A 519,317-nucleotide genomic window follows, 5' to 3' on the forward strand; every position below is an offset into this window, starting at 1 on the left:
CATTAAGTTTGCTGACGACACAATAGTGGTTGGCCTGATCACCGACAACGATGAGACGGCCTATCGGGAGGAGGTGTGGTGCTAGGACAACAACCTTTCCCCTCAATGTGAGCAAGACAAAGGAGCTGATCGTGGAATACAGGAAAAGGCGGGCCGAACAGGCCCCGATTAACATTGACGGGGCTGTAGTGGAGCGGGTCGAGAGATTCAAGTTCCTTGGTGTCCACATCACCAACGAACTATCATGGTCCAACATACCAAGACAGTCGTGAAGAGGGAACAACAAAACCTTTTCCCCATCAGGAGAGATTTGGCAGGGGCCCCCAGATCCTCAAAAGGTTCAACAGCTGCACCATCGAAAGCATCCTGACCGGTTGCATCACCGCCTGGTATGGCAACTGCTCGGCATCTGACCGTATAGTGCTACAGAGGGTAGTGCGAACAGCCCAGTACATCACTGGGGCCAAGCTTCCTGCCATCCAGGACCTATATAATAGGCGTTGTCAGAGGAAAGCCCATAAAATTGTCAGAAACTCCAGTCACCCAAGTTATAGACTGGTTTCTCTGCTACCGCACGGCAAGCGGTACCGGAGCGCCATGTCGAGGACCAAAAGTCTCCTCAACAGCTTCTACCCCCAAGCCATTAGACTGCTGAACGATTCATAAAAATCACCACTGGACAATTTACATTGACTCCCTGTTACTCGCTGTTTGTTTGTTACCTATGTATAGTCACTTCGTCCTCACCTACACATACAGATTACTTCAACTAGCCTGTACCCCTGCACTCTGACTCGGTACCGGTGCCCCCTGTATATAGCCTTGTTATTGTTATTCTTATTGTGTAACTTTTTATTATTACTTTTTATTTTAGCCTACCTGGTAAATATTTTCTTCTCCTTGAACTGCACTGTTGGTTAAGGGCTTGTAAGTAAGCATTTCACGGTAAAGTCTACACTTGTTGTATTCGGCGCATGTGGCAAATAAAGTTAGATTTGATTCGATTTGAACTACCATATAAATACATTGATATTCTGGACACATTGTAAAGTTGGACCAAATGCACTTCCACAAGGCGACCAGTGGGGGCATCAGTTCCTATCTTTTTGGGCAACACCCGCAAGAAAAGTTCTGATGCATCAGCCACAGCATGAAGCCACATGGCCTTCGAACCTCAGAATCCACATAGAAATATGTGTATTGTCTAACAGTTCCCAATTTCCTCATACACACCACCTTAGTCTAGTTAATTTGCGTCACAACAGACCCTGGTTGAATTCCAGGCTGTATCACAACTGGCTGTGATTGGGAGTCCCAGAGGGCGGCGCACAATTGTCCCAGCGTCGTCCAGGTTAGGGTTTGGCCGGGTAGGCCGTCATTGTAAATAAGAATTTGTTTTGAACTGACTTGCCTAGTTAAATAAAGGTTAAATAAAAAAAATATTAAGTTGATAATCTTTCAATGATTATAAAGCTTAGTTTAGCATGTGTAACAGTACAACTTTACGTCCGTCCCCTCGGGAACTACTACTTCAAGGTCTCCGAGCAAGTGACGTAACCGATTGAAACGCTACTTAGCGCACACCGCTAACTAAGCTAGCCGTTTCACATCCGTTAATCTCACCCCCCTTTTGACCTTCCTCCTTTTTTCCGCAGCAACCAGTAATCCGGGTCAACAGCATCAATGTAACAGTATAATTTTAAACCGTCCCCTCGCCCATACCCGGGCGCGAACCAGGGACCTTCTGCACACAACGACAACAGTCACCCTCGAAGCATCGTTACCCATCGCTCCACAAAAGCCACGGCCCTTGCAGAGCAAGGGGAACTACTACTTCAAGGTCTCAGAGCAAGTGACGTAACCGATTGAAACGCTATTTAGCGCACACCGCTAACTAAGCTAGCCGTTTCACATCCGTTACACATGGACGTGGTAATATGGCAGGAGTTTAGCATCAGTTAATGCAGGTTTTTAATCAGCTTTGTTCTTCCCATTTGGAATTTACTTAATAAAGTAGTACAAATGAGTGACAGATGTGCATTAACTGGACAGGTGCTCCATGAATAAGCATTTAAGTTCAGCTATTTCAGGATTGTCTCTTGCAAATGGGAATTTAATTACAGCTGGTAGATAGAATCTCAGTTTGTCTTACTGCAAGATGCCTATCTGATTGTGGATTTTATATGTTTTGGACAGTGTACTGTGGTCTACATGTTCATGCATAAGTAGGCCTTTTCACCTTTTTCAATCAGATATTAACCATAGGAGCAAGTTCCATTGATCAAATGGATATCACTTGTGTGAATATGGAATATGAGAATATCTGCTCATGACAGATAGCCGTTGAAGGCATGAAATAGTGTTAAATATATATGGTGTAAAATGCTAAGTAGACTATTAATCAAATGTCCATAGAAATGCAACTCTCGGTTTTCTATGGACAACCTCATGTGGCACCTGCTAATGAATTGTCTGCTCTAGTCGTCCTGAAACATAACATTAAATGTGGTTTGCACTTGGCATAAAGGGAGTGCCACTTCAGGGATTTCTGTGTAGTCCCTTACTGCTAACAGGAATAGGAAACTATAAAAATATGTAGTTTAGTTAGAGGGGACTTTGGTGACGCAGTGCAGAGGATGCCCTATTTTCCCGGGAAGCATTTTAGGCTATTAATTAGGTCGCCGAGTGTCGTTGTCATGACCAGATGGTGACTGAGCTTCCTAAAAAAATACGGATTCATGCATTTATGGTCTAAGTAGGTACCACAGTGTGGTTAAATTAGGTGCTAAATACAAAACGTGGGAACCAATAAGGAAAGCTGCACAAGGAATACATCCATTAATTTTCATAATGAGAAAGGTGAACTGGTAATTTGGCGAGTCACATGGTGATAAACAGTAGGAGGAGACAACGCACAATTGCGCAAAACTGCACAACTCCTCTGCAGGTGCGGATGTAGACTTACATATTTTCATGGTTGAAAATAACCAGGCAAAATATTTTTGTTTGAAGATCTTCTCAAAATGCACTTCTGTTTTGTAAGGCTCAATAGTGGCTTCGTGAGATTCCTAATCCGAAATATTCACAAACTCCATGACAAGATTTTCCTAACACACCATCATCCGTCTCTGTGCAGCCGCAGTGGAGAACGACTAACTGAGCGCACTAGTTTGTGCCTGCATCCCATTTCCCCCCTCGAGCGTGTGAGCGCAAACGCTTTGCCCTGGCGGATTAATTCGTGTTGTGTGTGCTGCGGCTGCTGCTTGTCACTCATTCTTCGTTCTACTCGCGTGCGTTTCAGGGTAGCGGCAAGGACCAATTATAATATTGCTATCAGAATACAATAGTTGGAAAACAAATATTTCTTCAGAACACAGAACTCGTCCAGCCAAGTCTGTCTATCTATTCTTCAAGGAGAATAACTTTGTGATATTGCAATGATTCAAACAATGGATCTCATCTGGGCATTGCTCTTCTTTGGCTATGCAGGTAAGATGATGTTTTTATAAATAATTAAAATGTTTTATTGGAGATGGCCACCTTAATTAATTGAATAATGAAAGTTTTCTATAAATTCTGAAAGTTCAGTGTTTTGTTCACTTTATAGCAGCATCCGTATCTCATCCGTGCTTACCGCGTCTCATATGTGTTTCAATGGACAGTTAGTTATATCATATTGGAGCTGTTGCCTCGGATATAGGAAGGACACAGAGGCTATGGAAACATGAGAGAAACGGGATATTAGGATATGTTCTCTCAACAATGGCTGTGGAAACATGAAGGGAAATTAACTATATGTTGTGCCTTATTTCATCGCGGTATAGACTAGATCCCGAATAGTCTAATGTCCGTAGGCTACTGCCTGTAGGCTACTGGTAACTATCTGCGTAATACGAGAATATCACTTGTCCTTTAATTGAGCTGTATTCCTCGTGATTTGGGCTCTCTGGACAAGACATGGTTTGATAGGAGTAGTTTGACAACCTGTTTTTCCTAACCCTGAGCGTTGTTGTTGCTGAGGAGTGGGTTAAGCTCCAAGGGGAAGATGGGTGCATTTGGTCTTGGGGAAACAAGCATTTCATTGGTTCACCTTTGTGTCAGCAAAATCCCCCAAGAGATTTTAGATTGTGTGTTAGATTTGATGCTTGTCACATTACATTTCTGAGAAACCTATAACCATTTACAGTAGTCTAATAAAATGAGTTGGGTAGCATTTTATGCATTAAAAATAGATGTTGAGGTCTGGCACATATTGTGCTCAAACGTTGGTTGCTAATGGGGATGCTTTGTTTCGGTCCTCAACCCTATGCACATGCAACATAGAAATTAAAACGCGCTAGCTACGGCATTTCTTAGTGGATTATAGTATTCTAGGTTAAACGTGAAAGCCTAATGTCTTATTTTGTTTTTAATGACATGTGTTTAAAGGAGTTTTTTTTAATAAATTCATGCGTACATGTGAGGTGATTGAACATTTCCCGAGGCTGATTGTCAGTTACAGAGTTCCAGCCTTCAATATGATAGGCTACATTGTATTTGATTAAATGGAGCTCCGTGCTGACAGACCGTGCATGCTTGTAACACGAACCACATAGTAGCATAGTTAGCTACCTCAATACATTTTACATTATACATACATTTGATGGACCTAGCAAGCCCTTTCAGTCAGGGTTATAATGACACTTTGTATATGCGTCTGAGATTATTTTCTCCCCCGAATTGGCCTATTGATTTTTTGGAGAGAAAACATAAACCCATGGCTTGTACAGTGTTTTTCTTTCTGTCTATGGAGAATATATGGTACTATTATCAGTAGCAGGGTGTGGGTAAAATCACTGGGGAAGCCCACCCCCCAAAAATAAATGTTGTGTTGTGTTGTGGTATTTGCGTTGTTTGCGCTATAACCTGTTAAATTCCTATGCGTTGTGACTGTAATATATAGGCATAAAGACTGAGACAATAAGAATACAGTATCAGAATAAATTAAATCAATGTTTTATCACAAAACCGGATAGCAACCTCTGTTTGGTGAAGTCTACAAAGCATATGGCATGTACAGTAACATGCTGACCAAACCACAAGCTTGTGTGTCTGCTGCCCTAGTTTATTTTGTTTACCCACATCAGAAGCGATCAGGACACACAGGTTGAAATGTCAAAACAAACTCTGAACCAATTATATTAATTTGGGGACAGGTCAAAAAGCCTTAATCATTTATGGCAATTTAGTTGCAATTTAGTTGCAACTTGCTGTTGCTAGCTCATTTGTCCTGGTATATATTTGGGTTGTTATTTTACCTGAAATGCACAAGGTCTTCTACTTGGACAATTAATCCACAGATAAACCAAATTTGTTTCTCCTCATCTCTCCTCCTTCCTTCAGGCTTCTTTTTCTTATTTGGCCTTTATATGGCAGTTGGCAACCAACTTTACAGCATTACTACAACTGACCGGAGTGTGGAACTAAGTTCTTTCAATTACTCACGTGGGTATATGCTCCTAAAAACCAATGAGGAGATGGGAGAGGCTGGACTTGCAGCAAGTTGAGAGTCACAAATAGAACCAATTTCTATTTTAGCGCCTGGCCACGCAGACGCTCACGAGCAATGTGGGTGCAATGATTGAATAACATGTATGTGTACATTTGTTTTGGAATGCTTGCGCACGTGACGCGTGCGGTGTGGTCAGCTTTAGAGGTCGACTGATTATGATTTTTCAACGCTGATACCGATTATTGGAGGACCCCAAAAGCTGATACCGATTAATATATATATATTTGTAATAATGACAATTACAACAATACTGAATGAACACTTTCATTTTAACTTAATATAATACATAAAAAAATCTATTTAATCTCAAATAAATAATGAAACTTGTTCAATTTGGTTGAAATAATGCAAAAACACAGTGTTGGAGAAGAAAGTAAAAGTGCAATATGTGCCATGTAAAAAAGCAAACATTTCTGATCCTTGCTCAGAACATGAGAACATATGAAAGCTGGTGGTTCACCGCTACCACCGCTCAGTCAGACTGCTCTATCAAATATCAAATCATATACTTTATCATAATATAATAAACACACAGAAATACAAGCCTTAGGTTGTTAATACGGTCAAATCCGGAAACTATCATTTTGAAAACAAAACGTTTATTCTTTCCGTGAAATACAGAGCAGTTCTGTATTTTATCTAATACCAAACGGGTGGCATCCATAAGTCTAAATATTGCTGTTACATTGCACAACCTTCAATGTTATGTTATAATTATGTAAAATTCTGGCAAATTAATGACGGTCTTTGTAAGGAAGAAATGGTCTTCACACAGTTCGCAACGATCCTGGTGGCCCAAACTGCTGCATATACCCTGACTCTGCTTGCACTGAATGCAAGAGAAGTGACAATTTCCCTAGTTAATATTGACTGCTAACATGAATTTATTTTAACTAAATATGCAGGTTTAATGGGGTGGCGGGATCACAGGGTGGCCTAGTGGTTAGAGCGTTGGACTAGTAACCGGAAGGTTGCAAGTTCAAACCCCTGAGCTGACAAGGCACAAATCTGTCGTTCTGCCCCTGAACAGGCAGTTAACCCACTGTTCCTAGGCCGTCATTGAAAATAAGAATTTGTTCTTAACTGACTTGCCTAGTTAAATAAAGGTTAAAATATACTTGTGTATTTTAATTTATCCGTTATTTTACCAGTTAAGTTGACTGAGAACACGTTCTCATTTACAGCAACGACCTGGGGAATAGTTACAGCGGAGAGGAGGGGGATGAATGAGCCCATTGTAAACTAGGGATTATTACACAATACTATTTATTATTAGTATTGATTTTAAGAAAGGCATTGATGTTTATGGTTAGGTACATTGGTGTAACGACAGTGCTTTTTTCATGAATGCGCTTGTTAAGTCATCACCCCTTTGGCGAAGTAGGCTGTGATTCGATTATAAATTAACAGTTTTTCTGTCAATGATGTTTGGTCTGAGGGTGTTGATTGGAGTGATAGATAGTTATTCACAATTGTTAAATGATCTAAGTCCCACTCCATTGCAAGGGAGTTGCGTGGCGCAGCGGTCAAAGGCACTGCATCTCAGTGCAAGAGGCATAACTACAGTCCCTGGTTCAAATCCAGGCTGTATTACATCTTGCTGTGATTTGGAGTCCCATAGGGCGGTGCACAATTTACCCAGCATTGTCTGGTTTTGGCCGGGGTATGCCATTGTTATAAATAAGAATTTGTTCTTAACTGACTAGCCTAGGTAAATAAAGGTTAAATACAATTTTAAAAAGGATGACATTATTTGATTAGCCTGTGAGGTGTTAGTCCTAAGCAAGAAACAACAGTAATATGCTGTTAGAAAGCAGGAACAATGTAATTAAAAGTATTCAGTTCCAGTTCGCTGATAATTACATTCCGATGCCAGTGACTACTGGAAAGGAACAATGGCCAACATCCAAAGGAAAGGAACAATGGCCAACATCCAAGAAAATGCCGCTAGATTATTTGCTGGATGAAATTATATACTGTATATTGTTTGAGAAAGAAACGAATTGAACATGAAATGTGGCTTATATTTTACGACTGGCTCGACTAAAAGGCAGCAAGACAAAGGCTTTGGCTGGTTGGGGGAGTATTAACACTAACTAGTTCTGTGGAATGGAGGTGTATCATCACATCTGTTGCCATCAGTCTGAAGTCAGAGAGCACATAGGGGATCCAACTAGACAGACAGGGAGCTGTTGCTGGTTACATTTCATTCCCAGACTCAGTCAAGTGAGAAGCCATTCTTCCCTTCTCTTTTTCTTACATCACATTTGTCTCTCGGAAGCTGTTTTAATGAGGTTTTGTAGTTGGCTCCTGTCACGTTTGGAATATTGCATTGGGGCTGTGTGATTTGTGACAGACGGTAGTGGTGAAAAAACTGTGCCTGTGCTGTTGTCTGGTGTTGTTGTCTGGTGTTGACATGTTATATTATTATGACCCTTAAGTGCACGTGACTGCCAGCCAAACGATGGCTCCCGCCACACATTCCCATCACATTGGTGGCATTCTCTCAGAAGCCCCTGGCTCTGGTGCTTTTTGGTAGGTTCAGGTCCGCATCAATGTCAAATAAATAAGTTCAGGAGAGAACACACTTCAGGGAGTTCTTTAAAATTAAGCAAATAAAAAATGGAGAGTTGCAAAGACTTTGCAAAAAGCGTGTTGTTTTTGTGTTCGGAGTAGAGTTTACCTTAAGAAGAGGGTGAAGTTTAAGATCAGTCAACAGTTGGAGAGAAAATAAACATTTCCAAGATGGTTAACATCTGGGATTTCAACTCATGTGGCAAGTTCAAAGCAACTATGAAACTATGATTCCCTTTTTTGAGAGGGGGAAACTAAAAAGCAGCTTAACAAGGGAAAATTATAAGGCTTTCGGTCTGTTGCTTGGAATGAGATATGAATAAAACATCCAGCTTCAAACCCTGCCCCGTTTCTGTTGGGTGAGAGGCATAGCGTTTAAAGGGATATACACAAAGTTTTAGACTACTCTGTAATGTACATAATAATAATAATGTACAGCATTGTGTGTACCCAAAGTGGAGGTAAATTGTACTTTAAATTTGGCATAACATTGATAGTCTTCAACGTAGCTCTACTCTTGTTTGTAATGATTGGCTACGTCTGTGTGTATGACGTACAGGTCATTCATCCTGTATGTAATACAAATCTGCTCTTTTTTGTGGAGTTAACCACAACCTCTTTTAAAGTTTATCATTCCTTCTGTCAGTTCACCTGCAGTCCTCCTGACTTCAATTGGAAAGGCTATTTGTATTTTGTCTGCATGATACGTCGATAATGAAGGGGATTTGCTTTTTCACTGATTGGTTCTCCTCTGTCTTTCTCACTCCAACACCCACATGGAAAAGCACACACAGTCTCTGAGCGCCGCCTCCTTCCAAACAACGTGAGGTCTCAACACCCTAGGATAGATTTTTTTTTAAAGATAACCAATCGAAGCTCAGCACATTTCTGTTCGAATCTGCATTTACAATGGCCTCCTTTGCAGACCAGTGTGTCACAGCTCTCCCTCGCTGTGAGTCGAGTTAGATTCTCGCAGCAGATTCTGCGGTCAATGCTTATTTTGTTCACTAAGATGTTGGAGAACCCCTGTGTGTCTAGGATTGTTCAAAAGACTGTGTGAATGTGGAGTTGGGCGGCAATTCAATTTAGTGAGCCAAAGTGTGATTTTCTGTGGTTCATTGATAAGCCTCTGGAAGAATTGATTTCATCCCAATGATGACTGTTCTTCATGGAACATAAACTTAAGAGATCCCCTTTGAACCAATCCAGTCAAAAGTATATTTAATTATTGAGTAAGACCGTAGCAAGTGCAATAATAGACTGAAAGCGGACTGGAACTACCAATTGGATACCACGAAAAAGGGGTAACAACAAAAAAACGGTCAATTTATTAATCAGAACCTCGTGTCATATCACCCTTCTGAACAGTTTTAACCTCTTTGCATCTGCAAAAACCAGATCCTTACTTATGATTCAGTACTACACAAATGAGTTGAATTATTTATTTACTAGCTAATTAAATGGTAATACAGGATAAATATACACACTTAATACTTTAAAAACACAACATGACACAACATGGCTGCTTGTTACAAAAGAGATGGAGAGGGGGGCAGAGAGGGACAGAGACATACTATTTTGGTACATTTAGAAACTTCTCTCACTTACAGTAATCATATACTTTGCACACGAACTGCCGCCCTGTTTGAGTAAGAAATCATAAATGTATTTACGTGACATGTCTTGGTTTGCCGGATCTCTCTCGGGGGACCGGGCCACCTTGTAATGGGAGTTGGTCCTTTTTGCGGCACGCTTGTAAGGCTCTGATTGTCAAAAATGATTTCGACAAGTTTCATACTGTTGTCCTTTTGTAGTTGTCCAATGACTTGTTGTGTAGTCCTGAACAGAACTACAAAGTTTATTTTCCTTCCATTCACTCCTGAAGATGCTTCTCTGAAGATAGGCTAGCCAGCCGGGTCGATGGTTCTCAGTGGGATAATGCGAGTAACGTAATGCGATGGTTTGAGCAGAGTAGTAGGATGGTCCTACTTAAATTCTCTTTCGAAGATACTAAACTTAGGACTGCTAATCAGCCTTACCAGTGATTGTCCAGGAGGTGAGAATAATGTCTCTACCTCGTGTTGAGATTCAGAGTTCAAACCACTTTTAGCGTGTAGCTGCAGCGTCACGCTTTTCTGGTCTGATATACTAATTTAACCCATATTAACCCATAATTTGATACAGTTTGTTCAAAAGTTTGGTTCCGTCATGCTGACATGCTCTCTGACCTCACTCATTGGCGTGACTTGTCACTGTGCAAAGTGTATGTAAAACAATGATCTCTTATGGCTCCTAAAATCATATCCCTCTCTGAACAAAAACACTTTCATCATTTTTCATGCATAACACATCGGATGGAAACTTCATACATGTAGTGGGTATACTTTCCAAGTTACAGTATTTCCTTTATAACATTTTTAATGACATCACAAAATAATAAACAAAATTACATTAGTGTTCTATAGATCACCTCTGACCATTCCCCACGTTCTGTGTTAAAATTATTGTTCCTGTATTCACTTTTGAACGTGTTAAGAGTTTTGGCGTGAAAAGTCTCTTGAAACAAAGCCACATTAGAGACCTGAATCGTCTCTCCTTGATTTACAACAGGGTTGTTAACCCCCACCAGTTCCCTCCTCCGAGGGGGTCTGGTTCAAGTTATTCTTTGCAAACCTGATCTGACCTATTTGTGTCCTCACAGGACAGTCATGACAATGCCATGGTTTTACTGTCTCATATTAAGATCAGTGAGTTAATGTGGAACAATTGTCAAAAACTGGGATGTTATTGTCGAAACCAAATGGTTTCATATCTCACTTATTGAATGAACCCATTGTAGTTGAAAGACCAAAGGGATGAAAAATCCAAAATGACTCCACTGGCAGCTTACGTTGTATTTTTTATTATTGCTGACTGTTTGATAAGGATGGGCCGTCTTTGCATATTAATCAATCCATGAATAGGGACCCAGACTGATTTTCATTGTGTAAGCTCTGAAGACATTCTATAGAGTATTGGAGGGAGAAGAGAAAGGGGTTTTGGTTTGCTGAAAAGCAACCTTCCTCTCCCCTCGCCCACCCTAGTCTCTGAATGGATTTTTTTCTTCATTGAAGTGGAAAGGCCTTCGAAAGTTGAGAGGCAACCCTGTATGGCACCCCTCACGCACACACACGCACACACACACACACGACTACTAAAACATGCTAACCACATCCCCTAGACATATACACACACACCCATGGTCTTGTTTTACTAACGTTGTGAGGACACAATTGATTCCCATTCAACATTTTATTTTCCCTAACCACTAAACTCATCCCACAGCGTTGCATCGATTATATGCAACGCAGGACACGCTAGATAAACTAGTAATATCATCAACCATGGGGGAGGGACAGATATAAAGGACTGGGGCATGTGTTGTATTGTCCCCCAAGCCCAGGGATTGACTCATCACTCTGATGTAATGTAAGCTGATACCGATTAATATATATATATTTGTAATAATGACAATTACAACAATACTGAATGAACACTTTCATTTTAACTTAATATAATACATCAATAAAAATCTATTTAGCCTCAAATAGATAATGAAACATGTTCAATTTGGTTTAAATAATGCAAAAACAAAGTCTTAGAGAAGTAAAAGTGCAATATGTGCCATGTAAAAAAGCTAACGTTTGAGTTCCTTGCTCAGAACATGAGAACATATGAAAGTTGGTGGTTCCTTTTAACATGAAACTTCAATATTCCAAGGTAAGAGGTTTTAGGTTGTAGTTAATATAGTATTTATAGGACTATTTCTCTCTACACCATTTGTATTTCATATGCCTTTGACTATTGGATGTTCTTATAGGCACTTTAGTATTGCCAGTGTAACAGTATAGCTTCCGTCCCTCTCCTCGCCCCGTAACTGAGTATGATTGATTGATTGTTTTTTATAAGATAAGTTTAATGCTAGCTAGCAACTTACCTTGGCTTACTGAATTTGAGTAATAGGCAGTCTCCTTGTGGAGTGCAACGAGAGGTAGGTGGTTATAGCGTTGGACTAGTAGGGTTGCAATTTTGGTTCCCCCGAGCTGACAAGGTGAAAATCTGTCGTTCTGCCCCAGAACAAGGCAGTTAACCCACCGTTCCTAGGCCGTCATTGAAAATAAGAATGTGTTCTTAACCTCTCTAGGGTGCGTGGGACGCTAGCGTCCCATCAGGCCAACATCCAGTGAGATTGCAGAGTACCAAATTCAATTACAGGAATGCTCATTATAAAAATTCAGAAAACAAAACATATTTTACATAGATTTAAAGATTAACTTCTTGTTAAACCAACCACAGTGTCAAATTTATAAAATGCTTTTCGGCGAAAGCATACCTAGCCCAGAACATACCTAGCCCAGAACATAGCCCAGTTGACAAATTATTACAAACAGTAACCAGCCAAGCAGAAGTGTTACAAAACTCAGAAATAGAGATAAAATGAATCCCTTGCCTTTGATGATCTTCATATGGTGGCAATCAGAAGACATTCATTTACTCAATAAATGTTCCTTTTGTGCGATGAAGTCTCTTCATATCCAAAAACCTCAGTTTGTTAGCTGACCCACAGGCTCAAAAACAGTCAAAACAATCAGACAAAAAAAATCAAAATTGTATCCGTAAAGTTCATAGAAACATGAACTTTTAACATTTATATTCAATCCTCAGGTTCTTTTTAGCCTAAATGATCTATAATATTTCAACCGGACAATAACGTTGTCAATATAAAAGGTAAACAAGAAATGCACATGCGGCTGAAAAAGCTCTGCGACACGGTAGGGTCCACTTGTTCAGACTGGTCTTACTCCCCCTCATTGATAAGAATACAAGCCTGAAACGATTTCTAAAGACTGTTGATATCTGGTGGAAGGCATAGGAACTGCAAATTGAGTCCTAAGTCAATGGATACTGTAATGACATTGAATAGCAAACTAGAAAAAACCCAAAAAACTACATACTGAATGGATTTTTTGCCTGCTAAATCAGTTATGTTATACTCACAGACACTATTTTAACAGTTTTGGAAACTTTAGAGTGTTTCCTATCCAAATCTACCAGTTATATGCATATCATATCTTCTGGGCTCAAGTAGCAGGCCGTTTAATTTGGGCATGCTTTTAATCCAAATTTCAGAATGTTGCCCCCTACCCTAGAGAAGTTAACTGACTTGCCCAGTTAAATAAAGGTATATATATATATTTTTTTTTAAGTTAAATTGGCAAAATCGGTGCCCAAAAATACTGATTCCCGATTGTTATGAAAACTTGAAATCGGCCCCAATTAATTGGCCCTAATTAATCGGCCATTCCGATTAATCGGTCGACCTCTAATAAAGATATAGCATAATCGTAGTCAGATTTCCAATCATTACAATTAATTTAATTAATACTCTGTGATCTTCAACAATATAAACATGACTTGGAAATATAGAAATATATAATCTCTGGTTTATGCTCTGGTAAAACAAAGGACTCATTAGCCAACAGTTTATGATTTTGATGTCATGGAGGACTGATTAGGCTCATTACTTTTTAGTTGAAAAATAAATGCTGCTTTAATGGAATGGTAGGCTTTGAGCACTACCGAAAAGTGCTATTTGCATGTGTTAAAGAATGCCATATGCTGCATTTGCTGTAGGTCTATTATTTTTGTTGGTGACATGTTGATGTCTCGTTAATTTGCTGCTGTTTAAGTCTATCAAAAGTATGCGGGTTTCAGCATATATAATTATTTTTGTTGTTAATCAGCACAAAATAGATTGAGCATTAAAATCCCTCCTCATGGTCTTCCTAAATTAAACTTGTTTTTGACTCTATGGAGCACAATACCACCTAGAAGGCTGGGATCTGCACTATCCAGCTGTTGCAAGAGCATATTTTTCACTGGCTGTCCACTGGTTGCAATACACATATACACTGAATATACAAAACATTAGAAATACCTACCCTTTCCATGACATAGACTGACCAGGTGAATCCAGGTGAAAGTTATGATCCCTTATTGATGTCACTTGTTAAATCCACTTCAATCAGTGTAGATGAAGGGGAGGAGACAGGTTAAAGAATAATTTTTAAGTCTTGAGACAGTTCAGACGTGTATGTGTATGTGTGCCATTCAAAGGGTGAATGGGCAAGACAAAATAAGTGCCTTTGAACAGCGTATGGTAGTAAGTGCTAGGCGCACCGGTTTGTGTCAAGAACAACAATACATCTGCCACGCTGTCCCTTAACACTGGGGCACCTGCGTGCTTAGTCCCCTCCTGTACTCCCTGATCACCCATGACTGCGTGGCTGCGCACGACTCCAACACCATCATTAAGTTTGCTGATTTCACAACGGTAGTAGGCCTGATCACTGACGACAATGAGACGGCCTATAGCAGCCGATCCCTAACTGGAGATAGAAACCCCACGTGGGATCGTCTGATATGAAAATGAGGTCACGGGAGTTTCTAAAATCCTGAAGAAAAATAAAATATATAGATTATAATATCGTCTTTGTATCTCAATCAGAGTAATTTGGTTAACCTTAAAAATCTAAATGAAAATTATGAAAATCTAAAAGATACACCATGAAACCACTATTGCAGAGACTTTGATATTACCGTCTGCAATTGATATGGTGAAATAATGTTTGGGGAGGAAGAGGCACAAAAACTCACATGAATACCTTTGTCACATAACACTGTTAAACAAAAAATGTATGCTATTGCTAGCAATCAAGAGGAAACTGACTGAATGACTCAAACTCCTCTGCTGATGCTCTCCAAATGGACGTTAGCTGTGAGGGCCAAGATGCCCATGCATTGACTTTTGTTTGCTATACATGTCATGACAACATATTTTTCTGTCTCACGATTCCCAAGTATGAAACGGCACAGGGGATGTTCAGTATGCTGCGTGACTATATTGACGAAAAACAGATTCCATGGGATCGAATTGTGGGCTTTTGCACAGATTGGGCTCCATCTATGGTGGGACAGCGGGCACTCTAGTTATGAATGTGTCTCCCTCTGCCGAATGGACACATTGTATGATACACTGAGATCAACTGGCAGCAAAAGAGCTGAACACAGTACTCGGCGATGTACTGCAGCAGGTAACTTTGATTGTAAACTACATCAAACCATATCCACAGCATGCATGCCTGTTTGCAAAACTATGTGGAAATATGGGATCAGAGCATGACAATGTTCTATTTCATACCGAGGCTTGGTGGTTATCAAGGGGGAGTGTTGGAAAGATTTGTCGCATTGAGAAAGGAGCTGTTGTCATTCACAATGGATGTACAATTTAAAAAAAGAAACAGCCTTGGTTGACATTCTGTGTAACATAAAGAAAATGTGTCCAAGCCTACGTAGCAGACATATTTGGGAAACTGAATAAACTGAATGCAAGCATGCAGGGGAAAACAAAAACATTCTACAGATGAGTGACCAAATAAGTGGATTCAGAGGAAAGAATTCTTATTGGAGAGAGTGTCTTTCAAAAGTGAACCATGCCCCCTTCCCTTGGCTGTGCATGTTTCTAACAGAAAACAACATCAGTAAGTGTACCACATGAGTGACGACTGCTTACCTCCAGCGCTTAGAAGAGCACTTTGGGACCTACTTCCCAATCCGTTTGACTGTGATCCTGGCTCAGATGACATGCCAGTAAGTGAAATCAAACAGCTGATCGAGCTGTCATGTGACTGATTGCATTCATGGGTCACTATGGAGGAGTTTTGGTTCCTGACTCAAAGGGAATACTCTGCCGTCTCCCTCTGAGCATTATAATGCCATGTTCAAAACACAAAACAACTGGGAACTCGGAATCTTCAACTTCTGACTTTAGTGAGTTCAAGACAACTTGAAATAAAATAATAATAAAAACAAGCTCCGACTTGAAAAAATATGGTCATATCTGTGTGAAGCTGGATTCAGTGCTCTCATCTGCATTAACCTTTTGTGACTAGGGGGCAGTATTTTCATTTTTGGAAAAATAACGTTCCTGTAGTAAAACGGGATATTTTGTCAGGACAAGATGCTAGAATATGCATATAATTGACAGCTTAGGATAGAAAACACTCTAAAGTTTCCAAAACTGTAACAATATTGTCTGTGAGTATAACAGAACTGATATTGCAGGCGAAAGCCTGAGAAAAATCCAAGCCGGAAGTGACTCATCTTTTGAAAGCTCTGCATTCCAATGCGTCCCTATTGAGCAGTGAATGGGCTATCAACCAGATTACTTTTTCTCCGTATTCCCCAAGGTGTCTACAGCATTGTGACGTAGTTTTACGCATTTTTGTTGAAGAATACCCGTAAGCGGCTACATTGCGCGACTGGTCACCTGATGGCTCCAAATACAGAGGTAGCCATTTTTCCAATCGGTCCTACTGAAAAAACTATTGTCCCGGTGGATATATTATCCAATAGATATTTGAAAAACACCTTGAGGATTGATTATAAACAACATTTGCCATGTTTCTGTCGATATTATGGAGCTAATTTTGAATATTTTTCGGCGTTTTCATGACTGCAATTTCCGACCGATTTCTCAGCCAAATTTGAAGAACAAGCTATTTCGCCTACAAAAATAATATTTTTGGAAAAAAGGAACATTGGCTATCTAACTGGGAGTCTCGTGAGTGAAAACATCCGAAGCTCATCAAAGGTAAACGATTTAATTTGATTGCTTTTCTGATTTCCGTGACCAAGTTACCTGCTGCTAGCTGGATAAAATGCTATACTAGGCTATCGATAAACTTACACAAATGCTTGTCTAGCTTTGGCTGTAAAGTATATTTTGAAAATCTGAGATGACAGTGTGATTAACAAAAGGCTAAGCTGTGTCTCAATATATTTCACTTGTAATTTTCATGAATAGGAATATTTTCTAGGAATATTTATGTCCGTTGCGTTATGCTAATTCGTGTCAGTCGATGATTACGCTCCCGCACCCGGGATGGGGCCGACTGGGAAAAATATGGTCATATCTGTGTGAAGCTGGATTCAGTGCTCTCATCTGCATTAAAACCAAATATCGATCCAGGTTGAATGTGACAGCAGAGATGAGGTGCACAATGTCGACCACGCCCTCTGACTTTGAGAAGCTCTGACGCTACATGCATCATGCACACCTTTCTCATTAGTGGTGCTGAGATAAGATACTCACAATTGCAAATTAGTCTGACATAATGTATGTGATGGTGAGTGAAGATAATCAGTGTTTTTTAATTGACTGCCATAGCCTCCAATAAAAAAAGTTAACACTGGCTGTTAATTACATACTTTCGTTCACATGGTTGGGGTTGTGAAAATGTTCAAAAATCGAAATGGAGTCATGGGCCAGAAAGTTTGGGAACCCCTGGCTCATCACATACACTGCTTCTACTGTTTATTATCTATCCTGTTGCCTAGTCACTTTACCCCTACCTATATGTATAAATATACCTAAATTATCTTGTATCCCTGCACATCGACTACGTACTGGTACCCTGTGTAAATTTAGCCAAGTTATCGTTACTCATTGTGTATTTATTCCTTGTGTTAATATTTTATATTTTCCTCTGCATTGATGGGAAGGGGCTTTTATTAGTCACATGCTTCGTAAACAACAGGTGTAGACTAGCAATGAAATGCTTATTTACGGCCCCTTTCCAACAATGCAGAGAGAAAATAAAGAAATAATAGAAAAGTAATAACACATATTAATACATCTGCAATGAGTAATGATAAGTTGGCTATAAACACAGGGTTCCAGTAAGTCAATGTGAAGGGGTGCGAGGTAATTGAGGAAGATACAGTGCCTTCAGAAAGTATTCACACCCCTTGAATTTTTCTACACTTTGTTATGTTACATCCTGACTTCAAAATGGATTGAGATTGTGTGCCACTGATCCACACACAGTACCCCACAACGTCAAAGTGTAATTTTGTTTTTAGAAATTGTTACAAATTAATACAGAATGTAAAGCTGAAATGGCTTGAGTCAATAAATATTCAACACCTTTTGATATGGCAAGCCTAAATAAGTTCAGGAGTAAATCATTTCTTAACAAGTCGCATATTAAGTTGGATGGATTCACTCTGTGTGCAATAATAGTGGGTATGAATACCCCATCTCTGTACCCTACACATACAAGTATCTCTAATGTCAAGTAGTGAATGTCAAGCACAGATTCAACCACAAAGACCATGGAGTTTTCCCAATGCCTTGCAAAGAAGGGCACCTATTGGTGGATAGATAAAACTAAAAAAGGAGACACTGAATATCCCTTTGTGCATGGTGAAATTAATTATACTTTGGATGGTGTATCAATACACCCAGTCACAACAAAGATACAGGCGTCCTAGTTAGAGTTTCATGGCAGTGATAGGAAAGCATTGAGGATGGATCAATAACATTGTAGTTGCTCCACAATACTAACCTAAAAGACAGAATAACAATATTCCAAAACATGATGTTTGCAATAATGCACTAAAGTAATACTGCAAAAAAATGTGGCAAAGCTATTCAAGTTTTGTCCTGAATACAAATCATTATGTTTGGGGCAAATCCAACACAACACATCACTGAGACCCACTCTTCATATTTTCAAACATGATGGTGGCTGCATAATGTTATGGATATACTAGTCATCAGCAAGGACTATGGAGTTTTTTTTTGATAAAAATTTACAGAATAGAGATAAACAGGCAGAATCCTAGAGGAAAACCTGGTTCAGTCTGCTTTCCAACAGACACTGGGAAACCAATTCACCTTTCAGCAGGACAGTAACCTAAAACACAAGGACAAATATACACTGTTGCTCACCAAGACGACATTCAATGTTCCTGAGTGGCTTAGTTACAGTTGTGACTTAAATCGTCTTGAAAATATATGGCAAGACTTGAAAATGACTGACTAGCATTGATTAGCAACCATACTTGTTAAAGCTTGAATAGTTTAAAATAGAATATTGGACAAATGTTGTACAATCTGATGTGCAAAGCTCTTAGACTTACCCCTAAAGACTCACATCTGTAATCACTGCCAAATGTGATTCTAACATGTATTCAGGGGGTTGAATAGATATCTAATCAAGATACAGTTGAAGTCGGAAGTTTACATACACCTTAGCCAAATAGATTTAAACTCAGTTTTTCACAATTCCTGTCATTTAATCCTAGTAAAAATTCCCTGTTTTAGGTCAGTTAGTATCACCACTTTATTTTTAGAATGTGAAATGTCAGTAATAGTAGAGAGAATGATTTATTTCAGCTTTTATTTCTTTCATCACATTCCCAGTGGGTCAGAAGTTTACATACACTCAATTAGTTTTTGGTAGCATTGCCTTTAAATTGTTTAACTTCGGCCAAACATTCCGGGTAGCCTTCCACAAACTTCCCACAATAAGTTGGGTGAATTTTGGCCCATTCCTCCTTACACACTTTTTCAGTTCTACCCACACATTTTCTATATGTTTGAGGTCAGGGCTTTGTGATGGCCACTCCAATATCCTGACTTTGTTTTCCACAACTTTGGAAGTATGCTTGGGGTCATTGTCCATTTGGAAGACCCATTTGCGACCAAGCTTTAACTTCCTGACTGATGTCTTGAGATGTTGCTTCAATATATCCACATAATTTTGCCTCCTCATGATGCCATCTAGTTTGTGAAGTGCACCAGTCCCTCCTGCAGCAAAGCACCCCCACAACATGATGCTACCACACCCGTGCTTCACGGTTGGGATGGTGTTCTTCAGCTTGCAGCCTCCCCCTTTTTCTTCCAAACATAACAATGGTCATTATGGCCAAACAGTTCTATTTTTGTTTCATTAGACCAGAGGACATTTCTCCAAAAAGTACGATCTTTGTCCCCATGTCGATATAGGACTCGTTTTACTGTGGATATAGATACTTTTGTACCTGTTTCCTCCAGCATCTTCACAAGGTCCTTTGCTGTTTTTCTGGGATTGATTTGCACTTTTCACACCAAAGTACGTTCATCTCTAGGAGACAGAACGTGTCTCCTTCCTGAGCGGTATGACAGCTGCGTGGTCCAATGGTGTTTATACTTGCGTACTATTGTTTGTACAGTTGAACGTGGTACTTTCAGGCGTTTGGAAATTACTCCCAAGGATGAACCAGACTTGTGGAGTTCTACAATTTTCTGAGGCCTTGGCTGATTTCTTTTGATTTTCCGGTGATGTCAAGGAAAGAGGCACTGAGTTTGAAGGTAGGCCTTGAAATACATTCACAGGTACACCTCCAATTGATTCAGATGATGTCAATTAGCCTATCAGATGCTTCTAAAGCTATGACATAATTTTCTGGAATTTTCTAAGCTGTTTAAATGCACAGCAAACTTCTGACCCACTGGAATTGTGATACAGTGAATTATAAGTGAAATAATCTGTCTGTAAACAATTGTTGGAAAGATTACTTGTTTCATGCACAAAGTAGATATCCTAACCGACTTGCCAAAATTATAGTTTGTTAACAAGACATTTGTAGAGTGTTGAAAACGAGTTTTAATGACTCCAACCTAAGTGTATGTAAACTTCCGACTTCAACTGTATATTCATGTTTTATTTTTCATGAATCTTAAAAAATAGCATTTAATCACAATTTGTAAAAACAAAATGTGGAGAAAGTCCAGGGGTGTGGATACTTTCTAAAGGCACTGTATTTACATGTAACAAGGAATAAAGTGACGAGGCAGCAGGATAGATTATCAACAGTAGCAGCAGAGTATGTGATGAGTCAAAGAGGGTCAATGCAGATAGGGGACTCCCAATCAAGGTAGCTATTTGGCTTAACTAACTATTTAGCAGTCTTATGGTTTGCGGGTAGAAGCTGTTCAGGGCCCTGTTGGTTCCAGACTAGCTGCATTGGTACTGCTTACAACTATCAACAAGTGTTTATGTTTTCCAATGTTGTTTTTGACCTTTTTTTTAAGACATTCTGCTATCCAGACTGGGTCTGCTTGTTCTTAATAGACAATTATTTTCTGCACATAGGGACTCCCGAGTGGCGCAGCGGTCTAAGGCACTGCATCTCAGTGCTAGAGGTGTCACTACAGACCCTAGTTCAATTCCAGGCTGTAGCACAACCGGATGTGATTGGTAGTCCCGTAGGGCGGTGCACATTGGCCCAGCGTCGTTAGGGTTTGGCCAGGGTAGGCTGTCATGCTAAATAAGAATTTGTTCTTAACTGACTTGCCTAGTTTAATAACATTAAATGTCACCCAATGCTTCTCTGTTTTCAACTGGCATTTTTGGGGGGGAGTCTTGCTAGGTTCTCTTTCAGAGCACAAGATGAGCAGAGGAGTTGAAAAACAGACAAACAGCGAACCCAAAAGTAATCATTGAGGCAACTAGAACAGAGAAATAATAATGGGGTCTTCCATTTTTTGACAGAAATATGGTTTGTTGAAGCATAATGAAATGAATTTTGAGTTTGTGTCTGCAGGCAACGATTTGGATCGCCTGGATATATCCAAGCCAAAATGTGAAAGCAGCTAAATTAATTTAAGATGGAAGAGATAATGCTTCCAGAGCCACCCTTTTACTTATTTTGCTGTCACGTGGAACATTATTGGAAAGCTCGGCAAGAATACTGAATTTATTCCTCGTCGTCCCCATACTGTTTATGCCCCTTAAATTCAAAAGCATCATCTAAATCAAATAACATTTACTTATAAAACCCTTCTTACATCAGCTGATATCTCAAAGTGCTGTACAGAAACCCAGCCTAAACCCCAAACAGGAAGAAATGCAGGTGCACTGTGAAGCACTGTGGCTAGGAAAAACTCCATAGAAAGACCAGAACCTAGGAAGAAACCTAGAGAGGAACCAGGCTATGAGGGGTGGCCAGTCCTCTTCCTGCTGTGCCGGGTGGAGATTATAACAGACAATTAGACACATTTGCTGTCAGTGTGGCATTGCTGTGATGTTCAATCTATGCATTGCTGTGTCAATGTCCTATGTTTTTTAAGGTAAACATTTTTTGCAGCAAAGAAAAGAAGTGAAAGAAAAAACAAGACAGATAAAAAAAACTGTGCAAGCCAAGATCATGTTAGCAGAGACCAAACATTACAGTGGTGGTGGTGGTGTTGGGTGGCAGAGGCGCTCCTGCTGTCCATACGTAAATCCAGTTTGGACGACTTAATCATCTCTGTTTGGCTGAGATGAATGGTGGTGTTGTGTTCGGTGTAGTAGGTGGTTAGTAGACTGATGTTATATTTCCTGAGAGAGATTTTTAATGTCCCTCCAGTCCCAACTTATTGTTCCGGAGCCACACCACATTTCAACCAAAGTCTGGGAGGAGTCATTTTTTGTTACCATTTGTTTTGACAAGGTGTTTCTTTGCACCCGAATGTTGCAGAAAAATGTTACAAATTTGGAAAGATAAAAAAACTGTGTTGCTACTCAACCAATTATATTCAATCATATAATATGAGGATTACTTTGAAACAGCGTGAGACTTTCCCCCATTTGACCCCAATCTAAAGACTCTGAAGTAGGGCTTCTCATTATGTTGTTCATGGTCAAGCCACTCGGCTTCACAATAATAGGGAAGCCCGTGATTTATTAGGGTTATGCACTAAAAACAATAAAGAAAATCACTTAAAGAAAAACCCTGCTGGGGGAAGAGAGAGGCAAACAAAGGTAAAAGGGGTGAGGTGGGGGGAAGGGGTGGAGAAAGATTGAGGGCACAATGGAGAGTGTCATCAGTGAGGGGCTGCTGGGTCGTTGAGCGAGCGCGCAGCTGAATTGATTGTTGTCCGTTGCTGTGTTTGTGCATATCATCTGTAATATGCCTCACTCAATGGGTTGTTAAGGCTTTTTCTCAGTATAACCACACATCCATTTCTATAATCCTGGACCATGACCAATCTCAGGCCTATAAAGATGCCTACTCTTTCATGTTCCCTATAATGTCTTGACCACATTTATGCATTTGAATAAAATAAATGGTATAATGAACAAAGCTGGTCATTGAAGACAAACATAGGGACTGTAGTATGTGTATATATATATATATATACATTCCAAATTAAGAAACGAGATCTCACAGCCCTTACTTCAAATAAGTAAATGAATAGCAAAAAAACAGTTCAGACGGGACGCTCAGGCATCGAATCTAAACCACCAAACTCACTTGGCTGGAATTGAATGATTCATTATCGGATTACACCACAGTAGAGCTGCTCAGATGACTGACAGCTGTCTCGTTTCATCTACAGTGTCTGCTGTGTAAGTGGTGCTTTGCTGTTCAGTTAGCCATTGCAGCAAGGTTCTGCATCTGCACACAGAATAAGTCCACTAAGTGAACTGATAATGTTGTATTTTATGAAATAGTATGTTTAGCTCCAGGAAAACGACACTATTTCCCCCCAATATATTAATGTTCCTAAACATGTACTGTAAGAGATTATGTAGCAACAGTATGTGCATCATCTATCTAGGTGCCGGAATCATGAAGGTATCGTATTGACATGGGCTTATATCTTACAGAGTTTAATAGTATAATTAATGATCTTTTTACACTCAGTCGCACTAGATATAACACCGAACTTGATTAATATGCTTATGGCACTTTCCCCACTGCACTAAAAACTGCTATGGTGAAACCCCTTCGGAAGAAAAGTCATCTAGATTCTTCAGCTCTTATACATTTTCGGTTGATCTCCAACCTTCCATTTGTATTTGTATTTATTATGGATCCCCATTAGCTGCTGCCAAAGCAGTGTGTTGCTTCACAGTCCCCGCAGTTCCATAAGGCTTTTTCAAATCTGTAAAAAAAACAACAACTAATTTCACTACTTGTGTCAGTTACTTGATGTGGAATAGAGTTCCATGTAGTCATGGCTCTATGTAGTACTGTGTGCCTCCCATATTCTGTTCTGGACTTAGGGACTATGGTGGCATGTCTTGTGGGGTATGCATGGGTGTCCGAGCTGTGTGCCAGTAGTTTAGACAGACCTATCGGTGCATTCAACATGTCAAGTACCTTTCATAAATACAAGTAGTGATGAAGTCAATCTCTCCTCCACTTTCAGCCAGAAGAGATTGACATGCATATTATTAATATTAGCTCTCTGTGTAAATGTTTCGACAGACAAGCTGTCTTCATCAGGGTATAATGACAAACACTACGGGGTGACTCATTTATATAGTGTCAAAAGACACACACAGGTGTCTGTAATCATGTCCGGGTGTGGCCTGATATCATTGGTTAATTCTCATATATTAAAATAGCATACAAAAAACATAAATGGATAGCGTACAATCATAGATCGAATCTGGATACATAAGCCTACAAACATTTACAATAGCGAAATCACAATAATCACAAGAATGGCTTCAGATCAAAGTCTAAATAGGTGTGCGTTTCTTTCGCCTCTAGATTACATCCAGAGGCCAGCCATGCTACCCTGTTCTGAGCCAATTACAATTTTCGTAAGTCCTTTTTTGTAGCACTTGACCACATGACTGAACAGTAGTCAATGTGTAGGGCCTGTAGGACCTGCCTTGTTGATAGTGTTATTAAGAAGGCAGAGCATCGCTTTATTATAGACAGACTTCTCCCCATCTTAGCTACTCCTGTATCAATATGTTTTGACCATGACATTTTACAATCTCAACTTGCTCAATTTCCACATTATTTATTACAATATTTAGTTGAGGTTTAGTGAATGTTTTGTTCGAAATACAATACTTTTAGTTTTCGAAATATTTATGGCTAACTTATTCCTTGCCACCCACTCTGAAACTAACTGCAGCTCTTTGTTGAATGTTGCAGTCATTTCAGTCGCTGTAGTAGCTGACATGTATAGCGTTGAGTCATCCGCATACATAGAAACTCTGGCTTTACTTAAAGTCAGCAGAATGTCATTATTAAAAATGTTAAAATGCAATGGGCCTAAACAGTTACCTTGGGGAATTCCTGATTCTAACTGGATTATATTTGATAGGCCTCCAATAAAGAACACCCTCTGTGTTCTGTTAGACAAGTAGGTCTTTATCCGCATTATAGCAGGGGGTGTAAAGTAATAACACAAGTTTTTCCAGCACCAGACTATGATCAATAATGTCAAAAGCTGCACTGAAGTCTAACAAGACAGCCCCCACAATCCTTTTATCATCAATTTCTCTCATCATTCATTTGTGTAAGTGCTGTGCTTGTTAAGTGTCCTTCCCTTTAAGCATGCTGAAATTCTGTTGTCAATTTGTTTAAGGTAGAATAGCATTGTATCTGGTCAAACACAACATTTTCCAGAAGTTTACTAAGGGTTGTTAACAGGCTGATTGGTCGGCTATTTGAGCCAGTAAATGGGGCTTTACTGTTCTTGGGTAGCGGAATGACTTCAGCTTCCCTCCAGGCCTGAGGGCACACCCTCTCTAGTAGACTTAAATTGAAGATGTGGCAAATATGAGTGTCAATATCGTCTGTTATTATCCTCAATTATTTTCCATCTAGATTGTCAGACCCTGGTGGCTTGTCATTGTTGATAGACAAGAATACTTTTTTCACCTCTTCCACCCTGACTTTACGGAATTCAAAAGTACAATTCTTGTCTTTCATAATTTGGTTCGATATACTTGGATGTGTAGTGTCAGCGTTTGTTGCTGGCATGTCATCCCTACGTCTGCTAATCTTGACAATGAAAAAGTCATGAAAGTAGTTTGCGATATCAGTGGGCTTTGTGATGAATGAGCCATCTGATTCAATAAATTAAGAAGTTGGCTTTTTTTCCCAAAATTTCATTTAAGGTGCCCCAAGGCTTTTTACTATCTTTCTTTCATAGTGTAGTTTATTTTTCTTTAGTTTAGTCACATGATTTCTTAATTTTGCAGTACGCTTGCAAATCAGTTGGGCTGCCAGACTTAATTGCCATACCTTTTGCCTCATCCCACTCAACCATACACTTTTTCAATTCCTCATCAATCCAAGGGAATTTAACAGTTTCTACAGTCATTTTCTTATTGGGTGCGTGCTTATTAGTCACTGTAATAAGTAGGGGGGTGATTATATGCTGATTAATGTCATAAATATGCTGTTAGAGCAGTGGTAAGATACATGGGAAACACCAATGATCTTCCCTTCAGGACATCATAGCATAATAGTCCATAATTTACTGTTGAACACAAGTATCAATATGCACCAAGCATTATTCTTAAGTGACAAATGCCCTCCCTAAATTCAACCCCTTCTCTTAGCCCCTTTAATATCACTTCACTATCAATTTACTCTAACCCGAGTAGTCTGAAGGCCCTCCAAGAACCTGTTTAGCTTTTAATTTAATGTCAGTATCAATTTCTTCCATGCCAAGGGGCCTCACCGGCAGAGAGGCAGACCTGACATTTGCCACTTGCTTGAAATGGGAATAAAGGACTGAGCAGTACAGAGAACAATGTTATTCTTGCTCTTCATAATTCCCCACCACAGAGAATTAGCAACTGGCCCAGTTCTTTTATCGACACAATCAATCCACCTCTTCAGCAGACCTGCAATTTAGAGGCACACCTCTGATTGTACCTGCCACTCTGATTGTTTCCGGTGCCTATACATGTCCAAACCCTACTTTATCAGAAAGCACTTCACTCTACCTATTCTACATTACATTTGTGTTTGCCCAAAAAACTTTGAATCATTGTGGCCAACCATGTTCATTTTCAATAGGGTGCTTCGAGCTCTCAGTTCTGGTTGCAGCATTAGACTCTCGTTAGCGGCTGACTAGGAACAGAGGCTGACCAAAATCTTGGCAGATTAAAAGGTGATGACCTCGATGTGCGTTGCCAGATTGTCGTAATATTTGGGGTCATTCATCTAGCCGGTAGCTGCAAACAAGTCGGCCATTTTATCTCCCACCACCTCTCCATCGCTCACCCAATTCTCTTGGCTGGGAAGGAGATAAGATGAGCAAGGAGGCAGGTGCAGATGTGCTGCTCCTTCAGAGAGTGGAGGATACCTCCAAGAGATACCAGCTCCCAAGGAGCACAGTGATTAGCAGAAACAATTGTCAGCACCACCTTGTTTGTGAAAAAGGATGCAGTGCTTTGACAAAACGTAGCTGCGAAATAGGCCTATTTTGGATAATAATTTGGCCAAAATAACCCTTTAATGGTTCGATGTCACTTGGCACCTACGCACAAGAATAGAGTAGTGGACTTCTTCGGATTGCTTTTTTTACTCAAGCAAAGCCCTCAATCCTCTACATAACTTGTGACAGACTGGTTATAGAGAGAATATCAATGGAGATTGTTGCTGGGCCGGAGCCTCTGAGGAAAGACATCTGTTTACATTGGAGGAACAAAGGGGGATGTCAGGCAACATATGATTGATAGTGCCCCGCAATATGGACATCCAGTTGGCCTGCACTCTGAAGTTAATGGTTGGTGTTAAGGGGTCACCCGTTTACCAAAGCCAAGAAGGCCTCCTTCAGTTACTCAGTTGATAGGCCCAGGCCCCAAGATTTCAGATGTTCTTGGCATGGCTCATTTGCTTTCTTGTGTCATTGACGTTGTAGTGAATCTGCACATTAACGAGATTGGCTCAATAACATGATCCATATGGATATATTATAGTCCTCGCCCGGCAGTGTGGCTTTCTAATTATTTGTCAGATGCTTCATATTCATAATTATTCGTTTTGACATCTTCATGGTGTCAAGGGTTTTCAATCCATGCATACATACCCTCATCTACCCTAAACATGGCCAACTGGGATCAGTGACGCACAGTGGATCTCCCATGAAGATAAGTGTTTGTTGAATGATACAGCAGTTGAACATTAATTAGACACCGTTGAACATCATATCCAGTATACCTCTCCTGTGGTAGTGTAAACAGTGGAGAGGGGGTGGGAATCAACAGAGCAATACTTTGTGAAAGTGTTTCTGTTACGGGACTTGAAAAGGTAGCAATTAGCAGAAATCGTGTCTCGATTGTTTAGCCCTAATATATTTAAACCCTGTCTGCAATAGCTTCTGTTTGAAAGTCAATAAAATACAGTGCCTTGCGAAAGTATTCGGCCCCCTTGAACTTTGCGACCTTTTGCCACATTTCAGGCTTCAAACATAAAGATATAAAACTGTATTTTTTTGTGAAGAATCAACAACAAGTGGGACACAATCATGAAGTGGAACGACATTTGTTGGATATTTCAAACTTTTTTAACAAATCAAAAGCTGAAAAATTGGGTGTGCAAGGTCAGGGCGTGACTTGCTTAATATATGGAATTATTTATACTTCTACTTTTGAAACTTAAGTATACTTTAGCAATTACATTTACTCTTGATACTTGAGTATATTTAAAACCAAATACTTTTAGACTTTTACTCAAGTAGTATTTTACTGGGTGACTTTCACTTTTACTTGATTCACTTTCTATTAAGGTATCTATACTTTTACTCAAGTATGACAATTGGGTACTTTTTCAACCTTTTAATGGGGTTGAAGTGTGTCTGGCTTGGTCCAGTTGGAGAAAATCAATCACGATTGACAGCTGTTTAAAGCCAAACAATTTAATCTGGATTCAGAAAGCCCCTAAAACGTCTGCAGGACACATTGTTTCTTTTTATGGTGCTGGAGGCTCCTCATTTGTCAACCTACAGCAAGGATCATTAACTAGATTCAGCCGCCTGGTCAATTTTTTTCTTGAGTGGTCGGTGGACTGGAACATAATTACAAATCATTTGTAGACTGCATGTGTGTGGGAATACGTGGTAACAGATTTCCAAAATTAAAATCAATTGGAGCTGATTTTCCTGGTGTTTTTAGTCTTATGTGCAACAATGACATTTGTATTTAAAATTGTATTTTAGTTCTTATATTTTTTTTACCCTGTTTTCTCCCCAATTGGTAGTTAGTCTTGTCTCATCGCTGCAACTCCCGTACGGACTCGGGAGAGGCAAAGGTCGAGAGCCATGCGTCCTCTGAAACACAACCCAACCAAGCCACACTGCTTCTTGATACAATGCCCACTTAACCCGGAAGCCAGCCGCACCAATGCGTCAGAGGTAACAAAGTGCACCTGGCGACCGTGTCAGCATGCACTGTGCCCGGCCCGCCACAGGGGTCGCTAGTGCACGATGGGACAAGGACATCCCTGCCGGCCAAACCCTCCCCTAAACCGGACAACGCTGGGCCAATTGCGCACCGCCCCATGGGTCTCCCGGTCACGGTCGGTTGCGACAGAGCCTGGACTCAAACCAAGAATCTGTAGTGGCACAGCCAGCACTGCGATGCAGTGTCTTAGACCACTGCGCCACTCGGGAGGCCCAACAATGATCTTGTTTTAAAATAAAACATATATTTATTTTTGCTCAGAAAACTTGGGTGGCAAATAAAACAACCCGCGGGCCAAACTCTGTCCTCTCGCAAGACATTCTACAGTATCTTGTGCGAGGACAGATGGTGGGTTGTGGGCAATATGTGGGCTGTGTCAATAGGCAAAACACTGGGATTTGTGTGTCACCCTCCCTTTGAACCAGAATGTCAAACTTTGAGTCCTCTGTCATAAGATCTCATATCTTTTCACCTGGCTTCCAAGTGACAGCATTATCGAGCATCATGCATCTTCCTAACATTTCAGACACAATACCGGTTGTATTGCAGAAATGCATTGCCTATGATCTTACACTCTTATCATCACATTATCACTGCTAATTGATAGGGCTGTCAATAGGCATTGATATCTCACTTATCTTCTGACCCATTGTCAATTTAAAGGCCAACTTGAAATGCCACATCAGAGGAATTCTCCACCATTTAATTCACAGAAACTATTTTCTCCCTTTTATACGACAGCTTTATGAAGCATACCATCCTCCATGAAGGCCACACTCTCAAAGCCTAGTATTGAGTCATACTCCACTGTGTCGTCAGGTCCAATGCATTTTGATGGCATAGTGTATCAATTGGATACCATACCAGACACTGTTCCATAGAAACCTCTGGGTCTGTTGACCCCCAGGTTCTGGGCACATTCCTTAGAAATGGGTACCAGAAAAGGCAGTCCTCATTAATCACTGTGTCAGATATACCCTGGGCAAATTATAACCAGAAATATCCCCAAAGTGTCATGAGGTAAAAAAGGATGGTGTACATGAGAAATAGACTAACAATAAATGAGAGATGGAGGGAGAAAGAAAGAAAGAGAGGGAGAAAGAGAGAGAGAAATTTGCTGGGGCTGAAAATGAGGCCGGATTTCTCGCTGGTGAGAATGAACTGGTTGTTAGCTATGCAGGATGCAGGAGACTGGGGCAGATGCAGTAGGCAGACATGGCCAGGTTCCCAAGGACTTCGCCTTTTTGGAGGCTCTTCTCATTAGAGGAACAGCTCCTATTGTTTATGGACCTTAATGAGGTTTGCCGCGACCAGGGAGAAAAACAAAGACGTCGCCATCGTTCAGAATATAACATGTCTACTCTTCCAGAGAGGAGAGAGCTCCAAATCTCACCCCTTTCCCCCTCCTTTTGTGTTGATGCAGACAGGCACCTCATGGGTCTGAAGACTGCTCTCTCTCTCTCTCTCTCTCTCTCTCTCTCTCTCTCTCTCTCTCTCCCTCGCTCTCTTTTTTTCTCTCTCTATTTCATTCTTTCTCATTACCGTTATTGGGGAAGACAGGCTCAGGGTACCATTTTTCCTAGGACATTGAAGAGCCTTAATTAGTTCAATGGTTTTTAATGCCTCTGGAGAGCCGATAATTTCAAATTCCCTCCTACAGACAGAACCGTTAACACAAACAATATAATATACATCTCAAGTTAATACGGAGGCACCGTCTCGAGTGGTCACATTCAGTCTGTGCAATGCATTTATTTATATAATCTGTGCCCTTTTCTTAGACAGATTCAGTTCAATGCACGGTGCGCACAGAATTCTGTCTCTTAACACTAGTAGGGACACAGAGAAATACAAATACAGCAGTTAGCGTGGCAATGCATATGGGGTATGGAAGGGAAGTACGGGAGCCTGCGGTGGGATATGCATGAATGCCCCAGGTGCCCTTCCTTTGCACAACATTTATCGCTGTCATCTTCATTCTTGATTTGCAGTATTCAAAACTGGTTAAACTAAATGAGGGAGGCTTGTGGGAGGGGCAGTCAGGTGTAAAGAATGGGGTATACAGAGAGCAAGGTTAAAAGGTAATTAAATACATTCCTAGATGAAACTACTGTTTATATTCCTTTTTTTAACTGCAGACAAACTTTGCACACAGGACTATTGGCATGGGTTGTTGTAACTTTAGTTTTCATGGGTAAATGCAACTTTCTGGGGTGTAGCTACAATTCAAGGGACACAAGTCTCTGCTATCAGTTGGATTTCCTCTGGAAAGTAAATCATGTGAAGCATAGAATTATGTTAGTCTGATTGAATGGGAAATCTAGTTTGGAGGCTGGCCATTGGTGGTGCTTCCTGTAACCCTACCCTGCTTGTGGATGGAAAGTATTTCTGTAGTGATATTCAGTTTCTGGGCAATACAGTGACAGCTGTGAATGGCTTTGTAATGTGGGGGGGCGCACTGGGATGAAAGCCCTGTGTCCATGGGTGCCTGGGCCAGGCCTATCGATGCAGCTGTGTTTGAACAGCCAGATTACACATCGATCAACGGCCCCAGGGACCCTGTGTGTGATACAGGCTGAAGTAAAGAAATAACTTTATGCATTTCCTTTCTTGAATTTTTCAACAGTCAGGGAGTTGGTATAGCCCAAATTATATTCAGAGAGTCAGGGGCAACAGGGTAGTCTGAATGATTGACAATTAGACCAGTAAACCTTGTCTCTGAGAGATGAGGAAAGTCTGCAGTAAAGAATGCATGTTGCAATGACTTTAAGATGTAAGGGCCAGCTGAGCAAGGACCCAATCTAGGAAATGCCCACTAGCTTTTTGTTTATCGATATCTTTCATAGCCCTTACTTTGGATCTGTGCTCTTTGGATGCTCCAGGAGGGGTTTTAAACTAACAGCAGCTCACTGCACCATAACCTCATTAAATGCTGACCTTTATTTCATTCATGGTTGGGGATGGCTGTGGTGGTGTGAGGGGACGGGGGTGGTGGGACAGGTTTTGGGGAAGGGGTGGTCATCTGTACTGGCGTGTGTGGGTCATAGAGAGTTTGTGGCCCAGGCTCTAATGCCTGCTCTATATTTGACATGCTATTAGGCACATTTACGCTGTGCCTCCTCATCAGTGTCAAAACGAGGGGCCCATTATCTGCATGGCACTTACGCCACATCAGCTGCCAGTTTGCCTGTGGGCAAAAGGGTGTGCAAAGCAGGGGTCTGTTACTTCTGAGTGACTCGCTATCCTTGAAGCCTAGTAACTGCTATCCTAGTGCATCATATAGTAAGCAACGTACTGTATCTACTGTCTCTGCATATTCACCATTTGCTGCACCTAGCTATTAGGTATGGTCAGCACAGTAACAGTTTTCTGTCAAACCCTAGACAGCTGTCAAGTCACTTGTCAAGAAAACCAGTTGTCGCTGTGTAAATATGTTTTATAATGGCACAGATTATAGGTCAACCACTGTATTTTCCCTCCAACGAAATCCTTGAAGTCTCTACTGTGATAATTCCTTGAGTGTGTTACAGTATTCACATTCAGAGACAAGTCTGTAGAAAAGGTGCTTATGTGATTATGGTTATTGGAAGGTATGAATGGGCACCACAGCATGGAAGGGATCTTGTGATTGGTTCAAATGTAAATTGTCCCTTTCATAACCATCCGCCATTTTCAGAAAATGCATACTGACCAACCACACACCATTTCCTATTCATCCTTTAAGGCAAAGGTCAACCAAATGCGTTGGTGTGTGAAAGGTTTAAACCTATGTTGCATCTTAGTGTCTCAGATAAGACCATGTGGACCCTTTCAAGTAGAGAAAGTATCAAGAGATATTCTTTGAATAGAGTCTTTGTGGGAAATTTAATTTGGCACATTCACCTTTCAAAGAATATTATATGTTGAGATCGATTACATTTAGGAGCAAAATTAGTTTACCTGAAAGAGGTGTTCAAACACACCATCATTGAATTGATTGAGGGAAGTGATTTTTTTTCTTCATGTCCTCCGCTTGAAGACATGCTCTGAGAAGATGAAAAATGCATTGCGATTAGAATTTTGGTCAAATAAGCGATGGGTAAACAGATGAGTCACACATCCAAATAATCTGTTGTGAATTATCAGAGAAGCCGGTAAACAAAACCCAATTAGATATAAAAAAACCTCACCTGAGGGGACACCCCCAGTTCTCTGTAGGCTGTAGAATGGTGGCACCAGCTATCCCGCTGAGATGCCAGGCGGTGGCGACAATGGTGTGCCCATGTCTGGCGAACACAACGATCCACTTGTATGATGAATAATTATGAAAACATTAATAATAAATACAGAACCCGGTATCCCCTGTGCTGATTGTGGCATTTAGTCTGGCTGGGGATATGGAGTCCCCCATCAGCCCATTCAGCAGGGACTGCCAGTGCCAGACTGGCGTCATGCTGGGAGGCAGGGTGTGACCACCATGGGGGTGGCTGGTTCTCTCTAGTCAGGTGAGGGTGGCAGATGGCGAGGCACGCTGTAGCCCCCCTGTGGTTAGCAGAGTGGGAGAGACAGCCTGATCCAAGCTGATGGGCTCCCAGGGGCGGCCATCTTCTGCTTGGCCTCACCCAAGACTCTGAGCCAGCCTGGCAGATTCGTGCCGAAAGAGGGCTGGAGGTGACACTAAGCCAAGAGACAAAAACAGTGCGAACAAAGGACCATACACTTAAGCACACACACTCTTGAGCCAGCACTTGTTGACATCTCAGTCGACCAGACAGGTCCTAGTTTTGTCGCACCTGAACTACTGCCCAGCTGTGTGGTTATGTGCGGCAAAGAGGGACATAGGTAAATTGAAGTTGGTCCAGAACAAAGCAGCACATATTGCACTTGATGTACACGGAGGCCAAGTGTCAGTAACATGCATGTCAGTCTCTCCTGGCTCAAAGTTAAGGAGAGATTGACTGCATCTCTTTTGGTCTTTGTGCAATGTATTGATGTGGTACTGAACTGTTCAAGCAGTTGGCACACAGTTCAGACACTCATTGGTACAACACAAGACATGCAACCAGAGGTCTCTTCACAGTCCCAAGGTCCAGAACAGAGGCTGGGAAACACACAGCATTAAATAGAGCCATGAGTACATGGAACTCTCTGCCACCCCAGATAAGCTAGCAATAAAACCAGATTCAAAAACCAGATGAAAGAACACCTTCCTGCATGCACAAAGGGGACTGTGAGGAGACACAGCCATTTTATATACACTATATATATATAAAAGTATGTCGACCCGACTTCAAATTAGTGGATTTGGTTATTTCAGCCACACCTGTTGTTGACAGGTATATACAATCAAGCACACGTTCATGCAATCTCCATTGACAAACATTGGCAGTGGAATGGCCTTATTGAAGAGCTCAGTTACTTTCAACGTGGCACCGTCATAGGATGCTACCTTTCCAACAAGTCAGTTCGACAAATGTCTGCCCTGCTAGAGCTGCCCTGGTCAACTATAAGTGTTGTTATTGTGAAGTGGAAAGCTCTAGGAGAAACAACGGCTCAGCCACAAAGTGGTATGCCACACCAGCTCACAGAACGGGACTGCTGTATGCTGAAGCGCGGAGCAGGTACAAATCGTCTATCCTCGGTTGACAGCTGATTGCTGAAGCGCGGAGCAGGTAAAAATTGTATCCTTGGTTGCAACACTCACTACCGAGTTACAAACTGCCTCTAGGAGTAACGTCAGCACAATAACTCGAGAGCTTCATAAAATGGGTTTCCATGGCCGAAGATCACCATGCGCAATGCCAAGTATCGGCTGGAATTGTATATAGCTTGAAGAAATTAGACTCTGGAGCAGTGGAAACTTTTCTGGAGTGATGAATCACACTTCACCAACTGGCAGTCCGATGGAGAAATCTGGGTTTGGCGGATGCCAGGAGAACGCTACCTGGCAAAATACATAGTGCCAACTGTAAAGTTTGGCGGAGGAGGAGTAATTGTTTGGGGTTGTTTTTCATGGTTTGGGCTAGGCCTCTTAGTGCCAGTGAAGGGATATCTTAATGCTGCAGCATATAATGACGTTCTAGACGGTTCTGTGCTTCCAACTTTGTGGCAACGTCCTTTCCTGTTTCAGCATGACAATGCCCCTGTGCACAAAACAAAGTCTGTACAGAAATGGTTTGTTGAGATCGGTGTGGAAGACTTTGACTGGCCTGCACAGAGCCCTGATCTCAACCCCATCGACCATCTTTGGGATGAATTGGAACACCGACTGCGAGCCAGGCCTAATCACCCAACTTCAATAATGCTCTTGTGGCTGAATGGAAGCAAGTCCCTGCAGCAATGTTCCAAAATCTAGTGAAAACCTTTCCAAAAGAGTGAATGCTGTGATAGCAGCAAAGGGGGGACCAACTTCATATTAAAGCTCATGCTTTTGGAATGAGATGTTCGACGAGCAGGTGTCCACATACTTTTGTAGTTTACCTTGTATTGTTATTTGCACTGTATTATATATTGGACTTAGACATAGTGTGTCTGCACTGATATATAGGTGTTGTGTCTTTGGCTATGCCTGATTAACCTCTTGAAGCTAGGGGGCACTATTTCTATGTTTGGAAAAATAACGTTCCCAAAGTAAACGGCCTATTTCTCAGGCCCAGAATGTAGAATATGCATATAATTGTCAGATTAGGATAGAAAAATATTGTCTGTGACTATAACAGAACTGATATTGCAGGCGAAAACCTGAGGAAAATCAAACCAGGAAGTGGCTTCTATTTTGAAAGCTCCATGTTCCATAGCCTGCTTTCGCTCCATTTAAAGGGATATCAACCATATTTCTTTAGAGATAGTTTCAGGCTTTTATTTTGAAAAATGAGCGAGAAAGATAACATCGCATCAGTGGATAGCTGGGTGTTCGATAAAACAGTTTGAATTATATCCAATAAATGTCGTTCCACATCATGATTGTGTCCCACTTGTTTTTGATTCTTCATAAAAAAATACAGTTTTATATCTTTATGTTTGAAGCCTGAAATGTGGCAAAAGGTCGCAAAGTTCAAGGGGGCCGAATACTTTCGCAAGGCACTGTATATGCAGCACTCTGAAATTCAGGCCTTTATGTTAGAGTGGCCAGACAGAAGCCACTCCTCAGTAAAAGTCACATGACAATTTCGCTTGGCGTTTGCCAAAAGGCACATAAAGGACTCTCAGGACATGAGAAGCAATATTCTCTGTTCTGATTAAACCAAGATTCAACACTTTGGCCTGAATGCCAAGTGTCACGTCTGGAGGACGTTGAAGCATCATGCTGTGCGGATGTTTTTCAGTGGCAGGAACTGGGAGACTAGTCAGGATCAAGGGGAAAGATGAACAGAGCAAGGTGCAGAGAGTTCCTTGATGAAAATATACTCCAGAGCGCTCATGACCTCAGACTGGGGTGAAGGTTCAACTTCCGGACAATGACCCTAAGCACACAGCCGAGAGAATGCATGAGTGGCTTTGGGACAAGTCTCAATGTCCTTGAGTGGCCCAGCCAGAGCCCGGACTTGTTCCCGATCTCTGGAGAGACCTGAAAATAGCTGTGCAGCGACACTCCCCATCCAACCTGACATACCCTGAGAGGGTCTGCAGAGAAGAATGGGAGAGACTCCCCAAATAGAGGTGTGCCAAGCTTGTAGCGTCATACTAAAGGCTGTAATCGCTGCCAAAGGTGCTTAAACAATGTACTGAGTGAAGGGTCTGAATACTGAATACTGAATATATGTGATATTTCCGTTTTTTAAAATTACTATTAGCAAAAATTTCAAAAAGCCTGTTTTTGCTTTGTCATTTTCGAATAAGGCTGTAACGTATAACATGTGGAAAATGTCAATGGGTCTGAATACTTTCCGAAGGCACTCTATCTACCAGCTAAACCTCCGTACCCCTTGCTGTAGGACTGAGTCAGAGTAAAAATACTTTCCTGTCATCAGTCTAAAGTGGAAGCTTGCTGCTAAGAATCACTAATGCAGGGGGGAGTCGTGAATCAGCCTTGCTGACTGAACTAAGAGCTGTTTCACTGGGACCGTCTGTCTTCGCGGCTGTGCACATTGTGCTTGTTATCCCTGTCTGCACACACTAACCTAATGTGCTGATGTCATGGGCCTCCAGCCCTCTCCGTCCTTCCTCTCTGTCAGGTTCTGATTTCTCTAGTCGACCATTCCTAGTGAGTTGACAATTCCTAGTGAGGGACTATGATCACAAAGGGATGTGATACTAGCCAAAAGCTTCCATTGGGGGAACCTGACCCATACTTCTAGCACCATTGGTGATGACTTTTGCTGAACGTTTCTATTCTGTAAGTTTAAGGTCAGTAGACCAGTGATCGTGTCTTTAACTCTTGGCTATTATGAAGGTGTGATATCCCAAGCTTACAATCAATACATTGTAGTCCCATTTTATCACCTCTCTAAAGCCAGACAATAAGCTTGATAAGATCAGGCGTGGCTCGCAGTCCACTAGAGACCTCCATGCATCAGCTCCCTCTCCTCCGGAAGATCCCAAAATAGCCCCAAGGAGAGAACCCAGAAATGTGTCAAGGTTTGCTAGTGGAAATGGCTGATCCTGCTGAGATTAATCTACGTGACTACTCTTTGTTTCGGGGGTGATGTGATAAATCATGAGAGAGGGAAATATGGCACTCTGGGTATTTGCGTGGGCTTCAGTGCAGTTTGTCTCCCCTTTCCTCTAAATGAAAGTGTGAGTCATCATAGTTTATTGTGTTGGGAAGAGGGCATTGTGACAATTGTGCTTATTTATAGTCATATTAATCTTCATGCATGATAGGCTGTGATATTTCTCTATTTTCCCAATGTGGGCCCTTGCCTTTAGTAAGCCAGTATGATAATATGAATAATGATATTAGTAGTAGTAGTACTAATCATATCATTTTAAGATACTTATATCCACTGATCTGACTAAGATATGACTCAAATGCACATAGTAATGATCATTATCTAAGTCCCTAGATGCCTGGCTGCCTTCAACCGTGTGTGTGTGTGTGTGAGTGTGTGTGTGTGGGGGGTGGGTCTTGTTCTCCTATCCTCGTGTGGACCTGAAATCCCCCAAAGTCCCGACAAGGATAGTAAAACAAGAAATTGTAAAACAAGACATTCCCCATGTCCCCACAAGGACAAGAGCAATTCTAAGCTTAAGGGTTAGACGTTTGGATTTGGGTTAAGGTAAGGGTTAGGTTAGGGGTTAGGGAAAATGGGATTTTGAATGGAAATAAATTGTGGGTCCCAATGAGGATAGAAAAACGTGTGTGTGAAAGTGTGCGCAATTGTGTTCAAGTGTGTGCGTGCATGAGATGACTGATTCCCAGACAGCCCACACAATTGTTTTTACGTTTACTCTCCTGGCTCCAGGGGAACATATGTCATTTTGGCTGAGATGATGGACAATGTGTTAAAGTAGCAGCTGTATACTGGATTTATTTTCACTCCAGTCCCAGATTGGATTTCAGTAAGAGGCTCGTAAGGGAGGCTATGACTGAGATCCTTCAGTAGTATGTTCTATCAAGGGACAATTAAACTGTAGAGTGAGAAACAGTGATTGGATCCATTTGTTTTACATTTATCTTTTATCTTTTGCTCTTATCTTTTTATGAAACACTTGGAACACATTAAATCCATTTATGGATTGCTTATCCGTAATCAAATGGCATGTTATTACAATAGACCAAAACATTTGATTCTCACTGAACTTAGGTAGCATGCAGAGATTTAAGAGTTGTCCTTTCAAACCCCTTTTGCTCCAAACCTTTGAATAACAGACCAGAGAGTGAGAGAACCCTCATCTGGTATTCCCCGTACTAATCGTCTTTTTACAGCCCTCGTGTTACTTCGCACTTCGGACACTGATCTGTCACTCCAAATTGCTACTGACATTACAGCGAAGCCCTACTGGGTTACCTCTCCCCGGTATACCCCTAATGATATTTTCATGCCTGTTATTCTCTTTATGGCCAGATGTATTTAGAGTGTCCAGTGCATTGGGATTTGGAGTCTTCCAGCAGAAGAAGAGAGTACAGTAGACCCCATTATACTCAGCTGAAAGGAATGCTATTCTTTAACTTTTCGCGCTCAGCAAGCAGAAATAATGTAGAGCATTATTTATTTACTTTTTGGTGGGTGGAATAAACCCATCCCAGCCCTCCATCCCATCCACCCAAACAGTTTGAACCATTTAGGATGCCCAGACAGTGGCACTGTGTGTTGCTGTCACACTGGCTTACAGTAATTGCTTTTTCCTCAGCATCACCCTGTACTGCGTAGAGCTGATCCCTGAGTATAAATCGCCTGAACTGGTGACACAGTCTCTCTAGTTGGGAAGGATAACAGCTAGTCCTATTCCATTAAACATGCATCGGGAAAAGCCCTTGCCCCTTCAAAGAGAAGAACAAAAGCAACATTTACGCTGCACCTGTCTGGCACCTGTCTGCAGTAGTTATACATATATTTTTATATTCCAATATCTTCCCTCTACTGTTTAGCCTAACTGCTTTACTGTCATTCTATTCATTGAGACGTTTTAAAATAATGTAGACACTTTATTACTGGATCCCCCGATTGCTGGTCACGTTTTCAATGCTAATCCTGTCGAATCCAGCAACGGAGCTGGTCCTATCCATTTGTTTATTTTCGAAAGGTTCCTCATGGAATTATTACATTGTTGTCTTGTGGCCTCATGGGTGGAATGTTATAAATAGTTTTCATAATTAATAAACATCATGTTTGTTTTTTATTTTATTTTATTTTTTACAAATTCCAGTCTTTCTATGTCAAACAGTTGTTATATTTCAGTCATCTGATGTATATAAAGTGTAATATTGGGATGCAAACAAAAAATGTAATACATTTCAACTCTATATCTGACATTATACAGGTGTCTTCTTTTTTTAAGCACAACTATGTGTATGAGGTGTATAGTTTTGTTTCAAAGTAAGACCAAGGAACACTCTGTTTGACCCTGATTTAGCCCACTGCAGTAAAAGGTTAACATTCTCATCTTCAACCTAGAATAAAAGCAATAAGTAAAAACAGGAAGTGTACCCATCAATTTGTGTTGTGATTTGTTGAATCAACTCAACTGACATTACAAAAAAATATATTCCATTGCATGAGCCGCATCGGTTAGAGATGCAATATGCAGTAATCGCTCTCCATTTCCTTGTTGAATTAAAAAAAAAATAGTTTTCCTAATTTCTGTTTATGTGACAAAACAAGCAACGAAAGTGCAGAGAATCATTGTACAATCTAAGACGCTGTGAAATATATTTTCAACAACTACAAATATTATATTTTTAGCTGTTTGAAGCTGGTGTACAAAACCAAAACTAAAATATCCAAAAACTAAACTTAAGAAATAGCGAGCTGATCCTCTGCTTATTAGACTTGAGTTCAATGAGAATGACAGATCTATAACTCACAATTCAATGTGAATTTGGTCAAGTTGCCCAAAAAGTTACATATTGCAGTTTTAACATTGTTCATTCAAATTTACATAATGACCATGGAAATTATTGCATGACAATACCAGGCACCCAGTGTACCCATTAATGTCCCCATGAGTTTACTTACCAGTCAAATTGCCATGGTTAGAAGTTCCAAGCCCATTCTATTCATTCTATTTCTATGTTTTTACTCCCCTCATCATCTTGGATTATCTGATTTGAAACAGCCTAGCTTGCTAATCACAATTGTAATGAAGAAATCTAATTTACAGAAATGTAATCTATGTCCAAACGTACTTGGCAATTCTTGCTTTAGCATTTAGATGTATTCATTATGATTTATCTCATTCTAATCAATTTGGCTAATGCCATTCTATCAATACATGTGACTTTACTCAGTGAAACATTGTGAATGTGGCGAGAAAGGTTGAATTTGCCCATAAGAGGGTGGTGTGGGGGGGGGATATATTACATTTCTGTGAATTAGATTTCTTCATTCCAATTGTGAATAGCAAACTACACGGTTTAAATCAGTTAGTCCGAGATGAGGGGAGTAAAAACATAGAAATATAATGAATAGAACGGTCTTGGAACCTCTAACCATGGCAATTTGACTGTTGGTGGTCAGCACCATAGAAGTCCCTGAATGAATGGCATGCATTAAGATCTTAGAGAGTTAATGTTGAGGAAGGGGGTTTACTCATACTCCTTCCCATGTGAATTGTGGTTGCAGGAGTTATATTTATCAGTGGAATGCACCATTGGTATATTTATACTGTACTTATGGCTAGAAAATGTAATCATGTGTCTATGTGTAGTAATATTTTTGTTGACACTTCATGCAGCATGTCTTCTGTTTCTTTTGTTAAGTGTCTTTCAATGCTTGTAGCCTAGACTTTTTGATGTGTCAGGGATTTTTTGCATGCAGTGTTTATATAGTAGAATACAGTGTTGAAATCGGTCTACCCATTATCGCTCTTGATATCTCTGTGTGTGTCTTTTAAGAGTTTCTGGCAAAAGGCAGCGCTATGAGATTTCACAAAAGCATATAAATGGTCTCATGTTAGATAGTTTTTTGGGTAGAGTCCCAAAACAATTCTCATTGGGCTGCCTGAAATGCCCCATAGCCCCACACTTTGAGCTGGTGAAGATCTTGACGACTTGCAAAGAATGCTAATGGAAAAGCAATTACCGCTAAAGGGCAGATTGAACACGATACCTGTCAATATACTGTAGCTGGTCTCATGCTGCTTGTCAAAGCAGACCGGTCTTTGCTCATGTTATTTGCAGTAACTCATAGATGGGTAATAGGCCTCCCTTATCTGTGTGTTTCAGCATTTACAGTAGTAGTGTTGTGGACAAATGGCATAAGGATGCCTTTGAGATGCAGGACAACAAAGGCACCATTGAGAACTCGTCGGAAGCCCTAGCCAGCCAGAGAAATGGACAGGGTCTGTGTAGCTGTTGTGGAGACCACTGATGGTTGCCAGCTGGACTCTGGACCATCTTGGACATGTTTCCTTCAATGTTCACATTTCTGTTTGTCAACAGCTGTTCATGTCTGGTTTGTGAATGTGGTTGTTAGACTTTTTGTTAACACCACTGGCAGACAAAGAGAGCACCTATGGTCTCCAAAGAATAGTCGAGCAGACACTGAATGCTAGTTCTTGTTCCTTGTTTGTTACTGTGAATTGGAGCACAGCTAGTTTGAATTTGGATTGATTCCCTAAATGAAGCAATGCCAACTATAATCATTCATGCATAAAGTGAAATGTCTCCAATTTGACGACCAGGGAAAGTGTGTGTTCCATTGACTGCTTTTTCCGACTGCATTCATGAATATTCCCATTTGTAGACTTCAATGTTCCCTGTTCTGATTTCTGTATCTGCTGAATGCTCAGAATAGAAGAAACTTGACTATCACCATAGCTCTACTACTACAGCTGTACTATGATTGAAATTCAAGAGGTGAAATCTGTTTTAGACTAGTTTTGAGGGGTTCTCAAGGCCATAAAATATATCTTGGAGCCTAATGCCTGCTGCCGCTTGCTTCATTCTCACTTTAGCCCACTAAGTGTGATTGATGGTGTCTTCGTGCCTGACCTGTGTGCTGTCGGCTCTGCAGCAGGGAAAGGACTGAGGGGAGAAGGGAAGCCGGGGCGAAAGGAACAAACAGCCCACCGGAACTTTATTAGTCACTGCAAATCATGTGACTGGAGTTTGCACCCCAGAAAGCATTCAGAGTGAACTGCTCATCCCTTGGCTCGGTGCCCATGGGGGCTCTGAGAGCCTGCGGGGCCTCTGAAAGCCTGCGGGGGGTCTGGGACAGTCTGCGGTCCCCGCTCTCCACAGGAGGTCAAAGAGCCAGAGAAGCGCTAGGTTAAGGAGGGGGAATTCTTTGTGTATTTCATAGTTTTGATGTTTTCACTATTATTCTACAATGTAGAACCATAAGCCAACCATAAGCCAACCATAAGTCAGCAAAGTGGCAATAGGCTACAGTCATAGAGCCTCTGTATGGGGCAAGTGTTAGGAGATATCAAATCAATGAATTAGAAGTTAAAGGCGAAGGATAGGCTACAATGACCAAGAGCCAACAGGTAGGCTGCTAAATTATATTCTGAACGGAGTTGTTGTTTGTAACTGTGAAGGACGAGAAAGCGCATACAGCCTCAATAAGCCTAGCTAGCTAGGTAGCTTAACTAGCTTCTGCCGGTTTGATGCAGTCAGGTACTATGTAATCATATTGGATGATAAATAACCAAGTTATGGCAGCTATTAGTCTACTATAGGGTGAGTCGCCTTGGACGTTTGCTATCTCTCGTCTCTCCTTCCCTCCTCCTTGTTGTCCTTGTCCTGCTGCAGAGCCGTGTCACTCGCTCACACTCACAGTAGCCTACACACACAGCATGGCCCCGACTAGAGCATCACCTCTCTCTAACTCCTCTCCCTTACGCTTTATCAGCTTTGGTTAATAACGTAGCTTAAAAATGTACTTTTCTGCTACTTCCCTCACTTGGTCTGGATCCGATAAGGTCTAAACAGAACTGGTCTACTTGTCTTCGGGTCCATTCAGAACCTCTTATGTCACCTCTACCCATCGTAATTACACAGAAACCCTGCCCAACTTTACTCCAGGAGGCAATCTAAGCTAAGTGACCTTTCAGAGCCACCCTCCTTTCGGAAAAACATTTGGGGAAACAATCCTTCTCTAACCCCCATCTGTAAGGGACCAGAGGGACACCTCCATAGCATATCAGCGCTTCCACAAAATCCATTAACTTTACCATGGTATCAAAGGCTGACTTCTTATTTATGGCATTTGATATTGAACTATGCATCTGGACGTATTTCAAGCCTGCACCCCCATATATCTTGGTAGTGAGTGTAATTTGTTCCCAGTCGTTGTTTTTATGCGTCACGGAGAGGCCCAGTACTAAAGTTTGTCAGTCAGGCCAGGTTGTTGGCCTTGTTGTTGGCCAACTTATTGGCCTTGTTCGAAGCTCGGGTTCAATTTCAGTACTCTCAGCACAAGGAGTTCACTCTTAACGGCAAGTAATAGCAAGCACTTTTCAAGGTCGTGATCCGTACTGAGGAGTAATTGTAGTCTGTATGGATGACAGGAGTCAGCGAGTGTTATTGGACTGCAGCCTTTTGGGGAGTTAATTTCTGACTATTGGAATGCAGTCAGTCTAATCACTACGGCTGCAATCGCGAACTGTCACAATGATTACTGAACAGGTGGAGATTGAGAGCACACACATACACTGAGCGATCTTGTTTGTTTGATCTAAAGTAACAACACGTTATATGACATGAGTTTCCCAGAAATATTGTATGTCAGAGCTGATCCCATTCACATTACAATGTCCTGTGTAGCTCCCAAGCTTGGTGTACTGCAGATCTCCAATCCTGATTTGTTCGATGATACAGTGTATGTCACGGGTGAGGAAGTAATCCCCAAGGGTGGGAGAGGGCGGTGGTGAAAAATGACAGTCATGTTAACCAAGTCATCATCAATTTTGCTTGGTCAAGCTCTGATCACATGATCTTTTGCTGGGGGATTATAGGGGAGCTAAATTCTAGATGTTCCATCTTCTGTGGCTCAAATGAATCAGGATAAAACTCTACCGTGGGGCTTAACTTTTCCCTCGTCATATTACAGCTCTCGCCCTGCGCACCCAATGTGCTTTGCCTAATTCAGTCGTAGTTATCATCACACTATGGACACTATCAGATCCCATATGAGACATATGTTGACCAATCAATCAATCAAGGTGTCCAAATACTGTCTTCGATGCAATTAAATGCTATATTTATTAGGTTTATTAGGTTAACGAAAGAAAACACACACTCACACACGTAGGATCTTAACTTGATCACCCTGTTGTATGAGAATTTAAAACTTGTAGTGTATTTGAGGTTTAAAAAGGGTTCTGAAGTTTGTAAGTTCCACTTTGAAATTTCAGACTAGATTTTCCATTCCGAAAAATATATCAACCCCTACAAAATTGTCCATTATTAATTATAATCCACATAATTAGCATTTCCTGTTGCTGCAGGATTATTTTCCTGCTGTAGCAAACTGGCTTAAATTAAGATCCTACACCTGTACACACACACGTACACGGCAAATTCCCTCCCTCCCTCCCACACAGACAGACACACCCGCACAAACACAAACTGAATAAATACCTAGTGCCTTGTAACTCACGGACCCAGTCCCTTTTCATGTGAGGGAGCTCCCAAAGAACATATAAAAATGTAAGCTCACTTATCTCTTGCAAATCCTAATGAGGGAATGTGTTAACTCATGTCACTTAAGGGGTTCGTCAGACTCATTTAATAGCCTTGTTTTCAGGAGGGCTTGAAGCTAGTGCTAATGGACTGACAGCTATGTCCCACTTCCTTTATCTTTTAATGAACCACACTGTCACGGACAGTTCGGGTTTATAATGGAGGCCAGTTGTTGTTATTGGTCAACTGCTAGTCATAGCAGTGCCACCGACCACATGCCTGAAGCTGTGCAGTGTTTATTTGTGAGCGGCTATTGTGAGACCTTATCTTCAGCTTTCCCCCACTACACTACTGTACACACACACACACACACACACACACACACACACACACACACACACACACACACACACACACACACACACACACACACACACACACACACACACACACACACACACACACACACACACACACACACACACACACACATCTTTAGCCTTGTAGTGGGTTAACATCTTTAGCCTTGTAGTGGGACTCGGCTTATTAGAGTCTGGGTGGCTCTGAATCGATACATTAGTACCCTTTTAAGAGAGCAGTGGGAGGTATGCTCAGGCCAGGGCCAAATCCAGGGGGACACCACGAGACCAGCCACCTTATCAGCTTTTTCTCTTCTATGATTGATCATCCCCTCATCTCATTAGTCCGTACGAGAGACACTGACATGAAAGGTACCAGAGAAGACAACAAAAGATCACTCGCTTATATTGAAATATTTATTTGCGGCCTGGAGTTTAACACCCCTCTCTACTCCTCCTAGTCCAAATCTCAACATCTGAAAGCATTTATATTTCTATTTTTCTAATATTATTTTATAATACAGAACAATGTGAGTGATTGCATTCTTGTGCCATAAGGAGCAAAAGCTCATTGCATGTGTTGAATCTAACTGTATTTTCTTTGGCATCTGCTGACTGCAAAGCTGTAGGGCTATCACCGAATCAGTAGTATGTTTCAGGTTTACTGGCTCATGTTCAGCAGGGCCGTTTATTTACAATATCCTGAGAGGGGGATCTGAGAAGAGGAACATCTGTGAGTGATTGAGACAATTTCTTTTTTTAAAGATGACGGGACCCTCTAAAGTGCTGCATGCATAGACATTACGCATCATAGACCCTTTGCGGTGTGAGGAGCATCCGTATAAATAAACTACCGTTCAGCCTGGCAGGAATGAGCCTTAAGTAATCACAATAGGCTACTGTGACGAAGGTTGAAAGTAGAAGCAAAAAAAAACAAGTTACTGCTAACGTCTCTTAAGGTTAATTTAAACAAGTTTTAAATCCCTGCTCTATCCACCCATACATAACCTCACCTCAGGCAGACAGATTGTTGGATTCAGAAGTCAGCCACACTGCTATCTTTGGCAATATAAATCAGCTCAGAATTCTGGACCACTTTCAGAGGGCTTTGATTGGCTGCTGGACTTTGTAAACTCGCAGGGCCGCTCACCTTTGGGAGAAAGTTGGACAGGCGGAGGCCATTGTTGAAATGATAATAGAAGAGAAGAGGGAGAGAGGGATGATTTAGCTAGCCTAACCAAGGTGGAAGGCACAAGATGGTTTAGAAGAGATAAGCCCAGGGAGATAGCACTCGTGTTTACCAGAGGGATAGAGATATGGTGAGAGGCTTAAGGAAGGGTAGGAAGATGAAGGGATTGAGTGGAAATCTTCAGATCAACAAGGTTGTAGAGACTATGATAATTAACCCACAATGGGTTTGGAGAGAAATAAAGGGTAGTGTGCAGAGGCTTATTATTTGAGCCGACGGCCCCCTCATAAGGATCCGCCACTTTTTTCAAAATTTCGCCTAAAATTACATACCCAAATCTAACTGCCTGTAGCTCAGGCCATGAAGCAAGGATGTGAAAATTATTGGTACCATTTGAAAGGAAACACTTTGAGGTTTGAGGAAATGTGAAAGGAATGTAGGAGAATATAACACAATAGATCTGGTAAAACATAATACAAAGAAAAAAACAACCGTTCTTTAAACATTATTTGTACCATCTTTGAAATGCAAGAGAAAGGCCATAATGTATTATTTCAGCCCAAATGCAATTTAGATTTTGGCCACTAGATGACAGCAGTGTATGTGCAAAGTTTTAGATTAATCCAATGAACCATTGTATTTCTGTTCAAAATGTTGTATCAAGACTGCCCAAATGTGCCTAATTGGTATATTAATAACTTTTGATGTTCAAAATTGTGCACTCTTCAAACAATAGCATGGTATCTTTTCACTGTAATAGCTATTGTAAATTTTACAGTGCAGTTAGATTAACAAGAATTTAAGCTTTCTGACAATATCAGATATGTCTATGTCCTGAGAAATGTTCTTGTCACTTACAACCTCATGCTAATCGCATTAGCCTACATTAACTCAACCGTCCCGTGGACGGGACACCGAGCCGAAATAAGTTTTAGTGTCCTTCCAGAAGAAGCCTGACTTTGTTTGATAATTTCTTGTTGACCTCTGCTGATTGTTCTGTATTCATTTCCAAATTGGAGAATGTATCGCAGGTGATGAGCTTGATTCAATCTAATTCACTGTTTCCCTACATATGAGCCACACCTCTCCTGGATAGAGAACTGTCGGGGTCGTTAAATATTTCCTCAATAAAAACTTGTGGCTCTCAGTACCATCATACAAAAGATTTGCCTCGCCTAATAACAGTAGGTCGGAAATGGGACCTTTAAATCTGAGTTCTCCATCTTGCCGTAGCAGATATTGCTCGTCTGCCTTCACCAGCTACTTTTGTGCAACATGGCATTTGTCACCGCACAAACCTGTTAAAACAGGGTGCACCAAGCATTCACTTTTAGAATGACACAGCATTAAATGTGTGACAGGTGTATTGAAGAGGCAATGTTATCGCGACAGGGTTCAGAACCGTACTCTTTGTGTTACATGACAGGTGACTGATGGGAATCACAGCTCTCTCTCGTCTGTCTTGGGGGAAATGTATTTTTGTTCCGAATACAGCCCACGTCTAGTATTTCTGTCCACGGCAATTGAGGGGTTATGAGGGGTTTTTCATTTTGAGTATTGACAAACATGTAACATGCATGGGCACTCCTTCGCTTTGTAATTTGGTATTTGGCCAGTGTTGACATTAGCTCTATCACTGTAAGCTCACCCAAACAAACTAGAAAAGAGCTGAGTAAATGGTCGCTTTCATTTGCCAGAGAAGCAAAGGTGTCGTTTTGCCTTCTAAAGTTTTTGCAAATTTGAAACTGCTGCTATTTGTTTTCTCAAGTCATTCAATTCCTGCATGTTACAGAGTCCTGAATAAAAGCTAATCAATTATGTGAACAAGTAGAATAGGAGGGCAAAAGTACAGCAGGCGGGATAGCAGCAGCAATGCTGTCCTCCATAAAGCACATTGGAAAACCAAGTACATTGGACAGATGCATGTCTGCTGGCTGAATAGATGCTGAACCCAGTCTATCATAATAGAACTGGACTCCATAGAATGGAGTTTGATGAGGAAATAGACTTGCCTCTTAAAGAGAAGTGTGTGTATAGGGCCTGCAGATCAGTGGCCTGGGAGTCAAGAGTACCAGGGCCTGGATGAACCACAGATAAGGAGTTAATGATGAAGGTTACAATTAAATTCAGCAGCGAGCAAAACAAAAGATAGCAGGGGAGATAGTGTTTCCCATTAGGGGTCTGACAGGCTGTCAGCAATGATTGTCTGTGCACAGGTTGAAGGGCAAAATGCACTGTCATATTGATAAAAGTAATTGCGTTTTCTGTAATCTCTGAGAGGCTCGAGGTTCAGATTAGCATATTTTTCTAAATGGCCTGATACTTCACACACATTAATTGGTGTAGGCTTGATAGCTCGCTTTCTCTCTCTCTCTCTTCAAGATGCAGCATCTCAGGTGTGCCAGCTTGCAAGGTAACAAAATAACCCCAACAACAAACCTTGTCAATTTGAATAAGAGGACATAAGTCATTTTGAGGGAAGTTTTTAAATCTCGGGAAAAGTTTATTTGTTCACAGGGGAACGCAAGAGAAGATTGGCACATGCGAAACATTGCAAAATCTAGGACTCAGCACGAGGATTAGCATGCCAATTAGATTTTGCAAACATATTAAACCACATCTGTCATTACCAGTCAGTGTTTTCCAGGCAAAAACACTCAATTTTTGTACATTTCTTTCTCCACTAACCAGTTTGTTGAAAAAAGTTTTTAAAGTCTTCATATTTCATTGGCCGCCTTACTTTCCCTGGCAGTCTAGAACTACTTTGTTACCCAGAGCTCATAGATTATAGATGTTGTAGGGCACTCGACTCACTTTGTAGCAGGAGGATTCTGTGTTGTAAAGGGGTATTAAATTAAAATGTCACTGGAGGAAACATGAGATCCCAATGGAATGTGCCCAAATGCCTCACCAGATATAGGCTTAGACCTACAACCAAGTTTATGCTAATTTATGGTCAGAAATATTATCAATATTTCACAATTGGAAATGGCGATAATGTCACATTATGGCGCTCATTCAGGAAAACCATTGCTTTTTTATGCTATGTTGTTTACTAAGGTTCTGTGAGCTGTTAGCCAGTGTGCTTTTGGCTTGGCTTGAAGCGTTTTTAGCTTACCTTACCTCAACCTGTCAGGGGGAGTGCTAGTAATGATGAAGAGGGGCCTCAGTGGGCCAGTGGTGTCTGTCTGATTTAAGTGTAGGTTAGTGGAAGCAGGGCTCTTATCTGTTTGTAACTGCTTCTTTGGAATGACTGTCTCACCTGTCTAGCCCCCTTGAACAGTTATTTTGGCACAACCACAATTTTGCAGGAACATATTAAGCAGTCAAAGACAGGTTCACCGAGAGACTGCAGATTGCCATTTTTGAGACAGAAAATAGTTAACTCGAGATGCTGAGATTGTCCAGAAATAGAACTCCCTGAAGAACACTGTTTAAATTTGTATTCCCTTTCATACAATATCATGATTCCATTCATGGTTTGTTGTTTCCTCAGCTGTTGTGTTTTTGTTGTGGGTAAATCTGTCTCAGTATTGTTATTATTCCCGTATTCTTACAAAAACTCTACTCTAAATGGTTTAGCTGGGTCTTTAATGTTATTTCTCCACAATAAAATGTCCGCTTACTTGCAGAGTCTGTTAATATTTTGAGTGCAGTGCTGTAGAGAGACATATTAATGTTGAGCTTTTTTATCCAATTCTAGGAATAGCACTTTTCTTCAAATCAAAAACATTTTGCTTCTTTCTCAGTAGACAAATATCTCAGATGTAAGAGTGGCTCTTATAGAGATGTCCCGCCCCTGAACAACAACAACACCACCACCACCACCACCACCAACCTGCCTGGTGAAGCCTTTCCTCTGTGCAGCCTATTCTTACACAGCCACACACCCACCTGATTCCCCTGAGATATTTTATTGATATGTAAGCCTCCAGCTGAATCGTGATGATTGTTTTCATCCCATCCCCTCTGCCCTCTCTACCCTACTTCATTCTTAGCCCCAACTTGTATTACTGTGTGGTAAACAAAGACCACATGGATCCCCTATCTCCTCCTCCAACCTCCACTACCCACACATCTTGTAGAATAACTGGTACGAGCTGCCAAGTAACATTGGCCCAGGTTTCTGTTATGGAAGTGCATCACGAGATGGTACAAAGTTTATGCATCCTCACTGCTAATCAACCCCAGCCAGACAGTGTGTATGTATGTACCTGTTGCAGTCTCCAAGGCCAGTCCTGTCTGGGTTCAGTGCATGGCATAAGCATTTTCGAGGAGGGAGGCAGCTCTTGCAGGCGACACCGAAACAAATCCCTGCTCTTTGGCACTCCACTGCTCCTGCTGCAATATGAGATTGCATTAAGTGAGCAGTATCCCAGAGCATACAGCGCTCTCCATGAATCTAGGTTGATGGGTAGAGAGCGAACCAATGGAGAGCAGTAAGAGACTGAGACCTGCTACAACCCACCAGGAGGTCAGAAGTATGTACATGAAACATCGATTACATCAGCTTAGCTGAAACAAACTGCTGAATGAGGACAACACAAGTGGGAGAAAGAGAGAGAGGAGAGATGATCAAGTGTCTGCCGAGCTGCTGTAAGTAGGGTGGGGATGGGGGTGGGGGTGCTGGGATGCAAAAGAAAAAAGTGCCCCCGTTGAAGATGTCTATATTAGCCCGCTAATACAGCCTAGTAAAGGCCCAGTGCGCTACTTTAGTGAAAGATGTTAAGCTAAATGTATTTGAGTGTTTATCAGCATTTGTAAGTTGAGTCTGATAATTATCTGTACAAAACAGTTAATCTGATAATACTTGTGGAATATAAAAATACTTGCTTGATATACAGTTTCTTGAAATACAACTTATTTCTATGTGAAAACTGAAATCGTCTATTCATTCCTTTTCCATTTTAGTAGACACTCTTTTTTTCAGAGCAACTGACAGTTGTGAGTGCATACATTTTCATACTGGTCCCTTCTAGAAATGGAACCCACATCCCTAGCATTGCAAGCACCAAGCTCTAACAACTGAGCCACATCATCACATTACATCATCACAAACCACTTGATGTCTCAATTTACTCAGTTACTGTATTACTGTATTGGTCATTGATTTTCTTCATGGTGATGGAAAGTCTACAGGTACAAACCTAGATGACCAGCCTATGTACAACACAGTAATGTACATTTACATTAAGTGGTTTGTAAGAATAGTAAATGAATAGTGCACACAAAAACATTTTTCCCCATGTTATTTGATTAAGAAAAATATGTAATTTGGTGTGGATGTTTTGTGTCTTTGCCCATAAATTTGCACCTTTTGATGTAAATGTTTGAGGACAGGGTTTTGTTCTATCTGGATTCCATTAGAAAGGGGCAGGGTAACAACTCTTACAATTCCAACAATTTAATCCTGCAAGACACTGTTCTTAATTATACTACCTTTTTTGCCAAAGCAGAGGTGCTGCAAAAAAAACATGTTGCCCCTGCTAGAGCCGTCCATATAGGTCCGCTAATACTAGTAAAGGCCTAGTGCATTATTTTTGTGTGAAAAATATTTCACCCCCCAAAAATAAAAGGGAGTACAAGATCAAAATGTTGCTACATTTTTGCTTTAAATGCTACGGTCCCAGTGCTGGCAGCATTGGGCTGGGAATGTGCAATCAAGACAGCGGGCGGTCTTTTTTCACTTTACAGTGAATACCAATGAACTGCATGTGTCAGCTTATACATCCATCGTTAAATAACTTCTCTTTTTGCTTGGCCCTTTGTACCTCTATATACCAGCAAGTCCTTTAATAAGATGTACTACCTGACACTTATAACCTTGAACTGAAAGTATGTTTTTGCAGAGATACAGTCAACCTTGGCATTTGTCACAAGACTTCACGTGTGCAAATTCCTATGTGTCCGATTAGCTCGTCCGCTGATTATTCACTGTAAATCTGAAGTTTATTTGAGGATGAATGAACGAGTGTTCTATGGTGTTGCCGGAATTTAGGAAGTGGTCTGGAATGGTCCAGGCTATTGGCTAAGGGGCTTAAATTATTGCCTTTTCCTGCCTTTAATAAAGATTTCTAGTGTTCTTCTGCAGAGCCTATTTGGAGCTTTGGGTTTTTTGAATAATTTTAAAGAATTTATCAATTAACAATAGACTAAACCAGACAGTTGAATTCCACTCTGAGGAAAAATCTACAGCTGTGTTTCTCACTCCTTTTGTGTAATAAAGTGACCATTGCACAAAGATAATGAGAGCTATTTTCGAATGACGTTCACAGTGAAATATTGCGAATACTGACCCAAAGTCTGTTGGAGAGCAGGATATTGAAATCTCTCGCTTATTGCTGTGTTGGGGATCCCTGATTATAGTGTGACCTCGCCGCTGAAAGGATGCCATGTAACTTGAGATAGTGTTAATCTCTTAAACCAACACAAATTGAATTACCGACAAGCAAACACAACGATGCTTTAGCTGCAGTGATTTTACCATTTGTAGATGGTATATCCTTGACAATACCCTTAAAACGTGTCTAAAAGACACACCTTTGTAATTCAGATACGGTTCAACCACTGCGTCGCAACAAATGTGAGAATATGATTAACCTTGGGCACGTAGTCTCGATTCACCTCCGTTATTTCTCACATGATGATGAACAATCACAAGATATGAGGACAGGCACATGAAGGTGAAAACAAAGTTCTCAAGAACTTCAGCTTATTGGCTGATGTCTCAATTAGCCATTAGTCTCAGGTACAGCCTTTTCAAAAGCTTCTTAGGAAGTTTTCTCATGAAGATGACTGGTGAACTTTGTTGTTAATGGTACTGTAGACTTTCTGACCATGACTATCTTTTAGAAACTTTTACATTACTGCACACCCGAAATCAATATATGTTTTACAACCAGTATATTACAATGAAAATCATAAACCAATGACTAATTCAGGTTTTGGTCTTCTCTCTCTTTTCTCCTCTCCTCCACATCCTCGGTGGTATTAATGGTGTTTTCTTGGTATTCTGTCTCCTTCTTAAGGTAAGTCAATTTATTATTTTCTATTAACTTTGAAACTTTTCATCTAGGCTATTGCTTAGGTTGTTCATACTATTTTTACTTCTTTCACATTACTCCTACTTTTAAAATCAATTATGCAGAAAACTCCTTGATACATACTATTAAGTAATGAAAATGACCCAGCCACACCCAGGCGAAATGGCACCCAGAAATAACCCAGCCATACTGACAAATCCATCCAAATCCCCTTCCCCGTCACATCATACATGCACACATTTGTGCAAGGGCACACAAACACACACACACACATGCACACACACAGATGCAGATCTCCAGCACCACCTCAATATCAACAAATGTAAAAATGGCGTGTCTATGTTTTGTAGTAAAAAAGATAAGTGTTTCCAATTACATCATCAACCAATGAATAAATAATTAGTAGGTGATGCCTACTGATAAATGGTTAAAATTACAAGATATACACCGATGTCATTGGAAACACTTCTCTTCTGCTATCTTCTTTTCCACAAAACATAGAAATGCTCCATTTTCACATATGTTGATGTTGGGTTGGTGCTGAAAATGATGAATATGAAGTTCATGATGAAATTTCCCTTTAAAACCCATACACATTGCAAACTTTTTGAGTTTTGTTTTCATCTTAATGCTCCAAATCTGGTTGCTATTAAGCAGCTCAGCAAGACCCTCTGGACATCGTCCATGCGCTGCCTTTCCTTTCTGCTCACTCCACTCCACCATTCACCATTGAACATTTCTCGAGAGGGTCCTCTGGCCTACTCCAATGTTCATTTTGGCACTCTTTTTTTTTTAGATTTAGTCAAGTCTTAGTAATTTTGTCTTACTCACATTTGTCATTTGAATAATGATTTAGTCTAGTTATTGTCAAAATGACAAAAACATTGGGCGATTTCAGTAAATAAATCCTCTTTTTAGTCACATTTTAGTCACATCACGTTTGTATTGCCTTGAGTCCTGGTCCAAGTGCTGAAGTCTGAGTCACTGGGTCCACATTAACTTAAAGTTATTTACACAGTCAGATATAGTGTAGTAGCAAGAGGAATTTAGCCTTTCCCTTTCCTTTTCCTTCTATGCCACCAAATGTTTGCATATAGACTACTACAAATGCCACCTGGACCACATTCCGTTGCAAAACATTCTTGAACGTTGCAGATTCAACATGTCAAAGAGGCATGTTTGTTCTACATAGAAATATGCTATATAAACGTTCCAAAACGTTGCGCGCTGCTGAACGCTGCCCAGGTAGTTAACTATAGCTAGCTCATGAGGTAAAATGACCGAACAAGGTGTAGCCTAAACAAATGCTTAACCGCAAGTAGCCTAGTTTTAGAACAGCATGTGATATGCTTTATGAATGTAAAATGCGGCCCGCCATTGCACGATAGAAAGAAAAAAACGTAGGTCCGGTATTATGAGTCATATCTTTTGAATGGTAATCTCTCAAGCTGTTTTCTATGAGGAAAAGTGGGAGACTAGACTACGTAGGCTACAGAACCTGGCTATGAAATGCAGTGGGGAAAGTAGGAGGGTTGAGCGAGATTCAAAGATGGCATACTTAAGAGAGAAACTTAGCTAGACTGTTGTTTTACTATTGAACTTGATGCTACACTGAAAAAAATATATGAACACAACATGTAAAGTGTTGATCCCATGTTTCATGAGATTAAAGATCCCAGAAATGTTCCATATGCACAAAAAGCTTATTTCTCTCAAATGTTGTGCATAAATTTGTTTACATCCCTCTTTGTGAGAATTTCTCCACCAAGATAACCCATCCACCTGACAGTTGTGGCATATCAAGAAGCATGATCATTACACAGGTGCACCTTGTGTTGGGGATAATAAAAGACCACTCTAAAATGTATCTATTTTACCTTTATTTAACCAGGCAAGTCAGTTAAGAACAAATTCTTATTTACAATGACGACCTACTCCGGCCAAGCCCCGGGCCAGTTGTGCACCGCCCAATCACAGCCGGGTGTGACACAGCCTGGATTCAAACCAGGTACTATAGTGATGCCTCTTGCACTGAGATGCAGTGCCTTAGACCACTGCGCCACTCAGGAGCCCGAGTGTACAGTTTTGTGCAGTTTTGTCACACAACACAATCACATGTCTCAAGTTTTGAGGGAGCATGCAATTGGCATGCTGATTGCAGGAATGTCCACCAGAGCTGTTTCCAGATAATTGAATGTTAATTTCTCTACCCTAAACCACCTCCAATGGTGTTTTAGAGAATTTGGCAATACATCCAATCCTCCTCAGAACCGCAGACAACCTGTAAACACGCCAGCCCAGGAACTCCACATCCAGCTTCTTCCCCTGCGGGATCGTCTGATAAAACTGGTTTGCACAACCAAAGTTTTCTGTACAAACTGTCAGAAACCGTCTCAGGGAAGCTCATTTGTCCTTTCCAGGGTGTTGACCTGACTGCAGTTTGGCGTTGTAACTGACTTCAGTGGGCAAATGTTCACTTTTGATGGCCACTGGCAAGCTGGAGAAGTGTGCTCTTCACTGATGAAGCGTGTTACGTTCAGTAGTTCCAAAACATCCGTTGATTTTGCAGAGAGACACATCAATTTACAGAAATACTCATAATAAACATTCCTAAAAGATACAAGTGTTATGCATGGAATTTTAGATCCACTTCTCCATAATGCAACCGCTGTGTCAGATTTCAAAAAAGGTTTACTGAAAAAGCACACCATGTAATAAACTGAGTACAGCGCTCAGACAACAAAACAAGCTGTGCAGATATCCGCCATGTTGTGGAGTCAACAAAGTCAGAAATAGCATTATAAATATTCACTTACCTTTGATGATCTTCATCAGAATGCACTCGCAGGAATCCCAGTTCCACAATAAATATTTGATTTGTTTGGTAAAGTCCATAATTTATGTCAAAATACCTCCTTTTTGTTTGCACGTTTAGCCCAGTAATCCAAATGCTCAATGTGTGATCGCTTAGTTCAGACGAAAAGTAGAAAAGGGTATATTACAGTTCGTAGAAACAAGTCAAACGATGTACAGAATCAATCTTTGTGATGTTTTTATCATAAATCTTCAATAATGTTCCAACCTGAGAATTCCTTTGTCTTCAGAAATGCAATGGAACTCAAGCTAACTCTCACGTGAACGCGCGTGGTCAGCTCATGCCACTCTGCCAGACCTCTGACTCAATCCCCTCTAATTCCCCCCTCCTTTACAGTAGAAGCATCAAACAAGGTTCTAAATACTGTTGACATCTAGTGGAAGCCTTAGGAAGTGCAATTTGACCCCATAGACACTGTATATTCGATAGGCAATGAGTTGAAAAACTACAAACTTAAGATTTCCCACTTCCTGGTTGGATTTTTTCTTAGATTTTTGCCTGCCATATGAGTTATGTTATACTCACAGACATCATTCTAACAGTTTTAGAAACTTCAGAGTGTTTTCTATCCACATATACGAATAATATGCATATATTAGCAACTGGGCCTGAGTAGCAGGCAGTTTACTCTGGACACCTTATTCATCCAAGCAACTCAATACTGCCCCCCAGTCCCAAAGAACCAGGCAAAAGGTAGTAAACTGCTGCTAATATTTATTGTGCTTATAACTGAAAAGCTCTCAAGTATTGTCCAGTCCCCTTGCTGGTCAGACTGTAGTCACAGAGATAATTTTGTCTCGTTTCAGTCAACTGAAAAATCTTTTTATTTTATTTTTCATTTTTACTGGGTCTATTTAGGCAGTTATAGTTTTGTCAATTCCGACAAAACTATATTGGGGTCCCTATTTTTGTTGACAAAATTAACACTGGCCTACACGCCTTCTGTGTGGTATGGGGCCTTGTTCTGGGCCATAGGTGGTGGCCACTGTTTTCTCTCCTATCAGCAAGGTTATGCACTGTCTAGTTCTGGCCATAATGATCAAGTTTCACACCCAGAATGTATCATTGTGTACTCATTTCTTCTTCCCAAGTGCTCATGCAGGGCAGATTTTTTCCCCCATTGTCAGCATTCATTGTGGGGACCTCCAACAGCTATAAAATGGGTAACATAAAATCAGCCTTGTCTGTTTTTAATTGCTTCATAATGAAATGTTTTAACAAAAGTGCCTTAACGCTCAAATCCACTAGTTAATCCTAATTTTATACACAGCAAGTGATTTGTAGCTTTGATGATTTTCAAGTGCAGTGTTAACAGAATACTTACTTCCCCACATAAAGTTAGTGTAGGTTAAAAACCTGTTACTGTTGTTCAGTGGACATGAAGCAGAGGGGAGTGGCGACCCGGGGATAGCATTTCTGTCTGATGTCGCTATCTGGACTTGGCTAATTGTCTCTGGGACTGCAGAGATCCAAAGATCCCTCTAGCCTGGGTGGTGTTGTGTTGATACCAGGCCCAAAGAGAGAGAATCCACACGATGGGTGGGTTCTCCATAGACACCCAGTGCTCAAATGATATCCGGCCCCCTGGTAGTCTTCTTAATGGGGGTAATAATCTTAGATCCTATAATAACCCAGCTCAGGGTGTGAGGAAGTTGGCCTCCGATCTGTGATTGGCTCACAGCCAACATGTTTGTTTGTGTTGGGACACACAACACATATACCCCCCCCCCAAGCGTTGTATAAATCCAATATATTAATATTATTGGATTTATTTGACACATTCATGAGTATGACAGTCGCTCAGTTAACTGAAAATGTCTGGTTTCATAAGAAAATTATTAGAAGACACTTTTGAGAAGAACAATCATGGTTTCAGTGACTGAGGCCTAGGTGAGCTGGCAGGTATGTTTATTGTTTTTCTTAGTGTGGGATCTCTTTAATTGCTATCGACATTTTAATTAGGCTAGGGCCAGGATGGGAGGCTCCTGGTACAGCAGTAGGCATCATCACAGAGATGTCTGTTTGCCTTGTCAGTTTCCTGCTGGGACACTACTTTAGACATATAAAATGGCTGCACTGTTACAGGATTGGAGGATATTCTGGACATGATAAAATTGCTAAGAGAGCATCCGAAGCGCCGAGAGCTAACCAAAAAATATATAATATAACCGCATGGCACTTTTCCCTTTTATTTTGACTCCATTATTTAACAGCTTTGACAGCTGGTGTATCTTTAGGAAAATAATATAGTCATGGTCTGATGTGGGGTAAAATGTATTTTAAAAACACTGACTTCCTAGTAAAATATGGATTGTCTGTTCATGGCCAGTGTCTCCCCTCGGTTGTTATTATTTTTATACTATGCTCCTCTGCCTCCACAACACCACCGGAAATGAGAAACATACCCCTGGCAGTTCACCTCTCTATCTCTCTCTTTAAAAAAAATTGACTTTATGACTCGATTGTCCCTTATGTGTGAACTTGAAGTGCTCAGAACTGCCAAATGAAGGCGATGTTGAAGGTCTCAGAGAACCACGAGAAAATTCACCCCTCCGCCAGTGTGTCAGAGCTGCGAGCTAAGTCTCGTCTGTGTCAGAAGGTATGGGAGAGCTGCGAGCTAAGTCTCGTCTGTGTCAGAAGGTATGGGAGAGCTGCGAGCTAAGTCTCGTCTGTGTCAGAAGGTATGGGAGAGCTGCGAGCTAAGTCTCGCCTGTGTCAGAAGGTATGGGAGAGCTGCGAGCTAAGTCTCGTCTGTGTCAGAAGGTATGGGAGAGCTGCGAGCTAAGTCTCGTCTATGTCAGAAGGTATGGGAGAGCTGCGAGCTAAGTCTCGTCTGTGTCAGAAGGTATGGGAGAGCTGCGAGCTAAGTCCCGTCTGTGTCAGAAGGTATGGGAGAGCTGCGAGCTAAGTCTCGTCTGTGTCAGAAGGAATGGGAGAGCTGCGAGCTAAGTCTCGTCTGTGTCAGAAGGTATGGGAGAGCTGCGAGCTAAGTCTCGTCTGTGTCAGAAGGTATGGGAGAGCTGCGAGCTAAGTCTCGTCTGTGTCAGAAGGTATGGGAGAGCTGCGAGCTAAGTCCCGTCTGTGTCAGAAGGTATGGGAGAGCTGCGAGCTAAGTCTCGTCTGTGTCAGAAGGTATGGGAGAGCTGCGAACTAAGTCTCGTCTGTGTCAGAAGGTATGGCAGAGCTGGCGTAGGATGCCAGTGAGTAAGCGCTGAGGATGTTTTCCCTGCTCCACATTCCCAGTGAAAACGCTCCGCTCTACTTACGGCCCGCCCCGTCTATTTCTGTAAGCCCTCTCCCTCTCCTAAACAGGTTGTAGCACATGGAATTCCCTGCCATCTGTTGTCCGTGTGAGACGGCTGCAAAGCAGGTCGACCCCCTTTGCAGCTCTGTTTGGTAATGACTCCCCGCCCCTAAAGACATCCCAACAATTTCCAAGATACTCCCTCAGGGTTAGCACCCCCTGGCAGCCAGCGAAGGCCCCAAAATGGAGGTCAAACATGCAAAGATGCAAAATTCTGGGGGTTTTGGTGACATGAGGAACGGGACAGTTTCAAAGCCAACCACACTACTCGCACTCCAAAAAATGCAACACAGAGATGTCAAAATTATCCTGGAGCAGCCACAATTACAACCTTTAGAGTGAGAGGGGAGGAGAGCAGAGAGGGGAAGAATCAAAAAAAGAGGTCATATGAATGTGGGTGAGTCAGGGATTTGACTGGTGTTGTGCAGGCTTTCATCTTCGGGGCTATTTTGAGAGCATGTCATTACACACTGAGGGCAGAGGATGCCGTTTGAAAAAATATATAATATATAATAATTGTTGCATTCAAGTTGGGAACACATTGTCTTCCTGCATACATAAAACAATGTTTCATAACAGTGTATCCCATGAATTAGTTGTGAGTTAATTGTTTTACAGATGAAGCATTGATATCTCTTGAGCTTGAGCTGACGTTGCCATTTTTTATCTCCTGGAACTTGTAATGTACTTATGTACTGTTAACTTAATATAAGCCAATATCTTCCTGCGACGCTGTATATCATAACAACCACAATCACTGAGGCTCAGGCCTTTTCTCTTTCTGGCTACAAAGGGAATCATCTTGAACCGGTTCTAATCGGGGCTGACAGTACAGGATACGGAGCTGTTAATGTTCCGATTAACCAAATGTAATTGTGTCCGTCCCTCTGAATAGATTACAGCTTTGGTGAACCCTACATGTCTGGGTTGTCAAACTGAAAAATAAAACACGTTCAAATGGCGATTGAAAAGCAAGCTTTCTCCTTTAAAATGACGTCTATAATCACCTCTAATGAAATGTCCACTGTAAAACATGGATGGTGTAAATTGTAATAGAGCACAGGTCAGGATGACTATCTATTCCAATGTCTGTTGACTGAGTGATACAAAGAGAGAGGGAGTGGGATGAGAGAAATAGGGAGAGCGAGACAGAGCTTCTTTAGTTGTCAAGACATTGCAGATCCAACTACTTGGAGGTTGCTCTGAGTGTGGTGCAGCCAGGCAGGTTTAAATACATTGAGGCTAATATCAGCTTAATGGAAAGCATCTGCAGAGAGGGCTGACAGACACAGAGCTGATTGACATGAACTATTTGGTCACAGGAACGCCTGCTAACAATAACATGCACGTCTTCATCTCGGAATGCCAAGGGTGAGCAGCTCAGTCAATATACCCAGGCTCTACATCACATAGGGAGTAAACACTTTCTTGGAAAGAGAAGGACTGGAAGCCAAGGAAAGCTTCCATCTCCGGCTGCTTTTCAGTGTCCCCCCCTTTCTGACACTTCACTTGACTGTTTATGAGATTCTCAATAAGCGTTTACTCTCGATTGCTTTCTTGTTCTCTCTCATTATTTTACTGACTTACTTCATGACTCCTCTGGGCCATTTGGTGTTGTGTACACTGAAGTGATAGAACTAGGGTTGCGAAATTCTGGTAACTTACCCAAAATACCCAGGTTTTCCAGAAATCATGGTTGGAAGATTCTCAGAGTCAGGAAATAAATATGCAGGAAATTCGGAATCCTCAAACCAGGATTTCTGGTAAACCAGGGAATTTTGGGAAGGTTCCCGAAATTGTGCAAACCTTGTTCCACCACTTCAGTGTACACAACACCAAATGGCTCAGAGGAATCATGCATTAACTTGTTATGGCTGGGGCAGTATTGAGTAGCTTGGATGAATAAGGTGCCCAGAGTAAACTGTCTGCTTCTCAGGCCCAGTTGCTAATATATGCATATTATTAGTATATTTGGATTGAAAACACTCTGAAGTTTTTATAACTGTTTGAATGATGTATGTGTATAACAGAACTCATATGGCAGGCAAAAACCTGAGAAAAAATCCAACCAGGAAGTGGGAAATCTGAGGTTTGTAGTTTTTCAACTCATTGCCTATCGAATACACAGTGTCTATGGGGTCAAATTGCACTTCCTAAGGCTTCCACTAGTCAACAGTCTTTAGAACCTTGTTTGATGCTTCTACTGTAAAGGAGGGGGGAATGCGAGGGGATTGAGTCAGAGGTCTGAGGTCTGCCAGAGAGGCATGAGCTGACCGCGCGCATTCACGTGAGAGTTAGCTTGAGTTCCATTGCATTTCTGAAGACAAAGGAATTCTCTAGTTTGAACATTATTGAAGATTTATGTTAAAAACATCCTAAAGACTGATTCTATACTTCGTTAGACATGTTTCTACAGACTGTAACGGAACTTTTTAACTTTTTGTCTGGACCTAGTGATCTTGGTGATGAATTTGGATACTGGGCTAAACGCGCGAACAAAAGGGAGGTATTTGGACGTAAATTATGGACTTTATCGAACAAATCAAATATTTATTGTGGAACTGGGATTCCTGGGAGTGCATTCTGATGAAGATCATCAAAGGTAAGTGAATATTTATCATGCTATTTCTGACTTCTGTTGACTCCCCGACATGGCGGATACCTGTATGGCTTGATTTTGTTGTCTGAGCGCTGTACTCAGATTATTGCATGGTGTGCTTTTTCGGTAAAGCTTTTTTGAAATCTGACACAGCGGTTGCATTATGGAGAAGTTTATCTAAAGTTCCATTTATTTAATTTATGTAACCTTTATTTAACCAGGAAGGGCTCATTGAGATGAAAATCTCTTTTTCAAGAGCACCCTGGCCAAGATAGGCAGCACCAAGTCATTACAAAAAAATTGCAGCACCAAGTCATTACAAAAAAATTACAAACAACACAAAAAACTACAAGTAATCTAGTAAAAACCGTTGATTTCACAAGAGTATAAAACAGCAAATTAAAAACATTGACAGGTCAGGGAATCAGCCTCAAAATCCTTCATCAGTGATTTAAAAACACCCATCGGGACAAGTTCTTCCAGTTTAAAAGTATTTTGTAAGTTATTCCAAGACGATGGCGCAGAATACATAAAAGCCCTTTTACCTAATTCAGTTCGGACATTTGGAACAGTTAGCAGGATAAAGTCCAGTGAACGAAGAGAGTACCCACCACATTTCTGATCCACAAAAAAATGCACAAATAAAAAGGTAGTAAACCCAAAATGGCTTTGTAAATAAAAGTATACCAGTGACTGAGCCTACGAGTGACTAGAGAAGGCCAGCCAACCCTGGTATACAAACAAAGTGCAGTGGTGCGGTGCGTAAGGGTTTTGCAGTTTAAAATAAATCTCAAAGTGCCATGGTGAAGAGTGTCAATTGATCTCAAACACTGAGCGGAAGCATTCAGATATAAAATATCCCCATAGTCTAGTAAAGGCATAAATGTAGCTGATACTAGACTCATTCTGGCTTCAAAAGAAAAATAAGGCTTATTCCTAAAATAAAATCCCAATTTCAGCTTCAATTTTTTTGTAAGTTGTTGAATATGCAATTTAAGAGAGAGGCTGTCATCAATTAAAATTCCAATATATTTATATGAGGTTACAACCTCAATCTCCTTGCCCTGACAGGTAGTAATAGGTGAAAGGTTCAGAGGTCTATTTCTTGCTTTAGAAAACACCATTAGTTTAGTTTTGTCAGTATTGAGGATAAGCTTCAATTGACACAAGGTATGTTGAACAGTATAAAAAGCAGTTTGCATGTTCTGGAAAGCTTTTGTAAGAGATGAGGCACAACAGTAAATAACAGTATCATCAGCATAAAAATTGAGTTGTGCATTTTGGACATTTTTGTCTAAATCATTTATATAAATAGTGAATAAGAGATGACCAAGTACATAGCCTTGGGGCACACCATTCAATACAGACAATTTAACAGACATAAGCCCATCAAATTGAGTGCACTGAGTTCTATCAGACAGATAGTTAGCAAACCATGCAACTGCATGCTCCGAAAGAACTACACTCGACAATCTCTGCCTTAGTATAGCATGATCAACTGTATCAAAAGCCTTAGAGAGATCAATAAAAAGTGAGACACAGTGCTGTTTTTTGTCAATGGCTTCAGTGATATCATTTAAAACCTTCATGGCTGCTGTAATTGTGCTATGCTTCTTCCTGAAGCCCGATTGGTACATTGATAAAATGGAGTCAGTAAATAAAAACTCTTTTAGCTGTTCACTTACAAGCGTTCCAAGTATTTTCACCAGGGGTGACAGCTTTGAGATTGGCCTATAATTATTTAAAAGAGTTGGATTTCCCCCTTTTAAAAGTGGTAGGACAAATGCTGATTTCCAGATCTTTGGAATTTCATTACATTCCAGGGTTCGATTGAACAGAGATGTAAGTGGTTCAGCTATGAAATCAGCTGCCAGATTTAAAAAGCAGGGATCCAAAAGATCAGGACTTGCAGGTTTTCTCTGATCTAAGGATTTCAGGGCTTTATGTACCACCTGCACTGAGAATGGGAAAAAGCTAAAAGTTTGACCAACTCTCACTGGTTCATCCACACAGGGTTGTACAGAGACAGAGGAAATTAATCAAACAGCATACCAGATGATACAAAGTGCTCATTGAAACAATTCAGCATTTCAGTTTTGTCATATATAGCAACAGAGTCCTTCAAAACACATGACGGTAATTCACTAACATTACTGTTACCAGATATAGACTTAATAGCCTTCCAAAACTTTCTAGGGTCATTCAGGTTATCCGTGGTAACAGACATAAAATATTCAGACTTGGCTTTCCTGAGAAGAAAATAACACTTGTTTTGTAACTGCCTAAAAATAAGCCAATCAGCATCAGAACATTCCTTGCTTTAGCCCAGGCTAGATTACGATCGTGAATAATCCAAGACAGCTCAGAAGAAAACCGTGGATTATCCCGCCCTTTAACTCTGAACCTGCGGAATGGGGCATGTTTGTTTACTATTTGGGAAAAACCATCATGAAAGAATTTCCAGGCAGTTTCCACATCAGGGATAAGCTCAATCTTGCTCCATTCAAAATAAAACAAATCACGAAAGAAAGCCTGCTCATTAAATCACTTCAAATTTCTCTTATGAATAAAACGTGGGTTTGTCTTTGGAACCTTAGTATTTCTAACAGCAACAACAGCACAATGGTCACTTAAATCATTACAAAAAACACCAACCGCAGAATATTAATGTGGAACATTTGCCAATATCAAATCAATCAGGGTAGATTTATCTGGGCATTTAAGATTTGGGCGAGTGGGTGAGTTAATCAACCAACTGGGTAAGATTCATAGAATTACAAAACATTTTTATATCATCAGACACCAGCTTTAACCAACACCAGTTAAGATCACCAATCAAGATAATTTCACTGTGAAGAAGTTTAGACATAAGGTGCGTCAAAGAAGAAAATGCATCACCGAGAGCAGAGGGGGGTCTATAACAGCCAATCACAGTTATAGAGAGGCCCTTTGAAACCTCAATATTCAAAGCAAGAAATTCCAACTGTTTACAAATAGTTTCAGACTTTGCCACACTTACATGGAATTTAGATTTTACATATATAGCCACACCCCCACTTTTCTTAACCCGATCAGTGCGATAAACATTGTAACCACTTATACAAATATCCTTATCAAAAACAGACTTGCTGAGCCAGGTTTCAGAAAACACAATTACATCAGCATCAGTTGATTTAGCTCAAATCCTAACCCCATCAAATTTTGACAACAGGCTGCCCACATTGAAATGAAAAATACCAAAACCAGATCTTGATTTAAAATCAGATGGGGTTTGGGACATACTGCATATCAGGGCCAGGGTTAGGTTGCATGTTACCTGATATCAACAAAAGAAGAATAACTAGGCACCTCTGTTTAATAACCTTGCACGGCTTCTCTTTTTTAAGAGACCTATTGCAAGCGAATTCTACAAGGGAGTTTCCAGACAATACAAAACAGTCATTTAAAACCATTAGACTTAGGTAGTGACACAAATTCGTACTGCTCACATCATGCCACAAATCCATTGGCACTTGGATGAGTGGACCGAGTGAAAAAGAGCAAGTTCCTGCAGACAAAATGTCCAATGGATGGGAGAGCACATTGTCAAATGTACTTACCCAGCGACAATGTTCGTTTTCTCCAGAGTTCAGTAAAGTCAGTGCAAAAAGCAATACCACGAAAAAGGTCATTTTCTCTGCCAATTTTTTTTTATGACACTTGTATCTTTTATCAATGTTTATTATGAGTATTTCTGAAAATTGATGTGGCTCTCTGCAAAATAACCGGATGTTTTGGAACTACTAAACATAACGCGCCAATGTAAACTCAGATTTTTTTTATATAAATATGAACTTTATTGAACAAAACATACATGTATTGTGTAACATGAAGTCCTATGAGTGTCATCTGATGAAGATCAAAGGTTTGTGATTCATTCTCTCTCTATTTCTTCTTTTTGTGACTCATCTCTTTGGCTGTAAAAATGGCTGTTTTTTTCTGTGACTAGTTGCAGACCTAACATAATCATTTGGTATGCTTTCGCTGTAAAGCCTTTTTGAAATTGGACACTGGTGGGATTAACAAGAAGTGTATCTTTAAAATGGTGTGAAATACTTGTATGTTTGAGGAATTTTAATTATGAGATTTCTGTTGTTTTGAATTTGGCGCCCTGCACTTTCACTGGCTGTTGTCATATCGATTCCGTTAGCGTGATTCAAGCCATAAGAAGTTTAACGATGAGTTAGTTTGAGAACAAGAAAGCAATTGAGATCAAATGCATATTGAGAATCTGATAAACAGTCAAGTTATTTTGCAACCTTATGTAGAACATTTGAGCTCATCAAAGATATGGGCTCTTGTGGAATAAACCAAGTCTGTTGATCCACAAGCACACTTTCTACACATTTGTTGCTTGGGTTAGCAAACCATGCCAAAACAAAAGACCGCAAAGGAACAAAAACAGAACAGACCTACAGCACTGAGGTAAGCAAGCCAATCTGCCTTTTGAAGAAGTTTCAGTATAGCAGAGGCTGGCAGGGGCTGAGGTTATCACTGAAGCCATATGCCTCTGGCAGGAAGGACAGGTGGAGAACAATGTGTTCACAGAGCCTCTCGGCTGTCATTTTATGTCTGTGCCTCAGAGAGAGAGAGTAGTGGGAGTAGATGGGCCCCATCCATCCCATTCAACACTCCCATCCTGCATCTAATCAGATCCCTGCCCGAGCTTCGCCGAAACTCGATTAAAGGTTTGGCTCTGGCTTTTTAATGGCTTTTCTGCCACTTACCGAGTCACCCCTGTAAAACTATCACCCACCGTAATGTTTATTTATATGTTTATTGCTACTGCTTTGATCCATTAAGGCACCCCTCTATCATTCTCCTTCCACCCCCCCACTCTCAACAATTTCTGCCCATAAACCGGCACAACAGGACTGGGCAGTGGACCATGGGAGAGCTGTGTAATCGTAAGAGGGAGACTGGATTCTTTTGAGAAGATTCTTAGGTGCCCGAGTGTCATTGTCGTGGAATTACCCGTACAATTGTTATTTTGAAAATGGGGATGAGCCCTGCTTCCACTGCAGGCAGTTATCAGGCAGCTATGATGTGCATCCCTAGTTTTACCCTCTCCTGTGTTTGTTCTTCCTGTCTAGACATTGTTGTGTGCCAGACAATGACCATTGAGTATAACAGCACATTTTATGAGGACCATTTATTGAATTGCATCAATTGCATTCATCTGTCCAACAAATAAATACACATGTTCTCGGCTCTATTGAATCGAGACCCTGATTTTGGAGGGTTATTTTGTGAAGAGGATATGTTTTCAATCCCACCACTGTAATAAACATATTAAAGATGTTTCAGACTGCCTTTGGTGTTAGACAATAAAGTACAGCAAATGAAAACAACACTTGTGTTATATTTCAGTTGTATTTTCAGGGTTAAGCCCTTGACACGTACCAACACACGGGTGTTATCATTCTACAGTGGTCCCTGCAGCGTACGCTCAAACCGCTGTGATTAGAACACTAATTTAAGACTTCCAGTTTCAATTGACGCAACAGTCAGTGTTTGAGCTGGCCACTGTTTTTTCACAGAAACATTTTGCACAAACGCAGTCCTTACAACGTTATGTCCTGAATGTCACCAGATTATTTTTGTTTGCAATGTTCAGGCATTCACAGAAGTATCAACAGCATAACCCAATCATCCAAACTGTCAAATGTAGGCTACATTAGTCCTAACGCTGACTGAGGAAAGATAGAGGTAACATATTTATCTAACTCTCGGCTGACGTAAACCATAATATGAATTAGCTAAAAGCAATTACTATTTACAATTCATCACATCACGGGTGATCTCACCATTGATTGAAATAATTGAGTAAAACACTTAAAAAAATCTAAAGTAATCCGACAATGGATAGTTTGTGCAAGCCGCTATGTTAGTTTTTTTTCCTGTCAACCAAAGATAAGAAAAGGAGACAAGATGAATTGTATGTATAGTGTGTTTGCAGTATGCATGTTGATGGGGGTGTGTCGTCTACCATAATTCACTTCTGGAAGTTTACTCGAAAGATGTGAATCATCCCTTCACCTAATTTTGTAATAACATTTTTGCTCTGATAGACGTTTTCTTGTTACCCAAAATGCATTGTATAATGTCAACAAACATGGCGCCACACAAAGCTGGCATATATCTTAGCATTAGCTCATCATAATCAGTTCAACCCTCGAAAAAGTATTTTACACACATCATATGTGTCCATTACAATCTATGCAAGAATCAGAATACATGATTTGTAACCAGAACTTGAAAACGTGAAAAGCTGTAAATACACTGCTCAAAAAAATAAAGGGAACACTAAAATAACACATCCTAGATCTGAATGAATGAAATATTCCTATTAAATACTTTTTTTCTTTACATAGTTGAATGTGCTGACAACAAAATCACACAAAAATTATCAATGGAAATCAAATTTATCAACCCATGGAGGTCTGGATTTGGAGTCACACTCAAAATTAAAGTGGAAAACCACACTACAGGCTGATCCAACTTTGATGTAATGTCCTTAAAACAAGTCAAAATGAGGCTCAGTAGTGTGTGTGGCCTCCACGTGCCTGTATGACCTCCCTACAATGCCTGGGCATGCTCCTGATGAGGTGGCCGATGGTCTCCTGAAAGATCTCCTCCCAGATCTGGACTAAAGCATCCGCCAACTCCTGGACAGTCTGTGGTGCAACGTGGCGTTGGTGGATGGAGTGAGACTTGATGTCCCAGATGTGCTCAATTGGATTCAGGTCTGGGGAATGGGGTCCATAGCATCAATGCCTTCCTCTTGCAGGAACTGCTGACACACTCCCGCCACATGAGGTCTAGCATTGTCTTGCATTAGGAGGAACCCAGGGCCAACCGCACCAGCACATCACAAGGGGTCTGAGGATCTCATCTCGGTACCTAATGGCAGTCAGGCTACCTCTGGCGAGCACATGGAGGGCTGTGCGGCCCCTCAAAGAAATTCCACCCCACACCATGACTGACCCACCGCCAAATCGGTCATGCTGGAGGATGTTGCAGGCAGCAGAATGTTCTCCACGGCGTCTCCAGACTCTGTCACGTCTGTCACGTGCTCAGTGTGAACCTGCTTTCATCTGTGAAGAGCACAGGGCGCCAGTGGCGAATTTGCCAATCTTGGGGTTCTCTGGCAAATGCCAAACGTCCTGCACGGTGTTGGGCTGTAAGCACAACCCCCACCTGTGGACATCGGGCCCTCATACCACCCTCATGGAGTCTGTTTCTGACCGTTTGAGCAGACACATGCACATTTGTGACCTGCTGGAGGTCATTTTGTAGGGCTCTGGCAGTGCTCCTCCTTGCACAAAGGCGGAGGTAGCGGTCCTGCTGCTGGGTTGTTGCCCTCCTACGGCCTCCTCCACGTCTCCTGATGCACTGGCCTGTCTCCTGGTAACGCCTCCATGCTCTAGACACTACACTGACAGACACAGCAAACCTTCTTGCCACAGCGCGCATTGATGTGCCATCCCAGATGAGCTGCACTACCTGAGCCACTTGTGTGAGTTGTAGACTCCGTCTCATGCTACCACTAGAGTGAAAGCACCGCCAGCATTCAAAAGTGACCAAAACATCAGCCAGGAAGCATAGGAACTGAGAAGTGGTCTGTGGTCACCACCTGCAGAACCACTCCTTTATTGGGGGTGTCTTGCTAATTGCCTATAATTGTCTATTCCATTTGCACAACAGCATGTGACATTTATTGTCAATCAGTGTTGCTTCCTAAGTGGACAGTTTGATTTCACAGAAGTGTGATTGACTTGGAGTTACATTGTGTTGTTTAAGTGTTCCCTTTATTTTTTTGAGCAGTGTATATTATGCTCCATACGTACATACGGTATGCTACAATAGAAACAACAACAAGATATAGAAAATAAGGCACTTACTTTGATAGGAACACACATTTGTAAGGAAAACAGCAATAAAGGCAATGCGAGCGCCAGCCAAATAATGTGCCGGGGGAAAAGGTTTGTGCATTACTGTGCAAATGTCTGCGTACTTGATCCGAGGAAACACTGGGGAAGTGCTTTGGCTCTCCTGGAAGAGAAGTTTGTCCGGCTCAGTAAAACATCCGACCTACATTCTGGCATCTCGCGCATAAAGAAATTCACAATGGGGGCAACCGTTAGATATATTTGGAACTCACACGTGAAAAGGTTACTAGTATAGGGTGCAGTTGAAATGATTTAATCTGTTTCCGTATTAAGTTGATTGACAGGCACTGTGGCTTTAACAGTTTTAATGCTGATGAGTTCGACAATTGGGACATTACGGCAAAAAATGCAATACCCATAAAAAAATAGCCTCACTAGATGTTTTTATTTCAGGGGAGTACATGTATTGATTTGCTGTCTTAACTTGGCCTACAGTAAGACATTTCAGCCCATTACACATAATGGCTGAATGATTAAGTTAATAAAATTAATTGTAATGACATTACCACACAGGATTTGGAGCAGCTATGAGAGCAGGTGGCATAAGGTTGGAAATCGCTGTGCAGACATCTAGTTTGTCTGCTGCTGTATTTCCAAAAGCTTGACCTGTTGGTGAAGTGCTCTATTCTATTTTTTTTTCATCTTTCATCTGTCAATAAATTACTTCTATGTAAATAGAATAACCTCTTGCCAATTTTCACTTCTGCTCCTGTTAGCTAAGTGTTTTCAGTTGAGGTTTGCAGAGACAGTCAGCTGTCCACTTGTGATTGTGCTCAGACAATGTGCACTGCAGGCAGATTATATTTAAACCAGTGGTGTAAAGTAGTTATGTAAAAATAATTTAAAGTACTACGTATGTCGTTTTTGGGGGGTATCTGTACTTTACTTTACTATTTATATTTTTGATTACTTTTACTTCAGTACATTCCAAAATAAAATAATGTACTCATCTTCCTTAAATTTGCCCTGACACCCAAAAGTACAGAAAATGGTCCAAATCACGCAAAATGGTTTCATCCCTGCTTCCTCTGATTTGGCACTAAAAACAAATGCTTAATTCGTAAATTATGTCAGTGTTGGAGTGTGCCCCTGACTATTCGTAAATTTAAAAAACAAGAAAAAGGAATTAGAAATTATTTAGATTTCACCATTTGACACTTAAGTATATTTTTGAAGTTACATTTACTTTTGATACTTATTGATATATATTTAAAAGCAAATACTTTAAAAATACTTTTACTCATGTAGTATTTTACTGGGTGACTTTCACTTTTACTTGAGTCATTTTCTGTTAATGTATCTTTACTTTTCCTCAAGTATGACAAATTGGTACTTTTTCACCACTGATTTAAACCCTGTGGTACTGTAGATGTTGAGACTTATGGCCTGGATCCACAGACCTAGACAATGATTTCAGTGACTGTAATACTGGCAGTTGTGGTCCGCTAATTTTCAAGGTAACCTGAGCAACCCACATATTGCCTGGAATTGAGGCTTTTGGGATGTGGGGAGAGGTAATTCGCGTTTATCCGTTGTTTCAGGCTTCTTACGTCAAGATGTTGTAAGATATTGGATAGATGGAATAAACCAGAGAAGAGGGAAGAGCATGTTGAAAGCATGGTGGGTGTTGGTTGTCATGGCTAAAACACACATCAGTTAATGAGGAGGGAAGGAATGGTCAGCTTATCGGCTCTAGTGTGTGTACCGTGCGTTTGAACAGCTTTATAGACTCAGCTCTCATCGGAGGACCTTGCCAGTGAACGGCTGTCTGGCCAGAGTGAAAATAGTGTCACATACTGTAGCCTTAAGTCAACTGACTCGTTTCCTATTACCATGGCTGGGTATGGGGGTCTTCACATACTGGGGAATGAAGCATGTACTCTGTACTTGAGATTCATGGTCTGTTGCTGAAAGGTCAAAGGTCAAACATCCAACTAGGCTTTGAAGTCCCAACTTCTATCAGTTAATAATTAGTTCAATCCTTAAGTAAGAAGTTTGCGAAATCCAATGCATTCCATGGTGGGGCACACTTACAAAATTATGTTAATTGAGCCCATCTAATGAATGATCATAAAACCATATTTGCGAATGTGGCACTGTTAGTTGTGCGAAAGGTGAGGAGCCGTTTACAGCACAGTAAAAAAAAAGATGTTGATTCAACTTACAGTTGAACCAGCTGCAATAAGACTGAGTTTGCTCCACAAAATAGCATTGAAGTTGATTCAATGTACAATTGTAAGGCAACCAGCCTAATAGGATTGTGAGTTTGCTCAACATTTGGGCATATAACTGTAGCTGAACCAACGTAAATTCAGAAATATGTTTTTTTTTTCACTCAACTTCAATTCTAGGTTCAACTTGATAATTTATTCGACCTTATTTGCATATTTCCCAGTGTGCTTTGCCTTTCGAGTTAATTGTAGTTACCACCCATTACTATTTGTAGTGTTTATCAAGTGAGTGTCTAAGGCTGCATTTACACATGCAGCCCAATTCTAATATTTTGTTCACCAATCAGATCACCTCTGAAAAAGATCTGATTTGAAAATATTTAATTTGATTGGTCAAAATACCAAGTAGTGGAAAACAGATTTGAATTGGGCTGCCTGAAAGAGCCATCTCAGGAATGGGTGCAGTAAATCCAACTACTAAAAGGTTGGATTAGTTTAGAAAAATGTATGTTATTTATGTTTGTGTAGCATAATATTAATCAATCAATCAATGTACATACAAAAAACAGGTATTGAAATAAACAATTCTGAAAATCAACCTGCTATAGAGCATGCAGGTAAATATGATAATGATGAGCATGGTTTTGAGCAAACATGAATTTGTAATTTTATTCAACAAGATGGTTCGAATGCAGCTCACTTCGAGCTGAGTTAGTTTACTCAACAAACACATTATCTAAAATTATTCTCCTTTTGAAGTCCACTCAACTCACAGAATAACGCTGACTAAGCAAGTTGGCTTTTTTACAGTGTGAGAGGGTTCTGACTTAGAGGGAGTACAGCTACAGTATGACCAGAAGTGACTTTTTTGCAGCAGGTTAGGAGAATTAATGTGGCAGGTTAGAAGACTTAGGTTAAGTTTAGAAATAGGGTTAGGGTTAACAAAATGCTCTCCTAACCTGCTATGAAAAGTCATTTCCGGTCATGGCTGTACTTCCTCTAGTCACAACTGTGTGAGAGCCCTCCTCAGAATGCAACAAATAAGTATTCCCTTAATTTATGTTTCTACGCCGTGCTGTCCTATTCTAATAGGACCATTTAAATCGCTTTGATCCTCGAAAGGCAATCTACAAAGACCTGTCAGCACCCCTAAACCTGCTTATTCAAGGGGAACATCCTCACACTCAGAAAGGCCCTTTTGACCGTTCTAAAGTACCATTAATTTGTGAAAGCAGTGTTTTCTTTCTTTTTACCCACTGTCAATATATTTATTTATATTTCCAGCAGCAGTTGACATATGAGTCTGTCTAATAGGCAGGGGGAAGGGGGGAAGAGGTTAAAACACTTCAGACAGTGAGATTGGGTTAAGCCGAATTAATTGTATGCATAAACATTAGGCCAAAAGCTGCTCATTGACTGCTGAATGTGCTTTCATTAGCATGAGTCATGCGTTGCCCCGAACACATTCGGGTAATAGAACTCAGTTTGCTGAGCTAGGGAGTAAAAAGAGAGAAGTAACAGGTTGGTAAAGCCAAAAAAAGACACCTAATTAGACTTCTGGATCTCAATCGGAGTGTATTAAATGAGCCGGCTATGTGGTTTACCTTAACTAACTCTAAACAGAGACCCAGAGGCTTAGAGAGGTGAAGGTCACAGCCTTTTAGCTCCTCATCACTTCTCTATTGGTCGGGCTGGGTCGAACAGAGGATTTAACAACCAACTCGGAGACCACCTGTGAAGGATCAGGTAGGATCAGGTCCTTGTTGACAGTATTATTAATGCTCCCTGCACACTCGCAAGCTTTAGAAGATAACTACCTTCTAAAGCAACTTTAATTTGTCAAATTATCCGATAACATTAACCCACATTTTCAGAGTTGAAGGCGCTCCCAAGAACAATAGCAAATTCCTTTCGTCATGAATCCCCTATTGCTACTGAGGATAATTTTCCTGGATTGTTTTCCACAAATACACATTTTTTATGTCTCAGCACAGTTCGACTCCAGTGGTCATCTGCGTCGTGTTTTTTTTCCAGCTGTGGTCTCAGACTTGGCAGTGAATAGATTTCCCTCATGTGCTCTATTAAAAAGACATTCAAATGCCTTTTCCCCCTTCTTGGCTCGGTGAACAAAGCTAAATAAACCTTAGCTCCACCAAACTTGAAGTTTCCCAGGAGTTCAGGCTTGATAGTGTATCTGATAAGCATTTAAAACCTTGAAGTTGCCCAGGAGTTCAGGCTTGATAGTGTATCTAATACACATTTAAAAAGTTGAACCGAGCTCCTGCACAGACACTCTTTTTTTCCTGAGGAGAGAAGAAAACAAAATGATACTTTGCTACAGGCCCTAATTGATGTCTTTATCTCTTTTCTTCAGCTCTGTAGTAATTACAAAACCAGTCAGAAGAAAGTGAAAACTGTGGAGAAGTTAACTTTTTCTGATATTGTTATGGAAATGTGCGTCTTTTCAAATCGTTGTGTATATATATCCATACCTTAAGCACGTCTCTGTAATGAAAGAAATTGGTTTGACACTAGTAGACATGCTTCCTCTTCACTAAGTGACAGACTGCATATTGATTGATGAAGGGAAATGGTCAATCCAATTAGAGTTGGATTGGTTTAACATCAGCGTGATTGAATCAAAAGTATTTCAGTTTTCTCATCGATCCTGCCAGAACATAGGCCTAGTAGCTGTACATATCTAGAAAGCCACGCCCTCTTTACAGGATATATGTAGTGCACTCCAAGACACTCATTAATGTGATCATTGGTGCACAGCAGACTTCCGGAGGTACAATACATGTGGATCAGAGCCCAGGGTAAATTGCATTTGGCCTGCCTGTACTGTTTAAAGTAACTGTCCACTGAAAATCTCAATTTTAAGTTCATATTCTGTTCATTTATACCCAAATAATGTTGTTGACTCGTTCTATACTCATATTTGTGGCTAAAGTATAAATAGGAGAAAACACTTCAAAAGCCCCACCTCAAATTTGTATTTCAAACAAAAATTGTATTTCCTCAGAGGATGTATTGGCCAATCAGCGGTCTAGAGGAGGATGAGTTGGCCAATCATTGGTCTACTCGCATTAATATTTTGAATGACCAGTATACTCCTACACCATTCTGTTGTTGGGTACGCCCACACCATTCCAGCACAGAAAAGCTTCTTTTTCACATACTTATTACCATTTTTGAAAGGAAAACTATTTCACTCATATTGTAAGTCATATTTCATAGAAATCTGGAAACACTGGACAGTTACTGTAGATCAGAATGCACCCTGACAGAGGATTATGTCACCCAGTTTTTTCCATACGGTTGCTGTGACCACTTACAAGAGTAATCGCCAATGTGTTTGGACGTTTTTAGTCAGAATGATTGGGTCATGTTATTGCTCTGTTCTCAAGTTAATTCATAAAAATAGTTCCTTGGCTGCACCCGCCATTTTGTTGCAGTTGTTCCCTCACAAAGAACATATTGTTCTGCGGTTCCGCTCGCCGCTAAGTTTTTGTTATTGTGTTACATAAGTGGCATAGCCAAGTCAAGGCTATTCTATTCTCTTTCATGTCCACATTTGAGCTGGCTGGACTTCTGTGTTCACACTGGCCAGTTGCCTCCTACAAATAACCTTACCCCCCGCATTCAAGCACCTCCTCGAAACATGTGTTGGAGAACAAGGTTACATTATCGAGCTATACACCAATGGAGAGCCAGAAACTCGAAAGAAACCTGCCTCGGGTGCATAATTAATCCTGAACTTTAGTTGGGGACAGCTTATAGCTCTGTAGCATATTGCTTAGCTCAACAAAGTGGTTCCAAGTTTGTCCTTCATTCTCTCCCTCCTGCCAATTTTAATATGGCCTGTCTTTTTGCGTCGGAAGCCTTGTGTCCAGTTCTACTTCATTGGCTTTTCCCTCCATTTTGTGCAGCTTTTGTCTGGAAGTCTAGTCCTGTAATCTTTAGGTCCGTTTTGGTGAAAAATAACCTTTATTTCGGTAATGATAATAAGCTAATTCTAATGTATAGTCAATGAGTGTTCTGTGCTGGTAACTTTAATTATTTACTAGGAGCACTGCTTATACCTATTGTGTAGATTTTTTGTAAATCTTTGTTTCAAGTTATTTGATTAAGTATGTGTTGTAAAGAAATATGGGTGTATAAACCCCATTTAATTTACTTAAAGCCACAATCTGGAGTTTGTGTTTCAGCAAAGAGCTACTCCTCCATGTTTACTTGTTTTATCACTTACCTATTCTGTTGTTTTGATATCCCAATACAGTTTTTGGTCTACATCCCAAATACGTAGATACTTTAAGGGCATATCATGTTATGACATTTGCCCATAGGATTCCATTCAATTTAGAAATGCATCTAAAATACCTTAGAACCACACATATCCATGTCCCACCAAAGACGTTGGAGAAATAACTTTTTCAAAAGTCCACTTTTTAATTACAGTACTTATACTTTTGCTAAAATAAGGAGTATTTTAGTCAATTGCATTAGGATCAGTGATTTATGTTTTATGTAAATCATTTGGGATTAACACACAACACATTTTGATTATTTATTGGATTAGTGCATCTCTAATAGAGGTCAGTACAATTTTTCAATTGGAAAGTATGCAACACTCATTACCGAAACATGTGTTCACATCTCAGAAACCTGCTTATTACGTAATGCACCAATATTTAGGAAATATTAGGAAAAATACAACTTAATCTGATAGTGTGCCTCTTGTTTAACCAAATATGTGTACATACAAATAGCATGTATACCCAAGTAATTATGACAAAAAACAAGATTCAGAAAAAGGTTAATGTAATGAGAGAAAAGACAAAATACATTGAAATAATTACATTTTGATGATATTTGTTTTCGGTGTTACATATACAGTGGGGCAAAAAAGTATTTAGTCAGCCACCAATTGTGCAAGTTCTCCCACTTAAAAAGATGAGAGAGTCCTGCAATTTTCATCATAGGTACACTTCAACTATGACAGACAAAATTAGTTAATTAATTGTTATTAATTAATTTGCAAATTATGGTGGAAAATAAGTATTTGGTCAATAACAAAAGTTTATCTCAATAGTTTGTTATATACCCTTTGTTGGCAATTCCAGAGGTCAAACGTTTTCTGTAAGTCTTCACAAGGTTTTCACACACTGTTGCTGGTATTTTGGCCCATTCCTCCATGCAGATCTCCTCTAGATCAGTGATGTTTTGGGGCTGTTGCTGGGCAACACAGACTTTCAACTCCCTCCAAAGATTTTCTATGGGGTTGAGATCTGGAGACACGGATCAGTCGTCCTGGTCCCTTTGCAGAAAAACAGCCCCAAAGCATGATGTTTCCACCCCCATGCTTCACAGTAGGTATGGTGTTCTTTGGATGCAACTCAGCATTCTTTGTCCTCCAAACACGACGAGTTGAGTTTTTACCAAAAAGTTATATTTTGGTTTCATCCAAATGCTCTCTAGCAAACTTCAGACGGGCCTGGACATGTACTGGCTTAAGCAGGGGGACACGTCTGACACTGCAGGAGTCCCTGGCGGCGTAGTGTGTTACTGATGGTAGGCTTTGTTACGTTGATCCCAGCTCTTTGCAGGTTATTCCCCCATGTGATTCTGGGATTTTTGCTCACCGTTCTTGTGATAATTTTGACTCCATGGGGTGACCTCTTGCGTGGAGCCCCAGATCGAGGGAGATTAGCAGTGGTCTTGTATGTCTTACATTTCCTAATAATTGCTCCCACAGTTGATTTCTTCAAACCAAGCTGCTTACCTATTGCAGATTCAGTCTTCCCAGCCTGGTGCAGGTCTACAATTTTGTTTCTGGTGTCCTTTGACAGCTCTTTGGTCTTGGCCATAGTGGAGTTTGGAGTGTGACTGTTTGAGGTTGTGGACAGATGTCTTTTATACTGATAACAAGTTCAAACAGGTGCGATTAATACAGGTAACGAGTGGAGGACAGAGAAGCCTCTTAAAGGAGAAGTTACAGGTCTGTGTGAGCCAGAAACCTTGCTTGTTTGTAGGTGACCAAATACTTATTTTCCACCATAATTTGAAAATAAAATCATTAAAAATCCTACAATGTGATTTTCTGGATTTTTTCTTCTCATTTTGTCTGTCATAGTTGAAGTGTACCTATGATGAAAATTACAGGCCTCTCATCTTTTTAAGTGGGAGAACTTGCACAATTGGTGGCTGTCTAAATACTTTTTTGCCCCACTGTAACTCCGGCCTTTTCATTAGGTGAGCAAAGTAAAAGGAAATATTAAAAAATCGATTTGTTTACTTTTTTGGACTTATAAACTGTTTGCGGTAATGAGAATTTTTGCATTGGAAATTGTTGTAAATGCATAATATCTGATCAATAAACACAACAATAATTATGAAATAAATACAGATCCTAATCATAGTGATCCAAGAGGATTTTTTATTTTTTTTGTCAAGTTCCAGTATTGTGAGAATCGCCCGGGTGGGTTTTGCACCCATTATGTATGGCCTCTCATATATAGTCGTATTCTAACCCTGTTTGTTACATGGTAATAGTCGCAAAGACCAGCTGCATCTACTACACACTCCCCCTTTTTAAGAGTGTCCTTTATGGTAGAAGACTTCTCTTCATTTATGGCTCTTGGCTGGCCACTTAAGTAGGATATGAACCTGAGAAGAGTAGACGCACATACGTGGGGAGTTTGTGTCATCTCACGCCCCCCGTGGATTTAAAAGCCTTCCTTAGCTCTCTGGTGGAGATGGACACATAAGTGGTCAGTTCCACCAGCATAGTATGGCTCGGTCACCCAGCTCTATATTAGCATCTGATTCACGCTGCTCCTTGCCACCAATTTACACCCGCAACAGATGTTTTATTTGGCCTTTACATATTTTATGGCCTCATTTGGGTCATTTTGGTACTATTTGCCAGTCCAGAGTCCAAGGGGGCTTTATTTGGCCTCCTTAGTGCCTGAGTAAAAAAAAAAAAAGAAGACCTTAATCAAACCCCATTTTCAAGGCTTTAAATCACAGCCTGCATGCAGTTTATCCTGATAAAAAATAATCATTTTCTATTTTTATAAAAGCCATGACCCTGACCATCAGAACCATTTATTGGAATGATTTCAAGCCAACCATGAAGTGTTTGTTTCTATGCAAATTCTAATTTCTCCGTGTGGCGAGAAAATATGCTCACCTCGGTTCATTTGTTTTTAATAACACAGGTTATGGTCTGCTAAGCTAGGCTAATGCTGGTGAGCTATAGATTTTTGCCAGTTTGCAGATGAAGTGAGTATTTGCACTCCACATTAGCTCATAACAGAGCCATATCTCCTTGATATTGATGAACCATTTTTTAGAGAGCCATTATTTTTCCCTCTACTTTCAGAAGTAGAATTTTAGTAGCATGATATTTAGTAGTATGCTATTTCCATCCCCAACCACATCTAGCTGGGATACCAAAGTGGAAAATTACATTGCAGGCCTGTTCTGTCGCCAACAAATTGGACATCACTGACGAATGACATCATTCCAAAGCAGCGTTGGTTTGCGTATCCTTGGGCCATTGTACATAGTGCACGGTTTGTTATAACACTCAATGCTTGTACAAATGCCTTTCAAACTAGCATGTCATTCCCCACAGCCAGAATGAATGGGGATCTGTTTAGGAGTCAATCTTTGTTTGCATAGCTAGATTGCAAAAAAAAAATGTTTGAAGAATAACATAAATTATACTAAAGGGTATTTCACAATGAGGATATGGAATGCAATGTTTTTTAACATTGTGCCCGCGCCAGGCTTTGACATACAGAATTCTGACTGCAGTCAACGTCTGCTCGAATGGAGGCCACCAGCAGCAGACTACAGAAATGCAAGAAGACCAAGCCCCCATTTGATCTTTAACTATGGGGGATATTGCTTGCTAAGCTTTTTTACATCTCCTTCAGTCTCCTCGACTTTACAGCTGTGCACACTTAACCGGATCTTGACGTCATCTTCCAGACCGCGCAGAAGTGGTTTTACATCACCGAGAAGAATCCTACTGGAATAAACGCATCAGACCCTGGGATAGTGTGAAGACTTTAACAGACAACACTGTGGAAATGAAATATGTGCCTGCTCCATTGTGCTGGGAGGACTTCAAACGACAGACCTACAATCATTTCTCCAGTGCTTTACAGTGCAATGGGTTGACTGTCACAGGTTATGCCATGCTCCCCACACTCTAGTCCTAGCCTGCCAGCCAGGCAGGCAGCCCTCGGTCCTCCTCTCCCACATATAGGCCAGAGCCAGAGACCTCGTGGAGTTTGTAGAGTTTAGTGGAGCGAGGGGTCAGGCAGGGAAAGGGTGGAGGTGGGGAAGAAAGGGGGGTCCCTCCAGTCCCCTTGAAAACAAGTGCTACCTCCTAACATCTGTCTAGACAGAATTAACATTCCGGGGAGTCGGGCCCTGATATGAAGAAATGTCATCTGGAATATATGTGCACGTCTCACATGATCTATTTCGGATTTGAGGCTCCATTTCTGCCCCGTTGAAGTGGCCGTAAAGCAAATGTTACTATAATCTCCCGATATAGACTTCCAAGGAGAGTTGGTTGTGTTGAGACTTCCTGAGGCAAAATTTCACGCTGCCCTTCTTTTTGAGACATTTTAAAACAATAACAAATTAAGACACAGGAGAAGCAGTTATCGTGAAGAGGAAATGTCTAGGAGCAACAACGGTTCAGCCTCAAAGTGACTGAAGATCACCATGCGCAATGCCAAGTGTCCGCTGGAGTGGTGTAAAGCTCGCCACCATTGGACTCTGGAGCAGTGGAAACGTTTTCTCTGGACTCATGGATCACACAACATCATCTGGCAGTCCGACTGACAAATCTGGGTTTGGCGGATGCCAGGAGAACGCTACCTGCCCGAATGCATAGTGCCAACTGTAAAGTTTGGTGGATGAATAATGGTCTGTTTTTCATGTTTCGGGCTAGGGAATCCTTAACGCCACAACATACAATGACATTCTAGACGATTCTGTGCTTCCAACTATGTGGCAACAGTTTCCTGTTTCAGCATGGCAATGCTCCCTTGCACAAAGTGAGGTCCATACAGAAATGGTTTGTCAAAATCAGTATGGAAGCACTTGACTGGCCTGCACAGAGCCCTGACCTCAACCCCATCGAACACCTTTGGGATGAATTGGAACGGCAACTGCAAGCCTGGCCTAATCGCCCAACATCAGTGCCCCACCTCACTAATGCTCTTGTGGCTGAATGGAAGGACGTTACTGCAGCAAGGTTCAAATAACTAGTGGAAAGCCTGCCCAGAAGGGTAGAGGCTGTTATAGCAGCAAAGGGGGGACCAACTCAATATTAATGTGCGTTATCTTGGAATGAGATGTTCGACAAACAGGTGTCCATATACTTTTTGTCATGTAGTATATAATATCACCTCAGAGGAGAGAGGGAGGGGGGTGTGACTGTCCTACCATGGTGGAATTTGTTGTTTCAGAATTGTCAAGAGAAGAAAATGGTGGGCCTACATACACAGTGAAGGCAACACAATTTAAATCATTTTCATGAATAGCCAGTCAATATTACAGTATTGTGTAGGATTGCAATTTCCGGTCCCCACACAGATCACAATTGCGTCGAGCAGACGGTGTCAATGGACGGTGGACCTTTGAAGCATGGCATGCGTGAATGTTGGCCGCAACCCCACAATACCGAATGTAATGAATTGTTAGTGGAATCAGCTAGAAAGCTTTGCAGCACCTCAGTGAGCACATACAGTGAACACACTGGAGTTCACTATAACTCTCATACCTTTGTTGGGCCAGCAATTGTTTTACATGCAAAGCCTGACGTTTGGAGGGAGAGAAGGTGTATTTTACAGTGGCAATTGGCTGAATGGCTGGCTGAACATGTTACCAATGAATTCCATCATGGCTTCTCATTCCACCGTCTACTACAGGACTCATGGTAAGGTACAGTTAATGTTCCCTGGGGCTGCTGAACCCTCTGACTCATTGTGGTTGGCTGTGTTTGGACCCTGAGCTACATGCAAATGCAGAATTTATGTAGCATGTAATTAAGAGACTGCTTAAGCATGGACATTCGAGCATTCAGCATTCAAGTCCAGGAGCGGTCAGTGAATGGCAATAGTTCCACGAGGACAGCCTTGCCGCTCTCCCAAAACACAATCCGCTGTGAAAAAGCCTGTCGGAGAACTGGCTGCCATTATCATATTAGTCTCAGCTAGACGGAATGCGATTTATGTCTGTCAGCTTCTTTCTCTTCTCCATACAGGACTCTTCAGAAGGCAGCCCCTAACATGGCTGAGGATGTGCACAGTCTGGCAACCTGTGGGAATGGTCTTTTGGTCTAAATACATAGTCTATCTATTGCGCTTCCTGATGTGGTGCTCATTGAAAGTGCTGTGATATGGAAGAAGGAAGACAGATCCAGAATGTGAAAGAACATCAATGCAAATCAGTGGAGTCTCCTCAGAGGATACATAGGGTAGCACCATGGTGTAGCCGGAGGACGGCTAGTTTCCATCCTCCTCTGGGTACATTGATTTCAATACAAAACCTAGGAGGCTCATGGTTCTCACCCTTTTCCATAGACTTACACAGTAATTATGACAACGTCCGGAAGACGTCCTCCAACCATCAGAGTTCTTGCAACATGAACTGACATGTTGTCCACCCAATCAAAGGATCAGAGAACAAATCTAGTACCGAAAGCATAAGATATAGCTAGCTATATCAAGAAAGGCATGTTTGAGATTAACCCTTGATGCTGTAGTTGCATGTCACAAAACTAGGGTTTCTCTAAGCCCCCTCTATAACAGTGAAGAGCCGGATGTAGAAGTAAAACAACTAACAAATCAGAATTCTATCTTTTGCTGTCGATAAGCTACAGTATGTGTTATGCCACGAGAGTCCACGAGACTAGCATCAGTGCACACGACTGGCCGCAGCAGTGCCACCAACAGATTAACAGGTTCGCCCGGGGAATTGATGCAATTTCCCTACAAGTCTGTTTCCCTGGTTAACAGGTGCTTATAAAGGCTCTGAAGGGTGATGATACTGACACATAATCTAGAATTACTGATGACAAGGAGGCTATTTTGAGTCTTTGAAAACAACCAGTTTGACATTTTCCAGATTGTTTTCCCATTGGTCTATCCTGTTAGCATTTGTTACTTATGGTAAACATACAGTTAGTTGGTTCAAATAGTTTCAGTAACTCCTGAGTTATGAGCTAATCCTTTACATGGGGTTCTCTTACTCTCCCTGTCTACATAGCTGCTTCATATTCTGCCCATTTATTCTGGGGATAGATCTCAAGTATCTGATTAATGACACCGGGGGTAACTTGCACAATAAAGGCAGCAATTGAACCCGTGAACTCTGCTACCACACACCGCATTCCTAACCTAAATCCACAGGGGAGACATTTCACAGAAGAGCCCTCTACACAATGAGCCATGGCAGCAGAACAATATTTATGTGTGTCTAACCTCATACTGAATACTTGATACATACAGCCATAATCTGACCCCTTGACATTTATCTGGGGTAGAAGGTCAAATCAATATTTTGCTTTCAAATAACAATTTTTAACATCCACAGAGAATGTTCCCTATTGCTTTATTTTCGTAAGATAATATATATTTCTGGTGGGTACATTCCACGGAGTAAAAACAGCAGAGCTTTAGGAAATTCTGGTTTTAATCAAGGCTAAGAAACCCTTGGATAACTTTAAATCCAACCTGACTCAATGCAAGCTTTGACCAGACAGCTTTGTTGAGTATGAACGTTTTTTTACTGAAGGAATGCACAATAACATTTCTCTGACTTTCGGCTCGCAGTGAAGTCTCCATTGAGGCGAGATTTCTAATTGCCTTAAACTCAAAGCCCTCTTTTACTAAAGATGTGTTCAACCAATCAACTTTGTTTCCAAGCATATGTAAGCATTGTATTGCTTTGTAACTTTCTGTTTAGAGTTAACATATTACTGAATGCCTCTTGTATTGGAAGCCAAATATATGTGGTAGACTGCTGTCTTCTCTCCCGAATGGAAGTTGATCATCATTACATTGTGGTTGGTCTCTGCTGTTGTTGTTTTTTGAAACTGTTGCGTTGGATCTCCTCTCTGCTACAACCTTCATCTATTTTTGTCCTGTGTATAGGGCAATATCTCACTGTTCACTCCTTAATTAAAGTCACACAAACCAATTGCCAATGCTCAAATCAAAATCAAATCTAATTTTATTTGTCACATACACATGGTTAGCAGATGTTAATGCGAGTGTAGCGAAATGCTTGTGCTTCTAGTTCCGACAATGCAGTAATAACCAACAAGTAATCTAACTAACAATTCCAAAACTACTGTCTTATACACACAAGTGTAGAGGGATAAAGAATATGTACATAAAGATATATGAATGAGTGATGGTACAGAGCGGCATAGGCAAGATACAGTAGATGGTATCGAGTACAGTATATACATATGAGATGAGTATGTAAACAAAGTGGCATAGTTAAAGTGGCTAGTGATACATGTATTACATAAAGATGCAGTAGATGATATAGAGTACAGTATATACGTATACATATGAGATGAATAATGTAGGGTATGTAAACATTATATTAGGTAGCATTGTTTAAAGTGGCTAGTGATATATTTTACATAATTTCCCATCAATTCCCATGATTAAAGTGGCTGGAGTTGAGTCAGTGTGTTGGTAGCAGCTACTCAATGTTAGTGGTGGCTGTTTAACAGTCTGATGGCCTTGAGATAGAAGCTGTTTTTCAGTCTCTCGGTCCCAGCTTTGATGCACCTGTACTGACCTCGCCTTCTGGATGATAGCGGGGTGAACAGGCAGTGGCTCGGGTGGTTGTTGTCCTTGATGATCTTTATGGTCTTCCTGTAACATCGGGTGGTGTAGGGGTCCTGGAGGGCAGGTAGTTTGCCCCCGGTGATGCGTTGTGCAGACCTCACTACCCTCTGGAGAGCCTTACGGTTGTGGGCGGAGCAGTTGCCGTACCAGGCGGTGATACAGCCCAACAGGATGCTCTCGATTGTGCATCTGTAGAAGTTTGTGAGTGCTTTTGGTGACAAGCCAAATTTCTTACCAGCATCGGTGTTATTGACCAGAAACATGGTTTTCATTTTGGAGGGAAAATGCCTTCCATAAATTGTACTCTTGTCAGATGTCTTGCCTTCTTAATCATAGCTGATTTTAAGCTCGTCCATAATATTTTAGGATTCTGCCTCATCACATTGCCAGAGGATGGCTAAGTAGACCAGTTAAGCCAGTATTTGCCAACTCAGTGCTTGGCTTTTGAACAGTCAGTCCTCGTGCCCTCCTGCAACATGGTTTGTATTATTACTGCAGTGTTTAGGGAGACCAGAGATAAACGCACTACTGTTAGCATTCAAAATAGCGCACACATGCCAGTATTCATAAACCTTGGCTATGAAGAAACGTTGAATAAACATGGCTTTTGTTAGCCTCTAAACCCCTTCAGTAGAAGGATCAGAGCTGGTGTACATATAAATCCAGACCCAATGTGGGTTATTGCTTTCAGGAGGGTTGTAAGAAAGAGAACGACTCAAAATACTTACTGAAGCTTTAAATCTACTCGTTAATGAGATGAAAGGGTGTGAGGAGAAATGAAAGAAAAATATACTATCTTTTAGAGAAAGTCAATCTTTGTTAGTGCTATGTTTTTGTTTAGCATGTCTCCCTTATGGCCCCCGTATTGAAATCATTAATTTTCACACGTTAATTTTCACCCCTTTAAATATCCGCTGCATGCTTTTGACAATTTAGACTCTGTGCCATTGTGTGTGCTCTTGTGAGTGCTGATAATCAGCCATTAATGGTGCTCTGAGGCCAGTAGCCATGCAAATTCATATGTATTAAATATACGCCTTTTCGTCTTGGTGTGCGCTAATGGACTTGTGTGGCAGAGACTTTTTTCCCCCTCTTTTTTTCCCTCCTCTTTCTTTGACCTTTCACATGGAGTTTTCTAGAAGAGCCCTATAAGAACTAATTTGCATAAAAGGTCCCACCCATTCAATAGCCAGGCATCCCTGATTTATGGTGGCCATTTATAAAGGTGTCATATTAAATATACCTCATAAAGTTCCCATGCTATGTCATAGTGCAAGGGGGCAATGCTGAGAGAAATAAACTGATTTGTGTAGATAAAGATTACTCAGAGGAGTCATTTGAAGGTTAAAGACTACGTCATAATTATATATAATTTGAAAAGAGATGGCAACTCTGATCAGGCCCTACACCCAAACAAGGTCACTGCGTTCATCCACCTCTGGCCTGCTCGCCTCCCTACCACTGAGGAAGTAGAGTTCCCGCTCAGCCCAGTCAAAACTGTTCGCTGCTCTGGCCCCCCAATGGTGGAACAAACTCCCTCACGACGCCAGGACAGCGGAGTCAATCACCACCTTCCGGAGACACCTGAAACCCCACCTCTTTAAGGAATACCTAGGATAGGATAAAGTAATCCTTCTCACCCCCCTTAAAAGATTTAGATGCACTATTGTAAAGTGGCTGTTCCACTGGATGTCATAAGGTGAATGCACCAATTTGTAAGTCGCTCTGGATAAGAGCGTCTGCTAAATGACTTAAATGTAAATGTAAAATGTAACTCGAGTCTGAGACTCAAGTCGCAAAGAAAATTACTTGCAACTTGACTTAGACTCGTGATCAATAGACTTGACTTGGGCTAGACGAGAGACTTGTGAACAAGTCAGTACTGGGATAAGTTTTAGTTGTGCATTCTACAGAGAATCTGGAGTATAATGCCAGTGGCAAAAAACTAAATGCTGTTTGCAAAACTTATGGAATTAACATTAAAGATGCTGGCGCAACAACATCTAACTTTGTCCGACATTTGAAAATTCACTGCGAAAGGTCAGTTAGGCTAGCTAGCTAACCACGTTACAATGTGGTTAGACTAATAACAGCTTGTTTAGCAGATGCCAGCTTGATATATCTAGCTTTCTTGTGTGTCATCTTTTAGCGAACTGGAAATGTATTACTGTCGAATAATTCTTGAAAGGTTAAGAGGTGGGTTAGCTAGGCCTACTTGTTAGCAGAGATTATTAAGTTACATCTCGGCGATATACATATCACTCTGAGATGTAATATAGTTTCTGTTGTAGCCTGGTCCTAGGAAGTAACTTAGTATAAAATGAGAGTTCAAAGCATGCAACTTCTTGGACATTTCTGCTGAAAAATCCCATAGACCATATACAGTGGGGCAAAAAAGTATTTAGACAGCCGCCAATTGTGCAAGTTCTCCCACTTAAAAAGATGAGGCCTGTAATTTTCATCATAGGTACACTTCAACTATGACAGACAAAATGAGATTTTTTTCTCCAGAAAATCACATTGTAGGATTTTTTATGAATTTATTTGTAAATTATGGTGGAAAATAAGTATTTGGTCACCTACAAACAAGCAAGATTTCTGGCTCTCACAGACCTGTAACTTCTTCTTTAAGAGGCTCCTCTGTCCTCCACTCGTTACCTGTACTAATGGCACCTGTTTGAACTTGTTATCAGTATAAAAGACACCTGTCCACAACCTCAAACAGTCACACTCCAAACTCCACTATGGCCAAGACCAAAGAGCTGTCAAAGGACACCAGAAACAAAATTGTAGACCTGCACCAGGCTGGGAAGACTGAATCTGCAATAGGTAAGCAGCTTGGTTTGAAGAAATCAACTGTGGGAGCAATTATTAGGAAATGTAAGACATACAAGACCACTGATAATCTCCCTTGATCTGGGGCTCCACGCAAGATCTCACCCCGTGGGGTCAAAATGATCACAAGAACGGTGAGCAAAAATCCCAGAACGACAAGAGGGGTCCTAGTGAATGACCTGCAGAGAGCTGGGACCAAAGTAACAAAGCCTACCGTCAGTAACACACTACGCCGCCAGGGACTCAAATCTTGCAGTGCCAGACGTGTCCCCCTGCTTAAGCCAGTACATGTCCAGGCCCATCTGAAGTTTGCTAGAGAGCATTTGGATGATCCAGAAGAAGATTGGGAGAATGTCATATGGTCAGATGAAACCAAAATATAACTTTTTGGTAAAACCTCAACTTGTCGTGTTTGGAGGACAAAGAATGCTGAGTTGCATCCAAAGAACACCATACCTACTGTGAAGCATGGGGTGGAAACATCATGCTTTGGGGCTATTTTTCTGCAAAGGGACCAGGACGACTGATCCGTGTAAAGGAAAGAATGAATGGGGCCATGTATCGTGAGATTTTGAGTGAAAATCTCCTTTCATCAGCAAGGGCATTGAAGATGAAACATGGCTGAGTCTTTCAGCATGACAATGATCCCAAACACACCGCCCGGGCAACGAAGGAGTGGCTTCATAAGAAGCATTTCAAGGTCCTGGAGTGGCCTAGCCAGTCTCCAGATCTCAACCCCATAGAAAATCTTTGGAGGGAGTTGAAAGTCCGTGTTGCCCAGCAACAGCCCCAAAACATCACTGCTCTAGAGGAGATCTGCATGGAGGAATGGGCCAAAATACCAGCAACAGTGTGTGAAAACCTTGTGAAGACTTACAGAAAAACTGTTTCCCAACAAAGGGTATATAACAAAGTATTGAGATAAACTTTTGTTATTGACCAAATACTTATTTTCCACAACAGGATTTTCTGGATTTCTTTTCTCATTTTGTCTGTCATAGTTGAAGTGTACCTATGATGAAAATGACAGGCCTCTCTCGTCTTTTTAAGTGGGAGAACCTGCACAATTGGTGGCTGACTAAATACTTTTTTGCCCCACTGAATATTTGTTTGTGTCCTTGTACTTCCATCTCAAGTAAGCAGCAACTATCCATCATGTTGTTCATCTGCAGGCTCACTGAATTCTGCAAAGCAAAGGTGGCCAGTGCAAGGACAGAAGGACAGAGCAGCATTGACTCATTCTTGACCAAAACAGGTGTCCATGTGTACAGCCAGGGCCACCCCAGGCAGAAGGCCATAACAGAGGCTTTACTGCTAGACCTGATCATTTCCTACAACCTGCCTATGTCCTTAGTGGACAACCCTCACTTTAGACATTTCATGTTAGTGGTTGATGACAAATATAGACCAGTATGTAGGCCCATGTAGACCAGGTGCCTGCATGACTTAACACTGAACACAGAGGCTATAATCAAAAGTGCCCTAGAGAAGACAGAATCAGTGTCTGTCACTGTAGATATATGGACTGACAGGACCATGAGGGGCTTCATGGGAGTAACGGCCCATTACATGGTCAACGGAAGAGAAAAAAACTTTCAGACTGGAGTCAGTTCTGTTGAGCTGTGATAGATTCACAGGGTCACACACTGGGGAAATAATCAGTAATACATTTGAAGTAATATGTGATAATTTTGGCATAAAACGTAAATGATATATCATATGTGATAATTCTGAAAATATAAAAAAGGCCTTCACAGTTTGTTTCCCCAAAGCAAGCAATGATCATGATGATGATGTGGATAACCCCAGCCTATGGGAATAATTTGGTGAAGAGTACAATGCTGATGTAGAAGTATCCAAACCAACTGCAGGCAACAGCACTTACAGTGTTTTGCCCATTCATTACAACTGGTGATTAGAGATGGACTGAAGGAAACAAAAGTCATAAACAGTGCGATGGCTAAGGTAATTAAACTTTGCAGCTTACTACATATTATCTGTGGTCTGAAAGAAGCATTTGAAGATGAGTTCGGAGCCAGACGTAGTATCCCTGCTGCTTTAACATCCTCCTGCTTGTTAAAGCAGTCACCAATCTGAATCAACAAAGCCCAAATACTCTACTTGAGGCCCAAGGACACAAGGAGCTCTGCTTATCACCAAGAGAATGGAGACAGCTATTGGAGCTAGTGGACATTTTGAACCCTTTTGTCCAGGCCACCAACTTTACTCAGGGGGAGAAAGTGGTGACTCTCAGTGCTGCCCTTCCTTGTGTACTGTCGCTAAACTATCATATGCAAAGTATACTGAGCACAAGTCGTCACCTAGTCAGTCTAGTAAAAGCACTGCAGCAGTCACTCAAACGCCAATTCCAGTGGTTGTTTGTGAATGTCAGAATGGAGCACTCGGATGAACAGGCAACAAAACGTTCATTTGGTGACAAAGTATACATAATGGCTTCACTGCACTCTTTCTGCCTGTTCTGGCTTGATCATGAAGTCCTCATACCACATGAAGATAAAGCTGAATTGAAGGAGAGTCTGATTCGTAGGTACAATGCATTGCAACATTTTCTATGTCACTTGCATCCAAATAATGTTTTTTTAATGTATAATGTATACTGTTATATTCTTGAACGTATACATAATTTAAAAAAATAATAATTCAGACCTTGTTTTGGCTGATGCATGGAAAGCCACCGTTACAAAGAGCAGTAGTGGAGTAGAATAACAACCACACCACCTGCCAAAACCTCCAGACTGTTCTCTGACTACCGCAACAAGATCAGCAAGAAGAAAGGAGACAAAGTCATGTCAGAGCAGAAATTATTTGCTACATTGAAGTATCTTTTGAAGAAAATGAAGTTAATTGCCTGGATTTTTGGAGAATCCACGCAAAAGACTTTCCAAGGCTCAAGCAGGTAGCAATGACAGTGTTGGCTGTGCCTGCCACCAGTGCCTCAGTGTTTAGTCATGGAGGCCCCATCATGCACCCTCATCGTGCCAGGCTCAGTGCAAGAACGCTGACAAACTTGATCTTTCTTTAATGTAACCTGTCTGCAACATAAATGTTCTCTGTCTTAGAGCAGAAGACGTAATTTGATATATAGGACACTTTAGTGGTGCAGTTATTGAACAGTTTGCTTGTCATTAATCTTCCCTCACCAGAGATTTTCTGTTTGTGTGACAGAATGAAGTGAAATATAGACAATGTCTGCCACAAAATACCATGAGCTTTCAAAGGTTATGTTAGCTTTTTTTCATATCCGGTACAATTACTTTTATTAATGTAAACTGTCTACATTTTAAAAGGAAATGTATTTTGATGTAAATAGTGCCTGATGTGCTTTCTTTCATACAAGACGAATGAACAAGGGAGTCTTTTCAAATAATTTACAATGTTTACAGACCTAACCCACAGTGGGCAGAAATACATTGCCGAAAGGGAATTGAGACTTGACTTAGACTTGGCCCTAAAAGACTTGACTTGACTTGGTCTCTACCTCAAAGACTTCTGAACATCTGTCATTTGAATCCATTGAGTGGATAGGCCTACCCTTGTCAATTTATTTGAAGCATTATCTTCCATTTATTCCATAAGGAATACCCTATGTGTGTATGTTGTCATAATATAGCCACCATACTGTATTACCATGTTGGTCACAATGACTTTGTTCATAATTCCCAGTCTTTAGTCACAAAGTTTGTTGTTTATCAGCTGGAGGGATCAAATACCCCACAATGCCATCAAATGTCATGGGAATACTCAGCCATTTTGTGTCTTGTCCTTGACTTGTAGACATGTATGTGGTGTGAGTTGACGTAATGTTGGCTGGTTTCGGAGCTAATGCTGAGTGTGGCCAGTGTGTGGCACGTGCTCCCAAAGACAAAAGGAAATCAGTGAAACTCCTGTTGCAGATCTGTAGAAAGAAATGTAATACAGCTCCACTCTCCCCTCTGGCCCTATTAATTTCACACTTGGTAGCCTACCGCCGTAACATGTGACCTAATCTTCCCCAACCTTCAACTTCAGGTATCAATGGCTTGTAAGTTTTGTCAGTGCTCCACACTCAGTTTCGCCTTCGCCGAAGGTCTTTCACATCAAATACTGTCATTTGAAGAGGCAGAACAACTCTTCACTCAGTGAGGATACTGCAATCTTGCCTCACTGGTGGCTCTTTAGCTAATGCTAATGCATGGTTTATAGGTTAAAGATGTTTTTTGGCACTTATCTACTTTTTCCTTCTCTTTTCTCCCATGATGCTGTGCTGACATTGGCTGTACTTTTCTTCATCATGATAAGGTAAGATACCTATTCTCTTAAAGATAATTAAATCAACATGCAAGGTGTTCCTTGCAGTCAAACACAACAGTTAATGAGATCCAGTACCACAACTCTGCATGGATGCATTATAGCCTATTGATTAGCAACGCATCTTAAGATCATAATTTGATCATGAGTTGTGGTCCTTCTGTGGCTCAGTTGGTAGAGCATGGCGCTTGTAACGCCAGGGTAGTGGGTTCGATTCCTGGGACCACCCATACGTAGAATGTATGCACACATGACTGTAAGTCGCTTTGGATAAAAGCGTCAGCTAAATGGCATATATTATTATTATGAGTTATACACATCCTAATGTGAAGACCATCCTTGATAACGTCAACATACCCCAGCTTATCATTCATCATATGAAGATAGCTATGACATTCAAGACGTAGAAGGTATGTCAGATAAGATGGAGGAAATAGCCTTCTGCCGTTGCCCTCATCACGGGTTCAGTAGCAATGTCTGAGTTCAGTTCTGGGGTTAGCTTTACAAGGCTCCTTGAACATCCTCCTGTAGGCTCCAGGGAAGGTTTGATGTTCAAAGGATCCCCCTGAAGCCATCTTCTATACTTCACAGAGATAAGGAGAACATTTCCTCTTTCATTTTGTTTTTCTACCTATCACACTTGCCTCGTATTCTCCCAGGGCACTAATAGAAAGTGTTAAGTGGACACTTGGTTTTTAATTTATCTGGATACTGCTTTATGTACTGGCAAATCTCCTGGGAAAGTGGAAATCTCCACTGTCAAAAAACAGGCATGTGTGTCTATGACAGCCAGTGTGTGTGTGTCCCTCCATTCAATCCTGATAAGTGGAAGTGACAACTTCAACAGAGGTTTTTGCTCAGGGCTATAGCCATTGTCATCAGAGAGAAGCCAAACATGGTGTCGGAGCCAAGGCCATCTTTCCAACATTGTTTCAGCTCTGACAGTGCAGCCAGATAGAAGCGCCTTTTACCACAGCTATGTCCATAGACTTGTTCACTGCATCACAGATGCATTTTTTCTAATGCTCCTTTGTCGCCACAATCACTGAATACAAAGACATTTGTGCTACCAAGGTCCAAAATGAAAGGAAACACTGACATAGTGTCTTAATAGGGCGTTGGGCCGCCAGAACAGCTTCAATGCTCCTTGGCATAGATTCTACATGTTCTAAGTGTCTGGAAGTCTATTGGAAGGAGGTGACACCATTCTACCACAATAAATCCAGTAGTTATTGATGGAAAACATTGTCTCAGGCACTCCAGAATATCCCAGAAGTGTTTAGTTGGGTTGAGAACTGGTGACTGAGACATACACACACCCTTTAAACTCCCTATGCTCCTTTGACACCTCTTTCAAAGTCACTGAGATCTCTTCTTCTAGCCATGGAGCCAAAAAAATGGGGACCCGGGCATTTTTATACATGACCCTGAGAATGATGGGATGTTAATTTGTGTCATTAACTCGGGAATAGAGGTCGACCGATTAATCAGCCATTTAATTAGGGCCGATTTCAAGTTTTCATAACAATCGGTAATCAGCATTTTTGGACACTGATTGTGGCCAATTCGTTTTTTTTAACCTTTTATTTAACTAGTCAATTCAGTTAAGAACACATTATTATTTTCAATGACGGCCTAGGAAAGGTAGGTTAACTGCCTTGTTCAGGGGCAGAACGAAAGATTTATACCGTGTCAGCTTGGGGAATCGATCTTGCAACCTTCCAGTTACTAGTCCAATGCTCTAACCACCTGCCTTACATTGCACTCCACGAGGAGCCTGCGTGGCAGGCTGACTACCTCTTACTTGAGTGCAGCAAAAAGCCAAGGTAAGTTGCTAGCTAGCATTAAACGTATCTTATAAAAAGCAATCAATCTTAACATAATCACTAGTTAACTACACATGGTTGATTTTCTTTAAAATCAATACACAAGTATATATTTTTTAACCTGCACATTTAGTTAATATTGCCTGCTAACATGAATTTCTTTTAACTAGGGAAATTGTGTCACTTCTCTTACGTTCCGTGCAAGCAGTCAGGATATATGCAGCAGTTTGGGCCGCCTGGCTCGTTGCGAACTGTGTGAAGACCATTTATTTCTGACAAAAACCGTAATTAATTTGCCAGAATTGGACATAATTATGACATATCATTGAAGGTTGTACAATGTAACAGCAATATTTAGACTTCGGGATGCCACCCGTTAGATAAAATACGGAACGGTTCCGTATTTCACTGAAAGAATAAATGTTTTGTTTTCAAAATGATTGTCTCCGGATTTGACCATATTAATGACCTAAGGCTCGTATTTCTCTGTTTTATTATGTTATAATTAAATCTATGATTTGATATTTGATAGAGCAGTCTGACTGAGCGGTGGTAGGCAGCAGCAGGCTCGTAAGCATTCATTCAAACAGCACTTTTGTGTGTTTGCCTGCAGCTCTTTGCTGTGCTTCAAGCACTGAGCTGTTTATGACTTCAAGCATATCAACTACCGAGATTAGGCTGGTGTAACCGATGTGAACTAGCTATCTAGTTAGCGGTGTGTGCACAAATAGCGTTTCAATCGGTAACGTCACTCGCTCTGAGACCTTGAAGTAGTAGTTCCCCTTGCTCTGCAAGGGCCGCAGCTTTTGTGGAGCGATGGGTAACGATGCTTCGAGGGTGGCTGTTGTCGATGTGTTCCTGGATCGAGGCCAGGTAGGGGCGAGGAGAGGGAAGGAAGCTATAATGTTACACTTTCAATACTAAGGTGCCTATAAGAACATCCAATAGTCAAAGGTACTGTATATGAAATACAAATGGTATAGAGAGAAATAGTCATATAATTCCTATAATAACTACAACCTAAAACTTCTTACCTGGGAATATTGAAGACTCATGTTTAAAGGAACCACCAGCTTTCAGATGTTCTCAAGTTCTGAGCAAGGAACTTAAACGTTAGCTTTTTTACACGGCACATATTGCACTTTTACTTTCTGCTCCAACACTTTCTTTTTGCATTATTTAAACCAAATTGAAGATGTTTCATTATTTATTTGAGGCTAAATTGATTTTGTTGATGTATTATATTAAGTGGAAAAAAATAGTTAATTCAGTATTGTTGTAATTGTCATTATTACAAATAAATAAATGTTAAAACGTTTTTTTAAATCGGCCGATTTAATCGGTATCGGTTTCGGCGTTGAAAAATCATAATCGGTCGACCTCTACTCAGGAACCACACCTGTGTGGAAGCACCTGCTTTCAATATACTGTACTTTTATCCGTCATTTACTCAACTGTTTCCTTTAGTCAGTTACCCGTCTTTCCCTGTTGCTCACTGTTCTCTCCAGTTTTTCTCCTTTATGGGATGGTACTGTGAATAGGCTTAGGCCTAGTCTTGTGTGGACTAACAGTAGTGTACAGAAATAAAGATGTGAACATAATTAATTGAACAAAAGCAAACAGACAGTTGGTTAATTGGTACTCCCAGTCATGTGATAGGTGGAAGCTTAGGACTCACTAGTCTAAAGTGACTTCCTCTTTTTTTAATTGTACCTTTATTTAACTAGGCAAGTCAGTTAAGAACAAATTCTTATTTTCAATGATGGCCTAGGAACAGTGGGTTAACTGCCTGTTCAGGGGCAGAATGACAGATTTGTACCTTGTCAGCTCGGGGGTTTGAACTTGCAACCTTCCGGCCTAAGCCTTACTTTCATCCCTTTTTTCGCTTCAGCTCAGACTAAGGAGACTATTGAGAAACACCTGCAGTGACTTCTTTTCTTTCACGTTCAGGGTTCTCTGCCTTCCCACCCTTAGCCATGCTAGTCACGTTTCCAAGGAGCTGATAGCACAGGAATTTGAAATGTTGAAACGGCACTGATATATTTATTTATTACTGTCACCTTTTTAGTCGTGAAGATTTGTGACAGGGCATTTGCAACATTATTGAGGGTGTTTGCCCAGGCAGGCTAGGGGCCTCGGCAGATTATGTCGCCAGTGAAAAGGTTCCAGGTTCTCTCATTACTCCTGAATGGTTAAAATGCGGGGGAGTGGGAAGTTTGACGAGACAAGATTGCTACTGCTACTACCAAGGAAAGATTCCTCAGAAGAGGAGGTGATGGGAGGGGGGTACACACATTGCCTCTAGTAACGTTTTGTGGCTAATCGTAGTGTAGGAAGGTGAGAGTGCAACACTGCAAGTGTCAGGGACATGTCTTGTCATCAAGGGCCTGTTATATCTCACTGAGCCACCATTTTGGATGATGAAGGGGAGCAGGCTTGTGTCCTAGTGACAAAATAACAAATCTGGGCTGGTTCAACTGTACTACTGTACTCAAGCACAGCTCTCTGTACTGTAGCATTTGTCATTTCATGTAAGCTATCAAGTACCTTATCCCTGACCTTGTGGAATCATTCACCATCTTTCTGAGATACTGTGGAACAGAGGCACGGGCCAGAAGACATGTGGAATGCAAATGTCTGCAGCGCCTGAACCTCCAGTCTCCTCTGGTCTCTGAGAAACAATAGGCCAATTCTTTGTTAGACATATTGAGCATTGTCCCTCTCTATCTCTCATCTCCACCCCTCCCCTCATAAAAGATCTCCACTTACCCACTGTTGTAGTGGATGATGGGCCTTCATTGCAGATGTTAATAGTCTATTGTTGAGCGTGATGTAGTGTCTGCTCAAGAGGGGGAGAGTGGTGGGGAAATGAGCCAGTCAGACATAGACAGTGGAATGGATGGTGAGGGAACGGGCAATGGGGACTCAGAGCATTTCGTATTATTCAGTATGTAAATCAGAGATACTCCATTTACTTTACAGTGTATTCTGCAAGTATTCAGACCTGTTCCATGTTTCCAAATGTGGTACATTACAGCCTCATTCTAAAATGTATTAATAAAACATTTCTCAACACAATACCTACCCATAATGACAAAGCAAAAATAGGATTTTAGAAATACTTTCAAATGTATTAAAACTAATAAACAGAACAACCTTATTTACATATGTATTCAGACTCTTTGCTATGAGAATTGAAATTCAGCTCAGGTGCATCCTGTTTCCATTGATCATCATTGAGATGTTTTTACAACTTGTTTGGAGTCCACCTGTGTTAAATTCAATTGATTGGACATGATTTGGAAAGGCACACACCTGTCTATATAAGGTCCCACAGTTGACAGTGCATGTCAGAGCAAAAACCAAGCCACGAGGTCGAAGGAATTGTCTGTAGAGCTCCGAGACTTGATTGTGTCGAGGCACAGATCTGGGGAAGGGTACCAAAATATTTATGCAGCATTGAAGGTCCGCAAGAACACAGTGGCCTTCATCATTCTTAAATGGAAGAAGTTTGGAACCACCAAGTCTCTTCCTAGAGCTGGACACCTGGCCAAACTGAGCAATCAGAGGAGAAGGGTCTTGGTCAGGCAGGTGACCAAGAAAACGATGGTCACTCTGACAGAGCTCCAGAGTTCCTCTGTGGAGATGGGAGAACCTTCCAGAAGGACAACCATCTCTGCAGCACTCCACCAATCAGGCCTTTATGGTACAGTGGCCAGACGGAAGCCACTCCTCAGTAAAAGGCACATGACAGCCTTCTTGTAGTTTGCCAAAAGGAACCTAAAGATCTCAGACCATGAGAAACAAGATTCTCTGGTCTGATGAAACCATGATTGAGCTACTTGGTCTGGAGGAAACCTAGCTTCATCCCTATTGTGAAGCATGGTGGTGGCAGCATCATGTGGTGGAGATGTTTTTCAGTGGCAGGGACTGGGAGACTAGTAAGGATCAAGGCAAAGATGAACAGAGCAAAGTACAGAGAGGTCCTTGATGAAAACCTGCTCCAGAGCACTCAGGACCTCAGACTGGGGCGAAGGTTTCACCTTCCAACAGGACAAAGTTCCGAAGCACACAGCCAAGACAACTTCCGGCGCCGACAGAGATGGCCGCCTCGCTTCCGTTCCTAGGAAACTATGCCGTATTTAGTTTTTTATGTGTTATTTCTTACATTGTTACCACAGGTGATCTTAGATTTTATTACATACAGTCGGGAGGAACTATTGGATATAAGAGCAGTGTCAACTCACCAACATTACGACCACGAATACGACTTTCCCAAAGCGGATCCTCTGTTTTGCCTACCATCCAGGACAATGGATTGGATCCCAGCCGGCGACCCAACGCCGTAGAAGGGGCAGACGGACCGGTCTTCTGGTCAGGCTCCGTAGACAGGCACATCGCGCACCGCTCCCAAGCATACTACTCGCCAATGTCCAGTCTCTTGACAACAAGGTAGATGAAATCCGAGCAAGGGTTGCATTCCAGAGAGACATCCAAGACTGTAACGTTTTTTGTTTCACAGAAACATGGCTCACTCGAGACACGCTATCTGAGTCGGTATAGCCACCTGGTTTCTTCACGCATCGCGCCGAAAGAAACAAGCAACTCTCTGGTAAGAAGAAGGGCGGGGGTGTATGCCTTATGATTAACGAGACGTGGTGTGATCATAACAACATACAGGAACTGAAGTCCTTTTGTTCACCTGACTTAGAATTCCTCACAATCAAATGCCGACCGCATTATCTACCAAGAGAATTCTCTTCGATCATAATCACAGTCGTGTATATTCCCCCCAAGCAGACACAGACGGCCCTGAAAGAACTTCATTGGACTCTATGTAAACTGGAAACCACATATCCTGAGGCTGCATTTATTGTAGCCGGGGATTTTAACAAGGCTAATCCTAAAACAAGGCTCCCCAAATTCTAGCAGCATATCGATTGTGCTACCAGGGCTGGCAAAACCCTAGACCACTGTTATTCTAACTTCCGCGACGCATATAAGGCCCTCCCCCGCCCTCCCTTCGGAAAAGCTGACCACGACTCCATTTTGTTGCTCCCAGCCTATAGACAGAAACTAAAACAGGAAGCTCCCGTGCTCAGGTCTGTTCAACGCTGGTCCGACCAATCGGATTCTACACTTCAAGATTGCTTCAATCACGTGGACTGGGATATGCGGCGAACAACAACATTGACGAATACGCTGATTCGGTGTGCGAGTTTATTAACAAGTGCATCGGTGATGTTGTACCCACAGCGTCTATTAAAACATTCCCCAACCAGAAACCGTGGATTGAGAGCAGCATTCGTGCAAAACTGCTTTTACCACTGCTTTTAATCAGGGCAAGGTGACAGGAAACATGACTGAATAGAAAACAGTGTAGCTATTCCCTCCGCAAGGCAATCAAACAAACTAAGCGTCAGTACAGAGACAAAGTGGAGTCGCAATTCAACGGCTCAGACGTGAGAGGTATGTGGCAGGGTCTACAGTCAATCACGAACTAAAAAAGAAAAACCATGCCCGTCGCGGATCACGATGCCTTGCTCCCAGACAGACTAAACAACTTTTTTGCTAGCTTTGAGGACAATACAGTGCCACTGACATGGCCCGCTATCAAAACCTCCTTCACTGTAGCCAACGTGAGTAAAACATTTAAACGTGTTTACCCTCGCAAGGCTGCAGGCCCAGACGGCATCGCCGGCCGCGTCCTCAGAGCATGCACAGACCAACTGGCCTGTGTGTTTACAGACATATTCAATCAATCCTTATCCCAGTCTGCTGTCCCCACATGCTTCAAGAGGGCCACCATTGTTCCTGTTCCCAAGAAAGCTAAGGTAACTGAGCTAAATGACTACCGCCATGTAGCACTCACTTCCGTCATCATAAAGTGCTTTGAGAGACTAGACAAGGATCATATCACCTCCACCCTACCTGACGCCCTAGACCCACTCCAGTTTGCTTATCGCCTCAATAGGTCCACAGACGACGCAATCGCCATCACACTGCACATTGCTCTAACCCATCTGGACAAGAGGAATACCTATGTAAGAATGCTGTTCATCGATTACAGCTCAGCATTTAATACTATAGTACCCTCCAAACTCGTCATTAAGCTCGAGACCCTGAGTCTCGACCCCGCCCTGTGCAACTGGGTCCTGGACATCCTGACGGGCGGGCCCCCAGGTGGTGAGAGTAGGTAACAACATCTCCACCTCGCTGATCCTCAACACTGGGTCCCCACAAGGATGTGTTCTATGCCCTCTCCTGTACTCCCTGTTCACCCACGACTGCATGGCCATGCACGATTCCAACTCAATCATCATGTTTGCAGATGACACTACAATGTAGACTTGATTACCAACAACGACGAGACAACCTACAGGGAGGAGGTGAGGGCCATCGGAGTGTGGTGTCAGGAAAATAACCTTACACTCAATGTCAACAAAACAAAGGAGATGATTGTGGACTTCAGGAAAAAGCAGAGGGAGCAGCCCCCTATCTACATTGACGGGACATTAGTGGAGAGGGTGGAAAGTTAAGTTCCTCGACGTATGCATCACGGACAAACTGAATTGGTCCACCCACACAGACAGCGTGGTGAAGAAAGCGCAGCAGCACCTCTTCAACCTCAGGAGGCTGAAGAAATTCGGCTTGTCACCAAAAACACTTTAAACAATGCCACTTTATATAATGTTATCATACCCTACATTACTCATCTCATATGTATATACTGTACGCTATACCATCTACTGCATCTTGCCATCTTGATGTAATTAAATGTATACTAGCCACTTCAAACAATGCCACTTCAAAAATGTTTTCATACCTTACATTACTCATCTCATATGTATATACTGTACTCTATACCATCTACTGTATCTTGCCTATGCCGTTCGGCCATCGCTCATTTATATATTTTTATGTACATATACGTATTCATTCCTTTACACTTGTGTGTATAAGGTAGTTGTTGTGAAATTGTTAGGTTATATTTTTTGTTAGATATTACTGCATGGTCGGAACTAGAAGCACCAGCATTTCGCTACACTTGCATTAACACCTGCTAACCATGTGTATTTGACAAATAAATTAGATTTGAAGACAAGACAGGAATGGCTTCGGGACAAGCTCTGAATGTCCTTGAGTGGCCCAGCCAGAGCCCGGACTTGAACCCAATCAAACATGGAAAGACCTGAAAAAAGCTGTGCAGCGACGTTCCCCATCCAACTTGAAGAATGGGAGAAACTCCCCAACCTTGTAGCGTCATACCCAAGAAGACTCGAGGCTGTAATCGCTGCCAAGGGTGCGTCAACAAAGTACTGAGTAAAGGGTTTGAATACTTACAGTTGAAGTCGGAAGTTTACATACACCTTAGCCAAATACATTCAAACTCAGTTTTATACAATTCCTGACATTGAACCCTAACATAGATTCCCTGTCTTAGATCAGTTAGGATCACCATTTTATTTTAAGAATGTGAAATGTCAGAATAATAGTAGAGAATTATTTATTTCAGCTTTTATTTCTTTCATCACATTCCCAGTGGGTCAGAAGTTTACATGTACTCAATTTGGTAGCATTGCCTTTAAATATTTTAACTTGGGTCAAACATTTCGGATAGCCTTGCACGAGCTTCCCACAATAAGTTGGGTGAATTTTGGCCCATTCCTTCTGACAGAGCTGGAGTAACTGAGTCAGGTTTGTAAGCCTCCTTGCTCGCACATGCTTTTTCAGTTCTGCCCACACATGTTCTATACAATTGAGGTCTGGGCTTTGTGATGGCCACTCCAATACCTTGACTTTGTTGTCCTTAAGCCATTTTGCCAGAACTTTGGAAGTATGCTTGGGGTTATTGTCCATTTGGAAGACCCATTTGCGACCAAGCTTTAAAACTTCCTGACTGATGTCTTGAGATGTTGCTTCAATATAGCCACATAATTTTGCCTCCTCATGAAGCCATCTATTTTGTGAAGTGCACCAGTCCCTCCTGCAGCAAAGCCCCCCCCCACAACATGATGCTGCCACCCCCATGCTACACGGTTGGGATGGTGTTCTTCAGCTTGCAAGCCTCCCCCTTTTCCTCCAAACATAATACTGGTCATTATGGTCAGGCGTTTGGAAATTGCTCCCAAGGATGAACCAGACATTTTTTTCCGAGGTCTTGGCTGATTTCTTTTGATTTTCCCATGATGTCAAGCAAAGAGTCACTGAGTTTGAAGGTAGGCCTTGAAATACATCCACAGGTATGCCTCCAATTGACTCAACTGAGGTCAATTAGCCTATCAGAAGCTTCTAAAGCCATGACATAATTTTCTGGAATTTTCCAAGCTGTTTAAATGCACAGTCAATTGAGTGTATGTAAACTTCTGACCCATTGGAATTGTGATACAGTAAATTATAAGTGAAATATCTGTCTGTAAACAATTGTTGGAAAAAATACTTGTGTCTTATAAGTTGTTCACAAGAAATTTGTGTAATGGTTGAAAAACAACTTTTAATGACTCCAACCTAAGTGTATGTAAACCTCCGACTTCAACTGTGTGTACATATGCTCTTTCACCCATATTTGACTAATAAGGAGAGCGATGGGTGCTGTGTCAGATGACTTGGCCTCCACAATCACCCGACAACATCCCGATTGAGACCGTTTTGGATGAGTTAGAGTGAAGGAAAAGCAGCCAACAAGTGCCCAGCATATTTGGGAACTCCTTCAAGGCTTTTGAAAAAGCATTCCTGATGACTACCTCATGAAGCTGGTTGAGAGAATGCCAAATGTTTGCAAAGCTGTCATCAAGGCAAAGGGTGGCTGCTTTAAAGAATTTAAAATCTAAAATATTTTTTGATTTGTTTAACGCTTTTTGGGTTACTACATGATTCCATGTGTTATTTCATAGTTTTTATGTCTTCACTGTTCTTCTACAATGTACAAAATAGTTAAAACAAAGAAAAACCCTTGAATGAGTAGGTGTGCCCAAACGTTTGGCTGGTACTGATCATCTCCACTCCATCCTGCCCTGTATCTGGGCATCCAAACGATGTCTTTACTATGCATATGTGCTTCCCTCCTCCTCTACCCTACTCCCCACCTCCATATAACAACCACTATCCTTCCACCATTACAGTTACCATCAAGAACTCTCCTGGGTTTCTGGGAAGAAGAGGATAATCCATTAGACAATAGAGTGGAAGGAGAGAGCGGGACAAAGAAGTCTGTTATGCAATAATAATGAATTAAGCACTTTGTAAAGGGGGCTTTCCGCCCTCGCCCCCCTGTCAAACTCCTATGGAGCCAACTCAATTGTTTCATTATCTAGACTGGCAGTGGTAGTGGGGAGAGCGGGACAGCTTTGGCTTCCTGAATGGAACATACTATACAGTAGTGTAGAGCACAATGTGAAAACAGTCCAAAGTCTAACTTGACAGGGATCTGGAAAATCACCTTGATGGCTCTACTAATGATGATGCTGAACTCCTCAGCACAGGAGCTTATTTTGCGGCTGCTTGTCAACAAGATTAGTCGTCCCAGCCCTCCTTTTAGAAGTATATAAGACACCTCTCTGTCCCTCCCAGTAGGGAAATATACAGTACGTGTCGAGAAATTACATGTAGGCCGATATTGGTTATCATCCTTTGTGGCTTTCCATCTCAGACAACTGCCACAGGGCCACCTGATGCTACAGTGATGCCACTGTGGTACAGAATGGATTCATTTGGAGTTAGATTATTCCAGAGAAAAGGCTTGCTGAATGATGACTCAAAGTTTTCTGTTGTTTGCACATCTCTTCCAAGTTCTTTCCCGATAAAAACCACAATAACATTAAATATTACATTTACTCCAGTAGATAAGGTTGGTTTCTAATCAGGTAAAATGTACTATCTACAGAATACAAAAATATAAATACAACATGCAACAATTTAAAAGATTTTACTGAGTTACAGTTCATATAAGGAAATCAGTCAATTGAAATAAGGCCCTAATCTATAGATTTCACATGACTGGGAAAACAGTTACCTTAAAAAATGGGCCTCACAATGAGCCTTGTGCATTCTAATTGCCAATCGTTAAAATGCATTTGTGTTTGCTATCCGTAACTTATGCCTGCCCTTACCGTAACCCCACCGCCACCATGAGGCACTCTGTTCACAATGTTTACATCAGAAAACCACTCACCAACACAACGAGATTGTGAGGCCGGTTGGAAGTCCTGCTAAGTTCTCTGAAACGATGTTGGAGGCGGCTCATGTTAGAGAAATTAACCTTAAATTCTCTGGTGGACATTCCTGCAGTCAGCATTCCGATTGCACACTCCCTCTAAGCTTGAGAAATCTGTGGCATTGTGTTGTGTGACAAAACTGCACATTTTAAAGTGGCCTTTTCTTTTCCCCAGCACAAGATGCACCTGTGTAATGATCATGCCGTTTAATCAGCTTCTTGATATGCCACACATGTCATGTTGATGGATTATCTTGGCGAAGAAGAAATGCTCACTAACAAGAATGTAAACAAATGTGTGCATAACATTTTAGAGAAATAAGGTTTTGGTGCATATGGAACATTTTTGGGATCTTTTATTTCAGATCATGAAACATGGACCAATTACATGTTGTGTTTATATTTTTGTTCTGTGTATTTACTTTGAGTGGAATTTAATGCCATTGCGGTAGGAGATTTTTTTGGACTGCAGCCAGAATAAATGTTCTAGTGGAAATGGAAAATAGTATCAGATTTATCCAACCAGATTAACAATAACTCAGTTGATCATTGCCCTCCCATTTAAAGCATTGCAGGCCATGCATTCCACTGGGTTTGTGTGTCTTTCTAAACACAGAATAAACAGAGGAATTTAATGAGAATTACAAGTTTTAATGTTTTTATGACCTAGTAAGAGATGCTCCATTTATGTATTGCAATTTTTCCCATATAGCCTCAAACAATACACTTAGAATGTTAATTTCCTATTTCCTGAAATCACGTACTCGGCTGTTTAAATAACCCCCCCAAAAACTAGTCTGACATTATGTGTTTCCCCTCGATGCTGTGCGCCCCGTGGTGTGTATTAACTAGTGGATGTAAGCGGTACTACACAACCTAGTTGTGACTAAGAGAGGCTCGTGATGTCAACAGCTATTGAACTGCAAGATACTGTTTTACTTGTCTGGTCCAGGAGAATCCAAAAACATGTATAGTCTCTGTAGGACTTGACATCAGCCCCCCGGACCTCTAAAAAGGTCAAATACAAGAACATTTTCAATAAATATGTGTTTGTCTAATATGGACACAAATTGTACCAAACAAAGCGCTTGGGCCTTGTGAGTTGTATCTTGTATAATTTGTCCGTGTCCGTCAGGGGGCCAATGCTACAGTGAAATTAATGGATCTAGTACCCCCCCCCAAATTTTATATATTTACAATTACTCATTGCTTCGTAATACATATTATATTTAGCAGTCAAATTTTTTATTTGATACTCATGATTTTTATAGAAGGAAAAATATATATTTTTATGATATATTTGAGCCTGTGCTGTAACAATTCAGTAAGACTCACACAAATATGGACAAGTCCGTTGTTTTTACAGCTCCCAAGCTTTCTGTGTTTATAATGGTTTACTAGTCTATTCTTCATGGTCCTCTCTATACTTTCTTTTATACGGGCATAACAAATATAAGAGAAAATCGCTCCAAGGCATTACATCTCAAAGGTCAGTCAGTGTGTTTTTGATGCCGTTTGACAACAGTGTCTAGAAATTCGCTACCTGCAGCTGACATTAGGACTCGGACTAAACAAGCTGGCTTGACATTTTCATCAGCCAGCCGTGATGGATGGCTTTGAAAGGCCATGTCCTCCAACATATGTGGGCTAGAGTAATGACTCCCTATGGTTTGTCAGAGTCATTGGAGAAACTGCTACACCTTTGAAACTCATAGCCTACAATGAGGAATGTGTTCATTTTATTTAGATCTACCATTTGGAAAACCCATGCTATCTTGATTTTTAAAAGCATGGTGTTGAAATTAAAGCTAAGGAGAATCTTACATCACTCATGTCACTGCAACAGCTTTTTGAAACCAGGACCGTCCAGATTTTTTCTTTGTTTTGCCACAGCTGTCTTGGTAGGCAATTCAGTTTGCCAGGTCATATATCAACGCCTGTGCAGTGAATCCATTTCAGCCAGGCAGACCTAGCATCCCCCTGCTGTCGTGACCGTCCAAAAGAAAGAGTGTACTTGTAAACTCTCAAATCCCCCTTTGATGGTATACAGAAGTGCAAGCACAACTGAGAGGTATGAGCCTGCTTGCTCTGTCATTCTCTCTGCCTCTTTTTCTCTCTCTGTCCCCCGTCTCTCAGCTGGTGTTTGGGATCAGCAAGTCATTTTGGCAACCCGACCGTGACTATGCTTCACGTTAATTAAAAGGTCAGTTGAAAGTATAGTTGGAGACATGCAGGATAAGATTTGTCCAGCTACCCTGTCACCTTGTCCTTTCCCTGCTGCCTTGCCTTCCTCGCCCTGCTTCAGAGAGTATATACCAGTCTCCCGGAGAGGGAAATTTGTAATGATTAAGCTCTCTTATATTCAAAGTTCACTGGTTCACTTACTTTGTGTTTGTCTAGCTTCCTGGAATTAATACATCAATGATACTAGTCTTATCTCCTGATCGAACTGACCTCCATGCAGCAAGTTTCTACAATGAGCATTAGTAAGTGGTGCTGTTGCGCTGTACACTATTCCGCTCCACCCAACTCTGTATCCGGCATGATATGTTTCAGGTGGCATGTTTCAGGTGGCAATATGATTTTGAACTAGTTATGTTGTCATTGCACAAGGGCTCTGTAAACCTACTCAGTCCTTCCTTTGTAAAACACATGGTAACATGACTGATTCATGTTCAGATAAAGTCATCCGAGTCAGACCCTGTGTAACCTTAGAGGTGGAGTCATCACTACTGTAACGGCTTTCTTCTGTGGACGAAGGAGAGGAACAAACGCAGTGTGGTTAGTGTTCATCATGTTTAATAAAGACGGTAAACGTGAACACTACAAAATACAAAACAACAAATGTGAAAAACTGAAACAGTTCTGTCTGATGCAGACACACGAAGACAGAAGACAACCACCCACAAAAACCCAACACAAAAGTGGCTACCTAAATATGGTTCCCAATCAGAGACAATGACTAACACCTGCCTCTGATTGAGAACCATATCAGGCCAAACATAGAAACAGGAAAACTAGACACACAACATAGAATGCTCACTTCCTGACCAACACTAAAACAAAGAAAACACAAAAGAACTATGGTCAGAACGTGACAACTACTGTATATCCCACAGGTATCCTCTTACTCTCGAAGCCTATTGCGGAACAGAGAACGTCTCGACCCAATTAGTCTTCCTCCATCACATAGGCCCCACATTGTTTTTGGTTAAACAGGTCCTGTAAAACTAGCCACACACTTTTCATCGCAGCTTAATTGTGGTAAAAAGAGCCTTAGTTTCCCCCCTCTGTGCCAAGGGAGGTGTTGAGTGCTGGAAGTGAATGTATACAAAACCCATCCATTAGATGGGCGGGAAAGGGAGGAGGGTGGGGGCTGGGGCCTGCTTTCCTCCTCCTTCTCTCTTATTGTCCTCTTTTCCTCCCTCACAGTAGTTAACACACTGGTCTTACCACCGTCTGTATGTGTAGGGAAATTATCTTCATGAAAGACACTCGCCTTCCCATGACGAGTTCATGTTATTAGAAGTGTACTGTACTTAAAGGGAGTGCGAATATTCAATTTCTGACCCTAACTCCAGAAATCCATCAGCATGAAACGGGAAACTCTGTGTTATTGCTGATGTTAAATTAGTAGGTGTTCCTGAATTTGTCACATTTATAACAGTTTGGCATGACCAAAATTAGAAAGGAAATATATATTTGCCTAGGCAAGTCTGAAACAGCCATTATTTTGGGGGGTGTGCAAGTGGGGGGTGTCTGTGCAAAATCACAGCTAATATCTTCCTTGTTCAAACCAGATGTAAGGACATGTACCGGTAATTTATCAGACCGGTAAATCAGTTAGCGTTTCAACCTTGTGAGAAATCTTATTAACCTAGGTGCTACCTGACACCATCCTTGTCACCATGCCCGCCCGGGTGCGTCGAGCCCTACCTTTCCTTCGCACCCAGCAGCTCTCCAAATCCGTAGCCTTTGAAATGTTTCATTACAATATCCCTCTCATTTATACACTCCACTTAGTCTGGTAGCGTTCATCAAAATACTGTTTTGGCGCTCCCGCCACCTCACACGGCCTCCATTGAAAACCAATTCCGTTGACACACACACTAAAGTCACTGTTGTTGAAAAAGCAAAATAAGGCTCAACAATAGAGATCGATCATCTTTGTTTATGTCTGCTGAGGGTAAGATGAGCAAGGGTGTAGGATGATACTGTAGCACAAAGGCTGGTTGGCAAAAGGATTATTGACAGTAGTAATAATTCCTCGGTACTTTCAGTGCCTATTTTGGGCTCTATAATGTCACTGTTCCAATCTTTGACCTTTTGACTGTTACTTTGGTACATTGTCAAAAGCACAAGTTAAAAGGTCTTTCTCTAGTACTTTGGAAAAAGTGCCCTTTGGAAAATAAATAACGTTGGACATGTTTTGACCTCTGATAATACAATATGTACTGTATATCCTAATTATGCCAAAACTGACAAATGATCACCCAACTCAAAAAGTGCTGCCAGAGTTGGATGTTTGGTGTGTGAATGATATGTCAGCAAATAATAAGTCTGGTTAAAAATGGCCTACCATTCTCTGAAGTCAGCACTGCCCCCGTTAGTGTGTTTCCGGCTCTCTTAGTTGCAAAATATGTTGCCATGGCAACCAGCGCAGCCTCCTGTTGGTGATGTTGATCCAAAATGTTGATCGAAATCTGTGTGTACAAGAGGTAAGAGATTCTGTTCTTTTATGGTCTAGCCCAAGCCTGTAGGAGGCCCATCGAAACTACTTTGTTTGCCAATGATCCAAGACGATTAATGTTCCCAATAATCTCGAATTAGAGTTCCATAACAAAAACGTATGTGCAAAAATAATCAGATCATTAACCCTTGAAAAGAAGACAACTCTTGAAAAAAAGTGTTTTCTTTCCAGGAAGCCTGTTATTTCCAGGACAAAAAAGCTTCTGATGCACCAGCAACAATGCTAAAATGAGCCTAAGTATTTGAAGTCTTGAATACAGCATACATTTGCATGTGTGAGATGTTTTTGAGATGGCCTCTTGTAGAGTTCCCTAGTTATGTTCCCTAACCTGTCTGTGTCTAATTCAGACTCTCTCGTAAATGGAGCGTAATTTTTTATGAGCTTTAATTTGTTGTGTCTGCATCTATTAGCCGGTGACAAATTGGAATGCGTTTTGTCCAATGAGACTGGATTGGTCTGATTTATGCCATTAGAGGCCAATGAAACCTGAGAGCTGACACCGGGTCAGTGGAATTCAAACCAGACCTCTGGGCTGCTTCAGGTTCTAGCTGTGGCTCTCTGTCTCTCGTACCGTATAGTGGAGAGGTTTCTATTAATTCAGCCCATTTACCTCTAATGCCAGCTTGGTATGTTTTATCAGTGACCAGGACAGCTTCATGTCGAGAGCCATGTTAGTTTTTAAGACCGGCATTTCGGAGCGTCAACTTTCCAACAAAGCCATAGCCATTGCCCTATGACCATTAGCAGATGGTTTATTTTTAAAGTGACAGACGTGGGAAGATTGACACGAATATGGTGAACCACAGTCTTTTCTGTTACTCATTTAGTTTAGACATCCTGTCTGGAGCATTTGATTGTGTATTTCAAAGGGGTGGTCGTATTCGCTATGTGCTATTTTGGAATCACTTCCTCCATTGAAATACTCTTTTCTACATAAAGTAATTTGCTTATTAAATTATAGCTCCAAACTACTGTTCATAGGTACACTGTCTAAACGTAATACTATCATTACTAGGTAGGATGTCTACCTAGTGTTTATCGATTTGGCCTAGAGGTAAAAAGTAATGCTAAAAATGGGAAACCGACTGAACTCAAATCAAATCCAAGTTTATTGGTCTCATACACAGTTCAGCAGATGTTATAAAATATCAAAACAAGAAATCAAGAATGAATCCAATTAACAACCCAAATAAATCAATCAGTAATCTAAATGCCATCTATGCGTATATACACCAGAAATATATATGAAGAATGATACTGTATGTACAACAGTAGATATATTACAGTGAGGCATGTCAAGAATTCAGTATAGAAGTATGCGGTACTCGGAAATTTTCTGGGTAGATTCAGTAATTGAGCTCGACCCATCAGGGTGTTTTGGAGGCCTCTGTAGGGTTTAATAGGGGGACTATAAATGGTGGTGTCTGTGCTCATAAGCTGCAGGCTAGCCCTTCCCAGCCTGGATCAATGGGAACAGGGCAGCATAAGCTCATTAGTGGATCACCGCTAGCTACCTCACTCTGCCTCACATCACCCCATTATCTGCTCTGTCAGATCAGTCAATAGCTACTGATTCCCCGGCAGAGGCACACTGATCCCCCCCCCCCCACACACATTTATGAACAAGCCACTTGAAAAACATTGAAATTACTTTTGGACTAAATTTGCAGAATTTGCAGCACCGTACTGACTAGCTGCAGTTGACTTTGTCTGTTAGTTAGGGAACAATGCTTACTTATAAAGGTGCTATGAAGTACGTATGAAGTGACTGGTTTGTCAACTGCCATTTCTCTCTGAGGTTGCATGAACTTCATAACCTTGGTTATGCCCTTTGAAGTTGCTTGAACCTCTCTTCAGTTTCTCCTACACCTGCATGGAAGAAGAAGAAGAGGGAGAGTTAAGAGTGAACATATCCAAGATGGTAGCAGCATCAGAATGTTAACCTTTCTGGTGCAGGCGTTCCCCTAGCGACCCACCTCGACAACATCCGGTGAAATTACAGAGCGCCAAATTCAAAATATAGAAATAGTCATAATAAACATTCATAAAAAATACAAGTGTTATACATCGGCTTAATTCAGTACCCGGCATGTGTGTTTTAATGAAAGTTTGAGTTTTAACGAGTGCTATTAGCATTTAGCGTAGCGCATTTGCATTTCCAGATGGCTAGATGGGACGCATGCGTGTCGGGTCGACTTAAGAGGTTAAAGATGAATTACTTGTTAATCCAGCCGCTTTGTCAGATTTCAAAAAGACTTTGAATACGATGCATACTATGCGATTATCTGAGGACAGCGCCCCACTTACAAAAAGCATACAAACATTTTACAACCAAGTAAAGGAATTACAAAAGTTGTAGAGATAGCGATAAAATGTATCACTTACCTTTGAAGATCTTCATATGGTTGCAGTCACAAGAGTCCCAGCTACAAAATAAATGTTTGTTTTGTTATTTCCCCAAAACTCAGTTTTGTTGGCGCGTTTTGTTCAGTAATCCACAGGCTCAAAGGCGGGCAAAACATGCAGACGAATACATCCTAATAGTACAGGTAAAGTTTGTCGAAACATGTCAAACGATGTTTATAATTAATCCTCAGGTTGTCAATTGTCTAAATAATCTATAATTTTTCAACCGGACAATAGCGTCGTCAATAAAAAGGATAAACAACTAAGGGTGCGCACTGGGTCACGCGCGCAAACCAGCTCTGCATTCTTCCTTAGTCCACAGACAGAAAGGTCTCATTCTTCTTCATTTTTCAGAAAACAAGCCTGAAACAAAGACTGTTGACATCTAGTGGAAGCCATAAGAACTGCAATCTGGGTCGTAACCCATTAGATACTCTATAGGCATTCAATTGAAAATAACCACATAAAAAAAATCCCACTTCCTGGATTAATTTTCCTCAGGTTTTCGCCTGCCATATCAGTTCTGTTATACCTAGAGAGTTTTGGAAACTTTTGAGTGTTTTCTATCCAAATCTATCAATTATATGCATATCCTAGCTTCTGGGCCTGAGTAACAGGCAGTTCACTTTGGGCACGCTTATCATCCAGACGTCGAAATACTGCCGTCAATCCATAAGAAGTTTTAATTAAGCCGTTATTCCCCTTTACCCCTGCATACGTGGGGGACATTATACAGGGGGTATAATGTCCCCCACGTAGCATCCTTCCATACAGTGGTGGGACACGCTAGTGTGGTGGGGTCAGTCCAGTGAGTAGGCACCTAACAAAACAGGCAACAACCCCACCAGCAACAACATAGCCACGAGAGAGACTATACCAGCCAGTTTGAAACCCACGCTGAATAAGGTTTCTGCTTGCTTCTTCATCTTCATCTCAGCTCAGTCCAGCAGAAACCCTTCTTCTGATTCATGACTAACTCTGCTGAGTCGTGGATAAGGCCAAAACAGCATTGTTCCACTCCCATTTGCATTGATACCATTTATAGAGATATGGAAATTGAACAATTCTTTGCATGGAGATGGTGGGAAATAAGTACAGTTGAAGTCGGAAGTTTACAAACACCTTAGCCAAATACATTAAACTCAATTTTTCACAATTCCTGACATTTAATTGTAGTAAGAATTCCCTTTCTTATGTCAGTTAGGATCACCACTTTATTTTAATAATATGAAATGTCAGAATAATAGTAGAGAGAGTGCTTTTTTCAGCTTGTATTTCTTTCATCACATTCCCAGTGGGTCAGAAGTTAACATACTCTCAATTAGTATATGGTAGCATTGCCTTTAAATTGTTTAACTTGGGTCAACCGAGTTGTTCAACTTGGGTCAAGCTCCCCACAATAAGTTTGGTGAATTGTGGCCCATTCCTCCTGACAGAGCTGGTGTAACTGAGTCAGGTTTGTAGGCCTCCTTGCTCGCACACGCTTTTCAGTTCTGACCACAAATTTTCTCTAGGGTTGAGGTCAGGGCTTTGTGATGGCCACTCCAATACCTTGACTTGTTGTCCTTAAGCCATTTTGCCACAACTTTGGAAGTATGCTTGGGGTCATTGTCCAGTTGGAAGACCCATTTGCGACCAAGCTTTAACTTCCTGACTGATGTCTTGAGATGTTGCTTCAATATATCCACATAATTTTGCCCTCCTCATGATGCCATCTATTTTGTGAAGTGCACCAGTCCCTCCTGCAGCAAAGCACCCACACAACAAGATGCTGCCAACACTGTGCTTCACGGTTGTGATGGTGTTTTTCGGCTTGCAATCCTCCTCCTTTTTCCTCCAAACATAATGATGGTCATTATGGCCAAACAGTTCTATTATTGTTTCATCAGACCAGAGGACATTTCTCCAAAAAGTACAATCTTTGTCCCTATGTGGAGTTGTAAACCGTAGTCTGGCATTTTTCTGGCGGTTTTGGAGCAGTGGCTTCTTCCTTGCTGAGCGGCCTTTCAGGTTATGTCAATATAGGACTCGTTTTACTATGGAGATACTCCAGTATCTTCACAAGATCCTTTGCTGTTGTTCTGCGAATGATTTGTACTTTTCACACCAAAGTTTGTTCATATCTAGGAGATAGAATGCATCTCCTTCCTGAGCGGTATGACGGCTGCACAGTCCCATGGTGTTTATACTTGCGTACTATTGTTTGTACAGATGAACGTGGTACCTTCAGACGTTTGGAAATTGCCCCAAAGATGAACCAGACTTGTGGAGGTCTACAATTTTTTTCTGAGGTCTTGGCTGATTTCTTTTGATTTTCCCATGATGTCAAGCAAAGAATCACTGAGTTTAAAGGTACACCTCCAATTGACTCAAATTATGTCAATTTGCCTATCAGAAGCTTCTAAAGCCATGCCATCATTTTCTGGAATTTTCCAAGCTGTTTTGAAGGCACAGTCAACTTAGTGTATGTAAACGTCTGACCCACTGGAATTTTGACAAGTGAATTATAAGTGAAATGATCTGTCTGTAAACATTTGTTGTAAAAATGACTAGTCATGCACAAAGTTGATGTCCTAACCGACTTGCCAAAATTATAGTTTGTTAACAAAAATGTGTGGAGTGGTTGAAAACAAGTTTTAGAAAAGTGGTGGTTGAAAACGAGTGTTACCTAAGTGTATGTAAAACTTCCAACTTCAACTGTATATAGATTTGTAGAGATATGGGAACGGAAATACTCTTGTCAGGGTGATGATGAAAAAACGACAACGTTTAAATGAAAGGCTTTCATGTATTTTTTGTCCAAAGTTGTGCAGGTGAAGCTTCTGTGGCAAATTAATAATGCTTTGATTTTGCTCCTGACCTCAATCCCCTTTTTCAACCAGGCCCCTGTCTGATTTGCTTGTAGCACTCTTTGAAAACGGTACCATCCTATGACAAACCGCCCCAAAACAGGGATCTCAAGTCAAGCAGAAAGTGTGGAGTGGCGTAACAATGGCGCCTGTGTGGGGAGATTTTAACAGTGGGCTGATAGGCGCCCTCAAGGTTTAAATCCATTGACCACTAATGAAAACAGCCAAACAGTATGTTTGTTTCCCAGCTCACATACAGTAGTTGTCTACTGAGCTGTGTGTGTGTGTGGGAGACAAACTCTTCTCCCCGGCCCAAACCACATTGGTATGAAGGTCAAATACTCCTTTGGAAAAAAACACTCAGGTTTTTTGAAAGACTGTTAATAAAAATTTTATCTCCCTGATTCAAACTCAAATGAAGATCAGAGTCACTACTGTAGCCCAACTAGAACCTAATTTATTCCTCCCATTTAATGCATAGGAGATTAGGACTGAGTCAGGACACCTTAAACAGCATGGAGGGTACTAACAGGGACAGTTAATGATGTTCTAGTGCACTCACATCTGACCCAGAAATGAACGTGTGTATGGTGTGTGTAGAACCATATTTTAGGGGGCTTTGTAGGTTGTTCAACCCCTCTCGAGACTTCAGAAGGGGGCTGCTCTAGCTTTTGAAGTTATGCCAGAAGAAATGTGAAAGCACAGGTGAAGTAGCCTTGCAAAAGGAAGGATACATCCCATACAATGCATCACTGTTAATGTAGGAAGAAGACAGCACGCCAGTGTTTATTTATGTTTGCTAACACAAGCTGCCTATTGTGGTATGTCAACCATGACAGGTACATGTAGGTAGTGTTTATTAATAGAGGTATATGAGCGAAGAAGACAGGGCTCAAAGCTGAAAATTATTACTGTATAAGGAGAATATCTCTCTCACGCTATGTATATCTCTTTCTCTTCCTGTCTCCCTTCTTCTGTCCCTCCAAAAATATTTTTACAGAGGCCCTGAAGCTCCCAAATGTAGTGCTCCAGATCTGATGCAATCTCAGTCTAAATCATCCCTCTATTAATTTGGCGATGTAATCTTTTATTTATAGGCCAAGTAGCTCTCAATATATGTTGGTAAATTGTGGCACTTTTCAAATAGAAGCCATGTCGCTTTTATGGAAAACTATTTTCAAGAACAGGACATTTCAAACCTTGAGGTGTTACACTCAGAGCACAGAGAAAAATGTGGCATTTTCCATTTGAGTTGTATTAAAAGGTATTCCGCTATTGTGCCAAACAGAGACACACAGTTAAGGCACACACCATTGACCATCCCAGTCTACCACCACATATACTTTGAATATGTACAGTTTGAATATGGAGCAATCCAGATTATTTTTTTCATTAGCAGCAGCGCTGAGATTGGATGGCTGTGTGTGGGTCACAGATGGGCTGTGGCACACAATAACTTAGTTAATGATTATACCACACACTCTGGCTGTTCTGTTCTCACACAGCATAGAGCCTGAGCACTGAGCGGTGCTGCTTAGCTTGTTAGCTCCAGTTTCCTCTTCTTTGCCCATGTTAGCCTTCCAGGAAAAGGAAGCAATAAGCACTCTCTTTCTGTTGTATACTGTACATAACAGCATTTTACTATTACAGGAAATCCGAGAATGTTCCCATGTGCTGGTGCTGGAAGAGAGTGGTCAATTAACTGCCATGAGCTAAATTGGACAGTGTGCTCGCTACGCACTGTAACCAGGAGTGTTTCCAGGGAATGAGAGCAGTTGCCCCGCTGCTGGCACAGAATATACTATTTTAATGTGATCACATAGCCCCATGCCGATTTACCTTGTACTAATCCAAAAATATATGGGAGTAACCCCATCCCCACACACACCAACTCTGCAAAGTTCATAATACTCTAATTCAACAACATTTGCCCAAGATTATACATTTACGGAGTAGCATATTAACAGGCAGGTGGAAAAGCAGGACGATCTGCAAATCCTCTCCTCTAATATGCGATCACAATGAATTAACAGCATATGGGAAGAGTTGAATTAACAGCATATGGGAAGAGTTGCATTAGTCTTAAAAGCAACTTTATGCGCTTTAAAAGCAGTAAATCACCTTTTAACTTGTATATATTTTTGCCACGTCTATGAATTAACGGGGCAGGATGTTGCTTGCACAGCTCTCTCCTGGGGCGGAGGATAAGTTAGAGACGCTGTCTGAAGTCCGTATCAGGCTGCAGGAGAAGAAAACAGCCTTATTGAACAACTTTGATATATTTCCAGGACTGCCCTGCAGCCAGAGGAAAGCCAATGAGACGATGACGAACCTCTAATCCGGCCCAATGGGCATTAATAAAATGTAGTGGAAGTCAACAAACTTTTCTGCCCGTAAATCTTCACAGAGGATGTTATCATCTCCCTGCAGAGGTTAAGACACACCTTCTCCAGTATTTATTTAACCTTTATTTAACTAGGCAAGTCAGTTAAGAACAAATTCTTATTTTACAATGACGGCCTACCCCTGCCAAACCCTCCCCTAACCCGGACGACGCTGGGCCAGTTGTGCGCCGCCCTACGGGACTCCTGATCACGGCCGGTTGTGATACAGAGCCGGGGTCTGTAGTGACGTCTCTGGCACTGAGACAGTGCCTTAGGACGCGCCGCCACTCGGGAGCCCTCTAAGGAGAGGGGAAACCCATACTTCAGAATTGATTTGTTTTGTTTTGATATTTCACAGATGAACAATTACAATGTAAAGATGTGTTGGTGTCCCTAGGTCTACCTACAGTCTTAGTTACGGCAGATGATTGACAGTAATATCAATTTCCTGTTTGTCATGTTTTCTACAGCCTGCTGTGTGAACATGTTGAAGATATAATGCTATCAACATGTTATGTTTGTGATTGTATTGTCTATCTGCATTGAGGGAACTATCATCTGTCATCACCATTTCCACTACATTGATTGTGTAGGTCAGTAGTGCTTTGCTTGAGACTGGGGACTGTTTTGCCACGTTTGCTATCAAAGCTCTATATATTGTATTGGATACACTACAGGACACTACATGGATAAGCCATCATATCTGCAGTTGGGTGATTAGATGTCAAGTGAATTTTAATGCCCTCTTATTCCAAACAAGTGTATCTGGCACCTCTGGGGGACACATTCAATTGCATAAAAAACATAGTGATAATAGTTAGTGTGAAAGTTGAGATGTCGAAAGAGAATAATGTAACTCAATGCCAGACAATTCTAATTTGTTACAGGAATATATGCTTACATTTCAACCACTGAAAGATCTACTTTAATGTAAAGTATAGCCTATTACATGTATTGTGATCGTAGACCTACATTCAAATCTCTCACTTATAAACAGCGATAGACAATCCAATTAAACATGTTTATTCTGGAGCATTGACAGTGGAACTTATTGTATTAATGTGGCTAATCTGAGATATGCTGTCAAGAAGGAAAGACGTGGGTGCATGTAATCGGGTGTAAGTAATGTGATGAATAGTTAAATCTGAGTATGGAGGTGCCACTGGGTACGTCCATCCATAAACTCCAGAGAAGAGGAAGAATGACAGGCGGACGGGATCATGAAAATATCTCTCTAGAGAGTGAACCGCCTCGGCGAATGAACCGCAAGACTCTTTTCAGAAGCAGTGTGCTGGTCTAAATGAATGTTGGCATTTGCTGACAATGGAAAAATCACCTCCTAACGTCGGATACATGGGGCTGTCCTGGGAAAAGAGGTTTGCAATTGGGATTCAGCAGTGCCAGCAGCAGTGACAACACACACTGCTCATCGCCAAATAACGCATCATTGTCTCTCTCTCTCCCCCATTTTCACCAGTTGTCAATTACATTTTCCAAAGTTTGTCGCTGAAACATGCACTTCCTTCCAACGTCTCCTTTTTAAATATGTCTACCCCCTCCAATCCACCTTTTATTTCAGGAGAGATGTGCTTTGGGTCGAGAAGCCACATAGATAATACCTCCTCCATCTGTTAAAATAAAGTTCCTGGAGTTTTTTATTTTCTCCCTCCAGACTTCTGTTGCTCTAATACCCGTATATAAAAAGCAGCCTAATTAGAAAAAACGTGTGAAATTTAGGAAAGTATAGGCTGAGAGAACAAGAGACAAAGAATGCCTTTTATTAGCCGGGCATAAGTACGGGGAGGATAATGTATTCTGTTTACCATCCCGTTTGTCTGTCGAGAACGAAGTGAATGCCCCTATTCTGTTATGTGGGCTTCCCCATTTTATTTTTCAACCCTTCGAGCAGGATGGTCTTTGTTTCCTGCTGCAAGATCCACATGGAGCCCATGTGAGGTATGCTGTTTATTCACCACATCTGGAGGGGCCAGAGCTTTCAATCTTTGTAATTTCTTCACTCTGTTTTGGAGGGATTCTGTATTAATGTGCATCTACCCCCCCAAAAAAACTCTTAACTCTTAACCTGACGCTGGCAAACAAGTCTTGGAGCATATTCAGAAACTGAAGAGTGTGAAGTCTGTTAGCGATCCAATAATTTTTGTGCTTAAGAATATTTGACAAATGTATGTGATAATGTATCTTGAGCTTCGCAGCATTAATCGGCTGTTAATGTTTTTCACGATCCTAGTAATTAGCGTCAAGTTATTTTTCTTGGAATGGGACATTTTAGATCATACCCCATAATAAATAATTAACTCATGTGTGGTCTTTGATCTCTTCTCTCACTTTCTCCAGTATGCCGTCAATGCACATTCTCATTTTACGCCAACCACAGAGAGCAAGGAACGCCATAGGCTTCAAATAACTCAAGGCCTTTAGGTCCTAGTCATAACACTGTCAGAATCATTAAATGTCTGGACCAAAGGAAATTAGTTTCGACCAGTGCAGGGCTCTACGCTGTTCTTTTTTATAAGAAGCACGTTTGCACCTACAGTAAGTTGAAAAATGTAGGTGCAGACAAAGAAATGTAGGAGTACAATGACAAATATTTGAGGTAATAAAGCTCCTTCAAAAAGTATTCACACCCCTTGACTTTCCCCACATTTTGTGTTACACCTTGAATTTAAAATGGATTCAATTGAAGTTTTGTGTCACTGGCCTACACACAATACCCTATAATGTGGAATTAAGTATACATTTTTACAAATTAAAAAAAGTTGAAATGTCATGAGTCAATAAGTATTGAACCCCTTTGTAATGGCAAGCCTAAATACATGCAGGAGTAACACTGTTCTTAACAAGTCACATTTATAAGTTGCATGGACTCACTCTGTGTGCAATAATAGGGTTCAACATGATTTTTGAATGACGACCTCATTTTTGTTTCCCACAGAGATAATTACACTTTGGATGGTGTATGAATACACCCAGTCACTAACTCAGTTGCCAGAGATGAAGGAAACTGCTCAAGGATTTCACCAATGGTGACATTAAAACTGTTACAGAGTTTAATGGCTGTTATAGTGTCACGTTCTGACCTTAGTTCCTTTTTTATGTCTTTATTTTAGTTGGTCAGGGCGTGAGTTGGGGTGGGCATTCTATGTTGTTTTTCTATGTTTTGTTCTGTTGTTATATTTTGATGTGTTTGGCCTAGTATAGTTCTCAATCAGAGGCAGGTGTCAGTCGTTGTCTCTGATTGGGAGCCATAGTTAGGTAGCCTGTTTTCTATTGTGTTTTGTGGGTGGTTGTATCCTGTGTTAGTGTTTTCACCATACGGGACTGTTTCGGTTGTTTGTTTGTACTTTTGTTATTTTGTTCAGTGTTCTGTTGATTTATTAAATATATCATTATGGACACTTACCACGCTGCACGCTCCTCTGAAGAAGAGGAATTCCGTTACAGACAGGAGAAAACTGAGGATGGATCAACAACATTGTAGTTACTCCACAATACTAACCTACATGACAGTGTAAAAGAAGAAAGCCTGTACAGAATAAAAATAATTTAAAAAACATGCATCTTGTTTGCAATAAATCACTAAAGTAAAACTGAAAAAAGTGAAAATCGATGGCAAGAGTTAAATGGCTGTCTAGCTTTTATCAGCAACCAACCTGACATAACTTGAAGAATTAAAAAAAAGAATAATGTGCAAATATTGTAGAATCCAGATGTGCAAAGCGCTTAGCGATTTACCCAGAAAGACTCACAGTTGTAATCGCTGCCAAAGGTGATTCAACCCATGGGTTTGAATACCTATGTAATCAAGATATATTAGTGTTTTATTTTTCATAATTTCTTTACAAATGTTAGATTGTTTTTCACACTTTGACATTAGAGTATTTTGTGTAGATCGTTGACAAAAAATTACAATTAAATCCATTTTAATCCCACCTTCTAACACAACCAAATTTGAAAAATGTTAAGGGGTGTGAATACTTTCTGAAGGCAGGTACTGTAGAATGCTTAATTTCTTTAGGCGCGCTAGTGCTCCTAAATTGAAATTCCAGGTTGCACAGCTAAGTATTTAGGCACGTATGCGAGTAAAATGGTTGCACTGTAGGGCCCTGCTGTTGAGTGCTTATGTTTAATTTTTCTGCCACTGGCAAAGGCATTGTGAAGATGCAGAAAGCCCTTTAAATCCTGAAACATGGCACCCATGACAGTACGTTGGACCACAAAACTTCCAAAACTGTATTCAAGATGAAATAATTACGCATATATTACTAAAAACACCTAATGCAATCAGGATTCCCCTATACTCAGTTTTGCTGTGTGGGCTTTTCCACATGAGCAGGCCAAGTGGTGACCAAAGCAGCGAGATCTCTGAGCCAAAGGCAGTGCCCTCATCCTTCAGCAATGTGAAATTGCATGAGCCAAAGCTGTCAGGGCCTTGCTCTTAGAATCAGCAAGTCTAGCATTTTGGGCGCTACTGCTTACGAGAGTTGAATGGGAGTGCAGCTCTTATAGGAAATGGTCTCATCACAGAAATGGTTGCCTTAGTTCAGCTATAAATTGGAAGCAGATTCAGACCACTTGAGCTAGTTGTCAACATCAGACATCAAGCCTTGCCATCTGAAGAAGGCTACACAGCCTTTGCAGATGGAGACTTTTGGCTGACATATCACCCTGCCCATCCTATATAGTTGGCAGTGCATTTGGAAGAAAAAAGATCATAGCCATTTTACCAGCCACCCTTTGGCGGTTTAGAATCGGAGTCAACTCATTTGTCTCCCCTGACTTATGTAACCGATGTGCAACGACTTGTGTCATGGGCTTGTTGAAGCCGGCGGTAAAGGTAAAGTATCATTGCTCCTCTTCCCTATCACTATTGGGCTTTAAAATCTAATATGCCAATGTCAGAGGATGTTTACTGTACTCTGACAAGACTTCGGGGCTGTCATAGTGTGCATCGCGAGTTGTTTTCCAATTAGTTTTTGTATTCATTTATTTATAAACCTCATTTGAAATTCAAATGAGGCATGGTGCACAATCAAGCTATAATCAGAGCCAGCAGACTGACTTTGAAAACTCCTCTGCTTTATTGCGAAATATGTCCCATTCCCCCCACTCGTCCCACAATTGACGAGGCAGTGTTTGAATCCAGACATATTGTCTAGTCAACAGAGGGCTCAAGATGTATTATCTGGTCCTTGAATGAGCATGTTCTCCCAGTCACACTTTGTCTTGATGGCAGTACACTGTATTTAAACTGTAATGGTTTCCACCTTCATTCGTCATAATTACACTCTCTCTCCATCACCCATAGTATTAGCCTCTGCATCAGCTTGAAGCTAATGGCTAACTTGTTCAATTAACGGTGATGAGTTAAGAGAGTGAGAAAAGATGTCAGTGAATGAATATTCGTCTTGGGGATACAGTTGTGGAGGGAGGTGATATTCTAGAGGGAAACCAATGAACTGAAAAGTCTGTATTCCTGAAGCCATTGGTTCATTGGTGCAAGTTTTTTCTTCAAGGTTCTGCAAGTATTGTTAATCCTTAACTGTTCCACTCGTGGCTGGAAAATCCTTGTATGACATGTTTACATCCTCCTACGCTGGCTTTATGTGACTACACTTTCCATGTTTACTGGAAAACCCTCATTAATGAGATGCTAGTATGTAGGAGGTTCTTAGCATAATGCATATTTTCACTTCTAGGTGACTTGCAGTGGCCGTGTTGTAGTCAGAGAACAAGCATGTTATCGCTGAGGGGGAGTTCCAGCCATGGGCAATTGCATTGCAGTCAGACAAATGTATATTTTGAAAAAGGGCTTGTCTTCCCCCATTTGGCACAAGCATCAGTCTGTGTTCTAGGACCATCCTCCTAGTTTCTTGATCTATCGGGGGAATCTTAGGACAGTTTGCTGTTCTTTGTCCAGGCCCAACAAAAGGCAGTGAGTGAGATGGTCCAAGAGGACCCAGAGGAAGTGATGACCATGAAAGTGTTTGGCAGTGTTCTGTGGTGAATAAAAGGCCCCCGCTGACTCTGTCCCATCCCAGGCAGAAGTGAAGGGCACTATATCTTTTTCATGGCGGACAGGCTTGGCAGGGGTGTGGTGGAAAGGGGGAGAGGGGGAACGAGTGGGAGATAACATGTTTTCTATTGATTTCTCTGATTTAAACATATTGTCTCTTTGGACTTTCTGTGACATACATGGTTGAGAGGGGATAAGTGTACACATAAAACAATGTAGGGGTGATCCCTCCAAGTCATGACACTCCACACTTTGACTCAATAAGGAAGGTAACATGATGATAGGATACTCATTGAGTCATTCAAGCACCTATTAATTTTCTAATTTTCCCTAATTTTCACCAGGAATAATTAGCTCTGTTGCCATGGTCATGTCACGAGGCCTTACCGGTTTGTGACTGAAGCAGCACAATGACATCAGCTCCAGTGTCACTGGGGTCTCCAGGGTCCAATGAAAGACCTTTGTTTTTCAGCGTTCATTAGTGTCGTGGGTGGCACTCTATGTCCCTGAAGGACTCGCACGGTTGCTTTTGTGTCTCTTGGTGATTATGGAGAAAGGGCATGTTTTCTTCCTGGGGATTTGAGACTACCTGCTGCCATTCAGTAAGAATGGGAGTCCAATGACAAGGGGACCGGGGAAGCAAGGCTGTTCCTTGGTTGTCAGTCAAAAGACGTGTTACGGTGTGAGAAACATATGTTTGCTCGGTTGCATTCATGCTGTATCTGTAGAGAGGGTCTATCGCCGGCGCAGTGCACCGTGTTACATAAATATTCCCCGGTGGCGCCATTGTGATTTATTGCTAAATGTGTATGCCACACCTTCCACAGCTCATGAATCTCTCCGCCAAATATCTGCCAGAGTATTTAAAGACAAACCCTCTCTCTCTCTTTCTCCAATAGAGTCAGTAAAGTGCATTGGCCACATATGTAATCTGTTACAGAAATTAAACTTGTTGCACCACTAGTTTTGTCCATTTAACCAAAACAATGTTATTGTCCTTGATACATGGCACTTTATTTTAGAAAAATGACAACAGATAGCATGGCACTCAATTCCAAATATTCTCTACCAGTTCTGTGTGTGTGTTGTCAGAGGGGGACCAACCCCCTCCCCGTGCTCCACCCCCCTCTCTTCCCTAAGAGACAATTGGGAGCAGGAGTGTGGAGAGACAAAGGGAAGTAAATCACTGGAGGGGGCTTGCTGGCTGTCTCGGGGGCTCCTGGGGGGATGACAGACAGTACACAGTACCACAGAGCCGTGTAATGGAGTCCGCTGGACGCCAGATGTGAGAGCTGGAGAGAGGATGTGACCTCTGCACATGTTAAACAAGTCTGCGTGTGTCTCGTGTGTGAGTGAGGCAGTGTGTGTGATAGTGAGGAAGTGTGTGTGTGTGTGTTTATCTCTTTGTCAGCACTTCTGCTTGTTTGTGAATTGTATATGTGGGTGGGGTTTTAGCTGGTGTCTGAGTGAGTGGGTCAGGTGTATGTGTGTGGCTGTCCATGTGGCTATGTTTGTCAAGGCTGTGTGTGTGAGAATGAGTGTGTCAGCGTGTGTGTGTGTCCTGGGACTGGGAATTACAATCTGCATCCTATTGACACGTGAATTAATGGAAAAAAAGCCAACTCCATTTCTTGTTTATAGCATATGGAAATCTCAATCCTGCAAAATAGTTTCCCGAGCACAATGAGTTTAATTAAAGACGCATGCGGTTGGCTAGGAGCTCATTGCTAGTGTGGTAATACGCTAAGGTTAGCCTAGCGCTATAGCTTACTACAAGATCTACGCTAATGCAGGATTCAGAGTGTTGCAATGTTGTTTTCCTTCACAATATGCTCCGGCATTCAACATACTTTTTTACTACCTGAAAATTGAGACGCTGTATCATTCCTTCCGCAGCTGTTGGGACAGTGTTGTCACTATAGTTACAGTACCTTTAGAAAGTGTTCACACCCCTTGACTTTTCCAACATTGTGTTGTGTTACAGCGTGAATTTAAAATGGATTCAATTGAGATTTTTTTTTCACTGGCCTACACACAGTACCCCATAATGTCCTAGTGGAATTATTACAATTTAAAAGCTGATGTCTTGAGTCAATAAGTATTCAACCCCTTTGTAATGGCAAGCCTAAGTTCAGGAGTAAAAATGTGCTTAACAAATAACATAATAAGTTGCATGGAATAATAGTGTTCAACACGATTTTTGAATGACTAACTCATCTCTCTACCCCAGACATACACTTATCTGTAAGGACCCACAGTCGAGCAGTGAATTTCAAACACAGATTCAACCACAGAGACTAGGGAGGTTTTCCAATGCCTTGCAAAGAAGGCTGATGGGTAGTAGATGGGTAAAAATGTAAAAAGCAGACATTGAATATCCATTTGAGCATGGTGTTAATTCAACTTTGGATGTGTATCAATTAGAGGTCGACCGATTATGATTTTTCAACGACGATACCGATTAGGGACCAAATCAAGCCGATACCGATTAAGGACCAAATCAAGCCGATACCGATTAATCTGCCTTTTTTCTGTAATAATGGCATTTACAACAATACTGAATGAACACTTATTTTAACTTAATAAAATACATCAATAAAATCAATTAAGCCTCAAATAAATAATGAAACATGTTCAATTTGGTTTAAATAATGCAAAAACAAAGAAAGTAAAAGTGTGCCATGTAAGAAAGCTAACGTTTAAGTTCCTTGCTCAGAACATGAGAACATATGAAAGCTGGTGGTTCCTTTTAACACGAGTCTTCAAAATTCCCAGGTAAGAAGTTTTAGGTTGTAGTTATTAAAGGAATTATAGGACTATTTCTCTCTATACCATTTGTATTTCATATACAGTACCTTTGACTATTGGATGTTCTTATAGGCACTTTAGTATTGCCAGTGTAACAGTATAGCTTCTGTACCTCTCCTCGCTCCTCCCTGGGCTTGAACCAGGAACACAACGACAACAGCCACCCTCGAAGCAGCGTTACCCATGCAGAGCAAGGGGAACAACCACTCCAAGTCTCAGAGAGAGTGACGTTTGAAACGCTATTAGCGCGCACCCCGCTAACTAGCTAGCCATTTCACATCGGTTACACAAGCCTAATCTCGGGAGTTGATAGGCTTGAGGTCATAAACAGTGCAATGCTTGGCACACAACGAAGAGCTACTTTTCAGTGTCCAAAAGTATCGATTTCCGATTGTTATGAAAACTTGAAATCGGCCCTAATTAATCGGCCATTCCGATTAATCGGTCGACCTCTAGTATCAATACACCCAGTCACTACAAAGATGGTCACTTCAAGAATCCTGGCTCAGACACTGGGAGCTGAATTCACCCTTCAGCTGGACAATAACCTAAAACACAAAGTCAAATCTGCACTGGAGTTGCTTACCAAGAAGACAGTGAATGTTCCTGAATGGCAGCGTTACAGTTTTTACTTAAATCTTCATGGAATATATGGAATATATTGTCCAGCAATGATGAACAACCAATTTGACAAGGCTTGAAGAATTCTGAAAATAATTTGCAAATGTTGAAGACTCACTGTTGTAATTGCTGCCAAAGGTGCTTCTACAAAGTATTAACTCAGGGGTGTAGATTTATTTTTTATTTTCTTCATTTTACCGTTATTTAACTCGGCAAGTCAGTGAAGAACAAATTCTTATTTTCAATGACGGCCTAAGAACAGTGGGTTAACTGCCTCGTTCAGGGGCAGAACGACAGATTTGCACCTTGTCAGCTTGGGATTGAAACTTGCAACCTTTCGGTTACCGGTCCAACGCTCTAACCACTAGGCTACCCTGCTGCCCCATATGTAAATGATATGTTTCTGTATTTATTTTTCAATAAATATAAACAAATATTTGACTTTGTCATTATGGAGTAGTGTGTGTAGAACGGTGAGAAATTGTATTCTTTTAATCAATTTTGAATCTAGGCTGTAACGCAAAAAAATGTTGAATACATCAAGGGGAATACTTTCTGAAGGCTATTTATCAAAGTAGACTATTTTTCAATGATAACCAAATATAATCTCATCGACTGTTCAAACAGTAAACCAAACAGCAAGAATCCAACCAATAAGGTATTTTATTTAATAACTAATAACTAGTGATTACAGGTTATTGTGAAATGGTAGAACCTGCTGTAGCCAACTAGCTTTCTCAATTACTCAAACATGATGACGTTCTATTTTAGCTGACATGGGAATGAATACACAATCAGCATATCAAACTGGGATCATGTTTTAGGTTACACCGGGAAGTAGAAGAATATTTGGCAGGGCTTCTTTTAAAAATATATACATCTGATTATTTCACATGAGATGTGGGGAGCTAAAAAGGCTAACTAGTTTGCTATGTTTTTAGCCAGACTAAAGCCAGTTAGCCAGGCTGCCAGCTAGCTGCTACAAGCAAGGGAAGGAGGCTCTTCCTATCGCCCTCTTGTGAATGGGAGTGGGACCAACGAGGATGTCATGTTACCAAACGGTGTTCACTACTCCACCCACACGCACACACACACACACGTAGATCAACGGAGTGAAGCTTGTAGTAACCTTATGCTAACAGAGGGAAACAACACCAGGAGCTGTTGGCTCTGGGGCTCGACCAGTCCTGATTGACTCTCACTACACCTCAGCAGTAATAAAGTGACTTTAAGGCACAGTCCTCCCCTCTCATTTCACACCTAGAGAAATATCCACTTTATCGGAACATCAATACACCCCTCTTTATTAAGGCATTGTGCACCAAAATCAAATACGGGGTCTTAGTTTCCAGATAATTTATATGCCACTATTATTGTTGTGCACATGCCTGTCCAGGATTGTATAGGATTGTAGAACCGAATCAGTCTACCAAATACGTTTCAGGACTTATTTGGCCTGTTTCCCCCATAGCTTTGTAGGACAAGTGGGGTATATATTCTTTCAGAGTATTCATCAAACAGAACCTATTATTTTCTACCATTTAAGGGGCTGGACTACATTAGACACAATATACTTCTTATATCATTCAGTGCAGTTTATAATACCAAAGGTTGTCGTTATAAAGAATTGTAATGGTAGCTAGGATGGTACTCAGTTTTTGTTTATGACAGGGTGGTAGTTAGGGGTTGCTGTGACAGAAAGACATGGGGATTGTTATACGGTGTGCGCATGGGTGAGTGTGTTGAAACAGTTAGGAAAAGTTTGTGCATATACAGTATTATGATGGCATTATGTCATGTTTTTGTTAATTTTGGACTTCGGGCACACAACCCTTATGAAAAAGATTGTGGTCAGAGTGCAGTACACTGCAGTTATTCTGCAACCACTACGTCCAAAATATCACAGTCGACTGCAGTTACTGCACTTTTACTGCCATTTCAAAACAGCAATATTTTTTTGTAAGAGCATTTTTACTCAAGGCCAGCCGAAGTTCAAGAGCCGAAGTCTACGCCCCTTCGTCCATGATTGGTGTACTGTTGGGATTCTTCAGTAACGTCTTCGTTGTCATTCAAGTCATTTCCATGTACATTTTTTCATTGAGAAATACTGCACCAAAGATCTTAGTTAGATGTAAAATTGCACAACTAAGATCTTCTCTGGAAAAAAATGTCACAATTAATGACCGATTTCTTGAGTTATCTTAGATTAATTCTTACTATTTTGAGGAAGTGTATACTGGCTACACAGCATCTAAAAATGTATAAACAGTACTGTTGACACTTTTTTCTCATTTTTAGGGCGAAGGTCTTTTAAGGAGTATGCGAGCACACATGTTTGGTTCGCCTAGCCAACTCCGGCTTGCTGCCAGCCGAACTTAAGCACACCTTTATGGAGAGGAAGGCAGGGGAGGGGTATTTCACGTCAAATAATTAGCTAAAAACAAACCCCCAGCCGCAGTGCTAGCTTATTGTTTTTAGCTACTAGCATTAGTGGAGGGAAAAATCTATCCTGAGACCTACCGGGCTGTGGAGGAGTCATCCATTACTCAGGGCCATTCTGACATGGTATCAATGATTTCAGATAATAATGAGAGCATATGTAGCCTATGACATGTGCATTATGTATGACCGGTATGAGTTGCAAGGTCTTTCTATTTATTGTAAATGTGGATCCATTGAAATTATATGATGCTTATGTAACGAATGTGAAACGGCTAGCTTAGTTAGCGGTGGTTCGCGCTAAATAGCGTTTCAATCGGTGACGTCACTTGCTCTGAGACCTTGAAGTAGTGGTTCCCCTTGCTCTGCAAGGGCCGCGGCTTTTGTGGAGCGATGGGTAACGATGCTTCGTGGGTGACAGTTGTTGATGTGTGCAGAGGGTCCCTGGTTCGCACCCGGGTATGGGCGAGGGGACGGTTTAATGTTATACTGTTACATTGATGCTGTTGACCCGGATCACTGGTTGCTGCGGAAAAGGAGGAGGTCAAAAGGGGGGTGAGTGTAACGGATGTGAAACGGCTAGCTTAGGTAGCGGTGGTTCGCGCTAAATAGCGTTTCAATCGGTGACGTCACTTGCTCTGGGACCTTGAAGTAGTGGTTCCCCTTGCTCTGCAAGGGCCGCGACTTTTGTGGAGCGATGGGTAACGATGCATCGTGGGTGACTGTTGTTGATGTGTGCAGAGGGTCCCTGGTTCGCGCCCGGGTATGGGCGAGGGGACGGTCTAAAGTTATACTGTTACACTTAGATGCATGCTTTCTGTCTTTATTTGATTTTCCATCATTGTATAATCTTGCACAGTATCTTGCAATGACATGCAAATTAACTGCACTGAAAAAAATTATGAGAAACGTACCATGTATCTGTAACTTAGTATTTGGCCCACTAAACCCAGCTTCAGCAGAGTAAGTGTGGTCCCCCCCTCCCCACACACACACACACACACACACACACAACGTTGAGAAATTGTCTCGCTCTCTGTCAATGAAAGGAATGCTGTGGGCTTCGCTTTAACTTTCTGAAATGGAAGAGCGATGCTGCTTCTCCATACCCCATTATGACTAGTCAACCAGGGCACTGCTTCTCCGTCTCTCTCTCTTTCTGTCTCTGGCTGGGAAGTATCTGTCTCTCTGGATTGAAATGATTCCCTCCTCCCTCCTTTTCTCTCTCCCATTGATCCCCTTCCTTGTCAAGTCTCCAGCATCCCTTATCCCCCACCAGCACATCATCACCATCCTCCCTTCCTCCCTTCAATGTCTCCCTTCCCTGCCACCCCCCGTCCCTCAGCAGATTCCCACAGCTTGTTGCCTATCGAGAGAGACATGATCCTCAGACTTCCTGCCAACGTGGAGGGGAAAAAAGGGGCCTGGATTTTGGGCAGAACATCTTGTGCCAGAGTGAGCAATCTGTGGGCATTGTGCTCTGGCTTTGTTTCCTCCCTCTCTCTCTCCGTTTGTCACAGTGGGTCTGCCGAGGGTTGCGGCGAGTTCCCAGAATCTAACACTCTAGAGGGAACACAACACGGCCTCAGAGAGGAGAACTTGGAGAGGAGAGTGGTAATCTCCTTCATAACTTTGTTGTTGTAAACAGTATGTTGGGACCAGGCAAAGAGTGGGTTGGAAGAGAGGACAGGGCAGAAGTTGACAGCTCTACTCCATATTCCACTAGTCAAATGAAAATGACCACAAGAGCTGCCCAAAATGCTTAATATGACAAATGGCTTCAATTTATGCAGATTATTATATTTTTGAGGATAAATGATATATTCAGAATAATACCATTTATTCACAAGTCCAAAGGCCTTGAATGACCCTCATGTGTGTGCACCACCTGTACCTGTGTAGTTATCGATAACCAGTAGTTGTTCAGTGTTTTTCTTTTAAGGATATCTCCCGCATACTTGACTAGTATTAATGATAAATAAAAATGAAAGAATCTGATCTGCCTAAAGACATTCTGCCCTACGGGAGTGTTAACACTCTCTAAGATCCCAAAATACTTTTATAAACTTGTGTAGATGCCAGATTTAATCTCTTAACTCTTTCAGTATGAATTGAGGCTACGTGACTATCCCTATGGATAAACCTGCAAAGAATAGCACCGGCCTCATTCAGTTGCAGGAGCCATGAGATGAAAAATCCTAGAATATGAAACCATACTCTTATATTTACTGAGAATATATATACTCCCAGGCACCATGGAGGGAGGCCTCTCCGGGTCCTTGTGGTAGTCAGACAGGCCTCCTCCTCATCAAGGATCTGTCGGGTCATTCTGCCAAATGGTTTTTATGTCTGACGTGGCAGGTATCTCCCAGCGGGAGAGAACTCTCTTGATCCAGGTATGAGAAGATTCAGACACACACACACAAATGTTTAACATCTCTGTGTAGACCACTGACACTGATAACTCACCACAATCGTTGCTTAGAAATGCAGTAATACTTTTTTAATGTGACCAAGATGGTTATGTAGCCTGTGTCACTGCATACCAATATATTAGAAATTCAAACACCAACTAAACAAATGTGACACATACAGTACTTGACCAAAAGTATGTGGACACCTACTCGTTGAACATCTCATTCCAAAATCATGGGCTTAAAAAATAGAGTTGATCCCCCTTTGCAGCGATAACAGCCTCCATTATTCTGGGAAGGCTTTCCACTAGATGTTGGAACATTGCTGCGGGGACTTTCTGCCATTCAGCCATGAGCGTTAGTGAGGCCGGGCACTGATGTTGGGCGATTAGGCCTGGCTCGCAGTCTGCATTCCAATTCATCCCAAAGGTGTTCGATAAAGTTGAGGTCAGGGCTCTGTGCAGGCCAGTCAAGGTCTTCCACATCAATCTCAACAAAACATTTCTGTATGGACCTCGCTTTGTGCACAGGGGCATTGTCAAAGTTGGAAGCACAGAATCGTCTAGAATGTCATTGTATGTTGTAGCGTTAAGGATTCCCTTCACTGGAACTTAGGAGCCTAGCCCGAAACATGAATAATTTATACACCTTTCAACAATGGGTGTCACAGTCAAACTTAGAGTTGAAGTCAGAAGTTTACATACCCTTAAGTTGGAGTCATTAAAACTCGTTTTTTAACCACTCCACTAATTTCTTGTGAACAAACTATAGTTTTGCTAAGTCGGTTATGACATCTACTGTGTACATGACAAGTAATTTTTACAACAATTGTTTACAGACAGATTATTTCACTTATAATTCACTGTATCACAATTCCAGTGGGTCAGAAGTTTACATACACTAAGTTGACTGTGCCTTTAAACAGCTTGGAAAATGACAGAAAATGATATAATGGCTTTAGAAGATTCTGATAGGCTAATTGACATCATTTGAGTCAATTGGAGGTGTACCTGTGGATGTATTTCAAGGCCTACCTTCAAACTCTTTGCTTGACATCATGGGAGAAAAAAAAATCAGCCAAGACCTCAGAAAAAAATGTAGACCTCCACAAGTCTGGTTCATCCTTGGGAGCAGTTTCCAAACGCCTGAAGGTTCCACATTCATCTGTACAAACAATAGTATGCAAGTGTAAACACCATGGGACCACGCAGCCGTCATGTACTTTGATGCAAAAAGTGCAAATCAATCCCAGAACAACAGCAAAGGACCTTGTGAAGATGCTGGAGAAAACAGGTATAAAACTATCTATATTCACAGTAAAACAAGTCCTATATTGACATAACCTGAAAGGCCACTCATCAAGGAAGAAGCCACTGCTCCAAAACCGCCATAAAAAGCCAGACTTCAGTTTGCAATTGCACATGGGGACAACGATCACACTTTTTGGAGAAATGTCCTCTGGTCTGATGAAACAAAAATAGAACTGTATGGCCATAATGACCATCTTTATGTTTGGAGGAAAAAGGGAGAGGCTTGCAACCCGAAGAACACCATCCCAACCGGCAGCATCATGTTGTGGGCGTGCTTTGCTGCAGGAGGGACTGGTGCACTTCGCAAAATAGTTAATCAGTTAAAGCTTGGAAACAAATGTGTCTTCCAAATGGACAATGACCCCAAGCATACTTCCAAAGATGTGGCAAAATGGCTTAAGGACAACAAAGTCAAGGTATTGGAGTGGCCATCACAAAGCCCTGACCTCAATTGCAATTGTATAGAAAATGTGTGGGCAGAACTGAAAAAGAGTGTGCGAGCAAGGAGGCCTACAAACCTGACTCAGTTACACCAGCTCTGCCAGGAGGAATGGGCCAAAATTCACCCAACTTATTGTGGGAAGCTTGTGGAAGGCTACTCGAAACATTTGACCCAAGTTAAACAATTTAAAGGCAATGCTACCAAATACTAATTGAGTGTATATAAACTTCTGACCCACTGGGAATGTGATGAAAGAAATAAAAGCTGAAATAAATCATTCTCTCTACTATTATTCTGTCTTTTCACATTCTTAAAATAAAGAGCTAACTGACCTAAAACAGGGAATTTTTACTACGATTAAATGTCAGGAATTGTGAAAAACTGAGTTTAAATGTATTTAGCTAAGGTGCATGTAAACCTCCGACTTCAACTGTAGATGCATAAAGTACTGGTCTGATGTGAGCTCAAATGGGGCACTCCAGTTATTTCATTTAGATACTGACAATTTATATTTGCATGATTTAGCTTATTCATCTTTCATAATTAATATTTTCTTCATTCATGTGACGACGAATACTGGGTCCACTTCTACTCCCCGGGTGCTCTCATTTGTTGACTTCTGTAACCCTAAAAGCCTTGGTTTCATGCTTGTTAACATTAAAGCCTCCTCCCTAAAAAGTCTAGAACACATCCAGGTTCTAAAACACTAGACCAGTGGGTATGTGACAGACCAATACCTCACGAGGCTTCTCTCTAAGCTGAGACCTTGAAACTGAGGGATCCTTTTCTCTCAACAAGGTTCTGGGTTTACTGCCAAATTCAGATATTGATAGTGAGGATTTATTCAATCAGTCACTTGCATGAACTTTAAGGGCACAGGGCGAGACCCAGATGCAGATGGTTTGAGTCTGATATTTATTATAGTCCAAGGGGCAGGCAAGAGAATGGTCGTGGGCAGGCAACATATCATAAACAAGGTCAGAGTCCAGGAGGTACAGAGTAACAGGCAGGATTGCTAGGCGCTGCATATCGGACTGTTAGCTAATAGGCCCATCGGCCAATTTCTCGTTCCACTATACCTATTTTGCCAATTGGCCTGGGCCCCTTTTACTCAACGAAGCCCTGCTTATCCATCACGACTGGACTACCGATATAATCTGTCTGAGGTTTTTTTCCAACTGGCCCCTAAGGTGACCTAAACTGGGACATGCTTAACACCCCGGCCATCCTATAATCTAGGCTTGATGGCCTCAATCTCACACAAATTATCAATGAACCCACCAGGTACAAGCCCGTAAACACGGGCACCCTCACAGATATCATCCTAAACAACTTGCCCTCCATATACACCTCTGCTGTTTTCAACCAAGATCTCAGCGATTACTGCCTCATTGCTTGCATCCGTAATGGGTCTGCGGTCAAACGACAACCCCTCATCACTGTCAAACACTCTAAAACACTTCAGCGAACAGGCCTTTCTAAGCGACCTGGTCCGGGTATCCTGGAAGGTTATTGACCTCATCCCGTAAGTAGAGGATGCCTTGTTATTCTTTAGAAGTTCCTTTCTCGCCATCTTAAATAAGCATGCCCCATTCAAAAAATGTTGAACCAGGAACAGATATGGCCCTTGGCCCTTGACCAGCACAAAAACATCCTGTGGCGTTCTGCATTAGCATCGAATTAGCCCCCGTGATATGCAACATTTCAGGGAAGTTAGGAACCAATATACACAGGCAGTTAGGAAAGCTACGGCGAGCTTTTTCAAGCAGTTCTGGGACACTGTAAAGTCCATGGAGAATAAGAGTACCTCCTCCCAGCTGCCCACTGCACTGAGGCTAGGAAACACTGTTACCACCGATAAATACATTATAATTGATCATTTCAATAAGCATTTTTCTACGGATGGCCATGCTTTCCACCTGGCTACCCCTACCCGGTTAACAGCCCTGCACCCCCCACAGCAACTTGCTCAAGCCTCCCCCATTTCTCTTTCACCCAAATCCAGATAGCTGATGTTATGAAAGAGCTGCAAAGTCTGGATCCCTACAAACCAGCCGGGCTAGACAATCTGGGCCCTCTCTTTCTAAAATGATCTGCTGAAATTGTTGCAACCCCTATTACTAGCCTGTTCAACTTCTCTTTTGTATCGTCTGAGATTCCCAGACACTCTCCACCCAAACTGCTACAGACCTAGATCTATTCTACCCTGCCTTTCTAAGGTCTTCGAAAGCCAAGTTAACCAACAGATTACCGACCATTTCAAATCCCACCGTACCTTCTCCACTATGCAATCTGTTTTCAGAGCTCGTCATGGGTGCACCTCAGCCATGCTCAAGGTCCTAAACGATATCATAACTGCTATTAATAAGAGACATTACTGTGCAGCTGTATTCATCAACCTGGCCAAGGCTTTCGACTCTGTCAATCACCACATTTTTATTGGCAGACTCAACGGCCTTGGTTTCTCAAATGATTGCTTCGCCTGGTTCACCAACTACTTTCTTGATAGTATTCAGTGTGTCAAATCGGAGAGTCTGTTGTCCGGACCTCTGGCAGTCTCTATGGGGGTGCCACAGGGTTCAATTCTTGGGCCAATTCTCTTCTCTGTATACATCAATGATGTCGCTCTTGCTGCTGGTGATTCTCTGATCAACCTCTACGCAGACGACACCATTCTGGATACTTCTGACCCTTCATTGGACACTGTGTTAATAACCTCTTAGAGCTACCCACCAACTTTTTTCAATTTCCGCCTGAAGACATACCCAAATCTAACTGCCTGTAGCTCTGGCCCAGAAGCAAGGATATGCATATTCTTGGTACCTGTTTTAAAGAAAACACTCTGAAGTTTGTGTAAATGTGAATTGAATGTAGAAGAATATAACACAATAGATCTGGTTTAGATAATACAATTTTATTGTTTTATCATCATCTTTAACATGAGCAAGATAAAACAAACATTCAGATAGGATGATGGGGACAATTTCAGTGAAAAACATAAGAGGGCAGGAGTACTTGTGCAAAGTTTCAGAATGATAACTTCCAAAATGAGTGTGCTACATGACATTTATCATGAAGGCCCACAGGTGTCAAGTAGCCCAAATGTACCCAAGTGGCCTTATTGGTGAATGTATACATTTTGAAACAAATAACTATATCAAAATACCAAAATGGTATTCTAACACACACCCTCAAACAATGGAGACATTGGGAAGAAAATATGAAGAAAAAAATATATACATTTACAAAATAACATGGGTAACTATTTACACACTTTCAATATTTGGAAGACCCTCAGTCCTCTATCAAATCAAATGTATTTATATAGCAATTCGTACATCAGATAATATCTCAAATTCCTGTACAGAAACCCAGCCTGAAACCCCAAACAGCAAGCAATGCAGGTGTAGAAGCACGGTGGCTAGGAAAAACTCCCTAGAAAGGCCAAAACCTAGGAAGAAACCTAGAGAAGAACCAGGGGTGGCCAGTCCTCTTCTGGCTGTGCCGGGTGGAGATTATAACAGAACATGGCCGAGATTTTCAAACGTTCATAGATGACCAGCAGGGTCAAATAATAATAATCACAGTAGTTGTAGAGGATGCAACAGGACAGCACCTCAATAGTAAATATGAACAGTTTAGGGTTCTATAGCCGCAGGCAGAACAGTTGAAACTGGAACAGCGCAAGGCCAGGTGGACTGGCGACAGCAAGGAGTCATCACGCCAGGTAGTCCTGACGCATGGTCCTAGGGCTCAGGTCCTCCGTGAGAGAAAAAGAGAGAATTAGAGAGAGCATACTTAAATTCACGCAGGACACCGGATAAGACAGAAGAAGTGCTCCAGATATAACAAACTGACCCTAGCCCCCCGACACATAAACTACTGCAGCATAAAGACTGGAGGCTGAGACAGGAGGGGTCAGGAGACACTGTGGCCCCATCCGATGAGACCCCCGGACAGGGCCAAACAGGCAGGATATAACCCCACCCACTTTGCTAAAGCTCTACACAATATTGTGCTGCTGATGCCAGGTGCCATAGCAGTCTCTTTCTGCTGTAAAGCAGAGGGTCACCAAGCATGTGGCACAGATGATGGGGGACTTATTTTTGCAAAGAACACAGCGACGCCTCCATGCTGTGCCCTTTTGGCCCTGAGTCAGATCCATGCCTGCAGAAATACATTTGGGCAGATGAACACCATTTGTGGCAGAAGCTGGATGAACCAGCATCAGTGGGGGATGGACACCTTGGCCCTGGGGGCTGCCATTCAGAGTCAGTGTCACTGTGAAAGAAAATGTTCAGTTAGAATAGTTTCACATATGAGCCCTGTATCAACAGGTATAATAAACAGATATACTATATATAGAGTAGAGTACAGGGAACATAAGGATACATATATTATGACAGCAGACCAGGTAGATCTACTGTCTTTATTATATTACAACAGACCAGTTGTATCTACTGTCTCCATTTCACTTTGGCCATTGTTGTGGGCCTGCCCTCCCCTCAACAGCCTCAAATAGGCTATTTCATGTGGGTTGGGGTGGGGCGGCAGACAGACGCATCTCACATTCCATGACATTACATGTTTATATATTGCTTCTAAAATGTAACAAAAATCAGAAATAATATTTGACAGTACATTTTGCAGTACACTTTATTATGGACTACGTCCAATCAACTGGACCATATAGGTGTCATCTTTATATGAGCACTTTGGATGTTACTGAGAGTAACTAGTATTCTATGTTTCAAATTTCAAACAAGGGCATTTGCATGAGAAGAACTTACCAGTCCAAAACTATTCCTCCACTTGGGAATCGCTAAATGAATCGTCCTACAACAATCTGTCTCACGTTCCCAATCAATTTATTCTAAAATTGTGTGTACATCTGTATATCTAGACTTAGATTTAGCTTTCCCTGACTTAGTCGCCATAATGATTGATATATAAACAGCTGAATATGCGAAACAACGCTGTGCGTAATATGTGTTGCTCCTTCCGGTATGAAACTTAAATAGCGAATTACTCTCTTTACGCCAGAGCTTACTACATGGGTTGGTCTTGCAACACATAAACATGACCTATTGCCGTTTACCTCAGCTCATTGGCTATCTACCCAGCTAGATTTCAAGATGATCAGTGGGTTAAAATACAGTCAATCAACGAAACAGCGGGCAAATCATTGGTGCACAATGATGTCATTACTTGTTGTCTTCAAATCGGGTTCTTTCAGTCAATACGTCCCGCGAAATGACCCATCAGATTTGATTGTGTTACAAACAAACCAGTTGATTGCAGTGAAACCAAACATGACTGGAAAAGTCACGTTCTATGTGGGTTATTTACCTGGAATGTGTCGTCGAAAATGGAATGAGACGGAATTGACGACACAAGTGGTTCACAAAATGTTTTGTGTTAGGCTTTAAAAATTGATTTTATCAAACAGAAGATTATTCATTGTGTAACAATGAGCATTGGGATTGCAAACAGACGAAGATCGTCAAAGGAAAACTATTTATTTTAATGCAGTTTGTGATTATGTTACTCCTGTGCTGGTTGAAATTGATGTTTTTTATGGGGCTCTATACTCAGATAATTGCGTCATATTCTTTCGCAGTACATCCTCTTTTAAATTAGCAATATTCTAGGCTTTCGTTACATGTGAGACACTTGTATTTTCATGAATGTTTAATATGACTATTTATGTAGTGATCACCGTATGTTGTGGAATTTCAGCCCGGTACCGGGTTCCGTGCTCAGAGCGGTTAATGGATTTTGCATTGAGTTTTCGCGCTGAAATTTTGTTTCTTTTTCAAATGACTGCTTGACTTGTTGACTGCTTGATCCACACAGCAGACATTGTGGGCTAGTTTAGGAATGCTGTGTTGCACGTATAGCGCTAAATTTTACGTGGCGTCATTACTTCATGTACCTTCGTTATATAGCTTTGACATCGGTTTTGCACATCGGGCGTTAAACTAGACATCGGCCGATACCGATTTTGGCATTTTTAGCTAATATCGGACGATTCCGATATGTTCACTGATATATCGATCGTGCGTAACAACCTAGTAATTTACATAGGCTTTCTAGGTCAGACCAGGGTTTTTGGCACAGCTAGTTCGTTACTCAGTGGCCAATCAGCAGGTCTCTTGACTTCATGTTTCAAATCAAATCAAATTGTATTTGTCACATACACATGGTTAGCAGATGTTAATGCTAGTGTAGCGAAATGCTTGTGCTTCTAGTTCCGACCATGCAGTAATATCTAACAAGTAATATAACCTAACATCTTCACAACAACTACCTTATACACACAAGTGGAAAGGAATTAATACGAATATGTACATAAAAATATATGAATGAGCGATGGCCGAACGGCATAGGCAAGATGCAGTAGATGGTATAGAGACATATATACATATGAGATGAGTAATCTAGGGTATGTAAACATTATATAAAGTGGCATTGTTTAAAGTCGCTAGTGATGCATTTATTACATCAATTTTTCATTATTAAAGTGGCGAGAGATGAGTCAGTATGTTGGCAGCAGCCACTCAATGTTAGTAATGGCTGTTTAACAGTCTGATGGCCTTGAGATAGGAGCTATTTTTCAGTCTCTCGGTCCCCGCTTTGATGCACCTGTACTGACCCCGCCTTCAGGATGATAGACCAGGCATTGGCTTGGGTGGTTGTTGTTCTTGATGATCTTTATGGCCTTCCTGTGATATCGGGTGGTGTCCTGGAGGGCAGGTCGTTTTCCCCCGGTGATGCGTTGTGCAGACCTCACTACCCTCTGGAGAGCCTTACGGTTGTGGGCAGAGCAGTTGCCGTACCAGGCGGTGATACAGCCCGACAGGATGCTCTCGATTGTGCATCTGTAAAAGTTTGAGTGTTTTTTGTTGATAAGACAAATTTCTTCAGCCTCCTGAGGTTGTAGCGGCGCTGCTGCACTTTCTTCACAATGCTGTCTGTGTGGGTGGACCATTACAGTTTGTCCGTGATGTGTACGCCTGATGTGTACGCCGAGGAACTTAAAACCTCACCTCCTCCCTGTGGGCCATCTCGTCGTTGTTGGTAATAAAGCCTACCATTGTAGTGTCGTCTGCAAACTTGATGATTGAGTTGGAGGTGTGCATGGCCACGCAGTCATGGGTGAACAGGGTGTACAGGAGAGGGCTGATTAGCTCAATAATTAATTTCACACTTTGATTCTGCGGTATGAGGATTTCCCAGTAACGGACAAGGATGCTTTCCCAAAGTTGGGCTGGTCGGTGAAATTAATTTTAGTCTCTTTGAGGCCATTCGAATGCTCCGTTGAGAGTTTCTGAGTTAGCTAATTGACAGCAACATCACATCTCTCTCCTTATGTCGTCACACTGTCTGGTGCAAACCAACCACATATCAGCCAGTCGGTCCCTTTCCCTTACGAGGAATACTGCTCAAAAACTGTAAACTATCCAAATAATTCATAAATGCCAAACAAAAGTGTTAATATAACCATCTCATATTTAATTTATGGGACTGTTGTCTATCTCTATTATTGCAGCATTGTTTGCAGAAATCAGACACACACTGGCAAATTGTAAGCAGCAGTCTAATCAGTTTTTACATGGCATCCTAGTAACCCTGCAGGTGTTCTTTTTCCCTGTAAAATAACAAGTTACAAATCATCCTTTATGGGACAGCGTTTCACTAAGAGGCATTTAGATGGCCAACGAGGAGGCAACGCAATTAAATCCTGTGGGCAAGGGGAGATATCTATGGCAACGACAATACCTAGACTCTATTAGGGACGAAGCATGTGAGTAATGAGGTATTAATATTTCCATCAGGACTTGGTAAACAGATTAACAGGACACTGTGTTAATTAATCAAGGTTAGTTGATACAGCACCTTCCCAAGGAGAACATTTGTCAGAATCTGGCACTCGACAATCTGCAATATTTATCGGAATTCCAACTTTATCCCTGAACCTGCAGAGCTGAGTTTTCGATCACTCATGCTTTCTTTTGAAAATGGCTGTTGGATTTCTCACGGGGACTCAAACGCAATCGCAGAAAAAAAGAGGCGGGAATCTTTTTTGTTTGAAGGATGGTCCTCGTGTTAAAAGGCCAATCAGGCACTGTATCCCTAGAATGGCAGAATTCAATAATTCAGAGGGAAATCACTCCTGCGAAGATGATGTGAATAATTCAGAGTATTATGACTTAAAAGATCTACCATCTGCATTTAGAATGGAGAGAACAATGATTAATTCAACAACTGAACTAATAGAGTTTCTGTCAGAAATCTTGATTTACATTGGCGGGCTCCCTCTCTCACTGTCTACCTACTTTGAGGAGAAAAGAAAGGGCTCATTTGCCCGAGTCTATATTTTGACTGCGTGGCGGGCACAGTGCCCGTTCATTCATTCCAGCAGCACTGTTCGTTCGGGTCTTGAAAGAAAACACAAAAATTAAAGTCTGCATCTCTGAGAGCATCGCTTGTTGTGAGTGGCGTATTAGAAGATAATATGTCTGTCACTGAAGACAGATATGAGGTTGAGATCATTAGAGGACACATATCTACATCCCAAATTGCACCCTATACATAGGGAATAGGGTACCATTTGGGACGGACCCTCTACACAGTACAGTATTGGCCTGTGGTTTGTTATTATTTATTTTATTTTTCTCTCTGCATTGTTGGGAAGGGCCCATAAGTAAGCATTTCACTGTTAGTCTACACCTGTTGTTTACGAAGCATGTGAAAAATACAATTTTATTTTATTTGTGGGCGAATGTTGAAGTAAGTGGTGCAAACGCTGCGGTGCGTGATGTGACTACAACAAATGGAAAATGAAAATAAACACTTCTGTCATCTCTCTGATCTTGGAATTCTGATCATGAAAAGAGGCATGGAGTACGGTGTCCTTATTAGGAGAGCATCTCAAATAACACTCCCTTTGATACGTTTCCTTTTTGTCCTGAGTCATTGGTTTCGTGTAAAGTCATTGGTTTACAGATGTTGGTTAACCTACTAATACAATGGAGTGGGTTCAATAATCCAGATGTTTCTGTGTGGAGCATTTGAGGTTGAAAGTGAAAGTTGAAAATATGTCTTTCTCAGGTCATTAAAAATGCATGTTTTTCATGTTGTTGAAACAACTGGATTTCAATGTACTTGCAGCCCATACAAAAGGACGCAGTATAAAAAAATGGTCAATGAACAATTTGATTAACAATCATACGTCACTCCAGTATTCACACACAGTATTTCTTTATAACATTCAATTATTAATTGTCTTTATTCCACAACTGAAGAAGCATGACTCGAATTATCATACCTACTCATATTTCAAACATCCAACGTGACAAAGGATATATATTTTTTATTATTCCATGCCTCACCATGAAGTTAATTATTGCCAATACATACAGTGGTAGGCTTGATTACCAACAACAATGAGACGGCCGACAGGGAGGAGGTGTGGTGTCAGGAAAATAACCTCACACTCAACGTCAACAAAACAAAGGAGATGATCGTGGACTTCAGGAAACAGCAGAGGGAGCACCTCCCTATCCACATCGACGGGACAGTAGTGGAGAGGGTAGTAAGTTTTAAGTTCCTCGGCGTACACATCACGGACAAACTGAATTGGTCCACCCACACAGACAGCGTTGTGAAGAAGGCGCAGCAGCGCCTCTTCAACCTCAGGAGTCTGAAGAAATTAGTCTTGTCACCAAAAGCACTCACAAACCTCTACAGATGCACAATCGAGAGCGTCCTGTCGGGCTTTATTCCCACCTGGTACGGCAACTGCTCCGCCCACAACCACAAGGCTCTCCAGAGGGTAGTGAGGTCTGCACAACGCATCACAGGGGGCAAACTACCTGCCCTCCAGGACACCTACACCACCCGATGTCACAGGAAGGCCATAAAGATCATCAAGGACAACAACCACCCGAGCCACTGCCTGTTCACCCCGCTATCATCCAGAAGGCGAGGTCAGTACAGGTGCATCAACGCGGGGACCGAGAGACTGAAAAACAGCTTCTATCTCAAGGCCATCAGACTGTTAAACAGCCACCACTAACATTGAGTGGCTGCTGCCAACATACTGACTATAATGTTTACATACCCTAGATTACTCATCTCATATGTATATACTGTACTCTATATCATTGTAACGGCTTTCTTCGGAAGAAGAGGAATCGTCAGACCAAAAAGCAGCGGGATACGTGTTCATCTTTATTATAAGGAACTGAACACTGAATACAAAAATAACAAAAGGAAAACCCGAAACAGTCCTGCACGGTGAAACAAACACTAAACAGAAATACAACTACCCACAACTAAAAGTGGAAAACAGGCTACCTAAGTATGATTCCCAACGATAGACAGCTGTCCCTGATTGAGAACCATACCCGGCCGAAACATAGAAATACAAAAACCTAGACATACAAACATAGAATTCCCACCCAAATCATACCCTGACCAAACAAACATAGAAACATACAAAGCAATCTACGGTCAGGGCGTGATAATCATCTACTGCATCTTGTCATCTTTATGTAATACATGTATCACTAGCCACTTTAAACTATGCCACTTTTATGTTTACATACTCTACATTACTCATCTCATATGTATATACTGTACTCGATACCATCTACTGCATGTTGCCTATGCCGTTCTGTACCATCACTCATTCATATATCTTTATGTACATATTCTTTATCCCTTTACACTTGTGTGTATAAGGCAGTAGTTGTGGAATTGTTAGGTTAGATTACTCATTGGTTATTACTGCATTGTCGGAACTAGAAGCACAAGCATTTCGCTACACTCGCATTAACATCTGCTAACCATGTGTATGTGACAAATAACATTTGATTTGATTTGATAACAAAGGGGTTTCCATTCGGTTTTGAAATGTCATATATATATTTCATGTAACTTTTAGCAATCATCATTACTTATTCAACCAATCATTTTTTTGTACAAACAATGGAGTAAAACAAGCTTATATTTTGGGTTGGACATTGTATCCTATTCTTACTATTTTAATCAATAGCATAAACATTTTGCTAATTTATTGAAAATTAAATACAGAAATCTAATTTACATAAGTATATACACCCCTGAGTCAATGCTTTGTAGAATAACCTTTGGTGGTGATTACAGCTTTGAGCGATTTTGGTATGTCTGTATCAGCTTTGAAATTATTTTGGTATGTCTGTATCAGCTTTGAGACGATTTTGTTATGTCTGTATCAGCTTTGAGACAATTTTGGTATGTCTGTATCAGCTTTGAGATGATTTTGGTATGTCTGTATCAGCTTTGAGACGATTTTGGTATGTCTGTATCAGCTTTGAGACGATTTTGGTATGTCGGTATCAGCTTTGAGACGATTTTGGTATGTCTGTATCAGCTTTGAGACGATTTTGGTATGTCGGTATCAGCTTTGAGACGATTTTGGTATGTCTGTATCAGCTTTGAGACAATTGTGGTATGTCTGTATCAGCTTTGAGACGATTCTGGTATGTCTGTATCAGCTTTGAGACGATTCTGGTATGTCTGTATCAGCTTTGAGACGATTTTGGTATGTCTGTATCAGCTTTGCACATCTGGATTTTTCCTTTCAGATTTTCTTAAGCTCTGTTAAATTACGTGGGGAGAACAGCAATCAAGTCTTTCCACTGATTTTCAATGGGATTGAAGTCTGGGCTTTGGCTGGACCACTCAAGGACTTTCAAATTATTGTTCTGAAGCCATTCCAGCATTGCTTTGGCTGTATACTTGGAGTCACTGTCTTGTTGGAACGTATCTTCGCCCCCAGTCTCAGGTCGTTTGCAATCTGAAGCAGGTTCTCATCAAGGATTTGCCTGTATTTTGCTCCTTTCATTGTTCTCTCTATCCTTACCAGTCACCCAGTCCCTGCTGCTGAAAAGCATCCCTACCACCATGCTTCACGGTAGGGATGGTGTTAGATGGGTGATGAGCTGTGCCTGGTTTTCTCCAGACATAGCTCTTTGCATTCAGGCCAAATAGTAAAATGTTTGTCTGTCTTTCATGTGCCTTTTTCTCACGAAAAGCTTCGTCTGGCCACTCTCCAATAAAGCCCAGATTGGTGAAGTGCTGTATTGTCCTTCTGGTAGTTTCTCCCATCTCAGCCAAGGAACTCTGTCGTTTTGTCAGAGTGATCATTGAGTTCTTGGTCACCTCCCTGACCAAGGTCCTTCTCGCCCGGTTACTCAGTTTTGTCGGATGTCCAGCTCTAGGCAGTCTGGGCAGTTCCAAACTGTTACATATTTTTTCAATTTTCGAATGATAGAGACCACTGTGCTCTTGGAAACTTTCAACACTCTCAGAGATGATCTTCATGGTTTCTGTTCTGACATGAACTGTCAACTGTGGGACCTTATATTGACAAGTGTGTGGGCCACAAGTGGACTCCAATCAAGTTGTAGTGACATCTCAAGGATGATCAAAGGAAATTCAATTTGGAGTGTCATAACAAAGGCGTGTGAATACTTATGTAGATATTTCTGTATTTCATTTTCAATTAATTTGATAACATTTCTAAAAACATGTTTTCACTTGGTCATTATGGGGTATTTTGTGTAGATGGTGAGAACATCTATTTAATCAATTTTGAATTCATGCTGTAACACAACAAAATGTGGAATAAGTATGAATACTTTCTGAAGGCACTGTATATTCCACTATTTCAAAATTGTGCATGGTATGTAAGTGTTGTATTACTTTTCAACCAATCCAGTGCAATTTTGTTGAAAATGAAATGTTGAAATTAACAATATGCCAAAGGATTAAACAACTGAAACAAACAAAGACAAACAGATCAATCCCACTTTTCAAGCCTGGTGAAGGTGTGTGCCGGTGGCATGGTTTCTGAACATCAGATAGATGAAAGCATTATGGAATTTGTTTTCACCTGTCAAGTTCTTTCAGATCAGTATCAGCAGAGAAAAGAAAATAGTGATAGCGAGCCACTTTAGACTATTGAGATGCACCCAAAACCTTGGGTAAGTGTAACGATCGTCATTGGAATGAGACCAAAGCGCAGCGTGGAAATTGTTCATATTTAATGTTCACATAAAACACTCAAACAAAATGACAAACGGAGAAAATGAAAGCACACAGTTCTGTCAGGGAAACAACCTAAACAGAAAACAATCACCCACATCTAAAATGGGGAAACATGCTACCTAAGTATGATTCTCAATCAGAGACAACGAATGACACCTGCGAATGACAACCATACTAGGCCAAACACATAGAAAAAAGAACATAGACTACCCACCCCAACTCACGCCCTGACCAGCCTAAAACAAAGACATAACAAAGGAACTAAGGTCAGAATGTGACAGTAAGGTGCCATACTGTACTATAGATGTTCCTCGATTTTGAGCTTTGCTCCATTGATGCAAGGGCGGAGACACTCCCCCAGCACCATGCCCATGCGCCTCACACGCACTACGCTGCTGTCCAGATGACTCCGCATCCCTCCCAAGATGGACACACACACGTACTGCTCTGTTATGGACATGTTCATTTTTGAGATACCTCTTAGCATCCACACTCCTGCTGAATAGTCCAGAACAGTACACACACATGCATGTCTGATACAGTTTGGAATACGTTGCATAACCAATATCTTTGAGTGTTTTGTTTTTCCTATAACTCACACAAGAGATCTAGTTGCTGAGTAGTCCAGGGAAGATGTGCCATATAGAAAGGTCATATATTAATAAAAAGAAGGACCCAGATATTTATAATTGCTAGAAAACTAAAAAAATGTCTTCACCAAAAAAAAAACTGAAAAACACTTCTCTTAGTACCTGGTTTTCTAAAATGCATTATCTCTGTTTTTTCTGGATGTGGACACCCCTTCAAATGAATGGATTCAGGTATTTCAGCCATACCAGTTGCAGACAGTTGTATAAAATTGAGCACACAACCAAACAATCTTCATAGACAAACATTGGCAGCTGAATGGCCTTACTGAAGAGCTCTGTGACTTTCAACGTGGCTTCGTCATAGGATGCTACCTTTCCAACTAATAAGTTAGTCAAATTTCTGCCCTGCTAGAGCTGCCCTGGTCAACTGTAAGTGTTGTTATTGTGAAGTAGAAATGTCTAGGATCAACAACGGCTCTGCCACGAAGTGGTAGGCCACACAAGCTCACAGAATGGGACCACTGAGTGCTGAAGCTCGTAGCGTGTAAAATTTGTCTGTCCTTGGTTGCAAGCAACGTTAGCACAAGAACTGATCGTCGGGAGCTTCATGAAAGGGGTTTCCATGGCCAAGCAGCCGCACACAAGCCTAAGATCCGATTGCGCAATGCCAAGCGTAGGCTGAAGTGGTGTACCGCTCGCTGCCATTGGACTCTGGAGCAGTGGAAATGTGTTCTCTGGAGTGATGAATCACGCTTCACCATCTTGCAGTCTGGCGGACAAATCTGGGTGTGGTGGATAACAGGAGAACGCTACCTGCCCAAATGCATAGTGCCAACTGTAAAGTTTGGCTGAGGAGAAATAATGGTCTGGAACAGTTGTCACTCAGCAATAAAGTGAAGTGCCTCACAGCCTAACAAAACTCTGGTAAAGGAGAACGAACAGCTCTCACATTTTTCAATTGCATATGCCAGTGAGAGTGCATACAGACACAAGAGACGGAGAAACAAAAGCAGAGAGGGTGGTGAAGGTTTAAACTAAATTTGGACAGGCTGATTCTTGATTTTGCTCCCTTTAAACATGTTTGACTAGCTATCTACATTTACATTTACATTACATTTACATTTAAGTCATTTAGCAGACGCTCTTATCCAGAGCGACTTACAAATTGGTGCATACACCTTATGACAACCAGTGGAACAGCCACTTGCATCTAAATCTTGTTGGGGGGGAGAAGGATTACCTACCCTTACTTACCCTATCCTAGGTATTCCTTGAAGAGGTGGGGTTTCAGGTGTCTCCGGAAGGTGGTGATTGACTCCGCTGTCCTGGCGTCGTGAGGGAGTTTGTTCCACCATTGGGGGCCAGAGCAGCGAACAGTTTTGACTGGGCTGAGCGGGAACTGTACTTCCTCAGTGGTAGGGAGGCGAGTAGGCCAGAGGTGGATGAACGCAGTGCCCTTGTTTGGGTGTAGGGCCTGATCAGAGCCTGGAGGTACTGAGGTGCCGTTCCCCTCACAGCTCCGTAGGCGAGCACCATGGTCTTGTAGCGGATGCGAGCTTCAACTGGAAGCCAGTGGAGAGAGCGGAGGAGCGGGGTGACGTGAGAGAACTTGGGAAGGTTGAACACCAGACGGGCTGCGGCGTTCTGGATGAGTTGTAGGGGTTTAATGGCACAGGCAGGGAGCCCAGCCAACAGCGAGTTGCAGTAATCAAGACGGGAGATGACAAGTGCCTGGATTAGGACCTGCGCCGCTTCCTGTGTGAGGCAGGGTCGTACTCTGCGGATGTTGTAGAGCATGAACCTACAGGAACGGGACACCGCCTTGATGTTAGTTGAGAACGTCAGGGTGTTGTCCAGGATCACGCCAAGGTTCTTAGCGCTCTGGGAGGAGGACACAATGGAGTTGTCAACCGTGATGGCGAGATCATGGAACGGGCAGTCCTTCCCCGGGAGGAAGAGGAGCTCCGTCTTGCTGAGGTTCAGCTTGAGGTGGTGATCCGTCATCCACACTGATATGTCTGCCAGACATGCAGAGATGCGATTCGCCACCTGGTCATCAGAAGGGGGAAAGGAGAAGATTAATTGTGTGTCGTCTGCATAGCAATGATAGGAGAGACCATGTGAGGTTATGACAGAGCCAAGTGACTTGGTGTATAGCGAGAATAAGAGAGGGCCTAGAACAGAGCCCTGGGGGACACCAGTGGTGAGAGCGCGTGGTGAGGAGACAGATTCTCGCCACGCCACCTGGTAGGAGCGACCTGTCAGGTAGGACGCAATCCAAGCGTGGGCCGCGCCGGAGATGCCCAACTCGGAGAGGGTGGAGAGGAGGATCTGATGGTTCACAGTATCGAAGGCAGCCGATAGGTCTAGAAGGATGAGAGCAGAGGAGAGAGAGTTAGCTTTAGCAGTGCGGAGCGCCTCCGTGATACAGAGAAGAGCAGTCTCAGTTGAATGACTAGTCTTGAAACCTGACTGATTTGGATCAAGAAGGTCATTCTGAGAGAGATAGCGGTAGAGCTGGCCAAGGACGGCACGCTCAAGAGTTTTGGAGAGAAAAGAGAAGGGATACTGGTCTGTAGTTGTTGACATCGGAGGGATCGAGTGTAGGTTTTTTCAGAAGGGGTGCAACTCTCGCTCTCTTGAAGACGGGAGGGACGTAGCCAGCGGTCAGGGATGAGTTGATGAGCGAGGTGAGGTAAGGGAGAAGGTCTCCGGAAATGGTCTGGAGAAGAGAGGAGGGGATAGGGTCAAGCGGGCAGGTTGTTGGGCGGCCGGCCGTCACAAGACGCGAGATTTCATCTGGAGAGAGAGGGGAGAAAGAGGTCAGAGCATAGGGTAGGGCAGTGTGAGCAGAACCAGCGGTGTCGTTTGACTTAGCAAACGAGGATCGGATGTCATCGACCTTCTTTTCAAAATGGTTGACGAAGTCATCTGCAGAGAGGGAGGAGGGAGGGGGGAGGATTCAGGAGGGAGGAGAAGGTGGCAAAGAGCTTCCTAGGGTTAGAGGCAGATGCTTGGAACTTAGAATGGTAGAAAGTGGCTTTAGCAGCAGAGACAGAGGAGGAAAATGTAGAGAGGAGGGAGTGAAAGGATGCCAGGTCCGCAGGGAGGCGAGTTTTCCTCCATTTCCGCTCGGCTGCCCGGAGCCCTGTTCTGTGAGCTCGCAATGAGTCGTCGAGCCACGGAGCGGGAGGGGAGGACCGAGCCGGCCTGGAGGATAGGGGACATAGGGAGTCAAAGGATGCAGTAAGGGAGGAGAGGAGGGTTGAGGAGGCAGAATCAGGAGATAGGTTGGAGAAAGTTTGAGCAGAGGGAAGAGAAGATAGGATGGAAGAGGAGAGAGTAGCGGGGGAGAGAGAGCGAAGGTTGGGACGGCGCGATACCATCCGAGTAGGGGCAGTGTGGGAAGTGTTGGATGAGAGCGAGAGGGAAAAGGATACAAGGTAGTGGTCGGAGACTTGGAGGGGAGTTGCAATGAGGTTAGTGGAAGAACAGCATCTAGTAAAGATGAGGTCAAGCGTATTGCCTGCCTTGTGAGTAGGGGGGGAAGGTGAGAGGGTGAGGTCAAAAGAGGAGAGGAGTGGAAAGAAGGAGGCAGAGAGGAATGAGTCAAAGGTAGACGTGGGGAGGTCTAATACAAATGGTGCAGTAATCATATGTATCAGAAAAGGTGCATGCTCATGCACCAGCAGTAGGTACATTTGGCCAACTCATTCCCACTTCTTAGCAATTAGCAGTATATTAACGCCTTATCATACAAGCTAGCTAGCTATGATAGCTATGATAGTTGGATAGCTACAGCAAGCCAATTAGTTAGCTAACCAGCTAGCTATGCTTTCCCGCCTTGCTAACTAGCTAGCTAGCATCTGACTGCAGGTAACATTAACATGTTAACATTAGCTGCTAGATCTTTTTTTTTTGGCTAACATTAGTTAGCTACACGCGCACACAACAATGAATAATCACCAGCAGTAACTAGATAGCTAACTAGCTACATTTGGCCAACGCATTGTCCTCATCCCCCCTTCTTAATGCCCCTCTCTCACAAACGTTGATAGATAAATAGCTAGTTAACCCATACATCAAGCTATTTAGTTTGCAAATCAGTTAGCTATGCTTTCCCTTTTGTATCATTCGCTAGCTATAATTCGATGTCTGTGGACATCATGTGCAGAGTGGGTTTAGTTTTTAGACCTTTTCGGGACCCTGGTACTTACACAGGTAAAAGTACTTCAAAAAGTATTCACACACCTTGACTTTTCCACATGTTCTTGTGTTACAGACTGAATTTAAAATAGATTAAGTTCAGATTTTGTGACACCGTCTTGCACACAATACCCCATAAGGTCAAAGTGGAATTATGTTTTTATAAATGTTTACTAATGACTCAAAAATGAAAATCTGAAATGTATTGAGAATAAGTATTTAACCCCTTTGTTATTTCGAATAAAAATTTCACATAATAAATTGCATGAACTCACTCTGTGTGCAATAATAGTGATTTTTTTAAAGACTACTTCATCTCGGTACCCCACATATACAATTAACTCTAAGGTCCCTCAGTCGAGCAGTGAATTTCAAACATAGATTCAACCACAAAGACCAGGTAGGTTTTCTAAAAGTAGGGCACCTTTTGGTAGATGGGTAACAAATGACAGTGAATATCCCATTGAGCATGGTGAAGTTATTACACTTTGGATGGTGTATCAATACACCCAGTCACCACAAATATACAGGTGTCCTTCCAAACTCAGTTGCCGGAGAGGAAGGAAACCACTCAGGGATTTCACCATGAGGCCAATTACATTTACATTTAAGTCATTTAGCAGACGCTCTTATCCAGAGCGACTTACAAATTGGTGCATTCACCTTATGACATCCAGTGGAACAGCCACTTTACAATAGTGCATCTAAATCTTTTAGGGGGGGGGGGGTGAGAAGGATTACTTATCCTATCCTAGGTATTCCTTAAAGAGGTGGGGTTTCAGGTGTCTCCGGAAGGTGGTGATTGACATTAAATCAGTTAGAGTTTAATGGCTGATAGGAGAGGTGTCTCCGGAAGGTGGTGATTGACATTAAATCAGTTAGAGTTTAATGGCTGATAGGAGAAAACTGTGGATATATCAACAACATTGTAGTTACTCCCAAAATATTAACCTACATGACAGTGAAAAGAAGGCAGCCTGTTTTCAATAAGACACTAAAATAAAAATGCAAGAAATGTGGCAAAAATGTATACGTTATGCCCAGAATACAAAGTGCTGTGTTTGGGGTAAATCCAGCATAATATATCACTGAGTACCATTCTTCATATTTTCAAGCATGGTAGTGGCTGCATCATGTTATGGGTATTCTTGTCATGGCAAGGACTAGAGAGTTTTTTGGGGGATAAAAAGAAACGGAGTAGAGCTAAGCACAGGCAGAATCCTATAGGAAAACCTGGTTCAGTCTGCTTTCCAACAGACACTGGTAGACAAATCCACCTTTCACCAGGACAATAACCTAAAACACATGGCCAAATATAAACTGAAGGTGCTTACTAAGACAACATTGAATGTAAGTTTGACTTAAATCAGCTTGAAAATATATGACAAGACTCAAATGTCTGTCTAGCAATGATCAACAACCAACTTGACAGAGCTTAAATAATTTTTATATATAATAATGTGCAAATATTGTACAATCAAAGTGTGCCTAAAGCTCTTAGAGACTTACCCAGAAAGACTCACAGCTGTAATCACTGCCAAAGATGGTGTATTGACTGTAAATAATACTTCTGTAAATTATATACAGTATTTTTGAACCAATGTATTGATGTCAGTGAGGAAGTGTGTGAGTGTTTGGGGTTGCATTTGAGTAAACATGTAAATTGACAGATTTAGTTCATACCCCCCAAAATCAATGGCACACACCCTCTGAATCCATGATGTGTCACGTCCAGAGTGCAGCCAATGATGAAGTTCTTTCCCACGATCCGCATGGATCGCCTGTCTCTTCTCAAGGTCACCATGCCACAGGCTCATTTAGTGTGTGTGTGTCTGTCTGTATTTGTGTGTGGTGTGTGTACATGCATACGTGCACATTTCTTATCAGGGCAAGTCAGATCTTTAAATGGTCATTAAGTTCAGTATAGCCTCCATATATGTGGGTGGACTCATTCTCTCACTTATACCTTAGCACAGTCTTCACAAACAATTGCACTCACTCCTAGTGGTAGTTTAGTAAAGTTGCATTTCATATTCCACACAGCCAACATTATCAAACTGACTCCTAAAGTATTTGGACTGCCTGATTCTGCTTCTCTCAGGGCAGTTCATTGTTTGTTGAAAGCTGACAAAACTGCAGTGACATTTTGAGACCCAAAACAGCCATGAATGTAGATGGCTGGCAGAGGAAGTTTTGATCTTGTGCTGCTGTTGAACACACCCAACTGGCTATGTGTGTGCAGAGAGGACGGGACTCTCCACACAGTGTAATGTGTTAGCTATACTGTATACTTGGGTGGAGCAGAGGAGAGGAGGGGAAGGGAGGCCCAGTGTCAGAGCCAGCCCTGATTTGATGAAACGAGTGCAGTCATGCATAAGTAAATAAGGATGGGGGGCTGTTCACAAGGCAACCCACGTCTCCATCCCTCCCTCCCTCAAGTCTCTCTCCCTGACCGTTCCTGTAGCCAAGTGCTAACAGATTGGAGAGATACAGGAGGGAAATGAATGGGATTTTCATTTCTCCTCTTTTCTCATTTAATCTTTTTGTTCTTTTTTTGTCATCGGAGATCACTTGTTTTGCGCTATCGCTCTTCTCCGGGCAGACCGGGGCCTTTTGCGCCAGTGTCTTTGACCCTGCTGGTACAACCCTCACCTTTATAATGAGTGCACTTTCTTTTTAAAGGGGGAGCATGTTGCTGTGAAACAGTCAGTTCTCCAGGTCCTCCAGAGCTCAGGCCATGCTAAGATTATAGAACCATAAATTGGATTTCTTATGGATTACAAGTACTGCTTTGCTGTGTCGTTTTTTCACTCTGAATAAATAGAGTGGGAGAGAGAGACAGGGAGGGCGAGAGAACACAGTTTGGAGCAGGTATTCAACATTTTTCTAGACTCTTAGAAATAAAGGTGCTATCTAGAACCTAAAAGGGTTCTTCGGCTCTCCCCATAGGAGAACCCTTTGAAAACCCTTTTCGGGTTCAGGTAGAGCTCTTTCCTCTGTGGAAAGGGTTTTACATGTAACACAAAAGGGTTCTCCCTTGATCCAAAAAGGGTTGTCCTTTTTTTAAATAGCCATTTCAGACAGAAGATGTGGTATATTACCTGAAAAAAATATAAGGCAATGTTTAAATGACCCCCTTTCAAACAGCCCTTTTTTCTAAAAACACTTTCTTATAGGTTTACTGCTTTTATACATATCATTTGGTAACTGGCAATTTGGGAGGGGTGGGGAGTGTTGTTAAACTTTTAATTTGCCATGTTTTTTACGCCCATACCCTTTACAGGCAGATTTTACTGTATGTTGCCTGTAAAAACAATTCTGGCAATGTTTTGGGAGTAGACATGGGCCATTGGGAGTAGACATGGGCCATTGGGAGTAGACATGGGCCATTGTGAGTGGTCTATTTTTATTAATCCATTGAATATACCCCATCACAAAGAAATCCATTGTTAATATGATTGAGGCAGGTCCTAAGAAACATTATATGACTAATAAGGTGTAATTTCAAAAGAATAGAATGACAGATTTTGATGATGTTACTGGTCTGTGCAGCCTATAGGCTACATGGCTGCGCCATGCACATTAAATCAATAGTTATTTTGTTCACTAAACATTTAGTCAACTGGATGATTTTTTGGTCAAGTAGTCAGTCGCAAATGTTTATTTTTTATTGTGCACAAGACACCTGTCTGATTCACACCTGTCTGAATGGACTAATCTGTTGCGGAGGCCATGGGGATGGCAGAATCCATCACTGATATTGTATATGGTTAGATTGTTCTGACAATGGTGCAACACTAATAAAAATAATATTATTTCAAACAAATGCGCTTTCTCCCGCATTGGGTAGCGGTTGCTGTCCGCTGCAGTTTGTTATAAACAATTTATTGATGCAATTATGATAGGCTAAAGGTCAGGCCACATTGGTCACGTGCATGTGATGCATACATGTGTCAGGTAAAGAGAGTAAGGGTTGAGAGAATAGGGTATGTTTTTCCTAAAAGGATTTCAGTAACAAAACTTTTCAGTCAGAAATGGCTGTAATTATGTTGCAGCCTCAGCAACACGGACAGCGAGATAAACACTGTTGATGTTCTGTGGTGGTCACTGCAGCAGGGAGGAGAGAAAGACAACGGGTGCTAGTCACACAGGCACTCGCTGTAAAACAATATGTACACCACGCAGTCTGAGCCTGGCCCAGCACAATCAAATCAATTTAGGTTGGACTCCCTCTAGAGTAATTTGGGCGTCTTCTTTATTTCATCAAACAGTGTGCTTATTAAAGCATCAGACAAGCTCAGTTCATATAGTTTGTTTTATTAAAACACATATGGTGTGCCTATACAATACCTGTCACGACTTCCGCCGAAGTTGGTCCCTCTCCTTGTTCGGGCGGCATTCGGCGGTCGACGTTACTGGCTTTCTAGCCACATTGGCTTGAGGGGGCTAAACACACTTTTCTCATCTGGACTGACCACCTCAATCTGGAGTACATCCGGGCGGCAAGAAGATTGAACCCTCGCCAGGCAAGGTGGCTATGTTCTTTACCCATTTTGTTTTCACTCTATCCTACAGACCAGGTTCCCAGAACGCTAAGGCAGACGCACTGTCCCGGATGTATGACACAGAGGAGCGGTCCATGGAACACACTCCCATACTTCCGGCCTCTTGCCGGGTGGCACCGGTGGTGTAGGAGCTGGACGCGAACATCGAGCGGGTATTACGTACAGAGCACACTCCCCCCCAGTGTCCAGTTCCGCCCGCTGTCTGTGACCGTTTGATCTATTGGGCCCATACGTCACCCTCCTCTGGTCATCCTGGCATCGGTCGGACGGTGCGTTGCCTTAGTGGGAAGTACTGGTGGCCCACCTTGACCAAGGATGTGAGGGTGTATGTTTCCTCCTGCTCGGTGTGCGCCCAGTGCAAGGCTCCCAGGCACCTGCCCAGAGGGAAATTACAACCCCTACCCGTTCCACAACGGTCGTGGTCGCACCTGTCAGTGGACTTCCTGACGGATCTTCCTCCAGGGCAACACCACGATCCTGGTCATTGTGGATCGATTTTCTAAGTCCTGCCGTCTCCTCCTTTTTCCCGGTCTCCCTATGGCCCTACAGACTGCGGAGGCCCTGTTCACACACACGTCTTCCGGCACTACGGGGTGCCCGAGGACATAGTTTCTGATCGGGGTCCCCAGTTCACGTCCACGGTCTGGAGAGCGTTCATGGAACGTCTGGGGGTCTCGGTCAGCCTCATCTCAGGTTTTAACCCCGAGAGTAATGGGCAGGTGGGGAGAGTAAACCAGGATGCGGGTAGGTTTCTGCGGTCATATTGCTACGACCGGCCGGGGGAGTAGGCGGCGTACATCCCCTGGGCAGAGATGGCTCAAACTCAATCCGCCACTCCTCCACTAACCTCTCTCCTTTCCAGTGCGTACTGGGGTATCATCCGGTTCTGGCACCTTGGCATCAGAGCCAGATCGAAGCTCCCGTGGTGGACAAATGATTTAAGCGCTAGGAGGAAACCTGGGACGCCACCCATGTGCACCTACAACGGGCCGTGAGGTGGCAAAAATCGAGTCCCGAAACCTGCCCCTCCGCCTGCCGGAAGCTGGGTCCGCAGTTTGTGGGGCCATTTAAAGTCCTGAGTCCTGAGGTGACAGCTTCCCCCAGATTATCGGGTTAATCCCTCGTTCCATGTGTCTCTCCTCAGGCCGGTGTTGGCTGATCCACTCCAGGAAGCTGAGGTACAGGAGGTTCCTCCGCCCCCTCTGGACATCAAGGGGGCCCCGGCGTTCGAGCCATCCTGGACTTGAGGCGAGGGGCCTTCAGTACCTCGTGGAGTGGGAGGGGTACGGTCCGGAGGAGAGATGCTGGGTGCCGGTGGAGGACGTCCTGGACCCTTTAGTTGCTGTGGGATTTCCACCATCTCCATCCGGATCGCCTTACGCCTCGTCCTCTGGGTTGTCCCCAAGGTCGGTGTCGGCGCGCTGCTGGAGCCACGTGTCAAGGAGGGGTACTGTCACGACTTCCGCCGAAGTCGGTCCCTCTCCTTGTTCGGGCGACGTTCAGTGGTTGACGTCACCGGCTTTCTAGCCACCGCCGACTTTTCATTTTCCATTTGTTCTGTCTTTGTCTTACACACCTGTTTATTGTAATTTGGTCCGTCTTTGTGGGCTTGTGATGTTACTTTTGTATATTTGTCTTTTTGAGTAAAGTACATTGATTACTCATATCTGCTGTCCTGCGCCTGACTCTCCACAACAGCTACACACAGGACCCTTACAATACCAGTCAGAAGTTTGGACACAACTACTCATTCAAGGCTTTTTCTTTATTTTTTACTATTTTCTACATTGTAGAATAATAGTGAAGACATCAAAACTATGAAATAATGCAAATGGAATCATGTAGTAACCAAAGAAGTGTTAAACAAATCCAAATATATTTTATATTTGAGATCCTTGAAAGTAGCCACCCTTTGCCTTGATGACAGCTTTGCACACTCTTGGCATTCTCTCAACCTAGTTCACCTGGAATGCTTTTCCAACAGTCTTGAAGAAGTTCCCACATATGCGGAGCACTTGTTGCCTGCTTTTCCTTCACTCTGTGGTCCAACTCATCCCAAACCATCTCAATTGGGTTGAGATCCTGTGATTGTGGAGTCCAGGTCATCTGATGCAGCCCTCCATCACCCTCCTTCTTGGTCAAATAGTCATTACACAGCCTGGAGGTGTGTTGGGTCATTGTCCTGTTGAAAACAAATGATAGTCCCACTAAGCACAAACCAGATGGGATGGCATATTGCTGCAGAATGCTGTGGTAGCCGTGCTGATTAAGTGTGCTGGTTAAGGTCTATTTGACCAAGAAGGAGAGTGATGGAGTGCTGAATCAGATGCCTACTCTCGGTCGACCAATTTGACATTGATTGAGTTATCAAGAGTCCCCACGCTTGTCTCAATGCAGCGCAAAACGATGCTGAAATAGTTGACCACACGTGGGTAGACTAATGCTTGAAATGTATTATAGCCTAACAATTGGATGACCTTGGGAGTTTCAGTAAGCAACAATTTGATGCCTTCAATTGCATTAGCCTTTTTTATTCCAATATTTTTATCATTCAGTGATATTTATACAGTAATTATTTATGGATACATCCAATTGTGGTTAAGAAAGCAGTGCATGTGGTGGGCTATGTGAAAAGATAGGTGAAGTGTCATGCCTAGTAAAGTTTAGAACTGTCAGGGGTATAGTAGTAATGGGCGCTGCCAAGCAACTATCAAATGCTTGTGAACGTAGTGCGTGCCAATGCAGCCTCAGCATTACAGCTACATTTCATCCTAAGCCATAGGCAATCACCCTGGTGGATAAGGCTTGTCAAACATGGGGGCAGGCAGTACAAGCATTACATGTGTCTATTCCTTACCCGCTCTTCATCGGCCTACGTTCTTGATGTTATTTAGCACTCCATCTATCACACACAAAATGTTATTTTACACACAGATGAGCCCACCGTCAATATCCACTATGGATGTGGATGGGGGAAATCTGTTGAACATCTGGGACTTCTGTATTTGCGCAGCTAACAAATCGCTATGTTCTCAGAGCAACAAATATGGCTGCCCCAGGGTTCAGAACATACTCTGATTCAAGGGGTGAATTTAAAGGCAAGCTCTCCTTAGAGAGTAGAATATTTATTTGAGAAAGCCTCCCCCCCTTCATGCCCTACATCCAATAAACTTTAGTAAGGATGTTTACAAATTAGGTCTATCTTGGGGAATCCTTTTTAGTTTTTGCTGTTGGCTTCTTTATTTTGTCTGGATGTGTTAAATACTGCTTATTCGGAGACAATGGTGACTTTAGCATCTGTGAAACAGTAGTTGCTTCCGTCTGAATGATAAAGGCACAGCGACCACCCACTGGGAACAGTTACACTGATACTACACGGTAAAGCCTCAGCCTCGTAAAAGATGTCTACCCTTCCCATATACTGCCATGAAAACTGTTTATATGTGGGCAGTGGGCTTGATAACAAGCTACACATTTTTATAGATTTTTTCCAACAGTGTCTTCTACCTGATCTTTACAGTAACCTTAAACTCTGTTGCTCCAATGGTGCATGGGAGCAAGCCAGTAGGGTACATTTAATTTAGCCCTGAAAAACAGGGTCTTTCAGACCCTTTGTATCTGTCTGTAGTAGTTTTATAACATCACATAAGTGCTCATCAATGAGATCAATAATAATGATCAATAAGATCATTTTATCTAGATGAAGGAAAGCGTTACATAACATAATAAGTTGTTATGAGTGCGGTGACCTTAACATGCTGTGTCTCTCTCAGCTCTTTGACATGGTTGATCTCTGTGATGACATCACGCTACGTCACCATGTCATCAGCTGCGTGTAGCAGTAATTCCGCCTGGCATTTAGCACGGCTCCATCCTCCCACAATTGATTTCTGAGCTAGCCCTGATTGTTTCTCATAGTGAGATATTTGATTCTCTTTGCCTCCATCAAGAGGACATTTCCTATGTTGTATTAATGATTATCTCCCTCCCTCCCTCCCTCCCTCCCTCCCTCCCTCCCTCCCTCCCTCCCTCCCTCCCTCCCTCCCTCCCTCCCTCCCTCCCTCCCTCCCTCCCTCTGCATACTGGTGATTGGTGCCTACCCTTTGTCTGCCATGCCTCGCCACGTCTGGATGAAGGTAAGAGTTGTGTGCTTTTAATTAACTACATATACAATAGCATCCCCGCCGTAAATCCCCTGCCCTGATCACAAGGAGACATATAACAAAATGGTTACCCTTGTGCTCGTGATATATGGACGAGCTCCAGTGAATTGGAGCGTGATCTTAATTCCTCCTACTTCTCTATTGTCTTCTTACATCGCTAGGAGGGGATAAAAAAAAGTAGATTTGATTAATGTAGTCTGTTTGTTTGGACGGAATTACTACATAAGTAAATAACATACCTTTACAGAGGTATTCGATTTACTCCCACTTTCCTTTTCTTAAAAAGGAACTGATTTCTTTATATAATGAAATACTCTTGTCCAGTCCCTTGTGACTGTGTTACTACTATGTATCCTGCATATTTCATTAGTTTAGCTATACAGGATAACAGCAATTCATAAACAAGACTGAGCACTACACTGACTTTGCCAAGTTCTGTTAGGCCCCCATTGACGGCAATCAGATGAAATACACACACCTCAAAATATCCCACAACTACTTCCTTCCTCTTGGCAATGCCCCTGACTTTTGTTACTGTATTTGGTTTCCTCGCTCTCTCTTTCTTGTTAGAATACACATTATGTCAGAAAAACAAAGCGCAGACTCAATTAGCCCGGTGCAAGAGGAGCGAGAGAATATGAGAAGAAGAACACGGTAAAAAGGAATATGCCTTCCCTTTGTAACTTATCTCCTCAGAGCCCGCTGTAGCAATCCTCACTCTAATCTCCTCTTTGTTTTGATGCCTTTTTATTCTAGTCTTTTGTACTCCACAGCTTTATCTAAGATTTAGGGAGATGCACACAAAAACACCTTACAGGAAGAGTGCGGATTGCAAACAATGGATGCGAAATACGTTTAGCCATCGGGTATAATCAAGACCCTTTCACTCGCTCACTTGTTCACTCTCAAACTGCCTGCGGTGGCTAAGGTGTTTGTTTTGAAGACGAACAAAATGGCTAATTAGAGCACTATTCCCTCCACCCACGCCTCTCTCCACTTCCCCAACCTCCCGGCCCCGCCCCCTTCCCCTTTACTTGAACACGGCTGACGTGAAGATGCGAGGTACTATGGGTCACCTGACCCTGACGGTCTCCTCTCATTCGCAGGGGTTGATTGGTGTCATGGTAACGGGGGTGAGCACAGGGCTGTAATGACAGAGAGAACTCCTATTGACAGCACTCTTTCTAGGCACTGACACCTGTGTGATAAGTCTCTCATAGCATCCCAGCCAACAGATACAGCACAATACAGGAAATAGATAGATAGAGTGCAGCTGGGGTTGCATTGAAAATAGCCCCCCTTCATTTCCATACCGTGCCCCATTGATAAGCACTGTTGACAAAATGAGGATATTCTGTCATTTGTTATTGTAAACAGTACCCATTCAATGCTGCTCTGAATTAGTCCTGTAAATTTAGTTTTTTTTTCAAAAATAAGCACCCCGTGTTTGTGTACTTTGTCCTGTTTGTTGAACAATTTTCCCCTGATTTTTCTAGTGAATGAATGCTGATTCACTGAGAGCTGAATCCATCTTGAACTGCAGGAAGTGAGCGGTGGATTGTGTATCTTAACTGTTAGTGGAGGGAATGGATTGCAAAAGTAAAAATGTATGATTTACTCGAAATGCAACTAGGCCATACAAATTGCAGGAAGTGATGACACCAACGCAACCTCTGTGGGCGAATACTGTGGGCGAATACTCAGCCGTTTTTACGGGGGGTTGAGCTGATTGAGTTATAAAAGCATCGTGAACCCCCAGGCAGCAAAGCTTGAGCTATTTTTCCCCATTTAAACCACTGCTTCCAATTGCCAAGACCTCGACATAACCCAACACAGTGACAAAAAATCCACTAGGATATTGTGTGGAGAGGAGACGGGGGTGAAAAAAAACAAGATCTACGAACACAAAATAAGTTAGTATAAACACACCCTTAAAACCATGACTCTCCACCTCTCCTCGCCCCTGTTATTTGTGTTTTAATGGGATCCTGAATATTTAAAACATTCTTAGAATGAAAAAAATTGTGGCGCACCAGTGTGTTTGTTTGTAACAGGGGCCTCCTGAGCGTATGACACGCTTCAGTTCGCTGCCTCCGCCTTCCGCCATGTTAATCTTTTTCCCCCCAAAGCTGTGCTCTCGCATCCTATTCATAGTAGGATTACCAGCAAGGGGGGAGGGGAGTGGAGGAGAGGAGAGAGGGAGGCAGGTGTTTCCATAGCAACCAGAGCAGGAACTAGGACTGCGCTTTCTGTGGCAGTATCATCAGCAGCAGGAGTGTGCGAGAAACACAGGGCCTTGTCTTAGCAACTAACCTCTGTTCCAGTGTTGCTGCTTAGCTCTACAGCTGGAGCCTTGCCTTGGTCTCGCCATTCTCCATCTATCTCTTTCTCCCTCTCTCTTTGTCTCCCTCTCCCTTTCTCTCCCTCTCATACTCCATTTCTCTTTTTCTCGTTCTCTTTCTTTTTTGATAATTTTCTCTTTATTCTCTGTCTGCTTTTATCCACTTCAGTGTAAAAGCGAGAGCTCCTCTGACTCTAATATGTTTAGTTGTTTCCCGTCGGCGCCTACGATTGATTTCTTTGTAACAACCATTAAGATGTTTAGAATGGCAGTTAGAGAAGCTCTGACAAATCCAGAAAACGATAAGCCACCTCCGGGCCCCATGCTGTGAATGCTGCTCCTTCCCAGGCGTAATGCTTCCTCTCTCATGTCATGTCACTGCTGATATCACTGCTCAGCAAGGCTCAGTGAAAGCATGCCAGGTGCTAATCACCTTAGCCCTCCAAATTTTGTGTGTGCCAGCAGAGGTGTATCTATCGCTCATTCAAGTAGATAGTAGGGCTGTTGCGGTGACCGTATTACCGCCACACCGGCAGTCATGATTCATGACTGCAGTAAAATTCCACGTGACCGTTGAGTCACGGTAATTGAATTTTATTCCCTCTGGACATGCGTTGGTAGTACTCAATTCGTTAACTACCATCAGGTCCTAATGGCCTGGTACTCAGTGCTCTATTGTCTCTGTAAGCAATGGAAATGCTATCGATAATCACATCAAACACTTATCATCAAAACAGTATTGTTCTGTGAGTGATCAATTTGAAGACAGATGTTCAACAACAGGTTGAAACTAAGTGGAAAACATGGTTGTTGTGGATGTTGTTTCAAAGCCTAACAACGAACTGGACAGCGCTTTCTAAGGCGATGATTGATTAATTCAAAACACCCTTACGCATATTAGAGCTTATGCATATTCATAGGCCTATGAGCCCAAGCCTCCCCCGAAAAACGGAATTAAAATAATGATTGTGGCGTTATACAATATATAGCCTGCTGCATATTACGCATGGCAGAGAAATGTAAATAAAACAGATTTTAAGATTTGTTTGGTACATACTTGGTCCAGCCTATACTTAAAAATTAAACAAATTCTAGTAATTGCCTTTGGTATTTGGGGTATTTTATTAGGACCCCATTAGCTGTTACAAAGCAGCAGCTGTTCTTCCTGGGATCCACACAAAACATGAAACATGACATAATAACATTAATAGACAGGAACAGCTCAAGGACAGAACTAAAATGTTTTAAAAAATGGCACACAGCCTACATATCAATACATACACAATATCTATATAAAATACGGGAAAGGCATTGTGAGGTGGTACATTATGTTTTTTTAAACCAGGTTTGCTGTTCATTTGAGAAATATGAGATGGAAGGGAGTTCCATGCAATAATGGCTCTATATAATACTGTATACTTTCTTGAATTTGTTCTGGATTTGGGGACTGTGAAAATATCCCTGGTGGCATGTCTGGTGGGGTAAGTGTGTGTGTCAGAACTGTGAGGAAGTTGACTATGCAAACAATTTGTAATTTTCAACACAATGTTTCTTAAAAAAAGAAGTGATGCAGTCAGTCTGTCTTCAACTCTTAGCCAAGAGAGACTGGCATGCAAAGTTTTTATACTAGCCCTCTAATTACAATGAAGAGCAAGATGTGCTGCTCTGTTCTGGCCAGCTGCATCATAACTAGGTCTTTTTTTGCAGCATTTGACCACATGACTGGACAATAATCAAGATAAGATGGGATGTCAAAAAAGCAGAGCATGTCTTTATTATGGACAGACCTCTCCCCATCTTTACAACCATTGAATCTATATGTTTTTACCATGACAGTTTACAATCTAAGGTAACACCAAGTAATTTAGTCTCCTCGACTTGTTCAACAGTCACACCATTCATTACCAGATTCAGCTAAGGTCTAGCTTAGGGAATGATTTGTACCAAATACAATTCTCTTTGTTTTAGAGATGTTCAGGACCAGTTTATTACTGGCCACCCATTCCAAAACAGACTGCAACTCCTTCTTAAGGGTTTCAGTGACTTCATTAGCTTGGTTGCTGACACGAATATAGTTGAATGATCAGCATACATGGACACACAGGCTTTGTTTAATGCAAGTGGCAGGTCATTGGTAAAAATAGAAAAGAGTAGAGGGCCAAGAGAGCTGACTTGTGGTACACCACACTTCACATGTTTGACATTAGAGAGACTTTCATTAACTTCTTATGGGCAGGTGGGACGGTAGCGTCCCACCTGTCCAACATCCGGTGAAATTGCAGAGTGGGAAATTCAAAAATACCAAATTCAAATATTTAACATTCTTGAAAATATATGTGTTTTACATCAAAATAAAGCTTAACTTCTTCTTAATCCAGCCGCTGTGTCAGGTTTCAAAAAGGCTTTACAGCAAAGCAAACCATGCAATTATCTGAGGACAGTGCCCCGCATACAAACACATGAAAATCATATTTCAACCAGGCAGGTGCGCCACAAAAGTCAGAAATAGAGATGTAATTAATGCCTTACCTTTGAAGATCTTCTTCTGTTGCCACTCCAAAATTTCCCAGAAACATCACAAATGGTCCTTTTGTTCGATAATGTCCTTCTTTATGTCCCAGAAATGTCCATTTATTTGGCGTGTTTGATTCAGAAATACACCGGTTTCAACTCGCCCAACATGCCTACAAAGTATCTAATAAGTTACCTGTAAACTTGGTCCAAACATTTCAAACAACATTCCTAATCCTAATCCAACCTCAGGTACCCTAAAATGTAAATAATCGATTAAAGACGGAATAAACTGTTTCTAATACCGGATAAAAACAACGTGAAGCGCGCTCCAGTTCACATGCATCAAAACAGTAGAGTCCACCTGGAGTGACACTTACAATGAACAGGACTACTTCTTCATTTCTCAAAAGAAAAACATTGAACAATTTCTAAAGACTGTTGCCATCTAGGAAGCCATAGGAACTGCAACCAGGTTCCTAATAATAAGGGTATCCCATAGAAAACAATTGGAAAATCCTATGACCTCAATTTGTTTTTCCCCTGGATGGTTTGTCCTCGGGGTTTCGCCTGCCAAATCAGTTATGTTATACTCACAGACATTATTTTAACAGTTTTAGAAACTTTAGAGTGTTTTCTATCCAAATCTGTTTTATGCATATCCTAGCTTCTGGGCCTGAGTAACAGGCAGTTTACTTTGGGCATGCTTTTCATCCGGAGGTGAAAATACTGCCCCCTACCCAAGAGAGGTTAAAGAAACCCCTCTGAGTTCTATTAGAAAGATACAGTAGCTCTGAAACCATAATATGGCATGTTGAAAATCCATAAAACATTCAGTACCGTTCAAAAGTTTGGGGTCACTTAGAAATGTCCTTGTTTTTGAAAGAAAAGCATATTTTTTGTCCATTAAAATAACATCAAATTGATCAGAAGTACAGTGTGGACATTGCTAATGTTGTAAATGACTATTGTAGATGGAAATGGCTGATTTGTAATGGAATATCTACATAGGGGTACAGAGGCCCATTATCAGCAACCACAACTCCTGTGTTCCAATGGCACGTTGTGTTAGCTAATAGAAGTTTTACATTTTCAAAAGCTAATTGATCATTAGAAAATCATTTTGCAATTATGTTGGCACAGCTGAAACTGTTGTTCGGATTAAAGAAGCAATAAAACTGGCCTTCTTTAGACTAGTTGAGTATCTGAAGCATCAGCATTTGTGGGTTCGATTACAGGCTCAAAATGGCCACAAAAAAGACCTTACGTCTGAAATTCATCAGTCTATTCTTGTTCTGAGAGATGAAGGCTATTCCATGCGAGAAATTGCCAAGAAACTGAAGATCTCGTGCAACGCTGTGTACTACTCCCTTCACAGAACAGTGCAAACTGGCTCTAACCAGAATAGAAAGAGTAGTGGCTGGACCCGGTGCACAATTCAGCAAGAGGACGAGTACATTAGTGTCTAGTTTGAGAAACAGATGCCTCACAAGTCCTCAACTGGCAGTTTCATTAAATAGTACCCTCAAAACACCAGTCTCAAGAGTGAAGAGGCGACTCCGGGATATATATATTTTATTTACCCCCCTTTTTCTCCCCAATTGAATTGTTGATCTTGTCTCATCTCTCCAACTTCCCAACGGCCTCTGAAGAGGTGAAGGTGGAGTCATGCATCCTTCGAAACATGACCCGCCTCACCCTGCTCCTTAACACCCGCCAGCTTAACCCAAACGCCAACCACACCAATGTGTCAGAGGAAGCGCTGTTCAACTGGCAACCTGGGTCAGCCTGCAGACACCTGGCATGCCACAAGGAGTCGCTAGAGCATGATGAGCCTGGATGACGCTGGGCCAATTGTGCGCCGTCCAATGGACTCCCGTTCACGCCTGATTGTGGCACTGCCCGGGTCTGTCGCAATACCTCTAGCATTGCGATGCAGTGCCTTAGACCGCTGCGCCACTTGGGAGGCCCTGAACTTTAGAAACTTTACCACTATTGGCCTGGGCCAGTCACCTGGGCCGGTGGTGGGTTTTCCAATCCTGTGGGAGTGCTCCACCTCAATCTTCCTGTGGTCCATCTTCAGTTTCTCTGAGATCATTTCCCTCACTTTGTCCTCAGACATCCAGGTCTCATGTGGAGATTCTGCAATTCTGTTCACAACAACTTTTTTCAGCCTTGATTGTCCCTATAGATAATCTGATTTATCCTTCATTGTTATCATGGATTCACATACAGAACTGATGTCGTCTCTCAACGACTTACAGATTGCTGTCATTTGCAGGTTTTCCTGTTTCAACTCATCAACTGGGAGAACTCCAAACTGTTCTTCAGGTCCTGGACCTCTCTGGTCAGATTGTCCATTATTTTATTAGTTAACTCCACCAGTATTAACACTTGAAGCTATTTTCTTGTTGTTATAACAACTGCTTGTAGAAATGTTTTTGTTCTTTTAAAAGATCATAGCGCATCCTTCAGGGCCTGGAACGCAGCCTCTGTGTCATCCGTCCATCGCATCGTCTGGGGTAGTCGTGCCTTCATTAAGTTTGTGAGGGGAGAAGCTATTGCGGCAAAGTTAGGTACAAATCGACTGCAGTAGCCTGCTAACCACAGGAATGACTTCATCTGCCTCTAGGTTCGGGGGACCGCCCATCCCCTTGGGACCCTTGGGTCTTCACATTTCCCCTCCCGATCTGATTGCCAACAAAGGGTATATAACAAAGTATTGAGATAAACTTTTGTTATTGACCAAATACTTATTTTCCACCATAATTTGCAAATAAATGAATTCAAAATCCTACAATGTGATTTTCTGGATTTTTTTGTTTTTTGTTCCTATGATGAAAATTACAGGCCTCTCTCATCTTTTTAAGTGGGGGAACTTGCACAATTGGTGGCTGACTAAATACTTTTTTGCCCCACTGTAGATACTTTTGAACTTGTTTCCTCCAGCATCTTCACAAGGTCCTTTGCTGTTGTTCTTGGACTTTTCGCACCAAAGTACGTTCATCTTTACGAGACTCCTTCCTGAGCGGTATGATGGCTGCGTGGTCCCATGGTGTGTATACTTGCATACTATTGTTTGTACAGATGAACATGGTACCTTCAGTTGTTTGGAAATTGCTCCCAAGGATGAACCAGAGTTGTGGAGGTCTACAATTCCTTTTCTGAAGTCTTGGCTGATTAATTTTTTTCCATGATGTCAAGCAAAGAGGCACTGAGTTTTGAAGCTAGGCCTTGAAATACATCCACAGGTACAACCCAATGGATTCAAATGATGTCAATTAGCCTATTGGAAGCTTCTAAAGCCATGACATCATTTTCTGGAATTTTCCAAGCTTTTGAAAAACGAGTTTTAATGACTCCAACCTAAGTGTATGCAAACTTCCGACTTCAACAGTATATTTTTGGACTTGATATACAGCCATTGATTATTGAATATTATATCTTATTTGAATATTATATCTATCTTTACAATAGATACCATCAAACACTTCTGTTGGTGTTTTACTTCCTTTTGGCCCTGATTGTTGCTCTGAAGAGGCTCATAGATATGCATGAGATGTCTCTGGTCTTGTTTGCACTCCGTCCACATCGGCATGAACGCCTCTTTCTGAGCGCCTTCAAATGTATGACCTTCTAAATGGATTGTGTTTATTATCAGAGGGCCCACAACTCAAAAAGGAAGTGCTTTATGTATTCTTTATTCATTCCCTGAATGTAGTTTATTTGTTCTTTCTTAATACATATAGCTTTTATTTTATCAAATGATTTAACTGAATAAACAGCCTCGTACTTTTGTTGTGGATCAGAGAGAAACTTGGCCGGGACGTGAAGGGTTTGAATCAAGATGAAAGCAAAACAAACAGCTAACAATGAAACACTAAACATAGTCCATAGGAGTGTTGTTTCTAGTAGTATTGTTTTTTAACGGCAGTTTCTTTGAAATGTACACATTGTCAAGAGAGTAGTGGTGCACGCTCTCGTGTCTGGGGGAGCACATGGAATTGAACAGCGAAAATATATTTTATATGTATACATATTTAATTGGTATAGGGGGTTGCCACGGCAACAGCTATGGCCCGGAGTAATTCCTGACAGCTGCCGAGTTGAATAAATGGCTCTGGGAATTGGGGAACACTCCACATAGCCATTGAAAGAGATACATTTAGCTGGTCGGAAAAGAGGGAGCAGCGAAGGGATGACTGAAGGGAAATAGTACTGCACAGAGAACTTTCTTTCTCTCATTATCTTCTATAGACTCTCTGTTCAGAGAAAAAACTCCTATGTTGAGTGACTTGTACAGTACCAGTCAAAAGTTTGGACACACCTACTTCCATGGTTTTTCTTTTTGACAATTTTCCAATTGTAGAATAATAGTGAAGACATCAAAACTATGAAATAACAAATAAAAAGTGTTAAACAAATCAAAATATAGATTATTTGAAAGTACAGTGGTTCCTCCATTAAAAGTTGTGTCATACTGTGGCACATCTTGCATTTTGTGGTACATCATTTAATTTTCAGCCATTTTTTCTGTTAACCTGTTACTCCTACCCCCTACTTTTTTGAACATTCTGTTAAAAATTGCGCAACATTTCAGCGCCCTGCTGCTCATGCCAGGAATATAGTATATGCATATGATTAGTATGTGTGGATAGAAAACACTTAGACGTTTATAAAACTGGTTAAATCACGGCTGTGACTATAACAGAACGTGCGTTTCATCGAAAAGTGCAGGAAAATCTGATCACTGAAAATGGAAATATATATCCATCCGCCACTTCAACCCATTGTTAAAGGCGAACCACATTAAATGGGGCTGAGGTTGCAATACCTACAGCTTCCACACGATGTCAACAGTCTTGTCATTTGCCTAGGCTTTGTTTCTTGGTCAAACGAAGAAGAGACAAGCCATTTGTTCAGGTCTCCGACCGGATATTTTGGTTGAGATTTACCCGGACATTATTTCCAGACGTACCCCATATTGAATATACATTGCCTCGTGATCAATTTGATCGCTTATTAACGTGTACTAATACCTAAAGTTGCATTACAAAAGTATTTCAAAGTGTTTTGTGAAAGTTTATCGTCAACGTTTTTAATTTAAAAAAATGACGTTACGTTATAAGACGCAATTCTTTTCAGTTTATCACACAGTCTTCATAGATCGATATCTAGGCTATATATGGACCGATTTAATCGAAAAAAAGACCCAATAGTGATTATGAGACATCTATGAGTGCCAACAAAGAAGATGGTCAAAGGTAATGAATGTTTTATATTTTATTTGTGCGGTTTGTGTAGCGACGACTATGCTAATTATTTTGTTTACGTCCCCTGCGGGTCTTTTGGGGTGTTACATGCTATCAGATAATAGCTTCTCATGCTTTCGCTGAAAAGCATTTTAAAAATCTGACTTGTTGCCTGGATTCACAACGAGTGTAGCTTTAATTTAATACCCTGCATGTGTATTTTAATGAACGTTTGAGTTTTAACTAGTACTATTAGCATTTAGCGTAGCACATTTGCATTTCCAGATGTCTAGATGGGACGCCTGCGTGTCAGGTAGGAGCAAGAGGTTAATGCAAGTTATTGCTAGTTTGACAACCAATGGGCATCTTTGAGAAGCATTTGATAGTATTCCGTAATGGCATTACCAGATAATTTAAAACATTTTATGTAATAACATAGTATTTGGGATTGATTTTAAGAAATTTGGATTCATTAATTTGATTAATATTATGGTGTTTCTATTCAGAGAAAAACTAAACCCTCAGGGTTTCCGTTAGGATGGAATGGAAAATATGGCGCTGTACAAGTGACGGTCGGCAGTACATTACTGCTATATTTTTGAGATTTAGTTTTCATTTAACCTAGAGTGAACGAGAAAAAGGCAATTCTGGAACATGGGGTGAGACATTCTAACTAATTTGTAAATAAAGCCAGTTTGTTATTTAGAATTATTTATTTCTAGAGAAACCTAAGTTGATTTTTTAGCAGACATCACTTGCTTATATTCACTGAACACATACATATCTTAAGAATATCATGGAATATTTGAACATTTTCATTTCTCCATGCTTGTCTCAGAGCAGCTCGAAACGGTGCTAAATAGACGCCCACACGTGATATCTCGCTTCGGTTACACATCCATAGAATAGCAGAACAGCAAAACAGTCCGGGCAGCCCTTGCTGTGCCTGGTGAGCAGTTGGTCAAGTTCTGTTGTCAGAAGAGGAATGGAAAAGTCAGGGTGAACCAAAGACCTGATGAACCCGCCACATATGTTGACTCTGCCTGTCAGAGGTGGAGTTCCAGAGCTCACAGGTGTGGCTGGCATGGATTGTGACTCCATCTCGTTCCTCACTCTTTTCAACGCATGAGTGAGTCAATGATTCCAATGATTCGTCTGACAAACAAAGAACTTTGCGTTCAGAAGGCCAAGGCATGGATCAAAGCTGGCGAGACATTCAATAATGTCATCTTCACATACAAATCAACCATGGCCCTTGAGCAATTTGCTCAAAATTGCTACAGAAAAAAAGGAAGAATATCAAGAAGATTAACGAAAGCATAAAGAAGTTGATGAAGAAATGCTGTATTGCTGTTTTGAGTCAGAAATATAACTCTTAGAGTACTTCATCTTATGTCTTGAATCCCGCCACAGTGTCCGATTTCAAAAAGGCTTTACGACGAAAGCACACCAAACGATTATGTTAGGTCTGCACCTAGTCACAGAAAAACAGCCATTTTTCCAGCCAAAGAGACACAAAAAGCAGAAATAGAGATACAAATTAATCACTAACCTTTGATGATCTTCATCAGATGACATTCATAGGACTTCATGTATGTTACATGTATGTTTTGTTCGATAAAGTTCATATTTATATTTAAAAAATCTGAGTTTACATTGGGGCGTTATGTTTAGTAGTTCCAAAACATCCGGTGATTTTGCAGAGAGCCACATCAACTTACAGAAATATTCAAAATAAACATTGATAAAAGATACAACTCTTATGCATGGAATTATAGATACACTTCTCCTTAATGCAACAGCTGTGCCAGATTTCAAAAAAGCTTTACCGAATAAGCACACCATGCAATAATCTGAGTACAGCGCTCAGACAACAAATCAAGCCATACAGATATCCGCCATGAAGTGGAGTCAACAGATGTCAGAAATAACATTATAAATATTAACTTACCTTTGATGATCTTCATCAGAATGCACTCCCAGGAATCCCAGTTCCACAATACATTTTTGATTTGTTCGGTAAAGTCCATCATTTATGTCCAAATACCTCCTTTTTGTTTTCGAGTTTAGCCCAATCCAAATGCCCAATGCGTGATCTCTTAGTTTCTCCAACCGGAGAATTCCTTTGTCTTCAGAAATGCAATGGAACTCAAGGTAACTCTCACGTGAACGCGTGGTCCGCTCATGCCACTCTGCCAGACCTCTGACTCAATCCCCTCTCATTTCCCCCTCCTTTACAGTAGAAGCATCAAACAAGGTTCTAAAGACTGTTGACATCTAGCGGAAGCCTTAGGAAGTGCAATTTGACCCCAAAGACACTGTATATTCGATAGGCAAAAAGTTGAAAAACTACATACCTCAGATTCCTCACTTCCTGGTTGGATTTTTCAAACAGTTTTAGAAACTTCAGAGTGTTTTCTATCCAAATAGAACCTTATTCATCCAAGCTACTCAATACTGCCCCCAGCCATAACAAGTTAAGCATCAAATACATCAAATCAAATTTTATTCGTCACATACACATGGTTAGCAGATGTTAATGTGAGTGTAGCGAAATGCTTGTGCTTCTAGTTCTGACAATGCAGTGATAACCAACAAGTAATCTAACTAACAATTCCAAAACTACTGTCTTATACACAGTGTAAGGGGATAAAGAATATGTACATAAGGATATATGAATGAGTGATGGTACAGGGCAGCATACAGTAGATGGTATCGAGTATAGTATATACATATGAGATGAGTATGTAGACAAAGTAAACAAAGTGGCATAGTTAAAGTGGCTAGTGATACATGTATTACATAAGGATGCAGTCGATGATATAGAGTACAGTATATACGTATGCACATGAGATGAATAATGTAGGGTAAGTAACATTATATAAGGTAGCATTGTTTAAAGTGGCTAGTGATATATTTACATCATTTCCCATCAATTCCCATTATTAAAGTGGCTGGAGTTGGGTCAGTGTCAATGATAGTGTGTTGGCAGCAGCCACTCAATGTTAGTGGTGGCTGTTTAACAGTCTGATGGCCTTGAGATAGAAGCTGTTTTTCAGTCTCTCGGTCCCAGCTTTGATGCACCTGTACTGACCTCGCCTTCTGGATGATAGCGGGGTGAACAGGCAGTGGCTCGGGTGGTTGATGTCCTTGATGATCTTTATGGCCTTCCTGTAACATCGGGTGGTGTAGGTGTCCTGGAGGGCAGGTAGTTTGCCCCCGGTGATGCGTTGTGCAGACCTCACTACCCTCTGGAGAGCCTTACGGTTGAGGGCGGAGCAGTTGCCGTACCAGGCGGTGATACAGCCCGCCAGGATGCTCTCGAGTGCTTTTGGTGACAAGCCAAATTTCTTCAGCCTCCTGAGGTTGAAGAGGCGCTGCTGCGCCTTCTTCACAACGCTGTCAGTGTGAGTGGACCAATTCAGTTTGTCTGTGATGTGTATGCCGAGGAACTTAAAACTTGCTACCCTCCCCACTACTGTTCCATCGATGTGGATAGGGGGGTGTTCCCTCTGCTGTTTCCTGAAGTCCACAATCATCTCCTTAGTTTTGTTGACGTTGAGTGTGAGGTTATTTTCCTGACACCACACTCCGAGGGCCCTCACCTCCTCCCTGTAGGCCGTCTCGTCGTTGTTGGTAATCAAGCCTACCACTGTTGTGTCGTCCGCAAACTTGATGATTGAGTTGGAGGCGTGCGTGGCCACGCAGTCGTGGGTGAACAGGGAGTACAGGAGAGGGCTCAGAACGCACCCTTGTGGGGCCCCCGTGTTGAGGATCAGCGGGGAGGAGATGTTGTTGCCTACCCTCACCACCTGGGGGCGGCCCGTCAGGAAGTCCAGTACCCAGTTGCACAGGGCGGGGTCGAGACCCAGGGTCTCGAGCTTGATGACGAGCTTGGAGGGTACTATGGTGTTGAATGCCGAGCTGTAGTCGATGAACAGCATTCTCACATAGGTTTTCCTCTTGTCCAGGTGGGTTAGGGCAGTGTGCAGTGTGGTTGAGATTGCGTCGTCTGTGGACCTATTTGGGTGGTAAGCAAATTGGAGTGGGTCTAGGGTGTCAGGTAGGGTGGAGGTGATATGGTCCTTGACTAGTCTCTCAAAGCACTTCATGATGACGGAAGTGAGTGCTACGGGGCGGTAGTCGTTTAGCTCAGTTACCTTAGCTTTCTTGGGAACAGGAACAATGGTGGCCCTCTTGAAGCATGTGGAAACAGCAGACTGGTATAGGGATTGATTGAATATGTCCGTAAACACACCGGCCAGCTGGTCTGCGCATGCTCTGAGGGTGCGGCTGGGGATGCCGTCTGGGCCTGCAGCCTTGCTGCAGTGAAGGAGAGACCGCATGTTTTCGTTGCAGGCCGTGTCAGTGGCACTGTATTGTCCTCAAAGCGGGCAAAAAAAGTTATTTAGTCTGCCTGGGAGCAAGACATCCTGGTCCGTGACTGGGCTGGGTTTCTTCTTGTAGTCCGTGAATGACTGTAGACCCTGCCACATGCCTCTTGTGTCTGAGCCGTTGAATTGAGATTCTACTTTGTCTCTGTACTGACGCTTAGCTTGTTTAATAGCCTTGCGGAGGGAATAGCTGCATTGTTTATATTCGGTCATGTTACCAGACACCTTGCCTTGATTAAAAGCATTGGTTCGCGCTTTCAGTTTCACGCGAATGCTGCCATCAATCCACGGTTTCTGGTTAGGGAATGTTTTTATCGTTGCTATGGGAACGACATCTTCAACGCACGTTCTAATGAACTCGCACACCGAATCAGCGTATTCGTCAATATTTTTATCTGACGCAATACGAAACATGTCCCAGTCCACGTGATGGAAGCAGTCTTGGAGTGTGGAGTCAGCTTGGTCGGACCAGCGTTGGACAGACCTCAGCGTGGGAGCCTCTTGTTTAAGTTTCTGTCTGTACGCAGGGATCAACAAAATGGAGTCGTGGTCAGCTTTTCCGAAAGGGGGGCGGGGCAGGGCCTTATATGCGTCGCGGAAGTTAGAGTAACAATGATCCAAGGTTTTACCACCCCTGGTTGCGCAATAGATATGCTGATAAAATTTAGGGAGTCTTGTTTTCAGATTAGCTTTGTTAAAATCCCCAGCTACAATGAATGCAGCCTCCGGATAAATGGTTTCCAGTTCCAATAAGTTCGTTCAGAGCCATCGATGTGTCTGCTTGGGGGGGATATATACGGCTGTGATTATAATCGAAGAGAATTCTCTTGGTAGATAATGCGGTCTACATTTGATTGTGAGGAATTCTCAATCAGGTGAACAGAAGGATTTGAGTTCCTGTATGTTTCTTTCATCACACCATGTCTCGTTAGCCATAAGGCATACGCCCCCACCACTCTTCTTACCAGAAAGATGTTTGTTTCTGTCGGCGCGATGCGTGGAGAAACCCGTTGGCTGCACCGCCCCAGATAGCTCTGGATAAGAGCGTCTGCTAAATGACTTAAATGTAAATGTAATAGCGTCTTCCCAGTGAGCCATGTTTCCGTGAAGCAGAGGACGTTACAGTCTTTGATGTCCCTCTGGAATGCTACCCTTGCTCGGATTTCATCAACCTTGTTGTCAAGAGACTGGACATTGGCAAGAAGAATGCTAGGTAGTGGTGCGCGATGTGCCCGTGTCCTGAGTCGTTTTTTGGGGGGGTCGCTGCATGCAATCCATTCCGTTGACCTGTTTGTAAGGCAGAACACAGGATCCGCGTCGCAGAAAACATATTATTGGTCGTACTGATGGTGAGTTCACGCTGATCTTCTCGACTGTATGTAATGAAACCTAAGATGACCTGGGGTACTAATGTAAGAAATAACACGTAAAAAAACACGTAAAAAAAACAAAAAACTGCATAGTTTCCTAGGAACGCGAAGCGAGGCGGCCATCTCTGTCGGCGCCGGAAGTTGCAAGTTGAGGGATTTTCACAACAGTAGCCGGGCTATAAAAAGTCTATTGTCCTGCTAATAGTAAACATTTGCATGATGGGCTACATTCTTTATTATAACCACAATGTCACACATAATTTGTATGTACCTTTCCAATTACTTTCAGACTTTGTGATTTACAAATGTGTGCTTTTAATTATTAGTTACATTGTTTTAGTTCGAAAGTGCAGACTTCTTTTTTCTATAAATTACTTAAACAATTTAGCCCTCTTGTTGTTTGTAAAGTCAAATTAAAATGAAGATTATTGTTGAAATTAATTGCTCGACTGGTGTAGGTTCTCCATCTGTTGGTGTGCGACACTTGCCTAACAAGTTAGCTATATTTTCAGCACCAGCCACTGTTCACATCCTATTGATTGTGCTGCGGTTGCCGTAAGTTTAAAAAAAACTGAACCTTTATTTAACTAGACAAGTCAGGTAAGAACAAATTCTTATTTACAATGAAAGCCTACGCCGGCCAAACCTGGATGACCCTGGGCCAATTGTGCACCGCCTTATGGCACTCCCAATCACAGTCAGATGTGATACAGCCTGAATTCGAACCAGGGACTGTAGTAAAGCCTCTTGCACCAAGATGCATTGCCTTAGACCGCTGCACCACTCTGGAACCATGACCTGAATATATATATTTATTATTATTTGAAATTTTTTCAGAACATTAACCGTGTGTAGGTAGATGTGGTGTGGAGGTGGAGGTAGATACGTGTGTAGGTAGATGTGGAAAGATAGATACAAATTATTTGTCGGGGGGTTCACACCCAGCTCGAGGGGCGAGGGGCGAGGGTGTCACACCTAGCTCGGCTATTAGACAAGTCTTTCGATAAAGTAGGCCTTAAGTTTAAGAAGTTAATAGTCTATTGTTCAGATAATAGCCCATCCTGCTATGCTTGTGAAAAACGAATTATAATAATTTTTCCCCTTTCCACATGTTAAAGATTCCAAAAGATAAATGTTTTTAGCCACAATCGGCCCCAACCCCAATTAATACATTTGGGCCCAGTCGATAGCGTGCTGGACTTCGGGCTAGAATGTTGAGGGTTCAAAACTTGCTCCCTGCTTGTTTCATTATATTATTATGTCGGTCTCAGAGCACACAGCCTGGATTTTTACTCCCATCTGGTTCCTTGCTCTCTTCCATGCGTCATTCAGCACGCTTCTGGGCGTGCTGGCAGGATGTACTGTTTTTTATTCTGTATATATGAATTATAAATCAGCCTTTACTTAAAGCATGTTTCTAGTCTAATGCATAGTAACAATGTGTAATCATTGATGTCCCAGCAGGAGGAGTGGTAAACACTGTTGAAGTGTATAATTGTAATCCATACATGCATCTTTCAAATCATGGAGTTTGATACACCTGGTATTGGATATGACGGGAAAAAAACTTGCTAAATAGCGATTTTCGTGAGTTAACTTTATGACAAAAAAATATGCACAATAGTTTGTCTCTACATTAACCTCTAGCGTCGAGCAATCCCGTATCCGGGAGCGTAATCATAGCCTCAAGCTCATTACCATAACGCAACGTTTCCTATTCATGAAAATCGCAAATGAAATGAAATAAATATATTCAAACACAAGCTTATTAGCCTTTTGTTAACAACACTGTCATCTCAGATTTTCAAAATATGCTTTTCAACCAAAGCTACACAAGCATTTGTGTAAGAGTATTAGCATAGCATTAAGCCAAGCATTCAGCAGGCAACATTTTCACAAAAACAAGAAAAGCATTCAAATAAAATAATTTACCTTTGAAGAACTTTGGGATGTTTTCAATGACGAGACTCTTAGTTAGATAGCAAATGTTAATTTTTTCCAAAAAGATTATTTGCGTAGGCGAAAAAGCTCAATTTTGTTCATCACGTTTGACTAAGAAAAAGACCGGAAAATGCAGTCACTTACAACGCCAAACTTTTTTCCAAATTAGCTCCATAATATCGACAGAAACATGGCAAACGTTGTTTAGAATCAATCCTCAAGGTGTTTTTCACATATCTATTCGATAATCTATCAGTGGTGGCAGTTGGCTTCTCATCAGAAGCAAACGAAAAAATACTGCAGCTGGAGATTACGCAATAATTGCGACGGAGGACACCAAGAGACCACCTGGTAGATGTAGTCTCTTATGGTCAATATTCCAATGATATGCCTACAAATATGTCACAATGCTGCAGATACCTTGGGGAAAACGTAAGCTGACTCCTAGTTCCTTCACAGCCATATAAGGAGTCATTGCCATGAGGCGGTTTAAAAAAATGCAGCACTTCGTGATTGGATTTTTATCTGGGTTTTTTCTGTAACATCAGTTCTGTGGCACTCACAGACAATATCTTTGCAGGTTTGGAAACGTCAGAGTGTTTTCTCTCCAAAGCTGTCAATTATATGCATAGTCGAGCATCTTTTCGTGACAAAATATCTTGTTTAAAACGGGAACGTTTTTCATCCAAAAATTAAAATAGCGCCCCCTATATCCAAGAAGTTAACTAACATATTCCTCTCAATTGTACATTTTTGCTTGATCCGTTATGACGTTATAACTACTTACATTTGCTTCCCCCGTAATGTTTTGTCAGCCATCTTTGCTGAAGAAAGTCACCAGGGATGGGTGGCTTGCGTCAAATTCGTCATTGGAACTACTCGATATGATTGGCCATATAAAAACCTTGGAACCCAAATGCATAATGACTACTCTAACTCCCCCTTGTGGTGGTCTGGAGCAATTAAGCCGTGATGCTGGGTACCTCTTAAGTCCTGCGGTGTAAGCTCGCAACTTTTAACGGAGGAACCACTGTAGCCACCCTTTGCCTTGATGACAGCTTTGCACACTCTTGGCATTCTCTCAACCAGCTTCATGAAGTAGTCACATGGAATGCATTTCAATTAACAGGTATGCCATGTTAAAAGTTCATTTGTGGAATGTCTTTCCTTCTTAATGCTTTTGAGCCAATCAGTTGTGTTGTGACAAGGTATGGGTGGTATACAGAAGATGGCCCTGTTTGGTAAAAGATCAAGTCCATGTTATGACAAGAACAGCTAAAATAAGCAAAGAGAAATTACAGTCCATCATTACTTTAAAACATGAAGGTCAGTCAATGTGTAAAATTGCAAGAACTTTGAAAGTTTCTTCAAGTGCAGTTGCAAAAACCATTAAGCGCTATGATGAAATTGGCTCTCATGAGGACCACCACAGGAAAGGAAGACCCAGAGTTACCTCTGCTGCAGAGGATAGGTTCATTAGAGTTACCAGCCTCAGAAATAGCAGCCCAAATAAATGCTTCACAGAGTTCAAGTAACAGACACATCTCAACATCAACTGTTCAGAGGAGACTGTGTGAATCAGGCCTTCATGGTCGAATTGCTGCAAAGAAACCACTACTAAAGGACACATGATTCCGTATGTGTTATTTCATAGTTTTGATGTCTTCACTATTATTCTACAATGTAGAAAATAGTAAAAATAAAGAAAAACCCTAGAGGGCAAGGCATAGATGAGGGCAAGGCATTCTCCATGAAAAATTACCTCTCTCACACGCAGCCATTCCACTCTATCATGTGCTATATACTTGTTATCGCTGAACATAGCAGGTAAAAAAACAAACACAGACAGGAAAATTGTTTGTAGTGCTTGGGCGTAAATGGCCCTCCAAGAGTTTAGGCAGTCACACACACACAGTGTGGTTGTCTGTGTTTTTGTAAGCTATTGTCCAAGCGTAATTTAAGTTTACCAGATCAGTAGTAGTTTATCTACTTGTTGCCTTTTTCAACCAAGGTTGATTTCACCACAACCATATGGTGCAATACATTCACAGATTGACAGACCTACATTAGCTACTGGATGGCACTCTTTGTTGATACATTTCAGATAAGGAGAGCATCTACTGCCCATAGCGTTCCTGCTGTCATCAGAATTCTAAATTAGAAACCTGGTCAGAGTTTCCAGCTGTAGTAGATGGAAGCAGTGGGATGTTTTTGATCTAGCTACAGTGGGGCAAAAAAGTATTTAGTCAGCCACCAATTGTGCAAGTTCTACCATTTAAAAAGATGAGAGAGGCCTGTAATTTTCATCACCGGTACACGTCAACCAGACAAAATGAGGGAAAAATATCAAGAAAATCACATTGTAGGATTTTGTATGAATTTATTTGCAAATTATGGTGGAAAATAAGTATTTGGTCAATAACAAAAGTTTATTTCAATACTTTGTTATATACCCTTTGTTGACAATGACAGAGGTCAAATGTTTTCTGTAAGTCTTCACAAGGTTTTCACACACTGTTGCTGGTATTTTGGCCCATTCCTCTATGCAGATCTCCTCTTGAGCAGTGATGTTTTGGGGCTGTTGCTGGGCAACACGGACTTTCAACTCCTTCCAAAGATTTTCTATGGGGTTGAGATCTGGAGACTGGCTTTGTCCTCCAAACACGACGAGTTGAGTTTTTACCAAAAAGTTTGGTTTCATCTGACCATATGACATTCTCCCAATCTTCTTCTGGATCATCCAAATGCTCTCTAGCAAACTTCAGACGGGCCTGGACTTGTACTGGCTTAAGCAGGGGGACACGTCTGGCACTGCAGGATTTGAGTCCCTGGCGGCGTAGTGTGTTACTGATGGTAGGCTTTGTTACTTTGGTCCCAGCTCTCTGCAGGTCATTCACTAGGTCCCCCCATGTGGTTCTGGGATTTTTGCTCACCGTTCTTGTGATAATTTTGACCCCACGGGGTGAGATCTTGCGTGGAGCCCCAGATCGAGGGAGATTATCAGTGGTCTTGTATGTCTTCCATTTCTCAATAATTGCTCCCATAGTTGATTTCTTCAAACCAAGCTGCTTACCTATTGCAGATTCAGTCTTCCCAGCCTGGTGCAGGTCTACAATTTTGTTTCTGGTGTCCTTTGACAGCTCTTTGGTCTTGGCCATAGTGGAGTTTGGAGTGTGACTGTTTGAGGTTGTGGACAGGTGTCTTTTATACTGATAACAAGTTCAAACAGGTGCCATTAATACAGGTAACGAGTGGAGGACAGAGGAGCCTCTTGAAGAAGAAGTTACAGGTCTGTGAGAGACAGAAATCTTGCTTGTTTGTAGGTGAACAAATACTTATTTTCCACCATCATTTGCAAATAAATTCATTAAAAATCCTACAATGTGATTCTCTGGATTTTTTTTCTCATTTTGTCTGGCATAGTTGAGGTGTACCTATGATGAAAATTACAGGCCTCTCTCATATTTTTAAGTGGGAGAACTTGCACAATTGGTGGCTGACTAAATACTTTTTTGCCCCACTGTATATCTGGTACCTACCCCCTCAGAAGGAGGGAAAACAGCCAGGGGTGGGAAATGTGTGTATGTGGAGGGGCGTGTGTGTGTGTGTGTGTATGTGTGTGTGTGTGTGTGTGTGTGTGTGTGTGTGTGTGTGTGTGTGTGTGTGTGTGTGTGTGTGTGTGTGTGTGTGTGTGTGTGTGTGTGTGTGTGTGTGTGTGTGTGTGTGTGTGTGTGTGTGTGTGTAGGGGGTGTTACTTGACAGACAAGCAGCATTTGATGACATTTTCTCCTTGCTAAATGGGACTTCAGGTCTGTTTTTATAGTCCTGGGCATTTCGTATGTACATCTGGACTGCCCAGTCCCCTTTGTCTCAGCCCAATGGAAGACATTGGCCACAGGATAGAGGCTGCACCACAGGTCTCCATTTACCGTGGTAAAGCTGGGGGCAGCAGAGGGTCACGGCTGAGGCCACCACTTCATCCCGCCAGCGAGTTTATACCTCTCCACATACAATACTCCAAAGCAACACATTCAGCAAACCACAGATATGTTGTTGTGCACACACACACACACACACACACACACACACACACACACACACACACACACACACACACACACACACACACACACACACACAGAGCTCCAAAATCTGAAGCACTCGAAGCCAAAATCTTTTTTCCTTCAGACTTTGTAGATTAGCAACAGAGGTCTGAGAAGCAATGAATCATGACATTCGTAAACATTTCAAAAAGGTAAAGTTATTGCGCTAACGTTCACACAACTCTCGCTGATGGATGTCTTCTTACACAGAAGTGCTGTTTTCCTCTTAGTCAGACATATTGCTACTATCTGGCACCCTCCTTCTCTCTCTAATTCACAGTTTCCCATCGTTCCACCGACATGCCTCGTTTGATAAGGGCGGCATCATATTGGTGATCTTCGCCGCCTCATGCATTCAGTTAGGAAAATAAATGGCAAAAAATGTATTTATGCCACTGGGTGAACCGGGCCTGCCATTCTTTCTCCTTTTCTCTGTTGTATCATACGCTCTGTGAATGTTAAATCCTCCACGACTGTATGAAGACTAACTGGCCTCATTTTTCTCCCTCACCCGGGCTCTCTCTCCTCAAAAAGCAGTCATTGTACACACTTTTCAAAGCCCAAAAGTCTGAGGCGCAATGAGAGAAGAAACCACAATCTCCTCCTCCCAGCAACACCACAGTAAAGATTCATCTTGAAAGGAGATGGAAATGAAGGGGGAGAGAGGCGCCAGATAGAGATTGGACAGAGAGAGAGAGAGGGATAGGGGAAGAAGAGGAGGGAAAACACTAACACAGATATCAGAACCTTAACTTTTAAATGGTTTACCGAATCTGGAGGCAATTATAGGGGGCGGGCCTCCTAATCTGGAGTGTCAGCAATTTGACAGACAGGGTTCATCTGGACCAGGGCTATAGTTCACCTCTGCTCTCCAGTAGCACAGCACAGCATGGTAAACAGTCCAACCGTTTCCACTCCCACTCTATACAAATCAAATTTTATTGGTCACATACACATGGTTAGCAGATGTTAATGTGAGTGTAGCAAAATGCTTGTGCTTCTAGTTCTGACAGTGCAGGAATATCTAACACGTAATCTAACAATTCCCAACAACTACCTTATACACACAAATCTAAAGGGGTGAATGAGAATATGTACATGTAAATATATGGATGAGCGATGGCCGAGCGGCATAGGCAAAGTGCAATAGATGGTAGAAAATACATGTGATATGAGTAATGTAAGATATGTAAACATTATTAAAGTGGCATTACGTAGAGTGGCATTGTTTAAATTGACTAGTGATCCATTTATTAGTGTTCAGTAATTGGGTCTCAATGTCGGCAGCAGCTTCTCTGAGTTAGTGATTGTTGTTTAGCAGTCTGATGGCCTTGAGATAGAAGCTTTTCAGTCTCTCGGTCCCAGCTTTGATGCACCTGTCCTGACCTCGCCTTCTAGATGGTAGTGGTGTGAACAGGCAGTGGCTTGGGTGGGTTTTGGCTTCCCTGTGACATTGGGTGCTGTAGGTGTCATGGAGGGCAGGTAGTTTTCCCACGGTGATGCGTTGTGCAGACCACACTACCCTCTGGAGAGCCTTGCAGTCAGTTGAGAGTGGTGCAGTTGCCATACCAGGCTGTGATACAGCCCGACAGGATGCTCTCGATTGTGCATCTGTAAAAGTTTGTCAGAGTATTGGGTGACAAGACCCATTTCCACAGCCTTCTGAGGTTGAAGAAGCACTGTTGCGCCGCCTTCACCACACTGTCTGGGTGGGTGGACCATTTCAGTTTGTCTGTGATGTGTACGTCGAGGAACTTAAAACTTTCCACCTTTTCCACTGCTGTCCCTTCGATGTAGATAGGGGTGTGCTCCCTCCACTGTTTTCTGAAGTCCACTATCATCTCTTTTGTTTTGTTGATGGTTGAATGAGAGGTTGTTTTCCTGACACCACACGCCCAGTGCCCTCACCTCCTCCCTGTAGGCTGTCTCGTCGTTGTTGGTAATCAAGGCCACTACTGTTGTGTCGTCTGCAAACTTGATGATTGACTTGGAGACGTACATGGCCACGTAGTCGTGGGTGAACAGGGAGTACAGGAGAGGGCTGAGAACTCACCCTTGTGGGGCCCATGTGTTGAGGGTCAGCAAAGAGGATAAGTTTTTTCCTACCTTCACCACCTAGGGGTGGTCCGTCAGAAAGTCCAGGACCCAATTGCACAGAGAAGGGTTGAGACCCAGGGCCTCCAGCTTGATCAAATCAAATGAAGAAAATAAAAAATTGTCACATGCGCCGAATACAACCAGTGAAATGCTTACTTACAGGCTCTAACCAATAGTGCAAAAAGTATTTGGTGAACCATAGGTAAGTAAAGAAATAAAAACAACAGTGAATAGACAGTGAAAAATAACAGTAGGGAGGATATGTACAGTAGCGAGGCTATAAAAGTAGCGAGGCCACATACAGACACCGGTTAGTCGGGCTGATAGAGGTAGTATGTACATGTAGATATGGTTAAAGTGACTATGCATATATGATAAACAGAGAGTAGCAGCAGCGTAAAAGAGGGGTAATGAGCTTGGAGGGTACTAGCGGGCCGCGATGGTGGCACTGTATTATCCTCAAAGCGGGCAAAGACGGTGTTTAGTTTGTCTGGAAGTGTGACGTCGGTGTCCCTGACGTGGCTGGTTTTCTTTTTGTAGTCTGTGATTTCCTGTAGACAGGGCAACAGGATATAAGAGTATTAGCTGCTTGTATATGAGTGGGTGTCTCGGTATGTAGTTAGGATAAATGTATGTGCATATTATGTGTGAGTGAGCAAATGATGGAGTGAGTGTTTGTGTGTGTTGGAGTGACTGTGTGTGAGTGTGCATAGAGACAGTGCAAAGATTGAAATAAAAGGTTAATAAAGATACAAGGTAAACTCATATAGTCCATGTAGCTATTTTGTTAGCTATTATCAGTTGTATTGCTTGAGGATAGAAGCTGGTCAAGAGCCTGTTTATGTCAGACTTGATACACCGGTACCTCTTGCCGTGCTGAAGCAGAGAAAAATTGTCTATGGCTTTGATGGTTTGAGTCTTTGACGATTTTCCTGTTCTTCTTTTCACACTGCCTGATGTAGATGCCCTTGATGGCAGGGAGCTGAGCCCCAGTGATGTACTGGTGATGTACAGTGATGTACAGTGATGTACAGTGATGTACTGATGTACAGGCTGTCCGCACATCCCTCTGTATTGGTTATTGGTCTTTAGGCATCACCCCTGGAAGCATCTCGGGTGCATTTCCCACCTCTGTGTTGAGAAATGGAGGGGTTGAGTCCTTCAGAAAAGAAAAAATGGATTAGCTCATTTTAGCTGTTCTCCTGCCTTCATTCCCTGGTTACACTGAGCCATCTGTTCGCTTATCTTTTGATGTAGCGTTGTGTGATTAATAGTTCTTCCCTTTGGGCCTTTTTCCCTCGTAATGAAGCACTCACGCTTCTGTTGCTGCCAGCCAAGGCACGCTGCATGCTAACTGGTTAATTTATCCCCACAACCCATTGGGGATGAGGCGATGAGGAATAGATAGCTTGGTACTTCGATAGCTTGGCAGCTTTGCTGATAACACTTGCTGAGAGGGTCAGTGTTAGGGGCTAGTTGTGTATTAACACACTAGGTCACAACATCAGATTGAGGAGATGCAGGGGAGCCAGTCCTGGGTCATCCTGTTGTGAGGTCACAGGGGGACCCTTTTGTCTGACAGAATTCTAGGATTGGACAAATGAAATGCCTTTTCAGGTTGTCACACACAGTACATGCTTGTTTCTTCAAAGTCAATCGATTTAAAGCTATTTTATGTGGTTAATGCCGGCATAAAAATTTCAATTACAGCCATATACATTTTTTGTTTTTACTTTTTACCCTTTTTTCTCTCCAATTTCGCGATATCCAATTGGTAGTTACAGTCTTGTCCCATCGCTGCAACTCCCCTACAAACTCGGGAGAGGCGAAAGTCAAGAGCCATGCGTCTTCTGAAACACAGCCCTGTCAAGTCGCACTGCTTCTTGACACACTGCTCGCTTAACCCGGAAGCCAGCCGCACCAATGTGTCAGAGGAAACACTGTCCAACTGGCGACCATGTCCAGTGTGCATGCCCCTGGCCCGCCACAGGAGTCACTCGTGGCAAATGGGACAAGGACGCCCCGGCCGGCCAAACCCTCCTCAAACCTTGATGACGCTGGGCCAATTGGGTCTCCCGGTCACCGACAGCTGCGACACATCAAATCCCGATCTGTAGTGGCGCCTCTAGCACTGCGATGCAGTTCCTTAGACCACTGCACCGTAACTTTTTATTAAACTTTTATTTAACTTCTTGGCGCTACCCATCCTGTTAGCGGGATCATTTTCGTCAGCAACCGCTGAATAGCATAGCGCAACAGTCAAATAATATTACTAAAAAATATTCATATTCATGAAATCACAAGTGCAATATTGCAAAACACAGCTCAGCCTTTTGTTAATCCACCTGTCGTCTCAGATTTTGAAATTATGCTTTACAGCAAAAGCAATCCAAGCGTTTGTGTAAGTTTATTGATAGCATAGCATAACATCATGTACACTTAGCATCAGGAAGCTTGGTCACGAAAATCAGAAAAGCAATCAAATTAATCGTTTACCTTTGATGATCTTCGGATGTTTTCACTCAAGAGACTCCCAGTTACACATTTTGTTCCAGAAAGATTATTTTTACACCCAAAATACCAACGTTTGTTTGTCGCGTTATGTTCAGAAATCCACAGGAAAGAGCAGTCACGACAACGCAGATGTATATTCCAAATGATATCCATAATGTCCACAGAAACATGTCAAACGTTTTTTATAATCAATCCTTGTGTTGTTTTTAAAATATATATTTGATAATATATCAACCGAGTGTGTAGGTTTTTCAATAACAGTGGGAGGAACAATGGCCGCTTTACTCAGTTGCACCAAAACTCACTATGAGAGCGCCCACCTATCCACTTACGCAATGTGATCCTTCACGCTCATTTTTCAAAATAAAAGCCTGAAATGTCTAAAGACTGTTGACACCTTAGGGAAGCCATAGAAAAATGAATCTGGTGGATATCCCTTTAAATGGAGGATAGGCTCGTATAGGAACAGAGAGGTTTCAAAATGAGATGCACTTCCTGATTGGATTTTCCTCTGTTATACTCACAGACAATATTTTTACAGTTTTGGAAACTTTAAAGTGTTTTCTATCCTAATCTGACAATTATATGCATATTCTAGTTTCTGGGGCTGAGAAATAGGCCATTTCAAATGGGTAAATGTTTTAGCCAAAAACGTACCCATTTAATCCAGAAATCTCATTGAGGTCAGAATACCTCTTACTCAAGGGTGACCTGGTGCTCAACTGAAGCTGGGTCCAGGTCTCCTCTAGTCGTGTGTAGAACATTGAGTGGCAGCAATCAGCTTTTTGTGCAAGTGTGTCCCGTGCAGTGGTCAACAGTCCATGACGGGTGCCCTCACAACTAAAGTCATGTATGGGTTGTGAAAAAAGGCCCAACTTCCTTTTGCAGCCAAACATTCTAAACCCTAATCACTTTTCCATTTCCAAACCGAGTACACAGACCGCTGTCTCCACATTTGAGAGAAAAACTACTTGTCATTACAGGAGAAAATGGTGTAATGAATGATAGTCATTCTCCTCCAAAAACACCCCTAATAAAACTCTCCACACAGTCTCTCTAGCACAGACTCTCTGAAATCAATGTGACATGCTAGCCTCCTAGTCATTGCTATATATACTGTATCTGGATGGGGAGTGAGTGAGCGAGCCAGCAAGGCGATGATTGGGCGAGCAGGCATGCTGCATTCATTCACATCGCCGACCAGAGCCGTCAGCCTAGTTCTGGGTTCCCGTCCTCCTTTTTCAAGGGCAAAGCGCCCGGTAAACAGCTTGTTACACCTCTGCCAGTGGAGCCGACAGGAGTGGCTGCCGCTGCCCGCCTCACTTCCTCCCTCTCTCCTCTGACGTGGTGTGTTGTCTTCCCTACCCACTGCCAGGAGGCTGTCTTATGTCATACATTATTTAACAAGAAAAGGAAAGGAAAAATAACTGAGGCCGTCAGTCTACAGCTCAGCTAGCAAGCACTTATCTCCTCCTACAGTACACAGAGAATAGGGATGCTAATGGTGATTGTGGGACCTGTGTTCAGTGGTTGAGTGTTAGTACGTGGTCATTAGGACAGACAGTAATGGCATATACACGTTACCTCAGTTGTGGATGCAGCACAGTGGGAAATGAGAGATTGTTTGTTTACTGACACTGCTACATTATTCAAGTGGGAGGGTCTAGCTAGAATGATATTGCGTTTTCAGTCCATGTACAGTAGCTACCTCTCTCAAGTTTGTTTTCATACAAAGCTTATTGACTGGCGCTTTCTAGATGTTACTACTCTGTCTCCCTTTAGTTTGACACAGGAACTATGGTAGAGTGGATATCACAGTCATAACTATGCACTGTGCCCCCAAAGTATGTCACTTTGAAACAATCCCACTTTCATCTGAACATGCAGTAGGAACGCTTGTTACACTTATCTTTGATATTCATATCAACCACCTGCCGTAGCTACACCAGAATGATACATTTGTTTATCTGTTCTATCGATGGCAACCATGTGCCTCTTGTTCCTGGTCTATTGTACGCCTAAAATAGAAGTTATCCTAATGTAGTAGCCATAAAAGCCACTGAATCATGACATCTCACATGACCCTGTGTCCTGGAAGCCTGCTCGGCAGTGAGTTAATACATGCACACAGATGAATCAGCACAAATGCCCCATGATCTCCGGCAACAGAACAGGTACCGTGCGCTGCGTTCATATGGAGATGACGCTCACAAACATGTGAATAAAATAGAACCTCTCACAGGTTTTAAATGAGCCCAGAGCAGAGACTCAAAATAATAAGGCTCTTCTATCGTTCCTAATGTTTCCATGCATTGCCTCCTACTGGCTTTTGTGATGCACGTTAACAAACAGAATAAAGAAGTTAGTGTAGTTGCCTGTTGTTAGTCATGAACATAAGTGGCATTCATAATGCGCTCAGTTTATTAAAGAGCTTTCAGATGCTGTTGTAGCCCTCCTGTAATGCTATCAAAATACTGAAGATCCTTCCATTTTTAACACGTATTGGGAGAATATACATTTGTGTTCGTAGCATGATGTAGAATATGCTATCAGCGATATGCTAATGGTATACTGTATGTTTCTAAAGAAAATATAGTGCTAGCAACTACAATTCCATTGTTTTAAACTGAAATGAACTCTATCAGGAAGTGCAACGTCTGTGCGTATTGCACTTTTGACATCCTCTGTCTGTAATAGACTGAAACATTAAGTTCATGATGTTGTACATTATGCCTCTCAGGATATGAAACACGAATGTTTTCTGAATTACTGTTATTATTTTTTCATTAGCCACAATTAGTTACTGACGGCACAACTAGTAATGTATTCGCTTCGTTGATTTTATGCCTTTGATATCTGTATTTGAACTTGGGGAATGAAGCTAGATTAGAGAAATTGCCCCAGGTGGGAGGTGATTGTTATATTCTATCAATGTCATCAGACTCTGGCCAAAGTATTGAACAGACAGCTTTTACTACTATCAGGACTATGTTCCGCAGTGATCTCTTTGCATTGAGTAATTTGGGCTTCTCATGTGTTAGATCTTGTGGAGTAGAAAATTGTTGTCAGTCACGGCATATTAAAATCCCCTTGCACATGGTGGAAATCAGATTGGACATGAAAATAAACAAGCTTGTGTCATGAAAAATTCATTCAAATGAGTTTTATAGCTTTACATTTTATAGAACGTATCAGCATTTCTCTCTGATAGCAAGAATATTTGTCGAGTTGGAGATAATGAAAAAATGCTACAATCACAAAAAGCAATCAAAATGTTGGCTCGATATATATATATTCATATTCAGTGATTATTCTTGAAATAGCATTCATTCAGTATACAGGCAGTGCCATCAGCTTATTATTGGTCTTAACAGGCCCCCCAAACAGTCTTGAGTCTGATCCAGCGATGGATGCTGTCACACAGTGTGAATATCAAAGAGAAATCCAATTGGAATCAAATGTCTCTCAGTAACAAAAGCCTGTTGATTTGAATACAGCGGGGCAGACAGGCTCTCTCCAAATCACCAGGTGACTTGCGCCACCATTTTAACGCATGACCAGACAAACCTATCTATTCCCTGTCTGTCCTCACTTTTACCCGCTGTGTCATCGAGCTGCACATCCTGTCCCCAAGCTCAGGCAGACGCCCTGCCGTCTCAGACAAAGATGGATGACTCAGTGAGGAGGATAATGTTATCCTGTATGTTTAATCTGGACTTCCAATCTCACCTTTGTCTTCAGATTACCATACCCCAAATATTAAGGAAAGATTATAACTGGGGATGATATATAAAAAGAGTTTGACGATGAGCAATCTTTTTGTTAATTTTATCAAATACTGAAACAACTTTATAGTTGAAAATATGTTGTTTTAGCTATCCAATGTTTCCTCTGAAATGTTTTACACACCCAAAGAATATCTATAGTACAGTATACTCATCATAGCCTCATGGTTTGAAGTACTTGTGTATTTTTTTCTAAATGGTAGTTATTTAATGGATTCATGCGATTAGCCGGAGGTTCCACTCACCTGGTGTTCCAGGTCTGAATCAGTCCCTGATTAGAGGAAAGACTGCAAACCAGCAGTGCTGTAGACCTCAAGGCCCAGATTTGAGAGGGGATCTAAACACGATACAAGAAAGTTGGCAGCCCACAACTGACCTCATTAAATCTGAAAGTTGTTGCGTGGCTGTCACACAAATCTAGTAAGACTTTTTTCTACTCCCACTCCAGTCCCAATGTACAATGTAGATTATATCTGCAAAAGAGGATTGTACAGGTGGGGAGTTAGCCTATTCAATATCTGTGCACTTTCTTATTTAGATGTATTCATTTGAAGAAATAGGGGGGAAAAGCCCCAAGCACTTTGATAAATCTAGGAATTATCTGCATAATGTGATTTTAGCATAGCAATGAATTACTGATAAATCCATAGAGAGAGCTTACTCATCTCTCTAGACTAGTGTGTTAGCAAGTTCACTTAAAGACAGGGGGCAAGGGAGGAAGCATTTATAGCAATAGAAATGCCAGAAAACTAAAAATGCGAAAGATTCCTTCTATATGGATGGCCTTACAAAGAATTTAAAAACTCCACAGCCGTTCTGGAAATACGCAAATGACTGTTTAGATTGGTTTAAATAATCAACCTATTCAGCAAATAATCCTAAATGACCATGTCATTCAAGAGCCAGCAGATATAGCTGATGTTTTTAATCAGCATTTCTCATCTGTTACCTCAAATAATATTGTCATCCACAATTCTATCAATGCTAGGTATACATGGAACCAGGAGATCAGCACCCCAAATCAGACAATTAACTTCAGAAAGATCAAACCAACTGAAATACTGTCTGTCCTCAATTAAATACATATCAGCAAAGAAGCTGACCTAGATGGACTGGAACCCAAATGTATAAGGTGGTCCACTAATGTTATAATGTATCCTTGAGCAGATCTATTCAACGACTGGTGAAAACCTTTTGTATTGCAATGTACACGAGTGACCCCTCTTCATAAAGGTGGAAACTCCTTAGGCCTAAATAACTATAGACCTATATCTATAATCTGTTCATTAGCAAAAATCCTTGAGAATTTAATATATTCACAAATGTATCAGTACCTAGATTCATTTAATATCACCATTTCAATCTGGTTTTAGACCCAACCATTCTACCACGATAGCATTAGTGAAACTTAACAAGGATATAAATTCTTCATCTGACCAAGGAAAACTTACTAGTGCCATCTTTATTGATCAACTACATTTTATGTAGTTGATCATTCTATCTTACTTGGAAAACTTCACTAACGGATCACTAAAATGGTTCCATGCATATCTTAGCAATAGGAAAACAATGTGTTTTCATAGAAGGACACAAATCACAACATCTTGGACTCAGTAGAGGAGTACCTCAAGGCTCGGCATTGGCCCCATTATTTTCTGTATATTCATAAATGAATTGCCTATAATGTATCAGAATACACATGTTCACTTATACGCTGATGATACAGCACTCATCAGGTTTTGCACAAACAAGCAACTCTCCAAGATGATTTTAACACTTTACAAAAATGTTTTCATAGCAAAAAAGGTGAGGTTTTAAGGAAAACAAAGTTATACTTGGTAAACGGCAAAGAATAAGCTCCACAGCTGACAAATTCCAAATTAATGCAAGTGATGGAACAAAGCTTGAAAGTGTTGATTGTTTGAAATATCTGGGTTTGAGGATGGATACTGAATGATCTTTTGGAAAGGATATTGATTATATTAGAAAAACAATTAACGTCTTATGGCTGCAGGGGCAGTATTGAGTAGTGTGGATGAAAGGTGCCCAGAGTAAACGGCCTGCTCCTCAGTCCCAGTTGCTAATATATGCATATTATTATTAGTATTGGATATAGAACACTCCAACATTTCTAAAACTGTTTGAATGATGTTTGTGAGTATAACAGAACTCATATGGCAAGCAAAGACCTGAGAAGAAATCCAAACAGGAAGTGGGAAATCTGAGGTTGGTCGATTTTCAACCCAGCCCCTATTAAATACACATTGGTGATGTTGCACTTCCTATAGCTTCCACTAGATGTCAACTGTCTTTAGAAACTTGAATGAGGCTTCTACTGTGCAGTGGAGCCGGATGGGAGCTGTTTGAGTCAGTGGTCTGGCAGAGAGCCAGGTCCTGGTCACACGTATTTCACATGATAGCGACCTGCGTTCCATGGTTTTTCTACAGACAAAGGAAGTCTCCTGTTGGAATGTTATTGTAGATTTATGATAACAACATCCTAAAGATTGATTCTATACTTAGTTTGACAAGTTTCTTCGACCTGTAATATAACTTTTTGAAGTTTTTGTCCGACGTTCGGCTAAACACACTAACAAAAGTAGCTACTTGGACATAAATAATGGACATTATCGAACAAATCGAGCATTTATTGTGGAACTAGGATTCCTGGGAATGCATTCTGATGAAGATCGTCAAAGGTAAGGGAATATTTATAATGTGATTTCTGATTTCTGTTGACTCCAATATGGCGGATAATGTTTTTTTTTTCTGAGCGCCTTCTCAGATTATTGCATGGTTTGCTTTTTCCGTAATTAAAAAAATACATCTGACACAGTGGTTGCATTAAGGAGAGGTATATCTATAGTTCCATGTCTAACAATTGTATTTATCAACATTTATAATGAGTATTTCTGCAAAATGATATTGCTCTCTGCAATATCAACAGATGTTTTTGGAACTAGTGAACATAACGCGCCAATGTATACTGAGATTTTTAAAATATAAATATGAACTTTATCAAACAAAACATACATGTATTGTGTAACATGAAGTCCTATGAGTGTCATCTGATGAAGATCATCAAAGGTTAGTGATGAATTTTATCTCTATTTGTGCTTTTTGTGACTCCTCTCTTTGGCTGGAAAAATGGCCGAATTGGTGGTGACCTAACATAATCGTTTGTGGTGCTTTTGCTGTAAAGCCTATTTGAAATCGGACAATGTGGTGGGATTAACAACAAGATTACCTGTATAAGATACATGTATGTTTGAGAAATATTAATTATGATTGTTACTGTTGTTTTGAATTTGTCGCCCTGCACTTTCACTGGCTGTTGTCATATCGATCCCGTTAACGGGATTGCAGCCCTAAGAAGTTTTTAAGTATACAACTTGGATACTATACAGATCAAATTTTTTAAAAACTTTATCCATTAAAAATACCTTAGTAACCCAACTGCAGCTTCCTAGACTATGGCGACATAATTTATCAAAACACAACCAAGACCTTACATTGCGAATTAGATATTAATAACTATCTTTGCATATTCTTTATTAGATGCCATTATAAGACACATCATTGCACAATGTATGAATCATTCAATTGGCTTTCACTTCCAAACAGATGTCAACTGCATTGGTACCTATTGATTTTTAAATATATCAACTTAAATGTCCCTGTATATATTAAGGATCACCTAACTTTACAATACTCACACTAATCCTTTCAACAACAGCAGCAATTACAAACTCCAAGAGTACATCATGAGGTTGGAGTAAGATCTTTCAGATACAAAGGCCCAACTGACTGGAATCATTTACCTATAGAAATCAGGGCAATGAAATCAGACAGTGAATTTAAGAAAGCACTTATTCAAATGTTAAGATCAAACTGTGAAGATGTGAAGATCTTTGGAAATATACTGTATATGTATATGTTGTTGGAGCCAAAGCACAGAGAGAGAATCTGGCCGCACATTTTAATTCACGGGCAATAAAGATAAAACACCAGGTAAAAAGCAGAGGTGTTATTTTAGATTCTGAACACACATTAGGAATGTGACCAAAATAGATTTTTTACCACCTGAGGAACATTGCCAAACTGTGGCCATTTCTCTCTCAGGCTGATACAGAGAGACTCATTCATGCTTTTATTACAAGCAGGCTTGACTACTATAATGATCTCCTATCTGGTATACCCAAGAAAGCCATTGGTCAACTACAAAACATACAGAATGCTGCAGTATGGGTGCTGACCAAGACCAGACAGAGAGCACACATTAAATACACCGGTTTTAAGGTATCTGCCTGCACTGGCTGCCTGTGAGTTTTATTATTAATTTTAAGATTATGCTACATGCTATTGGTTTTTAAATCAATACACTATTGTGCTCCCTAAAACATGTCAGACATGCTTTTAAGTTATGTACCCAGTAGGTCCCTCAGGTCCTCTGGCACTGGCCTTTTAACTATCCCAAAGCCTAGGACCAAGAGGCATGGAGAGGCAGCATTTTAACTATCCCAAAGCCTAGGACCAAGAGGCATGGAGTGGCAGCCTTTTAACTATCCCAAAGCCTAGGACCAAGAGGCATGGAGAGGCAGCCTTTTAACTATCCCAAAGCCTAGGACCAAGAGGCATGGAGAGGCAGCCTTTTAACTATCCCAAAGCCTAGGACCAAGAGGCATGGAGAGGCAGCCTTTTAATTATCCCAAAGCCTAGGACCAAGAGGCATGGAGTGGCAGCCTTTAGATATTATGCCCCCAGCCTCTGGAATAGCCTGCCGGAGAACCTGAGAGGGGCCAAAACTGTGGACATATTTTAAAAGACACAGCTTTTTAGCTTTGCTTTTCCTTAGGATGCTCTTTAGTTGTTCAGATTTTGTCATTCTTTTTTGTTTTTAGTAGTTGTAGCAGTAGTTTTTAGTAGTTGCAGGCTTATTAGGTGTTGCTCATTAAAAAACTTTAATGAGCAAGCCTTCCTTCATGAACTGGACTCTATAAAATGGTATAGAATCAGCTTGATCCCCTCTATCGAAGACACCTGGACCTTCTTTTTAGATATGTTCAGTTGTATTGTTAACAAACACGCCCCCATAAATAAAATGAGAATTAGAAACAGGTTCAGCCCCCGGTTCGACTGTGATCTTGCAGAGTTACTCCACCTCAAGAATTGCATTTGGCGAAAGGCTCGTCACACGCGTACTCAGGCTGACTGGCTCTCGTTCAGGCAAATGAGAAATAAGTGCACTCAGGCTATCCAGAAGGTGAAAGTTAGTTACTTTAAGGGGCAGGTCTCTCTCTGTGGGTCTAACCCCAAGAAGTTCTGGAAAATGGATAAAGACCTGGAGAATACCCCTCCTCCTCACAGCTGCCCATGTCCCTTAAAGTTGATGATGTGGTTGTTAATGACAAGAAGCATATGGCTGAGCTCTTTAATCACCACTTCATTAAGTCAGGATTCCTATTTAACTCAGCCATGCCTCCTTGCCTGTCCAACATTTCCTTATCTCCCACCCCTTCTAATGCAACTATCTCCCTCTTTTTCCCCTGCCCCGCAAACAAAGTTTATCCCTGCAGCCAGTCACTGAGTCCGAGGTGCTAGAGGAGCTCCTGAAACTTGACTCCAAAAAAACAATCTGAGTCAGATGGTTTAGACCCTTCTTTAAGGTGGCTGCCCCTATCATCGCTAAGCCTATCTCCGACCTTTTTAACCCGTCTCTCCTTTCTGGGGAGGTACCCATTGCTTGGAAGGCAGCCACGGTTCATCCTTTATTTAAAGAGGGAGATCAAGCTGATCCAACTGTTATAGGCCTATATCTATTTTTGCCCTGTTTATCAAAAGTGTTGGAAAAACTTTTTCTTGATGTCTATAGTATTCTCTCTGGAATGCAATTTGGTTTCCGCTCAGGTTATGGATGTGTCACTGCAACCTTAAAGGTCCTCAATGATGTCACCATTGCACATGATTCTAAGCAATGTTGTACTGCTATTTTTATTGACTTGGCCAAAGCTTTTGATATGGTAGACCATTCCATTCTTGTGGGCCGGCTAAGGAGTATTAGTGTCTCTGAGGGTTCTTTGGTCTGGTTTGCTAACTACCTCTCTCAAAGAGTGCAGTGTATAAAGTCAGAAACTCTGCTGTCTCAGCCACTGCCTGTCACCAAGTGAGTACACCAAGGCTCAATCCTAGGCCCCACACTCTTCTCAATTTACATCAACAACATAGCTCAGGCAGTAGGAAGGTCTCTCATCCTTTTATACGCAGATGATACAGTCTTATACTCAGCTGGCCCCTCCCCGGATTTTGTGTCAAATGCTCTACAACAAAGCTTTCTTAGTGTCCAACAAACTTTCTCTAACCCTTAACCTTGTTCTGAACACCTCCAAAGCAAAGATCATGTGGTTTGGTAAGAGGAATGCCCCTCTCCCCACAGGTGTGATCACTACCTCTGAGGGTTTAGAGCTTGAGGTAGTCATCTCATACAAGTACTTGGGAGTACTTGTCCTTCTCTCAGCACATATCAAAGCTGCAGGCTAAAGTTAAATCTAGACTTTGTTTCCTCTATCGTCATCGCTCTTTCACCCCAGCTGCCAAACTAACCCTGATTCAGATGACCATCCTACCCATGCTAGATTAAGGAGGCATAATTTATAGATCAGCAGGTAAGGGTGCTCTCGAGCATCTCTAGATGTTCTTTACCATTCAGCCATCAGATTTGCCACCAATGCACCTTATAGGACACATCACTGCACTCTATACTCCTCTGTAAACTGGTCATCTATGTATACCCGTCGCCAGACACACTGGTTGATGCTTATTTATAAAACCCTCTTAGACCTCACTCCCCCCTATCTGAGATATCTACTGCAGCCCTCATCCTCCACATACAACACCTGTTCTGCCAGTCACCTTCTGTTAAAGGTTCCCAAAGCACACACATCCCTGGGTCGCTCGTCTTTTCAGTTCGCTGCAGCTAGCGACTGGAACGAGCTGCAACACACACTCAAACTGTACAGTTTTATCTCAATCCCTTCATTCAAAGACTCAATCATGGACACTCTTCTGACAGTTGTGGCTGCTTTGCGTGATGTATTGTTGTCTCTACCTTCTTGCCCTTTGTGCTGTTGTCTGTGCCCAATAATGTTTGTACAATGTTTTGTGCTGCTACCATGTTTTTTTGCTACAATGTCGTTGTCGTCATGTTTTGTTGCTACCATGCTGTGTTGTCATGTGTTTCTGCCGTGCTATGTTGTTGTCTTAGGTCTCTCTTTATTTAGTTTTGTGTTGTCTCTCTTGTCGTGATGTGTGTTTTGTCCTATATTTATATGTTATTTATATATATACACACTACTGGTTATTCAAGGGTTTTTCTTTATATGTACTATTTTCTACATTGTAGAATAATAATGAAGACATCAAAACTATTAAATAACACATATGGAATCATGTAGTAACCAAAAAAGTGTTAAACAAATCAAAATATATTGCCTGATGACAGTTTTGCACACTCTTGGCATTCTGTCTACTAGCTTCATGAAGTAGTCACCTGGAATGCATCTCAATTAACAGGTGTGCCTTCTTAAAAGTTCATTTGTGGAATTTCTTTCCTTCTTAATGAATTTGAGCCAATCGGTTGTGTTGTGACAAGGTGTGTGAGTGGGGGAGGGGGGGGACTGTCTCTGATGAGGACTGCCACAGGGATGGAATACCAGAGTTACCTCTGCTGCAGAGGATACTTTCATTCGAGGTACCAGCCTCAGAAATTGCAGCCCAAATAAATGCTTCACAGAGTTCAAGTAACAGACACATATCAACATCAACTTTTCAGAGGAGACTGTGTAAATCAGGCCTTCATGGTCGAATTGCTGCAAGGAAACCACTACTAAAGGACACCAATAATAAGAAGAGACTTGCTTGGGCCAAGAAACACGAGCAATGGACATTCGACCGGTGGACATTTGTCCTTTGGTCTGGAGTCCAAATTGGAGATTTTTGGTTCTAACCGCCATGTCTTTGTGAGACGCTGTGTGGGTGAACGGATGATCTCCGGACGTGTATTTCCCACCGTAAAGCAGAGAGGAGAAGGTGTGGGGGTGCGTTGCTCGTGACACTGTCAGTGATTTATTTTGAATTCAAGGCACACTTAACCAGCATGTCTACCACAGCATTCTGCAGTGATACGTCATCCCATCTGGTTTGCGCTTAGTGCGACTTTAATTTGTTTTTCAACAAGAGAATGACCCAACACACCTCCAGGCTGTGTAAGGGCTATTTTACCAAGAAGGAGAGTGATGGAGTGCTGCATCAGATGACCTGGCCTCCACATCACCCAACCTCAACCAAATTGAGATGGTTTGGGATGAGTCGGACCGCAGAGTGAAGGAAAAGCATCCAACAAGTGCTCAGCATGCGTTGGAACTCCTTTAAGACGGTTGGAAAAGCATTCCAGGTGAAGCTGATTGAGAGAATGCCAAGAGTGTGCAAAGCTGTCATCAATGCCAAGTGTGGCTACTTTGAAGAATCGCAAATATAAAATATATTTTGATTTGTTTAACAGTTTTTTTGGTCACGACATGATTCCATATCTGCTATTTCATAGTTTTCATGTCTAGAAAATAGTCCAAATAAATAAAAACCCTTGAATGAGTAGGTGTTCTAAAACCTTTGACCGGTAGTGTATATTGTTTAATTGTTATCATTATCAGACAGTAGTTGCCATATTATTATTCATAAGTATTGTTTGTTTTAGTTTTTTTCATTTGGACATGTATATGTTTATCCTAATTGGGAAACCAAAATAAGCTTGGAAGTTCTCATTCATAAATCAATTTGAGGAGGAGTACCACAAATTGATGTTCGTAATGTTATTAGTATTGGGCCTCCTAAATGCTAAGCTGGCACGTTCTGCCTCAGGACCCCGCTCGATGAAAGTCATGCAGTCAACTGTCGAAGCCTGCGGTTTTTCAACTTCTCAAAATAGCTACCATTGGCAACTTGTCATTTGGTTTTAGTGTAACCAGAAACAATGTGGTTATTCCCAAACACTTTAATGTTAATGTATTTTTTTCTAATTTGCCATTCCTCCTCAGGGATCATAGTCTGGACAAAGCCCCCTTTCTCCTCTTGATTTTTTTCTTAACCAGTTCCAGGACGTCTGCGGGGGGTACTTCAGTTCCGAATAGATGGAATGTGCTTCTCAGTAGTGTTTTTTTTGTCAGCCTTAGTGGGCCCTTTCTGAAAACATGGCACACGCCTAGCACCGTCTCTCTCAGCGCACCATTACGGCATTACACCATCACACCGGGCTCTGGGTCGATTTAATGACATGGACAGCTGCCAAAAACACCGTCTCCACACATCCACGGGCGCTGATTGATGACATGGGGGCCTGGCCGGCGGAAGCAATAATTTTTAGGAACGCTCCTACAAATCACAGTGGGGAGAATAGTGGAGGAGGTGCGATTCGCTAGGAGACTGGCCAATCGAAGAAGCACAGCCACAAATCTTTCACCAAAAAGAAAATAAGAAGTCTAGATAGTCGTTTTTTTGGCATCTCTTAATTTATCGTTGCCCTTCCCCTCAGAATAGCGCAGAGCTCCCTAGGTACTGAAAGTCTAGGAAACCCCATGAATTACACTGGCAGGAATTCATTTGGGTTGTAAATGTGACTCTTTAAGTCTGGGTTGTCTTGATTTTTGTTGTATTTGTGTTCCAGATTTCTTTATTTCCAGCTTGTTACTGACTGAATGCATATCAAAGCATTGACATTTGTACAGCTGCTGTCTTACAGTAGTTAGCTTAATTTTACTGCCTTTTCTATGGGTATTCAAAGTTTTCTTTTGCATCTAGGCGCGACGGAGAGGGACATAGATGTAATGATTAAGATGGTCTCTCACAGCTGAGGTATAACCAAGTTGCAGTTTGTGAGTGATATCAACAGTGTCTCTGTAGCTGAAGAACATCTCTTCTCTAAGGGGATTGGTATCATAGACCAGCACAGCGATAGGCCTCCAGTATCACTCAATAAGTTCCTATTTTCACACACTTCTAGACCAGCCCTCTGAAAGTTACATTGGCTGTGTAAGAAATCCTAACGCATCAACAGCCAAGTGTTCCTTGGGACTATAGCATCTCTGTTTGGTATTAACATACAGAGAGAGACCTCATGCTATAAGTTCATGGTCCGAGTGTGAGGATTGAGAGTGGGGAATTAGTGTCCAATTCTTGATGAGCCAAAAAGCTTTATGCCATTTCAATCAACCAGGATGGATTCCCATCAGTTTTGCTATGAGCCATTCCACACACGGTGGTTATGGTGTCTCCATAACATTCGTCACCTTCATTATTCTCCCAGTGCTATGTCCATGGAGAGATTCATAGAAACAGTGGTGATGCATCATTCAGGGTAAGTGGGGCAGAGCCTGTTTTGAGCACTGCCTGTTGCCTGTTTTGTATGTTATTTTGGCATTAATATGTGTCACGTATCAGATTGCAAACAATGTAAAAAATGTTTTAATTGAGTTAAGAAAGCCACATACAAACATGGTCTCTTTTTTTGCTTTCTTGTCTAAGGCAGCTCCAAAATGCAGCCTAGCTCAGTGCTTTCTTTGGTGGTGGGGCAGCCATGGGAAATTACAGAGCGTTGGGGTTGGTAATGTTCTCTAGTTGCGCCGTGATTGACTCACTTATGGGGACACTACGTCACCTCAAAATCTATAGGCAGAGCTCGAAAAGTCAAGCCCCTTGGGTGCTGCCATAGACTTACATTACAAGTGCCCATCCAAGAAGACCAAGGTCATTGGCCACAAATAAAATTAGGTCAAATCGTGTTCTATCTACCGTAGCTTTGATTGGACTGATCATGTCAACGTCATACTTTCAAAATCTTAGCTAGCAAGCTGGACAAGCAGTCATCGTCATTCATCAAGTCGGCAATCTACTGGCAAGTCCTTTTCAATACTTGTCATATGAAGAGAAATTATAAATGAAACGTATCGGTGCTCATTGGACATAAACATTACACACCAAGTTGGAACTCGCAAATTCAACAATGAGTGCTAAGGCACCACTGCAGCCCCGGGTTTGATCCCAGGCTGTATCACAGCTGGCTGTGACCGGGAGACCCATGAGATGGCACACAATTGGCCCAGCATCGTCCAGTTTAGGGGACGGTTTTGCCAGCTGGTATGTCCTTGTCTCATCGTGCTCTCGCCACCTTCCTGTTCAAGTGAGCACAGCATAACACGATGATTCTAAAAATGTCTTGTATGCTGCTGCATAAATGATGTAATATGCCAGGGAGATATTTATACTGTAGCCAAGAAAGTAATACTAAGTGTATGTTGTGTAGTAAGCTGTTAGTAGCCCATGTGCCTCATCCTAATAATTTGGTATATTTACCCCTCTTACTTTCGCCTACTGTTCTGACCAGATGGTGCACATGTAGCCTAAAGCCTGTTTTAGAGAAATGTAATCATTGAATATTGTAATAAGAGCTTTCATTGTCTGCTTATATGCCTCCTTTATTTATCCTACGGTTCTGACTTGGTATACAGGGAGAATACTTTAAGAATGGCACATGTTCTGAATTCTGTCGCTGTTCATTTCAAATGTCATTGTACAAATAATTATATTGACTACATCCATCCTAGCTCACTCATTAATGTCTTAATCGAATGTCTTAACCCTTATGCCATAGTTTGTACATTCAATTGTCAGTAGAAACCACATTTGTTTAAGCAAGTCAGCCATATCAGCTATGTTTTTTTTAAATACAGTAAATGAGGCCGAATTAACTGTTTCACTGCCATACAAGGCTCCGCTGATAGCCAGGTGTAGTGGGATAAGGATTCACCCCATGGTGCTGAAAGTAAAGTGCTGCTGTTGGGACAGCTTTATGTAGGCCCTAACAGTTTGTGGGCATCATTTGTCTCCGTTATAGTGCAATTAATGTATTTTTTTGTGTTGTGTTGTGTAGTGGTTTTGCTGGCATGCATTAAAAAATTATAATAATTGTTTACCCCACCAAGATTTACATGCTAAAATCGCCACTGCATAGAAATTCACTCAAACTCTTAACCTCTCTGGGATATGTGGGACGCTAAGTGTCCCACCTGGCCAAAAGCCAGTGAAAATGCAGAGCGCCAAATTCAAATAAATTACTATAAAATTCTAACTTTCGTGAAATCACACATTTAAGATACCAAATTAAAGCTACACGTGTTGTGAATCCAGCCAACATGTCAGATTTCAAAAAGGTTTTTGGCGAAAGCAAACAATGCTATTATCTGAGGGTAGCACCTCCGTAAAACAAAGAGAGAAAACATATTTCAACCCTGCAGGCACAACACAAAATGCAGAAATAAAAATAGAAATCATGCCTTACCTTTGGAGAGCTTTTGTTGGCACTCCAATATGTCCCATAAACATCACAAATGGTCCTTTTGTTCTATTAATTCCGTCGATATATATCCAAAATGTCCATTTATTTTTGAAAATACACCGGTTCCAACGTGACTACAAAATATCTCAAAAGTTACCTGTAAACTTTGCCAAAACATTTCAAACTACTTTTGTAATACAACTTTAGGTATTTTTTAAAGTAAATAATCAATAAAATTGAAGACGGGATGATCTGTTTTCAATACAGGAAGGAAAACACACTGACTTTCTGGTCACGCGCCTCTATCTTGAAGTGACCCGCGTTTTGAACAGGGCTACTTCTTCATTACACAAAGGAAAAACCTCAACCAATTTTTAAAGACTGGTGACATCCACTGGAAGTGGTAGGAACTGCAAAAAGGTCCCTTAGAAATCTGGATTCCCAATGAAAATCCATTGAAAAGAGAGTGTCCTCAAAAAACAAATCTGAATGGTTTGTCCTCTGGGTTTCGCCTGCTACATAAGTTCTGTTATACTCACAGACATGTTTTCTATCCAAATGTACTAATAATATGCATATCTTATCTTCTGGGGATGAGTAGCAGGAAGTTGAATTTGGGCATGCATTTCATCCGGACATGAAAATACTGTTTATTTTATTTACCTTTATTTAACTAGGCAAGTCAGTTAAGAACAAATTCTTACTTTCAATAATGGCCTAGGGACAGGGGCAGAATGACAGATTTTCACCTTGTCAGCTTGGGGATTTGAACTTGCAACCTTTCGGCTGCTAGTCTAACACTCTAACCACTAGGCTACCCTGCCGCCCATGTCACCAAGAAGTTCTGTGTGTAAGTGATATTAAAACCTCTTGACAAGGTGTCTTAGCTATTGTTTGAGGAACGAAGTACGAAATAGCTTAAATAGTGCCCGCAGGATGAAGACAGTGTTGAAGAGATTTAGTTGGATTTAGAGTTACCTCAGACAGTGTTTGCTACATATCCTCACTGAAGGATCTGTTTGAGTCTGTGCAGTGAGCATAGGTATTATTGCAGACCCACATACTATTGCAGACCCGTATCCTGGACATTCCCCTGCCGAGCAGAACAGGTAGCTAGTGCCAATAGGGAATCAAAGTGTGGGCATCCTCCAGGGATAGCAGTACACATTTGGCACCATCTACAGTATAAGAGCTCCCTAGAGCAGCTCCTCCCATTCTTCAAATGTCAAACATGCAAAACCAAAGCTGTTTTCTCTGGCTAATTAACAGATCAGAGACTTGAGGAGATGAGCCCTGGAACTGGTTTCATACTTCTCGTTGGAGAGTATATAGGCGCTATACTCTATCTTTGAGAGACCTCCATCAATACTCACTTTGACATACCCCTCAAGCACAGTGCCTGCTGCACTGTATGGTCCGTTGCTAGGCAACAAAGAAAAGAAAAGCGGTCCTCAACCTTACATTTCAACCTTAAAGAGGAGGCCATCCGGCACATGGATCTATCGGGCTGATAATAAAGAGATATTCTCCTGAGGAGGGCTTTTCTGCCTGGGAGAGAGAAGATGGATAGATAAAGACCCTTCTTAAGGTTTATTCCCCCTCCCCCTTTCATTCCATGAACTGTGTGATTATGCCCCCATTGATAGAATGTTCAGACGGAAGAGTCAATTCACTGCACCGCCCAGGTTTTGTATTGGAATTACAGGCTACCGCATTGGTATTAATGGTTTGGATAGAATCGACTTTCCCTTTGGACTTTACAGAAAGACATTATCCCTTGGCACCCAGAGTGTCAGTAGAACTGTGCAGAAGGTTGCCTGCAGACCTCCTCCAGATCGATCACGTACCGTTGTCACGCACAGTGATTATATGTGGTCTCTATTTTTGCCCTGACCTTTCTAAAGCCTCCACTCGAAAACAATTGTTTGAAAACAGTATTTGTGTTTTCAAAGTTTCTAACAGAAGACTTGCCTCTGTATCTAGGGATGCTTTGGTTCATTTGTGAAGGTAAGAGGTTTTCTTCAAAGAACTAGCCGTGCTTTGGTGCTACTTCCAGGTTCAAGCTGTGCTGGGCTGCAATAGATACCCCCTTGAAGGGCTTGTGATGACAAATTGTCAAATGGGCTTCTTTAATACAGGCCCTGGGCTCGCAGCATAACTTCCTCAATTGCAGCGAGTTTACCTAAGCTACTCGATGCCTAGACAGCTGCACAGGTCATTTAACCACTGTCAACATTCGGATGAGATTGCTGGCCCATGAAGGATAACACAACCACGTCTCCCCCAGCCTCGTATCATGCTTGGAAACATTTTAACCGAGAGGTACAGTACCCTTGCATACGAATCGGTAAACATACAGGCCAAAGTGGTGCTACCGGATCACACTTTTGTATTAGCTTAATTTGTCTCACTCATGTTCTATTCCCACGAGAACACAAAGGCTACGGCACAAAGGTTTGGAGGATACGTAATGGGTTATCAATGCTCCCCTGAAACACACAGAGAGCCAACTCAAGTTAGCCAGATGCACTTAGATTCAGTTGATTCTCATAACATACCTTTTGTCTCAAATCAAATCAGATTGTATTTGTCACATGTGCCGAATACAACAGGTGTAGGTAGACCTTACAGTGAAATGCTTACTTATAAGCCCTTAACCAACAATGCAGTTTTAAGAAAAGTACTTTAAAAAATAAGAAATAAAAGTAACAAATAATTAAAGAGCAGCAGTAAAATAACAATAGCGAGGCTATATACAGGGGGTACCGGTAGAGAGTCAATGTGCGGGGGCACCGGTTAATCGAGGTAATTGAGGTAATATGTACATGTATAGTTATTAAAGTGACTATGCATAGATAATAAAGTAAGTAGCAGCAGCATAAAAGGGGGGAGCAATGCAAATAGTCTGGGTAGCCATTTGATTAGATGTTCAGGAGTAGAAGTTGTTTAGAAGCCTCTTGGACCTAGACTTATCGCTCCGGTACGGCTTGCCATGCGGTAGCAGAGAGAAGAGTCTATGACTGGGGTGGCTGGAGTCGTTGACAATTTTTAGGGTCTTCCTCTGACACTGCCTGGTATAGAGGTCCTGTATGGCAGGAAGCTTGGCCCCAGTGATGTACTGGGCCATACACACTATTCTTTGTAGTGCCTTGCGTCGGAGGTCGGGCAGTTGCCGTACTAGGCAGTGATGCAACTAGTAAGGATGCTCTCGATGGTGCAGCTGTAGAACCTTTTGAGGATCTGAGAACCCATGCCAAATATTTTCAGTCTCCTGAGGGGGAATAGGTTGGGTCATGCCCTCTTCACGACTGTCTTGGTGTGCTTGGACCATGTTAGTTTGTTGGTGATGTGGACACCAAGGAACTTGAAACTCTCTACCTGCTCCACTACAGCCCCGACGATGAGAATCGGGGCGTGTTCGTTCCTCTTTTTCCTGTAGTCAAAGCATCTCCTTCCTGTAGTGCACTCTCAATCGTTTGAAGTGGCTGCAAAGGGGAGAAATTAAAGTTTCTTCTTGGTCAAATAGAGAAATGGAGGGTTTAACTACAAACGGGATTAGGGGACAATTCTTGGTCCTTAGTGATATTTGCATAACATCTCAACAACATATTAAATTATGCATATATAATGTGCTCTCTTGGAGGAAAATACATCTCTGCAGAACAGTTACAGAGATGAAAGGCTGTGGCTGAGGGGAACTATGTGTCCCTGGTTTGTACATGACATTCTAATAAGGGCACAGGGTATGTCCAGCCAACCGGGGAGGGGGGTTGGGAGTCCATTTCTTCGTTAGTTAATTAGAGTACAATCCTGAGACTTCACTCACTCACTTTTGTACCAGCATATCCCGTTCCAGAAATAGAATGAGAATTAATGAGAGAGAAAGTGTGAGAAAGAGAGTGAAGGGAAAAAGGCAGAGGCGACATTCACACACTGGTCAGTATCACTTCGTTGACATTCTGAATGCTGACACCATTGAACTCCAGGACCCCTGAACCTCAGTTAGGGTCATACGGATGGTCTGCAGATGTTACATTAGCAATTCAATGTACCATCTCTAGTTAACTATGTAGACTATTTCTAGATGTCTCTCCGGAAATGTTTGGTAAGGCAAGTTGGGGCACGTAATGAGCCACAGTGGCAACGGAAGTATTAATATGCTTTGATATGTAGCCATTTATTAATCTCTCTTGGAAGTCATACAACAAAAGAGGTCACTGAAAAACAAGTTTCAACAAGAGGCATAATTTACTTTCACATGCCAGGTTTCTTGTTGACTTTACCCTGGCAGCATATTCAGAGAATCTTTTCAAAGTTAACAGTCACTTTGTAGTTTCTGGCATCAGCAGAGTCCCCCTTCCACTGTTCCTCAGCATGTCCGTGTCCTCAAGAGCCTCAGACTGTCAGATCGCCTTTTGTCCTGCAGTTTGTTCCACCGAGGCCATTGTTAAAATGCTTAGACCCCACAGCCTGTTCTAGTGCACAGTACCTCTGTTAAGTGTCCCCTTGTGGTGAATGAGGCTTTGACATAGGTCTCAGTTTAATAATAATAATATATGCCATTTAGCTGACGCTTTTATCCAAAGCGACTTACAGTCATGTGTGCATACATTCTACGTATGGGTGGTCCCGGGAATCGAACCCACTACCCTGGCGTTACAAGCGCCATGCTCTACCAACTGAGCCACATAGGACCCCACAAGTCACGGTGCCTCCAAGTCAAACCAGATGAGTGCCAGATTTTCCCTTCAGGCAACTTTTAATGCAGAAACAGTTAAAAGAATGAAAGCTTCACTACTTGCAATGAATGTTTCAAGAATCACTGTAAGAGTTAGCTGATGCTTTTCCTTTACATTTCATTAACTGTCTTGAATACATTAAAATACAGTTCCAGGTCTGGTTAAGTGGCAGATACTGTACCTACAGTCCATTTTCATGTCTTCAGACCTAGGAAAAAAGCAGGTGAAATGGAGATTGATAAGGCTATATCAGACTTTGGGTCGAAGTTCCTTTGGGCTCTATGAGTTCGACCTGCAAAGCCCAACGGAGTAGAGAAGCATCAGTATTCAATGAGCTGGTCCACATAAAAAAAAAGTGCAGGTCCAGGAGTCTTTGATTAGTTGGGCATCGATAAGAAAATGGATTCTGTGCAGCTTAAGGAGACTGTCTCTGGAGGACAGTTTTTGTTTTTAGAGGGGTTTTAGAAATTATAATTTTTAAAGGTGGGTCTTTTACCTTTTTCCCAGTAAATTTTGGAAAAGATGTGAATTTTGTGGTCCTAAAACGTCTAGAATACAAGTAATTCAGTATGATACATAGGTAGAAGCCTAATTGCCCCAAGTTAACAGCCTTCCTGGCTTACATTCATTTTTGACATTCATGATATTACATTTAATGTCAGACAAAACGAATTAAGCTCATTTCAGACGTTGGTATTCCTTTGGAAAGGCTGTAAAGAGGAAACTTGCACAGTATGTCTACCATGTACGTACATTTAATTAGAAACACACCCATTGCATTACAGTAATAAAATAAAAATGTCAAAACAAAACATCAGATTAAACAAAAACATTAACAAAGAGAGGGGTGGCTCAAGGAAGGCTGTATAATAGATAGTCTGTTGGTCACTCGAGTATACAGCATATTACACTTTCACTTTAAATGTGTAGCTATAGCACTTTGAATGAATTCTATTGTGTAGTTTCTGTGTTTTCATGTTTTATGTACCGTCTTTTTAAGCACATGACCAAATGAATTTCCCCCTGGTGGGATAATAAAGTTGATCTAAATCTCTCTGGAAGGGAAAGAGTGTGATGTATCAGTGTACGGGGAGGGTAGGGTTGGGGTTTGGATACAAACCCCAGTTTAGGGCTTGGGGAGGGTAGGGTTGGGGTTAGGATACGAACCTGGCAAGATACGAACCCGGCAAGAGCTTTGTAATGTAGGTCAGAAGGAAGTAATAAATGCGTTGGGAGACGGGGAGCCAGTGGTGTTCACAGAGGACAGGGGTGATGTGCTGCCAGGACTTAGTATGGGTGAGGATTCGGGCTGCAGAGTTTTGAACCATTTGGAGCTTATGGAGGGGGTTTGAGTTGATGCTGGAGAGTGGTGAGTTGCAGTATTCAAGACGGGAGAAGATGAATGCATGTATGAGGGTTTCAGCGGCAGGACTGGAGAGGGAGGACCTGACATTGGCAATGTTGTGGAAGAATGGGGATTTAACAGTCGGTCTTATGTGGTGGTCAAAGGAGAGGGTGGAGTCCAGGAGGATGCCAAGGTTGCGTGTGTGGTGGGAGGGAGGGACAGTGGTGTCGTCAATGGTGATGGTAAGGTTGCCAACTTTGGTGAGGGTGGCTTTAGTGCCTATGAGGAGGTGTTTTGTTTTATCACCGTTGAGGTTGAGGAAGTTTTGTTGTATCCATGTTTTTATTGCAGAGAGCCAGGATTCAGTGTGGGTTGAGGAGGGATTTGGTGCTGAGGTTGATCTGGGTGTCATCGGCATATTAGTGGAAGTCAAGGTTGAAGTGACAGAGGATCTGACCAAGGGGGAGGATATAGATGATGAAGGGCAAAGGACCCAACACAGAGCCCTGGGGGACACCCTGTGTAACTGCACCTGAGTCTGAGGTGTGGCTGTTAACCTGTTGCGTCGAGCAATCCCGTACCCGGGAGCGCAATTATAGCCTCAAGCTCATTACCATAACGCAACGTTAACTATTCATGAAAATCGCGAATGAAATGAAATAAATATATTGGCTCACAAGCTTAGCCTTTTGTTAACAACACTGTCATCTCAGATTTTCAAAATATGCCTTTCAACCATAGCTACACAAGCATTTGTGTAAGAGTATTGATAGCTAGCATAGCATTAAGCCTAGTATTCAGCAGGCAACATTTTCACAAAAACAAGAAAAGCATTCAAATAAAATCATTTACCTTTGAAGAACTTCGGATGTTTTCAATGAGACTCAGTTAGATAGCAAATGTTCAGTTTTTCCAAAAATATTATTTGTGTAGGAGAAATCGCTCCGTTTTGTTCATCACGTTTGGCTAAGAAAAAAAACGAAAATTCAGTCATTACAACACCAAACGTTTTTCCAAATTAACTCCATAATATCGACAGAAACAAGGCGAACGTTGTTTAGAATCAATCCTCAAGGTGTTTTTCACATATCTATTCGATGATAAGTCATTCGTGGCAGTTTGGTTTCTCCTCTGAAGCAAATGGTAAAATACACGCAGCTGGAGATTGCGCAATAATTGCAACGGAGGACACCAAGCGGGGCACCTGGTAAATGTAGTCTCTTATGGTCAATCTTCCAATGATATGCCTACAAATACGTCACAATGCTGCAGACACCTTGGGGAAACGACAGAAAGTGTAGGCTCATTCCTTGAGCATTCACAGCCATATAAGGAGACATTGGAACAAAGCGCATTCAAAATCTGGGGCATTTCCTGTTTGAAATTTCATCTTGGTTTCGCCTGTAGCATCAGTTCTGTGGTACTCACAGATAATATCTTTGCAGATTTGGAAATGTCAGAGTGTTTTCTTTCCAAAGCTGTCAATTATATGCATAGTCGAGCATCTTTTCGTGACAAAATATTTTGTTTTTTATCCAAAAATTAAAAGAGCGCCCCCTATATCGAAGAAGTTAAGGGAAATCGGGATGTTGAGGGCTCCAGCATCAGCAGAGGTGAGGAGGTAATTGACAACTTTGAGGAGTGCAGCATCACTACTGTGGAGGGGTTGGAAATGAGACTTTAGGGGCTCGAATAGGTTGTTAGCTGGTGGGTTTGTAATTGGGAGGCAACAGTCTGTTCCAGAGTCTTGGCAAAGAAGGAGGGGTTGGAAATGGGGTGGAAGTTATTGAGGATGGTGGTTTCCAATCCTGGATTTTTTAAAGATGGGGGTGACTGCAGCTGTTATGTAGTTAGAGGGGACAGTTCCGTGGGCGAGGGAGAGGTTGAAGATGTGTGTGATATATGGACAGAGATCAGGCTTGCAGGCTTTTATGAGAACAGTGGGGAGAAGATCCAGGGAGCAAGTTGTAGTCTTGGATGACATGATGAGTTTTGATATATCGGGAGAGTCAATTGGGGGCAAATTCAGAGAGCCGGGTTACAGGGGTGACGGTTGGGGGGTTGACAGGGGGAGGGGCGGCTGAGGGAGGTTGATCAGTCAGTGAGGAATTTATTTTGCTGATCTTTTCCTTGAAAAACTGAAGGAAGTAGTTGCGGAGTTCAGTGGAGGGAGTAGAGAAGGTGTCTTCACGGGGCCTTCAAGTAGTTTGCTGCCAGTGGAGAACAGTCTGGGAGTACTACTTGGAGCTGTGGATGATGTTGGAGAAGTAGGCCAACCTGGCAGCACTGAGGGCATCTCTGTAGGTGGAGAGGTAGTGTTTGTAGGCTTAAGAGTGGACAGTGAGCCCAGACTTCCTGCTCAGGCTCATCAGGCAGCTACAAGCTTGGGGTAAACAAGGAGGAGAAGGAGGCCAGGTTTAGTTTGGAGGGATCCAGAGAGTTGAGGGAGACAGATACAGCAGTGTTGAATTGGGCAGCTAGTTCATCAGGTGAATTGGGGCGTGGTCAAGGATCAGGGCAGAGCAGATGGCATCAGAGACATGGAGGAGGTCGACAGCTTTGATGTTGCAGAAGGAGAGTGTGGAGTGAGTATGAGGGAAGAGAGAAGCTAAGGATCTTGTGGTCAGACAGACGGAACAGGGAGGGGGAAATATGAGTTAGGTTTAGGCCAACCGAGAAGACGAGATCAACTATGTGTCCCTTAAAGAGAGTGGGAAAATTTACATGTTGGGTAATATTGAAACAGTCCAGAACAGCAATAAAATCAGAGGCAAGTGGGCCTCCCGAGTGCCGCAGCGGTCTAAGGCACTGCATCGCAGAGCTGCAGCGTAACTACAGTCTGAAGTTCGATCCTGGGAGTCCCATAGGGTGGCTTACAATTGGCCCAGTGTCGACCGGGTTAGTGGAGGGTTTGGCCAGGGGGGGCTTTGCTTGGCTCATCACGCTCTAGCGACTCCTTGTGGCAGGCCGGGCGCCTGCAGGCTGACTTCGGTTGTCAGTTGAACGGTGTTTCCTCTGACACATTGGTGCGTCTGGCTTCCGGGTTAAGCGAGAGGGTGTTAAGAAGCGCGGTGGGTGGGTCATGTTTCAGAGGATGCATGACACAACCTTTGCCTCTCCCGAGCCCATTGGGGAGTTGCAGCGACGAGACAAAATCGTAATATCGTGAAATTTGGGAGAAAAAGGGGGTAATTTTTGTAATAAATCATTGTAGATATTCATATTGCCAAGCAACTGTAAGCAGGGAAGGAGTGGGACAGCAATGTTGAGTAGTTCAGACAGGAATTATTAATTTCCTTTTGGAGGACGGTACACAAGCAATGTATTCAAATGAGACAGTAGGGAGAGACAGAAGGGAGAGAGTTCAGTTATTTTGATTTTGGAGTTGACATGCCAACTCTCCCCTGTGAGGATTGTAGAGTCGAGGCTACTTCAGGAGTCTCACGCCTCATCACACGAGGGGAAGGGATAAACTGATGGCTTTGCCAGGCGCCTCGGCCTCAGCCAACCCCCAGAGTCCCATAGCGCTTATGATCCAGGCTCCTTCACCATTCTCCCCTGTTCTTACCACCCATCATAATTAATGTCCCCAAATGTGATTTTCCTTGTCTCCTTGGAAGTTTCCTCCAAGGATATGGGTACCTGACAAATACGTTTTTCCTGAGTGCAGTTTTATTTTTTTTTCTCTCAGCTGACCAGACACATGGTATTCCCCTCACATGCTTTCCACACACTGCAAGGTCAGAGACCCCTGACCAGAGGCCCACGGGTCAATGATTTTTGTTTCAGGTAGAGATATTTCCATTGCATCCTTGAGCCGGCTTCCTAGCTTGCACCATTGCACAGTGAATGAAATCGAAATCCACCACAGCCATGAAATTGGATCCAGTCTGTTGACTCTGTAATATATAACTTTTCCATTGGTTTTTATCTATTGTTTTGGAACGTACAGACAATGTTTGTTTGTGTGCGAGACAAAGAAAGAGTATATATATATATATATATGACCTTCTGAAATACTTGTCTTGTATTGACAATTCCCCTAACCTGGCATACTTATAGTTTTATTATTTTATATCTCATAAGGAAAATGCATACTTTGTATTGTGTAATACAAGTATGCAATTAAAGGTTTCAAACATAACTCAAAGTAGGCTTCCAACTCAGAGGGGTTGAGCTAGCAACATACTGCAGATAATGCTTGGCATACTCCCTGTATAACAGTGTTGCTTCTGTCCCTTTCCTTGCCCCAACCTGGGCTTAGAACCAGGGATCCTCTGACCACATCAACAACTGCCTCCCACAAACATCTATCTATCGCTCCACAAAAGCTGATGCCCTTGCAGACCAAGGGAAACAACTACTTCAAGGTCTCTGAGTAAGTGGCGTCACCGATTGAGACGGCACTAGCATGCACTGCTAACTAGCTAGCCATTTCACAGAAGTTACACCTGCAGACATCCGGATGGTCCCTGGGTGTCAGGTCTTAATCAAGCTGAAGGCCGTGTCAGCCCTAAGCCAATATAACACCAGCATCCTTCATTTGTTCACTGCCAGGCTTTGCCTGGATTAAGTCCTGTACCATCACTCCCCACGGCACCTCTCCAACTTGTCATCTGAGCCCAGTGCTGAAGGACATCGAAGGGGGTTGGGGGATGACTAGGCTGTAGCAATTACAAATTTGATCCTTCCTGAATTTAAATGGTGATTTATAGACCTCTCAACAAAAGGATAAATCAGCTTTTGTCCAAGGGCTTCTAGGAAGTCAAATGTACCTCTGTCGATTGAGCCAATTGCAAGAATATTTTTTAGGGGGTAGATCAGCTTTAATATTGCAGGTAGATTGTGGCTTCTATCAATGTAATAATCTGCATAATTTCCAATCCCCCATATATTTTTGTGGTAATATGTATATTTTATTATAGATTTTCCTTTATTATTTTCCCCTAGCCCGACCATCTCTTCCCTAAATGGAGTAAACTAATGGACAACAATGCTTTTACTTCCAGTTTATACATACTATATACATTTTACGGACACAGTATATTTTATATTAGTTATCTTGTTTTTTGTTATTTTTAGTCCCACTCTTCAACTCCCCTAAACCCCTTTTAACATCATCCAGTTTTGATTTCTATCTGCCATATATTTTTCAACTGTGCTGTGATGTTTTACAAAAGTTCTGAACATTTCTATTCTCATAGTTTCTACAGATTGTAAATATTTATTTTTGGGGGGCTAAGAGTATTATTATATTTTTTTATCGATTGACTATGACTTTTCAAATCACCCAGGAGTGCTATTTGGAGAGTTAGCTCCAGATAAATGTTGCAATTCTTCACTAGGCTACCCGGGGCTTCAGGTAGCCTAGAGGTTAGAGTGTTGGACTAGTAACCGGAAGGTTGCAAAATTGAATCCCCAAGGTACAAATCTGTCGTTCTGCCCCTGAACAAGGCAGTTAACCCACTGTTCCTAGGTCCTCTTAGGTCCTCTTCGTTAAATAAAGGTCAAATACATTTAAAAAATTCCTGAACCTGTGACCAAAATCTGTGACCAAAACTGCATATTTTAGAGAGGCCTTTTAATGTCCCCGCCACAAGGTGCACCTTTGTAATGATCATGCTGTTTAATCAGCTTCATGATATGCCACACCTGTCAGGTGGATGGATTATTTTGGCAAACTAGAAATGCTCACTAACAGGAATGTAAACAATTTTTCAGCTTTTTGTGGGTATGAAACATTTCTGGGATATTTTATTTCAGCTCATGAAACATGGAACTAACACTTTACATGTTGCATTTATATTTTTGTTCAGTATAATATACTTATCATAATCCGGTTGTAATCCAGAGGTTAGAAAAATTATCTTGATCCTCTATGAGGCTGAATGTAGGGATCCAAATTGTGGATTTAAAAGAACATGAATCATCAGCGTACAATGACACCTTTGTTTTTAAGCCCTGGATTTCTAGCCCCTTGATATTATTGTTGGATCTGATTTTAATAGCAAAAATTTTGATGGCCATAATAAATAGAATTGAAGATAGTGGACAACCTTGTTATACTCTTGACAGTTCTATTGTTTCCAGTACTTGTCTCATAATTATTATCTCCAATCTATCGTCCACGTAAAAAATGTTTCTGATTAGGATGAATAATATCCGACAATACCTTTTTTAATTCTATGCACTATGCATTCACAACACTGAAGTGTAAGGGGCCTCCAATTTTTTAAATGGACTAGATATTTATATTTACCACCTGGGTCCTGTTTCAGTAATAGTGAAATCAGACCTTGTTGACTATCGGATAGTCTACCATTTTTATAGGAGTGGATAAAACATGCTAATAACGGTCCTCTGAGTACATCAAAAAAAGTTTGATATACCTCAACTGGTATGCCATCAAGCCCTGGAGTTTTCCAAGACTTAGCCCTCGTGTGGTGTTTGTTATTCACCCAATGTCCGCGGGTCTGATGGACCCACAACGTTATTTGGTTTTTAAAACAATACAGCCATAACAATTTACGTAAAAATATGTAATACTTAGATGTTGACTTAAATCAATTAGAAGCAATATAGACAGCATACATGGTTAATATTTGCCATTTTCCTCTGCTAGATCACATTTATCAATAAAAGAACACTTTTTGGAGGGGTGAAATGTGATTTTTGTAAACAAAAAAAATCGATTATAATCAAGACTTGGGTAGAATACATCATGTTTATTTTGAGCAAATATAAATGAAACAATGTTTTCATCACTATTGATGTTTAACTGAACAAATTTGGAAGGACACCATACAGTATTTTATGGAAATTATAAATGAGCCCCATTGAACACAAACTAAGGCCGGTCTACACACATCGTGAGGGACAGTTTTATGTGTGTGTGTTGCAAATGCACTTCTTGCACTTCTTGCACTTCTTGCACTTGATGCACGTGTACTGTATCTTCCTGTCCTTCTTGGTTCCACACTCATTGCAGCGCTTCTTCTTGTTGCAACCGGCTGCAATCTGGAATGATGAAAACACTTAACATCTCACACACTCACATACAGTATATAGTTACAGCAGACCAAGGTAGGAGAGTCAGACGCACACACATGCAACAACATCACTCACACTTACTTCTGATATTGGAGTTGTTGCTTCTGTGGTTCGGGCAGATGGGGCACCAGCATCCTCCTTCTGAATCCTCCCCACGATGGCTGCAGAAGCTGGGGTCTTTGGGATATGTTACCTCCTCTGGATTTTAGGTCTTACCAATGTCTTGCCCAGCTTCTCGAGAAAGAGCTGAGACTGAGCTTACCTCTGTTCCAATCTGGGTTCAACGCCATCCAGATGACAAACACGTTGTATGCCGAGATGTTGAAGAATATCACTAGTGGCCAGCGTAGGGTTCTTCTTTTGCAGCTGTAGCCAGTCACCAGCTTGACTAAATTGTCCACCCCTCCTTTTGTGGTAAGGTAATCCATGATGATTTCTGGTTTTTGATGCTCCTGGCCACAGATTCTCCCATCCCTATGCAGCGTACTCATGAGAACCACATTTTATATTTTATTTGGCACGTAGGACACTAGGGACGTGTTTGGCCTTGAACAGGCTTAGAGGAATCGATAGGCCTGTTCCGTGTATTCAACAGCTGAGTTGGGAGCATTTCACACTGGTTACACATGTTCATTGTCAGCTAGCTAACATTAGGCTCTAACAAGAACAGCACATTGCTCTAGGAAACAAATAATAATGTCAGTTAGGGAGCCAGCCAGTTAACGTTAGCTAGCTAACAGTACACTTGAGCTTAAGACATATAGCTTGCTAGCTAGGTAAACAATGTACCTATCCAGCGATGGTCCCCAGTCCAGAGATTCCGGCGACGGTCCCCAGTCCAGAGCTTCCGGCGAAGGTCCCCAGTCCAGAGCTTCCGGCGACGGTCCCCAGTCCAGAGCTTCCGGCGAAGGTCCCCAGTCCAGAGCTTCCGGTGATGGTTCACAGTCCAGAGTTTCTGGCGACGGTTCACAGTCCAGAGCTTCTGGCGACGGTCCCCAGTCCAGAGCTTCCGTTGACGGTCCCCAGTCCAGAGCTTCCGGCGACGGTTCACAGTCCGGAACCTCCTGCAACGGTCCACAGTCCGGAACCTCCTGCGACGGTCCACAGTCCGGAACCTCCTATGACCGTCCACGGTCCGGAACCTCCTATGACGGTCCACGTGCGGAACCTCCGACGACAGGCCACGGTCCGGAACCTCCAACGACAGTTCATGGTCCGGAACCTCCTACGACGGTCCACAGTCCGGAACCTCCTGCGACGGTCCACAGTCTGGAACCATGGCCGCAGCCTTCCTCTGTGCCGGTGCCCAGTCCAGGCACGGCGTCCAGTCCCGCTCCAAGGCCGGAGCCTTCCTCTTCACTGATGTCCAGTCCAGGCACAGCTTCCAGTCCTGCTCCATGGCCGGAGCCTTCTTCTGTGCCGGGCCCAGTCCAGGCACGGTGTCCAGTCCAGCTCCAAGGCCGGAGCCTTCCTTTGCGCCGGTGCCAGTCCAGGCACAGCGTCCAGTCCCGCTCCAAGGCAGGAGCCTTCCTTGGTACCGGTGGCCAGTCCGGGTGCAGCGTTCAACCCAGCTCCATGGCCGGGGCCCTCCTCTGCTCCGAGGCCCAGTCCGGGCACGGCGTTCCACCGGGCTCCATGGCCGGACCCATGGTCTGGGTGGGGGCAAAGTCCCGCACCAGAGCCGCCACCGATGCTGGATCCGCGGGATGAGCAGGTTCTTTGCCCCGCCCCGGAGCCGCCACCAGATCCTCCCCTATAGAGTCAGGTTTTGCGGCCAGAGTCCTCACCTTTGAGGGGGGGTACTGTCACGCCTTGACCATAGAGAGTATTTTTATTCTCTATTTTGGTTAGGTCTGGGTGTGACTAGGGTGGGTAATCTATGTTGTTTTATTTCTATGTTGGCCTGGTATGGTTCCAAATCAGAAGCAGCTGTTCAGCATTGTCTCTGTTTGGGGATCAGCCATTTCCCCACTGTTTTTTTGTGGGATCTTGTTTATGTGTAGTTGCCTGTGAGCACCCCATAGCTTCACATTTCGTTTGCTTTAAAAAAATAATGTTTTGTGTGTTTCACAAAATAAAAGATGTGGAACCCATATCACGCTGCGCCTTGGTGTGAATGTATTTCGACGATCGTGACAAGAACAAAGGACAGCCTATTCCTTCCTCCATGTCTGGGAATTGAACCCCGGTCTCCCGCGTGACCACATTCTCTTGTACAGCCACTATTGAAGGCTATCAAATGCTTCTCTAAGATGCCCTCTGGTGGTGAAACTAGCACTAACAAGCATTAATGAATGGTACCAGTGGATCACACTTAAATAACATGCCATAGAATTCTGCGGCACTATGCAAGCTGCGCCACAGTACGCTGCAACCTTTAAAGGAGGAACCACTGTCGGTAAACAAAGTAAGTTCACACACGTCACATAACGTTACCTATGAGCCAGCCAGCTAATGATAGTTTAAACAACAATGACCAGTGCCAACAATGCCATAGTTCTGGGAGCTAACCAACCATGTTCAATGTTAGCTCGCTAACATTAGGCTCTAACTAGAAAAGCAAACGGTTCTGGGAAACAAATAATAACATCAGCTATGGATCCAGCCAACTAACATTAGCTAGCTAGCTAACAGTACACTTTAGCTTGAAATGAAACCACTTTCTGTCAAAATTAGAAAATATGTCATATCTGAAAATGTAACGCTAGCTAGCTAACGGTAGACTATCTTACCCGTATACATCATCGTGCATGGATGTGTCTCCCTGTTAGGAATGCCATGCCATGGTTGCCCTTAGTTTGAAGATGTAATCTGGAGACAAGTGTTTCCTCCATCTCTTTAGCTATCAAACTCTAATTCCACTGATTTCAAAACTTGATCTCCCAGAAAGAGGAGAGACACACTTATGTAGCTCCACTACAGAATACATTTTTAAAAAGCAACGTTCGACAGGATTACCCACACAGACTGACGAGATTCTATGGCAAACCAATCCGAACTCTCTCTCCATGTCCAGCCCACTCATTATCTCAGCCAATCGTAGCTAGTGGGAAGGTTGCTATGGATTAACCAACAAGGCTCATAATATAACATTGTATTTGTATTTACAGATGGCATACGAGTTTGTTATTAAGGCACATGAAAGTTCACATTTTCTAGAAGGCATTTTTGCCCAAAAACGCATTTTGAGAAAAAAAAAGAATGTTGTGACTTGCAACGTACGCCTAGTTTCCTGAATCAAGTCACATATGATGAAGCAGCATCACAGGCAGCCCAGATCTTGATTCCGTATTTGCGGGTTTAGACGGTATGTACTGCTTGAAGTGGCAGCGGCCCCTAAATGGCATAAACTGCTCATCAACAGTAACTTTGGGCACAGCGTTGTAAAACAGGGGAAGGTGGTCCACCCACTTCTCCCACACTGATCTGATTGCAGCTAGCTTGTCTCTCTGCCGCCGAGCTGGTCTGGTGTCTCAGTTATGAAAGCAGATAATCCTGTAAATAATGTGGAAGTTTGAAAAAGTTTGGAAGTGATTGGAAACGTTTTGCCAGTTTCTTCATCCCACAGGGATTATGTGGATTCCCCATTGGATCTAAAAACACCAGCAACGTTAAGAAACCCAAAATATGCATGTAAATGAGTTTGGTCCATGTCCTTCCATCTCTCTCCAAAAACATACCTTCCCTCCAAATTAGTGCAGAATGACTTTCTGGATGGTGTCTGGATTGAACAGTTCAAAAGAAGACTTTATGTCCTGCACATAAGTAACCACAATCTGTGTCGGCGCTGGTTGCATCCTTATCCTCATTGGCAGCCATGCGGGGTGGCTCCTTCCTTGGGCAAGAAGAACATTCAATTTTAAAAAATTGACATCCATATTTCTCCTCCTGCAGGCTGCTGATGAGCTGGTTGCTGACGGGCTGGTTGCTGATGGGCTGGTCCTGGGGCTGGCTGCTGACGGGCTGGTCCTGGGGCTGGCTGAGGGTCAATCTCATCCTCTTCTTCCAACTCACTGTCAGACTCCGAATTGATGGAGACATAATTCTCATATTCTGAAAATTCTTCATCTTCCATACTAGCTTCTCTCTCTGCAATTTTTTTCTAAAGCCCTCTGAACAGAGATAATTTTTGCCGTACTGATTGATTGTGTTAAGGAGCCTCACATACAAAGCTATTTCTTTATTGTGCCGGTAGAGTGTGGGAAAATACAGTATTTTTTCAATGTATCGAAATAATGTATTGTAATAACATTGTGCAGGTTCCTGCAAGACATTGTGTAGTTTCACACACTACAACGGGTAACGAGTACGAGAAAAGCGGGAGACTGGCAGACAGACAGGTTATTAGTGTTATGTTGAAACAGCAGGCCCAGGGAGGGGGAATACAGAGTGAAGGCACACAGCAAACCTTATTGTTTCATTTTTACTTGTTTTCACCTACACCATTTCCCACACTTTTACCCAGTGGACCCAAACACCACATAATATAAATGTGTAGGGGGGTGCACAGTGTGCACTCAATGAAAATGTGTTCTTTTACATGTTTTTCACAGAAAATGAGCCAAGGCAAATGAGTCTCTGTTTAAAGGCTTTAAATGCATCAAGAAGTTCCTCCTCTGTAATTTGACCTTCACATTAGTTTTTCTGTACAGCTGTTCATTTTACATTATTAATAGAAAAACAATCCTTACAATTAACTTTGTTTAGTGGAGATGGAGGAGACTGAAACGAAAAGCTTCAGATCTTTGGTTGATACCTCTAGGCATTTCGCAGCTCTCTAACCCAAGTCCTTCTGCCCCATGTTGTTTTATTGAATGACGCAGAGAAGATAAGACAGTCTCTATCTTCTGTTTATTGTTTACCGATTTGAGATTAACACTTCAATGAGCAAATGTATGATTTTGAAGAGGGGGAGGAGGAGAGCCGTCTGTGTGCTGCAGAAAAACAATAAACAAATTTGTTTCCAATCCGGTGCTACTCTGTTGACTTGTGAAGATTTTCCTCTCTGCCCTTCAAATAAAATGTCAGACTAATTACCAAATCGCTTCATATGTGGAATGCCAAGTATAGCACAGGTTTCAAAATGGCTGAGGGGACCCGAGTAGAAGAAAGGGAAAAGCATGTTATTTTAAGCCACCCCCAAGGGTAACATGCGTTGGTTTAACCTTTTTCTGCTCTTTCGCTGACACCGCACTCAAGCCACCAGTCTCGATTACTTTCGAATAGCGAGTCAATTAAGCCTAATTATGGCTCAGTGGAGGCCCCCGCCATGGGAAACCTGACTTCAGCCCCCGTTCCTGGGGGCCCCACCTATTAATCTGGTTCCACAGCTACTCCCCCTTTTCATCATTATCCACACAAACAAGCTCCCTGCTACTGTTTAATAAGCTATTCTCACACTGTCATGATCTATATCTCGAGTTATCGGGAAGGAGGAAAAGCTCCCCTTGCCTTGGCTACATTACACTAGCAGGCTAGCAGGAACAACTAAGAGCTAAGCTGAACCCTGGGTTTATAGCCATGGCTGTTTTGCTATTAGAAAAGACAACAGTTCATTTGTTTAGGTTGTTAATTATTTAAACTGCTGTGGGGAAAAAATGGCAGGTGCTGTGTTATTGATAGAACTATAACTCACAGAGACAGAGCTTGACATTGCTAAGTAGCGCCAGTGTCAGAGTTCTGTCAACTAAATCTCCCCAACTCTGTGCAATTAGAGTCCTGCAGGATCCCTAGCCTTGTGTCAGTGAAAGGAAGCCATGCTTCTTCCATTGAACTGAGAGGGCAAACTGCAGGCATCAGTATCATTAATGCTAGGATTACTGAGCCGAGCAGTAATTTGGGAAGAGATAACTTTTTTTTTAAATTGTGTGCGAGAGAGAAAATAACAGAGCCTTAAAAGAGCCAATGGTGTGTCTCAATTAGGACGAGAGGAAGCATATGTTTGGGATCCCTGTAGCTTTGGTCACCTAGAATGTTTTCTGATGCTTTGAAGGACTGTATTGCCATCACATGAGTGGTAATGATGCATGACAATGCTGTGCAGTAGAAGGAAGGGGAGAGGGGGGAAGAACAATTGCAGTTTATAATTGCTGTTTTCCAAATCCTGTGTAATGGCTATTACGGATGTTAATGAAACAAGGACATTGACCCTGGACATGGCATGATGCGTGGTTCAATGACTGGAGTGGACGCAATCGTTGGCTCCAATAGCTTTTGCAATATTCATTTGCAAACCATTTTATGGTTGTAGTGCCACCCAAGAGCTTTAAGTGCATTCACTATAGATTAGTAATTTGAGTGCTGCACAATTTTAGCTGTCCTTTCCTTTCTCCTGTAGCCTTGGATTCCCTTTTTACCTATGATTGTTTGTCTTTTGGTCAACGCTGGGCCGCTCAACTCATCCGAAATGGCGTCAAAGCCTGATGTTGAGTCAAATTGACTCAAATGTCATCATGAATCAGTCTCTGTCTTTCTTCTTTCTCTCTCTCTCTCTCTTTCTTTTTCTCTCTCTCTCACACTCTCTTCCCTTGGCTCCCCCATCTCTCTCTTAACAGCCCAGATCAGAACGCGGTGCCTCTGGCCACTCCCACCACACCCCGTTGCCATCCCCTTTATCTCCGTGCTCCTCCAATGTGGGGGAAAGCCTATCTCCATTAAATGAGAAGAGCTTTTGGCTCTCTGGGGTACTGATGCGTCCACAGTGACTAGTCAGTTTTGGGGAACCCCAAGGGTCCCTGGCTCTCTGCTCCCTCTCTATTAGCCCTCCTCTCCTCTCTCTCCATTAGCCCTCCTCTCCTCTTTGCCCTAGTGGCTGGCTGACACATGTATGACATCCACCCATAGAACACTAATGCTTGGATAAGGTCAGAAACAATCCCTCAGATCAGTCTCTGATTTATGCTCCATTTGTGTGTATCTGGCCTCTGATCACAAGTGGATATATAAGCCCTCAAAGGCATTGGTGGGAATGCTAAGGAGGCTCTATATTCAAGCATTGTTGTTTTTAGCAAATTATGTTCAGTGACATTGATTATATTGTATTCTGCAGTAAAGTGTTATCTATTTAGACTCGTTACAGATTCATTAAATCATCTCCTCGATTTATTCATGGCCGTTGTTTACGTGTGCGGGTTTTGTGCAACACAAAGTTTTGATATTATCTTTTGAAAAGATGATTTTCATTGACCTTTCATTTGAAGAAAATTGCAGAGAAAACCAACTAACATCCATAACAATTAGTTTAGTTTGAAAAGGCACATTTTTCAATTGTCTTTATTGGCATATTCATTAAGGTGCATTAATGCGCGATGGCCATCGCTCCACCTCGCCTGCTTTGATCCCCCTCCATTTCTTATGCTGTAATTGTGCAAACCTCATTGACAGGGGATTACAATTGCCATTGGTGCGCTTTATCCCTCCACCATCTCTTGCCCTTGATGCAATTAGTCAGGCCTGATGGGGACTGAAAGTAGTCTGGATGGGCCAAGTATAACACTCACAAAGTTATGAGCGCACAAATAATTGCACCGAAGACAGAGCATTGTGGCAGTCCCTCCATTGTGACGACTTCTTCCTGTAAAATGGAAAGAGGGAAAACCCTAAAACGCCAGACAGTAGTGCATTGTGGGCGCTCGCAGGATGATAATAAGAGGGCCCTAGAATGTAATTGTCATCAAGAGAGGTGTAATTGCAGGGTTCGTTAGGTTAAGTTCTTAGTGCAGTCCGTTACAGTTACTAGTTACCTGTGCAGAATTTTAATTGGTAACATACCTCTTGGATTACCAAAACTCAGTACCGTAATTTGATTACTTTCAGTTACTTTTGGATTAATTTTTTAATTTTTATAAACTTTTTAAACTTCTTATGGCTGGGAGGCAGTATTGAGTAGCGTGGATGAATAAGGTGCCCAAAGTAAATGGCCTGCTCCTCAGTCTCAGTTGCTAATATATGCATAGTATTATTAGTATTGGATAGGAAACACTCTGACATTTCTAAAACTGTTTGAATGAAGTCTGTGAGTATAACAGAACTCATATGGCAGGCAAAAACCTGAGGAAAAATCAAAACAGGAAGTGAGAAATCTGAGGCTGGTATGTACTCAACACAGTTCCCATTGAAATCCGCTTGAGATATTAATGATGTTGCACTTCCTAGGGCTTCCACTAGATGTCAACCGTCTATAGAAATTTGAATGAGGCTTCCACTGTGTTGTGGGACTGAATGACAGCAGAATGAATCAGGTGTCTGTAAGTCAGCCACTTTATCAATCAAAACATACATGTATTGTGTAACATGAAGTCCTATGAGTGTCATCTGATGAAGATCATCAAAGGATAGTGATTCATTTTATCTCTATTTGTGGTTTTTGTGACTTCTCTCTTTGGCTGGAAAAATGACTGTGTTTTATTGTGACGAGGTGATGACCTAACATAATTGTTTGTGGTGCTTTCGCCGTAAATCCCATTTGAAATCGGACACTGTGGTGGGATTAACAACAAGAATATCTTCAAAACGGTATAAGATACATGTATGTTTGAGGAATTTTAATGAGACTTCTGTTGTTTTGAATTTGGCGCCCTGCACTTTCAGTGGCTGTCGTCATATCATCCCGGTAACGGGATTGCAGCCCAAAGAGGTTTTAAGAGGCATTAGAAGATGTGTCAGGTGTGTCATCATAGTGGACTCTGACTTGTGATCAGACTAGCTCAGGAGGAACAAACTTAAACTTGCACCTTTTTTTCTATGCTGAATTGAATGTCATTGAGAAAACAAAGGTTTCATAATGTTTTTTTTTCTCGCAGACATCATTTCTAAATTCAACAGTAATCAAATGTCATTGAGAAAACAAAAAGGTGTTATAATGTTGTTGTTTTTTTGCAAACATAATTTCTAAATTTAACAGTAATCCAAAAAGTAATAATCTTGTTTTTCAACAGTATCTATAATCTGATTACAATATTTTTGCTGGCAACGTAACTGATTACAGAGTGGATGGATGGAAGGGGAATCGCTAGCTGTATCTGTGGCTATAGTGCCTCTCCTCGTCATTGTCATGTTTGTAATGGAATAGTGCAGCTATATTGCCAGCAGCACTGGCACAGTGTACACGTGGAGAAATGTATTGCTGCCTTATGAGCGTGACTGTTTATATCATGGTAGACTATTGATTGGTCAGCATTCTTTTTTTGTGGGGTGCCCAGTTGGACCTGGTAATAGAGAAGCATGACGAGGCGAACAAAAATAACCTGGAGGGAAAGGAATTTCCAATGATGCGACATCGTTTTATGCCAGTTTGAAGCTGTGTGAGACAATGTCAACGGGGTAAGACCATTACCAGCCCCATTATCAATGCTGGCTCTTTTTTCTCCCTTCCATGTCTTGCCCAAGGACACTGCATGTTGCTGCTGCATGGTTGGCGCATCCCACGCACCTGGTTGGAGAGGAACAGTGGAAGTGGAACAGTCGGACAATTATGTGATTGGGTTGAGCCCTGCCAGGGAGGCCCGTTAATGAGGGCAACTCTTTCCCCCCTTCACCCCACGTGGCCCTCACCCCTGGCACCTGACAACCATTTTTTATAAAAGAAAAAAGATTGCCCATTCTCAGTGTTCTCTCCCCCACCACTTCTTCTAAACAAATAGGATTACATGTGATTGAAAACATGTTTCACTAATATCACTTAAGAGCATTCTTTTTTAATGAGTTGAATTTGAAGGGGGAGTGCTATTCTCTGCTGAAGGTCTTTTTCATTAATTCCAGCCAAATAAATTACTGAGGAAAATGTGTGCGTTAATAAAATGTTGCAAGGCAGGGGCACTTGAATGAGAAGAAATATTGTGTACAAAGTAGACAAACTTGGCAGTGGTCGCCTGGCAGCAGGTGTTGGATCTGCTATTTGCTGTATAAAGGCATACTGATTAACTAATATGGACATTGAGTAGTGTTTACCTATAATTAATGGAGATTACCAATTCAGATAAGTAGAGATGCTGTCAATTTAGCAGTCCATTTAGCATCCAGGTGGAGAACCTAAATGTACAATTTGGAATTGCATGGGGTTTAGCATACATTAGAATCTCTCTCTGAGCACCTGAAAACCAAGGGAGTGACATAAAGAGGCATGCTCCCAGGCTTAGAGCCTATCCTCTGCCTCTCCTTAGTTTGTCTATGAGTGTGTGTGCACGTGTGTATGTGCGGCAGTTTGTATTTGTCTGTGGGGCCTTAATCTTGTGATTGGAAATGACTGCGTCTTCGTAGGATCTTGGCCATGCTCTTTGATAAGTGCACCGTAGCCTGATTGGCATGGCATTCCCACCTGAAAGCAGTGCAAAAGTACATTCTCTGTCAGAAACGTTTGTTTCTGGTGGAATATTTTTTATCTTGGGCCTTCAAAGTTCTTATGCCTTTCTGTGAGCAGACATCCCATTGACAAGAACTTACCTGACACAGGGCGGCTTAAATCACATAGAATCCTAAATAAGAGCATAGATTTTGAAGTATTAAGGGTAGATTTAAAGTCTCTGGTTTGTACGTTTCTGGCTTACACACCAGTGCCACCTGTCTAGCAAAGATGAACCTTTCTAGCGCAGGCGTTTCGCTAGCGGAACCCCTCGACAACATTCTGCTGAAAAGGCAGCGTGCAAAATTCAAAAATAGATTTTTTAAATATGTAACTTAACAAGTCCAATGCAGCAAATTAAAGATAAACATCTTGTTAATCTACCCATCGTGTCCGATTTTAAAAAATGCTTTACAGTGAAAGCACAACATATGATTATGTTAGGTCATAGCATAGCCAAGTCATTGGGAATCCAGATTTCTAAGGGACTTGCTTGCAGTTCATACCGCTTCCACTAGATGTCAACAGTCTCTAGAAATTGGTTGAGGTTTTTCCTTTGCGTAATGAAGAAGTAGCCCTGTTCAAAACGAGGGTCGCATCATGTGTACTGTTTGATAGAGGCGCATGACTAGAAAGCTTGCGTCAGTGTGGTTTCTTCCTGTATTGAACACAGATCATCTCGTCTTCAATTTTATCGATTATTTACTTTAAAAAATACCTAAGGTTGTATTACAAAAGTAGTTTGAAATGTTTTGGCAAAGTTTACAGGTAAATTTTTATATATTTTGTAGTCACGTTGCGTAAGTTGGAACCGGTGTTGGATCAAACGCGCCAAATGAATGGACATTTTGGATATATATAAACGGAATTAATAGAACAAAAGGACCATTTGTGATGTTTATGGGACATATTGGAGTTCCAACAAAAGAAGCTCGTCAAAGGTAAGGCATTATTTATATTTTTGTTTCTCCGTTTTGTGTCGCGCCTGCAGGGTTGAAATATGTTTTCTCTCTTTTGTTTATGGAGGTAATAGCATCTTTTGCTTTCGCCTTTTTGAAATCTGGCATGTTGGCTGGATTCACAACAGTTGAAACTGGAGCAGCAGCACGGCCAGGTGGACTGGGGACAGCAAGGAGTCATCATGCCAGGTAGTCCTGAGGCATGGTCCTCGGGCTCAGCTCCTCCGAGAGAGTGAAAGAAAGAGAGAATTAGAGAGAGCATACTTAAATTCACACAGGACACCGGATAAGACAGGAGAAGTACTCCAGATATAACAAACTGACACTAGCCCCCCGATACATAAACTACTGCAGAATAAATACTGGAGGCTGAGACAGGAGGGGTCAGGCGACAGTGTGGCCCCATCCGATGATACCCCCGGACAGGGCCAAACAGGAAGGATATAACCCCACCCACTTTGCCAAAGCACAGCCCCCACACCACTAGAGGGATATCTTCAACCACCAACTTACCATCCTGAGAAAAGGCTGAGTATAGCCCACAAAGATCTCTCTGCCACGGCACAACCCAAAAGGGCTGGCAACCTTTCAGTTACTGGGCCAACTCTCTAACCACTAGGCTACCCTTGAGGCCAAATTGCATCATACATAATGAAACAAATCCACCCCATTCATTAACAGTAATTCAATGTCAGTTTCAACCATGTATTCCAACTGTGAATATTGTTGTTAATCTCTTGCTCTCATGCTCATTTTCTGTGCTGACTTGATTATTTTGTCTTGCATCAAATGTTCCATAAGTGAATGGCAGGTAGAAACAATGGTGAAGTCAAATTGAATAGTGATATGTGAAGATCTTGAGTTTGTTTTACGTCAGAGTTGATTCACATGAAAACCTTGATGATCTTTTATGATGAATCGATATGGCTGTCTCCAGTGAAAATATACTAAGTGATTTATGGGCAAAAGCACACTTGGGCTCATGTGAATTTACAGGTTCAATGTATGGCTTGTGTTCATTTTCTACCCAAGATTAATGTTCTCATTCAGCTAGGTAGAAAGGTTGTTATCCAATGTATATGGAATGAAAAAATGTAATATATATCTCCAGGAATGGCTAGTGTGCAGATGCTTTATGCTTGTAACATTCTCTAGTGTAACATGCCATAGAGAAGTTGCATCTTTATACCTAGTAGCGCAGCGGTCTAAGGCACTGCATTGCAGTGCTAGAGCTGTCACTACAGACCTGGGTACAATCCCGGGCTGTATCACAACCGGGCCATGATCGGGAGTCCCATAGGGCGGCACACAATTGGCCCAGCGTCGTCCGGGTTAGGGGGGGGTTTGGCCGGGTTAGGCCGTCATTGTAAATAAGAATTTGTTCTAAACTGACTTGCTTAGTTAAATAAAGGTTCAATTAAATAAATAAATTAGACTTTAAATGGAACATAGCCTATGGCCTAGTTTCTATACTGACTACATTTCTAACAATGGAGACACAGCACTGTTTGATTATAAGCTATTAGCAGTTGAACATTTCTCTGATTGAAGTTTAATCATTTCAAATTGACATTTGAGTTATCCATTCTTGTTTAATGTGTCACATGAAAATGTGGAGGGCGGATATAGATTTGTGTGTATTGTTGTGAAGAAGATTGTTGTTAGATATCACTGTTGGAGCTAGGAACACAAGCATTTCACTACACACACAATAATGTCTGCTTTTCACTGCCTCTGAAGTTTGGTGGAGGAGGAATAATGGTCTGGGGCTGTTTTTAATGATTCTGGCTAGGCCTGTTAGTTCCAGTGAAGGGGTATCTTAATGCTACATCATACAATGACATTCTAGACGATTCTGTGCTTTCAACTTTGTGGCAACAGTTTCGAGAAGGCCCTTTCTTGTTTAAGGATGACAGCGCCTCCATGAATTAAGCACGGTCCATACAGAATTGGTTCATCGAGATCAGTGAGGAAGAACTTGACTGGCCTGCACATAGCCCTGACCTCAACCCCAGAGAACACATTTGGGATGAATTGGAACGCCAACTGCGAGCAAGGCCTCGTCTCCCAACATCAGTGCCCGACCTCACTTATGCTCTTGTGGCTCAATGGAAGCAAGTCCACGCAGCAATGTTCCAACATATAGTGGAAAGCCTTCCCAGAAGAGTGGAGGCTTTTATAGATTCAAAGGGGGTATCGACTCCATATTAATGCCTGGTGGCCAGCTCATGATTTTGGAATGAAATGCTCGATGAGCAGGTGTCCACATACTTTTGGTCCTGTAGTGTATGTTCAGTTGGCTTCCTCGACATTTAAAACTGTCCAATGAACTACCATATCGTATCTGCTCGCTGCTCCAGTAATAAGCTGTTTCCAACTTGCCTGTGTGCATGTTCTATTAGGAGTTTTTTCCTAGGCCCTCATCGTTCAGAAATGCATATCCAGAATAAAGCGCTACACTTATCTCTCCATTAAATTACGGGCAGTATTGCTTGGTGTGCAGGGACTTTGCTCTGGGCCCCATGTGCTGGAACATTCGAGCAGAAGCAGGAGCAGAAGCAGACAGTAGCAGTAATTTATTTTATTTATTTTACTTTTATTTAACCAGGCAAGTCAGTTAAGAACACATTCTTATTTTCAATGACTGCCTGGGAACAGTGGGTTAACTGCCTGTTCAGGGGCAGAACGACAGATTTGTACCTTGTCAGCTCGGCGGTTTGAACTCGCAACCTTCCAGTTACTAGTCCAACGCTCTAACCACTAGGCTACGCTGCCACCCCAAGGGCTGAAGTGTTTGGGATTTGTATTGTAATTAAGGTTATCGATCTCCCGCCCCAGTATGTTTAGTGTGCTTATTTGTTTCCTATATGCTCTCAGCAAAGGACACATCATCTCACTTTTTGCTGTGTCGACAGTTGGAAGTGTACGAGGTTAAAACACTCTACCGTGTCACTCTGGAGTTTCAAGCTTCAGCCTCCTTTTAAAGAGTTTGAAACACCGAAAAATAAAAAATGTACCCTATTGACATGAAATACATTTGGTTTGTTTTTCACCGGTTGTCTTTGTCCTCAGAGTTCGTGTTTGTGGTGCGGTTTTGCCAATGGTGAGAGCTGGAATAAGAGCTGTTATTGTTGTCCCTGTACGATACCTCATAGAAAGCAGTGCGAACATGCTTTAGGCAGCTCTGTTTTCACTGCCTCTGAGGATGTGTTTCCATCTAACAAAGCACAGATGATGTTTATGGAAAATATTGATTTTTATGAATTTCTCAATTAATCTGCAGGGAGATATAGTTTGGATTTCAGTAAGTCTTTTGAAGCAATATTATTTTTGTCAGCATCATCGTCTCTATGTCTGGAACTGAAATCGAAGCCAAAAACCGTATGAAACCTATGAAGCTTATATAAATATCTAAGAGGGTCGTTCCACCCCAAAAGCACAAGAAAGAGGATTTCGATATCCACCATCTCAGATTGTTCTGAAATCGTTTCTGTTGTTAGAAACAGATAAGATTAGCATTCCTGCAACATTATATCTCCCTCACTAACTTTAAGCATCAGCTGTCAGAGCAGCTTACAGATCATTGCACCTGTACATAACCCACCTGTGAACAGCCCATCCAACTGCCTCATCCCCGTATTGGTTTTGTTTTTTTGCCCCTTTGCATCCCAGTATCTCTACTTGCACATTCGTCTTCTGCACATCTATCACTCCAGTGTTTAATTGCTAAATTGTAATTACTTCACCACTACGGCCTATTTATTGCCTTACCTCCCTAATCTTACCTCATTTTCACACACTGTATATAGACTTTTCTATTGTGTTATTGACTGTATGTTTGCTTATTCCATGTGTAACTCTGTGTTGTTGTTTGTCTCACTGCTTTTCTTTATCTTGGTCAGGTTGCAGTTTTAAAAGAGAACTTATTTTGTTGAAATATAATTTGATCTCTGAGAAATTATTACATTTATAGGATTCATATAATTGTCAATAAATATAGTACCAAACATTAAATTTTGACCAACCGTTTTTCTAACAATAAATTAGACATGAGAGATCCAAAGAAATTGTAACAAGCCACCCACGTTTCCCCCAACACCAACCCCACCCCAACAACGAGTATATAGTATCAGTTCTCTGTTTGACGACTAGTATGGAGCTGCGGCTATGAGTATTTTTTCTTCATCCTATGTAATGTATTCTCAGTGAATTTGGTGATGTTTTTTCACCCTTTTCAGAGAAATTTGCCATTGAAGTTGTCCCATTCTACATCCTGATATTACCAGGTTCTGACCACTAGATGGTGCTGTTCCTGCTATTTGGTGATACTTTTTTAAAGACCCCCCCATTGTTAAAGGTATAGTTCACCCAAATTACATTATTGTATTGGAAAGAAGGTATACCCAATCGCGCTTTAGCACAGCTTGAACAAAAAAGGGGAAATCGGCTGCTCTACCGAGGGACTTGAAAATCCCCCCAAAAACAGGTTACTTAAAGAAAAAGTAGCATGGATCGTTTCGGGTCTGATCAAGGCGATTCATGCTGAAATGTGAGTCTATTTTTTACTTGTCCTGTCAATAATTATCAGATTCATGCAGCGACAGTGTGCTCCTTTTTCTTTGTTCACCCGGATTGTCACCAGTTAAAGTATCCTGCGGTAAGGAATGTTTTTACATAATTGCCTGCATCCAGCAACGTCACAAGTCATGTCATCTGTTTTTGCAGCTGTTTCAGTACAGCACTCCAGGGAGAGAGAGGGGGAGAGGGCCAACTCAACTGAACTAGTTTCAATGTATGGAATCACTTGAATGTTTCTGGATTTTGGATCTCTGGATCTCCTTTAATTTATGTTCTTCCCTGATATGTTAGCTGTGAAAGTCTTCCATACTGTGAGGGAGTGTTTAAAAAGCACAGCACTGACTGGTGTGTGGTCACTACCAGTCGACTTTTTGTTGTTAGCTTTAGCATTAGCTCGTACGTGTTGGCAGTTGGTATAACCTGTTAAACTCTGAGTGATTGTTTTGGACCCACGCTAATTTTTGGGGGTCAGAAAATAGAAAGTGACTTATGATTTGAAAGCTACAGCCGTTGTCGTTTTGGAAATCAAACTCAAATCTTACTGCTGGCAACGTCATACGAATCATAGCCCGGTGCGGTACATACCAGCTCCTCGTATCGGCCGGGCTAGAGTGGGCATCGAGCCAGGTAAGGTTCGGCAGGCTCGGTGCTCAAGAGATCCAGTGCGCCTGCACGATCCGGTCTATTCAGTACCACCTCCATGCATCAGCCCTCCGGTGGCAGCTCCCCGCACCAGGCTTCCTGTGCGTGTTCTCGGCCCAGTAAAACCAGTGCCAGCACCACGCACCAGGCCTTCAGTGCGCTTCGCCTGTCCAGCGCTGCCAGAGCCTTTCTCATCTCCAGCACTGCTGGAGTCTCCCGCCTGTTTAGCGCTGCCAGAGCCTTCCTCCTCTACAGCGCTGCTGGAGTCTCCTGCCTGTTCAGCGCTGCCAGAGCTGCCAGTCTGCATGGAGCAGCCAGAGCTGCCAGTCTGCATGGAGCAGCCAGAGCTGCCAGTCTGCATGGAGCAGCCAGAGCTGCCAGTCTGCATGGAGCAGCCAGAGCCACCAGCCAGCCAGGATCTGCCAGAGCCTACTACCTGCCTGAGCTTCCTCTCAGTACTGAGCTTCCTCTCAGTCCCGAGCTACCCCTCAGTCCCGAGCTACCCCTCAGTCCAGTGGGGTCCTTAGTGAGGGTCACTAGGCCAAGGTCGGCGGCGAGGGTCGCCTATCTAAGGACGCGATGCAAATGGACTAAGACTTTCTTGGAGTGGGGTCCACGTCCCGCGCCGGAGCCGCCTCCGTGGACAGACGCCCACCCGGACCCTCCCCTATGGGTTTAGGTGTGCGGCCGGGAGTCTTTTGTGTTTTTTTCTTTATTATTTTGGTCAGGCCAGGGTGTGACATGGGTTTTTTATGTGGTGTGTTTTGTCTTGGGGTTTTAGTAGGTATTGGGATTGTGGCTTAGTAGGGTTATCTAGTAAAGTCTATGGTTGCCTGAAGTGGTTCTCAATCAGAGGCAGGTGATTATCGTTGTCTCTGATTGGGAACCATATTTAGGCAGCCATATTCTTTGAGTGTTTCGTGGGTGATTGTTCCTGTCTCTGTGTTACTGTGTTAGTTTGCACTAGTATAGGCTGTTTCGGTTTTCGTGTTACTGTTTTTGTATTGTTCGTGTTTATTCGTTATTAAACATGTATGAAAATTACCACGCTGCATTTTGGTCCGATCCTTGCTACACCTCCTCGTCAGACAAGGACTGATATACTTACACTATATACACAAAAGTTTGTGGACACCCCTTCAAATGAGTGGATTCAACTATTTCAGCCACACCCGTTGCTGACAGGTGTATAAAATCGAGCACACAGCAATGCAATCTCCATAAACAAATATTGGCAGTAGAATGGCCTTACTGAAGAGCGCAGTGACTCAACATGGCACCGTCATAGAATGCCACCTTTCCAACAAGTCATTTCATCAAATTTTATGCCCTGCTCGAGCTGCCTTGATCAAATGTAAGTGCTGTTATTGTGAAGTGGAAACATTGAGGAGCAACAACGGTTAGGTCACAGAAGCTCACAGAATGGGACTGCCAAGTGCTGAAGCGTGGAGCACGTAAAAATGGTCTGTCTCCGGTTGCAACACTCACTACCAAGTTCCAAACTGCACAAGAACTGTTCGTCGGGAGCTTCATGAATGGGTTTCCATTGCCGAGCAGCCGCACACAAGCCTAAGATCACCATGCACAATGCCAAGCATCAGCTGGACTGGTGTGAAGCTCACCGCCATTGGACTCTGAAGCAGTGGAAACGCGTTTTCTGGAGTGATGAATCACGCTTTACAATCTGGCAGTCCGACAGACAAATGTGGGTTTGGCAGTTGCCAGTAGAACGCTACCTGAATGCTACATAATATACAAGAAAGAAATGATCTTGCTACAATACATTTTTATAGAAAGTTGGCAAAAATGTATAATATTTTACTACCATGGAAAGGAAAGTACCTGTCTATTTGTGGAAAAATCACCCTGATTAACTTTAGTTATGCCCAGATTTTCTTTCAATTTTGGTCATTCTCTTATAAAATGGGTAAAAATAATGTATTGCAACCCCAGGTATAAAATAGTAAATAACGGCAACTTCTCAGAGAGTTTTGAATTGTCAAGAGGAGTTAACAAGGATGTCCGCTGTCACTATATCTATTCGTTATGGCCATCAATGCTAGCTATTAAAATCAGATCAAATAACAACATTAGAGGATTAGAAATCCAAGGCTTAAAAACAAAGGTGTCCATGTACGCCGATGACTCAAGTTTTATATTAAGTCCGCAAGATAGATCCCTGCAATGTGTCATTGAAGATCTAGGTAACTTTTCTATACATTCTGGACTAAAACCTAATTATGATAAGTGTACTATATTACATGTTGGATCTTTGAAAAAATACAACTTTTACATTACCTTGCAGTTTACATATAAAATGGGCTGATGGTGAAGTAGACATATTTGGTATTCATATCACAAAATGTATAAATAAGCGCTCCACAATAAATTTCAATAGAAAATGTAAAACTTATAAATAGACAAGACCCTGCAACCATGGAGAGGTAAATACCTGTCTATTTATGGAAAAATTGCCCTGATTAACTCCTTAGTCATTTCTCAGTTTACTCACTTACTTATGGCGCTGCCTACTCCTGATGATTCATTTTTTAAATCATATGAGCAAAAAGTATTTCACTTAATCTGGGACGCTAAACCAGACAAAATAAAAAGTGCCTGTCTATATAATGAATATGAATTGGGTGGGTTAAGATTATTAAAATGGTTCTCAAGTAGATTACATTGTTTAAAAATTGCCTTTTTGCCTTTATGCAGATTGCCATGTCTCATTTTCGGGTTAATTGAAAATTATAATTTCAAAAATGACTTTTTTCAAAGTATCTCTCTTTTTCAGACAAGCATTGCAGAGCAGGCTACATTTACATTACATTTAAGTCATTTAGCAGACGCTCTTATCCAGAGCGACTTACAAATTGACAATTCCGTCCCACTGAAAAGATATAACAAATATTACAACAAATAATATGGCTGAACTCAAATGTGCTGATTGCTAATATACCTGTATTTATGGGAAAGATGTTTGAAAAGGGTATTTTGTTCTTAAATTATATTGGAAATTGGAATGGTAGAGTTATGTCCTTCATGGAGTTATCACAATTGTACGGGAAGGTCTGCTCAATCCAAGAGTACAACCGATTGATTACAGCATTACCCCAAAAATGGAGGAGGCAGGTGGCAGCTGGAGGAGGTAGGGAACTGGTCTGTCAGCCCAATATAAAGGATCAAAACTGGCAGAGGAATAAAAATAGAATAAATAGGAAAGTATAACAGTTTCATTTGAGGACCAGTATGTGTATAACTGTGCCATAGATATTGCAAAATAGTTGGGAAGAGATTGTTGATGTACCGATTCCATGGTACAGGGTGTATGAGTTGATATATAAAACAATGCAAGGTTCAAGACTTCGTGCTTTTCAGCTAAAATTATTATATAGAGTTCTTGTCACTAACAAAATGTTGAATATTTGGGGCATAAAATCATCGAAGCTCTGTAGATTTTGTTGTGAGGATACAGAATCAATAGACCATTTATTTTGATATTGCTCTCAGGTAGCCTGTTTCTGGTCTCAGGTTCAGGAATGGCTGAAAATGCATAGCATTGATCTAAAATTGACCCTAGAAATAGTACTGTTATGAGATCGCATTCTGTGGATTCTATTCGATTAGATAGATTGAAATTGTACGTTAAACATCACAGCATAGTTGAAAGATATGTTTTGCATAGAAACCCGAAGTGGGTGGCCAGCAGAGATAGATGGCATGAGCTGAGGGTGGCCAGCAGAGATAGATGGCATGGGCTGAGGGTGGCCAGCAGAGATAGATGGGATGGGCTGAGGGTGGCCAGCAGAGATAAATGGGATGGGCTGAGGGTGGCCAGCAGAGATAAATGGGATGGGCTGAGGGTGGCCAGCAGAGATAGATGGGATGGGCTGAGGGTGGCCAGCAGAGATAGATGGGATGGGCTGAGGGTGGCCAGCAGAGATAGATGGGATGGGCTGAGGGTGGCCAGCAGAGATAGATGGGATGGGCTGAGGGAAGCTGAGGGTTGGGATGTGGAATTGGAGACAAGTGGGAGTGGAGTTGATGTGTGGGAGATAGAATGATGGCCAAAGATAAAAGTAAAAATAAAACATAATAAAAGTACGTTTCAAAGACACTGAGGGACAGTGTTTTTACAACTAATGCCGGTTTGCCTGAGTCTGATGCCGTGCAGGTGTTTGTACACATGCATATACATACACACACTCTCATTCAAATAAACACATACAAGAATACACACATACATGTAATATTGCCAGACATGCACACAAACATATACAGTTGCCATTGTTGTTATGATTTCAGTTGTCCTTGATGTCCTTTGTTTTAAATGTATTATTTCTTATTTTTTTGCATTGTTGTTTTCTGTTTTCTGTCTTTCTCTTTTTTTCTCTTTAGTTCATTCTCTTGGTTGTTGGTGCATTGGGGGGATCTTGGGGGCGGGGAATGGAATTAATTGTATTTTTATTTTTATTCTAGGGGGGGACTGTGGGAGGGACAGCTTTTTGGGGGGACTGTGGGGGGGATCTTGGAGGCTTCGGGTTCACGTTTTTTGGCCTGGTGGGACATCTGTCAACCTGCCCTTGAGCAGGACATTGACCCTGGATGTTTCTGTGTGTCACTCTGAATGGGAGTCTGTTGGATGACTGGTATGATGCAGTTGTTGAACAGCTTCACTGCAAGTATATTGTATGTTTCGGATATTCAATAAAATGAAAAATAATATCCCAGTTTACCTATTTGCTAATGGTCTTGCCTAAACATAGCGACCAGTTCCTTTAATTATATGAGCAAAAAATATTCAATGTTATGTGGAACGGCAAGACAAAATTAAACGGGCCTATTTATATAAAGAATGTGAATTCAGAGGGAAGAAATTATTAAATATGAAAGCATCAGACCTCTATCTAAAGGCATCCGTTATACAAAAGTTATATTTAAATCCAAACTGGTTCTCTAACAGATTAGTAAGAATGTCCCACCCTGTGTTCAAGAATGGCCTTTTTCCATTTATTCCGAAAAAAAAGCTCTAACTTTTGGTTATTTGAAAATGAAATCATCTCCAATATATCGCTAATTTTAAAACAAGCCATAGAAAGTTAATTGCAATTTCAGTTTAATCCACCAGAAAAGACAGAACAAATAATACAAACAATATTGTGGTTAAACTCAAATATACTAATTGATACTAAAAAATATACAAAAAATATATTGAAATGTCAGCTCTACCCAGAATTACAACCAACTAATTGAAGAATTACCACATAAATGGAAGAGGCGAGTGGAAGGGAGGAAAAGTAAGGAACTTGTCAGTTGACCCTGGATTAAATACCAAAATGTAGTAATTAATATTTTGATTAATAAAAAGTATATGGGAGGGGTTGAGTGGAGCTGAGGGGTTAATTTGTAAACAAATGAAAGATACCTTTTGTAAAATACATTCTGTCCATAAAATCGATATAGTATGTGTCAGCTGGAAGTAGAAGCCTAAGTGTTGTTGTCCATTAGTTTACTCCAATTAGGGGAGGGGTGGTAGGGGTAGGAGACAATAATAAACGGAAATATATTTAAAAGAGACATGTTTTTTTACCTTTATTTAACTAGGCAAGTCAGTTAAGAACAAATTCTTATTTTCAATGACAGCCTAGGAACAGTGGGTTAACTGCCTGTTCAGGGGCAGAACGACAGATTTGTACCTTGTCAGCTCAGTGATTTGAACTTGCAACCTTTCGGTTACAAGTCCAATGCTCTAACCACTAGGATACCCTGCCACCCCATATATGTGTATGTATACATATAGTACCAGTCAAAAGTTTGAACACACCTACTCATTCAAGGGTTTTTCTTTGTGTTTTACTATTTTCTACATTATAGAATAATTGTGAAGACATCAAAACTATATAAAGCACATATGGAATCATGTAGTAACCAAAAAAGTGTTAAACATATCAAAATCATTTTATATTTTAGATTCTTCAAAGTAGCCACCATTTGCCTTGATGACAGCTTTGCACACTCTTGGCATTCTCTCAACCAGCTTCACCTGGAATGTTTTTCCAACGGTCTTGAAGGAGTTCCCACATATGCTGAGCACTTGTTGGCTGCTTTTCCTTCACTCTGCGGTCCAACTCATCCCAAACCATCTCAGTTGGGTTGAGGTTGAGTGATGTGGAGGCCAGGTCATCTGATGCAGCGCTCCATCCTTCTCCTTCTAGGTCAAATAGCCCTTACACAGCCTGGATGTGTGTTTGGTCTTTGTCCTGTTGAAAAACAAATGATAGCCCCACTAATGGTGGGTATGGTGTGTCCACGGTATGGTGTGCTCCCACTATTTATTTTGCCAGGATGCCGTACTGGACCGGACATGCCTACTTTCACCTCTGCTCTTGAGGAACAGATCATGGCAGAGAGAGTACCAGACCTGATTTGGTAAGAGAAACGTTTTAAAATAGGCCACATCGGAGAATTTTTAAGAAAGATTGTCCAGGCACACCTTGGGTTAAGAAGATGTAAATCTTTAAGGTATGCTGTCCCGAACTTTGGAGTATGTCTCTCCTGTCTCTCACCAAGTTGGAAGTTGATTCCTCTTTAATTTATCCAGCAGAGCTGAAGAGAACAAACACCAGCTGATTCTCTCCAGTACATTCTAAATCTCATCTCTGTCATCCACTTTAGTTGATGCAGAAATATTAAAGGTATTCGGCAGCATCTTAGGAAGCTAAAAGCGTCTGCTAAAAATGGCATATATATATATATATATATATATATATATATATAATATGCTTTGATTTACGGCATTACACTTCCTGAGCGGACACTCTGTGTCAGACGAAAAAATTGTGAGAACACAGGGATAGCTCGGTCAGGTGCCATTATAAAATCTTAGCGGACGCCTGGGTAATTAGAAGTCTAAAATAAGTTTGAAAGGCATATAATTAATGGTCCTTTAAGATAGTGCCAGGGGCTAATTGTCATATTTTGTCAGAGAATCTGCTTGTCCACTTTTCAATAAGTGGATTTGACAGGACTTGCCATGGCTATGTGTTGTTCCACCACATTTCATTATGTTACCCGCCCGCACACCCCTACCATCATCCCAACCTCACTAACAATCCCACTAATGCCGATGGGAGCTGCCTACTGCATTAGCAATGCTGGGACCTTGCCAGAGCGCCAACAATTAACACATTGTTATCTAAATACATGCTACTGTGGCCTATACGGCTACAATGTGGGAATATTGGGTGAGAAGTGTTTTAATTTGTTGACTGTCTGCGACATATTTTTTTTAGTTTTGTGCTTTTACTAAAATGAGGCTGCAAATAATAAAATACTTCTTTGTTAACTGAATCCAATTAACGTCATAGATGCAGCATTATATTGAAAAGTGAAGGGTGGGTAACGGCTCATCTAAGGTTGATCAGCAGCAGATGTTCAGTCAAGCTGTTGATGCGTTAAAGTGTGCCATACCTTGTCTCACTGTGCTTTGCCGCTGTGTCATCCTGTTCCCCTCCCCTTGCTCACGCCTGTTATAGGACCTGCTGTGTGTAAAGTGTATTGGAACGATGTAAAAGTGCAGAGTTTGACTTGAACTGTTCTGAGACCTGCTCTGTCTGTTTTTCTCTTCTAGCCTCCCTGCAAGTGGAGATCACACCGATGCAAGGAGAGATCAGCGTGGGGGAGTCCAAATTCTTCCTCTGTGAAGGTAGGTGTGGTACAGATACAATCTCCTCCATAACTGCAAACTCCCAAATAGCTACAGTATTTTGACAGCTTGATATAGGAAATAACTCTACATAAAGTGAAGGTGCTACAGCAGTTCTCATGGCTGCAGTAGCATGGGTTTCCCAGGACGCTGACCTGTAACTGTGGTCAGTTACCCCCCACTACTGGCAGACTCCTGCAGGCCAGCATCCTGTTGTTGAATAGCAAAGAGAAAATAGAGGCTCAATATGTCATAGCAAAGATGAGAACATTTCACTTCAGCAATGTTTCCTTTAGATGAAAAGAACTGTAGATAGCTGTGTACCTTTTTTTGCAGTAAGATGTCAGCAAAATACTGTTTGCTTCAGCACTTCTTTGTTCCATTATGAATGAGGGAGTGAAAGATTTCAGAAAATGTGACTTTTTTTTGCCCTTCTTTCAAAATATCAATGGCAGCGTTTTAATTTCAGTCTTTTTTCAGGTAGTATATCATCTGAGCAAATATGTAAAATAGTTATCTTTTTGTGCATATTGGTATGAAGATGGCCTTCATAAAGCAGAGAAACCCTAGGCCAAAAAAGCTATAATGCATACCTCAGATGCAGCATCACCTCGCAAGGCAGCACATCTGTTTGGTTATCATTCATACTAACTGCTGAAGACACATAAACAGTGCATTTGCACTCTGCTCACACATCCACCCTGCCTCCTCAGTTGTTGGAGACGCAAAGGACATTGATTGGTATGCCCCGAACGGCGAGAAGCTCTTACCGAACAGACAGGACATCATTGTGAACCGCAACGACGAGTCTTCGTCCACCCTCACTATCTACAATGCTGATGTGGACAATGCCGGTGTCTACAAGTGTGTGGCCAAAAATGCAGACAAGGAGTCTCAGGGCACTGTCAACGTGAAAATCTTCCGTAAGTTCCCTCTCAAACTCAGTCCTTGAAAAGTGTTGATATTATTCATTGTAATTTAGTGGATTACCACCAAATGAAATCCCCTTACTGTATTATCTGTACATATGTGACGCGCACAATGTAATTTTGAAGAATGTAATTTAAGTGTCTGTGCATATTTTGTGCATATTTGTTTTCTTCAATTGTCCTCCTTCATACAGTATTGTTGATTGTATCTTCGCACTAGTGTCATTGTTAAGGTAACTATTTCTCTCCATTTAGAGAACCCGCGTATTTAGAATATACAACTAAACTAACTGTATAGTATGTTCCATCATGAACAGGTGGAATGCCATGACAAATGCATAGACTGGGTAACAAAGGGAGCACTCACCATAGAACATGTTGGTCTATTAAGTTTGTTGACTTGTTCGGGAAATGCAGTTGACAGTGGACTTCTATTCTTCTCCCCTCCAGAAAAGATAACCTTCAAGAACGCCCCTTCCCCACAGGAGTTTAATGAAGGGGATGACGCTGACATCATCTGTGACGTCGTCAGCTCGCCTCCCGCCAGCATCATCTGGAAGCACAAAGGCTCAAAGATCCAGGTTACAAAAGATGGTAAGGCTTGTACACAAATCAATGTGCCAATGTGTGGGTTGCCTACTACCCAGAGTCGTGGAGACCCCCTCCCCAGTTGTTTTGTTCGCTTTCATTCTATCTGCCAGCTCTTTTTTATTCACCCCACACTCCTTCGCTCTCTCCCTAAGAGCACAGCCCTCCCTGCCTTTTGGTCATTTGAGTGTTTCAACATAATAGATGAAGTGAGGACAGGAAACAGGATATTTCTTGATCAAGAGAAATGGTGGTTGTCAGTTGTGAAAGGATATTTGAAGGCTTCATATTCAGACGAGTGGGATGCTGTCAGAGAGGCATTCTGAAGGATTTTGTTTTTCTCCGGACTGCACTATTCTAACCTTAGAGGACCCCTCCCTCTGGCGACCACTGGGAGGCTTAGGGTGACCACAGCGCTCTGGTGTGTGGCGTTTTCTTGGACCCTGGACAGGGATGTGTTTTTCACTAGAAAACCACTAATTGTAGCCCAGACTGAAACCCATACTGCTTATGTAAATACAATTTTCCACATTGCTCCAGTTAACTTTTTCCATATCAAAGCTGCATGTGCTTATAACTCTAAGTACACATCTTTTTCATGCTAATATGTGATTCACAGCTCAGAGAGAGCTATTTAAAAAGTCTGGTTAAGGAATTCAAAGCTTTTGCCCAAATACAGATTCACTAAACCAGATCTACATCTGGCATCGCTTCAAAAGAGGGTTGAATTAACACAGTTGCCATACAATATTTGTACGTTGGCTGCCAGATGTTTGAACTTACAGAGTAAAGAGGATTCATAGAATATTTACATAGTAGAGCTATGACAACGCAATTCAAGAAGTAGTAGTGGTTGCTTTCAGCGTCTGTATGTTTACATGGTCCATGTTTCACCACATTTACTACAGTATGGATATAAAGGACAAAGAATAAAGAATGCCATGGCAATGCTCTGTTGAGCAATGTAACAAAATCTCACAGTGAATAGTACAGCACTTAATTATCTAAATAAACATTGAAACAATGGACATACTGTATGTAAATTAACATTTTTTTCCAGTGGATGGATGGTAAAGCTTTCTTTTGATGAGTCTATATGTCACTAGTTTATCTGGTGGCGAGTTATTGACTGTATCGTGTGGTTCTAAAGATCATCTTCCCTCCACACCTATGTATAACTCATGACTATTTTTACATTGTAATATTGATGCTGGAAGGGGGCAAATGCAGCATTCAACTGTAACTCAGATCACGCCTCCTGAAGTCTCATTGTATGTGTGCCTTCCCATGTTGCCTTGTGTTAAACCTGCACCACCTATTGTTAATGATGGTTGAGCCTTCTCTCTTTCCTTTTCTTGTGATTGTTCACAGTTCGATTTAAGATCATGGGCAACAACCACCTCCAGATCCGAGGCATCAAGAAAACGGATGAAGGGGCGTACACCTGTGAGGCTCGTGTTATGGCCAGGGGAGAGATTGACCTGAAGATCATCAAGGTCATCATCAACGGTGAGTATCACATCCTCCCTCTCACCCTACCCCCTCTTTCTCCGCCTATGCTCTCACCCTGGGATTTGGATCTGAGCACACTTAGAATATAGTGTAGTTATAGATCCAATACTGTGCTATTATGAAGACCATTACAGAATTTTTAAAAAGAACACTCCTGTAACAAGCTTACAGTAACATTTATTTACTCCTATCATACTTAAAGCCAACCAGTATAGTGCATGATCTGATTATAAACAATTTTAAGACCTGTTTGAAGCACACAACAACCTTACATTGTCTTATCTTAGTGTCACAGTAGTATAATTAATTTCCTACTCACGTATACAGAGGTCATCTTTCAATAATGCTTGTGTCTACTGTATGTCTGTGTTTCAGTGCTCCCTAGCATCCGCACCAGGCAGTCGGAGGTGAATGCCACGGCGGACATAAACCAGTCTGTGATGCTGGCCTGTGACGCTGACGGCTTCCCTGAACCCACAGTCACCTGGGCCCGGTAAGTCACACCAACTATCTTGTCTTTCAAATCAAACCAAATGTTATTTGTCACATGTGCCGAATACAACAGGTGTAGTAAACCTTACAGTGCATTCAATGCTTTCTTACAAGCCATTAACCAACAGTGCGGTTCCATGAAAAATAAGTGTTAACCTGTTGCGACGAGCAATCCCGTATCCGGGAGCGTAATTATAGCCTCAAGCTCATTACCATAACGCAACGTTAACTATTCATGAAAATCGCAAATTAAATTAAATAAATATATTGGCTCACAAGCTTAGCCTTTTGTTAACAACACTGTCATCTCAGAGTTTCAAAAAATGCTTTTCAACCATAACTACACAAGCATTTGTGTAAGAGTATTGATAGCTAGCATAGCATTAAGCCTAGCATTCAGCAGGCAACATTTTCACAAAAACAAGAAAAGCATTCAAATAAAATCATTTACCTTTGAAGAACTTCAGATGTTTTCAATGAGGAGACTCTCAGTTAGATAGCAAATGTTCAGTTTTTCCAAAAAGATTATTTGTGTAGGAGAAATCGCTCCGTTTTGTTCATCAGGTTTGGCTAAGAAAAAAAACCAAAATTTCAGTCATTGCAACGCAAACTTTTTTCCAAATTAACTCCATAATATCTACAGAAACATGGCAAACGTTGTTTAGAATCAATCCTCAAGGTGTTTTTCACATATCTATTCGATGATAAGTCACTTGTGGCAGTTTGGTTTCTCCTCTGTTCAAAATGGAAAAATGCACGCACCTGGAGATTACGCAATAGTTTCGACGGAGGACACCGAGCGGACACCTGGTAAATGTAGTCTCTTATGGTCAATTTTCCAATGATATGCCTACAAATACGTCACAATGCTGCAAACACCTTGGGGAAACGACAGAAAGTGTAGGCTCATTCCTTGTGCATTCACAGCCATATAAGGAGACATTGGAACACAGCGCCTAAAAAATCTGGCTCACTTCCTGTATGAAATTTAATCTTGGTTTCGCCTGTAGCATTAGTTCTGTGGCACTCACAGAAAATATCTTTGCCGTTTTGGAAACGTCAGAGTGTTTTCTTTCCAAAGCTATAAATTATATGCATAGTCGAGCATCTTTTCGTGACAAAATATCTTGTTTAAAACGGGAACATTTTTCATCCAAAAATGAAATACTGCCCCCAGAGGTTCAAGAGGTTAAGTGAAAAATAGATAAGGAACAAATAACAAATAATTAAAGAGCAGCAGTAAAATAACAGTAGCGAGGCTATACCAAATCAAATAAATGTTTATTGGTCACATACACATGGTTAGAAAATGATATTGCGAGTGTAGAGAAATGCTTATGCTTCTAGTTCCGACAGTGCAGCAGTATCTAACATGTAATCTAACAATTCCACAAGAACTACCTAATGTACACAAATCTACAGTAAGTAAAGGAATGGAATAAGAATATATGCATATAAATATATGGATGAGCAATGACAGAGTGGCATAGGCACGATGCAATAGATGGTATAAAATACAGTATACTGTATACATATGGGATGAGTAATGCAAGATATGTAAACATTATTAAAGTGGCATTATTAAAGTGACTAGTGAGCCATGTATTAAAGTGGCCAATGATTGAAGTCTGTATGTAGGCAGTAGCCTCTCTGTGTTAGTGATGTTGTTAGTGATAGCTGTTTAACAGTCTGATGGCCTTGAGATAGAAGCTGTTTTTCGGTCCCAGCTTTGATAAACCTGTACTGACCTTGCCTTCTGGATGGTAGTGGTGTGAGCAGGCAGTGGCTCGGGTGGTTGTTATACTTGATGATCTTTTTGGCCTTGATGTGACATCGGGTGCTGTAGGTGTCATGGAGGGCAGGTTGTTTGCCCCCGGTGATGCGTGGGCGGTGCAGTTGCTGTACCAGGCAGTGATACAGCCCGACAGGATGCTCTCAATTGTACATCTGTCAAGGTTTGTGAGGGTTTTAGGGGACAAGCCAAATGTCTCCAGCCTCCTGAGGTTGAAGAGGCGCTGTTCCGCCTTCTTCACCACACTGTCTGTGTGGGTGGACCATTTCAGTTTGTCCACTGCTGTTCCGTCGATGTGGATAGGGGGTGCTTCTTCTGCTGTTTCCTGAAGTCCACGATCATCTCCTCTGTTTTGATGACGTTGCGTGAGAAGTTGTTTTTCTGACACCACACTCCGAGTGCTCTCACCTCCCTGTTGGCTGTCTCGTTGTTGGTAATCAAGCCCACTACTGTTGTGTCATCTCAAACTTGATGATTGAGTTGGAGGCGTGCATGGCCACACAGTCATTGGTGAACATGGAGTACAGGAGGGGGCTGAGCACGCACCATTGTGGGGCCCCAGTGTTGAGGATCAGCGAAGTGGAGGTGTTGTTTGCTACCTTTAACATCTTGGGGCGGCCCGTCAAGAGGTCCAGGACCCAATTACACAGGGCGTGGTTGAGACCCAGGGCCTCAACAGGGGGTATACATGAGGTACCGGTACAGAGTCAATGTGCAGGGGCATAGGTTAGTCAAGGTAATTGAGGTAATATGTACATAGAGGTCCTGGATGGCAGGATGTACTGGGCCGTACGCACGACCCTCTGTACTGCCTTGCGGTCCGAGGCCGAGCAGTTTCAGTACCAGGCAGTGATGCAGCGCTTTCATGAGCATAAATAAAGTGGCTTGTATCAGCTGGTTGGGGAGATCGAGGTTAATGTTGTTTTTTTGTAATCAAAGGGTAAGCATTCTCACAATAAAAGAAGAAATGGGTCAACAGTATGAATTCCATTTATCTAATTCCTTGAAGATGGCCAAAGCTCTCTTGTTTGATCTATCCTCAGCATAGCTGTTGACACAACTGGTATAGTGGGGGAAGAATTACAACACTACAGAGTTACTGTAGTGTTTCTCTAGTTTCTCTTGGAGTTTCAATGAATAAGAGGGATAGGAGGATGAGGAGACCCATCCGATCAGTGCTTGGCCTCAACAGAGGAGGAAGGAGAAAAGTGGGGTCGGGTGTCGGGAGGGGGGCCAGCAGCTCCCACCATTTGTAATTTATTTCATGGGCCGCTGATAGGCCTGTCATTTGGTATCCCTTGGAGAACGCTTCAGGATTGAAGCTCCTACAAGCATACAGATGAAGGACTGCTGTCCAAACACAGTGAATGCACGTCTGATTTAGAGTTCAAGGAAAGCTCAGAGGCATGTCGTGGTTCAAAGGGTGCCGAAAGAAATCCTTAAATCTTTAACTTGACATCATACAGTCTATCACCATCCTATGGATGTTGTCCCTTTGTAAAACAGCCATGATATATTTACAGTGCAGAGCCAGAGAAAGAAGTTAAAAAAAGCTTTGTGTACGATTTCTGACGGGGAGATCTGGTCCGACGCTTCAAAGACTTACGGTTCTGAGCCAAGCATTTTGTTTACCAACTGCTCAACTTTGAGATAAAGCCCCCAAACCGATCTTAGTCACAGACTGAAGAGGACTGTTTTTAGCTTCATGTTTTGGAGACAAAAGTCTGTGATGTGAACTCTGTGTTTCTGCCTCTCCCCCCTCAGTAATATCATTGTCCTTGAATCGGACGATAAATACAGCTTGAATGACGACGGCTCGGAGCTGATAATAAAGGATGTCAAGAAAGTGGATGAAGGAGATTACACATGCATTGCCCGGAACAAGGCTGGGGAGAAGGAGGAGGAAGTCAGCTTGAATGTGTTCGGTAAGAGTAAAATGATTCCCATTAACTGCAGTAAAAGACCTTTGCGTTTTTGTGCTTTTGAAATGTTTTTCTTGGTTTTACTATAGCGATGTGCATACAAGCAATACACATAACATTGGGAACGCCTTCCTAATATTGAGTTGCACCCCCTTTTGCCCTCAGAACAGCCTCAATTCGCCGTGGCATGGACTGTACACGGTGTCAAAGGTGTTCCACAGGGATGCTGGCCCATGTTGACTCCAATGCTTCCCACAGTTGTGTCAAGTTGGCTGGATGTCCTTTGAGTGGTGGACCATTCTTGATACACATGGGAAACTGTTGAGCGGGAAAAACACAGCAGCGTTATTGTTCTTGACACACTCAAATCGGTGCGCCTGGCACCTACTACCATACCCCGTTCAAATTTACTTAAATCTTTTGTATTGCCCATTTACACTTTGAATGGTGCACATACACATACATATCTTAATTGTCTCAAGGCTTAAAAATCATTATTTAACCTATCCCCTCCCCTTCAGCTACACTGATTTGAAGTGGATTTAACCAGTGACATCAATAAGGGCTTATAGCTTTCACCTGGATTCACCTGGTCTGTCTATGTCATGAAAAGAGCAGTTGTTCCTAATGTTTTGTACACTGACTGTATATTCCATTGGCATCTATCAATTTATTGTATTTTTTTCCTTTTTATCTAGTGCAACCCAGGATCACCTACCTGGACAATCAGACTGCATCAGAGCTGGAGGAGCAGATCACCCTGACTTGCGAGGCCTCTGGAGACCCCACTCCCACCATCACCTGGAGCTTTGGCCGGAGGTTCTTCACAGAGGGAGAGCAGGTACTGGTGTCTGGGGACCAGGGACGGGCATATTAACCAGGGGCCCGAGCTGTGGTGGACAGGATGTGTCAATAAGAGTGCCAACTACTGCCAACTGAATATTGATATAAAAACTTAAAGACAAGCACAGCTCCATTTCATCCATGGTATTATACCAAACGCCTTTCAAAAGTCCCGTTGAGCCAGTCCAACAGTAATAGCCAGTGGACATGTACTAGTCTGTCCTGGTGGTTTCATGCATGGTTTCTTCGTGTAAAGGAACCTCTAAACAGGATTTACCAGGTGTGATATTCAGATGGTCAGGTAATGCAACTCCATATACGTGAAGAATTAAAGCCCTGATAGAATCGAGCAGATGCAAGTCCTGTCATCCGCTAAAAAATCCCTGTCACTTTTTGCCCCCTTAACGTCTGATCTTATTAGGGTTTGACACTTTGATGATGCTGTTTGCATGGTCACTGTGAATCATAGATTACACTCAATTCCCCCCCACCTCTTTCATCCTCTACCCAGTGTTCATTTGGAGACATGTGTTTCAGGGCATGGTCCTATCTGACGCTCCACTAGAAGGCTTTCATATCCCTTTACAACCAGCCGCTCCAAGTCATACTGTAGCTTTACTCAAACAATGAAAGAAATGCAGCAACATCAGCGATCCCTGAACCCCAGGTGCAGCTGCATCTCTCAGCATATTTCACCCAGACAAATGTAATTAGAAATTCCACATCAGTTGTTAAGCATCATTTCATGTTTTCTCATCCAAACGCAATCAAGCAATATCTATTGACAACTGCAAACAGCTCTTATCAATATTCAGCCATGGTGAGAAACTCTTTTCCCACTTTACACTCTCACTTTTACACTCACTTTCACACTCTTCTTCTGCTTTGCTCTTTTTCTCTCTCTATCTCTCTTACTAGGACAGAGGCATATCAAATTCCCCTGCAATTACTTTAGTCTCTTTGCACCTCTGCATTTCCGCTCTGTGTTGCACTCTTACTAATTATAAGCACTTCGGAAGGGGCATATGTGTGCATTGGAATGCTTGGAGCAGAAAGCATTTTATAAAGGAAAGAAATAGGTTTTATACGTGGACTCTGAGTAAAGTTTGATTTTTGATATATATTTTTTTATCCACTCACTCAATCCCTAGGTCAGTGTGTCCCCTTTAGTATAGTTTGTACCTTGTTTCTTTACTTTAAAAACGTGGATGTTTACATAGGCACCAGATGCATTTGACAAGTCAAGGTGTGACTAAGACTATGCATTATCTTAAGGACACGGAGCGGCATTAGCATTTTCTTCAAAGGGCAGATTTGATTCCAGATTGTGCGTGTGTATCTACATGCGGTTATGCATCTCTGTCCCTGCCAGCATTATGCTCCTGTTCTCCTTTTAGGAGAACAGGAGCTCTCAGCAGAATGATATGATATATTACACACCGTCTACTGTATATATGAATAGCCCACCACTGTGTATATTCCTATCTTGCAAGAATGTCAGATTCAAAGGCATTATCGCTGTTCTGCATTTAGAGTAAAGGAAAAGAACCTAATTTCAAGCCTATTTTCATGCTCTTATTGCTGCATTCTGATGGTGTCGTCGGCTTTTCTAAACCCATCTTTCAAATCAAATCAAATCAAATGTTATTTGTCACATACACATGGTTAGCAGATGTTAATGCGAGTGTAGCGAAATGCTTGTGCTTCAAGTTCCGACAATGCAGTAATAACCAACAAGTAATCTAACTAACAATTCCAAAACTACTGTCTTATACACAGTGTAAGGGGATAAAGAATATGTACATAAGGATATATGAATGAGTGATTGTACAGAGCAGCATAGGCAAGATACAGTAGATGGTATCGAGTACAGTATATACATATGAGATGAGTATGGAAACAAAGTAGCAGAGTTAAAGTGGCTAGTGATACATGTATTACATAAGGATGCAGTCGATGATATAGAGTACAGTATATACGTATGCATATGAGATGAATAATGTAGGCTAAGTAACATTATATAAGGTAGCATTGTTTAAAGTGGCTAGTGATATATTTACATAATTTCCCATCAATTCCCATTGTTAAAGTGGCTGGAGTTGTGTCAGTGTGTTGGCAGCAGCCACTCAATGTTAGTGGTGGCTGTTTAACAGTCTGATGGCCTTGAGATAGAAGCTGTTTTTCAGTCTCTCGGTCCCAGCTTTGATGCACCTGTACTGACCTCGTCTTCTGGATGATAGCGGGGTGAACAGGCAGTGGCTCGGGTGGTTGATGTCCTTGATGATCTTTATGGCCTTCCTGTAACATCGGGTGGTGTAGGTGTCCTGGAGGGCAGGTAGTTTGCCCCCGGTGATGCATTGTGCAGACCTCACTACCCTCTGGAGAGCCTTACGGTTGAGGGCGGAGCAGTTGCCGTACCAGGCGGTGATACAGCCCGCCAGGATGCTCTCGATTGTGCATCTGTAGAAGTTTGTGAGTGCTTTTGGTGACAAGCCGAATTTCTTCAGCCTCCTGAGGTTGAAGAGGCGCTGCTGCGCCTTCTTCACGGTGCTGTCTATGTGAGTGGACCAATTCAGTTTGTCTGTGATGTGTATGCTGAGGAACTTAAAACTTGCTCCCCTCTCCACTACTGTTCCATCGATGTGGATAGGGGGGTGTTCCCTCTGCTGTTTCCTGAAGTCCACAATCATCTCCTTAGTTTTGTTGACGTTGAGTGTGAGGTTATTTTCCTGACACCACACTCCGAGGGCCCTCACCTCCTCCCTGTAGGCCGTCTCGTCGTTGTTGGTAATCAAGCCTACCATTGTTGTGTCGTCCACAAACTTGATGATTGAGTTGGAGGCGTGCGTGGCCATGCAGTCGTAGGTGAACAGGGAGTACAGGAGAGGGCTCAGAACGCACCCTTGTGGGGCCCCAGTGTTGAGGATCAGCGGGGTGGAGATGTTGTTGCCTACCCTCACCACCTGGGGGCGGCCCGTCCAGTACCCAGTTGCACAGGGAGGGGTCGAGACCCAGGGTCTCGAGCTTGATGACGAGCTTGGAGGGTACTATGGTGTTGAATGCCGAGCTGTAGTCGATGAACAGCATTCTCACATAGGTATTCCTCTTGTCCAGATGGGTTAGGGCAGTGTGCAGTGTGGTTGAGATTGCATCGCCTGTGGACCTATTTGGGCGGAAAGCAAATTGGAGTGGGTCTAGGGTGTCAGGTAGGGTGGAGGTGATTATGGTCCTTGACTAGTCTCTCAAAGCACTTCATGATGACGGAAGTGAGTGCTACAGTTACCTTAGCTTTCTTGGGAACAGGAACAATGGTGGCCCTCTTGAAGCATGTGGGAACAGCAGACTGGTATAGGGATTGATTGAATATGTCCGTAAACACACCGACCAGCTGGTCTGCGCATGCTCTGAGGGCGCGGCTGGGGATGCCGTCTGGGCCTGCAGCCCTGCGAGGGTTAACACGTTTAAATATCTTACTCACCTCGGCTGCAGTGAAGGAGAGACCGCATGTTTTCGTTGCAGGCCGTGTCAGTGGCACTGTATTGTCCTCAAAGCGGGCAAAAAAGTTATTTAGTCTGCCTGGGAGCAAGACATCCTGGTCCGTGACTGGGCTGGATTTCTTCTTGTAGTCCGTGATTGACTGTAGACCCTGCCACATGCCTCTTGTGTCTGAGCCGTTGAATTGAGATTCTACTTTGTCTCTGTACTGACGCTTAGCTTGTTTGATAGCCTTGCGGAGGGAATAGCTGCACTGTTTGTATTCGGTCATGTTACCAGACACCTTGCCCTGATTAAAAGCAGTGGTTCGCGCTTTCAGTTCCATGCGAATGCTGCCATCAATCCACGGTTTCTGGTTAGGGAATGTTTTAATCGTTGCTATGGGAACGACATCTTCAACGCACGTTCTAATGAACTCGCACACCGAATCAGCGTATTCGTCAATATTGTTATCTTACGCAATTAGAAACATATCCCAGTCCACGTGATGGAAGCAGTCTTGGAGTGTGGAGTCAGCTTGGTCGGACCATCGTTGGACAGACCTCAGCGTGGGAGCCTCTTGTTTTAGTTTCTGTCTGTAGGCAGGGATCAACAAAATGGAGTCGTGGTCAGCTTTTCAGAAAGGGGGCGGGGCAGGGCCTTATATGCATCGCGGAAGTTAGAGTAACAATGATCCAAGGTTTTTCCACCCCTGGTTGCGCAATCGATATGCTGATAAAATTTAGGGAGTCTTGTTTTCAGATTAGCCTTGTTAAAATCCCCAGCTACAATGAATGCAGCCTCCGGATAAATGGTTTCCAGTTTGCAAAGAGTTAAATAAAGTTCATTCAGAGCCATCGATGTGTCTGCTTGGGGGTATATACGGCTGTGATTATAATCGAAGAGAATTCTCTTGGTAGATAATGCGGTCTACATTTGATTGTGAGGAATTCTAAATCAGGTGAACAGAAGGATTTAAGTTCCTGTATGTTTCTTTCATCACACCATGTCTCGTTAGCCATAAGGCATACGCCCCCGCCCCTCTTCTTACCAGAAAGACGTTTGTTTCTGTCGGCGCGATGCGTGGAGAAACCCGTTGGCTGCACCGCCTCGGATAGCGTCTCTCCAGTGAGCCATGTTTCCGTGAAGCAAAGAACGTTACAGTCTCTGATGTCCCTATGGAATGCTACCCTTGCTCAGATTTCATCAACCTTGTTGTCAAGAGACTGGACATTGGCAAGAAGAATGCTAGGGAGTGGTGCACGGTGTGCCCGTCTCCGGAGTCTGACCAGAAGACCGCCTCGTTTCCCTCTTTTTCGGAGTCGTTTTTTTGGGTCGCTGCATGGGATCCATTCCGTTGTCCTGGTTGAAAGGATCCGCGTCGCGAAAAACATATTCTCGGTCGTACTGATGGTGAGTTGACGCTGATCTTATATTCAGTAGTTCTTCTCGACTGTATGTAATGAAACCTAAGATGACCTGGGGTACTAATGTAAGAAATAACACGTAAAAAAAATTAAAAAAAACTGCATAGTTTCCTAGGAACGCGAAGCGAGGCGGCCATCTCTGTCGGCGCCGGAAGTACCGGATCTTTTAGTGTTCGATTCTGATTGTGAGTTGTGTAAGAAAAGTCTGCTGGATTAGTCCGTTGAGAGAGATAATGTTTCCTTCTAGTTCAAGTGGTGTTTAAACATTTTAAACATTAAGCACTTTATAATTACCTTTTCATTTATAAGCGACCTGGTTTATTCACTACACCGTATGTCAGTAATTATCCCTGGAATAAAACTTTGAAAACTAGCTCTCTGCTTCTTGTACAGAATCTCAAAGCATGTTTCTCCGCAGAGAATCTTACTATTACTGTTTTTACACCGTAAGATATGAGTCTGAGGGGGAAAGTTTCCAAAGTACTTCAAAAGTGCATCAATAATTCTCTGTGAGACAACAATGTGGTGCGTTGCTTTACATCAGAAAGTGCAAAGAGAATATTTGATTCACATTTGCTATTGGAATAAACAAGATCTTTGGTGGTGTATATAGTCATATAGAGCCTTGGTAAAGTATTCAGACCCCTTGACTTTTTCCTCTTTTTACAGCCTTATTCTAAAAGTGATTAAACTAAACAATTTATTTAACAATCAACACACAATACCCCATAATGACAAAGCGAAAACCTTATTTAGATACACTACCGTTCAAAAGTTTGGGGTCACTTAGAAATGTCCTTGTTTTTGAATGAAAAGCTGATTTTTGTACATTAAAATAACACCAAATTGATCAGAAATACAGTGTAGACATTGTTAATGTTGTAAATGACTATTGTAGTTAGAAACGGCAGATTTGTTATGGAATATCTACATAGGCGTACAGAGGCCCATTATCAGCAAACATCACTCCTGTGTTCCAATGGCAAGTTGTGTTAGCTAATCCAAGTTTATAATTTTAAAAGGCTAATTGATCATTAGAAAACCCTATTGCAATTATGTTAGCACAGCTGAAAACTGTTGTCCTCATTAAAGAAGCAATACACCTGGCCCTTCTTTAGACTAGTTGAGTATCTGGAGCATCATCATTTGTGGCTTCCATTACAGGTTCAAAATGGCCAGAAACAAAGAACTTTCTTCTGAAACTCGTCAGTCTATTCAGTTTCTAAGAAATTAAGGCTATTCCATGCGAGAAATTGCCAAGAAACTGAAGATCTTGTACAACGCTGTGGACTACTCCCTTCACAGAACAGCGCAAACTGGCCCTAACCAGAATAGAAAGAGGAGTGGGAGACCCCGGGGCAGAACTGAGCAAGAGGACAAGTACATTAGAGTGTCTAGTTTGAGAAACAAACGCCTCACAAGTCCTAAACTGGTAGCTTCATTAAATAGTACCCGCAAAACCCCAGTCTCAACGTTGACTGTGAAGAGGCGACTCCGGGATGCTGGCCTTCTGCAGCAGAGGTAACTCTGGGTCTTCCTTTCCAGTGGCGGCCCTCATGAGAGACAGTTTCATCATAGCCCTTGATGGTTTTTGCACTGCACTTGAAGAAAATGTCAAAGTTATTGACATATTTCCCATTGACTAACCTTCATTACTTAAAGTAATGATGGACTGTTGTTTCTCTTTATTTATTTGAGCTGGTCTTGCCATACTATGGACTTGGTATTTTACCAAATAGGGCTATCTTCTGTATACCACCCCTACCTTGTCACAATACAACTGATTGGCTCAAATGCATTAAGAAGGAAAGAAATTCCACAAATTAACTTTTAACAAGGCACACCTGTTAATTGAAATGCATTCCAGTGTGCAAAACTATCATCACGGCAAAGGGTGGCTACTTTGAAGATTCCCAAATCTAAAATATATTTTGATTTGTTTAACACTTTCTTGGTTACGACATGATTCCATATGTGTTATTTCATAGTGTTGATGTATTCACTGTTCTTCTACAATGTAGGCAATAGTAAAAATAACAAAAAACCCTGGAATGAGTAGGTGTGTCCAAACTTTTGACTGGGATTGTATATACACACAGTATATTCACAATACCTAGTATAATGTGGCATCAACTACTAATAGGCCCAATATACAGTACCTTAACACACTTAGTCGCCTCTCTTGTGTGTAGTCTCAGGAAGACTCAGTTATCTCAGCATTCTACATCTGGGTCACGCTGCCCTACTTTGGTTTAGATGGACAATCCAACCATTTTAATGTAGATGACAAGAGAGAGTGCTGAAAGAGGCCCTGTGAACAACAAGAATAAAAGTTGAAACCAAAAGCGACTAGAGGAGGAAGGAAGAGAGTTACATTTAAAATAAAACGTTTTCAGGGAGACAGTTATTTTATTGGTGGTAGTAGTGTGAGAAGTGGCTTGAACAGAGATGGTTTTGAGATTTTGGCCTGTCATGAAAGACGCCCTGCATCCTCTTCAGTGGGATGGACCGTCTACGGCAAACGTACATTAGATTCTACATTTCAAATAGACCCCTATCCCTATAGCCCTTGCAGACACTCACTTTCTCCCTTCCACTCTTATAGCTGTGTTGTGGTTTTGTGTTGTTTCCACACCTCTCTTATCACCAGTATATGCTCCATGTTTTAAGAGGTCTTCTCACAACTGGACACCTATTAAAACATGTCTCCTTAACCACTATGAAATAAGAATTGTGCGTCACTCAAAACACCAACCACTGCTGTTAATCCTCAATTACTTTTATGGTGGCTCGCTACCTGAGATGTTGCTTTAAACACACAACTGATACTCTATTCAATCCACAGGACCATAGGTTAATGCATATGCATGCAGTATGACGGTCACAAGCCCATAGAGTTCATCAAGCCATTGCAATGTCAACAAACACAGAATAGATAGCAAATGTCCAACTTAGCATTTATCCTCAGTTGAACTGGGACTAGTGGTTGCCAGGCTCAAATAACATTCTTGAAGCTTTCTTATGCTGATGGCTCTCTTGGCTTCTTTGACAGCGCCGGTAGCTGGAAGCTTAGACGTTTAAATATGATGTGTGAATGTCTTGCAGCATTTCCTTCACTAAAAAGTCATGCTTGACTCCATAATAAGTAGCCGGGTAATGCTTTATAAAGGGCTGGCTGTGCAGGAGGCACATCATGATGAAGTTTACTCTAGACTCTGATCTTTTGTCAGTTTTGTATTTTCCCCATAAATATTTAAGTTTAGTATTAGGGGAGGGGAAGCTGATCCTAGATCTGTATCTAGGGGAAACTTCACCCCAGAGCCATCAAGATGATGTGGAGGAAGGTGTCAAAACACCTCCCAGCTCACACTCCCCTCAATGACCATGCAGGAGGAAATGGATAACTGGAAATCAGTAGGCAACACCACCATCCCTTGCTTGAGATCACAGGAGATGCTCCATCATGCTATATTTATCATGTTATATTTATCATTTATCACAGATTTTGAATACTTTTTGTAATAATAATAGAACTGACTATTAACGTTTTATCTTCACTTGATTGATATTCTAGATTGTATTGTCGTATCTGGACCATCTTCCCTTCTGGTAAGGTGTATTACTCTAGATTGAAGGAAGTCACTTTAATTAAGAATCCCATGCCACTTACAATTCCCAATGTCATATATCAGTGGAAATCAATGGAACCAGTCCAAGTCAACAGTGCATACATGACAGTCTTGTCTAAAACTTATAACACCGTCCTCCACTAACACGGATGATCCACCTGGATAACATTGCTTTGTCACTGCTCACTAACCCCAGTGTCTATCTCCTCCCTTTCACTCTGTATCTGTCTGCCTCTTTTTTCTGGGTGTCACCGAGGATTTTATTTACCGCCCTCTGTAATGGGAAAAACCTGCTGTTCCTGTGATAAAAGCTGTCAAAGATTCCGTTGGTTCTTTGTCATTCCGTCATCTGTCATTGAACCAGTTCCTTCCTACCTATCTCCATCTTCCATTCATGTCCCTTTTGATTTATCAGAGTTGTGGATCAAATCTATGAGATTGCGCATCTATATTCATCATGACACGTTCCACCAAAGAATTCATCTATTGATTCCTAATTTATCTCAAACTAAAATGGACTGCATGAAAACCATCTGGCAAGAAATAATGTTTTTGTACAATCTTTCAATACAGCAAACATCAGGGGTTGTATAACAAATTATTTTAGGAAGAAAAGTTCATATAAGGGGTTCTTTAAATATATTACTTTAATTAGTATAAATGTTAAAACCTAAAGGTAATAATCAAGGTGTAGAATATCCTCGCAACAATATTGGCTACTGATTAGGCAAACAATGTCTTGCTCAAAATTAGTGTCAATGCCCTCATATTTCATTAATTAGCATTTAGCGTCTTAATAAGAGAGCCTCCCATCATGCATTGCAGAGCTTCCTTTCATGGTTTGGCATTTTGATCACTTGTCAGCGTACATGTCCCGTGGTGCAGGTGACCTTTGGGATGATGGGGTGAAAGAACAGCCTTGTCAGAATGCTGTTGGTTTGACACCTTTCGTCACGGAATATCACAAATCCCCCTTAAAAAAATGTTTTCATCCTATTCCAGCCCTGAAACTGCGTATCCAGTGTGTGTCCTTTGGTTGTTGATGATGATGCTGTTGTTTTTGTTATTGCTTGTGATGAGATGATAACATGGAAAACTAAAAATGACAAAGCTGAAGCTGTTGGAAGCTGCTAAAGTAATAAAATAAAATGTTTGAGGGCAATTTTAAAACAAAATCTAGATAAGTCATCATTGGCTTAAATGTTTAAATGGCCATGTCCGAATACCCAGACTTGCATTAAAAAATGAAGGAATTTTGAGTGTGAAAAAATATATTGTTTTATAGAATGTGAAATTTCGAACTGTAGTATGCTTTAAATGGCTGGATGCTATACTCTTTTCAGCTTTCATTTAGTATTAATTCAATGCATGCTTTTGAGGTAGAGAATAATCTTTTCATACCCACGACTTTACCAGAGACATGCAGTACCAAAATGAATGAATGAATGGCAGGAAAACAACACAGCTGTGCATTAGATGGCGCCACCTCAGTTTGGGTGAGTCTAGTATGTTGATATTTGTTGCTTACTGCATACAATTTTACTAAACAGTACATTCTAAATAGTATGTAATTAGTAAGTGTGTAGTTTTAGTAAGTCATAGGCAAGACAGATTTCGGACATGGCCATGTTTTATTTACGCTTCTTTAACATGTATTTTCTCATTAAACCCCATGCATCTTTGTTTTGAACATGAGCTAATTTCACTGGACCTCTACAGGTAAAATACAGCCTGTATCAGCAGCAACTAACATGTGCATTTCAATGCAATGCATGTCTTGAGCTTTGTGTTTGAGGGTTAATTTTTAAAGGCTTTTTCCCCCGCTGTTTTGTGTGTTGTTCCCTGTGTGTTTGTCCTCTCCAGGCTTCTTGGACTCGGCCCGAGACGTTCGAGGTATGGCTGCTGAACACGTAGCCAGACTCCAGATCCAGTGCTTCACACTGGATCTAGACAAACCCTGTTCACTGCAGAGCATCAGTGTTGGCTTTTTTTCCCCAAAGCCTTTTCTCAAACTCTCCAAAATCTACCACAAATATGATTCCAGACTAATGAAGTCAAATTCGGGTTTATGAAATGAGACGCTTCCTTTTGAACGTCCATTTTTAATTAGATGTTCTGATTGCTAATTTGCAACTTGCCCTCAAGTTCAGTCCCTCCTCATTTTGCATTCATTCCTCTCATATCGTTGGTTTCATAACCACTTATTAGGAAGGTGTCGACAGTTCCCCCATAGCTGCAGATGCTCCAGGTCTACTTCCGTGTAGCTGTTTTCATTCCCATTCATGGTGTGATAACTGCCAGGCTCGTCCCCATGACTGCGAGTCCTGTTTAGCCAGGCAACATTGAAAAACCTCAATTAGCCAACACTCTCTGCTCTGCCGTGGACCAAGCCAAGCCAATCTAGCTGAGCCTTTTGAAAACACTAACCAGCCATGCTGTAGACTGCACAAGAAAACCCTAAAATAGAGATGCACCTTAATATTGTCTACTCCACTGCTTGTTAGAAAGAAAGAAAAATAAATAATATAAGAAGAATTCAAGAAATGCTTATGCCTTTGTGGTAAATATCCGAGGCATTTACTCAACAATCTCAATGTCTCTGTCACATTAGGCATAACTGTTGATTTTGTTTGAATATTCATCAACATGTGTTCTGTGTTTATAATGAATGGTTCAGTGACATATGAATGGTGTGGATTGGGGAAAATAAGTTTCCCAGAGTTTTAACTACAGATGAAAACTCCCAGTTATCATCTTACAAGCCGTTATTAATGAATCCCACTGCATGTACAAAAAAAATACTCTGAAGTTCTGTTCATTGGAAAACATAGCTTCTTGTATCTATAACATCTTCATTATTAATTCAGGTCTCAGTTGATCTTTACTCTGGCATCCAACCATGAATTCACATCAGAAAACCCAAATGTCAGTTTTTAGGTTTTGAGTATCAGTTCAGGAAGATGGCCATGTAGCCTAGATAATCACCCCACAGCCAACATACTGGATCTTCATAACTGAAATTCTGATAATTCAGAATTCAAATAATTTAATTCACATACAAAAGTATGTGGACACCCCTTCAAATGTGTGGATTCGGCTATTTCAGCTGCACCCATTGCTGACAGATGTATAAAATCAAGCACACAGAATGGCCCGTTCTGAAGAACTCAGTGAATATCAACGTGGAACCATCATAGGATGCCACCTTTCCAACAAGTCAGTTCACCAAATGTCTGCCCTGCTAGAGCTGCCCCGGTCAACTGTAAGTGCTATTATTGTGAAGTGGAAATGTCTACGAACAACGATTCCAGACTAATGAAGTCCAATTCGGGTTTATGAAATGAGACACTTCCTTTTGAACGTCCATTTTACATTAGATGTTCTGATTGCAAATTTGCAACTTGCTCTCAAGTTCAGTCCCTCCTCATTTTGCATTAATTCCTCTCATATCGTTGATTTCATAACCACATATTAGGAAGGCGTCGACAGTGGTAGGCCCCACAAGCTCACAGAACGGGACTACAGAGTGCTGAAGCGCGTAGTGTGTAAAAATCATCTGTCCTCGGTTGCAACACTCACTACCGAGTTCCAAACTCCCTCTGAAAGTAATGTCAACACAATGCCTGTTTGTCAGGAGCTTCCTGAAATGGGTTTCAATGGCAGAGCAGATCACCTTGCGGAATGCCAAGCGTCGGCTGGAGTGGCGTAAAGCTCGCCGCCATTTGACTCTGGAGCAGTGGAAACGCATTCGCTGGAGGGAATCACACTTCACCATCTGACAGTCTGATGGACGAATATGGTTTTGGCGTATGCCAGGAGAAAGCTACCTGCTGCAATGCATAGTGTCAACTGTAAATTATGGTGGCGGATGAATAATGGTCTGGGGCTGTTTTGATGGTTTGGGCTAGGCCCCTAAGTTCCAGTGAAGGGAAATCTGAATGCTCCAGCATACAATGACATTCTAGACGATTATGTGCTTCCAACTTTGAGGCAACAGTTTGGGGTAGGGTCCTTTCCTATTTCAGCAGGACAATGCCCCGTGCACAAAGCGAAGTTCACACAGAAATGGTTTGTCGAAGATTTTGACTCGCCTGCACAGAGCCCTGACCTAATCCCCTCGAACACCTTTGAGATTATATGGAACGCCGACTGCGAGCCAGGCCTAATCGCCCAACATCAGTGCCCAACCTCACTAATGCTGAATGGAAGCAAGTCCCCTCAGAAATGTTCGTGGAAAGCCTTCCCAGAAGAGTGAAGGCTGTTATAGCTGCAAAGGGGGGACCAACTCCATATTGCCCATGATTTTGGAATGAGATTTTGGAATGAGATTTTAGACGAGCAGGTGTCCACATACTTTTGGTTATGTAGTGTATTTTGGCCCTCCAATGCTTAGCTAATTTTAGCTTAGCTTCAGTAGATAACTAGTGTTGCTAAATCCTTATTTTCAGATGCCCAGTAGTGTTCCAGCTGTCGTAGTCCCTGGTATTATAGACACATAGTTTGTAGGAAAAGTAGTTTGCATTCCACATAATGTCATACCATGTCTTTGCTTTTGATATTTGGAATAAGCTGCTCTGATCTTTTCACCATTGTTTGAGTCAACATTTGCCTCATGTACGCTGGTAGTGTCAATTACTGACATGGGCACCATGGGTAAAGGATTTATCCATGCTTTCTTGGGTTCACCCTCAATACGACGGGTCAGTTGGTCAGTTTAGCAAAACCCCACTGTAAGTGTGTCACGGCGTCCGTAGCACACTCTAGTCTGGCCTCCTTCAGACATGACACCTTTTGAGAGAGAAGCGAGACACCCATCCCCAGCGGGCACGACCGTTTCTGAATTCTTGGTGAGACATCGAGCTGGGTTTTTCACTCTTGTTCCTGGGCTCAGCCAGCCATCCTATTTTCCTTGAACTTTTATTAGAATGAGAAAAGGGGTTGGCAGAATGATGCTTCTGCACTTTTTATTAGAGGAGATAAGAGCCACAGACACAGAATTGTATTATGGGACCACATTGCAAAGCCTCCCTTTTGCAAAGCTCCCTCACTCTCTCTCTCTCCTGTTCCTCTTGATATGTGACAACACAAGAATATCTGCACGAGGGGAAGGTGTGACATGAATCGTGCCTCAGCTTTGCTAGCGTGCGACCGACCCTCACAATGTAAAGCAATGTCCACACTGCATATATATTACATTTTCCCCCCGCCTCGGAACACATGTAATAAGAAAGGCCCTGCATGTGTAGCTTACCACCAATTACTTGTCGAGGAAGCTGCTATGTAGACAGCCCTGCATACTAACAGGTTATGGAGTGTGAGGCATAAACGGGATGGGATCCACGCTCCAAAAAGCCTGTCTATAATTTAAAGAACTCAATGTCTTTGGATCATGACTAAGCCATCCCACCTTAAATCGACTTACCGAATAGATTGAATTGCAAAGCCCCAAATGTGCGATACAGACCAAATCCCCTCTGGCCATTGAACAAGTAATTTGTGGACTTAAGAAGACCTCCCAAAGGGTGTTACATGATGTCATACATACAGTAATAAACAAGTTCTGTCTCAGAAACATTGACCTGAAGATCATTTGCTGACTATTCCCCACAACTGATCCAATAATTAGATTGATGTAGATTGATGATGTACATGTCAGTGATATTGATTGAATGATACTGTGAGATGCATAGACTTTCCAGATAAGTTATGATGCACCCTTTACTCATTTGTTAGTGTCACCACACCTATTTTCATACTGGCGTCCTGCTTGCCATGAAACATTTGTTAGTGTCACCACACCTATTTTGATACTGGCGTCCTGCTTGCCATGAAACATTTGTTAGTGTCACCACACCTATTTTCATACTGGCGTCCTGCTTGCCATGAAACATTTGTTAGTGTCACCACACCTATTTTCATACTGGCGTCCTGCTTGCCATGAAACATTTGTTAGTGTCACCACACCTATTTTCATACTGGCGTCCTGCTTGCCATGAAACATTTGTTAGTGTCACCACACCTATTTTCATACTGGCGTCCTGCTTGCCATGAAACATTTGTTAGTGTCACCACACCTATTTTCATACTGGCGTCCTGCTTGCCATGAAACATTTGTTAGTGTCACCACACCTATTTTCATACTGGCGTCCTGCTTGCCATGAAACATTTGTTAGTGTCACCACACCTATTTTCATACTGGCGTCCTGCTTGCCATGAAACGTTTGTTAGTGTCACCACACCTATTTTCATACTGGCGTCCTGCCATGAAACATTTGCAAGATGGCGTGACTTAGTTTAATGTGTTTAAGTCTACTACTGACAGTACGAGCATGATGAACATCTTACATCTTTTGACAGCTTATCTAATAGGGTTTCAGCTGGCATGACTAATACATCTATTAAAATGTGTCAGGGAAGAGACTTCTCAACGGTTAAAACGGGTCAATTAACTTTCATGTTTTCCTTGATATCAGTGTGTGCCATTCATTAACCAATCTTCCCATTAAATGCCATATGTTTTTACAGTGCTGCACAGTCATTCTCACGACTCAGAGAAGATAACACAGTAGGGATGGCCTCATGTATCAATTCTGAATCTATTATTCAAATAAAATAAAAGCTGAAGTGTGTGGAATGCTGTTTAGAAAATAGTCAGAGTGTTAGTACCTTAACAAGTAGATGTATTTCTGCTCATTGGTGTGAAGCTGTGTGAAGCTGTGTGAAGCCCAAAGCAAGCTGGAAGTATAGCTGTTGGATTTGTTTTCAGACATGCTTTTAGAAAACCTGCTGCATTGATTTGCTCCATTATTGATGTGTTTGGTTTTCCCGCCACCTCCTGCAATGCAGCCCAGATAATATCTAAAAACATCCGGTGGATGTTTGCCATCTTTATTTGGCAGTATTTTGTTAAGGAATTGTGTAGAAAAAGACAAATCTAGGAAAATGAAATTCTGTCCAAATTCTGACAGGTGCACAGAAAAAAATACATTTTAAAACCGAAGAAAGAAGGTTGCACCTTAAGTGGTCAAGTAATCCAAAAACATGAAATAGTCAAAGTGTTCATTGTGGTTCTTCTCTTTTCTTCCTCGTAGAGTCTTGATGGGAACGTAATGGTGCGTAGTCACGCACGGGTGTCCTCTCTAACCCTAAAGTACGTGCAGTTCACCGATGCTGGCCAGTACCTCTGCACTGCCCGCAACTCCATTGGTCAGGACCAGCAGACCATGTACCTGGAAGTGCGCTGTAAGACACCTATCTGTCTCTATTAACTTTTCACATCACACCTCACATCCGTTTTCACTGATACCATTTTTTACCAGTATCTTCAAAAGTTTCCTGAATCTTCACGACCATTTGCAAATAACAATTTTATACTTTATCGATGAGATTGTCATGGAGAGGGATATTCCAAGAAATTCTTGCTGGATCAGAAGTTACCAAAAGACACCTACTCTTGAATTTGACACACTTTACACCAGAAGACATGGACCCATGACCTTTGACCCTTTGATTTTCCTTTCTACTGTGTCAGTAGATTTTAATGGATTGTTCACAGTATCTAGAACTCTGTAAGGACAGCTTTGTAGGCTTGCCAAAGATTGAATTGAATTTTCTGGCTTACAAACGGAATATGGGCTAGTAAATTTCAATGTTAATGAGTTCCAGACGCATCAGATTACAGTCACAGCCAGCTAACGGTACATAACACAGAGCTGTGCACAGGCAAGTGAGAGCCAAATCATGCGTAATCTCATTTTTGCACATTCAAATGTTCCATGAATATGGAGAAGGAAGAGAGAGAAAAAAAAATACAGTATGTACCCAATAATGAACGTCTAATTGGATTAAATTCCCTTTCCCCAAACACAGGCAATCTGCTCCGAAAACCAGATAGCATCACAATAAACAATTGATAGGATTGTGAGGACTAGCGTTTAGCCGGAGTCTGGCTAGTGGGTAATCAGGTTGTTAGTTCAGTGTTGCACAGTAATTAGTGAAAATAAAAGGTGCTTTGTCTTGAGCAGAGCTCTCTCCCTCCAAAATTAAACTCAACCAGATTGTACAATCAGGACAGTATCTACACATAGGAGGATTGAGACAATTGAGACACTCAATTCCCATTATCTGTTGTGTGCGATCTTTGCTTGTGCTACCCATGTGCTGATAGGAAAGTGTTCATGTCTTTTCTGTTTGGCCTTGGCTCTTTCAGTGCACATCAGTCTGTTTGGCCTTGGCTCTTTCAGTGCACATCAGTCTGTTTGGCCTTGGCTCTTTCAGTGCACATCAGTCTGTTTGGCCTTGGCTCTTTCAGTGCACATCAGTCTGTTTGGCCTTGGCTCTTTCAGTGCACATCAGTCTGTTTGGCCTTGGCTCTTTCAGTGCACATCAGTCTGTTTGGCCTTGGCTCTTTCAGTGCACATCAGTCTGTTTGGCCTTGGCTCTTTCAGTGCACATCAGTCTGTTTGGCCTTGGCTCTTTCAGTGCACATCAGTCTGTTTGGCCTTGGCTCTTTCAGTGCACATCAGTCTGTTTGGCCTTGGCTCTTTCAGTGCACATCAGTCTGTTTGGCCTTGGCTCTTTCAGTGCACATCAGTCTGTTTGGCATGTATATCTTATTAAAACAATGATTGTTTTAGCTCTCCTCTCGATAAGCGGGGTTTATTTTGAGAAATCCATTTAGCTGGGCCAGTCTAGAGTAATTGAATGGCAGGGTCGTGGTCACAGGCTTGTCACAGACTCAGAGAGTGGGATGAGATTGCAGAAAAGGAGCAAGGCCTTATAGGGGGAGCGGGATGGAGAATCTGCCGATTTAGCGATGTCCATCAATCCCAACAGCTGGGGACAGCAATGGCATAAAGTACCCAGGGTTGGAACTTGAACCAAGGCCTAGCAGTGTCATGGGAGACCTTAGTATCAGGGACATATTAGAGAGAAGTACAATATTTTACACAGTTTATGTGGGGCCAGTGAATCCCAGGGTTACTTATTTACAATATAAAACATGCTTGACTAAAACGCTTGAGGGGTGTGTGCTAGATCAATAAATTGTGATAGCTCTATAGCAACTGCAGTGAATCGGTTAAATAGAGTGCATAGAGTGGCATTAAGTGAAAGTGTTTTACTGACCACTGGTTGATCTATGCTTGCCATTTAAAGGCAAAGCAAAGAATCATATACACCAACAAATAAAATTTATTTTTTACACGGTAGCTTTATAATAAAACAAATGTATGTATCATGTAGAGGTGCCGAATGAAGATTCAGCCTCTGTCTTATCTAGCGTTATTTTTACACTGAGTTGCTGGCTCAACACTTTTTCCTTGAATGCAACTAACCACAGCAGCTTCTGTGATTGTATTTCATGGTGTAGCACAAAGTTATTATGCTCACGATATGATGTATACAGCCTTATGTCCTCATAGAAAAAACAAAAAAACGTAAAATGTAATGTAAAATGTTTTTAGTATAGTGCTTGCTGTGGGAGACGTATCCAGAACAATAAAAAAAAAAACACCCTGAATACTAGTAATATAGTATTCTAGTATTTATTCAGGATAGTGTTTCAGCTATTCATAGATTTTATGTCTGTGGTGGACAGGTTGCTATGTCTGCTGCAGTATGTTTATAAACAGAAGTCTGTGTGTTGACATTCTGGTGCCCCCCCCCCCCGTGCCATTGCAGATGCTCCTAAGATCCAGGGCTCAGTGACGGTCTACACCTGGGAAAGGAACGCTGCCAACATCAGCTGTGAGGTTCTGGCCCATCCGGGGGCCTCGGTGGTGTGGTTCAGAGATGGCCAGCAGCTGCCTAGCGCGAACACCACCAACGTCAAGATCTACAACACACCAGCCATTAGCTACCTCGAGGTATGGTACAATAGGGCTAAGATGGTTTAAGTGCCTTTCTAAAGGATGTAACCTCAGTAGTTACATTCCTCCTGGGATTGACAACAATTTTTTTTACAGATGTTAAAACGCAAGCTCAAACTGGGTTTCTCAAGCAGAACATAGAACATGTTTTCTGCATTCCAAATGGCGCCCTATTCCCTATAGTGCACTAATTTTGACCCTATGGGCCCTGGTCTAAGTAGTGCACTATAATGGGATTAGGGTGCCATATGGGACACAACCCTTGAGTCTGTTCCCAGGACCTGGGTAGACACAGTCAGCATGCATGACCTGCTGTGCTGAATCTCGGGCAGTGAGACTTCCCATTCAAAAGTGAGTTTCATGCCCCGAGTCCCCTGAACCCAGAACACTCTCTGTGGCACAATGAGGCCTGTATGAGCCGCTGGTACATTTACACTAAAATGCCTGGTTAATGGTGCCGCCGGAGGGTCCAACCGCCCCCACAACTTGATAATTATTGAGCAAGACGTGTGCAAGTGGTGAGGAACAAAAGGCACTGCTATCGTCTGGGGTACGTCAGATCACTGAAGGAAGAAGATGTTGTTGATGCAGACATCTTATTTCTTCTTCTAGGTCACCCCAGATTCCCAGAATGACTTTGGAAGCTACAACTGCACAGCCACCAACTTAATCGGAACAGAGTCCAAGGAGTTCCTCCTCATCCAAGCAGGTCAGTAAACAGGGCTTACTCTGTAATATACTGTACACGATGATTTCACCAAGATATATTCAGATTCATATGTATTCGTTATTGTTTAATTGATTGTGAATTCATTATGAAACTGTATAGCTGAACCAAAATAGCAATAGAGGTTTGTATTTTCATTTAAATGGAAGGAAAATCCAATGCATATAGTACAGCTGCCCAATGTCATTACCACACCTCAAGCAGTCTCAACCATTTCTGGAACAGTTCAGAGGCCCACCGTGAAGTTTGGTCTTGATTTTACTTTAGAAACCTCAAGTATTTTTCTCTGTTAGTTTCATACATCACATCTGGAGGTTGACTTACTGTTTATAGCTTCAAGATTAGTTACTTTTCAGTTGTTAAGGTGAAGTGCCATTGTGATAAAAACATAATGGGTATAATTTCCAGGGCGTTTTCAGACATATTGGCGTTTAGTGCAAATTGAGGGCTGCTATTTTGGCGGACTATAAAGCAGTGCAGATGTCATGGGTAGTTGGCCAAGTGTTTTTTTTTTGTCGTCTGCAACACAGTGGTGACATGCACTTTAACACCTTTTTTAGTAGAGTGGTAATGTGTGCTTGTGAGTGCACCAATGGGAGAACCATGCTTACATTTTTTAAGCTCGTTTTTTAAGCTAGTTTTTTAGGCACCCTGTGTCAGTGAACCATGTGCTTCTCAGAATATCATCCCAACATGTTCTTGAGTGCCTGAGACTTGCCAAAAGGATTTGGAAGATATAATTTGCATTATTCCATTGCAGTTGGCACAGCATTTCACATGTACTGTAGCTCCCGTCACCTGTAGTAACATGAGACTGCCAGCACCTTGAAACCGTTATTGACTGATCTCTTCACATGTGGCCCTATGATTGGATGAATCTGGCACATTTCTCTTTATGATTGCTTGAATCTTTGAAATCGTTGATCCTGATTGGCTACACATCCTGTGGGTCTCCAGGGACAGGATTAAACCTGTATGTTTCTGTTGTGTTGTGTAGATGTGCCGTCGGCGCCCGCCATCGAGCGCGTGGAGCCTTTCTCTAGTACAGCCGTTGTAGAGTTTGAGGAGCCCGATGCCAGCGGCGGAGTTGCCATCCTCAAATATCGGGCCGAGTGGCGCATGAAGGGCCAAGACTGGACCAGCAGGGAGTACGACGCAGAGGATGGTGAGTCTCACAGACAGACAGACAGACAGACAGACAGACAGACAGACAGACAGACAGACAGACAGACAGACAGACAGACAGACAGACAGACAGACAGACAGACAGACAGACAGACCAGAACAAGATGACATTGCCAGTAGACCAGAGCCATATACATACAGAAATGTTTCTGGAGTAGGCTAGTTTATCAAAGCAAGCCAGAAATGTGAATGTCAGCATTCACTTTGAATAAGGCTTGTTTGTAGAAACAAGCCTAGAGTCAGAGCATTATCAATACCTTTCATATTGAGTCTTGGCCAGTGTTCTCTTGGAGGAGACAAATCCACCTCAATGGGTCCTGGATAAATAACGTGTAAATAAAATATAAGGGGAAACCTATTCAGTTGCACAACTGAATGCATTAAACCTAAATATGTCCTCTGCATTTAACCCAATCCCTCTGAATAGAGTTGCGGGGGACTGCCTTAATCCACATCCACTGCACCCGAGGAGCAGTTGGTGTTGGGGGTTAACTGCTTTTCTCAAGGGTAGAACAGCAGATTTTTCCTCCTTGCCGGCTCGGGGATTCAAACCAGGGACCTTTTGTTTACTGGCCCAACACTCTTAACCGCGAGGCTATATGCCACCCATCAAAACATATGTAGGATATTGGGGTAGATATTAGAATTTGATTATCAGTGTGGCAGCACAACGCGCCAAATCTGTCAGGGGCTAGAAGTCTATGTGGGCTAGAATCCTGCGCGTGTCCATTTTTTGGAGCTACACTCGCTCCACACCGGCCACATCAATTCTGAGCCCCACCTGATATCCGACATAAGATTTTTCTCCGCAACCTGACCTACCAGCATAGATTTGATCCGAGAGCCGATCTGTGACCTGCCAAATAGTATTGTTTTTATGACTCCAGAGTAGGAGTAGTAGCGATTATTCCCCTCCCTGCATGAATTGATTTGTCTGCATGACTTTTCAACATTTGGATAAAAGGAAACCATACCATGAATTAATGATATCTTTTTAGTTTTACAATGAGATGCGGCTCATTGACATCTTAAATCGCTCTGTTAAAATGGGCCTTCTAATTACCTTTATTACCTAATGAAAGCCTATAGCCGACATAACAGACCCGGCGCCAGGATCAAGTGACCAAGGGGACAGTTGAAACTCCACATGTTTGGTGGTTCTTGCATTGGAATTATATTGAATTCTGCTTATATAATTATGCTATACCACAGTAAACATAAAGTTCAAATGCCGAGACTCCAAAATAATTGTTTTTGAAATCTGTAGCCTCTCTGCTGCTCTATATCAGCACGATGGAAAGCGCCCTACAGGTCAAATTTGACCCATGATCATCAGTTATCTTGGCCCATTGATCATCAGTTATATAAAAAATATTTTCTCCGCCCCATGGCAAAATGTGCAAAATTGCAGGAAATTAACATAAAGGATGTGGCCCACTGAGGACCCATGAGCCACTGCGGCCCCTTATGATGAGTTCTGTTTTTTGTGGCAAGTAAAACCAATAGGCTACGTAGAAAACCGGGGCGGCAGGTAGCCTAGTGGTTAGAGCGTTGGACTAGTAACTGAAAGGTGTCAAGCTCGAATCCCTGAGCTGACATGGTAAAAATCTGTCGTTCTGCCCCCGAACAAGGCAGTTAACCCACTGTTCCTAGGCAATCATTGAAAATAAGGATTTGTTCTTAACTGAATTACCTAGTTAAATGAAGGTAAAAAATTAAATAAAAACATGTAATAGCATCTGCAGTAGTCCAACCACTCTCTTCCTATGAACCAATTGCTATTAAATGAATGTTTTTGGACATAAAACCTGCGGCTAGGGTAGGATTCTAGACCAACTTGGGCTGGCTCCTCTGTTCCAAGATCAGCAGGAACAGTCGGAGGTGGAGGTGGCTGTGGAGCCATTATCCTGATGGTGCTTGTGGAAGGGTGGGTAGGCTCTGCACATGGAGCTAGCTGGAGCTCGGCAGCATCATCACTGCTGGGCTTGCCAGTGGCCTATGTGGTTTGATGCTGCTGCTGTTACTCATCGCTCTCCTCCTTTGTGTGGGTACTTTGGTGAAGCTACATTCTGATATTCATTGTGGCATATTAAATAGTTTGAGCTAGCTAAATAGACTAAGGCTTACAACACAAACACTTTTTACAGCTAGCTAACTAAGACTGAAGCAGCTTCAATGGTTTATTTGACCCCACTACCGGTCAAACGTTTTAGAACACCTACTCATTCAATATTTGTTTTGTTTTTTTACTATTATATACATTGTAGAATAATAGTGAAGACATCAATTAAAGTAATAATACACTGATAATAAACTGAATTAGCCTATCGTCAACAAATACCTGCTTGCACTTTTTGCTGGCTGTATATCCAGCTACCGGGTTGTTGTCCTTGTCCACAATGAGTCCCAAATCCTTCCCAACCAAACTGGGGATTTTACTTTTGCAGCACCTGTTTCCACGATGGTTTAGGTCTATTTCATAACCTTTCTTTTTATTTATCCTACGTTAGACATTTTTCTGTGAGCTAGGCTAGCCAGGGAAAGTACACTTGGCAACTTATTTTAACGTGGGAGGATGAAACATACATTTCAGCACTACACAAATAATAGACATTTCCCTGATCCACTGCATGCATGGCTGGTAGCCTATACAGTTGTTTACATACACATTAGCCAAATACATTTAAACTCAGTTTTTCACAATTCCTGACATTTAATCAGAGTAAAAATTCCCTGTCTTAGGTCAGTTAGGATCACCACTTTATTTTAGGAATGTGAAATAATGAGAGAATGATTTATTTCAGCTTTTATTTCTTTGATCACATTCCCAGTGGGTCAGAAGTTTACATAGACTCAATTAGTATTTGGTAGCATTACCTTTAAATTAATCAACTTTGGCCAAACGTTTAGGGTTGCCTTCCACAAGCTTCCCACAATAGGTGGGTGGCCCATTCCTCCTGACAGAGCTGCTGTAACTGAGTCAGGTTTAGGCCTCCTTGCTCACACACGCTTTTCAGTTCTGCCCACAAATTTTCTATGTGATTGAGGTCAGGGCTTTGTGATGGCCACTCCAATACCTTGACTTCGTTGTCCTTAAGCCATTTTGACACAACTTTGGAAGCATGCTTGGGGTCATTGTCCATTTGGAAGACCCATTTGTGACCAAGCTTTAACTTCCTGACTGATGTTTTGAGATGTTTCTTCAATATATCCACAGAAATGTTATTCTCTTGATGCCATCTATTTTGTGAAGTGTACCAGTCCCTCCTGCAGCAAAGCGCCCCCACAACATTTATTTTTATTATTATTATTTTTACCTTTATTTAACAAGTCAGTTAAGAACAAATTCTTATTTTCAATGACAGCCTAGGACCAGTGGGTTAACTGCCTGTTCAGGGGCAGAACGACAGATTTGTACCTTGTCAGCTCGGGGATTTGAACATGAAACCTTTCGGTTACTAGTCCAACACTCTAACCACTAGGCTACCCTGCCGCCCCACATGATGCTGCCACCCCCGTGCTTCACGTTTGGGATGGTGTTCTTCGGCTTGCAAGCCTCCCCCTTTTTCCTCCAAACATAACGATGGTAATTATGGCCAAACAGTTCTATTTTTGTTTCATCAGACCAGAGGAGATTTCTCCAAAACGTATGATCTTTGTCCCCATGTGCAGTTGCAAACCATAGTCTGGCTTTTTTATGCCGATTTTGGAGCAATGGCTTCTTCCTTGCTGAGCGGCCTTTCAGGTTATGTCGATATAGGACTCGTTTTACTGTGGATATAGATACTTTTGTACCTGTTTCCTCCAGCATCTTCACAGGGTCCTTTGCTGTTGTTCTGTTATGGATTTGCACTTTTCACACCAAAGTACGTTCATCTCTAGGAGACAGAACGCGTCTCCTTCCTGAGCTGTATGACGGCTGTGAGGTCCCATGATCCCATGGTGCGTACTATTGTTTGTACAGATAAACGTGGTACCTTTAGGCGTTTGGAAATTGCTCCCAAGGATGAACCAGACCTGTGGAGGTCTACAACTTTTTTTCTGAGGTCTTGGCTGATTTCTTTTGATTTTCCCATGATGTCAAGCAAAGAGGCACTGCGTTTGAAGGTAGACTTTGAAATACATCCACAGGTACACCTTCAATTGACTTCAATGATGTCAATTAGCCTATCAGAAGTTTCTAAAGCCAAGACATAATTTTCTGGAATTTTCCAAGCTGTTTAAAGGCACAGTAACTTAGTGTATGTAAACTTCTGACCCACTGGAATTGTGATACAGTGAATTATAAGTGAAATAATCTGTCTGTAAACAGTTGTTGGAAAAATTACTTGTGCCATGCACAAAGTAGATGTTCTAACAGACTTGCCAAAACTATAGTTTGTTAACAAGAAATTTGTGAGGTTTGAGTGGTTGAAAAATGAGTTTTAATGACTACAACCTAAGTGTATGTAAACTCACAGAATGTGATTTGCAACACAACAAGCTCCTGGGTTTGTAAATGTTTTAACGTTTTAACATTTTATTTAATGTTTCTGACCCGCAATATAATTGTTCTGAACCGCGAGCTGACCTGCAGGTTGAAATCATTTTTTCATTCCACCCACTAGCTGATTTTTGTTGCGGGTCAACTGTGGCAACCGTGGGTATCCAACCTGATGCAGGACTCTAATGACTCTGATGCAGGACTCTATCTGTTGGTCTGTCTGTCTTACTCTCACATGGGATATATCAGCAGATTGTTGACAGGCTGCTCTGTCAGCCCAGAACCCAGGGGCCACTTGTCACAGCCCAGCCTGATGCGCGCACACACACACACACACACACACACACACACACACACACACACACACACACACACACACACACACACACACACACACAGACAGAAGCACCCAAACTAAAGACAACTTGGTTCACACCCCAGTGACTGCAATTCTGCACACAGACACACACATAACAGCCTGCCAATAGACATTTGCACTGTGAAAGGCCTGCCAACAAACACACACAGATACCTAGTTATGGACTAGAAAATATTCACACACACACAGAAACAAAACACAGACAACCTAAACATATGACATCCTCACACACACAGTGTCAAGCAATAAACCTCCCCACTCACTCAAACAGACAAGGGCCAGCCTCTACGCTCGCTCATACACAAAAAACAGTGCCAACATACCCCCTCTCAGATCACTCTCTTTTCCACCACACTGTCTTGCTCCTCGACAGAGAGGAGATCACAATAACAGCCATCACTCTGTCCTGCCCTCTGCTCCTCTTAGCAGAGGCCTCCCATTGCATCACTCATCCTAGAGCAAGGTTCGCCAACTGGAGGCCCGTGGGTAATTTTATTTGGCCCTTAAAGTTTTCTGAGCAATTTTGGGACATAATACTGTAAAAATACCAGCAAATCAGCTCCAAGTAATTTTAATTTAGGAAATCTATTCCAAAGTATTCCTATGCATAGTAGAGTGATCGTATACAAATGTAAGCAAGGTTTGAAATGATTATGTTTTAGTCAAATATTATATGGGTTTGGGCTTCTTGCAGTCAATTTGTAGTCTACAAATGATTTGTAATTATGTCTGGCCTGCTGACCATCCACTCAACAACAGAAAATCGGCCCAGGGTTGAATCTAGTTGATGATCCTTGTCCTTGAGCCATCCAAGACATTACAAGTGGGCTTCATCAGCCAGCCGGGTGACTAGGTCTGTATCAATGTCTTTAATGGAGCTTTCTAAAATCCCCCTTTTTTCCGACAGGCCTGAGCATGATCACCATCGTTGGCCTGAAGCCCGAGACCTTCTATGAGGTCAAGATGTCTGCCATCAACGGCAAGGGTGAGGGCGAGAGCAGCACTCCTCTGAACTTCAAGACAGAGCCAGTCCGTAAGTGCTTCCCTCCTTCCTTGTTCCCTCCTGCAGAGAGATAGCACTCACCTAACCCGAATGCTTTTCCTCCCTATCACCACCTTGTGTAGTCTAGCCATCCAGCCGCGACCACCTATCCCCCCCCAAGCTCCCAGCGCCACATGCATAATGCATCTTCCTTCTGATCTCCTTGAAGGACCAGCCACTGCGCTCCAGGGATGCATTGCCAACTGCCCCCAGCCTGTGTGTCTGTTTGCATTTGCCTTAGCGGAGTTACCAACAACCGGATGTTCCGGTTTTCAGGGATACATCTATTTTCACCCTATAGCTTCCTTTTCCACTGAAAACTGGATGTGGGAATTCCACTGAGGTGTTTCTCTTATGCCTGTTACGTTAAGTTACGTTTCATAGAAAGGTTAGGGAAGTAGGGGTGGGGACCTACTTTTTTCAGCTAATGGGTGGTGGAAGGGGGGCGCCATCCAAATTTCCGCCCTCCCCCTCCCTTTCGCTGGTCCTGGTGACAGTAGTGTCTGTGTGTGTTTGTCTCACACACTCACTCTCACTCACTCACTCACTCACTCACTCACTCACTCACTCACACACTCACACACTCACACACACACTCACACACTCACATAGGCCTACAGTGTTTTACCCAGTTCTGGTGTATTTTGTCCTTCTCTCCCCATGGGATGTTGTTATTTCTAGAGGGCTAGACAGCCCCCTTTCCTACCCCACATACCACCCCTCCCAACCTTCAGAGTATAATTTGCTAGGTGCAGAAAACATATTGTCTCGTCTCTATCTCTGTGTGTCGGCATTCTCAGTCTACACAATTCAAACTTGTTCCATTTATTGTGAAGCTAACTTCAGTCCGTGCATTTCTGCAAGCTGTTTTGGGACAATGTCCCTCTTCATGAGGACAATGAAAGACAATATCTACGATGACAACTGTAAATGATATCAGAGCACAATTCTTTGTCGTTTTGAGATTTTCTCTTGACAGGTATCTGATAGATCAATTCATGCTAATGCCTAATCATTAAATGAAAGGAACAACGCTCGCATCACTACACAACACAACATCAAAAACTATTTTGACAAATGTAATTTAAGGCTGCTATTTTGGTGGACTAAAAATCCATGTAGATGTCAAGGTAAATTGGCCAAGTGTTATTTTGGTCGTCTGCAGCACAGAGGTGACTAGCACTTTAATAATATAATAATATAATAATATATGCCATTTAGCAGACGCTTTTATCGAAAGCGACTTACAGTCATGTGTGCATACATTCTACGTATGGGTGGTCCCGGGGATTGAACCCACTACCCTGGCATTACAAGCGCCATGCTCTACCAACTGAGCTACAGAAGGACCAGAAGGACCTTTAACACATTTGTTAGTAAAGAGGCGCTGTGTGCTTGTGAGTGCACCAATCAGAGAGCATGAACACACAAAAAATGAACACACGAAAAATAAAACACACATAAGCCTACAGTGTTTTACCCTGTTCTGGTAAATCACACATTTACGATTAGTCTGGACACTGAAGAGTTCATTATTAAGCAATTACTAACTTCAATATTGGCAAAAAAATTGCCCGGATCTTCAAAACTTGTAAAACATAGTGAAGTTAAACAATACATTGTGCCTATGTCAGTATAATGGAAGATTACAACCCTTCCTATAGATTAACGGTATCTTCAGACAAATCAACACTGAGGGTTTAATATTCTGAATCTCAGATGCAGTCACAAGTAAGCAGAGGTTGTTTCTGCAAGTTCTACCTACGGACGAATCCAAAATCCAGGTTGTGAAAATGTTGTTATACAGTGCCTTGCAAAAGTATTCACCCCCCTTGGCGTTTTTCCAATTTTGTTGCATTACAACCTGTAATTTAAATATATTTCTATTTGGATTTCATGTAATGGACAAAATAGTATAAATTGGTGAAGTCTAATGAAAAAAAATGTACTTGTTTAAAAAAAATCTAAAAAATAAAACATGGAAAAGTGCTGTGTGCATATGTATTCACCCCCTTTGCTATGAAGTCCCTAAATAAGATCTGGTGCAACCAACTACCTTCAGAAGCCACATAATTAGTTAAATAAAGTCCACCTGTGTGCAATCTAAGTGTCACATGATCTCAGTATATATACACCTGTTCTGAAAGGCCCCAGAGTCTGAAACACAACTAAGCAAGGGGCACCACCAAGCAAGCGGCACTATGAAGACCAAGGAGCTCTCCGTACAGGTCAGGGAGAAAGTTGTGGAGAAGTACAGATCAGGGTTGGGTTATAAAAAATATCCAAAACTTTGAACATCCCACAGAGCACCATTAAATCCATTATTAAAAAGTGGAAAGAATATGGCACCACAACAAATCTGCCAAGAGAGGGCCACCCACCAAAACTTATGGACAAGGCATTAATCAGAGAGGCAACAAAGAGACCAAAGATAACGCTGAAGGAGCTGCAAGCTCCACAGCGGAGATTGGAGTATCTGTCCATAGGACCACTTTAAGCCGTACACTCCGCAGAGCTGGGCTTTACGGAAGAGTGGCCAGAAAAAAATAGGCAAACATGTTTGGTGTTCGCCAAAAGGCATGTGGGAGACTCCCCAAACATATGGAAGAAGGTACTCTGGTCAGATTAGACTAAAATATTGCTTTTTGGTCATCAAGGAAAATGCTATATCTGGCGCAAACCCAACACCTCTCATCACCCCAAGAACATCATCCCTACAGTGAAGCATGGTGGTGGCAGTATCATGCTGTGGGGATGTTTTTCATTGGCAGGGACTGGGAAACTGGTCAGAATTGAAGGAATGATGGATGGTGCTAAATACAGGAAATTCTTGAGGGAAACCTGTTTCAGTCTTCCAGTGATTTGAGACTGGGACTGAGGTTCACCTTCCAGCAGGACAATGACCCTAAGCATACTGCTAAAGCAACACTCAAGTGGTTTAAGGGGAAACATTTAAATGTCTTGGAATGGCCTAGTCAAAGCCCAGACCTCAATCCAATTGAGAATCTGTGGTATGACTTAAAGGTTGCTGTGAACCAGCGGAACCCATACAACTTGAAGGAGCTGGAGCAGTTTTGCCTTGAAGAACGGGCAAAAATCTCAGCGGCTAGATGTGCCAAGCTTATAGAGACATACCCAAAGAGACTTTCAGCTGTAATTGCTGCAACAGGTGGCTCTACAAAGTATTGCCTTTATGCATGCTTAAGTTTTCCGTTTTTTTTCTTATTATTTCTTTTGTTTCACAAAAAAAAATGTGCATCTTCAAAGTAGTAGGCATGTTGTGTAAATCAAATGATACAACCCCCCCCAAAAAAAAAACATTTAATTCCAGGTTGTAAAGCAACAAAATAGGGAAAATGCCAAGGGGGTGAATACTTTCATAAGCCACTGTATGCGTAGAGTAGCACGGGCATAGGGGGAACATTCAATCTGAAAATATAGAGATTAATTTACTACCAGAACGAATGCGCCATTTTTGGGATGTTTTATTAAGGCCGCTTTACACATTCAAGTCACTGGATCTCATTTGTAAGAGCTGCATAATAAAATAGCATAATATGAATCTGCCCAGATTCACACACTGTGTTAGCCATCTAAAAACACTGAAGGAATTAGAGAGTTGGAATGGAAAAGCGACCCCATCTTTTATTTTCTCCCTCCTAGTTTGTCAGTCATGCTGAACGGTGTTGCTGTACGTGGTAGTTAAGGTTATTTTGTCTAGGTTTATTCACTTCTGATTCAACACATTTAAGGCATGAGTCTGATTCTGTTTTGCTTCTTGCCATGCTTCCATCTGTGCTTTTCACCCTCTGTGCTTCTGTAGCAACCACCCTTAGTTCCCACTTCGACCCTTTTTTCAGTCTGAAGTCTAGAGGGATGCCTTGTCCTTTTACTTCATCTTGATTTGGAGCATTGAGTACCTTAATCAGATAAACAGCGACCTAAAGTCATAACTCTCTATTACTCTATTTCATAATGTTCTGAATGTTTTCTCACCTTGAAAGTACTGTGACATTATTTGAAGTCTGTCCAGAATGCTAAACATGCCTAATTTACAAGGTACATTGATTAGGTATGTTTATTTTACAGCTCACGAGCTCTATAAATCTATGATTGTTTTTCATGATAATAGTTACAGTGCCTTCAGAAATTGTTCATACCCCTTCTCCTTTTCCACATTTTGTTGTATTGCAGCCTGAATTTAAAATGGATATAATTTTGACTTTTTGTCACTGGGCTCAACACAATACCCCATAATGTCAGATTGGAATTTAAACAAAGTAATTCAAAATTAAAAACTGAAGTGTCTTGAGTTAATAAGTATGAAACCCCTTTTTATTGCACACCTAAATAAGTTCAGGAGTAAAAAAAAGTCACATAATGAGCTGCATAGATAGTGTTTAACGTGATTTTTGAATGACTACCTCATCTCTGTACTCCACACATACTGTACAAGTATCTGTCCCTCTGTGTTCCCCCAGTGAATCTCAAACCCAGATTCAACCATAAAGACCAGGGAGATTTTCCGATGCCTCGCAAAGAAGGGCACCTATTGGTAGATGGGTTAAAAAAAGCAGACATTGAATATCCCTTTGAGCATGGTAAAGTTATTAATTACACTTTGGATGGTGTTTCAGTCACAACAAAGAGAGCAGCATAGCACCCTGCATCCCTCTGCTGGTTTTTCTCTGAAACTAAGCAGGGTTGATTCTGGTTGGTCCCTGGATGGGACCCCAGATTCTGTTGGAGGGCCAGTAGGAGGCACTCTTTCCTCGGGTCTGAAAATAAAAATAATATCCCAATGCCCAGGGCAATGATTGGCCTGTGTAAGGTGGTGTCTTTTGTCCTGACTCTCTGTGGTCATTAAAGATGCCATGGCACTTATTGGTCTTAATTCCCAATCTGTCCTTCGTACCATCATGACCACCTAACCATCCCCAGCTTACAATTGGCACATTCATCCCCCCTCCTCTCCCCTGTAACTATTCCCCAGCTTGTTGCTGTAGATGAGAATGTGTTCTCAGTCAACTTAGCTGGTAAAGGGTTAAATATACTGAACAAAAATATAAATGCAACAATTTCAAAGATTTTACTGAGTTGCAGTTCATATAATGAAATCAGTCATTTGAAATAAATGAATTAGGCCCTAATCTATGGATTTCACACGACTGGGCAGGGGTGCAGCCGTGGGTGGGCCTTGGAGGGCATACACCCACCCACCCACAGCCAATCTGAATTTGTTTTTCCCTACAAAAGGGCTTTATTACAGACAGAAATACTCAGCCCCCCACCCTGTGCAATGATCATGCTGTTTAATCAGCTTTTTGATATGCCTTACCTGACAGGCAATGGATTATCGTGGCAAAGGATAAATGCTAACTAACAGGGAAGTAAACAAACTTGTGCACAAAATGTGAGAGAACCTTTTTTGTGCGTATGGAACATTTCTGTGATTTTTTTATTTCAACTCATGAAGTATGGGACAAACACCTTACATGTTACATTTATATTTTTGTTCAGTGTAAATACAAAGGAAGGAAACCACTCAGGGATTTCACCATGAGGCCAATGGTGAATTAAAACAGTTTGTTTAATGGCTGTGATAGGAGAAAACTGAGGCTGGATCAACAACATTGTAGTACTCCACAATACTAACCTAAATGACAGAGTGAACAGAAGGAAGCCCTTACAGAATTAACAATATTCCAAAACATGCATCCTGTTTTCATCAAAGTTGGGGCAAAGCAATACATTTTTTGTCCTGAATACAAAGTGTTATGTTTGGGGCAAATCCAATACAACCCATTACTGAGTACCACTCTCCATATGTTTAAGCATGGTGGTGGCAGCATCATCTTATGGGTTTTGATGTAATTGTTAAGGACTGGGAAGTTTTTCAGGATAAAAAATAAACAGAATGGAGCTAAGCACAGGCAAAATCCTAGAGGAAAACCTGGTTCAGTCTGCTTTCCACCAGACACTGGGAGATGAATTCACCTTTCAGAAGGACAATAACCTAAAACACAAGGCCAACTGGAGTTGCCAACCAAGAAGACAGTGAATGTTCCTGAGTGACCAGGTTACAGTTTTTACTTAAATCGTATTGAAAATCTATGGCAAGACCTGAAAATAGTTGTCTAGCAATGATCAACAACCAATTTGACAGAACTTGAAGAATGTTTAAAAGAATAATGGGCAAATGTTGCACAATCCAAGTGTGTAAAGCTTTTCGAGACGTATCCAGAAAGACTCACAGCTGTAATCGCTGCCAAAAGGTGCTTCTACTACAAAGTACTGACTCGGGGGTGTGAATACTTATGTAAATTTGATATTTCTGTATTTAATTTTCAATACATTTGCAAAACTTTCTAAGAACTTGTTTTCAATTTTTCCTTATAGGGTATTGTGTGTAGATGTTTTGAATCCATTTTGAATTCAGGCTGTAACACAACATAATGTGGAATATGTCAAGTGTGTGAATACTTTCTGAAGACACTGTATACTTTACCAAAGTGAACTATCCCATTATCACTGTTTATCATGGTTCATATTTAGTTGTGAAGTGACAGGACAGCCACCTTCTACCATTTTTGTACATTTCTGTTTTAATTGTTTCTGTTTCTTCTGATTTTGTTCATCTTTACCCATCTATTTTTGTTCAATTGGACTTCTCAGGCTATACTTTCACAAGTAAGTTTCTCGTCTCCCTGTCTTTGCATCCTTTTCTTTGACTGTTTTCATTTCATCCATTTATTTTAAACATTTATGTAAAAAACTTCATTAACAATTGCTTGTTTTATAGATGAAAAAAACATACTTTGTTTCATTATCTCTTTGAATTAAGAATTGTACTTGGCCATTACCTCAAAGCTTTGATTGGGGCATTTTGGTATTTGCTTTCAATAAATTAAAAGGCTCACACAATAACTCTTGTCTCAAACATTTCCAGACGGCATACCATTTCATTACTCTAACGTGGACTCAGGTTTGTTTTAGTCATATTGTAGTTTCTAAGCAGACTTTGAGTGTGTAATACATGAGTGACCATGTACCGTGCAATCACATAGTTCCATAGCTCATTTTTAGCCACTTGCTTCTCCCGTGTGCATCTTGTCCCCTCTCCCTTTGTACAGTGAACTGATTGACCCCTGATTGACTTCAAATAGCCACTCAATCCTTAGCCAATTGTACAGATACTCAGTAATTCGTAGGAACATAATGAGCAATAACAACATGTTGGACAGTGTTATTGCCCATACAGCAGCGTATACAAACAAAGACAAAGAACTGAGCCGCATTATCAGCCAAAGGGAAATATAAATATTCAGTGCCATTAGTTTCTCAATGATGACTCATTGTTTATGTGGCACAATTTAAATGTAGCCTGAGATGTCGGCAACAGACAGGATCCAGCCGTGGTTGGGTTTGATGGTTTGTTGCCGTTCATAAAGGGATACTTTGGGATTTTGGCAATCTGCATCCAGTATGAAGGAAGTTAAGTGGTAGTTTCATGAGCCAATGCTAACTAGCATTAGCCCAATGACTGGAAGTCTATTGTATCTACTAGTATGCTAGCAGTTACCATAGACTTCCAGTCATTGCACTAATGCTAGTTAGCAATTGCATTAACACTAGTCAGCAACTTCCTTCAAACTGCACGCGGGACATAAAAATGGTATCCACAAGCTAATCTGACTCTGCTAATCTGGCAAAATTCTGAAGTATCCCTTTAAGGCATCCCTAATTCACCGGGTTTATTGCATCTCTGCTCAGCCATGACAGTGTGAGGCAACATTACAGAGAAGCCTATTTTTCCCCCTCATAAGACCCTAGTACAAAGGCAGAGAAGCGCAACAAAGACAATATCTCATAATTATGCTGATTCTCTTATGTGGTTATGTTTGGAGGAGATGGATACCATCATCTGTTTTTATTCTGGAGGCTAACCTGCCTGGATGGGAGAGGTGATTGGTGGGATAATGGTTGGAACACTTCAAACACACACTTAACATTCCTCAGGGCCTGCATGACTAGCCAGGAGCAGAGGGATGGCATAGACTTTAGTCTTCTCTGTTGTTGTATGAGTACTACTGTATTACAGTACTATTGTATTTCCAGGGTGTAAGGGACAACTTGTAAATCTAAACAAAAGCTGTTGATATTAAATGGCATATAATGAAATAATTACTTTAAAAACATATGATCAGGTATATTTAATATAATTATGTTATACAAGTTTTAAATTAATCTCCTTTAATTGGTTTGTGTGTGCAGGCGTGTGTGTCATAGTACTAGTTAGGAGGACTCAGGGTTTACAAGATGGGCCATAGTGAATGCTCTCTTGTACATTTCTGTGTCATGCCATTGTTCTACACAGTGTCTCCATCAATTGGGAACAGAAGACATGTCTTAGTTTTTGAAATACCGTGACCCAAGTTAAAACAATTAGAAGTCCATAGTGTCCACAACCACCCTTATAGAAGTCCTACTAGAATAAGAGGTAAGCCAGGTGTCCACAGAACCTGCAAAGGGATATGACGATTCTCTAAGGGCTAACCCGATGCTCAAGGTTCATAACCAGATCCCCAGGACATTTCAACCAAAGCTGAGGACCAGGGAGGTGTAGTCATGAGTACCATGTCAGAGACAGAGCCCCCTGTGTTGAGGTTCCTCTTTCCCTCTGGGGACTCCACCTGATGACCCACAGAGGGCAGCGGGTAACACAGCTGTTCCTGTAGCCATGACAACACATATCCTCACTCCAGTTAAGGCAACAGAGACCCAGTGACACATGGCAATAGCCGTGAGGTCAACTCTGTAGATTGCATGTATAAGGGGGTTTTACCTCTGTAGGTAGAGGAAGTCACCAGTAAGCCGGCCATGGTGGTCGAGGCTGAGGTGGTGGAAGGAACTATGGAGACTGTTCTAGCGTCAGCAACCACACCTCAAATTACATATACAACAGCAGCTACCTCACAAAATGCTCCCAACACACTCACGCAGCATTCCAGCTGGTGATCTGACGTAATTGGAGAGTGAGTATGCCTTTCTAAGGGATGGCTCAGCCTCCTTCTCCCTGTCTCTTGGCATTTTTCAACTAATTGTTTTTTCAGAAACCCTTCTAACATGATGTGCCTTGGCCCTGGCACCATGGAAACCTGGCTATAAATACCTCGGCTGCCTCGCAGCTTTTATGCAATTGCAGTGAAAAAAAAACATGTTTATTGGTTATTATGTAGCTATCCAAAATATGATTTCCAGTCTGCTCTAAGCGTCCGTCTCTCCCCAGCATGCTTGTGCGGACCGAATCCCTATTAATAATTAAAAGGTTGAGAAGATTTTTCTTTTGGTCATTTTTGCATTCTCTCAAAATGTATTATCTGCAATGGACGTTACCACAAATATGTGGTTTGCAATATCTGTGGTTTGCCAGACATAGTTGCTGGCCTGCTCATGCAAGACGGATTATCACTCAAATTCTAACCGGTGAAACAACTGAATTTCTGATTGTACTTCTGTTTCTGAACTGATGACAACTTAAAGGCAGTCAAGCAGTGTGAAGCTTCTTTGTGAAGTCGATGGCTTATGAGCATTTCTTGCAAATATTATGTCAAAAGCAGGCATGCTTTTTTCAAATTAAATTTCAAATTAAAACATTTCTCATGTTTAAATTGACATTGTTCTACCAAGTCTTTTTCACTCTGGTTGGAGTTCTGTCAATGTCCGCAGTGTTGCTTTTATCATTTAGTGTCTTTGTCTGCCATACCATTCCTCACCTCATTTACAGTATATCTAAGGAAAGCCTGACCCACTTGAAGCAACAACTTAGGTTCCCTTAGACAGTTCTACCCTCACTTGTGTACAAATAGAGCCTGGTAAATTAGGCGTATTGTACATTCATAGTCCATTTTATGATTCACTTACACAATATGCTTTTGTCGCTAATAACAAGATTTTAGATGTTCACAGTTAATTGAATCATACAAGAGAATAGTTTCTCATATAACTATTTTCAGCTGACTACCAATGATACATTTTCTTTGTCATGTGTCTGCACAAATCGGTGGTTTTTACAAGAACACCTACCTTGTGGGTAATGACTCATGATTATCTTGAGAAAGCAGCTTGGTTGGAATGAATTGTGTTTGTGTTGATAAAATGGGTTCAATTCTAATGATAATTGTCAAACATAGACCAACAGCTATACTACCTGCTTCAAACAAGGCTTATGGAAACTCATCTTCTGCTCTTAGGAATTTTAATGTGAGGAGGTCAATATGTATTTAGAATTTACAGGGCTACCTGCTGGTGTTCCTAATGAGATAAGAATATGATAGTGTACGTTAAATGAGTGTGAAACTTCAGTTTATTACAGTACAATGTAGATTCCAGCTGATTTGAATGATAAAACACAGTTAAATACGTTCCATAATAGCAGCATCTCAGGTTGTGGTATGACACATTCTTATGGTGAATGTGATGTTGTACTGTACATCATGATTTTGAAGTGCTCTTGTTCATGAGGTGTTTCATGCTGCTCAGCATTAGCCTTATCTGAAAGTCGATATGACGCTCTATGGTGTGTTGGTGCCAGTGGATGACTGATGTGTACCGAGGGGGTGCTCTGCCATCAGAATGTTCAGTCGTCTGTAACACTATCGACTTGCACTGCCCTCTCTGGGGAATCGCGGGCACCTCTCACCATGTTTTCACCATCTTGCAGTTTCGTCAGTGACACCAACCTTCATTCCTTCAACCAGTGCAGCCCTTAGTGAGTATGCCGGTGTGTCTCCCTCTACCCCCCAATATCCCTCTCTATGCCTGCTTGGTTTCACACTGCTTAGTGCTACTCGCTCCGCTTTAGAGACGAGGGGCTACTGCTGTACTGTTATTAGTTATAGGGTTGGTCAGTGATACAGAGAGACAGTCAGGCAGTCACTGACTCTGCTCACTGCCTCAATCCTTAGTACAGTTCCACTGACTAACCTCAGCCAGCAAGAAACAGGTTGCCCTCTACTTAAAACAGGTTGCCCTCTACTTAAAACAGGTTGCCCTCTACTTGATATGAATTCAGTTAACCCCAAACGCATGTATTACAAAACACTGTGCTTTTGGTATCGGCCCCCACAGTCTGGCGTGTGTTTGATTTCAAGGAGTTTAGAGTGGGTTTTACATACATTCTTCTTTAATGTCGAAGCAGTGCAGCATGCAGCACACATCTGATTACAGGATTGATCACTGTAACATTAGCTAACACTGCTGCATGCTGTCTGATTAGTCTAAAGAAGGGCCCTACCGTCCTGCCATTAACTAACATCTCCACCATTAGCTTTAGCACACCTAGAGCTTCTCTGCCCTTTAGATACATAGCTAGTCTCTTTATTTTGTACATTCCGTTCTCTGTCTTTCTTCCTGTCTGTGCATATGTGGCTCCTCGGCTATGCCAGGTGTTATGTCTGAACACTCTTCTAAGATGTAGGCAGCTCCCTTCCTTGACCTCTTCTGTCTTTCCCCTGGTGGCTATGGTATTGACAGTGATGTCAGGTAATATTTGGGGTGTTCCATGGCTAACCATGACAGAGTGCATTTCATATATACTAGATGACCAGAGGTATGTGGACACCTGCTCGCCGAACATCTCATTCCAAAATCATGGTCATTAACATGGAGTTGGTCCCCCCTTTACTGCTATAACAGCCTCCACTCTTCTTGGAAGGCTTTCCACCAGATGTTGGAACATTGCTGGAGGGCCTCAAGAGCATTAGTGAGGTTGGCCACTGATGTTGGGCGCCTATGCCTGGCTCGCAGATCTCGACAAACCATTTCTGTATGGACCTCGCTTTGTGCACGGGGGCATTGTCATGCTGAAACAGCAAAGCGCTTTCCCCAAACTGTTGCCACAAGGTTGGAAGCACAGAATCGTCTAAAATGTCATTATATGCTGTACTGTTAAGATTTCCCTTCACTTGATCTAACGGTCCTAGTCCGAACCATGAAAAACAGCCCCAGACCATTATTCCTCCTCCACCAAACTTTACAGTTAGCACTATGCGTACGAGCAGGTAGCTCCCGGCATCCGCCAAATCAAGATTCGTCTGTCGGACTGCAATGGTGAAGCGTGATTAATCACTCCAAAGAACACATTTCCACTGCCCCAGAGTCCAATGGCGGCGAGCTTTACACCACTCCAGCCGATTGCGCATTGTGATCTTAGGCTTGTGTGCCCTGCTCGGCCATGGAAACCCATTTCTTGAAGCTCCTGATGAACAGTTCTTGTGCTGACGTTGCTTCCAGAGGATGTTTTGAACTCCGTAGTGAGTGTTGCAACCTAGGACATTTTTAGGATTTTTACACACTACACGACAACCTAGGATTTTTACACACTACACGCTTCAGCACTCGGCGGTCCCGTTCTCTGAGCTTGTGTGGCCTAACACTTTGCGGCTGAGCCGTTGTTGCTCCTAGATGTTTTCACTTCACAATAACAGAATTTACAGTTGACCCAACTCGAGCAGGGCAGAAATTTGACGAACTGACCTGCTGGAAAGGTGGTATCCTATGACGGTGCCACGTTGAAAGTCACTGAGCTCTTCAGTAAGGCCATTCTACTGCCAATGTTTGTCTATGGAGATTGCATGGCTAGGTGCTTGATTTTATACACCTGTCAGCAACGGGTGTGACTGAAATAGCCGAATACACTCAATTAAAGAGGTGTCCACATACTTTTGTATATATATTGTACTTGTGTCTAAGGGAGCCTGGTTTGACAGACAGCAAAACAAAAACGATTATTCTGACAGACTGGGGATTTCTGAAAGATAACTGATCTTTGATTTTTTTTAAAAGAGAGGATAACAAGGCAAAAAAAGCATATAATGATGCATTTAGCTGTTCTAAGAGTGGTCTAATGCAGGCGTTAGATTACGAGTGTTTTCAAGTACAATGTTAATAATGATGTTTTTGGAAAACAACTCGGTGATTTAACGATGCTCCTATGAAGGTTCTTACGATGAGTTTAGCCTTAAGATGCTTTTGGCAAACTGGGCCCAGGACTTACATTTTCCCAGTATCTTTAACAGATTTATGAATAACAGTAGGGATGTTAATCTGTCCTAACATAAATCCTGTGACTCATGAAAAGAGAAGGAAGAAAGGGGGGGGGGGTGGATAAAATAAAAATTATCTGGTGGCAAAGAATGAGAGGCATGGATGAGCAACTTCCTATTATAAGATAAAGCTATGCTCTTTTATATCATGTTACTGAGACTCGTGGTTGTTGATGACAGTTACTGATAAGATAATTTTTTTATTGATTAGAAAACGTGGTTTGTTTGCAGGATAGTGTGTTTTAATGATGATTTTGAAGTTCCCACATTGGTAACCTAGCCATATGTTTCATGCTCTTGGGAGAGGTAAAGGCTACATACATGTTCGGGAAAGGTAAATCAGGTTTCCCTAAGGTATTGTTAGGATAAACATAGCTGATTTGATTGGCTGTAAATTAGGAAGCTGCTATGGGTCAACATTGGGTGTGTGTGTGTGTGTGTGTGTGTGTGTGTGTGTGTGTGTGTGTGTGTGTGTGTGTGTGTGTGTGTGTGTGTGTGTGTGTGTGTGTGTGTGTGTGTGTGTGTGTGTGTGTGTGTGTGTGTGTGTGTGTGTGTGTACTATGTATTTGTTGAATTGCTGGCATCTATCTACTGTGAAAAATATAAGTAAGCCTGAGGAACTATTTTGTAGGTCATGTACCAGGCTGACCAATATACATCATATGACAGCTGTATATTAACACTGGTCTATTAGTTACTAATTAGATTTTGACTCACCTGTAGAATGATAAGTTGTTGAGCTTATAGGCTCTATGTAAGTAATATTAACAAATCAGTCATTATTCAATACTGATTGCCTTCACGTGTGATTAGTATTCTAGTTAGCTACATGTGAAAAATGGCATGAGGGATTTTTCCTCAAGGCTTCAGGTGTGTTAACAAGTGTGCATTCTTTATATGCATTTGATACCAGGTAATTGGAGTAAGTATGTTGCATGTCTAATGATGTTTATAATTCATTAAACGAGGTTCAGAGTCCACTCAGTGTTGCTGCGATTCATGTTTATTTCCTCTATGAACATATATACATTATTTCTTAAAGTATGGGACTTTATACTATGGTATGGGTTTATTCTGCGTTCTCATACATTGAGGCCATACATTTTGACAATATGCCCTCAGAGATACAGTATGTACCCTGAAGAACTACAATGTGTGAGGACTTCAGCTATCTCATTTAGCTATCTCATCTGTTGCTGATCCCCCCCATTTAGCTATCTCATCTGTTGCTGATCCCCCCCCATTTAGCTATCTCCTCTGTTGCTGATCCCCCCATTTAGCTATCTCATCTGTTGCTGATCCCCCCATTTAGCTATCTCATCTGTTGCTGATCCCCCCCCATTTAGCTATCTCCTCTGTTGCTGATCCCCCCATTTAGCTATCTCATCTGTTGCTGATCCCCCCCATTTAGCTATCTCATCTGTTGCTGATCCCCCCATTTAGCTATCTCCTCTGTTGCTGATCCCCCCCATTTAGCTATCTCATCTGTTGCTGATCCCCCCCATTTAGCTATCTCATCTGTTGCTGATCCCCCCATTTAGCTATCTCATCTGTTGCTGATCCCCCCCATTTAGCTATCTCATCTGTTGCTGATCCCCCCATTTAGCTATCTCATCTGTTGCTGATCCCCCCACATTTAGCTATCTCATCTGTTGCTGATCCCCCCCATTTAGCTATCTCCTCTGTTGCTGATCCCCCCATTTAGCTATCTCATCTGTTGCTGATCCCCCCCATTTAGCTATCTCCTCTGTTGCTGATCCCCCCATTTAGCTATCTCATCTGTTGCTGATCCCCCCCATTTAGCTATCTCCTCTGTTGCTGATCCCCCCCATTTAGCTATCTCATCTGTTGCTGATCCCCCCCATTTAGCTATCTCATCTGTTGCTGATCCCCCCCATTTAGCTATCTCATCTGTTGCTGATCCCCCCCATTTAGCTATCTCATCTGTTGCTGATCCCCCCATTTAGCTATCTCATCTGTTGCTGATCCCCCCCCCATTTAGCTATCTCATCTGTTGCTGATCCCCCCCATTTAGCTATCTCCTCTGTTGCTGATCCCCCCCATTTAGCTATCTCATCTGTTGCTGATCCCCCCATTTAGCTATCTCATCTGTTGCTGATCCCCCCCATTTAGCTATCTCATCTGTTGCTGATCCCCCCCCATTTAGCTATCTCATCTGTTGCTGATACCCCCCCCATTTAGCTATCTCATCTGTTGCTGATACCCCCCCATTTAGCTATCTCCTCTGTTGCTGATCCCCCCCCCCCATTTAGCTATCTCCTCTGTTGCTGATCCCCCCCATTTAGCTATCTCCTCTGTTGCTGATCCCCCCCATTTAGCTATCTCCTCTGTTGCTGATCCCCCCCATTTAGCTATCTCATCTGTTGCTGATCCCCCCCCCATTTAGCTATCTCATCTGTTGCTGATCCCCCCCATTTAGCTATCTCATCTGTTGCTGATCCCCCCCATTTAGCTATCTCATCTGTTGCTGATCCCCCCCCATTTAGCTATCTCATCTGTTGCTGATCCCCCCCCATTTAGCTATCTCATCTGTTGCTGATCCCCCCCATTTAGCTATCTCATCTGTTGCTGATCCCCCCCATTTAGCTATCTCATCTGTTGCTGATCCCCCCATTTAGCTATCTCATCTGTTGCTGATCCCCCCCATTTAGCTATCTCATCTGTTGCTGATCCCCCCCATTTAGCTATCTCATCTGTTGCTGATCCCCCCCATTTAGCTATCTCATCTGTTGCTGATCCCCCCCATTTAGCTATCTCATCTGTTGCTGATCCCCCCATTTAGCTATCTCATCTGTTGCTGATCCCCCCATTTAGCTATCTCATCTGTTGCTGATCCCCCCCATTTAGCTATCTCATCTGTTGCTGATCCCCCCCCATTTAGCTATCTCATCTGTTGCTGATCCCCCCCATTTAGCTATCTCATCTGTTGCTGATCCCCCCCATTTAGCTATCTCATCTGTTGCTGATCCCCCCCATTTAGCTATCTCATCTGTTGCTGATCCCCCCCCATTTAGCTATCTCATCTGTTGCTGATCCCCCCCCATTTAGCTATCTCATCTGTTGCTGATCCCCCCATTTAGCTATCTCATCTGTTGCTGATCCCCCCATTTAGCTATCTCATCTGTTGCTGATCCCCCCCATTTAGCTATCTCATCTGTTGCTGATCCCCCCCCATTTAGCTATCTCATCTGTTGCTGATCCCCCCCATTTAGCTATCTCATCTGTTGCTGATCCCCCCCATTTAGCTATCTCCTCTGTTGCTGATCCCCCCATTTAGCTATCTCATCTGTTGCTGATCCCCCCCATTTAGCTATCTCCTCTGTTGCTGATCCCCCCATTTAGCTATCTCATCTGTTGCTGATCCCCCCCCATTTAGCTATCTCCTCTGTTGCTGATCCCCCCATTTAGCTATCTCATCTGTTGCTGATCCCCCCCATTTAGCTATCTCATCTGTTGCTGATCCCCCCCATTTAGCTATCTCATCTGTTGCTGATCCCCCCATTTAGCTATCTCATCTGTTGCTGATCCCCCCCATTTAGCTATCTCATCTGTTGCTGATCCCCCCCATTTAGCTATCTCATCTGTTGCTGATCCCCCCCCATTTAGCTATCTCCTCTGTTGCTGATCCCCCCCCATTTAGCTATCTCATCTGTTGCTGATCCCCCATTTAGCTATCTCATCTGTTGCTGATCCCCCCCCATTTAGCTATCTCATCTGTTGCTGATCCCCCCATTTAGCTATCTCATCTGTTGCTGATACCCCCCATTTAGCTATCTCATCTGTTGCTGATACCCCCCCATTTAGCTATCTCCTCTGTTGCTGATCCCCCCCATTTAGCTATCTCCTCTGTTGCTGATCCCCCCCATTTAGCTATCTCCTCTGTTGCTGATCCCCCCCCATTTAGCTATCTCCTCTGTTGCTGATCCCCCCCCCCCATTTAGCTATCTCCTCTGTTGCTGATCCCCCCATTTAGCTATCTCATCTGTTGCTGACCCCCCATTTAGCTATCTCATCTGTTGCTGATCCCCCCCATTTAGCTATCTCATCTGTTGCTGATCCCCCCCATTTAGCTATCTCATCTGTTGCTGATCCCCCCCATTTAGCTATCTCATCTGTTGCTGATCCCCCCATTTAGCTATCTCATCTGTTGCTGATCCCCCCATTTAGCTATCTCATCTGTTGCTGATCCCCCCCATTTAGCTATCTCATCTGTTGCTGATCCCCCCCATTTAGCTATCTCATCTGTTGCTGATCCCCCCCATTTAGCTATCTCATCTGTTGCTGATCCCCCCCCCATTTAGCTATCTCATCTGTTGCTGATCCCCCCCATTTAGCTATCTCATCTGTTGCTGATCCCCCCCATTTAGCTATCTCATCTGTTGCTGATCCCCCCATTTAGCTATCTCATCTGTTGCTGATCCCCCCCATTTAGCTATCTCATCTGTTGCTGATCCCCCCCATTTAGCTATCTCATCTGTTGCTGATCCCCCCATTTAGCTATCTCATCTGTTGCTGATCCCACCCCCCTTTTAGCTATCTCATCTGTTGCTGATCCCCCCCATTTAGCTATCTCATCTGTTGCTGATCCCCCCATTTAGCTATCTCATCTGTTGCTGATCCCCCCCCCATTTAGCTATCTCATCTGTTGCTGATCCCCCCCCATTTAGCTATCTCATCTGTTGCTGATCCCCCCCCATTTAGCTATCTCATCTGTTGCTGATCCCCCCCCCATTTAGCTATCTCATCTGTTGCTGATCCCCCCATTTAGCTATCTCATCTGTTGCTGATCCCCCCCATTTAGCTATCTCATCTGTTGCTGATCCCCCCCATTTAGCTATCTCATCTGTTGCTGATCCCCCCCCATTTAGCTATCTCATCTGTTGCTGATCCCCCCCCATTTAGCTATCTCATCTGTTGCTGATCCCCCCCCATTTAGCTATCTCATCTGTTGCTGATCCCCCCCCCATTTAGCTATCTCATCTGTTGCTGATCCCCCCCATTTAGCTATCTCATCTGTTGCTGATCCCCCCCCATTTAGCTATCTCATCTGTTGCTGATCCCCCCATTTAGCTATCTCATCTGTTGCTGATCCCCCCCATTTAGCTATCTCATCTGTTGCTGATCCCCCCCATTTAGCTATCTCCTCTGTTGCTGATCAACCCCTCCATTTAGCTATCTCCTCTGTTGCTGATCCCCCCCCCATTTAGCTATCTCCTCTGTTGCTGATCAACCCCTCCATTTAGCTATCTCATCTGTTGCTGATCCCCCCATTTAGCTATCTCCTCTGTTGCTGATCCTCCCCCCATTTAGCTATCTCCTCTGTTGCTGATCAACCCCTCCACCCGCAAATGTGGTCATATTGTTGTTGTCATATACCATATTTAGTTGCACATATGACATTTGACAATGTGCTTTGTCAATCAGTATTGTCAATACTGCAGAGTTTCCTCTGGTTTCCTTTTTTTTTTACACAACTTGGTTGGAGCCTAAATGTACAATGTACACAGAAAACAAGGTTCTATGAAGACCCTTTAAGGTCAAGAGTTTTCCTAAATATATGCTACAGTCTCATATAAAGCCATTATTTTGTTTGTGTAGAAATTGAGTATGAAAAATGTATATTCACATGAATTCCAGTCCAGAGGAAATACTGTTTCAAAGAAAGATGCATGAGGCAAATTTGGACGGACAGCATTTGATGGAATTGGCATCTAGTTCACACAAAAACATTACAGTGACATATCTTACCTGCATATATGAGCCTGCTTATTCCTGGTCATGACATATCTATTCAATACACTGAAAACCCGAAATTGGATGTCTTAAAATGCTTCATGTATCTAGTTGCTGTACATGTTTTCTATGTCTATTTGATGTGTAAAGAAGTTCTATTGTGAACTTATGTATTTATTTTTGTCATTTGTGTTTCTGTTTTGTATCATTTTGTCTTTAACTTTCTTATTGTTTTGTACCTTACCCATGTTTACATAATTTTAAAATGTTTTGTATTTTCCATGTGACCCCCCCTCCACTTTCCTTTCAACCAATCATGTGCCTGCGTATCATATGACTTTGTCATGTGGCTCTTGCATGGTGCTGATGATGTCGTCTTCGTTGGTGAACAGAAGGTAATTTTGGTCAATTCGTATTATATCAACAAGCAGCAGTGGGAAACTAGATTTGACTTTAAGCTAAAATAATCTACTTTGATAGAACAATAGAGAGCAACCATTGAATAGATTTTGACCTTAGGTCAACCTGCATTCTATCCAATCATATTGCTACAATTGTATGTAGATTTGTGTATGCTTACTTGGTATCCCACTAAAAGAGGGTATAATTCACATTTTTATGATAGGTGTATATTTCCCTCTTTGCCTTCTTAAAAGCTTATATCACATAATATATTAAATATGCTGCTATATAGCTATCAGTGAGCATTATATAATGAAGTTGAAGATAAGCAAATGGTTGACCCTGATGTATTTTCTAGAGTTTTCTTTTTTGGTGCCTCCAATGGCTATCATATGCAAACAGAACATGTTTTTAAGGCACTTTTTTTTAAGCAATCACCTATAGCAACTGCATCGCACTCTCATTGACCTACTCATCCATGGAGTTAATTCCTTTTCAAACTCTGTCTCCCAGAATGCTTTTCTGGACAGACTAACAGTGGTATTCACCCCACATTACTGCATGCATGCAAGTTCACTCCTCTTTTCTCCAACTTCCTTGTTTCTTTTCTACTGTCTCACCAGACAGGAAGTTCTGGCCTGTCTGCATGTACAGTATGTCCTGTCTGTCTGTGTTTTGTCTTCCAGAGTGCCTCTGTGTTATTCACATGTATTGATACAGACTGAAAACTTACAGTCCCGTTTACAATTCATGAGTTCTTTAACCCATCTGGTGTGACAATAATCTTTCCATTGCATTTGGGCACAACAAACCTATCAATAAGCTCATTTGTTCACACATGCGGGGATGTCTTTAAAGGAGCTGAAAAAGCGAATAAGAATTTAGGTGATTCAGTGAAGGTAGCTCAAGTTTTATTTACTCCAGAACATAATCGCCTTTAACCATGTCAGTTCATGTCAGTTAGAGTAAAGGATCTGACAAATAAAACCTTTTTGTCTAATGTAACGTTCAGAAATTGATATGACGTATGTATGCAGACACACTTAAAGTAATGCTATCTGTACAGTATTTATTTAGGGAGACCAATACAAAGGTTGAGTTATTGTTGCATCAGATGAAAATGGGCATGATCATGCGACTATCACAAATTGATACTTCAAAATCTCCCCGAATCACTACATATTGAATAAAATATGGTGTTTGCATGAAAGAGCATGTTTTTGTTAATATCTCTAATTCATGTATAACCTTAATGGCTCTTTTTTCTTCTTAGCATTTGGAAAAACCTCACCTAACTGGGAATGATGCGCATGACTAGATAAACAATGAATATAACTCTCTGTACATGCCACTTTTTCTTATCACTAACCCTGTTTATTTCAATTCTGGCATCATATCATGCTTACTCCAAGACTATTTATTCTAATGCATTTTCAAGAGAATGTCATCAGAAAATCTGAGATCAAGAACAAGTGCCTTCACGCATGCCTAATTGACTAATTGTGTAATCCCTGCAATTAATGTTTCAAGTGTCATTAATTAAGATGTAACTCAATTTAAATAAAAATGAAAGAAAGTACTCAGCTTTTCAGGGCCAGAGTAGAGGATAAAAATGAAAGAAAGTACTCAGCTTTTCAGGGCCAGAGTAGAGGATAAAAATGAAAGAAAGTACTCAGCTTTTCAGGGCCAGAGTAGAGGATAAAAATGAAAGAAAGTACTCAGCTTTTCAGGGCCAGAGTAGAGGATAAAAATGAAAGAAAGTACTCAGCTTTTCAGGGCCAGAGTAGAGGATAAAAATGAAAGAAAGTACTCAGCTTTTCAGGGCCAGAGTAGAGGATAAAAATGAAAGAAAGTACTCAGCTTTTCAGGGCCAGAGTAGAGGATAAAAATGAAAGAAAGTACTCAGCTTTTCAGGGCCAGAGTAGAGGATAAAAATGAAAGAAAGTACTCAGCTTTTCAGGGCCAGAGTAGAGGATAAAAATGAAAGAAAGTACTCAGCTTTTCAGGGCCAGAGTAGAGGATAAAAATGAAAGAAAGTACTCAGCTTTTCAGGGCCAGAGTAGAGGATAAAAATGAAAGAAAGTACTCAGCTTTTCAGGGCCAGAGTAGAGGATAAAAATGAAAGAAAGTACTCAGCTTTTCAGGGCCAGAGTAGAGGATAAAAATGAAAGAAAGTACTCAGCTTTTCAGGGCCAGAGTAGAGGATAAAAATGAAAGAAAGTACTCAGCTTTTCAGGGCCAGAGTAGAGGATAAAAATGAAAGAAAGTACTCAGCTTTTCAGGGCCAGAGTAGAGGATAAAAATGAAAGAAAGTACTCAGCTTTTCAGGGCCAGAGTAGAGGATAAAAATGAAAGAAAGTACTCAGCTTTTCAGGGCCAGAGTAGAGGATAAAAATGAAAGAAAGTACTCAGCTTTTCAGGGCCAGAGTAGAGGATAAAAATGAAAGAAAGTACTCAGCTTTTCAGGGCCAGAGTAGAGGATAAAAATGAGAAAATACAATCCAATCATCATAGGATTCAGTCAGGTTGAAGTCAGGGAGCTTTAGGCCAAGATCCACTTGATCGGGTGGGCAAAAGTGGAGCAGGTTTCAACTGTCTGTCTTTAACCCTATGATTTCTTGTTTTTCTTACCTTATTTTGGCTGAAGTCAAAGGAGGTGGTCCAAACAGACTTCCATGCTGAAGTATAATTGAAAGTCCAACATTAATATTCACTCCTGCACTTCCATAGGTTTCTTTCAGAATGCCTGGAACCATTTCTGTTGTCAACTGCTCTTTCACTGCCCTCTGTGGGAATGATCCACTCTCAGAGTTCATTGGTGGTTAAATATCATCAGGGTGATCATGGGCAACAATGCTCCCTCAAGATTGGCACTGAGCTTCAAAACTTGTACCAGTTGTGACCTAAGGTCAGGGTGTCTGACTGCAAAATGTCAGAAAAGAATACATACAAATGGGACAGTAAATAATATCCTTTGATCTCAGCAAAAAACAAGCAATTCGGTGTACATTGCAGATGTGCTGCAGCAGCCAATTGAAACCTGATACCACCTTTTGGGCGGTTAGTGATAGTGGGGAGTAGAATACTGGAGCTGTATGTAACATTCTGTGAGTTATTTTAATAGCATATTCACACCGCTAACTGTGTGTAACCAATGTGCCCATGATGAATGAGTTATGGTGATTGAAGTCTCCTCCCTAAACTCTCTTTGACTGAGGTGACATGGCTGTAAATTTAAACGCTAACATCATTAGACACGAACACAGGCACTCTCAAAAGGTGCACACACACACACATACTGTGCACATGCTGGAACACACCAACCCTCCCTTCCCAGCAGATCATGATTATGTTGTTAAATGTAATAGAGTAACATGTCTAATCAAGATGAGGAGGATAATTAGCCTGTGTCCCTGTCATTAGTCTGGAGGAGAGGCCAGATAACGAGCTGCACCTGAAGGAGAATTACATATTCCCATCAGCTCACCCCATTACCCTCACCCCACTACCCACGGCCCTCACCCCACTACCCACTGCCCTCACTGTCCCTCTGTCATATAACCACCCTTGAGTCTATGAGGGACAAAACTTAATTGTATCGTCTTGTAACATCCTCTGCCACTGCCACTATAAAGACAATCCATTTGTCCTCTAGATGTACGACATTTAAAGCAGTAAATACAGAAAAACCAGAGTAAAGGGATTGACAATAAGTGCGTATCCCACAGTGGTTTGGGCTCCTGAAGCGATGGGGCAGAGTGTGTTGGTTCTCCGACAATGGGCTTTGATGAGGGACAGATGCATTCAGCCATGCCACCTGCATTAAGGGCCTAGGGCAGGAGACTGAGCTGAGCATGTAGGTCGATGCCATGGTAACTGACTGACCGCTGTGTCCCGCTATGTCCCGTTTAGGGGAGCCCAGTCCCCCTAAGCTGGAGGGCAAGCTGCAGACCATGGGCAACGCCCTCAAGGTCAACTGGATCAAGCAGGACGATGGGGGCTCGCCCATCAAACATTACCTGATCAGATACAGGGCTGTGAGTATGACAGGACAAGGAGGTAACGCTGTGTATACCGCTTTGCTTCCTGGTTTTCCCCAAAAATATGATTATTTATTACGTATCTCCCCTGTTTGATTGTACTGTGATGATTTCAGTTTAGCAAAACTGAGTGTTTCACCCCCCCTTTTCTGCGACCCTCCCTAGAAGCACGTTTCGGACTGGAAGCCGGAGATCCGTCTGCCCCATGGCAGTGAGTACGTGGTGCTGAGCAGTCTGGACTGGAACACGGAGTATGAAGTCTACGTGGTGGCCGAGAACCAGCAGGGCAAGTCCCAGCCCGGCACCATCTCCTTTAGGACTGCAGCAGAGCCTACCGCCATCCCAGGTACTGCCCCCCCCCCACCCTGCACCTCAACGACACACACACTGCCAACAGAAACACTGCCACCGTGACCAGATGTATCTATGTTTATTCCTCCAGTCCTTCACCCAAATGGACTTCTAGTCAGGTCTTGAGACAACCGTAGTGCTGACACAGATGTAGACATCATTCCTCTGCCCTGATATGTTGGGTTAACCTGTTGGGGTAATTGATTGGTTTGAACCTTTCTGCTGGATGATATTTTCATTCGTTCTTGATTTGAAGGTGGAGTTGTAATCGACACACCCTCATCAAGTTGTTCATCCCAAAAGAAGGTGGGAAAAAGACAAAAGTTAGACAGATAAAGAACAGAGTAGCAGAGTCCTCTTCTAACTTCTGTCAGGGCTACCTCAGCGATCATATTTATTAATCTGGAAACACTTTTCCCACCATTGCACAAAGCTTTGGAGTGATAAGGTAAGAATTGAACAAAGACTGTGGCAGTTACATGCTGACTACACCGGGCACGCAAGTGCGTCTGTACGCATGTTGATTTTGTCCATCCACACCAAATGCGATCAGGTTGATATATCAAAACCAATTCTGAACCAACTATATTAATTTGGAGACAGGTCGAAACACATTCATGGACATTTAGCTCGCTAGCTAGCTTGGTATTGCTAGCTAAATTGTCCTGGGATATAATTAAACATTGGATTTTTATTTTACCTGAAATGCACAAGGTCCTTTATTTCCTGGATCTCAATTTTGAGTCACACAAAATCAAGTGTTCTCTACTCTGACAATTAATCCACAGATAAAAGGGAAACCTAGTTAGTTTCTAGTAATCTCTCCTCCTTCAGTCTTAGTCTTCTTCTTCTTCTGTGGACTTTATATGCCAGTTGGCAACCAACTTTAAGGTGCATCTCAGCTTAGCTTTCAATCACCCACCTGGGTATATGCTCCTAAAAACCAATGAGGAGATGGGAGAGGCCGGACTTGCAGGAGATGGGCGAGGCGGGACTTAGCACCTGGCTACGCAGATGCTCGTTGACGCACGCAAGCAGTCTGGATGAAATGGTTTAATAACATGTATGTGTAACATTATTTTCGCAACTCTTGCGCGCGCAACACGAACGGTGTGGTCAGCATTTTAGTCTCACTGTTTTAGGCAGAATATTTTTGCCCACTGTGAGTCTTTGTTGCCGTAGGGTAGGGCTGTTCAATATGGGTCCTGGAAGGCCAAAACACTTCTGTTTTTCATCCTCTCCATCTAATAATGGACTGTTTTAGACCTAGGAGCACCAGAGTGGAATTAAGTACCAAGTAGAAACAAAAAATGGTGTTTCGGCCTCCAGGACCGGAAATTGAACAGCCCTGCTGTAGAGTGAGATTAGTCCTTTGGTCTCTGCAGGCCTATAACGTCTTGGCTGACACTGCTGCACAGGTTCAGTGAGCAATAATGTCAGGACAAATTGTATCTGTCAGGCCTAGAACATTCTCTTCAAGTCCATAGCGATGCCCCTGCCTCGGTGGTCACGGTCAGCTGATGCTCTGTTGACAGTGTTGTGGCCTGAGAGGTTTGCATTTGAACTTGGGTTGCCTCCCCACTGACCAAACCTGAGCTTGGAACCTGTCTCTTTCTATTTATCTCTTTCTCTTCATCTATATGTTTATGTCTCTCTTACTTTTCCACCGCCCTTCTGTCTTTTTCTCTTTCTTATGCCTCTATTGGTAGCTCCCTCTATCTCTTTTGAGCTCTTTTTCCCCATCTTCCATGCTTCCTCTCTTTTCAATTTATCCCATGCACATTCTCTCTCTCTGGCTTTTTTGCTGTTTCAATGAAAGAGGATCAAAAGTCAGTGTCTCTCCATCTTGCTCTCCTCTATCTCTTTCTTTTTCTCCTTTTTTCTCTTTCTGTTTGTCTTTCTATTTCAACGCCAGGTTTAATGGGTCTCAGTTCAGGCTCACTGCTGTATTTACTGACCTGAATATGTGCCTTGGCTCTGTGGGGATGCAGCCTCCGTGGGGATGCAGCCTCCAGTCTTGCATGGTGACGCTTCAATAGGATTAATGTGTTAATGCTTTACTTGAGACCTAACAGGCATCTATCTGCCAGTGCATGGCACAGGGACCGGCTTTTTCACGCACTTTGTGGGGACCATCCATATACTGTAGCAGTGGGAGGTTTGGATCACTCATTATTCCGCCAGAGCAGGTTCACGGACACCGTCCAAGTTCCCTTTTTATGTACTTCTTTATTACATTTGAGTTATTTTGCCACTACATGTGTTGCAGTGCTAATGCCAGTGCCAGTTGTTTTTATGCGAAGCGTGTGGGTGTTTGAGGGAAAAAAAGGGGGGTATATTTTTAAGCTAAACATCTGCACTGACGTAAGGTCCACAGCTGTTATTGGTAAATGTGGCCGAAAACAGCTGCTATGTCATAAATCCAGACTCGCTCTGTGTTATATTTTGGCTATGCAACTTATTAGCTAAATAAATATAAGTGAGTGCATATGATATGAAGTTTACTATTTTTGTTTACTTTATCCTCTTCATACAGTTCCAGTCAAAAGTTTGAACCTATTCATTCAAGGGTTTTTCTTTATTTTTTGTCTTTTCTACATTGTAGAATAATAGTGAAGACATCAAAACTATTAAATAACACATATGGAATCATTTAGTAACCAACAAAATGTTAAGCAAATCAGAATGTATTTTGTATTTGAGATGTTTTAAAGTAGTGACGCTTTGCCGTGATGACAGCTTTGCACACTCTCTAGAAAATTGTAAAAATAAAGAAAAATCCTTGAACCCTTGTAGGGTGTATCCAAACTTTTGACTGGTACTGTCTGTATATATATATATATATATTCCTAAAAAGTAAACTTCAATCGATGTTTCTCAGTGCAGGTCAAGTTAAAAACAAGGTAAAGTTGAATAAAGAAAATACTGACCCACTTGTTTTCACGTCTCCTGGAAGGCTTGATATTTTGAGCGTGCTCAATACTGAGCGTGCAAGGGTCACTGGAGTCCTAAATTGACCAATCCAAATCTCCCTGGCTAAGGTTGACATGGATTAAAAAGCAATTCACTTTTGCAGTTTTAGTAACATGAGATCACCCATTAATCCATTTCACATGCCATTTGATATCGCCTTGACATTGTAACCAGTTTTTATTTTTGAATGTGTGTTTTGCTTGGGCAACTCTTCCGCATGGAGAATTTGATTTAATTACTCTCTCCTTGATGTGCTCTCACATCCAGGGGCTTGCCCATTATTTAAATTATACAAACAGTATGATCTGTACTGTAATTGTTGTGAGAACACACCTGTTGTTAATTAACCAGGGAGAATGTCCTATATGTGTTATTATAAACCGGGTAGTTTGGGTCCTGGATGCTGATTGGCTGAAAGCTGTGGTATATCTGACAATCTACCACGGGTATGACACAAAATTACTTGTTTACTGTTCTAATTATCTTGTTAACCAGTTTATAATTGCAATAAGGCACTTTGGGAGTGTGTAGTATACAGTGGGGCAAAAAAAGTATTTAGTCAGCCACCAATTGTGCAAGTTCTCCCACTTAAAAAGATGAGAGAGGCCTGTAATTTTCATCATAGGTACACTTCAACTATGACAGACAAAATGAGAAAAATAATCCAGAAAATCACATTGTAGGATTTTTAATGAATTTATTTGCAAATTATGGTGGAAAATGAGTATTTGGTCGATAACAAAAGTTTATCTGATTACTTTGTTATATACCTTTTGTTGGCAATGACAGAGGTCAAACGTTTTCTGTAGTCTTCAAAAGGTTCTCACACACTGTTGCTGGTATTTTGGCCCATTCCTCCATGCAGATCTCCTCTAGAGCAGTGATGTTTTGGGGCTGTTGCTGGGCAACACAGACTTTCAACTCCCTCCAAAGATTTTCTATGGGGTTGAGATCTGGAGACTGGCTAGGCCACTCCAGGACCTTGAAATGCTTCTTATGAAGCCACTCCGTCGTTGCCCGGGCGGTGTGTTTGGGATCATTGTCATGCTGAAAGACCCAGCCACATTTCATCTTTAATGCCCTTGCTGATGGAAGGAGGTTTTCACTCAAAATCTCGCGATACATGGCCCCATTCATTCTTTCCTTTACACGGATCAGTCGTCCTGTCGTCCACCCCCATGCTTCACAGTAGGTATGGTGTTCTTTGGATGCAACTCACTATTCTTTGTCCTCCAAACACGACGAGTTGAGTTTTTACCAAAAAGTTATATTTTGGTTTCATCTGACCATATGACATTCTCCCAATCTTCTTCTGGATCATCCAAATGCTCTCTAGCAAACTTCTGACGGGCCTGGACATGTACTGACTTAAGCAGGGGGACACGTCTGGCACTTCAAGATTTGAGTCCCTGGCGGCGTAGTGTGTTACTGATGGTAGGCTTTGTTACTTTGGTCCCAGCTCTCTGCAGGTCATTCACTAGGTCCCCCCGTGTGGTTCTGGGATTTTTGCTCACCGTTCTTGTGATCATTTTGACCCCACAGGGTGAGATCTTGCGTGGAGCCCCAGATCGAGGGAGATTATCAGTGGTCTTGATGTCTTCCATTTCCTAATAATTGCCCCCACAGTTGATTTCTTCAAACCAAGCTGCTTACCTATTGTATATTCAGTCTTCCCAGCCTGGTGCAGGTCTACAATTTTGTTTCTGGTGTCCTTTGACAGCTCTTTGGTCTTGGCCATAGTGGAGTTTGGAGTGTGACTGTTTGAGGTTGTGGACAGGTGTCTTTTATACTGATAACAAGTTCAAACAGGTGCCATTAATACAGGTAACGAGTGGAGGACAGAGGAGCCTCTTAAAGAAGAAGTTACAGGTCTGTGAGAGACAGAAATCTTGCTTGTTTGTCGGTGACAAAATACTTATTTTCCACCATAATTTGCAAATAAATTCATTAAAAATCCTACAATGTGATTTTCTGGATTTTCTTTTCTCGTTTTGTCTGTCATAGTTGAAGTGTACCTATGATGACAATTACAGGCCTCTCTTATCTTTTTAAGTGGGAGAACTTGCACAATTGGTGGCTGACTGAATACTTTTTTTCCCCACTGTAAGCAATAAGGCCAGAAGGGGGTCGAGTATATGGCCAATATTATGCCACGGCTAATTGCTGTATCCAGGCAATCCGCGTTGTGTCGTGCTTCAGAACAGCCCTTTGCCGTGGTATATTGGCCATATACCTGACCTCCTCGGGCCATATTGCTGAAATATATGTGTCTCTGTCGATATTTCCCATCACGCAGCACCTTTAACTATTCTCTGACCTTTCACCTTTGCTTGCTGTGATACACGTCATTTGTTGTGCTACTAACATGCTATTGATTTTATTTTTTACTTTGATCCTCTAACTTGCTTGGATTTCCTTTTTTATTCCCTTGTTTAGTCTCAATGAACTTTTCGAACTTGCGTTTCTGTATTTCTGACCTATTTTCTATCTCTCTTTTTTCTCTCTCCCTTTTCCTATTTCTCTCCCACCTCCCCTTCTCTCCTTGTGCTGTCTTCATGTGTGGTCTTGGGCACCTCTGGACCTTTACGTTTGTCATACACTAAATTATTATTATTTTTTTTGTGTAAACTTTTATTTGCCACTTTTTTACTGTGAATATCTGTGAACAATCTTTGTGTTTTGTGTGGTTCTGTCCGTGTTTTTGTGGTCTCAGCTACCCTTGGTTGCTTGTGTGTGAAATACACTCTGGCATCTCTCATCCTCTCCATGCTGACTGTGTTCTTGCTCTCATAAACTGGGATTCGCTTAAGGAGAGAGGATAGCTTTGCCTTCAAATCTCGGCCAGACCCCTTTGTATTTTATGCCTTTTGACCCTTGTGCAGACATACACACACACACATGCACACACACACATGCACGCACACACACACACACACACACACACACACACACACACACACACACACACACACACACACACACACACACACACACACACACACACACACACACACACACACACACACACACACACACACACAAAAGACGAATAATCAAGACATCAGTTTTATGTTAAAGGGTTAAAATGGGGTGCTTGGTACTTATATCATTCTGAATGTTTTAGATTTTTTTTTGTCATATATTTTTATTTTACATAAAGTAAAAATTATGGATTTGAGTAAGGCAGCATTGAAAAAGTTATGTTATACCACACAATGGACATGAGTCATATTGGGACATTGTAGAAAAAAACAGTGCTTACCTTGTGTATTTGTGTATTTGGATAAAAGCTTCAATAGCCACTTTAAATAACATCGAAGGCACATTTTTCAGAAGATTTTTGCAATGGTTAAGATAAGTCATGAAGATCATGACATCTCAACTTTCTTACGTCTTCTCATTTCTTTTCATAGTCAAGGCTTGTTTTGAACGGGATGATTAAATGAAGAACAAGCTACTGCCTTGTCCGTTTGAAGGTCATTCAAATGATGTTTTGTGACAAAGTGTACATAATATTTTCAAAGGATCTTCAGAACAAAATATAGGCTGTTCTTTTTGTTGTTTCTTTCTCTTTTTACCTGAAAACAGAAAATGCTCAAAATTAATGCTACAGCTGTTTACAACTAAAATCTGTCAGTCATTTTCAATAATGTGAAATGATTGTATTCTATGACACATTTTTGTAGGTACATACCAGTGTGTTTCCATGCTGTAATCATTGTAGGTTTTAAGAAGAAATTATAAAATAGTGTGTTATGACTTTTTTTGAAAAAATAACAGCTAGAGCTTGATACTTGCATACTGAAATGCAAGAGTGTGACACAGTGCTGACTTCTGTTGACTGTTCATCCACAGAAATGCTAAGTTTGTTTTAGCCCATATCTTGTGCTCGTCTGATACTTGAACAAAGTATCATATATCATGGGGTTGTAAACCAAGGTTAGGACTGTCCCTAAAGCCTGACTGCACTGAAAACACCCTGCCATGGGAAAGAGAGTTCAATGTCCTTTGTTCAAAACTCAGATGAGCATTTTTTAATTGACTCTGAAGGTAATAAAGTGATGCACCTGGAGTTTGGCTCCTGGGTTCGCATGTGCCAATCCCATTGTTTGGTTCTTCTTTCATACAAGCAAGTGCTACTCCTTAACCTCATAGTCCGCCCCATCCCGCATGCGGTCGCGTTACTACAGCCTCAAGCTCATTACCATAACGCAACGTTAGCGATTTCTAAAAATCGCAAATGAAATGAAATAAATATGCCTGCTTTCAAGCTTATCCTTTTCTTAACAATCCCGTCGTCTCAGATTTTCAAAATATGCTTTAGAACCAGAGAAAATCAATAATTTGTGTAAGAGTGGTGATAGCTAGCTTAGCATTTAGCGTTAGCATTTAGCACGCAACATATTCACAAAAACCAGCAAAGGGATCAAATAAAATAATTTACCTTTGAAGAACTTCAGATGTTTCAATGAGGAGACTCTCAGTTACATAGCAGATGTCCAGTTTTTCCTGAAAGATTCTTGTGTAGGACACATCGTTCCGTTTGTTACTATGCATTTGGCTACCGAAACTAACCGAAAATTCAGTCACCTACACGTCAAACTTTTTTCCGAATTAACTCCATAATATCGACTGAAACATGGAAAACGTTGTTTGAATCAATCCTCAAGGTGTTTTGTCATATATCTCTTCATTGAAATGGCAGTCCTAGAAGCCTTCTTTGTTCTCTGATTCGGATGGAAAAATACTGGTAGCTGACTTTTGCGCACCAATTTCCACGAAGACACCGTGCGGGACACTTGGCAATTGTAGTCTCTTATGGTCAATCTTCCAATGATATGCCTACAAATACGTCACAATGCTGCAGACACCTTGGGGAAACGCTAGAAAGTGTCCGTTCATTCCTGTCGCATTCACAGCCATATAAGGCGATCATGGAAAACGTACCTTCAGAAATCCTGTTCATTTCCTGGTCGCTCAAACATCTTGGTTTTGCCTGAAGCTTTTGTTATAAGGCACTCACAGTGAAAATCTTTGCAGTTCTGGAAACGTAAGAGTGTCTTCTTTCCAAAACTATCAATTCCAAGCATAGTCGAGCATCTTTTCGTGACAAAATATTGCGCTTAAAATGGGCACGTCTTTTTATCCAAAAATGAAATAATGCCCCTAGTGGACTAACAGGTTAAAGACGCCCGCCAAGTTTTCATAGGCGACAGCAGGTTGAGTTGAAACTTGTCGCTTTTATGATATCAAGTAGGGAGAGTAATCTGTCTAGAGATAAGGAGCACACTATGTGGATCGTTTTGAACCTGTGTGGGTACCCATATGTTCACTTTTTGAATCCATGCAATACCTTAACCGTACTGTACTACTATGCAAAGTCATACCCAGAGGGCAAAACAGGTTGCAATGGTGTCAGGCCGACGTCTTTAGTGCCCTACATAGTCAGGTTGCATAATGATTGTAAAATGACAAATGTCCAGATAACTAGATTACAACCAGGTTATCTGACCAGATAACAAAGTATTATGTATTTCCCAGGCATATTGATGCCATGAAAAAGACAGCAAAACCTGGTTCTATTTGACCAGATAACCAGTTTACAATCAGAGAACGACAACATTATGACATCCCATGCCAAATGTTGCCCGCTGGTTAGGACACTAATGCTTCATAGGATAATGACTAATCTCTTACCTTGGATACTTTTTATTAATGGTGTTATTGACTGTGTTTCTCTCCTACTTCCTGTATTCTGTTTGGTATCAGCAGGAGGATCTGAGAAATGTGCGGCAAACACCTGAATGTCTGTTACAAATATTTGATGCTCTGTGCTGACAGTGCATGTCTCTGTGTTTCTCAGTTTCCAAGAAAGCTTTGTGAGCCGACCCCATCTGTGTTAAAATGTGTGATGTGATTTATCACACTTTTTAAGATGTAGACGGAACGGCGGGAAAACAAGCATCATAACTCTGCCCTGCAGGTGATTGCTTACTCTCTCTCCTGCTCTTAGCAATGGCAGTAAATAAAGAGTTGCCTGTCGGAGCAAGTGCCGCCACAGAGGGTGACTCAACTTTATAGACTTTCTGAGAATATGGCCAATTAGTGTGAGAGGAAATGACAATTGGCCGCTCAGCTGTACTCAGCGCCTCTACCTCTCTTCAGAGGTCTTATGCCTCTTATGCCTCTAGAAGGCCAGCATCCCGGAGTCACCTCATCACTGTTGATGTTGAGACTGGTGTTTTGCGGGTACTATTTAATGAAGCTGCCAGTTGAGGACTTGCGAGGCATCTGTTTCTCAAACTAGACACTCTAATGTACTTGTCCTCTTGCTCAGTTGTGCACTGGGGCCTCCCAGTCCTCTTTCTATCCTGGTTAGAGCCCGTTTGTTCTGTGAAGGGAATAGTACGCAGCGTTGTACGAGATCTTCAGTTTCTTTGCAATTTCTCGCATGGAATAGCCTTTATTAGTCTAAAGAAGGCCCGTTTTATTGCTTCTTTAATCACACAACAGTTTTCAGCTGTGCGAACATAATTGCAAAAGGGTTTTCTAGTGATCAATTAGCCTTTTAAATTGATCAACTTTGATTAGCTAACACAATGTGTAATTGGAACACATGAGTGATGGTTGCTGATAATGGGCCTCTGTACGCCTATGTAGATATTCCCTAAAGAATCCGCTGTTTCCAGCTACAATAGTCATTTACAACATTAACAATGTCTACACTGTATTTCTGATCAATTTGATGTTATTTTAATGGACAATTTTTTTTTCTTTCAGAAACATGGACATTTCTAAGTGACCCCAAACTGTTGAATGGTAGTGTATGTTCCGCCCCCTGTGGCTGAATCTAGTTAATGATCCCTGGTGTACACTATGTAAGGCCACTGGGGTTTCATTTCTCAAAGCGTTTTTACTTGGCTCGGAGGATGTTATATACTGTGAATATAAATACTGATTGAATGATTGTCATGGTAACTACCTGATGGTGCTGTTTATACTAGGCTAAAACCCGGTAAAGCGATTTGCCAGGACTTTCTTTGAGTTGTTCCCTAGCACTGCTGCAGTCGCTGAAAAGTATGTTCCTATCAGCTCCCTGGTGCATGGTATTAATAAATGAGCTGCCCTCCAATACATTAGCTGTAGCCATATGAGGGGTATATTGAAGTTTATATCAACAACGGCATCATTAAAGCCATTCCAGCAGAGGCAGAAAGCACAAATCTCAACTATCAGTTGCACTATACTCTGTGCTAGACTTATAGAAATGTATGCCATGGGTATCCATTTTGACTCAAATCTGGTGACTCACTCAGGTAATGACATTTACGACCATTTCCGATGTTTTCCCTGATGAGAATTTTATATTATTTGAACATACCATTTGCAAGGTATCGGAATATACAATACAGTACTGCACTGCATGGTGCTAAGTCTTTGTCAACTATTGGCAGTATATATTTTTTTACTACTGTCATATCATCCCTCTTTATGCGTAATGTAGACTGGTGGAATTACAATATGCAGTCAACAACATGATTTCAAAGAAGAGCAATCAGTGACAGTGACAGATACAGTAAACTCTAGTCTGACTAGACGCTACACGTCTACAAATACATAAATCAAGTGTGTATCTGCATTTGTGTTTCTGCCACACACAGTATCCTCCCTTTCAAGGTACCAGTGTCGAGTGGATTTGCATAAATGTACACAAATCAAATCATCAAATGTTATTTGTCACATGCGCCGAATACAAACACTGTTAAATGCTTACTTACAAGCACTTCAAATTCTTAGGGCTGCAATCCCATTAACAGCATCGTTATGACAACAGCCAGTGAAAGTGCAGGGCGCCAAATGCAAAACTACAGAAATCTCCAAATTTAAATTCCTCAAACACACATGCATTTTATACAGTTTTAAAGGTAATATTGTTGCTAATCCCACCACAGCGTCCAATTTCAAACAGGCTTTACAGCGAAAGCACCACAAACGATTGTTAGGTCACCACCAACTCACAGAAAAATTCCAGCCAAAGAGAGGAGTCACAAAAGGCACAAATAGAGATAAGGTTAATCACTAACCTTTGATGATCTTCATTAGATGACACTCATAGGACTTCATGTTACACAATACATGTATGTTTTGTTTGATAAAATTCATATTTATATGTAAAAAATCTCAGTATACATTGGCGCGTTACGTTCACTAGTTCCAAAAACATCCGGTGATATTGCAGAGAGCCACATCATTTTACAGAAATTCTCATTATAAATGTCGATAAATACAACTGTTAGACATGGAAATATAGATATACCTCTTCTTAATGCAACCGCTGTGTCAGATTTTTTTTTTACTTAACGGGAAAAAAAACATGCAATAATCTGAGATGGCGCTCAGATTATCTGCCATGTTGGAGTCAACAGAAATCAGAAATCACATTATAAATATTCCCTTACCTTTGACGATCTTCATCAGAATGCACTCCCAGGAATCATAGTTCCACAATAAATGCTTGATTTGTTTGATAATGTCCATTATTTATGTCCAAGTAGATAGTTTTGTTAGCGCGTTTAGTACACAAATCCAAACGCTCGTGCAGGTCCAGCCGAACGTCGGACGAAACTTATATTACAGGTCGAAGAAACTTGTCAAACTAAGTATAGAATCAATCATTAGGATTTTGTTATCATAAATCTTCAATAACGTTCCAACCGGAGAACTCCTATGTCTGTAGAGAAGCCATGGAACACAGGTCGCTATATCATGTGAAATGCGCGTGACCAGGACCTGGCTCTCTGCCAGACCACTGACTCAAAGAGCTCCCATCCGGCTCCACAACACAGTAGAAGCCTCATTCAAGTTTATAATGACGGTTGACATCTAGTGGAAGCCCTAGGAAGTGCAACTTTATCCATAGCCCACTGTGTATTCAATGAGGGCTGGGTTGAAAATCGACCAACCTCAGATTTCCCACTTCCTGTTTGGATTTCTTCTCAGGTCTTTGCTTGCCATATGAGTTCTGTTATACTCACAGACATCATTCAAACAGTTTTAGAAACTTCAGAGTGTTCTCTATCCAATACTAATAATAATATGCATATATTAGCAACTGGGACTGAGGAGCAGGCAGTTTACTCTGGGCACCTCTGTGTACCTTTCATCCAAGCTACTCAATACTGCCCCTGCAGCCATAAGAAGTTAAACAACAATGTATTTTTAAGAAAAATAAGAGTTAAGAAGATACTGACTAAATACATTTTTAAAAGTAGCAAAATAACGAGGCTATATACAGTACATGGGGTAACGGTACCGAGTAAATGTGCGGGGGTATAGGTTAGTCGAGGTAATTGAGGTAATATGTACAGTACATGTGGGTAGGGGTAAAGTGACTGCATAGATAATAAAGAGCGAGTAGTTGTAGCGTAAAAATAAATTCTAATTAAAAAAGGGGGGTCAATGCAAATAGTCCGGGTAGCAATTTGGCTTGGGGCCATGACTGCTTTTTGGACCTAAGACGCTCCAGTACCGCTTGCCATGCGGTAGCAGAGAGAACAGTCTATGACTAGGATGGCTGGAGTCTTTGACAATTTTTAGGGCCTTCCTCTGACACCACCAGGCATAGAGGAAGCTTGGCCCCAGGGATGTACTGGGCCGTATGCACTACCCTCTGTAGCGCCTTGCAGTCCTTTCTTTGCAGCCAAGTCTAAATCAGTCTCCTTAAACATATTTTATTGATCCTGGAGCACAAACATTGCCTACTGTTTGCCAACATCACTTTGTGTATTACAGTAAGATAATTTGGTAATTTGGTAATTTGGAAGGAATGCTCTCAATACATTTCAATGGGAATGAGCACTTTGCTTGAATTTTTTAATAAAGGGTGCAATATGAAGAAATCGCTCTGTGATTTCCTGGTTGCTAAAGTTCAAATAGTTTGCCTAATTTTAGTTTATCTGTCAAAGTAAGCAATATATAGTGTCCCATCTAAATCACTTTGACATATCTTTTTAATAACCAACAATTTAGCATTTTCAGGTGTACAAAACCAAAAAGTAAATGAAGCGAAAACCAATCTTAAGAAGGGGAAGCATAGAAACAGCCCACTTCTTAGTCTTGCTTTCAATGAGAATGACATATCTATAACACACATTTCTTTTTGTTTTTACACCTTTTTCTCCCCAATTTCATGGTATCCAATTGTTTAGTAGCTACTATCTTTTCTCATCGCTACAACTCCCGTACGGGCTCGGGAGAGACGAAGGTTGAAAGTCATGCGTCCTCCGATACACATCCCAACCATGCCACACTGCTTCTTAACACAGCGTGCATCCAACCCGGAAGCCAGCCGCACCAATGTGTCAGGAAACACCGTGCACCTGGCAACCTTGGCGTGCACTGCGCCCAGCCCGCCACAGGAGTCGCTGGTGCGTGATGAGACAAGGATATCCCTACCGGCCAAGCCCTCCCAAACCCTTCGCCCCACGGACCTCCCGGTCGCAGCCGGTTGCAACAGAGCGCAAACCCAGGGTCTCTGGTGGCACAGCTGGTGCTGCAGTACAGCGCCCTTAACCACTGCGCCACTCGGCCTATAACACACATTTCTATTGGGTCACCCAAAAAGTAGCAAATTGCAGCTTTAAAGTCTCTTCCCGTGCATTCCATTGAACTCAGAAAGGGAACCATGTCAATTAAATTGCATGATAGGTTCATATGACCCAACTACATTGGACCAGGTCTCTCTTGGAAAAGAGATGTTATCTCAATGAGAACTTGAATTGAGTTCAACTACTCCTCTAGCCAGCACCTCGCATAAATAGGTGTGCGTTTCTTTTTCTTCTAGATCTCAATGAGAAAAACCTGTAGAAATAAAGGTTTAAAAAAAAATGCCTACCCTGGAGCCTTCCCTGTTTTGATGATGTTTTTCCAGTAAATCATAGAATTATTCAGTACCGGTTCATTTTATTGCATTGATTCTACTGTGAATATTGTGTGGTGTATTACTCTGACATTTGGACAACCTGACATTCTCAATATGACAAGAGCAAAGAGTAAGTCCTAATCAAGGATTGCCTGCGTTTTGCTTTAATTCAAAATAGAAATTGTTTCATATTTGACCCATAACAAAGCTAACAAAGATTGGAGTTAAAATTTTGATCCGGCATCAGAATTCTAGCTAACCAGTTTGTCATATGTCGAGCATTGTGTGTCAAATCAACCATACTCCAAATGCTCTTGTTTGTATTGAACTAACAGGAGTTTTAGATTATTCTGTCAGAGCAAATCTCTGATCTCTTTGTGTGTCGGTTTACTGAATGCAAATTAGGTGCAAATGATTTCAAAATTTGATTGTGTGAGATTGATTTGACACAAAGCATCGTAATACATGTGTGAAACATTAATCTGTTTAACAGTTTTGTGGTTGGGTTACTAGCTCGCATTAACTCATGTTCATGATAATGTATGGTGTGTGTGTATACATGTAGAACGGTGTATGTGGAAGGCAGAGTATTAACAGTGTCGATGCATGCTCAACCATTGTAGTGGAGCAATGCATATTATAGATCCTTATTCATATTAATATTGTAGTATTTGACATAGTCCTGAATATAACCTTGTTCATTTTCTGGTAAGTACTGTAGCTCGTGTATGAAAACACAATGCATTGCCCTAATGATTGGCTTTATTTCCACATTGTTTGTTTCTGTGTGCATTTGTTTGTGTGCAGTATTCATCTATGTAAAAGAGATTGAAACATATTTGCACAATGTTTGATCTGACTGTCTTTCCACTGCTTTTTGCTGTCAACGATAGTGAGAGTGGGTAAGCGAAATACACATATGGGGTCATATAGGCATATGACCCTTACAGGCAGTGATGATATGAAAACAAGCATATTTATTTAACGTGGCCGTATCTTATTTTGGGGAAAGGTTGGTAGCATGAACCAGGTTTTCCAATGGTTGACCTGTTTATGAACTCAACTTTATGATTTTTGATTGACGCACCATTAGATTGCTTCATGTTCTAATGATTAGATTAGATTAGTATAGCATGTCGTGATTGGCATGTCTGGTGTGTTGTCTTAATATGGGTAATATATGTATCAGCTCACCTCTAATATAGTATCGTACATGGCTGATACATGCAATGGTGTGTCTAACATATTAACTTAGATAGTAACTGACAGTTGTTAATTGGTTGAATGCAACTAATGAAATGCTGTGTGATTTCCCTAGGCCCAAGATTGTGGTGTTTGATAATCAGACCATCAACCTATTTTTAATCATAACAGATTAAATCAAGTGCCGAAATTAGTTGTGTCACTGAAGTTTTTGGAGTAGAATATGTAATGATTTGGCCCAGAGCCTACTAAAAGAACAACAACACACTTGAGGCCTGGAGGGAAGCAGTCTGACATTCTGAAGTTATGGATGAAAGGTTGGAGATAAAAGCTGACTCCGCATTTCTGTCTCTATCTTTTCCTCGCTCTCTGTAACTTTCTCTTTAACTCCCTCTCTTCCCGTATTTTCTCCCTCCCTCTAACTTTCTCTCCACTCTCTCTGTCTTCCTTATTCTGTCTCTCTTCTCTCTCTTCCTTCTCTTTCCTTCATTCCAGACACCATGACTAGCGGCTCAGGCCTGGGCACGGGGGCCATCGTGGGGATCCTCATCGTGGTCTTTGTGCTGCTGCTGGTGGGTGTAGACGTGACCTGCTACTTCCTCAACAAGTGTGGCTTCCTCATGTGCATTGCCGTTAATTTTTGCGGCAAGTCTGGACCTGGAGCAAAGAACAAGGACATCGAGGAGGGCAAAGCAGCATTCATGTGAGTCTCTCTTCTTCTCTTCTCCCTGGCCCCCTTGCTTTTCTCTCTGAAATGCTGTATGCACTTTGAGCAGTAGCTACTCCCAGACACTAGACCAAAGTTTGGCAGTGCAGAATTGCAGTGTTTTTAACCAAAATGACTCACTACAGTACAGTTGTACTGCACCAATATTTATTCAAAACTATTTTTCCCCTTACAGAAAGGATGAGTCAAAGGAGCCCATCGTGGAGGTGAGGACAGAGGACCGCACCCCGAACCATGAAGGGGGGGGACCCACAGAGCCCAATGAGACCACCCCTCTTACCGAGCCCGAGTGAGTACTCCAGCACTGGCTGTAGGTAGACCCCCTGCACTAGGGTTGCCTTACACTGGAAAACCCATACTAATCATGTGATATGTCTATGTATAAGATATACTTCTTAATCCATGACAGCAGTTGAGCATTTTGAGCATGTGTTTGCTGACATATTGGCTAAACTAATTGATAAAAGATTGTGAGAATGGAATATCAACACCAAATACTGAAGATGTGCTCTGATGTTTGTTGTTTACGCTAATGGTAACAAACATAGCTAGTTGTTGTGTGTACCAGCCTTTAACACTTAATAACCTAGACCCTAAACTGATTTTTGGTTTAATTTGCTTTAGTTTGCTTAAGATAGTGTTTGTGTCTATCCCTCACTGCACTTTAACGTTTTGAATCTCTAGTTCTTTGCTTTATCACTGCATGTAGCACTCACTTTGGATGTGTGTTTGTGCCTTGGTCTCCCCTCCCTACCCGTCCCTGCTCTCTCTCTCTCCTCTCTCACCATCTCGCTGCTCGATGGCTCGTCTCTTTCCTGCTCTCCTCCTCTACTCACAGGCACACTGCTGACACTACTGCCACCGTGGTGGACTTGCTCCCCTCTATCGCCACTAACTCTGACCCCGTCACTGAGAGCTTTAGCACAGCCCAGAATAGCCCAGCTAGCGAGACGACCACCCTCACTTCCAGCACAGCTGCCCCAACCCTTGCTCCCACCGAGGCCAAAACTTTCCCTAATAGCACCCCTGCCCCCATCATCCAGTCCAGCACGCCCAAAGCTAGCGCTCCCGCCGCTCAGTTTGCCGCACAATCTGACGTGGCTCCCCTCGTCGACCTAAGCGAGGCTCCAAAAGCCACGCCCTTGTCCGACCCTAAGCCCGCCACCCCCACCTCCAACCTCCCCTCTGCCAAAGCCGATGCCGCTTCACAGAGCCAGCCCGAACCCGTCCAAAGCACCCCTGCCAGCGACAGTCAGAATAAGGACTTACAGATAGACTGCCTGGCCAAGGATGTGTTTGATACACTGGGCAAAAGCTCAGAGGCCCCAGCAGACTCCACTGCTGCTCCCGCACCAGCCAAGGACGAGTATGACCTCCTCCCTTCCTCAGTCTGTTTTACTGTGTGTATGTTTTCGCTCACCCACCTCCACCACCACCACCTACTATATCCTCTGTCTGTTCTCATAGTTTTGGGCAACCTCCCTTTGTTACACTCTTTCTATCAATCACTATACTACTACTGCAGCCATTCAATCAGCTACATCGCCACGGATGACACCTAACGCTTTAACGAAGCGCGACATTCGCGACCCTGATCAGCAGACGAACCCTGCTGTACTCTCTGGACATCCTGAAGGCCTTCGGCCTAGAGTGCAAAGCCGGCCGGCCGGCGGAGACCGAGAGGGAGAAAGAGGGCGACGAAAAGGAGTGAGCAGGGCAGGAGATAGGCAGCAAAGGAAACAGGCAAGTCAGATCCGTAACCCATGGGATAAGGATTGGCTCTGCAAGCAGGCCGAACAAAACGCGACCTCGAGCGGACACCACAGGGAGAGAAGGTCGCATAATGAGCTAAGTAATGTAGGATGCATTTCCTGAGAACCGAAAAAAGGTGCCGCCAGTGGGTTGGGTACCACTGGTGAAATCTTCTTATCTTGACAGTACAGCCTCAGAGAGAGGGCCACTCCAAGGAGCCAGATCCTCCCAGGGTTTCTCCGCAGGGACCGACCAATAGGGAGTTTTTGCCACTGGCCGCCGTACACCGTCCCAAACACGGCGTTTTCCAAGGAGTAGAGGCTGGGCCAAGGGACCCCCCGAAGTACCAACTCACCCCGTTTTCCAAGGAGTAGAGGCTGGGCCAAGGGACCCCCCGAAGTACCAACTCACCCCGTTTTCCGTCACCGGTTTGGAGCATCCGAAGGGCCCGTCAGTAGGAAAGTCCGTTGATTATGCCGAACATCCGCTCGTTCAACTAAGGCTGGGTTAAAAACTAGACATGAGGAGTTAATGGGAATTTTCGCCACGATTGTGTTGCATCATGGTTATGTCCCAATATAAGGCCTCCGGTCGGTAGGTAGGCGGCTGATGCGCAGCCCAAAAACCTAGAAATGTCCAAATCAAATCAAATCAAATTTTATTTGTCACATACACATGGTTAGCAGATGTTAGTGCGAGTGTAGCGAAATGCTTGTGCTTCTAGTTCCGACAATGCAGTAATAACCAACAAGTAATCTAGCTAACAATTCCAAAACTACTACCTTATAGACACAAGTGTAAGGGGATAAAGAATATGTACATAAGATATATGAATGAGTGATGGTACAGAGCGGCATAGGCAAGATACAGTAGATGGTATTGAGTGCAGTATATACATATGAGATGAGTATGTAAGCAAAGTGGCATAGTTAAAGTGGCTAGTGATACATGTATTTCATAAGGATGCAGTAGATGATATAGAGTACAGTATATACGTATACATATGAGATGAATAATTTAAGGTATGTAAACATTATATTAGGTAGCATTGTTTAAAGTGGCTAATGATATATTTTACATCATTTCCCATCAATTCCCATTATTAAAGTGGCTGGAGTTGAGTCAGTGTGTTGGCAGCAGCCACTCAATGTTAGTGGTGGCTGTTTAACAGTCTGATGGCCTTGAGATAGAAGCTGTTTTTCAGTCTCTCGGCCCCAGCTTTGATGCACCTGTACTGACCTCGCCTTCTGAATGATAGCGGGGTGAACAGGCAGTGGCTCGGGTGGTTGTTGTCCTTGATGATCTTTATGGCCTTCCTGTGACATCGGGTGGTGTAGGTGTCCTGGAGGGCAGGTAGTTTGCCCCCGGTGATGCGTTGTGCAGACCTCACTACCCTCTGGAGAGCCTTACGGTTGTGGGCGGTGCAGTTGCCGTACCAGGTGGTGATACAGCCCGACAGGATGCTCTCGATTGTGCATCTGTAGATGTTTGTGAGTACTTTTGGTGACAAGCCGAATTTCTTCAGCCTCCTGAGGTTGAAGAGGCGCTGCTGCGCCTTCTTCACGATGCTGTCTGTGTGGGTGGACCAATTCAGTTTGTCTGTGATGTGTACACCGAGGAACTTAAAACTTACTACCCTCTCCACTACTGTTCCATCGATGTGGATAGGGGGGTGTTCCCTCTGCTGTTTCCTGAAGTCCACAATCATCTCCTTAGTTTTGTCAAAGCTGGGTTTGGCGCATCAGGGTATCAAAGTGAAGATATCCGACCGGCGGAACTCCTACAGCGGCCCGTGCTCCTCATGCGTAGCATGTAAAAATCGAGGTTGCGCAGGTTACGGCGAGTGAAACTATGACTCACTTAAGGTAGCCAAATGCCTCGTCATCTAATTAGTGACACGCATGAATGGATGAACGAGATTCCCACTGTCCCTACCTACTATCTAGCGAAACATAGAAACAAAATACATTTTTTTTCTCAATAATTTTGTGTTGTTTTGTATCTTTTGTTTTTATTTTACACATCATGTCATGATAAATGCCATATCAGAAGTTTTACCAAATCTGATAGATACGACAGAATTATGGCCTGAATGTTACTGCCACAATCATCTTCTGTGGTTGTTATCTCCTGAAAACAATCCTTCTTCGTAACAACAATAAAAAGCCATTATGATCATGGGCAGTATGAAAGGGCTTTGTTCTACGTTTCAGTCTTATCTCAGACAAACCCTTAGGATGATGAGGCAAACTCTGGGGTGAGATATTCCAGGAGCTTGCTCTTGTCCCACGCTTTTCACCCAGAACACCCCAAACAAAAAAACAAATCATCAGTGATGGATTATCAGGACTTAACGTTCATTACAATGAGGCTGTCGTCAACGGAGCATCGGTGTGATGAAGCAGGACTCATCAAGATTTGTCTTCATAGGTCTGGTGGGTCTGAGGCACCTCCTTCCCCGTCTCCACGGTGGTTTGTCTTCCACACAACAACCAACCAGTCTTGTCAGGCGTCTTGAAGGCTCACTACATTCCTGGACTTGTCCACTGAGGACCCCTTCTTCCACTTCCTCCCCAGGCTGTGCTATATAAGGCTGTGCTGCACCTATCCGCTGTATCTGACAATAAATCAAACTAAAATAAATAAACAATGAATTATACTGATCCCTCTGTACATTCAAAGGACTAGTGTTAACAAGGCTGGCATGGTGTCCGTGGACAGTTGTTAGATGGTACTTTGATTTGACTGAGACTTGTTTGAAAGAAAGCCTTGACGGCTGGGTTTGAAGGCCACCCCTTAGAGGTTGTACTTTGAGATCCTAGGATCATCAATGTGTGAAAGCCCTTTGAGCTCTTGTGGGTAAATTATTTCCCCATTTGGTTCCTCTCAGCCAAAACACAGGCAGTAAGTTCATCTGCATTCTGTCCGTGGTGGTCATGTGTTAGGAAGTAGTGAACTACAGGTTGTTCAACTAGTAATTTAACTACGTTTTGCAGTAGCTTGATGGTACAATAGTTGAACTCAATTCAAATCTAGGTAGTGTAGTTCCAATTTGGACAGGAGCTAATAACTTTTTTTTGCCATGTAGCGGTGTAGCTAAATACTGGAACTACACAATACTTTTAATTTAAAAAATAATAAATATGGTTGAAGTAGGCAATAATTTCCTTTCTTTTTCGCCATCAGACCTGCTTAATTCTCACTTGAAACATTGTTTTTAAGTTTAATAGTCTAAATTACACATTCTGTTCACATGATCCCAAAGTGATTTGTTGTTGCAATTTGTAGTCTGACATTTCAGATGTACACTGCATTCGGAAAGTATTCACACCCAGTTTACACATTTTGTTACGTTACAGCCTTATTCTAAAATGTATTAAATTCATGTTTTTCCTCATAAATACCCCATAATGAGAAAGTGAAAAACATTTTTTCAGTTGAGCAGTGAATTTCAAACAGATTCAACCACAAATATCAAGGAGGTTTTCCAATGCCTCGCAAAGAAGGGCAACTATTCGTAGATGGGTACATTTTTAAAAAAGCAGACTTTGAATATCCCATTGAGCATGGTGAATTAATTAATTTAACTTTGGATGGTGTATCAATACACCCAGTCACTACAAAAGTGCAGGCGTCCTTCCTAGCTCAGTTATCGGAGAGGAAGGAAACAACTCAGGGATTTCACCATGAGGCAAATGGTGAATTAAAACAGAGTTTAATGGCTGTGATAAGAGAAAACAACTCAGGATGGATCAACAACATTGTAATTATTCCACAATACTAACCTAATTGACTAATTGAACAGACGGAAGCCTGTAAAATATTTTTAAAATCCCAAAACATGCATCCTGTTTGCAACAAGGCACTAAAGTAATAGTGAAAAGAATGTGGCAAAGCAATGAACTGTTTTGACCCAAATACAAAGTGTTAAGTTTGGGGAAAATCCAATACAACCCATTACTGAGTACCACTCTCCATATGTTTAAGCATAGTGGTGGCTGCATCATCTTATGGGTTTTGTTGTAATTGTTAAGGACTGGGAAGTTTTTCAGGATAAAAAAATAAACAATATGGAGCTAAGCACAGGCAAAATCCTAGAGGAAAACCTGGTTCCCTCTGTTTTCCTCCAGACACTGGGAGATTAATTCAAATCTACACTGTAGTTGCTTACCTAGAAGTAAATGTTCCTGAGTGGCCGGGTAACGGTTTTGATTTAAATCTACTACACCTGAAAATGGTTGTCTGGCAATGATCAACAACCAACTTGAAGAATTTTGAATAATGGAAAATGTACCAAAATCCAATTGTGGAAAGGTCTTAGAGACTTACCCAGAAAGACACAGCTGTAATCACTGCAAAAGGTGCTTCTACAAAGTATTGACTCAGCGGTGTGAATACTTATGTAAATTAGATGATTCTGTGTTTCATTTTCAATAAATTTGCAAACATTTCTAAAGACATGTTTTCACTTAGTCATTATGGGGTATTGTGCGTAGATGGGTAAGAAACATCACAAAAAAAAATCAATTTAATCAATTTTGTTAATCAGGCGGCAGGCTGTAACTCAACAAAATGTGGAATAAGTCGAGTGGTATGAATACTTTCTGAAGGCACTGTATGATCATTTTTCACGATGGGCACTCTTAAAATATTTACAACAATCTTTTGATTCTTCCTGCCCCTTCTCTTTTTGGTGCTCAGGGGTTTGTTCATCCCCCTTCCTCACTTCGCTGCCTTTGAGTATTGGGGCTCCCTCTTCGTTGACTGCCGCTGTCAGCTCTGAGCACCGGGCACCATGGGAAGGATCCCTTTGCAATCTGGTTTTACCGGTACAGAAAGCAAACAGAGTCTCTCCACCCTCCCATCTCAGAACGGAGGACATTTTTTATTTTACCTAGGCGTAAGGAAACTGTAGGGCTTTCGGATGGCTTGGCCCACCCACTGCATGCGCGCACACACACATACACAAACACACACACAAACACACACACAGCTCTGCCCTCCAGCTGACATGTAGCTACACTGCAGCTGGCAGGTGTAACTGCACCTCTGCATCTGGGTGCTAAAACAAACCAGCAACTACTCTGTTTTCATCCATTATATCATCATATTGGACAGATAAAATCTATCTTCCCTGGCACCCAGTATTACCCAGACCAGGGTTCCCATAGCAACAAGGGCAGAGTTTTAAAAAAAATCTAATTAAATGTTGTTTGTCACATGCTCCAAATACAACTGTGAAATGCTTACTTGCAAGCCCTTAACCAACCAGAAATAGAGTTAATAAAATATTTACAAAATAAACTAAAGTAACGCAATAAATGTACATAACAATAACGAGGCTATATACAGGCTATATCTTGAGTTGGGAAAATCTTGTGCAATACACCGACGCATGTCTTGTATTCAAGATCCTTAATGGCCTGGCTCCCCCTCCACTCAATATTTTTGTTAAACAGAAAACCCAGACATATGGCAGCAGATCCACAAGGTCTGCCATGAGAGGTGACTGTATAGTTCCCCTAAGGAAAAGCACCTTTAGTAAATCTGCATTCTCTGTGAGAGCTTCCCATGTCTGGAATACACTGCCATCAGACACACATAACTGCACCACATATCACACTTTCACAAAATGCTTGAAGACATGGCTAAAGGTCAATCAGATTTGTGAACATGGTCCCTAGCTGTGTGTTGCCGCTTTCCATGTTGTCTGTTGTCTGTAGCTTGTGAGGTGTGGAAACACTTTGTTGCTTTTATGAATTTTGTCTTGCTGCTTTTTGTTCTATGTTGCTCTGTCTGTATGCTACGTCTTGCTTGTCCTATGTTGCTCTGTCTGTATGCTATGTCTTGCTTGTCCTATGTTGCTATGTTTTGCTTGTTCTATGTTGCTATTGTCTATATTGTAATTGTTTTTAATAACCTGCCCAGGGACTGCGGTTGAAAATTAGCCGGCTGGCTAAAACCGCCACTTTTACCGAAAAGTTGATTAATGTGCACTGTCCCTGTAAAAATAAAAAATAAACTAAACTAAACTACAGGGGGTACCGGTACCGATTCAATGTGCGGGGGTACAGGTTAGTCGTAAAGTGACTATGCATAGATAATAAACAGCGTGTAGCAACCGTGTAAAAACAGGGGGGGGGTCAATGTAAATAGTCCGGGTGGTCATTTGATTAGCTGTTCAGCAGTCTTATGGCTTGGGGGTAGAAGCTGTTAAGGAGCCTTTTGGTCCTAGACTTGGCGCCCTGATACAGCTTGCAGTGCGGTAGCAGAGAGAATAGTATATGTCTTGGGTGACTGCAGTCTTTGAGAATTTTTGGGCCTTCCTCTGATATCGCTTAGTATATAGGTCCTGGATGTCAGAAAGCTTGGCCCCAGTGATGTACTGGGCCGTATACACTACCCTCTGTAGCCCCTTACGGTCAGATGCTCTCGATGGTGCAGCCGTATAAGTTTTTGAGGATCTGGGGACCCATGCCAAATCTTCTCATTCTCCAAGGAACTTGAAACTCTCGACCCGCTCTACTTCAGTCCCGTCGATGTTGATGGGGGCCTGTCGGCGCTCCTTTTCCTGTAGTCCACGATCAGCTCTTTTGTCTTGCTCACATTGAGAGAGAGATTGTTGTCCTGGCACCACACTGCCAGGTCTCTGACCTCCTCCCTATAGGCTGTCTCATCGTTGTCGGTGATCAGGCCTGCTACTGTTGTGTTGTCAGCAAACGTAATAATGGTGTTGGAGTAGTGTTTGGCCACGCAATCGTGGGTGAACAGGGAGTACAGGAGGGGACTAAGCACACAACCCTGAAGGGACCCCCGTGTTAATGATCAGCATGGCAGATGTGTTGTAGCCTACCCTTACCACTTGGGGGCGGCCCTTCTGGAAGTCCAGGATCCAGTTGCAGAGGGAGGTGTTTAGTCCCAGGGTCCTTAGCTAAGTGATGAGCTTTGTGGACACTATGGTGTTGAACGCTAAGCTATACTCAATGAACAGCATTCTCACATAGGTGTTCCTTTTGTCCAGGTCGGAAACGGCAGTGTGGAATGCGATTGAGATGTGTTTGTTTGGGCATTGTGCGAATTGGTCGGGTGGTCTAGGGTTTCTGGCATGATGGTGTTGATGTGAGCCATGACCAGCCTTTCAAAGCACTTCATGGCTACCGACGTGAGTGCTACGGAGCGGTAATCATTTAGGCAGGTTACCTTCGCTTTCTTTGGCACAGGGACTATGGTGGTCTGCATGAAACATGTAGGTATTACAGACTTGGCCAGGGAGAGGTTGAAAATGTCAGTGAAGACACTTGCCAGTTGGTTCACCATTATTAATGAGACTTATGGTGTTGCATGTGGAATAAGGTGCCTCATTTTACCCTCCCATTCTCCTGCTAGTCCAGACCAGCCTAGCCTAGTTTCCCCTGCCCTGGCCAAACCCAGGCTGGTCAGTTTTTCCTCCAGGCAATAACAACGCCACACTTTAATAGCCGTCCAGGCTGTTATCCTAATTAGCTACATTTACAGTCTGCCACCATAGCAGGATTCATGGAGAAAAGCCTTTTAGGCTCCCAGTTTATCTGCATTGTCTAGCAGTTAATTAGGCCGACTTACCATTTGCTTCGGTGGTCCTGTCGTGACGGTATGCTGAACTGTTTTTTTTTCCTACGGCAACTTTAGTTTTGTCACTGTTGATACCATTCCTGTTCTACTCTATACTGCCAAAGTCAGCCAGTGCTGAGATAAATGACCCTGTGACTTTTTCCCCCGTCAGCCAACCTGGTAATTTTATCGCTACTCTGACAAATTCAACCTTAGGGCGATACAGCACCAGACCTCTGACAGAGAACGCCACCCCTGAGGTCACAAAATGTCCACCGCAATAGTCCTGTCCTTGTCCGGTTGAAGATAGCCTGCAGTTTTCCACTCTTTAACTGCAGCCGGCAGAGTGCTTTGGCCCTGACACCGCCAAAGAGGAGAGTGCCTTTTCACGGATGCAACTGATGCCCGCTGAGCCACAAGGTGTTGGGTGGTGTTGTTGAATACACCCCCTGCATGGCCGGCCGGGCGGTCACCCACTGTGCCCAGCAGCAGCTGTCCTCCCAGAGAGGGTTATTGTGGACAAGGTAATGGAAGTCCTGATGCTGTTGTAATCAAACCCAAATCTCTGGGATCAGATACCTGGTGTGGAGTTTAGCTGACAGTAGGAGCCAGATCCCAGTGGACTCCAACAAAGCCCAGTCCACCAGGCGGATTGTGTAGATATTGTAGATAGTAAAGAAATAGCTTTTCCGCTTTGAGGCCGCCACAATGACCCACAATGCCTCTCTGTCGCTAACGGAGGAGACCGGAGAGACTCAGGTCTTTATCAGCAATCATTCACCCCACTTCCTTGTTTTCTCTGTCATTGTGCCCTTATATACAGGGGCTTTTCATTAAGGTCATTAAGGTCTTCTGTAGCACAGTTGGTAGAGCATGGCGCTTGTAACGCCAGGGTAGTGGGTTCGATTCCCGGGACCACCCATACGTAGAATGTATGCACACATGACTGTAAGTCGCTTTGGATAAAAGCGTCTGCTAAATGGCATATAAAAGGGTGTTCCCTTGGTAGTAGAATACATGATTTCCCAGGTATAATACAATGCCATGGTAGGTGAAATTCTCCAACATGGTTCTTTGCCATACAGAAGATCAGTACCATACTACTCAGATAACCTGGGAGTCCTCAGGCTTAGTTACTACCAGAGAGGGACCCAGGTGACAAGTCCATCCTTACTATCTAGCCCATAGCCGTTATTTGTCACCTGAAGTGTTTGAAGAATATCGTTGAACATAAAAGAGACAGTGGAAAAGGTTTGTGAAAAGCATAGGAAAACAGAGGCACACTGCACCAATTAAGACTCACTCCAAGTCACTTCAGGATTCTCAGCTCTACGGCTTGACCCATTTTGATCATTCATTAGCCGTTATGATTGGACTCACAGATACAGGATCGGAAGAGTCTTTTCCTTGGACAGTCAATCAATACAAACTAACCCCTGACTAATCATAGGGTGAAAGCAATTTGATGAGAAGTGCTCTACCCTGCTCTGTCACATCTGATGGGATACAAGTTTGACTCCATTTCATTGAATTATCAAAGTGTGATCTAAAGCCATTTGTGAAATTGCATGACTAGGCAAAAATGTCTGACCCTGTCACAAAGCTATTGTACTTTACTGCACTTTTGGAGAGAATGAACTATAGTAATCAGTGACATCATTTTGTTGCAGTCTTGAAGTGGATGTTTTGTAGTACAGTCAGTGACTTAATGTGGGAAGATTCCTCTCCATTCTCTGTTCTACCTATTCATAATTTGCTCCTCCTTCAATTCAGACCAACTGTATCTCCTCTCACAATTGTATTGATGTTCTGTTTGTGTGCCATTCCCTCATGTACCGTATCTCTGCTCTGTCATTTCCCAAATCACCATGCATTCTCCCATGAAATGTCTGTGACATCCGTGTGGCTGTCTTTGATGTCAGGATAAGATAGCAGAGCATATCCTGTTATGTGTGAAACACGTTTGGTTCCAGGGGATACAAATTCCCAGAAAAAACTCAAGCAATTATTTTACCTATTTTTTGAAGACAAAAAGCAGCTTAGAACAGACAGTTGTGTGCTACAAGAGATTGTGTATTCATCCCTTAAAGAATCTCTCTCTCTTCTGTGTGGTTCTCTCCAGCGGGAAAATCATGACGGAAGATAAAAGTTTAGCGCCAGAGATGGAGACAGAGGTGAAGAAAGCCCCGACCGAGGTGAAGACCGTCCCCAATGAAGCTGCTCAGACAAACGGCAACGAGAGCAAAGCATGATCCCGACCGCGAGAAGGGAGGAGGGATCAGGGGAGGGTTCACGACAGTCCAGAGGAAAACGTCAAACACCACTCCATCAAATGACAAAAAGCTAAAAAAAAAAAAAGGGGTCTCTTTCTTCAGTGTCTTCTATTAGTTTTCCAAACAAAAGATGAGTTTGTGAGACATGTAGATTGGGAATAAGACTTCATGCACATGCCTTAGTGTTTCTTTCTTTCTTTATCTCTTATTCCTTTTGTAATTTCCTCTCTTTATTCACGGGAAGAAGGAAAATCCTTACCTCTAGTTCACTCTCCTTGTCCTCCTTTTGTATATAACATCAAAGTTACCAGTCTTTTAAATAGGACAGAAGCTAAATATCAGTTGGCATAGATAACCATGGGGGATTGTAGCTTTATTTCAGAACCATGCCTTTACGATGTGCACACATATAAATCCAACACCTTATCCACACACTATTTCCAGTTATGTTTTCACTTTGTTATGCAGTATTGCCATCAATATTTTCACTGCTAATGGATTATGAGTACGTTTTTAATGTTTGTCATGTTTAAATCGTGTGCAAAAGTAACTGCCTTTTATTGTATCTTTATTTTTCATTTAGAATTTTTGAGAGCTAGAGATTAGCATTAGCATGTCTACTTTGCGGTAAAATATTTTTCCATATGTTCTTGTCTTTTTTTGTTTTCTTTTCGTTCCTGAATGTTTACACTGTGTTAACTATCCTAAGATTGTGTAGACACAACAAAACAAAAGAAGACACCGTAGAAAGACAATGTTTCATTCCACAGAAATTACGCAATTTATTGACTCTAAGATTCCATTTTTTGGTTAAATTGCTTTGGTTTTAATTTGGCAAGAACACACACTTTCTCTCTCTCACACACATACCTCTATATCTTTGTCATTAAGTCTTCAATTAGAAGCGCTTTGGACATGTTCCACACTCCAAGGGTTTCAGGGATCACCTTTAATCCCGAAAATGTTGCAGGTCCCAAGGGCTCACAGGGAGTGACGGGCATACAGAGTAGCACGGCCCACCATCTTGGCTTACGGGAGAATGATGTAATCAAAAATTCAGATTACTGTGCCTGTTGCGAACAGCACTTCCGGTTTAGTGATTGGGCCACATCTCAAAATGTAAGGGAAGAAAAAAAGTTGGTGTTGTGTTTTTAAGCATATTTTTAAGCATATAAACACATTTAGTGGCCAGATTTATTAATTTCTTATTTAAGCCATAGTACTCCAGTGTGGATTTGGGAAAATCAAAACAAATATTCAATCTGAACTTTTTGTACAGTGTTTCTCATACTTTAGACTGCAAGCTTGTGCACTGTGAATGCGTGAATATCCTAGTGTGAATACAATGTGTTCTTTGTCATAGAATAAAAAACATATGCATAGTTTGGTTATGAAAGGTATAGCTAATAGTACAGATGAGAAAAAAGTTGGCAGCAACAAGCAAATAGACAATGACAAGATCAAAAAGACAATAAGGAGATGGTGCCTTCTGAAACATGTCAAAATGGCGGCATGTGTTCCATCCTGCTCAGTGTTTGCCTATTCCACCTCTAGGAGGCGACGGCGTAAGGTTTCACATCCTAATAGTTCTGTCCATCACCATGCCTTTTCTGAACGGTCCAAGGAAAACACAGGAAGAGTACTGACAATGTAACTGATTTGTAAAGTGTGAAAACAATACTAAACGGCTATGTCATTGAGTTATTGAATATGGAGGTGTTAGGTTGTGTCCACATTGTTTTCACATGGCTCCTCATTCACTATTTCTCCATGTGACTAATGCAAAAAACAGTTTCATCCCCAAGCAAACAAGGAAAAACACAATTCATTCCAATGATTAACTCATAACTACACCAAGAGTTAAGTTTCAAAACAAACACATAACCTTGGACATTATTAAATACGATCTCATTTGGCTTAAATGACTTGTAGTGCTCACGGTTTGTCCTCAAAACAGAGCATCCAGCAATGAAGGTCAAATGTTTTTTTTCTTGACCTGAAACAAGCATGCAATGTACTTTTATCTTGGATTTAGATGGATTGCATTGGTGTGGCACTGAAAAGTCCCTGAAATAGGAATTGACCAAGGCTTTATCTGTTGTACATTGATCTATTGAAGTGTATAAACTGTTGTCTGTTCCAAACTTTTAGTTTTCTTCAAAATAGACATCAAGTGCTTTTACTCCAAAAGGTTATGTAATCTAAAGGGGTAGGTGTGTCAAAATGACACTGTTTCTGATTAAATGTGTATAAACCATACCTAACGATTATGTCATTTGAAAAAACATTATGGGTTTCTCTTGTCCCAAAAAAAGCTGGAGACTGCTGTGGCTTTTGACCTGTATTTTCAAATGGAATTATAATGTGGGACCAATTTCTATATACGTTTCCATGGAAATGTTCACCAGTGCATCGTGCCATGGAACTTATTTCAGAAAACAAGTCAGGGAACGAAAAATGCTATACATTTATTTTGTTGAAAATTCAGTAAGAAGGAAAAACTCTTTCTCTGACTTCCTCACTTCCTGAAAGTGACCACTTACCTGACACAGTTGGCTTGGTGAAAGTGAGGTGTCATCATATTGCTTTCACCTCACCAAACATGCCAGACTATTTCAAGGAATAGAGGAAGTATAAAACTGTTTTTCAAGTGTTTGAATGGAGACTAGGGCCATATTCAGTAAGAAAACACTGTGGAACATTGCAGATAGAAATGCCATTGCTAGAGCTGACGTGATTTCTTATGTGTAGGCCCTACGAGATAGGTATTTTTGTTCTACATCATACATTTCTATCTAAACGCTGGTAAGCTTTGTGTCCTGCTGAACGCTGCCCAGCTATTCCAACAAGCTTTGAAGTCTCTTACTCCGATAGCCAAACAAAAGTCTGTAATGTTTCATTTTCAATCAGATAGGGGCCTTGTCCTTCCAAACCAAGATCTTTCCCAGTAACTTCCATTTTCACTCCTACCCACCATTCCTTGCTTTTGGGGGCCTTCTCTCTTATATACAGATTTTTACCAAGTGAAGCATTGGTACCACCTCTCTTTCCACTGTCACTGGTGTAAATACTGAGTACTAACCGAAAAAAAAACATTTTGACTTTACATTCTGTCAGAAATTGTGTTCAATAAAGTTAAAGAAAAAAATCATTGCGTAATTGACGTTTACTTAGCCACAAAAATGACAAGAAGAAGCCCCTCGAAGAAAGTATTCTGAAGATGTTTTGTTGGAATTTTTGTTGCTCATGACTTCAGTAATAGTGTCAATAAAAAAATCTACATTTTATGGTAGTTTGTAGTGTACCGCTTGTTTGAAATTTGGATACGATGAATGAAGACACTTTGTTGACCAAAAAAATGTAATTAAATGTTCAGTGACTGCTCAAATTTGCTGGGATCCGTTGTTGTTCAGAGGGTTTACTCAGTCACTTTGTAGCTTAAAAACTGTAAGTAAACAACAATGGGCTACACTGCTACGCTCAAACCTGAGTAAATTATTGTCATTCATGAATAATTGTTAGAATTATGCTGTAACCAATGACTGTATGGCTGTAGCACAGACAACCATAAATTGCCCATACAATACAACCACAGAGGCCTCTTGCTTCTGAGGATTACAACTCTAGATGGTGGTATAGTTACACTTTAATGAAGACCAAAGACAGGTTGGTGTGTAATTGTTTATAAATCCATTTACAGTGGTGTCATTAGTCCTGGTCTTCTTGAGCTTCAGCCACAGATGTTTTTGGTCCAGCCCCCCAAAAAAAACATTTCGGTCTGATATGAGTTTTCATAACCACTTGCGCTATGCAGTATAAAAATTTTTTTTTTTTAATTCACTGACAAAAATAAACTGCACTAGCAGGCCAGGCACTGCAAGAAAACCCTGGAGGGAAGTGGTGCCTGCCGTGGTTGGTTGAGATTTCACAACACAGTGGACCACTCCTGTCTCTTCACCCCTCCCCCCCAGCACCTCTACAATGTCAATGTCATCACTCAGAAGTGGGATGTATTCATTTGATATTTGTAATTTAGCAGACACTCTTATCCAGAACGACTTACAGTAGTGAACGCATACGTTTTCAAACTGGTTCTCATTGGGAATTGAACCCACAACCCTCATGTTGCAAGCGCCATGGTCTACCAACTGAGCAACATGGGACCCTGCCAAACAATTGACAAAGAAAAAAACATATTTAGTCTCTGTGTTTCATAATTTTCCTTCAATTCACAAGAGGCTGAATGTATGTCCCTGGAGAAAGCATCTGAGTGAGCAAAACAGCGCCCCTCTGTCTCTGTGTAGCCCATCTATCTGATGCTGTCTGGTCAAAAAGAGTATGACATTGTTGCTGCCCATAGCATTGAATACAAGGGAAGCCAGCGAGCATTTGGCCTCCCTTGATAACAAAAGTCTAAAAAAATATCCAATCGGTGTTGAGCTAAACTGATTGAGCTTAACTGTGAATGGACCTGGCGCACCAAAAAAAGGTGTCAAGGGAAGCCAGTTTGGATTTGGCTTCACACCAATTACAGCAAAAGCAAAACGTCATTGACAGAAAAAGCTTGAACTGCATCTCATTGTGTTGTTGTCCTCCGGTGACTAGCTAGCTAAAATGGGACCTTTCCTAAATTAGCCATGGATGGAGATAGGGATTTGGACTGGTGGCTTTACTTAATCCTCCGTTCTTGCTAATGATTATAGCGGCGATTCTGATCCAACCATAAATTCATACATTGCCCTGAGAGGATGGAAGTTCATGTAGCTAGATGTTTTTTAAATGTTTTATTTAACCTTTATTTAACTATGCAAATCAGTTAAGAACAAATACTTATTTACAATGATAGCCTAGGAACAGTGGATTAACTGCCTTGTTCAAGGGCAGAATGACAGTCTTACCTTGTCAGCTTGGGGATTCGATCTTGCAATCTTTACGGTTGCTGGCCCAATGCTCTAACCACTAGGCTACCTGCTGCCCCAGATGTAATTTAGTAAGCTAATGTTAACTAGCTGGCTCATCGTTGCCCATGAAAGTAGTGAGCAAGCATTTTAGCCATGTAGCCTAGGACAGCTACAAGCGTGTACTTACTGTATGACGTTGTTTCTCTACAAGTAGGGTGAGTCAACATGTATTTTCAACTTTTACGCACACACAGAGAGACAGAGAGATAAATCAGAACCATGGACAGCCACATCATTCAGTTTACGAAATATTTTAGTTGTCACTGTATTAGACTAAGCATAGGTGATTTGATAATGTTGAAGTTGAAATGGTGCTGGAATAGTGGATGCAGACCCTGTTTTGTTTGCGACTGGCTATTCTCCCTCAGCATATGGGTTGGCTATTGCCAATATGCTAGCATTAGCACTCAGTATCCTTAAGCTATTGGGTGTTAGTCAGAGTTACTAACAGTATATTTAGTGAATGGGCAAGATAAGGATGTTGATATAAGTCGTGATATTAGGAAAAGTGTTTATTTCCAGAGAATCTATTTAATGGATTTCGTTTCTGTAACTAGCTGTCTGGCTAGCTACTTTGGTAGCTACTGCCTGGCTAGCTAGCTGAGACCGAAGACATGAGAACATTTTTTCTGACTGAAGCCTGAGAGGAAGAGGCGAAGCGAGAGGGATAACTGGCCGCAAAATCACTCTTCTCCAGCAGGTGTTGTTGTTTTTTTCATTTTTTTTAACTCACCAAGCGTTATGGAGTTATGGAGGGCAAAGAAAGAGTTTTGAATTTGGTTACAAAAAAATGTAATGGCTTATTTGCAATGTGTGGCTTATTTGATTGAATAGAAGTTACGTAATGTTTAGGTTATTACAAGTGTACTGATATAAGTAGGACACATGAAATCACATTTTTTTAAATATTTGGATTTATTTATCCTTTATTTAACTAGGCAAGTCAGTTAAGAACAAATTCTTATCTACCAGCACAGGATGGGGTCTGGGATTAAAAATACAAATAAATTAAATAGAAATATAGGACAAAACACACATCATAGACAACACTACATAAAGAGAGACCTAAGATGACAACATAGCATAGAAGCAACACATGACATCACAGTATGGTAGCATGGTAGCAGCACAACATGGTAGCAACAAGATAGATGATAAACAGTAACAGCAGCGTATGTTGATGAGTCAAAAGCAATTAGTGCAAAAATGGTCAATATAGATATTCCGGGTAGCTATTAACTATTTAATTAAAGATGCAATTTGCAGAAATCACTCTGCCATTTCCTGGTTGCTAAAATTCTAATAGTTTGCCTAATTTCAGTTTATTTGACAAAACAGCCAGTCATTGTGAAGAGAATCATTGTATAATTTAAACCGCTGTGAAACATATTTTCCATAACCAAAAGTATTTTCAGCTGTTTTGAAGCTGCTGTACAAAAATGAAATTAAAAGATGCAAAAACTAAAATTAAGAAAGGGAAGTTTAGAATTTGGTCAGTTTGCCCCAAACAATTACATATTGTAGCTTTAATTAACTATTTAGCAGTCTTATAGCTTGGGGGTAGAAGCTGCTCAGGATCCTGTTGGTTCCAAACTTGGTGCATCGGTACCACTTGCCGTGCGGTAGCAGAGAGAATAGTTTATGACTTGGGTGGCTGGAGTCTGACCATTTTTAGGACCTTACTCTGACACCGCCTGGTATAGAGGTCCTGGATGGCAGGGAGCTCGGCCCCAGTGATGTACTGGGCAATACGCATTACCCTCTGTAGCGCCTTGTGGTCGGATGCTAAGCATTTGCCATACCAAGCGGTGATGCAGCCAGTCAATATGTTCTCAATGGTGCAGCTGTAGCACTTTTTGAGGATCTGAGGGCCCATGCCAAATCTTTTAAGCCTCCTGAGGGGGAAGAGGCGTTGTCATGTCCTTTCCTCGACTGTGTTGATGTGTGTGGACCATGATAATTCCTTAGTGATGTAGACACTGAGTGACTTGAAGACATCCCGGTAACTTTGAGAAAAAAATGTTTTTATGTAAGTGTTATTGCTGTTATCAAACTCTTATCTGCCTTCTCTTTTGTTAGAATGGTCCCACCTGATCTTGCCTGCCTCCTCCCGAATGCCTTCCCATTTTGAAGACATTTCTTTTCATTGTTAGAGCGGGCAATTGTGTCTGGTCAATACAATGGATAATATGTGCTGAAGCACATATTATCTTCTGACAGTGACACAGTGCCCCCCTGTGGACGGAAGCTGAACTTTACAACAAATTGATATTTAACCCTGTTTAAAGTGGGCAATGTTCAGGTGGTAGAACTGACAAAATGAAATTAATGTTGTCCTGATCTTGTCCACATTTTGATTGTGCATTTGTTGACAAGTGTAGACAATCAAAAGACTTATTGCTATCTGATTGGGATTAGATCTTCCTGACCACCTCTGGAGGTAGTCGAAGACATCTTGTACGCATATCCTTGAAGTGTGAACCAATCATGACAACGAAAGCATATATATTTTGCCAAAGTCACAGTTGTCACGCCCTCTGAAAAAAATCACCGGCCAGTTGAGGTAGTAATTATGCACAAGTTCAACGATCCCGCTACAATTCCTCCAGAAACCAAGTTCCTACTGGCACTGTGGTCGGATGCCACAGACCAATCTAAATTTGATCACGCATATAGAAATAAAGATATTTATGAATGAGAAAAGGGGTTCCTTCCACCCATTACCACGTCCAATGCTAGCACAAAATCAAATATTTAAAAACATTGTACAGAAAGGCCAATGCCCATTTTCATATTTGATTTAAGACATGCTTCATAAACAGCAGGTGACTAGCAGTGAAATGCTAACTTATGGGCACTTCCCAAAATGCAGAGAGAAAAATTATAGAAAATATTATAAAAGGAATAAATACACAATGAGTTCCATCTGTTATTGTTTCAGGGACACCGTCCCTGCAATCCAAGGCATTTCCTTTTGCAATTTTTTGACTTTTTCTATTTTCTATTAGTTTTATCAAATTAAGTCAAGAATACTTTCTTTAAAATTCAATAGCTTCAATCCAATATGACTTGCATGAATACAACCACTTGTTATTGGTCCAGGGACCTCATCCCTTCATTCAATGGCAATTACCTTTGTATTTTTGGAGTTTGGCTATTTTCTATATATGTACATTTACTTTACATTAAAACCTTTAAACTTAAATAGTTTCCACCTCATAAGACTTTCATGAATACAGCCAACTGTTATTGGTTCAGGAACCTCAGCCCTCCAATCAACAGTAATTACTTTAGTAGTTTCTTACTTTGGTGAATTTTTATGAATTTGATTGGCTTTACACAAAAAATACTTCCTTAAAACATCAATATCTTCTATCCCGTGTACTTAAATTAATACAACCAACTGGTATTGGTTCAGGGATCTCTTCGCTCCAATCCATGTGTCATGGCGTTGGCCTGTGGGTAAGGTTTATGACCCCCCCCCATAAATACCTTTCTCCCTTCCCTCTCTCTTGACTCTTCAGAGGGACTCTTGAATAGCCTTTGTTAAACAGAGATTCTGGGAACATCAGAAGGTGCGAGAAATTAACCATATTTTGGTAATCCAACCAGTTGAACATATGCGTTGGTACTTAATGAATATGATGTCAGTTCGGTTGTCATCTGAGACATTCTCGTCAATGATAGGATGACATCAAAGGTACAGTGGAAAGTCTACACATTATAGTTATCAGATTCACATGGAATTGTTGTGCAATTTAAATGTTTGAATATGAAATTATTTTGGAGGGGATGAAATCTGATTTTAGCTTCTAAAATGTGAGAATTGGGTTTTCATGAGTGAATTAGGCCCGACTCAGTGGCCCGCCCACGTGAAGAGACATTGGTTATAAACTATGAAACACGCCCTCCTCTCCCTTCCTATATAAAGCCTTGACGACAATATAACTTTCTGTTCCGGGTGCATTAGGATGACGATCTGATGTCAGAAGGGTTCAGATAATAACAACAGAAGGAAGCCAACCTCAGCGTGAGCTTTGGTTGCGAATGGTATGAACTTTCAACTCTTATTCGCTACAGAAGTGATACCTCCTAGCCGTTGAGTTAGCAACAGCAGCTGCAAACGTGGGGTAGGAAAGAACAGACAGAGTATTCCGTCTACCACACAACGACGTTATTACAACGTATCCAATTTACCACCAGAGACATTCTTCCGAGGACAAGAAGATCTCTGTTGGCCAACACGACCAGCATCTACGACCAACCTACCGAAGCGCAGCTCAGAGGAAATATTTATTGCATTTTCCTTTTCCAAATGGCGGTAATTTAGAATGCATAAGATTCTGTGTTTATGATAGAGTAGCTGCCTACGGCACGATAGAGACATCGCTTCAGTCTTTCCGCTCTTTCACTCAAACCCAACCCCCTTTTCTTTGGGTAACCAGCTGTCGTATATCTGTTCCGTCCGCTAGGGACGTTTTCCTTTATGACATAATTTGTCATCAATGTATGGTTCATTTTGTGTATATGTAATTCTGTGTGATTCGTTAGATATTTAGTAAATAAATAATTAAACCCAATTTTGTATTGCTGATTCAACTTGTTAGCCAGGGTTCGTGAAGATAATAAGGTGACGATTGATATTGACTGCTATTGATGTAAAATATTACTAGGTCTATAAGAGTTTATTCGGAAGATAACTGCTCTATAAATATTATTTTCCAGTTAATTACATTTACATGATTAGCTCAATCAGGTAATATTAATTACAGAGAAAGGATTTTATAGAATAGCATGTCATATCACTTAATCCAGCATAGCCAAAGACATGATACGTGGCAATTGCTTTTGCGATTTTTACGTTGTATTTTTTTTAAATCAATGTTAATTTTATTTACATGACCAATATGTTCTTAAACTTCAATTACTTCCATCCCATATGACTTGAATGAATGAAAAAGTTACAGAGACCAGCTTTCGCTCCACTGGCTGTTTTAGAGCAGTGTGAAGCCATTTGCCTACATTAAAGGGATAATCCACCCCAGAAATAAAAATCATGGAACTCCTGACAATTTGGTGAAAACCTATGTTCTATCAATGGGTAAAATAAATATTTTCCCAAGATTTAACTTTTATTTAACTTCTAAGTGGTCCGTCTGTGAAATCAGGAAATCGTGAAGGACCGCATCATAGCTACATGGTTCTTGTCACTGGCAATATGGCATAACACACTATCACATTTCTTAATGCTTTTAAAACAATTACCTTCGCTCCAGATCGCCAAATCAGCCAATGATTTTATGGGCGTACTTGTCTAAAAAACATTCATCTGTTTATATCGTCATGACAACAAAGTATATATTTTGCTTAGATGTGCTCAATCTAAACAGTGTAGCAAATAATTCAACTCGCCTATAAGTACCATCTTGCAAAGCGCCCTGCGTGTCTGAGGGAAACGTGGGAAAGGGCCGTTGTTGCCATAGCAACATACTCTGCACTCGCTATGGGCAGAGATGAACCGTAATTTGAGCTTTGTGAGATTGATAGTGCAGGTTGATTAAGCAATATTACAGCTAGCTAGCTACATCACATGTTGATAATGAGCCCAGAGCGAAAGCATTACGTTGTGGGTTTTGTAATCGACTTGAACTCCAAAATGGTTTTCACATGTTGCTACAAACCTTGTTATAACGGCAAATTAAAACATTTGTTCACGGGGGCCTCCCGGGTGGCGCAGTGGCCTAGGGCACTGCATTGCTAGCTGTTCCACCAGAGACCCTGGGTTCGCACCCAGGCTCTGTCGCAGCTGGCCAAACCAACCAAAAACCGCAATACATTCGGAGCTGTTTGATTGGTCCAGAAGCCAATGGGTTAGGCCAGAGCCAGAACACACATGGGTGAAACGTCCACAACAACCCTTGTGCCCCTTGTCACCACAAATGACTTCAATGAAAGCAGTCTCAGACTAAGGTATGTAACAAACAACAGAGGAGTGGAAGAATTTAGTGTGAGTCATCTGGCTACATCCACACACCAGAGGCCCAGTGGGCCTGACTAGTGTCCCCCTGCCAAATAGTCTGCCCCCCCCACATCACAATGAGACTCACAGTGTTCTAGCTTCTGTTGCAAGGACTGTTGCTAGGACTTGCACAATTCTGACTGGCTTACGTAATGAACCAAAGCGTCCATTGCTATGCTGGTTGCTTGGCTCTATTTTACTTCGTAGCAGTCACAACGGACAGAGGACGCATATGTAGATGAAATGTAGATGTTCCAAAGGCAGTAGTTTGTATGCGTGGAGGCCTGGTGATGCTAAAAGTGTTTATGTTAATTAAAGGTCAATTAACTTGAGACCGGCAGGCTTTACATGACAATAACCGGCTGACAAAATGTAATGACAGCCATAGCCCTAGTCATGACTGCATCACAATGTAAATGAAGGGTGGATTTGTTTCAATCCTGCGAACACACACGAGACATCAAACTATACCCGAAACCAACTCACATTTGAATTCAGTTATGGCCGCTAGCAACAGAATAACAGGTGTACAGAGTGGTGATGGAGAGCGACACAACCGACAAGACACAGAGACCGCAACAGAAGATTAGGTGATGGAGAGCGACACACCAGACAAGACACAGAGACAGCAACAGAAGAATATGATATGATGAAGAGAGACACCAGAAGCACAGAACAGGCCATAAGAGGATAGACAAGTGATACAATAACAAACAAGACACAGACAACAACAGACAAGACACAGAGGGGGCAGATGGAGAGAGAACAAAGGTAGGTTGCGCACACAATGGCATTTTATTGCTTTGAAATGTATAGGAATGAAGGATGTAGTTAATGTTGTCAGTCTGGTGTAGAAGGATTGTTCTACTCAGTTATATCACCATCACCAGCTGGGTGTTCTGTGTGCAAGGAGTTATGAATATTTGTTTGATTTATTGCTTCAAGATGCTCTATATATTCTAATTTGTTTAGTTTATTTGCACAAATTATAACAGGTGAAATACAGACAGTGAAATGTAAAACATGGTTTACAAAAAATATGCAGGTGAGGTGAAACAATATGTGATATTACTATTAAAACAATTATTTACTTTCATACTTTTTCCAACCAGAACAGGAAGAGAGAGGAGGGTAGACAAGAGACATGAACAGAAGAGAGCAGACAAAAGCGACAGCAACAGACAACACAGAGAAAGCTATGGAGAGAGACAGAGGAGGGAGGGAGCACACAGTAGACTGTATCAATTAAAGCTGCTCTATTAATTTAAATTATTGCAATGTTTGTGTGTGTGTGTGTGTGTGTGTGTGTGTGTGTGTGTGTGTGTGTGTGTGTGTGTGTGTGTGACGTGCAGTTTTTAAAACCTTTACAGGATCGTTGGGTCCCCCGCGGGACGGTTGAGCTACTGTAGGCTAATGCGATTAACATGAGGTTGTAAGTAACCACAAAAATTCCCAGGACATAGACATATCTGATATTGGCAGAAAGCTTAAATTCTTGTTAATCTAACTGCACTGTCCAATTTACAGTAGCTATTAGAGTGAAAGAATACCATGCTATTGTTTGAGGAGAGTGCACAGTTATGAACTTGAAAATGTATTAATAAACCAATTAGGCACATTGGGCAGTCTTGATACAACATTTTGAACAGAAATGCAATGGTTCATTGGATCAGTCTAAAACATTGCACATACACTGCTGCCATCTAATGGCCAGAATCTAAATTGGGCCTTTGCTGGAATGATAGATTATGGCCATTCTCTTGCATTTCAAAGATGATGGTACAAACAAATACAAAAGAAAGCATGTTTTTTATTTATTTTGTATTGTCTTTTACCAGATCTCAAGTGTTATATTCTCCTACAGTCATTTCACATTTCCACAAACTTCAAACTGTTTCCTTTCTAATGGTATCAATAATATGCACATCCTTGCTTCAGGTCCTGAGCTACAGGCAGTTTGATTTGGGTTTGTCAGTTTAGGCGAAAATTGAAACAAAGTGGCGGATCCTTTGGCTCATTGGACAGGTCAGAGTCTATGTTTGAAGTTATTAAGTGGTATGGAGGTTTTTGGCAATACACTGTAGATATATGCGTTCCAGAATAGAGAGCAGAGTGTTTAAGTAGTAGAGTGTAGAGTAGAGTGTTTAAGAGTAGAGAGACTCACAGTAGCTACTCTAATTGAATACTGGCAGTGTCTGCTGTGGTAGGTGGGAAGGTGGAAGCTACCTGAAAAGATTAAATCTCTCAATGTACATCTCAATGTACCCTCAAGCCATAAGACTGCTGAGCAATTAATCAAATGGCCACCTGGACTAATCACTTTACCCCTACAGTACTTACATGTACAAATTACCTCGACTAACCTGTACCCCCGCACATTGACTCAGTACCGGTACCCCCTGTTTATAGCTTCATTATTGTTATTTTATTTTGTAACTTTTTATTTGTATAACATTTTTTTTACTTTAGTTTATTTAGTAGATATTTTCTTAACTCAATTTTTAAAAACTGCATTGTTGGTTAAGGGCTTGTATGTAAGCATTTCACGGTAAGGGCCACACTTGTTGTATTCGGCGCATCTGACAAATACAATTTGATTTGATTTGATCTCTCAATGTTAATCTCAAAGTGAACCAAATTCATGCATTTAGCTGTTGAAATTCCTAACCTTGTCTATAGATGTTTTCATTTTACAAGTCAACAGAAATACAACTGACGTGTTTGAGAGACTGTGCTGTAAAGAGAAATGATGATTGATGAATTGGAATCTTTGACAGTATGGATGCATTTCTAACTCTACTCCACTAGATGGCAGAGTGGTACTCTTTATTAACATTTCTGGATCCATAGGCTGACTTGACCCGAACGGGCTTGTCTCAGATGCATACTGGTATGTAGTACCAATTCAATTTTATATATGTATCCGCTCAAAATCTATTGATTTTATAGTTTGGACCAGTATTTGTCAGTGCACTGGCCCTTGAAGGGTTAAACAATGACTAGTCCACCCCCAGCCTCAGCAATTAAGAATCACTGTCACATTTCACCAGACAGTACCAAGAGTTGGAATAACATGTCAAAAATCAACTGACTGGCTTTCTTGATGTATATACTACAGTATGCAATCTGTTTTCCGCTCAGGTTATGGATGTGTCACTGCAACCTTAAAAGCCCACCCGACACGCAGGCGCCCCATCTAGCCATCTGGAAATGCAAATGCGCTACGCTAAATGCTAATAGCACTCGTTAAAACTCAAACATTCATTAAAACACACATGCAGGGTACTGAATTAAAGCTACACTCGTTGTGAATCCAGCCAATAAGTCAGATTTTTAAAATGCTTTTCGGCGAAAGCATGAGAAGCTATTATCTGATAGCATGCAACACCCCGAAATACCTGAAGGGGACGTAAACAAAATAATTAGCATAGCCGGCGCTACACAAAACGCAGAAATAAAATATAAAACATTCATTACCTTTGACAAGCTTCTTTGTTGGCACTCCTAGATGTCCCATAAACTTCACTATTGGGTCTTTTTTTCCGATTAAATCGGTCCATATATACCCTAAATATTGATCTATGAAAAGTGTGTGATCCAGGAAAAAACACAGTTTTAAAACGCAACGTCATTTTTTTAAATTAAAAAAGTAGACGATAAACTTTCACAAAACACTTCGAAATACTTTTGTAATCCAACTTTAGGTATTAGTAAACGTTAATAATCTATCAAATTGATCACGGGGCGATGTGTATTCAATAGCTCCACGTCTTGAAATCATGGTCGAAAATTTCTCCTCCAAAACATCCTGTCGGAGACCGGAAGGAATGGGCTCTCTCTTACTCGTTTGACCAAGAAACAAAGCCCAGGCAATTGACAAGACTGGCGACATCGTGTGGAAGCTGTAGGACTTTCAATCTCAGCCCCATGTAATTTGGCTTCCCATAGACAATACATGCAAGTGGCGCATGGATATTTTTTCCAGTTTTCGGTGATCAGTTTTTCTTGCGCTTTTCGATGAAACACACGCTCTGTTAAAGTCACAGCCGTGATTTAACCAGTTTTAGAAATGTCAGAGTGTTTTCTATCCACACATACTAATCATATGCATATACTATATTCCTGGCATGAGTAGCAGGACGCTGAAATGTTGCGCGATTTTTAACAGAATGTTTGAAAAAGTAAGGGGTAACCTTAAGAGGTTTTAAGGAGTATTGGTGTCTCTGAGGGGTCTTTGGCCTGGTTTGCTAACTACCTCTCTTAAAGAGTGCAGTGTATAATGTCAGAAAATCTGCTGTGTCAGCCAGTGCCTGTCACCAAGGGAGTACCCCAAGGCTCGAGCCTAGGCCCCACACTCTTCTCAATTTTCATCAGCAACATAGCTCAGGCAGTAGGAAGCTCCCTCATCCATTTATATTCAGATGACACAGTCTTATACTTAGCTGCCCCGCCCCCCCGGAGTTTGTGTTAAATGCTCTACAACAAAGCTTTCTTAGTGTCCAACAAGCTTTCTATATCCTTAACCTTGTTCTGAACATCTCCAAAACAAAGGTCATGTGGTTTGGTAAGAAGAATGCCCCTCTTCCCACAGGTGTTATTAGCACCTCTGAGGGTTTAAAGCTTGAGGTAGTCACCTCATACAAGTACTTGGGAGTATGGCTAGATGGTGCACTATCCTTCTCTCAGCACATATCAAAGCTGCAGGCTAAAGTTAATCTAGACTTGGTTTCCTCTATCGTAATCGCTCCTCTTTCACCCCAGCTGCCAAACTAACCCTGATTCAGATGATCATCCTACCCATGCTAGATTACGGAGACATAATTTATAGATCGGCAGGTAAGGGTGCTCTCAAGCGGCTAGATGTTATTTACCATTCGGCCATTAGATTTGCCACCAATGCTCCTTATAGGACACATCACTGCACTCTATATTCCTCTGTAAACTGGCCATCTATGTACAGTGCTTTGCGAAAGTATTCGGCCCCCTTGAACTTTGCGACCTTTTGCCACATTTCAGGCTTCAAACATAAAGATATAAAACTGTATTTTTTTGTGAAAAATCAACAACAAGTGGGACACAATCATGAAGTGGAACAACATTTATTGGATATTTCAAACTTTTTTAACAAATCAAAAACTGAAAAATTGGGCGTGCAAAATTATTCATCCCCCTTAAGTTAATACTTTGTAGCGCCACCTTTTGCTGCGATTACAGCTGTAAGTCGCTTGGGGTATGTCTCTATCAGTTTTGCACATCGAGAGACTGACATTTTTTCCCATTCCTCCTTGCAAAACAGCTCGAGCTCAGTGAGGTTGGATGGAGAGAATTTGTGAACAGCAGTTTTCAGTTCTTTCCACAGATTCTCGATTGGATTCAGGTCTGGACTTTGACTTGGCCATTCTAACACCTGGATATGTTTATTTTTGAACCATTCCATTGTAGATTTTGCTTTATGTTTTGGATCATTGTCTTGTTGGAAGACAAATCTCCGTCCCAGTCTCAGGTCTTTTGCAGACTCCATCAGGTTTTCTTCCAGAATGGTCCTGTATTTGGCTCCATCCATCTTCCCATCAATTTTAACCATCTTTCCTGTCCCTGCTGAAGAAAAGCAGGCCCAAACCATGATGCTGCCACCACCATGTTTGACAGTGGGGATGGTGGGTTCTGGGTGATGAGCTGTGTTGCTTTTACGCCAAACATAACGTTTTGCATTGTTGCCAAAAAGTTAAATTTTGGTTTCATCTGACCAGAGCACCTTCTTCCACATGTTCGGTGTGTCTCCCAGGTGGCTTGTGGCAAACTTTAAACAACACTTTTTATGGATATCTTTAAGAAATGGCTTTCTTCTTGCCACTTCCATAAAGGCCAGATTTGTGCAATATACGACTGATTGTTGTCCTATGGACAGAGTCTCCCACCTCAGCTGTAGATCTCTGCAGTTCATCCAGAGTGATCATGGGCCTCTTGGCTGCATCTCTGATCAGTCTTCTCCTTGTATGAGCTTTGAGTTTAGAGGGACGGCCAGGTCTTGGTAGATTTGCAGTGGTCTGATACTCCTTCCATTTCAATATAATCGCTTGCACAGTGCTCCTTGGGATGTTTAAAGCTTGGGAAATCTTTTTGTATCCAAATCCGGCTTTAAACTTCTTCACAACAGTATCTCGGACCTGCCTGGTGTGTTCCTTGTTCTTCATGATGCTCTCTGCGCTTTTAACGGACCTCTGAGACTATCACAGTGCAGGTGCATTTATACGGAGACTTGATTACACACAGGTGGATTGTATTTATCATCATTAGTCATTTAGGTCAACATTGGATCATTCAGAGAAGCTCACTGAACTTCTGGAGAGAGTTTGCTGCACTGAAAGTAAAGGGGCTGAATAATTTTGCACGCCCAATTTTTCAGTTTTTGATTTGTTAAAAGAGTTTGAAATATCCAATAAATGTCGTTCCACTTCATGATTGTGTCCCACTTATTGTTGATTCTTCACAAAATAATACAGTTTTATATCTTTATGTTTGAAGCCTGAAATGTGGCAAAAGGTCACAAAGTTCAAGGGGGCCGAATACTTTTGCAAGGCACTGTATACCTGTCGCAAGACCCATTGGTTGATGCTTATTTATAAAACCCTCTCAGGCCTCACTCCCCCTATCTGAGATATCTACTGCAGTCCTCATCCTCCACATACAACACCCATTCTGCCAGTCACATTCTGTTAAAGGTCCCCAAAGCACACACATCCCTGGGTCGCTCCTCTTTTCAGTTTGCTGCAGCTAGCGACTGGAACGAGCTGCAACAAACACTCAAACTGGACAGTTTTATCTGAATCACTTCATTGAAAGACTAAATCATGGACACTCTTACTGACAGTTGTGGCTGCTTTGCGTGATGTATTGTTGTCCTTACCTTCTTGCCCTTTGTGCTGTTGACTGTGACCAATAATGTTTGTACCATGTTTTGTGCTGCTACCATGTTGTGTTGCTACCATGTTCTTGTTATGTTGTGTTGCTACCATGCTGTGTTGTCATGTGTTGCTGCCTTGTTATGTTGTCTTAGGTCTCTCTTTATTTAGTGTTGTGTTGTCTCTCTTGTTGTGATGTGTGTTTTGTCCTATATTTATATTGTATTTTTATTTATTTTTTAATCCCAGGCCCCTGTCCCTGCAGGAGGCCTTTTGCCTTTTGGTAGGCCGCCATTGTAAGTAAGAATTTGTTCTTAACTTACTTGCCTAATTAAATAAAGCATCAATTTAAAAAAAAACATTTTAAAAAGTACCAGACCAGGTCTGTATCAACACCAACCGACTCTGATCTGGCAACAACAAGACATTTTAGGAAACACTTCAACGTCAATTTGCCATTTTTGTCTGACTGACTGACATTCCTGACTGAATGAGAGAGTGAAATGAAGAGCAAAAGTCTGATGATGACAGTGGATGAGATTGTGAGATGTTTGTCTGTCGCTTGTGTGGCTGTCTCAAGGCCAAATTTGGAGCTCAATAGAAGCGTCTGGTCTGGTGCCATGTTATGAAACAATATGGCAGATACTGGAGAGACAGAGAAAGAGAGGGAGAGACAAACAGAGAGAGAGAGTAATCCCACAGGCTGTTTCACAAATATGTCTGTTTAGTTCAAAATGTTCCCTCGGAGGAATGCCACTGGCCAATCTCTGCTGTTCCCTTCCATCGCAGTGAGGAGAGAGAGAGAGTAAACACCCACTGCTTGTCGCTCTCCTCTGTGTTAAGTGGCAGTAAATAGGTTACATAAACTTGGACCTATCAAATTTTCCCTGTTTATTATTTTGGGTAAACCATTTACGTAATTATAAGTCTGTGGGTGTCACGATCTTGGAAATGAGCGGACCAAGGCGCAGCGTGAGTATAGTTCCACATATTTATTTAAGTGAAACTAACAAAACAAAATAACAACCTTACAGAGACCGTGAGGCCGTAGTGCCCAAACACACTAACAAACAATCAATATCCCACAAACACAGCTGTGTAAAAATGATACCTAAATATGATCCCCAATTAGAGGCAACGATTACCAGCTGCGTCTAATTGGGAACGAAACCAAAACACCAACATAGAAATGTTTAACTAGAACAACTCTCGTCACGCCCTGACCTACTACACCATAGAGAAACAAGGGCTCTCTATGGTCAGGGCGTGACAGTGGGAGAAATATTGTATGTTCTTGTTACTGTATGTTCTCCTGGAAACATATTGGAGTCAATTTTGTTATTAAAATGTTAAAACTATTTAAACCTTGTGTGGTGTTCGAGTCTGTGAGACCCATTTTCAATGTTTACTAAAATAAAAATTATACAATTAATAATTTTTTCAACCTGAGACTCAATGGCCTCATTTTCTGGACCCGAGAGTAATAAAAGGGAAAATGTGTGTGTGCAGGTGAAAACAAGTCAAAATGAAACAAAGGTTTGCTATGTGAATTGGCTTCCTATTTCGCAACAAAGCATCCTTCACTCATGCTGCCAAACATACCCTTGTAAAACTGACCATCCTACCAATCCTCGACTTCGGCGATGTCATTTACAAAATAGCCTCCAATACCCTACTCAACAAATTGGATGCAGTCTATCACAGTGCCATCCGTTTTGTCACCAAAGCCCCATATACTACCCACCATTGCGACCTGTACGCTCTCGTTGGCTGGCCCTCGCTTCATACTCGTCGCCAAACCCATTGGCTCCAGGTCATCTACAAGACCCTGCTCGGTAAAGTCCCCCCTTAGCTCGCTGGTCACCATAGCATCACCCACCTGTAGCACACACTCCAGCAGGTATATCTCTCTGGTCACCCCCAAAACCAATTATTTCTTTGGCCGCCTCTCCATCCAGTTCTCTGCTGCCAATGACTGGAACGAACTTCAAAAATCTCTGAAACTGGAAACACTTATCTCCCTCACTAGCTTTAAGCACCAGCTGTCAGAGCAGCTCACAGATTACTGCACCTGTACATAGCCCACCTGTAATTTAGACCAAACAACTACCTCTTTCCCTACTGTATTTATTTTATTTTATTTTATTTATTTATTTTGCTCCTTTGCACCCCATTATTTTAATTTCTACTTTGCACATTCTTCCACTGCAAATCTACCATTCCAGTGTTTTACTTGCTATATTCTATTTACTTTGCCACCATGGCCTTTTTTTGCCTTTACCTCCCTTATCTCACCTCATTTGCTTATATCGTATATAGACTTGTTTATACTGTATTATTGACTGTATGTTTGTTTTACTCCATGTGTAACTCTGTGTCGTTGTATGTGTCGAACTGCTTTGCTTTATCTTAGCCAGGTCGCAATTGTAAATGAGATCTTGTTCTCAACTTGCCTACCTGGTTAAATAAAGGTGAAATAAAAAAATAAAAAAATAAATGTGCCTTCACTCTGTCTTCCTCTTCCCTGGGCCTGCTGTTTCAACTGGGCCTGCTGTTTCAACATAGCACCAAGAACCTGTCTGTCTCCCTGCCTGTCTGGCTGTCTACTGCTTTTCTCCCAATCTTTATCATTTGTATTATGTGAAAGTACATAATATGTTGCTGGAACCTGCACAATGTTATTACAAAACATTATTTCGATACATTGTAAAAAAAAATAATAATAAATCTGTATTTTCCCACACTCTACTCCAGCCAGGTGCAAATTGGGGTGAAATACAACAAATAAATAGCGTTTCATGTGTGGCTCCTTAGTTCAATCAATCAGTATGGCAAAAATAGTCTCTACTTAGAGAGCCTTAGAAATCATTTTTGCAGAGAGCTAGTATGCTAGTATGGAAGGACCGTCTTCCACTTTAGAAGATGAAGGATTTTCAGAATTTGAGGATCATGTCTCTGTCAATTCGGAGTCTGACAGTGAGTTGGAGAGGATGAGATTGACCCTCAGCCAGCCCCAGGACCAGCCCATCAGCAACCAGCCCCAGGCCCAACCCATCAGCAACCAGCCCCAGGACCAGCCCATCAGCAACCAGCCCCAGGACCAGCCCATCAGCAACCAGCCCCAGGACCAGCCCATCAGCAACCAGCCCCAGGACCAGCCCATCAGCAACCAGCTCATCAATAGCCTGCAGGAGGAAAAATATGGATGTAAAAATAATGTTAAATTGAATTGCCCAAGGAAGGAGCCACCCCACATGGCTGCCAATGAGGATAAGGATGCAACCAGCGCCGACACAGAACCTGGCAGATATCTTTTCAGTGCAACAAAGTCTCTGGAAAACTTCCACATTATTTTAAGGAATATCCGCTTCGATAACTGAGACACCAGACCAGCAAGGCGGTAGAGAGACAAGCTAGCTGCAATCAGATCAGTGTGGGACAAGTGGGTAGACCGCTTTCCCTTGTTTTACAACCCTGGAACCAACGTTACTGTTGATGAGCAACTTATGCCATTTAGGGGCCGCTGCCCCTTCAGGCAGTAGATACCTTCTAAACCCGCAAAATATGGAATCAAGATCTATGCTGCCTGTGATGCTTCATCATATGCATGGCACTTGCACGTGTATATGGGGAAGCTTGATGGAGGAGGCCCTGAAAAGAACCAAGGGATGCTGTAACTATATACAGTTGAAGTTGGAAGTTTACATACACTTAGGTTGGAGTCATTAAAATTAGTTTTTCAACCACACCACAAATTTTTGTTAACAAACTGTATTTTTGGCAAGTCGGTTAGGACATCTACTTTGTGCGTGACACAAGTAATTTTTCCAACAATTATTTACAGACAGATTATTTCACGTATAATTCACTGTATCACCATTCCAGTGGGTCAGAAGTTTACATACACTAAGTTGACTGTGCATTTAAACAGCTTGGAAAATTCCAGAAAATGATGTCATTGCTTTAGAGTTTTGCCTACCTTCAAACTCAGTACCTCTTTGCTTGACATCATGGGAAAATCAAAAGAAATCAGCCAAGACCTCGGAAAGAACATTGTAGACCTCTACAAGTCTGGTCCATCCTTGGGAGCAATGTCCAAACACCTGAAGGTGCCACGTTCATCCGTACAAACAATAGTACGCAAGTATAAACACCATGGGACCACGCAGCCGTCATACTGCTCAGGAAGGAGACGTGTTCTGTCTCCTGGAGATGAATGTACTTTGGTGCAAAAAGTGCAAATCAATCCCAGAACAACAGCAAATGACCTTGTGAAGATGCTGAAGGAAACAGGTACAATTGTATCTATATCCACAGTCAAACGAGTCCTATATCGACATAACCTGAAAGGCCGCTTAGCAAGGAAGAAGCCACTGCTCCAAAACTGGCATAAAAAAAGCTAGACTACGGGTTGCAACTGCACATGAGACAAATATTGTACTTTTTGGAGAAATGTCCTCTGGTCTGATGAAACAGTAATAGAACTGTTTGGTCATAATGACCATTGTTATGTTTGGGGGGAAAAGGGGGATGCTTGCAAGCCGAAGAACACCATCCCAACCGTGAAGCACGGGGGTGACAGCATCATGTTGTGGGGGTGCTTTGCTGCAGGAGGGACTGGTGCACTTCACAAAATAGATGGCATCCTTAGCTAGGAAAATTATGTGGAATATATTGAAGCTCAAGACATCAGTCAGGAAGTTAAAGCTTGGTCGCAAATGGGTCTTCCGAATGGACAATGACCCCAAGCATACTTCCAACGTTGTTTTGAAATTGCTGAAGGACAACAAAGTCAAGCTATAAAGGAGGCCTACAAACCTGACTCAGTTACACCAACTCTGTCAGGAGGAATGGGCCAAAATTCACCCAACTTATTGTGGGAAGCTTGTGGAAGGCTACCCAAAACGTTTGACCCAAGTTAAACAATTTAAAGGCAATGCTACCAAATACTAATTGAGTGTATGTAAACTTCTGACTTACTAGGAATGTGATGAAAATAATAGGTGTGTGTCTTTCCAAATCATCTCCAAGCAATTTGATTTATTACGGTGGACTCCAATGAAATTGCAGAAACATCTCAAGGATGGATCAATGGAAACAGGATACACCTGAGCTCAATTTCGAGTCTCAAAAAAAACGGTCTGAAAACTTATGTAAATAAGGTATTTATGTTTTTTATTTTTAATGCATTTGAAAAATATTGTAAAAACCTGTTTCGCATTGTCATTATGGGGCATTGTGTGTAGATTGATGAGGAACTGTTTTTATTTAATCAGTTTTAGAATAAGACTTTAATGTAACAAAATGTGGAAAAGGGAAGGGGTCTGATTACTTTCCAAATGCACTGTATTTAGCAGTCTTATTGCTTGGGGGTAGAAGCTGTTGAAGACTTGGTGCTTCAACACTGCTTGCAGTGTGGTAGCAGAGAGAACAGGAGGAAAGGTTATCTAGAGTTGTTTTGCCTCTAGTTGGACAGGGGACAAGCTGGTAGTACTAAGGTAAGACCGATTTCAGGTTCCCTGCATTAAAACCACCGGCCACGAGCAGTGCCGCCTCTGGATGAACATTTTACTGTTTGCTTATTGCCCAATACAGCTCGTTGAGTGTGGTCTTATTGCCCAATACAGCTCGTTGAGTGTGGTCTTATTGCCCTATACAGCTCGTTGAGTGTGGTCTTATTGCCCTATACAGCTCGTTGAGTGTGGTCTTATTGCCCTATACAGCTCGTTGAGTGTGGTCTTATTGCCCTATACAGCTCGTTGAGTGTGGTCTTATTGCCCTATACAGCTCGCTGAGTGTGGTCTTATTGCCCTATACAGCTCGTTGAGTGTGGTCTTATTGCCCTATACAGCTCATTGAGTGTGGTTGTGCATGTGTAACCGATGTGAAATGGCTAGCTAGTTAGCGGTGGTGCGAGCTAATATAACTCATATTCCAGGGGTTCCCAACCCCATTTTGATATCTGAAATTTCTGAAAAATACTGTGGTCTTATTGCCCTATACAGCTCGTTGAGTGTGGTCTTATTGCCCTATACAGCTCGTTGAGTGTGGTCTTATTGCCCTATACAGCTCGTTGAGTGTGGTCCTATTGCCCTATACAGCTCGTTGAGTGTGGTCTTATTGCCCTATACAGCTCGTTGAGTGTGGTCTTATTGCCCTATACAGCTCGCTGAGTGTGGTCTTATTGCCCTATACAACTCGTTGAGTGTGGTCTTATTGCCCTATACAGCTCGTTGAGTGTGGTCTTATTGCCCTATACAGCTTGCTGAGTGTGGTCTTATTGCCCTATACAGCTCGTTGAGTGTGGTCTTATTGCCCTATACAGCTCGTTGAGTGTGGTCTTATTGCCCTATACAGCTCATTGAGTGTGGTCTTATTGCCCTATACAGCTCGTTGAGTGTGGTCTTATTGCCCTATACAGCTCGTTGAGTGTGGTCTTATTGCCCTATACAGCTCGTTGAGTGTGGTCCTATTGCCCTATACAGCTCGTTGAGTGTGGTCTTATTGCCCTATACAGCTCGTTGAGTGTGGTCTTATTGCTCTATACAGCTCATTGAGTGTGGTCTTATTGCCCTATACAGCTCGTTGAGTGTGGTCTTATTGCTCTATACAGCTTGTTGAGTGTGGTCTTATTGCCCTATACAGCTCATTGAGTGTGGTCTTATTGCTCTATACAGCTCGTTGAGTGTGGTCTTATTGCCCTATACAGCTCGTTGAGTGTGGTCTTATTGCTCTATACAGCTCGTTGAGTGTGGTCTTATTGCCCTATACAGCTCGCTGAGTGTGGTCTTATTGCCAGCATTGGTTTGAGGTAGAATACAGAAAGCTACAAAAAATATAGATCAAAATCTTCTTGGTAAATAGTATGATCGACAGCTTCATCATGAGGTATTCTAACTCAGGCAAGTAGAACATCGAGAATTCCTTACTATTAGAGATCATGCACCAGCTATTGTTAACAAAGAGAGACACACCTCCCCCTTGAGCTTACCAGAAGATGCCATTCTGTCCTGCCGATGCATGGGGGAAAAAAACTGTGGACACCTATATATGCCATTACTCGTTGAACATCTCATTCCAAAATCATGGGCATTAATATGGAGTTGGTCCCCCCTTTGCTGCTATACTCTTCTGCTAATGCTTATCACTAGATATTGGGACTTGCTTCCATTCAGTCACAAAAGCATTAGTGAGGTCGTGCACTGATGTTGGGTGATTAGGCTTGGCTCGCAGTCGGCGTTCCAACTCATCCCAAAGGTGTTCGATGGGGTTGAGGCCAGGGCTCTGTGCAGGCCAGTCAAGTTCTTCCACACTGATCGTGACAAACCATTTATGCATGGAGCTTGCTTTGTGCATGGGGGCATTGTCATGCTGAAACAGGAAAGGGCCTTTCACAAGCTGTTGCCACAAAGCTGGAAGCATAGAATTGTCTAGAATGTCATTGTATGCTGTAGCGTTAAGATTTCCCTTCACTGGAACTAAGAGGCTTAGCCCGAACCATGAAAAACAACCCCAGACCATTATTCTTCCTCCAGCAAACTTTACAGTTTGCACTATGCATTTGGCCAGGTAGCGTTATCCTGGCATCTGCCAAACCCAGATTTGTGCTGTTGGACTGCCAGATGGTGAAGCGTGAGTCCAATGGCGTAGAGCTTTACTCCACTCCAGCCAATGATTGGCATTGTGCATGTGTAACCGATGTGAAATGGCCAGCTAGTTAGCGGTGGTGCGAGCTAATATAACACAAATTCCAGGGGTTCCCAACCCCATTTTGATATGAAATTTCTGAAAAATACGAGGTCAAATAATGATGTCAGTGATCTTTAGGTTGGAAAGTCAAAGCTCTAGAAAGAGTCTTGAGTTCCCGAGTTGTAATTCGGAGTTGGATGACTGTTCAAAAAAAAAAATCCCAGTTGGAGCTAGTTTTCTTTCCCAGTTATCTTGAACGCACTGAAGTCGGAGATTTCCGAGTTCCCAGTTGTTTTGAACGCTGCATTAATTAATGCTCAGAGGGAGACGGCAGGGTATTCCCTTTGAGTCAGGAACCAAATCTCCTCTCTAGTGTTCCATGAATTCATTCGGTCACATGACAACTCAAGCAACTGTTCAATTTCATTTACTGCCATGTCACAGTCAAACAGATTGGGAAGTAAGTTCCAAAGTGCTCTTCCATTGTGAATGACAACAGTTCCTCTCTCAACACTCAAATCTTTCCAACACTCCCCCTTGATAACCACCAAGCCTCGGTATGAAATAGAACATTGTCATGCTCTGATCCCATATCTCCACATAGTTTTGCGAACAGGCGTGTGTGCTGTGGATGTGGTTTGATGTAGTTTACAATCAGAGTTAGCTGCTACAGTATATCTCTCTAAATGTCCGTACAGTATGCAAGGCAAATAGCTTTTCAGGACCATTTTAAAGCTCAGGTCAGGGATGGGTAACTGGCAGGGTGCAGGCCTCACCAATTTGACGGGTCCTCAAATGACTCCTGAGAGTTACAATAATAGCATACAGAAGTTGCAATTTTGAAAATGCGATTGTGCATCAGCAGTCACTCAACTAGCCCATGTTAGCAATGATTTTTTTTGACTGGTAAGTTAGTCTGTCGGCAAGCTATCTAAACTTGTAGCATGGTCGAATTACTGACTGGGGTATGTCCCATTGATCATCAGTTATCATTATAAAAAAACTGCAGACATTTGCCACCACCGAATGGTAAAATATGTAGAATTGCAGGAAATGAGCTATAAACCTGCTAACGTTTCTCTCAGCCTGATTGCAAAATTAGTAGGGGGGTGATAAGTACTAAATTAAGACAGTAGTAAGCACTTGTGATTAATACAACCATAGCAAGTTTCCTGTGCAAACATAATACATTTTAACCGATTTTCTGTGAATTGATTGAGGATACTCTTGGGTTAACTTAGTCCACTCCTTTAGGGGAAAGAAACATTATTTGGCCACCTGATGGGAAAGGTCAATGAAAGCTTTGAACTGGAACATGAACACAACTCATCTTTGGGACACAAGGTATGAAAAGAGCAGACAATGTTGATTTGATTGATTGAATTGATATCTCTCATTGCAAAGACATGATTTTGGGACATACATTACTGTAACATACTGTCTTGTGCTTATAGGCTATATGCTATGCAAACAGTTTTTTTAATGTGAGCCGTTTTCTGAAAACCCCAGGTTTGTTCAGACAGAGATTCTGAGGTTCCAGTTTTTGATCATAACCACTTCACTTCCTAGACTGAACAAAAAGTCCTCTTGAAATGAATGGCTTTTTCTCACAGCGTGTGGCCGCAGCTGGCAGTATTGTTGCCCACTCTCGTCCTCCGTCCAGAGAGACCGGGAAAGAAGGCCACGCTGCAGGTACACACATGAAAGGAGTGCAATTATACCCACGTTTCCTTAAAATGTTGTGTTCAATGCTCTGCTTTGTAAGGCGCTGTTTGGCTGTTTGAACGTTGCTGTTTATAGGTGTGATATGCAATTGCTATTTGTATAATTGAGCAGAAACAACTGATGATTACTGATTTTCAAGGTCTTGAGACTTGGCAACATTTTCAGTGATAACTTATGAACCAAAAATCAGACATTGTTTTTCTATTGGAACTTGTTTGTGCTTTTAGATGGTTGAAAGAAACCTGATGACACATTGGAAATTCAACTTAACTTTTGACAGTCTTTTTGAGTGGGTGAATATAAGTTGTAATCTCATTGATCAACGTCTTAACCAAATATTACCCAATAATCCACAGTGAAATGACGTAGTATGCCCAGTGGGTTGGATTTCAAGCTGCTGCTGATGCTGATTATAACGAAGATGGTGATGATAACGATGATGACAATGGTGATAATGATGATGACGGTGGTGATGACGATGATGATGTCATTGATGACGACGCTATGATAGCAACCACAACAGAGAACTGCATATTCAGCCAACAGAAACTCTCCCAGCAGGCATGAGATCTTCCATCAACAGAAGTCAAATGTAAAGATCACCGATGTATCCATAAGCTGTTGTTGTGCGTAAAACAGATACTCTTATAACGAATATAATTTTCTAAACATGAGTGGTCTGTGTGCAATCCCACTACATTAAACACTGTACACTGCAGCCTCAGTCCAGCATACCATCCCTACACTGTCACAAAGGGTTTATAAATCACTACTAAACAGCATATGCCTCAGGAGGACAGCGGACATATGACATGACACACTATGATCAATGACATAACATCAGCTCCTGGGTAGTGGATGGGACATCACGTCATATCACATATTATATGCAGCCAACTGTCAGAAAGCAGTACTTTGTGAATGCAAATCATTCATATATGGCTCCTGTTGAGTGACTGTGACACCACATGGCTATAACAGATAAAGTGTGAGTTATGTCTGGTGATTTTACATTTAAATGTAAGTCATTTAGCAGACGCTCGTATCCAGAGCGACTTACAGTAGTGAGTGTATACATTTTTGTACTGTTTTTTTCATACTGGTGATGTTGACATACTTCAAAGACCGTAAATACTGTAAATTCTACATCAAATGGTATTTGGCTGTTTTGAATATGGAATGTAGTGGAGAAGTTTTGTCCTTCTCATTAGGGTAGATTTTGCACATATCATAACGGTTAAGAATGATAATGGTTACGAATGAGAAAACTGTTTGTCTCACAGTAAAGTATGTATGTGTCACGGCCATTAAAAGAAGAGGACCAAGGTGCAGCGTGGTGAGCGTACATTTTCTCTTTGTTTGGAAAATGATGCCGAACAAAACAATAAACACTACAAAAACAAACCGTGAAGCTAAAGGCTATGTGCCATAAACAAAGTCAACCTCCCACCAAGACAGGTGGAAAAAAGGGCTACCTAAGTGTGGTTCTCAATCTACCCGTCCAAAACATAGAAATAAAAATAATAGAGTATAGAATACCCACCCCAACTCACACCCTGTCCAAACCAAAATAGAGACATAAACAGGATCTCTAAGGTCAGCGTACATTTTCTCATCCAAAACATAGAAATACAAATAATAGAGTATAGAATCCCCCCACAAGGTGCGGACTCCGGCCGCAAAACCTAAACCTCAGGTGCGGGATGCAGACCCCGCTCCACCAATGGCTCACCCCACTTTGGTGGCACCTCTGGTGTGGGGACCGTCGTCGCCGACCCCAGACTGGGCACCCTCGTTGCGGGCCCCGGACTGGGCACCCTCGCTGCGGGCCACGGACTGGGCACCCACGTTGCGGGCCCCGGACTGGGAACCCTCGTTGCGGGCCCCGGACTAGGCACCCTCGTCTCTGGAGGCTCCGGACTGGAGACCGTCTCTGGAGGCTCCGGACTGGAGACAGTCTCTGGAGGTTCCGGAATGAAGGACGTCACTGGAGGCTCCGGACTGAAGGACGTCGCTGGAGGCTCCGGACTGAAGGACGTCGCTCAAGGCTCTGGACTAGAGGCCGCCATTGGAGGCTTCGTGCCATGACTCCTCACTGGAGGCTCCGTGCCATGGATCATCAGTGGAGGCTTCTTCCCATGGATCATCACTGGAGGATTTGTGCCATGGATCATCACTGGAGGCTTCCTGCCATGGATCATCACTGGAGGATTTGTGCCATGGATCATCACTGGAGGCTTCCTGCCATGGATCATCACTGGAGGCTTCGTGCCATGGATCATCAGTGGAGGCTTCTTCCCATGGATAATCACTGGAGGATTTGTGCCATGGATCATCACTGGAGGCTTCGTGCCATGGATCATCACTGGAGGCTTCTTGCCATGGATCATCACTGGAGTGGAGAGACACACAGGAGGCCTGGTTCTGGGAGCAGGCACAGGACTCACCAGGCTGGGGAGACATACAAAAGGCTTAGTTCTAGGCGCAGGCATAGGACTCCCCAGGCTGGGGAGACATACAGGAGGCTTAGTTCTGGCAGAGGCACCGGATACACTGGGCCGTGGGGGCTCACTGGCGGTCTCGAGCGTAGAGCTGGCTCAACCCGTTCTGGCTGGATGCCCGCTTTCACCCGGCAAATGCGGGACGCTGGCACAGAGCACACCGGCCTGTGAATGCTCAACCTTCACCTTCCTCTCTGCTTCTACCTGCTCCCAGGGCAGGCGATCCTTCTCGGCCAGGATCTCCTCCGATGTCCAGGATCCCTTGCCATTCACCATGTCCTCCTTACCACGCTGCTTGATCCCTTGGTGGTGGGAAGTTCTGTCACAGCTGTTAAAGGAAGAGGACCAGCGTTGTGAGCGTACATACTCTAATATTTGTACTTCTATGTTTTGGCCGGGTAGGGTTCTCAATCAGGGTCAGCTGTCTATCATTGTCTCTGATTGAGAACCATACTTTGGTAGCCCTTTTTTCCACTTGTCTTTGTGGAAAGTTGACTTTTGTTTATGGCACATAGCCTTTAGCTTCACGGTTTGTTTTGTAGTGTTTATTGCTAAGTTTGGCGTCTTTTCTAATAAATAGAATATGTACGCTCACCATGCTGCACCTTGGTCCTCTTCCTTTAACAGCCGTGACAGTATCTAGGTGCTTTTGTGGTACAGGTGGGTAAATTATGCAGGAGGCATTCATTCTATGAAGGCACTCCGTTCTCTGACAGAAAGGTAATCCTCACACTACTTGCCTCTTTTTTGTATTTACTCATCCCACATTTACTAAAGAGGTCAATATCCTCCCCAAACCCAGTCTCAGAGTTTCTGATGTACTGTACATGATTGATAGTCATCCTCCTATCCCAGAAGGTAAATTCCTCCTAAGGGTGGTCTACATTTGAATGTTGAGAGCCAAGTAAGTTGACACATTTGCATTGTAACATATTGTAGGGAATTCCCCACACTATCCTAGACTGACCTTCCCATTACCCAATCCCCATCCAACAATACCCAATCCCCATCCAACATTACCCAATCCCCATCCAACATTACCATGTCCCCATCCAACATTACCCAATCCCCATGCAACATTTCCCAATCCCCATGCAACATTACCCAATCCCCATCCAACATTACCCAATCCCCATCCAACATTACCCAATCCCCATCCAACATTTCCCAATCCCCATCCAACATTACCCAATCCCCATCCAACATTACCCAATCCCCATCCAACATTACCCAATCCCCATCCAACATTACCCAGTCCCTATCCAACATTACCCAATCCCCATCCAACATTACCCAATCCCCATCCAACATTACCCAATCCCTGTGTAACATATGGAGGATTGCATACCACTAAGTGCTTATCTACACTGAGTGTATAATAAATTAGGAACGCATTCCTAATATTGAGTTGCGCTCACGTTTGCCCTCAGATAAGCATCAATTCGTCTGAGTATGGACTCTAAAAGGTGTTGAAAGCGTTCCACAGGGATGCTGGCCAATGTTGACTCCTATGCTTACCACAGTTGTGTCAAGTTGGTTGGATGTCCATTGGGTGATGAACCATTCTTGATATACATGGGAAACTGTTGAGCGGGAAAAAGCATTGCAGTCCTTGAAACACTCAAACCGGTGTGCCTGGCACCTTCTACCATACCCCGTTCAAAGGCACTTACATCTTTTGTCTTGCCAAATCACCCTCTGAATGCCACATGCACAATCATAGTCTCAATTGTTTCAAGGCTTAAAAATCCTCCTTTAACCTGTCTCCTCCCCTTCATCTACACTGATTGAAGTGGATTTAACAATTGACATCAATAAGGGATCACAGCTTTCACCTGGATTCACCTGGTCAGTCTATGTCATGGAAAGAGCAGGTGTTCCTAATGTTTGTACTCTCAGAGTATATTCTACTATTCAAATGTTTTATTCAGACATCTTGATTCTACTGTCATCTGGTTACAGTCTAATTACATCAGCGTGGTGGCGAAGTTCCTGGTTGTGTTCCAAATCGCACACTATTCCCTATGTAGTGCAGTACATAGGGAATAGGGTGCCATTTGGGATGCATGTCCTGAGTGTCACCCCCCTACCGCAGCTCCCCTTTGTTACAGTAGTTACAGTCTTCATAATGGCTATTGTTTATTATTTAGTCAGTGACTTCCTCATGTATATTTAATGAGCATCAGACTCATTTTATTATCACTGGAAATGGTTCAGGGGTGGTAAATCCACACCCGTGTTCTCCTAATGTATTTAATTATGGGTGATTTATCATGGCATATTAATTATTGATAAAAAGGCGATGTGGTGTGCAGTCAATGAGGTGCAGAGAAATGGAGCCCAGGTGATGAAAGGACCCAAATATAATGGCAAATGAGACATAGAGGGCACCGTCTCGCAGGAAATACATCCTTACCTGTCAGCACGCTCTGTGTATGCGTGCACGTGTTTGTGGATGTGTGTGCACATGGTTGTGGGTGTGGGTGTTTGTGTGTGCTCAGTCCTACAATGTATTTACAGTACAGTGTATTTGTGTACAGAAGTGTTTATGCAAATGTTTGGTGTATTTAGTCCAGCAGAGTGGCCACTACAAACATTACATCTTTGTTTTCACAGTGTTAAATGAACATCAACCACCGCTATAGGTGCCGCTGGACAGAGAGAGTTTATGTGGATTCTTACTGTATATTCCAGGGGGAATGCTTATGGAGGGGAGGGATCCGGGGTATCCGGGATCCGGGGTAGCGGAACTGATATCCTTGAGCAGCTAAAGGATCCTCCACCTCCAGAGCTGCTCTGAAAGGCGGACTGAAATCCAGGGATTAGCCGAAGGAGCTTCCCTGTGGCTAGATGTCCCTCTTTCCCAGGAACACTGTAATATAATTACTCTGCTGTTTGCCATCGGTCCAGTGGCTAAGCACTACGGAGAAGAAGGACTGAGTACCTCCACTAATGGACAATGGGTCCAGAGAGAGAGATATTTCAAGGTCATTTTTGGAATTCTGCTCCACTGGGAACAGCTGGATTCTTACACTGGGAGAGAGAGCTGTGGAGAGAGACAGAGTGATAGGGGTAAGAGAGAGACAGCGAGACAGAGAGACAGAGTGATAGGGGTAAGAGAAAGACAGAGAGACAGAGACAGAGTGATAGGGGTAAGAGAGAGACAGAGAGAAAGAGAGACAGAGTGATAGGGGTAAGAGAGACAGAGAGAGACAGAGAGACAGAGTGATAGGGGTAAGAGAGAGAGAGAGACAGAGAGACAGAGTGACAGAGTGACAGAGTGATAGGGGTAAGAGAGAGAGAGAGAGAGAGAGAGAGAGAGAGAGAGAGAGAGAGAGAGAGAGAGAGAGAGAGAGAGAGAGAGACCGAGAGACACAGAGAGACAGTGACATAGTGATAGGGGTAAGAGAGAGAGAGAGCGACAGAGAGACAGAGTGACAGGGGTAAGAGAGAGAGAGAGAGAGCGACAGAGAGACAGAGTGACAGGGGTAAGAGAGAGAGAGAGAGAGACAGAGAGAGAGACAGAGAGACAGAGTGACAGAGTGATAGAGGTAAGAGAAAGAGAGACATAGACAGAGTGACAGAGTGATAGGGGTAAGAGAGAGACAGAGAGAGACAGAGAGACAATGACATAGTGATAAGGGTAAGAGAGAGACAGAGAGAGACAGAGACAGAGTGACAGAGTGATAGGGGTAAGAGAGAGACAGAGAGACAGAGTGACAGAGTGATAGGGGTAAGAGAGAGACAGAGAGAGACAGAGAGACAAAAGGACAGAGAGACATTGACAGAGGTAAGAGAGAGAGAGAGACAGAGAGATAGATAGACAGAGAGACAGAGTGATAGGGGTAAGAGAGAGAGAGAGAGAGAGAGAGACAGAGAGACAGAGAGATAGGGGTAAGAGAGAGAGAGAGAGAGAGAGAGAGAGAGAGAGAGAGACAGACAGACAGACAGACAGACAGACAGACAGACAGACAGACAGACAGACAGACAGACAGACAGACAGACAGGGGAAAGAGAGATAGAGAGAGAGACAGAGAGACAGAGTGATAGGGGTAAGAGAGATAGAGAGACAGAGAGACAGAGTGACAGGGGTAAGAGAGATAGAGAGACCGAGAGAGCGATATAGAGAGAGAGACATTGTGATAGGGGTAAGAGAGAGAGACAGAGAGATAGAGAGAGACAGAGAGACAGAGAAAGAGAGAGAGACAGAGAGAGACAGAGAGACAGAGTGATAGGGGTAAGAGAGAGAGACAGAGAGAGACAGAGAGACAGAGAGACAGAGAGAGCTATATATAGAGAGAGAGACAGAGAGACAGAGAGACAGAGAGACAGAGAGAGCGATATAGAGAGAGAGACAGAGAGACAGAGAGAGCGATATAGAGATTGAGACAGAGAGACAGAGACAGCGATATAGAGATTGAGACAGAGAGACAGAGAGAGCGATATAGAGAGAGAGACAGAGAGACAGAGAGACAGAGAGAGCGATATAGAGAGAGAGAGAGAGAGACAGAGAGAGCGATATAGAGATTGAGACAGAGAGTGGCTCGAGGGAAAGGAAAGGTTATTTTCTTTTGGCTGAATAAAAGGCAGCTGTACCCTTGGTCAGCAGAGATGGATCAAATAGAGTGGGAGGGGTGGATAGTGGCCCTCCACACACACTCAAGGATGTGTGTGAGTGCGCACACACACACACACACACACACACACACACACACACACACACACACACACACACACACACACACACACACACACACACACACACACACACACACACACACACACACACACACACACACACACACACACACACATACACACGTACACGTACACCTACTGCTTTCACACCACCAATGAATACACAATACACAACCAACCACTCATCGGCTAATAGTCATTCTTAGTTTGGCCCTGGCCCCTCTCTCTTGGTCAGCCCAGCTGAAAGATTGGATGCACTCCTAGTGAATGGAGCTATGCAAGACATCCCACAGAAAAGCTTTATCTCAAGTGGTCCAAGGGGGAAAAAAACACATGGATGGACCCTACAGGCCTCCGTAGTTCTAACTCTCCACACTGACATCACTCAGGGACACTTGAGGCTAAGGTGGTGAAATAGACTCCCGGCCTTTGAAAGATGCACAGCCAGCACAGGATTGATCAGGGACAGCTCAGGGCAGTGTGTTCGATGTGATTGTGCGTGTGGGTGTGTTATATGTAGGTACAAAACAAGAGTATGTACACGACCATGTCAGTGATTTATGTCTGTGTGCGTTCGGTGGTTCCTGTCATGCAATGACATATTGACATGGCACATAATTTACAAACTCAAACACAAACTGCAGCATATTCAACCTGTCCCTATTGGATCCCTATTGTGATGAGGGGGGATACATTTTAGTTTTAGGGGACAGGAACACTGGTGGAGGAAAAAAGCCACACTCAGCAGTGTTTGTTTGGCGACCCCATCGTTGATCATCATTGCCTTTGTCTTAACTTAACTGACTGGTCCAGGACCTGTTCAGAGAGAGGACAATGGCCACTCAGAGCAGGGGAGACACGTGAAAGAAAGTTTATACATTTTTGTCTGAAAGGGAACTGCAGGGAACCGCCTTTTAAGGAGCTTAGTATGCATTGGTCCTCTGACCAGGCAGGGGACCCAGGGCTCCTTCTTTGAATGGCTGCACCACTCCTAAAAGGACCTCTAAACCTCATTAGCCAACAGAGGAGAATATTTGAGATACGAGAGGTTGGTTGGCCATGTGGAAAGGGATAGGTGAGGTACAGGAGAGAGAAGGGAGGGAGAGGGAGAGGAGAGAGAGAGAGAGAGGAGAGAGAGAGAGAGAGAGAGAGAGAGAGAGAGAGAGAGAGAGAGAGAGAGAGAGAGAGAGAGAGAGAGAGAGAGAGAGAGAGAGAGAGAGAGAGAGAGAGCGATATATATACATAGAGAGAGAGAGAGAAATGTTTCCAGTTCATTTTTATTGTTTACTTCACTTTTGTTTATTATCTACTTCACTTGCTTTGGCAATGTTAAAATATGTTTCCCATGCCAATAAAGCCCCTTGAACTGAATTGAATTGAATTGAGAGAGTGAGTACATGCATGAGGGCACTCGGAGAGTGGTGTCAGGAAAACAACCTCTCACTCAAATTCAACAAAACAAAAGGAGATGATTGTGGACTTCAGGAAATTGCAGAGGGAGCACACCCCTATCCACATCGACAGGACAGCAGTGGAGAAGGTGGAAAGTTTTAAGTTCCTCGGTGTACACATCACAGACAAACTGAAATGGTCCCCCCACACAGACAGTGTGGTGAAGAAGGTGCAACAGCATCTCTTCAACCTCAGGAGGCTGAAGAAATGTGACTTGTCACTCAAAACCCTGATGAACTTTTGCAGATGCACAATCGAGAGCATCCTGTCGTGCTGTATCACAGCCTGGTACGGCAACTGCACCGCACCTCAACCGCAAGGCTCTCCAGAGGGTAGTGAGGTCTGCACAACGCATCACGCATCACCACACAACCTGCCCTCCATGACACCTACACCACCCGATGTCACAGGATGGCCATAAAGATCATCAAGGACAAAAACCGCCCGAGCCACTGCCTGTTCACCCCGCTGTAATCCAGAAGGCGAGGTCAGTACATGTGCATCAAAGCAGGGACCGAGAGACTGAAAAACATCTTCTATCTCAATGCCATCAATCTGCTTAACAGCAATCACAAACTCAGAGAAGCTGCTGCCTACACTGAGACCCAATCACTGAACACTAATAAACGGATCACTTGTCACTTTAAACAATCAATAATCATGTTTACATATCTTACATTACTCATATCACATGTATATACTGTATTTATACCATCTATTGCACCTTGCCTATGCTGCTCAGCCATCGCTCATCCATATACTTATATGTGTCAGGATTTGGCCAGGGTTGTTCCGGTTTTTGATCACTAGATGCCCCCATTATGCCTTTTGACCTTTTGTTTTCCCTTGATCCCCATTATTATTTGCACCTGTGCCTCGTTTCCCCTGATTGTATTTAAACCCTTTGTTTTCCTCAGTTCTTTCCGACTCCCTCTGGTGAGGAGAGCGTGAGCATCCTCGTCTCCTGTCTGACAGGTCGAGCCCTGTAGTGGGCCAACGCAGTGTGAAATAGCCCAGACTCGGCGAGGGACCACTACCCCGAGTTCACCCGCCGGTTCCGGGCAGTGTTCGACCACCCACCTGAGGGCCGAGCGGTGGTGGAACGGCTTTTTCACCTGCGACAGGAGCCGAGGAGCGCGCAGGACTTTGCTCTGGAGTTCCGGACCTTAGCCGCTGGAGCGGGGTGGAACGACAGGGCCCTGATGGACCACTATCGTCGTAGCCTCCAGCAGGACGTCCGCAGAGAGCTAGCTTGCCGGGACACCACCCTCTCCCTCGACGAACTCATTGACATGTCGAGCCGACTGGACAACCTGCTGGGTGCCCAACGGTGTCCAGAACGGGCCCTGTTAGTTCCACCTCCTGGCCCTCCTGCTCCAATCTCTGTGGATTTAGGGGGGGCCGCATCGAGGGGGGCTGGCCGAGTAGACTCCCCTCCCGGTGGCTCCCCTCCTGCACCAGGTGTGGTCGGAGAGGACACACTGCCGATCGGTGCTGGAGGAGCTCGTGTGGGTGTCGAGAGGGCAGGCAGAGCACTTCTCGGTCACCCCCAGGTGAGTCAGCACCAGACTCACCCAGAGCTCCATGTTGGTCACATGTTCTTACTAATTTCTTTCTCTGAGTTTTCTCCTTCTCTCCAGCATAAGGCGATAGTCGATTCAGGCGCAGCTGGAAACCTTATGGATCGTGGACTCGCGTTAAGGCTAGGGATTCCACTGGTGCCGCTAGACCAACCCTTCCCCATGCACTCCTTAGATAGCCGACCATTAGGGTCAGGGCTGGTCAGGGAGGCCACGGTTCCACTGGACATGGTAACGCAGGGGGATCATAAGGAGCGGATTAGTGTCTTTCTTATTGATTCACCTGTGTTTCCAGTGGTGCTGGGGATTCCCTGGCTGGCTAATCACAATCCTGAGATTTCATGGAAACGGGGATCTCCGAGGGTGGTCAGAGGAGTGTTCAGGTAGGTGCAGAGGAGTTTCCATCGGTGCGACGACGGTAGAGAGTCCAGACCAGATTTCCACTGTGAGCATTCCCTCTGAATATGCCAATTTAGCTATCGCTTTCTGTAAAAAGAGGGCGACCCAATTACCATCTCATCAACGATGGGATTGCGCAATAAACCTTCTGGTAAACGCTACATTTCCCAGGAGTCACATGTACCTGTTGTCCCAGGAGGAGACAGTGGCCATGGAAACATATGTCACTGAATCTCTGGGACAGGGGTACATTCGGCCCTCCACGTCACCCATCTCCTCGAGTTTCTTTTTTGTGAAGAAAAATGAGGGAGGTCTGTGTCTGTGCATTGATTATAGAGGTCTAAATTCCATCACAGTGGGGTTTAGTTACCCGCTACCTCTCATCGCCACGGCGGTGGAATCATTTCACGGGGAGCGTTTTTTCATAAAACTGAACTTTAGGAGTGTGTATAATTTGGTGCGTATCCGGGAGGGAGATGAGTGTAAGATCGTGTTTTGTACCACATCTGGCCATTATGAGTACCTCGTCATGCCGTATGGGTTGAAGAATGCTCCAGCCGTCATTCAATCTTTCGTAGACGAGATTCTCAGAGACCTGCACAGGCAGGGTGTGGAGGTTTATATCGATGATATACTGATCCATTCTGCCACACGCGCCGCGCATGTATCTCTGGTGCATAAGGTACTTGGGCGACTGCTGGAGCATGACCTGTACATCAAGGCTGAGAAATGTGTGTTCTTCAAACAAGCCATTTCCTTCCTGGGTTATCGCATTTCCACCTCTGGGGTGGTGATGGAGTGTGAACGCGTTACAGTCGTGCGCAATTGGCCGCCTCCGACCACCGTAAAGGAGGTGCAGCGGTTTTTATGGTTTGCCAATTACTACCGGAGGTTTATCTGGGGTTTTGGTCAGGTAGCTACTCTCATTACCTCACTGCTGAAGGGGGGACCGACGCGCTTGCGGTGGTCAGCGGAGGCGGACAGAGCCTTCAGTCGTCTGAAGGAGCTGTTCACCGAAGCACCCATGCTGGCTCATCCGGACCCCACTTTGGCGTTCATAGTGGAGGTGGATGCGTCTGAGGCTGGGGTTGGAGCCGTGCTGTCACAGCACTCGGGCACGCCACCGAAGCTCCGCCCCTGCGCTTTCTTCTCGAGGAAACTCGATCCGGCGGAGCGGAACTATGACGTGGGGGACCGGGAGTTGTTAGCTGTGGTCCAAGCTCTGAAGGTGTGGAGACATTGGTTTGAGGGGACCATGCACCCTTTCCTCATCTGAACTGACCATCATAATCTCGAGTATATCCGGGCAGCGAGGAGATTGAATCCGCATCAGGCAAGGTGGGCATGTTTTTTACCAGATTTCGGTTCACGATCTCCTATCGGCCAGGCTCCCTTAATGCTAAGGCTGACGCGCTGTCCCGTCTCTATGACACCGAGGAGTGGTCCATCGATCCTACCCCCATCCTTCCAGCTTCATGTCTGGTAGCACTGGTGGTATGGGAGTTGGACGTTGAAATCGAGCGGGCTTTACAGTTGGAACCTGCACCTCCTCAGTGTCCCGCGGGTGTTCAGTACGTGCCGCTTGGTGTTCGTGATCGTTTGTTTCGATGGGCCCATACGCCCTCTTCGGGTCATCCTGGTATTGAGAGGACAGTGTAGAGTCTAAGGGAGAGGTACTGGTGGCCCACTTTGGCCAAGGACGTGAGGTTTTATGTCTCCTCCTGCTCGGTGTGCGCTCAGAGCAAGGCTCCTCGACAGCTGCCTAGAGGGAAGTTACAGCCCCTCCCCGTTCCACAACGGCCGTGGTCGCATTTGTCAGTGGATTTTCTCACTGACCTTCCCCCGTCCCAGGGAAATGATCCTGGTCGTTGTGGATCAGTTTCTTTGTCCTGCCGTCTCATCCCGTTGCCTGGTCTCCATACGGCCCTACAGACTGCGGAGGCCCTGTTTACCCACGTCTTCCGGCACTACGGGGAGCCTGAGGACATCGTTTCTGATTGGGGTCCCCAGTTCACATCCAGGGCATTTGGAGGGCGTTCATGGAACGTCTGGGGGGTCTCGATCAGCCTGACCTTGGGTTTTCACCCCGAGAGCAATAGGCAGGTGGAGAGAGCGAACCAGGATGTGGGTAGGTTTCTGCGGTCGTATTGCCAGGAAATGGCACTCGAATGAGCCCTGGAGAGCCGTCCAGGAATCACTTAAACAAGCTGGTGGACGGCAGAAGAGGAGCGCTCACCGCAGTGAGGCCCCCATGTTCGCACTGGGGGACCAGGTCTGGCTCTCGACCCGAAACCTGCCCCTCCGCCTGCCCTGCTGGAAGCTGGGGCCGCAGTGTTTGGGGCCATTTAAAGTCCTGAGGAGGATAAAAAAGGTGTGTTATAGGTTACAGATTCCTTCTTACTATCGTATTAACCCCTCGTTTCATGTGTCTCTCCTCAGGCCGGTGGTGGCTGGTCACCTGCAGGAAGATGAGGTGCCGGAGGTTCCTCCGCCCCTTCTGGACATCGAGTGGTCTCCGGCATACACTGTACGTTCCATTCTCGATTCTAGACGCCGGGTGAGCGGCCTACAGCACCTCGTGGATTGGGAGGGGTACGGTCCGGAGGAGAGGTGCTGGGTACCGGTGGAGGACATCTTGGATCCATCACTACTGAGGGAGTTCCACCGCCTCCATCCACATCACCCTGCGCGTCGCCCTCGAGGCCGGCGGCGGACTGCAGGAGCGGCGCATCAGGGGGGGTACTGTCACGACTCCCACCGAAGGTGGCTCCCCTGCCTGTTCGGGCGGCGCTCGGAGGTCGTCGTCGCCGGACTACTAGCTGCCACCAATCCCCTTTTCCTTTTCTGTTTGTTACGTCTTATTGGTTGCACCTGTTTCTTGTTTTAGTTTTGATCCAGGACTATTTAAGCCTGTTAGGCCCGCTTGTTTTTGTGCGAGCTTGGTTTCTGTTAGGCAAGGTTGTTGCGTGTTGAGCTCCCTGTCTGTTTGTGCCCTGTTTTGGGTTGGACACTTTTTGATATTCGCCTGTTGTTTTGGGCGTGTGTTTTGGATGCCACAATAAAGTCCAGTTTCCCCCATTATCCTCTGCTCTCTGCGCTTGACTCCGCACCCACCACTCCTGGCTGTGTGACATAAATACTTTACCTACTGCTTTTATAGTTTCCATGTGCCCAACATGGTCAAAACACTTACTAATCATATTTTAGCAAAATTATTATCGCTCTTAAGAATACTTCCTCAACCACTGGAGGGGACCTTTAAGGTAATACTTGTCACCCTAACTGACCAAGCAGCCATGTTGGTCCAACTGCCATTATTTTTGTCAGACAAAACAAGTGCAGTATCGACTTGGAATACTCTTAACTGGGACACTTTGTTTACTAACCAGCCAGGTGAAGGCTTGGCTGAAGCCTTGGAATGGTGGGGTAAATATACACTTGGTAAATAAAACACCTAGGTCAACATGGCTATTTCACCCATTAACCCAGTCCACTCTTATAGGAAGGACAGTGAATAGCCTACAAGGAATGGGGAAACTGCAACCAACTCAACAAACGATTATCATTTTTGAGTGTTCGTTGTTTTATATAGTGCAACATAGGACAAAATGAATCATTTAGTAATATCTCAGTTTACCTATGTAGTTATGGACCTGCCTACATCGAATGATTTGTCTTTTAAGTTATTTGAGCAAAAAATATTTCCCTTTATTTGTAACAGCAAGCCAGACAAAATGAAATGTGCTTATTCATATAATTAATATGAGATCAGGGGGCTCAAATTATTAAATATTAAAGCGTTAAACCTCTCACTAAAAGCATCAGTCATGTAAAAACTTGAACTGGTTCTCCAGTAGATTAGTAAGAATGGATCACTCCTTCTTCAAAAATGGCATTTTTCCTTTTATCCAGATTACAAACTCTCACTTTCAGTTGATTGAAAATGAAACATTTTTCAAAATATTGCCCTTTCTAAAACTAGCCATACAAAGCCAATACCCCTTTTATCCTCCAGAAAAGACTAAACAAATATTACAACAAATATTATGTTGAAATATGCTAATTGATTAAATCACTTTTTTATGGAATTAAAAAATGATCTGGCTTCCAGGGTTTACGGGCGCTGTACTGCAGCGCCAGCTGTGCCACCCGAGACTCTGGGTTTGCGCCCAGGCTCTGTCGTAACCGGCCGCGACCAGGAGGTCTGTGGGGCGACGCACAATTGGCCTTGCGTCGTCCAGGTTAGGGAGGGTTTGGCCGGTAGGGATATCCTTGTCTCATCGCGCACCAGCGACTCCTGTGGCGGGCCGGGCACAGTGCACACTAACCAAGTTTGCCAGGTACACAGTGTTTCCTCCGACACATTGGTTGGCTTCCCGGTTTGATGCACACTGTGTTAAGAAGCAGTGCGTCTTGGTTGGGTTGTGTATCGGAGGACGCATGACATTCAACCTTCGTTTCTCCCGAGCCCAAATGGGAGTTGTAGCGATGAGACAAGATAATAGCAATTGGATACCACGAAATTGGGGAGAAAAAGGGGTCAAATGAAATAAATAATACATTTTAAAAATTAAGGAATTATCTTTGTTAAAGATATTATGAATAGGAAAGGTGGAGTTATGTCACATATGCAGTTAAAAATATATGGAAAAGTTTGCTCAATCCAAAATGAAAACCAACTGATTGCAGCATTACCGCAAAAATGTAGGAGGCAAGTGGAAGAGGAAGAAGGTAGGGAACTTGTCTGCCCTTTTTTAAAGACCAAAATTGGCAACATTATTTTAGTTCTTGTCATAAAGAAATAAATATGGCAGTTTTACTTGAGGACCAAAATGTTGACAGCAGCGCAATACAGGTTGCAAAATAGTTGGGAAGACATTTTCGATGTGCCGATTCCATGGGACATGGTTTATGAATTGATCAACAAAAGAATGCTTGATTCAAAACGGAGAGTTTTTCTATTTAAATCATCATACTAAATTATTGCCACAAACAGAATGTTATGTACAGCGTATTCTGAAAGTATTCAGATCCCTTGACTTTTCCCACATTTTGTTAAGTTACAGCCTTTTTCTAAAATTGATTCAATATTTTTGTCTCATCCATATACACACAATACCCCATATTGACAAAGCAAAACAGTTGTTTATTTTTTTTGCACGTTTATTAAAAATAAAAACAGGAATACCATATTTACATAAGTATTCAGACCCTATGAGACACAACATTGAGTTCAAGTACATCCTGTTTCCATTGATCATCCTTGAGATGTTTCTACAACTTGATTGGAGTCCACCTGCGGTAAATTCAATTGATTGGACATGATTTGTTAAGCCACACACCTGTCTTTATAAGGTCCCACAGTTGACAGTGCATGTCAGAGCAAAAAACAAGCCATGAGGTCAAATTTTCTGTGAAGCTCCGAAACAGGATTGTGTCGAGGCACAGATCTGGGGAAGGGTACCAAAACATTTCTGCAGCATTGAAGGTCCCCAAGAACACAGTGGCCTCCATCATTCTTCCATGGAAGAAATCTGGAATCACCAAGACTCTTCCTAGAGCTGGCCGCCCGACTCAACTGAGCAATCAGGGGAGAAGGGCCTTGGTCAGGGAGGTGACAAAGAACCTAATGGTCACTCTGACAGAGCTCCAGAGCTCCTCTGTGGAGATGGGAGAACCTTCCAAAAGGAAAACCATCTCTGCAGCACTCCATCAATCAGGCCTTTATGGTAGAGTGGTCAGACGGAAGCCACTCCTCAGTAAAAAGCACATGACAGCCCGCTTGGAGTTTGCCAATTGCGAAGCATGACGGTGGAGGCATTGTGCTTTTCGTATGTTTTTCAACGATAGGGACTGGGAGACTAGCCAGGATAGAAGGAAAGATGAACGGAGCAAAGTACAGAGAATGTCAGACTTTGATGACATAGTTAGATGACAAAATTTGCCCATGATGGACTGCCGCGCCACCTTCCTGTTCAAGTGAGCACAGCACAACAAGGCGAGTCCAAAAATGTATTGTATGCTGCTGCAGAAATCATGTAGTATGCCAGGGAGTAACTTAACTTAGCCTACTGTTCTGACTTAGTGGTGCACATGTAGCTTATAGCATGTTTAAGAGAGATGTCATCATTGAATTCTGTCGCTGTACATTTCAAAAGTGCTGAAAAAATATTATATTGACTACGTCCATCCTAACTCGCTCATTAATGTCTTAATAAAAATTACTAAGTGCCTCTTGTCTGCTCGTTGTCCCCACATTTCAAAAGTGCTGAACAAATAATGATATTGACTACGTCTGTCCTTGCTCGCTATCTAGGCCCTAACAGTTTGTGGGCACCGTTTGTCACCGTTTAGTGCAATTAATGTATTGTTTAGTGTTGTGTTTTGTAGTGACTTTGCTGGCATGCATCTAAAATAATTGGGGGAGTTTTCCACCCCATGATTTATATGCTAAAATCGACACTGCATCTATCTAAAATGATCCCTTAAAATAGCAGTGTTGGTAGATATGGAAATCATAATCAATCAATCAACAATATAATAATACTTTTAGTAAAAATATTTGTCTTTAAATTACAATCTGTAGATACTATGCGATGAGAAAGGTTCTGAATTTCTGTGAAATATCACAGCACAATTTAAATATATAATGTATGTTACATGAAAATCATACCAAAATCTTTATTGATTTGAAAAGTAAATCAATGCATGTAAGATCTGTTGTTCATAACTTTTTTATATCATACTGCCATTGTTCATAACTTTTTTATATCATACTGCCATTGATTTTAGAGAAGAGTCACTGACAAACAGTAGTTGGCCTGAGCACATGGGGACGGTAATGTGTTCAGGACTAAATCCACTAGAGGTCAGAGGTTAGGGTCAGAGGTCAGAGAGGCGGGCTCCTGTCCCAGAGACGCCCCAGATTTACACAAGTGTAAAAAGAGTCTATTCAGACCCAGTGTATGGACATAGTTTTACAAAGATCTACTGTGGGCCCCATACATACCACTCTTCCCCCCTGCAAAGCAAGCCTGGAGAGGACACAGACAATGCCTGTGATTCTCTGTGTGTGTGTGTGTGTGTGTGTGTGTGTGTGTGTGTGAGTGTTCACCTCAAATACTTTCTGATGTTGAAACAATGATGTTCGTCAGTCATATTGATCCTGACTCAACAAACAAATGCAAGAGAAAATTGGAAGGAGGGAAATGAATGACAACCATCATTCTAGTGATCTCTTCAGGGCAAATCTGATATTTATTCTGTGTTCAATGGTTCTGATGGCTCTGATCATCTCTGTATGCTAACTGGGATTTGGGTTTATCACCCGTAATAGACCCAATACTTTGAATTAAAAAACTAGTAATTACTTGGTAAATCCGACCACAATTCTGTCCTCCCGATTCCTGCTTATAAGCAAAAATTAAAGCAGGAAGCACCAGTGACTCGGTCTATAAAAAGCTGTCAGATTGAGCAGATGCTAAACTACAGGACAGTTTTGCTATCACAGACTGGAACAGGTTCCAGGATTCTTCCAATGACATTGAGGAGTACACCACATCAGTCACTGGCTTCATCAATAAGTGCATCGAGGACGTCGTCCCCACAGTGACCGTACGTACATACCCCAACCAGAAGCCATGAATTACAGGAAACATTCGCACTGAGCTAAAGGGTAGAGCTGCCGCTTTCAAGGTGCGGGACTCTAAACCGGAAGCTTACAAGAAATCCTGAAAAAATGCCCTGAGACGAACCATCAAACAGGAAAAGCGTCAATACAGAGCTAAGATTGAATCATACAACACCGGCTCCGATGCCCGTCATATGTGGCAGGGCTTGCAAACTATTACAGACTACAAAGGGAAGCACAGCCGAGAGCTGCCCAGTGACATGAGCCTACCAGACGAGCTAAATCACTTCTATGCTCGTGTCGAGGCAAGCAACACTGAGGCGTGCATGAGAGCATCAGCTGTTCCGGACGACTGTGTGATCACGCTCTCTGTAGCCGACGTGAGTAAGACCTTTAAACAGGTCAACATACACAATCCTGTGGGGCCAGACGGATTACCAGGACGTGTGCTCCGGGCATGTGCTGGCTAACTGGCAGGTGTCTTCACTGACATTTTCAACATGTCCCTGATTGAGTCTGTAACACCAACATGTTTCAAGCAGACCACCATAGTCCCTGTGCCCGAGAACACAAAGGCAACCTGCCTAAATGACTACAGACCCGTAGCACTCACGTCCGTAGCCATGAAGTGCTTTGAAAGGCTGGTCATGGCTCACATCAACACCATTATCCCAGACACCCTAGACCCACTCCAATTTGCAAACCGCCTAAACAGATCCACAGATGATGTAATCTCTATTGCACTCCACACTGCCCTTTCCCACCTGGAAAAAAGGAACACTTATATGAGAATGCTATTTATTGACTACAGCTCAGCATTCAACATCATAGTACCCTCAAAGCCCATCACTAAGCTAAGGATCCTGGGACTTAACACTTCCTGACGGGCCGCCCCCAGGTGGTGAGGATAGGCTGATCCTCAACACTGGAGCCCCCCAGGGGTGCGTGCTCAGTCCCCTCCTGTACTCCCTGTTCACCCACGACTGCATGCCCAGGCACGACTCCAACACCATCATTAAGTTTGCTGACGACATAACAGTGGTAGGCCTGATCACCGACAACGACGAGACAGCCTATAGGGAGGAGGACAGAGACCTGGCCGGGTGGTGCCAGAATAAGAACCTATCCCTCAACGTGACTGTGGAGGTGATTGTGGACTACAGGAAAAGGAGGACCGAGCACGCCCCCATTCTCATCGACAGGGCTGTAGTGGAGCAGGTTGAGAGCTTCAAGTTCCTTGGTGTCCACATCAACAACAAACTATCATGGTCCAAACACATCAAGACAGTCAGGAAGAGGGCATGACAAAGCCTATTCCCCCTCAGGAAACTGAAAAGATTTTGCATGGGTCCTGAGATCCTCAAAAGGTTCTACAGCTGCAACATCGTGCAACAGTGTTTTTCACTGTCTTTCTACTGTTGTTTTTATTTCTTTACTTACCTATTGTTCACCTAATACTTTTTTTGCACTATTGGTTAGAGCCTGTAAGTAAGCATTTCACTGTTATATTTGCCGCTGCCGCACGTGACAAATAAACTGTGATTTCACTTGATTTGAGAGTAACTATTGCTCACCAATCTTGTAGTAACCACGTTCTGCTAGTGAAATGAAAATTAATTAATTTATCAATGCAGAACTGGGTTGAAGAGCAGGTTGCAATATTCTTTATATATTTTTTCTTTCAGCTTTTTCCCCACAGATTATCTGAAGATAAATATTCACACTCTATCCCATGTTCTTAACAAGTCCAAAAATGCTAATATAGGTATATGCTAATACAGTATCTTGCCAAAGAAATCATCCCCCTTCGCGTTTTTACTATTTTGTTGCATTACAACCTGTAATTTAAATGTATTTTTATTTGGATTTCATGTAATGGACATACACAAAATAGTCCAAATTGGTGAAGTGAAATGGAGAAAAAATGTTTTTTAAATGAAAAACGGAAAAGTGGTGCGTGCAATATGTATTCACCCCCTTTGCTATGAAGCCCCTAAATAAGATCTGGTGCAACCAACTACCTTCAGAAGTTACATAATTAGTTAAATAAAGTCCACCTGTGTGCAATCTAAGTGTCACATGATCTGTCACATGATCTCAGTATATATACACCTGTTCCCAAAGGCCCCAGAGTCTAAGCAAGGGGCACCACCAAGCACCATGAAGACGAATGAGCTCTCCAAACAGGTCAGGGACAAAGTTGTGGAGAAGTACAGATCAGGGTTGAGTTATAAAAAAATATCTGAATCTTTGAACATCCCACGGAGCACCATTAAATCCATTATAAAAAAAATTGAAAGAATATGGCACCACAACAAACCTGCCAGTGAGGGCCCCCCACTAAAACTCACAGACCAGGCAAGGAGGGCATTAATCAGAGGCAACAAAGTGACCAAAGATAACCCTGAAGGAGCTGCAAAGCTCCACAGTGGAGATTGGAGTATCTGTCCATAGGACCACTTTAAGCCGTACACTCCACAGAGCTGGGCTTCACGGAAGAGTGGCCAGAAAAAAAGTAATTTGCTTAAAGTCGAAAATAAGCAAACACGTTTGGTGTTTGCCAAAAAAGGCATGTGGGAGACTCCCCAAACATATAGAAAAAGGTACTCTGGTCAGATGAGACTAAAATTTTGCATTTTGGCCATCAAGGAAAATGCTATGTCTGGCGCAAACCCAACACCTCTCATCACCCCGAGACACCATCCCCACAGTGAAACATGGTGGTGGCAGCATCATGCTGTGGGGATGTTTTCATCGGCAGGGACTGGGAAATTAGTTAGATTTGAAGGAATGATGGATGGCGCTAAATACAGGGAAATTCTTGAGGGAAACCTGTTTCAATCTTCAATAGATTTGAGACTGGGACTGAGGTTCACCTTCCAGCAGGACAATGACACTAAGCATACTGCTAAAGCAACACTCAAATGGTTTAAGAGGAAATATTTAAATGTCTTGGAGTGGCCTAGTCAAAGCCCAGACCTCAATCCAATTGAGAATCTGTGGTATGACTTAAAGATTGCTGTAAACCAGCGGAACCAATCCAACTTGAAGGAGCTGGAGCAGTTTTGCCTTGAAGAATGGGCAAAAATCCCATTGGCTAGATGTGCCAAGCTTATAGAGACATACCATAAGAGACTCTACAAAGTATTGCCTTTGGGGGGTGAATAGTTATGCACGCTCAAGTTTTCTGTTTTTTGTCTTATTTCTTTTTTGTTTCACAATAAAACATAGTGGGAGGCGTGTTGTGTAAGTCAAATGATACAAACCCCCCCAAAATATATTTTAATTCCAGGTTCTAAGGCAACAAAATAGGAAAAATGCCAAGGGGGGTGAAAACTTTCACAAGCCACTGTACCATTGATTTGCATTGGATTTGTGCCACAAATGCTAAAAGGTTAGCATTTGAAAAGTGGCTAGGTCAACAAAACCAAAACATGGACTGATGTCATACCTCGTCCATAGACTGCTTACAGGGTAAGGAAATCAATATGTAATTTTGTACTTTGGGGGCACGATTCCTTTAAGTTACCACAACACCATATGCTATGGACAGTTGCACAGTCACACCAGAGTTACAAAGGCAGCCTTCAACAGCAACCTCTGTATTGTTTTAGTTGAGTGATAATAATAAAGTGTTGTAATTTACAACTGGTCTTTCTTTCCCTTGGTGAAATGGGGATTAAATGGAGATTGGGGCAATGCCTTTTTTCTTTCTCCCTGGGTAAGCCAGCACAGCATTCAGCTCAAAGGTAATAAAGCACTCAGTGATCCTGACTTGGATGGAGCTCAAAACTCGCCATGCACCGCTGCATATCTCATGTTTTCCATCTTAATATACACTGCTCAAAAAAATAAAGGGAACACTAAAATAACACATCCTAGATCTGAATGAATGAAATATTCTTATTAAATAATTTTTTTCTTTACATAGTTGAATGTGCTGACAACAAAATCACACAAAAATGATCAATGGAAATCAAATTTATCAACCCATGGAGGTCTGGATTTGGAGTCACACTCAAAATTAAAGTGGAACACCACACTACAGGCTGATCCAACTTGGATGTAATGTCCTTAAAACAAGTCAAAATGAGGCTCAGTAGTGTGTGTGGCCTCCACGTGCCTGTATGACCTCCCTACAACGCCTGGGCATGCTCCTGATGAGGAGGCGGATGGTCTCCTGAGGGATCTCCTCCCAGACCTGGACTAAAGCATCCGCCAACTCCTGGACAGTCTGTGGTGCAACGTGGCGTTGGTGGATGGAGCGAGACATGATGTCCCAGATGTGCTCAATTGGATTCAGGTCTGGGGAACGGGCGGTCCCTAGCATCAATGCCTTCCTCTTGCAGGAACTGCTGACACACTCCAGCCACATGAGGTCTAGCATTGTCTTGCATTAGAAGGAACCCAGGGCCAACCGCACCAGCATATGGTCTCACAAGGGGTCTGAGGATCTCATCTCGGTACCTAAGGGCAGTCAGGCTACCTCTGGCGAGCACATGGAGGGCTGTGCGAAATGCCACCCCACACCATGACTGACCCACCTCCAAACCGGTCATGCTGGAGGATGTTGCAGGCAGCAGAACGTTCTCCACGGTGTCTCCAGACTCTGTCACGTCTGTCACATATGCTCAGTGTGAACCTGCTTTCATCTGTGAAGAGCACAGGGCGCCAGTGGCGAATTTGCCAATCTTGGTGTTCTCTGGCAAATGCCAAACATCCTGCACGGTGTTGGGCTGTAAGCACAACCCCCACCTGTGGACGTTGGGCCTTCATACCACCCTCATGGAGTCTGTTTCTGACCATTTGAGCAGACACATTCACATTTGTGGCCTGCTGGAGGTCATTTTGCAAGGCTCTGGCAGTGCTCCTCCTGCTCCTCCTTGCACAAAGGCGGAGGTAGCGGTCCTGCTGCTGGGTTGTTGCCCTCCTACGGCCTCCTCCACGTCTCCTGATGTACTGGCCTGTCTCCTGGTAGCGCCTCCATGCTCTGCACACTACGCTGACAGACACAGCAAACCTTCTTGCCACAGCTCGCATTGATGTTCCATCCTGGATGAGCTGCACTACCTGAACCACTTGTGTGGGTTGTAGACTCTGTCTCATGCTACCACTAGAGTGAAAGCACCGCCAGCATTCAAAAGTGACCAAAACGTCAGCCTGGAAGCATAGGAACTGAGAAGTGGTCTGTGGTCACCACCTGCACAACCACTCCTTTATTGGGGGTGTCTTGCTAAATGCCTATAATTTCCACCTGTTGTCTATTCCATTTGCACAACAGCATGTGAAATGTATTGTCAATCAGTGTTGCTTCCTAAGTGGACAGTTTGATTTCACAGAAGTGTGATTGACTTGTTCCCTTTATTTTTTTGAGCAGTGTATGTTTGAAATGTAACCATTGGTCAGTATGAAATTACAAACTTCTTGCTTATGAATTTTGTGTGAGGGGGATTCAACATGCCAGCTAAATGTTAAATGGGGAAACTATACTGAACAAAAATATAAATGCAACATGTAATAAGTAGGTTTTGTCATGCCCTCTTCATGACTGTCTTGGTGTGCTTGGACCATGTTAGTTTGTTGGTGATGTGGACAATAAGGAACTTGAAGCTCTCAACCTGCTCCACTGCAGCCCCGTCAATGAGAATATGGGGGTATGCTCGAAACTCTTTTTCCTGTAACTCTTTCTCAATGAACAGGGAGTACAGGAGGGGACTGAGCATGCACCCCTGAGGGGCCACTGTGTTGAGGATCAGCGTAGCGGATGTGTTGTTACCTACCCTCACCACCTGGGGCGGCCCATCAGGAAGTCCAGGATCCAGTTGCAGAGGGAGGTGTTTAGTCCCCGGGTCCTTAGCTTAGTGATGAGCTTTGAGGGCCCTGTGATGTTGAACGCTGAGCTGTAGTCAATGAATAGAATTCTCACATAGGTGTTCCTTTTCTCCAGGTCATCATCTGCATCATCCGTGGATCTGTTGGGGTGGTATGCAAATTGGAGTGGGTGTTGATGTGAGCTATGACCAACCTTTCAAAGCACTTCATGGCTCCAGACGTGAGTGCTACGGGTCGGTAGTAATTTAGGCAGGTTACCTTAGTGTTCTTGGGCACAGGCACTATAGTGGTCTGCTTGAAACATATTGGTATTACAGACTCGGACAGGGAGAGGTTGAAAATGTCAGTGAAGACACTTGCCAGTTGGTCAGCGCATGCTCGCAGTACACGTCCTGGTAATCCGTCTAGCCCTGCAGCCTTGTGAATGTTGACCTGTTTAAAGCTCTTACTCACATCGGCTACGGCAAGCGTGATCACACTGTCACTGATCACACAGCTGGTGCTCTCATCCATGTTTCAGTGTTATTTGCCTTGAAGCAAGCATGGAAGTAGTTTAGTTCGTCTGGTAGGCTCGTGTCACTGGGCAGCTCTCGGCTGTGCTTCCCTTTGTAGTCTGTAATGATTTGCAAGCCCTGCAACTTCCGACAAGTGTCAGAGCCGGTGTATTACGATTCGATCCTCATCCTGTATTGACACTTTGCCTGGTTGATGGTTCGTCAGAGGGCATAGCGGGAGTTCTTGTAAGCTTCCGGGTTAGAGACCCACTCCTTGAAAGCGGCAGCTCTAGCATTTACTCAGTGCGAATGTTGCCTGTAATCCATGGCTTATGGTTGGGGTATGTGGTTGGGGGTAACATGCAACAATTTCAAAGATTTTACTGAGTTACAGTTCAAAAGGAAATCAGTCAATAGAAATAAAGGAGCGGCAGGTTAGCCTAGTGGTTAGAGCGTTGGACTAGTAACCGGAAGGTTGCAAGTTCAAATCCCCGAGCTGACAAGTTACAAATCTGTCGTTCTGCCCCTGAACAGGCAGTTAACCCACTGTTCCTAGGCTGTCATTGAAAATAAGAATTGGTTCTTAACTGACTTGCCTAGTTAAATAAAGGTAAAATTAAAAATTAAATCCATTAGTCACATGACTGGGAATACAGATATGCATCTGTTGGATACTTAAAAAAAGATAGGGGTGTGGATTATAAAACCAGTCAGCAGCTGGTGTGACCACCATTTGCCTCATGCAGTGTGACACATCTCCTTTGCATAGAGTTGATCAAGCTGTTGATTGCGGCCTGTTGAATGTTGTCCCACTCCTCTTTAATGGCTGTGCGAAGCTGATGTACATTGACGGGAACTGGAACACACCGTTGTACACATCAGTAGAGGCTGCTGATGGGAGGACGGCTCATAATAATGGCTGTAATGGCGCAAACGGAATGGCATCAAACCATGTGTTTGATGTATTTGAAACATTAGGTGATCGTGCCGGATGAATGGCATGACAATGGTCCTTAGGATCTCGTGACAGTGAATACAATTGTGTTCGTTGTCCATAGCTTATAGCCTGCCCATACCATAACCCCACCACCACCATGGGGCACTCTGTTCACAATGTTGACATCAGCAAACCGCTTGCCCACACGACACCATACACGTGGTCTGCATTTGGGAGGCCAGGTTGGACATACTGCCAAATTATCTAAAATTATGTTGGAGGCGGCTTATGGTAAAGAAATTAACATTCAATTCTCCGTCAATAGCTCTGGTGGACATTCCTACAGTCAGCATGCCAATTGCATGCTCCCTCAAAACGTCAGACATCTGTGATGTTGTGTGACAAAACTGCACATTTTAAAGTGGCCTTTAATTCTCCCCAGCACAAGGTTCACCTGTGTAATGCGTGTGCTGTTTAAATTAGCTTCTTGATATGCCACACCTGTCAGGTGTTTGTAACAATATACTCTACAAGTACATAACATTTCCAGTGGGTTCTGCTAATTCTGAACTCCTGCTGCTGACTATCTGAATGTGCAAATCCTAAAGGAGGACTGTGATTGGTTAATTACCTATAATGTCCATCTCTATGTATGAAATGGGTCATAATTAAAAGTGCCATAGAGCCCACTCTGGAAATGTGACCTGTTTCAAGAGTATATTGTTATAAACAATGTGTCTAAAAGTAAGCTACATTTAAAAAGGGTAGTTTTGAGATATTGTAATGTTGAATAAATGAATGTGAAAATGTGTATTTCAGAATATAAACATACCCCATATTTGAGAGAACACTATAAGGAGTATAATGACACCAAGATGTTGTCTGTATCTTGTACAGTTCACAGATCATATGGTCTAAAAAATAACCTAAAATGGTCAATTTCATCATGATTTTAAGGAAATTGGTTGTGATACAAATGTAAAAAGCATGTTAAACATCCTTCTTCCCAATTAAATTCATATTTGAGAATTGCTAGAACAATCTGCAATACCAAAACATATTTTTCTGCTCCCGCTGGCATGGAATTATAGCCTAGGGGCTAATATAAAACAAGTTTTTAAACACAACTAGCCGGTTATCATTATTGTACTGATACAGTAACTGTGAGTGTGGCTTAGGAAATACAGTATCCCAGTGGTAGGAAACCCTGTTCTTGGAACAACTAGGCACCACACCTGTCCAACTGAGCTAAATGATCAGTTCAGTGATTGCCTAAATTCAACATACCTGGTCTTCCAGGTTGGTTAAATGTAAAAACATGAAGTGCCTGCGGCACTCCAGGACCAGGGTTGCCTACCCTTGCAGTAACATATACCTCCTACCTCCCAATAGGTCTACTGTACACAGCTCAATGCCTGTTGGCTACAAGCAAACAAGTTGTAAAAAAACAACATGAAGCCAAGTGACACTGGTGGGGCAAAATAAAATCCCTATAAATATTAGGCTATATTTTGATAAGTGATAGAGTAGGCCTAAATATGGGGATTTGTTTAATTATATATTTTTAAAGTAGCATATTAATTAATATTTTTTATGTGTTATTCAAAAACTTTCTTGAACAATTATCTTCAATATGAGGCATCTTTCTTGTTAGTTTTTCTTACTATGTGCGATAAGAAAAAAACTACAAGAAGAAAGTCTTTTTAAAACCTCCCACTTTTGGCTGAAGTGTCAATGTGTAGTTTGTACATGCAGAATTGTTTTCTTGAAGCTGTACCTCGCCATTTTTCCTACATTTCCCCCCACATGGGCCAACTCCTTAGCAATTTGAGTTTGAGCCAATGAGCTTCAGCCCCTGGTATTTGAGTGACAGCCAGCAAAAGGCCTGCCCAGCATTAACCAATGAGGTTGCAGGGCAGGCCCAATGGCTCAGTGGACACAGCAAAGAGAGCTTGTCTTTGTATCCCAAACCACACCCTCTCCAATATGAAGCTTGCTTGGAGGGCCCTCGGTTGTCACATGTTGCTGATGAAACTCTGGGTGACTTCCAGAGAGTGGCAATGGGATCAATACACACTCCTGTCTTGAATGATGCAATTCATGTTCCACTTTTAAATAATAAAACAAACATGATATTCTAATTAGCAAATCCCCCCTGTAAATGTACAATATATAAACCTCAGTAACAGTTAAACATTTAATTTGGGAGATATTTCATCTGTTATATGTGTCAAGTCTCGAAATCATGCGTAAAAAAAGCAGATGATATATAATTAGGCGCACCGATCCATTGTTTGTATTAAATTGTGCGACCTCCAAACATATTGCAGTGTGTGTCTGGAAGTTCTGAAGGCTGCAGCCTTGCTGGCTAGGTAGAAATGGCTATCTGATGGTCTAATTAGCCCCTTCACCCGTAATAATTTTCCCTCCCTCAGCTTTGGGACACCTGTGCAAATGGCAGAGGTGCACGTGCACATGAACATGCAATTTTCGGGGACCACTTTTGGATTGTGAGTGTTACTTTCAGAACTTCTGGCTAAAAAGTATACACAAGTATCAGATAATCTCTTTAAAGATTCGGCAGCCCCCTAGGTGTCTCACTTTCGCAGTGTTTGCATGGATTCAAGGGAAAGAAGAGTGACTCGCTGCGTTGACGTCACCGTTGTGTTGATTTGCTAACACGAAAGAAGAGAGGAGTTAGTGCGTGTGAGAGCGGGTACTGTGAACTGCATTGCTATGCTGTAGCCCAATAACCACACATTCGGAATCAAAACTTGCAATTTAGGTGAGTACTGATATGGGTGCGCAGCTTTCGTGTTACAGTGACAGACCCGCTTTTCTGCATGCTTACAGTTGTTGTTTGTGTACTCTCGCATTATGAACGATTTAATAGTATGTTTGTCATCATCATTTTAAACCCACATTAAGTTACAGTAGCCCATAGGGAGTTGCGGCGCAACAGTGTGGCAAGCAAAGTTAAAATATCAATTTCTGTGTGCGCTGAAGTATTTTAAATTGAAAGTGTTTGGGTGTCAGATGAAGCCACAAGTCTGAGCGCATGAACGGTGTTGAAGTTAACAAACACAACATAGGGCATTTAAAGATGTTAGGTTGACGTAACCGTCTGTCAACATATTCAGGAGATCGCAGCATGAGAACGTGAGGTCTGGGTTTAGGCTACATTGCAAATCCGACAGTGTGACGTTCTTCCATGTGGTTTATTCTGAGAATCGTGTTTTCCTGTTGAAATGAGAATACAGTATACGCTGATACCTCACGCCGCTGTTATTTTCCTGGAAGTTTAAAAAATGAATAATGACGCACTTGAGGTGCTCGTGCAGGAGTGATCACAAATCATCACGAACACAGGGGCAATAGTCTGAACTGTGTCCATCTATTTTAGCTGATGTAGGCTACATTGTACAGTAGGGACCCGCATAGTAAATTGATAGACTGCTGCTAATTCCTGGATTCGCAATCACGTTGCCTCCGCTTGATGCAAATAATTTAGTATAATTGTTTTTATATATGGACTGGCGAGTTGAATTGCTATCGATATGGGTTATATCGCTCTTCCAAGCTCGAGCATGACATGTCCAATTACAATGCTATCAACTGCAACGATAGCACTTCAATGATATCACTTCAGACGATTCCACCTGTGTGTTAATCAGAATAGCAAGCTAGTGAATTTAATCCTTGTTGCAACCAGTCCCCGCTGAGATCATGTATTTGTGTCTGATTCGCCCATATGTAACGTTACTTTAGTAGACTCTGCTGAGATACGTGTGAGTACTATTTGTTATTGAGCAAAATGTGTCTGGACACAATTTCCACGAGCATAGGTTTTTATCGTTTCGGCTTTAAACATCAGGACTCTTTTGAGTATAGACTGCATTAAAGAGATGCGCGCCTTGGACAGACAGCTGACTGGCTACAGTTGGTCTTTAGAGGATTCTCGATCTGATTGCATTATGTTGGCGTTGATATGCGCTTAATACAGCATTTTGACAAACTAATAGTTAATCCTTCGAATGGTGTCTTCTGCACGTATCACACGATTGCGTTAAATTATTTGGTGACATTAACGCACTGTCTCAAACCTGGTGTGTAATCATTAGTCCAAACAGTTGCAAAACTGAACGATTTCCAACTAAAACGAGTTGGACAAATTCAGGTAAGCCCCCCTCCGTTTTGTTCTGTTTGCTTCCGTTTAAGAAACGTTTTGCAACCGAGTCGGTTTAATGAATACGTTTTCTGGCCTTTACATTACTGATCCTCATTAGACAACTTTCGATTGTTTCATATGGTAAACCTGGGACACTTAGGCTGCGTTTACACAGGCAGCGTAATTCTGATCTTTTTCCACTAATTGGTCTTTTGACCAATCACATCAGGGGTATATTCATTACGTCCTGCAACGGAAACCGTGTTACCTTTTAAGAAGCAAACAGAACAAAGGGAACGAAACAGGTAAGGACCTACCTGAATTTATCCAAAAAACATTGTTTTCGTTGCAAAACGTTTTATTTTTGGCATAAAATAAAAGTTTTGCAACATAATTGAGGTAATGAATACACCCCAGACCTTTTCACATCAGATCTTTTTCACAACGAATCTGACTGGTCAAAAGACCAATTAGTGAAAAAAATATCAGAATTGGGCTGCCTGTCTAAATGCAGCCTAACCTTATTATGCAACGCTACAGACATTGACCTATTTACTAGGTCATAGGTTAGAGCTAAATTGGCATTTGTGTCTTAAAGAAGAAAAAACTATTTTTACGCCACCACATTATTTGTTGGACAGCCACTACTAATATACAGTCTCATCAATACCAGATTTATACAGCCTTGATTAACTGCTCAACAATATATCTGATGACTGCAAACTGTTGACTTTTTTTTGTGAGAGCCACTCTGATGAGCCTAGGTATTGCTAATCTAGTATAACTGTTTAGGAAATGTGGATGCAAAATTAAGGCATGAATTAATATATTATCTGCTCTTTATCAATCTCATTTCAGGGAACATTTAAATCTATGTAGCCTACATTTTTATGTTTACTGATTTTATAATGGAATATTTCTAATTTGTTCAATTATAAAATGATTTGCCAAAAAGAATGATACATTATCATATTAATTGTTAAAGGTTACTAAAATAACATTTACATCAATAATGATAATAGTAATATCAACAGTCAGGAATATATTATGATCATTTAGTATTATTAACTTAAAGGTTATTATTCTTGAGGTGTTGCCTTTTGTGAGTGGGCAATGATACATACAGTGCCTTTTCCACGTTTTGTTTCTGGTACAGCCTGACTTTAAAATAGATTAAATTGGCCAACACGCATCATGTCAAAGTGAAAGTATGTTTTTCAAATGATTACAAATTAATAAAAAATGAAAAGCTGAAATGTCTTGAGTCCATAAGTATTCAACCCTTTTGTTATGGCAAGACTAAGTAAGTTCAGTAGTAAAAATGTGCTTAATAAGTTGCAATAATAGTGTTTAGCATGATTTTTGAATGACAACCTCATCTCTGTAGCCCAGGCATACAATTATCTGTAAGGACCGACAGCCGCGCAGCGAATTTCAAACACAGATTCAACCACAGAGACCAGGGAGGTTTTCCAATCCCTTGCAAAGAAGGCACCTATTGGTAGATGGGTAAAAAAACAAACAGACATTGAATATCCCTTTGAGCATGGTGGAGTTATTAATTACACTTTGGATGGTGTATCAATACATGCAGTTATTACAAAGATACAGGCGTCCTTCCTAACTCAGTTGCCGGAGAGAAAGGAAACCGCTCATGGATTTCACCATGAAGCCAATGGTGACTTTAAAACAGTTTCATAGTTCAATGGCTATGATAGGAGAGCACTAAGGATCAACACAATACTAACCTAATTGACAGTGAAAAGAAGGAAGCCTGAACAGAATACAACAATTCCAAAACATGCATCCTGTTTGCAACAAGGCACTAATGTAAAACATCTGGGAAACATTCAGGACACTTTTTTTTGTCCTGAATACAAAATGTTATGTTTTGGGAAAATACAACACATTACTGAGTACTACTCTCCATATGTTCAAGCATTGTGATGGCTGCATAAATCAAATATATTTATAAAGCCCTTTTTACATCAGCCAATGTCACAAAGTGCTACCCATCATGTTATGGGTATGCTTGTAATCATTAAGGACTGCAGAGTTTTTCAGGATAAAAAAGAAACAGACTGGAGCTAAGCACTTCCCAGAAGAAAATCTGGTTGTCTTCTTTCCACCAGACACTGGGAAATCAATTAATCTTTCAGCAGGATGATAATCTAAAACACAAGGCCAAATCTACATGAGTGGATTACCAAGAAGACCAAGGTTTCCATTAACCCAGTAGGCAGGTTTCTGTTTATTTGACAAAGCAATGTTGCAACAACCACAAAAGTGACATATGTCATGGAAACAGTAGATATAGGAGACATAAAGAACATTTTTCTAAAGATCAACAAAATGTTTATCCATTTGACGGGGTGGATCTTCCTTCTGTCAAACTTCATTTATTGCGATGAATTAGGGAACTGTGTTTTTATAATAAATTATGACTGCGTAATCATTTTGAAGGTACCGAGGGCACGTGATTTCACCGCGTAACTATAAAGCTCCATTCCACATTTCATTCTAAATGCGTACGTCTTGAAAAATATATATTTTTTTGAACTATAAAGTATTTTCTTTGCAAAACAAAGATTGTCCTGACTTTCAAAAATGCCTGAATTGCTCAACATGAGTACAAGTTTCACCATGGCACGGTCCGTAACGATACGTTGGCACATGACAATTATTAGGACATGGCAAATAATAGTAAATTATTGCATTCTATCTATGCTGGCTTTAGCGGGCTAAAACCGATTAAACCTGATAGGTGTGAGGGAATACAGGCCAATTTATTAATGTGCAATTTGCCTAAATGGGTCATGGAAACACTTCAACCATTTTGATTTAACACTCTATATTTCATTTAAAAAACATTTTTTTTAGGTTAGTGACATCATTACGTCCAGCTGTATTCATCAACATGATATTTTAAATGGATATGCACCCCTGCAGGCAATTTGTTTTAATCAAATTTTGTAAATGTCGACAAACAAACAATCACTGGACGAGTTAATGGAAACGTAGCTAGTGGATGATCCTGAGTGGCCAAGTTAGTTCTGACTTAAATCTGCTGAAAATCTAAGGCAAGACCATAAAATGGTTGTCCAGCAATGATCATCAACCAATTCGACAGAGCTTGAAGAATTAAAACAATAATAATAGGCAAATCTTGCACAAACAGGTGTGCAAAGCTCTTACTCTTATCCAGAAATAATCACAGCTGTAATCACTGCCAAAGGTGATTCTAACACTTATTGTTCTCGGGGTTGAATACTTATCTAATCAACATATGTTCCATACTTTTTAATTTTTTACAAATGTTCGAATTTGTCTTCTACTTTGACATGAGAGTATTTTGTGTAGATTTTTGACAAAAAAAGGCTAATCCATTTTAATCCCACTTTGTAACAGTCAAGGGATGTGAATAATTTCTGAAGGCACTGTACAGGGCCAACGTGTGTTCAAGTCATTGATCTCACAGCCTAGCCTACTTCCCTCCTGTACTATGCATCCGATGTCACTCTTCCGAACCAAGTACAAGCAGTATATGGAAACTATTCTGTCCATGTATAAACCTGCACTTTTGGCATATGGACATGTAATGCATACAATACAAGCATTTCGCTACACTTGCATTACCATCTGCTAACCATGTGTATGTGACCAATAACATTTGATTTGATATCATCTTGTTGGTGCTGCATGGTGTTTGTGCTTGTGCGACATCCTCTGTTCCAACTATTCCTGGCAGCCGCTCGCTGCTCGCTCCCTCCTCGGCTCACTGCTCCTCTCTGTGATGAGAATACTGAATAAGATGCCATTTAATTTCAGAATGGGTGTTGATGGTCTTTGTGAACCAAGCACCAATGCGTTCTAACAAAGACTAGGGTGTTGCAAGGTTCTCATGGGTCCTTATTTTTCGCTGTTCATGTGCTTCCACCTGTCAGATAACTATAAATTGAGGGGCAAAATATATTATTAAAAATATATATATATCTGTGGGTTATCAGGTCTGCTTGGCTTTTGACTTCTGTTATTTATCAAGTATGATGTTTTTTGCATGACATTTTTACGATCCTAGCAGGGTTGTGTCCATAGTTGTATTTCTTATGAAAAGTACAGCTCAATGTCATGTTCATATAATTTCCCCCCCTTTTTTATGAAGTGTCCCATGTTATTGTATAGCCTATTTGAAGGAGAACAATTGAATTTAAAATGCCCAGAAAATAAGGATAAATTGCTGTTATTTATCAAATTGAAATACAAGCCAAGTACAGTTGAAGTCGGAAGTTTGCATACACTTAAGTTGGAGTCTCGTTTTTCGACCACTCCACAAATGTCTTGTTAACAAACTATACTTTTGGCAAGTTGGTTAGGACATATACTTTGTGCATGACAAAATACATTTTTCCAACAATTGTTTACAGATCGATTATTTCACTGTATCACAATTCCAGTAGGTCAGACGTTTAAATACACTAAGTTGACACTGCCTTTAAACAGCTTGGAAAATTCCAGAAAATGATGTCATGGCTTTAGAAGCTTCTGATAGGCTAATTGACCTCAGCTGAGTCAATTGGAAGTGTACCTGTGGATGTATTTCAAGGTCTACCTTCAAACGCAGTGCCTCTTTGCTTGACATCATGGGAAAATCAAAAGAAATCAGCCAAGACCTCAGAAAAAAATATTGTAGACCTCCGCCAGTCTGGTTCATCCTTGGGAGCAATTTCCAAATGGCTGAAGGTACCACGTTCATCCGTACAAACAATAGTATGCAAGTACAAACACCATGGGACCACGCAGCCGTCATACCGCTCAGGAAGGAGACGCGTTCGGTCTCCTAGAGATGAACGTATTTTGGTGCAAAAAGTGCAAATCAATCCCAGAATAACAGCAAAGGACGTTGTGAAGATGCTGGAGGAAACAGGTACAAAAATATCTATTCCACATTAAAATGAGTCCTATATCGACAACCTGAAAGGCCGCTCAGTAAGGAAGAAGCCACTGCTCCAAAACTGCCATTAAAAAAAGAAAGACAGTTTGCAACTGCACATGGGGACAAAGATTGTTCATTTTGGAGAAATGTCCCCTGCTCTGATGAAACAAAAATAGAACTGGTTGGCCATAATGACCATCATTATGTTTGGAGGAAAAAGGGGGAGGCTTGCAAGCCGAAGAACACCATCCCAACCGTGAAGCACGGGGGTGGCAGCATTATGTTGTGGGGGTGCTTTGCTGCAGGAGGGACTGGTGCACTTCACAAAATAGATGGTATCATGAGGTAGGGAAATGATGTGGAATATATTGAAGCAACATCTCAAGACATCAGTCAGGAAGTTAAAGCTTGGTCGCAAATGGGTCTTCCAAATGGACAATGACCCCAAGCATACTTCCAACGTTGTGTAAAAATGGCTCAAGGACAACAAAGTCCAGGTATTGGAGTAGCCATCATGACCTCAATCCTATAGAACATGTGTGGGCAGAACTGAAAAAGCGTGAGCGAGCAAGGAGGCCTACAAACCTGACTCAGTTACACCAGCTCTGTCAGGAGGAATGGGCCAAAATTCACCCAACTTATTGTGGGAAGCTTGTGGAAGGGTATCAGAAACGTTTGACCCACGTTAAACAATTTAAAGGCAATGCTACCAAATACTAATTGAGTGTATGTAAACTTCTGACCCACTGGGAATGTGATGAAAGAAATACAAGATGAAATAAATAATTCTCTCTACTATTATTCTGACATTTCATATTCTTAAAATAAAGTGGTGATCCTAACTGACCTAAAACAGGGAATTTTTGCTTGGATTAAATGTCAGGAATTGTGAGAAACTGAGTTTAAATGTATTTGGCTAAGGTTTATGTAAACTTCTGATTGCTACTGTAACAATTACGGTTTGAAATTGCTTTTATAATGAACTGCATTAATTAACACAACAGCAATTGTATTATTTTAACTAAACACTGCAGAACTGTGTGGATTTAAAAAAATCTAAAGTGTAGGTTTATATATTTGTCTGTTCTTATTCAACAGTTATTAGAAGTTTATTGGACTTAAGAAGTCAACAATTATTTGTATTTTAAACTGCTGTATTTTCCTAAAATATTCAGTGCTTTTTTTCTTTTTCTCTTCATTCTCTCCAGATTGGCCTTATCTTGTTTACAAAGATACCTGTAAGTGAACAAACTGCTGAGGAGTGAAAGCAAGCCTCATGAGTTGGCCTGGCGGATCTCAGCGACGTTATGGATTTGACTAAAATGGGTATGATCCAGCTCCAGAACCCTAACCACCCCACGGCCCTGCTGAAGAAGGCTAACCAGATGCGTCTGGCAGGAACCCTCTGCGATGTGGTCATCATGGTGGACAGCCAGGAGTTCCATGCTCATCGGACCGTGCTGGCCTGCACCAGCAAGATGTTTGAGATCCTGTTTCACCGCAACAGCCAGCATTACACCCTGGACTTTCTTTCACCAAAGACCTTCCAGCAGATACTGGAGTATGCCTACACTGCCACACTCCAGGCCAAAGTGGAAGACCTGGATGACCTACTGTACGCAGCAGAGATCCTAGAAATTGAGTACCTGGAGGAGCAATGCCTCAAGATCCTGGAGACAATCCAGTCCTCAGACGACAACGACACGGAGGTCAACATGAACGAGGAAGGCACGGAGGAAGACGATGAGCGCAATTGCAGGCAAGGAGGGAAGAACGCCAAGAAGCATTCCATGGAGGGGAGCTACCATTCAGCCGTCCAGCAAGCCTCGGCCATGGCCAGTATGGTGGACCAGAGCCCCTCGGTCTCCACATCCTTCGGGCTTTCCACCATGAGCCCAACCAAAGCTGCCGTGGACAGCCTGATGAGCATAGGCCAGTCCCTCCTGCAGCAGGGCTTTGGGGGCGAGCACCTGACTCAAGGAAACTCCCACCATCAATTGATGACCGAGATCAAGACTGAGATGATGCAAGTGGATGAAGGTGGAGGCCATGGGAGCCCCAGAACCATGGAGTCCAGCGCCTCCAGCAATGGCAAAAGGAGCGGCGAGTTGGACAAGAACCGCGATGGCCCCGGGACTCCAACCAGGAGCAGTGTGATCACGAGCGCCCGCGAGCTGCACTACGTCCGGGAGGATGGCATGGGCGACTCCCAAGCAGATGGCGGCCAAATGGGTCTTGAAGCCATGGCGGGTATGACCGGCATGACCGAGAAACACCTGGCCTCCTTGTACTCGCTGCCTACCAATCATAAGAATGAGACCATGCTATCCATGCCGGCCTCCATGGCCTCTTCTCTCCATCTGTCCCCTGCCCTGGCCATGTCCATGGACTTCAGTGCCTACGGGGGACTTCTGCCCCAGAGCTTCATCCAGAGGGAGTTCTTCAACAAGTTGGGGGAGCTGGCTGCCGGTATGAAGCCAGACGGTAGGAACCAGCATGAACGCTGCAACGTGTGTGGCGCAGAGCTACCAGACAACGAAGCTGTGGAGCAACATAGGTAAGCTCAACTTTGTTTAACTTCATGTCACTGGGTTTGTTCCATTTAGCATGTGTAAACCTATTAATTTTTGCCCAAATCTATCTTTCTTTAAATCAACGTTAAAATGCTATTTTAAGTCCTCTCTGTACAATAACTTAATTTAAGGGTGCTGATATACAGTGCCTTCGGAAAGTATTCAGACCCCTTGACTTTTTCCACATTTTGGTATGTTACAGCCTTATTCTAAAAATGATTAAATATATTTTCTTCTCTAGCAATCTATACACAATACCTCATAATGACAAAGCAAAAACAGGTTTTAGATATTTTTGCAAATGTAATACCAATCAAAACAAGATACCTTATTTACATAAGTATTCACATCCTTTGCTTTCAGACTCGAAATTGAGGTCAATTCAATTGATTGGACGTGATTTGGAAAGGCATACACCTGTCTGATATAAGGTTTCACAGTTGACAGTGCATGTCAGAGCAAAAACCATGAGGTCGAAGGAATTGTCCGTAGAGCTCCGAGATAAGATTGTGTCAAGGCACAGATCTGGGGAAGGGTGCCAAAAAAATGTCTGCAGCATTGAAGGCACCCAATAACATAGTGGCCTCCATTTCTTAGAGCTGGCCACGTGGCCAAACTGAGCAATTGGGGGAGAAGGGCCTTGGTCAGAGAGGTGACCAAGAACCCAATGGTTACTCTAGCAGCGCTCTGGAGTTCCTCTGTGGAGATGGGAGAACCTTCCAGACGGACAAGCATCTCTGCAGCACTCTACCATTCAGGCTTTTTATGGTAGAGTGGCCAAACAGAAGACAAAAGACACCTAAAGGGCAAGATTCTGGTCTGATAAAACCAAGATTGAACTCTTTGGCCTGAATGCCAAGCATCACGTCTGGAGGAAACCTGGCACCATCCCTACGGTGAAGCATGGTGGTGGTAGCATCATGCTGTGGGGATGTGTTTCAGCGGCAGAGACTAGGTAGACTAGTAAGGATCAATGCAAATGGAGCAAAGTCAAGAGGTCCTTGATGAAAACTTGTTCTAGAGCGCTGAGGGTGAAGATTCACCTTCCAACAGGACAACGACCCTAAGCACACAGCCAAGGCAAACCAGGAGTGGCTTCGGTACAAGTCTCTGAATGTCCTTGAGTGGCCCAACCAGAGCCAGACTTGGAACTGATCTAACATCTTTGGAGAGACCTGAAAATAGCTTTGCAACAACGCTCCCCATCCAGCCTGACCGAGCTTGAGAGGATCTGCAAAGAGGAATGGGAGGAACTCTCCAAATACAGGTGTACCAAGCTTGTAGCGTTCTACCCAAGACGGGTTGAGGCTGTAATCGCTGCCAAAGGTGCTTCAACAAAGTACTGAGTAAAGGGTCAGAATACTTATGTTAACGTGATATCAATAAAATTAGCAAACATTTCTAAAAATCAGTTTTTGCTTTAGGATTTTGGGGTATTGTGTGTAGACTGAGGGGACAATTTAATTCATTTTAGCTTAAGGCTGTAATGTCAAGGGGTCTGAATACTTTCTGAAGGCACGTACATATAATATAGGCCTACATTTTTCAACCTTAAATAATTCTGGAATCTACCTATCAAAAGTTGTGATTGTCTTTTTAAATATCGAATATGTTTGGTTTTTGGCTCATATACACTGAAAAAAATATAAAAGCATCATTTAAAGTGTTGGTACCATGTTTCATGAGCTGAAAAAAAAATCCCAGAAAATGTCGATGTGCAAAAAGCATTTTGCTCTCCAATTTTGTGCACACATTTCTTTACTTCCCTGTTTGTGTGCATTTCTTCTTTGCCAAGATAATTACGCCACCTGACAGGTGGGGCATATTAAGATGCTGATTTAAACAGCATGATCATTACACAGGTGCATCTTGTGCTGGGGAGATTAAAAGGCGACTTTAAAATGTGTGACAAAACTGCACAACACAATGCCACAGAAGTCTCAAGTTTTGAGAGATTGTGCAATTTGCATGCAAGAATGTCCACCCGAGCTGTTGCTAGATAATTTAATGTTAATTTCTCTACCATAAGCTGCCTCCAACGTCATTTCAGAGAATTTGGCTGTACGTCCAACCAGCCCCACAATCGCAGACCACCTGGTAATCCTCCAGCTTCTTTCTTCTCATTTTGTCATTTAGGTTAGTATTGTGGAGCAACAAAAATGCTTTGATCCATCCTCAGTTTTCTCCTATCACAGCCATTAAATAATAACTGTTTTAAACTCACAATTAGCCTCTTGGAGAAATCCCTGTGGTTTCCTTGCTTTCCGGTGACGGCGTTAGGAACAAAGCTTTATCTTTGTAGTGTCTGGGTGTATTTATACAGAATTCAAAGTGTAATTAATAACTTCAGCATGCTGAAAGAGATATTCAATGTCTGCTTTTTTTTACCTGTCTTCCAATAGTTGCCCTTTATGAGGCATTTGAAGCCCTCCCTGGTCTTCGTGGTTGAATCTGTGTTTGAAATTCACTGCTCGACTGAGGGACCTTGCAATTATCTGTATGTGTGGGGTACAGAGATTATGTAGTCATTCAAAAATCATGTTGCTCACTATTATTGCACACAGTGAGTCCATGCAACTTATTATGTGACATGTTAAGCACATTTTTAGTCCTGAACTTATTTTGGCTTGCCATACTAAAGGGGTTGAATACTTGTTGACTCAAGCCATTTCAGTTTTCATTTGTAAAAATATCTAAAAACATAATTCCACTTTGACATTAGGGGTATTTTGTTGTGTTACAGGTCTACACACAATGTTGAAAAGTCTAAAGGGTGTGTGAACTTTCTGAAGGCACCGTAGCTAACAAACTACAGTTGAAGTCTGAAGTTTTACATACACTTCGGTTGGAGTCATTAACTTGTTTTTCAACCACTCCACTGTTCTTGTTAACAAACTATAGTTTTGGCATGTCGGTTAGGACATCATTGCATGACACAAGTCATTTTTCCAACAATTGTTTACAGACAGATTATTTCACTTATTCACTGTATCACAATTCCAGTGGGTCAGAAGTTTACATACACTAAGTTGACTGCCTTTAAACAGCTTGGGAAATTCCAGAAAATTGGAGCAAAGGACCTTGTGAAGATGCTGGAGGAAACGGGTACAAAGGTATCTATCTATATCCACAGTAAAACGAGTCCTTTCTCGACATAACCTGAAAGTCCGCTCAGCAAGAACCACTGCTCCAAAACTGGCATTAAAAAAAGCTAGACTATGGTTTGCAACTGCACATGGTGACAAAGATCGTACTTTTTGGAGAAATGTCTTCTGGTCTGTTGAAACAAAAATAGAACTGTTTGGCCATAATGACCATTGTTATGTTGGAGGGGAAAGGGGATGCTTGCAAGCCAAAGAACACCATCCCAACCGTGAAGCACGGGGGTGGCAGCATCAGGTTGTGGGGGTGCTTTGCTGCAGGAGTGACTAGTGCTCTTCACAAAATAGATGGCATCATGAGGTAGGGAAAATTATGTGGATATTTTGAAGCAACATCTCAAGATATCAGTCAGGAAGTTAAAGCTTGGTCGCAAATGGGTCTTCCAAATGGACAATTACCCAAGCATTCTTCCAAAGTTGTGGCAAAATGGCTCAAGGACAACATGGTCAAGGTATTGGAGTGGCCATCACAAAGCCCTGATCTCGATCCCATAGAAAAGTTGTGGGCAGAACTGAAAAAGCATGTGCACGCAAGGAGGCCTACAAACCTGACTCGGTTACACCAGCTCGGTCAGGAGGAATGGGCCAAAATTCACTCAACTTATTGTGGGAAGCTTGTGGAAGGCTACCCAAAATGTTTGACCCAAGTTAAATAATTTAAAGGCAATGCTACCAAATACTAATTGAGTATGTTAACTTCTAACCCACTGGGAATGTGATGAAAGAAATACAAGCTGAAATAAATCTCTAATATTATTCTGACATTTCACATTCTTAAAATAAAATGGTGATCCTAACTGACCTAAGACAGGGACTTTTTACTAGGATTAAATGTCAGGAATTGTGAAACTGAATTTAAATGTATTTGGCTAAGGTGTATGTAAACGTCTGACTTCAACTGTAGATGACTCTTTGGATAATATCCTTGAGTTCAATCTTAATGTTTGAGATTTTAAAACTCATTGTTTGTTTTCTTAGCTTTTCTTATCACAATTCTGATGCAACAAATTTTAAGCCTGATTTTGAATACATTTATTTGAATTAGTAAATGTGAAATTAGCTTCTTGTGGTCTGTCACCTGTTTTTGAAACTGCTGAGAAGAGTTTAACTGATTTTAATATGCCTTTTAGTAGACATATTTCAAATCATTGTCTATTTTTGGTTAATAAAATGCATTTATTAATTGGAATAAGTAATGTATTCTCCATTATACTACTGGCAATAGCATTGGATCTTAAGTTTGTCAATTTTCACCCAGAATTGGGTAGGAGTTACTTTCTTGTGTACTAAAGTCAATAATGTAGGCATTTTAAGGCAGTTGTATTGCAATGCCACCAGGCTACTGCTCACTTGTTGCTGATACTACATGATACTTGAATATCTGTATTCATATTGTTTAAAGTAGGCTATCATAGCAATACTATATCTACAAACTCAACAGCTAAAGTGTTGTCGATCTCTGAAACAAAAGCAGTAGTCTATTGTAGGTGACCGGGTCAGAGGTTCTCTCCCCTGATGACTTCCAGGCCTGTCCGGGTGACTACCGAGCCGTCCTGCCGCGGCGCTGGCTGAGCCCATTAGTTGCACCTGGCGGAGGAGGTCGACTAATGGGAAGCAGCCCCCTCTCCTCACACCCACCCCAGCACACCCCTGAACCCTGCGGTGTGGCCAGTGATGGAGTGTCCCAGGCCGGGGCTCCCAGCCACCTGGGGGACAAGGAGGGCCTTATTAGCTTTATGAGTGGAGCAGACTGTCCAGGCCAGGAAATGAGGGCTGTGCACAGGACACAGGCCCTGCCCTCTGCAGCCTAACCTTTGGGCCGCTCGGCTGGCCTCTGCTTCTCGTCAGCAGAGCTGGAGGGTGGGATAGTCGTGGTGTGGATGGAAGTCTGAAAAGAGGGGGTGCAGCGAGTAAATCCATGCCAGGCAAGCACTGCTGTTTAAATCCCACCGTGCACTTCTGTTGTAGACTACACAGCATGCTGTTGTCTGCGTCCTGAGAAATATTTGTGCAACTTCCAAAACTGTAAAGGCCATAAGAAACACTCAAACACTCACTCAATCTGTTTCTGCTAATGGCCTGACACTCTCACACAGCCCAACACCCCATGAAGCTTGTAGGAGTTGGAATTTGGGACTGACTCAGTGTGTCAGCATTGATTGAGAGCTCACATTTCCAGTTGTTTAAGATTGTAGTGAGACGAGTGGGAGGGGAGGGGGCGCCCCGGGTGAGTTTCCAGGTCCTAGGTCATGTCTGGAGATTCAAGCTTTTATTCAATTGAAAAGAGTTGGATGACATTTTAAAGACGACTCATGCTTGTTTTGCTGAAAAGTTGTACTCTGTACCCTGATCTTGTACAACTTCCTGTGTTTTCAGTGGTTGAATTGGGAGCTGTGGGGTCCCTAGTTCAGCGGCGATTGTTTACCCCATTTCTTCACAGCATGTGATTTCTGTGTAATGCTCAAATTCCATTCCAGTGGAGTGACTTTTCATTTTTAAGCATGCAGCTTAAAGCGCTCTTGTCATTTGATTTGTCTATCATTCAACAACTAAAACATCAAGGGTTGGTCTAGAAAGGCATGCCCCTACAAATCGATGGTTGTATTTAGACAAGGTTTTTTAGGCCCAGTGCTGCTACTCTGATATGTGAAAATAAATAAGATCAGCAAGTGATCTCTGCTAAACTGTGAACCCATCCAAGTTCTTATTTATTATTACAATGTGCGTAAAATTCTGAAATAGAATGTCTCTAACTGAACGACACCATTTCCAGCAAACGACCTCTTTTCAACTGGAATATAATGTCTAACTTAAACAACACTTCCAGTTCACCCAGGGTACTTTTATTGAAATGGTGTCACTAACTTAAACACCATTTCCAGCCTCCGCCCTACATATCATTTTTATTTGAAGCGTAACAGTGTTTTGTTTACAATTCTATTTATTTTTAATACAGAGTGAAACATGCTCATGTTTTGTGTTGTGAGTGGGTAAGAGCGTTGAATGTAGCTCCTTTAGCACACGATACCTCATAAAGACGACGATATATTTACATAAGTATTCAGACCCTTTACTCAGTACTTTGTTGAACCACCTTTGGCAGTGATTACAGCTTCAAGTCTTCTTGGATATGACACAACAAGCTTGGCACACCTGTATTTGGGGAGTTTCTCCCATGCTTCTCTGCAGATCTTCTCTGCAGATCAGAGCTCTGCCAGGTTGGAGGGGGAGTGTTGCAGCACAGCTATTTTCAGGTCTCTCCAGAGATGTTGGATCGGGTTCAAGTCCGGGCTCTGGCTGGGCCACTCAAAGACTTTGAGAGACTTGTCCCGAAGCCACTCCTGCATTGTCTTGGCTGTGTGCTTAGGGTCGTTGTCCTGTTGGAAGGTGAACCGTCGCCCCAGTTAGAGGGAGAGAGAGAATGATATTAAAGTGGCCAATGATTTCCAGTTTAACGGTAATGGCCTTGAGAGAGAAGCTAGTCTCTCGGTCCCAGCTTTGATGCACCTGTACTTTTTAAATGGTTGCGGGGTGAACAGACAGTGGCTCAGGTGGTTGTTGTCCTTGGTGATTTTTTTTTGTTTGTTTGTTTGGCCTTCCTGTGACATCGAGTACTGTAGGTGTCATGGAGGGCAGGTAGTTTGCCCCCGGTGATACGTTGTGCAGACCGCACCACCCTCTGGAGGAGAGCTCTGCGGTTGCGGGCGGTGCAGTTGCCGTTCCAGCCCGAAAGGATGCTTTCACTTGTGCATCTGTAAAAGTTTGAGGGTTTTAGACAACAAGCCAAATTTCTTCAGCCTCCTGAGGTTGAAGAGGCGCTGTTGGGCCTTCTTCACCACACTGTCTGTGTGGGGGGACCATTTCAGTTTGTCCGTGATGTGTACGCCCAGGAACTTAACTTTCCACCTTCTCCACTGCTGTTCCGTTGATGTGGATCGGGGGGGCTCCCTCCCTCTACAGTTTCCTGAAGTCCACGATCATCTCCTTTTGTTTTGTTGGGGGGTCAGCTCTAGGAAGAGTCTTGGTGGTTCCAAACTACTTCCATTTAAGAATGATGGTAGCCAGTGTGTTCTTGGGGACCTTCAATGCTGCAGACATTTTTGGTCCACTTCCCCAGATCTGTGCCTCGACACAATCCTGTCTTGGACCTCTACAGACAATTCCTTCGACCTCATGGCTTGGTTTTTGCTCTGACATGCACTGTCAACTATGGGACCTTATATAGCCTTTCCAAATCATGTAAAAGTGGTGATCCTAACTGACTTAAGACAGGGAATTTTTACTAGGATTAAATGTCAGGGATTGTGAAACTGAGTTTAAATGTATTTGGCTAAGGTGTATGTAAAACTTCCGACTTCAACTGTATATGCAGAACTCCATCTTATCACAGATGTTAATTTACAGCAATCGATTGCCAGAATTGTGAGTCATGATTTGATTTAATATGGTTTTTTTGATTCCCTTTTTGTTTATTATCAGCAAACCTGTACATTATTTTGTCCCAAAAATGTTTTATATCTGATCAATTGACAGAAATTTTGGTTCCCCTGTTGATAAACCTACATGTTTTTCTAAAGACTTGTCAAATGCTTTGATTGTTGATAGCTCATAGAGCGGTGGTTCTGGTTGACTAATTACAAATTATATACCAGCAGCCCTGTGCTAGGGTCGCCGCCATCTCCAATTACAAACGTGAAGAAAATTTCAGTCGGGAGTTCATTTGGTTCAAACAGGTCAAGTTAACTGGCCCTAATTGTTTCCAGAAGTTGCACAGGTCCTTTGTGTGTGTGTGTGTGTGTGTGTGTGTGTTTGAATGAATTCATCAGTAAGTACTCACTTCCTGTATACTTTTAGCCTGCTCCATTCATTCGCCTGTGTCCTGGGTTCTGTCATAAAGCCTCAAAACAACTGGATGTGATGTGGATTGGCTCCACAAATGGGTGGGGGTGTTGTATCTCTTGAAGTAGCCCTCCAAAGTCATGTATTGATATCTCCCAGAGATTTATGAGTGAGGGATTGGTAAATGAAGTGCTGTGTTTTGTTTTTCAATTGCCCTAGGTTTTGCTACAGGGGCCAAATCAACGCTCCATCTCACCACAACAATATGTTTTTTTTCTGCTCCAAAGCCGGGACATATTTGACAAGCTCAGATGTATTATTTCTTAAAGCCTGGGTGAGTTTACTTGTGGCTTCAGGGAGACGAGATTAAAGCAATATTTGAGTAACCCCCGCAATAGGAAAATAATCAGCTGGCAAGGCTGAGGGATTATTAGACAAATGCATCGTACGGGGGCTAACTCTAAGGAAGAGAACTCTGTTTGATATTCCAACACCGCTTCCGATTCAAAGTCCCATAGCTTTGGGTTTATCGCTTTCACTTAACACCCATTATCATGAGGATGACTGACCTCTAATGCACTTACAACCCTCCAGAACCCTTTCGGAATATAGCTGGTAAACATAACTAACCATCAATGTTTAAACCATTTCTCTCAAATCCTAGCCTCATGGTGTACGAATGAAACCCTATCAATGATTGTCCACTTCGCGTCGGCCATCTTTGAGATCGAGAAACCTTTTCATCAATGACATTCGAATATTCAATTCCCTCCCTTGTGTCGAGGTGGATAGAGAGGGCAGAGCGGAGCTTAGTCGGCGTGTTCTAATACCCTCATGGTCCCTTGGTATGCTGGGGACCTTATCTGTGCATATCAGGGGGACTGATAAGAGGGAGACACCACAACCTTATTTCTATCACAGTTTGTGCACACATGTGGATGGATTATCGAGAAGCTGATTAAACAGCATGATCATTACACACGTGCACCTTGTGCTGTCACACAACACATTGCCACAGATGTCTCAAGTTGTGCATTTGGCATGCTGACTCCAGGACTGTCCATCAGAGCTGTTGCCAGAGAACTGAATGTTAATTTCTCTACGATAAGCCGCTTCCAATGTACAGCTGATGAAACTGGGGTTTTGCACCAAATAATTTCTGCACAAACTGTCAGAAACCATCTGAGGTAAGCTCATGTGTGTGCTTGTCTTCATCAAGGTCTTGACCTGACTGCAGTTTGGTGTCGTAACTGACTTGCTCACATTTGATGCCCCTGGCATGCTGAAAAGGTGCGCTCTTCACTGATGAATCCCGGTTTCAACTGTACCGGGCAGATGGCAGACGTTGTATGGTGTCGTGTGACGGGCGGTTTGCTGATGTCAATGTTGTGAACAGAATGCCCCATGGTGGCGGTGGGGTTATTGTATGGGCAGGCATAAGCTATGGACAACAAACACAATTTGCATTTTGTCATTGGCAATTTGAATGCACAGAGATACCGTTACGAGATCATGCTGCTTATTGTTGTGCCATTCATCCACCGCCATCACCTCATGTTTCAGCATGATAATGCATGGCCCCATTTCGCAAGGATCTGTACACAATTCTTGGAAGCTGAAAATGTCCCAGTTCTTCCATGGCCTGCATACTCACCAGACATGTCACCCATTGAACATGTTTGGGATGCTCTGGATTGACGTGTACGACAGCATGTTTCAGTTCCTGCCATTATCCAACTTCATAGATGTACAGTGGGGCAAAAAAGTATTTAGTCAGCCACCAATTGTGCAAGTTCTCCCACTTAAAAAAATGAGAGGCCTGTAATTTTCATCACAGGTACACTTCAACTATGACAGACAAAATGAGAAAAAAAAATCCAGAAAATCACATTGTAGGATTTTTTATGAATTTATTTGCAAAATATGGTGGAAAATAAGTATTTGGCCACCTACAAACAAGCAAGATTTCTGGTTCTCACAGACCTGTAACTTCTTCTTTAAGAGGCTCCTCTGTCCTCCACTCGTTACCTGTATTAATGTCACCTGTTTGAACTAGTTATCAGTATAAAAGACACCTGTCCACAACTTCAAACAGTCACACTCCAAACTCCACTATGGCCAAGACCAAAGAGCTGTCAAAGGACACCAGAAACAAAATTGTAGACCTGCACCAGGCTGGGAAGACCTGAATCTGCAATAGGTAAGCAGCTTGGTTTGAAGAAATCAACTGTGGGAGCAATTATTAGAAAATGGAAGACATAAGACCACTGATAATCTCCCTCGATCTGGGGCTCCACGCAAGATCTCACCCCGTGGGGTCAAAATGATCACAAGAACGGTGAGCAAAAATCACAGAACCACACGGGGGGACCTAGTGAATGACCTGCAGAGAGCTGGGACCAAAGTAACAAAGCCTACCATCAGTAACACACTACGCCGCCAGGGACTCAAATCCTGCAGTGCCAGACGTGTCCCCCTGCTTAAGCCAGTACCATGTCCAGCCCCGTCTGAAGTTTGCTAGAGAGCATTTGGATGATCCAGAAGAAGATTGGGAGAATGTCATATGGTCAGATGAAACCAAAATATAACTTTTTGGTAAAAACTCAACTCGTCGTGTTTGGAAGACAAAGAATGCTGAGTTGCATCCAAAGAACACCATACCTACTGTGAAGCATGGGGGTGGAAACATCATGCTTTGGGGCTGTTTTTCTGCAAAGGGACCAGGACGACTGATCCGTGTAAAGGAAAGAATGAATGGGGCCATGTAAGGGCATTGAAGATGAAACGTGGCTGGGTCTTTCAGCATGACAATGATCCCAAACACACCGCCCGGGCAATGGAGTGGCTTCGTAAGAAGCATTTCAAGGTCCTGGAGTGGCCTAACCAGTCTCCAGATCTCAACCCCATAGAACATCTTTGGAGGGAGTTGAAAGTCTGTGTTGCCCAGCAACAGCCCCAAAACATCACTGCTCTAGAGGAGATCTGCATGGAGGAATGGGCCAAAATACCAGCAACAGTGTGTGAAAAAGACTTACAGAAAACGTTTGACCTCTGTCATTGCCAACAAGGGGTATATAACAAAGTATTGAGAAACTTTTGTTATTGACCAAATACTTATTTTCCACCATAATTTGCAAATAAATTCATAAATCCTACAATGTGATTTTCTGGATTTTTTTTCCCTCTTTTTTTGTCTGTCATAGTTGAAGTGATGAATGATGAAAATTACAGGCCTCATCTTTTAAGCGGGAGAACTTGCACAATTGGTGGCTGACTAAATACTTTTTTGCCTCACTGTATATCTGTATTCCCGGTCATGTGAAATCCATAGATTTGGGCCTGATGATGAATTTATTTAAATGGACTGATTTCCTTATTTGAACTGTAAAAATGTAGATTGTTGCAGGTCTTATATTGTTGTTCAGTATACATAGTTTTTTAAATGTTATTTTTTTAAAGATGAGCTTCAAAAGGGAATAATCTAGTTGACTTAGCAAGCACCTAAGTTTATCATTTTTAATGAAGAAATTGTGTGGTATTTCTGGTTGTTAGTTAGCGAACTCATTGATCCTGGATTGTAGTATACCCCTCTGATATCCTATCCACCACCAACAGCCGGATGTCGGATTATTTTACCATATTTTATAGATGGGCTTTTATGTGCCCCTGAACTCTTTTTGTTGCTCATTTTGTTGTGCTTGCTTTGTCATAGTCTACATTATTGGGGGAAAGAAAGAGATTTACCTAAGCTTGGCTAAATGTAGAAGCTTTTTATTACAAGTGAAACTGGCAGAACTCCATTACAAGGAGCAGGATTATCACCCCTATTTGAAATCACGCAGTGAGCAAATCCCCTGGAGAGCACTTTACACAGGTACAGTAGTACATCATGGGGTAATATCCAAATAGCTACACAAAAGCTTTTTGAAAAGGGCACACATGCCAGGAAGTTTCTCCTCTTCCAGAACAGACCACATTTGAGGACTGGGGCAAGCCATGAAGCATTATGTTATCCTCCCTGACTGCCTCCTTTTCATAGTTGCCAAGCCGTGATGCCTTGTTGATGTAGTGCCTGGTGTCTGTTTGTTTATGCATCTGAGGATCAGCCTTTGGCCGGCAGGCGCGAGAGCAGAGCCGAGGCAGCTGGCTGAAACCCAATTATAGACAGGCTCTAAAAGGCCCTGGTCGATTTACACCGCCATCTCTCTGATCTCAGATCTGTGCTCTGTCCTCACTGTCAGGCCGGGAGATGTATCGATTAAAGACTTAACATGGGGTTATATCATGTGGAATGTACTGCACACCCTCTGTCAGAAGGAGCGTTCCCCCCCCCCTCCCCCAAAACACAATCGCCATCGGATTTGAAAATCTGCTCATACCTGTCATTACTTCATGCTGTTTTTTTTAGGATTGATTGAATTATGTCGTACACAGCAACACAATCCAAATACAGTAAAAAAAATGTTTTTTATATTTAACCCCAAAAAGCGCCAGACCACACACACTTATTAACCAGATAAGCATCATTCAGTGCTGTGTGCATGAGACGTTACTACTGGACAAGCCTCCTTTCTTCAGTGCTGCGGCTCCCGTTATCTCACCACTGCAACTGGAGATGGCCGGATTACGGTCCGGGGTGCAAACTCTTTATGGAGCCAGGTGGCTCACCACCTCATGGCTAACATCTAAAAAAATAACTTTTTGGGACCAGGGAGATGAAAGAGAAAAAAAGATCAACTAAATCTTATGTCCAGACAGTGTCCAAGGCAATGGAGGATCAACCGTATTCTGGGCAGACCGAGATGAGAGCAGGGCTGTTGTGTAACAACCATTAGCTTCCTGTCACAACTCCTGCCCTGCCTCACCTGTCTCTGCATGGTTAAACCTAGCTAGTGCTGAGAGTGCTGCGCCTGGCCTCTTGTGGTTAGGCAGGCTGTTAGGGGCCGTGGCTCGCACATTTCATATATTTTGTGCTTCTGGTGAGCCTGTGGTCAGAGGGAGGAGGGAGGTGCTAGGGACAGCCTATACTGCTTTACGCTGCCTGGCTGCCTGTCTAGGTGAGGGTGAAAGCACACCAGTGGTTAGCAGTTACAGCCAGATATCAAGTGACATGTAAATGTATTGTCTGGCCTACCTTCCTGATGGCTATTTCTCACTCCAAGTAGAGCAGCTGCACTGATGTTTGTGTAAAACACTGGTTGGGATGAAATGTTAGACACTTCTATGATTCTTTCATTTCAGAAAAGGTTTGTTTTTCCTTTTATTTTGATAAAAGGAAAAACTATTCTATTTACCACTTTTGAACTCAAAGATTTTTTTTTACATTTAGCTTTCCATTGAAATAAGTTGACCAATCATTATGGATAGAACAGCTTGCTATGGTGGGGCAAGCTTATTTACATGCATTGGACAAACAAGTGTAGGGCACAAGATTCCACTGACATTTTGCAGGTGGAAGAGGAGGCTTGGCTTATAGTGCTGGGCATCTTGTTGTTATGACATGCATCATCTGAATTAGGACCACAGAATTATATATATATGGAGGAGTGGCTTCTATGAAGGAACTTTGAATGTCTTTGAGCTTCAGAAAGTTGGCTTAATGTTGGACAAGCTAGCTAGCTTACAAGCTTGTGTGTGCAGAGCGGCACCAGAATTAAAATAAAACACATCTTACTTTTTTGTAGTTAATAAATCCAATGTGAAACTTGACAGACAGAAACTTAAACCAGTGTCTGAGTGACAGAGTGAGGGCTTTGCATAGGCACTTTGTTTTTTGTGGGACTGGGAAAAAATGCCCAGAAGGTAAAAGGTTATTAAATGGTTCCCATACTCTGGTTTTCAGTTCTGTTCCCTGAACCAGTTCTGACCCCTTCTTGCAAATTAGTTGCTTTGTGAAACACCTCCTGCAACTAATCTGCAACTTGGTTGCATCTAGTTGAGATGTTTCAACTTTGCAAGTAACAGCCAATCAAAACAAACATGATCCATTAGAAAGGTTGGAATTCTGACCCAGTTGCCATGTCAACACAGCTATCAGTGCTGCGCAGCACAACCCATGATCAGGGTTGACAGAACAGAGACTAGCACAACAGGAAATGTGTACAGGTTATTGTACATGCTTAAGCATTCAAATTTCATTTCAAAGTGAAGCTAAATCTCTCCCTGACCAGTTTCAACTTAAATTATCCACCGTGAACTGTGGTAGCTAGCTTAGTTTGTTTCTAGCCTAGTAAAATCGTTGCTTGCTAGCTAGCTGTGCTGGTGTTTGCTTTGTCATTTTGGCTACCTAACTAAATTGTACAGGCTGCATTTAGTCTTCATCCATGCTGTTACTATAACTAAACAGTTAGATAAACAAACAAATTTGTGACACCATGATGTAATGAAGCAGATGACATAGGGTGAGTTAAATTGGATTGGCTGCTGCATGCAATTTTAAGCATGTTTGAGTTGCTTCGTGTAACAGCAAAGTTGCTTGAGATATCCCTTACAACTAAAATTGTGTGAAAGTTGATTAGTATAACTGCAGCCTTACTGTAAGCACAAACCACAAGCAACTTTTCCATTAAAAGCCAAATTAATTACAATGATCCCCCTTAAAGCCCGGTTTTGATTTCATGTTTATAGAGCTGCTCCCTCCCTGCCCCCCCTTCTTCGGTCCCGAATGCCGGTGTTTTAATCCTGTCGATATCCCATTAGCATCTCCTCTCCGGGTCCCGCCACATGAAAGATGATGTCGGTTCCCCCTTGGTGGTTCTAACGCGCTGCCGAGCGCGGGGGCACAATGAGTGTGGTCCCGAGCCAAAGGGCCAACCCAAGCGTGCACAAGACCTGTGTGAATGCTACCGCCACGGCTCCCAGCCTCCCCTGGAAGTATCAAATCAGAGCCCTCCGCGGGCTTCCACCGAGAGAGGCTCTAATTAGCTTCTTTGTTGCCGCCTGAATGGGGTGCCAGAGATTGGCAAGGGGCCCCAATGGAGTGATACGAGAGTGCTAAGAATGGGGTCATAAAACTCCCATCACAAAGGAGCACTCAGGTTGGGGACTGGGCTGGGCGATAGGCTGGACAGCACCGTACAGGTCCTGTTTACTACCCGACCATCTCAGGACCCCAGCTAGGGTATGTCCTGGAACATACACACAAATCTAATCTGGCAGCTTTTTGCCTGTCTATATTCCTGCCTCATAATTTTTAGTTGAAGCAGTTTGTTTTCTTGTGGTTTTATTGACTGGCTGTTGGGTCACACATTTAGTTTTTCTCTGTGAACCAACAAAGTGAACCAACAATTTGGCTCTTGGAGCCACACTTTTGTGTCGGTTTCCACTGTCTCTTAACACCGCATTGAAGTAACCAATATGTCTGCCCCTCTTTGACTGCTACTAGCAGGGAGCACCAAGTGCGGGCCGGAGCGGTTGAGCTCGTGCAACACGTTTAAATTCTTACTGTGGGGGGATCAGTTGAGTAAATCATGATATAATCATGGTATAAAGCTTAAAAACCATAATTGATTTATGTATTTGCTGAATGAAGATGGGCTGAGAGATTAGCAGTGGCAGACAGCTGACGATGATGGATAGCATGGTGCTTTGAGAGCCGCGTGTCCGATACGGTTGTGACAATACCAGTATCGTCATTATTTTCCATTGCAAAAATGAAAACAAGAAGCAGACAACTCTTTTGGTCCTTCTAAAAACCTGCTGTATGAAATCTATTGTGTGCTGTAGCTTGGAACATAAATACATGTGACTTTGGATGACATACTGATTGTTTCCAACATTAGGGCTGTTTTTCTAAGGAAGTTAAATCTGCTTCGTGTTTTGTTTCCGTGCCGTGATAGTAATGAGTATCGCTATACTGATACTCGTCTCGGCCCTGATGTCAGCTAGATTCAGTTGAAGGGAGTTGATATGTTGGATCTCTCCTAACATGAGTGAAGTTGATCGAGGTTTATTTCGACAGAATGAGAAGATATTTCTGGCCTTTTTGGATTAGATGACTTTCACATTTGGATAGAGATTCATGGTTGTCTTGTCTTGTACGTACATTCTTTGTATTTGAAGGTGTATCAAATAGATTTTTCTGGTTTACGATCTTGCTGTAAGTATCCCTAGTCTTTTTTTTAGCCTCATCGAGATTGTTTTGGGTTTTTGTCTGTGGTCCTCAAATGTGGGGAAAAAGCCTTTTTTCATTTTCCTGGACCGATCACTGACATGTCATGAGTCAAACAGCATCCTTTCTGTCGCACCTGTCTCAGCCAGAAAGTTACTGATGATGCTGTCAGGTCTCGCCGAAAGCAATTAAGCATAGGGTGGGGGTACATGCCTATTTTACACTATCACACAGACCTCCCTTCCAAATAAAGGTTTGCTTGTCCAGCCAGGAATGTTACACCCCATTCTCCTCCTTTGAAATTCCAGCAAAGGAGACACCCATTGATTCACTTTTTTATTTTATTTAGCCTTTATTTAACCAGGAAAGGCTCTTGAGAATTAAAATGTATTTTTCAAGAGCTTCCTGGCCAAGATAGGCAGCACCAAGTCATTACAAAAAATTACAGACAAACAACATGAAAAACTACATGTAATCTAGTAAAAACCATAGAATTCACAAGAGAATAACAAAATCAAAAACAGCAAATTAAAAACATTGACAGGTCAGGGAATCAGTCTCAAGGTCCCGATTGGTATTTTTAAATCACTGATGAATGACAAGTTCTTCCAGTTTAAAAGTATTTTGTAAGGCGTTCCAAGACGATGGCGCAGAGTACATAAAAGCCCTTTACCAAATTCAGTTCGGACATTTGGAACAGTTAGCAGGATAAAGTCCAGCGAACGAAGAGGGTACCCACCACATTTCTGAACCATAAAAATGCCCAAATTAAAAAGGTACAAAACCCAAAATGGCTTTGTAAATAAAAGTATACCAGTGCCGGAGCCTACGAGTGACTAAAGAAGGCCAGCCAACCCTGGTATACAAAGTGCAGTGGTGCGTAAGGGTTTTGCAGTTTAAAATAAATCTCAGTGTCATGGTAAAGGGTGTCAATTGATCTCAAGCACTGAGCGGAAGCATTCATATATAAAATATCCCCATAGTCTAATAAAGGCATAAATGTAGCTGATCCTAGCCTCCTTCTGGCTTCAAAAGAAAAACAGGCCTTATTCCTAAAATAAAATCCCAATTTCAGCTTCAATTTTCTTGTAAGTTGTTGAATATGCAATTTGAGAGGCAGTCATCAATTAAAATTCCAATATATTTATGAGGTTACAACCTCAATCTCCTTGCCCTGACAGGTAGTAATAGGTGAAAGGTTCAGAGGTCTATTTCTTGCTTTAGAAATCCCCATTAGTTTAGTTGTGTCAGTATTGAGGATAAGCTTCAATTGACGCAAGGTATGTTGAACAGTATAAAAAGCAGTTTGCAAGTTCTGGAAAGCTTGTGTAAGAGAATAGGCACAACAATAAATAACAGTATCATCAGCATACAAATGGAGTTGTGCATTTTGGACATTTTTGTCTAAATCATTTATATAAATAGTGAATGAGAGGACCAAGTACATAGCCTTGGGGCACACCATTCAAGACAGACAATTTAACAGACATAAGCCCATCAAATTGAGTGCACTGAGTTCTATCAGACAGATAGTTAGCAAACCATGCAACTGCATGCTCTGAAAGACCTACACTCGACAATCTCTGCCTAAGTATAGCATGATCAACTGTATCAAAAGCCTTAGAGAGATCAATAAAAAGTGAGACACAGTCCTGTTTTTTGTCAAGGGTTTCAGTGATATCATTTTAAACCTTCATGGCTGCTGTAATTGTGCTCTGCTTCTTCCTGAAGCCCGATTGGTACATTGATAAAATAGAGTGAGTTTTTATTTACTATTTTAGCTGTTCACTCACAAGCGTTTCAAGTCTGTCTCCGGGTTCATTCTGGTGTCCTTTCTCGGAGCGACCCAGATTTGTACTTTTATTTATTTTTTCCTTCCTCTGGTGCACTGTCTATGGTCACAGTATGCGAGGGACTGGAGTCCCAAACAGGTCTTTGGGTCCTTAACCCCATGTCACACCTTATCTCAGGCCCTCACCTTCCTGCATCCCTCCAATATTTAACTTAGCTTTTTACCCGACGCCCCACCACACCACCACTCTACTCTACGCTCACACATACACTGGTCAGCAAAGAAACAGGGCTGTGAAAGAGTTTCGCCATGAACGATACCTATTTTCCATAGTGTACGGTTTAGTGCAAAAATGTTGTTTCTCATTTCACTTGTAGTATCTTACACTGAACAGAAATATACACACAGCATATAAAGTGTTGGTTCTATGTTTCATGAGCTGAAATATAAGATCCCCAACATTTTCCATACGCACAAAAATGGTATTTCTCTCATCCTGAGCACACATTTGTTTACATCCCTGTTAGTGAGCATTTCTCATTTGCCAAGATGCACCTGACAGGGGTGGCATATTAAGAAGCTGATTAAACAGCATGATCATTACATAGGTAAACCTTGTGCTGGAGACAATGTGCAGTTTTGTCACACAATGCCACAGTATCAAGATTTGAGGGAGTATGCAATTGGCATGCTGACTGCAGAATTGTCAACCAGAGCTGTTGCCAGAGAAGCCATCATTCTGGAGAATTTGTCAGTACATCCAAGCAGCCTCACAACCACAGACCAGAGTGTAGACCATGTGTAACCACGCCAGCCCAGGACCTCCACATCTGGCTCCTTTATCTGCAGGATCGTCTGAGACGAGCCACCCGGATAGCTGATGAAACTGGGTTTGCAAAACCAAAGAATTTCTGCACAAACTGTCAGAAACCGTCTCAGAGAAGCTCATCTGCATACTTGTCATCCTCACCAGGGTCTTAACCTCTTGCTCCTACCTGGCACGCAGGCGTCCCATCTAGAGCTCTGGAAATGCAAATGCGCTACGCTAAATGCTAATAGTATTAGTTAAAACTCAAACGTTCATTAAAATACACATGCAGGGTATTGAATTAAAGCTACACTCGTTGTGAATCCAGGCAACAAGTCAGATTTTTAAAATGCTTTTCGGCGAAAGCATGAGAAGCTATTATCTGATAGCATGTAACACCCCAAGAGACCCGCAGGGGACGTAAACAAAATATTTAGCATATTCGGCGCTACACAAACCGCACAATAAAATATAAAACATTCATTACCTTTGACCATCTTCTTTGTTGGCACTCCTAGATGTCCCATAATCACTATTGGGTCTTTTTTTCGATTAAATCGGTCCATATATAGCCTAGATATCGATCTATGAAGACTGTGTGATAAACGGAAAAAAATAGGGAATCGGATTCCCGGAGGGAATCGGTTCCCTTGATTCGGTTTGATCAAGAATCAAAGCTGAATCAAATGACAAGACTCTAGACATTGTGTGGAAGCTGTAGGCACTGCAACCTCTGCCTCATTTAATTCGGTTCACTTTGAACAATTCCTGGAAGTAGCGATGAAACGCACGTTCTGTTATAGTCACAGCCGTGATTTAACCAGTTTTATAAACGTCTGAGTGTTTTCTATCCACACATACTAATCATATGCATATACTATATTCCTGGTCTGAGTAGCAGGGAGCTGAAATGTTGCGCGATTTTTAACAGAATGTTTGAAAAAGTAGAGGGTCAACTTAACAGGTTAACCTGACTGCTTTTTGGTGTCGTAACCGACTTCAGTGGGCATATGCTCACTTTCGATGGCCACTGGCATGCCGGAGAAGTCTTCAATGTCTTCCCTTCACTGATGAATCCCGGTTTCAACTGTACCGGGCAGATGGCAGACAGCGTATGGTGTCCTGTCGGCGAGCTGTTTGCTGTTCACAACGCTGATATTAGAGTGCCCCGTGGTGGTGCGGTTATGGTAGGGGCAGGCATAAGCTAATGACAACGAACACAATTGATTTTTATCAATGGCAATTTGAATGCACAGATATACCATGATGAGATCCTGAGGCCCATTGTTGTGCCATTCATCCACCGCCATCACCTCATGTTTCAGCATGATAATGCACAGCTCCATTTTGCAAATATATGTACACAATTCCTGGAAGCTGAAAATGTCCCAGTTCTTCCATGGCCTGCATACTCACCGGATATGTCACCCATTGAGCATGTTTGGGATGCTCTGGATCGATGTGTACGGCAGCGTGTTCCAGTTCCTGCCATTATCCAGAAACTTCCCACAGCCATCCAGGCTCTATCATAACCGACAGTGATTGGGAGTCCCATAGGGCAGCACACAATTTGGCCCAGCGTCGTCCAGGTTTGGCCGGTGTAGGCCGTCATTTTAAATAAGAATTTGTTCTTAACGGACTTGCCTCGTTAAATAAATAATTGACGGAGTTGGACAACATTCCACAGGCCACAGTCAACAGCTCAGATCAACTCTATGCGAAGGAGACACGCTGCAAATGGTGGTCATACCAGATACTGACTGGTCCATGCCCCTACCTTTTTTTCAGGTATCTGTGACCAACAGAAGTATATCTGTATTCCCAGTCATGTGAAATCCATAGATTAGGGCCAAATGTATTTATTTCAATTGACTGATTTCCTTATATGAACTGTAACTCAGTAAAATCATATTTATTTTGTTCAGTGTTGTATGAGTTACTACTCTTTTGATTGAAATACTGTAGTTCTATATGTATTTGTGTGTGATTTATTTGATCACTTTATACACATCTTCAGAGCATCATGAAAAGGAAAATCAAATGGTAAAGTTATTTCCCAATCTACTCTGTTAGATTCAGATTTTGTTTGGATCTGTCAATTTGATCTGCCTTATTGCCCATTTCCTGAGACTGAGGATCCCAGGGTTTAGTGTCCTCCTCGCTCCCAATCCCTGGTCTTGCACAGGGGAGGCAGAGGACAAAGGCCAATGTGTATCTTAGCTGGGGGGGGGGTGTGACCCGCTTGGAGAATCTGACAGGGGCTCTTTTTTTTTTTTTTTTTTTTTTTGCCCTCGGTGGGTGTAGCGGCAGGAGGCTGGGGGTCTATAAGCCATGAGAGCCACCATTATGAGAGGTGGGCTCTGTTACAGTAGAGTGGATGCAGGGGTCTTGGCCCAGACAAAGGCAGGGTCAAACAGGCCCCCATTATTTACAGTAGTCCCTTTGATTGCCCAAGTGAAACAGGAGCCTCCAGGGGCCTCATGGGAGGACCGCTGTTTTTGCTCGGTCAGGCCTCCAATAAGGTCAAAGAGCATCGGGGTGGGGTGTGTTTGGGGGGGTGGCTGACTTCCAAGGAGGCTGCTTCATAGTGAAAAGTAGGCTTTTTTTATTGATCAGCAAATAATTTTGGCACACAGACAATGTTTTAGAACAACAGCTGTGTGTCTGTGACATGGTGGGCATGAGGAAAAGTGCAGCATGGATGAAAAAGACAGGAGGACCTCACTGTCTGTCAGCCACCTCAGAGAGACAAAGGAGAGGAGTAATGCTCAAAACAATGGATGGTGTTATTTGGACAAGTACAATTGTACACCTTTGTGGACACCCCAGCTCCGCTGTACATTATTTATGAAACCGCTTTGACTCACAGTAGTGCAATGAGTGAGAATTTGACCCCAAGTATGAATCTTCAACAAAAACTGTTGCATGTAACCTAATTCTGGGGATCAAGTTAGGTCATTGTTGATCCCATGCAAAGAGACACCATGCTTAAGAATAAGCTCATTACTTGGCACAATCAAGGCATGAAAGAACTGGAATTTAGTCCAAGCAGTTTGATTTCAGTGTGCTTGATACGTATATTTAGCTTAATCCCAATACTGCTGCATCAATATCATATACCGTCTTATGGGACTCAATTACCAAATCCTCTTTGGATAGGCAGTCCTATTTTGTTTTCTTTCATTAAGAAATGGAAAGTCACCCGAGCTCCGGGCATGAGGGGACAAGGCACCATCTGCCGGAGTATCCTCTGTAATCTTCACGTAATTTTGCCTTCAGTGGCAGTGATGTGAAACGGACACCGGTTGAAGAAAGAGAGTAACGGCCATACAATATGAATAACTCAACAGTCTGCTGGAACAGATTTGATTGTTTTTAGGGGCACAATGACTCGAGGGTCAGAGTTTTCCTGGCCTGGGCATTAACGGGGAGGGGTGGAGGTCAGGGGAGGTCCTGGGGTCCGGTTTGACCCCCACCTCCCACCCCATTGTCTTTAAGAACACAAAGGGACCTGCCATCTTACTGGTCAGTCCTCTCCTCAACCCAATCAGAGTTTGACAGAGGCTTTGAATGTGGCCGACTGAACACCAGTAAGTGACCAATCCAAAAAAAAAAAGATGTTTTGCAGTGCCTTCAGAAAGTATTGGACTTATTCCAAATTGTCGTAACAGCCTGAATTCCAAATGGATCAAAACAATGTTTTAAATCACCCATCTACACATAATACCCACATAATGACAAAGTGGAAACATGTTTTAAGACATTTTTGCACATTTATTGAAAAGGAAATACAAATCTCATTTGGAAAGGATTCAGACCCCCCTTCCCTTTTTCCACACTTTGTCGCGTTACAGCCTTATTCTAAAATAGGGTGCTTAGGGTCATTGTCCTGTTGAAAGGTGAACTTTCACCCCAGTCTGAGGTCCTGAGCGCTCTGGAGCAGGTTTTCGTCAAGGATCTCTCGTACTTTGCTCTGTTCATCTTTCCCTCGACTAGTCTCCCAGTCTCTGCCGTGGAAAAACAACTGCCATCACCATGCTTCACAATAAGGATGGTGCCAGGTTTCCTCCAGACGTGACGCTCGGCATTCAGGCGAAAGTTCAATCTTTGTTTCATCAGACCAGAGAATCTTGTTTCTCATTGTCTGAGTAATTTTAGGTGCCTTTTGGCAAGCTCCAAGTGGGCTGAGCCTCGACACAATCCTGTTTCGGACCTCTACGGACAATTCCTTTGACCTCATGGCTTGGTTTTTGCTCTGACATGCACTGTCAACTGTGAAACCTTATATCGGACAGGTGTATGCCTTTCCAAATCATGTCCAATCAATTACATTTTTAATATATTTGCAAACAAAGCAAAAACAGGATTTTAGAAATGTCATTATGCGGTATAGTGTGTAGGTTGATAAACATTTAATTCAATCCATATTAGAATAAGGCTATAACCTAACTGTGAAAAAAGTCAATGAGTCTGAATACTTTTCGAATACACTGTATATACAAAAATATGTGGACACCCCTTAAAATTGGTGCATTTGGCTATTTCAGCAACACCCGTTGCTGACAAGTGTGTAAAATCGAGCACACAGCCATGCAATCACAATTGACAAACATTGTCAGTAGAATGGCATTACTGAAGAGCGCGGTAACTTTTAACATGGCACCGTCATAGCGTGCTACCTCTCCAACATCTAAGTTTGTCAAATATATGCCATGCTAGACCTGCCTCGGTCAACTGTAAGTGCTGTTGTTGTGAAGTTGAAACGTCTAGGAGCAACAACAGTTAAGCTGCAAAGTGATAGGCCACATAAGCTCGTAGAACGGAACTACCGAGTGATGAAGCGTCAAGTGCGAAAAATCGTATGCCCTCAGTGGCAACACTCACTACCGAGTTCCAAACTGCCTCTGGAAGCAAAGTCAGCACAATAACTGTTTATCGGGAGCTTCATTAAATGGGTTTCTAAGTAGCCGCACACAAGCCTAATATCAACATGCGCGATGCCAAGTGTTAGCTGGAGTGGTGTAAAGCTCGTTCGCCAGTTTAAACACATTGTCTGGAGTGATGAATCACGCTTCACCATCTGGTAGTCCGACGGACGAATCTGGGTTTGGCAGATACCAGGAGAATGTGAACTGCCCCAATGCATAGTGCTGACTGTAAAGTTTGGTGAAGGAGGAATAATGGTCTGGGGCTGTTTTTCATGGTTTGGGCTAGGCCCCTTAGTTCCAGTGAAGGGAAAACGTAATGCAATTGTGTACAATGACATTCCAGACGATTCTGTGTTTCCAACTTTGTGGCAACAGTTTGGGGAAGGCCCTTTTCCAGTTTCAGCATGACAAGTGGTTTGTGCAGATCGGTGTGGAAGAACTTGACTGGCCTGCACAGAGCCCTGACCTCAACCCCATTGAACACTTTTGGGATGAATTGGAACACTGACTGCAAGCCAGGCCTTATTGTCCAATATCAGTGCCCGGGTGCAAGTTCACGCAGCAATCTAGTGGAAAACCTTCCCAGAAGAGTGGAGGCTGTTATAGCAGCAAAGGGGGACCAACTCCATATTAATGCCCATGATTTTGGAATGAGATGTTTGACGAGCAGGTGTCCACATACTTTTGGTAATTTAGTTTAAGTATTCACACCCCTTTGCTATGACACAGGTGCTCAGGTGCATCAAATTTCCTTTGATCATCTTTGAGATGTTATTGATTGGATCACCTGTGGCCAATTCAATAGTTTGGACATGATTTAGAAAAACACACCTGTCTATGTAAGGTCCCACAGTTCCCAGTGCATGTCAGAGCAGAAACTATACCTTGAAGTCCAAGGAACTGTCTGTAGATGTCAGCGAATTTGTGATGAGGCATATATCTGAGGAAGGGTATAAAACCATTTCTAGAGTGTTGAAAGTGTATCATTGGGTAATGGTCGCTATCATTGGGTAATGGAAAAAATATGGAACTACCCAGACTGTCTAGATCTGGTCGTCGGACCAAACTGAGTACCTTTGTCAGGGAGGTGACCAAGAACCCAATGACCACTCTGACAGAACTACAGAGTTCCTTGGCTAAGATGGGAGAACCTGTCAGAAGGACAACAGTCTTCACAGCACTTCACCAATCTGGGCTTTATGGGAGAGAAGCCAGACGGAAGCCACTCCTGAGAAAAATCTACAGATGGCAGGCTTGGAGTTTACAAAAAGGCAGATGAAAGACTGAGCGCGTAAGGCAAAATATTCTGTTGTCTGATGAGACAAATAATGGACTCTTTGGCCTGAATTCCAAGTGCTATTTCTGGAGAAAAACAGGCACAGTTTGACACCGGTCTAACACCATCCCTACCATGAAGCATGGTGGTGGCAGCATCATGCTATGGGGATGCTTTTCAGCGGCAGGAGCTGGGAGACTAGTAAGGATAGAGGGAAAAATGAATGGAGCCAAATACAGTCAAATCCTTGATGAGAACCTTCTTCAGTGTGCAAACGACCTTACAGGACAATGACCCCAAGCATACAGCCAAAGCAACGCTGGAATGACTTCAGATCAAGAATATGAAAGTCCTTGTATTACCCAGCCAAAGCCCATACTTTAATCCCATTTGAAAATCTGCATAAAGACTTGAAGATTGCTGTTCACCGCCACTCCCCATCTAACTTAATCTGCAAGGAGGAATGGGAGAAAATCCCCAAATCCAGATGTGAAAAGCTGATAGTCATACCTTAAAGCTGTAATCACCATGAAAGGTCCTTCTATGAGGTCTTGATTTAGGGTGTGAATACTTAAGTAAATGAGAGATTTCTGTATTTAATTTATTACATTTGGAGCAATTTATGAAAACATGTTTTCAGTTTGTCATTATGGGGTATGTCAAATCAAAACTAAATGTTATTTGTCACATTCGCCGAATACAACCGGCATAGATCTTAATGTGAAATGCTTACTTACAAGCCCTTAACCAACAATGCAGTTTTATGAAAATATTTACTGAATAAAATTAAAAATAACCCAAATTAACAATGAGGCTATATACAGGGAGTACTGGTACAGAGTTAGTGTTTGGGTGTACAGGTTAGTCTAGGTAATTTGTACATGTAGATAGGGGTAAAGTAATGTTGGATAGATAATATGAGAGAATAGTCTATGACTTGGGTGAATGGAGTGTTTGACCATTTTCGGGGCCTTCCTCTGACACCGCCAATTATATAGGTCCTGGAAGGCATGAAGCTTGGCCCCAGTGATGTACTGGGCTGTACGCACTACCCTCTGTAGCACCTTACGGTCGGAGGCCAAGCAGTTGCCATACCAGTCGGTGATGCAACCGGTCAGGATGCTCACGATGTTGCAGCTGTGGAACTTCTTGAGGATCTGGGGACCTATGCCAAATATTTTCAGTCTCCTGAGAGGGAAAAGGCATTGTCATGCCCTCTTCACGATTGTCTTGGTGTGTTTGGACCATGATAGTTGGTTGGTGATGTGGATACCAAGAAACTTGAAGCTCTCAACCTGCTCCACTAAAGCCCCGTCGATGAGAATGGGGGCGTGCTCGGTCCTCCTTTTCCTGTAGTCCACAATCATCTCCTTTGTCTTGATCACATTGGGAGAGGTTGTTGTCATGGCACCACACGGCCAGGTCTCAGCCTATAGGGAGGAGGTCAATCTCATCATTGTCTGTGATCAGGCCTTTCACCGTTGTCATCAGCAAACTTAATGATGGTGTTGGAGTCGTGTTTGGCCACGCAGTCGTGGGTGAACAGAGGGTACATGATGGGACTAAGCACGCACCCCTGAGGGGCCCCAGTGTTGAGGATGAAGGTGGCAGATGTGTTGTTGCCTACCCTTACCACCTGGGGCGGCCCGTCAAAGTCCAGGATCCAGTTGCAGAGGTAGGTGTTCGCTAAGTGATGAGCTATGTGGGCACTATTGTGTTGAACACTGAGCTGTATTCAATGAACAGCATTCTCACATGGGTGTTTCTTTTGTCCAGGTGGGAAAGGGCAGTGTGGATTGCAATAGAGATTGTGTCATCTGTTGGCGGTATGCGAATTGGAGTAGGTCTAGGGTTTCCGGGATGGTGTTGATGTGAACTATGACCAGCCTTTCAAAGCAACTCATGGATACCAGAGTGGTTGTCATTTAATCAGATTAACTTTGCTTTCTTGGGCACAGGGACTATGGTGGTCTGCTTGTAAAATGTAGGTATTACAGACTCGGTTAGGGAGAGGTTGAAAATGTCAGTGAAGACCCAAGCTAGTTGGTCCGCACTTGTTCTGAGTACACATCCTAGTAATCCGCCTGGCCCCTCGGCTTTGTGAATGTTGACCTTTTTTAAAGGTCTTGCTCACATCTGCTATGGAGACCGTGATCACACAGTCCGGTACAGCTGGTGCTCGCATGCATGCATGCTTCAGTGTTGCTTGCCTCGAAGCGAGTATAAAAGGCATTCAGCCCATCTGGTAGGCTCGCGTCACTGGGCAGCTCGCGGCTGGGTTTCCCTTTGTTTGTCTATTGTGTGTAAAAATCCATTTTGAATTGAAGCAATATCACAACAAAACGTGGAATAAGTGAAGGGATATGAATGCCTTTTGAAAGCACTGTATTTCATTTATAACCATGATAATATGAACCATGACAAAATGGCTGCCGCTGATATTCAGAGAAATGTCCCAAAAATGTAATGACCTCATTTCGCTGAATGCCGAAAAGTAGGGCAGACTTTAATTTTAGGTTTGGAGATTTTGAGCTGCTTTTAAAAAAATATTATATTGTTTTAAATTGTGCCACTGATCATGCAGTGTCAACATTTTAGAAATTGGAAATGTTCTGAACTAATATATTTTAAAAATCTGAAAATTTACCTAGAATATAAAATAAATGTTTCTCTCTGCAAATGGATGCGCTGGATATATTATTTCAGTCCTTCTCCTCCCACAGTATATATTGACCCTGTTTCCTACCAAATTCTGCATACAAATTCTGCTCAACTTCATTCTCTAGATGTCAGCCGGTCACTGTTTTCCGCCATGGTAGAATGTTTCAAAATGAACTTTTTTGAAATTTACCACAAGAAGAAAAAACACAGGCACACACACCGCTTTAAATCATCCAACTTATGTTATTAACTGGGACACACACACACTAGTGAATTGGATAACTGTAAATGGGAGCGAATAGACGCACTTTGCGTGCAGGAATGTAATCCAATACAGTACATACAAAGTATGACCAACCATCTCACAGATTAAGGCCAAGGGAACCATGACAAAACGCTATTCATGTAACATGACCATGAAATGCATTTTGTTTTGTAACATTTCATATGTATTTTTTGGTATTTTAGTAACATGTTTACAACAACAGGCCTTAATGAAATATAAAACAACAAAGTTTAAAAATATAGCTTATGTCTGCAGTCATCGGAAAATATCAATCAGAATCCTATTCCATCTTGAACAGACGCAAGTCTGGGCCTGTTGTATATGTAATTTCTTCCATCTGCATCTAGACTAGTTTTGTATTCATATTTATAGTATTTTGATAATGCCTTTTCACGAGGTAAAAAAGGTTATGGTATGGGATTAGGCTTTGGAAGGTTATGTCATTCATGTTTTGGTGTTTGTTAGTGTAGAAAGAGCTCTCAGCTTTTGCCGGACCTGAGCGTTGTCTTGGACAAGACAATTACACACGTCAGCTATTTGTAATAATCCAGAGAGGATATTTGTCTATTGATATGGTGTCCCTTGAAAACAATGCGGGCTTGGATCAGAGACCCAGCTTCAATGTGAAGAAAGGGGGTTTGCATCAGAGTTTATCTATGCCTCTCTTTTCCTTTGTTTCTGCGAATACTCTTGACATGTATCATTGAGGAGATCCAAAGCCCACAGTAGTGTGTGTGTGTGTGTGTGTGTGTGGGGGGAAAAAAGCGAGATCCTTGAGAACGATTGAACAAATATCCAGTGCACATGTTTCTGTCTTTACTCGGTGACGTTGTTGTTGTTTAGTCGACACCCAGCTTCACAGGGCTCCATTCTTTTCTTCTTCTTTCCGAGTTGGGAGGTGTGACATTTTCATTGTGGTGAACCATAACAAATGCAACGGAGGCCTGCCTCCCTATTGCAACCCCGAAGGCCTGCGCAGTGCAGCCAGCGTATCTGCAGAATCATTCAGAGTTTAGGGGCTTTTCCACATGGAAAAGAGGGCTCTTTGAGACAGCCCTTAGCCCCCTGCTGAGCCCGCTTCATCAACACATTAATGGTGGCACTGGAACTAATTGCAAACCTTAGATGTCTTGAGACCCAGATTGCCTCAACACCATCACTGCCCCCACCCCACCTCTCTCAAAAAAATGAGAGCATGTTCTGTTTTTTTGTTATTCAGAGCATCTGAAAACATTGTGTGTGTGTGTACTGTAAATGTGTGTTTACACGTGGTGTTTAGTCTCAAAGTGGCGCTCTGTTTTTGATGGTTGCCGATTTTGACTCTCCAAAACGGGAGAGGAACGCAGCTTTTGTCCGCAGATCAGATGGGAATAAAATATACTATTCTTCAGCACCTTGGCGAGATGTTACCCACCCATGTTGCCGCTTCCGTATTTATTTTTCACCTTTATTTAACCAGGTTGACCAGTTGAGAACAAGTTCTCATTTACAACTGCGACCTGGCCAAGATAAAGCAAAGCAGTGCGACAAAAACAACAACAGAGTTACACATGGGATAAACAAATGTACAGTCAATAACATAATAGAAAAATCTGTATACAGTGTGTGCAAAATGAAGTAAGGATGTAAGGCAATAAATAGGCCAATAGTGGAGAAGTAATTACAATTTAGAAAATTACGCTGGAGTGATATATGTGCAGATGAGGATGCAAGTAGAAATACTGGTGTGCAAAAGAGCAGAAAAACAAATATGGGAATGAGGTAGGTGGTTGGATGGATGGATGGGCTATTTACAGATTTACAGATAGTGAGTGAGATGAGTCTCCAGCTTCAGCGATTTAAAAAATAAAAACGTTTTAATTTTATTTATTTATTATTATTATTATTTTTTGCAATTCGTTCCAGTCATTGGCAGCAGAGAACTGAAAGGAAAGGTGGCCAAAAGAGGTGTTGGCTTTGGCGATGACCAGTAAAATATACCTGCTGGAGCGCGTGCTACATGTGGGTGTTGCTATGGTGACCAGTGAGCTTAGATAGGGCGGGGCTTTACCTAGCAAATGCTTATTTGCTAGGTAAAGGGCAACGAATATGAAGCGAGGGCCAGCCAACGAGACCATACAGGTTGCAGTGGTGGGTATTATATGGGGCTTTGGTGACAAAACAGATGACACTGTGATCGACTACATCCAATTTGCTGAGTCGAGTGTTGGAGGCTATTTTGCAAATGACATCGCCGAAGTCAAGCATCTGTAGTATAGTCAGTTTTACAAGGGTATGTTTAGCATTATAAGTGAAGGAGGCTTTGTTGCAAAATAGGAAGCTGATTCTAGATTTAATTTTGGATTGGAGATGCATAATGTGAGTCTGGAAGGAGAGTTTACAGTCTAACCAGACATTTACAGTGGGGCAAAAAAGTATTTAGTCAGCCACCAATTGTGCAAGTTCTCCCACTTAAAAAGATGAGAGGCCTGTAATTGTCATCATAGGTACACTTCAACTATGACAGACAAAGGGAGAAAAAACATCCAGAAAATCACATTGTAGGATTTTTAGTGAATTTATTTGCAAATTATGGTGGAAAATAAGTATTTGGTTAGAAAATTATTAGAAAATAAAGACCACTGATAATCTCCCTCGATCTGGGGCTCCACGTAAGATCTCACCCCGTGGGGTCAAAATGATCACAAGAACGGTGAGCAAAACTCCCAGAATCACACGGGGGGGACCTAGTGAATGACCTGCAGAGAGCTGGGACCAAAGTAACAAAGCCTACCATCAGTAACACACTATGCCGCCAGGGACTCAAATCCTGCAGTGCCAGACCCCCTGCTTAAGCCAGGACATGTCCAGGCCCGTCTGAAGTTTGCTAGAAAGCATTTGGATGAACCAGAAGAAGATTGGGAGAATGTCATATGGTCAGATGAAACCAAAATATAACTTTTTGGTAAAAACTCAACTTGTCGTGTTTGGAAGACTGCTGAGTTGCATCCAAAGAACACCATACCTACTGTGAAGCATGGGGGTGGAAACATCATGCTTTGGGGCTGTTTTTCTGCAAAGGGACCAGGACGACTGATCCGTGTAAAGGAAAGAATGAATGGGGCCATGTATCGTGAGATTTTGAGTGAAAACCTCCTTCCATCAGCAAGGGCATTGAAGATGAAACGTGGCTGGGTCTTTCAGCATGACAATGATCCCAAACACACTGCCCGGGCAACGAAGGAGTGGCTTTGTAAGAAGCATTTCAAGGTCCTGGAGTGGCCTAGCCAGTTTCCAGAACTCAACCCCATCTTTGAAGGGAGTTGAAAGTCCGTGTTGCCCAGCAACAGCCTCAAAACATCACTGCTCTAGAGGAGATCTGCATGGAGGAATGGGCCAAAATACCAGCAACAGTGTGTGAAAACCTCGCCAACAAAGGGTATATAAAAGTATTGAGAAACTTTTGTTATTGACCAAATACTTATTTTCCACCATAATTTGCAAATAAATTCATAAAAAATCCTACAATGGGATTGTCTGGATTTTGTTTCTCATTTTGTCTGTCATAGTTGAAGTGTACCTATGATGAAAATTACAGGCCTCATCTTTTTAAGTTGGAGTACTTGCACAATTGGTGGCTGACTAAATACTATTGTGCCACACTGGTAGGTATTTGTAGTTGTCCACATATATTCTAAATCAAAAACGTCCAGAATAGTGATGCTTGTCAGGCGGGCAGGTGCGGGCAGCGATCTGTTGAAGAGCATGCATTCAGTTTTACTAGCATTTAAGATCAGTTGGAGGCCACGGAAGGGGTGTTGTATGGCATTGAAGCTCATCTGGAGGTTTGTTAAAACAGTGTCCAAAGAAGGGCCAGAAGTATACAGAATGGTGTCATCTGTGTAGAGGTGGATCAGAGAATCACCTTCAGCAAGAGGGACATCATTGGTATATACAGAGAAAAGAGTCGGCCCGAGAATTGAACCCTGTGGCGCCCCCATAGACTGCCAGAGGTCCGGACCACAGGCCCTCCGATTTGACACACTGAACTCTATCTGAGAAGTAGTTGGTGAACCAGGCGAGGTAGTCATTTGAGAAACCAAGGCTATTAAGTCTGCCGATAAGAATGTGGTGATTGACAGAGTCGAAAGCCTTGGCCAGGTCGACGAATACGGCTGCACAGTACTGTCTTTTATTGATGGCGGTTATGATATCATTTAGGACCTTGAGCGTGGCTGTGGTGCACCCATGACCAGCTCGGAAACCAGATTGCATAGTGGAGAAGGTACGGTGGGATTCGAAATGGTTTGTAATCTGTATTGTTAAATTGGCTTTCGAAGACTTTAGAAAGGCAGGTTAGGATAGATATAGGCCTGTTCCAGTTTGGGTCTGGAGTGTCTCCCCCTTTGAAGAGGGGGATGACCACGACAGCTTTCCAATCTTTAGGGATCTTCGACGATATGAAAGAGAGGTTGAACAGGCTAGTAATAGGGGTTGCAACCATTTCGGCTGATCATTTTAGAAGGAGAGGGTCCAGATTGTTTAGCCCAGCTGATTTGTAGGTGTCCAGATTTTGCAGCTATTTCAGAACATCCGCTATCTGGATTTGGGTGAAGGAAAAGCGGGGAGGGTGGGTTTGGGCAAGTTGCTGCGGGGGGTGCTGTTGGCCGGGGTAGGGGTTGCCAGGTGTAAAGCATGGCCAGCCGTAGAAAAATGCTTATTGAAATTCTCGATTATCGTAGATTTATCGGTGGTGACGGTGTTTCCGAGCCTCAGTGCAGTGGGCAGCTGTGAGGAGGTGCACTTATTCTCCATGGACTTTAGTGTCCCAGAACTTTTCGGAATTTGTGCTACAGGATGCAAATTTCTGTTTCAAAAAGCTAGCCTTTGCTTTCCTAACTGACTGTATATTGGTTCCTAACTTTCCTGAAAAGTTGCTCCTGTATTTCTAACGCATAGAACTAAAGTCTAGCTCCAGACAGCCGTTCATCTCTTTTGATTGTTCCCTCAACATTCCCATTTCAAAGTGAGCTGGGGGAGGGAGCAGGATGACCCTTTTTATTATTTTATTGGTGTAATAGAGCAGCAATGTTGAAAAGGTACTGGACCTAGTCTCACTCCCTCAGTCCCTCGGTCTCTCACACTTTGTGTGTGTTTGTGTTCACCTCCTCATGAATATACATGAACATGATACGAACACATGTTGATAGGTGTGACAGAAGTGAGTCTTGGTTGTCTAAAAGCTCCTCCAGCATTCCAGTTAGAAAAAATAAAAGTACTTTTCTTACAAAACAGAAACCCAAATCAACAACCACTGGCTGTAGTCTCAGTGAGTCACAGGCTACATGTGTCCGTGCTCGCACTCCATCAACGTATATCCCAATAAAATCCTGAGACCTCTCCGTCACAGTCAGGAGCCACACAAGCAGACGTGCGCACACATGCATACATACACACATACACACAAACAAACAACAACAAAAAAGGGGCCAAATTAAGAAATTTTGCAGTTTTGAGGACAAACGTCTAACTGAAGATATCACTCGCCACATAGCTATGCAGCATTGTCTGCACTCTCTGAAGAGCATCTCTGGAGACTGTATTTGACTGTGCGTGTCTGGGTTTCTGAAAGTCTCTGTGTGTGCCGGGCTCTCTGTTAGACATGCAATGGTTTGAGACATCTGTATAGGCATTTATGCCATACTCTGGAATTGTCTCCTATAATGGCACCGGAGGAGATGGCTGCCGTTTTAGGGGCTCCTAACCAATTGTGCTATTGTGTGTTATTTTGCACAAAATGTTTCTGCCACGCCTCTTATGGCCAAAAAGAGCTTCTGCATTTCAGAACAGTAATTACTCACCTCGTACCTTACAAAGATTTCTTTATTTAACGAGCCGGACGCAAACAATTTACTTCACACACCGGACAAGGCCCAAATCCCAGTCATTCGCATGAAGAAGAGACTGAGAAATAGGGGTCATAGGTCAGGGTGCCTTGTAAGAATCTGACGGCGAGTGGGTAACCCTCCTCCACCATCAATTGTATTAGCCAAAGTGCAATCATTGGAAAATACACTGGATGAGCTCCAATCAAGACTATCCTACCAACGAGACATTAAAAACTGTAATATCTTATGTTTCACCAAGTCGTGGCTGAACAACAACATGGATATCAAACAGCATCGGTAAGATATTACAGCTGCCTCCGGTAAGATAAGGGGTGGCAGTCTGTGTATTTGTCAATAACAGCTGGTACACAAAATATAATATTAATGAAGTCTCAAGGTTTTTCTCGCCTGAGGTAGAGTATCTCATTATAAACTGTATACCACACTATTTACCAAGAGTTATATGTTTTGTCTATTTACCAGCACAAACAGATGCTGGCACTATGACAGCACTCAACAAGCTGTATAAGGCCATAAACCAACAATAAAATGCTCATCCAGAGGTGGAGCCCCTAGTGGCCGGGGACTTTAACCTGTCTAGGACTGGGGAACCCCGTTCCGCTAGCGGAACCCCTCGCCAACAGCCAATGAAATTGCAGGGCACCAAATACAAAATCAAATGTCTCAAACACAAGTATTAGGCACCATTTTAAAGATACAATTCTCATTAATCCAGCCACAATGTCTGATAAAAAAAAAATGTGAATATGTACAGCTGCAGGCTGCTGCTCAGATGGCTGATGTTTGAAGTTGGTCAAACAGCTCACTTCAGCGATTTTTGCAATTCGTTCAGTTTTACAGATCACAAAATACACCCTGGATATGGGTGTTGCCATTGCTGTAGATAAAGCTCCACAAATGATTATGTTAGATCACCACCAACTCACAGAAAAACCCAGCCATTTTTCCAGCCAAAGAGGAGTCACAAAAAGCACAAATAGAGATCACCAACCTTTGATCTTCATCAGGTGACACTCATAGGACTTCATGTTACACAATACATGTATGTTTTGTTCGGTAAAGTTCATATTTATATCCAAACATCTTATTTTACAAATTCAAGTGTTATGCATGGAACTTTAGATACACTTCTACTTAATGCGACCGCTGTGTCAGATTTCACTTTTTTTTACGGAAAAAGCATAATCTGAGAACGGTGCTCAGAGCCCAATCCAGCCAAAATAAATAAATATCCGCCATGTTGCGCAGTCAACATTAGTCATAAATAGCATTGTAAATATTCACTTTACGGAAGGCATGGCCAGCCGTTGAGAAATGCTTGTTGAAGTTTTTGATAATCATGGATTTATCGGTGGTGACCGTGTTACCTAGCCTCAGTGCAGTGGGCAGCTGGGAGGAGGTGCTCTTGTTCTCCATGGACTTCAGTGTCCCAGAACTTTTTGGAGTTGGAGCTACAGGATGCAAACTTCTGCCTGAAGAAGCTGGCTTTAGCTTTCCTGACTGACTGCGTGTATTGGTTCCTGACTTCCCTGAACAGTTGCATATCGCGCCGACTATTCGATGCCATTGCAGTCCGCCACAGGATGTTTTTGTGCTGGTCGAGGGCAGTCAGGTCTGGAGTGAACCAAGGGCTGTATCTGTTCTTAGTTCTGCATTTTTTGAACAGAGCATGCTTATCTAAAATGGAGAGGAAGTTACTTTTAAAGAATGACCAGCCATCCTCAACTGACTGGATGGGGTCAATGTCCTTCCAGGATACCCGGGCCAGGTCAATTGGAAAGGCCTGCTCACAGAAGTGTTTTAGGGAGCGTTTGACAGTGATGAGGGGTGGTCGTTTGACTGCGGCTCCGTAGCGGATACAGGCAATGAGGCAGTGATCGCCAATCTGGATACCCGGGCCAGGTCAATTGGAAAGGCCTGCTGGATGAGGTCAATGTCCTTCCTGAGATCCTGGTTGAAGACAGCGGAGGAGTATTTGGAGGGCCAGTTGGTCAGGATGACATCTGAGGGTGCCCTTGCTTACAGAGTTAGGGTTGTACCTGGTGGGTTCCTTGATGATTTGTGTGAGATTGAAGGCATCTAGCTTAGATTGTAGGATTGCCGGGGTGTTAATGATATCCCAGTTTAGGTCACCTAACAGAACAAACTCTGAAGCTAGATGGGGGGCGATCAATTCACAAATGGTGTCCAGGGCACAGCTGGGAGCTGGGGGGGTCGGTAGCAGGCGGCAACAGTGAGAGACTTATTTCTGGAGAGAGTAATTTTCAAAATTAGTAGTTCGAGCTGTTTGGGTATGGACCTGGAAAGTATGACATTACTTTGCAGGCTATCTCTGCAGTAGACTGCAACTCCTCCCCCTTTGGCAGTTCTATCTTGACGGAAGATGTTATAGTTGGGTATGGAAATCTCTGAATTTTTGGTGGCCTTCCTGAGCCAGGATTCAGACACGGCAAGGACATCAGGGTTAGCAGAGTGTGCTAAAGCAGTGAGTAAAACAAACTTAGGGAGGAGGCTTCTGATGTTGACATGCATGAAACCAAGGCTTTTTCGATCACAGAAGTCAACAAATGAGGGTGCCTGGGGACATGCAGGGCCTGGGTTGACCTCCACATCACCCGCAGAACAGAGAAGGAGTAGTATGAGGGTGCGGATAAAGGCTATCAAAACTGGTCGCCTAGAGCGTTGGGGACAGAGAATAAGAGGAGCAGGTTTCTGGGCTTGGTAGAATATATTCAGGGCATAATGCGCAGACAGGAGTATGGTGGGGTGCGGGTACAGCGGAGGTAAGCCCACGCACTGGGTGATGATGAGAGAGGTTGTATCTCTGGACATGCTGGTTGTAATGGGTGAGGTCACCGCATGTGTGGGAGGTGGGACAAAGGAGGTATCAGGGGTATGAAGAGTGGAACTAGGGGCTCCATTGTGAACTAAAACAATGATAACTAACCTGAGCAACAGTATACAAGGCATATTGACATTTGAGAGAGACATACAGCGAGGCATACAGTAATCACAGGTGTTGAAATGGGAAAGCTAGCTAAAACAGTAGGTGAGACAACAACATTTACATTTAACATTTACATTTAAGTAATTTAGCAGACGCTCTTATCAACAGCTCATCAGCTAGCACAACAACAGCAGGTAAAATGGCGTTGACTAGGCAACTGGGACAACAGATAAAACAAACAAGCTGAATGGAGTACCGTGATTAATGGACAGTCCAGCGTGCATCAGCTATGTAGCCAAGTGATCAGTGTCCAGGGGGCAGCGGTGGATGGGGCAGGGAAGCTGGACTGGCGAGTGTTGTCCAGGTTAAAAAACTAACAATGACTAAATAGCTTGTAGCTAGTTAGCTTCTGGAGGTTCTTGAGTGTGTTCTAAAATTCAAAAATAATAGCGATTCCGTATCACATTGGGTGAGGCAGGTTTTCGGAAGGTATAAACAAATTAAAAATCGGAAAGAGAAAGTAAATATGGGTCCAGTGGGTGTTTGGGACGCGGCGATGCAGGCCTGTGCTAACAAGCTAACAGTTAGCAGGCCGGGGGTAAACAAGGTAACAGTTAGCGGACCAGGGCTAAACAAGCCAGTAGTTAGCAGGCCGAATTAGCAAGCAAGGAGATAGCAAGGGCTAGAGAGTTAGCCTTTGGGGGACGTCGCGATGGGGTGAGTCTGTTTATTCCTCTTCATGCGGTGACATCGATAGACCGGTCATGGGCCCGGGTATTGTAGCCCAGGAGTATGCTACGGTGGTAAGCACAGGTGCTCTGGCCGGGCTAGCTTCAAGCTAAGTGGGTGGAAACGCTAGCCAGGAGTAATCATCCGGGGTTGCGGTTTAGCTAGATGTGAAGATCCAGCTGAAAAAAAATTCTGTTTGCGGTGGGAATCCGAGGATAAAAAATAAATAGGTCCGTTATGCTCTGGTTAGCGTCGTGTTGTTCGAACTGGCGAGAGCTTTCCGAGCTGAAGGTTAGCTGATGACCGGTTAGCTGAAGACCGCTAGCATAGCTGGTGGTTAGCTGGCTAGCTTCAGTTGAGGGGTTCCGGTTCCGAAGTAAATATAAATACTTTAGGAAAAAAATTGCTACATTGGGTGAGGCGGGTTGCAGGAGAGTATTTGGAAGCTTAGGTTTAGCAAAATGTTTTTAAAGATATGTGAAGAAAAATATGTAAAAACGAAAAAGAAACGATATATACAAGGGACACGACACGACAGGACGACTTACTGCTACGCCATCTTGGATATGGCAGGGCTTGCAAGCTATTAGACTACAAAGGGAAGCACAGCTGTGAGCTGCCCAGTGACATGAGCTAAATGATTGTATGCTCACTCCGAGGCAAACAACTGAAGCATGCATTAGAGCACCAGCTGTTCTGGACAACTGTGTGATCACACACTCTGTAACCGATGTAAGGCCTTTAAACAGGTCAACATTCAGACTGATTACCAGGACGTATACTCCGAGCCTGCGCCGACCAACTGGCAAGTGTCTTCACTGACATTTTCAACCTGTCCCTGACCGAGTCTGTAATACCAACATGTTTCAAGCAGACCACCATAGTCCCTGTGCCCAAAAACACCAAGGTTACCTGCCTAAATGACTACCGACCTGTTGTACTCATGTCGGTAGTCATGAATTGCTTTGAAAGGCTGGTCATGGCTCACATCAACACCATTATCCCAGAAACCCTAGACCCACTCCAATCTGCATACCGCCAACAGATCCACAGATGACGCAATCTCTATTGCACTCCACACTGCCCTTACCCACCTGGACAAAAGGAACACCTACAGTTGAAGTCGGAAGTTTACATACACTTAGGTTGGAGTCATTAAAACTCGTTTTTCAACCACTCCACAAATGTATTGTTAACAAACTATGGTTTTGGCAAGTCGGTTAGGACATCTACACTTGTGCATGACACAAGTAATTTTTCCAACAATTGTTTACAAACAGATTATTTCAGTGATAATTCATTGTATCACAATTCCAGTGGGTCAGAACTTTACATACATTAAGTTGACTGTGCCTTTAAACAGCTTGGCAAATTCCAGAAGATTATGTCATGGCTTTAGAAGCTTCTGAAAGGCTAATTGACATCATTTGAGTCAATTGGAAATGTTACTGTGGATGTATTTCAAAGCCTACATTCAAACTCAGTGTCTCTTTGCTTAACATCATGGGGAAATCAAAAGGAATCAGCAAAGACCTCCACAAGTCTGGTTCATCCTTGGGAGCAATTTCCAAATGCCTGAAGGTACCACGTTCATCTGTACAAACAATAGTACGCAAGTATAAACACCATGGGACCACGCAGCCGTCATACCACTCAGGAAGGAGAGGCGTTCTGTCTCCTAGGGATGAACATACGTTGGTGCGAGAACTGCAAATCAATCCCAGAACAACAGCAAAGGACCATGTGAAGATGCTGGAGGAAACGGGTACAAAAGTATATATAAATCCACAGTAAAGCGAGTCCTATATCGACACAACCTGAAAGGCCGCTCAGCAAGGAAGAAGCCGCTGCTCCAAAACCACCATAAAAAAGCCAGACTACGGTTTGCAACTGCACATGGGGACAAAGATCGTACTTTTTGGAGAAATGTCCTCTGTTCTGATGAAACAAATATAGAACTGTTTGGCCATAATGACCATCATTATGTTTGGAGGAAAAAGGGGGATGCTTGCAAGCCAAAGAACACCATCCCAACTGTGAAGCACGGGGGTGGCAGCATCATGTTGTGGGGGTGCTTTGCTGCAGGAAGGACTGGTGCACTTCACAAAATAGATGGCATTATGTGGATATATTAAAGCAACATCTCAAGATATCAGTCAGGAAGATAAAGCTTGGTCGCAAATAGGTCTTCCAAATTGACAATGACCCCAAGCATACTTCCAAAGTTGTGGCAAAATGGCTTAAGGACAGCAAAGTCCAGGTATTGGAGTGGCCATCGCAAACCCCTGACCTCAATCCTATAGAACATTTGTGGGCAGAACTGAAAGTGTGTGTGAGCAAGGAGGCCTACAAACCTTATTCAGTTACACCAGCTTTGTCAGGAGGGATGGGCCAAAATTCACCCAACATATTGTGGGAAACTTGTGGAAGGCTACCTGAAACGTTTGACCTAAGTTAAACAATTTAAAGGCAATGCTACCAAATACTAATTGAGTGTATGTAAACTTCTGACCCACTGGGAATATTGATGAAAGAAATAAAAGCTGAAATATATAATTCTCTCTACTATTATTCTGACATTTCACATTCTTAAAATAAAGTGGTGATCCTAACCGACCTAAGACAGGGCATTTTTACAAGGATTAAATGTCAGGAAATGTGAGAAACTGAGTTTAAATGTATTTGGCTCAGGTGTATGTAAACTTCCGACTTCAACTCTACATTTGCAGCAGCACTGCAACAGCTCGGCAACACAATGGTAGGGATTATCTGAGCAGGGCTTGGGTCACTGATAAATCATTCTCATCGCCTTTCAATGCGCGGACAGGGTCCAGGAGCTACGATGTTTTGGATGCACTTTGTCGTTCATGTAGAGCACTGTCCAATGAACTGACTCAATCTGCATTACACACTCATTCTAGACCTACATAAAACCAAATAACAGCCAGCTAGTAAGACTTTTATAAGGAATTTGTTGTCCAAAAATACTTATTTTACGGGGCTGTAATTCAGAAAGTCATTAACAATGCCAATTAAGCAGACAGGAAAAGCAAAATGGCAACTTTTCTTTTCCTGCGCCAACGATATTAAGCCGTAAATATCGGCACTGTAGGGTGAGAATAGCAGACGATCTGAATTCTTCATGTTTCAGTGACGCGCCATATGAATTATTACAGGCTTTTCAGACAGATTTATTTTTGAAAGACTGAACTGCCAGGTTGTCCTGACCTTAGAGCTATAACATCTGAAATGTCCACTCCTTATCATGACATATCTCTGCTGTGCAATTTATATTATGCCAGCACAGAGTTGGCAAGTGCCAGGGGGAAATTGATTGCACCTGGGCACAAGGGCCATGATGGACGAGAAAGAGAGAACGAGAGGGGGAGGAAGAGAGAACGAGAGGGGGAGGAAGAGAGAACGAGAGGGGGAGGAAGAGAGAACGAGAGGGGGAGGAAGAGAGAACGAGAGGGGGAGAACGAGAGGGGGAGGAAGAGAGAACGAGAGGGGGAGGAAGAGAGAACGAGAGGGGGAGGAAGAGAGAACGAGAGGGGGAGGAAGGAGAACGAGAGGGGAGGAAGGGAGAACGAGGGGGAGGAAGGGAGAGGAGAGGGGAAGGGAGAGGGGGAGGAAGGGAGAACGAGAGGGGAGGAAGAGAGAACGAGAGGGGGAGGAAGGGAGAACGAGAGGGGGAGGAAGGGGAGAACGAGAGGGGAGGAAGAGAGAGAACGAGAGGGGGAGGAAGGGAGAACGAGAGGGGGAGGAAGGGAGAGAACGAGAGGGGAGGAAGAGAACGAGAGGGGAGGAAGGGAGAACGAGAGGGGAAGGAAGGGAGAGAACGAGAGGGGGAGGAAGGGAGAAGGAGAGGGGGAGGAAGGGAGAACGAGAGGGGGAGGAAGGGAGAGAAGGGGGAGGGAAGGGAGAGAACGAGAGGGGGGAGGAAGGGAGAACGAGAGGGGGGGAGGAAGGGAGAGAACGAGAGGGGGGAGGATGGGAGAGAATGAGAGGGAGGGAGAACGAGAGGGAGAGGAGGAGGGAGGGAGAAGGGAGAGGGGAATGAGGGAGGAGGGAGGGAGGGAGGGAGAAGGGAGAATGGGAGGAAGAATGGGAGGAAGAATGGGAGGAAGAATGGGAGGAAGAATGGGGAATGGGAGGGAGGGAGAATGGGAGGGAGGAGGAGAATGGGAGGGAGAATGGGAGGAAGGGAGGGAGAATGGGAGGAAGGGAGGGAGAATGGGAGGAAGGGAGGGAGAATGGGAGGGAGGGAGAATGGGGAGGGAGGAAGGAGGAAGGGAGGAAGGAAGAAAGAATGGGAGAGGGAGGGAGGGTGGGAGGGAAGAATGAGGGGAAGGAGGGGAGAAGAATGAGAGGGAGGAGGGGAGGGAGGGGGAGGGAGAATGAGGGAGGGAGGGGGAATGAGGGAGGGAGGGGGAATGAGAGGGAGGGAGGGAGGGAGGGAGAATGGGAGGGAGGGAGGGAGGGAGGAAGAATGGGAGGGAGGAAGAATGGGAGGGAGGAAGAATGGGAGGGAGGAAGAATGGGAGGGAGAATGGGAGGGAGGGAGAATGGGAGGGAGAATGGGAGGAAGGGAGGGAGAATGGGAGGGAGGGAGAATGGGAGGGAGGGAGAATGGGAGGGAGGGAGGGAGGAAGGAAGAAAGAATGGGAGACTGGGAGGGAGCGAGGAAGGAAGAAAGAATGGGAGAATGGGAGGGAGGGAGGAAGAATGAGGGGGAGGGAGGGTGGAAGAATGAGGGGGAGGGAGAATGAGGGAGGGAGGGGGAGAGGGAGGGAGGGAGGAAGGGAGGGAGGAAGAATGGGAGGGAGAATGGGAGGGAGAATGGGAGGGAGGGAGAATGGGAGGGAGGGAGAATGGGAGGGAGAATGGGAGGAAGGGAGGGAGAATGGGAGGAAGGGAGGGAGAATGGGAGGGAGAATGGGAGGAAGAATGGGAGGGAGGGAGGGAGGGAGAATGGGAGGGAGGGAGAATGGGAGGGAGGAAGATTGGGAGGGAGGAAGGGAGGAAGGAAGAAAGAATGGGAGAATGGGAGGGAGGAAGGAAGAAAGAATGGGAGAATGGGAGGGAGGGAGGAAGAAAGAAAGAATGGGAGAATGGGAGGGAGGGAGGAAGAAAGAAAGAAAGAATGGGAGGGAGGGAGGGAGTGAGGGAGAATGAGAGGGAGGGAGAATGAGAGAGGGGAGGGAGGGAGAACGAGGGGATGGGAGGGGAGGGGAGGAAGGGGAAGGGGAAGGGGAAGAAGGGAGAGAAAAAGCGAGAAAGGAAAAGGTTTTCTTATCCCCAGCCAATTTCTGTTGCCACATTTTCTAGTTCTCTTGTCAACATGATAAAGGTCTCTCTTTTCTAGGACAGTCTGCCCACAGAGAATAGCTGTTGCTGTACTACCTGTAATATGATAACTCACGCTTTCACTGTAGCTCTGAGTCCAACTCTGTGAGATAATGTTTCTAGATATTGAGAACTAGAGTAGTGATCATTCCCATCCCACACGTTATTATACTGAAAACATTCTATTCATGCTGTTGAAGCAGAACATCCATTCAGAACAAAAGCAGTCACATTTTCTGTTGGGTTCCGTTATAAGTTCAGTAGCTCCCTATTGCTGAGGTAGTCCATCAGGCAAATTAGAAAACCAAATTTGATTGGCATTAGCAGTTATTGATGACTAAAATTAAGAAACCACCATTTGCTGAATGGTCAATACCCAATTATGAGACGTGAGTACAACTTGACTTAAAGACCCAGTGCAGTCAAAACGTGCTTTACCTGTATTTTACATAGATTTCCACACTGAGGTTGGAATAATACTGTGAATTGATGAAAATGTTGACGATAATGCCCTTTTAGTGTAAGAGCTGTTTGAATAGACCACCTGTTTTGGTAGGATGGAGATTTAGCCCGCCTGGTGATATCACCAGTTAAACTAGTTCATAGCCCAGAAATAAAGAGTTCCCAATATCTCTGCCAATAAACAGCTAGTTTTTAGTTTTCCCCTACCCACTACCAGACAGTCCTAGCAAAGATCTTGCTTGAGAAATTGCTATTTTCTTGGAAGCAATTTTGGTTTGTTTTCAATTAAAATCATAAAAAATCACAGGAAGGTACTTAATTGTTACCCAGAAATGATTTGCTATTGAGAACTGCTGTATTGGACCTATTAATCTCGTCGCTAAGGTTTTGAAGTTGCATGGTGACCGAGAATTTATAATTGTACGATCAATTCTAGTTCATTGAAAGTGAACACACATACACCGGCTTGACTTTCTCTGTTACTTGACTACAATTATGGAGGAAGAGCAAAGTCCTCCGAAGTGACACCAGGCAGGTGTCATGGACCTGGGAGCAATCTGAACACATTACCTCTGGCTTGGGCTTGCTGTGTCAAGGCCTGAAAAAGAGCTACGGCTTTAGAAACCAACAATACTGAGCGAAGGTATTTGAGAATCTGCATTTCTCACAGGAACTTTGTCAGATATATTAAAACATACGGTGAATGTTTTGGATTGATTTGCTTCATTTTTCGAGGTGTGTAGACGTTGAATGTGTGTCTTGTTTATCTACAAAACGACAGAGTAAATGTGTAATAATTAAATTAAGTATGTATTATTATGTGGGATTTCCCAATGCAATTGTCATTCCAGCGTAGAGCATAGTCAAAATTGCCATTCAGTATCTTCGTTGGGAACCTCAATAGAAGCCCTTTTTGTGTGACCCTAAAGAAGCTGTGAGTGGGCCTACACGATACAAATTAACCTCTCATTTCATGCTAATCATGCCATTAGCACCCGGCGACACTTGTGAACAGTTGTGGAGGAACGAAACCCAACTGGATTTCCCTCTCCTCACGTCTATCTGTCTCCACTCCCCAGTGCCTGTTGCAGTCACAGGTTATATATATGCTTTGTGTGAACATTTACAGACTAGCCTGTGCGTGAACAGTTACAGACTAGCCTGTGCGTGAACAGTTACAGACTAGCCTGTGCGTGAACAGCCTGTTACAGACTAGCGTGAACAGTTACAGACTAGCCTGTGCGTGAGACAGTTGAACAGACTAGCCTGTGCGTGAACAGAGACTAGTGCGTGAACAGACTAGCCTGTGCGTGAGACAGTTACAGACTAGCCTGTGCGTGAACAGTTACAGACTAGCCTGTGCGTGAACAGTTACAGACTAGCCTGTGCGTGAACAGTTACAGACTAGCCTGTGCGTGAACAGTTACAGACTAGCCTGTGCGTGAACAGTTAGACTAGCCTGTGCGTGAACAGTTAGACTAGCCTGTGCGTGAACAGTTAGACTAGCCTGTGCGTGAACAGTTAGACTAGCCTGTGCGTGAACAGTTACAGACTAGCCTGTGCGTGAACAGTTACAGACTAGCCTGTGCGTGAACAGTTACAGACTAGCCTGTGCGTGAACAGTTACAGACTAGCCTGTGCGTGAACAGTTACAGACTAGCCTGTTGACTAGCCGTGAACAGTTACAGACAGTTAGACTAGCCCGTGTGCGTTACAGACTAGAACAGTTACAGACTAGCCTGTGCGTGAACAGTTACAGACAGTTACAGCCTGTGCGTGAACAGTTACAGACTAGCCTGTGCGTGAACAGTTACAGACTACACAGTTACAGACTAGCCTGTGCGTGAACAGTTACAGACTAGCCTGTGCGTGAACAGTTACAGACTAGCCTGTGCGTGAACAGTTACAGACTAGCCTGTGCGTGAACAGTTACAGACTAGCCTGTGCGTGAACAGTTACAGACTAGCCTGTGCGTGAACAGTTACAGACTAGCCTGTGCGTGAACAGTTACAGACTAGCCTGTGCGTGAACAGTTACAGACTAGCCCTGTTACAGACTAGCCTGTGCGTGAACAGTTACAGACTAGCCTGTGCGTGAACAGTTACAGACTAGCCTGTGCGTGAACAGTTACAGACTAGCCTGTGCGTGAACAGTTACAGACTAGCCTGTGCGTGAACAGTTACAGACTAGCCTGTGCGTGAACAGTTACAGACTAGCCTGTGCGTGAACAGCCTAGTGCGTGAACAGTTACAGACTAGCCTGTGCGTGAACAGTTACAGACTAGCCTGTGCGTGAACAGTTACAGACTAGCCTGTGCGTGAACAGTTACAGACTAGCCTGTGCGTGAACAGTTACAGACAGTTACAGACTAGCCTGTGCGTGAACAGTTACAGACTAGCCTGTGCGTGAACAGTTACAGACTAGCCTGTTGAACAGACTAGCCTGCGTGAACAGTTACAGACTAGCCTGTGCGTGAACAGTTACAGACTAGCCTGTGCGTGAGACTAGCCTGTGCGTGAACAGACTAGCCTGTGCGTGAACAGTTACAGACTAGCCTGTGCGTGAACAGACTAGCCTGTGCGTGAACAGTACAGACAGCCTGTGCGTGAACAGACTAGCCTGTGCGTGAACAGTTACAGACTAGCCTGTGCGTGAACAGTTACAGACTAGCCTGTGCGTGAACAGTTACAGACTAGCCTGTGCGTGAACAGTTACAGACTAGCCTGTGCGTGAACAGTTACAGACTAGCCTGTGCGTGAACAGTTACAGACTAGCCTGTGCGTGAACAGTTACAGACTAGCCTGTGCGTGAGACAGTTACAGACTAGCCTGTGCGTGTGACTAGCCTGTGCGTGAACAGTTACAGACTAGCCTGTGCGTGTGAACAGTGAACAGTTACAGACTAGCCTGTGCGTGAACAGTTACAGACTAGCCTGTGCGTGAACAGTTACAGACAGACAGTTAGCCTGTGCGTGAACAGTTACAGACTAGCCTGTGCGTGAACAGTTACAGACTAGCCTGTGCGTGAACAGCCTGTGCGTACAGACAGACTAGCCTGTGCGTGAACAGTTACAGACTAGCCTGTGCGTGAACAGTTACAGACTAGCCTGTGCGTGAACAGTTACAGACTAGCCTGTGCGTGAACAGTTACAGACTAGCCTGTGCGTGAACAGACTAGCCTGTGCGTGAACAGTTACAGAGCCTGTGCGTGAAGCAGACTAGCCTGTGCGTGAACAGTTACAGACTAGCCTGTGCGTGAACAGTTACAGACTAGCCTGTGCGTACAGTTAGACTAGCCTGTGCGTGAACAGTTACAGACTAGCCTGTGCGTGAACAGTTACAGACTAGCCTGTGCGTGAACAGTTACAGACTAGCCTGTGCGTGAACAGTTACAGACTAGCCTGTGCGTGAACAGTTACAGACTAGCCTGTGCGTGAACAGTTACAGACTAGCCTGTGCGTGAACAGTTACAGACTAGCCTGTGCGTGAACAGTTACAGACTAGCCTGTGCGTGAACAGTTACAGACTAGCCTGTGCGTGAACAGTTACAGACTAGCCAGTTACAGACTAGCCTGAACGTTACAGAACAGTTACAGACTACAGACTAGCCTGTGCGTGAACAGTTACAGACTAGCCTGTGCGTGAACAGTTACAGACTAGCCTGTGCGTGAACAGTTACAGACTAGCCTGTGCGTGAACTGTTACAGACTAGCCTGTGCGTGAACAGTTACAGACTAGCCTGTGCGTGAACAGTTACAGACTAGCCTGTGCGTGAACAGCCTGTTACAGACTAGCCTGTGCGTGAACAGTTACAGACTAGCCTGTGCGTGAACAGTTACAGACTAGCCTGTGCGTGAACAGTTACAGACTAGCCAGTTACAGACTAGCCTGTGCGTGAACAGTTACAGACTAGCCTGTGCGTGAACAGTTACAGACTAGCCTGTGCGTGAACAGTTACAGACTAGCCTGTGCGTGAACAGTTACAGACTAGCCTGTTACAGACTAGCCTGTGCGTGAACAGTTACAGACTAGCCTGTGCGTGAACAGTTACAGACTAGCCTGTGCGTGAACTGTTACAGACTAGCCTGTGCGTGAACTGTTACAGACTAGCCTGTGCGTGAACTGTTACAGACTAGCCTGTGCGTGAACTGTTACAGACTAGCCTGTGCGTGAACTGTTACAGACTAGCCTGTGCGTGAACTGTTACAGACTAGCCTGTGCGTGAACTGATGTTGGAGCTTCTGTAGTAAACACATCTGTTCAGTTTGGTGGCTATTATCTGAAAGAAGTGAACTGGATGTCTTTTAACAGTATATACATGTCTAATAAGCCCTTTACACTTTGTCATTGTTATATAATAAAAGGCAAAGGTTGGTGGTGGATCCACATATATATGATCTATTATTTTCTGAATGTTTTAAGAAATTCTGTTTATATATAATTGATATAAAAGAGCATAATTTGCTGTGAAATAGCCATGTACAGTACCATCCAGAAACATAATAGGTTATATTCAAATCTCTATTCTGGGCTTTAAAAAGGATTCTGTCCTTCAAGAGGGAACTCTGGGGCTCTAACTCTCTATAAAAACTCACGGTAGTCCTCTCCATTGTCAGAGAAAAGAAACCAACCTTGCACTCTGAGGTTATGTAGATTATCATATAAAACATCATCATGAATTTCCAGGGATTTTTTCTGAGAATATTCTGACATGGGATGTTCTAGGAATATCTTATTATTTCCATAGAGCTAGTTATCCATAATGGGAGAATTTTTGTTTAGTTTATTGAGTGAAGGGAACTTAGTGCTCATATTCTACAGGTCTATCGGATCTGCTGAAGCTTTGGGCATTCTCTCTTTTCTCTGCTGGGCCCTTGTGGCGCAGGTAGGCCTAATCTCCTGGGCAAACCCTGGCGTGCCAGTGTGTGTACTCAGATTCAAGCAAATACTCAACTGAGAGCGACACACACATGTTAATTAACGTGACATTTTGCTCCACTGGTGTGGTTAACAGACTGAGAGCCTGCTTTACGAACAGAGACCAGAAGAGGACTGGCCACCCCTCCGAGCCTGGTTCCTCTCTATGTTCCTTCCTTTTTAGGAAGTTTTTTCTAGCCACTGTGCTTCAGCATCTGCATTGCTTGCTGTTTGGGGTTTCAGGCAGGGTTTTTGTACAACACTTTAACATCTGCTATTGTAAAAAGGGCTTTATAAATACATGTGATTGAGACCTACACTACCGTTCAAAAGTTGCAGTCACTTAAAAAATGTCCTTGTTTTTGAAAGAAAAGCATACATTTTATGTTTAATTTAAAATAACACCAAATTGATCAGAAATACAGTGTAGACATGGTTAATGTTGTAAATGACTTTTGTAACTTGAAACGGCAGATTTTTAATGGAATATCTACATAGGCGTACAGAGGCCCATTATCAGCAACCATCACTCCTGCGTTCCAATCAAAAATAGTAGCCATTTGATGACCTGTTCTGGAGTCTTATGGCTTGGGGGTAAAAACTGTTGAGAAACCTTTTTGTCCTAGACTTGGCACTCCGGTACCGCTTGCCAATGCGGTAGTAGAGAGAACAGTCTATGGCTGGGGTATTTGACCATTTTTAGGGCTTTCCTCTGACACCGCCTGGTATAGAGGGCCTGGATGGCTGGAAGCTTAGCTCCAGTGATGTACTGGGCCGTACGCATTACCCTCTGAAGTGCCTTGCGGTCGGAGGCCGAGCAGTTGCCGTACAAGGCAGTGGTGCAACCATGCTCTCGATATTGCAGCTGCAGAACCTTTTGAGGATCTCAGGACCCATGCCAAATCTTTTTAGTTTCCTGAGAGGGAATAGGCTTTGTCGTGACCTCTTCACGACTGTCTTGGTGTGTTTGGACCATTCCAACTTGAAGCTCTCAACCTACTCCACTACAGCCCCGTCAATGAGAATGGGGGAGTGCTCGGTCCTCCTTTTCCTGTAGTCCACAATCATCTCCTTAGTCTTGGTTACGTTGAGGGATAGGTTGTTATTCTGGCACCACCCGGCCAGATCTCTGACCTTCGGCTTGTCACCAAAAGCACTCACAAACTTCTACAGATGCACAATCGAGAGCATCCTGGCGGGCTGTATCACCGCCTGGTACGGCAACTGCTCCGCCCTCAACCGTAAGGCTCTCCAGAGGGTAGTGAGGTCTGCACAACGCATTACCGGGGGCAAACTACCTGCCCTCCAGGACACCTACACCACCCGATGTTACAGGAAGGCCATAAAGATCATCAAGGACATCAACCACCCGAACCACTGCCTGTTCACCCCGCTATCATCCAGAAGGCGAGGTCAGTACAGGTGCATCAAAGCTGGGACCGAGAGACTGAAAAACAGCTTCTATCTCAAGGCCATCAGACTGTTAAACCGCCACCACTAACATTGAGTGGCTGCTGCCAACACACTGTCATTGACACTGACCCAACTCCAGCCACTTTAATAATGGGAATTGATGGGAAATTATGTAAATATATCACTAGCCACTTTAAACAATGCTACCTTATATAATGTTACTTACCCTACATTATTCATCTCATATGCATACGTATATACTGTACTCTACATCATCGACTGCATCCTTATGTAATACATGTATCACCAGCCACTTTAACTATGCCACTCTGTTTACTTTGTCTACATACTCATCTCATATGTATATACTGTACTCGATACCATCTACTGTATGCTGCTCTGTACCATCACTCATTCATATATCCTTATGTACATATTCCTTATCCCCTTACACTGTGTATAAGACAGTAGTTTTGGAATTGTTAGTTAGATTACTTGTTGGTTATCACTGCATTGTCGGAACTAGAAGCACAAGCATTTCGATACACTCACATTAACATCTGCTAACCATGTGTATGTGACAAATAAAATTTGATTAGATTCTCCCTATAGGCTGTCTTGTCGTTGTCGGTGATCAGGGACATTGTGTTAGCTAATCCAAGTTTATAATTTTTAAAGGCTAATGTTATCATTAGAAAACCCTTATGCAATTATGTTAACCCAGCTGAAAACTGTTGAGACTGGTGTTCTGTGAAGGGAGTAGTACACAGCATTGTACGAGATCTTCAGTTTTTTTGCAATTTCTCACATGGAATAGCCTTCATTTCTCAGAACAAGAATAGGGGTTACAGAAGAAAGTTCTTTGTTTTTGGTCATTTTGAGCCTGTAATCGAACCCACAAATGCTAATGCTCCAGACACTCAACTAGTATAAAGAAGGCCAGTTTTATTGCTTCTTTAATCAGGACAACAGTTTTCAGCTGTGCTAACATAATTGCAAAAGGGTTTTCTAATGATCAATTAGCCTTTTTAAAATGATAAACTCGGTAGCTAACACATTGCCATTGAAACACAGGAGTGATGGTTGCTGATAATGGGCCTCTGTATGCCTAATGTAGATATTCCATAAAAAAAACTGCTGTTTCCAGATACAATAGTCATTTACAACATTAACAATGTCTACGCTGTATTTCTGATCATTTTAATGGACAACAAAATAGCTTCTTTCAAGGACATTTCTAAGTGACCCCAAACTTTTCAACGATAGTGTACATCAACTTCTACAGTGGAGCTCTAAAATGTGGTGATTTGACAAAGCTATGTGGTCATAGTCATAGTTTCATGTCATGTCTTACCAGGTCAAGGGACTGTATCTGAAATACATTCTACTTCCCAATTGGAGGATACAAAGCTACAGTTGAAGTCGGCCTACCTTCAAACTCAGGGCCTCTGTGCTTGACATCATGGGAAAATCAAAAGAAATCGGCCAAGACCTCAGAAAAAGAATTGTAGACCTCCACAAAGTCTGGTTCATCCTTGGGAGCAATTTCCAAATTCCTGAAGGTACCACGTTCATCTGTACATACAATAAAACGCAAGCATAAACACTAAGGGACCATGCAGCCGTCATAGCGCTCAGGATGGAGACGCGTTCTGTCTCCTAGAGATGAATGTAATTTGGTGCGAAAAGTGCAAATCAATCCCAGAACAACAGCAAAGGACCTTGTGAAGATGCTGGAGGAAACAGGTACAAAACTGTCTATATCCGCAGTAAAATGAGTCCTATATCGTCTTAAGCTTAAAAGCCGCTCAGCAAGGAAGAAGCCACTGCTCCAAAACCGCCATAAAAAAGCTAGACTACGGTTTGCAACTCTACATAGGTACAAAGATTGTACTTTTTGGAGAAATGTCCTCTGGTCTGATGAAACAAAAATAGAACTGTTTGGCCATAATGACCATTGTTATGTTGGAGTAAAAAGGGGGAGGCTTGCAAGCCGAAGAACACCATCCCAACTGTGAAGCACAGGGGTGGCAGCATCATGCTGTGGGGGTGCTTTGCTGCAGGAGGGACTGGTGCACTTCACAAAATAGATGGCATCTTGAGGCAGGAAAAGTATGTGGATATATTGAAGAAACATCTCAAGACGTCAGTTGGGAAATTAAAGCTATGTCGCAAATGGGTCTTCCAACTGGACAATGACCCCAAGCATGCGTGCAAGCAAAGTTGTGGCAAAATGGCTTCTGGACAACAAAGTCAAGGTATTGGAGTGGCCATCACACAGCCCTGACCTCAATCCTACACAAAATGTGTGTAAGAACTGAAAAGGCGTGTGCGAGAAAGGAGGCCTACAAACCTGACTCAGTTACACCAGCTGTCAGGAGGAATGGGCCAAAATTCACCCAACTTATTGTGGGAAGCTTGTGGAAGGTTACCCAAAATATTTTACCCAAGTTATACAATTTAAAGGCAATGCTACCAAATACTAATTGAGTGTATGTAAACTTCTGACCCACTGGGAATGTGATGTAAGAAATAGAAGTTGAAATAAATCATTATCTCTATTATTCTGACATTTTGCATTCTTAAAATAAAGTGAACAAAGACTAGGATTAAATGTCAGGAATTGTGAAAAACTGTATAACTTGCCAACGACAACAGTGAGCGCTCCTTTGTAACAGAGCTAATTAAATGTGGATATTGTTATAATGTTCCCAATGCCAGCCACAGTTCTCTGCCTCAGATGCTTTTGTTTGGTGGCCAGGATGTTGCCAACAGGAAACAAGCCAGCAACATCTTGAAAGGATCTAATTTCCATGCTTCTAAAAGATGGAACAATTACAGTTGCCTTTTTGTTTTTGAAAAATGGAGGTGACTTGCCAGCAAATAGCCAGCTGAACATGTCCCATGTTTTGTGATTAGCGGTTTGTGGAAGAATGTGGCATAGTGTCATTTCATAGAACAATTGACTTGGAAAGGCACATGGCCGGTCTCAAGGAGGATTTATTTTACAACGTGGTTCGGTTGTTAGGATGAATCCCTTTTCGAATCAATTGTTTTGTTCCAAGAAGGGACCTGCCTTGTGAAATTTAAATGAAAAGACATTCAACTGTAAAAAACAGCATGTGTGTGTGCGCGCCTCTGTCTGTGTGTGTGTGTGTGTGTGTGTGTGTGTGTGTGTGTGTGTGTGTGTGTGTGTGTGTGAGAGAGACATACAGCACATATGTCGGTGTGACCAACCACTTCCTGTGTCAGCAAAGTCGTGCGAAGCTAGAGCTGTGGAGAGGAGAAGCTGCTGACAGGCCTTCGGCAGGCAGGGATGATGGAAATAAGGAAGGGGTAGTGAAAGAAAGGAAGACTGTTGCGCTTTTGGCGGTGCACACTTGTGCTTTTCCATTCTTAACTCGTGTAGAAATGGATGGCACATGTCACATAGGTTGCAAGAGATCACTGGGTGCATGACTTAACAAAGACCAGGTCTTCAGTATTTGCATATTTTATTAGTATATTTGAGGTCACTGCTCCTCAACCTTTAAATATCAACCAAGTTTTAAATGCATACCATCATTCCAGAAGTCTAGATGAGCAAATGTAATGTGGGATGTTGAGGACATCTGTGTTCTGTCACACTCTGGACAGAGCAGTTTCTGACTTCACTCCGCCGCAAACACGCTTTCCATTCCTCAGCGGAAACCAACGACAGCCCCAATCCACCTGTGTTTGAAGTGAGATTGATTGTTGTATGTGGCTGGTGCCAGATAGTGTGCATTAAGTTTAAGGGAAGTGGCACTCTGTTGTCAGCTCAGGAGACAAGACCTTGTCACCACTTGTCCCCCCCCCCCTTCCCCCAAATCCCAAAGACCCAGGCCATTGTTCCGCACTGTCACGCACGCCCGAAAATGAGCCAATCGCCAGAGCCGATACACAAATAGTGTGCCTTTTTAAGACTAGCCTCTCAGGGAGTGGTGTGTCCAGACGACCCCCATGACCCCTTATTTAGATCCAATTGACATGTATGGAATTGATGCCTGCCTTGTCAACTTGCATTGTCCGCTTTTGTCTTTTCTCCCTGTGGCGAAGGTCATTTATAGTGACAGAATAAAGCCTTGGCCATTAAGGGCTGGTTGATGAACGACTGACAACTCTGGCCAAACCCTGACCCGGTTTGACTTTGGGAAGAGCTCTAAACTCTGGCCCCTAACAGAGTGGAGGTTTCCAGTTGGTCACGCTTTACTGTATTTGTTTGCCCAGGGGCTGGTATCAGGCACACAGTATGCTTTCAGCTCTTATCTCTGGCTTTTAGGCTGACTGTTGAGTACTAGGGCTCACCTTTGACCCCCAATCCTCCCCTCCATAAATTCCTTCCTCTCCAACTCCAGCAATGGAAGCATTTGGTGGGTTGTCTTGTCGATGACCCAATAACATTTGAACAATTTAGCTTACTTCATTAGTTGTACTGTAGGTGGTTCTGGCCGTTCTGTTTTTATTTGTAACAAAAAAAGTAAAACATATTTAATTGGGTGAAAAAAAAAAAGATCAATACTCATACCTACATTCACTTCTGGGATATTTGCTTGTTATTTCACTATTGAACAAATATGGTTAATTAAATCATCTTCTAAGAAACATTAATGTATTTTAGCGTGTGGTGGAGGTCTCTTTAGGTCACAGGAATAAAAAGGGGCCACCTCGCTCGCTGGCATTTGCACTTACTAAGCCCCCTCTGTGGGTGAGCTCATCTCCCTCCCTTCCCTTCTTTCTCTCTCCCTCCCTCTACCCCTTCGTCTGTCTTTCACTCATTTTAACCTGTTGGTTTCCTGTAAGGGAGAGGGGTGACTCAGTTTCAGCCTAGAGGGCACTACTGCCTTCGACATGACCACCACAGCATTGAGTTTACCTAAGCCTCTACCCTGACCTGAACACACAGGTTTAGAATGGAAAATACAGGGAGTGTAATCCATTGATAAGATGAATGGACCTTTCTCAGCTTAGTTTATAATTACTGCGTCTGAGGATCTTAAATTGGAATAAGATATATTGTTATTTTCTCATGCATGTCGGTAGGATAGGTATGCAATTATACATTTTCATAACAATTGAAAATGAAATTAATTGAACAATTTGGTCCTTGTTGTTTTATGAGATCTGTTTTTAAAACCACTGGGTAGGGAACATAGTTTATTGGTGGGATCTCATAGTTTATTCTTCCAGTTTGAACATTCACCCTGAATGTATGCAAGTTGTTATTTTCCAAAACTATGAAGAATTTGCATGTGTGGCCAATGACCGCTTCATAACGCCCCCAACGCACAGTCCGTTGCCTATTATACACATCCTTAACAGTGCAACCTCTATCCATCAGTTAAGACCAATAGAGATGCTCGTCTGGTGGTGAGCATACTTGAACTTCATTGTCGTGCCTTTCTATGTGAACTCTATTCTCCCAAGCGCTGCGCGAAATTGATATCAACATTTGAGCTATTCTCACATTGAAGGCAATAACAGAGCAAGAGGAGAGGGAGGAAGCAAACTGCAATTGACTGCTCTTGACAATACTGCCGGCTGAAATGCACATTGATTAATTAATTAGAATCCCTTATTAGCAAATTAACTGTCTCAGCTGATTATCAAATTTAGCATCACCCACCTCCTCTTCCCTCTGTGTTATAGTCAGGCGCGTTGCCCAGGACCACCCTGATACATTACAGCAGGCATCAAGCCTGTTCATAGAGAATAATATAGTTCCCACTGTCAGAGTTTCCAGGTCAAACATCCAAATCCCTTTGGGTCGTTCAACTCCAGTGATGGAAAAAGTACCCAATTGTCATACTTGAGTAAATGTAAAGATACATGAATAGAGAATGACTCAAGTAAAATTGAAAGTTACCTAGTAAAATACTACTTGAGTAAAAGTCCAAAAGTATTAGGTTTTAAATTGACTTAAGTATCAAAAGTAAATTTAGTTGCTAAAATATACTTACGTATCAAAAGTAAAAGTATGAATAATTTTAAATTCTTTATTAAGCAAACCAGATGGCACAATTGTCTTGTTTTTTAAATGTATTTACGGATAGCCAGGGTCACACTCAAACACTCAGACATAATTTAAAAACAAAGCATTTGTGTTTAGTGAGTTTGGTCATCCCTACTGCCTCTGATCTGGCAAAGATGGTCTCTTGATAAGTGTGTGAATTGAACCATCTGCCTGTCCTGTTAAGAATTCAAAATGTAAAGAGTACTTGTGGGTGTCAGGGAAAATGTATGGAGTGAAAAGTAAATGTCAAAAAATATAAAAAGTAAAGTACAGATACCTGAAAAAATTACTTAAGTCAAAATACTTTAAAGTACTACTTAAGTACTTTACACCACTGACCACCTGCACCCTAATCAAGCCACAGGTCTTTCCTGTAGGCACTAACATGACCTGGGGATTCTTAGTCCAAGCATCCCTATTCCCTGCAGATGTACACAGTGATGATTGGCTCAGATGGTGTTCCATGAGAGCCAGGTGTTGCCTCTGGACGAGAAATAAACTGGAATGAATTTCAACTGTCGTTTCTGAGTGGCACATTTGTCTAGGTGTATTTTGCACGTTTGAGGTGTTTTAAGTGTATTTATGCACTTCGAAACAGTAAGTCAGAGTTCTCACATTGCATTTGTTCATTGTTCATAACTGACCAGTGGGTTGTTGATATTGATTTAGAGAGCAACGGCATCACACCACTCTACACATACACTCACAAAGCCCCTGTTCTCACTGGTCAGGCCAGGAAAAGGACCAGGGCTCACGCACACACACGCACACACACACGCACGCACGCACGCACGCACGCACACGCACGGACTGGATAACAGTGGAAATGATGGTTGACCCCACAGTAGCAGATGGATATCAAGGTGCTGGGCCCACTCAATGAATGGTCACTGAGAGCTCAGGCCTGGCCATGGGACTGGGCTGTGTAGGGCCATTGTGGCCAGTGGCTTTGTCCAGAAGGTTCACATACCTTTAGTCATGCTTTGGGTGAGGAATGCACTCCAGCCTGGAAACAAGGCCAGCATAAACATCCTTTCTTCTGTGCCCCCAACAATAATTCAATTGAGGTCCTAGACACCAAAATAAAGAAGAGGGGGTTTGGGTGAGAGAGAAACACCCTCGCATAAGAATCCCACCTTTCTAATGCTCTTAAGAGGAAAGGTTTTTGCCGAAGTTGTGTTTTAGGTTTTGGATGGGGCCTGTGCCCATCTTGGAACGTTTTGACGGTGATAAAGTGCCTTCTCACAGGAAATCCCCTTAATCATGATGTGTTGTCCAGAAAATGTTTTTGTTGCATCCCAGGCAAACTAATCAGCTCATTAAAATGTGTTCTTGCCTTTTTAAATCAGTAATAATACTATCGGCCAATAAATGTGCATTAGCAAAACAACAGCAAGGCGTTGTTGGAAGCGGACGTTATTTGCAGCTGTCTTGTAAAGTGAGTTCTATCAATGAGCTTTGTTCCATTACATCACTCTTTATTTTCGTAAATTAATTATTGCTACAAAAAAAGTTCTTTATAAATTCACTATTGGGGGCAGGAAAAATGTCACATGATCAGACATTCAGCTGTTCCCAAAAGATAATTGTTTATTTTTTTTGCTGAGGAATAGCCACTTGGCAGCAGACAGGAAAATACAGTGTTCTTGTATTTTAACCAAAGGATTTTGGGGCATTTCTGTAAACAACAACCTTTCCAGCTCTGTGTGTTTTATATAAGAAGGTGTGTTTTTGCTTGATCAAGATTTTCTTCTCCCTGAGGTTTGTGACTTAAGCAAGAGTGGGGGAAAAGTCTAATTGAGAGAAAGAACAAAATGTATTTAGACAAACAAGTGGTGGAACATCTCGTACTTGGCTTCCACTAAGTTGCCAAAATAGACACGTGTAAAAGAAAATAAAAATCTAAATCATTGTCAAGCTCTCAGCTAGGCAGCACTGTCATCGCAACCCTTAGTTGTGCTTTTGGGAACATTTGAATTCATTTTAGTTTGGGGCTTCATGGTCTCCCAATGAGATTGGGGGTATGAAATGGAACAGTGTCCACAACGTTGAGTCTGATGGTTTGTGTTCTGTATCAGTCACCAGAACTCTGGCCGTTATCTGTAAGAGGAAGCCTCAATTACAGCTTCTCATCGAGGCTGGGGGAATGTGTACGACACCCATTTTGACACCTATTTCTCTGTGTGACACGCCCACTCTTGGCAAGAGAAACATATCCAGACTGACTCATCCTCATCTCCCTTCTTCTCCCTGGGATCCGGCCGTGCGCCGGCATCTGTCGGCACATATCCGCCGCTCAATCGCTCTCTCAGTGCACTGGTTCCCTAACAGCTCAGTATCGCTCTTTCATTAATCAAAGACACTTCCAGTGTCCCATTACAGAAACACAACTACTCGCCCTGTCTGAAGCCGACAGCTCGCAAATTCATCTTCTGGGGAAAAAAGGCGGCCCGGTGTGCCTACCTGTTCAAGCAAAGCTGTTAAGACCGCAGGAAGACCCTTTGAAACTGTTTTCTCTAGGTCAGGCAAACAACAAAAAAAGGTAAATTGCTTGTCTCAGGTAACATGTTTTTTTTTCTCCAGAGAAGGATTGGAAGTTGGCAACATGTTTGTTAAGATGCTGATTTAAATGCTGCTGGGGGGTGACTAGCAGCGCTAAAAACGCTGCCGCCGCGCTAGCATCCCTCTAAAGCATCATATGACCTTGGCGACATCCCCAGAGTCTGGCCAGCACTAACTACAGCTGTTGAAATCTAAACAGCACCCCTGAGGGGAGAGACTTAGGCGGTTGAAGCTATTTGTGCTATGAATATTGAAGAATTATGCAACAATTTCAAGAAACTGAGAAAGTCTTGCACTCTGTGGATGAATACATATTGCCTTGGAGAATAACAGTAAAGGCAAAATAGTTCCACACACGTGGAAGAATATAACAGCTACCCTGTCTCTTCAAATAGCCTTCTGTCCTTGGTTGAGGGGAAGGATTTCTTTAAATCTAGGAAAAGGAAAGCAAGTGGTGAAATCTCCGCAACTGGGGTTTGTGGCTAGCAACGACCAAACCGATGTCAAGCGGATAAAGCCGTGTACGAGGCGCCTCACTGCCATCACGAGTCAATATCGATATGAAAAACCTGCTCTACTCTTGCAAATTGTGTAAAAGAGGAGTGAGCGAGGGCTGTGTGAATGGAAATCGACAGCCTACGCCCCCCCCCCCCACCCAGCCCCACTCCTCCCACTGAACCTCTGTTGATTTGATTGGCATAATTAGGTGAAGCGTGGCCTGCAGTAGAGTGGCCAGGGCCCGCTGCTCCTGGGAGGCAGATGGAGACATATTGTGGTGTGTAGCTGTGAATGTGAGAGACCGAGAAGGAGAGAGATTAACACACACCGACGCACTAGGCTATTAATTATCTATTCTGTAACGTGGCATCTACTCAAAGATGTGACACAGAGCAGCAGGCATGGAGTGGCAACCCAGGTGGAGACTACCACAGCCAGCCATCGCCCAAGGACCCCAGGTGGGGACTACCACAGCCAGCCATCGCCCAAGGACCCCAGGCGGGGACTACCACAGCCAGCCATCGCCCAAGGACCCCAGGCGGAGACTACCACAGCCAGCCATCGCCCAAGGACCCCAGGTGGGGACTACCACAGCTAGCCATCGCCCAAGGACCCCAGGTGGGGACTACCACAGCCAGCCATCGCCCAAGGACCCCAGGCGGGGACTACCACAGCCAGCCATCGCCCAAGGACCCCAGGTGGGGACTACCACAGCCAGCCATCGCCCAAGGACCCCAGGCGGGGACTACCACAGCCAGCCATCGCCCAAGGACCCCAGGTGGGGACTACCACAGCCAGCCATCGCCCAAGGACCCCAGGTGGGGACTACCACAGCCAGCCATCGCCCAAGGACCCCAGGTGGGGACTACCACAGCCAGCCATCGCCCAAGGACCCCAGGCGGGGACTACCACAGCCAGCCATCGCCCAAGGACCCCAGGTGGGGACTACCACAGCCAGCCATCGCCCAAGGACCCCAGGCGGGGACTACCACAGCCAGCCATCGCCCAAGGACCCCAGGTGGGGACTACCACAGCCAGCCATCGCCCAAGGACCCCAGGTGGGGACTACCACAGCCAGCCATCGCCCAAGGACCCCAGGTGGGGACTACCACAGCCAGCCATCGCCCAAGGACCCCAGGCGGGGACTACCACAGCCAGCCATCGCCCAAGGACCCCAGGCGGGGACTACCACAGCCAGCCATCGCCCAAGGACCCCAGGCGGGGACTACCACAGCCAGCCATCGCCCAAGGACCCCAGGTGGGGACTACCACAGCCAGCCATCGCCCAAGGACCCCAGGTGGGGACTACCACAGCCAGCCATCGCCCAAGGACCCCAGGTGGACTACCACAGCCAGCCATCGCCCAAGGACCCCAGGTGCATTCTTCCACCATGCTTATTGGATTCATTGTACATATGGTTGTTTCAAGATTGGGCACTGTTCTTTCACGACAACACACAAAATAAAAAAACACCCCAGCTGGCAAATATTTAACTTACCGCAAGAACATTCAGAGACGCCAACTCCGTTTGAGTGGCTAGGAAAATATAATGTGTCGGTTCCTCAGGAGAAAACTATATTTTCTTCATTCACTAAAGGAACTGTAGGATAGATTTGGGTTAAAAATATATCAGAATTGAGGGATTTGTTAATGTCCCTAAACTAGGATTTATAGGAGCACTTCAACAATGCAAGTTCTAATGGACTTGTAGATTGCAGAGTCTCCATCAGAACACCCCCAGTCATACAGATGAGCCTTACTCTGAATCTGGCTTCATCTAACACCGACAGTTATAATCTAAAAACTTCTTCAGAAATACTCCCACGCTTTTTCCATTTACCTGTCCATATCTTCCCATTGCCTTAAATACAGACTCCAGCCCCCCACTCCTCAGGCCCTATGGCAGTGTGTGTTGTTACCAGGCAGTCCCGCCAGTGGTGCTCACAGCCCTATGTGCTCCAGCCTGCTGTGCTACAGCTCTGTCTGGCCTGCTGTGCCTGTACCTATCTCTCTCTGTCAGAGCAGCACAAACTGACACGTCTGTCTGGAGAGCAGCCACGCTGATAGTTATTAGTTTTGTTAAGGTGTCCGTTTTGATTTCCCCCCCACCGCTTCTTCCCCGCCAGGCCAAAGGCACAGTGGCAAGTGACTCACAGCAGACATATCGATTTCTCCCCCCCCCACACACACACACTACCGTGCTGCTCAGACTGGGGGACTGGGGATGGGCAGCCCACCCCCACCCAAACGGTCACATATTACTGTTCTACACCCCCAATAAGGGGAGTGAGTCCTCAACATTGTTTACTAAAATCAATTGGTCAGGGAAAGTCTGCTCCGTGACTAGGGAACGACCCCGGTCTGTCATACAGAGGCATTCTAGTATTCCGCCCCTCCGGCCAAAAAGCTGTCAGCAGTTTTCCCAGATATTTTTTTTTTTTTTTTTACTCTCTCTCTCTCTCTCCCACAGAGCTACTTAGTCCCTGACATCCAGACTGAAAAGGCCAAAATGGTTCTGCTCACATTATAACTAATGCAGTTTAACAGACACCATGTGCCGCAACATTATCACTCAAAACAGAGCTCAAGTGCCAGCTTTGTGCCATGGAGAATGACACAAGTCACTGGACTCTGCAACATCAACTTATATTTCAATGGACCCTCACATATAAATGTGTCAGTATGGAAAAGCATCAATTCAATCTGGTTGACATTCCTGGCATTGCCCGGCGCTGACTGTCGTGGGTTTTATCGCTGACTGTTTCTTCCTGTCTGTCGACTTGTGTCATAAAGGGCTTCCAGTAGTGGGTGATTGGTGGTGACTCTGCACTTAGCAGTCACTAGTTTTGATTCCCCCCGCTCTCCCTCCCTGCACAGATGAGAATTGTTTACTGCAACCTCTGTGTGTTCCGTCTATTTGGATGTACGCGGAATGACATTGCAGATGCCTTGCTTTTTCCACGGCCGCGCCACTGCCACCTGAATCTCCCTGAGCGACCACGAGGCACAGCAATTTGAGGGCATGGGGTTTACCACACACACACACACACACACACACACACTTACAGAGGTCCACTGTGTCAAAACAGTCTGCACTGGTCATCTCAAATGGCAAAATAAGACCAACCAAATTAGCCTTTGTAAAAGCTGTTTTCCAAGAACGACCTCTTAAGATACGGTAGATGCAGCCGTTCTGTTACAAATAATCACTGCCTTTGCGGTGTAAATTTCACCCCCGCCCCGTTATCTGCTTTAGAATGCACCAGTGGAGGCTCCTCAGAGGAGGAAGGGGAGGACCATCCTCGGTGAACAGCAAAATGTAATATTCAAAAAGTTATCCTTTTTTAGATAACTATACTAAATATATTCACGTCACCAAATAATAAATAAAAAAATTAAACACACTTTTGCAATGAGTCTACAATAGCCTCTAGCACTCTGTAGGGTAGCACCATGGTGTAGCCGGAGGACAGCTAGTTTCCGTCCTCTTCTGACTAAAATACAAAACCTGGGAGGCTTGTTGTTCTCACCCTCTATAGACTTACCCAGTAATTATGGCAACTTCCAGAGGACGTCCTCCTCCTTGCAGCATGAACTGACATGTTGTCCACACAATCAAAATATTAGAGTGCTACTACTGAAAGCATAAGCTACAGCTAGCTAGCACTGCAGTGCATAAAATATGGTAAATAGTTGACTCCGAGAGAGACAATAGTTGAACAGTTTTGAACAAGTGAATTTCTTCACAAATGAAGGAGAAACGAGAGCGCGAGAGTGATAGCTATGTTTCTCACATTCACTCACTTAGCTAGAGAATGCAGCTAGTTAGTTTAGCCTACTCAAACACCCGGCTCAAACAGAGAGGGATGCTATGTTAGCTAGCTGGCTATGGCTATCCAACACTAGAACTCTTTCAAGTCAAGGTAGCTTTTGGTTTTATAAATGTATTACCACCATGTCCCGCCGGTGTAACTACTAAACTGCTTGCTGTTGACTGTACACTATACTGCATGATTGTAATGGGTTTACTAATGCGTTATTTCTAGTAGGTATGTTGACTATGGCGTTAATATAGTGACAACAATGTAGGCTGTGTGTAGCGGTAGCGTTTATGATATGAAGGTTTGGCTTGGAAAGGTTTTTCGCCTGGTCACAGACAGCTGATGTGTTCTGCACTGAAATCCATAAGCAAGAGAAGTAGTGAGATGTAGATATGAGAAAGAGGAATATGATGAAATGATCATGCTGTTTGTATGTGGCTGATATGAAAGGGTACTGTGTTAAAGGGAATGAAACCGGGATAAACATACCTGAATTTGTCCAATTAGAAACTCATTTGCAACTGTTGGACTAATGATTACACCCTAGATCAGCTAGATGCAGGCAAGAGTGTGCAAGGTGGTATTGAATGTGTCAAACTTTTATTCATAGGCTAGGTTGTAGCAACCTCATAATGGGTATAGGGACATGTGAGTATCATGTACTGTAGGAGCCTAAACCTGTCTGTTATATTTAGCTGGTTGAATGGAATATGAATGACAGTCATCCAATATGATGTAATAGAAATAAGGCCATGGTCATGAAAATTGTCCCCCTCGTCTTAAACAGCACCGGCCACCACTGGAATGGACTCTCCTCTAGGTTACACAGTCTACAGTAAATCAATTCAGGAGACATTGCATAATATTTTGAGTGTTGCAGACAAAAACTTTGAAATAATGACCTGCTTGTTATATACTGGTCTGTCTCTCACTCGCCTAGAAAAACACAATAGGCAAAAAGCAACTCCATAACAGTGAGCGTCATACACTGGTTGTGACACTGAGGATATGAAATTATCTATCGAGATGGAATGTAGTAAACCATAAACAACATCTCCGGAAAAGTGTAGCCCAAACGACACCACCGCAATTGCTCCATAGGTCTGATTGTCTCAACTTTGTCTCAACGTTTAACGACAAGCTTGTTTTTCGGAGCCCCTTCCGAGTACTGTGTTGAATGTCATCTTTATGGATGTAACAGGTGCTGTCGCTCTTTGACTGAGCTAGAGAGACGAGAGCGAGAGAGGAAATATAAAACATCTCTCTTTCCCTTAAGCGTCGTAGATGTAAACTGCAACACTCAAGAGGGTACAAGTATTTGATGTAATCTGAACCGGGAATAAATTATACACGACAGCAGCACAGAGGGAACGTTGCCTCAGCCTGGCTCCTCTTGTCTTTCCCTTTTTCAAACACACAACCTAAAGTTAGACATCCTTGAGGTTTCTGCCACTTGATGGAAGGTGAACCCATGAATAATGCAAGGAAGAGGGAAAACTCAGTCTGGGTCTTTTTATAGCCCGGGTCCTGCGTCCACCGCACCACGTTAGCTCTAGCATGTCGCTAACCTCTCAGATCTGATCAACAAATGGAAACGGTAGAAAACAACAACAACATCAAACTGCGACATAGAAAAGGATGACGTCTATTTTCAGACGGCAGGCGGCGAGGAAATAGTGCCCGGTTGCTTTTGATAGAAAATGGGGGGGAGATGTATAGCTGTTAGTGCTATGTTACAGTATTTAGTGTAACATTCGGGTGGGCACGTAGATGTGATTTCTCGCATTCGCCCTTTTCTTCATTCAATACCGGTTGTGTTGAACCACTGCTTTGAGGCCTTGATTAAATGACAAACCTATTATCCTCAAGTGTCAGGGAATGTCAAATCATGGCGTTAATCAGTGAACACAGGTCTCTTATTTCACTCGTGTATTTTCAACATGCTTTATGTAGTAATGACAACTGTAACTGCTTGAATGTGTCGTCTTTAAAAAATCCTCTCACATTTCAACTATGATTAATTGAATTGAATCAGGCCTAGTATACAGTGCTTTCAGAAAGTATTCACACCCCTTGACTTTTTCCACATTTTGTTGTTACAATGTGGGATTAAAATGGATTTAATTTTAAAAAAGGAAAACAATCTACACAAAATAACCCGATTAATTTAATTTTTTAAAGAATATGCATAATAAACACTACTATATCTTGATTTCAATTAGTAATCAACCCATGTTAGAATCACCTTTGGCAGCAATTATAGCTGAGTCTTTCTGGGTAATTCTCTAAGAGCTTTGCACACCTGGATTGTGCAATATTTGCAAATTCTTTAAAAAAAAGTGTCTGTCAAGTTGGTTGTTGATCATTGCTAGACAGCCATTTTTAAGTCTCGCCATAGATTTTCAAGTCAATTTAAGTCAACTGTAACTAGGTCACTCAAGAACATTCAACGTCATCTTGGTAAGCAACTCCAGTGTATATTTGCCGATGTGTTTTAGAGGTTATTGTCCTACTGAAAGGTGAATTTGTCTCCCAGTGTCTGTTGGAAAGCAGACTGAACCAGGTTTTGGTTTCTTTTTATCCTAACTGTCAGGTGTGTGCGTACTGGTAGTGAAGTCAGGTGCAGGAGAGCATAGATTTGTGAACAGGCAAACACTTTATTTAGGCAAAACGTGCAAAACAGTCACAAGAATTATGTTTAACAATAAACATCTTCGTGAAAAATAAGACGGAAAACAAGCCAGTCTGGTCAACAATACAAAACGTTAGACCCAAACAAGGAGAGGAGCCGACTTCGGCGGAACTATCAAACTCCCTAGTCCTTGCCAATGACAAGAATACCTAGAACATGATGCACCCACCACCATGCTTGAAAATATAAATTGGTACTCAGTAATGTGGTGTTTTGGATTAGCCCCAAACATATTCAGGACATTTGTATTCAGGACATGAAGTTAATTTCTTTGTCACAGGTTTTACAGTTTTACATGTTTTGGAAGATTTTTATTCTGTCAAAGTTTAAATATTTTTATTCAACCTTTATTTAATTAGGCAAGTCAGTTAAGAACAATTCTTATTTACAATGACTGCCTACACCGGCCACACCCGGGAGACACTGGGCCAATTGTGTGCCGCCCAATGGGACTCCCAATCACAGTCGGTTGTGATACAGCCTGGATTCGAACCAAGGTGTCTGTAGTGACACCTTTAGCACTGAGATACAGTGCCTTAGACCACTGCACCACTCAGGAGCCCAAATTAAGTTAAGGGGTGTGAATACTTTCTGAAGGCACTGCACCTTCAGAAGGTACCTTCTTGAGAGAAACATTTAGGAAAATGTTCTGGAACTTTAAATGGGTCGTGGTAAAGGGAGGGATAAGTGGTGAAACGTAGCTTCTCCGCTTGGCGGAGATACAGGTATAAAACCGGGGGATTAGGTGGAAATGGTGTCTCTTTGCCCAGGTATGGCAATTAGGAGTGGCGGTCCTAAACCAGAGCCCTGTAAAGAGCCCCTGTGTTGGGCTAATACTCATCCAGTTCTGCCTGTTGACTCCACAGAAAAGAGGCTTCAGCCAGGGATAATGAAAGGAGTGCTGTGTCGCGTTACCCTGGACGACATAATTGAGCTTTGTTCAACATCCGCAGTCCCTCTCCTCCACCACCAATGCACCTCCACTGTCTGGGGCAGCTGCTCGAGAACCACTCTTTTTCACGACAAGAAGCACCCAGCCAGTCAACACAGTGATTATTTAACCAATCCCTCCCCTTAACAAAAACACCACATTTTTGGGCCCTTAATGGTGACATAGACAGAGATAATGAGGGCCGAGTGTGACTGGGAATTGTTTAGTGCGAGTGGTATTGAGGCCAACCACTAACGCGGATGTTGGGGGCAATAATTAAATTGATAACACAGGGCCATTATGTGAATTAATATCCTTGGTTATTAAACAGACATCTCCCTTAATGCTGTGCTATTATGCTGCCCCCCCACCCCCCTTATTTCATTTGATTTAATGTTTCCGTTTTTACCTCAAGAATATTGTCTTACTGAATCTGTCTCTGTATCCCCAGGCACATTTGGGGGTGGTAATCTTTGGGTATTATGAATAACAGCTCTCTACCGGAGATGAAAGGCAGTGGCTCCCTCTTTTTTTTCTCCCTTATTCTTCCTCTCTCCCAGCCTGCCTGCTACTCATCTATGCTTAGCACGGAGCTTGCAGCATGTGTGAGTGTGGCTGGAATTCATATGAACGTCTCGCTGCGGGGGGAAAGAGGGCAAGTCATTGATATGTGCAGGACGACTCTGATAAACAGCCTGCGCCAGCGAGCGTTCGCTTGATACATTTGATTGAAAAAGAAGTGGGGGGGATGTGAGTGAAACAAAGGAATAGGGGCTTAAAAACGGGGATGGAATTGCAGAGAAAGTGGCTGGCTTTGGACCTGTCGTTACCCCAGACACACACGCCTCAGAACGAGCACGCCTAAGTATTAAGCACCACACACATAATCTGTCACCAGATTAGGTGTGTGTGTGTGTGTGTGTGTGTAGACAAACAAGGTCTGGACTATTAACAAATGAATTCCATTAAAATGTACCCAGAGCTGTGATGGTGTTTGTTTTGCATTTAGTTTATTTTTCCTATCCCTTTGTTTTATCTTGCGCCAATCTCCCCCTCACGCTGTCTGATGCGTCAAACTGCCTGGCTCGCCTGGTCCTAATGGGCTGGAAACGCCTGTGAAAAAGACCTTCGCCTCACCGCACAGCTCAGCACTCGGGGAAAGAATACCAAAATGAAAAACGCCAGCAGAGCCAGAGGCGTTTCATAGCCACTTATGGCTGGATTAGGATCATCTACCGATGTGTCATCTAGCTGTCGCTTGCATTATTACAGCTTTGTTCACAATGACAAGGGCGAGAGCACAGAGGGGGACAGGGGAGGCACCCCCCTCCCCTTACCCACATGTTGTGATATCAGCCTCTGGATGTAACAATGCCTGGTTTCTTTCATATCATCAATAATGTTTTTCCCCTTGTATTTATGAGGCAAAGAACATCTAACCTTAGCCCCCACTAAAGGATAGATCGGTGAAGGAATCCAAACAAGTGCAAACGCCACTCTGTCAATTAAGATTAATCATCGTTATGCAAATGTTTTGGCAGAGCAGTGTCAACACCTGACTGAGATCTCTATTAAAAAGCATTGAGCGAGGCAAATAGACTGACAGCTTGAAACCCCCCTCTTCCTCCCTCCTTCTCTCCCTCCCTCTCTGTTCTCCTTGTCACATTGTTGGCCCCCTCTTTTGACAAATACCTTAATCTGACTGTGTGCGCACGTGGGATGGACGGTATGCGTGGTTCTTAGGGCCCCGAGTGAGGGACGCTCCAGAGGGGAAGACTAATGGGGCTAGCCCCCCCAGATAGGCCTCTCAGCCTCTCCATTCCCAGGAACATTGAGGACAACTCTTCAATTATCATTTATTTTTATGGTGACCCTTCCTGCTCCAATGCCGCCACCTCTTTTCCTCTCCTCGGTTTGCCCCTCTATGCGCCAGCATCATCTCAAGTTGTTCTAAGATTGCTATGGAGGATGGAGAAGATGAAAGGAGATGAAGAAAGAGGGCAATGTTCCAGGGCGTTAGCAGAGAGATATTTGTGGAAGCAGTAAGATGTAAGCGCAGCCATGTGTCTTTTTGGATTCAGTTGATTTATTTTGATTTGATTCTTTGTTTTGATGAGCTGACATGTAATGTTAATTGTAACTTGCTGATGTGCAGCAGTAGGAAAGCATTTGTCAACTCCATGCAGGAATAAAGAGATTTGAAGGACTTGTTCTTGAAGCAATTTCTAAATGTTTCCATTCTGTTCATACATGAAGGTGGATTCATACTTTAAAATGTAGATTATTCAACCCCAAACCAAACAGACGACTCAACCTCAGTTTGTTGTTTTTGTTGGTTTGGCGGTTCAGGTGAGTACACTGTTTTAATGGCATTACTAGTGCTCGTTTCAGGTGGTTTTTAATGGTGTCGTCTAGCAGGGACCCCTGCATCGAGGGCCGCCCATGGACAGAACTATGATGTAGAGCCAGCCGGGTCAGCTGGCAAGGTGAAAAAGTTCAGATTTATACGAGGTGCGCTGTAACAGCTCAATAACACAGGCCTGTAATCTACTCCTGTTTCAAACACAGGTCTGATTTACGAGCCAGCACGCCACTCCAGTACCCAAAATTAGGTGTTCAGCATATGTTTTGTTGACATAAATTTGAAATATATTGCCGTTGTCAAAACTGACTGTTGGACAAAGTCACTTATTGACTGAGTAAATGGTTTGAGAGAGTTTTATGTCAGCTTCCTTAATGACTACAGTTAGTCTGTTTCAAACTAGACCCCCCACCCCAACACACACACACTACCACCCCCTCAACTTCTGTTTCAGCAGCAAAGCAAGAAAGCAGCTGGTCATGGGGTGGGCCTGAGGTGTGTGTGTGTGTGTGTGTGTGTGTGTGTGTGTGTGTGTGTGTGTGTGTGTGCGCGCATAGGGAGGGAGTTAGTCCTGAGGGGACTGGGAGCTGCCACAGTTCACACATAGAGAGAAAAGGGAGGGCAGGGGCCTTATGTGCGGTTACATCTGGCGTAGGTGTCAGAGCTCCTTGGTCAGAAAGTAGAACTTTAAATAATTGCGCAGTCGTTTTGGCTTTCCCCTCTGTCCACCGCCACCCACCTCCAAATCATCTGCTTTTTAGCCAGGCTAAATGACCTGCCACCAGCACGGGACAGGAGGCTGTTAGTCCAAGCCCCAAGGAAGGGCTGCTGACTGCCACTGTGCAAAATATCCAGCAAAGGTCACTCCGAGTTTCTGCTGCCTGTAAAATTAAGTAGCCGTAAAAAGAAATGCTTCCATAAAAAACACAAAGTTAATGATAATATTAACGTTGTTGCTTTCTGCCATTAACTTTTTTGCGGAGGGCGGGTTGGGTTTCATTCAAAGTAGTTATCCGTTTTTCTTGGCAGTGTTCACATTTATGTAATGCTACGGTACATTCTAGTTTTATTTTAGGCAGGTTGCCTTACATTGTGTAGGTATTCTTAGCTTTCCCAACAGAATCGTTACACTAGTGATTATTCCGTGACAATTGCAATAGCTCTGCCTGACTGAGCGTTCTCAATTTCCCAGCCTAATTTGGTTTAAAAACACATGCCTCCTTAAGCTCCATAGCGAAGAACAGACGTAGCATGTTGCAACTATTCCCTAGCATCCTAAATATACAGCGCCCTATAAACCACTGTCAGTCTGTTTGAAACACCATCAGGTTCCTGTCTGCTTCAGACGAGCCGGTCCTCAGTTAGATTCAGCTCCATCTCTCCAGATGGACAGCAACCTCCCGTTTCCCACACCTCCCTCCTCTCCATGCATTTAAGGTAGTCAGTACACATGCTCCCCTCTCTCCAGCCCCTTGCAGTCCCCTTAATAAGTCCATCTATTTCTTCATCAGCGTGCTGTACCGGGGGACAATGGCCAGATTGAGGGGCTACAACAAAAGGCCTTTGAAAAGCCTCCCAGAGTGTGTCCCCTACAGTAAGACGTTGTGCCTGTGTGCATCAGTCAGGGTCCCCAAGGTGCGCGGACCCCTGGTCTTTTCCCAGCTCCTCTCTCCTGCCTCAGCCGCTCACCCGTCCTCGTCTTTTGAAGTGGCCCCTTTTTATTTTTGGAGGCGTTTACAGGCCTATTTAATTACTTACAGCTTGCCTAAGGGCTTGCTGCCTCATTCTTTCTTTTGTTTGTCGAGGTCTCTCCCGAATCCTACTCTGTTAAGACAGCCATCAGGATTTTGGAAGGTTTTTCGCTAGTTTTATCGGGGGGGGGGGTGGTTCTCTCGCGCCCCTCTTCCTGTGTTAATTTTCTCTCCGTCTCCTTACCCTCAGTCCTCAAAACTGTTTTCCATTAATCTTTAATGAATTTACACCAGACATCCTCACTTCATAACTCTTGCCACCATTGTCACAGACGGCCTGATTTCAGTCGCAGCACAAAGGAGTTGTAAATCAATTTTGATTTGGCGAATGACATCAATCAATCGTCATTTTGATACCCAACATCCTCAGCCCTTTTGTGAGACGTGAAGATGCATCGCAGTGTCAAGTTTATGAAGTTTAGCAGATCTCTCTATCAAGTGTATTGTTTCCCCAAGAACTGACACACTAAGACTATTGTTTCCCCAAGAACTGACACACTAAGACTATTGTTTCCCCAAGAACTGACACACTAAGACTATTGTTTCCCCAAGAACTGACACACTAAGACTATTGTTTCCCCAAGAACTGACACACTAAGACTATTGTTTCCCCAAGAACTGACACACTAAGACTATTGCTTCCCCAAGAACTGACACACTAAGACTATTGCTTTCCCAAGAACTGACACACTAAGACTATTGTTTCCCAAGAACTGACACACTAAGACTATTGCTTCCCCAAGAACTGACACACTAAGACTATTGTTTCCCCAAGAACTGACACACTAAGACTATTGCTTCCCAAGAACTGACACACTAAGACTATTGTTTCCCCAAGAACTGACACACTAAGACTATTGCTTCCCCAAGAACTGACACACTAAGACTATTGTTTCCCCAAGAACTGACACACTAAGACTATTGCTTCCCAAGAACTGACACACTAAGACTATTGCTTCCCCAAGAACTGACACACTAAGACTATTGTTTCCCAAGAACTGACACACTAAGACTATTGCTTCCCAAGAACTGACACACTAAGACTATTGTTTCCCCAAGAACTGACACACTAAGACTATTGTTTCCCCAAGAACTGACACACTAAGACTATTGTTTCCCCAAGAACTGACACACTAAGACTATTGCTTCCCCAAGAACTGACACACTAAGACTATTGTTTCCCCAAGAACTGACACACTAAGACTATTGCTTCCCCAAGAACTGACACACTAAGACTATTGCTTCCCCAAGAACTGACCCACTAAGACTATTGTTTCCCCAAGAACTGACACACTAAGACTATTGCTTCCCCAAGAACTGACACACTAAGACTATTGTTTCCCAAGAACTGACACACTAAGACTATTGCTTCCCCAAGAACTGACACACTAAGACTATTGCTTCCCCAAGAACTGACACACTAAGACTATTGTTTCCCAAGAACTGACACACTAAGACTATTGCTTCCCAAGAACTGACACACTAAGACTATTGCTTCCCCAAGAACTGACACACTAAGACTATTGCTTCCCCAAGAACTGACACACTAAGACTATTGCTTCCCCAAGAACTGAACCACTAAGACTATTGTTTCCCCAAGAACTGACACACTAAGACTATTGCTTCCCCAAGAACTGACACACTAAGACTATTGTTTCCGTCATCTGATGTGATACCAAGACACTCCAGCTTGAAGTGCTCTGATTATCACCTCATTCAGACATAATACAATGCATTAGACAAAACATTGCTCCTCACCTGAACATAACTATAAAAAACTAATTTAGTGCATAGTTTTCACTCGCATCCTTTTTACCTAACATTTTCTCTCAGCTTTCGACTCAGTTTAGTAACATTAGTTTTATTTGTGCACAAATGGAATTGTGAGAACTGTAGCATATGTCTTTGTTTCCCATTCTGAGACCTACAGCATTTGGCGCAGAGGTGCAAACAATGAGCTAATTACTTTTCTGGTAACAGTTACAGAATGCTGTAAGTATGCTAATAAAAAGACATGTTTAACAAATTGCCAGTGGTCTTTGAGCTCCGGTGAGGCCCACTTAAGCAAGAACATCAATAAAACAATAAAGGGCTTACCTGCTAGGGGTGAATTCTTTGACATTTGATGGGGGGGTAGTGAACAGTGGTTTGAAGTCGTTCTGTGTGTGTGGACTGTCAAGGCATTCTTGACCTACTTATCTCTTCCTTGAAGGATAAAATGTGTCCTAAAGCTAAGTGGGTGGGTGCGTGGGTGGGTGCACAGGTGGGTGGTTGCGAGCGTCTTTCTCAAGTTAATTGAAGCTATCTGTAAAAATTATCATTTGTTTGTCAATCTGTGTGCCCCTAAATTGCTTCAGAACATATTTAAATATGTTTGAACAAAAGCCTGTTTTGGTTCTGCCCCCGGGTGTTTGAGGGTTTTACAACAGATTGAGTTGTCAAGGTTCCTACCGCATCGCCAAACTGAAATCTTCCCATATGTTGCCTTTTGGTCCTGGCGAAGGTTGTGTAGTTATCTAATCCCCAGTTTCCTTTTCTGTGAAATTTAAAGATTGACCCTTGGTTTAGGTTTTAACTTAGCCCTGCAGTACGTTGGTTCAACGCACGCCTTTCAGCTTTAAAAGCACCAACATGTTTTCTTTCAGGCGGCAGCCATTTTGACTGAGCATTAAAGGAGCCAGTCCCATAACGAAGTTCTTATATAATAGGAATTGACAACGGGACTCAACGGTCGTAACATCATAAAGGGTCGTAACATTAACCTGCTTGCCTTTTACATCTCTGTGTAAATCATCATCGTCCACTTTATAGGACCTAATCCATCCACTACTCTTGAGTTCTGTGATGGGTATGCATGCTCGCCACGGTAACACCTCCGGTGGAATAGCATTTAGTGATTTATAGCTAGAATAAAGTAAAGTTTCGATGCTTTCTTGCTATTTATATTTAAGTTATTATGTTTTGATGTGCTAATTAATGGTCGGTGACATAGTCTTTTAAGACTATCTGAGAAGCAAAGTGTTTGACAATACGAGGATATCGTTGTGAGCAGCACAGTATACAGTGATGTAGGCAGACGAATGGCAATTCACAGGTTTCATTCATAAATGTATCTCTGTCTGATTTGACATTGATTGTGAAATCCGGGACAATGTCCTGATATGTTTCTTTCTCATCTTTACAGGAAGCTGCACAGCGGAATGAAGACCTATGGATGTGAGCTTTGTGGGAAACGCTTTCTGGACAGCCTACGCCTTAGGATGCACTTGCTGTCTCACTCGGGTAAGAATCAGCACATTCTACACTATATTAGAACATTACATAATGGAATTTAATATTGGCTGTATAATGTACAGGCTTGATACTGAAATGGGATATCTAGTACTCGTGCATATGATTTAATGAACTGATAAAGACCTATAACATTGGATCTATTTCAGGATTTACATCGGGCTGCAGTGGTTTTAAATCAACGTTCAGTGGAGATATTGGTCCCATTGGTTATGGCCTGGGCCATGACATTAGCCGTCTAAAAGCCATGTAATTCAACACACAGCGGCTATTGATCCAGCAGGGCTGACACTCTGTCCACGGCCAGCCGGTGGATTCAGGGGCCTACTTAGCACAGTAGGGCTTTTTTTTATTGGACTTATTTTTTTAATAGGGAACTGAACTCGTCTCCTAAGGCCTTAAGTGCAGATGGATTTTAGACTGTCTGTAAAGGCCATGGGACTCTGGGTTGCCTGTTGGTCAACCCCAACCATGTGTGGGTCTCTCGTTACCCCGCCACGCGTTGGCCTGATCTAACCTCGGGCCACCCAGACTACATATACCACTACGTATGTTTCTACATGCTGTACAACCGCTTGATTCTCCTTCCACACTGGAAACGCAACAGTCAGTCAGTCAAGTGTTTTTTTTTTTTTTGTTTCTCCCCCATTCTTTGTAAATGAGATGTCATGTCACTGTTGTTTGGTCTCCCACAGTCATGTATGAAGGACTTTTGAAAAAACAAATTAATATCTCAATTAATGCCGGAGTCTGGGTTCCTGTGATGTAGTAACACACGTTTTGATTTGTCGTAGAGGCATCTCTCCCGCCATGTTGCGTTGCGGAGATGAATGAATCCTCACGCTGTGCCGGTGAATTGGCTCTGTGCACGACTCAGCATGTAAAAAGCCTGCTTTAAGGAAATATATTATGTTCATTTTAGAATCCCCTTCCAAATCCCCACGACAACACACTTGCTACTCAGAGAACACAAACACATTTCTTGTTTGACATCCATAATAAAAAAGCATGTCTGTATTAGAGCTGGCCGTGACAGTTCTGAATTCAACAGTGTAATAAATACAGTGCAGGTCGGAGACCTCAACACATTCTCCCAGCCTCCCCAGTTTCTCAGATTCTAGAGCTAAAATGGAATTGACCTTAAAGAGTTTCTTCTTCTCTTAGAAAATCAGCAGAGTTTGCCCTGTGCTGCAGCCTCCGACAACTCCTGCTGCGACAGTAAGATGGTGCATGTCATTAAACTATCCTTGGGGGAAGAATTATTGTGTGGTGGAAGTTTTAAAGTGAGTCCAGGTAATCCCAGGGCTCAGACGCGTCTCCTTGCCTCAAAGAAAGACTGGAGAAGACTTCAAAAGAGGATTCTACTACATCTCACCTAGCTCCCCAGCACCAGTGGAAACCAGTCTTTAGCAGCAGAGTAAAGGCTGATCTGATTGGCCTTAGTTTTCCCAAACTGATTGAGTCCAGATCTGGTCTGCAACATAATTAACCAAGTCATTCAGCAGACTATTGGTTCAATCATCAGAGCTGTGAATCATGACGAGCACATTCCAGTGCAGTGGTTACTAAACTATAAAGTTGACTGCTTTCAACAGGTGAGGGAGTGGGTGAATACTCTGGCCTGACATGGATGTTGGCTCAAATTCTTGGTCAACCTCCAGAAATACTCTGTAATTCATGTTATTGAGTGACAAGCTAAAAAGGGAAATAGCAAACATGGCTGGCAGCATCACGATGACAAAAGGACAATCGTCTGCCTGCCTTTTTACTAACATTTGAAACTCTAGGAAGAACCACAAGAAATGAGTCCCCTCACAAATGAAGAGTGAGTAAAGGATGTGGGCATTGTATTTTTAGCTCCACCTCCGAAACTTTTGCGGTCCTGGCTTGTTTGACGCACAATAACCAACCTGTGCTGTGTACACGTCAGTGTTGACACATTGGAGCTTTGGTCTGGCGTAAAGCAGACAAGTGCTTCTATCAAGACAGCAATGGTTAGGGGGAGACTAGTGATGAGCCGAAGCCCTTTGATTCTTTTTTTTACCTCAGACTTTCAAGTCTTTTTTTTCCCCCCAACCTGGCCTCAGTGCCTGCCTCCATTTTTATCGTCTCTCGCTACAAAATGACACATTACAGGCCCTTGTGCTTGCCCCCCTTCCTCTCCCCCTCCACCCACCCACCACCACCACCCTTCACCTAGCCTCAGACATTCTGAGAGAGAGAGAAAGAGAGATGGCGGGAAGGAGGAGGAGTGCTTGTTGGTATGCACAGTGCACTGTGTGTGATGTGTACCATTTCCGCCGTCACTGCCCCTCCCTGTTCAACTCCGTCAGTGCAGCCTGTCTCTCTCGTCTGCTCTCATTCACTGCGTGTGCTTGTTTTATCGGAGACTTGGCGGCTCGCCAGTCTGGGCTGCCTGCCACAGCAGAGGGTACAGTATGTACAGTGAGTCTTGTGCCAGTTTCTTTTTTTTTTTGCATTTGTTATGAGTGGAGATATATATATATATATATATATTTTTTTTTTTTTTGCCGTGGTGTTTTGATCCGTCGGAGAGAGGAGCGTACCTGTTGAATGAGGGAGTCTGGTGGCACCGACGCAGTAAGCTGATTAGGGGGCCACGGGTGGGCTTGGGGCCCGATTAAGGAATGGCGTGTGCCGGTGTTTTTCCCCAGGTTAATGTCACCGCGGCCTAGGAGCCGGGGAGGGGGCTGCAGGTCTGCCTGGACGAACAGTGACTCAGAGTTTTGAGATGGGAGAAGCTCCGGCCCATTCAGGGGTGTGATGTGAAATGCCATGGTATCCCTGTTGGTTGAGTGTTGTGGAATAGTCTTGGCCCACAAATACTTAGATGATTCATAGAGCTTATTCAGATTGAAGAGTTCTAGGAGAGGCACTGCGATGAGATTGACATAATGTATACATAAATGTATTTAAAGCATATACTTACAACTATTCAGCAAGCAGCTTTTCATCTTAACCATATTACAAACTTGAATAATGCAACAGTTCACAAGCATGTGAAGACAATTAATGGGTTTATTTTCTCATCCCTACACTCATTACATTTTAGCTTCAAGATTAAAGCGCTCTAGCTAAAACTAAGAACATGTCTTCATGTTAGCCTATCAGAAGTGAATGATTACCTCGCCAACCTTTAAACATTAGAGCAAACCAGACTTCATTTCTATAAATATCATGGAAATCATCACGTGGTAAAACAAATTGCATCTGAAAACCGGCGAGTTGACATCAGCTGTTTTACGCGGCTCAGCGCAGCCACCCGAAGCACCGTTTATTTATTTTTAAAGCTACGGTGACAATTTCACAATGTAAAGTAAGTCATGTAAAGTAACAAAAACATTGCTCTGCAATTAGGATTTTTACTGTAGGGGTGTTGGGCTCAGAGACAATTCTGTTTACACTGCCCTGCTCGGAGGAAGATAACACTTGAGGAAGTAAGTTTACATTACAGTAATGTCTCTTGAGGAAGTAAGTTTACATTACAGTAATGTCTCTTGAGGAAGTAAGTTTACATTACAGTAATGTCTCTTGAGGAAGTAAGTTTACATTACAGTAATGTCTCTTGAGGAAGTAAGTTTACATTACAGTAATGTCTCTTGAGGAAGTAAGTTTACATTACAGTAATGTCTCTTGAGGAAGTAAGTTTACATTACAGTAATGTCTCTTGAGGAAGTAAGTTTACATTACAGTAATGTCTCTTGAGAATCTCTCCAATCTCCTTAACTCTCGTCAATGTGAAAAGAGCCATAGTTGCATTTTGAAAGCACATCGGTTATTTTTATGATGACTAATTTTCTCCTCCCAACCATGGCTGTTCAGGCTCTGTCAGTGGAAAAAATATGGTATGTACCATCAAAGTAAGCACTAATCCTCTGTTTACAGTATATAATCATCCGAGAGTTAGCAGATTAACCAGATGTAGAGGCAGTCTAGTGACACACACACACACACACACACACCGAACATAGTCATTCAACAAATACGCATGCATGCACTCATACACAAACAAACACACACACTACATCCAATCGATGAAACCCTGCTATGATCATTAATGCCGGTGGACTACCAGGAAAAGGGAGGCATGCCACCTGTTTTGGGGTTGCCAGATATTTCTGCGATGGCTCACTGTTTGTCCCACCACCCTGGGGATTCTTCAACTCCCATTGCTAGCATTGCATCGCCTCTCCTGTTGGTCTTCCTGCTATGACCCTTACTTGGGGGACAGTGTTAAAAGTTAATGCTCCCTTCCCCATGGTTGTCTTAGATCTGGTCCATTTCACCAAGCTGACTGTAAATGTCAATATCATTGGGTTGCCATTACAGCACAAAGAAGCCAAGGGCCAAGATCCCCCCCTCCTTCCTGACCCCCACCTCAAATCAACCCTGACATAGTTAACTCTCAGTGCACCTGACTAACACCTGCTCCCACTTCTCTGTGTGCGCCATATAAATGGCTAAAGCATTAAGACATTGAAAAATGTGAGGCATTTGAAAAAGCGAGTGCTGTGGATAGGAGGAGAGGGAAAAGACAGAGGGGGGAGGAAGAGAAAAGCCCAGGGAAAGGTGTTCCCTCCCTTGCTGTCTCTCTCACTGTCTCCCTCTGTCTCTCTGTCTCTCTCTCTTTCCCTCTGCCTCCCACTCTCTCTGTTTTATTCTCCCTTTGCTACCGCTCTCTCTCCTCCCTCTCTTTCACTCACACGTTCTCATCCCTCATTCACTTTCTCTCTCTCCTTCCCTCTGCCTCGCTCTCTCTTTCATTCTCCCTCTGCCACCACTCTCTCTCTTTCATTCTCCCTCTACCACCACTCTCTCTCCTCCCTCTCTTTCACTCTCTCCTTCCCTCTGCCTCCCTCTCTCTTTCATTCTCCCTCTGCCACCACTCTCTCTCTCTCCTCCCTCTCTTTCACTCTCTCTCTGTCTCTCTCCTATCCATCTCTCTGCTGTCGGAGCAGAGAGTGAGGAGTGGAGCTGTTTGGCGGAGCTCTCTTGGCCCCGCTCCAGCTCTTCCCTCACTGATGACATCATGGCTGTGCCGGCAGGTCTGGATGTTCTGCCAGCATTCCAGTGCATTTATGATCGCTCGCAGATGTGTGTCCAGGAACATACTGTACCCAAACCATAAATTAATGAAACTTGACTGCCTTCCAAGCCACATATTCCAAAATAGAGAAGGGCCCTGCGACTTGAGACAGGGAAGGGGGAAGAGGAGGAGGGAATAAGGGGATGTTGTGGAGGGAAATCTCTGTTCAAAAATTCAAAAGAAAAGAATGACGATGGAAAAAAATGAACAGTGATTTACATGTATATTTTTCACAACAGCTGACACCATAGTCCACCACTGGCACTACTTCCCTCCATCCCTCTCTAGTACATTAGCTCAGGATGACAGACGGCGTGGATAAATGGACTGAGCTTCTGTTTGGCCGCGTTCCCTAACTCCTTTCTGGGGGTTTAAACCCATAATACTTTCCCTGACCTGTTGATGTACATTAAACCCCTATTTAAAACAACACTTGAATTATGTGGGGCATAAATCTGCCTCCATTATACAGGTCCAGGAGAGATTATTGGGTCCCTGGTCGTAATGGCCTCAGTAATTGACTGGGAATAGTGTTCCTTCAGTAAACTGTGCCCTTTGAGCCGGAACTCGATGTACTTACCTGGCTGCACTCTATAAGCCTCTGAAAAAAGTGATGGTCTATCTAGGCTGTACAGTATGTGAGAGGGATGGCCTAGGCCCCTCAAACTCCACTCTGGACCTCGAAGCCAGTTCCACTGCATTTTTTTCATTGTTCCCCTCTAATCAGGCACTGATTTAGCCCTGGGACACCAGGTGTGTGCAATTAATTATCAGGTAGAACAGAAAACCAGCAGGCTCCGGACCTCGTAGGGTCAGAGTTGAGTACCCCTGGCCCAGGCTGTACTAGACATAAGAGGTGCCACTTTTTGTGAGTCCTTTATCATTAAGCCATGACAGCACTGTGGATGGCCCAGTATTAATTCTCTTAAGGTTCTTGACTATTCCACCAGTAGTTGAGGCGCTACAGTGTTTGTATCATTGTAGTAAATCACTGATTACGACTGAATGTTGTGTCAAAATTAGCTCACTATCTAAATTGGATCCTGTTTTAGTAACCTGCTATATTATGTGGTACATTTTTAAATGGTTGTGTTAGACTGTTATTGAACCATTCATTGAATTCTATGTCTCGTACTACATACAAACATCACCTAGAACGTGTTTCATTCTGTTGGCTAAAAATGCATTTGGCCCCGGCCTTAGATCTTCGCAACGAGGTCAGTTAAATCGAGTCAACATATTCTCAATGATTTACGATGCTTTCAACCTCACAAGTAGCACCCATCGAATTACATCGCCGACATGGCATTTTATTTATACGATACAATACGAAATTCTAAATCGTCTTGTCCATTAACCGTCCTTTTGTAAAAACATCTCTGGTGCACCAAAACAAACCTCAAAAGGAAGCTCCCAACTAGCCCATAATACCCCTGTAGGAAGGAAGGATCTGGATCTTACTTTGTCAGGGTATTGCCGCTTTAAATCCCTTTGGTTGCTAAGTAGCAAGTGCCCCTGTGCTCTAATGGGCTGATTTGGTATTCAGCTCGATGCCGGCTCTTATTTTTGTATGCGAGACAAAGTGTTTTGATGGAGGGTGATTGCGGCAGTGTCTGGAGGCTGTTTTTCAGTTTTATGGGGTGTACAGTACACTGTGTGCCTTTAGTAAAACAGAACACAGCCCATTGAATTTTGTATTTGCTTCATTTTTTTCTCCCGCTGAGCTGCTCCTGTCAGAGACGAGGAAAGGAGGTGGGGGCGGGGATGTCCCTCACGGGTTCAGGGGAGAGAGAGACTGAATGGAAGTGCAGCTCTTATTCCTATAATAGTGAATGTTGCTCAACTGTGCAAAGATCAGTTGGACTTTGCTTGCTCTAGGTATTTTATTTTGGGAGTAACTCTTTAGTGGAATATCCCTGACAACGGCTCAAATAGGGAAGGGCAGGCACAATGGATTTGTCAGAATGACGCATCCATTTATTTATTTGGTATTAGTGATAATCATTCTTTCCATTAAGTAATTCAGAGCAATGCCATGCAGAATGATGAAATACAATGATGGCATCAACACTGATCCCTTAAATGTCAACGTTGTCCCCTTAACAAGACATGGAAGTTGATATTCAGGAAGTGATGTGAAGCAGTCATGATTAGTTAGAATAATACTTGCAAGGAAAGCCAGCAACGTAAACAACGTTTACGGTTTGAAAGTAATTGCAATTATTATTGTTAGAAATGTAGGTCCCGCTTTAATTTACATTCATCTTAGAAAGGCATCATAAAGCCTTCATAATCCCTTCATAAACACTACATAAATGTGTAACAAAGCACCTATAACTATGTCATGCTTTGTAAAGGGTTCATAAATGTGGTGTAAATGTGTGACATAATTACCAATGTCAAATGTGACTTAACCCATTTTGTTGAGTATGATATAAACATGTGCTTTATATAGGGTGACATGTTGTGCTGAAGGATGTCACACGCTCTAAAGTTTAGTCATGTTAGTCACATTACACCTAATCTCATTCCCAGACACTTCTGCCCAAATGCGCGGAAGGGTTTAAAAGCACATTTTAAGAATAGTATTTGTGAGAATGGGCAGGGATAAGCAATCATTTTTACTTTTTTACGGTGTTAAGTAGACAATGACAAATACTTTACTCAGTTACACTCCCACTAAGGCCATCTTTTGAATGGTTGATATCCCAGGCTTATATGTGCTGTGTTGTGCAATAGCCTGTGGATGATGTTACACCAAGGAACACTTCACTTGATGAAAACCCACAACCTAAAGAAATTGAAAGTGTCTATCTTCTGGAACCAAGTTACATGTTCCTTAGTACACAAACATGCACACAACAGCAATGGGCCATACTGCATGGTGCTGGTCCCAGTCAGGTCTTTGACACGTTCACACACTCCCCTGCTGAAAGGTCAGCCACAAAATGTTGGCACCATTGTAACAGGTTGTAATCCAGCCCTGGTCTCCAGCATTGGAGCTCAAGAGGAATACCAGGTGCAGTAGTCTCAGGTGGGACTCCAAATCATCTTGGTTCTGACACGCACACAAACGCAAGCTTTGCAGGTCCATCAACCCATTTAAATACCTCACACAGTAGCCTGTGGATCACGAGAGAACCTTTGTGTAGTGTCCTGTAATACTTAGTTTGGAGTGAGACACCTTCAGTCATTCATAGCACATACTTAAAGACTGTATATTACATGACACTGTACTTAATGTTTTTTTATTTTATTTTATTTCACCTTTATTTAACCAGGTAGGCTAGTTGAGAACAAGTTCTCATTTGCAACTGCGACCTGGCCAAGATAAAGCATAGCAGTGTGAACAGACAACACAGAGTTACACATGGAGTAAACAATTAGCAAGTCAATAACACAGTAGAAAAAAATGGGCAGTCTATATACAATGTGTGCAAAAGGCATGAGGAGGTAGGCGAATAATACAATTTTGCAGATTAACACTGGAGTGATAAATGATCAGATGGGCATGTACAGGTAGAGATATTGGTGTGCAAAAGAGCAGAAAAGTAAATAAATAAAAACAGTATAAAAACAGTATGGGAATGAGGTAGGTGAAAATGGGTGAGCTATTTACCTATAGACTATGTACAGCTGCAGCGATCGGTTAGCTGCTCAGATAGCTGATGTTTGAAGTTGGAGATGGAGATAAAAGTCTCCAACTTCAGCGATTTTTGCAATTTGTTCCAGTCACAGGCAGCAGAGTACTGGAACGAAAGGCGGCCAAATGAGGTGTTGGCTTTAGGGATGATCAGTGAGATACACCTGCTGGAGCGCGTGCTACGGATGGGTGTTGCCATCGTGACCAGTGAACTGAGATAAGGCGGAGCTTTACCTAGCATGGACTTGTAGATGACCTGGAGCCAGTGGGTCTGGCGACGAATATGTAGTACGGGCCAGCCGACTAGAGCATACAAGTAATAATAACATGGACTTAAATGCCTTGTATCATATGATGCTGTACTTACTATGAAGTCAGACACCTTTGGTCATTCATAACACATACTTAAAGGCTTAATGATGTCAACACAAATGTATTCAAACTTAGGGAATTATCACTAACAGCTAAAACAAATAAACATTCAAGCCATATATTTCCTTGTTTAAATATTTAAAACAATACAAATGGCATGAAGTTTCAAAAAGTCCATCAATGCAATTACATTGAATGTTACACAGATCTGTGAATAGAGTAGCTTGTCTCTGAGCTGGCGGACGAATGGTTCTGGCCTCTTATCCTGCTGGGTGAACTGCATGTTGGTTCCAACCATAAAGCAACACGGTTATCAGGTCTGTTAGGAAATGCCTTTGTCACACCTTCTGGAATAGGGCATTTCTGTACTGTGACAGAAACTCTAAATGGGGAGATGGGGAACTCCATTCAATTCAAATTACTATATTCCTCTTTGATTTACAAATGTCATGACGTGACTATGAGACACAGCTGTATTTTGTTTTTGAATTGTTTTTAGCTAGCAAAATGTAGACTACTTGGCAATTGCTGCGAAGTCACCGAAATTATTCGAAATAACACTTAACTCAATAACCATTCATGACATATGAAAAATAATTATCTTAACATTAACAATGATTCATATCTGTGCATATTTAAGTAACAATAGCATTCAATTTGGGCTTTAAAACATGTTCCAAGGTCAATGAAAGGCCCCCAATGTGAATCACTGTATATGGAATACATATTTGCTTCGAGCAAGGACTGTTCTGGGTCCAGCAGTAAAAGGATTGTAGGGGATAGTCGGTAGGTTCTGTAGAATGTTTATATGGTGTAATTTCATGGGACTCTGAATAATATGGTGTGTTGCTGGCCTTTTACTCCACCCATTCAATTGGCGTCCGAAACGCATCACGTGCGCTTACTGCACTACAGAAAACATGCTCAATGAATTAAAGGGCAACTACACTCAAAAGTTTAAGATTTCTCCCAGACTTCAAAAGTCATCTCCTGATGTGGTTTAAGCATTGTTGTGAACACAGAAAATCCAATGTAGTTATTTTTCTATTAAAAAAAAAAAGTCTGAAAGAAACTGGGGTAAACCAGAAAAACAATGGAAAATCAGAAGCCTGGTAAAAAACCAAGAGAACTGAATTTTGAAGAAAAAAAAAGTAAGCAACAAATATTAATGGATTTGAAAATGTCCCTACCAAAATGTATTGCTGTGCATGACTGCACTTTAGAATGTGTCATCCTGCAGCTCAGCATTTTGGAGGAAGTTGAGGTCAAGTCCAAAATTGACCATGCACCCGAGAGGGAAACAGGTTGGGCCATCCTATAAATGTTTTAGTGAAATATATACAATTTAGCAGACACTTATCCAAAGAAACGTACAGTCATGTGTGCATACATTTTTACGTGTGAGTGGTCCCAGGAATCAAATCCACTATCCTGGCATTGCAATGCTCTACCAAGATGCATGACAAGGTTATAAATGCTTTGTGAAGCCTCAATTTAATCTGATTTATAAAGTGTTTATTAAGCTGTGCTTATGCCACCCTTTATAAAACACAGGGTTTGCCATATTTGACATAGTGGGTCGTCACACAGTTATGCCACATTTATGAACCCTTTATAAAGCATAACATATGGTTATAGATGATTTGTAACACATTCATGTAGTGTTCAAGAAGGCTTTATGATGCCTTTATAAGCTGCACGTCATTTACAGCGGGACCAATTGTTTTATCAGCAGTAACATATTTGGAACTGCAGGCATAAGGAAAGTTCTCAACTCAAGTTGCGTCCTTCTGGAGTTATTGTATGTATTTGTTCGCACTCAGGCTTATTTTCCAGTCAGAATTGATGATTTGTTTGTTCATAGGGTTCTGTTTGTGTTCAAAGATCAAGGAATTGATATCAGCTATAAATCTGTGGTTGCAAAGCAGTGGTATTGGATCAAACGGAAAAATGGGGGGGGGTAGAAATGCAATAAAAAGACCCAGGGAAGTGTAGTGGAGCGGGGCTAGGGGGAGCGCGCTTGGTTGTGAGAGAGGCTAAATTTAAATCGGAATTGGCCGCCTTCCACAACCTTGCGGGCATTTTAATGAGTCATAATAACTTCATTTAAAACCAGCTGAGCAGAAAATAGTTTGGAGAGAAGCCTGTGGCCAGTATGGATTTGTGTTTTCGTCAGGCCCCACTCCCTTTCATGGGCCAGAGAGCCACAGACACACGACGCACATGCGTGCACATCACGCACACACACACTGGATGGACATTTGACTGGGGTTACACACAATTATAGTTGCTGTGTACCTGCGTGTCATTGTTGACAAACAATGACAGTTATGACATTTAATTTCACCATTTAAACCCCTTATTCATATCTTCTGTCTTCTCTAAACACAGACGTCTGTGGATGCAACTTGACCCACTGTGCTGTTGTCTGCCCTCATGACGTCCATCCAGGCTCCAGCGCTCCATTAAGGGAAAACATGCTGGGTTCTAGTCACAGTTAATAACCATACATGTTAGTCCGACAAACTGTATATCATACAGTACATAGTCTGAATAATATCTGTATCTGTGGGGCCCCTGATGGTTATTTGTCTATATGGAACCAACTGATTAACTTACTCACCCAGAGGCCAGTTAACTGGAGAGAGTATGAGAGTATGACCAACCTTGGCGTAATTGTAAATGGTGAGAGTGAGCGAACATGTGGCCTCACTAATCCGAAAAAAGTCGAAATTAGAAGGAATTTTCTCTGAGAAAAAAAACATTTTTTGGAAGGAGGAAAATAAGCACTTATCAAAATATGCCTCTAATTCTCTATCTGGCGTAGCAGAAGACCATTGACATTGTTGTTCTAATGACATAACGATGTATCATACATTGCAGTGGCTATTAGATTATCTAGTGTCTTTTTTCACAGAGGCAGTCTGGGTATTTGAGTGAGTGTGGGCGAGCACTGTCGTGTATCCTAAAATGAAATCACAACCATGCACTTTAGTCTTTCTATTAGCAGTCATCATAGAGAATGCATGGCGTTCTGTTTGTGTAATGGTTTTAGCAGTCATCATAGAGAATGCATGGCTTTCTGTTTGTGTAATGGTATTAGCAGTCATCATAGAGAATGCATGGCTTTCTGTTTGTGTAATGGTATTAGCAGTCATCATAGAGAATGCATGGCTTTCTGTTTGTGTAATGGTATTAGCAGTCATCATAGAGAATGCATGGCTTTCTGTTTGTGTAATGGTATTAGCAGTCATCATAGAGAATGCATGGCTTTCTGTTTGTGTAATGGTATTAGCAGTCATCATAGAGAATGCATGGCTTTCTGTTTGTGTAATGCTATTAGCAGTCATCATAGAGAATGCATGGCTTTCTGTTTGTGTAATGGTATTAGCAGTCATCATAGAGAATGCATGGCTTTCTGTTTGTGTAATGGTATTAGCAGTCATCATAGAGAATGCATGGCTTTCTGTTTGTGTAATGCTATTAGCAGTCATCATAGAGAATGCATGGCTTTCTGTTTGTGTAATGCTATTAGCAGTCATCATAGAGAATGCATGGCTTTCTGTTTGTGTAATGCTATTAGCAGTCATCATAGAGAATGCATGGCTTTCTGTTTGTGTAATGGTATTAGCAGTCATCATAGAGAATGCATGGCTTTCTGTTTGTGTAATGGTATTAGCAGTCATCATAGAGAAATGGCTTTCTGTTTGTGTAATGGTATTAGCAGTCATCATAGAGAATGCATGGCTTTCTGTTTGTGTAATGGTATTAGCAGTCATCATAGAGAATGCATGGCTTTCTGTTTGTGTAATGGTATTAGCAGTCATCATAGAGAATGCATGGCTTTCTGTTTGTGTAATGCTATTAGCAGTCATCATAGAGAATGCATGGCTTTCTGTTTGTGTAATGCTATTAGCAGTCATCATAGAGAATGCATGGCTTTCTGTTTGTGTAATGCTATTAGCAGTCATCATAGAGAATGCATGGCTTTCTGTTTGTGTAATGCTATTAGCAGTCATCATAGAGAATGCATGGCTTTCTGTTTGTGTAATGGTATTAGCAGTCATCATAGAGAATGCATGGCTTTCTGTTTGTGTAATGGTATTAGCAGTCATCATAGAGAATGCATGGCTTTCTGTTTGTGTAATGGTATTAGCAGTCATCATAGAGAATGCATGGCTTTCTGTTTGTGTAATGGTATTCGGGAAATGTGCCATGTCAGACCTGACCACCATTCCAAACTTCATTGGGTGTGCATCCTTCAATTATGTGACAATCAGTTAACCTTGTAAAAGTTCTACGTACATAGTTGCCATTGCTGTCAAGCAAACAGCATTTCGTTGTATGGAGAAATGCTGGAATGTTCTCTGGTTAAGACCCATGCTTACTCTCAATGCAATATGTTCTTGGTCATTTCTTATGAATTAAAATATATTTATAAAATTACATTCCCCCCAAAAATCTGCGAGTCTGATGAGATATTTGTGATGGAAATAAACTATCACAATGCCGACAGTGGAAAAGAAAACATTATTTGTTTGTCCCATAAAGAGCCGTAAAAATAAATATCCTCCGAGGCATGACATTTAATGTATTATGTAAGTTGGACGATAGCTTTGGAAACTTCTAGATCAATTTCTCAGCGCAGATTAGAGAGCTATGCATCCCATTTATGGTAGAGGCTCCCTCATAAAAAGCTTTTTGAAACTTTTAGATTTTCGGGATGAACAGAGAATGAACCTGCTAAGCAAAGATCCGCCGGCGGCGCTTTCATGTGTATATATATCAAATCAAAAGGCACTCCCAAAGCCATCTGGAAGTAGCCAGGACATACAAGGCTTGCTTTTATGCTGCTAATTCCACTTGGTGCAGCATAAAAGCAGAGCGTAGATATTGTGTTATAACTGTTGCAAACATGTAAATGGCACCGGAATACTAATCTTGGTGGTCAGGCTGAGGGAGGATCATTTTTGACTGGAGTAAACAGGCTGTAGTTTGGGGCTCCAGAAGCCTCTCCGAGGATATGCTACTGCTCTCTGTTAAATGTATGAGCCTGGACTAGCCAGTAGGCCCTTTTCAGGTCTGAGCACAGTCAATGGAGCTACTATACTATCCATCCAGGTGTCAAAAACCTAGTTATACATTTGGTATTTTCTTAGTATCCCCATTAGCTGTTGTGAGAGCAGCAGCTACTCTTCCTGGGGTCCACATGAAACATGAAACATGAAACATGACATAATACGGAACATTAGCAGACAAGAACAGCTTAAGGACAAAACTACATCAAAAGGATCAACTCCCCTTTCAGCTGTACAGTGGCAGCTTGTCCTATTTTTGCCCAGCTGATTCTTGGCCTTTGTTGGCTCTCGGCCGGTGGCCTGTCATGTTCGGTTCTATCGTCACTATATCTGGGTCCTGTGGTGCACGGCAGACTGACTGACTGGGAGATGCTGAAAAGGAAGAGGGCAGTAGATCTGAAATGTGTGGCAGGACATTGTAAAAAAGTTTTAGTGAGGAACTTAATGGTCTGTCACACGGTCCACTTTTGTAAAGAAGTTAATTTTCTCTATTTTCCATTTCTCACCCTACTTTTTCCTTCCCTTTTCTACTTTTTTTGCTAGGAAAGATTATGGCTCAGTCCCCCCGTCCTCGTCCCCCCCTCTCAGAAAAACAATGACATCATGGAAAGAGCAAGCAGCAAACTCCTTTTGTGTCATTTGGCAAACACCTCGGCCAAAGATGAAGGTTTTTAGGCTATTTAAATACTTCTACATGTAGAATTTGTAGAATTGATTTCACATCGTGTTTGAAGTTATGGCTATAAAACTTTAAACGTACGCTTAATGGGGTGTAAATATATTTTGGGATACAAGCTAAATAAGAATGTAAATCAGTGCACCTAAGTGCAGTTAAATGCTGCATGTTTTCTACATTTCCAGTTGCTCTGGTTTTTGGATTTCTGATAGTCTCCGCTTAGCCATATCGGCAGTTTGTTTCTGTTGGCTCGCAACCATGTTCTCCAAGCTGGACACTTCAGACGTCCACATATTTCAGACTGTTCTTGTCATTTAGGGATATTCTGTATTAATGATGTTCAACTGATACCAACAAATCTTCAGGTACATAGAGTCCCTTTGTTATTGGCAATGCATTACGGAAACTCTCACAACCCCTTTGACAACTAATGGGCTTGTGCATTTTTAAAGTAATCTGTTTACATTTCTGTCTGTCTTCCCTCCCAAACAAAGATTTTCCCTCCTTTTCCCTGTGTCACATTCACTGTCCCAGAGGTCATTGTGTTGCCTGCTGTCCCCTCCCCCCAGGCATTCTGACTCTACTCTGGCCTTAATAAACCCAGGAGTGTCTTTGACAACGTGTGACTTGAAAGCAGGAAATAATGGGCCCTAAATACTAAATGGTTACAGGTTATTGACCTGTGGAGAAAACACGTATGCAGCAGAGGTATGCAGCAGAGGTATGCAGCAGAGGTATGCAGCAGAGGTATGCAGCAGAGGTATGCAGCAGAGGTATGCAGCAGAGGTATGCAGCAGAGGTATGCAGCAGAGGTATGCAGCAGAGGTATGCAGCAGAGGTATGCAGCAGAGGTATGCAGCAGAGGTATGCAGCAGAGGTATGCAGCAGAGGCTCCACCATCGTTTGTTTCCCCTTTCCAGCCCTATAGCCATTTCGTTTCACTGCAGACACTGTAGGACTTATTTGTCTATGGCTTCTGAACCAAGTGCTCATGCCATCTTACTGGGTGAAATACAGCAACACATGGTTGTCTTTTGTGGCTGCAGCTTGTTCTCTCTTGTTAAATGTGAATACCAGGTTGCCCTGTCTTTAGTTGCTTTCTAGTTGCTGAACTCTTATGTTGCTGGTTACTTTTGCCTGGTACTGTTAAAAGGCATCTGTTGGACCCGTCTTCCCTTTTTCCCCAGGCAGAATATAAAACTGGCAAATGACAGCCCAAACCGCCTTCCTTCCCCCCAGCCTACCATCCCTTTCTCCTTAGCAATAAAGGTACTTACAGCACTGTAAAAACATGTCAATTGCTGTATCCAGTGGGGTTGCTGTGGCCTGCGGTGGTTGTGGGGGGCGAGGGTTCACCTTGCGGTCAGACTCAGGTTCTTCTAGAAGAAAGCTGCTGCCTCCCGTCCCGCCGCCAATACCAAACTCCAAGGGCTATTGATCAGCTCCAACATTTCAAATACGTTTTTATGTCCTGGAACATTCCATGACTTTCCCAGGCCAGGGGGGTGACACTGGGTCTGGAGATGTTTAATAGAAAAAACAGGCCCCCACTAATCATGGCTACCGTTGTGAACTGTGGATGTGACGTTTTCAGTGCGTTGGTATACATTGCGGCCTGCATTACACAACCGTGGCCTGTCTCTGTTGGTTCAATCCCAGATTCACTTGATTTGAGTGCAAAGAGAAAACCACATCACTTGCATCAAACCATTCAAATGAAAGCTGTCTTACCCTAACAATGTACCAACTACTCGAAAGGAAACTCATTCCTAACAGCCGGCCCCAACTGACCTGACATCCACATTAGGAAGTGGAGACCAAGGCTATTATTATCAGGGCCCTTGGCCCTGAGGAATGACCCCTGTGTTAGAGGGAGCAGAAGGGGAACAGGGGCAGCCAGCCGGACTGACTGACCTTCGGGAGGTCCCGTCCTCATTTCCTGCCACTTCACACCAGGAGAGCCCGGGTGGTTCCTCTCTCTGCTCCCGGCCCAGCTCCCGTTTCTTCCCCAAAGCTTTGAGGCCTTTGTGTCAGAGCGCCGAAACAGAGGGGGAGCATGCCAACATGTTATAACTTAAGAACATCCACTGACCCCGGAAAGCCAGAAACACATGGAACCTTTTCACCTTTGTGGCAGAGATGGGAGGTGTTGGGGAGGAAGAGTAAGAGGTTGTTTGGTGGGCTGGAAGGGTTTGTTTGTTTTGGCCCAAACAAGGTCGAGGCTCAGAATACTGTACTGCCTGAACAAGGCTCTGATGTCAGCCCAGGGGAGAGGAAGGGTTATGTGGACTGAGATGCCCCCGGTCTCCCCAGGGCAAGAGTGCTGAAAATGGCTTCATTGTAGTGAGGAAAAGGACAAGCAACAGAGAGAGGAAGACAAAACCGTGTCTGTGACCTACTGGACAGACAAATTGGTTTGCAGGCAGAAATGGATTAAGAGTATGGTGACTGATTGTGCTGCAGCGTGTCCATTTTGAGGGTTTGAATTTAGACTGCTTTGGTGTGTGTGTTTTTCCTCTGTGTGCATGCATATGCCCTGACATTTGGCAAGTCAATATTTGTCTGCTTTCCTTTTCTCTAGACATCCTCGTTCTGAGCAGTAGACCATAAAGCTGTCAAATGTGACCTGAAGATTTTGACTATCTTCTTTTATTTCCTTTTTCTACTTGTGATAAAAATATCATTGTGAACCAGCTAGCCGCTCTCCCATGTCCTTATGGCCAGGATTTGCATGGGGAAAAACACAGGTTTATCTTCTCTTATCTACTGTACAGTGTTTGCTCACACAATCGGTGCAATTCAGAGTTTTTCGGTCTGGGTCTGTGTGTGTGTGTGAGTGCGAATGTGTTGCACGTGTCTGTCTATAACTAGCTTTTTCTAGTTCTGTACATTTCTATATGTGTTTGTTAGTCTGTGTTGTGTGCCGTTGGTCTGTGTGTGCCTTGTCTGTGTCTACGTAATACACTGTGTTTTATGAGAGGAATCCTGATTGTGGCCCCGGATTTTTGTCTTGGTTGATGAAAAATATGCTGCCTGCGGTACACATCTACTTGAGTGAGGGAACACACAGTTCTGGGCTGTCCTTTCCAATTGGCAGTCTCCGTGCTGTTCTGTGACTGATAAGAGGATAGTGTAAATATAACTGTACAGCACAGCTCGTTACCGCTGAAGGGAGAGGTAAGGGAGGGGAAAGAAGGGAGAGTGTGGCGTCTGTACTGTTCTGATGAAAGAGTGTGTGTTTTTATGGATTGTTTGCTGTTTTTTGGTACTGAGTGTAAGTGTCTTACTTAACCCATTTGTGTAGGCTCACTGAACAGCCAGGCTGTGTTTTGTTGTTGCCTGTGTTTGTCTGCTTGAGTATCCCCCCTCTGCCTCTCTCCCTCTCTGCCTCTCTGCCTCTCTGCCTCTCTGCCTCTCTGCCTCTCTGCCTCTCTGCCTCTCTCCCTCTCTGCCTCTCTCCCTCTCTCCCTCTCTCTCCCTCTCTCCCTCTCTGCCTCTCTGCCTCTCTCTCTCTGCCTCTCTGCCTCTCTGCCTCTCTGCCTCTCTGCCTCTCTGCCTCTCTCCTCTCTGCCTCTGCTTCTCTCCTCTCTGCCTCTCTGCCCCTCTGCTTCTCTCCTCTCTGCCTCTCTGCCCCTCTGCTTCTCTCGTTCTCTGCCTCTCTGCCCCTCTGCTTCTCTCCTTCTCTGCCTCTCTGCCCCTCTGCTTCTCTCCCTCTCTCCCTCTCTGCCTCTGCCTCTCTGCTTCTCTCCTTCTCTCCTTCTCTGCCTCTCTGCCCCTCTGCTTCTCTCCCTCTCTGCCTGTCTCTCCCCTCTGCTTCTCTCCTTCTCTGCCTCTCTGCCCCTCTGCTTCTCTCCCTCTCTCCCTCTCTCCTCTCTGCCCCTCTGCTTCTCTCCTCTCTCTCTCGCTTCTCTGCTTCTCTGCCCCTCTGCTTCTCTCCTTCTCTCTTCTCTCTGCCTCTGCCTCTCTGCCTCTCTGCTTCTCTCCTTCTCTCTGCCTCTCTGCCTCTCCTTCTCTCCTCTCTCTCTTCTCTGCCTTCTCTGCCTCTCTGCCTCTCTGCTTCTCTCCCCTCTGCCTCTGCCTCTCTGCCCCTCTGCTTCTCTCCCTCTCTCTGCTTCTCCCCTCTGCTTCTTTCCCTCTCTGCCTCTCTCTGCCTCTGCCTCTCTGCCTCTCTGCTTCTCTGCCTCTCTGCCTCTCTGCCTCTCTGCTTCTCTGCTTCTCTGCCTTCTCTGCCTCTCTGCTCTCTCTCTCTGCCTCTCTGCCTCTCTGCTTCTCTCCTTCTCTGCCTCTCTGCTTCTCTCCTCTCTCTGCCTCTCTGCCTCTCTGCTTCTCTCCTTCTCTGCCTCTCTGCCTCTCTGCTTCTCTCCTTCTCTGCCTCTCTGCCTCTCTGCCTCTCTCTGCTTCTCTCCCTCTCTCCTCTCTGCCTCTCTGCTTCTCTCCTTCTCTCCTTCTCTGCCTCTCTGCTTCTCTCCTTCTCTGCCTCTCTCCCCTCTGCTTCTCTCCCTCTCTCCTTCTCTCCTTCTCTTCTCTCTCTCCCCTCTGCTTCTCTCCTTCTCTGCCTCTCTGCCCTCTCTCTGCTTCTCTCCCTCTCTCCCTCTCTCTGCCTCTGCTTCTCTCCCTCTGCTTCTCTCTCTGCCTCTCTCCCTCTCTCTCCCTCTCTCTGCCTGCCTCTGCCTCTCTCCCCTCTCCTCTCTCTGCTCTCTCCTCTGCCTCTGCCTCTCTGCTTCTCTCCTTCTCTCCCTCTCTCTCCCCTCTGCTTCTCTCCTCTCTCTCTCTCCTTCTCTGCTCTCTCTATCTCCCTCTCTGCTTCTCTCTCTCTCTCTCTCTCCTCTCTGCCTCTCCTCTCTCCCCTCTGCCTCTCTGCTCTCTGCTCCTCTTTCTCTCCTCTGCCTCTCTCTCTTCTCTCCCTCTGCTTCTCTGCCTCTCTGCTTCTCTCCCTCTCTGCTTCTTTCCCTCTCTGCCTCTCTGCTTCTCTGCTTCTTCTCTGCTTCTCTCTGCCTCTCTTCTCTGCTTCTCTGCCTCTCTGCTTCTCTCCCTCTGCTTCTCCCTCTCTGCCTCTCTCCTTCTCTCCCTCTCTGCTTCTCTCCCCCTCTGCCTCTCTGCTTCTCTCCCTCTGCTTCTCTCCCTCTCTGCTTCTCTCCCTCTCTGCTTCTTTCCCTCTCTGCTTCTCTGCCTCTGCCTCTCTGCCTCTCTGCTTCTCTGCTTCTCTGCCCTCTCTCTCTCTCTCTCCTCTCTACCTCTCTCCCTCTCTCCCTCTCTCCCTCTCTGCCTCTCTGCCTCTCTGCCTCTCTGCTTCTCTCCTCTCCTTCTCTGCCTCTCTGCCCCTCTGCTTCTCTCCCTCTCTCCCTCTCTGCCCCTCTGCCTCTCTGCTTTCTCCCTCTCTCCCTTCTCTGCCTCTCTCCCCTCTGCCTCTCTCCTCCTCTCTCCTTCTCTGCTCTCTCTCTCTCCCTCTCTGCCTCTCTGCTTCTCTCCCTCTGCTCTGCCCTCTCTTCTCTCCCCTTCTCTGCCTCTCTGTCTGCCTCTGCCTCTCTCCCCCTCTGCCCCTCTCCTCTCTGCCTCTCTTGCCCCTCTCTGCTTCTCTCCCTCTCTCCCCTCTGCCTCTCTGCCCTCTGCCTCTCTGCTTCTCTCTTCCTCCTCTCTGCCTCTGCCTCTGCTTCTCTCCTTCTCTCCCTCTCTCTGCCTCTCTGCCTCTCTGCCCCTCTGCTTCTCTCCCTCTCTCCTCTCTCCTCTCTGCCTCTGCTGCCCCTCTTCTCTCCTCTGCCTCTCCTCTCTGCCCTCTGCTTCTCTCCCTCTCTCTCCTCTCTCCTTCTCTGCTCCTCTCTCCTCTCTCCCTTCTCCCTCTCTGCTCCTCTGCCCTCTCTCCTTCTCTCCTTCTCCTCCTTCTCTGCCTCTCTGCCCCTCTGCTTCTCTCCTCTCTCTCCTCTCTGCCTCTGCCTCTCTGTCCCTCTCTGCCTCTCCCTCTCTGCCTCTGCCTCTCTGCCCTCTCTGCTTCTCTCCTTCTCTCCCTCTCTGCCTCTCTCCTTCTCTGCCTCTCTGCTTCTCCTTCTCTGCCTCTCTCCCCTCTGCCTCTCCCTTCTCTGCCTCTCTGCTTCTCTCCTTCTCTCCTTCTCTGCTCCTCTCCTCTCTCTTGCCTCTGCTTCTCTCCTTCTCTCCTTCTCTGCCTCTCTGCCTTCTCTCCTTCTCTGCTCTGCTTCTCTCCTTCTCTCCTTCTCTGCTCTCTCTGCTTCTCTCCTCTCTCCTCTCTGCCTCTCTCCTCTCTGTCTCTCCTGCCTCTCTGTCTCTCTGCTTTCTGCCTCTGCCTCTCTGCTTCTCTCTCTTCTCTCCTTCTCCCCCTCTGCTCCTCTCTCTCTTCTCTCTCTCCTCTCTCTGCTTCTCTGCCTCTCTGCCTCTCTGCTTCTCTCCTCTCTGCCTCTCCCTCTCTGCCTTCTCTGCTTCTCTCTCTCCTCTGCCTCTCTCTCCTTCTCTGCTTCTCTGCCCTCTCTCCTTCTCTCTTCTCTCTCTCTCTCTGCTTCTCTCTCTCTCCCCTCTCTCCCTCTGCTTTCTCCCTCTCTCCTCTCTGCCCTCTCTGCCTCTCTGTTTCTCTGCCTCCTCTGCCTCTCTGCTTCTCTCCTCTCTCCCTCTCTCCCTCTCCCTCTCTGCTTCTCTGCCTCTCTGCTTCTCTCCTTCTCTCCTCTCCCTTCTCTGCCTCTCTGCTTCTCTCCCTCTCTGCTTCTCTGCTTCTCTGTCCCTCTCTGCTCTCTCTGCTTCTCTCCTTCTCTCCTCTCTGCCTCTCTCCCCTCTGCCTCTGCCTCTCTCTCCTCTCTGCCTCTCTGCCTCTCTGCCCTCTGCTTCTCTCCATCTCTGCCTCTTTCCCTCTCTGCTTCTCTCCTTCTCTGCCTCTCTGCTTCTCTCCTTCTCTGCCTCTCTCCTCTCTCCTCTCTGCCTCTCTGCCTCTCCTTCTCTTCTCTGCCTCTCTGTTTCTCTGCCTCTCTCCTTCTCTGCCTCTCTGCTTCTCTCGTTCTCTGCCTCTCTGCTTCCCTCTGCTTCTCCCGTTCTCTGCCTCTCCTCTCTCCTTCTCTCCTTCTCTCCCTCTTCTGCCTCTCTGCCTTCTCTGCCTCTCTGCTTCTCTGCTTCTCTCCCTCTCTGCCTCTCTGCTTCTCTGCTTCTCTCCTCTCTGCTCTCTCTGCCTCTCTGCTTCTCTCCTCTCTGCTTCTCTGCCTCTCTGCCCTCTGCTTCTCTGCTTCCCTCTCTCCTCTCTGCCTCTGCCTCTCTGCCTCTCTGCCTCTCTCCTTCTCTGCCTCTCTGCCTCTCTGCCTCTGCCTCTCTCTCCCTCTCTCCTCTCTCCTCTCTCTGCCTCTCTCCCTCTCTCCTCTGCCCTCTCTGCCTCTCTCCTTCTCTGCCTCTCTGCCTCTCCTTCTCTGCCTCTCTCTCTTCTCCTCTCTGCCTCTCTCCTCTCTCCCTCTGCCTCTGCCTCTGCTTCTCTCTCCTTCTCTGCCTCTCTGCCTCTCTGCTCCCTCTCCTTCTCTGACTCTCTGCTTCTCTGCTTCTCTCTCTCTCTGCTCCTTTTCTCTCTGCCTCTCCTTCTCTGCCTCTCTGCCTCTCTCCTTCTCTGCCTCTCTCCTTCTCCTTCTCTCCTCCTTCTCTGCCTCTCTGCTTCTCTGCCTCTCTGCTTCTCTCCCTCTCTGCCTCTCTCTCTCCTCTCTCTGCCTCTCTGCCTCTCTGCTTCTCTCCTTCTCTGCCTCTCTGCTTCTCTCCTTCTCTGCCTCTCTGCCTCTCTGCCTCTCTGCTCTCTGCTTCTCTCCTTCTCTGCCTCTCTGCTCTGCTTCTCTGCCTCTCTCCTTCTCTGCCTCTCTGCTTCTCTCCTTCTCTGCCTCTCTGCTTCTCTCCTTCTCTGCCTCTCTGCTTCTCTCCTTCTCTGCCTCTCTGCCTCTCTGCTTCTCTCCTTCTCTGCCTCTCTGCCTCTCTCCTCTCTGCCTCTCTGCCTCTCTGCTTCTCTCTCTCCTTCTCTGCTTCTCCTTCTCTCCTTCTCTGCCTCTCTGCCTCTCTGCTTCTCTCCTCTCCTTCTCTGCCTCTCTGCTTCTCTGCCTCTCTCTCTCCTTCTCTGCCTCTCTGCCTTCTCTGCTCTCTGTCCTTCTCTGCCTCTGCCTCCTTCTCTGCTTCTCTCCTTCTTTTTTCTCCTTCTCCCCTCTCTGCCTCTCTCTTTCTCTCTTCTCTGCTTCTCTGCTCCTCTCTGCTTCTCTCCCTCTCTGCTTCTCTCCTCCCTCTGCCTTCTCCCCCTCTCTTTCCCCCTCTCCTCTCTCTGCCTCTCCTTCTCTGCTTCTCTCTGCTTCTCTTCCCTCTCTCTTCTCTCCTTCTCTGCTTCTCTCCTTCTCTGCCTCTCTGCCTCTCTCCTTCTCTCCTTCTCTGCTTTCTCTCCTCTGCTTCTCTCCCTCTCTGCCTCTCTGCTTCTCTGCCTCTCTGCTTCTCTCTGCTTCTCTCCCCTGCCTCTCTGCTTCTCTCTTCTCTGCTTCTCTCCCCTCTGCTTCTTTCCCTCTCTGCTTCTTTCCTCTCTGCTTCTCTCTGCCTCTCTGCTTCTCTTCTCTCTCCTTCTCTCCCCTCTGCTTCTCTCTTCTCTCTGCCTCTCTGCCTCTCTCTGCTTCTCTCCTTCTCTCCCTCTCTGCTTCTCTCCCTCCTTCTCTCCCTTCTCTCCCCTCTGCTTCTCTCCCTCTCTGCTTCTCTCCCTCTCTGCTTCTCTCCCTCTCTGCTTCTTTCCCTCTCTGCTTCTCTCCCTCTCTGCTTCTCTCCCTCTCTGCCCCTCTCTTCTCTCCCTCTCTGCTTCTCTCCCTCTCTGCTTCTCTCCCTCTCTGCTTCTTTCCCTCTCTGCTTCTTTCCCCTCTGCTTCTCTCCCCCTCTGCCTCTCTGCTTCTCTCCCTCTCTGCCTTCTCTGCCTCTGCCTCTCTGCCTCTCTGCCTCTCTGCCTCTCTGCCTCTCTGCCTCTCTGCCTCTCCTTCTCTGCCTCTCTGCTCTCCCCTTCTCTGCCTCTCTGCCTCTCTGCCCCCTCTGTTTCTCTCCCTTCTCTGCCTCTCTCCCCCTCTCTTCTTCCCCTCTGCCTCTTCCCTCTCTCTCTCTCTCTGCCCTCTTTCTCTGCCTCTCTGCTTCTTTCCTCTCTGCTTCTCTCCCCTCTCTGCTTCTCTCCCTCTCTGCTTCTCTCCCCCTCTGCTTCTCTCCCCTCTGCTTCTCTCCCCCTCTGCTTCTCTCCCCCTCTGCTTCTCTCCCCCTCTGCTTCTTTCCCCCTCTGCTTCTCTCCCTCTCTGCTTCTCTCCCCTCTGCTTCTCTCCCCCTCTGCTTCTCTCCCCCTCTGCTTCTCTCCCTCTGCTTCTCTCCCCTCTGCTTCTCTCCCCTCTGCTTCTCTCCCCTCTGCTTCTCTCCCCCTCTGCTTCTCTCCCCCTCTGCTTCTCTCCCTCTCTGCTTCTCTCCCTCTCTGCTTCTTCCCCTCTGCTTCTCTCCCCTCTCTCTCTCCCTCTGCTTCTTTCCCCCTCTGCTCCCCCTCTGCTTCTCTCCCCCTCTGCTTCTCTCCCTCTCTGCTTCTCTCCCCCTCTGCTTCTCTCCCCCTCTGCTTCTCTCCCCCTCTGCTTCTCTCCCCTCTGCTTCTCTCCCCCTCTGCTTCTCTTCCTCTGCTTCTTCCCCTCTCTTCTCTCCCCCTCTGCTTCTCTCCCCTCTGTTTCTCTCCCCCTCTGCTTTCTCTCCCCTCTGCTTCTTCTCCCCTCTGTTTCTCTCCCCTCTTCTCTCCCCTCTGCTTCTTTCTCCCTCTCTTTCCCCCTCTGCTTCTCTCCCCTCTCCCCTCTCTCCCCCTCTGCTTCTCTCCCCTCTGCTTCTCTCCCCTCTGCTCTCCCCTCTGCCTTCTCCCCTCTGCCTCTCTCCCCCTCTGCTTCTCCCCCCCTCTGCCCTCTGCTTCTCCCCTCTGTTCTCTCTCTGCTTCCCCTCTGCTCTCCTCTCTCTGCTTCTCTCCTCTCTCTTCTTTCCCTCTGCTCTCCCCTCTCTCTCCCCTCTGCTTCTCTCCCTCTGCTTCTCTCCTCCCTCTGCTCCCCCTCTCCCCTCTGCTTCTCTCTCCTCTCTGCTTCTCTCCCCTCTGCTTCTTTCCCCTCTCTGCCTCTCTCTCCCCTCTGCTTCTCTCCCTCTGCTCTCTCTCCTTTCCTCTGCTTCTCTCCCTCTCTGCTTCCTCCCCTCTGCTTCTCTCCCCCTCTGCTTCTTCCCCCTCTGCCTCTCTCCCTCTCTTCTCCTCTGCTTCTCCCTCTCTGCTTCTCTCCCCTCTCTCTCCCCTCTGCTTCTCTCCCCTCTGCTTCTCCCCTCTGCTTCTCTCCCTCCCTTCTCTGCCCTCTGCTTCTCTCCCTCTGCTTCTTTCCTCCCCTCTGCTTCTCTCCCCTCTGCTTCTCCCCTCTGCTTCTCTCCCCCTCTGCTTCCTCTCCCCCTCTGCTTCTCTCCCCCTCTGCTTCTCTCCCCTCTGCTTCTCTCCCCCTCTCTCTCCCCCTCTGCTTCTCTCCCTCTCTGCTTCTCTCCTCTCTGCTTCTTCCCTCTCTGCTTCTCTCCTCTCTCTTCCTTCTCTCCTTCTCTGCCTTCTCTGCCTCTCTCTTCTTTTCTCTCCTTCTCTCCCTCTCTGCCCTCTGCATCTCTCCCTCTCTGCCTCTCTGCTTCTTCTCTCTCTGCTTCTTTCCCTCTCTGCTTCTTTCCCTCTCTGCCTCTCTGCTTCTTTCCCTCTCTGCTTCTTTCCCTCTCTGCCTCTTTTCTTTCCCTCTCTGCCTCTCTGCTTCTTTCCCTCTCTGCCTCTCTGCTTCTTTCCCTCTCTGCTCTCTTTCCCTCTCTTCTTTCCCTCTCTGCTTCTTTCCCTCTCTGCTTCTTTCCCTCTCTGCTTCTTTCCTCTCTGCTTCTTTCCCTCTCTGCTTCTTTCCCTCTCTGCTTCTTTCCCTCTCTTCTTTCCCTCTCTGCTTCTTTCCCTCTCTGCCTCTCTGCTTCTTTCCCTCTCTGCCTCTCTGCTTCTTTCCCTCTCTGCTTCTTTCCCTCTCTGCTTCTTTCCCTCTCTGCTTCTCTGCTTCTTTCCCTCTCTGCTTCTTTCCCTCTCTGCTTCTCTCCTCTCTGCCTTCTGCTTTCCCTCTCTGCTTCTTTCCCCTCTGCTTCTTTCCCTCTCTGCTTCTTTCCTCTCTGCTTCTTTCCCTCTCTGCCTCTCTGCTTCTTTCCCTCTCTTCTTTCCTCTCTGCTTCTTTCCTCTCTGCCCTCTGCTTCTTTCCCTCTCTGCTTCTTTCCCTCTGCCTCTCTGCTTCTTTCCCTCTCTGTTTCTTTCCTCTCTGCCTCTGCTTCTTTCCTCTCTGCTTCTTTCCTCTCTGCCTTCTTTCCTCTCTGCTTCTTTCTTCTCTGCCTCTCTGCTTCTTTCCCCTCTCTGCTTCTCCTTTTTCCCTCTCTGCTTCTTTCCTCTCTGCTTCTTTCCCCTCTGCTTCTTCCTCTCTCCTCTCTTGCTTTCCTCCCCTCTGCTTCTCTCCTTCTCTGCTTTCCCTCTCTCTTCCCTCTCTGCTTCTTTCCCCTCTGCTTCTTTCCTCTCTGCTTCTCTGCTTCTTTCCCTCTCTGCTCTCTTCCCCTCTCCTTCTCTCCTCTCTGCCTCTCTGCTTCTTTTCCTCTCTGCTTCTTTTCCCTCTGCTTTCCCTCTCTTCTTTCCCTCTCTGTACTTCTTTCCTCTCTGCTTCTTTCCCTCTCTGCTTCTTTCCCTCTTCTTTCCCTCTCTCCTCTCTGCTTTTTCTGCCTCTCTGCCTCTCTGCTTCTTCCCTCTCTGCCTCTCTGCTTCTTTCCTCCATGCTTCTCTGCCTCTCTGCCTCTCTGCTTCTTTCCCCTCTGCTTCTTCCCTCTCTGCCTCTCTCTTCTTTCCTCTCTCTTTCCTCTCTGCTTCTTTCCCTCTCTGCTTATTTCCTCTCTTCTTTCCTCTGCCTCTCTGCTTCTTTCCCCTCTGCCTCTTTCCCTCTCTGCCTCTTTCCTCTCTGCCTCTCTGCTTCTTTCCCTCTCTGCCTCTCTGCTTCTTTCCTCTCTGCCTTCTCTGCCTCTTTCCCTCTCTGCTTCTTTCCCTCTCTGCTTCTTTCCCTCTCTGCTTCTTTCCTCTCTGCTTCTCTCCGTCTCTGCCTCTCTCCGTCTCTGCTTCTCTCCGTCTCTGCTTCTCTCCGTCTCTGCCTCTCTCCGTCTCTGCCTCTCTCCGTCTCTGCCTCTCTCCGTCTCTGCTTCTCTCCGTCTCTGCCTCTCTCCGTCTCTGCTTCTCTCCGTCTCTGCCTCTCTCCGTCTCTGCCTCTCTCCGTCTCTGCCTCTCTCCGTCTCTGCTTCTCTCCGTCTCTGCCTCTCTCCCTCTCTGCTTCTTTCCCTCTCTGCTTCTTTCCCTCTCTGCTTCTTTCCCTCTCTGCCCTCTCTCCCTCTCTGCTTCTCTCCCTCTCTGCTTCTCTCCCTCTCTGCCTCTCTCCCTCTCTGCTTCTCTCCCTCTCTGCTTCTTTCCCTCTCTGCCTCTCTGCTTCTTTCCCTCTCTGCCTCTCTGCCTCTTTCCTCTCTGCTTCTTTCCCTCTCTGCTTCTTTCCCTCTCTGCTTCTTTCCCTCTCTGCTTCTTTCCCTCTCTGCCTCTCTCCGTCTCTGCCTCTCTCCGTCTCTGCCTCTCTCCGTCTCTGCCTCTCTCCGTCTCTGCCTCTCTCCGTCTCTGCCTCTCTCCCTCTCTGCCTCTCTCCGTCTCTGCCTCTCTCCGTCTCTGCTTCTCTCCGTCTCTGCCTCTCTCCGTCTCTGCCTCTCTCCGTCTCTGCTTCTCTCCGTCTCTGCTTCTCTCCGTCTCTGCCTCTCTCCGTCTCTGCTTCTTTCCCTCTCTGCTTCTTTCCTCTCTGCTTCTCTCCGTCTCTGCCTCTCTCCGTCTCTGCCTCTCTCCCGTCTCTGCTTCTCTCCGTCTCTGCCTCTCTCCGTCTCTGCCTCTCTGTCTCTGCCTCTCTCCGTCTCTGCCTCTCTCCGTCTCTGCTTCTCTCCGTCTCTGCCTCTCTCCGTCTCTGCCTCTTCCGTCTCTGCTTCTCTCCGTCTCTGCTTCTCTCCGTCTCTGCCTCTCTCCGTCTCTGCTTCTTTCCCTCTCTGCTTCTTTCCCTCTCTGCTTCTTTCCTCTCTGCTTCTCTCCCTCTCTGCTTCTTTCCCTCTCTGCCTCTCTCCGTCTCTGCCTCTCTCCGTCTCTGCCTCTCTCCGTCTCTGCCTCTCTCCGTCTCTGGCTCTCTCCGTCTCTGCCTCTCTGCCTCTCAGCTTCTCTCCCCCTCTGCTTCTCTCCCCCTCTGCATTGCAGGCTGAGGGCTGGCTCTGTGTGGCTGGTTGGTGTTGTGGTGGGGCTCCATTAGATTGGGTTAGCTCAGACACCGTGTGGTGGGCTACTGGCACTTCCAATCAGGGGTATCCCCTTAAACATCCATGACCACTCCAATGGAGCATGGAAAGGCGGGACACTACACCTCCCCTTCTACTCTGTGCTGTTAGTAGGAGGAGGCAGCATTTCTCTTTTGTTTAGAAAAGCCAAAATCCCACTGCCTGCAGCGTTGTGTAATATTTCAGAGGAGGAAGTGAAAAGGGAAGCGTCAGTCAGTGGCACGTGGCACAACCCCCCCCCCCCCTCCTTTTACTTGGGTTATTCGAAGCAACAGTTGTGCAAGGCCCATTATGTCAGGTTAGGGCACGGTTGTGGCAACTTGGAGGGGAGCTGGGGAGAGAGGAAGTAGGATTTGTTGGAGAACAATTATTTTATAGCCACTTCTTTCTCTCCCTCTTTTTTTCTCTCTCTGGAGAGGCAAGCAGTTATTTTGAGCAGCAGAGTTGGTGCTGCCACGGCACTACCCGGGGGCAGAGGGTCGGGGGGAGAAGGGAAGGATGGTGCCAGAGTGCCAGGGAGGAGTTTTTCTCTCACCCCTCGTCCCCTCCCTTCTCCTCTCCTCTGTCCGGCTAACAAGATGCCTTCTATTGATTAAAGGGAAATAAGAAAGGAGGTGAAAATGTATCACTATAATTTGTGTTAGGGTTTTTCTGAGGCCCCCAGAATGGTTCCTCCTTGCCTGCTGGGTGGCTGGCTGACTGTGTGCTGTGGCTTCTCTATCGGTCCTACTCCCCGCTCAGACAGTAATGAGCCACACCAATGAGGTGCCACAGAGGTTTTGTCCTCATAGAGACACAGCATCACGCTGCCACTTCCTCTAAGAATTTATGTCCATGTGCCGTGGTGAATACTCCATCGTGAGCCTGTTTAGTACACGGCTTCGGCCTCCCTGGGGAGGGGTTAGAGTGTTGCGCCATCCGGTTCACTAACTCTACACTGTGCTAGTTCCACCCAGGTAAAGACTGTATTGGCTCATGGTTACAGTACGTTGACTGAAACAAACAATCAACTAAAGCATTTTAGTCCGTGTTTAAGGCAAGGTGTTTTTCTAGACCATGTGACCCAACCAGGAAAAACTATTGGCTCTATAATATCCAATCATCTCCATTGGTCTCTGGAAGAAGCAGGGGGAGCTGATTTTATTAATGCAAATTTAAAATTAGATACTCTGTCTAAATCTCACCTGAACATGGTTCCCTCTCCAAAGGTTAAGTATTTATTTTAACGGACTAATTTGACCATATGTTCAACTCTGCATTAAACATCCCTGGCCATACGCTATATTAAAATATGCATAACATCAAGAGTATTACTTCGGCAATGTTTTACTGAAGGCCATATTTCAGTGAAAAAGTACCTATATTAACTGTGGTTCGGTAGTATCCAGATTGTCATACCGTCAAAAAGTTCCTGTACTCTACCGGAGTATTCGGTATTATCGGCAGTGAAAACAAGGGCCGCTATTTCTTTCCATTAAAAAAAAAAAGTTTTACAAATTCACACACAAAACTAATTTAGGCATCAGGGATCTTGATCTAGGAGTCGATTGATTTGTCTCTGCTGTAACCAATAAGCTTGATCTTGCAAGCTAGCCACTTAACTAGCAAGTTATCACACCAAATGCATAGCTGGAGCCCTGAGCTGTAGATATTTTATTTGGGACATCTTGTATTTTTTTACAGTATTGAAAAACATACGGTACCGACCAAGTCTAACATTGACTAATGCCTTGTGCTGTGAGTGTCTGAAATGACAGTTAAGGTCAAGTACAATATCTAATACAGTAAATACTTGTGTTGCGTAAGTTGTAACTGGCAAATTTAGAACTCCACCGTGTCCATCATGTTTCAGTGTAAGTTGTCTTCCTCAGACTTATAGTGCAGCTGTTTTGTAATATCACTGTTTGTCGTTACGAAACCGACACCCAGTTTGTCTCCATCTCTAAGACAAAAAAAGTTATCTTAGTATTGACTTCCTGTTATGATTTGCTGCTGCTGGAGGGTGTCGTAACCCTTGGAGACATTGCCAAGAACAGAACAGCCAAGGTCTAGTTTAGCGTTCTCTGTGTCCTGGGATCAGGATCACACAGGAACACAGAACATAACTGTTTGATATCTGGGTGGAGCAGGACACAAGTTAGCGAGCTAGCCTAGCGACACCATAAAGCTGTTGACTGGCTGGACCTGAGACATGCTCCCAGAGTACCTTCTGTTTGTATGTGCTAAATACTAACGCTAGACCTCAGCTCTTCATACTGCACTTATACAGTTCAATTCAATCAACTTTATTCTGTTATTGTCCCTGGCTGGGGAATAAAAAAGTTTATTAAACTGAATTGGATTGTAGAAATGCAGTGTGAAGAGGAGAGGCCCAACGTTGGCACACATTATACTGTACTTTTAAAGCTGCTCAGACACGATGGGTCTTGTTATTGACATAGTACAGAACAATACAGGTGTTTCAAAAAAGAGTTTGCTTGTTGCAGGTGTGTGAGAATATCTTTTTATGATATCTTAAATGGAGAAGAACAACTTGCACACTCCTCTTGGCAGTATCACTTTGTACATTTAAAAAACAACTTTAAATGTCACAAAATCTTATGTCTGTTCCAAAGGTTATGTAATCTTACCACACACATACTATATAGTACATGTATCTACAGTTAGTATAATTCCTACACTGTATTGGGCCTATGTCCATATTAAACACTTCTCCTCTCCTGTGTTGCAGCTGGTGAGAAGGCCATTGTCTGTGACCAGTGTGGGGCCCAGTTCCAGAAGGAGGATGCTCTGGAGGCTCACAGACAGATCCACACAGGTAAGAACACAGCCACCACTTCTGCTTCAATAAGGCTTTACATGTGTTCCCACCATCACTCTGTGTTAGAGACAATTGTGTTCTCTTTAGAAGAGTTTCTCCACTCCCACCAGGGTCTTGTACACCATCTAATTCTGTTTGTTGTGTGACTGTCTACAGTTTGCTCCTGAGGTTAAAGGTCTAACTAAGTCATGTGAAATAGGTCCGATTGATGGCTATAAATAAAACAAAACACAAAAAAGCATTCATTTTGGTGTGGTCTGAAGCATATCAACTAATAATGTATGCTTGTTGAATTTGTGATATTTTAGTCATTATTAAAATAGTTGTTTTTACACCACAGTGAGTTTATAGTATGCTACGTCTTACTGCTCTTGGCACTGTACCAAGCAGAAAGACCCAGCAGGGACATTACCATATCCCGTGTCACAGCGCTAAAAGCTAGTAACCATGGCTTCCGGTATAAAGCCGAACCCTCTCAGTCATGGTTATAAGCCGGCTGGCTCGTTCCACGGCGAGGTGGGGGTCTGGAAGGTGGAGGTCTGGAATCTCCCCTGGCACACAGGGCTCCCTCAGCCTGACTACACGGGCTGGATGCCAGAGAGGGAGAAGGCGAAGGGACACTCAGACCTGGGCTTTACCGTCCAGCTATAGCTAGATGACTCCTGATATCTCCAGGAGTGATAAGTATACATTTTTGTGTTTCTCTTTTTTTATTTTTGCTAGCTAGGTCCGTCTACTTTAAGTGCTGTCTGTCTTCCCAGTAGCCTACTTGGTGTGTGAACTGCTCACTGCTCATAACTTGCAGATTGTTGACACATCAACCAGGTTCAAGGGGCAGGGCAATTTATGACTTGTTTTGGTAATCAGTGGCTGTATTGGAGGGGGAGTGGTTTCACCTCTCCTAGGCAATCAGCAATTAGTGTTTGTTCTTCAGTCTCCCCTGGTTTCTCAATGGCAGCTGTAAGTGGAGGTCATGTCAGTGGCGGATTTGTCGCAAAACTAAGACGGTTCTGCCGAGTTGTTTGAGGAAGGAATGCGAGGAAGGCTTCACACCACTCTCTCACTTCACTTCAGTCTCACTTCAGCTTGGAACTGCTGATCTGTGGACAAGAACGCCAAGTTCATGTCAGCCTATGCTGCCCTTCAGTCCCTTGACTTTTTGGCCCTGACGGAGACATGGATCACCCCAGAGAACACTGCTACCCCAGCTGCTCTCTTCATCTGACTATGTTTTCTGTCATAGTCCGGGAGCATATGGTCACCAGATTTAATTTAATTTCTCTTAAATGGAGATTTTCTCTTTTCTCCCTCTCTCACCTGTCCATCTCCTCATTTGAATTCCATGCTGTCACAATCACTTGTCCAATCAAGCTTAACATTATTGTCATCTATCACCCACCAGGTGCCCTTTAAGAGTTCCTCATTGACACCATGATAAGCTCATTTCCTGACGATGGCTCTCCGCTCTTTGTACTTGCCGACTTCAAACTCCCGACGTCTGCCTTCGATTTGTTTTTTCCCCAACTCTCTCTTTCCCTTCCTCGCCTCTTTTGACCTCACCCTTTCCCAGTCTCCTCCAACTCACGAGGCAGGCAATATGCTTGACCTCTTCTTTACCAGAAGCTGCTCGCCTACTGATCTCACCACAACCCCTCTCCAGGTCTCTGATCACTACTTTGTTTCCTTTTCTGTCTCCCTTTCCTCCAACCCTAACCACTCAGTCCCTACCCCCTCCAGGTCTCCCTCTCCTCCAACCCTAACCACTCAGTCCCTACCCCCTCCAGGTCTCCCTCTCCTCCAACCCTAACCACTCAGTCCCTACCCAGATGGTCATGCTCCGTTGCAATCTTCACACTCTCTCCCACTCTACTCCTCTTTTTCTATCCTATCATCTCTTCTTCTGCTAAGTCCTTCTCCCTCCTGTCTCCTGATTGTGCCTCTTCAACCCTACTCTCCTCCCTTTCCACATCCTATAACTTGCACTGTCCCATTTCCTCCCAGCCGGCTTGCCCCTCCTGCTCTGTGGCTGAGTGACTCATTTCAAGCTTACACAACAGGGTTGCGGGCAGCTGAGCGAAAATGAAGGAAAACTAAACTTCCAGAGGACCTACCATCCTTCCACTCTCTCCTCTCCTCTGTATCCGGTGATAAAGACACTTTTACCACTCTAAATTTCAACAGCCTCTAACCCTTTTCCACCTTCTTCTCCCTCCTTCATCCTCCACCCCTCCCCCTCCCTCTCTGCTGATGACTTTGTCAACAACTTTTAAAAAGAGACATCCTCTACTCATTCACTCAGCCTATTGAATCCACTGGTCTCATTCACACAGAACTACCCTACGCCTTGACCTCTTTATCCCCTCTCTCTCCAGATGACATCCTGTGTCTAGTGAGGTCGGGCTGCCCAACAACCTGTCCGCTTGACCCTGTCCTCTCCTCCCTTCTGCAGACCATTTCTTCTCCCCACCTTCTCCCATTCCTCACTTCCCTCATCAACTCATCCCTGACCCCTCTGACTTCAAAATGGCCCAAGTTGCTCCCTTCCTCAAGAAACCAACTCAACTAATTTGACGTAAAAAACAATAGAGCTGTATCCCTTCTTTCTTTTCTTTCCAAAACACTTGAGTGTGCTGTCTCTTATCAACTTTCTCATTGTCTCTCTCAGAACGATCTTCTTGACCCTAACCAGTCAGGCTTCAAGATGGGTCACTCAACCGAGACTGCTCTTCTCTGTGTCAGAGGCTCTCCCCACTGCCAAAGCTGACTCTCTCTCCTCTATTTTCATCCTCTTCGATCTATCTGCTGCCTTCGACACAGTGAACCATAAGATCCTCCTCTCCACCCTCTCAGGGCTGGGCATCTCAGGCTATGCACACTCTTGGATTGCATCCTACTTGGCAGGCCGCTCCAACTAGGTGACATGGAGAGGATATGTGTCTTCACCACGTACTCTCACTACTGGTGTCCTCCAGGGCTCGGTTCTAAGCCCTCTTCTCTCTATACCCTAAGTCACTCGGCTCTGTCATATCCTCACATGGTCTGTCCTATCATTGCTATGTGGATGACACTCAACTACTTGCGTATATGGCCAATGATTCTTAATTTACAAGAGGTGCAGACTCAAGTTTCCCTCCACTCACATTTGGCACCAGTGGAGCTTGTGTGTGTATGCTGATACTGTAAGGAGGATGACTAGGTGTGTTGTGATTGCTGGACTCCAGAGTGTGGCAGAGATGGGTCACAACCTCCAGTGTGTGTGTGTAGCATTGATGTGTGTAACCTGTGGTTTACTGGGTTACAGCCATTCTATCGCTCCACACTTCTGTGACCGACCAAACAACAAGCCATCCTCTTTCAGAACTATGGACTGGTAATGTGATCCAAGCTGTGTTGTCCTGTATATCAACCTCAATGCCTTCTCAATCGGTACACTTTACTCTTCCTTTTTTGTGAAACGAAAACATTTTCAGTAGATATAGTATTCTTGTACTCCATGTGCCATTGTTAGGGAGATGGTTACTCAATATGTAGGTATTCTCTGTTTTGTTTTTTAAATGGGGGAGGAGCTCCTCTGTGTACCCCAACAGAACCAGAATGGAGTATAACTCAGTGTAATGGAGACTGACACCGTCATCCGAGCCTGACCCAAATAACTTCCCGGAGCAATCTGGGTGGGCCCGCATTTTTTGACAGGCATGTCTCGGGGCTAACGCCACTTGAGCTGGCCCCCTATTTGACAGCGGCAGGACCATGACCAATTCAGGGTCATATAGTAAAGAGGGGTTAAATGAGGCTAATGATCAGACAGTCATACCAGCAGAAAGTCTAAATATAGAATTCCAGTCTGGAGTAGAAAAATAAGCAAGGGACTTGTCTTCCTGCCTGGGTTTGAAACAGCAGTGAGGCCAGTCTCCCCCGAGACCCACTGGGCTTATATTTTAAAATGTGCTCTAACGCATGGCTAGGCTGATTCGGCTGCTCCATCTCTCAATATGCTCACCCATATGCTTAGCTTTACTCAGTCTACTCGCTCTGGAAAATGGGTTATCACCTAATTCTGATTGTGTGGAGCTCTATGTGTGCCTGTGTGCGAGTGTGGCGATGCATAACTTACTGTACACTGTCAGAAAGGTGATTATTCACACTTTAAACCATTTGGAACACAACATATGTGCATATTATATGCTAACGTTTCTAGGAAGTGTGACTCGTGTAAAGTGAGATTGAGTGAGTAATCACTCTGTTCTGTTCACACTCTCTCTGGTATACAGAAATGTTTGAGTGACACTAAGGTTGTAATGAGTTGCAATATACACCTTTTTCGATGTAAGAGAGGAGCTCCTCTGGGATCTGCGGTGTCCATCTAACGCCAGACAAAACACACGGTTACTTATCAGCTAGAGATCCCCCCCCCCTCCCTTTCTACCCCTTCTTCCACAGTCCTGTGGTTGTGTGACTCTGTGTTGCACTCGCTATGTAAATAGTTCCTGACCGTCGGCATGGAGGTGGTGTTTATGATGGCCAGAGTTTTGCGTGGCGTTGTAAACATCCAGGTCTCAGTTTCCCGCTGGCAGCGCAGGCAGGCTTGGCCAGCAGAGAGGGTATAGAAGGGCAAAGAGCTAGGGCCGGTTCTCTCCTGTTCCCCTCATGCGATCATCCCTCCGTCGCTGAAATACGCTGTGTTAAACAGTCAAGGATGAATGGCATTCCCGGAAACCGCACCGAGTTTGGAAGAAGTGCATTATGTCACCCCTTGGCTCTCATGAGTTACAAAACGGAGCAATACACAGTTCCCTAACGAGATGTTATAGTCAACTGCTTTTTGTTGTTGATTTTATTTCTACATGTGCACTGTACACTTGAAACGTTGGCTGACAGATTTGAAATAGATGTAAGATTATAAGAATTATTGTGCAATTGCAGACCTAACACTTTCTGTAAGGACCACATTTATTTCAAAAAGCACTTTGTTTTTGTGCAGTGGTCGAACACCAGACAGGGGAAAATATTGTTGACCATCAAAGCCAAATGTTATCTAAGTGTCTTCTTTGCATTATGGGGTGCTGTTCTGAAATGACAATATTTGGCCATGACTTCATGCCCATTTCTGGGTGATGCTGCTTCTTCAACGGGCACTATCGGGGCGGCAGCGTAGCCTAGTGGTTAGAGCGTTGGACTAGTAACCGGAAGGTTGCGAGTTCAAACCCCCGAGCTGACAAGGTACAAATCTGTCGTTCTGCCCCTGAACAGGCAGTTAACCCACTGTTCCTAGGCCGTCATTGAAAATAAGAATATGTTCTTAACTGACTTGCCTGGTTAAATAAAGGTAAAATTAAATTAAAATTAAATTGTGGCATCCTTTCTGGCTAGTTGATGTCAGAGTTATCAGTTGCAGCAGCTCTTCTTTATCCACTCAGACTCACACTGGTTGGTTGTAAAACAGGACGGATCACAAGCTTTATATTTAGCGTTACTTTGGTATTTGCTTAGGTTAGTTTATATCCCTGTGCATGCGTATACGGTACTCTGAACCTTTTCACAGTATGTACACATGAAACCTTGAGTAATTGTAAGGGCACGCTACTGTAAAGGAACATTCTGTGTATTTTCTGAACGTTAACATTTTGAAATTAGTATGGCAAACATGACAGTCACTTGTCAAAAGAAGAAGTAAAAGAAAATAAACTAATCAAGTTGTTTTGTTGATAGTACCATCTCATTTATCATAAAGCCAATACTATGGCATTAGGCCTCATCTCTTCATCTGAGACTAATTGATTGTGGCCACAGTTTAATGTATCTGAATAACACAGTCAGCAGTGTTAGCTGGGGATTTTGAGGTGACATGACTCTGAGAAAAACAACATCATGTGCCTGTGTGGTTACGCAGTAGGCTACTGCCCTGCCCTGCTCCCGCAGACTGCACTGCCGACATCATTTTTAAGGGCAGTCCAAACTGACTCCCACCTATAACACCTCTGCTATAGCTCTGGAGGGTTCCACCTCACACGGACCTAAGTCACAGTGAGAATCACATTATAGAACCTGACATTGATCAACACTTTTGAACGACACACCTCTCACACGAAACGCACCCCTCTCACACAAGCCACATCTTAATGGCTTGGGCTAGTTCTAAGAGAGACTGTAGTCTTGCCAGGAGATCCCATGTCCTAATGTGACTTTTAAGCTTGATTACATAGTATGAATCTCCCCTCAATGCACGTACAGTAGCTAGAGCAAGTTTAACTGCAGAAGGTAATGCACTAGGTTTTTGCCACTCACTAGAGTTCAGTGCAAATACAATAGTGTGATATCCTGGAACAGTGTTGTCATTTCTGTGCAGATAGAAGGGGAGCAGCCCTGTCTGGACACCATGTGAGCTGTGGCTGAAATGAGTGTTGACAATGCTGTAATGACATGGAGATGGAGAGCTGACGAGCTGACCTGGGAGCAGTGTAGCCGTCTAACAGTAACCGCCTTCTATCCACCGACTAACTGGAGACCCTCAGGGACTGTCTCTCGCTCTGCAATATCAGCACAGGTCATCTTGTCTGCACCATGTTCAACAGGGGGGAAACTCACTTATTGTGCAAATGATCGGAATGGCACCTTCGGTCATCGGTAAAGGCCATCTGATTTGGCCCATGTTTAGGAAGCGAAGCCACGTGTTTTCCATGAGATGTTGGTAGTCCTGTTTATAGACGAGCCATCTGACCCCCAAGATTCCTGGTCTCAGTGAAAATTAAGAAATAATGGGAGGGACTAACCCCTCATTTTCTATCCCCCTCTCTCCCTCCCTCTCTCACTCTTTCCTCCCCTCTTTTTTAAGTCTTGTGTTACAGGGAAAATATGCAAAACATTTTGGAGGCAACAGTGGATTTAGCTGGTGGGAACACTGCGTGACTCCAGCGGCCAGGGCCACAGAGTAAACAGTTTCTTTCTCAAGCCAGAAATAGTTTGGACAGTGAGCGAGAGAAAAGGGAGGACAACACGCCTGTGTTATGGCGCAGTGAGACAAGAAGCCTGAGGCCTCTTTCTTTCCTTCTCTCGCGATTTCATTCCCACCCCCACTTTCTTTTTCACTCCCACATCTGAAAATGTTCACACTGGTGGCCTCCCAGTCAGTCCCCCACACACACACACACACACACACACACACACACACACACACACACACACACACACACACACACACACACACCCCTTTCATGTGCAACTTTCCTAAATTTAGGCCACTGCCACTGGTGAACAGGGTTCACGTCAAAAGTGTTGATTATCTCAATCACATTAGGCGAATAAGACCATATCTTTAGCATTTAGTTAATAGTGACATTATTGAGTTGTCAGTGAGCATCAGAGCCATGATGAACACACAGCCTTGGTATGGAAGTGTTTTTGTTTGCCTTAAAATTCTGCATTGTGTTTATGTGGACATCAAGGTTGAATAAATCGATGTTTTACCATACAAAGAATAACTGTATTTATTCAGCACAAACCATCTATAAATGGTAATTGGAGGTACTTGAAGGATATTTGGTAGTGTTTCATTTTTGATTGGTGCGTTAGCCTCATGAATGGCCTCCCACTGTTGTCATCTGGTGCGCAGTAATGCTGCGTTAGTTCATATAATAAAGCGTTAACCCCCATATATCGCTAGCCTTTAATTATTGAGCAAGCTGTCCCTCAGTCTGGCATATTACCCATCTGTCTGTCTGACTGGTCTCTGTCCCCGTAAACTACAGTGGAGTGCACTTATAGAAAAGGTCTTTGTCCCTTCTTAGTATATTAGTGAGGCATAGTTTTCATAATAGTCTACTGTGTAGGTATTATGTTGATGTTTGTGTCCTTATGAACCACTATGAGTTGCAAGGAGACTTTTTGCTTCAGGTGTAATGCACAGATCTGTGTTCCCTGAGATCCGGAGTGACATATAGTGTAGTTTATTTGAGGGCTGAACTGTCTGTCACTGTAGATGGGCAGGGATTGGTCCCCTTGATGGTCCCTTCTCCCACCAAAGTCACGATTCGGAGGGAGTGTTAGTGTATCTCCTAAATATATACCAGCATGGACCAGCCAGACCAACTTTCTGACTGAAAGAGGAGGCGGTTGCAGAATCTCCTTTTGATGTGGTTAGTAATCAAAACTCCACCATTCCCATTGTGTTTTTACCTTCTCTAGTTTTGCCTACAGTCTTTTTTCATTCATCATTATGTGCAAAAGCTTTTTGATAAGTGAAAAGACTAAGAGAGAATACATCAGGGTAATTTGAGTTTATGGGAGAAGTTTAACAGGTGGCATAGGGCAAGCTTTGCAACCCAATCCTCCCACTGTCCCAGTTAAAATAGTTTTGCTATGCAGTATGGGTAACATTTGCTAAAGGTGTCTTGTGAACAGCTGAAGTGTAGTTGAGAAGAGCTCTTAGAAATCTTTCAGCTGACTGTCATTCAGAATCGTACAGGGTTATTTAAATAGTGGATCTATCAACCTCTCTCTCCGAGAGTGGAGACCTTCTACAGTTCTAAAATACCTTCAATGCTCCTCTTTTCTCCACTCTCCTGGACAGAACTATTTTTTTTTCTCCTTCATCTCTCTCACTCACTTCCCAAAATAAGAGGTGTACAAGTGGTCTGAGTCAGTATCAGTGAACAAATTAAATCAAGTGCAGACCTAGACTACAGTCTCTTCTTCTCCCTGTTTTCTTTCCTCTCTGCTCCCCTCTCCAAACACATTTTTTTGTCAGATAGGATCTAAATGAGTTTTCCAGGCGCAGGGATGCTCAGCTGGCCTGAAAGATACCATGCGGGGGGGGGCAACACCCAGAAGTAATCATCCTCCGTGGCAGGAATGTTTAGCCATTAGACCAAGTGTAAATTCCCACAATGAGCTCTACGTTTATTGACTGGGCCTTGTGCATTATGTGAGGCGTCTTTGCGAGGGGCCATGTGTCTGTGGGGGCTGGGGGGAATGCGACCTGGCACCGACACAGCTTCCTTCCACCGCCTACCCCAGCCAGTGAGAAGTACCCAACGAGGTCTCTCTGTTCTCTATTCGCGGCTTAGTAGGTGTTGTGGTGGCACGGCCACATTGTGGCATGGCCACGGGAACCTGGGGAACAGCACTGTTTTGGGGGTTAGTGGAGGAAGAGCCAGTCGGGGTGGAGGGGGGGGGGGGTCAGCAAATTGGGATATCAGAATCCGTTTCGCGGCGCAGTCGGAGAGAATCCCTCCGTGCGAGCAGGTTTTGTGGCGCATTGTGAGTGAGAGACAGCAGCGCGCGTCTGGATGGGGGAAATAGAAAGTTTTGTGGGGGAGATTATGGACTCCCGGAGGCTCGGCGATTCACTCTGAAAAAGGAGGCCAGCAGGAAGCTGGGCAATCTGGCCGCCAAACCCCCTCTCTCTCTGAGATGTCTCTCGACACGTTACAAAGCGACCCCAGTAGCCCATCCTGTGTCTAACACGCATTAACTCCCCCAGATTCCACATTCACAACACTGTAGTCCGGCGATCTCCCTGTTTGTCTCCCAAGGCTTTGTTCAAGACCCTTGGTTAAAGATGGGTAGATGACAGATAAAGCCTTCGACAGAGGGAACAGAAAGCCTTCCTTTGTCACTCGGTTTCCCACCTTGAAATATTCCTGTCACATATTAACCTTGTGGCGTGAGGTCTTTGAATAGGGAAGGATTCACAGGAAAAGGAACAGCGGCTTGGCCATCACAATAGCCAAGGCCCCTTTGTCCATGGCAGTATTTGTGTTATAAGATTTGAGCTGTTTGCGGACATCTTTAGAAGCGTTTGCAGTGTAAAAAAAACAGCGGCATGAGAGGCCACTTAATTTCGGGTGTAAATACCTTTCGATTAGCATGGAGGGAATTTGTAGGAGATGGGGGTTGACTTGCTTTCTGCTTTCTGCCACAAAAAGAGGAGGGGTTTGAAATGGCTCTTCTGTTACTTAATTGTGAAACGGAGAGATTAGTGTGAGCACTTCCAACCTTTCACCCTGGACAAAGGAACCATCAGATCTGGTTGCCTAGATACATGGGTTTCACACTGGCCAATTTAGCCGGTCACCAACGCTCCCTACCTGTAGTCTGTGAAAGGTCTGTCTGTCTGTCTGTCTGTCTGTCTGTCTGTCTGTCTGTCTGTCTGTCTGTCTGTCTGTCTGTCTGTCTGTCTGTCTGTCTGTCTGTCTGTCTGTCTGTCTGTCTGTCTGTCTGTCTGTCTGTCTGTCTGTCTGTCTGTCTGTCTGTCTGTCTGTCTGTCTGTCTGTCTGTCTGTCTGTCTGTCTGTCTGTCTGTCTGTCTGTCTGTCTGTCTGTCTGTCTGTCTGTCTGTCTGTCTGTCTGTCTGTCTGTCTGTCTGTCTGTCTGTCTGTCTGTCTGTCTGTCTGTCTGTCTGTCTGTCTGTCTGTCTGTCTGTCTGTCTGTCTGTCTGTCTGTCTGTCTGTCTGTCTGTCTGTCTGTCTGTCTGTCTGTCTGTCTGTCTGTCTGTCTGTCTGTCTGTCTGTCTGTCTGTCTGTCTGTCTGTCTGTCTGTCTGTCTGTCTGTCTGTCTGTCTGTCTGTCTGTCTGTCTGTCTGTCTGTCTGTCTGTCTGTCTGTCTGTCTGTCTGTCTGTCTGTCTGTCTGTCTGTCTGTCTGTCGTCTGTCTGTCTGTCTGTCTGTCTGTCTGTCTGTCTGTCTGTCTGTCTGTCTGTCTGTCTGTCTGTCTGTCTGTCTGTCTGTCTGTCTGTCTGTCTGTCTGTCTGTCTGTCTGTCTGTCTGTCTGTCTGTCTGTCTGTCTGTCTGTCTGTCTGTCTGTCTGTCTGTCTGTCTGTCTGTCTGTCTGTCTGTCTGTCTGTCTGTCTGTCTGTCTGTCTGTCTGTCTGTCTGTCTGTCTGTCTGTCTGTCTGTCTGTCTGTCTGTCTGTGTCTGTCTGTCTGTCTGTCTGTCTGTCTGTCTGTCTGTCTGTCTGTCTGTCTGTCTGTCTGTCTGTCTGTCTGTCTGTCTGTCTGTCTGTCTGTCTGTCTGTCTGTCTGTCTGTCTGTCTGTCTGTCTGTCTGTCTGTCTGTCTGTCTGTCTGTCTGTCTGTCTGTCTGTCTGTCTGTCTGTCTGTCTGTCTGTCTGTCTGTCTGTCTGTCTGTCTGTCTGTCTGTCTGTCTGTCTGTCTGTCTGTCTGTCTGTCTGTCTGTCTGTCTGTCTGTCTGTCTGTCTGTCTGTCTGTCTGTCTGTCTGTCTGTCTGTCTGTCTGTCTGTCTGTCTGTCTGTCTGTCTGTCTGTCTGTCTGTCTGTCTGTCTGTCTGTCTGTCTGTCTGTCTGTCTGTCTGTCTGTCTGTCTGTCTGTCTGTCTGTCTGTCTGTCTGTCTGTCTGTCTGTCTGTCTGTCTGTCTGTCTGTCTGTCTGTCTGTCTGTCTGTCTGCAGATCACCTGCCAATCCACTGGACTGATGACGCATCATCAAATCATATAAAAGTGAATGTCCCCAGAACAGACATTCATACGCCAGTTTAGGCTTGGTGAATATTCAAGCTTCAGACTAGCGAGAGCACCACGGCATGCAGAATGTCCATCTCCAGGACATGCTGTGCAATCAAAGTGCAGTTAACAGTGTCATATTGATTATGGTGGCTTAACCTCTGTAAATCTCTACTCTGTGTTGGCATTAGGCCCATAGACTCCGTGAGATACAATTAACTGTTCGGCCACTCATCAAGCCAGATAGGCTTGAGCTTTTGAGTCGTTCTGTGGCATGGAATTCTGGGGATTGCTGTCACTTACAGTATGTTGGAGTTGGTTCAAGTCTGACAGAATTCTGTGTGACGAGTCACTCAGGGTCATTCCAAATTCTTCTCCTCTACTCCCCTCACTCAAACTATTTCTGAACAATCCATAGAATCTCACAGAGATAATAGGACTAGGTTTTTTAGTTGATCGGTCTGACAGAAACAAAAACTGAAGCAGAAAAAGAGAGGAATGTGAAGGTATTGTACCTCAGAGGAAGGGACTAGTTTTCACTCAATGGCGGTGGATGACAGTGCAAATTGGAACTAAGGTGGGGCCCATTATGCCCACGGAGGGTCCGGTTCTTATCAGTTCAGAACATATTTCTGAGGAGCAGAATTGTTTTGATGGTACCTAGACAGGCCTTTCACAGAAACCCTACAAAATGAAACGTTGCTAAAACTAGATAAGGCTATCTCAGAAGCTACGTGGTGGGTGGGTAGGTCTGTGTGGGTGAAGTGGTGTTTTTTTTCCTGTCAAGCATGTTGTCAGAAGAGGTATTCCTGTGTTTGGAAATCCAAACTGGCTGGATAAGGTCTTTGTCTATTTGCACAAGTGTTGGTTTTGAGTAGCTTGGCCCTTCTACCTAATTAGCCAGTCTTCCTCTCAAATGCTGAACATTTTAATTAACTTTTTTTTATCGGTTTGTCTACTGTTAAGCATTTAAATTTTTTAACTTGGGTCAAATGTTTCATGTATCCTTCCACAAGATTCCCACAATAAGTTGGGTGAATTTTGGCCCATTCCTCCTGACAGAGCTGGTGCAACTGAGTCAGGTTTCAAGACCTACTTGCTCGCACATGCTTTTTCAGTTCTGCCCACAAATTTGTTATAGGATTGGGCTTTGAGGTCAGGGCTTTGTGATGGCCACTCCAATACCTTGACTTTGTGGTCCTTAAGCCATTTTGCCACAACTTTGGAAGTATGCTTGAGGTTATTGTCCATTTGGAAGACCCATTTGCGACCAAGCTTTAACTTCCTGACTGATGTCTTGCTTCAATATATCCACGTCATTTTCCTACATCATGATGCCATCTATCTTGTGAAGTGCACCAGTCCCTCCTGTAGCATAACAACCCCACAACATGATGCTGCCACCCCCGTGCTTCACGGTGGGATGGTGTTCTTTGGTTTGCAAGCCTCCCCCCTTTTCCTCCAAACATAACGATGGTAATTGATCAAACAGTTCTATTTTTGTTTAATCAGACCAGAGGACATTTCTCCAAAAAGTATGTTCTTTGTCCCCATGTGCATTTGCACACCATAGTCTGGCGTTTTTATGGCGGTTTTGGAGCAGTTGCCTCTTCCTTACTGAGTGGCCTTTCAGGTTATGTCGATATAGGACTCTTTTTACTGTGGATATAGATACTTGTTTACCTGTTTCCTCCAGCATCTTCACAAGTTCCTTTGCTGTTGTTCTGGGATTGATTTGCACTTTTCGCAACAAAGTGCGTTCATCTCTAGGAGACAGAACGTGTCTCCTTCCTAAGTGGTATGATGGCTGCGTGGTCCCATGGTGTTTATACTTGCGTACTATTGTTTGTACAGATGAACGTGGTACCTTCAGGTGTTTGGAAATTGCTCCCAAGGATGAACCAGACTTGTGGAGGTCTACAAAAATGTTTCTGAGGTCTTGGTTAATTTCTTTACATTTTCCCATGATGTCAAGCAAAGAGACACTGAGTTTGAAGGTAGGCCTTTAAATACATCCAGAGGTAAAGAAACTTCTAAAGCCATGACATAATTTTCGGGACTTTTCCAAGCTGTTTAAAGGCACAGTCAACTTAGTGTATGTAAACTTCTGACCCACTGGAATTGTGATACAGTTAAATTGTTATAAGTTAAATAATCTGTAAACAATTGTTGGAAAAATGACTTGTGTCATGCACAAAGTAGATGTTCTAACAGACTTGCCAAAACTATAGTTTTTAACAAGAAATTTGTGGAGTGGTTGAAAAACTAGTTTTAATGACTCCAAGCTAAGTGTATGTAAACTTCCGACTTCAACTGTATTTAAAAATGTACTTTAAGACTGTTTGAAATACTTTCTCTGGGAACTCTGGCGATTAGTATGTTTTTTTTTTTTACCTGCTGCTTTTTTTCTGCATGTGTCAATGTGTAGTTCATACATGTGAAATCTATGAGTAGAATTCCTGACTATTATCCACGTCATCCCTAGTTAAAAAGTGACTGTTTACTCTACTGGAAGTAAATTTCCCCTATATTTCCCTCCCATGTGGGCCAGCCTACTAGGAATTCAAGTTCTAGCCAATGAGCTTTAGCTCCTTTCCATTTGAGTGACAGCTAGCAAGATGCACACACAGCAGAGCGAGCGAGCAATGACTTGGTGCACATATCTGCACCGTAGTATACAATTTTCGGGGACAGCTTTTGGCTTGTGAGCGCTACTTTCAGAACTACTGGCTAAAAGTATACTAAATTACCAGAGGATCTCTTTTAAGTTAGTTTGGTTAATTGAATTGGTTAAGTGTAATTCTGGTCTGTCTTGTTTGGTCAGTTTCTCTTGGGTAATTAGAATGTTTTAGTTAGTGGCTAACTGTGTTTAGTTTCATTTCTAGACTGTTAATGCCTGTTGGTGTGTCCATTCTGGCCCCAACTGAACCCCCAGGAGGGTGAGAAAAAATAGCCACACCCCACCCTGGAATTCTGGGGTGGTGGGGACCGCCCTCCCATAGCCCAGTGTCCGTTTACTGTCCAACCACATGGCCCGCTTACCACTGCTCCTAGAATGTGATTGATTAGGTGGTATTTGGGTCATTGAGGACCTTTCAGCAGCTTAGGGATCAAGGGTCATCTCCTCTGCAAATCTGCTTCCTTTTGTACAGTGGAGCACCAGAATAGAAGCCTCACAAAAAGTATGTTTTTCTGCCTCTTCTGTTTCTTCATTTTCACACTGAGAAAATGAGGGAGGGGGGAATGTGAATTTAATGTTTTGCTCTTCCAATCCCTTCTTAAGTCACTCTTAAACTGAGCTCATTGGTCTTATTCAGAAGGTGGTTTTAGTGGATTTTAGTGCAGATTAGGGGGCCGTAAAATGTGTTTATTAACGTTTCCTCAGGATATAAAAAAAAATAGAGCACAGAAAGTCTTATTTGAAGATTTAAATAGATCTAAGCAGCAATGAATGAATGCAGACTCAGATATTGAGCCTTAATCTTTGTGTAGAGATTAATCTTTTCTGAGAAGAGTTGACACAACATTTACAAACTAACTTTGTGAATTTCCAATAGTCCAATTTATTTTATGCTTTAGAGAAGAACGCGGAATTGGTTTGGCAATTTTTCTGTCTTAACACAAGTGGAGGGAAGAGGCCTGGCCATGTAATCCTTTGATGTGCTATCGGTCGGGGCTCAAGATGACGGTATGATTCAGAAAATTTGCCAATCCATGGTCCTCAGGGGCCAGTCGTTGTGGTCACAGGACCTGGATTATACCGTAACCCAGGCTAGGGCCCAGAGGACAGGTGAAAGGGGGGTAGGAGTCCTAAAACAATTATGCAGAAGAAATATCAGCGCCCTCAGAAGCACGATATTGAACTTCACTCAACTTTCTAGAGTTTTCCCTGTTAGTTAACACTATCAACATTTCCCTTTACTGTGGGAATTGTGATCAAATCAACGCAATATTATCCCCTTTCAATGCAACATACCAAAACAAAAAAACTACGTAAGAGATTTTGTTGGACGCAGAACTCATCGGAGTAGGATTATATTGCATTGACAGGCAAGGCCCATACGCTAGACATAACCAATCAGAGCTGCAGTAGGCCTATATGCAAATAGACCATTGCCATATATGGATTTGGGCCATTCACTTTGAACTGAACTGGACCTTTCAAGGTTATGTCCTGAATGTGACCAGTTTATTTGTGGATGTAATGTTCAGACATTCACAGAAGTAGCTACAGCATAACACAATTATCCAAACCGGAAAATGTAAGCTACATTAGTCCTAGCGCGAACTGAGGAAATATTGACGTAACACAAGATGTCATAACTCTCAACTGACAAAAAACACAATATGAATGAGCTAATTACAATTACTACTTATAAATCATCACATCATGGGTGAGCTCAACATTGATCAAAATAATTGAGCAAAGCACTTTATAGAAATTGAAAGTAATTTGACAATGGGTAGTTTGTGGGTGCCGCCATGTTTGTTTTTCGCGTCAACCAAAGATAAGAAGAGGAGACTAGATGAGTTTGGTCTGTTTGCAGTATGCATGTTTAAGGGGGTGTGTCGTTTACGATCATTCACTTCCCTTCATTCTCTTCCGGAAGTTTACCTGAAAGATGAGTGAACCATTCCTTCACCTCGTTGTAACATCTTTGGTCTGACAGATATTTATTTGACGCACAGAATGCGTTGTGTAATGACAACAAACATGGTGCCACACATAGCTGGCAAATAGCTTAGTTCATTATAATCAGTACAACCTTCAAAAAAGTGTTTTACACACATCATAGGTGTCCATTACAATCTATGCAATAATCGGAATGCATTATTTGTCACGAGTACTTGAAAAAGTGAATAAAACTGTAAATACATTATGCTCCATTATGTATTATACATACAGTGGGGCAAAAAAGTATTTAGTCAAAATAGGAAGCTGATTCTAGATTTAATTTTGGATTGGAGATGCTTAATGTGAGTCTGGAAGGAGAGTTTACAGTCTAACCAGACATTTACAGTGGGGCAAAAAAGTATTTAGTCAGCCACCAATTGTGCAAGTTCTCCCACTTAAAAAGATGAGAGAGGCCTGTAATTTTCATCATAGGTACACTTCAACTATGATAGACAAATGAGGGGAAAAAATCCAGAAAATCACATTGTAAGATTTTTAATGAATTGATTTGCAAATTATGGTGTCTTTTATGGTAGGCCTACATTATGATCAAACAGCCACAGTGGCCTACTATTTACTGTTAAAACAGTAAATTAAAGCGGGTATAGTCTCAGTGTTCACAGGAACCCCGTGCCGGAAGTTGACCTGCACAGAGGCAACATTGTTTTGAGGGAATATTGGTTGGGTTCCCTTGTTAATGAACGATTAGGCGTTCAGTTACTAAAGAGTATATCCTTGCTATGATTGTTGTATCCTGAATATTTTGCAGTTAATTGACATGCATGTGTACTTAATCCGTGTTGGAAGTAGTTACTTGGAAAAGTAATATATTGTAACTTTTTGGGCGACCCGACCAAATTCACATAGAAATGTGAGTTATGGAGCTGTCATTCTCATTGAATGCAAGTCTAAGAAGTGGTAGATCTGTTCTATGTGTGCCATATTTCACAGCGGTTTAGATAGAATCATTGTACTGTACATTTGCTTGATTTGTTACATGAACTGATAGAATTTTAGCAATCAGGAAATGGCGGAGAGATTTCTACATATTGCACCTTTAACAATATTACTTTATGTGGAAGGTAGTGTGTTTTATATCTGAGCAAATAAGGAACCTCGGGGTGTGGTATATGGCCAATATACCACGGCTAAGGGCTGTTCTTATGCACGACGTGCCTGTATACAGCCAAAAGCCATGGTATATTGGCCATATACCACAAACCCTTGAGGTGCCTTATTGCTATTATAAACTAGTTGCCAACGTAATTAAAAAAGTAAAAAGTTGTATTGTGTCATACTTATGGTAGAGGGGCCTGACTGAAGCCACTCCTCAGTAAAAGGCACATGACAGCCCGCTTGGAGTTTGCCAAAAGACACCTAAAGGACTCAGACCATGAGAAACAAGATTTCTGGTAAGATGAAACCAAGATTCTCTTTGGCCTGAATGCCAAGCGTCATGTCTGGAGGAAGCCTGGCACCATCCCTACGGTGAAGCATGGTGGTGGCAGCATCATGTTGTAGGGATGTTTTTCAGCAGCAGGGACTGGGAGACTGGTCAGGATGGAGGAAAAGATGAACGGATCAAAGTACAGAGAGATCCTTGATGAAAACCTGCTCCAGAGCGCTCAGGACCTCAAACTGGGGCGAAGATTCAACCCTAAGCACACACCCAAAACAACGCAGGAGTGGCTTCGGGACAAGTCTCTGAATGTCCTTGAGTGGTCCAGCCAGAGCCCGGACTTGAACCTGATCTCTGGAGAGACCTGATAAAAGCTGTGCAGCTACGCTCCCCATCCAACCTGACAGAGCTTGAGAGGATCTGTAGAGAAGAATGGGAGAAACTCCTCAAATACAGGTGTGCCAAGCTTGTAGAGTCCTACCCAAGAAGATTCGAGCCTGTAATCGCTGCCGAAGGTGCTTAGGAACAGTGGGTTAACAGCCTGTTCAGGTGTAGAACGACATATTTGTACCTTGTCAGCTCGGGGATATGAACTTGCAACCTTTCGGTTACTAGTCCAACGCTCTAACCACTAGGCTACCCTGCCGCCCCAGTAGGGGTCTGAATACATATTTTTGCAAAAAAATATAAAAACTGTTTTTGCTTTGTCATTATGGGGTATTGTGTGTAGATTGATGAGGAATAAAACCAATTTAATACATTTTTGATTAAGGCTGTAACGTAACAAAATGTGGAAAAAGTCTAGGGGTCTGAATACTTTCCGAATGCACAGTATATCCAAGTAGACCTACAAGGTTTGGGGCTGCTTGCAAACTCCCTGAAAAGTCTGGCGATTTATAGCAGCTACTCTGGCCAGGCGTAGCAGGCTCTCTCCTCTTAATTTCCTGGGGTCTGTCAGGCTGATATACTGGCCGCTGGGAGAGAAGACTGCAAGCTGCAGGGGGAGGCAGGAGATAGAAGGTAGACCCACACTGTGGTCGTCTGAGTGGACTCAAAGTAGCACTGACTGACTGACTGTACATATACTGTAGCATTTCACTGAGAGGTGTCGGAGGATGGAGAGACAAACGTCAGAGCGACAGGTTTGGTGGTTGAGTCGGATAAATTACAATGTGTGACGGGTCCGCTCTCCAAAAGATGCATAAAGCTTACTTCATATTTATTTCATGTTTTTTACTGCAGGGGTAGCGTACACACGTTTTGCGCTTGCAGCCTTCTTCAGTGTGTAGGTACAAACTATTTCATTCAAAACAGCATTTGTAGGGAACAAAAACAATGAGCAGCAGGTGTTTCTTATCAGGGTTGAGTCACTGTGAAAACCCTAAATGAATTTATGTCATAACTGCTGTAAACATCTCTGAGGTTAGGCTTTGAGCTATGTCACCTATATCTCTGTCTGAACAATGTTTCCAATACAAGGCTGATTCAATTATCCCCATTCCTCCTCTTTGTGTTTTGAGGCTTCGGCAGAGTAGTAACTCATTCATTGACTTGGGTAATCTGGTCTTTTCATGTTCCCTGAGTGACTTTTTGTGCAACACAACCAACTCCTGAGCCCCCCCTAAACCTACTTTCTATAATCTTCAGGCACTGATCCGTATCTTAATTGTACACATTACAGCTGTAGTAAAGTTGAAACATTCAAAAAAAGATGATTTCTGGGGCCTGTTCCCACTTTGTGAGGTCATTTGAGGGCTTCCCACCTGACTGCGCTAGCTTGACTTGTGGAGCCGAGTGTTGAGACACTGAGAACACTGTGGGGTGGTTGTCAGAAGAGCTCCCCCTGGTGTTCAGAGGCAGTTAGCTGAACTACACACACAGCCAGTTAAGCACTGTATAATGGCCATAGGGTTTTCTTTCTGACCAGTCTCTTTCCTTTTAGCAAGTTTTTCTGTGATTTAAAAAATATATATATTCACAAATTACTCTATTGTAAAAAATAAATAAATTGCGGCTATCATTACTGTTAGATGATTACCCTGTCTAAGTGTATAGGCAATGAATGAGGATTACATACAAGGTTACTCAGAAACCGCCCCTCTAAACTCCAGGCCTATGATGGTGTTATCAGTTCTAGATTACCATACTTGTTGCTAATTTTGATACGAAACTGTGACTATGTTCTTGACAGGGTCTCTTTGCCTCGCCGAGTCTCTCGATTCACTTTGATATCCCTTTGAAACATGCCTCTACTCTGGGCTGCCAGACGCTCTGCGCTGCAAATGACTAATTGAACTACCTTTGAATGCGAAGTCGACTGCCTTGTAACTTAACAGCCAAGAGAAGATCTTAATCGGCCATAATACCATTTCTGATAGGATCTGGCTGGCATTATTGATTTTAAAGTGCACTTCCAACAAGCCGATGTTTGTCAGTTCACACTGTGCATGATAATTCCTGTATATTTGGCAGCCCATTGAGAAACTTCTGGGTACGATGGGTAAGTTGGTAGACTAGACGGGTTGGGATCCTTGCCTGTTCACATTGTCTTGATAGGCAGGAGGCATGGATGTCCGTCTAGCGCACGCACACAGTGAGACTAATGCCTCTGGACATTTGTTGGTTTGTCTCCAACATAATTACCATTATTTGCCATTCAAGGTGTGAAGGTTCTCCTTTAATTAATTCTAAATCACAGCTGAATGCAACAATAACTTATCGTCCTTTTTTAATAGACAAAGAAAAACTTTCCTCAAGAACAATCTGATGCTGAACTCTCAATAACTGAGATTCTTACTTCTAATCAGTCATCAAGTTGATATGAAATAAAATCAAATGGATATTCCTTTTCCATAGCCATATTTAACATTATACCAACATCGGCAGGCTTATTAAATCTTGTTAGTGTCTTCTCCAATATTTGTTTTGCCTAAAATTGAGTGTCCTGCTTCGTGTTTTTGGAGTGATCGTGTAGTAGAACAAACCAACAGAACCTGAAGGTCAAAGCGACCTAGCTCGCGGAGGCTGTGTTATTGTATTGTGCTTCAGTTACGTGGTTAACACATAGCAACGACAAGGCTATGTGATTACACGTTAAAACCTACAGTAGAAGGCCAGGTATAGTCAGACTTGTTCTTAGTCCCAGTAATACAAAGATCTCGTCAGTCACTACGAGACAGAATTCTTGCCAGACCGTCGTCACTCATGCTGTAAGCCTGTGCTGATTTGAGATGGATGGTTGTAGATGAGATGGTTGATAGTGACTTCTGTTTTGGATGAATTCCCCGCGTGTTGTCAGACTGACAGATGTTCTCTCCCAGCGATAGACGACGATGAGTGTCTCCTCTAATATAAAGAAATACATTCATTAGATTACACACACATTAAATGAGTGAATCATAAACTGACTGTGTGTGTGCTGCTTCTTTTGAGTCCCTCAAAGCACATTGATCTCTATATAATGTACACACATCATCTTTGAAAGCCTGCGCTCCGCCTCGACTGCCTCTTCTCCAGCTTTGTCCAATAACGCCAAATGTAGTTCTGAGAAGAATGAATACATTCACAACATCCTGTCAAACCCACTTCAATTATTTTGTTTTCCATCAACCATTTCAACGTGTGAGTGCATGTGTATAGGCTTCGCACACACACACACACACACACACGTGTGGCTTTGTGTGTGTGTGAGAGAGCGAGCAACTGGTCTTGTGGCCGCCAAGAGCCAACCCAAATCAATTTCCTTTCTAATCGAATTAAAAGGTTGGACAGATTGAGGTGGACTGCTGTATTAGCTCTTCAAAATGTGCTCCCCCCTCCCCCAGGGCCCTCTTCCCTGATTCTGCAGCTTGAGTGACACTCAGTTCGTCTAAAAATACTTTTTGAGCGTTGTGCCGTTTGGTGTTTGGCTTCAAGGTCAGTGCCAGACCACTCTCCAAATCAACATGTTTCAGAGATCATTAGCAAAATGGCTCCCAACCTAATTGAGACGGTCAACCTTCTGTCAACCATAAGGAGAGACAGTGCAGTGGCTCGAACCAGTGCAGTTGTCTGTCTCTGTCTGTCTGTCTGTGCGTACTTTAACTGCAATCTTGAGGCAGCTAGTAAACTAAACAAAATGGATCCTCGTATTTCACATTTTATTCAGTTGTTTACACCGGAAAAACAGGACAGTGTAGCACTATAATGTCAATGGCTCCCAATTTCTGGAAGACAAGTTGATTACTGTTAATTTTTCTATTTAGAAATGTTGCAGTTATGTAGGCGCAGCCTTCACTTGGGCTCAACAGTTGATCTCGAAACGGCATTCATTTCCTGGGCCGCGAGGTTGGAAATGTACATCGACCTTAACCTGAAATGCCAACAAAAGGGATACTTGTACTGTAACACCCTCAGACTTCTGCTCTGCCCCCCATTTCCTCGAACAGCCCCACAAAGGCCTACATTAAGCTGGGGAGAAGCATGCAAGACCCATTATACCAAAAACCTTTATATTTAGAAGTCATTTGGCCATGCTTCTGCCATTGCATTCAGATTTGATTAACTTTACGTTTTTTAAATTTGCCCCCCCCCCCACACACACACACACACCAACTCAACACCACCCTAACCCCCCCACACTAACTCAACACCACCCTAACCCCCTCCCATCCAAAACCCTTGTTTTTGTAGCCGTGCAGCTTTAGTACTCTTCGTTAGTTTCCCCCGTGTCTCAGAAAACAAAACAAACTCCGTCCCTGTCAGATGGGACTAGAGGTTGAAGGGGGAGGACTGGGGGGGGGTGACAGTAGAAAGGCGCTGAAAGCCTTTTGTCCACTGGGAAAGACCATGTCGGCACAGAGAGAGAGAGGGGAAGGAGGGATAAAGTAAGGGGGGGCCTAGCTCCGGTCATTTGGCCACAGCAAAAGACCAAAAGTGTAAAGATCAGGGATGTAAGAGGTCAAGCCTAAGAGCCTATGACCTATGACTCATTCAGAGCCCTGGACACATTATCTGTCCACTGTCCAGATGGCCACTGGGAATAAATCATGGCAAGATGCAGAGTGAATTCCAATGCAGAGAGGGGGGTTGCTCTGTTCCGCTCCCAGTCAGATTATCAACCAGTCAGACCAAGGGAAAAAGGCAATGGAATAGGGAAAAGAAGCAATAGGAATGTTTTTTTCTGCACTTTAAGCGTGTTAATGACTACAGCACAGCCAGCCACAGTAATGCTCAACAGAGACCAACAGAGGGGGAGGGGGATTTTAGTCCCCCAACCCATTTGTATGGATTACAGCTAAATCTCTCACTGTGCGGTGATGGGGTAGTGGAGAAGGGTGAACCACTGATTGGTTGTGAAGCTACTGGCCTATGTACAAATTCACTACAGGCTGAAAGTGGAGGATAGTTGGAGTAGTAGTAGAACTGTGGCGACCCACCTGTTTAGCTATGAAAAAAATAAGATTATTATTTGGCATAAATACGTGTCACATATCAGTTTGCAAACAATTTCAGAAATAAGAAAGCCGCATACAAATATGGGACAGACAATTGAGTTAAAACACAGGACCTACAAATGACTTGTCTGTGCAAATCTATTTTCACTGTTGCAGTTTGTCATCCAAGTGAACAGTGTCATTTATTTGAATCTTTCCAATGTTTTTCACAGTAATGGATTTAATTGAATAGCACGTTTGTATTTGATCCTGATGGGAAAACACAAACACACAAACGCTAATGTTGTCAAACGCACTATTTGGACAGTGGAGTGGGATTATGTGAATGAAGAGTAACACTGTAGGATGTTCCCAATACCAAACAACATGACTAGAAATACAAAGGATGTTTTAACTGAAAATCACCTCATAGTTCTGAATGCTATATGACATTAATGTATGTAACCTAAATTATATAAGCTACTACAAAGTAGTGTAGTTACTTAAAATATAAGTGCAATTGTCCCCCAAAAAGTATACATTTTTTTGCCACAAAATGAATTTATACATTGATTTTATTATTAGCTGTCCCCCTTAATGATAGACCAGACACTTTTGGGGTGGCAGGTAGCCTAGTGGTTAGAGCGTTGGGCCACTAACCGAAAGGTTGCTGGGTTGAATCCCCAAGCTGAAGAGGTAAAAATCTGTCATTCTTCCCCTGAACAAGGCAGTTCCCACTGTTCCCTGGTAGGCCATCATTGTAAATAAGAATTTGTTCTTAACTGATTTGCATAGTTAAATAAAGGTTCAACATTTTTTTTATATATAAAAGTTTTTAAAACCACAAGTTTTGACCAATCAGTCACAGGGACCCCTACTGGCCGCCTGAACGACGCCCTACATTGTAAATGCCCATTGCTTGTGGCCAATGAGGAGACTGTGAGCATCGACACCCTTGGCAACCATTGGCCCAGTTGCCATGGCCAGCCAGGCGAGCTCTGTGGAAGACAGCTGTACTGCATGAGCTGTTCCATCTCATTTGTACTCCATTTATCTCACATCTCTCTCACCCCCGTCCATCACTGTCCCTCTCTCCTTTACTAACTTAATTGTCCCCATGGGGAAATGTTGTGACAGTGTCATGTACACGTTTAAAGTGGCTTTTAAATACAAAACAAAATGAAAGTTGTATTGTCAAAACAGTTTACATACCAATAAAAAGAGACTAACTAACCTGCTGGCCTTACTGGGTCAATAGGAATATTAGTCTGAGATATTTAGGAGGGATATCACACCTGGCACAAATGATTGTCCCTCCCCGGACTCCCTCGCTGGCCAGCGGGCTCTATCTCTACCATAGTTAGCCCCATCCCTTCTCCACTGTGCCCAATCAGCTGTGGCAAAGCAAATGGGATCTCTCTCTCACTTCCTCTTTTCCATTCAAAGCGGACGCATAGATGCACACACAGATGGACACAAATGCACAGTAAACACAAGCTGTTTGGTCGCATGCAAAGGAAAAACATACAAACACATACGCTCCCATTCCTATGGAAGTACATAGAGACACGCTACACTTATAGGAATATCAGTGAGTATGATAAACTGGTCAACCCACATATGAGTGGCAGCCTGTTGATCTAGTTCCGTCCCTGTGTGACGTAATGTCTGTATTGCTGTCAACCCTACGTTAGGATTTAGTACTCTACATGTCTATTTCTTAGGAATAATACATCATGGGCTTGTTTATTTGTATATAGAAAACAAGACTATGATAGACATGGGTGAATTTCTC

At 42.8% G+C, this 519,317-nt stretch overlaps 2 protein-coding genes across 17 annotated transcripts in view; both read left to right on the top strand.

The window, feature by feature from the left end:
* Positions 1-3,243: 3,243 nt before the first annotated feature.
* Positions 3,244-328,680, top strand: LOC118389977 (neural cell adhesion molecule 1-like). 11 transcript variants are annotated; one of them, XM_052529804.1, is made up of 22 exons: positions 3,244-3,489; positions 240,070-240,144; positions 240,858-241,067; positions 241,524-241,667; positions 243,033-243,170; positions 243,549-243,666; positions 247,222-247,382; positions 248,078-248,220; positions 258,616-258,645; positions 263,844-263,994; positions 266,434-266,618; positions 267,234-267,330; positions 268,346-268,513; positions 274,303-274,428; positions 281,113-281,127; positions 285,161-285,208; positions 297,612-297,736; positions 297,905-298,085; positions 313,683-313,890; positions 314,090-314,203; positions 314,753-315,280; positions 325,379-328,680. In XM_052529804.1, the coding sequence occupies exons 1-22, from the start codon at positions 3,438-3,440 to the stop codon at positions 325,506-325,508; spliced, it is 3,147 nt and encodes a 1,048-aa protein (XP_052385764.1). In that variant the 5' UTR covers positions 3,244-3,437; the 3' UTR covers positions 325,509-328,680. The 11 variants fall into 11 exon arrangements, with proteins under 11 accessions (XP_052385764.1, XP_052385765.1, XP_052385766.1 ...); XM_052529805.1 differs by lacking the exon at positions 281,113-281,127; XM_052529806.1 differs by lacking the exon at positions 258,616-258,645 and having other exon boundaries at positions 3,245-3,489.
* A 52,096-nt stretch (positions 328,681-380,776) lies between these two features.
* LOC118389978 (zinc finger and BTB domain-containing protein 16-A-like) overlaps positions 380,777-519,317 on the top strand; it is a 193,340-nt gene continuing 54,799 nt past the window's right edge. Inside the window, exons 1-4 of one of the 6 annotated variants that reach the window (XR_008147427.1) lie at positions 380,777-381,133; positions 388,658-390,006; positions 463,418-463,515; positions 494,494-494,580. Coding sequence is in view for 4 of the 6 variants with exons in the window: in XM_035780061.2 (XP_035635954.1) it covers positions 388,757-390,006; positions 463,418-463,515; positions 494,494-494,580 (1,435 nt within the window). In the remaining 2 variants the exon portion in view is untranslated. Of the gene's footprint in view, positions 381,134-381,944; positions 382,137-382,166; positions 382,822-388,657; positions 390,007-463,417; positions 463,516-494,493; positions 494,581-519,317 lie in introns of those variants that run through there. The other 5 variants (XR_008147426.1, XM_035780061.2, XM_035780058.2 and 2 more) reach the window with 5 other exon arrangements.

Source organism: Oncorhynchus keta, chromosome 11, assembly GCF_023373465.1.
Source record: "Oncorhynchus keta strain PuntledgeMale-10-30-2019 chromosome 11, Oket_V2, whole genome shotgun sequence".
Lineage (NCBI taxonomy): Eukaryota > Metazoa > Chordata > Actinopteri > Salmoniformes > Salmonidae > Oncorhynchus > Oncorhynchus keta.

Excerpts from the sequence above, each read along its gene's own strand:
- LOC118389977 (XM_052529804.1), top strand. The coding sequence starts at position 3,438 with ATGATTCAAACAATGGATCTCATCTGGGCATTGCTCTTCTTTGGCTAT. Across the intron at positions 243,171-243,548 it reads CATCAAGGTCATCATCAACG|TGCTCCCTAGCATCCGCACC; the intron begins GTGAGTATCACA and ends TCTGTGTTTCAG. Across the intron at positions 315,281-325,378 it reads CCCGCACCAGCCAAGGACGA|CGGGAAAATCATGACGGAAG; the intron begins GTATGACCTCCT and ends GGTTCTCTCCAG.